At 32.3% G+C, this 528,385-nt stretch overlaps 3 protein-coding genes across 4 annotated transcripts in view; all 3 read left to right on the top strand.

Moving 5' to 3' along the window:
• The window catches only part of LOC140432339 (uncharacterized), a 34,624-nt gene extending 6,974 nt beyond the window's left edge, over positions 1–27,650 (top strand). Inside the window, exons 3-6 of one of the 2 annotated variants that reach the window (XR_011949798.1) lie at positions 2,653–3,028; positions 3,660–3,885; positions 7,766–7,989; positions 27,314–27,650. Coding sequence is in view for 1 of the 2 variants with exons in the window: in XM_072520173.1 (XP_072376274.1) it covers positions 2,653–3,028; positions 3,660–3,885; positions 7,766–7,930 (767 nt within the window). In the remaining variant the exon portion in view is untranslated. Of the gene's footprint in view, positions 1–2,652; positions 3,029–3,659; positions 3,886–7,765; positions 9,503–27,313 lie in introns of those variants that run through there. The other variant, XM_072520173.1, reaches the window with a different exon arrangement.
• Positions 27,651–41,149: 13,499 nt separating this feature from the next.
• LOC140440668 (uncharacterized) lies at positions 41,150–287,192 on the top strand. Its single transcript, XM_072531028.1, has 6 exons — positions 41,150–41,536; positions 213,476–213,758; positions 239,024–239,272; positions 245,039–245,208; positions 285,922–286,087; positions 287,004–287,192. The coding sequence occupies exons 1-6, from the start codon at positions 41,345–41,347 to the stop codon at positions 287,030–287,032; spliced, it is 1,089 nt and encodes a 362-aa protein (XP_072387129.1). The 5' UTR covers positions 41,150–41,344; the 3' UTR covers positions 287,033–287,192.
• Positions 287,193–527,964: 240,772 nt separating this feature from the next.
• Positions 527,965–528,385, top strand: part of LOC140435833 (protein FAM200C-like) — a 2,168-nt gene continuing 1,747 nt past the window's right edge. Inside the window, exon 1 of the mRNA XM_072524550.1 lies at positions 527,965–528,385. This exon is cut by the window's right edge and continues 82 nt beyond it. Within this exon, the coding sequence (XP_072380651.1) occupies positions 527,965–528,385 (421 nt within the window).

Genomic DNA, 528,385 nt, shown 5'->3' with positions numbered 1-528,385 from the left:
TCCAACTATGGAGACCTGGACAGAGAAGTGAGAGATCAAGTACAAAAAGCAAGTAGACTGGCAGGATGCCTTAATAACACTATATGGCGAAACAGACACATTAACACTGAGATGAAGTCAAGAATTTATAAAGCCAGTGTAAGACCAATAATGACATATGCCTCAGAAACAAGACCCGACACAGCTACAACACAAAGGCTACTGGTAAGGGTAGAGATGAGAGTACTGAGAAGAATTACAAGAAACACGCTGATAGATTAAAAGAGAAGTGAAGACATTATAAGAAAATGTAATGTAGTGTATAAACGAATGGACACTAAAAAGAAAAAAGAATGCAATAACCACATAAGCTTATATCACCAATGAAGAAATCACCAATCGACATAAGAAGTATCAGACGCCCGTACAAAAGAAGTATGGATGACCCGTAAAAGATTAAGTGGCAACCTTCGATAGAGGTATCAATCCGCCAATGAACAATCAGAATTGTTTATAAAGAGGAAGAAGAAGAAATTGAATGACAAATTTGAAAGTATTTCTCACAATACATACTCAAAAAAAATGTCACTTTGTTTTAGGATATTTTTTGTAGCAATAATCTTCCCTTTTGTCTTTGTTTTTGCGTTGCAAACATTACAATGTTTCTTCCTGAACATTTCTAACAAATGTATACTTTGGTTAATAGTTCAATATCATCTTGATCACATAGTAAAGTTATAGCTAAGTCCTCTATATTGGGTTATTAAGATTTAGTTCTGTGCCACTTTGTACAGTAATATTATTTAGTTGTGCATAACAAAAAGTTAGTTGAATTGCCAAATTTTTGTACCATTTACATAATATTTGTAACATTATAACAATTGAGTAGCTAAATAAACATTGGTGTAGTGATTATCCATATATAGGATATGTCCATCAAGGTCAAGGAGACTATATGTCAGGGAAAATATAACTTTAGAAGGTGTAAAACTCTTGTAAGCTTTATTGTCACAATATAAATAAAAAGTTGTAGATGGATCCCCCCTTATACATAATTTGTATAATTTGAAACCAAACTTATATCATTTAATGTTTATATATTGCCTAACTTTGAAACATTCCTTAAAAAGCATTACCATTTCATGAATATACACTTCAGATTTGGTACTTGCAACAACTTGGGAGCTTTCTAATAATTTGTAGAGGACTGGAGAAATTTGTTTTAAGTCTGTCAAGTCTGTATAGAATTTTCTCTCTTAAACTCTTCATGACTGTTTATTCCTTTTATGTCTTTTATCTAGTTGGCTTATTATATATTCCTTTATATTAGTATCAGAGCGCACTGCAAAGTCACTATGTTCATAACGTAGTTAATCAAAGTCACATTTTTACATACATTTAAGAATAGGAGAATACATTGATGACAGGTTGCCAGTCAAAAAATGGCTCGAATAGTTTTAATTAAATTAATGGTACTTAATTAATTTTTGAACAAAAATTTCGTTAATTTATTTTTTAAATAAAATACGCTGCTCATGACACATATGCATGTTTTTTTATATCAAATTAAAGCTAATTTTTTTAAATATGATGATATAAGGTTGCCTGAGAAAAAATGATTGCAATTTAGCGTTCCCAGCTGTTAAAAATGCATGGTATCAAAGATAAAGTGAAAGAGAGGTTTAAATAAATAAATGAGTCAAAAGGGTTGACAAAGATGGCGAGTGTCAGATTATTCTGACGAAGTTTTGAAGCCCCTTATTAGCTCGTCAGTTATTACGTTGATTAAAGTAAAGTTTGTATTTTAGAAAAATGACAAAATGTATCTTTTATATATATATATATAAGTATATATATATATATATATATATATATATATATATATAATATGTATATATATATATATAATACATGTATATTATTAATACTATCTATCGACGCATGCACAATGGTTTTAAAAACTAACATTCGCCATGTCAAACCAGTGGCGTTTTATGATATTGTAAGTTATGAACTTCAAATATTTAGAACTCAACATTACCACTAGCAGAAACCTCAAGGAGGAACAAGCACATGAGCGTAGGAAGTAAAGTGAGAATATATAAGACCTACGTAAGAAAAGTAATAACCTATGCGATTGAGACCAGAACAGAAACAGTTGCAACCAAGAAGCTCCTAAGGACAACTGAGATGAGAACGCTGATATCCATTGGTGGTTATACTCTTAGGGACCAAAAATGGAGTGGGTTTATAAAAGAACAATGCGACATCTGGGATATCCTGAGCTAGATAAAAACACAGTGAGTGGAGAGACCATATCAGTAGAATGGACGACGAGAGGCTCACAAAAATTGCAAGATCTGAAAAACCCAATACATCGACACCACCTGGGAGACTTCCAAAACGATAGTACAAGTCTGGACATTAATATCCCAAGACTTAGTTGTAAGAATGCACAGGACTTAAGAACTAAATTAAGAGGAAGAAGAAGACTAGACAGTCGAGACTGAGTTCATAAATAGAGTATAAAATATGTTTTTCATATTTTGTCATATATATTTATTCATTATTTTCAAATATACACTTACAGTTTTAAAACTCTTACTAATAGTCATTGCTAATCTTTCTCGCCGTTTTCTGTGGCATTATTTATATCTGTTATATGGATTTTAGGCAACGTAACAGAAGATCCAAATGTTAACCATAATGACGTCCATGCCAGCAATGGCCAAATATTAGTTACTAGAAGACCAAATTCAAATGCTCACTTCCAAGCTCAAACTGAGGGCTACCTGAATCCGGTATCAGTACCACCTGTAACCAGACCAGTTGTTGGAAATAGTCGACCTGGTTCTGTGGGTAGCAACGGTCCATTGAGCCCTACATTGTCGCCTCCACCTTTAAGTGATGTATCCACTGAGCATAACAATAACAAGAGAGGCAGCTTGATACCTGAACCAACTTATACCAATAGTATAGGGGTGGAGAACAGTGTTAGTTTTCAGCAGTATATGAACATGGGTGGTGCTGATACAGTTGGGGATGTCAGGTATGTATATTTGTTGTTCAAACAATAATTTATTTTGGATAATTTTTGCTGAACGTTTATGTATTATCAAAAACACCACAAAGCTGGATAGTGGAAGAAATAGAAAATAAGTATATACCAATTACTGAGACGATCTACATGAAGAAAGAACTACTACAGTTACTGAGAATTAAATCCGTAAACTAATTTTTCGAAACCAAATTCAGATTTCTGCTTTAATCTGTGCCTTCTAAGAATTGCAAGGCTAAACTGACGTTGATAAAGATGTTATTAGAGACATGGGGAATCTAAAATTGCATTCCACAACATATCTCCTCAACTAAGCAAAAATCCTTAGCGAATTGGTTTCTAGTACTCATAAAGAGTATACCGGAATAAAAGGAAGACTCCTTACTTAATATACTCCTTTTACTGAGAATTATTTTTCTGACCAAGTTGTCCGAAATCGGGGTTAATTGTTCAATTTTTGTCTAGTTTTGGGGAATATTCTGGTACTTCAACTGTTAGATAGTTCTTTTATGATAAATAAGAATTGCTTCTACTTCTTCTCAGCAGAGTGTCAATACTAATGATATTAATATTTATATTACATACTGTAAACATTTTTATCTTATAAAATTGGTATTTTTAGTACATCTCATGTATATATGAATGTTGAGATGCCCCATTCTGTACCAGAAGACTTGGAAGATCGCCATTGCTACGCTAACATCGGTGTCGAAGAATTAGAGGCCCTTCGACCTCCAGATACGCCTCTAGTTCCTTGTGTTAATCTCGAACATCCGGTTGTAGAAGAAGTAAATTATGCAGAGTTGGATTTGGACGGTGGTGGAGACGGGACTGTTAAGTCACCCCAGGTAAGTTTCTTTTATAAATTTTTATCTTTTATAAATTTGCTCATCCATTTTGTTTTGTGTGCTTGTATGAGAAATTGAGACGCAACTAAGAATGGCGAAAATTTATTGATGTCGAAAGTAACTCTTCTCAATGGTGGAAGCCATTTTTTAAATGATGATGATCGTTGTCTACTTACAATATGTTATAGGGATGTGTTCTAGTGCTATCTTTTTAATTTTCATATCTATTTTGCACCACGAATAGCTTCCACCATGTGATAAGAATGTGAAAATGATTGAGATCATAATCAATTAGTTGGCTGTTGACTACTGTCAGACCCACAAGTGGGTGTGTTTCGAGTAAGGACCGATATGTTCCCTTTTTGTTAAATCCATTAACATCGACAATGTGTCGCAATAATTTAAATTTTTTCAATCTGTAATATGTAAATTTAATAAGTTATTTAGCAAGTACTCAATATTTTACTGATGATGGTCTGATAGGACCAAAACCGTTTTGAGAAATTGTAATTCGTTTGTATGTTTCATTTTTAATGTTTTTTAAACAAATATACCCTTTAGTGTGGAAGTTTTTTACTTGACTGTAAAAGATTTTCAACTCTGGTATACAGCCAACCACTGGGAACTATCCCATTTTAATCTTCTTGATATCTTCGTCCTTTTCTTTTATTGCTTGTTCTTCTTTCCTCAATAATTAATTTTCTTCTCTTACCTTACTTACCTCTAGTCTCTTTTTGTTCATTCATTAATTCTCTTTTCTGTTATTTGGTATTCTTCTTTGATAATAATTTGATGTATCATCACTAACATGTCTCTTTACGCCTGTACGATAGAGTTTCACTTAGTTGAACTTCTGGGATGTTCAGTTTCTTTTAAGGTTGTAATTTATTATTGATATTTTTTTCCTGATTTTTGAGTCAGTTTGGTAACGTCGCAATTATTTTGAACGTGACTCGTTTCTCTATCTGCTAGTATTTAGCTGTGATTTATGACTTATCTTCTGTTTGTGTATGTCTACAAATGGTCTTTGTCTGTGTATTACTGTTATAACGAACTGCTTTTTCGCTGAAACCTTACCCACACCATTTATACTCCAAAATTATTATTATTTCTCCAAATACTACAGTTTATTTTTCGGTATTACAACCAAAATTTTGGAAGACTAGTAGTCTATAAATTTTGCACAACTACGCCACTCGTTAATATATTTAAACGATTTAAAAACAGCAACCCACTATTTTACAAATATCCATATCCATATACAGGGTGACAATTGGCAATAGGACGATTTTGAACTAAATGGTGCACAAGAAATTTGCAAGAAAATACAATTTTATTAGCATTAAAATGCAGCTTATATTATGCCATTTACAATCTAATTAAGTATGGAAAATAATGTCATCAAGATAGTGACCATCACGTTGGATGCAGTTTTCGATCCTCTTTATGAAATCCTCCATAACACGCTCTAACATCGCTCGATCAATAGTCAGGATTTCCTAGCGAATTGTGTTCTTCAAGTCGATCAAATTACTAGGCTTGCTAGCATATATACACGACTCTTTAAATACTCACATAGAAAAAAATCACAAATTGACAGGTCTGGAGACCTTGGAGGCCACGGCAAATCTCCGAAACGTTAAATGAGTTGTCCTGGGAACAGGTTGCGGAGAATATTCATTGTGGCATGTGCAGTATGTGCCGTGGCACCATTCTGCTGAAACCACACATTCCTTGGGTTTATCCCTTTTCTGCGTAGTTCTGGAACCAAAAAAAATTTAAAACATGTCAACGTAGCAAATAGAATTAACGATTACGGTATGGCCAGCCTCTTCGAAAAAATATGGGTTTTGTTTTGGGTTTTTGTGGTTTTTCAGGAGCCCAGTACCTGTAATTCTGTTTATTAACGGTTCCGTCCAAATGGAAATGAGCTTCCTCGCTCATTAGAAGATGCTAACCTAAGTTTCCCTCCAAAAGAACTTGCATCCTCGTGGCGAAATCCTCACGTTGTTCAACATCTCTTTCCATTAATTTCTGGACAATCTGCAATTTGTAGGGGTGAAATTTTAGGCCCTTATGCAACTTTTTTCTAAACCATTCCCGATTAATGTTTAGCTCAATTGCATGTTTTCGGGCGGACCGTGTAGGGCTTCTGAAAATGGCATCTCTCACTCGCTGTATGTTTACAGGAGTTCTTACTGTTTTATTCGGACCTTGTTGCTTTTTATTCATGACACTGTCTGCTTATCGAAAATTCTTTATCCATTTTAAGATTGTTTTGTAATATGGAACCGCTCCACGCCTACCAATATTAAAGTGAGTGCGAAAAAGCCGCTGCGTAGTGATCACTGATTCTTCATTTCGGATAAACGTATCGTATGCAAACGTGCGATGTTCTACCCTCCACTGCTCCATGTTTACTGACATTACTGAAATGGCACACTACTACAGAGGTAGTAACGGCACTCTTGCCCCACTCTCATTCCCTCAAGATTCGTACTATGCGTTTTAAAAACATCCGGCTCATGATTGTCACCCAGTATATATAAAACACAGTCGTAAATCGTGTTAGAACATTTATAACTCAAGAACAACTGTACCGATTTTAATGATATTTGTTTTTTGGTTACATGTTAATTTCCCCAAAAAAGACACAATGCATGGTTATAACAGCAAATTTACTAAGATGATGTAAATTGGAGCTGGAAGGTCAGATAATAGAACAAGTGATGGAGTTTAAATATCTTGGAATCACATTATCTAGCTACGGAAAGCTTGAAACAGAAGTGGAAGATCAAGTGAATAGAGCAAACAGAGACACAGGTTGCTTGAATGAAACAATAGGGAGAAATAAAAATATCGGGAACGAAATGAAAGGCAGAATTTACAAAACAGTCATCAGATTAATAATGAAATACGCGGCAGAAACACGACCTGACACAGAAAGGACAAAAATAATGTTAGAAACAGCAGAGATGAAAACATTTAAAAACATTTATGGTAAAACACTATGGGACAGAGATAGAAGTACAGATATACGACGTAGATGCAAGGTGGAAAACATCAAGGACTGGGTAAGAAATAAAAGAGTAGAATGGAATGATCATATAAGTTGAATGACAACAAATAGAGTAGTAAAAACTTCAACAGGCGGTTTCCCAATAGGAAGACGATCAGAAGGAAGACCACGAAAACGATGGAACGATAGCTTACTGGAGGAACATTGAAAAACAGACAGAGTCATATCTACATAAAAGGAATAAGAAGAAATTTACTATTACATTGCTAATGTCAATTCTTAGTATATTATTCGTAGTGTAGTAGTCACTTTCTCTCCTTTCACGCTGAACATTCTCCTCCGGGGAGAAACTTTTTGTTTTTATTAAATTCATTAACTGTTTATCTTTTAATATTTTAAATCTTATAAATGATTAAACAATCAGTCAAATTAAAATGAAATAAGTAATCACTGTATATCTTCCACATCTAATTCATATTTAAAATAGCCTGTAATTTTTTTGTCTTTCGTTTTTGAAATTTATATGCGTATATGGAACAAAGTGGTACTGCTGGACAAATTTTCGTGATTTTTTTGTTTTGATTGATTAATAAAAAAAATTAAAGAAAAAACCGATGCGCATGAATATTCTTATTGTTATCTATAGATATGAAACGAAAGTTCAGTTAATTATTTAAAATCTAAATTTTTTGTTTATCGTCGTCGTCATAATTAGAAGTCGTCATAATTCCATTTATTTGTTAAATGTTTGGCTGGTTGGCCATTGGCGTAGGCTTACTGTAGCCATCTTATCCCCATCTTACCCATCTTATTGTTTATATTTTTTAATACATTTCACTCCACTGTATTGTAAATTTTCAGGCGATTCCAGAAGGCCCTAGTATAAAAGAAAAATACGTAACAATCGACTTTCAGAAAACGACAGCTTTATCACAGTCAATAAACCCCAGTATGACAGTAGAAGAAGGGTGCAGGAAAACAAGGCACAATTCTACTATCAACTATAATAGTTCAATAAGTGATTGAACCTAATCGATGGTTTGTGATGTATTTTGTATTTATTTGTCTATAAGACAATCGATAAGGTGCGTTTTGTTTCTTTTTATATGGTATTAACAGTAATTTCCTACAAGTTATAGCAGTTTATACAGTTTAATGTAATACTGCAGTTTAATAGATAAATGGGAAGACACAACTTCCCCATAATGTTCACAACTTGGATCATTAAAATTGTTTATACATTAAACAGTTCAAATTTTAAAGTTATTTGGTTTCATGCTACTCTCAATATGTTTCAAGCTCCCAATATGTTTTTATTTTGTCCTTGTGACATTTATTTTAATTTTATTAATAAAAATCAAAGACATTGTCCAGAGACAAAATAGCAGTTGTCGAAACATGTAAAATTCGTACGTATTAAAATATTGTACTCACAAAAAATTAAGAGCAAAACTATTGTTACAATATTCTGTCGTTTGGTGTTAAGTCTGACAAACGAAGAAAGTTTTTAGAGTCACGTAAAAATGGTTTTGAATCCCGTAGGTTTGGCAATTTTTATTGATTTTGTCGGTGACGCTTCTGTCAACCCAAAATTGATAAAAAATGGACCAGATAAACCGATTAAAATACTAAAATTATACATATTACTCTAGTATATATATATATATATATATATATATATATATATATATATATATATATGTATATATATATATACATGTATACATACATACATACATACATACAATACTAATTTAACATGTTAAAAGTTCTCGTTGTTGCCAAACATGTGGCGTAACAAAACCTTATATGACAAAATTCTTATTTGAGTTAAATTTTCTCAGAAATCCTGTACATAACCTTGTGAAACCGTCCAAGTGGTTAAAAATTATTGAATAGTAGTCAAAAGCATGACAAATTAAGATCTTTTTTTATTTTTAGGGTTAAAATATACATATCTTGTTTATTTATTATAACTACAGTTTTTTTATAGCTCTTTCTATATGTTGTACATAAACTACAACTAACATTAACACAGTTTTTATTTGATTGGCTCTAAATTGTGTAGGAAGTTACAGTTAATCTAAACATTAATGAAAAAATATACCAACGACTTATATGTCTCCATTAAGTGTAAGATTTCTATACCAAAGTTAATTTTTATATTGATATGTTTAAAAAAAATCCCAATTTTGTTATTTAAGAACATTTTTAAATAGTAATTGTTTTATTCATAATGACAATTGCCTATAGAACGTTCATTGAAAAATCAGTTATACACCGTCGTAGTCGCTTAATAGTTGTTATTTTCATTTCCACAACCTAACCTGATAAATTACTATAATTGTGGAAAAAATTTCTTAATGAGTTGACAATTTCATTTACAATCCTTTAATTATCAAAATCATAATATAATTTCACAGAAAAACAGATAAGTATAATATACTTATATACGTACTATTTATTAAATAAGTACATTTAGATAAAAAATTTCCAATAAAATCCTTTATAAAAATGTATATAAAAAAAACCCAGTCGGGCTATGTTAAAAAGACAAAACGTTTTCGGAATAAGTATTCCATCATCAGTGTCCTAAAAATATTTAACCACTTAATTAAAAAGAACATGAAATGATTTAAATTTTGACTAAGGTTAATGTGAAATGTGGTTAATACTTACAAGTTATTACATGAATGTAGCCACTAAATATGAGGGTAAAAATTAATGTAGAGTCATATGTCGCCATGTTACCAATCCAACGGTAACTTTACCATCCTAATTTTAAACAAGACATAATGTAAACTAAATTTCATATAGTAATTTTTAAAGGGTTTTTACCCTCATATTTAGTGGCTACATTCATGTAATAACTTGTAAGTATTAACCACATTTCACATTAACCTTAGTCAAAATTTAAATCAGTTCATGTTCTTTTTAATTAAGTGGTTAAATATTTTAGGACACTGATGATGGAATACTTATTCCGAAAACGTTTTGTCTTTTTAACATAGCCCGACTGGGTTTTTTTATATACCTTTTTATAAAGGATTTTATTGGAAATTCTTTATTATATGGTATACAGCCAACTACAGGAACTTAGTTTCCTTGTGGATTTTACATTTAGATAGTACGATTAGATTCAGAGATTTAAGATAAGAGATTAGAATGTTAAATTCGAAAAGTCTAAACCCGGCCCGGTCAAATTAAACGAAAATTCGGTCAATGATAGTTATCATTGCGTAGATTAAAAAAGTCAATGGGACTATTAAGTCGGAAAACTATTATTCTGAAGCTACAGCCTTTTTTCAGGCTGTAGCAACAGAGACACTTTTCTTGATGCATATTTGCACACTGAATATGAATATGTAATTAAAAATAGATGCCTCGTATTTTAGTCTTCAGAAAACCGCCGAAAAATCTTGGAAAAACTGATAGATAGTGCAAACACGCAGTAGACGAAATTTGGTTTAGTCCCCACTTCCATGCGAAACGCACTGTACTAGACACGGTATAATTCCACTTACAATAGAACCTTTCTGCCTTAACGTGAATTTTGACTCTGCCTTCGCGCAGCTCCATGGTCAGGAGTGTTTGCACTATCTATAGACCGACATAAGAATTATCATGTTTTCACTAATGCTGCACACTTATCCAATACCAGCATAGCTGTAGCTCCGCCTTATCTTCAGAAAACTACTAAAGCGCTTTCAAAAACTGAGGAAAAACCTTTTTACGCATGCAGAATACACACCTGACCTCAGCTTGACTACAACACCATTTGATTTTCAAAAAAACGCTGAATTATATTAATAAAAAAAATGAAGAATCGCGGCAGTGACACTTGCTCTCGCAGCTAGCAGCACTTGTCGGTGTGGTTGTTCCTCAGTTTTCTGAAGACGCTTCAATAGTTTTCTGAAGATAAGGCGGAACTGCAGCTATGCTGGTATTGGATAAGAGTGCAGCATTTGTCAAAATATGATAATTCTTAAGTCGCTCTAGCAACACATTTTATATCGCTGTTCTTCAGTTTTTCGGTGACTTTTCGGCGGTTTTCTGAAGACTAAAATACGATTCATCTATTTTTGACTACCGATTCGTATTCAGCGTGCAAATATGCATCAAGAAAATATGTCTCTGTTCTTTCAAAAATCAATATTTGTCTCCACTTAACTGTGAATAAGTACGCTTAACATACACTGAGCATCTGAATCCAATAACTTTAGAATGCTGTAGCTTCAGAATAATAGTTTTTTAGACCTAGGTCCCATTGCTTTTTTAATCTACGCGCTGAGAACTATCATTGACCAAACTTTGATTTAGTTTGACCGGGGCCGCTTTTCCATAAGGATAGTTGCGAGGTCCTTCGTTTATTTTATTTGTTGGTCTGATAAATAACCACCTTTGCTGATTAGGGCGCTGCGATCTCAAAAAACATGTGTTCTAGAAAGTCTAACCCACATTAAATAACCTAGACTATTTAATACCTATTTATTAACCAAGTCTATTAATTAACCTAGCGGTCGAATTCGAATTGAAATGAATTAGCTTTATTTATATTGTATTAGACTATTTCTCATTATTTTTATCATGGAATAAAAAGTTTTGGGACTTGCTTTATCAACTTGGACTTATAGCTAAACAATTGTTTTATGCCAAAACAGTTGCAATCGAGCTACAACTATCGAGCGGGTTTCATGTTACATCTAGGCCTAGATAGGTTGAATGCATTTTAGGAATTTTTCTTCTCTCAAAAAAGATACCTATCCAGTGGGTTTAATATTACACTTAGGTCTAGATATGTTGAATGCCTTTAGGATTTAATTAATTACTGCGTATACATTATCGGAAACCATTTAAGGTGGGTATTCACTTTTAGCGGTGGGAAGTGAGAGAAACTCATTTAAAACTATATATCGATACCAGTAGGCGGAGCCACTAAACCAATTCGTTTCATAGCTATGTTTCTGTAACGAAGCGTTGCCAGGTCATCGAAGTCAGAAACTCGTATGCTCTTGTTCAAATTATCATATTCTATATAAAATAAAAAAATATTATTAAGCATACTATTCAGTTAATGATCAGATTTTTTATTGTATAAATTGTTTATATTGATAGTTTTAATCATTATTTCAGACGGTGTAAAATTGACAGGAAATAAAGTGCCGCATAGGAAAGGCAAGAGCGGTCTTTAACAAAATGAGCGCCATCTTCAAAAGTCACAACATATCCCTAGATACAAAAATGAGACATTTGAGATGCTATGTTTTCTCTGTGTTGTTGTACGGGGCGGAGGCATGGACGCTTACAGACACCACTATTAAAAAACTTGAAGCATTTGAGATGTGGCTTTATAGAAGAATGCTGAGAATATCATGGACAGCAAGGATCACGAACAAGGAAGTTCTAGAAAAAATGAAGAAGGAACCAGAGATTGTGTTTACGATCAAACGCATAAAATTGCAATATCTGGGACACGTTATGAGAAATCAGCACCGTTACTCCCTGCTGCAGTCTATATTGCAAGGTAAAGTCAAAGGTAAGCGAGGACCCGGTAGAAGGAGAATATCATGGCTGCGGAATTTAAGAACATGGTTTAAGAAAACCTCAACGGAGCTGTTTCGAGCCGCAGCGAGCAAAGTCATGATTGCCAATATGATTTCCAACATCCGAAACGGATAGGAACCAGAAGAAGAAGAAGAAGAAAATTGACACAACCCTTTTGAATATTGGTTGATTGGTTGAAAACTGATTGGAATGAATGCATAATGCCATCTAAACTGTCTGTTACCAAGTGGTTCCTGCACTTTGTCATTATTAAATTTACTTTAAAAAAATTTCTTTCACAACTTGCATTTGAATGAGGTAAAGTTAACACATACAATGCAAACTTACTCAAATTAGCAAATAGAGGATTATTTTTGAAGTTTCCGCCATTCGTCATCGATCTTTTGCATTGTTTTTAGGTCTTGAGGATTACAAATTCGGCTCAATTTTTACATTAGTGGTAAAAATCTTTGGCAACTGTTAATTAAACCGACTTTTATTTAGAATGTGTATCTTGCCCATGACTGGACTCTTTTTTTACTTACCTACCAACTGTAATCAAGAAACGCCTGCGTCTTTCGTAAAAATTCTGTTTCAATTCATCGTCTAAATCATTAATATTTTGCGTCTCCTGATTTGCTAGATACATGTTGTTAATGTTGACAAAATTTGACGTTAAAATTATCGTACTGTTTAATAAAACGAGTGGTTGTAATTTATATAAATCTATTTATTTTTAGCTTACAGTACTTATCAGTTACATTAATTCTAGAATTATCTGGAGTAATCCACCTCTATTCTCGCTTGTATGAACGCCGCTTCTCCGTACCTCGGTCAGTACATTTGGAATATTCGGTGATATGTCATCATTGCTATGAGATGCAACGGTTATATGTGGTACGTCGAAATTAGCTTGTTCGTTACAGTATAAAACGATAATTATCGTACACCTGGCAACGCAGAACGTTATTTTAAACAATATTAAATTCGATCTGAAATATTCGGGCTTCAATCTGGAGACTATGAGTAAATATAATTTTGATCTCTCGTGATGACCAGTTCATCCAGTAATATATTCATTCTTTCACTTTTCACCATCGAGTTAGAATCTATGGAGAAGCTATGAGCATATTAACGTGTGTATTACAAACGACGTAGGTAGGCGTGGCTAACGATGATACCATTATGGCGGTGGGATCATGGCCGGACTCAATAATATTAAAACTACTATAAAAATATGACTAGTTATTCAGAAGATTTAATCATAATCTAAAAAAGTGCAATACATTTTTAATAAACTATGATTTATTTATCCCGCGGTAAACACTAAAAACATGATATATGATATATTATCTCTTCTTCTACGGCACTACAGCCCAAAATGAGCCTTGGCCTCCTTTATTTTTTGCCTCCACCCTTGTCTGTCTGTGGCTGCTCTTCTCCATACACGGACTCCTAAAAGTGCTTGTGCGTCGCTGCTTACTGTGTCTTCCCAGCGCTTTCTTGGCTTTCCAACTGGTCTCTTTCCCTGCATTCTGGCGTTCAGTGCTCGTTTTGGTAGCCTATCCTCTCCCATTCGTATCACATGTCCGGCCCATTGCAATCTTTGTATTCTAATGAATCAGACTTCATTAGAATGATATATTATACATAAAGATAAATTAATACAGTCAAATACTATTAATTTATTCTCTGAAGTACGGGTCATTACTTTGTTTACATATTTGTATACTAACCTGTAGAACGTTATTCCTGAAGATTTTTTATTAACATTGCTTCTGCTACTACAACTACGTTGAGAACAAGAAACCATTATTATGCACTATCACAATATACAGTATTATTATTACAGTTTCTATAAAAGTATTATAAAACTAAAAATATTCGAAAAGCAACAAACGTAAACAAACATATACGATCTGTCAAAAGTGTCAAAACAATCTTAACGATATGGCCGAAGTGAGGTCGTTTTTAGTCACGTGGTGCCCTCTCTATAGATTCTAACTCGATGCTTTTCACATACATCATTGAGACCTGAGTTCAAAATTCAGCAATGACAAAAACTTTTAATTTACAATTTAGTAAATAAATTTTAAGACGAAAATTAAATCACTTTATTCTCTATTTTGAACAAACAAGAATCAAGGACTTTGAAAAAAAATGAACATTAGCTCAAACGAGTATATAATAGAGAATAGATAAGGCAGAATAGAAAGTCGCTGGAATCGTTGTATTGAGCTGAAAGGAGACTATGTCGAGTAAAATAAAATAATTTTCTGGAGAAACATGTTTTTTATTTCAAAGGAGGTTACTTATCAGACCACCTAGTAATATGCAACACGGCGAACATAAAATAAATCTATCCTCAGTAATAAATCATCAGTTTAATGATTTTGATATAACTTTTGACATAGCTTACGTCAAACTTTTTTCATACTGAAGCATGAGACAAATATTTGCGAGCAGAAAATCGGGTAAGCAACCCAGCAACATATTTTAATAGGCCTTTTCATCATCATTTTTTTTGGTGCGCATGCGTCAGTATCAGCCTTTTTTCATAATTTTTTTCGTAAACAATCATGTTAAAGTACCTGTGAACACATAATTGAGATAAAACGATGCTAAAGAAAGTATAGTTTGTGGAAAAAAAAATAAATACGAAAATAAAGAAGAAAGTGCCTCAATTAATTTTTTTAATCGATTATCGATATGATATTTGTACGAAAAGGAACAACGAAGTGGTGTCGTTATGGAGTATGTAAGAGTGATAAACGCGATAAACCATTAAAAGAAAATACATACTATTTTATAAATTTTCCAAAGCCTTGTCTGCAATATTGTAAAAAAATATTAAATCATCAACCACAGTACATATTAAAACATGCTCAGAATGTGCGAAATGTAATTTATATTCATTTTTCATTTTTAGCCTTAAAATATTAAATGATCTATTGTTATACATTACAATAATGTTTTTAATTAATATATGTCGCTAAGTAATGAAAATCGATAGACATCGAGAATTATAAAAATATGTGAAGCAACATTAACGATGTTATCTAATCATTGATTTAACTTTCGAGGTAATACTGCGTTCCTAGCCATTGTTGATTAAAACAGTACGAAACTATTATTTCAACATGGCGGCTGCGCTGGCGCTCTTACACTAAATACAATGTTCTTTTCATATTTTTTAGAATTTGTTGGTTACAATGTTAGAGTGTAGTTGTAGTAACATATACTAGTAAATGTGAATATTATATTTTTGAAAATGGTACTGCAAATACGCAATAATGAAGCTATCGATGGCGTAAAACTGATTTTGTATCCAAATGTTTATATTTTAGATTATCTATGCCTAATATCTAAAATTTTTTTAGTAGATATACAGCAAAATTTGAACAATAATGTGGATATTTAATGAAGCTCATCTATTCTTGTGACTGTTAATTTAACCTTAGCGCTTCCTAAATTACCGAAAATGCTATTCTTGTCTGTTTAAGAGCAAACTACTCTTAATATTTGTTCTTATGTCTGCATTTTGTATCTTACAGAATATCTGAATGTTTTATTCGTCTCTAGTCATTGTTACCCAACCCTGCCGATTCTATGAATTTGTAGCAAACACCGCGTTTAATTCAACCAACGCTCTCTTAAAGTCTATAATTCTTTTTTTTTCTTCATCACTTATTGATAATTTTATAAATTTTTATAATATATTAGAAAAAATTATTTCATATTTCATAAAAATTCATCCAAGAAAACTCAAAGTGAAAAATTTTCATAAAATTTATCGAACGATACACGACAGTCTTTCAATGTCATCGCAGCATTAAGTGAATTATTTCAATATATGTCTAACTATTTATGGGTGGTGAATGATTTACAAAGGGAGAAATATTTAACTCCGCGATTCTAATATACAATTCCCTCACTTCAGTTTTGACCCTTCGAAAGGAGTGTAGGGCTCGTCTAGTTGCAGACTTTCATTGTTAACCAATCTAATGAGAACAATTAACTCTTCTTAGATTACATTTCGCAAAAAGGGCAGATAGTTTATCTTTCTGCTATTTATTGAGATGCCCTTTTTCCATCCTTCAAACGTTCTCCTCATAATGTTTTCCGTATATATTAAATAGTTGTAGACAGTACCTATACATATAGCTTGACACCTTGTTCTTGGTGGAATTTATCTAAAAGTGTGTCAAGCACTTTTACTAACCCACTGGTATGTTTGTAGAACTGGGTTATAAGTGAATTCAGGGTTTGCGGCCTACTTCTTTTAGTATCCCTTCGATAATCTATGAAGCAGATGTATAACGGAATATTGAATTCCCTTGATTAGTCGATCATTTATCTAATGATCAAAACGTGTTCTCGTATACCCTTATGACACTCTGAAAATCAAACAATTTACCACAGAAGTATGCCCAATAATGCTTGATCTATACCTGTCTTCTTCACCCGAGAAAATTCTTCTGAAACTAATTCTCTTACATAAAAATATCGTGTCTTGATATGCCGTCGATTATTTTCTGGATTACGGGCCAATCTTACAGCCTGAAATGTGTCGAAATTGAATTAATCAACCAAAGTTGGTTCTTTGGCAGCTTCGCTAGCAGGAACAATTTCTGCTTCGGCCGTTACAATTGCAACTGTTTATTGTTTCTGGCTTAACTGAGATAGGGCACCTCCACTAGAGACAAATTCGGTTGTTGATATTTCTGTTGAGGATCTCCTCCCTGATCGGCACCACTGAAACTCCATACAATATTTTAGTTTAAGATCCCGCGTCAGATAAAGTAATTTATTAACAGAATTATCTAGCCTGATAATTCTGTTATAGATATAGATAATTCTTGGTGATTTATGAGCTAACTATCTCGGTCTTCCTTACATTATTTATTCTCATTTTGATTTTTTTTTCATTAGAACCGTATTGGAATGTTCTGGTATTCTGTTGGAATAGCAATCGGAATTGTTACCTAAGACAGTTAATTTTCTCTTAATGTATTTTTCTTAATTAAATGCCGTCTTGAAGTTTATAATACTTTTCTTTCTTATTGTGTTTAATAAAAATTTTAAGATTTATTTTAAAAGTTTACATCGTACAAACAGAGCAAACCTTTAAAAACACATAGAAGAGTATAAAAAATCATTCGAACACAAAAAGACAGACTTCACTTGATAATTTCGCGTTGCCATTGAAATATGTTTTGAAATTTAGAAAACAATAATTGTATAATATCCAAATTGTTAATATTACAAAAACGGCCTAAAATTTCACTGTCTTACTGTAAATATTAGAATAGGGTGGCTGCTTACCTCTTATAGATCGACAAACTAGTAGACTGATTAGTGTTAAAAGTATTTTTCGCGACACCAAATGCTTACAGAGTAAGACTTTCAATGGAAACAAACCAAAAATATGTGTAATTTTATGTGCTTTCAGTTTTATTGATGTTATATATTATATAGTAAGTTTTATGTGAAGTTATTTTATTACAAACATGGCAGGTATTTTCATTTTGTTTTTATTAAGAGTTGAGGTATTCGATGGGTGTCCCAAAATTCACGCAAACAGTAATCTTAATAAAAACGGATGAACGGAATACAAAAAAAAATCGATTTTTTTTAAGTTTGTGGGGTTTTATCTGCCTGTCTGTTGGATAAGTTCAGTCAAAACTTTAACAGATATAGAAAACCTGATGACGGATTCGCATTCAGCTGTAATGGTTACAGTAAACGTCAATAATAATGAGGTTGTAACCAGTTGTAGAAATGACGTATCTGTAAGAGTAGGTTCACATCATGACAAGCGCTTAACGCGCACTAAATTTTTGTATACTGTTCAGATGGTGCGCGCTTGTCAAGCCTTGAATGTGCGTTGCCGCGGCCGCCTGGTTCAGTTTGAGTTCTACATTTATCGAAGATGGTCGTAGAAACAGTTTTAACGGCGATTTTATACCGACAACAAAAACGACGAAAATTTCTTCTTTTCTCTTCATTACCATCTCCTCCGCAGACTATGAGGATGAGTTCATCCCTTTCTTTCTCGCTTTCATTTCTAATCTTTTTATTATTTCTTTTAATTCTTGCTTACTTCTGGCTATCAGTACAATGTCGTCAGCGAATGCTAAGCATTGGTGTTTTCTTTGATATATAAGTCCTGACCTGTTGATTCCAGCTTCTCTGATGGTAACTTCGAGGACGATGCTGAACAACAGCGATGACAGTGGGTCTCCTTGTCGCACCCCCTCACTAACCTCAAACTTATCTGTTTCTTCGCCATTTATTTTAACCCTATTCTCTGTTTTTCGGAGTGTCATTTTTACCATTCTTATCAGTTTTTCACTAATTCCCATTTCACGTAGTGCTTTGTATATTTCTTTGCGCTTTATCCTATCGAACGCTTGTTTACAGTCGATGAATAGGGCCATTGTATCTTTCCCATATTCGTAGCTTTCTGCTTGTATTTCGCGCAGTAGGAAAATTTGATCCACTGTGCTGCGCCCTCTTCTGAATCCACATTGATATTCCCCTATGTCATTATCTATATTTTGAGATAGCTTGTCTTTTATATATACTGCAAGTATTTTATATGCAACATTTAGTAGGGCTATTCCCCTGTAATTGTGGCATAAACTTTTGTCGCCTTTTTTGTGAAAAGGGCACAGTGTCGCTTCGGTCCATTCCTTCGGTAATTTTTCTTGTTCCCATATGTCTTTTAGCAACTTTTCCAAATGCTTAATTAGTACTGGTCCTCCATATTTAAACATTTCAGCTGTTACTTCATCTCTTCCTGGGCTCTTATTATTCATAGTTTCTCTATTATTTCTTTTTCGTTAGGTGGTCTTTCCTCTATTCGTTCTTGATCGACATTTTCATACACTTCTTCTTCCTCTTCATATTCTGTTGTGGGAATTTCATTTAAAAGTTCTTCAAAGTATTCTTTCCATCTGCTCAATATTTCTTCGTCACTTACTAAATTTCTTCTATTTTTGTTTTTGTAGTGTACAGGTTTTCCTTGGTACCCCTTTTTCTCATTTTTCAACCCTTGATTTTTGCGCACTAAATTTTTGTATACTGTTCAGATGGTGCACGCTTGTCAAGCCTTGAATGTGCGTTGCCGCGGCCGCCTGGTTCAGTTTGAGTTCTACATTTATCGAAGATGGTCGTAGAAACAGTTTTAACGGCGATTTTATACCGACAACAAAAACGACGAAAATTTCTTCTTTTCTCTTCATTACCATCTCCTCCGCAGACTATGAGGATGAGTTCCTATCTGAATAAACGCTACTTGCTATGTCCCATACCGTAAGACGTTTTTCAACGTCATCTATAAATAATTCTGGACGAATTGAGCGAACCCTAAATACGTCTGTCCGCTTTAAAAGCGCGCGGTCAACTGAACGGTAACCAGTAACAAAAAAACCAATGATCTCAAGTCGCGCTGTCAACAGTCGAACGCAAGCGCAGCCTTCAACGCGCGTTAGGATGTGTACGACCGGAATAAAACATAGGTAGTTGCAGAAGCGCGTTATCATAACGCGCGTTAAGCGCTTTTCATGCGAACCTGTCCTAAGTGGTAGTTACTGCTAAATGTTGCTCTCGCAACTGTTTCATTGTCACGATTTATTTAACTGATGCCGACAAAATGGTTTGTTTAAAAAATCTGCGCGATGAGCTTCACCAATGGCGTTTGAGGTATGTGAGAGGAAATTATGAAACCGGAAGATTTTTACTTCTATTTCGAAGAAAACTAAAAAACACATATTACTTAAACTGTGGTAGAGCAATTGAGATAACGAGCTCATCATCGTGAAACATGAAGAAAATACTTACCTTCGTGACAACACGTCGTGGAGAATTTCCGCAAATTTAATTTTGTATCATCTTGACAAGTGTTAGACTCGGAGCATTAATAAATTCACCAAATGATTCGATGTATTGTACAGAATACTTACTAGAAAAACAGCTTTTCCGACCATATTTCATACCAAAAGATGTGAACTTTAGCTATCGGATCATTAATATTCCCTAAATATTTTTCAACGATGAAAACGCGCCGTTGTGTCCTGTAAAATGCCATTTATAATAAATATGAGCTGTCAGCTGTCATTCAGTTTTCATTATGTACAATATACCATACAAAAAGGCAACAAATTCAAATATTGTGGTAATTTTGGGACATCTTTTATTTTATGTTGTTATATATATACACATATATATATATATATATATATATATATATATATATATATATATATATATATATATATATATATATAGTATGGTATGGTATATATATACAGTATGGTGGAAATGAAAGGAATAAATTCGTTATTTCGTAAACCGGAGACTTTAAGGAAAAATCCTGAAACCCGTCGATTTTTATTTTTAAATAAGCTATTCGTAAGAATACATTTTTATTTTTGACATCATCTATGTGAGCGTGGTGACGTCATTGCTAAAATTTTTGAATAGAAAGGGGGGTATTGTAATACATCATTTGAAAGGTCTTTTAAATACCTATTCAGCTATATCAATATGTCTAAGTAATTAAAGTTTGTAATTGTTTAAAAAAATAATTAAATTTTTATTATTACAATAAATATTTATTAAGTATTATTCAATAAATACAACGAAACCTAAATTAAGTGCTCAAATTGTTTACCTTCAGCTAAAATACAATGAGAAAGGCGTGCCGCGAACTCTTCTCTAACATTCTCTAAAACTTCCGGAGTTATTTGAACAACCTCATTACGTATTCTTTCTTTCAGTTCATTAATATTTTGTGGTCTATTTTGATACACCTTACTTTTTAAATATCCCCATAAAAAGAAATCAAGAGGAGTCAAATCAGGTGACCTAGGCGGCCATTCTATTGTTCCTCTTCGATCTATCCACCGATTTGGAAAGACGTTGTTTAAGTAGTTGCGTACCAAGACAGCATAGTGTGGAGGCGCACCATCTTGCTGTAGCCATAAATCATTTCTGTTTGGAAACAACCGGTTCAATTCTGGAAGCAAGAAATTTTGAAGAAATTCTAAATATCGAGGACCTGTTAAGTTTTCTTCGAAAAAGTATGGTCCAATACACCTATTAACTATTACTGCCACACAAACATTAATTTTCTCTGGGTATTGAGTACGGTACTCTTGCATCCAGTGTGGATTTTCCGTAGCCCAGTACCGATAAGTTTGACGATTGACATGACCGTTTAGTAGAAATGTAGCTTCATCAGAGAAAATAATCTTTTTTAAAAACATCGGATCTCTGTTATTTCGTTCCATTATAATGTCACAAAATTCAATTCGTCTATCAGAATCATCTTCCATATGTTCTTGTACTAAACTTACTTTGTAGGGATGCCACTTTTCCTTCTTTAGCTGTTTAAGAACTGTTGAATGGTCCATGTCATTATCTAATGCTACTTGCCGTGAACTGTTATGAGGATTATCTTGAAAAGCTAACAGAACGTCTACTTGTTGGTTTTCAGATATTGGTTTTCTACTACCTTTAGGGAGGTCTTTAACATGACCCGTTTCTTTAAATTTTTTCTCAATTTTGCTTACAGTGGATTGTGAAATTGGTTCTCGACGGGGGTATTTATTATTAAATAACGCACATACTTCTTTCTGCGTACGTGTTTTATCTCCGTAACCAATCATTATGAGAATTTCAATTCTTTGCGTTTCAGTTAGCTTCATGTTCAAAGATACTGAAATGAAATTTATTTATGTCTTTATTTAATTTACAATGTCTTTATTAAAAGGTTCTTATTTTAATTTATTAAAAAGCATAATAATTTATATCAATTTATTTAAAGAATAATACATAATTTATATAGCCGAGCGTAACAATTAAAATCGCGGGCGCGGTCTTCAGATATTAACTGTCTCTTCAATGAAAAATCCATTATTATATATGAAAACACAACTGGCCTAGAATTCAGGAGAATCCCTCTGATTTATACTAGAAGGTCAATCCGAGTCATCGTTTCGACCTTTTCTTTCAGGTAAATTTTCTGCCAGCCGCTAGAATTAACTCGTACAATCTACAACATATTAGTGAATAAAAAACATGTTTACAGGTTTTTTAATATGACTCATATTTTTACGTAACAATACAAAGACTTTTTGAATACGTTTACTACAATAATACTATTAATCACTTGACAGAAAGATAATTAAGTTTGAATGTCCAACTATCAATGTTCATATTGATAAGGTAACTAGTTTTTTTAAAATGGTAAAAAGTAGATAAAAAAGACATTTCATTACCAGTGATGGCCTTTATAAAATTTATTTTTGGGTGTCAATAATACATCATATCAATACTTAATAAATATTTATTGTAATAATAAATATTTAATAATTTTTTTTAAACAATTACAAACATCAAATACTCAGACATATCGATATGGCTGAATAGGTATTTAAAAGAACTTTCAAATTATGTATTACAATACCCCCCTTTCTATTTAAAATTTTTAGTAATGACGTCATCACGCTCACATAGATGACGTCAAAATAAAAATGTATTCTTACGAATAGCTTATTTAAAAATAAAAATCGACGGGTTTCAGGATTTTTCCTTAAAGTCTCCGGTTTACGAAATAACGAATTTATTCCTTTCATTTCCACCATACTGTATATATACACATACAACTCCATGTTGTAAGTGCATATTTCAAATAACAAATTAAGAACTTACATACTTACATAGCAGCCTAATAACCTGAATATCTCAATTTCTTTGTATATGTAAGACATAAATATAATTTTACTGCTTTGATCACTAGCTGTTACGAAACGAATCTGTTACTAGTACAATAAATCATTAGATGTATATTAATTATGATAATACGTTACCAAATACTTGTTGTAGAATGTTAAAATGTACATTTGGTAAGAGAATGAAATTATTTATTTTAATACGTTTTGCCTCAAAAGATACACAAATGTTTAAATGTATATTTTACTTGTAATACATTCAACGACGTATCCAGATATTTCGACTGTACTTGAAGTTACGATATATTAACCCTTTCGCTTCTGAATGCTAAATAATTTGTAGTGCCGCCAGTACGCAAGAAATTGCGAATAAATCTGTCTTGAGCAGAACAGGCTAAATTTTCAAAAGGTAAATTATAAAATTATAAATTTGTAACAGTGTGGTACAATCTAAAATATATCACCACACACAATGACACGTAATGCTGACTGTAACAATATTGTGCCTCTTTTCTATTTTTCTCAAGGCTGCAAACAACATATCTCTTGGAAGGTATATACTTAAAGGTCGCAGGTGTAATATCATCGGGAAAATGGCGAGCAGATAATCTCACGGGATTATCTTTTTTCTGTCTCCCCGAAAATAACATTTATTTCTAAATTAACTATATTTAACTTATTCCTAAAACTGATCTCCAAATCCCCTGCCTTAAACGCTATTATTATGGAAGTTTTCCAAAAACTTCAGACTTCCAAACTTGCAAAAGTTCCAGTTGGAAATTTGCTAACGGAATTGTTTGTTAGGTTGCCTGTATATATAAAACGTGTGCATTCAGAACACACGTTTGTGCATTTTGTTGTTTTCTGTACTGTTTCCACAGAACTTAGTAGCATATCAGTTTCATTCACTGTCTTCATGTTCTTATTATAGTCAATTACACATTCTGGCTTATAAATTGCTTGTCCAGATTTTCTATAACTCTTTCCTGTAAAATTCATGGATACTTCCTGATTAGTGGTAAGCATAAATTCTTCTTTTGTCGCACCACTCTAGGCACGTTTTTTGAAATTTTAAGACATTTCGGACTTATCAGTTTTTCAGTGAAGAGAGGCATACCTTTATGTTTTTTAACAGTTCCATATGCGTTTGTTTTATTGAAATGAAAAAATGAAATGAAGGATGGACTAGAATACCAATTATCTATATATAAAGTGTGCCCTTTTCTTAAATAGGGTTGCATTAGGGATTAAACAATGAAACTCTCTGAAACACTCAATTTCATATTTATGTTTATATCTGTATTGGTATCCGTATATATTATAAAATCCAAAATATAGTGGTCTCACAGTCGCAAATTATAAACAATTTTCTGTCAATCATTTCAAAAAATCTGGCAAGTTTTATAGAGCGTATTATTCCTGTAAAATGTCTCATTGCCTGAGAAATGCAGCTCACTTAGAATAACTAAAAATATAATTTGTACGAATATTATCTTCCGATCATTTTTGAGATAGCGCAAAAAATTTACATGAACATAGAAACAAACTTATTCTCTAGCGTCGACTCGTGCATTGTGGGTACAAAAAAATTTTGGAATATATCAGGTTTGCGCAGCGAAAGGGTTAATAAAGTATTTTTATTTTTTACTTGTTAAAAAATCCATTTTTGTGTAGTAAACATACATAAATTATACAAATTATTAACTATTTAAAAAAATATATCTAATATCATATTGTAACGGTTTTTCTAGAAGCTGCTTCTAGAAAAAGTTGTTGCGTGGATAAAAAGTAGTTCTGTAACACACTAAGCTTTATTAACTCCTTTCTTATACAAAAATTAACAAAGTATTGTTTGCAATTTATCGTCATAGAAAATCACTTTTTAAAACGTCACTGTTATAACTAATCCAGAATAACTCCAAACTTCAGGGGACCTTACCTCATATGCTTTTATGTGTTTTCTAAAATTTATCCTTCAATATTTTTAGATGTTTTTTTTAATCTATTATGTTACTTTACCAATATCGCCATTCAATATATTCGTTAGAATATATATTTGATAATACATGACTTCGAAACCGAGCTAGAAAAACCAACGAAAGATGAAGTTGAGGAAATTATAAACAGTAGTCTCAAAGGTAAAGCACCAGGTATAGACGGTATAAACATGGAACTTATAAAATATGGTGGACATGAACTCAGAGAAAAAATATACCAATTAATAAAAGTCATATGGGACGAAGAAAAGATGCCAGAAGAATGGTACAAAGGACAAATTATCACAGTCCATAAAAAAGGAGACCAACAAATGTGTAATAATTATAGAGGACTGACATTATTAAACACAGTGTATAAAATCATGTCAACCTTAATACAACGAAGACTGGCCGAAGCGACTACAAATATCATGGGACAGTATCAATGCGGATTTATTAGGGGTAAGTCAACAACAGATGCCATACATACGGTAAAGCAAATTATGGAGAAAGCTTATGGATATAAAATAGAAATTGAATTGCTTTTTATAGATTTCCAAAAAGCATTTGATTCAATAAACAGAGCGAAATTACTTACAGCTATGAGAAAAATGAGAATACACAACAACTTAAGACGATTAATAAAAATGACAATGAGCAAAACTGTAGTAACTGTAAAAACACAAGAAGGAGACACAGAAGAATTTGTTATAAATAAAGGTGTACGTCAAGGAGATTCATTATCTGCAACTCTGTTTAATATTGCCCTGGCATATATAGTCAGAAAAATCAACAAAGGTACACTTAGAACGATAGAGGGACAAATAATAGCATATGCCGACGATATTGTGTTAATAACAAAGAACAGAAAAACAATGGAAAGTATGTTAAAACAATTGGTAGCAGGAGGGAAAGTAATGGGCTTAGTAATAAATCAAGAAAAAACAAAAATAATGAGATTTGACAAAAAATATGAAAAAAGTCTAGACTGGGAGAATATATATTTGAAGAAGTAGAAAAGTTTAAGTATTTGGGAATATTAATAACAAACAATGGAGAAAGGGAAAGAGAAATTAAAGAAAGGATAATTACAGCAAATAAGACATACCATGCAAATAAAAAACTTCTAACAAATAAATTACTGACCAAGAAATCGAAAATGAAGATATATAAAACAATAATTCTACCGACTATGATGTATGCTGCCGAAACCCTTAGCATGACAAAAAACAAGAGGAAGACCTTAGAATACTAGAAAGGAAAATACTAAGAGCAATATTAGGACCAATAAAAATTAATGAAAACCAATATAGACAAAGATCGACTAATCATGAACTACTAAACGAAATTAAAGAGGATATAGTTTGTAAAATAAAACAGCAAAGGGTAAAATGGCTAGGACATATATGGAGATCAGGACCATCTACGACAATATTTTCAATATTGGAATGGACACCAGCTGGTAAAAGAAGACGTGGGAGACCAACGTCTCAAATGGCTACAAGAAGTAACAAATGATCTCAACAGGGCGGGCGTACGGCAATGGAGAGAAAAAACCAGAGATAGGAAACAGTGGAGAAAAATAACAGGAAAAATTAAATAAAGAAAATGAGGACTGATCTACCTCGTAACATAGATCTAGAGAGCTTAAGCGGCGTAACCCCGTGTGGGGTGTTTAGCCACAATATATAATATATATACATGAATAAAAAAAATAAAGTAGATATTTCGACTACATCTAACTAAGTTGGCAACAACGTTTTTTCCCAGAAAATGATTATATTATGACCCAAGTTGAGTCAGGAATTACATTTTCTTGCTAAATAGTATTCTTCAGTTTCTTTCAGTCATCTTGGACCTTGCTAGGACTATTTCGGTTTTTGCTACTACGTTTTAGAGTCGTGTAACCTTTTCTGTAAATTCGAGAGCTTTGTGCGCTTGACAGTATGTACAGTATGAAAGTATAACCGAAATATTTAGGGATACGTATTTATAATAAACAAAACTATTTTGTGTATCTCTAAGGTAAAGAGACAGTTGTAAATTATCTGTAGGTTTTATATATATAGAAAAAATAATTAAATTATATTTTAAGTAACGTACATTTTTAAACTGAATGTTATAAAATAGCTATTCTTTTTTTTTGTTAGTCAAATAGCGACCAATGAACAAGAGCCAAAGAACAGCTAAAGAAAATTCACCTTATCGATGAAAAATTCTAAAAGCCATTTTTTTATTGAGTTATACAAATGCCAAAGATATTATAATAAATAAATAATATTTAGAGAGTGTTAAATATATATTTATAGTTTGTAAAAAGAATCGAAAGAAACACATGAAGTAATTTTCGCCAAAGATATTTTTAAGTAATGACTTTTTTGTAAAATATTTTATTTTATAAAATATTTTCATTGCATATTATATGCTGCTTTACATCAAGTAGTAAATAAAACCAAATTAATTTTTAATAAATGATATTTTACAAATGTTTTGACTATATTTATTGTCTATCCCGCCTTAAATCTTCCCTTGTTTGTCGTTGATCTAAAACCTGATTAAAATAACAAAGACAAGAAAATAAAAACAAAAATAAAGCGGCCAGCGTTTCGGACACACCAATGCATATTATTATCTAAGATCACGCTGTGTAAAATGTACACAAACCACGACACACGTACAAAAGTGTGAGTTCTATGTTAACTTCCTGTCAAGGGTAATACGAAGGTATTACCTCGTCAACTGCGACGTCTACGCATGTCTGATTGATTACGAGAAAGCGTTTGAAAACGCCATGATGATGCAAATACTAAAAGAAACAGGAATTAACAACCAAGATCTGAAAATAATTAAAAGTCTCTACTGGAATCAGACAGCAAATCTCAGAGTTGAAGGTGAACACACTGACTATGTGAAAATCATGCGTGGAGTGACGCAAGGCTGTATTTTGTCTCCTCTAATCTTCAATCTGTACTCTGAAAGAATATTTATCGACGCTTTGCACAAAACTGAAAAAGGTATTCTACTAAATGGTTACCGGCTTAACAATATCAGATATGCAGATGACACCATAGTATTTGCGGACAACTTAAAAGACCTACAAGTTCTTATGAACAAAATCACGTATTACAGTCAAGAATATGGACTCAATATAAACGTTAAGAAGACAAAGCTTATGATAATTAGCAAGAAAAGATTAACAGAAGGTCAACTCTACGTCAACCAATCCACTGTAGAAAGAGTGACCCACTACAACTATCGGCACCATAATAAATGAAGAATGGACCAACGACCAGGAGATTAGAGCACGCATCGGAAAGCTAGATTCACCTTCAATCGGATGGTCTTCTTCAAGAGTCACAACCTCTCTTGATACAAAAGTAAGAATGCTGCGATGCTACGTCTTCTCTGTCTTTTTTTATGGTGTTTAATCGTGGACCTTGAACGAAGATATGTGCAGAAAACTGGAAGCATTTGAGATGTGGCTATATCGGAGAATGCTTAAGATCCCGTGGACTGACCGAGTCACAAATGAGGAGATTCTCAGAAGAATGAATAAGAACCGAGAGGTAATGACCACCATCAAATCTCGAAAGTTCTTCATCAGTTCTTCGGACATATTATGCGAAATGAATCAAGATATACTCTACTTCAAGCCATCCTGCAAGGAAAAATATTTGGAAAATGATGTCCAGGAAGAAGACGAACATCTTGGTTAAAGAACCTCAGAATCTGGTTCAATATAACATCTGTGCAGCTTTTCCGCGCTGCTGCAGATAAGATAAAGATTGCCATGATGATCGCCAACATTCGTAACGGATAGGCACATCAAGAAGAAGAAGATTACCTCGTCAGAAAAGTTTAGACTGTAGTTTAGAATCATTAAGGGTATTAAGGCCGTGATTCTTCTTTTTTCTGGTGAAGAGAACTATATAGATAGTGAGTGTTTCTTACACCTTGTTTCTATTAATCGGAGAGCAACTTTTAATCTCTCACATAGTGTGTTCTCAAACTTATCGCTTTGCAGGACACCAATATCATCTGCATAGGCTATTGTGTTGAGCCCGTTACTGCTGAGTTCGTCAACCAGGGTAAACTATGTTCTAGAGGAGTGGTGATAGCACCCCTCTTTGTGGACACCTCCTAACCATGCCTCTAACAGAAACCTCTTGTACATTTATACTTATTGCTCTATTAGAGAGCATACTGAATATACATTCGCTCACGGCCAGAGGAACATTCCTGACATTGAGCTGTTGGGTGATGGTTGGGAATGGTGGAGAATTCTAGGAAGAATATACCTAGGGTGGATTCTTTATTATCCAGCGATCTTTCAATTCTTCACACTACTTGATGCAGTGCAGAATCGGTAGATCTTCCCGAAGTATATGCATGCTGATTTGGGTGAAGTGGGTTATGAACCAGAACTTCATCCCTTATGTACCTCTCGCATAGCCTTTCCATCGTTTTCAAGAAAAACGATGTTAGGCTAATTGGTCGGAAAGCCTTTGCTAAGGTGTAGTCCATCCTACCTGGTTTTGATATAAAGAACACACATACCTCTCTCCACTTTCTAGGAATATATCTCAGATCCAAGGAGGCTCCGCATATTCCCACAAGGTGCGGCAGAAGAATATCCAGTTCCCACCGTAGTATGGCTAGATACATGCCGTCAGGCCCTGGTGACTTGAAAGGGGTGAATCACAATATGACCCATCTTACCTTTTCCTCATTAATCATTGTATTTGCGACATACCAGTCATTCACATTGTTCTGAAGCTATTGTGGCATGTTAACGTAATTACTATTTAAATGGGAATAAGCCACAATTAAAGAATTTCTATTTAGGTTATCTAAAGTGTGTATACTGTTTTGTTCTAAAAGAATTTAATTTTAAAGAATTTAAAATTGTGGCTTATTCCCATTTAAATAGTAATTACCAGTCATTCAGTGAGGGTTTAATTGTTTTTTCCATCCAGTTTGGTGCTATTGAGGCGCTAAAATCGGGAAAGTGTGTTTTCATTAGGATCTCATCACATTAGGATTTCCTCACAGAAGGCTCTCCAAGCAGCTCTTTGTCTTTGTCTGCAGACGTTCTTAAACTCTCATAAGTTTCATTGATAAGAATCCCAATCCTCCTTGAGTTGGGTGCGTTTTGCTCTGTTAAAAGCTGTTCTTGATATCTTCCTAAGATGTTCTAGTTCCGTGTATGTTCACCTTTCCAATTCTGTATTAGTTTCTGGAGTTAAAGCGTTTTTATTCCGCAGAGAATCTTCTAAGAGTCGGTTGTAGAGTTCTACATGAAGCCTACAATTAAGGATGGACAGCAGTGTTCACCTAAAATTTCATCTTCAGTTCATCTTAAATTTGGGCCCAAGCGGAGGCTGGACAATCACCACCTCAGAGGAATCGGCCAAAGCGCTGCAGAATTAGTGGCGCTGAGGCAAAAAGAAGGAGGAAGGCCAGAGAGGCGATGGGAAGAGTACCCGCGGGATCAGCTCATTCATCTTCAGCCCCTCCCAAACCAAAGGTGAAGATGCCCACATCTGAGGCTGGCAACAGTTCCACCTCCAAAAGAGGACAGGAACCGACACCCTCGGTGTGAAGCCCTTTCACGGAGGGTAAGCCGCAGAAGCATAAGAAGAACACCGCTGCCTCTTCCCAAAGATTCGCGGAAGCCGCCTTAAGACATCTTAAGGTTGCTATTATAGATAAGATATACCCGTATGGAAAGGTCACTGCCGACCGGGCAAACCTTATAAAACTCAGCTTGATCGAGGAATTGGACAGAGCAATATTCGTATATACAATATACCAGTATTCGTATATTGTGTGGTATTAAATGTTGTTCTGCATTAATAAGTCATGTTCTCAAGTTATTGTTGAAAATTATATATGGTTGTAAAATAAAAAACTGGAAGAAGGAATAGAGGATAGCCAGTTTGGCTTCAGAAACGGACTAGGAACCAGAGAGGCGTTAACTGCTTTTAATATGATAGCTCAAATATGCATGGATATTATCAATGTGGATGAGCATGTGTGTTACGTGGATTTATAAAAGTATTTGACAAACTAAAACTGGAAAAGTTAGTTCAAATAAGAGAGTAGTATTGCGTCGTCTGCATAGCAGATTATTTTAGTTGATTTTCTCCCATTTTGTATCCTTTTTTAGTTCTTACTTTTTTATTATTTCATCCATAATTAGGTTGAATAATAGAGGACTCAGGGAATCTCTCTGTCTTATCCCATTGCTAGCTTCAATAGGTCGGTTATTTGTTCCTCTACTTTTACTTTTATTGTGTTGTTTTGGTAGATATTTTCGATCGTTTTGATTATTCCTAGAGGTATCTCTCTTGTGTACAGTAAGTGGAGAACGTCCTTTAATTTAACCTGGTCAACTTTAACCTAAGAAGTTAAGGTCCACGAAACATAGATATGCCAGTTTGTTGTATTCTAATGATTTCTCTTGCACTTGCCTCATTATAAATATAGCGCCGGTGCATGATATTCCTGTCCTAAAACCTTGTTATTCTTCTGTTAGTGTTATTATTGGTTGTTAATTTTAGTGGTGTGTTTAATAAATTAATTCCTCTGTACTTTTCCGGGTCCGATTTGTCTCTTTTTTTGAAGAGAGGTATTAGGATGATTGATCTCCATTCTTGAGGAATTCTGTTTTGTTATATTATTGTTTGGATTAGTTTTAATAGTTGTTTGGTCAGATCTGGTCCTTCGTACTTTAGGAGTTCGTTCGGTATTCTGTCCTCTCCTGGTGGTTTTCTATTTTTTAATTTCTCTTCTTTGAGTGAAGGTGATTTTTTAAGTTTTTGTGTATATTAAACTCGTCATGTTTCCTTTGCAGTATTTCCATTTCACAACATCTTTGTTCCATCCAACCTAAAGGCCTTCTTAGTATTTTTTCGTGTGGGTGCCTAGGACGTAAGTGAGCGCTCTCATAGTTTAGTCGTTGACTTTTTGTATTAATGATTTTTTTATTATTAAGTCATTAAAGTCATACTAATCATGGAAAACGGAAGACAAGATTTGGCGGGGGAGGTGATCCACCTTTAGATCATTTGGCCTCCCAGGTCGTAACCCAGATAAACCTCTGTGACAGAATTGGAAAAGTGTCTTTAAGAACTTCAGAGTTGATTATAAAAATATGTACCTGAAATGTGAAGACAATGTATCAGGCTGGAAAACTTCATAATAGCATTCAAGAAATAACCAGACTTGGAATAGGTATAATGGAGATAAACAAAATGAGGGGGCCAAATAGTTGTACTCAGAATGACAATATAATGCAACTTACGGAAGAAAGAAGAAAATTAAAGAACAACAAAAGAATGTACAACAATATTTCGAGAAAAATAAGAACCGACATAAGAAAGGCGAAAGAAAATTGGTTAAATCATACTGTGAACAGTTATTGGAAGAAAAACAAGATAAGTTTAATTAATATACATAAAAAGGTTAAACAACCAGCTGGTTTTCAAAAAGCACAGCTAGCAAACTGCGAGATCAACAGGAGGACATCATTACTAATAAAAATCAAGAAATTTGCATATGGACCAAATACATATAAGAACTTTTTGATGATAGTAGGTCAGAACAACCTCCATCCTACATATGTAATGACCACTTACCAATCACATCAGATGAAGTAAAAAAAAGTAATATCACAACTAAAAGATGGTAAAGCTCCTGGACTTGACAATGAATAAGCTGAACTCATAAAACTATTTAAAACAGACGGTACTCAACGCCTAACAAAACTATTTAATAATATATACTTATTTAAGCGGAGTATTACCAAGTATCCTGCAGTGATTTCCGGATCATCAGGTTAATGTTAATCTTTTAAAGTTATTTCTAAAAATCATACTTTAAAGGATATATAGACTATGCGAAGAAAAAATCAGCCGTACCTACACAGTTTGGTTTTTGGAATGCAGTGGGTACGAGAGAGGCTATCTTTAGCATATAAGTGCTATTTCAAAGATGTAGAGAGGTGAATTGCGATATAAATATTATGTTTATATGGGATTTCTTCTTTAAGTGCCATCTCCGCGACGAAGGTTGGCAATCATCATGGCTATTCTGACCTTCGAGGCAGCTGCTCTGAACAATTGCCTTGAGCTACAACCAAACCACTCTCTCAGGTTCTTCAACCAGGAAACGCGTCTTCTTCCTACGCTTCTCCTACCCTCTACTTTTCCTTAAATTATGAGTCTTAAGATGTTGTATCTTTCGCCTCTCATCATATGTCCGAGATATTGCAATTTCCTTTCTTTTATTGTATTTTCCATTTCCCTCTCTCTGCCTATTCTCCTTAACACTTCTGTATTCGTGATTCTATCTACCCTGATCCATCCTACATCTTCTAGTCCATGATTCAGCTACATAGTAGAGTACACTGTGTACATAGCATTTAATTAGCCTTATTCTGAGGGCCAATGTCAGATCTTTGCTGCATAAAATCTTGTTCATTTTCACGAAGTTGGCACGTGCTTTTTCAATTCTGACTCTTATTTCTGCAGTATAATCGTTATTTTCTGTGATTATCGTTCCCAAGTAAGTATATCTTTTTACTCTCTCAATCTGCTGGCCGCCTACCGTTAATATTTCGTTTTTATTGTTGTTCTTGCTAATTTTCATGAATTTGGTTTTTTTGATGTTAAGAGAGAGTCCGTATTCTCCACTATATCTTAATATTTTGTTCATTATTCTTTCTAAGTCTTCCAAGTCGTCGGCTATTACCAAAGTGTCCGTCTCGTTTACCAAAGCTTCTTGTATGATTTCTTCAGAATAAGCATTAAACAATAACGGCGACAGTATGCAACCTTGCCTGACCTCTCTCCTTATCTCCACTTCTTCTGACATTTCTCTTCCAATTTTCACATTTGATCGTTGGCTGTAGTATAAATTTGATATCAATGTTACATCCCTCACATCCAGATTCTTGTTTTATGGGATTATATGGGATTAGGCCACAATTATTCGTTATAATGAAAATCACATTTTTAACTAACTAGAATTTAACGTTTAGACTTCTACTCCGGAAGTCGTTCTCAAAAAAAGATTATTACAAACAATTCTGCGAAGATCTATAACCAAAATTGTTTGTTATAGGGTTATGTCATTTCAAAATTGACATATTTGATCTCGATCTTGTAGGCAGCAGCATGTAAATGGCTGAAAAAATTTGACGGTGGTGTTTTTACATTAGGAATATCAACCTTTTAATAGAATAACACACTTCATACACATATTACACACGAACAGATACAGCAGAAAAATAACCACACAGATTAAAATTCAACAACCTATTGGGTTGTTGAATTTGTCCAAAAGTCCCAAAGGTTAATCTCATATAAACAATATTTAAATTAGACATGCCACAAGAAAGTAGTTTTAGAACCTTGTGAATGCGATGTTTTTGCATGCTTCATTGATTACCATAAGACGTTCGATAGGGTAAAGCACGACAAGCTGATGGAGATATTAACAAATATTGGAATAAATACCTGTTATCTAAGAATTATTAGCAATATTTACTTAAATTAAACATCGTCTATCGGTGCAGAGGCAGGAGAATCCGATGATATAAAAATCAAACGTGGGGTCTGACAGGGATGTATAATATCATCCCTGCTTTTATCAACATGTATTCCGAGGAAATCTTTCAAGAAGCAATAGAGGATGTTAATACCGGAATTCGAATTAACGTAGGATGTACACTAATAACACTAGAAACGCGGACGACACGGTGGTATTCGTTGAGAGTTATGAAGTACTTCAGAAGTTATTGAATAGGATAACAGAAGTAAGTCAGAGATATGGACTTTCACTAAACGTTAAGAAAACAAGATGTATGGTGATCTCTAGAGCTGGATTTATAGTTTGACGGACTGTAGACTTAGACGCACTAGAGACGTAATGTAGAGACTTTGATAATTCTTTGAAATGTTTATATATGTGTGATAGCAAACTGATAGGACGGTAGTTTTTTAGGCGTGTTATGTCTCCTTTGCTTTAAAAATTCTGCGAAAATGTATAACCAACAAGTTGTTATAGGTTATGTTTTTTAAAATTGATGGTTGACTTACTTGGCCTTGATCTTGGAGGAACAGGATGTTTGTGATTGAAAAAAAATTTAATGTTCATTACAATCAATTGTGGCTTAATCCCATATAAACATAATATTTACTATCAGAACGCAATACCAGTTACGCAATAAATTCAACATACCTTCTCTTTCGTTGAATTAATGTCGACTGTCTTTTCGTAGGGTTTCTACTAGTTAAGATACGCGTTCTGCATTTGCAACAGGTGCTAAAATCTACCGGTTTAAAAGTGAGACTTAATTCGTACCCTTGAGCAGCTAGTACTCTTAATCAGTCTTACCTGAATGTCCAATTATATCTTTATAAAACGTGTATTATAAATTATTAAATTAAAGGATTGATTTTTATATTACCCCGTATATCAAGCTCCTTCCCAAATTGTTTCGCCTAGAGCGCCACTGTTTGCGATATTTTTTTCAATGCACCTATACAGTTTGCATAGAAATTTACATAATTTGTTATATAGTCACCCCCTTCCACGCGAAACTTCCGCTACACGATTGGTGGACTCACTGTTACTCCGCATCGGCTATTGGCGGAAGGCGGTCGGTGGACTGTCCGACCTACCCACTTGTTGCCTGGGGATAGGCAGGTGCAAAACATTCTCTGTGTTGGAAGATGTTTTCGTGAGCTCGCTGTGGATAAGCTCACGAATCTCAGTATTATTGTTTTTCATTCATACTTTTGTGGTGTCATTATGTGTTCGTAAATATATAATAGCGGAGGAAGTTGAAATATATAATTGCGTTGTGTTTAGCGCTTCGAGGAAAACTTATAGCTTACAGAAAAATAATTTATTTACAAGATAAATAATCACCACAAATTAAATTACAAAAATAGAATTCCTAGAATTAGATCGGGCATTCAGTGTCTCATAACAAGCAGGCATTTTATTTATTTAATGTATTAGTGATTAAAAAAGGGCCGCAACCAGTCAGTTGATATGCTGTTTATATATTTAAGGAAATCAATCAATCTTTTTTCATTTACACAAATTAAGATAAAATTGTATAAAAGACTCAATATTGTATAAAAAGAAAAAGGAAACGCTTTTCAAAATATGTATATTTAAAGGTTGCAGTATACACACAGAAGGGAATATGTCAATAGATTAGTAATTTACTAAGTATTTATCCTATACACAATAGCAGATGAAATATCTAACATAAATTGCACTTAATATTTTGGGAGTATTGTTAGACGAATACAAAAATTATTGAGCTTTGATTGCAAATATTGAAACATTCTTGAATAACGATCACGAAAGGAAATTATATTGAAATTTACATAACGAATGTCATGTAATGAGAGCAATAACTCAGTAATCAAGGTTACAAAGTATATATCTTTGGAACAAGCAATATTATATCGAAATACTAATGTATGTTGATCTATACGTAAGTTGAATGAAGTGCCATAGCATTTATTTGGACAGCACATTAAAAAACAACAAGAAAATATTATACGAGATAGTGATAACAAGGTAGACATATCATTTTAAATTTACTTTGCTAAATTTTCTTTGTTAAAATATGTACAGTAGCTACATCCTTAAATTTAACATTTTCTATAAAGTCTTTTTTCTCATATTTTCTTAAACAATTTTAACGCCATTATTCAAACTGTTTCAGGCTTCCCTAAATCTTCTCAATTATCCTTTGGAATATTTCGTAAAAGATTCTGTTACTTTCAGAACAATTTTCTATAAAAGATTAGTGCGGAAAACATAATCAAATTAATTTCCCTCCATAATATGCTGATAGAGTTATTATTAACATAATGTAGGTATAAATTCACGCAAGTAATTAAAAAAAGTGTCAAGTGAAGGTTAAGCAAACTTTATTTCACCTTGTCATGGTATACCGAGTGAACTACTTTACCTATTGGTAACACTCTGTGTTTTAAACGTTTTGATAGCAGTATAGAAACATAGAGTCCAATGAGTTGAGTCCTATAAGATTATTCCAAGATATGAAAAAATGGCGAAGGGGCCATTGTCCGGGTTACTGTTCTGATCCCTATTGATGTCATTATTTTATATGTGTACCAGAAAAACCAAACATCATTCCAGTTTTATACTCCATACGCCATTTACTTTATCCTTTAACTAATTGTGAGTTTTCTAAGGGTTGAAGTATCTTGGTTGTGGTCAAATTTAATTAAAATACAATAATTTTAATTAAACACAATAATGTTAAAAATATTTTTAAAATTTGCTTGTACATAATATATTTTCTAGAAAACTGCCTTTCTTCGATTTGATGACTGGCAGAACATCTAGTAAAATTGTATTTTCATTTTGACATATTTATGGAAAATATATATTACTGATAGTCTGAAAAAGAAGCGACTGCAGTAAAACTTTGGAACTGGATAAACATATAAATAGATAAAAAGAGGAAAAAGAGAAAAACGAATTAGAAAGCTAGCGAAAGACATAAATGCCTGGACAAAGGCAGGGATTCTACAGTATTCACTGCCTTCCCTCGCTCAACCCTTTCCATCTCTCTCTGTTTTCCTATTTTCCATCGTTTAGGCCTCACGTACTCATGGCGTCGTCTACTTCGTTCCTCCAGGATCTTCGGGGTCGTCCTCTTTTCCTCCTTCCTATGGGGCTCCATTCGGTTATTCTCTTTATCCATCTGCTGTCGCTAGTTCTTCTTATATGTCCATACTACTTTAGTCTTTTTTGTTCTATATATGTTAGTATGTCTGTTTCTATTGATGTTCTTTGCTTTACTTCGTCATTACTTCTCCTATCCATCCTTGTTATTCTGCAGCATCTTCGCAGGCATTCTATCGCTGTTGCTACAACCTTACTGCTGTTTTTCTTGTTTATAATTCAATTTTCAGCCCCATATGTCATAATACTTCGCACTAATGTTTTATAAATCTGTGTTTTTGTCTTCATATTTAGGTGTCTATCCCACCATACTGAGTTAAGTTGTCGGATTGCTGTTCTTGTTTGTCCTAATCTTTGTGTAATTTCTTCCTCTGTTGTTGCCTTTTTCGTGAATATAAAACCCAAGTATTTGAATTTATCCTTACCTTTGATTGTTACGTTGTCATCAATCTGTAGATCTTCTATGTCTTCTTCAGTTGTAGATAGGTACTCTGTTTTTGCGAGGTTAATCTCTAGGCCAGCCTTGGTATATTTTTCTTCTAGTTTCTTCATCATGTAACTGAGGTCTTCTTGGTCTTGTGCAACCACAACTTGATCGTCTGCAAAGCTTAAGTAACGTATATAGGCATTCGTTTCGTACCGGTACTCCAATGCCTTCTCATTTTCTTTTCCATGTAGTCAAGGCTTTCTCTAAGTATATTTGAATACTAAGGACAGGACATGTGATACGCAGTAACGACAATCGCCTTATAAATAATATATTTTGGGAAAGGCCAGATGGGAGAAGAGCTGTGGGACGAATGCGAATGGACGAAACCTATAAAAAGTTGGAAAGATGCACTCAGATAGGATATGGAGAAAGTAGGTGTGAGCTACTGCTAAATAGGGGCACAGAACCGACCGGAGTGTAAGGTAATAGTAAACGTAGCAAAGACTTATAAAGAGTTGTAATTCTATTGCATGATGCAAAATCGTCCAATCTAATATTCTCGTCTGAAAATGTTACGCTGTTGTGGTATACTTGTTCAGTAATTTTGTTGTAGGGCTGGTCGAGACATGATCTTTTTAAACTATAAACTTTTTTCAATACTTGTAATACATCAAAAGGTTTGTACAAAGTAAAGCGTATCGAGACCCTTGACTGCCTTATAGCATTAAGGGGATGGATCCTTGTAGAAGGATTTAAAAGTCAAAGCCATCAAAACATTAAATCTTAACCTGCATTATATGTGAATGCTATTTATAAAGTTCATAATACCTTCAAAAATGCATCTTGATTAAAATATTGAATAAAAACCATTCATTCTTAAACGTAACCATCAATTCTTTGCCAAGCATATTAAGGCAATTTAGAGAAAGCAATTTGATCCATTTGTGGAATTATTGAATGCGGATAACAATATTTGTTTTTCCTTTTATATCTCTAAACTTAAATAGCAATTCCTTATACTATTAACTATTAACCTAATCAAATTTAAAATACTCCATCGCTAGTTTCATAGGTAGATTACAATAATATCTCATGAACTCTAGAGATAACATGAATATAGCTGTCAAACTCAAGTAGTAGAATGAACTTACAATTTTAATTTTAAAATAATTATTTATCTATCTATTAAAACAGTAGCAAACATCAATCTTTAGATATAAGCTTCCTTTTCGTTCTTCTATACCTCTCTATCATATACAGTTTGCTTTAATTATGCGTCAGCGTGTTTTTTCAAATCATCTGTTCATCTTATTTACGGCCTCCTTTTTTTGTTTGTGGTTCCAGGTCTCCAGTTCATAAGTATCTTATTTCATATCTCGTCTTTTTGCCTTAGGATATGTCCAGCACATTTCCATTTAAGTTTTTGCTTCATGTGTTAAAACGTCCTCCACTTTCGTTTTCTTGTGGATCCAATTATCTCTTTTTCTGTTTATTAATTTGATATTTAGCATTGATCTCTCCATGGATCTTTCTGCTTTTACTAGTTTTTCCATGATTTCTTTGTTTTTTTATTGATTGGATACTTTTGTCTTTAGGTATTAAGGACATTTTTTGTTCTTAAGTAATAAAAATAATATGATACCAAGTTATTTAGAAGGCCACTATTTTTAGAATATGTAGTTGTGAAATGTAAACTTAATACAATAATAATTAGAAAAATACCAATATCGTGAAACAACCAGCTGCGTGCTTAAAAACCCAAAAATCAACAGATTTTAGTTAAAAATTCGATGACTTGAACGTAAGTTAATATCTATTAAAGTTATAGTAATAATTTGACAAAAGCAAAGAAATTTTTGCCAAAAATTCATAAAAGCTTCCGAAAATTCAAATTTTCATAGGGATCACATTCTTAAATCGCAAATAGGGAAAATAATTCCCTTGTTAATTTTAAATCGATTGAGTTACTTGACAGCTACCAGCAACTGACAGATTTTAAGCGTGCAGAGCGTGCAAACAATCTCCGATTCAATTAAGAGAACACAAAATAGCAACTTAAAATGTAAAAAAGTAATACTTAGAGATATTCTAGGGCGACGTTACATTTGAAGAACTAGAGTTAAAGGTAAATCGACGAGCAGATTGAATATAGACCCAATTGAAACAAGAAACAAACTTTTCAGAAAACTTTGTGAACATTTTCGATAACTTGTACAGTAAGCTCTTAATTACCGTCCACCTTCAAAATTCGGAACAAAAGACAACATAGTAACATGATGATTTTCAACTTAAAAGTTAAAAAGTTCATATAGTACTATTTTTAATTTTTGTTAAAAATATATAACTGCTATTTCGCTTATTATTTAAGACAGACCATTTCTTTCATTCATTTACATATTTTTCATTTATACATTTATTTTATATAAAATAAGACAAATTTTATACAGTGTGTAACCTTATAAATTACACTTACTATATCTCAAATACTAAAAAAGTAAGATACTAAAAGTATTATAAGCATCGAAGATGCGTGTTCGAGAACATAATCAAGAAACTGACATTGGTAAAAAGCTCGTCATTACCGCTTACGATCAAAATTACTGTATCCTCCGAGTGATACATATTTTTTATAATATCCGGTCAGAAGTACAAAGTCAACAAGAACTTAAAATGTATATCGCACCGTACCGTAGAGATACAGCGCGCTCGAGCACCGTCTTATGTTTGCCAAGCACCTGCCATAAGAAGGAGACTGTACCTGTAGAACCACGTGTATGGGAAGGTGGGGATTAGCTAGACTCAAGATCTGAGGGTCAAGTTTAGTGCCTAGTTCAGTGCCACTCATGCAAGGCTGCGGCGGCCAATATATCAAAACAAATCGCGAAAAAAATCACGAGAATCACGAAAATTTAAAACAAAACAAATAAAAATAACACAAAAAAAACTTTTAACAATTAATATATTAGTGATTTTTTTGGACTGTATTATGTGCTAAGGACTTGTAAAAATGGAAACGTGTGTACTGATCCCGCAGGAATTCAGCTTGTGCGTCAGGAGTGCAGGATTGGGTAGCAGACGAGAGCCTGAGGTGTCGGTATGGTCGAATACTGAAATTTCGCAAGGGACTGTTTGTTATCCGTTTCAAGGGACGATTAGAATTGATAAGCTTGAAGTGTATGGACAATTGGACGATGACGATGTAAGTACCAATAATTTTAAATTTAATTGTCAATGACAAACGTGTGCTTAAAAACCACACAAATAGAAAAAAATATTTGCTTTTTTGTGTAGGTTCCTGACTTTAAATATTCTACTGTCATTGATTTTTAAACATTATATATTATGTCGTTCATTTTGATATTATAATAAAAAGACATACTTTAACTTTAATTTAATTTTACCATCCATTTTATGAAGAATAGGTACCCATAATATAAGTAATTGAAATTGATATTGATAATCGGCTATTAGATTTATTACAAAAAAAAAAACAAGTATCTAACAATGACGTTAAATATATATTAATATAACTATTAGTATAATTAGTTAATTTATCTATAATATTTTTAGCTTAAAAATTTTAGCACACATTAATTAGTGCGTATATCTAGTGTTAACAGTATTTTTGTGATTAGTTCCTGTAACGATTTTTTTAAGGATAGTTTATTTGATTACATTAAAAATCAACTGTAATATGAAAGTATTCATTAGACAAACAATGACAGCGAAATATTTACCTGTATTATGATAAATTCGATAGTTATTGATTTCGTAGAAAATTTTAAGACAGATTGGAAAAAAAACTTATAAGTAATATCTCCCGAAAACTATTATCTTAAACTTTAAATTTTAATATATATTTTGCAATTATAAAAATACAGAAATCTATGAGCAACCTATGCCCAAATTCGGTATCACATCTCAAGAAGATTTTGTAATTATAGAAATCATATATCACATCACTAATGCTTTTGAGTATTTTCTATAAGCAAATTATTTCTTGAAAAATATTTATACTTCAGTTTATTTATGCCTACCGGTTGTTTTTACTCGATTGATAAATTTTTTACTGTATTTTATCTATTATTTAATTAATGCTTCTTGTTAATAATCAATTTCCTGGTAGGATTAATATTCACCGATTTTTTTCATTTAGTAGCCTATATTTTTTATATTACCACTTATTCGATTCGATTATTGCCACTTATTCGAAATTATTTGCGCACTAATGGTTTTTTATCGGTGTAATTTTTTATTATTTATTCATAATTGTTAGGTTTCGTTTTTGATATAAAAGATCTTGATATCTTATTTGCTATAAATGCTTTTCTACTATTTTTCATCTATTATGATAGTATCATCTGAAAAACTGTTTACATGGGTATTGTCCTGTTTTTTTTTTGGAAACTTTACTAATAAGTAACTAAACTAATAAATAACATCAGGTTAGAGATTAATAGGTACTAGAATATTTTTTATAATCATTTACTTTTATTTCTCTGCGTATTTTGTTTGTCAGTTATAAGCCGAGCTTGGATTTATAGATAACAAAAATTCAAGAAAAATGCGCCTATATGGACAAATATATAAGGTTTCGGTGGCAAAGCACACAGGAATGTCTTTCTTTGTATATCTTCACCCTCAACGGAGCCTTTACGGACTTTTTTTATAAAATTTATAAAATCATTTACCAACGGAAACAGCATATAGATATAAAATCCAGCATCTGAAAGCATTAAAACAATTTTATTCACTGGTATATGGTTGGGTAAAAAGAGGTTTGATAAGCTATCTTGTATAAATAAACTTGTAGTTAAATTGTTTGTTTCTTCCAAATCTTTAACGGCAACTAAATACGGTTTTCTCGCAAAGTTTTCGTTCAAAATTACAATAATTAAATTAGGTATATACCTGTTGCATATATCTGTCGTTTTATCCACGATAATCTACAAGAAATTGCCCTCTAACTCCCGCTTAATTTTTGGAATACATTCCACATATCATTTTTCTATAGATTGTTTTCTCAATGTACTCTCCTTATGTAAGGATTTATTAATATGTTTTTTTAAATAAAAACTTAAAACTAGGATAATTAACTATATACAGAGGAAAGTTGGATGCAATCCAACAATAATTAGAACAATGATTTGACAACAATAATTAGAACACTTTGGAATTTAGGTATAGGATGGCAAAGATAGAGCAAAAATAAAACTTAACGATTTGCTGCACGGTTTACAAAAACTCCATCTCCTTCTAGACAAAGTTTTGAATATAGTCCGGTCCATGCACTTAATTTAGAAGTCATCTTTCTAAACAAACGTCTATATTACATTTGAAAATGATTGATAGCACACATTTTATAGCAAAGGTCTAAATGAAGGGTTGATTAATGCAGAAAAAATGTAATAATTGATACAGAACATTAAATTATTTTAATATAATAAAATTAAAATGTCAATATTACGTACCCTATTAATTTTTATAAAAATACTAAATATTGGTTTAGGGCATTTCCTTACAATTTAATAATAAATATATTTCGGGTACTAGCGTCTTATAAACTTATAATTAGTAATATAAAACTATATAATTACATACATAAATACAAATGTTGTCTTCTTCCGATAAGGAGGCATCATCATCATCATGTTTCTTCATTTCGCACAGAAATAATAATTGGTTCTATTGTTTCCTCTATTAACATATCGAGTTACCAGAATGTTTCTTCCTCTGATATGACACGTCTTATAGTTTTTTGCCAATTTTCAGATGAAGTTTTAAATATGGAGTCATATAATAGTTAACGAACAACGTGAACTTTAAATGTATTATTTCTCGTGACATATCCCTTCATTTGAGCCCAGATTAGTGCTATGAGGTTAAGTTCACAGCTATAAGGTGGTAATCGCAACACTTTAACTTCATGTTCTTTTGCCATTTCATTTACAACATACTTCTTAATTTTGATGAATATTGTTTGCATAGCTACAATAACTCTTTTTTGAGTAAACCTTCTCCTGGCACTAATATCTATTTGGTTATTAGCGAATCCAAGAGTTCTTGCTTTCTTCATTTATTGTTAGGTAACGATTCCTTTAATTTTAAATGGTAACTGGTATTGTTAATGACTATTACGGAATTGGTCGGTAATAAATCTATCATTTGACTGAAATATTCCTCAAAAACATCAGCAGTCATTTCTTTATGGTAGTTGTTCTTTTCTTCTTCTTCATGTGCCGAGCTCGATTATCGAGCGTTGGCTATAAAATTGGCTATAGTAATTTTGTTGACGGCAGCTAGGAAAAGAGATACAGAGGATCTGTTAAACCAATCTCTCAGGTTTCTAAGCCATGACGTTCTTCTTTGACCTGGCCCTCTTCTTCCGTCTACCTTGCCTTGTATTATTAAATGGAGTATATTATATCTCTTCTCTCGTAGTTGTTCTTAGAATTTGAAATAAAATTTAGCAAGCTTCCATCAAATAATCCTTAACTCCTCCATTATAACTGATAATTAAACGGCGACCTTGACCATTTGGAAATTTTAAGCTCGTAGTCAAAACTTCTATAAATACCTGACGAGTATTTGTAACCAGTTTGTTTTTTTTATAAAATGCCCTTCATTTATCCATATTTTATCTAAATAAAAAATATCTTTGCCTTCTTTTCTCAATTTTCGAATTTCCCTTAAATATTGCCTCATCCAACAAATGATTTCTTCTTTTTCTATGAGCGCAGATTTTCTATTGTTATTCTCATAAACGAAACATAATTCTTGTAAAGTTGTCCACAATTTATGTCTATTAACGTTTGGAAAATATTCGTCTTCATTAATGTCTACTATAAGTTTTTCCAAAGTAGGAATCTTTTGTTGTAAATAAAATGAATGAACTTTTGTTTCACGGTATCTTCTGTATAAATGGGTTTTCTCCCCGGGGACGTTTTAGGTGCTTCTGTAATACTTCCACTCTTTCGCTCCGTCGCTTTAAAAGTCTATAAATAGTTGCTTCTCCAACTCTGGTCATATCTGAACACGTCAAACAGTACTTGTAAAATGTTCATGTACAAGAGCATCATGTCCATTTAACACTAAAGTTTTCATTGGCAAGGGTTTTTCATTAAATGACACTTTAATTTCGCAGGAGTAAAATTAGGCGTTTATTTTTACTACACAAGTTCACTTATAAATATCTCTTTTTATTATAGAACTAACAATTCTACGTGTTACCATCACAGGACTTTACAAACACAACCTGTTAATCTTAACTTAAAAACACGTTATGCCGCTTGGATATTTTAATTCTTTCTAAGAAATTAAGGGATTATAAATTGACCCTCTCCTTTTTGGAAATTGTAAATATTTTGTACATGTAGATATTATATACGTATATCATTTGTTGATTAAAATGACTACAAAATTTAAGACAAGAATCGAAATAAATTGGTAGGTTTAAAATTTTTAGGACAAACCCAATATTTTCTTTTAGATAATCCCTGTCACGATTTTATCTCACGTGCAATAAAATCTCGTGTATCTAACATAAAAATGTAATCTTTGATTTTCGACATACTCGACAAAATTACGTTTTTTCAGTAGTGTTTCCATTCTTTTAACCGTTCATTTCTGTTCATTGATATCAAGATTCTTTGTCTGTTTGTATGTTCTAAATTTTGGAATAATTGTTTTGGTTTATTTCTAGTGATCTCTTTTAACTTCTTGGGCAGGTAAAATGTATCGTCTTTCTTTTCGTAGTGTTCAATTTCATTATATTATTTTTTATGAAATTATTTTTTCGCATGTCTTTCACATGTAAGTAATATACTAAAACAATAAATTTAATCAAGCTGTTGCGTTTAGAGAAACATACTAAAAATTTGTATTAAAATGTTTATTATAATCATTTACAAGATATAGTACATTTTCTTGGCAGCTACCTGTTATTTTTGCAAAATTATTCTGCTCAAACTTGAAGTTGACTTCATGTGCATTTGTTGATAATAAGCTTTTCTCTGCCTCTTCTCCATTTTTTATTTCTTTATTATTTAGGATTTCCTACTACGATATGCTGGAAAGTTTGTTGGTTAATTGTAGTTATTAATCTTTCTAATATCATTTAGATCAACAATTTATATATCGTTATTATACAATCTATAATCATAAGAGATTTTTACATGAACTCTAGATAAAATATAAATTGTATAAAGCTTTAACGAAAAAATTCATCCAGTGAGCCGACGCTATAATACTGATTACTTAAACTTATTAAAACTGCAAACTGTGTTAAATAAAGTAGCGCGAGGAAGCCGATTTTGATAGAAATTTCTATTTCAGATTACGTTTAGACAAATTTCTCCAAAACTCAAATCATTACTTTCAGCATCACTCCTTTTTATAAAAAATATTAAAGCGCAAACAACATATTTTATAACTTCAATTTGGCAGTTCCACCATTAAGTGCATAGAATATTAAATAAACAAAAAAAAAACCTTATACCTAGCACGTAATGACAGTTGCAAGAATGAAAAATTCTAATGAGTGTACCGTTATAAAATAATACATTTCAGTTTTGTTTTGTTGTTTACTTGTTAGGTAAATGACTGTATTGTAGACTATATAATTATATACGGATAGAAAAAGTATCTAAACTATCTTATTTTGGTACTTTCGAACAAAATCAATTAACTCTATTTTATGATATAATTTTAACATCTATTAAAGCGATAGTTTGAACATTTTATTACACATTTCAAAACGTAAAACTATATTGCCAGTATTTTTGTGCATTCCTGGGATTGCCTTAAGTATCGTGTATTTGATTACTTTAATCACCTTTGATACAAGAATCTCTATCGAACTAGTAATAACGGAATGTGATTTTACTTCATTATACAACGTTTTCATCCGAAATGGTTTCCTTGTTAGTACGTCCGCGTCAAATAATGGAAAAAACTATTATGATGTTCACTTTTCGTACAATATCTATGTCAAATTTAGGTTTATAACAGAAAAAAAAATGTTTTTTTATTATATCTTAGAGAAAAAGATCAAAAACAGCTATGTTATTAATTTCCACGGAATATCGTAAAAATAATATGTATCGCTGTAACAACAGCTTCATTAGAAGAGCTATTTTAAATGTGTAATATTTATAATGCTGCCCACCGGGATATTTTGTATTAGTGACTTTTTTACCCATTGAGTTCTCATTACTTTTGGTAAGTCTTAGTGAGCTGTGAATATCAGTTTTTTCATTCAGAACTAAATATGTATTTTTAAACAGATTGCTTTCAAATATTTTTAATTATTATTTTTTATTTTTTTGTTATCTATACAAAAAGTTTTTCTTAAATTAATTTCCCTGAGTAAACAAATGGTTGGAATTTAAGATTTGGTTTTATTCTGGAAAAAACTAGACCTGTGTTTCGTTATCTGTTTCTTAAATTTTCTTCCTGTCTGACCTGTGTATACTTTTGGGCATGTACAAACGTGATTTTATATACCTTTGAACTTCGGTTTCTCTAACTTCCATCTTTATAATTTTTTGATTTATTTACCTAAAGAATTTTGGGGTTTAAAGATGTCCTGATTGCTTTTTCTTAATAAATTGACCTATCAATGTTACGAATCTTGATATTTAATTTTTGTTGTGGTTTCTCTTAGGTCTACAGGTAGATGAAGGTAATCACTTGTTTGTATTATTTTTTATTAAGTGGGTCTGTTAGTTTTAGTTTATAACCATTTGGCATTGCTATTTGCAAAAGCAGTACGGTAAATGATGAGGACTTGGGGCTATTTTCTCAAGATTTTCAAGAGTTATGAAGTTATACTTGGAAAAGCCCCATCGAATGTCTATTGTGCAATTGTTTTTCACGAAATTTGTTATAACTCCGATTCTAATAATTAAATCAAAGTTTACCAAACGCCATTTTGTTAATTTTTCTAAAAGTAACAATTTTCATTTTGGTAAAATTAAATATCTTTAATAGTTTAGGAGATACAATCATTTAAACAAATAAATTATTAAAAACAAATCATTTGACGGGTTTTTAGTGTGGTACCCTCGAAAAAGTTAGTCAAACCATTATATTTTTAAAATTCACCTCTAAACCCATATCTCAAAAGATTCCAGTTTTAGTTTTTTACGGGAAATTACGAGATGGGGGAAACAAATATTTCTGATTCCTTAATAATTGTCCAAGATATGATGTTTTGCGAACTTTTATAGCGTGGAGTAATTTTCTGTCTTAGCTTAAACGATCTAGAACCTGTCTATTTCATATATGGTCAGTCCAGGAAATTTTCAGTATCCTGCTCCTCAAGTCCACATCTCAAATGCACCATTCTAATTCTCAGCTCAATATGTTGTATGGGTGATTATAACAGTTTATTCATTTCGTATAAAACTCGCTAATTCTTAACGAGACATGATCTTTTGATTGTACCAAGATATTTATAATACCGAATATAAACAAAAAGCAGAAGACACTGGTTTTTCACCAAATAAAGCAAACAATTGATTTTTTTAAGTTTTTTTTGTCACATAAAATAGAAAACTGCGTGATAATGTAAAGTCAATATATGAGTATAACTTGCTATTTAATCCTATTTTGTGCAAATACTAACTTAAAAATATTTGTACGCGTTGTGGGTCTTCTCAAACATTCCATTGAATAGTGGAGAGATTAGCGTAATGGAATCACGGAAAACTTTGATATTTGCAATGCGCGATCAAATTATTCGGCAATCAAATTATTCCTGTTCCATTGCGAGCCACCTGCGGTAGTAAACTGACTCTGTTCAGTAAATATGCGTTTCGCAATATCCACTCACATTCATTTCATTCCGTTCCGCGATACTGTGCATCCTGTTTCAATAGTCTTAATATTTATGTACAGTTGATCTCTTCTTCTTAAGGTGCCTTCTCCATTACTGAAGGTTGGCTATAACTACAGCAAATTGCTCTCTATCTTGAGCTGTTCTTAGTATCGAATGTGTGTTCATGCCTGTCCAGTCTCTTACATTATTTAACTAGGAGCATTTTCTTCTTCCTGGACCTCTTCTTCCTTCCACTTTCCCTTCCATTATAAGTCGTAGGAAGTTGTATTTTTCTCCTCTGTAAATATGTCCTAGATAACTCGTTTTTCTGTTTTTTACAATATTTAGGAGTTTTCTCTCAGTACCCATTCCTCTTAGCACCTCGTTGTTGGTCACGTGCTTTGTCCAAGAGATCTACAGCATCCTTCGAAAAACCCACATCTCAAAGTTGATCTCTATTCCCTATTATTTTTATTTCTTTTTATAAATCTTTATTTTTTGGTATTTAAGTTAAGTATTTTAAGTTTTTTCCACATTTCTTACTGATTATATAATAATTTTTTCCTCTAAATCTCTTTAGTTAAAGTATATTCACATGTGTCTATTTCTGGTCTATTTTAACTACAAAACATTGTGAGAAAAATGATTTCTGTACAAAGTATTTTAAATACTAACTGTAAACTTATCTCTTAAAAGTTACCTCTCAGGCGCTTATCTCTCCAACTGATATTGACAAGTAGTTTTATTACCATTTAAATTTTTAATTTAACATAACATTAGCATTTAAACGATAAGCGATATTAATATCAAAAAATTACCATACTGATTCGATGGCATCTAATTATGGGAATAATCCCATGCAATATTGGAGCAAAGTGTAGGATTAGTTTTTGGAATCTTTCTAGTTTAACTTGTTTACATCACCTAATAACCGCAAATTAAAGCTGTGATCGTAAATTCTAGCTAAATGTTTACCGGTAGCTTCGGACGATATAAAAATGTCACCTGTCTTCCTTATATAGCCTTGTGGGGGAAATCGGGACTGATATTCGTAGAATTATTACTTTTTTACTATTTCACAAGCATCGACGATTTTTTATAGAAATTTCGCATTTAATATAATTGCCAACAAGACATATATCTTAGTATAAGTAGCTGACCGAAGATATATAGGCGAATAAAGTAGAAATAAATAAAGATTGAATGGAATCAAACAGTAAAACAGTTATCACGGCAAAAGCAAAAGATTATGAAGATACTTTGAGGCTTATTCAGGGAGAAACAAGAGATAGGATGCCAAAAGAGGAATTGAAGAACGACATGGATAGGATTCGGAAAAGACTAACAATTACTCAAAAGAAAAATAGAAAATAAAACTAGACAGACTAGAGTAAAGTGAACTAAAAGTTGATGCAGATATTTTCATGGAGGAATTTGCACAAAACAAAAACATTTTGTACAAATATAATCAAATACCCATAGCATGGTGGGGATATATAGAATTCATGGACAAGAAGGACTGAATAAATTTGCGATGGACATCAACAATAAATAAAAATCAATTAACTTCAGCATGGAAAAAGAAAACAAGAACGCATTATCTTTTCTAAATGTTTTACTTACTAAGGAGCATAAAGTCTAGAGAAAACCAACACACACCAACAGATATTTAAATTATAACCCAAAACCGCAAAATAAATATCAAAGAGGAAAGTATCAAATCATTATACAATAGAGACCAAAGCACCTGTTTTAGAAAATGCATTTCAGGAAGAAAAAAACCTGTTAACAAAGGTTTTACCAAAAAGATCCATTCCATTCCATAAACAAGATGACAATACCATATATACCAACGCACAGGAGAGATAAAAAACTATAAACATCTATAAAAGACTTTGTGAGTGCAACAATTTTTATGTGGGAGAAGACCACTAGGTGTTAGGTTAAACTAGCATAAATCATACTTCTAAAACAGAGACTTAGACAGATCCCAGATATGCAAACATGCCTGGCACAAAAAAAAATCAAACAATCCCTCTATTTTTTAATGAAGAAAAATGTATAGCAAACCCATTAACCGAATATTGCAGACTCTGGTTACCAATACAAATAGAAGAAGTCAGCAACAAGAATATAAAAACATTAACGGATTAGTAGAAAAACAAAAAACATTCGTAGCATTACCAAAAAAATCGAATTCCTCACAATGCGATGATTATCGAATATTAAGCTTAATGTCTCATGCCCTTAAAACTTTCCTCAGAATTATCCATATACGAATTTACAAGAAGTGCGAGTTCCAGATGAGTGACACTCAATTCGGATTTCGAAACGGATTGGGAACACGAGAGGCTCTTTTTGCTTTAAATGTGTTAACGCAACGATGCAGAGACATGAATGTAGATGTATATGAATGTTTAATTGACTATCGAAAAGCATTCGACTGCGTTAACCATCAAAAGATGATCAAAATTCTGAGAACAACTGGAGTTGACGAACAAGACTTGCAAATTATCTCAGAACTATACTGACACTAAACGGCAATAATTGAAATAGAGCACACAATATCCGAAGATATACAAATCCGACGAGGAATGAGACAGGGTTGCGTCTTATCACCGCTACTGTTTATTTTGTATTCGGAGTCTATATTCAGAGAAGCATTAGACGAGGTCCAAGGCGGAATTAAGATTAACGGAATCAGCATAGACAACATCAGATATGCTGATGATACCGTCTTAATAGCAAGCAGCGCGCAAAATCAGAATTTGATATCAATCCAAGGGTAGGTACATCACCCGCAGAATTTTAATTCAATTTTAACATAGCTGTTTGCAGACAAGATTGAGGCCAAGTAAGTCACCTGTCAAATTTTCTGAAATAAATTGCCAATTAATAAACAACTACAGCTTAATACCTCAATACCTTGTTTTTCAATATTATTCATAACCAGAAAATAATGGGAACCAAACCATTTCGAACCATTTTAGATATGATGCCACGATACTGTGGTCATCAACTTTAAAATTTTCAACGTTTTTCATTGAAACCAACAGTGTATTTTCTTATACCTAATTATTTTCTGATCTATCTAATATAATTATCCTTTGACTTTTTGATGCTGACACATCAGAAGCATCTTTTCGTCTCTGAATTTGATTTAATTTATACATTAATCAATTTCATTAAAGCAGCGACCATAATAATGGGGTTTCCCATTTTTGACTTACAGGGTGTTAAAAATGGAAATATATAATCTACTTTTGTTATATATTTTATAACATATATGTTAACAATACACAATTAAAGCATTGGTTGAACTGAAATCAACCAATTCCGTAATATTTAATTAAAAAAATTTAATAAAAATATTTTCCCATATAAACATTCAACCGTAAATACTCCTCAGTTGCTCCTACATCCAAACTGAAATAAAAAATTTACATAAACACTTAATTACACTAAAAACTATCTTAGAACGAGTGAATTAATTACTCTAGAGGACGGTTTCATTAAAACGGTTGACGTTATTCGGTGATTCTTTATGGTAATACATCTGATAAATCACCAAAGTTCCTGCAGAAAAACATCCATTATAGAAACTAGTCAAATTTATTGAAATGATCTTTTCTGTGAGAGCGGAAATGACATCGATCGAATTTTGAAAACAAAACTGGATTCATATATTAAGGAATTGAGTTATTTATAATACAGAACCGTATTAAAAAAATTTATAGATATATAGATATTTTATTCACAATTTTTACAAAGTAAGAACTACATGTCATGTTACAATAGAAATAAGACTGTTATTTTTAGATGCACAAACAAGTAGTAAAACAAATAAATAATATATTCTTATACATATGATAGTAAATTATATTGATGATGATAAATATTGTTAAGAATGTTTTAATATTTAAATTTATTGCAGTTATTTCATAGTTTCGGTTACTACTCAATCATCATCAGATGTTAGCGAATATGTCACCTATTGTAAACACATCTTTATGAAACCCAATATTTCAGTCAAAATATTGCTTACACTACCCAATGAGATTCCTCTGACGATTTTCCAATACAATATCTTGTATCTTTTCTACGATTTCTGGCATTGCTGCCGTTTTTAACGTCCTTAACATGGCCCATCTTCAAGGCTTGTACGACAACGTTTAAATTCAGCAACTCACCTTTCTACTGTACTAATTAAAGGCGAAGAGTCACTTTACACTTTCGACATTCGTTCATTTTTCTTTCCTTTTAAACCTTCCAAATAAAAAATTATCACTGTACGATACTTGATTTTTTCCATTGTAAAAAATACTATGACACGTCTATACTAAATGGTTTGTGAACAAAGAATGAATTGACAGATTGAAATGAACCCTTACATATGGTTATACAAAGAGTTGACCAACATAACAAACAATTTAGGTTAGTAGCAATGCCTCTCTTATCAAACCACACCCTATTATACTTCACAATTGTATTTAATTTTTATAGCTTTAAATTATAATACAAAGTTTAAAATCAAAATTCATGGCCTACAGTTTTTACCCAACAATAGTTTTTTGACTGATTTATGATTTAACTTAATTTCATGATTTTACATTATAATCCGTTTTCAGTAACAATTAGTGTTGTTATTAGAGTCAGTTCAGATATATGGTCTACATATCTACATTGGTATATGAAATTATATTAGATTACATTATATTAGACAACATTCCTTACGTACAGTGCAGACTTACGTACTTTGCTGAGGTAAATTTTCTAATAGACTGCATATTACATATTAAATTACATATATATTATAAAGAGTTCAACCCAAATTTATAAGCTCATAAATAAAACTACAATTTATCAAAAAGTTCATTGTTTTGTACCTTGTATGTTACACATTGACCAAGTGCTTACACAAATATAATTCAAACTATGAAATTATTGCAATAGAATTTAGCAATTGATCCAATTCTAACGGAAGGTACATAACCTCGTAATTAAAGTATATATCTATTACCATTAAATAGATAAAATATTATATAGGTATCTAGGTTAATAGATATAATGTTAAGAATAATGTTCTTCTTCTTTTTATGCAGACATGGCTCTGTCTGTTTTTCATTGTGCCTCCAGTAAGTTGTCGTTCCATCGTTTTCGTGATCTTCCTACTGATCGTTTTCCTATTGGGGAACCGTCTCTTGCCGTCTTTACTAGTCTATTTGTTGTCATTCGGCTTATGTGATTGTTTCATTCTACTCTTCCATTTCATACCCAGTTCTTGATGTTCTCCACCTTGCATCTACGTCTCATATCTGTATTCCTCGTTCTGTTCCATGGTGTCTTACTATAAATTTTTTTAAGTATTTTCATCTCTGCTGTTTCAAACATCTTTTTTGTCCTCTCTGTGTCAGGTTGTGTTTCTGCCGCGTATATCATTATTGGTCTGACGACTGTTTTTGTAAATTTTAAGATTAATGTGAGATTACAAATTAAGGGGTCTAAATAGATTATCATTAAACAATTGCACTAGTTCATCAAAGTCATATGGTTGTTCAATTGGAACCCACCTTTGGTCAAGTTAGCCTTAGAAACCGTAGTAATTACTCAACTGACGTTCTTCAATGTTAGTTATATTTGTAAAAATTAAAATTATCAGTTCCTACTGTAAGTGGTTTCTGAAGTTTAAGAGTGAAAAAAAAAGAGATAAATGATAAACCGTGACCACTTCTATGTGGCATGCGTAGAAGGCTTGATTAGAGAAACTCCTTAAATTTCAATCAGAGCAAGTTCCAAAAATGTTGGTGTGAGTATAGTATCTTTTCATAGTATCGTAAACAAACTAGACAAGTGCGCAATGGGTTCCTCATCTTTTGTCAGGGGGCCAAAAAAAAATAAAGTTTAAAGTTCAAGCTTCTGCAGAAACGGTCATGGTAATATTTTTTTTCGACCATAAAGGACCCTTGCTCATGAAGTTTACAGAACCTAGAGTGCACACCAATATAAACTTGCATAATGACACTGAAAAAACTCCATCAAACAACACGACACAAATGTCCAGGAAAGCTTTCACGTGGTATCGTTCTTCTGCACGACAATGCTCGGCCTTATGTTGCCGAAGGAGTAGAACAAAATCGACAACGAAAGGAATAAAGAATAGCAGAACATCAACCCTACATCGCCTTGCGATTTTGACATCTTTAGGCCACTGAAAAAGGCGTTAAAATATACTCGTTTTTAGTTGGACGAAGATGTACAAAATGTCATAAAGGAATTCTTGGAACAACAGCCACACGAACTCTTTAAGCAGGGTATACATAGGATAATGAAACAATGTAATACGTGCTTTAATTGTAGAGGTAATTATTTCTAGATATATTTTTCAATAAATTTTTTCTGTTCCAAAGATGGGCTTCAATTGAACAAGCCTCGTATATATACACAGTCACATTGTAGACATAGTTATACACGTATATTTCATAAAATATAAATTCCAATAAAGTCTCGACAGAAAGATAGAATAATTTTGTTAATATATTCATTTCTCGAAGCACTAAAGACGAGTAAAAAAATTGTTATGAAAACATTTTCCACCGTTTTCATATATCCCTAAATTAAATCTTATTTGCGATGAATTGTTAACAATAAAACAATGGGAACTCTCACAATAATAAAAGTGAGAATTCACATTTTTTCTTAATGAACTATGTTGTCGTGAAGGTTATGGTGTAAATATTACGATTCATTAGCATAGCATAGTAGTTGTTAGAAGATTATGAAGAATAATTCATGGAAAACAGTCCACTTAAATGATTAAACACTTTTTAAGTGGTACAATATGTATAGAATTATTGGGATATACGTAAACAGCGAAGTTTTACTTAAAATTTATAATCAGATGAGAATGTTTTTTCCATGTTTTTTACTTTCATATTCTTTTTCATCAGTTTATTCCATCATATTGTCAATTTACTCCTTGCTGTTTTAACTGACGAATTTATCGCTCTTCAAAGTTTAGTTAAATATCAAGATTTTATTCTCTTTGGTTTTATTTTTTTGATTATGTTTTCATTTTTAATCAATTCGTCATTTATGCCAGTTTTATATAATATAATTGTATAAAATTAATTATAGTTTGTACTTTAGTCCATCGGCATCTATGCACAAATATCTTGGAACGGTTTTGGTGAGTAGGATCTTAAACTTTTTCAGAAATGGGTCCTCTCAGAACAGTTTGTTACTAAAATTTGAATTTAATATAGCTGAAAAAGTTGAGGAAAATAAAAAACAGTAGAACTACAAATCGACGTAACAGAGCTCTTTATACAAAAATCTTTTATTCTGCAATCAAAAAATGGATTACAGTAAAATTCAACTCAATTTCGAAATGTTCTATTAGAAGTGCCTGTACAACTATTAAAAAAAATCTGAACGCACAGAAATGGAAACTCATGAAAAAAGTAATAATAATACTTCAGAAAACTCTTCAAAGCTTCGGAAAACATTTGATATAAAAAATTTAAGGATAGCCTTAAATCAGTGACGGAAAGACAAATGCGATACATTTATTCTGTTTTTGCATTTATTACTTTTGCAATCCAACTTTATTGGGAAAATTCGAACATTTTTAAAATTTTCTGAATGTTAGGGAAATAAGTCTTCTACTTACAATCCGTAATAGGTTTTATTAAAGTTGAAAAAAAAAAAAAGAATGGGCTACCGGTTTCGCTGTTTACAAACTTTTACAGCATTTTCAGACCCTCAAGAATTTAAAGCGAAAATACATGGTGTATATAAACAAATATGTATATGACAAAACAAATAAACAATTATTTGGGTAGTACAGAAGACTTAATCAATAGTCAGTCAATCATGACGAGTAGATAAAATAAAATAGGATAGATATATGTACCTGTGTTTTAAATTGAAATTAGATATTAAGATTTTATAGACCAGCTTCACTCTGATGTTAACTGTATGAGTAATTGCTGACTCAACGAATGAGCAATGAAAGAGATATACAATAATCATCACCTAATGGAGGCTAGCCAAAAATAGACCCCGAGGCGGCCCTTGAAAGCGTTGGTTAGAGGATGTCGAGAATGATCTAAGGATTATGAGAGTTCGAAATTGGAGAAGAGATGCCAATGAGAGAAGGGAATGGAATGCAACTGTTCACCAGGCCAAAACGCACAGAGGGTTGTAGCGCTAGATGAAGAACAAGTTGATTTAAGTGATATTTTGTAACGATGACAGTTATGTAGTAATAGGTATGGCAGTATTTAAATTTTTTTTATAATATGACATGCAATCTTATATTTTTGTCCTAAATTGTAGATTCTAGGTCTCAAATAGTAGTTTGACCTCGTAGATTTTTCCACACAGTGACCTGACAGCTGTATACTCTACATATAGGCTCAGTCTAACAGATTTAGGCTTCTAAGAAAGATTTCTATCAGCTTAGGAGGAGTTTGTTATTTGGTCAGATTGGCGAACAATTGTCCTGCAGTTACAGATTATATGTTCAAAAGTTTCCTCTACATTTTTTATAAATGTGCATATTGCTTCGGTTTTTGACCCATTACTGTAATACGTAAATACTTCTTCAGATAACTTTTGTGTTAAACTAACTCACACTCGTTTATGATAATATTAATGTAAGTTCAAAATGTTGTTTTGCAGATATAATGCCTGTGAGCATCTTCATGGATTGCGTTACCTTAAAATGTATAGATATCATATATTATCTTTATGAGTACATCTCATCCTTTCGTTATTCGTGCTGCAACAATTGGTTATTTCAATATTTCAATATATTTTATAAAGATAATGATCATATCGGTTTTCAATATTTTAATTTATCTGTCTACAAATTGCCTCATAATTTTTAATTAAATTAAATTAATTACCTATATAAATTAATAATTTTTATAAGGTCATCTGGTTTCTTTTTTCTAAAAGTTTTAAATATGTTTTTGCTAATAAAGGTTGAATATTTAAATTAAAATCTTGTATTTAATCAATAAATTAAACGATTTCTTGGGTTGCTTTACGATGTCTAAACAAATTCTAAATTATTAACATTTATTGCCTCGTATTTTGTATAAACGAAATTAACTTAATAGCAATATATGCATTAAGTAGTACATACTTTTTTCACGAATAGGAAAGCTGACAGAAGTAGTCGTCAAGAGAGTGCGGCAATTTCATGAGTCAAAAAAACACACTTTATGTATACAATATTTTATTATAAATTTTATCTTGTTTGCGATATCTCCAAGTTTTTTTTATATAACTCTTATCTACGGTAATCTCTAGCTATACAAGGAAAATTTGTGGATAAGAAATCGAAAAACAGTTATAAATCAAGTATTAGATATTTATCTGGAGTCCTCACTAAAGATTTGTTTATTTCGTACCTTAAAAATATTTCAGTTTTAGGCTAAATATGAGGTCAATGTTTGTTTCTGAAATTTGAGGCTGCCTTTAGTTAAAAGTAATCAAGAAGATTTCTGGCAATATTTAAGAAATAAGCTATTTACAACTATGAAATAAGTTACTATTAAAACGTTGAGTATACTCTTTTCATATGCATTTTTTTAGAAACTGTTTAATAGTGAATTCCCCGTCTGTACAAGAGCGACCAGCTCGAAATAAAGAAATAATAAAGACGCTGCATGACTACATCTTATTGGCATTCAAGAATGGAAAGAATATTATCATAAGCTCCTATCGGAAGATAGAAGCGAATTTCAGGAGACACTTCAGAAGCAGTCTATGAAGGGAACATTCAACAAGAAGCAACAATACTCAACAGAAGTACGACAAAGTATCATGCAGCTTAGAACGGGAAACACCCAGGAAACAATTTCAGAGCAATCGGTGTATTTTGTCCTGTAACAAGGCTTTATGGACGAGTACTTAAAAACCGAATTGAAGAAAAACTTAAGCATCAGAAGATCTAAATGGTTTCAGAGCTTTAAATTTAAATAAAACAACGCGTGGATAAGATATTAAATTTTTTTTATTCTTTTGAAAGGCTCTCCATGCCGCCACAGCTTCGTTGGGTGTTTCCCAGTGCTTCTATTTTATTCAAATTTTGTTGAATTTTTGTCGTATTAAGTTTGTTGTGACCTCTAAAAATTTTTATTTTTAAACGAATCTCTTTCAAATCTGAAATTGTCATAATGTTGAGTATACCGTTGAATTTTACACGTATAGACAATAAAACTCTAATACCAAGTATTGAAACTATGTCTTGCATCACAAAACATTCAGTGTAATGCACACTATGGAATGTTATCATAAACTGCTATTAAGTTACATATTTAATAAATTGTATGATGATGTGAATAAATCAGCACCACCGTAACTGAGTTAATGATATCTTATTGATAGTTAATTGTTTTACAAAGAATTTGCGCGATTTCCTGTTCGACATCAAATAAGACAATCAAATCATTGTGGAATATTTTAAATAAACCACAAATGTTTATAAGGGATAGGTAATACATATTAAATATTTTTAGTTGTATGAAATTGCTAGAAGATATGACGAAATTACAGATCTACATTATTTATTTATTTATGAAAATAATTAAGCGTACTTACTTCTTAAAAACGAACTTTTTAAATCAATTGGTCACACGATCATTATAGGTTCATGTTCTCTGAACTTCATCTCGATAGAACATTTCTTGATCCATGAGTAAAAATATTAAATAAAGGCATATTTTTAACGGAGTTTGTTTACCGTGTATTAGAATTGTTTGTTCTTTTGTTTTTTTCTACAACCGCGGCAGATGTTATCAATATGTTATTAAAGGCGTTGTGGAAGACAACACAGATTGCCCACTTTTACTTGAGGTGTTGTTTGTAGTATTATTTTCAGATTTATGGATATTTCATTGGTGTATTTATCTTGTGCTTCTTCAGGGAGTGCTTTTGGTATTCAGACTGGAGTGTGAATTATTCTGGAGATCTCACAGAACTTGGAGCGGCGTTCTTGATCGATTCACAGTTGGCGAAGAGAAATAGATAATTTATAATAGAAAAAGACAAAATCTAAAGACCGGAACCAACGCAACGTGAAATATTGTTTTGAAACTGTATTATAAAAAAAACATTAAAATTACTAATTATTAGCATATTTTATTTATGTCTGACACACTGTCTATTATTCCAAGCCTGAAAAGAATTGAGCATACTTACCTTTCTCCGTTTTGGTACAAAGAAATTTTCCACCATTTTTATTTGTTTTATTTTTATATCCAACAAAATTTTTACCGCCAACAGTGGTGGCGTACAACAGACTAAACTAAACTAAATACTCTATACTCGACAGGAGACGCTCTATCAAAATGGTTCGACCATATTATGGGGTAGGTCGAGGGAATTTATCAAAAAGTAATTATTTATTATTTGCATAGTATATGGCACGATAACCATGCACTCTTTTTTTCACTATTATCTATTTTCAATTTTTTTACATCTTTACGCTCCATGAGATCCCGGTTTATCACTGGTGGAGAGATGTTCTGTAACCCTGATAAGGAGATAGGAAAAGTGGGCATGAATTTGTAATTTGCTTTTAGATTCTTTTTCTTAGTTTGTTTTTGTGTCATACACTGAGGGTAGCTATGACTGTTACCTCTCTTTCGGCAGGTATAATTGTGCAATGGAATCAGCAAATCTCTGAAAACTCATGTCTTGTAACAGGATTCAGTTTTATACTTCCGGATGACTGGCACTGCATTGTTCCTCTTTATTATTTGCTTTTTTCTGTGATCTTGGTTTATTTTTCTACCACTAGAAGGTATGGAATGGATAATTACTCTGATAGTGTCTCTGACTTACACATCGATTGATTTCCATTGGATTTATTCTTTGATCGTTATCATTTTTTTTTTCAACTTTGGTCTTTTCTATATTTTACTATGCATAAGAGATATGGACAGTCAAAGAATCAGATAGACGACGCATAGACGCTTTTGAAATGTGGACATGGAGACGACTGCTTCGAATTCCATGGACGCCGAACGAATATCTCGGTTCTAAAAGAAACTAAACCAAATCAGCGTCTCTCTAGTGCTGTTAAGTCTAGAATTTTAAAGTTCCTTGGTCATATCCATCGAAGTGATCACAAATTGGAGCGGTTGGTGTTCCAAGGAAGGCCTCAGAGTCAACGCCAACGTGGCAGATCTACACAGCGATGGGCAGACATCACAAAAAGCTTCACAACAAGCAGTATACTGAGGCTAGGCTGTACATGTAACAGATAACCGCGACCAATGGAGAAATATCATTCATCAGACTATCCGAGCTGTTGAAGCTCAATGATGAACCACAACACATCTGCCATGATTTTAATGACTATGATGATGACGATTTTTTTACTCATATATCTATTATTCTGTAGAACGAATCTATATAACCATTATCTAATACTTTTTCGATGGTTCACAATTCTATTTTATGCAATTTTTTTTTATTTTTGAAAGCCAGAATAAGATAAAGACCAAGGTGTATTTATTGACTTCACTAATTCACAATAAACTTTTGTGTTTCAAAATAACACAAACCTGATCGAAACTTAGATTTTGTTTAAGTTCGCTAAACTACAAAAACAATTATATGAAATCAAAATTTTACTCAGAATATTTAAATCTTCGTATGTATATATAGAGATTTTATCGGAAAATGCTACCTTGATTAAGACAAGGCAAAGCCGATGATAAATAAACAACAAATAATATACGTTGAAACTGAATGAACGGAGCCGTAAAAAATGGGTGCGTGTTGAGAAGCTCTTAGACCTGCTTTATAAATCCGAATGACATAAATTCCTTATGCAAAACCGTCGATGGGTGTCAGATCGGCAACGCGGGGCGTAGGCCAATTGCAGATGATAATTCTTTTTCGATAAATCCCTTCTCGATAAGTTTAGATCGATAATTACGATCGATGGTGATGGCTTGTTTATCACCCTCCGGACCGGTATGCTTGATTTAAATAAACGATCCAGTTCCTCATAAATTTTCGTACGTGCAGACAGATCGAGACAGAGATGACTTTAAACGGTAAATTTGCAAATGCATATCGAGAAAAATATGAAGATGTAATAATTTTGAATATTTTTTTCAATGAAGACAAAAATAGGCAACAGCTAAAACAAATGTATATGGGGTATCTAAAGCAGTTAAATTAACACATAAATAAAGAGATGCAATATTTCAAAATTAAAAAAAAACATTCAATGGCAGTGAGAGGGACGAGGTACTAAAGTAAATGGAAAATATCTGATTCATGCTATATGCTGATGACATAATTCTAATAGCTAAATTAATTCTAAAACTAATGCTTGAAGAATTCAGTAGCGAAGCAAAAATACGGTTATAAGGACAAGTTTCAGTAAAACACAGATTATATTATTAAAGAAAATCAGAGATCAAAGATAAAAGATCAAATCAGATTGGCTTCAGTAACATTTGGAAAATTAAGTTATATATTAAAAACCAAACATATTTACCACAGCTTAAGAGAATAATTTTCGATTCCATAGTAAAAAAAAAGAAAATAATTGACAAATGAGGTAACAATTCGAAAATCAATATATCGCCATTAGTATACAAGCTAGCTAGAGTTACAATCTTAAGAAACATACTAGAATAATACGGATCACTGATCATGAAAACTTTGGCAAACTTTAATAAGGACCGAAAAAGACCCGCGAGCGCGCATGACTAAAGGAGCGAGGAAAAACTTTATCAACTATAGTATTTCGGTCAGAATACACAAAAAATTATTTATTTGTAATTAAATTATTACATAATGATCGCCAATAATGATTAAATAAAATACTTGACGTTATGGATGTTATTAAAGGCATTCCTTCTAAGAACGAGCCTAGTATATAGATTAAATGTCATAAAAATTTGTGTAGACGGCGATTATCCGGCGGTCTTAAAACAAAATTTATAAGGAGCTTATATTTATCGGTTATGTACTAAGTATACAAGACTGTTTTTGAATGTTTGCTTGATCAAATACATGATGTTGATATAACTAACGTTACATTAATCTTTTGAATTTGGAAATTTTTTCAGGAGACATAGAAATGATTATATAGATTTGGTAGTTTACATTAATCATTCAAACGAATGCATGTGGTGGCATAATCAACGCCAAAATTACCCAATACGAAGAATTACTGATCCACGGGTTCGTGGACAGAGTAGGAGAGGAAAACCAAAGAAGACCTTTGGGGAGATGCTTAAGTAGGACATGTCGGTAAAGGAATAAAAGCAAATATAATGATGGTATGATAATCTAATGAAAGCAGGATTTAAGAGCATATTGATAGTTCTATTAGTTTTTATTGTTCCACACAAAATTGTATCACTTTTATCACAATATTTGTGACTCATTTTCTCCTCCTGTTTTTTTAAAGAAGATTTTTTTCTTTCCATGCATTATTTGTTTTATCCACTTCTATCGGTCTTGAAGGTAATTTTGTTGTACCTAAAATTCAACGAATAGTGCTAAATATATAAATATAATATAAATATAATATAATCATCAATAAAAAAGTGGTACTAAAGATAGGTACCAGAGATCGTTATCAGACTCCTCATGTATCTATCTCTCATTCTTCATCTGATTCCATTCCATCATTCTAATGCTGGTCTTGAATGGAACATAGCTTAAGGACTGTTTTGGCCATTGTTGATCTTTCATTCGCATTAGATGCACATGCCATAAAAGTTGTTTGGATTCTAGTGTATCTACGGTATTGTAAATCATTTCTGATTTCATTTTAATCCTTTATTTGGGATGTGATCAAGTCAGGATAACCGACACGCTCTTCTTAGATCTCCAGTTTTTTCTTTTTTCCAATTCTCATTTGCCAACATTCAGATTCGCACGTCAATGTTATATTTTCTGCTAAATGTCCCGTCTCATGTTCCGTCCTTCGCTATTACTGTCCTTAGTATTCCAATTCTTCGCATATTTTTATATCTTTAATCGATAGTTGTGGGTCTCTTTCTTCGTCCTTTATTCTAAGATACTCCGTGTTGTTAATGTTGATGAAGAATTCCTAATTTTCGTATTCTTTTGTTAACTTTCGAATCGTATAATCCATGTCTTCCTCATCGTTCGTCATAATTACTTGGTCGTCTGCGAAGATTTGTTATGTACTTGTTCCCAAAGTTCCAAATCCCAAATGTTATTCGTTATTTTAACGGCCCTTTTTGCATTTATGTATACGTTCGCGTTGATGTATGCATTACTTAGGCCTGCTTTCGTCAAAATTTAAAGTTTAAACTAACCAAGTAAACAATGACGTAATAAATCCATGTCTAACGAATAATTTTGAATAAAAAACTTAGGCATGAGGTTATCTACTTTTCCTTTTTTGACAGCTGTTTTTTTAAACGTTGATATATTTCTTATTAAATTTTAAAAATAATTTATCTACGCTCATGATCGTCATATCGACGCCAGCGTTGGCCAGTTACGAGACCTAGCATGACAAAATTCATAGGAAGTCGAACGATTTTTTCGTGAGCTTGCTGCTTTGTGATGCTGATGATAATATAATTATATATTATGATATGCCACTCCGATGGAATGTGCCGCAGCAGTAATTTCTGACTTGTGTTCTTTTTATTTGCATTTCTTGATAGTTGCAAAGAAACATGCAATTAGTAATTGCGAGGGAAATTACAAGCGAATTAATCACCGGTGCAGTAGCTATTTACGGAAATAAGTCTTAGGCTACGTTTACAAGGTTCGATTAAATAATAATATCTCACGAACTATGTTAAATCGGCCAATTATAGTGATAGCAAAATAATTATGACTACATGTCACATATTCAATAACAGCAGCAATAAATACTACCAATATATTATAGCATAATTATTCAGAAACTAGAATTTTATAACTGCAAGATATTTCACGGATTTAAAATAAAAGTACCTATTATTCTTAAGGTGTATTTAACTTATTTGAGGTTATGTCTACCTAACTTCATTCTCTATTTTATACATATTAGGAAACCTGTAATGATTTTAAATGTTAATGTTCCTCAACGGTTTTCCAGACCTTTACTGTTTAAATCTTTGCCTTAATTGCTTTTTAGTATTTCCTACTAACAACGCATCGTCAGCATACACTAAGGATCAGAGAATGTTACACTGTAGTTTTCCTGTTATCTGATCTAATACTGATGATAATAAATCAGGACTAAGCACTGAGCCCTTGTGCACTCTCACTTTCACTAGTTTTTACTCCCGTCATAAATATCAATTACAAGTACAAATTAAGAACATATAGATAAACCATACATAATAATTGGATAACAAAAAATAACAGTTTGACAAAGAAAAAACAAGAAACACGAAATACAGCTTAACTGTCAAACAAAATGGGCGACAATAAGTTTTAATTTGAAACTCATGAAAAAACTCTAGATTAAATAAACTAAACAAACATTACCCTCAAAGACATTAAAAAAACACGTCAGAAAACATCAGCAAATTATCAACAAACATCATGAAAATTGACATATTTAGCCATAAGCTGGAAAAAAGGTTACATATTCAATAAAATACTTTAAAAGATTTATATCGTCTCCACAAAAATAAAATAATAAACCTTGAAAAATTATTTATTTATACTCAAAATTTTTATTAACAAATACATATTAATAAAAAAACAGATGATGACACATATTGCCATCAATAATCTTAAAATTAAAACAGATTGCAGTCTTTAAATAATTTAAATAAACTCAATACGCAAATTACTTTTTTACTGAAAAAATGATAATTAAATGAATATTTGACTGCAACCTGAACAAATCGTATTGGCCATTGTTTCATTTATACTAAAATTAATGTTACAAAATTATGTTACATCTAGTAACATACTTTAAAAACTAAACTCTCAAAAGAACGTTGCTTATTGTCAATAAAAATTAGCAAATTTAATAATAAAAGCTAAGGCGTGTTCGAAGCGATAAAAAAATATTAATCTCTAGACAGAGCACTGAAAATACAGTCTCGTCTTAAGTTTTAAATTCAAGAAATTCAACTACATTTTTTTTATTTATCGTATGGCACTTGACACATTTATATTTAAATTTACATATATTTTGAATAAAACATAATACATATATGTTTAAAAACGAACATCTAACTTATTTATTTAGTCTATTGACTCTGGAGTCGCCGTTAGGAAATCCTCCGACCTGCCTTGATAGAATCTTGTGGGACACTGTTCTGTAATGTGACAGATGGTTTGTGGTTGTCCGCACAGGTTGTCCGTTGATGGATTGGCAGGATCTCGTTACTAAGTATCTTTCTGTACTCACTAGTGAGGGAGTGTATGCGCCGTAGTTTAGGTGGTGGAATGAGGCTGAGCTCTGGGAATCATTGCGTAGGGGTGGATTTGATAACACCAGCAATCATTCTCATTGTATTGTTCAATTGGGCATATACTTTGTGTATATGTGGGCTGTTAAGCCAGGCTGAAGAGTAGTATTCCGCGGTTGAGAAGACAAGGCCCAGGGCAGATAATCGCAAGGTGAAACCTGATGCTCCCCATGCTGCGCCGCACAGCTTCTGGATGATGTTGTTTCTGGATTTAAGTTTTTCCGCTGTTTTTGTTCCTTGAAAGATAGGGTTCTGCCAAGAGTCAACCTTTGGTGTTTTATTGTAGGCGAAAGTGGTGTTTTCGAATTGGATGTTGAGTGTTCTTCCTGCAAGCTTGTTATTAGGTGAAAACTGGAATCCTCTGTTTTGGTAGCGTTGGTTGGAGCTTCCATTTACGGAAATACTTTTCCACTGTATGTACACCTTGTTGCAAGGACACAGTTATCGGCGTAACCAAACTTCCTTGATCTGGTTTCTGGTGTATCAGCGATATACAGGCTAAAGAGAAGAGGAGCTAGGATAGATCCCTGAGGCAGTTCATTCTTCAGTTTTTTTGGGGTGCTGATATCGGTTCCCATAAATACTTGAATCGATCGGTCGGCTAACATGCTGTTGATTATTCGAGCAGTGGATTTACAGGAAATTGTACTGAGGAGCTTGTATATCATGCCTTCTCTCCAGACTGTATCGTAGGCCGCTGTTAGGTCTATGAATGCGGCTGCAGTTTTAAGTTTTCTCTAGAACCCTGCCTCAATAAATGTCTTTAGTGAAAGAACCTGATCTGCGCAGCTTCTTTTCGGTCGGAAACCTGCCTGATCAACCGGTATTGATTCAAGTAGCTTTGGACTAATTCTGATGTAGACAAGTCGTTCTAGTAGCTTGAACGTCCCCGATAGTAGGGCTATTGGTCTGTAGTTCTTAGGGTTGTTTCATTTGGTTTCCCTGGTTTTAATATGGCAATGATCTTCGAGCGTTTGTCTTTCTATAGTCTCCGTCCATTTTTGTTGTCTCGCTGCTATGGAGCAGTTCATCGGCTAATTCTTGATCGCCGCTTTCAAAGAAATTTTGGTACAGTTCTTCGCTGTTATGGGACCAACCAGGAATGTATTCTTTTCGGTAGCCTCTTGGTATATGATTTTTGTCCGTGCTTATTACGGCTCCAACGAATCTTTTATAACTTCTGATGGTAGGGGGTATCCAGTCTAGAGTCTTGTCCAGTTCCGCAGAAAAGCTACCCCACATGGTTTTCTTTAGATTCCCGTGGGCGAGGGATGGATTTGATTATAGGAATCTGGGTTCCTACCTCGATTTGGCTAGTTTTGATTTTGAAATATTTGTAGAAGTTCAATGAAGTTTTAAAAGGTGAGAAAATATGATGAAATTGTAAGAATAGTAAAAGCAACAATTTAATTTTGTTTATATACAGTTGGATACTCCTTTGGATTGATGTTACTAAAACCGTGGCTATTTTCACGTCTGTTTACTTTTTTTACTTTTCACGCGTTTGACTAAAGTTCATTTAAGAACATTTATAGTTTTTTTTAATACATTATAATGAAATATACTGATATAATGAAATAATTAAAGATAAATAGAAGAGAATAGTAAAAATGTGAATGATAAATAAATTCTATATTATATTTAACAAATTTTGAAAATTACTAAAATCATTAAATTTAATGAAAAAAATTAGGATTTTTTAAATTTTAACGAACTTAAATGTGTGGTGTTACCTATTATAAAAAATATTAGCAATGCAGTAATAAGCAGACATAAAATTTCATTAACACACACATAGTAATAACGCTCTATAGGAAGTATTCATTTCTATACTCCCCAAGTGTCACGCGCCGTTTTTCTATTGAATTTGTGTAATTTAGTATTTATTACGGTAAATTTTTTCACTTTGGTCTATAAAAACTGTTGGATATTGTTTTCAGATATCTTATTCAAATTATTCCTTTAAAATGCTATTTCATAAAATAGTTATATAATAGTTGTGTATTTTATAGTAGTAGCTTACAAAGATTTTTTAATATATGCATTGTGTAAACGTAGTCTACTTAATAGTCACTTTCTGTGGTTTCCTACACTTGTTTCAATCAGATTTGTCGATTAACATTTATCCTTGGATTCGAAGTCAACCATAATGATCTATTTTTAAGGTTCACTTCGAAGTTGCATGTCAGTTCTTTACGTCGCACTCTACAACACTCTTATAAAAATGTTTCAATCTAGTGGTGACATTTTTATTAGTTACTATAAATTATTGGGTTTCGTAATAGAGTAGTAATAAATTATAGAACATTCCTAGAGTATGTTACTCGATAAACTGATGTTATTTTATTACAGAAGTCTTTATAAGACTATATAAATATTATACTGTTTAAAATGTTGTCTCTATAAGTATAAAACAAAAATATTATTCTTGAACAAGAACCATCAGGATAACGTGAAAAGATATAATATTAACAATACATTATTATTTGTAAAAACATAAATTAATGTAACTAAAAATGCCAAATTATATTAAAATAATGAGTTTTTCTGCTGTTTAAGAATCATTACCTACCTCCTCTGTTGCTTTTAGATTCTCGTATAGAGAATGGAGTGTCGAAATTTTTAAGTCAAAACAAGAAATCTGGACAAAATAAGCACTATGTGCTATGGACCAAATGCTATGGGCGAGAACCATGGGCGAGTTGGCTTGTATGCATTTTTAAGCGGTGGGTTTTTGTTGAAAAAGGTCGATTTCATACCCACAAGCTGAAACTTATTTTAATCGATAGATTATGATGCAAATATGCTATGTTTAAAAGTTTACCGAAAATGTTCTATGGCAATCTATTTATTTATAACAATTTTTAAACAAATAAAAAAAATGCTTTTTTCGCTTAAAAATCACTTTTTAATAAATTGGGTTATTTTTGTCATTATTTCATAAGCAGGTTCCAGTATTAAATTTTGGGTAACCTTTTTACTGTAACGTAGCATCATACTCTTTCTGAAATGCTGAAAACGCTAAAATTTGCTATTTTCCTGCGTTTTTAATTATTGTTTATTACCTTCTTACACTTTAAATAAGCATTTTACTGAAATATCTCGCGAATAATTCTGTTTTAAAAATAAACTGTAAAAACTAAACTAAACTTAAAAAAAAAATGGTTTGGAAGTGATAGAAGCAATTTTGTATAATGTGTTTAAAAATTGTTATCAATAAATGGGTTACAATGGAAAATTTTAGATAAACTTTTAGACATTACCGCGGATTATTTCTATTATCAAAAAACGATAGTATGATATATAATATTTGGTTCAATAAAATTAAAAATGTCTCCAGCTTAATATTATATCTATTAATAAATAAATTAATATTTTAATAACAATTATAAAATGAAACCAAAAAGTAAGGAAACAATTTTTTATTTAATAAAATAAGGACGCGTTTGGAGATCATTGTCATCATCAGCTTTATAACATAAGAAACCAAATTAGGTCTAATTTAAAGGATATTTATTGATCAAACGGCACTGAAATAGTGGCTGTGTTATCAAAGTTCATAGGCAACATCACAAACTACACAATTAATACTTAAAAAACATTTAATAATGTGGTAAACCTTAAATGCGGCGACTGCCCAAAAACTTACATCGGTCAAACTGGTAGAACTTTTATCAAACGTATAGTAGAACATAAAAGGGCTTTCAATAATAGATAAACAGACTCTACGTATGCACTTCACCTTCTAGATCATAATTATTATTTTAATGAAAAATTTCAAATTCTTCAGCAAGTTAAAAGATACAAACATAATTCTGAATGACCAACTTGAGACAAACAGTTCACCCTTCCTCAACTGATTCAGTTTAAGACTATAAAGTGTGAACACATACCAAAAATAGATCACTTGAGAAAGGCACTCTGGCCGAAACAGCTGTAGTAATAATAATTTAAAATAAATTTTGTGGAAGTGTTGAAAACAAAAGGTTTCAGTGTTTTATTGTTATATAAAATAAATTTTCATCAAGTAACGGTCGAATCTATTACTTTTTAATAATGGGTTATTAAGAAGACCCAAATGGTCCAATTGTTCTCATATGGGTGCCATTTTGAAGAACATATTAATTACCTCAAGAAAATTATTATTTGTTATATATGTTCTTTCGTATAAACTTCGTTTTCTAATACTTGTATATATCTTCCTGCTATTTAAACTTTAATCTATGCCTGTGTGGACGACAATAATACAGTATTGCCCAAAATAAACCGTACTGAAACTTAAATATAGATGTCTCCTTGTGCGCACTGTCATATTCAAATTAACTAGTATAGACCTGTCAAATAATTCTTAAACAATTAATTATTAAGGCCTAATTGTTAAAAATCGTGTTAAGTACAGAGGAGAAAATGTTTCTTGTGGAGCATTATTTTCGCTCAGGATAGTCAACAACAACGATACCCATGAACGTGTTTTTGAGCGAATTTTGGAAAATCCGAAAGCCAGCCAGACAAGAACAGCATTGCATCTTGGCTTAAAACTAACTTCCTTGCAAACAATCCTAAAGGAGCTGGGTATATTTTCGTATGTGATTCAGGTACATCAACAATTACATCCCAGGGATTATCACAGTAGAGTGGAATATTGTGCCAGAATTCTTGCATTAAAGTATGAAAATCCTGAATTTTTGGAAAAATGTGTGGTTTTCAGACCAAGCACATTTTCATTTGTCAGGCCATGTAAATCGTCGCACAAATAAATTTTTGGGCTTTGCCAGACCAGATGGAGTTCAAGAAGTTCCTTTACATAGTGCAAAAGTGAGTGTCTGGTAGACAATGTAGCAATGTAGGTAGGCAATGTAGAGTAGCAAGAAAATGGTAGGCAACTCACACTTAATCAACAGAGGTACATACAAATTTTAACACGCCTTATCCCTGATCTACGTCAATTTTGTCGTGCACGTAATTTGGCATTTCGAGGCCAATTTTTCCAGCAGGACGGGGAAACTTGCCATACTGCTGCCGAAGTTCGTCAATTTCTTCAGTGACATTTTCCAAATAAATTCATTTCATAATTTACTGACTTCCCCTATCCTAAGGATGCCGTTAGAGCCTTCTTCGCCTACTTGAGACAACCTTTATTCCATAACATTACGAGAAATCTGGACTATCGGTATAAAGTCTGTCATTTAGAACATGTTATAAAGTGTCAATAATATGTGTTTTTTAAAACAATAAAATAATTATAAGTTCAGTACTGGGCTATACTGTATGAATTAACCACCAAAAATGTGTTAATGTGTTGACGTATCAATGTGTTTTTCTCCCTTTTCTCTTCAGAAAGAAGAGAAAAAGCACACACTCTGAAAGCACACTTTCATTCAATCTGTGAGTACTCTAAGCTAGAGTAATTACTTTAAAAATATGATAGGTACTGCCCTGTTAAGGCCCACTCTAAAAAATTACGATAGCTATTCTTAATTAATACCACTATGCAATTTAAAATATTTTAATCATCATGATCGTACACCTGGGGTATCGGAAATGTTTTTTTTTTTATTAAAATATTACCACTATTTTTGGTGTTTAGATTTTTTGTAATAATCAATGATACTTTATAATACAATTTCCAATTATTTCCTGAACGTAATTCAAAGCAATATCTTGTAAACTACTTGCGAACACTTCAGTTACAAGAACCGTTTGACGTGATGTGTTTTATATTTTATAAAATCATGCCTTGAAGTGATCTCAGTAAATCATTACGCGAAATATGCGATATACATTTTATTCTATAATGAGTTAGTTGTTTAACTATTAATCTACTAGATATTTTCTCTAATACTGTTTCAATGATCACTGTATGAACATAAGAATATTGTATAAATAAAAAGATAAACAAATCTTTTGAGAAGCTTACAAAAGCTGTATTTTATTTTGTGAATTATTATGTTTAATTTAACTAATAGAGCGATGTTTCATAAACTATATCATAAAAAAACTAATTTTTAAGAACATTATACACCATCTCTATAAGTTTTTATGGCACAAGATTACAACCGTCTTTATACAAAACTGTTAAGAACAGAAAAATTATAAATATCGATAGATATAATTATAAGAGTAATTTTAGTTCGGCTAATGGATTAAGTCCTCAGTCAAAAGAAACCAACAGCACACACATCTTGTCATAGATTTTTACAAGAATTTATAAAAAAATATAACCACCCCGACAAACCTCGAATACAATTCAATAGTTTTATTTAAAAAATCCTTTATAAAAAGTATAATAATACAATAGAACCCTTTTGGCCTACATCACAGAACGTTTTCGGAATGAATATTCCATCATCAGGGATTTTTCTAGGTTTACATATGTAAAGCTTCTAAATATACGGGTAAAAATTCTTTACATATAGTTAAATCAACATGAATTTACGTTTTGGCTGATATTATCCAAAGAAGTAGAAGTTTTAGATGGAATTTACTTCATGGCAACGTAAAACTCCAATAATGGGATTGCTGGGCCTGAGACACAGTGTCTACGAAGACTAGATAGAACCCCAGTGCTGGAGTGTTACGTTTTTATGAGTTTTAAGGTATGCTCTGAACCACAATGTTCAACGAATGAATAGTGGGAGGCTAGCCCTAACAGCAAGAAATTTAAGACCAACAGGCACCAGACCACCAGGAAGAGCCTTCAAAATATGGCGAGATAGCTGACAGTAACAGTTTAAAAAGAAATATTTTTACTCTATTAAAGCAACTAGATGCTTTACTTTTAAGGACCAGTCAGGATTTTTTAAAAAATAAATAAAACCAGCCCAAACAGTTTATATATAGTATTCTTTATATTCATATATATTATATAATATATACTTAATGTGCAATCTGAGTAACTCTTACTCATTCTAAAATATCTGAAAGTTGAACAAAGTACCGGTATTTTTATTATTGGGCCATAATATTTCATTAGCGCTCACCCTTTTACAACGAACTACACGGAAACATTATTACCGCTTGTTTATTTCAGGTTATATGGAATAGTCCAGTCGATTGCCCGATATTTGAGGTTTAAAATCTATTGAGATAAAAAGTTCTTAGACAAATATTAAAGATGCGTAGATAATGTAAACTTGGGTGATTACCTTCAAATAAGTACCCAAGAATTAAAAAAAAAAATTAAATATAAAATTAAAAAATTATTAAATTCCAACAAAAAGGGAATAGAGATACAAACTGAAGCGTAATTAAGAAAGCTGATACAAACCAACAAATAGAAAGAATAAAGAAAAAAGTACAGACGTTAATCATGAAAGCAAGGAACTAAGAATGGCTAATAGGAAATAGAAACGAATATAAAGACAAATAAAACCAAAAATATAAAATTATAACAAGAAGAACGACCATTTTATATTAAATATAAGACGAGGATGAAGAAAATACCGACTGTAATAATATTTGCGGCCAAGCGAGTAAAAAATAAGGCATTAATCGATACATATCACTGTTTAATAGACAGCATTTCACCTAGACTGGTACGCTTTTCTTCTATTAACTCCTGCTTTAGTTACTTCGTGATTTTATTTCGTTTCCCGTTTCCTTTTTCTTTCTTGATCATTCATCTGCTTTTCCTTCGTTTTCTTTTATTATTTTCTTATTGTTTTTCAATTTCTGACTTAATATATTTATCACAATAATTTACTTTTTTTATAAATTGAATATCTGTTTTTTCACGGCAGAGGCAGACACGGCCCCTACATTTCAACCGCCATCGTTTTCTTTCCTTCCATTTGTTTCCTTCGATGACTGTACCTCTCACTATCTGCCTCATATTCTCTTTCCAGACAATTGACGACCTTTTTCTAATTTTTCTTCGATCTTGGACGTAATCTATTGCTTGCCTTGGCCATCATCTTCATCCATTTATTTTACCTGACCGTACCACACTAGTTTTCTAGTTTGATCTAGTTTCTATAGTATTTGTCTTCATTCTAATATATTTATTTCTTATCTGATTGTTTTTGTATATACCACAAGCTCTCCTTAGATAATCTATTTCAACTACTTTAATTGTTTTCGTATCCTTTTTTTGGTAACTGCCAAATTTCTGCTTCATAAGTCATGATAAGCTCTACCAAGGTTCGATAGATTTTCATTTTGGTTTGTTGTCTAATATCCTCAGACCATAGTAAAGAGTTTAAAATGCGTATAGCTTTTTAACCTTCTAAGTTCTATTCTCTATGTCTCTTCTCATTGATTGATTTTTGATCTTTTTAGATATTCTTAGATATTCTGGCTGTGTATTATTTACTCTTCGTATTCTGTCTTTAGTTTTCTGAACATGTAGTCCATATTCTGGACTATTCCATATTATTCAAAAAGTAAGGTTGCTACACACTAACCACTACTTATGTCTAATCCTATTCAAGATACTTACGTTCTCCACTTTGCTAACGCTGATTGAATATATATCTTTGGATATAAACACCTTAAGTCCTTTTTTTATTGGAAATAATTTAGATAATAAAACTTCCTTACTTGACGCATCATTCTTTTAGGTATTTGCGAGAGCTCGCATATATCTCTTGCTAAGGTCCTAGTTTCGTCAATGTTTCAAATGGTACCTTATCGTATCTTTTCTCTAAATCTACAAACAATATATGAGTAGATATGTTCCTTATTTCCCTCTTTTCGATAATCTGCTGCAAAACAAAAATATTTTCTATGCACGGAATCCATTTTGCTCTTCTATATCGTCGTATTCTTTTTTCTTATATCCGGCAATACATCCTTCCCATTGAGTTGGTAACAATTCCTACCCTAGGGCGCACATGTTTAGCCTCTTTTTTTATTTATTGAACTTCTGTAGCCAATATTTTAATCGTCTGGGATATCTTGTTGTTGTAAACATTTATTAAATAATTGAGCCACCTTCTCCTTATTTCATTTTACTCATACATAATCAGCACAATTCGGATGTCTCCCGGTCCTGCTGCCTAAGGTATCATTTTTCGATTTTTTGAGAGCGTACTCGGAAACGGAGAGCATACTTTAAAATTAATAAGGGTAGCAGTAAATGTAGAAAAAAAATATATAATTTAGGGAAGGAGTATGGAAGTTACGCCAAAAAGGCCTAACAAACAGTGATACGAAGGGTTTTTGTGAAAGAAATTGATGTGTTATTCAAAATGAAAACATATGGACATCAAAGCAAAAATACTGATGAACTAACTAATTAACCAATAACAACAACACAAACTTATATCAATAATATATCTCGAAAATAATAATTCCCAAATTGTTTAGTTAAATTTTATTAAAAAGCTGTATTTAATAAAAAAGTCTTACCCTGCTGAGCCTCTCCGACTGGTGTATAAGCCCACTTAAATAATAATTAAATGGTATTTTTGAGCAGACCTTAACGATTCTCTTTAATACACTCTAAAATTATTGGTTAACGATTCAGCTTTTTTTTTCGAAGGACTAATTAACATGGTTTACTGCCGTTTGCAACTAAATCAATTAAACACCGCGATGCAAAAGTCTTCCGTCTTTAATTTCAATGAGAATTGCAATCTATTTTTTATACCCAGCGGCTGATCGTTAAATTTTAAGTTCTCAATTTACGGTAAAGTCAAAGTAAATGCCAGGTTTTATGAGCCTTTTGGATTGAAAAGAAGCAGACTTTTGAAACGACCAAAGAGAGGTTATGAAATTGTTTTTGTGTTAACAGCCAATGGGCTGCCGGTGGACGGATGCGAATCCACCATTTTTTTGCATTATATAACAGCACTGTTACTTTTTATTTCGTTTTCAATTAAGACCAATTACAGCTTTTTAATAATATTACATTACCAACTTTACATTAATACCATTAACATCGGTTTGATGCTAATATTATTTACCAGTATTCTTATTTACGTTAACCAGTGAGCCTGGGTAGATAAATTTATCTATTTTCTCCATACGGATATCTAGAATTTCCAGGAGTCTTTTGACACTTGTTTTACTTAACGGCCAAACATTTTATGTTATATATGTATATTAATTAAACTCTATTGTAATATAACATTGATTGTAATCATAACAACTTTATTAGACTACCTTTCTTTATTAGATTAAGCTTTTCTAACAAATTTCACTAAATAATGTGGTTGTTAAAATATTGTCAACATATGCCACAATAAACTGAAAATTTTTCACTCTGTTACCAGTTTTATCAACAACTTCCATCAAATTCTACGAATAAAATCGTATAAAAACTCCTAGATATGTAAGCCAACACCTTGCTAATAAAAAATTAATCACTCAGGTTAATTATTTTTAATATTATAAACAACATTAAAAAGTATAATAAATTTATCATACGATACCTTAATACCATAACCTCTTTTCAACTAGCCGAGATGCGTCGGCTTATACAGCATGATAAACGATTAGTTCAACAAAACTACAGTCAAATTTTATTAAAGAACCTTTCACCAAGTTTTCTTTCTTCTTTAGCGGATATCGTCCAAATACAGGACCGTATTATTAACCATAAATATTATTTTAAAAGCGTAAACAATTGCACAGCTGACTATTTGGTTCATGTATTGTTTGGTTACCGAAATATATTTAATAAGCCTGAAATATTATTTAATATCCACAAGGAAAATAAAATTCCTGTAGTACGCTGTATACAATGAATCATAAAATCTTTTATTTTAAAAAAATCTTTATAAAAGGTACATATATTCTAAAAAAAAATATAAAAAAAATTATAAATTAGATCTCTTATACATTCCAGCCACTCACAGCATACGAGAATAAGAATTATGACAACTCTCCGCCACTTGATTTTTGCCCAATGCAACAAATTTTGTAAATAAAATATTCTATTTAATTTAAAACAACTTTAAAACGAAAAAATCCTATTTATGGTAATATTTCTTTTCCATTCCTTCTGCGCAGATTAGTTTTCTTTCCTCTTCTTCCGATTGCTCTTTTTCTTTTCTTCGTACCATGTCCATTACTGAACATTGGATATCGTATGTTAATAATCCAATTGATTATGTTAATTTCACATTTCACAAATTTTCATGAAAATTCAAATTTCACTTTCAGGTTCTACTTATCTTTCTTCTGTTTCCATTTTCTTTTCTTTCATGTTTCTTTCTCTTTCTGTCAACTCCCCATTCTCCACTGCTTCCCCTGAATCTTTCTCCACTATGGCACATATTATTCCTATCCAGGTTCACATTTTCTGATGAATCTGAAGTACCATTTTTCTTCATTTATTTTTCTCATTTTTTTTATTTTTCTTCTATTCCTTATGTTTTTCGGTACTCGTTATCTGGATTGTTTTGTGTTGGTCTTGTTTAATCACCATATTAATTTCTTTATCCATCTCTGCATGATGGATAATCTGTCAATTATTTCTAAATCTATATTTAACTCCTTTTTTTAATGTCTATGGATACATGTTTATCTGTTAATTCATCCACTTCAACCATCATGTCGTGATTCATTATCTCCATTGTAAATATAATTTTTTTCAACCCTAAATTTAATTTGTATTCCTTCATTAATTGTTAAAAGATTAATTTTATTAGCGTTTACCAAAGTTACCCGGGAATCTGGTATATTAATTTAGTTAAATCCAGTTCTTCTACCAATTACTTATTAATTAAAGAAATTTTCCGATCCTAAATCTTTTAAAAATGTTAGTTGTTGATATGTTCTCTTCTTTATTTTAAGTTCTTTGTTTGACGAGTCTTGTGATCTGTAATATTCGTGTTTTTTTTCTATTTCTTTTTGCCTTTCGACAACTTTCTATTTCTTACCTGTAGAAACAAACATAGGCTGTCGATATCGTCGTGATAATTTTGTAATGTGACGTGGTCTTCCATAGTTTCATCAAAATGACGAGCAATTAATTCTACCAATTGTTTCTAAGAATAATTATATTCTAAGTGTTGTACATTTGTATTGAATATATTTCTTCGGATATCCCTAATCTTCCATTGTACTTTTCTGCAATTCTTGATTGACATACATTGCTTTGTTTTCCCCCAGAAAAACCGGAGAAATTTTGTTTCAAAAAAAGTTTCAAAGTAGCTTCATCTTTAAGATGAACCACTTTGAACATTTGGTAAAAGTATTGGGTGTGTTTTCTGATGTCCCCGCCAAACTGGATCTTGCTCTCACTAGGGTTGTATAAAATTACTTCTCGACGGTCTCCTCCTTTTTGACATTTTTCTTTCTTCTTAAATTTGTCTTCCACTTTTCCTATATCTAATTTTAATTCCACTTTTTCAATGTACTTCCAAAAATCTTTCTGTCTCCTTCTTAGGTGTTTTGAAGTTTTAAGAAATTTTTTTCTTGTTGTTTCTTATTATCTCATTTTAATGTTTATTTTCTTCTTTTAAAATCTCTTATGTACCTTTTCTTGTCTTTGTGCAAATAACGTATTCTCTTTTTGTAGTATTTTCGTCATTTGAAACAATTGTTCCAGCATTGCTGATTTTTCTTTGCTTCTAGTTCTTATCTTAATTTTGTTCTCAGTATACGGATAGACTGCAAATTGTATGTTTTAACAAAAATTGAAGTGAATAATAGAAATAAATGACATATTTACTCACATCTATTTATTTAGTAAGCGACGACCGAAGTTAATAACCTGTTTCTAAATGATATATGTAATATGGCTCTTAATCATAAAAAAAGGGAGGGGGTTTGTATAGAAAGTTTGCCAAAGGTATTATTCTATCCAGTAAATAACTCCGTGAAAAAAGTTTTTTTCGTGAAACAATTACAAAATGAACACATAAGAGATAGGTTATAGACTTATGAGTTCGTCAGTGTATGATAAAATATGTTATGTAAAACAAATTACAAAATTTTAAAATTAAAATGAGCACAGAAACATATAGAAAATGCATTTTATTTAATTTTATTTAATTTTATTTAATTTTATTTAATTTTATTTAATTTTATTTAATTTTATTTAATTTTATTTAATTTTATTTAATTTTATTTAATTTTATTTAATTTTACTTAATTTTGTTTAATTTTATTTAATTTTATTTAATTTTATTTAATTTTATTTAATTTTATTTAATTTTATTTAATTTTATTTTATTTTATTTAATTTTATTTAATTTTATTTAATTTTATTTAATTTTATTTAATTTTATTTAATTTTATTTAATTAATTTTATTTAATTTTATTTAATTTTATTTAATTTTATTTAATTTTATTTAATTTTATTTAATTTTATTTAATTTTATTTAATTAATTTTATTTAATTTTATTTAATTTTATTTAATTTTATTTAATTTTATTTAATTTTATTTAATTTTATTTAATTTTATTTAATTTTATTTAATTTTATTTAATTTTATTTAATTTTTGTTAATTTTATTTAATTTTATTTAATTTTTGTTAATTTTATTTAATTTTATTTAATTTTATTTAATTTTATTTAATTTTATTTAATTTTATTTAATTTTATTTAATTTTATTTAATTTTATTTAATTTTATTTAATTTTATTTAATTTTATTTAATTTTATTTAATTTTATTTAATTTTATTTAATTTTATTTAGTTATATTTAATTTTATTTAATTTTATTTAATTTTTGTTAATTTTATTTAATTTTATTTAATTTTATTTAATTTTATTTAATTTTATTTAATTTTATTTAATTTTATTTAATTTTATTTAATTTTATTTAATTTTATTTAATTTTATTTAATTTTATTTAATTTTATTTAATTTTATTTAATTTTATTTAATTTTATTTAATTTTATTTAATTTTATTTAATTTTATTTAATTTTATTTAATTTTATTTAGTTTTCATTTTATTTTAGGTTGGTAAACGTTGACGTTTGTTAAACGTCATTTTATTTTTATAGTAGGTGTATCTGTCTCTTACCAAATGATGTATAATCAATATATATTATACGTTATTGGTCTTACCTTATAATTACATTAACCTACATTTTTAGCAATTGTGCGAAAAAATTAATTACTGTGAAGTAGTAAAATTTGACGATGGACCAAGAATATTAAAGTAGGAAGTTTATTCCGCAAAAACACAGTTAAAGGATGGCAAAGTGGCAGGCCCTGATAATATACAAGCAGAACTACTCAAACTAATGGACAACGAATCAATAGCAATAATTCCAAAGATATTCAATAACATATACTCTGGAGAAATACCAACAGAATGGCTGAGATCTGAGTTTCTTGTACTTCCAAAAAAAACCAGGAGCAAAAAAATGCGAAGATTACCGTACTATAAGCCATATGAGTCATCTCCTAAAATTGTTCCTAAAGATAATTCATAAGAGAATCTACAAGCTGTGTGAAAGTCAAATTTTCCCCAACCAGTTCGGGTTCACGAATGCTGTTGGTACTAGAGAGGCTTTGTTCTCAGTACAAGTCTTATTCCAGAGATGAAGAGACGTCAACTGCGACATATACGCATGTCTGGTTGATTACGAGAAAGCGTTTGATCGAGTACAGCACGCCAAGATGATGTAAATACGAAAAGAAACAGGAATTAACAACCAAGATCTGAAAATAATTAGAAATCTTTACTGGAATCAGACAGCAAATCTCAGAGTTGAAGGTGAACACACTGACTATGTGAAAATCATGCGTGAAGTGAGGCTGTATTCTGTCTCTTCTAATCTTCAATCTGTACTCTGAAAGAATATTTATCGAAACTTTGCACGAAACTGAAAAAGGTATGCTACTAAATGGTTACCGGCTAAACAACATCAGATATGCAGATGACACCATAGTATTTGCGGACAACTTAGAAGACCTACAAGTTCTTATGAACAAAATCACTTATTACAGTCAACAATATGGACTCAATATAAACATTAAGAAGACAAAGCTTATGATAATTAGCAAGAAAAGGATAGCAGAAGGTCAACTCTACGTCAACCAATCTCCTGTAGAACGAGTGACACACTACAACTACCTGGGCACTATAATAAATGAAGAATGGACCAACAACCAGGAGATTAGAGCACGCATCGGAAAAGCTAGATTCACCTTCAATCGGATGGGGGCCTTCTTGAAGAGTCACAACCTCTCTCTTGATACAAAAGTAAGAACGCTGCGATGCTACGTCTTCCCTGTCATTTTTTATGGTGTTGAATCGTGGATCTCAAACAAAGATATGTGCATAAAACTGGAAGCATTTGAGATGTGGCTATATCGGAGAATGCTTAAGATCCCGTGGACTGACCGAGTCACAAATGAGGAGGTCCTCAGAAGAATGAATAAGAACCGAGAAGTACTCGGTTCAGTAGTAGTAAGATCAAATCTCGAAAGTTACAGTTCTTCGGACATATTATGCGAAATGAATCCAGATATGCTCTCCTTCAAGCCATCCTGCAAGGAAAAATATTTGGAAAACAAGGTCCAGGAAGAAGAAGAACATCTTCGTTAAAGAACCTCAGAACCTGGTTCAATACAACATCTGTGCAGCTTTTTCACGCTGCTGCAGATAAGATAAAGATTGCCAGGATGATCGCCAACATTCGTAACGGATATACACATTAAGAAGAGAAGTAAAATTTCCGATTAAGCATATTTGAATCATCCATTTGTAGAATGAATTAGTAATAAATCAACCGTATCGTTTCAAGAACAAAAGATGATTGAAATGTCAGATGTTGGTAGTTCAGATTTCTTTCCTAGGTTACCAAGTTACCTTACTGGAAAAACAGTATGACTTCCTAGCCTTTTATATAGATAGATATCTCTCATAATATTCTAATTACTCAAAGTATATGAGAATCATCACAATATATGTTAATGATTGAACAATTAATGTGTTGTTCACCTTTACATTTCGGTAGTTAGTTTTGGTTCATAATATGCACCAACTGTTAGCTATAATTGGTACTTTGCTAAATTGAAACAATGTTAAAAAATATAATCAGTATAAATAATAGTAAGCGATCAAGGCTTTTTTGTCTGTTTTATAATAAATATATTATAAAAAGTCTAGAAAATATACCAGCTTCGTATCTAGAATTTGGTCATATATTTTAGCTCTTGTACTTATCAGAGTAGTTACACGATAAATGCTTCACTGATATTTTGTGATCCTTCTTCTAATCCTATAATTTTTTCTTTTAACAGCTTTCTTTGTTGTTTATTAGCTTTATAATTTGCAACTGTTTTATTTTATAGATATTATTACTACTTACCCTTCTTAATTATTTTTCTTGTTTAATTTCTTGTATCCACCGATCTGTTTTCTTTTGTTGATTGTTTTGCTAATGCCACACACTTCTTTATCAGAACTAATAATAATTGCGCTTTAAATGTATCCTACTTGTTCTAGCTTTTTGTTATCATTGTCAAATTTTTCCAATTCGTTTTTCTGCTTCACAAGGCCTGTGTATTTCTTGGCTAATTTTGTTTTTAAGTTTGTAAGATTTAATAGTCTGACATTCCGTAATTTTCAGTTTCATTTTCTTTTAAATATTTTAAATACCTGTTTTCATATCAAGTAAAGTTTGAATTTTTAAAAAGTTTAAATGGAACGTAAATTTACATTTCTCCCCAAATTTACATATTAATATTGAGGGAGAAGCAATGGTATGAACACACCATAACCTGGTTATGACATTAAGGAGACATGCGAACATAAAACTAGGTATTTATAGAGAAAAAGGAAAAACAAATAATAAGCAAAAAATTCCTTGTGAATAATAATTTTATTTTTTACATGTCATTGAAGTAGAATCCGATCCTGTTGTCAAATTTTATCCCGCATTCACCTTTTTCTACATAAAGAAACGATAAATTAGCGGCGTGGCTATGAACAGATAGCGAAATTGGTATTTTAACGTGTGGCTGAACGTACTTTGAACGATTTTATATGAAATGGGAGCAGAACTAGCCGCCTCGGGATGTAGGATGGGCTTAATGGTCAAGTCGCTTGAGGCCTCTAACAAGTGCACTACTTCCTAGATAAGTATATTGTGGTCAAAGGCGACGTTTCAATGCTGTGCCAGATCGTATTGAATTGTATATTACCACTGCAAAGCGTAGGCGTACGCAAAAATTCATGTTTTGTTGATGCCGAATCGGATCAAGTAGGTGTATAATCAGTTATAAACCCGACAGATGCCTACAAGCAGTTTCAGTTTGATGTTTGTGTGTTAAGTGGTAGTTAAAACACAAAAACATAAATAGAAATTGGTCTGTTGTTCTGAGACACATAAATTAATTCAAAAGTACAAACATAAATTTCCATTATTTTTTGTATTGTTAAGAGTTCATGGATTTAAATTTTTGCTACATTTTGCCCAATGTCGCGGTTTTCCAGCTAATGTCTCACATTTGTTGAATATTTTTCTAACCTTCTTACATCCACTTTTTTGATTACAATAAATCGTATAGAACCTTAACATTTCTTTTTTTTGTGCCTCTCAGTTTATTATATTTTTCCTCTTACCTCTAGATACTCAAACTCTTACACATTTTTTGACCTAATACAATCTGACACAAGCTGGCGAAGTTACTGTGATGTAAAGAAATTCACGAGTGAATAGAATCGTCCGATAGCTGACTAGTATGGTAGGAGATAAGACTTTGCATCTCGATGAAACTCATTCACTGAGCCTTACTGGAATGAGTTTAGATGATACAAAATCAAAACATACATACACATATTTTACTATATTTGTTTACGAATACCTGTGTTATCTTGTTTCAGTGGCCCACTTCCGTATACTTATACTTGTTTTTCTGCTCAAAGATAACCAGTTTAGTCTTTTTTTTTTGAATAATTTGAATATCTGCAATAAGTCTTGCCGAAGGACCTTGTTTCTGTTATCGTTAATTGTTCCATACATTTAAACTTGATTTGAAAACAACATTGATCAAGGTAGCTATCTGCATCAATCCATTATTAAATTCACATTTTTTCTGTCCGATTTAGTTCCATCTTACTTTTCAGCCACTACAATACTATTCTGCATCATTTTTAAAGAGAACTTGGTAAATGCTAGATCCCTGGCTCAAATCCTTTGATGTGTTCATCTACCTGCCCATTTAAGTATATAGATAAAGCATCTGATAAAATCTGCTTCTTATGATTCTAGTGTTTTTTTTATTAATAAAAACACCTCTTAAGAGGTGTCTTTTACCCTGCAATCTCATCAGAAAAATCAATGAGCAGTTCTATTTCTTCCTAAATTAATACTAATAAATACTTAAAATTATAGTTACATTCAATAATGTTTTTACAGGGTCTTTCTTCTTCTTCTGCTAGTGCCTATCCTCTATGGATGTTGGCTACCACAATGGCCCATCGTATTTTATTAGCAGCTGTTCGAAATAGGTCTGTGGTGGTCATACCTATCCACTGTCTCAAATTCTTAAGCCAGGATATTCGGCGGCGTCCTGGTCCTCTATTTCCTTCTATTTTCCCTTCTAATATCAATAGTAGGACTGTGTATTTATTTTTATTTCTCACTATATGTCCGAAGTATGCTCACTTTCTTTCTTTAATGGATTTCAAGACTTCAGGTTCTTTTTGTAAACGTTGCATTACTGCGTCGTTAGTTATATGATGTACATATGATATTCTGAGCATGCGACGATAGCACCACATCTCGAAAGACTGCAACCGTCTGCAAGACGCATCAGTGAGTGTCCATGCCTCTGCTCCATACATAAGAACAGAAAACACATAACAATTAAGGATTTTGAGTCGGAGATGTAAGTTCAAGGTTAAATTGCAGAGAACTTTCTTCATCTGTTGGAAGGCACTCTTTGCTTTTTTGATCCTACATTTAATCTTGTATGAGTGATCCCAGCTGTCTGTGATGTTGCATCCTAGGTATGTTATTTTTTCTGTTCTATCCAATATCCATTGTCTGCCATAAACTTTGCATCTGTATCTTGGTTTTTGCTTATGATCATAATTTTCGTCTTCTTATTATTAAGTTTCATTCCATATTTTCTACCGATGTTAACTACTTGATCTATCAGTCTTTGTAATCCTTCAGCACTATCCGCAACAAGGACAAGGATCTTTCTTACTTACAGTAATTATTTACTCACGCACTTAAATACACTAAGCCACCCTTGGAGAGCCTCAATATTCACATGTTGATGCAATATTTACTTATGATTGTTGGCATAGTTCCTTATTATCTCATCAATAGCCTCCATCTTTAAGTCTCGGCGAATGTAGCTGTTTTTACCGTACCGAGAGGCATCGACGCTACTCCTTAATATTTTTTCAGAAAGCGTTGTATCTTTAAAATATTGTTTTTGCTGATAGAACTCCAGAACTGAGCACCGTATGACCATACCAGTCTTAGTATTAGTTTATAGATCAAAAGTTTAGTACCTATGAAGAGCTTCTAGCTACCAGTACAATTTTTTGTATTTCAGTTCAAGTTCTTCTCTTTTTTTCTTTATATGCACCTTCCAACAAGACTCGCATCAAGATGCATACCCAGCTACTTCGCAATATCTGCAAATATGATTCTAGCGAGTAACTTTTTAGTTACATTTAACAAAGAAATACACAAGTAGCCTCTCATTCTGGCCTTTCTTTTCTATCAGTAATGAATCATTTTCCAAACTTCCTAAAAAATTGTTTATCAATTTTTATGAAAATACTGCATATCAGCGGTATGTATCTTTGCTATGCTTAATTACTTCCAGAAGGATCTCATTGTAACCCACAGCTTTAGTATTTTTAATATTTTAACATTTGTCAGTTGGCCCATTTCCACTTTCACTTCCACTATTCTTATTTGGTCGATACCTTCTAGTAATGCCTCCAGGTACTGTCAATTATTTTCATATCGTTAATCGTTTAACTATCGTTTGAAATTTTTTCCACTGTTTTCCTCCATTTTTTCTTCATTTTTGTTCAAAACTCATATTTCACTTCCATACAGGGCTGTGCGTTGGATTACTGTTTGGTATAGTCTCGCTTAGTAGTTTGTATAGTGCCCTGATCGTCTAATATTCTCTCAAAATCCGCCTCTTAATTTCTTGGCTTTCTACCCATTTACTTGTTATGGTTACTCCTAGATACTCAAACTCCGTCACTTTTTTGAAGCTCTTTAATCTCGTTGTTTCTGGTAGTCTTCCCTTGTGTGTCTTCATATGTGTTCTTCTTGTTTTTGTATACTTTTTTTTCCTCATTAGTAATCAGTCCATACTGTTTAGCCTTCGCTTCAAAGAGTTTGAAAATCCTCAGCAGTTTTCCTTTAGTTCTTGTCATTAACACTACATCGTCCGCAAAGGTCAGGAGCTGGCTTCTGATGTCATAAATCATACCCTTTGTTCGTATTTCACTCTATCTCATTATTGCCTCCAGCAAGAAATTGAAGAGTGTTGTGGACAGCGAATCTCCTTGCTTTAGTCTCCTTATTACTTCAAATTTTCCTGATAGGCTTCCTTCTATCCTTACTCTATTGTCGGGGTCTTTATTAAGGTCATGTTTACTAGTCTGATCATCTTTTCCGGAATTCCAAGTACTCTAAGGGCATGGTACAGATGCCTTCTCATCACAGAATCATAAGCTTGTTTGAAATCTATAAAAAGGAGGTTTTGCTTTGACTGTTTCTTCTTCTTCAAGTACCCTGTCCGTTGCAAACGTTGGCTATCAACATGACAATTCTGATCTTGTTTGCGGCGCTTCTGAATAGTTCGACCGATGTGAGCCCGAACCACTTCCGCAGATTTTGGAGCCACGAGTGTCTTCTCCTGCCTGGCCCCCGCTTACTGTCTACTTTCCCCTGGACAATTAATTGCAGTAGACGGTACTTATCGTGTCTCAATATGTGGCCTAGATATTCAAGCTTTCTTTGTTTGATTGTGCTCACGATTTCTTTTTCCTTTTCGATTCTTTGGAGTACCTCTATGTTGGTGACATGTTCGGTCCAGGATATACGAAGAATGCGTGGGTACACCCACATTTCGAATGCGTCTAGTTTTCTCGTGAGCGTCTCTGTTAGCGTCCAGGCCTCCATACCTTTGACTATTGCTCGTACATACTGCTCTGAATCATTCTTAACACGTATATTTGACCTATGGTAGATCTGCCCTTTTTAAATCCTCCCTTTTGTTCACCAAACTGCTCGTTTAAGTGCATTTCCAGTCCAGTTTCGTAATTATAATGATCTAAAATTTTTATCATATACTAATCATATATTATTATGTATATAGTATGTAAACTATTTTATCTTCGTTGTAATACATTGCTTTAATCTTTAAAAGTGAACAAAACACCTTAACGATGTGAACTTTGCAGTGGTGACATCATTTTACAAATAACCTACTAGCTTAATCACTACTTCACTTTGTTCGTTCTTTTGAATAAACTCAATTAATTTGCACAATAGAAAATGAGTACCTTAACTGAACTGTTAAAAAATCTTCTTTCTTAAACAATTTATATGCTCCAACTAACTAATCGCGTTAGTCACATCATTTCACCTCATAATATATTAAAGATTATTCCTCGGTCACCTCTTTAATCGTTTTTCTTTAGAGTATTTGATTAAATGAAATAAATAATGTGAGTTTAATAAGTTGTTTATTAAAAACCCGCACAGAATCTTGAGTACCGTTAGAGCAATATGTAATGGACACGGAATTTTTAATCGATTTCGTGAATCGTGAATATCACATTAGTGTAACAGCAAATAAAAGTTAATTAAACATCGATTACTTATCTGAGAAGGTATTAACTTCAAACAAGATTATGTCAATAGGCTTTTAAAGAGTTAAATATGCTGTTACGGTTTTTGGTAATCCTTCTTCAGAAAGGTTTGAATTCTATTAATATCTTTATTATGTTTTGTGTGCTTGCATGCACAATATCAGATAATATTTTTAAAATTAAAAAAATCCTTGTTAACTTTTCTTACTTCAACAGTTATATTTTTTTATATAATTCTAGATAAGACATACTAATAATAATACCTTTAACTTTAAAAACATCTCCCTTCTAATTGGCCTCCAGAAGGTTGTATTTTCTCTCCTTCGTTTTCTATTTTTTCCACTCACTCGTTACTCAGTTTCGTACCATTAAAAAGACCTTATCTGTCTTAACTTTCATAACATATCAATCCCGCAGATTGATATTGGTAGAGGTATATGTATATAAAAATGAGTTGGTCTGTGTCGTTTTAACTGACAAGAACCACGTGTGAAAAACCGAGCAGGGAGACATGTAGCTCCTCAAGTATTACATTTTATCTAATGTCATCGCCTTAGAGTCACTATATAATTTAATTTTGGAAAGATATAAACCCATATGTGGATGTCATAGCCACAAATTCATTGTTAGTTTCAACTACATAAGGCACTGAGGATGATCTGATTAGATCGAAAACGTTATGCTACTGTATAAATTTACCCTTGTAAAAGTTTTAACTATATGTTTTTATATACCTAAATACAATTGTAAAGTGCTTTACCTTCTGTATGTTTTTTTTGTATATGTACATACTCTAGCAAACAAAAAGTGAAATCAGTCATCCAAAATCAAGCGTGCTAACTGTTCAAAAATAGTTGAAATTACGTGTCAATCATGCAAAATATGTTTCTTTGCTGGTCACTTTACATTGTAACTAAAGAATATTATATTTCTGTTTATAATAATAAAAATAATACATTAGATCTAGTTTATAAAATAAGTTTTCATAAATCATGTTGTTCCCAATACAATTCTCCTGGCAATTGATCCTACGTATTGGGCAGTTAACAAAACAAAAGGCAATTACCAAGATTCGAAGTTTATTTTTGAGAAAAATTTAATTCTCTTGAGTGTCACAATAACCGAGTTGGTCCATTTAAAACCAAAATAATCAAAGTTTTCTTTTTATAAAGAAAATAGGTGTACAGTTGGTTAAAAAGCTATGAACGAAATAAAAATTTTAAAAAATTAATAAAACATCCAGTATCTTTAAGTATTGGGTTTTTCAGATCGCCTAAGCCACCCATTTTTTAGTTTTTAGTTATATATATATATATATATATATATATATATATATATATACTAACATTTATTATGTAATTTATATTATTAAGTTAACTTGTGGACTCCCAGCCTTGGTTTTTCCTAAGTCAAACTAAATCCCTCATTAACCTATCAACTAACTATTTTAATGTAACCACTAACTACGGTAATCAATTACTCAACGTATTAGTCACTGAAACTAATTCTGACATGTCGAGAACAAACCTTCTGAAACAAAAATAATTACCTGCTACGGTGAAATACCGGAAACCATAGAGGCACTCCTTGGCGGTATAGGTCGCATCTCTGTTGTAGTCCACACACCTCGTGGACTACATCTCTAGTATACGAGGGAAGTAACAGAATTCATGAACTAATCAACATATACTTGTGGTAAAAAGTATCAATTTTCTGCAAAACAGTAGTTTAGAACAAAGAAATATAAATTTTATAAAACTTTAGTTTGAGCTTATTTTTATTGTGAAAATATAGATTTGGTAAAGGTATTTGACATTGTGAAGAGAGTAATTTTCTAACAAGTAATGGAAAAATACTTATAAATAACAGTAGGCAAAATGATCTTACACGGACAAATATGTTACCATCATGGAAGATAGTTCCTGAATTTAATTTATCGATAGTATATGCCCATAGAGCTTGTTTTATTATATCAGGTACTGCTTTAGTGCTATACATTTTTCTGCGATACTTTGTCTTCATACTATATCGTATTATACTATTATATATAATAAAATAATTGACGATTAAATATTTCTTATATATGGTAGGTACTATGCACAGCTTTCAAAACCGGATGCAGTAAAATTTAAAAGAACAATGCCAACTTGCTCATTGCACCAACCATCCACAGTATGTTCTACATTAAGTATCAGGGTGGCCAGTTTCAAAGAATTTAACTAATACTTCCCTTTTAGTACAGCCTATTTGTCACATTTGGTTCTTTAGGATCATTTCTCTTTCCTAAACAGAAAATAATGGTTATCAGTATCAACACAGATAATCGTTTTATGCAAATCAACATATTAATGTTTACTGAAGCTGTTAAATATCTAAGTTATGGGAAGTTATATTTGGCCAAGTTAAAGAATTGTAAATGGAAAATAGTAAGCCAAGACAATACGCTAGTTCTATTAATATAAAAGACGAAAAAAGTAAGTATCTTCTTCTTCTCATGACGCCGTGTCCTTTCGAAGGATGGAAATCCAAATGCCAATTGTAGTTCTGGAAACTACTGCGCGAAAGATTTCTGCCGATGAGCGGTCGAACCATCTCCTCAGGTCTTTCAGTCACGAGTTCTGGCGTCTTCCTACTGATCTTTTGCCCTGTACTTTTCCTTCCAGTATAACTTGAAGTAATTCATATCTTTCGCCTCTCAACACATGACCCAAGTATTGCATTTTCCTCTCTTTGATTATTCTTAGTAATTCTTTTTGTTTACACATGCGACGAAGTACCTCAACATTAGTAACTCTTTGTACCTATGGAATTCTCAACATTCGAAGTATAAACCATCAATTTTCTCTCCATCTTGTCTTCTGTCTTGTCTTCCCAGACATTGATTTCTATTTTTAAGCTTATAAACACCACACATATGGGAAGTATGGTCATAAAAAAGTTGCAAAATTCATGGAAAGAATATTAAAATGCTAATTTATTTTTATCAATATCCACGTCTTCTATAGCTACATAAATATTTAGCATAAAAGGTCCCATCGTATTGCTAGACAGTCCTATTTATAAATCTACAAGATACGAGTACAAACGTGTTTAACACTTAAGTCATATTTTGAAATTTCTGACAATTTTTAAAAGGTGATATTTAGAAAATATATTAAATATATAGTATGAACGTGTATGTCCTTAAAACGGTAAAGCTTCTTCTTCTTCTTCCTCTAGTGCTGACTCCATTAATAAAAGTTGGCTTCAACCATTGCAAAATTGCCTCTATCTTCTTCTTCTTCTACTAGTGCCTATCCTCTATAAATGTTGGCTACCACAATGGCACATCGTATTTTATTAGCAGCTGTTCGAAATAGGTCTGTGGTGGTCATACCTGTCCACTGTCTCAAATTCTTAAGCCAGGATATTCGGCGGCGTCCTGGTCCTCTATTTCCTTCTATTTTACCTTCTAATATCAATAGTAGGATTCTGTATTTATTTTCATTTCTCACTATATGTCCGAAGTATGCTAACTTTGTTTCTTTATTGGATTTCAAGACTTCAGGTTCTTTTTGAAAACGTTGCATTACTGCGTCGTTAGTTATATGATGTGCATATGATACTCTGAGCATGCGGCGATAGCACCACATCTCGAAAGACTGAAACCGTCTGCAAGACGCATCAGTGAGTGTCCATGCCTCTGCTCCATACATAAGAACAGAAAACACATAACAATTAAGGATTTTGAGTCAGAGATGTAAGTTCAAGGTTAAATTGCAGAGAACTTTCTTAATCTGTTGGAAGGCACTCCTTGCTTTTTCGATCCTACATTTAATCTCGTATGAGTGATTCCAGCTGTCTTTGATGTTGCATCCTACGTATGTTATTTTTTCTATTCTATCCAATACCTCATTGTCTACCATAAACTTTGCATCTGTATCTTGGTTTTTGCTTATGATCATAATTTTCGTCTTCTTATTATTAAGTTTCATTCCATATTTTTATTCCATATTTCTATCTTCTGCTTTTCTTAAAAGCGTCTGTGTTTAACCCGGTCGAGGCGAGAATGTTTTTCAGCCAGGATATTTGTTCCCCTTTTTCTTTCGATCATACCCTTCATAATCAGCTGCAACAACTCATACTTCCCATTTCTAAGTATGTGCTCCAAATATGCTATTTTTCTCCTTTTAATGGGGGTCAAAAGTTCTCCGTCTCTTCCCATTTTGTACAAAACAATTTCGTTCGTAATATGATCGGTCCAAGAGACCTCAGTGCCGAGAGACAGTTCTTGCAATACAGAACACGATACTGATACGTCTCGAGTGATGGGAGTAGACAGATTGAGACCCCGAACTCGAACCGAACCGTATCACTCTTGATAATGGCTCCAAAATGGGTGCCGAAACATATATATATATATATATATATATATATATATATATATATATATATATATATATAAATAATATAAATAATATAAATAATATAAATAATATAAATAATATAAATAATATAAATAATATAAATAATATAAATACAAATCTGAAGCTTGTTCTACAGCGCAATTTCGATATTAACCAAAGTGCTAGACGGGGACGACTGCGCCGATGACGATAATCAAATACGTATTGCGGGTCTTCCACAAAAAGAACCTGCCCGAAGAAGAATGAAAATTTGTTTCTCATTGTTTTGTGTTTTTCATCTTACTTGTGCAATCATCCTCGTAGATAGATACCCACATATGCCTTCTATTTTAATATATCAACTTAGTTTATTGCCCACAAGAAAAACGTTAAATTCTTGATTTAATAGGTGCAACACCGACAGAGTATCGGTTGCGCCACGTTTGGGCATCTTTTGTAAGGTTGGAGATTTATTTTTATAGATCATATAGTTGGCAGAATAATTTTATGTGTGCCCGAAGTTGTTAATCAAATCAAACTTTAAAATGTAATAAAACCTGTACCGTTGGGATTTCTTAATAGCTAAAACCTCAGATAGTGCTACAAAATATTCGATTGGAGATAAAAAAGTGTAAGATCTCTAATTTAGTAATTAGAGACCTAATCAGAAATATTTTATCTTACGTCTGTATTAACTAATAGTATATTACTTTATGAGGCGGAGAAGCATGACTTTTCTTGACGCGCCCGATATTTGAGGCGCGTAATAGAGGGCAAGTCAAGAAAAGTCGCTTCTTTGTCGAATAAAGTATACTATTTTTTCTTCAAACGTAGCAATTTTCAAACACAAATAGTACAATTCATACGCTATTTTAACTCGAAATTAACTGTGACAACTATCAAAGTCGTCTAGGTGTTAGAAATTAAAATAATTAAGTCGTCGGTGGGATTTGCGTCTCCCTGGTTACAGTTGTTTGTCAGTTTTTTGCAATTATTAAAGACAGCTTATTGTTGTTGCAACCGCAAGCGCAAATTTAGTGCGAAAATGGAAAACCTAAACGAAATTGAGTCCGCGGCTAATGATGCAGTAGTACGTTTGGGGCCCTCCAAGTCCGATAAGAACGATAATGCTCAAAAAATTTTAAACCCTCATGATTCGCTAACATCGGGAATGATTGCTGAAAGTTGTTCTCGACCATCAGTATCATCAACAATTACCAATGCGTATCAAGAGTCGGGAACATTTTTGCACGGTTTCAATTTTGAAAATGCCTCATTAACCAATTGTACTTTTAATATTACTATAAATAAAACTGATGTTTAATTGTTGTTAATGACATTTGTATTGTTGCTTTGTGACATGTTTCATATTGTTGCCATGACAACATTTTCCCTCCGCCGTAAAGAAATGAAAAAAAAAAACGGCTGCCGGCGGAGACATCAAACTTTGACAGGATCAAGTTAGATAAGTAATGTCATCATTATTTGACGTTTGAAAAAAAAATATATTTATTTTCGAACTGGATGAAATTTAAATAATTGAATTATTGAAATACTCGAAATGGTGGACGAATAATTCTTTTTTTTACTCGTAAAGTTTTAGATAAATATTATACGCGTTAATATATTAAGAATATATATATATATATATATATATATATATATATATATATATATATATATATATATATTAGTAACAAATCTACAATTGTAATTTATGTAACAATTGCATAAAGTGGTGTTTTTTCACCAATGGAAAAATTGACACGAGCTGCAATTCAATAAGGAAAAAAAACTTTAATGTATATATTACAATGTTTTTATACAGTTCTATGTAAATAATAGAAATAAACATAGATATTCGTAACATTTTAATTAAAAAGTTTATTAAAAGTTATAAAAATTAGCGGAATTAAATTGAATAATGATTTAATTGGATAATATAGAAAATTATAAAAAAAAATCAAGAAAAAATATGTATTTTTGTTTTTGGTGTTCTAAAGCTCTTTTCTTGTGTCATCTTAATGCAAGTACTGGTTTGAGATTAATTGTTCCCACAGATTACCTCCAAGTTTCAGCAATGGATATTTCAGATAAATATGTTTTACAGATTTTAAAAATTTTGATAAAAAATGATGTTATGAACCTTAAATAAACTTAATTTCCAGATATTTCTGATTAAGTTATTAATAAATTTTTTTAAGCTGCTAAAACAAAATTATAAATTTACAACAAAACGTTTTTTCGTCATATTTGTATTAAATTAATTATTTACGCAACTCTGTTCTCTAATTTTTAATTTATTGTTTAATAATATGACTTTTTGTAGACACTGTAGGCAGTAATTTTCTATTAAAAATAAAAATCCGCTTTCGTAGTCCTTGCCATTGACATTCTAATACAAGAGATTCTCTCCCGCATTGAAATGGAGTGGCCACTGACAGCCTAGAGCAAAACTGGTGCATTCTGATATACTGGTTGATCTAACTAGAGGCTGTATAGAGGTGTGCATTCCGCAATAGCAAGATATTATTGAATTCATTAATAATATAATTAAATGCTCTACATATGGTTGAATTGTTATTGTTGCATATTGATTCTTTTTATCTTCCGTTTATATCTTTGGCCAATAAAAAATAAACAACAGGTGGCACATTAAATCTATAATTTAATTTATTAACGAAAGCATCTGCCTAGCACGTCAACTAATAAAAGTACCCAATATACGATTATTTCATATTTTTATTGATTTTTGTTCATAAAAGAAGAAAAATATTGATTTAAATACTATAAAAAAATAAAAAAAAAACATTACGACAAAATATTACAACAGGACAACTACCGCTGCATCAAAAGAAGACGACAACTTAGATGGCCATATGCCATAAAACAACTTCCTTGCCCAAGATGGATGTAAATATCTCAGGATATAAATAGAAAAAAAACAAGGAGATTCCTACGATCAAAGATGAATTGTCTCAATTAATTAGATAGATATAATTCACATATACACAAAAGCGGGGAATATAGATGCAAATGTGGCCACTAATAATCTAAACTTCGAAACGGTTTAGAAAGTTCATTCCACAGGACACAAGTATCATTAAAAAAATAACATAGGACAAAAACAAAACGCATGTTAATTGGCTAGTAGGTGCTACTATGGTCTAAATACAAACCGGAAAACTTAAACACACAAACAAACTTAATACACTCATCATTTCTTTTAATCTTCGTCAAATTATCTCACTTTTTATTATACATGTATTTAAGCTAAATTCTTACCTCTCATAATATAAAGAATTTGTCCTGTACTTTAGTTCTCACATTTTACATTTCAGCATTCATGATATTCCCTATCTATCATATCCGAAATATCTTGTTATATATACAGAGTTCTAAGATTTTTTCTAAGTATTATTTTTTATTATTTCATAGCGAGGTATATCAACGATTAAGCTAAAGAAATACCTCATTCGTCTGTTTTCCGTTTTTTTTTTCCACTTGTACTGTGATGTTATTTTGTTATTAAAACGTATCCCGAACGACCGTTATTTCTAATAACATGAGCTCCCACCTCTACGCCACGAGATGAAGAGGTAGTAGAAAAAATACCAAGCACACTTCGTTCTATTTGCCCGAGGCACATCATTTATGAAAACGGCAAGGAATTGGAGCAAGGTCATTGGCCGTGGACTCCAATTCGATCGAATCAAAGCAATTGCTATGTTAATTCATCCATCTGATAATACTTACGCTTAGAAAACCAAAGTGTGAAGAGAAGGAGGAAGTAGGTTGCGATAAAAAATGGTCAAAATTGAGCTTATTTTTTTTTTTCGGTTTTGCGAATATAAGTAGGTGGAAGAGGTTACTCAAGTGAATTATATTAACTTTTTACATATTGTGTGAGAATTTTGATGGACATTTGAACTATAATTACTATATTTTATATTAGTTAGTTCTAAACTAAATCGATAAAAATCAATGACGTATGTAAATTTTGATAAAAAGTGTTCTCTGTATTTTAGCCGGCGATGCATGCTATGAAAAGATTAGAAACAATGTGATTCTTAAAGTTAAGCGTATTACTTATTACATGTAAACATCTTCATTCACTTTGCCTCTATTCTAATGCGATATCGACTTCCCTAATTACATTTTGATGTATAAAAATTCGACTGAACGACATATTACATTTTCAGTATCTTTAATTTTATAATAGTTTTTTAAACCAAAATCTTTTTTCGTTCGCTGCATCTCGGGGGGAGGTCTGCACCTGGTCAAAGAGAAATTAATTAGAAACGATCGTGACTTCCAGTGTAGAACATAGCGGGTAGTCGATTCGTGTCCACGGTTGGCTGAACGCCCAGTACAAATGGGTTTATGGGGCATTTTTCATCTTCAAATGAGCAGCCCTGATCTTTTAAAATTGGGTCATGGTAATAAATCACGCGCTAACTGTAACGACCGACCGGTAAAAATTAAGATAAAGAAGTTTATGGAAATTAACGAAAGCAGCGTATTACTTACGTTTGATATTAATTATGGTAGTAATTATTTAGAAATTACGATAAACTTTGGTCACAATTACGTTTTACTATAAAGTTGTCGTGATTTGAAATGGCAGATGTTCGTGAATGTCCTTATGTTGTTAATTAAAAAGTAAGAAGCTGTTGCTAGAAGGAATATTTGCGTATTGTTCTATAATCTCCAAATTAGGTACAAGAAATGGATTGTTTTGGCAAGGTTTTTTCTAGTGAAATATTGCAGTATAAAATTAAAATTAATTCTTTTGGACATCGTTGCAAAATCCAAGTTTTGTCCAAATTGTCTGTTCAGTAACAGCTGGTCTTAAGTTAGTTTTCTTGATCAACCAGTTAAAATATTTAAAAAGCATAAAATATTTTAGAACGTTTCCACAAGTAACACAAATATCTGTTACCTTATACATCCATGTTCAGTAGTCTCTAAAACTTATTGTATTTTACGTGATTTTTCAAGATTTTACTTGTTAATAACTTTACCTTATTAAGACCATTCGTTATGCGCATATAACATAAAATATAAACCTCCGACTTACGCTCTTTCGCGAATCTTAAATATTCCTGCACTTTTTGTACATAACTTTCATATATTAGTATATAGTATGTGCCAGCTACGAGGAACCTGTACAGATTATTATTTTCGTACGCTCCAATCCGAACTAGTACAGTCAATGACCATTTTCGCGCATAATTTTCTCGTCGTCTTCTGCACCGATGTTCACCAAAATTTTACTATAGGTTCTACTTACCCACAAATTATCAGTGGAAGTAAAAATATTAACCAATTTTAAGCAACTTTTGCTCTATATATATTTTTTTAAAAGGCCATCCTTTTCGACTTATTGAACAACATCATTGTTTAAAAGCAGAAGTCGGTAGAGAGCGATAAGCTTATTTAATAATCTAAACGTTGAAATAAAATACGGGCCTTTCAAAAATTTTTGTAGAATGAACTTTACTAATTTTAAATAGTTATTAAATGAAATTGGTCCAAAAATCTCGAAAGAAGATACAAAGTTTAGAGAAGCGGTACCGCCAACAGAAAGGTTAATGTTAAACCTACGATATTTAGCTACTGGTGACTCATATATAAGTTTTATGCATCGTATTCCATGCAATTTCAAGTTCTCGATACAAACCAAAAGTTTTAAACAAGAAGAATTAGTCCACTCCATTATTGCAAATTAGAAAATCAAAACAAAATCGCGACGACGTTCGATACTTTTCCTCGGAAGCGTACACACTAAATAAAGCCAAACGAATTCGATCTTTAATTTTCTTTTGATGTACCGCTGTAGTGAGCGATTTCTAGCGAAGGCAAACGCATGCGTTTGCTATCGTTGTTGGGGCGCACATTTACCGAAGGCGTTTGGTCGCAAGGCTTCGGCCACATGCTTTCGCCAAATGTGTACACATCTTTAGATGATGGAGATTTGCAGATTTGTAGTATTTACAGATGAGAGATAGGAATTCTTGGATTGACTTTAGATTTCTACGTCTACATTTTTTCTGGAATAGAGGTAGGAATTAAGTATTACAATGAATATGGGATTTTTCAAACAATATGGATTGTCCTGTATTTGGCAGTATTCCGCCCACGCAAAATAAGAGAAAATATCAGATCTCATGCATCAATAGTGCTCTTGAATTCGAGTTTTGACGAATGTATTGATGTCGACGTCTTACGTGAAAATGCTAATTCTGACCAAGGAAGCAGTATACTGTTCTTTCTAAGATAACACAATGCATCATTACCAGAAACTAATTTGCGCTGTATCTACTAGTTCCAAAATATGATATTTTAGTAAGTAGTAAAAAGGTCTACTACACTTTGGTTACATAAATACACAAATAAATGCACAAAAATAAATATTCGTAGGCTTCTACAAATGACACATAACCCATCTGATCATAAAGTTGAATTTCTCCGTACGTCCGGTAATCAATATATTGTGTCTCTAAGAAATCGTATATATTTGATAGACACATTTAAAATTTTAATTTTCTATTAGACTTACACTGCAAATTGATTTAATCTATAATTTATACTATTAATGTAATTAATTATAAAACTGTTTAAATTACAGATTTTTTTTTTATTTCATCGGGTATTACTTGAACAAATTGAAACATCAATAAACATACTTTAACCTTTAATTGTGGCTTATTCCCATTTAAATAGTAATTACTTGAACAATTTAAGACGCTTGTTTCTTTGTTATTAATGTCAAAATTAATCAAGCCTACCAAATGCAACATAAATCTAGAACAAAAGTTCACACCTCCTGTGGACATTTTTAAATGTCTACTTAAAGAAACGACAAGATTTATTTGAGAGTCCACGCGATAATCAATGAACAATTTTTTATGTATTACTTTTTTTTTGGTTTTTTTCTTGCAAAAAATGTGCCTGTTGTGAAATAAAAGACGAAAAAGTAACTCCACAACTCGCCAGCATAGCGCCAAAACTGACCTCTAAAATAATTACAGAATCATAAAAATTAAAACTATATAATCAATAATACTATTCTAGCCTATTTCAAAAATTTAAAATTTTCTGCATCTTCGAGTTCAGCTTAAGCGAAAAACTGCCGGATGCTTCAGCCCAATGGTCAATATCTCGCTCGTTCCCATCATCTTCTTCAAAGTTCAAGTTCTAGACGTGCGGGTCAGGCTGCTAATTGAAAAATATGGCATAAATGATGCGATTAACATGAAAATATATTAACTAAGTGTAGATATTAATAAGTTCTGTCAAGATTAATGTGACAAGCTAAGGAATGGTTTCGTATGAGTAATGTAGACGGGTCAGAAACGTTCAATAAGGGATTTTATGCTTTCTGGATCAATGGAATTATAATGAATTTTACAAAACTGTGAAAAACATTATGAAGATAATATTAGCAGACAATCTGCAAATCTAAATTAATTATTTACTACCAAAAATAATGATAAGAGAATATAAATTTTTTTTTGAAAATTCTCCCATGAAAATACTACGATTTACCACATTAACGTCCTCTTCTTATTATATCCCACTACAGGAATTGGTGATCCACTTTGCTATCATTTCTAGGACTGACTTTTTCTCTTCGATTTTTTGTTGTATTATAATTATAACGCTTGATTTTTTAATATAACCATAATACTGCAAATTCCATTCCTTGTGTTTCTTATTTTATCCCCTTCTCCTATAAATCTCTACGTTATTCTTTTCTTTTATGCAGGAGAAACTATTATCATGAGTCTATAAATGTACACTTCAAATGCATCAATTTGTTTTCTTATTACACTATCAAGCGTCCATATTCGTATAATATAAGGACATGAGAAAGTTTTACCATTTCTCACAAGTATCTTGATGCTGATGAGGGCTTGACGCACTTGCTGGATATTTTTTTCCATTTATTCTACACCAGTCGTTCTATATTCTGCCAACTGGCTTATTGTATAGTATATTTCACGAATTTGAGACTATTTTGGATTAGGGATGAAAACCGAAGACAAAATACAATTTTAACTAATAATGTATTTTTTTTAAACGTCACAAAAGTACTAATTTTTGTGACGTGATTGACAATATAAAAATGTTGATTTTATGACTATTTACGCCTAGGCACAAAAGCTCAAAAGCTTTGTAAACTGCACTAGATTTGGTAGGCAACAACCGTTCGGTTACAGTCTCCGCAGTACACAAAATATCTAGAGTAATACGCGATGCGTGGGATCTTCGGAATCAGACATAATACTCGTACTTTTGGGTGACAATAATATTACTATGACGATTAGTAAGAATCTTAAGTTCCCAGATATTTATAGTTGTTAATCCTGTCTACTGTTTTTGTTCGGTCTCTAGCGCCCCTTGTACATGTACATGTCGCTTTGTAATAATTATTATGAACTTGGGTTTCTACATATTCATTTGTAATTCTTGCTAAATATTATTGTTGACTAACTATTATAATGTATCTAGACTTTTAGCTAAAATAATGGTGTCATCTAAAGATTTTATGTTGTTCAAGATTTTTCCGTTTATTGTTACACCGTACTTTTTCTACTTAATAGTTGTCAATTTTGACAGTCGTTCTTTGATTATAATACAGATAAATATATTTTGTTAAATTTTTCCAATCTTTGACCTTTAGAAAAAGTATTTCATATCATAAGTCTGGTTTTACATATATCTATAATTTCTTTCTTGGTAGGTCTTTTTTCATTACCATTCTGGTTTATTTTTCCTACATTTGCTGGTTGTATTTGTAGAAATTCATCTTTTTCCTTCTGTATTTAACAAATTTTTAAAATATCTGACCCACCTTTACAACTTATTCATTTATTCTGCTCAATTAGGAGAGCTACTAATTCTTAAAATTGATGAGAACAGATAAATACCAATAAATACATAAAAAATAGAGAAATATAAAAAGACAAACGTTGCACACATAAGGTAAGGATCAATAAACTATTAATCGACCAAAGAAGTGTTAAAAGTAAAACACGTTAGAGAGCAAATTGTTAAACCTAGAAATTTGCAGGTCATGTCTTTTAACATTATATGAGATATAATCATCATCATCCAGCCTTCATTTATCACGTCCACTGCTGGACATAGGCCCCCTTAAACTCCTCCATCCATGGTTCAACCATTAGAGAGCAAATGATTAAACCTAAAAATTTGCAGGTCATGTCTTTTAACATTATATGAAATAGAATCATCATCATCATACAGCCTTCATTTATCACGTCCACTGCTGGACATAGGCCTTCCTTAAACTCCTCCATCCTTGGTTTAACTTCTTCATCTATTCTTCTCATGAAATATAATACACAGATAATACATTGTCATATAGGAGAAAAAGTGGAAGAACTCATACTCTGGCGAGGTGAATGATTCTGAAACAAGATGAATAAACACAATTACTAAATATAGACAAGTAGAAAAATATCAAGAAATATATGTCAAGAAATAGATGAAAAGGACGCTATAGACAATTTGGCAGATTTAAAGATGTGTAAAACTAATTGTGGATCGGTAAATTTCCATTTCCAACTGTACAACTGTCAAAATGGGTAGACTTAAATATTCTGGACATGTATTAAGAGCAAATAAACATTACCTAGGACCTACCAAAGAGAGATAGGAAGAAGAAAGAGAGGCAGACCCCGAAGATCTTTCAGAGATGAGGTGGACGAAGCAATGAGTAGAAGAAACCTACAGGAAGGGGACTGGCTAAACAGGAAAAATTGGAGAAAACGGTTGAGTGAAGGAATACAGTGAAAACTGTGGAAATCCTTGTATGTATATATATAAATATTACCTACCCAGACATACCCTGTTAGCAGCGCCAGTTAGTAGGATATATAATTAGAACAGAAGACTGAGATAGATGGTCGGTGTGGACGAAAACGCGAGGAAGATCGGGACAGCAAACCGACAACGTCTGGCGATGAACATAATTGACTGGTGAAGATTGAAGCTCAACTAGGTCTTTAGCACCACTAATGATGATAATGATAAATAATAAATTTATGAGAGGAGAAATATTTATCTTATGTTTGTCATGAAATCTTATGTTAACGCTTGTTGTTTATTGACTTTACTGAACTTTAAAAGTTATCTTAAGACCTATTAAACCTTAGACATTATAACCTATTCGGTTATTTAAAGAGTACGGTCCAAATTCAAAAGATCACTTAATAAAATCTTTAGAAAATCATTAAGAAATAAGACTCAAATAAGATAATACAAGATACATCCAGCTGTGAATAAATGTCAGTAACCTGCACATATATAATTTAATTTATCCAATAATAAATAGTTAAATGCAGCTATTTATAAACAATTTCTTTTTAAATGCGCGTACTGGCTTGATGACGGCTTAGCAACTTCTAACGGATAATTTAATAACATCCTTCGTAATTCCCATGAACTTGCGTATTTGAAAGAAAAGTGAAAATATAGTTATATTTACCATAATTAAGTCCGTAGGATTTACATGCTTTCACTGTTATTGTTAACAATTCAACGTACATATAATAGGAAGATTATAATTTAATGATAAAGCGAGGCATATATGAAATCTCAGAATTCTTGGATTTTTAGAAAAAAATTGTTTAGTCGACCAGAACATCTTAGCTGTTCGTGTAAGGAAACACTTGAACACTATTTAAATACTTGTAAATAGTATTAAGCATTTAGACATTGGACATAAAACTTGAAAAGTACATAATATGGACACCAAATAATACATAAAAACAACAACAAAATACTTTTAATATTTGACAGTAAAGCATTCAGAAATATACTAGGCCAAATAAACAAGAATGAAACCAGGTTTAATTGATTTAATTTTGAACTATACAATAAGTAAAAAGAAATATATGAGCCAAATAAATAATTCTTGCAATGCAAATTAGATGCTTGCAGTAAGCCGGAGTTATATCTAGGTTAAGCAAGCTATATCTAGCTTGCTAGATGTATTCTCTTAATGAAACCTGAGAGGAATAGATGAAGAGATGGACCAAAGATATAATAAAGGGATGGTGTGAATAAATAAGGTTAAGATGGTCGCTGGAGAATTCAGGCATCTATGATTTTCTTTCCATACTATATACTTGTGAAAAAGTATCATTTTATTGAAAGTAAAATATTACACCTCTTAAAAACTGGACGTAACGACTATATTTGGCTAGTGTCAATTTCAAATTGTTCCCAACACGCCAAAATCTACACAAAAACGAAATTTTCAACATTAATGGCAAACTTTATTAAACTTAAAGTAAGTAAAATGAACTAAATTTTAAATTAATAAATTCACAATTCAAAACTATTTACTCATCAGTTATAATTATTACAATTATGAAGTCGAGGTTCGAAATTACGACCAACATTTTGAAGCATTTCAGGGGATATTATACTACATTCACCTACTATTCACCGCCTTCCAATGAAGCAGGAATGGTTTTGGAAATTTTGTCTTTTAAATAACGCTATAGGAAGAAGTTCAGAGGAGTTTAATCGGGTGATCTTGATGGCCATTCAATAAAGCCTCTTTGTTCAGTTCATTGCCTAGAAAACTTTTCATTAAGGTATCGCCTTACATTTGTGCTTTAATGTGTAGGTTCACCGTCTTATTAGAAAACGAAATCATCTTCTGAATACCTGTTATCAATTTCGATTATATCTGTCGAAACGGGATTAACTGTGTCCTCTTATAATTCCAGATATACTTCTTTGTTCAAATTTTGTTGCAAAAATAATGGCCCAACACTACGATCCACATAAATGCCTATTCATACGTTTAATTTCAATGGCTGTTGGATATGTATTTCATGGATAAGTCTAGGATTTATATACGCTCAATAACGACAGTTGTGTCGATTTACAGTGCTATTTAAAAAAAAAGAACATTCATCCAAAAAACAAATATTAAATAGAAAGTTTGGATTACTATTTATTTTCTGTCGTAATTTCACAAAACTGTAGTCGCTTGCCTGGATAATCTTCATTTATTTCTTGTAAGTGTCCTTTGTAGTAATGAAATTAGTAATGTTTCACTACTCTGCGGCCAGTACTGCGCGAAAAACTAAACTGTTAAGCTTTTTTTTAGTACTTGAATAATTCTTTTTTACACTCACTTTTTTATCGGCTCCTGGTCCCGTTTTAAGAAATTTTTTAATTCGTTGTTATACGTATGGGTGATGAAGTTGATTGCCAATTTTGGCAATTTGGCAATTACCAAAAATTGGCCACAAAGAGCACAAAATCGTAAAGAATGGAGGAGTTTAAGGAAGGCCTATGTCCAGCAGTACGCGTGATGAATAAAGGCTGCATGATGATGATGATGAAGTTGATTATCTTGAAGTTGATTAAATTATTTTGCTGTTCTCTTTGCACACTTTCCATTTTCAAAAAATATTTTTTTATTTAAAGCAGTGCCTAAGTTATTTATAACTAGTCACAAAAGAGTAGACTAAAGAGTAAATTTTCTCGAATGTTTGTTAAGTTCTCCACAATGGTATTCCTCAATTTTTTTAACTGGCTTAAACAAAGCACTTAACACGCACATGCCTTTAACTATTTACAATAACTCAAAAGGTTCTACACTAACTCGAAATGTTTAGTTCTTTTGAGTCTTCTCACTATTCCATGCTGATCCAGGAGTTGAATAGCCTATATGTTTGCATGGCTATGAATCCTGTTAGTCTTTTTTGCAAATAATTTAGTCTCTGACCTTTTCTACACATAGGTCTCTGTGTAAGTAGCTACTTTTTATGTACCAGAGAGCATTTACATTGTCTCTGAGTACTTTACTCCAAAAACTTTGAATCATTTGGATATTACTTGCACTAGCACATCCCCAGAGCTGTATGTCATATGTCCATGCCGGCTTCAGTACTTGTTTATATATCATGAGCTTATTACGTATTGATAGCTCCGATTTTCTTACAAGGAACCAAGGAGTTTTTTATATTTGATGTTCAATTATATATTTTTTTAATGTGTCTTTCCATTTTAGCTTGATATCTAGATTCATGTCCAGATATTTTGCTATTTAATACTATTGGTGTTTTATTTATTTTATTGTTAGTAAAATTTACATGTATTGATTTACTCTCATTGAGTTTGATACTCCATTTCTAGGTCCATGCATTAAACTCATTGAGTGCCTCTTGCCGTTTTACTTTTGTTTCAATTGCATGATCATCAACTGCTAATATATTATTTGTATCATCAGCAAACGTAGCAGTTGTAGTTATATTTAATACTGGTATAACGTAGAAATACAGCAGATAAAGTAATGGACTAAAAACACTACTTTGGGGTACTCCAGCACTTTGTTTTCAAGTTAGAGTAACATTATTTATATTGTATTCTTAACAATCTTTCACTAGTACACGATTTTATTACTTGACTAAGTTCTTTAGGTAATAGTATATCCGGTTTATATTCTAGCTAATCAAGACAGAAGATCCAAACATATTTTTTCCTCCTCTAAAGCTTCTTCTATTTGATCAGTGATTCTGTGCGTGATTATTTCTAAATCCAAATTGATGTAGGGGGATAATACATTATTTGTTCTATTATAGGTTTTAATCTTTTAACAAGAGTTTTCCAAACCATTTTAAAATCACTAGCATCAACGATGTTGGTCGACATACTGTTACCTCATTTTATGGTTTGCCAGGTTTAGCTATCATAGATATTTCCTCTATCTTCCAGCATCTTGTAAAATATTTAAGTCTAATTGACACATTTAAGAGATTTAATAGCTTAACTATTGCTTTTCTGAAAAACTTTTTCAAGATTTCGCCTGTTATGAGGTCATACTACGGTGTCTTTTTTGAATTGATATTTCTTAGTATTTCAGTTTTAATTTTTTTAGATGTTACTAATAATTATTGCTCTTTCTAATATTTTTATCTATTATTATACAGTTGTCAATCCCAGATTGCGTATTATGCGGTTTAAAAGTATTTTCCAAATGATCAGCAAATATGTCTGATTTTTCTTGGTTATTTTTATTTAGTCCATGTACCATCTGATTTTCTTATTGGTCTATTGAGTCTGCTTGTGGCTCTCCATAATGAGTAATTACTATCCTTTTCATAGGTAATTTAAAAAATATTGATAGTTATTTAACCAATAAGTGTATTAATAAGGGCGATTAACAATTGAGATATTTTAACGCGTGAGCGAAGCGAGCGCGTTAATGTTCGAGATTGTTAATCGCCATTTTAATTCACGAATTCGTTACAAAACTTTTCCGTCGACCGTACTTTTCAGAAATAAAGATATCTTAGTTTAAATATTTATTTACTTAACGAGAAACAACAATTTTTTCAGGTTTCATTGACTTTATTCAAAGTTTCCTTAGTGGTAGTTTTATTATAGTAAACATTAATATTCGAAATGGTGCAATTACTGAAATTAAAGGAAGATATTGAGAAATGATTATCTACTATATAGCATTTTGACAAATTTATATTTAAGTCTTCTTGGACCTCTGTAAATTCTGTGACAGAAGAAGTTAAATTCTGGTGGAGTTAAATTAAACTTTTCGTCAATTTCCATCCTTTGATTTTTCAAATACACAAAATTTTAAACAATAAAGTAAATAATGACATACAATGACAGATAGTACTAACAGCGGCTACTTCATTTTAAATTAATTTTTTAGTGGGAATATAAATAGGTATATGTTTGGTTGCGTACACCACAGGTCACTGCCAATCACAGAGCGTTTAATTAATTTATGCAAGCAATGTATGTTGTGTTGCCTATAATAAAATCGTTCATTAATAGAAAATCATTCATTAATAGGGGTCATTAATCAATGATTTTGAGGGGTCATTAATCAATGATTTTGAGGGTGTTAAAATTGATCATAAATGGACGGTCGAAGGAAAAATAATTTAAATGCTTCCTACGATAGAAGAGCCCATTTCGAACGAATTTAAAAAATACCTAATTTTAAATAACCGTTCCAATAACTTAACTTTTTGCACATGTGGCAGAATGGCAAAAGATAAAAAGAAATGCAGGACCACCGGAAAAAGCAGCTAATAGTTTTTTCATGATATCTCAATACCTGCAAAGGATTAACGACGAAGAAGAATATTCAGAGTATCATGATCTATCGACTAGAAAATGGGTGGTAGACTAAAAAACAGAAGGCAGTACCAGAGAAATTAATTTTTAGATTCTACAAACTACAAAATAAAATGTAGTTGGAATGTCCATAAAAAAAGAAATTTCAGCTTGTGCTTCCAGATTCTAAATATTATAATAGGGAAGTTTACATAATGTAATCCTTTGTTGAAATTAATGTTTAGTCCTTTTTAAATGATCGACATTTATTAAAAACATTTATAATAAAACCCCTCGATAGTAAAAGGTAATTTTCTTATGACTAAAATTGGTAGTTAACATTATCCCAACCGGTCACGTCGTAAAATATATTCCAAAAGGTTTCTCGATACCGTCCCAATATCGATTAGAACGAAATGAACGTTTTCCTTTTAAGGATCTCTTGATATAATGACCGGTGCTACGTATAATTGATTTTAAGACATTAATAAAATGTCACTAATTAGATCGTAGCGAATATCTTTTACGACCAAATAAAAGAAGCGCGCCGATTCGCGTTTGTTTCATTAAAATTCGAGGAATTTCTATGATCGCCTTCCTGAGGTGGTCTCTTTTTCGAAAATGTGAAAGTTTATAATATGATTTATATCATCTTTAACAAAGCACAAATAGAATAGTTTAAAGTAAAGGACAAAATAACACACATACCATTTAGTTAACTGACTACCGTTTATTAAAGCTAAGTTTATTAGCTATTTGGGGAAAATTATTAGAGTTCACATTTTTTTTCTTTTTTTTTATGCGGTTTTCATAGTTTATTACGCTTTCCGGTTCCTAGGTACCTGAAATTTTTCTTTAAATGCCTTCTGACCATGACTGTTTTGGTCTTTTTCTTCTTTTAACTGGTACCACTGGTACAACTGGTAATCGTTGTTGAGACTCATATTTTGTCATTGGGTATCTTTTCCAGTCCAAATTTTCTGGCAGATCTTCGCCATAAGTTAATTTCAGGACACAAAGATTATCTTTTAAAGATTAAGTTCAAGGAGAAGTGTTTTATTTCTCGAGATATATCTTTGGACCACAGAGTATTGAATTTAGACATCCTATAACCTTTTTCCTTCTTTCACTATCTTTCTTCTATTTTGTTTTCAGTCCGACCACTATGCTTAATTATAGTGTTCTCATGATCAGGTTTCCTGTTGAATTTACAATGCACGTGTATTATGTTTTAGCCGATTCACGTTTAAACCCAATTTTTCATATTCTTTAAATACTCTTTATGCCATAAATTCTAGATCATCTTTGTCCTGGGCTATAACCCAGTGGCAGATCTAGACATTTTCCTTGGAAGGAACTTCCAATGAAACACCGACCAAAAAAAAAAAAACAAAAAAGATTAACCCAAACTACAAAAAAGACACAAATAATAACGTATATGCATAAAGTTCCCTTACTTTTCCTAACTAGCGGGTTTATTGGGTTGCATTTGTCTGTCTCTGGTTTAAATTTCATGTCAACTACTATATTTTTATGTTTCAACAATTTTTTTCTTTAATTCTGGACCTTGTTGGGAGAAATTTCTACATTCACCCACGAGTGTATCCGCTATAACCACTTGATCACCCGCGAAATAAAGGGTATATAAAGTATTCTCCATATTCATTTGTACCCCCATCCCAGAGCAGGATTTTCCCCACCTTCTCAGAGCTTCTTTTAGATCTATTTTAAACAGAACTGGAGAAAGACAACATCCCTGTCGCAATCCTTTAGTTACAAGCAATTCTTTCGATAAGTTAATATTTTACCTACTTTAATTTTTGATACAGCTTGTTTTTTTTTGTATAGTTGCTTACTGTAGCAATAATCGTATTATTACTTGTATGCTTATGTTAGGCCAATAAATAAGGGGTGTATCTCTAAGTTTCTGGATATTTTTTTGTCAGTCAGTGAGTTATAGTAAAAATATGAACAAGATATGATCTTTTAGTTATTTAGCACAACAGTCCTTTTTGCCTTCATCCTCATTTATATATCTGTAAAATAATTCTTTTAGACGGGACACATTTTATTTTATTTAAAAAATGACGGTGCTTAGGTAGCAACATTAAGATAATTTAAGTGTGACTCCACAAGTGTTATCTATATTTTAGTGCATAGTACTTTTGTGGCATCGCTTTGTGAGAGTCTTTCAACCTATTCCAACTGATGAATTGTTTGCCTCGTTGATATTGCTCTCATTCATATATTTTTATAAAGTTCCATAACTTCTCCAATGTTTTCTCTACCCAAGCAATATACCAACCTTTTTTTCCATATAGGTATGTCTTAATATATTATTTTTCTCTATCTCGATCTTGATAATTTCCAATTTGTCCATGATTCGCAACCATATTTCTTGCGAATAATGGACATGTTGAGAGTTAAATTCCCGCGATTGTTCCACGATTACTCCAAGTATGTTAATTTGGTCTATGCATCATCGCGTTGTTCTTTTCTTAACATTGGTTCCACACTGTTTGTCAATCGGTTGTTTATAATTATTGCTGTTAGTTTATTCTTCACCTGTATTGCTTTTTACAATTGGTTGGTGGGTGGCATATCTTTTGTTGGCTGGTTGTTTAGTTATATAATTGTTCCATGTTTTGGTGTTTAATAAGCACACATAAAATTTCATTAACCCACATATAGTAATGATGCGCTATAAGAAGTATTCACTTCTGTCGACACCCCTTAAGTGCCACGCTCCGATTTTTTTTTAACTTAAGGGTGCTAGGTATTTTTGTTATCCTGTTTTCCTTTATGCTTTATTAATCTTTTTATTATTTTATCTGGGTATATTATCACCTCATACTCATACAAGTTAAGTTATCTTTCTTCAACTTTTTTGCTTTTTTATTATCAAGCAAACATTAAAACTTATCATTCGTACATTTGCCATTCGATTACAATCTGACTGTACTTTTAAGTCAAATACTTTTTTTCTTTTGCAAACATTATTTATTTATTTTTTTAGTCTACTTCCGTACTTTATTTGTCAGTTCGGTAATTATTTTGCCTTTCTCAGCTATTATATTTCCGATCTCATCATAAATCGCCAATACTAAAGATACAAATGAATAAAACTTCATTGAACTGTAAGTTTCTTTCAGCTAACCGTTATCAATAGGTTATCCATTATAAATGCAACTGCATCGCTAATTACTCGTTTATTTTTCCGAAGCGTACTTTTGACGTCGTCAAAGCATCGATGTAGACCTTTCAAACAATAATGATGGATAATTAACCGAACGAAAATGGATAGACGCTAATCATTGTAGCCCAGCATGTGTCTACTAACTCATGTTTGGGTAATGTGACGTCAAGAGCTGAAACGTTGAATATCTTTAATGATAAGCACACGCTTCTTATTCTCTAGTTGAGTAATTATCGACGTGTATTAATCTTAGCTCTACACAGGGTGAAACATTAAACGTTGACTATACACAGTCTAGTATTATTTTTTAAAGTCAAATTTGGAGAATTAATGATACCTACAATAAAAATAAACTTTTAACTTACTTTAAAATAGTTTCACTTCTGTAATAAGCTAGAAGCCAGTTGCTCACTTCAGTGGAGATGTAAGTTTTTAGTTTCCTTCTGATATATTCCGGCGAAGGAAATAGAACTAGGCAGTAGCTTCTAAGCACTTAAATTTCTCGCTAATTTTAGTATATTTTTTTAATTGGTTCTATATATTAAATTTTCAAGATGATTTATCAATAAAATTACTGAACCAGTAAAGTAGAAATTTACAGCTGCTTAGAACAAGTCTAACTAGTAACACAAATCCTACCATTTCGCTTACTTGGGTTTAAATACCTTCTCTGATGGATTCATCCTAGGTTTGTCTATATTGTAAATTCAATATGAATATTTAGTGAATTAATATACGATAAGAATTGGTCAAGTTGCTTGTGAGTTCCTGTAAAACATATCAGTATATAGGTGGAGATAGGTAGACGATATACTGGTAGCTTTCAGAACAAACAACTTAAATGTCGCGATTGCAAAAAACTCGGTCAAACTGGTAGACTCGGTCAAATCTTATCAAACGGATAGCAAAACACAAAATGGATTTAAATAGTAGAAAAACAGAGTCTACGTACCCACTTCACCTTCTAGACCATTATCGTTCTTTTAATGACCAATTTTAAATTCTTCACATTCCATATAAAGGCTTTAAGCTAAATTCATAACAATCTATGGAAGTTTTCATAATAAAGGTTTTCAGTGTTTTATTGTTAGAATATTAGAAAGAAAGAAACGAAAGGAGAACCGCAAAGAAGGAATGTTGCAATATTGAAAAGTGTCTGTTTTCCTTAATATATATATATATGTTATAAATCATTTTTAAAACCTTGTAATAGTTTTTGAATTTATTTAATGGCATATTTTATCATCAACCGAAACTATTGACCTCTTTTAAAGAAACTTGCGATAGAAAAATGGTTTGATCACGGTACATTTCTTGGCTCGATATCATATTCCTTTATCTTTTCCTTTCAGAACGTCAATAGAATTAACACGCTCCAAAGATCTGTTAATCGATTCGAGAAAATATTCTTTTAATTTGATTATATAAGCGATGACAGATTCGTACCTGTTCCGTGGCTCGAAAAAATTACGGATGATTTTTGACAACCGTGAAACGGGAATTTTAAATTGTAAGGTATATTGGTTTCTCTTATATACGTATATATATATATATATATATATAGAATAGAAGAGAATATTCTTTATTAATTCCATCAGATCACATTGTGAGATAGGACAAGTCATATAGTACATAAAGCATGATCAACAAGTTATATAGGACAATTACATAAAACAAAATCAATAAAATATAGATTAATATAAAAAAAAAGATATGCGATATAGAGCGTCTCTGAACCCGTCGGTCTTCATTCCCTGTAGTCTTTTATTAAATCAAAATATTCATTTAGGTTGTAAACGCATAATTGGATCAAGCATGCTTTTTTTTTTGAATTTTTGAATATTATTTTCATTTCTTATATTAAGTGGCAAACAATTGTAAAATTTAGATCCTGCAAAATCAGGGCTAGTTTCAAAGAGAGTTGTGGAGTGTTTACACACGCTTATCAACCTCCCGTGTCTTGTCGAGTAATTATGAAAGTCAGAGTTGAGGGTAAAATTTTGAAATTTAGTTTTGACGTGAATAATACATTTATAAATATATAAAGCATGAAAAGTCGACAGTCTGTGTTCAATAAAATATTTACGACATGATTGTCTATTATCAATATTGAATATCAATCTAAGAATTCTCTTTTGAGTTATAAAAACTCTAGAAGAGTTTCTAGAGTTTCCCCACAAGACAACATTATAGGCCATTATGAATAAACCAATGCATAATACACACTTATCAATTGATTGGTGTTAAATAGGGTTTTCAACTGAAGGATCGCATAGTAACCCTTATTCATTGTTTTGCAGACTTTAGTGACATTTTCATCCCATGTCATATTACTTTCTAGAATGCTACCAAAAAATAGTGTTGTATCACTAAAGGGTATTTCCTCAGAACTAACTGTGATTTTACAACCATGGGATGGCTTACAGCGCGAGTAGAACTGCATACAAATAGTTTTCTTTGCATTTACCATTAAAGAGTTCCTTTTACACCAGGTTGTAAATTCCTGTGCTACTAAACTAAGTTCATTTTTGAAATGAGTTCGACTTCAGTTGACTCGTCAACTACAACTCTTGAATCATCTGCATAAAAAACTGTATGGTCTGCAGTTAAAAAATTTATCAAATCATTGACATATAAAATAAATATTAAGGGTCCCAATACGGAGCCTTGCGGTACACCTTGATCAACATTAAAAACAGATGACTTCTTATTATCGACTTTTACAAGGAATTTACGATGTTGCAAGTATGACCTTAACCAGTTCAAGAAATGACCCCGAAAACAAAGGGCTTCTAATTTATGCAGTATAATTTCAATGTCAATAGAGTCAAAAGCCTTAGTTAAGTCAATATATATATATATATATATATATATATATATATATATATATATATATATATATATATATATATATATATATATGTTCGCATAAATTTCCGCGGTCAGATGAATGAAAATTACTTAGTTCTCGGGAAGAACCGCGTTGAGAATTTATTACTCGACGTTTCGGCACCCATTTTGGAGCCATTATCAAGAGTTATACGGTTCGGTTCGAGTTTGGGGTCTCAATCTGCCTACTCCCCTCACTCGAGACGTACCAGTATCGTGTTCTATATTGCAAGAACTGTCTCTCGGCACTGAGGTCCAAATCTGCCTACTCCTCACTCGACACTGAGGAGTAGGCAGATTGAGACCTCCTATATTTTCATATATATATATATATATATATATATATATATATATATATATATATATATATATATAGGAGCGATTTAAACAAATGGCACAGATAAATTTTAACCTGGAGACCATACCAACACAAAAGACCCAGAGGCAGACCTCCTATGAGATGGACAGATGATCTGAAAAGGGCTGCCGGGAAAAATTGGCTACAAGTAGCGTACAATAAAAAACAATGGAAAGGAAGACTTGAAGAGGCTTATGTTCAGATGAGGACGTGAATGGCTAGACGAAGAAGAAGAAGAAGAATATATATATATATATATATATATATATATATATATATATATATATATATACGTGTGCACACCTATCAACGAGACGTATGTTTCTTACCAAACTATAAAATTATAAAAGTTTTGTCACTTAGTAGTAGTTACGTTTATGTTAAAAGCAACATTTTAAATTAATTTTGAAATATAAAGGATGGCGTAATAAGTTGTGGCGTCTCAACCCGGAGTTATATAAAATATTTTATATTACACAGAAAGGTATTTATTAATTGATATTTTAATAATTGTAAATTAAGTAAATCAATCCATGTTTAAAGAAAACTTACACAGCAAAAATGCCGTGTGGATGTGACTGAATTATCAAAATAAATCAAATACATTTCGCACCATATAGTTTTTTCAGTGTTTTATATGACATATCTCTGGTGCTATTTGCTAAAATTTTCGCTTTGAAATATTATACATTATACATATACATTATGCAAGTCATTTTCCATTGCTGCATTAACATTTACGTATAAATACATAATTACTTCAATCGCCGTGTAAAGAGGAAGAAATATTTTCAATGTTTTGAATATTCTATCGCACAAATTATATACCTTACTGATCTGATATTGATTGCTGAACGATTTAATTGATTTATACATCGATTTCGATATGTAGGTAGTCTCGGTTCTAATAAATATGCAAAGCTCTCGTCACAAAAACATCGTTACCTCAATGACTAGGTACGAAACACTCCTTATATATTTAAAAAATGTTGTTTACTACAATATTTACAGATCTAATTAAGTTGACAGACGCAGACAGTAAAATCTGTATGACTCGTACTAGTGGATATAGAGTGGACAGTAAAGCAGTTTGAATTAGAATATGAATTGTCTTGAAAAAAAAATGTTTTAAATGTTTATATAAATAGTTTTGTTTTTTTTTCTTACATATTTTTGCAAGCGTATTTTTTGTTTCTATATATTTCTCAACGTGTTAAAAGTGGATACTTAACAAAATATATGGCGATAAATTACACGTCAGAGTTAAACCCAACACAAAATTGAATAAACGTTATATGTAAATAGCAACAAGATAGGAACAAAAAGATAGGAAAAATCCGGAAAATATTATGATATATGAAAGAATAAATGTGATGGAAATGAGAGGTTGCAATGATCGCAAAATTCACTAGCTCAATTATTTAATTATATTATAATTATACTAGTAATTCAATTATTAACCTGCAGTTTGATGGAGTCTAGCCATTCTGAAGTTACTACCCTTCCTAAAATCTTTGCAAAGAACAGACTCTAACCAAAGATCACCTTAAACGAGGGCGACTAAAGTTCTCTGACTGTTATCTAAAGTTTTTGGGTATGTAGAAAGTACTCGTGACTGTCAGATTTCTGACGAAGTTCAACCACGATTTTATCCCTTATAGCTTTTTTCTTCCTTGTGTGCCGTAGTTGTTTTCAAGCGTTGGCTATCGTTGTATTAACAAGCTGATGAAATGTTTTTCGGTCGGCAGCTATATAAAACAATTCCTCGATCGTTCGACCTGTCTATTGTCTAATGTTGAGCAGTTGTTTTCTTCCGACCCAGCGTTTTCCTTCGATTTTCCCTGAATAATCAAGTGGAGTATTGGATCTTCCTCAATTTGATGATTTTGATCAATTATTGCTCTATGGGCATGGTCTCTAGCATACCTTCGTTAGATATGTGTGCTGTACACGAAATTCTGAGCATGCAACGGTAACACCACAACTCGAACTCTTCTATTTTACTAAGATTTCTTATTTTTGTTGTCCAAGTTTCTTATCCATAGAACAAAGCGGACCAGAGGTAGCACTTTAACACTCTTAGACGTGTGGTCAATGACGGACTTTTACTGCACAATACAAAACGCCAGTTAATAGAGCTTGTTCGTGCAAGTTTTATTCTGGTCTAAGTTTCCTCGTTACTTTCGACCCTGCAGTCAATCCAACTACCCATATATCTAAAGTGTTCTAACCTTTTCAGGGTTTTATTATCTAATTTTAGTACTGAGTCATCGGTATTAATTTTTTGGATCACCATCCATTTTGTTTTCTTTGCATGGATTGCTAAGTCTTGTAGACTCCCTGCCATTATGGCGGTGTCATCTACGTATCTAATATTATTAATAATTTCACGTTAGTTCAGTGTAGGCATTAAACAACATCGGTGACATAACACATCACTGTCTGACAGCATGCTTAATAGAAAATTTAGTTGAAACGTCTTGATTCTCTTTAATACAAGCGGTGTGATTGTAGTATAGATTTTTAAGCCATCTAATGTCATACCCATCCAGATCAACCGAGTCCAAGCATTGAAATAGTAGTGTATATGGTACTTTATCAAAAGCTTTTTCAAAATCTATAAAACATACGTGAATATATTGTCTAAACTCAATGCTCTTTTGTAAGAGTATTCGCATGCAAGAAAAATCTAACAAAGTTTATATACGCGACAGTGCAATATTTTCATAAAAATTTTGAGCGTGTGACTCATTCAACTGATAAGTCGATAGTCGATACACTGTCTGGCATTCCTTTCCTTGGGAATAGTTAGTTATAATTATTAATTCTAACCAGCTGTCTGGTAATTTACCACTGCTTTGTATCTTGTTAAAGAAGGAGGTGAGAATCGCAATACTCTCATCATCTAATAGTTGTAACAATTCTGCAGGAATTTTGTCAGGACCAGGAGTCTTCCTTCATTTCGCTTGTTCGATGGCCTTCTGAACTTCTGAGATTAGAATCGGTGGGCCAGTCTCCGTTAGATATTATTTTTTGGTAGATTCTTTGGTCATCTTTAAATAATTCTATTATGTAATTTCCCAATTCGATACAGTGCTCTTAATATCACTTAAAATTCTACCACCAGAGTCTTGTAATATATTTTGCATGTAAATTCTACTCTTGCTTGTTAGCTTTTTTAGTTTTTCATGCAAATGAAGGCTGTGGTATCGTTGCTGTAGTTTCTTATGGCTTTCAGAGTACTGAAAGATAAAATCAAGGGGAGTAAAATATGTAAAAACTGTGGGCTTTCCTGGGGAAATTTCGGTGAAAATTGAATTTTTTTTGTAAAGAAAATTTGTTAAAAACGTTTCTTTCTTATGCCATTTTAATCGATAGAGGAATATTGATTATATTTTTAAAATTTTGGCACAATGGCCACTGGTGCCCTAAGTGTGTTAATTTATGACTTAACCATGTAATGTTAGTAGGTAAATATCCGTAATTTTCTACTTCATACTATCAAACATAAAAGTTTGTTAGTTTTTACGATAAAGAATCTGCTAAAAAAAGCCATAATGGCAGGTCGCAAAAACGAAAAATTTTACCTTGGAAAACTTGAACTTGAAAAATTTAGGAAAATTCGATTTTTAGAAAAACGCAGCCTGGTTCACCCCTAAATTTCTGTTTTTTTGCTTATCTCATATGTTCAGTACACAAAAAGCATAAGGGATAAAATCGTGGTTGAACTTTGTATTGAAATCCAAAGGTCTAATAACTTTGGGAAACTATATTAGAAAATAACGTTATTTTCAAGAAAAGTAAGTTTCATCTCGAAAACGCATAGAAGCTTTAGAATCTTTTATTCACTATGCGATTAAAAATGAGCCATAATCGCAAAATTAAAAATTCTGTATTTAAAGTTTTGGTTTAAAAATCACAAGCTGCTTATAAAATACATTTTAATATGTAATATGTGATAACGCCTAATTATCTCTTACACGGATGATCCAAATTGTACAAAACCCAAGACATACCGATTCTGCAATATGTATATTTCAAATTTGATGCATGCAATGTTGCCAGATTTACTATTTTTCTGATATCATTAGTCACTTTGGTTTTTTAAATACAACACTCTATATATGTTGTATTATTATTAGTATTCTTATTTTCATGCGTTGTTCAACTATATGTAATACTTGGCATTTTATCTAGTCATAAAGGTCTTAAATAAATAAAACTTCTCAGTGCCAAATAGTTTTGAAATAATTCAGTAAATATAGAATTTTGTGATTTTTACATTAATTCATAAAACTAACAATAGCTTTATTTTAACAATAGACGTTTATAGCAGAGTTTTGTAAATTAAATTGTAGTAATAAATAAAGCTGTCAGTTGTTTTATATGTTTTAAAAGATCTACAATAAAGGTGGTTTTTAATGAAAAAGAACGAATATCTCTTTAATGATGAGATAGAAAAAGCTCTTATAATGAAGTAGCTAACTTGTTCAACAGTACTTTCCCAAACGATACTCTGAGCATCCTACGGTAGCACTACATCTAAAATCATACCAGCTTTTTACACATGGCGCTAGTAAGAGTCCAAGACTCCACTGTATAATATAAAATGCTCAAAATAACGCATGTTAATGGAAGTTATAGGACAATTCAAAACGAACATTTTAAGCTTTGGTAAATGTTTCTATGTTAATTTTTTCGAGATAATAAGAATTCATTACCGCGCGCGGTTTACGCGCTACCGCATTCGCTACGAGCTGATCATGCGCCTCAGAGTGCGTTATTAAAAGTTCTATATCTTGGTCAAAAATGAACATAGAAACATATATCAAAGCTTAAAATGTTCATTTTAAGTTGTTCTATAACTTCCACTAGTCAGATTTTTAAAGTTTATCCCTTTCCAAATTCCCTTTTTCCCAAATACCCAAATTCCCAATTACCTTTAAAATGAAGGGGTTTTGAAAGTTAATTGCACCTATAAAAGCTGAGTTATTACAAAAAATATTATTTTTTTCACGAAATTTGTTACATCTCCGGTTCTAATATTTGGATCAACGTTTACCAAATGCAATTTTGCTCATTTTTTCAAAAGGAACAATTTTTATTTTGGTAAAATTTAAACAATTAAATTAAAAATAACAAAATATGTGACGGGTTGTAGCATCATGCTAAGATAGCGATCACACAAAATTAGTTTCATTTTGATAAATGATGCCTTGGTCTGTTCGATTCTTGCACTAACTTCTGGCATATTATCCCAGTTTTAAATATGCTGGAAATCTAGGTACTTTTTTAGAATTTTACCCATTCCACTTGTTGGCTATTCACTTCCAACATGCCCCTGTTATTTTTTGTTTTTGAGATCACCAACCACTGTGTTTTTTCTATATTCAGAAACTATAGAGGATATATTTTTTTCGAAATTCAAAAATTTTCCGAAATTCAGAACTTTTGTATGCAACTCGATCGAGCAACTTTTGTAAGCTCTCCAAAGTATCTGCAACTAAAAAGATATCGTCGGCATATCTAAAGTTGTTTTCTTTTAATATTATTTACGATCAGACCTTCTTTGTAGTTAGAAATTACATTCTCTATTATTTTGTTGTAAACGTTGACGAACAGCGAAGATACTATGCAACCCTGACGAAACAGCGCTTCTAATTCTGATCTCTTTAGATTACTGGTCATCAACTTTTATTTGGGTAGTCTAGTTCCAGTACAAGTTCACAATTAACTTTCACGATTATCCAGATCAACCTTTTTAAGAGTATCCAGAAGTTTTACTTGTTTGAAATTGCTTGCTTACAATTAAAAGTCTTTTCATAATCTAAAAACGAGCGTATATTGGCACTGACATCCCTACAGCGTTTGATAAGAAATATGAAGTTTGATTTACTTAAAAAAAAAACAATCTTGAATTTTTTGACCCAATCCTTCTTCTTCATCTTCTTCTTCGTTTAGCCATTCACGTCCACATCTGAACATAAGCCTCTTCAAGTCTCCCGTTCCATTGTTTTTTATTGTACGCTACTTGTAGCCAATTTTTTCCGGCAGTCCTTTTCAGATCATCTGTCCATCTCATAGGAGGTCTGCCTCTGGGTCTTTTGTGTTGGTATGGTCTCCAGGTTAAAATTGATCTGTGCCATTTGTTTAGATCGCTCCTAGCTACATGTCCAGCGTATTCTCATTTCAACTTTATTGATTTTTGCACCACATCGGTGACTTTGGTTTTCTGTCTTATCCATGTGTTTGTTTTCTTGTCCTTAAGTGATATACCTAGCATTGCTCTTTACATCGCGTGTTGAGTGACTCTAAGTATATTCATATTCTTTTTTGTGATTGTCCATGTTTGTGCCGCATAAGTTAATATCGGAATAATGCATGCATCAAAAACTTTAGATCTAAGATGTAATTGAATTTGTTGATTTTTGAGTATATAGTTCAGTTTACCGAATGCTGCCCAAGCTAACGTTCTTCTTCTTTTTATTTCTTCAGTTTGAATTTCCCTATTTAGTATTATTTTTTGTCCTAAGTATATATATTCTTCAACTTTTTCTATAACTTTATCGTTTATTATTGTCACGGTGTCTTCGGAGTGCATGACCCAATCCTACGAAATGACAAATACCAACTCCTACTAAAATTAATAATAGGAGAGAAGATTAAAGACAACTGAGCTCCAAGTGGTACTCGTACTCCCCGGCTAAAAAACCTTAGGCAATGATATGAAGATAGAACAACGACTCTCTTTAGAAAAGCTGTTGACAAACATGGTACTCGAAGCACATGGTGAACATGATACTTAAAGAAGATGATAAACTCTCTCGTTCTGTTTAATTGAAAATAAAAAATGTTAACTTTTTCAGAATTTGACTGGTGAATGTTATTATCAGTATTTTGAGATGGGTTCTACGGTCTAGATTTGTCCACATTAGATTATATTTTACGGGCATATCACAAAAAATTGTGTACAGAACAAAACTAGACAAGCAATTGTGAAGTATTATATCTGGTTTTAATAAATGGTAATTTCTGGTAATAATAGGGTTTTTATCACAAACTTTTTCAATAAATTTCAAACGAACAATCTTAATGCTATAAAAATACCAAGAGTCGAAACGTTTATCCATCAAGTAACTACTTGTACACAATGTACGTATAGTCACTATATATGAAAAGTTGTATTGAATTCTAATTAATTTACATATTCGGGATGTAAAATCAATTCACAATCTGAGTACCGATCACATTAGGTATGAAAATGTATTCAAAAGTAATTTACGCTAAATCTGGAACTTTTCTTGACAAATCACCATCGAAACAAGATGAAATGGATGTCATTTATCTGGTGTAGATGAGTGGAGAGCACACATCCGTTAACTTACTGCCCACTCTTAATTACGAATAAATTAGAAATTTATTTAATTATTTTTAGAGAACAGATAGGAAAAACTATCCGTTATCGATATTCGTAATGGACCTTCACATGTCACAGTCGCGCTAAACAGTAACATACGGCAGCGGGAGAGAAATATCGTGGATTAATTTTTAGAATTAATTAATTGAGATTAATATAAAACCACTAACGAGGTTGTTCGAGAATCTGCGTAGTTATGTTGATGTATGGCAGGCGATTAAATATATAGAACATGTAACAATATCAGAAAAAGAATCATATACTAAAATAAATTTTTTGTAGGTCTAAAGGAGTGTAAAATAAATGGAAACTCATTAGTTATACAACAGTTTCTTACGTACTGAACATGGTACGTACGTACTTACGCACTTACGTACTAACTTACGTTAGTTCAAAAACGTTCTGTTGAGATGTAGCCCGAAATGGTCTTTTTAATTATATACCTTTTATAAAGGATTTTTAAATTAAACTTTTGTGATTTATGGCATACAGCCAACTACAGGAATTTTATTTCCCTTATGGAATTTATGACAGACTTAGAAAAAGCTTTTAACAGTGATAAACGGGATAAGATTTGGAAAATAGTGAACGGCAATGGGTACCATCTACATAATGCAAAAGAAAATATAAAGTTTGTAGTACCAGATAAAAATAGTGGTAATGATAAAATAATATCCTATGGCATTTTTGCCATAGGATATTATTGCCTTTCCGACAAGTTTCAGCGCCATTTGTATTTGAAATCCTGTTTCAAGTAGCTAGTGTTAATCTATACACTAGCCTAGGGGGACCGACGGCATAACGTGCCCTCCGAAGCACAGTGAATGGCTTCAGAGAGCACGGCTGAAAAATAGTGGTGAACACTGGTGGGAAAAGAATAGAAAAAATGAAATCAACCAGGGAGTGGGACAAGGCTGCAACCTCTTCCCGACCCTTTTTAATACATACATTGACGACTTTTACCACTTACTAATATTATGTTGTATTTAGTAACATACTATTTGTAGACAACATTCAAAACAACAAACACATATTATATTTTATCTAAAACTAAACCTAACAGTGAACAATAAAGAACAAATAATTGTATGTTTAAAATACCTTTTGAAATCGATCAGTTTAATTTAGGTGAAACATCAAGGTCATTAAATGTTAGAATAAGTGAAGATCAATGTTATATTAAAAATAGAGAATTTAGAATTTGATAGATCTCAAATAAGAAAATACGTATGGGAAAATGAACATAGGGTTCAATGGAATGATTCAAGTATAGACCTAGAAGAAACAGATGGTAAAAAGAGAAAAATCAAAGAAATGGCTCTAATTGTGCTAAATGAGACCAATTGTGTCGCAAATTCCTCGGCAGAATGCAGTAGGATCTGGTTTGCTGTATTAAAAAAGGGAGTTATTAAAAAGAAAATATCACTATAAGTAAGTCAGTAACATATTGAGGATACATCGTTTATATTTTTTAAATAACATACATATAAAATCAGGCTTTGGTATTTATTTAAAGTAAACTAAATGTAAGACCAAATACTTACCATGACGGGATAGTATTATGAGGTTTTTTCCTGGTTTTTTCCTCATGATATACTATGGAATCACTAACAGGAGAATTTGACTGTCCTCATGGCATGTGGTTGTCTTTTTAAAGACGAATCACATGCTATGATTCTTTCTGATGGATATTCTCAAGTTAGAGTTGATTTCATGTAATCAAATTACCTATCTTACAATAAAGCCGTCCCAGGAACGCATCTCAGCAATATTTACAATATCATTTTAAAGTCGTTTATTTTAAAATGTATAATATATGTCTGAATTGTCAATATAAATGACTCAGATAAAATTAAATTATTGGAAGAATTTTTCACCAAGTAACAAAAAACAAAATTTGTTTAATTTATTAATGTTTCTATTTTGAGAACGATTTTCGAAGTGGAAATTGAAACGTCAATAAACTTATTTTAAACTTCAATTGTGGTTTATTCCAGAGAGTTTGCAATGACTGTTAGAATTTTCGAAGATAACATAACCTATTTTAAATGTGTAAATCATTTAGATATTGAGACGTTAACCTAAACAAATTTATTGTTTACTACAAGATTCGGTTAGTTTGCTAGATTGATATTTTTTAATTTAATTTTAATTTGTTTAGTTCTAATATAAATTTCGTATCATAGATTATCTATTGTTTTAATTTATTGTTCCTTTTAACAGTTTATGCCTTGTGATACCTTAATGCAGAAGAAGATTTTTGTGGAAAAAGTTTATTTAAAGTTCTAAAAACATTTCATATGGATTTCTAAGAATTTTCTTAAATATTGTTTTTACCAATCAAATAAATGATTTAATTAGAAAGTGCCAAGTTCGTTCAATGATATATCATTTTTTATTACTTAAATTGTATACGAATGGCAAAAGTAATTGTAAAATGCGTGTGGTATACCGATTAGGCACACATTGGAACATATCCTGCATACAATGTGCATCATACTAAAACACAGTGCATAATAATATTGACGGAAATAAATCACTGAAGCTATTTGCTATAATGCATATCGATTAGATATTAACGCTTTCAACAATGAGATATATTAGGAGAAAACCATTAAAGAAGATTTAAGTTTTAACCTATTACTATTCTTTATTAATGTGTAGGTACACTTAATAGCTAAAACATATTGCATTTATTACCTTATTCAAAACATTTCCTTTAAAACAGAAACTTTCTCTCCAAAATTTCGTTATATTGCCATGTCACTATTTGCTGGTGAGATCGTAACTTTCTTGGTTAATTTCATAGTTGAAAATATATTTAAAATGCAAAATTAGTTATATTTTCTTGTTTGATATTTCGATAATTATTATTGAAATGGAAATAAGCCACAATTAAAGGTTAAAGTCCGTTTATTGACGTTTCAATTTTCATTTTGGAAATAGTTCTCAATTTCAATCTGAGAACGATTTCCTAAGTGGAAATTGAAACGTCAATAAACGTAATTTAACCTTTAATTATGGCTTACTCCCATTTAATTAGTAATTACTTTAACCTGCCACAAGAAAATAGCTTCAGAATGATATTTCGATAATTGCTATTTCCAAATATATTTTAAAACGAATGTCTTGAAAACAGCTTTAGATCTGAAGCCCAAAAATATCATATTACTATATTATGACTAATTGATAAGAAAATCGTTACATTTACAATGAATGTATAAAAAATGGAATAAAGGTCCGCATTAGTGGAACGACGCAGTGTCATTGCTACTTTACCAAAATGGAGATAAAAATGATCTGAAAACTTTAATAATTACCTAATACGACTTTACAAACCAAACTTGCTGCAAATAAGTCAACTACAAAATTGAGCAGAATATATTGGATTAGCCACTTATAAACTATTATATTCTATGGGAAATACCAATATAGAAATTTTAGATTGGAAATTCTTAAATTGATGTTTCGAAGAGATAGATAGATAAGATGGGTTTCAGATATGTAGATAGATTGGTATATTTTTAGGTTTTGTATATTTTGAAAGACTTAACAGTATTGTGGTCCAATCTCGAATGTTTTTCAGCCAAGAAGCTTGCTGTTTGCCTACACTACTTCGGCCTTTTTTTGTATTAATAATCAGCTACAGAATTTCGGATCTATCTCCTTTAATAAGTAATATTATTGTGTTATCTTTTTCTGTTTTTGTAAAATGTGATATTTATAAACGGTAAAAATGATCATTCTTTATTACTATTTACTATGATATTAGTTTGTGACTAAATTGAAAATTTTGTCTGTTTTCACTAAAATAATTTTTAATTTTTCTCTCTCTTCAATGTCGTTACAGCTCAGGTCGCACTTTGACCTCACCCAGCAGCTGCCTCCAAGCATCATTTTCCTTAACTGCTCTCCTTCAGTTATCTATGCTCAATATCTCTGTAGCATCGGTTCTCACTTCGCCTATCCAACTCTTCGTTTGTCTTCCTACTGCCAACGTCCCACCATAATTCCAGTGAGCGTTGTACTAGCTGCTATTATACATTCTTATAAAGTAACTTACCCACTGCAATCTTGGTATTTTTGCACAATTTGCTATAGAGGATTCTTTTTAATATTGATATAACTCGTAGTTAAACCTTACTATATACATACCATTGTCGCAGATGAGTTTCAATATCCTTCTCAATATTTTTCTTTCAATAGTACTATTACGGTTTGTAATAATTTTTGTTTATAATAAAAATACTTTGTTTTTGTCACGATCCATGTTTCTGCGCTCTATGTTGCTATTGGTTGTATGATGGTTTTATATATTTTGAACTTTACTTCCCTATCAAGCTCTTTGGATCTAAACACCGATTAGATAGCCAAAAGTATGCTTTGTTAGCAACCATTATCCTTTTCCGTATTTTCTCGTCCTGGCTTCCGTCCTCAATTATCTGTACGCCCAGGTGTGAGCTGTTTTAGTATTTCAATATTTGCGTCATCTATTATTGTCAAATTTTGTAAATTTCGTTGTTTCATTACTTGTATTGGAACTTAAGTTTAATTTACGTTTACGGCTAGCTTTTTTCTTTCACATTTTCTTCAAGCTCTATATAAAGTTCTGTGATGTCTCTTAAGGTTTGACACATCAAGTTTACATCGTCTGCGTACATCACAATCCATTTGAACTTATTAAACAATATATATTTTGGGCTTACAGACATTTTTCTCAAAACTTATTACATACAATATCAAAAAGAGTCGAAGTCAGCCCCGTTTTAGCCCCTTAGTTATCTGGAAGGGAAGGGGCCTGTCAATTGGACTAGTACTTCCACTTCTGTGTGAGCCATAGTGGCTTGCACTAATGTTACTAATTTTGTTGATATACCAAATTCTTGCAAAATTATAGTTTTCGTCAACATAATAAGAAATTTACACCTTTTGCTGTTACTAATCTCTGAGTTATTTTTGCGACGGGTAGCAATACTAAACCGACCGTTTTGTATGTTTTGGAACAGTTTACTAGGACCGGACTTTATATTATTTACAGAACTATAACTCTACAGACGAATTAGTTTACTCATCTGACATTAAGTTGTTTGGAATCAATTATACACGATCACAAACAATTATCAAGTTGAATGCGCTCATTACGTGAATTTTATGGAGTTAGATTATTATCTGTTTTATATCGTTTTCATTTTAAACAAAATAAACTTCCGATAATAAAGCTTTCTATCTTTAAATAAAAAAAAAATTCAAAAATCATTAGCAAATGCGTTAGTTAAAGATAAGATATACCTGTAATTACTATTCTCTAGCTTTACACATTATAATCATCATGCTAATAATAGGTATTTAGGTATAATTAGGTATCATTAATTTATCTAGAAAACATAAACTTTACGAAATGGGGCACACGTATTTAAGTTTGACATGCGCACATTCAGGCATTCTTGCATTTAGATCATTGGTTAGGTCACGACTAGTCAAGTAAAATGTCAGGAATCGATGAACTTAATGCTAAGTGTAAAACACGTTTACATTTATTTGATGAAGCCAAAGAAATTAATAGGAGTGTATATCAAACAGTAAAAGAAGATAATCCAAATCAAGGTAATATCTCGATTGACAAGGATGCCATATACAACAGTGTGGAAAATTATTACAAATAGAATTCAACCTCGTAAAAAGTGGAGTAACCTTTCTACATATAAAGCAGTCAATGAAAGATATGCTGAGGTAATTGGAAGAGCAGTTAACAATTTCTATTCAAAGAACCTAGTTTCAAAGTTTAGTATGATCTACGATCAACTTGTTAAATACTATTCTATTACGTATTCGCCTTCAACTTTATCAATATTTGTGAATCAGATTGGTGTTCGATACAAGAAAATTAATAAGGGATCATCACCATCAATAATGGATTCCCCTTCCTTATTATCTGGAGAAACAAATACTTGGATGCTATATCTAAATTTAGAGATGAAGGAAGATCGATATTTTATCTGGATTTTAGATATACGAATATTTTAAGTGTGCACCCAATTACCCAATTAATAGATGTCAGCGAATAAATATTCTGAACATTGGATCAAAAAATGGCTCGTTTGAAAAAGAAAGTTTTTTAATATCGACAAAAAACATTCCATATTCAAAGCTAGATTACCGTGACCATATGACGAGTAGCTTGTTTAAGGAATGGTTTGAAAAGAAAGTGTTGCCAAATTTGGCTCCAAATAGTGCCAATATTCAAAGCTGGATTAACATGACTATATGACGAGTAACTTGTTTAAGGAATGGTTTGAAAAGAAAGTGTTGCCAAATTTGCCTCCAAATAGTGCCAATATTCAAAGCTGGATTAACATGACTATATGACGAGTAACTTGTTTAAGGAATGGTTTGAAAAGAAAGTGTTGCCAAATTTGGCTCCAAATAGTGCCAATATTCAAAGCTGGATTAACATGACTATATGACGAGTAACTTGTTTAAGGAATGGTTTGAAAAGAAAGTGTTGCCAAATTTGCCTCCAAATAGTGACATGTTATTGTAAAAGATAAAAAACAAATTAGAAAAATCTCCAGTGTAGGATCGACGAAAAAACAAATATCGGATTTTTTGTATGAAAATGATTTGTACTTTGAATAAAAGTACAAATCATTTTCATGAATAAAGAAATGTTGAAAGTTTTCACACAAAAATGTTTGAGAAACAATTTGTTATAGACGAATTATCCAAACGTGATGGGCATATTATATTGCGATTACCTCCTTATTACTGTATATTATCGTTATCGTAATCGAAGACGTTCTCCAACAAGGTGGTCAGATGACATCAAGCGCATTCAGCACAACTGGATTTAGGGTGCCCAAGATAGAATGCATTGGAATTATTTACGGAAGGCCTATGTCCAGCAGGGGACTCAAAATGGCTGATGATGATGACTGTGTTTTTAACCCTATTGAAATAATCTGGAGCCAAATTAAGGAAAGTTTACGGCGAAAGAACTGATGTCCCAAATTTAGTAGTCAATCAATGTCACATGTAGAAGAAATAAAAAAAAATTCCTCAACACTGTGGCAAAATTATGTTTCACGTGTTAAAAAAAGAATGTGAACATTTAGTGCACATATTAAACCAATAGTTATAACATTAGATGATGACGATTCTAGTAAAGATGACAGCGATAGTGATATAAAGTTGTAATTTGTATTTATTTTTCTTCATCTAAACTTCAACTTTTTTTTCTTTTAATGTAATATTTTTTAATTCTGCTTTTTACTACCACTCTTTTAATATTTTACTGTTATTATTTTCCTTAATTTCTTAAATTTTTTCATTTCTGTTATTTAATTGTACATAATAATATACCTATATCTGCATAGACATAAACACGTATTATATATTTAACCCTATTAAAATATTATACTTTTTGTAAATTTTAGAAAATCCGTTCATGGAGGGTTTGTTGTTTGTTATTAAAATACATACTATGGTCGACAAAATCGGCAGGGTCATCTCACCAGCATCAGGCAAATCTTGACGGAAACTGGACATTCTATCTCTATATTCCCATTGGCTTGTCGAAAATCTACAGAATCTACAGAATCCAGATTTACTGGATTTGGTAGATTTAGTTTTTAATTTTTATTCTGACCATTTTTAAAACTCTTTAAATTTGTAAATCTGTGTGCATATAATATACAAAAATATCGAAGAAATCTTCACCTAATAACTTCCGTCAAAAAACAATTTCCTCTTCTTTATCACCAATTTTACGATTGCATAAAACTTCAGTAAAAATCCCAACTACTGCAAGTGTTTTTACGCCTTCCTTCATAATATTTCATATCCTGCAAACAGAAAACGACGAATACCTTCGATAATCCGGTTTATCTACTAGGAATATCTATTGATTCACAATTTGGTAAACGTTCCGCGGATAATAAATTAGACATTCCCCATAAATTGCAATTAAAGATCTTACATGTGAAAAATGAATGAACTAATTGATATTTGTAATTGGAATTAAAAATGTATGGCATGAAATTATTCAAACGACCGTCTTCACAGATGACGGGGCAAGGATTCATTTGATAATTGTTTATTGAGGATGTTCTTGATTGCTATTACAGTACATTGGCGATATTTAACAGTACCGGAAAATAAATTTTATATAGCATAATTAATCTAAAAAGGGAATGCTAAGTATATTTGTAAAGATAACTATAACATATGGAGCGGAAACTTGAACTTTTAAATAAAGGTTTAAAAGGAAAAATGAATGCTGTTAAGATGGTTTACTGGAGGGGAGCTGTAAAAATACTATTTATTTATCAATAATAGTTTATTCGATAAACTTGTTAAATATAATGCTTCCTATCTTTGATACTCACCTTTACCCCTTCTCATCATCTATCTTAATAAAGTGATTGGATTGTTGATTTTTGACATTTGATTGAATTATTGTGAAGGACAATAAATTAATTACTGATCGCAAGGATCTACTTCAACATTGGAAAAACTACACACAGCAACTATACTCAGACAACACTAGAAGAAACTCTGAAAGTGAATATAAAAGTGAACCCTCCCCCAAAATATTGAAGTCAGAAGTTGTAAGGTCAATCAAACAGAGCAAATGGGGAAAAGCACCAGGCCCAGACGACATATACATAGAGGTTCTAACAATGTTGAGTGAAGACAATATAGACGCCTTAGTAGATCTTTTTAATGACATTTATGGGTCCAGACAAATACCACAGGATTGGCTTCAATCAACCTTTATACCAATCTAAAAAAAGCCAAACGCTAATAGTTGCGACCAATTCCGAATGATCAGCTTGTTGAGCCAGGTCCTAAAACTCTTCTTAAAGATAATTCACACAAGAATATACAACAGATGTGAAAGAGACATTAGCCCCACATAGTTCGGTTTCAGACAAGGATTTGGCACAAGAGAAGCACTTTATAGCTTAACTGTCCTACTTCAGAAATGCAGAGATCAGCAAAATGTGTCTTCCTATGCTTTATAGATTACCAGAAAGCGTTCGATTGTGTTAATCATTCAGAATTAGTAAGATTGCTCCAGGAACGTTCGATAGATGAGAATGACCTTAAAATCATAAAGAACCTTTATATGAATCAAGCGGCACCTGTGAGAGTAGGACTGGAATCTACATCATATTTCTCAATCAAAAAAAGTGTACGACAGAATTGTGTTCTGTCACCCCTCCTTTTTAATCTTTACTCTGAAACGATTTTCGATAGAGCCTTAAGTGACACTGAAGATGCAATCAAAACCAACGGACAGATTATTAGTAATCTTCGCTATGCTGATGATACAGTCATAATAGCTGATAGCCAAGAAGCGCTATAACGACTAATATATAGAATAAACACTGAAGGAGAACGACTGGACTTGAAGATTAATATAGACAAGACGAAGGTAATGGTGGTTAGCAGAACACGAAATATGCAATTAAATATAAGAATAAACAATAAGAACATCCAAAAGGTCCCCAAGTTCAGATATCTCGGTAGTTGGATAACTGAATATCTAGATCCAGACATAGAGATACGTAACAGGATTGAACAAGCCAGAAGAGCATTTAGTGATATGAGAACCTTGCTAAGCAACAGCAGCCTTAACTTTACGCTTCGATATCGCTTTGTAAAATGTTACATTTACTCCATACTGCTATATGGTGTAGAAGCCTGGACCATAAAGGCCAATGTGATGAACCGATTGGAGGCCTTTGAAATGTGGTTATTTAGAAGACTACTTAAAATTCACTGAACAAATCACACAACAAATGTCGAAATATTAAATCGAATGAGTAGAGAACGAGAATTGCTGCCAATAATAAAAAGAAGAAAAACTGCTTATCTGGGTCATATATTTCGAAATTCCAGTTCTTAAAGCTTATTATGAAAGGGAGGGAAAACGGGGCATCGGAAGAAAGAAATACTCATGGCTTAAAAACATAAGGGATTGGACAAACCTCGATGCCCATGCACTCTTTAGAGCCACACAAGACCGAGAGGAGTATGCCAGAATTGTCACCAACATCCACTAATTGGATAGGGCACCATAAGAAGAAGGCTCTCCTCGAAGGCCAAAATATTATCTATTATTAAATCCACCATCCTCATATCGAAGAGTCCGACATGTAAATTACCATTTAAATTTTATTATTTAGGCTGCATCTGTTTTTTTCCGATTACCCTTTTTTACTATCAGAAAAGCATTTTGTTCAATATCTGATGGATGTGTAATGTTTAATTTATTTAAAGTCTTCTAACGCTAACACTAAAACACAATTAATTTATAACATTTATTTATCTAATTGTACAAATTTATATTTTATACTAACTCTAAAATATAAATTGTTCTTATATATACTTTGTTTCACTGATGGGAACGCTCTCAGAAGCCAGTAGAATTTTCTTAGTATAAAATATTAAATAGTATATTCGGTCAGGAGCGTAGCCAAGGCTTGGCGTACAGATGGAACGGCGATTTCAATTAGCAAAAGAAAGATATAGAACAGAGTATCCGCAGAAAAAACAAATATTCTTGTTCATTGTAAAATGGAAATTATTGAAATATTGAATGTGCCAATTGCATGTAGCGATATAGTTGATAGGCCAGTATCTCTGCTACTGAGCTACGGCCGCCACAACTATTTAAAAGATTACAAAAGTAACTACAACACTGTACCTTAAAATAAATAAAGGAAAAACAAGGATCGTGATAATAGGCCTAGATAACAAAGTCCTCTATCAGAAATGAACAATCTAAGCATTGTCGACCAATATGCGTACCTAAATTAACAAAAATCTAGAAACAAGATAAAATTACCATCGACATCAAAATAGGATTTCCAAGAAACTTGGTTTTCTCAATTTTGTTGTATACTGCCGAGTGTTGAATGTCAAGGAAGAAGATTAATCGTTATATATAGTATACATAACAGAGGTCGCTCTGAGGAGACCTAATAAAGTCGAAATATGTATAAGTGGACGGCAGGGCCCCTGGATTGAAATTAAATCTCAAACGTCTTTATGCTTTAGTACTAGAAACTAATTCGCGAAGGATTTTTGCCATGGTGAATCGACAAGTGGTGGAATGCAAATTGTAGATTTCCCTTATCGGCTAATTCATCGGCTGTCTGCTTTGTATAGCGCAAAAAGCGCAGTGGGCGATTATCTGAATTTTATTTTCGTTAAGTAAGAAATCTATCGGATTTCTATTATGATCTTTATATATGATAGATAATACTATGCGTTTGAGTTGTTACAGAAAACAAATAATAGGATATTTTGGCATCACACAAGTCGTCTAAATTTCTTCTTATCTTCTAGAAAATCCTTCTTCACAAGTGTTTCAGTTGAATATGAATTTTCTAATTTTTAAGATACACAATATGTACCAACACGTTCTTTTTCCAATTTTTATCAATACGTTTGCAATTACCCTATTCTAGACTTTTTGGCAAATTTAAATTTGTTGTTTTTCATTACCATTCAAGTGTTGTTCAAATGATCAGAATGGAAGGTTTACTATAAGCTATTTAAGCACAGATTATCAAACTATTAACAAGTTTCAATTTAAATTCAACTCTGTTAAGTGTTAAGTGTACTATTAATTTCATGAAAATAGACTATAACTAATCGTAAATATCGAAGAATCTATTTCGCAATGATCACTGCTTGGTATGTTACATAGAATTTCAAAAAACCGATTCTCTAAACTCGAGCCTGCTGTGATGCATGTTAATCGTCGCTTCTGAAATTCAAAAGCGTCCAGTACTAGCTATAATAATGATAATAATAAAGATGCGGTATCCGGGAAATACCCATTCATGTGTGAAGACATAATCACAGGTTGCTACGGCACAGCCACAGAGAAATATATGCAGTAGATCATATTATATCAAGTTGACTACTGAGTTACCGTATGCGTATGTAAGTGTAATTACTCGATACCCACTTGCATTATCTTGAGACAGCGAGAAGCAATGTTGAAAATAGTTCTAATAACCTATACATCATGGGTATGCATAGACACGAGGTATGTAATTTTACAGTGGCTGCCAATTATGTGACGAACATAAAGTACAGTAATTTGAGGTGTTTTAATTTTTTTAATATCTATTTACACCATGTAAAAATGCTGTTTGCAGGAAACTTGTTTTTGTGGTCTGCTACTAGCAAATTCAGTCTGAATCATAGCTAGTAAAAAATATAACACATTTAAAATTTTGCATCGTGATAATTTATTGGGTACATATTAATTATTTGCTTAATAAATGGTATATTAAGCGATAAATATCAATATTTACGATCGCTAGTTTGATAGTTTATGATCAATAGTAATACAAGGTGTTAAATTTGTAAAAATAATTTAATAATCTTAGTTTGCAATTATTTTTTTAAATATAAACGTCCATAAATGTACAAAAATTAAAGTGTCTCTCAAAAATAGTCTTCTTTGGTATAACCGTTATTTGAATACTATGTTTTTGTTCCTTAAAAGGAGAAGAATCTCTTGTTGATTAATAAAATCTTTGTAACTCGGTATATTCACAAATAAATCTAAATCTAGATATTAAACAATACTAAGAATTAACAAATACCGGCAGTAAAGGGCGGCATATGCATTTGTGCTTCATGAAGAAGAAGAAGAAGAAGAGCTAACATATCACAATAAAGATTTCGCAGAGAGTAAATAAATACATTTATTGAAAGAGATCCTCTACAATTAACAAGTAAACTGATGAATGTGAATGTTGGATATAAGAAAAACTTTCTGTTCAGTATAATATTTCTACAGAGTTTTCAGTTTTAATCTAAAAAAATCCTTATGAAGATGAAGTAGATTCATTCCTGCAGGAAATAAATTTACTTCCTCTTCCAGGGACTAGGAAGTAAAATCACATTAAAAGAAATTGATCCATTATAAATGTGAAAGCATCTGCTTGTCAATCTATCATTGGTAGCTATGACATCAGACACTTTGAAAAAATAAAAAAGTACAAAGCAAGAAAGTATAGATAATGAAAAATAATTAAAAACATTACTGCTAAAATGCAGGACAGTAATAACATTCATCCTCAAGTATATATTAACACCAAGTTATTTCTCTGAGCAAAACAAAGTACCATATATAATGGTGTAATCCAAATTCTCCTAAAACTAAAGGAGAATTACATAATATTTGATCAACCTCTTTCCAACACCACCATAAGTATTTGGTAGTGTTCTAACTGTATTTGATAAAAGTAGTCTGTATTTGAACTGAAAAGTATTTAAACCAAACGTTCTTTCTACAATAAAACAAGTACACAGATCCTTCTCTTGAAGTCGTCTAGTATTCAGTAGCCGTGCTGGCTTTTTATACATCTTCACCATAAGATGGGCCAATTGTGGTGCAACTGTCAGATAATTTGGGCTTGAGCTTGATGTAGACGCGAATGCGTGTATGTATAATTTGTGTTTGTTCCTGTGTGAGTGTGTGTATCATGTTTCATCAATAAATCAGTCAGGTTGTCAGTTGATCTGCAAGTGTTTATGTGATTATAACTTATTCACACTCATAGACATATAATACAAATAGACTGAGCGCTGCACTACAGGCCCGTTCCCCCGTGTGACAGTGAAGACTGATGCAAAGCAGCCCCAAGTTGGCAACACTGATCTTTCTGGCATCCTCATCTACACCATCTCTCGATCTCAACCTTGGCCTACATCTACGTTTAGTTTTCTCGGATTTCGTCAATTAAATACATCATGTAGGGTAGCTTTCATTAGCTGTGGGTAGATGTCCTGCCCACTACAGATGTATAATTTTTATTATAGTGGGTATATCTCTGGCTTCGGCTAATTCTTTATAAGTACTCATTGTTTAAAGTTATATCGACGACATCAGATTCCATTTTTATTTAATGGAAGTAGTATTTTCCTCAGGACTTTCCTCTCGAATATTAATAGCCTATTTTCATCTGTGTTAGAAAGCACCCACGGCTCACAACCGTACATTAGAACTGGAAATATTAGAGTTTGTCTTCATTCTTAGGCACTGACTTCTAAACTGCTTGATTAGTTCGGGGTAACTGTTTGAGAGTATTATTCTACGCTTCATCTCTTCTCATATTATGTTGTGGTTTACAATAACAACAACAACTTCAAAATTATAGTCAACAACTTATGTCCCGTGTTATGTCAAATGTTTCTATCACGTGCCCCTGATACTATGAGCTTAGTTTTATTTTCGTTGATGACTAGAGCAGCAAGCGTGCTTGCGACAAGGTTTACGTCATCTGTGTATGTTAATCTTTGTGTAGATAACATTTTTTACATTGTTAATTAAACAGCAAGAAATATATACACAAGTATATCACAAAATATAACGAATGAAAGAAAAACAATTAATTTATTTAACAGTAATATGGAAAATTTGCAAGTAGTGTAGAAAATTTTAAAGATTTACTGAAAACTTTTTATTTTATTTTTAAATTTGTTGTAAATGGGCCAAACCCAAGAATAGCTTTTTCTGAGATATTTACGTCACAAATTATGACCATTTTTATTATATTAAAATACTTTTGGTCACAAAAATAAATGCTTTCGAAAATAAATTCAGATTTTTAAAACATAAAAGTTTATTTTTTCGAATCTCATTGTATAATGAACGCTACACGCGTAATTTTTTATTATCCATCATGATATATTCTGTTAACTAAACAATGGTTCTTTTTTCTCAAATTTTTACACCGTTTCCTCGTCTTTTTTTGGTTTTGTAAATATGCAAAATGAATAGTTTAGAATAACAGTAGTATTATTATTGACGCTACACGTGCCAGTGGAAGTTCCAGGACACGCGAACCACGACTGTTGAACAATCGTGATGTTCGCGATCACCGCGATGTGCTTCACTTGCCACTCGTACTCACTTTTTTCTTTCGTTAGGCGATTGTTATTGCAATTCTCTTCTCAGTTCACTCTGATCGACAATGATGTATGGATTTCTTGTAACACGATATTCTAGACGTCTATGCGAGTTGTTTAGATCGATTCTAGGGTGTAGAACAGATGTTCGACTATGATTGCTTTTGCATTTCAATGTATCGACACTGCAAAAATAATCAAATTTATGAATTTATTATAATTCCCATAATTTTTAAAATTAACTTACATCATTATATATGATTTTGTTTACATTTCGACTATATTCGGGAATATTCAATATATACGTCTATCTTGTTTTCTATCCATCGAGCGAGAGGCGAAAAGGTTAAATAAATTCAGAGGCTAGTTCAGTTGTCAGAAAAGACGCAATAGTTGAGGTTCAATTAAATGTTTGATGATCTACCTACTACCGACAACATCCAACGTGCCTTAACCTACCAAAATAATGAGGAACTGTAGAGTAGCAGAAAATTGAATGAATCTAGCTGAAGTAATGATAATGTAAGTTTCCTTAAGTATTTGAAATTTTAAAGCAAGAATTATTTTTTCTAGTTTGAATTCAAGCTTGGGACTCTAAAAGAACTGAAAAATAAAGAAAGAGGTATGATTGGATTGGATACAACCAAAGGAAAACATTAAATACGAATAAAATTGGTTGTCATGATTTACTCACCGATTGCCAAGGAACTAGAAATAGAAGGCTAAAACCTTCTGATTCCTCACTGTGGCTTGGAAAACTGCGGCAATTTCTGAATGTAATAGTTACATGGTAAAAACCTGATAAGTTTGAAAACGATTGCTTAAAGTCTTTTGACAGACGATGATAATATAAACTTAACAGATGTTTAGCAAGATTTATGGATATACGGACATCTCTTTCTTACTGGTCGTTACTCTCTTCTAACCAATTTTCATTTTTTTTCTTTTTGATTATTTTTTTTTTCGACTTAACTCTCATTAACATTCTTCTTATAAATTTAACTGTAGTGACCTAGTATACCTTTTAAAAGGTTTCTTATACTTATAGATGTACATAAAGTGCTTGGTTATTTATTTATCCCATTTTAACCAGATTTTGTAGGTTCTCGTCTTCTGTTCGTTATATATTGATATAACTAGTTTAAGTACCAGTTTCAAGTCCTTAAATGTACTTGGGAAGGAAAATGTAAATCAAGTATGTTAAAATATACGTAGAACAAATCTTTTAAATATTTTTTGTTGCTTACCAGTAGAAACCATCCAAACAGCAGACCAAGATTCGCAGTTGAAATCACATATCTAGACTCTAGTATGAAGATATAATTTTGATGAGTAATTCAACGTTTGAAAAATTTACTCGATATGTGGTCGAATTCCACATTCGATATGTGGGACCATACGTTAAAAAAACAATGGCTTAGAAGAAAAATATTAATAAAACATTTGATAATACATTTTTAATTCAGTTTTTTTTAATTGTTACGATTTTCAATTGAACTGATACCTTGTAATAAATTCAATCCAGGTACCATTTAAACCATCCCATGGTTCCCTGGTCTATGAACTGAAGCAAGCTGGTTGTGTTTTAGTAACAAAAGACAATTTCCAAACAAGGGTAAAAATTAATTTGATTGGCAGAAGGATGATCCCTTGCATTGATCCCTTGTCAATTATTAGAATTACTTTATTGAGATGTTTAATTTGGCAAAATAATGTTCGAATTCAGATATGAAATTATGAAGAAACAATGGTTTGCTCTTTATGCTTTTACAGCGCTTGCCGTTTCTTCACTTTCTGCAATACTATACGAATAACAACGTTTTAAAAATTGACTGAACTAGCTGGTACTAGTTTTAAACAGTTCATCTTTGGTCACCTCAACAACTTCTTCCAATATCTCAAAAACCAGCCAAGCTTTAAAGCTGTCCGTGCTTTAATCAACAGAATACTGTTTTACTCTAAATTTGTTATGACACTCCTTCTTTTAGTATCTTTGATACTCTCCATAATGTTTCCTTTACCTTTTATAATCGCTCGGACTATTGATTAAAGTAGATCAAATTTCTTTGAAAATTTACAAATTTTAATTTTTGTGTGACTGAATACTGTAGAGTTACACACGAAACACGTTATAACCTGCCGTAATCCAAGCAATCGCTAAGCGGAGTAGTGGATTCGTTGGACGGGATGGAGAAGTTGATATACGCGACCGAAGCTCAAAATACGAATCGCGTAATTTTGGATAAAACAGGATAATGTAAGTCAGCGCATTACTGTAATGCTGCAACAAAATATTCCAGCGAAATTATGATTATGGATTAATGCAATGTGTGACCTATATCGTAATATAATGCAGAAAGCTGTCTAGTAACTATAAGAAGGTAAAGCTACATTAAAGCACTGTTGGGAAAACCAAGCATGAACAGACAAATTTTAAATACGCTCAAACGAAGAACATTGTCATATTTTTGTAACTTGTTGATAAGGTACACGATATTCCATACCGAAGCCTACAATATGAAATAAAGAAAAAAATGTATCGGAAAGAAAACAATATTCACTATTATACAATATTCGGGACTGACGTGGAATTTATACATATTTTAACATTCAGACAATAACAACTCTTTGTTATTAAATATGCAATGAAGAAGATAAACAGTGGACCTCAACTCTACCTCGACGTACTCTATTTATACGGAACTAAAAAAAGAATGTAATTAAGAAAGTGACATGATCTTAAATTTATATTTAATTTCAGTAATGTCACCTTTTCTCTGGTAATTACTTTAAATACAAAAAATCTAAGTGTAATGAGCAAAGAATAATTCTCGTTGTCGTTAAAAATAGATGATAATAATATTACTGTGTTTTCGTACACCACTTAACCAAAAATGTATATAAAAAGAACCTGTCTTAACTACATGACACGAAATTACCAATATTATCGTAATAACCACTTTAAAGCTTTAAGTCCTTCTGCCATCGTGTAATTAACAACAATATAGGTAGCAGGTTACTACTCCACAAAACTGACAGCAGACCTGATACCGTTTTTCGCCACGTCTCATTTTGCATACCTAATTCCTTGGCATTTTTCTCAAATGGCAGCTCCTTCTTCGAGATATACCGGTGGTAGGTTAATTTATATCGGAAGGATAATTTATACACCATATAGAGCCCAAGGCGCATTCAACGTCAGCTCAAAGAGAACATAAGGGCCTGTAGTTATATATAATTTTCTCTTGTAGAGTAATATGTACAACGATCAATTATATAAATTTACAAAAGCGGTATCTTTCTATTTAAAGTATAATGTAATAGTGTAATGGAAAAAATGATGGTTATATGTCTTTCTTACGTTACATCATATCACAAAGAAGTATTTTCAATAACACATTGATATTTTTAATTATTGAAATCTTGTAAACTGAGTAATGATCAGTTCATTTTAACCTAAATTACTAAGGTTAATGAGAGTTAATAGTAAAATAAAGGTAGAAAGTATCGGCATAGCTCGCAACAAAGGTAAACAATGTAATAAATATGTATATAAGATGGAAGGCAACCGAATATACGTATTTCTGATTATTGGTCGTCTTCAGTACGGTGCAGCAAAGCAGCTATTTTGGCTGCACCAACTAAAGACGGCCAATAGTCAGAAATACATATATACGATTCGGCATTAACATATCTAACAATATAACCTTCTTCTTCTTCTTCCTTCTTTTATGTAGCTTTTAAAGCCTGTTTCTTCTTCAATATTAGCCTAATAAATTGTTTAAATTATCGCACCATCTTTTTCTTGGTCTGCCAATACTTCTTTGTCCATTTGGTGACTTATGTCATGCTATTCGTACTATCCTATCCTCTGCCATTCTACTAATATGTTTGTTCAACTCCTGTTTCCGTTTTGTCACCCATCCATTTACGTCTTCTATATTGCATGCTCTTCTTATGTTTTCGCTTTTCTCCCTATCAAACAGACTTTTCCCTGATATTCGTCGGAGTAATTTTATCTCTGTTGTTTCTAGTAGTCGTCTCATTTTAGATGTATCAGGTCTTCTCTCCGCCGTGTACGTTGATATAGGTCTAATTGCTGCTTTATAGATTCTTGTTTTTGTTTCTTGTCTTAGGTGTATGTTCTTCCAGATTGTGTCTTTAAGAGATCCGGCGGCTTTACTTGCTTGTCGTACTTCTTCTTAAACATCCCCGTAACTAGTTATATCTATTTCCAGATATCCTTGCTTCCTGCTTTATTATTTTCCCATTATTTTCGATTTTACATCGTAGTGGGTATTTAGATGTTGTCATACATTTGGTATTTTATGCTGATAATATCATATTGTATTTCTTGGCTGTTGTATTGAAGATATGTGTTAATCTTTGGAGCTCGTCTTCTGTCTCTGTGATTAATGCAGCGTCGTCTGCATAACATAATATTTGGATTTCTTTGTTCCCAATATAACCTAAAATGTAAAACACAACACTGTTCTTAATTTTTCGATATAATATACATAATTAATTTGACAAACATTAGTATCTCAGAAGAATGATCATTATTACAATTTTCAATCTTGAACGATTAGTATTAAGTTTTAAAATATAATTCTTCTAAGGAAGCTTATTTTTCAGCGTACTATGTCAAGTAGAATGGGTACTCATTGGTTTTTTTGTTTTGTTTTATATTGTGAAATATTTTATATATATATTGTTATGATATGTAAAATCAAGAAAAATATTGGTTTGTTTAAAATACTTCAAAGTTCAAAAACATTAAAATAATTCAGATAAGTAGGATAATATCCAACAAACATTTCGGAGAAGGAAAGTTATTAAATCCTTGGATTTCCTGTACTAAACAAAGTGTAAGCTTTGCATTTATTTCTTTGTTATACTTGAGTGACCCGCATAAGTTTAAGTGAAAGCCACATACAATTGAACGGGGTTTTTCAAAATACATTAATGCAGTGATTAAAGACAATAGAAGGGATTATAGAAAGTGGTTTTTGTTAGTTTTTAAGAATTATAGAAAAATATTATTTGTAAATAAGTTTTAGGAAATTTATAATTATAGGTAAAAATTTGTTTGTTATCGAAATGAAAAAATGGGGGAATTGTGACGAGTTTTGATTGGCGGAGATTGAAAAAGGTGGGATAGGTATGTAGGAGTGAGAGTTTGGCTAGATTTAGGAGAGAAAAAAGATAGGCAGTTGGTTTTCCAAATCTGTAAGAGGAACAGTGATTGTTCTCTGGCGGTTCCTGAAATGTAGCAAGCAGTAGTGTTGAATGTTAGTGAGTTTTTGTGGAGTTAGTGTATCTGACAGAAGCTGAAGCAGAAAAATATTGTAAGTCATATTTCTCTACTTATATTCCAAGAGTCACTGTTCAGGCCAACGAGAGATTCAGTTTATCGTAAAGAGAAGATATTCCAAGAGTCATTTTTCACTTGGGCCAACGAGAGATTCAGTTTATCGAGAGGAGAAAGGCTATCATGATTTGAATGATTTGTGCTTTTGAAGGAGATCATTAAGGACGATATACTTGCAACAATCTGTGTGAGATTGCTGATTACATAGGGAGCGGTTGAGAGGAGATAATATAGTCTACAAGGAACAAGGATTTGGACCACTCATCATCAGAGAGAGATATTTTGTTTTCTGCAGTTTTTTCTTTTATTGATAACACAATTTTTACATTTAATTTAGAAAGGATATAAATATTTTGATTAGGAGAGTTAGAATAGTTCGGAATTTTGAGATTTCAATTAATATTGTTTGTACCATAAATTTTGATTGTTCACGTACGGAGAACAAAATTTTGAGAATCCTTATATGAGATTTGTTTATTGAAAACTTTTGAGTGTGAATTATTTCATTATTTTTATTTCAATATATAGTGTTAGATCATATGTGTTTTTTATTATTCCGGTATTCTCTGGACCTTACCTTTCACATGTAATAGCATAGATATTGAAGCACGAATTTAACCCTGAGATAAAAGAATTAAAAATTGTGATAGAGTCATAATCATATCATTTAAATAATTTAATTAATCAAAAAAATTAATTAGCTAATTATTGCTTGGCGCACCAAGACTCTAAATATCACAATAATATATATATATATATATATATATATATATATATATATATATATATATATATATATAAATATATTATGTTCTATTTTGTATGTAAATGTGTGTGATATTTTTCTATTTTTCTCTAAATTCGTCCTGCTGCTGTTTCTCGCCTCTATAGCCTTTATTATTATCTCATACTCAATAAAGCTGGACGAGTTATTCTTGTAAGGACTCTTTTTGTGATCTGAAGCTTATTTTTTTTTGAGGTTAGAATCATAATAATTCTACACAAATGGCTTTTGCTATTAAATCAATTGATTTAAGGGATGCATGTAGGTATTACATTTTAAACACTGATCATTTCTTAGCTGTACATAATAACTTCCCAAAAATGATTAATAATTTATTTTCACTTTATATTTCTTTTTTAGACGAAAAATAAACTAAACTTTGTAGTAACTATTAATCAGTATGTTATATTTTTCTTTAACTTGTAGAATATACTGTCTCCTAGAAGTACATATCCATTTCACTCTATCTATTTAACAAAATAGTTTGAATTCGTATCACAATCCTAAATGTCATTATATCTTTGTTTACTTCTTAAGTTGCAGGAATTACTGTTGTGTATGAATCTATAATAGCAGCAGCTTCTGAAGAGCTTGCGTAACGCTATCATTACAAAAAGAAGATATGTGCATTCCTCGGAAGTCTTTATTAAATTGCTACGCATGGATTGATATGAACTATTCATAAACGTTAGAATAATGTTAGCTAGAATAATATAAATCTTTAGAATTAATTGAAATGGATCATTAAATAAATTGGAGAATATCAAAGCACGTGCTTCCTTTGGAATACGATATTAATTTAATAGTGATATAAATGAATAAAACTTGTAGATGGTAGGTAATACGAATTACAATAAGATATGAATTAAGTTGGTTAGTTTATAACTTGTTGGATTAGGCTTGGAAATTTAAATGATTTTAAGTGATACATTATATGAATCTTTTGATATTCTCATTAAAAAAAAATTATATTATCCAAATCATATTGCACGATTAATCAGAAGAATGATTATTTTAAACTATTTTTATTCCAATGGAGTACCTGATGGAGACAGTTTGTTTACGTAAAATTTTCAAAAGAAAGGTAAAATTATTGATTTTTTTTTAATTAAATGGTTGGTATACCCATGTGAAATAGGGTGTGAATATGCGTTCAGTTACCCGCTTTTTTACCTTCTTCCTGCCTAACCTATGTATACTTTTGGAAACGTACTATACGGGATTCTATATACTCCTGGATTTGATCTTTTATATTTTGATTATTTTTTATATGTTCACCCAAATAATTGTTAGATTTTAGAGCGGTGTTAATACACTCTTTTTTGACGTGACAACGTCTTAAATTAGGTTGTGGCTCGGAGTCACTCATGAAAAAGTGTAACGCCCGCTCACGTCTGTTACGATGAGTCACCGAACGAGAGAGAGGCCCGCCGGACCGGCGAATGCCTTGCGTCTCTCTCCCACTCAAACATGATCGGTCCGCTGGTGCGATGCTATTTCTCCTATCATCGTCCTATCCTCAACAAAATCACTCAAATAGAAATTAGTTAAGTTTAAGTTTACATGTACAATGTTTTAGTAAACAAAATATATTTCTATAGTTAAAATTTGTGCAATTCTTATTTTCATTCAATTCCTTGTTCCTATTGTGCAATTTAATAATATTCATATCAATAAATATTCTACCGAGAAAAAGACGTTGTCACGTAAAATCTTCGCCCGTAAAACCGACTTTACAGGCAACCGATTTTTTTTAATAAAAATTGGTAAACTTGTCATTTGATGGATTTATAAATGTTAACGAAGGGCACTTTATTCTATCACCTCTTCCGTAGCCTTCCTTTAGGTCTTGCGCCCAGAATTTTACTATATAGGGCTCTTTTCGGCAATATTTCAGGCCCAATTCTCACTATATGACCAACCTATCGAAGTCTCTTACGTTAACGAAATTTGAGATCGGCATCTCTTTGAATAGATATTAGATTTTATGACTGTACCGGGCTTGACCTGAATAGAATAAATCTACTGTTGCAATATCGTACAGCAGTAAGTGTTCTTATAAAAATGGGACTTAACAATCCTTTTTCGACTTATTCTGGCACAAATTCCAGCTTTGGCTATAACCATTGCAAACTCATCTCTTTCTACCGCTTTTCTTAAAAGCGCCTGTGTGTTCAACCCGGATCAGTCGCTAATGTTTTTCAGTCAGGATATTTTTGTCTACCAGGACCCATTTCCCAATATGATCGGTCCATGGTATTTTTAAAATTCTTTTAAAAATTCACATCTCAAAAGCTTTCATCTTTCTCATTAAGTCAACATTAACAGTCCAAGCTTCGGCACCATAAAGAAGAATATAGTGGAGATACCATTTTATCATCCGACATACGATTTGCAGATTGAGTCTTTGCTTATTCAGAAATTTTCTCATCGTCAAAAAGGCTGCCCTTGATTGCTCTATTCTTGATCGAATTTCTGATTTTGGATTTAGATCTTCAGTAATCTAGACTCACAAGTATTTCATTTTGTCCACTTGTTCAATATTATTTTTATCTGAATCCTTGTTATGACTTTACCCCTCTTACTGATAACTATGGTTTTTGTTTTCTTTATGTTTATTGTTAAACCAAACTGTTCACAGTATCACAAATTCTGTAAAGTAGCCACTGCAGGTCTTTCTCAGTTTTAGTGATAATTACTGTATCGTCGTATATATTAAATAGTAATGGTGATAGTACACAGCCTTTATTGCGATTCCGTGCTATTTCCATCGAATGTTACCAAAGCCTGTTGGTTCCAATAGAGATTTTTCACTATGTTAATATCATTTTTGTCGAGTCCTTTTTGGCTTTAGACATTCCATGAGAATGTTATGTTTAACTTGGTCAAAAGCTTTCTCATAGTCTATAAATGTGACGAAAAGATCTTGTTGGTCTTGACATTTTTGGGCAAGGGTTGTGGAGTTATGAAACTATACAGAGTCTCCACTGTTCCGAAGTCATTACGAAAGCCAAACTGTCTATTACTCATATCTACTTAACGTCGTATTATATTTTGAAATAAGCATGTCTAGGAAGATAAAACGAAGCCTATATGCATCAATGTCTATCCTCTATAGATGTTGGTTATCACGTTGGCTAGACAATTTTGTCGACCGTTTATAAGGTTTTGATGTTGGTACCATGTTCATCCTTGATAATTTCTTGTATTATTAGTTAGAGAATGTTGTATTTTCTGATTCTCATAATTAACATAAAATATTCAAGTTTTTTGAATTTTATTATATTCAAAACTTCCATATACGACAAGAAAACCTTTTTCAGTTTAACTATCACAATAAATATATAATAGATAATAAATAAATACATTTGTATCAGCAACTTTGAATTATTTTCGTGACATTTGTGAAAAAAGTAGTTTTTAGTATTTTAGTTACACCTGTATGTTACCTTCCTTTTCGTTTTATACTACAATTTATCGAATATTCAAATTTTACTGTTAACATTTGAAAATTACGTTAAAAAAAAATAAAAAAATGCACATTAGCTCCACCTTAAGAACCGCCACGGCATTTGGCAAATCTCAAACGTATAGTTACGTGGGCTTCCCTCCACAAAACTTCCAATTCGAGTGCATGATATTGGGTTCTAACTTTACCACTAACTACCAAGATGTGCGTGTAAGTACCGGCCAGTAGCATGCACCTCTAGGCTAGGCACTCTAGATTTCATAGCAACGAGCGAGCAGAAGATGCCCGAAGTCGCCTGCGGCTGCCAACAGTCCAGCCACGATATGTGCGCTCACTTGTTTTTGCTCCGTTTTCGTTTTTTATGGCAATAGCGTTCATGGGTGTGGAGCTGCTCGCTGCCTCGAGGTAAGCGCTACTGCTGAATGCAGTGCCGTGCTTCGATATTTCAAAACAATAAAACACCTAATACAATAAGTATGTATTTAAATATCAGTAAGGTTATAAGTACCAAAACAGTAAATATATATATATATATATATATATATATATATATATATATATTATTTTATTATTCTTATTTCTTTTTCTTTATGTTCATTTGACACTATGCTCAACTAATAGTAAAGGGAAAGATCGAGAAAAAGAGAAGACTAGGAAGAAAAACATCCGACAGTGGACAGGGTTAAATTTTGAACAGCTAATAAAAACAGCTGAAAACAGAGAAGAGTTTGTAATTGGAGTAGCCAACCTCCATTAAGGAAAGACCACTTTAAGAAGAAGAATGTTTACTGGACAAATGTGACAACGACCTACTGACAAGTGAATCAGCTTTACTATTCCCCAATACCCCAGAATGACCTGGTATCCATGCAATGATAATATCTAAATTATTTTTGCCATTCCTGAATAACCACTTACTATCTTTTGAGTTTTAATATTAATTTTTTGGATAATACTTCGAGAACCTGAAAAAATAATTGCTTTGTTAATATTTTTTTTATACTAATAATATTACAGAATCCAACTTGTAGATACAACACTTTTGGAGACGGCTATCGCCGTATTCCCCTTCTCCTTTGCCAATCCTCCCGGTCCAAGGCATGCTACTCCTCCAAACCTATCGATTCCATCGCTCTTCTAATTCCTTCATTCCATAAGCTCGAGGTCTACCTCTTTTTCTTCTTCCAGGGGGCTTCCATCTGTGAAGTTTTTGGGGCCAACGTTCGTCAGGCATTCCCAAATTATCTAAAATATTAACTCTTGGCTCTTTTATATTGTAATGCTAAAGCTTCTATTTTAAGTGTATGTCTATTTTTCCAATAACCCAATTTTGATGTACAATAATTTGTAATATTATTAATTATTTCCCCTTATGGATTACCCTTTAGTTCTTTAATTTTAAGAAGCATTTTCAGACAAAGAGTTAAATGCATACAACTAGTTATAATTCTTAAAGCTTGAAATTGTATGGAATCTCATTTTTGTAATACCGTCTTGTTTCCAGGTGTTATGATACTACCAGGATAATCTAGATGCGATCTTACTAAAACTTTATAAATGATTATTAGAAATAGTTTACTTTATGATATATATCCATAGATTTTAATCTCAAAGAAGGAATAAGTAAAGCATGCCATAAAAAATGTTTTCTTTTAAATCTTTTAATAAATGTTTATGAAAGCTCAAGGTTTTTAAGATATTATTTACTAAGAATCAACTTTTAAACCTAATGACTAGGATATATTATCGAGTTTACAAAATGCAAGTTCTTATAATATTGACAGAACATCAACATTGGCAGCTTAAAATCATTAAATGATTGACATTATTTAAAAATATCAAACAAGTTCTTGTTAAAGATGTTTTGTAATATTTTTAGGTAGCAAATTTGCATATTTCGTTGTATAAGAAACTTTTCACTTACACTGATATAAACTAATATAAACTAATATAAACTGATATAAATGGATATAAACTGATATACAGTCTGTCCCAAACCCTTCTTTCAGTGCGTCACTAATTTTGACGTCATATAGGATTTTAAGAATGTCGAGAATTATTGCATGACATTTTAGTTAAATCTGACAGTTGCAGGATCGTAATCCCTCTTTTTCTAATTGAAAATAATTTAATAATTTTAATATTAGTCTTTGTTCTTTCTCGATATATCTCGGCATATTTAAAATATGTTTATGACAATAAATACAAAATTAAATTTTCGCTCTAAAATGTCTGATAATACTAACCTGGAATGACAATTATCATTTTATCAGTTGACATTGTGAAAGTACTGTCACGATCGAGACAATCTGCGTCAAATTATATTTATGCGCATCATTGATTCGATATCTATTTAGCGTATTCTAAACTTCAACCAATTATACATCCGTAAGTAGAATTAGCTTTACGATAAATAATTTTCTAAGTTCTATGTATAATAATCACAGACTCACGTTTTTTCTGTCACTTCTAGCTTAATGTGTTAGAGAGAATTCGATTAACTATGACGCACTGAAAGAAGGGTTTGGGACGAACTGTAAACTGATATAAACTGATATAAACTGATATAAACTGATATAAACTGATATAAACTAATATAAACTGATATAAACTGATATACACTGATATAAACTGATATAAACTGATATATACTGATATAAACTGATATAAACTGATATAAACTGATATAAGCTGATATAAACTGACATAAACTGATACAAAATTATATAAACTAATATAAACTGATATAATCTGATACAAACTGATAATGATTTTTGTGTTAGCATTTTTGAAAAACTTAACAGCAAGTATTTTTTTTTAAAGATTTTTAAGAGTTATTTAAAGGGATTTGAAGCAAGAATCATTATATGTAACGACAATTTTATCTACAAAGAAAGTAATCTGATAAGATTGGTAAAAATTTATACTTTAGAGGGTTGTAGGAAGAAAAACCTACTAACAGTATAGATCCAGAGATCCGAAACGAGGAATTTAGAGAGTTATTCCGTTAAAAGAAGTGAAAATATCCATAAAAAGAAAAAATCTCAAATATCAGGCAGCAATATAACCTCAAGTAGATTTATTTAAATACATGGTGGACAACAAATATCAACTACCAAAACGTAATATAGTTTGTAAATCGTGGATATGGAAAGAAATGCGAACAGAATAAAACTAGAACTAATTAATTTAGTGGACAAATAAGAAAACTAAAGAGAACGCGGTGACTACCGAGAGATAACCATAATGATAACCTTCTGAATTTAATTTGCAAGATGTCATATTTATTCTACGAATATATATTCTACGAAGACGAATCTTACTAGAAGAATATTAAGCAGATTTCAGGTCACCCCGTTCGCCAATTAATCAGACCTTTACGCCAATTTTTTTAAAAAGCGCAAAAGTTCAACATTAAATTTATTTATACATGTTTGTCGCAATGCATGACAGCATATCGGCACACTTTTACAATGCTATGAATATGCTACAAACAATTCATATGCATAATATTCATATGCAAAAATCACTGCGGGCTAAAACAGGATGGCACTTTGGCATGTCAGCTCTTAAATGTAGAATGGCCTTAGTAAAGTTTAATCGAAATTCTAACTTAGACAGTAAAACAGCTATATTTAATAAATTAGTCGAATTATTAGCAAATGCAGGCGACGTAGACGTTATAACAAGAATCAGAACCAGAGCCACAGAAATATTAACAGACCTAATAAAGATAGTAGCAACATGCAATATTTAATTTGCTATATAATTTTTGTCTGAACCAAAAAATGTCAATTGAAATGTTTACTTACTAGTAGTTAATGCCGACAAGCAGTAAGTGATAGTTCTTAGCAAACACTTACGTTTGGTATTAATGATAAAGGACTTCTTGATTAAGCGTTTTTGGAAAATCATTAAAAATTCCGTGAAATAATCTTAAAATTAACTTTTATAAATCATGACAAATAAATCTTAAATTATTCACTGTATAAATTTTATTTTAATTTACCTTCTATAGTTCTCTCGGTGGAAACAACACTGTCGTAAATAGACCACATTAAATATCAAATTACCCATAGGGTCACTTTTTTACTGGATTCACTCTAATGAGTTATCTCCGTCTAGGTAGAAAGTATCATTAGAAAGGATGTAAAATGATAGATTCGGTGAAACTCACAATTTCGCTCGACATATTCGTTCACTTGATTTTATTTTTTAAGTAAAAGTTGTCAATTTAGTTCTTGTGTTAGACGAGATTTAATTTTTATGGAACAGTGATGTACATATTGTCGGAAATTAGATTACCATGAAAATATTGATGTATGTTAGTTTTTAAAATATGTTTTTTATAATATTGTTTTATAAATGTACCATCCTGTCTGTTAACTCACTATTAAACAATCATACAACCTGTTTATTAATTTTGAACAATATTTTACAACTGTATAGAGATTAAGCCAATAAAATTTTACATTATTTATGAAACTAATGTTTTATATGGCCATTTTGAGCCCATTGAAAACCATGTAAAAGGACAAACAATTTCTAAAAATGAACCTCGTTAAATTGTTTTGCTTTCGCGTATGATCTATCAATAATAGCAACAAGAAAGAATTATAAGGTAAGAAGGATGATACAGGAAGTAGAAAAATTTGGTCAGAAAAAAAACTAAATAGATGTAACAATAAAACACTGAAAACTTTGTTTTCAAAACTTCCACAAATTTTTATTTTAACTTCTTATCACTACAGCTGTTTCGGCTGATTGCCTTTCTCAAGTGCTGTAGTGATAAGAAGTTAAAATAAAAATTTGTGGAAGTTTTGAAAACAAAGTTTTCAGTGTTTTATTGTTACATAAAATGAATTTCCATCAAGTAACGGTCGAATCCATCAATTAACTAAATAGATGGTTATGCTAAACACACAACAAACAAAACAGTATAACGTTACTTATATGAAGTTACTTAGAAGTCAGTATAAAAGAAATTATTTATGACATTTATCAGTATAAAAGAAGTTATTAACCTACTATGTTAATTAATGTATTAAATGATAATGAAAGACAATTTTATTCCCTTTAAATGTACCATTTAATAAAAAAAAAATGCTAGATATAGATTCATATTAATCTCATCTGCCTATAATTTATTGACAAATTATACATATTTATCACACATTTCTAAGTAGGAAACGAAAGAATTTTCTCTCCCTAATCGGAAAAATCTGGTATTTTATTTTTAATCATTGTTTGTTTAATTGTAGCCAAACGCTTTTTTCGTCGAAGGGCAAGTGTAACGCATTGGTAGCGTCATAGTGGGGGTTCCATTGCTTATGGCTCAAGGTCACCTTTTATCTTCGTCAGATAAACAAGGTTCAGCGATACGATATAAGAGAAATTCTGGAACCTTATCTCATACTCTTACCTTAAGACGCTCCAATATCCAATTTTTGCGAGAGTTACCATGGACTTCTTTGAGTCTATCAACAGGCTGAGTCAATCTTTTGCCATGGCTCTTCGAGAACCCCACATTTATCAACCGAGCCCAGGCACATACAAGAGTTTGTTGCTCACCGAGGTAGATAGACACATTAATTGCAAGTTGTTTCAGTCATATTGACATTTTTAACGTTTGTTTATTTTGCTATAATTATAATGTTTATATACAGGGTGTTTCAAAAAGGTATGTCATAAATTAAATCACGCATTCCGGGGACAAAAATAAATTGATTGAATCCAACTTACCTTAGTACAAAAGTGTACACAAAAAAAGTTACAGCTCTTTGAAGTTACAAAATAAAAATTGTTTTTTTTTGCAGTATCTCCTAAACTACTTGACATTTTGTAATAAAAATAAACACGTTACTTTCTTGTTTTAAAGCATTTTTCAAAAACATTAATTTTAAAATTTTTTTGCCTCTTATCTTTTTATTGAGTTACGGCCCTTTTCATTAACCTTTAAAAAATAACGCGCAACTAAATAAATGACTCAAATGAACTAACAAGTACAAAAAATGTATGACCTCTATGATTTGCAGCTTCAATTATTCTAACCCTCAATTGTTGTTTGTCCTCTATTGTAAAAAAATACATCTTCTCTTTCATAAACCCCGAAAAGCAAAAGTCCATGGGGTTAAGACCTGGACTTCTGGATGACCAAGAAATAGGTGCGTCACGATCCAATATTCTTCAAATAGTTCAAATTATTGACTGTTATTGATGGAACTGTTTGTAATTATTGGATCCGTAGAAACTAATTGTAATTTTATGGCCAACTAGGAAAAAACTAGTTTTTCGAAAAAGTGATAAGAGGCAAAAAGTTTTAAAAATAATGTGTTAAACTAATGATGCCACAAAATTCGTTTGATTTAAACGTACTCAAAAGTTTGGGGAAAATTTAGGGCTGCTCCCCCCCTTAAAATTTTTCTGTCTTAGATTTTGTTGTTTCTTTTGTATAAAAAATGCTTTCTGAACAAGAAAGTAATGCGTCCATTTTTATTACAAAATGTCAAGTAGTTTAGGAGATAATGCAAAAAAACAATTTTTAGTTTGTAACTTCAAAGGGCTGTAACTTTTTTTCTGTACACTTTTGTACTAAGGTAAGTTGGATTCAATCAATTTATTTTTGTCCCCGGAATGCGTGGTTTAATTTATGACATACCTTTTTGAAACACCCTGTATATAAGTGTACTAAATATTTTGAAAACATAATACTTTATAATGGATGTTCGGATTTCTATGTCACTTAATATACGTCAATTTTACAAAATCCGTATCATGTGCTTTGTTGATGTTTTTGGGCGAGTTTGAAGTTTTTGCAAATTGTTCGTAAAAATCATTTTGAACACTTTTGTGTTCACAATATATATTTAAAGTTGCAAATGTATTTTGATCGATGTTAAAGCTTGTTCGCCCAGTACAAACTTGGAGAAGATCCATCATGGACGAGATAAGAGGCCAAGGAAAGTCTTGGAATGAGGTGAAGGCCTTAGCGCAAAATAGAACCCGATGGCGCGTTTTCACTGAAGCTCTATGCTCCACTTAGGAGTTCAAGAACCTTATATATATATATATTTATATATAAAGCTTGTTTATCGAAGAATGTTTATCATTGCACTACACTACCTTTTTCTATTTTTAGTACAACTGCCTCAAACCACTATTTAGTCAGCTGGTGCGTAAAATAACTTGTAATTTTAGTTGGCGTATATTTTACACGTATGCCAACATAAGCGAATGACAAAAGACAATGAGACGAAACCATAATTCCACAAAAAAACTAATAAAAATAAAAATTAACTACATAGGAAGCAAAATAAGAAGAAAAGTTAATATATGGAAGACATGGATATTGTTTATGTACTAATTATATCAATGGGATCCAAAAAAGAAATATTTCAAATCTATGTATGAAACTAGTTTCCCGTGTAGCTTCCTTTTAAATTTGTTAATTAAACGGTGTAGCTTCAGGATTTCGTAGTTTCAGGTTTGATCTCTGGTACCGGCGAAAACGTCGTTCTATTAAAAAAAAGTGAAACAGTAGGCAGTACTGTAGTCTAGCGCGGAGCTTCATAATATGTTTTTTGTATTTTAAAAATTTAAATAATATACGAGGGTGGATTGATATAACACTAGCCTTTGATAGAAAAAAACAAGTTTTTTGGAATTAAATCGATTTATTTCTTAACGTAGTCCCCTTTTAGCTCGATACACTTAGTAAAACGATGTTCCAAGTTTTTTATCACATCCAAATAGTACTTTTGCTCGAGCTTTTCAAAATAGGCCGAAGTTTCAGCGACGACTTCATCATTTGTTGCGAAACGGCGTCCCCCAAGCCATTTTTTTAGGTTTGGAAACGAAAAAATCGCTGGCGGCAAGATCTGGGGAATACTGTGAATGTTCAACCAATTTATAGCCCAATTCGTGTAATTTTGCCATGGCGACGGCCGATCGGTGAGCCGGTGCATTGTCTTGGTGAAAGAGCACTTTTTTGCGTTCCAAACCGGGACGTTTTCGACGCAATTCGGCATCGAATCGATCCAATAATGCTGCCTAGTACTCACCATTGATTGTTTTTCTTTTTTCCGAGTAGTCGATGTGGATGACGCCCTTCGCATCCCAGAAAACCGTCACCATCACTTTGCCGGCCGAATGTGCACTCTTTGCCTTTTTCGGCGGCCCTTCGCCGCGTTTGCGCCAATATTTCGACTGTTCTTTGGTTTCCGGTGTGTAATAATGCACCTAGGTTTCATCAACGGTGATAAATCGGCGAAAAAAATCCTTCGGATCGCGCCGTATCATCGCCAAAAGCGTCTCCGAAGTGGTCACACGTTTTTGCATTTGATCGATTGTCAGCAAACGCGGCACCCATCGCGCGGATAGCTTTTTCATGTCCAAATGATGGTGAATGATGTTGTGTACGCGTTCGTAGGAAATGTTTAGGACCTTTATTAACTCGCGGAGTTTAATTCGACGATCTGCCATAATCATGTCCTTGCTTTTGTTGATCATTTCCAGCGTGGTGACTTAAAATATAAATAAATGTCATATGTAAATTAATTATTATATAAACTAAATAATATGTTTAAAAATAATAATAATTGAATTTGTATGAAATTATTTTAAAACGAGAATTAATTTAAGAATTTAAATACTTGATTCAATGTTGTTATTAATCGGATGACATGTATGACTTTTACTAAATTTTGATAATCGTTACGAATCGAATCTTTTAGTGACAGATGTTCTTTTAATTTTTTACTTCTCATTTAATGTCTATATTTTGTTATTTTTCATACAGTTTTAAATTTAAACCTGTTTAGAGTAAATATATGATGACTAGAAACGAATTGATTGAAATGGGTGAATCGATGTTGAGAACCGCTGTTCTATGACGCTAGCCGTGACGAGCCATCTTGTGGCCCTAGTTTCGTGACGCTAGCCTCAGCATTTCTCTGTAAAGAAAAAAAATATTACAACGCTAGTATAGTAGCTATGCTTCAAAAATACATATTTAAACGCTTTAGCACATATCAGGTCATAGTGTGACGTGAATCAGAATCAAGAATTATGGAGCATAAAAACATATTACACAAAAACTTCCCTAAACAGGAATGGTGTACCAATTTGATAATAATTTTTATAGTCCAAAAACCATTATATTGTTGGGGACCTCCGATGAATGACGAAAGGTAGGAGACGATTAACACGCCAGAAACTAGTTCAAAATAGACGAAGACATATACTACGACAAAATTTAAATTATGAAGTCTTTTATACTTTTTAAGTTTCACTTTGGATAAAACTAAGAAGAAGAATATGGATCAAACATAACACGGGACCTATCAGATTCCTCGTAAACCGTTGGCCCAAGAAATAGCAGACCACCCTGATATACTTCTAAATTACTCTGCCGATGTAAAATGTTTTACATTATAACTTAATGTCTGGCGATGTAAAAAATGCAATATTCTAACTTTATGTCTACTCTTAGAGTCTTGTTCGCTTAGTTATAGCTAAGGAAATTGATCTTTTGAAGATAATTAATCCAGCTTTAAGAAGTATTTCACGTTTTTAACAACAGCGGAAGTATTCAACAACATAACATGTTTTACATTTTCTCTTCAAACCATTTTATACCGTAACTGTATCACCGCCATAATTACCGAGGTATGCAAAATAAATTTGAAATTTTTTCGGACCCTCGCATCGGTCTATTAGATTTTATATCATCTTGAGAAGGATTATAAATTAATTTAATGTTTTAATCAAACACGCCATAGTATCATTATAGACTTTTTGCGTCGTCCAATAAAGAATCCAAGCAGGTGCTTTATATAGGCATATTAAAAAAGGCGTTGGTAAGCTGCCTACATTGTAAATGCTTGGTGTTTATGATAAAGAAAAAGAATTGCTGGCTTTTTCCTTTCTAAATAGCTGGCGTTATTTATTAATCCGTACCTGCTATTTAGCAATAATAAGTAATAAATTATTAAACTACATATTATTAATAGTAATAGAGCCAAATGATAATTACTTTTTAATTGGCTATAAAAGAATAAGATATTAGAGTCATTATGGGTAACATCAACAAAGTAATTTAAATATCTAAAAGGATTAACTGTAGAAAACGTTGACTAGAACTCGGAAAAATGAAAAAAAAATCAAACAGCATTTGATGTACATGATGGAGGTCTAGTTCTATATCTCTTACTCCATTCGTCCTTTTAGGCTGAATTATTTATAACAACTATTTTGGATTTTTTACTTTACATGTAACTTTTGATATTGTCAACTTTATCAATCTCATCAGTTTGGCAGAAATACTGAGTGGTTTCATTTCTGTTTATCTCTGGTTCATATGTTGCAACCCTACATTACTTTCGATTTTATAAACAGGTGAAAGGTTTTGATATTGAATTTTCAGGTTTTTTTATCTGTTTTATTACTTATCTTAACTTATTCACTATTAACCGTCCAAGTCTAAATTCATTTTAATATTTATCGAGTATTTCAGAGGATGAGCTCAGATGTGTAAACATTGTGTAAGGGCATATCTTATAGATTATCTCCTTTGTAACTATTCCATTCACGCTGGCCTCCTATCTTGTATAGTAAGCACAACAAACCACTAATCTATACTTCTAACATTTGCTTTTCTTTTCATAGGCTTGCTATAATCTTGTGAATTTAATTGGCTGGATGTTATCTCCCTTTTCGTAGAATTCTGTAGGGATTATTTTTGTACTATTTCTTTCTGTAGATAGTTTCTGATACTTTGGTGTTTTTAGTTTTTGGATTGCCTACGATCGCTAGAGGATCTCCAACTTTTGATAATAGCGAAAAGAGCCCAGAATCAACGTCCAAATAATTAAAAACAGTGTTTTTTAAAATTGAAAGACCAAACTAGATAATAAAGTAAAACACGATGAATGTCGCATTTGAATAAAAAGATGCATGTTGCTCTCACATTAGGAGGTGGTCCTATCCCAGTTTCGGAAGGATTAAGTTTTGATGTAACGCGTAGATAATTTTAGTAAAATCGACAATGAATGCATAAATATACAGGAACTTGATGATTATACCCATTAGTCTGCAATTCTGTCAACATATTCATAGAATGAATTGTTCTGGACGTTCTGCAAGTAAAGCTATAGAGAATTTTTAGGACTATTTGGAGAGTACTGGAGAAGTGAGTTGCAATGTTAAAATATCATAGTATGCCACACGCGAGAGTTACTAAAATTAAAGAATATTAGATTAAAATTAAAGAAATTATGAAAAAAAATTCTTTTTTAATAAAAATGTATGCACGATAATTTTTTTCATATATCTAGCTGTAAGTATTATTCAATTAGTTTTATTTTTTATATTAGATGTCATATTAAGTATGACACTTCGTCTCACGACTGTATTACGTAAAAGTTCTTTAATAAAAGAGTTAATAAAATATAAAAAACCTACGTTTGTTAATAATACAATAAGGCGCAGTCAGTAGGATATATATTTTTTTAGTATATCACATCAATATTATTTTTAACAAAATCCTCTTTTGTCTCATATATTATACTATCAAACTATGCCTATTTTAAAATCAATATTTTCACTCCTATTTTAATACTTTCCATCCATTCTTTACCATCCTTAATTACATTAACAAATATTGTTACAACTGACATGTCATCTGCATTTATATTATTATTATTATTACCAGTTTCTATTACCTCTCTGACTGTCCTTGAACTACTACTGCTAAATATATTTGACATATTGCGGCACATTCTATCCTCAAGTCCATAACGCTAACACCTGATGCATTTTTGACTCTATACAGGGCACTGCCTTAATCCATGATAAGTTCCGCAGCTTTTAAAATTGAGCATTTCTTGATAACCAATACCACTTTAACTTATACTTTGTTGAGTGTTTCTGTCTGACTTTTTATAACCGTGATTATGACAATTCTGTCAAGTAAAGCTTTATCTAATTGGGATTCAAATTTACAAGTCGGCTAATTTTTTTAAATCTATATAAAAATGATTAAAGGCTTTTTCCTCTTTCTGATTGCGGGTATAAAAAACAAATTTTCCAAAAATTTCAGTTATTTCTGGTATACAGTATATTTACAACTGTTTAAAAATTACCCTTTTGTGCATCTGTAAGCTTCAAAGTGTTTTTAACCTCAACTCCTGCTTCACCTATTAAATTTAACAGGATAGCAACTTTCATTTTGTCTGGCTTTGTGTCCTCTTTAGAAGCAACCAAGTAATTTTCCAAGCTTTGCATAAATGTTCTGAAATGTTCGGCTATCATTCTTCGTGTAAGAATGGAAATCTTCTAAAGACCGTACCAGGTAAATTTCTTACTACGGTCATAAAATTGTGTTCCTAAGATACCCACTTTTGCATCTAGCTCCCCTCTTTCGTCATTGAAGTTACTGCTTTTAAATACACAGTATTCTGCTGTATCGCTTCTTCTGAAATCCATACAGCTAGCGTCTATTGCCTTGCCTATCCTCTCAAGGTATGCTCTAAATGACCTGTGTCCCGTAAGGAATTACGTGAAGAAGAGTTTTTGTCCATACAACCCTCCACTCGTTTACCCATTCTCCCTGCCATTTTGTGATGGTTTTTATTTTTTCTCTTGCCTTTTCATGATTACTCTTACCGTATGTTTTGGCTCTCTCTTTTACCTGCAAGTATATTGGTGATACCCCAGCTATAACTTATAGAGCCACTGTCGAAGTCGTCTATATCTTCTTCGTCTAGCCATTCACGTCCACATCTGAACATAAGCCTCTTCAAGTCTTCCTTTCCATTGTTTTTTATTGTACGCTACTTGTAGCCAATTTTTCCCGGCAGTCCTTTTCAGATCATCTGTCCATCTCATAGGAGGTCTGCCTCTGGGTCTTTTGTGTTGGTATGGTCTCCAGGTTAAAATTGATCTGTGCTATTTGTTTAGATCGCTCCTAGCTACATGTCCAGCGTATTCCCATTTCAACTTTAATGATTTTTGCACCACATCGGTGACTTTGATCCATGTGTTTGTTTTCTTGTCCTTAAGTGATATACCTAGCATTGCTCTTTCCATCGCGTGTTGAGTGACTCTAAGTATATTCATATTCTTTTTTGTGATTGTCCATGTTTGTGCCGCATAAGTTAATATCGGAATAAATTATTCCGATATTATTCCGATATTATTCCGAAGTCGTCTATATTGCTCTCAAATTTCATAACATTCGGTAGTCTCACCTCTATTTTGTATTTTTAATTTTTATAGGTTCCATTTAACTGCAACTTATAGGGAAACTTTATAGCACAACAAATGTGATTTTATTTTATGTTTAGCTGCAACATGTTGTATTAATAATAAACTTGGGTTTTTATATTTTGTCAACTCTTTTATAATACAATAATTACTTATTTAATATGACATCCTAAATGACATCTAAATATATGACATTACAACACTTTATGTCATGACTGTATCTTGTAAAAGTTCTTAAATAAAAAAGTTAATATTATTGATAATATTATATATATATATATATATATATATATATATATATATATATATACACCGATCAAATCGAGGGAACAAGAAATGCGCATAAACCATCTTACTAAGAACGAAAAAATGCGCATCTGGATGGGTAAACCTCTGCACGGGCGACATCCGAATGAAGTCAGTCAAGACTACGTCGACAATGTAGCGTCGAACTATTGGCTGACATCAGAAAAGATGTTCCCTGAAACAGAAGGTTCATTACTCGCCATTCAGGATCAGGTTATACCAACCAAAAATTATCTGAAATATATCGTCAAAGACCGTCAGGTCCAAAACGACAAATGCCGATATGGATGTCAAGCCCAAGAAACTATCCAACATCTTACCGGGGGCTGCCAGCAACTGAATATAAGGAACGGCATGACTCAGTAGGGAAAATCCTCCATCAAGAGATAGCTTTTAAGCTGGGACTTCTACAAACAAACGATCTCCCATATTATCAATACGTTCCTGAGAGTATGCTTGAGAATGACAACTACAAGCTATACTGGGACCGCACTGAGTCATCCCGAAGAACCTCCTAGAAAACATAAAAAGCTGGGCTAAATGAACATTTATATATAAGATCATGCAGAAAGCTGTTCTACTTTCGACGTCCAGATGCGTGCGAAAATTTTTGGGAAATACACCGACGTACCAAGTCACCTAGGTTTCGATAACATGGAAAGAGCCCCACCAGAGCTCAATCCTTTTGATAACGTAGGTATCTGGGATGTTCCCCTTACAGGGAGTGTGAGCCGTATGGCTAAATCTGGATGATAATATTTATTAATATTAGATTAAATTATAATATAAGTATTATTACTATTAATAATACAACAATTTTTTTATTACAATTATTGAATTATAATTTCGCAAAAGTTTATTTGAATGATATACCGATTTTAATTTAAACATATTGCACAAAATATATAATGTTTCACTTAAACTGAGAAGCAGTGTATTTAATAAGAACAATAATAACAAAGAAAAAAATCATTTTGAAAGAAAAAATTTACAGACAATGTATATTAATACAAGAGAGTCGGCCATGGATATACATTAACTACTAAGTAGTGCAAAAAACTAAATTTGCCACACTTATAGCGCTTTTTGAGTAATACGTATCGTAAAAACTAATGCAATGCATCAGTAAATGACTCTCAAAGTGCACTAACAAATTGACAGTTGCCGTTTCTATATACTGTCGCGCCCTCTTGATTTATCAGCAAGCGAGCTGTTTCCGTTCGAAGTACCATCGTCCGATGTGTCGAAGTATCAGCATTGCGCACTCGTAAATCCACCTGTCAAAGCAGAAGATGAAAAGTGGACGCATTACTTCAATTAAGCTGATTGTCTCGATAACAACCTCGAATTATATTTAATATTTATGATGAATGCCTACACAACTTAAAATAATGAATATGGTTGTACTGAATTTAAAACAGATAATCTAAAAATTCCTTTTCAACAGCTAAGACGGAAAAGTGTTTGTGTACGCGTAGATAATTAAGTAGATTAGAAAATGTATCTAATTTAAACGAATAAGTTTTACTTATACTAAGTACACAATCTGTGTAATGAACTTTGTTGTCCTTCATCTGATGAAGGTGTACATCATGGATAAGCGTGAATATGCGTTTATATATTTTTATAATTCTTATAAATACAAACATTAATAAATTAAACCAATTTTGTTTTTTGTTGTTTCTTCGGTCGAAGTAGTGTTATTCTACTACCATTTTCAAAATCTTTATTTTAAGTAATCAACTTAATCAATAAGTAAATTATTATTGATTTTATAAAAAAAACTAATTGACGTAAACAAAAATGTGAAGCAACATTTTCCTTTTTGTTCGTGGCACTGGTGACAGCAACACTTATGACTCTAAGATTGGTTTAGCTAGAATCTCGTCAGCAATTCAGTTGAAGTATTTCGTTTGATTAGTTGCTGCCTGTCTGGTAATCTCATCAAACTCTGGCACTTGACGAATTTTTTTACATTCACATTTGGAGAAGAAGAGGGCAAATTTGTGGTTAACCATGTGATATACTGAAGTGACCTGTAATAAAACCGTAACAATATTATGAAAGTAGTGCTTCAAGACCTGTGACTTATTCATGCTTTTGAACAAGAAGTTGTGGAGAACTCTTAATAACATTATTAATAATAAATTTACAAATAAAAATCAACAGCAATACCCAAATTAACTATATATGATGTAACAGTTGAAAATCCAATTTTCATAGCTCATCAGTTAAATGAATACACCAAAAAAACTGGACTTCACTAGCTCAAACGTGTATCGTCCCTAATCTTGTGCTTCCCATTGTTCATTCAATCAATGAAATTTTATAACTAGACTGAGGCCACCACAAATTTTTAAATAAAATCTAGTGCCAGTCCTAGAGCTGACAGCCTTGCAATAGATTTTCTAAAAGAATTTAGAATTTAAAAAGCAAAATCTCCCTTTCTTTAATCCTGACTCCCTAGACGAAGTGTAGTGGTCTCCGTGATGTCGTCTATTGTCCATCTCCAAAGGTCTCTGTCTCTGGTCATTTCTCTTAAATCATGCATAAGTCTTTTGCATATGCCTGTAATTTGATCGATCCATCTTGGAGTAATATTCTTCTCCAACAGAATATTTCAGTGGCATCTATCTTTCTTCTTTCCACTTGTCATAGGAACCAAGATTCACATCCTTCTTCTTCTTTTTTTATATAGACATAACTCTGTATGTTTTTCAATGTGCCTCCAGTAAGTTGTCGTTCCATCGTTTTCGTGGTTTTCCTACTGATCGTCTTCCTATTGGGGAACCGTCTTTTGCCGTCTTTACTACTCTATTTGTTGTCATTCGGCTTATATGATCGTTTCATTCTACTCTTCTATTTCTTATCCAGTTCTTGATATTCTCTACCTTGTATCTACGTCGTATATCTGTACTTCTAGCTCTGCCCCATAGTGTCTTACCATCAAATTTTCTGTTTTCATCTCTGTTGTTTCTAATATCCTTTTTGGATGACTGTTTTAAAAAATCCGCCTTTCGTTTCTTTCCCGATATTTTGGGGAGTTTACTCTATTCACTTGATCTTTCACTTCAGTTTAGAGCTTTCCGTAGCTAGATAATATAATGCCTAGATATTTAAACTCCATCACTTGTTCTATTATCTGATGTTCCAGCTCCAATTTACATTTTAGTAAATTTGCTGTTGTAAAAATGCATTTTGTCTTTTTTGGGCAAATTATCATGTTACATTTTCTGGCGGTTATATTAAATTGGTGCAGCATACGTTGTAAATAATCTTCAATTTGAGAGAGTAGTATTAAGTCGTCTGCATAGCAGATTATTTTAAGTTGTTTTTCTCCCATTTGGTATACTTTTTTTATTATTTCATCCATAATCAGGTTGAACAATAGAGGACTGAGGGAATCTCCCTATCTAATCTTATTGCCAGCTTCAATGGGGTCGGTTAGCTCTTCTTCTACTTTTACTTTTATTGTGTTGTTTTGGTAGATATTTTAGATCGTTTTGATTATTCCTAGAGGTATCTGTCTTGCGTACAGTAAGTGGATAACATCGTTTAATTTAACCCGGTCAAATGCCTTCTTAAGGTACACGAAACATAGATATGCCGGTTTGTTGTATTCTAATGATTTCTTTTGCACTTGCCTCATTATAAATATAGCGTCGGTGCATGATCTTCCCGACCTAAAACCTTATTGTTCTTCTGCTAGTGTTATAATTTCATTCAGTTTATTTGTTATCACTTGGTTGTTTAAGATTCACATCCGTATGTCAGTATTAAGAATATAAGCAGTTGATCAGCATCTCAAATATGAACCCTGAAAAAAGCAGATAAAAATCAAATAAAGGCTTTCAAGATGTGAGTATACCACAGCTTGTTAAGAATATCGTGGATAAAACACTTAAACAAATATAACAGGGACAAACTGATAATTGAGGACATAGTTAAAGGAAAAAGACCTAGGAGAAAATTACGAAGCCGTTGGGTGGATTAAACAAAAATACTGATTAACCGAGAGTTAAACAAAGCTTAAAAACTAGCTCGGAGCAGAGAAGGATGGAAGGGAATTGTAAAAAAATTATAAAAAATTGATGGTGCTACATCATCGTTATAAGGGATAAGGTATAAGGAGGGAATAGAATCATTAATATTAATTCTATTTACTCCTACCAGGTTTGTATACATATACATCGAACTCTTAATCAGGAAGTTAATTCCAATTTGATACTAACTACAAATAATCAAGTTAACGAATACAACCTACGGACTATTACCCACATCCAGACAGGTTGTATTAGGACAGCATTAGGAAGCAAAGAAGTTTATTATCTAATAGAGTTCGATTATTCAAAAGATTCGTGATCCCGTAAAGGATTTAAGTGCTACACAGGCCCTGACCAGAGAAATAGTATGCTTTGTTATATAAGTTGTAGTTTTGACATCTCCTTCGGTTACTTTCATACATTTCGTTCAACATTATATTAATCAATTGAGCACAATGCGTTTCGTATAAAACTAAGAAATTATTTCTTATTGGACGAATTCTAAATAACAGCTATAACTGTATAATATAAAAAAATATTAGTTTTCGCGATGTTAAAAACAATGAAAGCATTTGAAATATGAAATAAATATTTCTCAAAGACTTTTTTTTTCAAAAATATGCTTGTATCTTGTATACATTTGATTAATGTGGGCACTATAAATCATTGCCATTTAAAAATTATGTGTAATCCTAATCGCCTAACCGTATGCCTCATTATTCATCATATTTCATCAATTAAAATTCCTAAAGAAATATAGCTAAAGCTTCCGTGTTCTGATTTTACTGTTTGAATTTGAAAAACATCGTACAAAGCCAATATAATGTATTTAATTGTGCTTATATTAACACTAGTATTGATTATTTTGATTAATTATGCAAAAATCTTACTAATATTAAAAATAATGTTAAAAATATGATACAGAACTATTCCAAGGTTTAGAATAATTTATATATATATGCCAATATTTCAATTTATTGTGGTAAATGTATAAATCACATTTATATAAATTAATTAGTGACCTTATCTAAGTTATTAAAATTAAATACCTGATAGGGTAAAAGTCTTCTCTTAGAGTAGTATTTAAAGATTATATCGAAAACTCGGTCTTTATAATCCACTCCTTGATATAGGCCTCTTCCAATTCTTTCTATATCTTTCTGTTTACGGCGGTATGAATTCAAGCTTTTCTAGTGATACATTGGATATCGTGTTGGTATCTCTTTTCTAAGCTAATTTTAATTTATCTAGTGTGTGTATCTATAGTCTGATGCGCTATATAACCAGTCTCTTGCCCTGTAGTTTCATTTTTCTAGTAATAACGACACTTAAAATTTTGATTGTATTAAGTATACGTTTAATATCTGCTTGACTGTTTTGTATTACGATGGCTGCGGACGTTAAATAATTAGTTTTTTTAAATACGGTTGTGTGACGAACACTCGAATTTTTCGGTAAGTTTATTATTTTTGTCCCCATTCGTTTGATCATAAATTATAGAAAGAATTTGTCTTTCTAGATTTTTACCGCTGGCGCTCCATTTAAAGAGCCGCCTTCGTTATAGCGTCGTCAATCCTTCTGCTTGATAAGAGGGAATCCCTACCTTGTTGAGATAGGACGTACCTGTCTTTTTTTCCGTTAGAACATATAGAGGCTTAAGTTGAGTGCTTCAGTTCACCCACTTTTATGTATATTTTAAGTAGTGAGTGCGAAAATATTTGATTTAGACATTACATGTTACACTTTTATGGTTGAATAGAGATACTTATATTTATGTAATTTGTTTCACGACTTAAATATCAGTTATTTTGATTATTAAAAAGTTACATATTTTTTAAGGATATTAATACTTATGTAATTCATTTTTTGACTTAGTTCTCATTTATATTGATTATTTAAAAGTTATATATTTTAATTTGAGAATATTATTAGCATGAATTTTAATTTTTATTTGAAAATATTACGTTTAACTTGTAAGGTGTGATCTACGAATGCAAAAAGCTTTTTTTTGTTGACAAATTGTAGTCATTATACCTTATTTTATTAAAATTTTAAGTAACAATTAATTTATGTTTTGAACAATGCTTTTATTTTGATTTTATCGGGAACTGCAATGATTTTGTTCTATTGACGATATAATAATTTTGGCTGTCAGAAAATTGCAAAGAAAAAGGAGAACCAAAAATGAGTTTATTCAAAAGCTCTGTAAGATAGGAGTTCTCTTGTAGTATAGATCTCAACTTTTTTAGTCTTTTAGTCATTGACAAGGGACTAAAAAAGTTGAGATCTATACTACAAGAGAACTCCTATCCTACAGGGCTTTTGAATAAGCTCATTTTTGGTTCTCCTTTTCCTTTGCAATTTTCTGACAACCAAAATTTTCATAATAATGAGGTGAATGAGGTCCGACAACTGACACAGACATTGACACAGAACACATCAGAGCTACCACAATCTAAAATAACGTATGGTTGCCTACCCTATATTCCAGTTCTCACACCTAAGCTATTGAACATTTTCAAAAATGTTAGTGGCTTAAAAATTGCAACTAAGAATGTGAAAACGGTATCGAAGTTGTACACAAAGACAAAGGATCCTTTCACAATGCAGGAGTCATCGAATGTTGTTTATTCTATACCGTGTGCCAATTGTAAAAACGTGTATACCGGAGAATCATCTCGTAATTTTCACAATAGATTAATATCACATCGCAGCGACATAAAAACCAAAAAGATAAACGCATGTGCGCTCACAGAACATGCATTAACTTTAAAACATGAATTTAATTTTGAAGATTCCTGTATTTTGGCAAAGGAAAAAAACCATTCAAAACGTGTTTTCTTGGAAATGTGTTTCATAAAATCTAATACGTCTTGTATAAATAAAAAGTCAGACATAGATAAATTGAGCAACATTTATTGTTACTTACTGACAAAACATCAAAACTAAAATAAAGATTTACTTTTACATATACACACCATAATACACCTGCATACAAAACATGTTGCATACTATCAAGACAGGTTTAATATAATAGCAAGAACTCCTAATTACCTTTTAATCACACTATTTTTGTTTTTTTTCTGTTCTCTATGGATCAGTCAAAACACACTATTAAAAGATGTCACTAACAAAATTTTAACTTTCCAACTAAATTTTAAAATGTATTTTGTCCATTATTTTACATGTTATATTTTATATGTGTGTTTTTAATGTTGAGTGTCGTAGCTTTACACAAATAATCTCAACGACTAGTAAGTTGTAATGATAATTTGAGATATGTTGTCAATATTTACACTTTCTTCTAATTACAGTGTCTTGAAGAAGGAATAAAAGAATTCCGAAAGCTCGACCAAAAGTCAAAAGAGTGTTTCTATAACATCCCGGCCAAACCTACTGACTGCAGCCCTAATAAACGGCAGTTTATTAATTATTATATTAATATTAATAATTATATCGACAGTCAATAATATCCAGTATTTCTTATATATATATATATATATATATATATATATATATATATATATATATATTTATATATATATATATATATATATATATATATATATATATATATATATATATATATATATATAGAAAATACACAAAGTGAGTTTGTATGGAATGTCCCAGTTGTCTCGGAAACGGCTTGCAGATTCTTTATAAATTTTGGCGTGTAAGCATCTTGTGATGCAGCTGATATTATGATGGTATTCATAATGTTGTCAGATCTTCTGTTTTTCTGGAAATCTCATAAACTTTAAAAAATAAAAGATAAAAGGGGACAATACTAAGGAGTAGTTGTCTGTATACCATAGTTTAAAAAACTTACAAAGAAGTAAAAGCTTGTAGTGTATAATGTTATATTATTTTATTTAAAAATATTTAAAATTTTTTCAAAAGGAATACAATCATTGTGTAGATCCGTTTTCGGTCCAGTCAGACTAACATCAGTGAAACCTGAAAATATATTTCCACTTTAAAATGACACACAAATAGGTAAAATTTTAACTGTTAAATTTCTAAACATGTGGAGAATACTTACATTTTAAAAAGTAGTTGAAACTAACTACTGACATAGGTTTTACAACATTTAAATTATATGACAATCATGGTTATATTTATTAAAGTAATGACACAAGGTCGATGTTCTAATATTTCGCTTAAAGGGAACATACTTTTCCCTGCTCTAAAAGGGAAGCTACTTTGCTTACCGGGCAAAACAAGCCAACCTAATAAGTCGAAAAGGAAGTAAAATTAATTGAAAATTTACAGTTAATTGACACTTAATATAGCACCATAAAGGTGTTGGGTGTAAAAATATTGTCTTGATGAATTGAAATGTTATTTTTTTTTTAATTAAATAAGTGAACATTGAAGTAATAAGGTAATTACTTTATTACTGTTATTTTCACTTTAAGTTTTAAATATCGCATGGCTTGTTGCTTTGAAATGAACGGAAAATGTTTTGAGAATCTGCTGTAATCGCCTTTACTGGGTTTCTAAAAAGCCGTATGTATGTAAAACTCACTATTTTTTTTTTTTTTTTTTTTTTTGCCCTTTTTCTATCCGAATTGTCGAATAAAGGCCTCTCCCATTTCTCGCCATTCATCCCTGTTGTGTGCTAGGCGTTTCCACATTGGTCCTGCGACTCTTTTGATATCGTCGCTCCAGCGCATTTGGGGTCTTCCTCTTGGTCTCTTCGCATCGTACGGTCGCCAGTTTCCGACTTCTTTGTTCCATCTACCATCTTCGAGACGTTCGTTGTGTCCAGCCCATTTCCATTTTAATTTAGCTGCTTGTTTCGCGGCGTCCTTTATTTTTGTTTTGTTCCGGATTGCTTCGTTCGTTTGCCGATCTATTAGTGAGATACCAAGCATCTGTCGTTCCATGGCTCGCTGAGTTTTTCGAATCTTGTCGATGTTCTTTTTTGTGAATGTCCAGGTTTGAGCTCCGTAAGTGAGAACGGGAAGGATACAAGAATCGAACACTTTGGTTCGAAGGTTTTGGGGTATCTTTTTGTCTTTCAGTATGTATGAGAGCTTTCCAAATGCGGCCCATCCCATTCTTACTCGTCTGCTTATTTCGGTAGTTTGGTTTTCTTTGTTTACCTTGATATTCTGACCCAGATATATGTATTCTTCTACATGTTCCACTTTTGTTCCTTGGATGGTTATCATCGGTTGATCATCTTTATTCGACATTAGCTTAGTTTTACTCAGATTCATTTTCAGTCCTTTTTTTATGGATTCCGTATGAAGCTCATCGATCATCGTCTTCAGTTCTTTCCAGCTGTCGGCTATTAGTACTACGTCATCTGCATATCTTAGATGGTTTAAATACTTTCCGTTTATCGACAGTCCCTTCGTTTCCCAATTTAGTGATTTAAAGATGTCTTCAAGTGCGGCAGTAAATAGTTTTGGAGATATGGTGTCTCCCTGTCTTACTCCTCGGTTGATTTTTATTGGTCTCGTTTTCATTCCGTTATCCATCGTGACTACCATTTCAGCGTGTTGGTATATATTATGTATTAATATCCTATATCTAGAATCTATTCTGCTGTTGACCAGTGCTTCCTCAATAGCCCATAATTCTATGCTGTCAAAAGCTTTCTCGTAGTCTATAAATGCTAAACAGATTGGTAAATTGTATTCGTTAACTTTTTCTATTAGGACCTTTAGTGTGTGAAGATGGTCACATGTACTGAACCCTTTTCTAAATCCGGCTTGCTCTACTGGTTGATATACATCGAACTTTGTTGTCAATCTATTTGTAATTATTTTTGTGAATGTTTTATAAAGTTGTGATAGTAGTGATATTGGACGATAATTTTTCAGATCTGTATTGTCCCCTTTTTTGTGTATTAATATTGTGTTAGCAGTATTCCATTCCCTTGGTATGTTTCCTTCAAATAGGCATTTATTAAAAAGTATTTTTAGGTACCTGATGACTTCTTCTCCTCCTTCTTTCAACATTTCTGCCAGAATTCCATCACTACCCGGTGCTTTATTTCTTTTCAATTCTTTAATTGCATGTTCTATTTCTACTTCGCTTATTTCGGGCATTACTTCAGAATTTACGTTTGTTATTTGTCTTTTCAGATTTTGCTTTGAAGAGTCGGGGGGATCGTTTCTTGAGCGGTATAACTCAGTATAGAAGTTTTCAACTATGTTTGATATCTGAGCTTTGCTTGTTTCTAGTTGGCCTTGTTGATTTTTTATAGTTATAATATTTTTCTTTCCTAATTTCGGTTTGGTATATTTCAGACTTTGATTTTTCTCTATCACTCTTTCTACATGTTCTTGTTGATGTTTTTTAATATCGTCTTTTATCTGTTTTCGTATGGCTCGATTAAGTTCTTTGTATTCTGTGGTATTTCTTTTGTTTAGTGACAGGAGCTCTTTTCGTTGTTTCAGCATATTCTTCGATTCTGCACTTATTTTTGATTTTTTGTTGTTATGGCGGGTTGCTATTTCTGAGCTAGCATTCAATAGTTCTTTTGTTATAACTGAGTAAATTTTATTAACGCTGAGTTGTTCTAGATTCAGTGCTTGGGCGGTTTTTAATTTGCTAGCATATTTTTCTTTATCGATTTTTAGCTTTTCTGTGTCTATTTGTATCGTGTTATTAAAGTTAATTCTAAAACTAATTCTAAATTCTAAAACTCACTATGTAAGTATATAATATTAGAACATATATTTTTAACAAACTAATTTTACATCTAGTGCATTTTTGTGCCCTTTCATATTATAGTTGAAAAAAATAATTTTTATTATTTTTGACATAATAAGTTTTTTTGCTTTACATAATAAGTAAAACATTTGCCAAATACCTTGATAATTTAAAGTCCTGGGAATTTTCCTGAGCAACTTATTTGCTGAGCAACAAAATATACTTTTATTTCAATTATTATCTTAATGGATATATTTTCAGTTCCAATGTTTATAAAAAAAAACAGTGCGATAATTTGGTTTAGTAATGGTTTTTTCTTTATTATGCTGAATATAAAAATAGCTTCCTTTGCAGCTGTTTATATTAGAAAAAATCGGACATTTAGTCAATATTTACCAGAGCGACAGATAAAAATCAGCAAAATCGGCATCAAAATGTATATTTTTTGTGTGAGTCGGCTAGCGAGAAAGGCTGGGAAGAAAGGCCATTATGGAGCTTCCCGCCGCCAAATGTAAAACACTCGGTATAGAGACAATGCTGGCCGAAATGGAATAAATCAGGTTCGCTAACAGGACGAGTCCGTGATGGGTCAGACAGCATAATGCCCTTCGGTATAATGAAATACCGGATTTAAATTGTATCGGCCGGCGATACACAAAGGTTCTTCTTCTACTTGTATACGCGTATGCAAGGTACGTCATTCATGGTGATTTTTGGTTGGTTATACTCTGTCTCTTCTTTTTGATCGTTGGTTTTCATCTAAAATATTAGTGTTTCTCTAACATTATTTAAATAATAATTCTAAAACAACTTTTAAAATTTAAATGCTGCTAAGTAAGTAACGTTGTAAAGCCTGTCTGCACCACAACCGTATTTTAAAATGCTTATATGTCATAGTCTAAAAGGGTAAAAATGCATAACAAAGATTTTTGGTGGAGGAGCCAACTTGGTTGTATTATGGATACAAGGTATGTTGTTTAGACATGTGACCTTTTTTTTTCCACATTTAAGATCTACTTAAGAATATTGTGAGTATTATATCTCTGTCCAACTTCTACGCGTGTCTTACAACCATTGAAATCTTAATGCTATGTCCATATAGAAAATTATCAGTTTTTCATTGCTCCTTCTTTCTCAAGATCTTCTATCAATTCTGACCGTCCATAAGGATTTCACGGTGAGCTGTCTCCCCTTTCATTTAACGCATCACAAACTCGAATCGTACTAATAAAACAATGGGATATGATTTAATGCCGGTGCTGAAGTTTTCATTACGGACAGACAGACAAGCAAATTATATATATATATATATATATATATATATATATATATATATATATATACTTTATTCAAGATTAGTATTTACAAAGTAAAATAGGTAAATATAACAATTCTGTATACTATGATTTAGGAGATATGGCAATTAATTAGCTTCAGAACAATAGTATATTACATTAAAAATTATATATTTTTCAGCCAATACATTTAAAATCTTGTATACAAATAATCCTCAATTTTTTTATTCATATAGATATTTAATATTTATTTAATTTTTTATAGAAACACCAACAATTATATTGCAAAAGACGTGGCTGACTATTGAATATTATTATAAAAATTGTGTATACTCGCCAACATACTTGTTATACTTCGTAATTTTTTAAAAATAAAGTATATTTCGTTTATCCAAGGGTGGTAGTAGTTTTTGTGGATAGCTGGGGTTTTCATTACGGAAAGACAGATAGAATAAACAAATTATAATATTGATGTTATTGAATGTTCAAAATGTTGTCCACCATGTTCAAGACACCGTCGTATACGACATTGATAAAGGACTGCCAAACGTCTTGTACCATTTCAGTTTCAACGCTGGCAAAGGTATTTTGTGTATGAACTTTTATATTATCCTATGCTGTGTAAACGAAAATCTAATATTAAAACTCGCAAGACCATTTGACATTTTACTAGAAAATGAACTCATAACTCATAAGAACGGTACCACGATTTTTGAGCCAATTTCTCATCAAGATCGAGAAATGCATTTAACGACTTTAAGACACACCAGAGATTAAAATGTAACAAAGAAAATCCATTGTAGTTACAAGTGAGCAGCTCACTACCGCAATACCTCGCCTTTGCGCCGACATTCATTACATTATGAAGTAATAAATCGAGCAATGCTGTTGAAATGTGAAAATATGACTTCAATTATGTTGTGATTGCTTTCGATCTGTTTCCTCTTTGTTCGCCTCACTTGTGATTGTTATCTAAAATGGAATATCTCGGTGTTTATGAAGAGCTAAGCGACCACTATTCTTTATTTCCAGGCGACAGACAAATGAATGTATTAATCAATTCGTATTATTTATGGATTTTTGTTCTAGATTGCTAGGAACTATTTAAGGCTTTTAATATTTAAATAAGTTGTGCTTTTAAAATTGAATTTTACCCCAGGCATTATTTCATTAACATAGTAATAATTTCTGTGTAGATACAGATAGATCTTTATTTTTCTATTTACGTCTTTTAGGTCGATAGTAATCTATTAGATTTCTATTTTTCTATATCGATTGCTCATATTTTTAATTCATTTATTTTTTATCTACATTATCTTACATAATTGCTTCATACAACTTTATTTTTGATCTGTCCCATTTTTCGTTTTCTTAACAATTTTTCAATATTTATCTGTAGAATATTAATTCTATTGGCTGAATTAATATTGAGCTCCAAGTGTTTCAATAGTCTTTTCTTATTTACTTTAACTATTCTTATCCTCCTGGTAGATTGAAAAGCTTTTATTTGATCAGAAATTAATTCTTTGTGGTGTCTCAGTTTGTTTCATTCGACATTACTGCAAATATTTACTGGAACAAATAGTAAGCATCTACAGGATTTTCATCGAAAATTTGCTTTAATAATAGAAGATATCAAAATCTCCAAAAATGGTAAATGTATATAAGATCGGTATTTTCTAATATTTCAACAAGAAGTTATGATGGACAGGACTGGAAAACGAACAGGAACAACGGGCACGATAAAATTGATGTTCAGAAGTGCAAAAGGTAATTAAAAATAGTAAAATAACCAGGACTGAGGTAAACTTTGGAGCACGGGTACTGTCACAATAAATTCTTCGACCATAATAGAGATTCTATAGGAGAGATTAAGTAAATTACTAGCTGAGTCACCGAAACAATACATCCATTAGCAAGAGATATCAAGGTCAATATTCATAAATATTAAGACTTTTCTCTATAATGAAAATATTATTCTAAGGCTCAGAATAGCAATGATCAATGCTAGGTTTGGGAAGCCTAGTAGGTATCTGGTAAAAATTGTAAAGACATAAAAAAAATGGTATTATCGGCAAATGTTAGAAATATTATAAAATAAACATAGAACTGAAAAATAAAAGTTAAATATTTAGGTTAAAATAAAAGGTTTAACCACAATTAATGGTAAATTGACATATTCAGTGCAGTTAAAAATGTCTGTTAAATACTACCAGCCTACGAATATAGAGTACTATGCAAAAATGAACTGAAGAAAAGCACATGATCAGAAGCAAATGTCAGTAAAGAGGAACTCAAAGCTCTAAAAGAAGATGAGTTCATAATATTATTACCAGTCGAGAACGGCAACGCAACTGTAATTATGGACAAAAGTGAACATCAGGAGAAAATTAAACAATTGTTCACAAATGTACTTTACATCAAACTAAAAACGGATCCAATTAAATCACTGGAAAACAAAATATATAAAACACTGCACAAATTTAAGAAATACCGGACACACTACCAAATGAGAACACTAATACCACACCACAGCAGAATATCACACCTGTACGGAGTTCCAAAAATTCACAAAGAGAATCTACCCCCCGAACCAACTTGCAGCAGCATGGGTTTCCCTTGCAGCAAAGTGTCAATGTTCCGTGTAGACATAGTACAGCCTTTAGCACACAACATATCTTTTATCAAAAACTTACAGCATTTTTAAAAAAACCAGCAGAAATAGATTACAATTCTAACAATATGCTAGTCAGTTTTAATATCACCAGTCTTTTCACCAATGTACCATTGGAGAAAACTTTAAAAATAATGAGAGGCAAATAAGAGGAGAGGGATGACACATTAACAACAAAATCCAAACTGAATGTATAGCTATCATGGAGCTACCCCTTTGCACTGACAACACTTATTTCGGATTAACCATGGGCTCATCCTTATCTATATTATTAGCAGATATATTTTTGGAGAATTTCAAATAAAATTTTAAACAACCTACAATATAGAGAAGATATGTTGATGATGTGTTCTCTATTTGGCTTCACGGACTAAAAGCATTGGGTAAAATTCTGATGGATCAACAAACAACAAGAATCGATCTAATTTACTAAAAATTAAAAAAGATAGAAAATAAGTATAACACCACAACAACATTACAAACAACTAACACACTGAGATCTATCCTGTCCAAAACCAAATCCAAAAATACACAAGAAAGATCAAATACCTGCATCTATAAAATACTCTAAATGCAACACCTTTAATGTGGGAGAAACCGCAAGACCACTAAGTGTTAGGATAAACGAGCATGAAATATACATAAAAACAGAGACTTCGACAAATCTCAAATATGCAAACATGCCTGGGATAACGAGTACACAGTACAATATTAAGATGCATCAATGGTCATGAAAGAAACACACATGAAATCGAGAAAAATTAAAGAAGCAGCTCTCATCCTACTTAATAAAGAAAAATGTGTAGCAAACCCATCAGCAGAATTTAGCAGACTTTGGTTACCAATACTAAAAACAGAAGTCAATAACAAGAACATATTAATAATAACGGATTGAAGGAGGTCGTAGACATCATTTAAAATTATACACAACACATAAGCAACACACAATACACAAATTTGATAGGTATATGAAACGGTAAAACAAAAGTATGTTTATGTTTTGGTAGAAATAAACAGTTTCAAAGAAATATATAGTTATAGATACCTCATAAAGAAATATTCTTGTACTTATCCTAGTTAACAACGTGTTCTCGATGACATTCTCGCAATTCGTGACGGACGAAATATAAATTAGAACTCTAATAAACGTTTATAGTTAATGTAAAAGTCTACATAGCGGTTCTTAAATGATTTTCTGCTCCCTTATTATTACTAAAGATTACATCTCGTTCATTACAAAGAAAAAAATTAGATTTTAAAGACCTTGTTAATTGGTAACTACTTCCTTGTTGTGCTTAAAAAATAAACAACTGTTACGTTTGTTGATTGGGTCAGGACGAAAATAAATCTTTCGTTTAATGGGAATGTAGTAAACTTTGATAGTCGCATAGAAAAACATTAATTACTTCTGTTTAATAGAAAATATGAAGGGCTATTTTTAATAAATTTTTAATTAATAGTTTGAAAAGGAATTATGATGACAGTTAGTTTTTGTTATTCCTAATAAAATATGGTTTGGATATAATTTAAGCAAGTGCTGACTAAATTCAAATGTAACTGCATTTTCAATTTAACCCTCTGTCTAAGAAATTAATTTTTTTTTCTGAATACATACAAGTATCCATATTTCCCATTAACACTTGCTTTCTCGTCCAAAAAACTTTATTTAAGTATTAATCATAAGTATAATCTCTCACGATTTGATTAGCTCGGGGTACAATTAAGTTAAAGTGATAAGATTTTCTCATGGGAACAGAACTACCATTTTTACTATATAACTGTATACCCGTCTTCAAAAATTATTAAGCTTTGGCCAAAAGTTAATTACGCAAGTAATACAATTTATTTCGATTATCCAGTTTTTAGTCTCCTATATCCAGTTTTAACAAAAAACATAAAGAAGCAGGAGGTAACAATAATTATGGGCGACTTTAATGCTAAAGTCGGTCCATCGGTCGGTCGGGACATACAGATATGTATGTCCCCACAAAAAAACATAAAAACATAACCGAGTTGGTTTTTTTCTATGATTATCAGTGCCGGATTTAGTTCATGGACCGCCGGGGGCTAAGTCATACTATACCGCCACTGAAAGAGAAAGAAATCACGTTATCCTCTGAAAGGGGTAGAGAAAATAAAAATGAGAAAGTGATGGCAAGATTATGATAGCTTCATAAGCTTTTGCTCTAGATTTCAGATTATTTGCTAAATAATCAATTGTTTTATACAGAACTTGAATTCTAATCCTATTTTGCGGTGTAAGGATCTCTTTTGTATCTGCTTCGTCAAACTGTAATTTTCTTTTGCGGCTTCTAATTTCTTTGCTGTATTCCGTTTGTTGTGATAAGAGCTGTCCCTTTTGTTCAAATAAATTATATTTATCATGAAGAGACTCGTAAAAATGTTGTAATGAGCTATACAAAGACAAACATGTATGTAAGTCCAAATTTGCGCTTTGTAAATATTTACTCGCTAGGTCAGTTCTTTCCAGTATTTCGAACCAAAAGGCAACATAAATACCAAATTCTAACGTAGCCATTTTTTCGTGTAAATTGTTTGCTTGACAGCCAACTGGCATCTTCTTGTCGTCATTAGAGGATAACTCTAAAAGTGCTTGCTTTATATCTTGATAGCATAAATTAAGAGCTTTTAATGCATTAAATCGTCCTGACCATCGAGTCACATTATCTCTTTTTGGAACAAATGTTGTATGGCTACAATTTTTCAATAGATCAGTGAGTCATTTCTATCTGTAAGTTGAAGCTGAGAAAATCAAATTTCTTCAGCAACAAAAAAAAAGTACTTTCCATAGTGCATTCTGTTGCATAATCAAATTTAGTGGAAGCACATGGTACGTATTTTGACAAACTATTCCTAGATTTTATTCGGGCTTGAAGACCGCTATAAACGCCAGACATGTTATTCGCATTGTCATCTGCAGTCATCGATATTTATATTCAGGTCGGACAAAATTTTTACAATGCTAGCCGAAGATATGGAAATATCTTTGGCTTTGTGGCCAGTTTTGTCTAAAAACTGTACGAACCTCTCGACAGGTGTTTCGGTGTCCGAGAAATACCTAATAATGAATGTCGGTACGTGTTATATTAGGTGTAGAGTTAACACTGATTGAATAATATTTGCCACAATGAATTTGTTTTACAATTTCTTCTAATATGTGGTTCGAAAGCACCTGCAAACATTCAAAAAAAAATCGTTTTTGATAAATAAAATACTGAACCACAGCCTTTTGAAGCATATTTTCTTTTAAACGAGGATCATATTCCGCCAACAACTCTAGTTATCCAAGGTAGTTGCCACTGCTAGTAGAACCAAAATTTACGGTTCCTCTAAAAGGTAGTCCCCTACTAGCTACGAATTTTATAACAATAACGACTCTTTTTAATATGTTTCGCCAATATGTGGTCTCATATTTAATCTGTTGCCACAGAGAATCATCGATCTTCCTCATACTCAATGAATTTCTTGAAATAAAATTTTTAAGATGTTCTAAATGAACGACTGGCCTTTCGTGACTGTCACATTTTTCTTTAGCCTTTTTTCAGTCGTCAAATCCAGTAAAAAAGGAAAAAGTACAATTTCCACTACCACTCACGCCGAATTTTTTCACCATTCTTTAAAACTTTATAGAATAATGATTTAGTGCAGTACCTGTTTTGTTTTCCTATTTTTCTTTTTGAAGATTCAAAGAGTTAAGATCCTGCGTTTTGAATTCTTTCAGCACTTCGTCTACACAATTTGGACAGCATTTTGGATCTTGTAAATCAACTTATCACCACTTTCGACTAGAATTTGACGTTCAGGAGAACTCTTTTCAGGATGTAAAAATTTTCAGATTTGGTAAAAAAAAGCGGAATCTTGGGTTTTTTTAATACTACATTTAATTTTTGCTGTTTATCTAACTTTTGTCGTTTCCAAAATGCACCTCCTTCCTTTCGGCTCATTTTTTCGAAACGTCACGAAAACACTTCACTAATAAATAAGTAAAATTTGAGACTAGTCTCGAAAACTGCGCTAACACGACTGAGCACTGACGACATGGCGTGTTGGAGCCGGACACGCTGCCGTCAGGCGCAGTGGCGCTAGCCGATTTCCCGGACACATGAAACGAGTTTTTGTGCGACCTGCTACCGCAGGCACGGATCTTATCGGTAACAAGTCGAAGTTTTATTACCATGATATTTCAGAAAATCAACGCCATAAATTTGAAATATCCACATATAGAATTAAAACGTACTGGGAGCGACGTACCGCCTCTCAAAATTTACCGCCGGGGGCTAATAGTCCCATAGCCCCCCCTTAATCCGGCACTGATGATTATATACTACTTATTAAATCTACATTCTAGAATATTTTTTTAATTCAAATTTAATATTAAGTAATTCTCGAATCTAATACTGAAATACTATTCAACCATGCGTGGAAATTTGCTCTAGATGAGAGAAAATACCGTGCTATATCGCATTTACACTTGTTAAGCTTTTACATGGGTTGATGGGCATTCTGATATGGGGTGTCATGGTTTGCTGGTCAGTTTTTCACGGGGCTTAATTCTTGATAAACGATTACAGTTATTAGCAATTAGAAGGTGTTAAAAAGGGTGTTTTATTTGTTAAAGATTATGTTGTTTTAGTTTATTTCTGGTTATTAACCAATTAAATAACAAACTAATAGATAGATCTAATTACTTTCAACAGGGAATAAACTTTGGAACAGGGTAGCCTAAGCAGCATTTGAAGTTTTTTAGATTAAACTGCCAATTTATACTACTTAGGTCATATTTATCAAAAAGGCTTCTCTTGATTTCTAGTATAATTACTAAGTATAACTACAGCAGTCATATCACAAGGAAGTGTGCCATAGTTCATTTGATATTCATATCAGAAATGTTATTAACTCCAGAAGAAACCATTGGTACATTTACCAATGACACAAAATTTGAATGTTTTGGTCCAAAATATTCTCTTAAATTTAGAATCTTCGATGTTCTTCTATAGGCCGCCTTTATACAATTTATATTAATGGTTTGCTGCCTTTTTATATAAATGAAACTGACCTTAACAATTTTGATACTATAGTTCACAAATATCGGTGGTTTGAAGCTTTCGATTTATACTATATAGTTATGCTATTATCTTATTATGCTATTTATACTATATAGATAATATATGAATCGGTATCCTTCCCTGTATGAATCGGTATCAATAGAGTATTATACCGTTATTTCTACATATCTGCGTCTGCGTCGTCAGAAACTCGGACTGATATGAATTCATACACAGAACGGCCAGCGAATGTCTCCTGCTTATTTCCCACTTCAAATGGATAACTACAAAAGTGCCACCTACTTTGATGACCATAATCATAAACGATTTCATAATATTGTTTTCTGTTTTTTGAGCTATATAAAATTTGCAAAAGTTTCGAAAGGAAAGTCTGACAAATTGTGTTCTTGCGCTATATATTTGGCTTTTTAATTAATCGTAGCGATAGCAAAGCTTTTGCTGCAATCAACTCTCTTCATTTTTCTCCGGGTCACTTTTAGAAGGTGTTCGATTTGTCATTTTAGTTCTTTCAAAATATTCATCGTCCTGGTCTCTCCTGTTGCATTTCGTTTCTTTTTCTGTACCTATTTTGTTTCCTCTTAATATAATGTAATATACTGTATACTATGCTATACTATAACATACTATACTATACTATACTATGCACTACTGTACTATACAAACTATACTACACTACACTACACTATACTATACTGTACTATACTAAACTTTACTATAATATACTGTACACTATACTATACTATATTTTACTGTACTATACTATAATTTACTATACTCTACTTTACTATACTATACTGTACTTTACTGTACTATACTATACTATACAATACTATGCTATTCTATACTATACTATGATATACCATACTGTACTATACTATAGTATACTAAACCATATTACTCTATAACGGGTACCGATGTGTAAATCTCTTGGTAGATATGTACATCGTTTGATATACCAAAATATTTAAGTCTTTCTAATAATACAATATACAATTACTATATAATGAGGCGATTGCTACTTATTCTCAATAATATAGTTAATAAAATACCTAAACCGAAGTAACTACTGATATATTTAATATATAAAAAAAAAATAATTTTATTTTGAATTGTACAATGATAAAGTAATTTTTCCGCCTTCTACCTAATGTTCCTCTCAATTTAGCAGCACACTATGTATTTATAATTTACGCAGTTTTCTCACGTAAAGGTTAAAGAATATTAGTCTTCCCAGATTCATCAACTGCCTAATGTATTTGAAATAGCATTAACTTTTCATTCATATATAAATGCTAAAGTGACCGCTTGAAAAATCAACGCCCACTGTATCTTTTAAGTATTGACAGGACCGTAATAAGCAAGTTAATTTAATAGTAATGCTATAATTATCTTTTTCGCATTTTAAATTATACATTTAGTCCTAAAAACGAAGTAGGTAGCGTGAAAGCAAATAATAAAATGTTCAAGTACGGAGAACAAAATATTGGAAAAAGAGAGAATTGAAACGATAACTGGAAAATTTTTATGAGTATATTTCTACATATTAAACGCTTCTTTTCTCCTTGTTTGAATATAGTAGTTAATTTATATATTTTTACATAGCTTTAATTTTGCTTTCTGTCGACTTATAATAATTTCTTGTTTATTTTGCTTATACGTCCTAACCATCGTGGTTTTAATGTTCTGGCAAATTTTCATAAATTAGAGTAATTGTGAACATATAGTCGAAATTCCAATACTTTTTAAAATGACGCGTAGCGCAATCTTGAACTTTTTTTATTGCATAAAACTGTCCAACTAACTAAAACTAAGCAAGCTGAAATGTTTTGTCTAATTCTCGTCTATAAAATTGGCACCGCATTCCAAAGCACTTGTAGCATAATACCGAAGACTATTGATGGTATTATGGACTGTACGCACCATCAATGAAGAAGAATAGTGAGAATGGCCACCAAAAGTTAATTGATCCATAGCGTTAAAGCATGTAAATTGCAAAAATTATGGTTCCTGCAAGTGAAACTGCAAAAAAATATTTATGGAAAATGCAGCATAAACATATTTCATTTTACTTTACGCTGCAATAAGCTGCTTTTCTAATGCAGATCATAATTGCATATGTAGATATGATGAAAATCATCACAAGCAGTATAACTTCACAATAATAAGAAGATAAAAGTGACTATATACATTTATTTAACTTCTTCATTGAATGTTTCTATTAAAATTGTTAAATAATCTTTCATTTTATAATTTTCTCGAGGCTTTTAGTGCCAATAGAAAAGTCAAACTAAATAAAAATCGTTATTATATATTTTTAAAGTAGTATGAAAAGTTTTTGATTATTATATATCCTTTCATAAATACCACTTCACTTAACTTTGGATATAACTAATAAAAGACTAACTTTTAAGCTAAATGCAACCTTCTCCATCAAGATAGTCTTCTTTTACTTGATACACTGATGTATTATTTAATTATTTAAATTCACAATTCAATGTCTTTTGTAGGATCTTTTTTCTTTGGCGTCAAAATATTCCTCCGTTTTCGCCATAATCTTTTTAACTGATTCAAATTTCTTATCCTGGAGCATTTTTTTGAAGCTTACAAACAAACCAGTAGTTACAAAAGTCAGATTAGAAGAATATGGTGAGTGTGAAAGTAATTATTATAATTCATGTACTTTTGTTTACCATGTAAATAATATTTAATTACCATGTAAATTTTTCTGTTAGCTCGAATATTTTGAGGTCCTGTTTATCTAGTCTGTCAGACTTTTTAGTTATTTATACGGTTGCCTCAAAGTCTATTGTTGGTACTGGGTGTGCTTTCTACATTCCATCAACTAATACACAAAAACTTTGTCGACTAAATCCTAGTTTTTCAATCTTCAGTGCTGAAGCTGTAGCAATATTTGAAGCATTAAGATACTTTGAAAACACTCAGAATACATCTGTTACAATAGTATCTGACTCATTGTCTGTTATGTTAGTCATTGAAACTTTAAATTTTCCTAGTAATAACTTAAATAAATATGTCTTTCAAATTAAAAAACTTGTTTATGATATTTATAAAAACCGAAGAGTTGTTCATTTTTTGTGGGTTAAAGTACATATAGGTCTTAAATACAACGAACATGTGGACCTATTAGCTAAAAAGGCCATTGATCCAGAACGCAAGCTGGTCACCAAATCTGTAGACAAGACGCATTAACAATAATTAAAAATAATCAATAGTAAATGGAAACAATCTTGGCATATACATAGTACGCAGTCTTTCTCGCAATATGCTTCTATACAGCCTTTAATCCCAAGTGATTATTGGTTTAAAAATTATTCTGTTCCACGTAGGTATATAAATAACATCCATAATTAGAATAAAATTTGGACACGCCCGCTATCCTATCTGTCCAAACTAAAAATCGTAAATTCAAATTTATGTCCAAACTGCCAAAAAGAAGGTGATCTAGATCACATTTTCTTCGAATGTAAAAAATATACAAAACAAACTGAAATTCTAATAAAAAAATTAGTCAACATCAAAATTTTTCCTCCGTACAATATGTGCTATCTGCTATCTCTAAATATAAAAGTTGTAAATGAATGTTTGATGGAATTTATTTGCAGCAGTAAGCTTAATATTTAACTGTAATTAGAATCCTAACCTCTGTTTTACCCCATTTGTTATTACCTTTTATCCGTGACCCAATCTAGTTTATCTTAAAAGCAATGTCTTGATGGGTCCCTAGACCAAAAACGAGTGTCCATGTTTTATCTCTATCCTATCCTTAATAATAATTTTAATGCTTAAAATTTGAAATGCTACTTAAGTTTAAATTTATATTATCTTTTTATATTATACTACACAATCTTCTTTCTGGGTAATATTTTCATGTTGTGACTGGCTGTATGGCACTTGCCTATGCCATTTAAACAAAAAAAAAATGTACTTTTGTTATTAATGTACGATCGAATTTTGACAGTTCTTCATTTGTGACAGTTTTTTTCGCAATTTTTTTCCTCAGATGTACCAGTATAATATTCGCTATTAATGAATTTTTTTGTCTTAAGGTAATGGACGAAACACACTATTATGCAAATTACCTTCTCTAGCGAGCCTTTTTTAGATCTGCGAACAGCCATTAATCATTGGAAGCCAAAGATGAAAAATTTAATGGATGAGTAGATCTATTTTTATCCTTTTTTGTTCTTTCGTATGGGCCAGTGATGCTACATAATATTCTCTATTGGTCGTTATCCTTTACTTAAGATAATTGATCAGCAAATTACTTTGTGCATTCCAAAATGTGGAAGCCAATACTTTGCCATTGATGTTTGCTTCTTTGGTTTCTTCGGACGGCTTTCATTGTTGATTGGTTGGTTGGTTGGTTTCATCTGCTGGTATGCTTGTTTTTGATAAAGCAGAGACCAACTGATACTTGCTATATGTCACGCTCCAAATAATTGGGTGATCTGTTCATCTCATAAGTAACTTGAGCGTGTTGGTCGTTACTTGTTCGGTGCCTCCAGGAAGTTTAAAATTTTGTGGGACAGGTTAAATTCACTAACATAATAGAAAATAATTGCTGAACATAGTGTTCGGTTGTGAACACCGCGAAAATAGTTTTTCGAAAACAACGATTTCCATAAATTAAGTCAGTTGAAATGGATGCTACGAAGATAAAACTTGTGTGCTATTGTTATTAGAAAAAGATGAGATATTGAATAACGCTATAATATAACGGTATATTTTGGTAGTTGCTGCCTTTTTTTTGGCAGTTTCAAATCACTGAAGCTACGTGTTACTCCCCTTGCTTGATTTATTAGTTCTTCCTAGTACTTTCTTGTTCATTGAGAAGCTATGGAATCGATGGTGAATCTGGGAAAACTACTCATAATTAGCGACCATGACCTAGCATGAAAAGCTCCTCTGCCAAGACAAGATTCTGGGAGGAGACTTACGTATAAATTCTTGATTTTTAAAGTACAAAAAAAGTTTCAACTAAACATGAAACTATAAACAATCTTATTTTGAAAGCAATGGAAATGTAGCGGTCCTGCCAACAATAAACCGAAAGAACGGTCCTGGATCTGAAAACATCTCTAAGTACTTTCATGACGAATACTCGTACCTACTTTTAAATGCTATTATGTGAGCCAATTGACACTTAAGACGTTTGTAACAAACTTTATTGACAGTTAAAGTCGATGCTTTTTTGTTCACCTACATTAAAATGAATGGATTATATCGGACGATAAGACACTAAATAGAACCTGTTGAAGGTTTTTACACGGCTTGTAATAGGAATAGAATATGAAAAGAAGTTGTAGTGCACGGATCAATGAAGATGTAAAGCAAGCTACAGGGTGTGTGTATTTTACAATAAAGTATCGCAATTAGGTTGCGTTTCACATAAGTGATTTTTAAATTCTGTAAACAATTTTGTATCCAAACTATTAAAAAAACATCTATCACATTTGCAACTGGCAGCTCATTACAAATGCAAATCTTTACTAATCTGCAAACAGCAGGAAAAATAGTTAAACTGAATTCACTCAAAATAATATCCTCTCGTGTTGAAATGTAGTTTGAGATATTGTTTTTCTAAGAATCTACCCTGTTCACATAGAAATAACAATACAAACCCATCGATTATATACCTAATAGGTATGAAAATAATATGTCAGTGTTAGAGAATAAAGAAGGGACATATTTATATGTTAAATAAAATTAATGTTAAAGCGGAGTTAAAGTTATAAATTATGGATTTCCATGGTCGGAGAATGACCAATTGACACTCAAGGTAGGATTCGGCTAATTTGCATGCCCTGCAGAGACACTTAAATAAGAGTAAATGTGATAGTATATAAAAATGGATAAATTAATGAGAATATGAATAATAAATTTAAAAAACTGTTCCAATGAATGTATGGATACCAGGAAAGTATCAAGGGATAGTTCCCAAAGTATCTTATACTGCTGTAAAGGTTGTATACTATCAAAAACTGGAAAAAAGGTACTTATAAAACATCTAGTATGTACAACTCAATTTAATCGCTACTTCGTTTTAATAATATTTATAAATGCAAAGTAAAATTAGCCTATGTTACCCTTCATCTATATGTACAGTTAAACTAGTATAATAATAGTCATAAAATCCCTAAATGTATATATATAAAATACTACACTTCCCACCAATAATGAATACATTAATTTTAAATTGTAATCATTATACATCTAGGTCTACAAACCTACTAGAAAGTATTTATGTAACTTCAGCGTTCGATCCAAGAAATAAAAGCAAGTATATTGAAGATTTATCCTGTCGGGATAAATTTCAAGTAGAATAATTTACTAAGTCAAAAGAAATATAACATTATTGCAATAATTATAAGAACAAAAATAATAAAAATCTTAAATATGAACATATAGTATACTAACCTACTAGAAAAGGTATTTCTGTAACTTCAGCGTTTGATCCAAGAAATAAGAGCAAATAAAATTATTATTAATAGTCTAAGACAAAAGGAAATTAATACTCTCTATGGTTAATTATGTAGACGGTTACCTTATAGACGAGAGATAATGGGGGCATTGCACCATACCTTGATACAAATTATTATTAAAAAAAATGACTGTTGATTATTATTAAAGTAAATATTAAATCAGCAAATATATTCAAAAAAATTTAAAGAATAAAAATTGTTCAATTACTAAGTGACTAAATGACTTAAAACCAACTAAACGATGGAACTTTTATTGCCATTTCCAAGGTGTATCCTTGCATCTAAAATGGATCAACAAACGAGAACTCCAACGTAACTTCCATTCTTAAAAGGAAAAAAAAAACCAAAAAACCCAATCCTTGGTGGAAGTGTCCAAAAGGAAACGAAAAACCTAGTCCCAAATTAAAAGAATTCATTCCAATCTCCAGTGACTTATGTTGGATGTGACGATATGTTTTATTTAGGAGAGAGGAATCGGTTAAAAAAATATAACTTCTATTAATTTCCGCTCTCGTTCTGCAGGGAAAATAAACAAAAAAAAAAACAAACCAAGGTTTTTTAACTTGTAGAAAAAGATAAAAGTTCGCACAAGAAATTGGTTTGGTGCTGGCACAAAACTTAATGATCTGAAATTTGCTACGACCTTGGGTCAAGTGAAATAATTATACAGTTTTCAGAATCGAAAATACAACACTAATAACAATTCCAAAAACAAAAACTCATAAATAATATAGTTCAAACTGACCTAAAATTCTTGAAAAAAACAACTGTATCCTATTTATTTCACATCATTTGGGTACTCACCGGTGTGTTCTCACGTTGAATGCTTGCTCAAAAGTGACAGTATAATTCCGCTTTAAGTCACCTCACAAGACGACACTAAGACGTATTTTTGAGAATTTGAGCGAATTAGGAGCGTAGATCCATCTAGTGGGTTGGTAATATGGTAGGAACACTTAGTGATTGTACATAAATCTTATTTATTTTTAAATTTAATTAAAATATTTGAAATATTTAAGTGCCGAACCGTTACGATTAAAAATTCTATTTCTTTATAAAATTAAACAAGTCTATTATTGTTAATTCAAAGTTCACAATTAAGAGCTTAATTTTGTTTTATTTTTAAGGTCCTTCTCCATATCTGTATATAATTCATATTATTGATCTTCTCTACCCGTTGTCGAAGCATTATCTTTTACAATATTTAAACTATAATGTTTAGCCTTAAACCTGTTATTAATAGGAATCTTGCAACTATCTATTTCAAACATCGCCCTATTACAAATATACTTTTTAGCAAAGTTATTAACAACTTATGTAATGGTTTACCGTTTAAATGTTTTAACGGCAACCCTAAATCTAATTTACCTTAATACAACATATTCCGTTCGGTAATTTCGTAAAATCATAATCTAACGCACAAAATACCACCCATGAATATAGAACTCAGTGAGATAGAACGATCTCACAGATTTTATGCCACAATTTTTGGTAAACCATACAATTAGTTGCGTACAAAGCAGAAATAATTGTATTTCTTCAATGACAACTAAATTTTCACAGTATTGTGAGATTAAAAATAAAAATAGACGAGAAAGATGTATTGTTTCCGTTCAGCAGTGAAATATTTTAAAGTGGTGCTCAATGCTTAATTTTTTTACTTATTAGTATTTTCAAATATATGCTCCTTATCAATATTGACAAGCCTAACTGTTTTCGTGTACTACCAAAATAAGTATTACTGAAATCTAGACTATTGAGAAATTGCTCAAACATCATAGTTTTTGGGAAAAAATATTAATGAATGATTTAAAGAAAACTGTAAACTATATTCTAATGATATTTTCCATAATTCGTTTCTTTGTAACTTATTAACTATAAACATAATTTAAGTTAAAAGGTTCATATTCTTCAATAATGAGTCATTTTAGATTCATCTGTCGTATTATATTCTGAATGGTGTTACTGTCTACTTCACGAATTTTTTTTGAAAAATTCTTCGTCGCAATCCTTGGTCGTTTTCGGCTTCTCTAGTAATTTTTTATTTAAAATTGCTCAAAAATTTTCAATTTAACGAGTTTTGGATACATTTGGGTGGTCATACTCAGACACAAATGGGATGTTGTGGGTCTCTATCCAAACTTTTGTTTTTATATTGTAATAACAAAACGAAAGATCAGGTCAAAATATAATTTTATCTTTAGGGTGATGTGTATTAATAAAATTTACCAATTTCGGCAATTAATGCTCAGTGCTCAGTACAAACATTGAAATCCAATATTATATTTCTCACCTTGCCAACATAAGTGTTTGAAATGCCTGTTACTGATATTGGAACGTGTACGAACTTATCACTTTATAGCCCCCTATAAAATTAGACTCTTCGAGATATAACAAACTGATTACCGGCATCCTTTGGAGACCCGCACACTGATCATCGTAGATAAGTAAAGTCATCACCAGCATTTGTGCCTTAAGATGCTGGTGTCAAATCCAGAATATTGACAGTTGCCTGTTTCAGTCCTTGTTTACGTGGCAATCTATTACATTCAGAAATTATTTTAAGTAAATTGCTTTAAAATTACTACTAAATAGCAGAATGTGCTGGTATTGCCACTTAAAATCAATGACATCTGAAAATATTATGAACGGCTTCGAATCTACAGGTAAATACCATTTTAATAAACATTCTTAGTGAAACTGATTTTATATTATCGTCGATTAGTCACAGACAGATTGATGATTTTGAAAGCTTTGACGGACAACATGCTATGGTTGTACTAAGAGATTCTACCAATCACGAAGAAAATGTATCTGTATCTTCATCTTCAAAAAAAAGTCCTTTTATTACCCCATTCTATATACGGCGTTTTCCTAAAACCGCACCCAGAAAAAATTCAAATGGTAGACAGAAATCAAGGAAAAGTGTCATTTTAACTAGTACGCCAGAAATGAAAGACCTTTCTTATAAAATGGAAGGTAAGAAAACAGCAGCAGTCAAGAAAATGAAACGAAATATTTGTAAAGCTTTAAGCACAAAAGGCTGTAAAAAAGATCCTCCCATAAAAACGGCAAAGCCAGATGAAAGCGATTCAGATACGGATTCCGGAAGTTTAGAGTTCACAGATTCTTCAGATGATGAAATAAGTTCTCCTATGATGCAGGAACAAAAGAATGACTCACAATTTTACGCAATACATATTTCTGAAAATTTTTAAGTTACTATTTTTACTTTACTCATAATAACTATCAAGTTCTATAGACAAATGTACACAGATAACAGAACTCTAAATGGAGATTTTTTCGAAGATTTTATTCCGATGAAACAGTACATTTCCTAAAAATTGAGTCATTGTGTACAAGTCTTACCTAATTACTGGAATTCTTATAATTTCTTGAAAATTTCATAATACGCTGGATACCAAATATGTTCACGTTAAACCGCAAATGATCATAACATGTTATGGTCATCCGTGGTTAAACACAAAGACTCAGGGAATAAAGAGCTGTTAAGACCAAATTTACCTATCGATAATTAGCTTTAAATTTACATATTTTATGTATAATCTACCGGAACTCCCAATTTACTTACATTCTTATTAATATATTTGAAAATGCTACTTTATGTTTTTATTTTCTGGTGTGTATCACACAACAACTACAAAAACAATATAAAATTAAATAGCTGATGGTTGATGTCAGACCAATGGACTGAGAATAAATCTATCAACATATTTTAAATAAATATTTTACTTGATGTATACAGACACCCATTTTACCTTTATTAAAACATACCAGCTGCACATTTTATCCTGAAAATATCCCAATCAATATGATTCAATTACGAAAACTGGTACTGATAACCTTGAATGAATATGATGGTAGTTTTTTTTCGATACATGCTAGCCCATATTTTAGCATTCCACTGACTCGTAAGTATTCACAATTAATAAATGGTCCAGTGGTAATTATTGTTATTTTGCATCTGCTCTTTTGACTTCTTGCAATGCGGGTGAATGTTTGATATAAAAACTGAAATGTAGGTGACAGGCCTTGGGAGTGATTACTGACACACTTAATTAAATTTAACAGGTGATTTGATCAACAACAGAGAGTGTACACATTGTTTTTAACGTTGTTAAAAAAGAGTATAAGAGTATAAGTATATACGTCGTATAAGATACAGGGTGATTCATGGCAATCAATAACAAATGGCATTTAAAAAGTGCTTGCTTCCATTATTTAATAATAAACAGGCCAATTTGTGAATTTGTCAACTTTTGATTGAGTAATGCCCAATGGTCTGCTTACTTGCCTGGTACATATTTTAGTATAAGGGCTGCATCAATGAGCTGATCTTGGTTGATAAGCTCTGCATTTCTGTCACCAAACACGTAAACAAAAATAATGTCTGCATATTTTGTTATTAATAATTAATGTGGCAGTTTGCTATTAAATAAAATAATTTAAATAACGCTAATTTATATAAAATTAATTAAAATGCACTACCTCAAAAACCAATGAAAAACAATGAAAATAATGTAAGAAACACAAATAAATGAATGAAAAGTGTAAAATTATATACCCAAACAACGAAAATTTCAATATATCACTATCTACTAAGATTCACTTAAATTTTCACTTTAATAAACGGTGAGAAGGTAGTGATGTAAATTAGCAACAGTATTTCTTGTTTTTTTTTTTGTTTAATTTAGTTATTTTTATTTGTTTTTCACAAATTTAAAAACAAAATACACATATAATGCAAATAATTTTAAACGGTAATTTCACTCACGTCATTAGGTCAAAAATAAAGCGTATAAAAAGAGTATTAATGTAGCTTTCCTTTTAAGCAAAAGTAAAATAAAATTCCGAGAATATAATAAAACAACAGTACCGATAAAACAAATATTATATAGGGCGATCTTGTGGTATTCTTCAAAACAACTAGTACTGAAATTCTAAAAATTGGCCTTAATAGTCATTTGTTATTTATCATAGAGGTCTCCTCTATGAGGAGACATAATTCCTAATCCTCACAAAGGAGTATCTACAGTTCTCCATGTCCCATCCTGTAAAGGTTTTGAGCAAATTAAAGTGATTTTTCACTGAATTACTAAGTGCTTTGCCATCTAGTAAGTTTAAATGGTTTATTCATTTTGAGTTTCTTCCAATTTTCCGCACGACAAGAGGTCTGGACGCTTCGATGTTAAAGTGGTTTTGTAGTTTTTCTATTAGTGTTGTCAAGTTTATTGATTACGTCTGTCATTATGTCGATGTTAAAGTCATGACGAATTTCACTAAGAGAGATCTTTAATTCCTTATATATAAGTTACTAGATGATGCTTCAATACGAACTTGTCATAAATACATCAAAGACAAAGTAAGTTGTGGTTAGTAAACAAGACGTTGACCATTTGCAATTAATTTTCAACAATGAGCCAATTACAACATTTTAAATACCTAGGATGTTGGGTAAACGAGACACTAAATCCTGAGGAAAAAATTAAAACTCATATAGAAACTCCAAGAGGAGCAGTTGTGAAACTCAGATCTATACTGTGCAATTCTCAGCTGAACTTACAACTAAGAGTTGTACAGCTGTTCTTAAAATGTTATGTGTATTCTGTATTACTATATGGGTGTAAAACCTGGATAATGAAGGTTAATATGATAAACAAATTAGAAGCCTTCGAGATGTGGTCATATCGTAGAATTCCTAAAATATCATGTGGGTCTTAAACAGAATAGATCAAGGCGAAGGTGACTTGACGAAGATGATGAAAAAGAGAAAAGTTCTGGATATCTGGGGAATATAATATGAGGTAGGGAGATACTGGATAGTGCAGTTAATGCTCAAAAAAAAGATCGAGGGAAAAAGAGAAATTGGTAGAAAGAAATATTCATGTCTTCAAAAACCTTCGTCAATGGACTGGCTTATTAGCAGATGAATAAGTAGATGCCGTGCAAGATCGAGAAGAAAATCGGTAAATAATCATGGAAGTTACCCACACCTAATTTGGGCAAGGTACTCAAAGAAGAAGGTCACTTTAATAATCACAATGAATAGTCACTATCACACATATACTAAGAGGCATTCACTACATAATTTAGAGTATGTTCTATGAAAAAGTTACCTATACCTACTGATACAGCTTCATAACTAGACACCATAACTCTTCTAACTTTTAAGCAAAATTGCATATATAGAAGAAGCTTATTGCGGATTGATATCTCAGAATTACGATTAAGCACCCAATATGTCACTTGTAGGTATGTGTGTCACTTATGAGGGCAGGTTTTCATGCAATATAAATATTTGTAAAGTTAAACGTAATTATTTTAAAAATCGGTAAGATAGTTTCGAAACAAATTCAGATTTTTGCTTTAATCTGGAGCCTTCTAAAAATTGCAAGGCATGGCCAGACGATGATAAAGATGTTAATAGAGACATGGGGAATCTAAAATTTGCATTCCACGACATGTCTATTCATCTAAGCAGAAATCCTTAACGAATTTGTTTCTCGTACTCATACAGAGTAGATCCGAATAAAATGAAAAAGACAGAAAAGATTTGATTTCACGTCCAAAGCGTCTATGTATCTATTGATACGTATTTCGACTTAATAAGTCTCATCAGAATAGTTATTCATAGCCGTTCTCATTTTTTTCATTTTATTTCATTTCATTTTATGTAATTATTTTAATATGTCATGTCTGTAGTTTTCCAGATGACCATTTTACTCAAAGCACTTTGGAGATTTCGGGTTGATCTTTCTAAGAGCTGTACATGATATGTGTATTGTCAGGAAAAGTGGTTATTGTGCAGTACATAAATATTAAACGGTTTAACATGATAATGTTAATTAGGCAAATAAGATAAATAAGACCTTTTTTTAATAATTTTTCAATTTCTCTGTTAATGTAGGTACTTGATAATTGGTATAATTTCCAAAAAAATTATTTCAATTTAATTTTTAATTTAAATTTAATAATAGCATATTTTTCTCATTCATCTTTTGTAAGCTTCTCCTGTTTTTACAATGTATAGTTCATAATATAGAGCCATCGAAAAAATCTGTAATTAGGGTTGTCCTAAAATGACGTAAAATAAGATATTTTGGTAGTGTAATTCCTACCAATTTTTATTAAATGAAATGATATTTCGGACTTTATATTGTTTATAAATTTATATTTATGTATTTTAGAGACAAATACCGCTAAGAATATCCAATGTCAAAGAGAGATTAGTGAATACAAATATTTTTTGAAGGCATACTTATTGTTGTAAAAGCAGTAAGCTACTCTATTCATTTAGAAAACAATTTGACGATAAGGAATTACACAAGGGGTATTACTAATGATCGTATAAGAGTACACAACCAAAAAAACTATTCAGTATCTTATTATTATTATTTGATTAGTTTTTTTATGGCAAAATAATAAGCAGGATCACCGAAATCCCATTTCCAACTAGATGTTAAAATTTAAACAATTTATGTAATATTTTTGTATGAATCTTAATAAAACGTTTAATTGAATTTATTATAATATTGAATACCAAAGTGATCACATACTGGACAAATTCAAAAATGACATAACAGAAAAATGTGAAGGTGGCGTCAAAGACACTAGAAATATTGCCCCCAGTTTTTTTGTTTGTGGCAAAGAAGTTCTTATTTGGACTTTAATGGATAAGATTTTCAACAATTTTTGGAATATTATGAAAAGTTTGAAGCTAATGGTGCTATTAAATATGAGAACAATCACGTTAGACTGTAATGTTAAAGATGAGTGAGGATAGGTCGCAAATAAGGCTACTATTTATTGTAAAGGTGACAATTTTCCTTCTAGCCTTACTGCACTTTTTGATCTATAAAGACTTGTTGTGTAATGCTTTGTTGTATTTCCATTAACTGTCTAATGGTGAATATTTAATACACTGTTACATTTTTTCTAAACCTGATAGTCTCCGACTTGATATTGTATCTATTCACTTAATCGTTTTAATAGTATTAGGGAAAAAACTTTATATCCTGTGTTATTAAGTAATATATGTATCTTTATAGTTTGTCCAGTACATTTTATCATCCTTTTTGTGAATATATATAATATCTTTCGTTTTTGGGGGTTGGTACTTGCTTGTATTTCCAGATTTGACAGGTCAGCTGATAAAAAACACGTCTCAAAGTTTCTCCCTAATTTTTAAAACATTGTGCTAATTTACTGCCGTTTTCTGACGTTTAGGTCACTATTATTTGAATCTAACGCCGCTAGTATGTCTTCACAGTTTGAATTCCCATTCATATAAATTTTAAAGATACATCTCTTTCTTCTCCACACTTGCGTGGCATTGGTTTTTATTACAATCCTGACGAACAACTCTCCCGTTTACTAACCTGGTTTTACTATTCTTATATGTAACATTCAAGAAAGGAAAGGATAAGTTCATCAACGAGTAAACATAAAATATAATATGAGTTCATTAATAAATCCTGAAAAACTATTAAAAGAGAAATTATAAATTAAAAAAGAATTTTATTTGGGTATTAATCACGAGCTTTATTAGATTTTTTTTATTTAGGTTATTATACAACTTTAATATTTCTTGACATTTCTGATGATGTCCCTATTTAATAAAAAACGAATAATTGTCGTCGTTTGAAATCTTGAAAAATTCTCTACAAAGAGTTATTACCGTCCCTCGGTGGACATGCTTTTGTTTAGACGGAATCACATGAACACACTATGCACCGGCATGCGCTGGTCAAATGTTGATGGCAATATAAGGACATCTGTTAATAATGGCGCCCATTCGAAACAGAACAAGGATCTTTTTAAGACTTTTACCGCAACCGCTAACATTATCGGAAAGAACGGAATTGAAAAAAGGGTCAAGTATACAAATGGAAAATTAAATTTTCAGTAATATTGCTAATGGCAAAGGATAGTAACAAAGAAACAGACGTTGATATAGTATTCATTAAACTTCAGGAAGCATAATAGGAGTTTTTAAGGAGTTTCCGACGAGTGTAATAATATTGCGAAAGATGAAATGATAACTAGCCTTGTAAATTCAGATAAACTTTATCTACTAGATCACTGAGATCGATTACATGAATGAAAGGAATGCACTAGACCTCAACATTGATCCCAAATATTATTTACATTAGCGATAGTTCGTTAATTTCAAAATGATATATCTCCTCTCTTTCCATCTGCTTTTGTCTTGTGCGGCTTGCATCCAGTTATTTCTAACAAGCTCCAGGTAATCAGTCTATTTAGTTGGTGGGCGTCCTCTGCTCTTCTTCTTCTTCTTCTTCTTCTTCTCGTAGCACTACAACCCGGGGTGGGTTTTGGCTGTGACTGCACAACTTGCTTCCATCTTGAACGGTCGTCCATAATAGTTGAATCAGTGGGCAGCCCCATTGTTCTTAGATCTGACCATATATTGTCTCTCCATCGCATTCGTGGATGTCCTAAGGGTCTTCTTCCTGTGGGGGCTTCCTCCCATATTAATTTGGCAAGGCGGTTATTATCGAGTCTATGGACATGGCCAGCCCATCTAAGACGTTGGGATTTAATCTCTTGGACTATATCGCTTGCTCTATACATCTGCTTGACCTCAGCATTTGTTCTCATTCGGTATTGGTTGCTATTAATGTCGTGTCCTCTGCTCTGCACCGCTTTTTGTCTTGGTCTCCACTCGACAATATGTTTTGTCCATCGGTTGTCTGTTGGTTATCTTTATGGTTGTATAAACTTTAGAAACAGCCGCTCTGAAGAGCTGACCTGAACATTTTCCAAACCACACCCTCAAATTTTTGAATTCAAGATATACGTTTCTTCTTTTGCCCACTTTTTTTTTCTTTGCATAATACGTTGTAGGATGTTGTATCTGTCACCAAGCATTATATGCCTCAGGTATTGCAGTAGTTTGAGTCAATAGAGCACTAGGTCTAGAGCAAACCGCTTTAGCTATTCTACCATAGGTTTGATCAATATCAATAAACATTATATGCATTTAGGATATTTTTTCAACAAAAGAATATTAAATGAATACATTTCAAGTGAATGGAATTTATCATACATGTCGTCTATGTTTAAAAAATAGGCAAGAGATCGACTATAGAAGGATTAGTGTAATGCCTTTAATTGCCAAAATATGTTTCGCAGTAATAAAAGATAAAAAAATAAAACAATACGTAGATAACTACATCATTATTATCCAGCCTCAAAAGTCTACTGCTAAACATAAGCTTCTTTCTCTTGTTTCCAACCCACAACCCAGTTTATCTTGCGCTGCTTCAACCCAGTTTTCATTTAGCTTTCTTAAATCGTCAGCCCATCGTGTAGGTGGCCAACCGACGCTTCGCTTGTCTTACCTTGGTCTCCATTCCAATAACCTCTTTGTCCATCGCCCATCTGTCATTCTAGCTGTGTGTCCTCCTTATCTTCATTTTAGTCTGACTATTCTTTGGATGACGTTAGTCACCTTGGTTTTTTATTTTGACTCGCAGAGTTATTACTAACATGGATCGCTCCATTCTTTTCAATGTAACTCTCAGTTTGGTAGGTTTTTGGTAATGTAAGTGTTTCTGCTCCGCATATTAATACTGGGAGGACGCATCGATCAAATACTTTTTTGGTCATGCATGTAGGCAGCTCGCTTTTAAAAGGTTCTCAGTTTTTCATATGCTGCCCACCCAAGATCGTTTCTTCTCTAATTCATGGGTTTGATTATCCCTTCATGTCCTACGTATTTATATTTATCCACGAGTTCTATTTCTTGCCTACCAATACTGATTCTGGTTGGTTACCAAATTTGTCATTATTTTTGTTTTCGAGATGTTTATATTTAAACCTACATTTTCTGTAGCCATAATGAGTTCCTGTACCATCTCTCTTGCTATTCCTAGATCCTCAGCTATTTTGACTATATCATCGGCAAAACTTAAGTTAAAATAGATGGAGAATATCTAAACATTCTCCATTTATTTTTATTCCATTTGCCAGCCAATCCAAATTCTTCAAAGTATGTTCCAGCACCATTTTAAAAAGCTAAGGTGACATTTTGTCTCTTTGTCTAACTCTTGCTCTATTTTTATGCGATTACTATTAGTATGTAATTTGAAAGTGGTTGTTTCCTGTAGGTATATATTGTATAATAATTTTGTATACTTATAATTTAGCCTGCATTCTATAAGCACCTATAGTATTTTTCTTAGCTTAACAGTGCCAAAAGCTTTGTAAAAATCGATAAATATTAGCACTACAGATTTATTGTATTCCACTACTTTCTCTATTAAGGTTTTTATGCTTTGTAGTTGGTAATCGTAGATGTAGATGGTTTACTTTTACTTTTCATTCGCCCATGTCTTCTATTCCAAAAATACGCACTGGAGATCGAAAATCAGGGTCGACAAAACTATTATCACACCAATAATATGTTATAGATGCAAGAAATGGGTGATGACAGATGACTCAAAACGAAAACTGGAAGTCTTCGAAAGAAAAGTACTAAGGAATATACTTGGATCTATTAACGAAAAGGGAGTATGGAGATCCAGCTACAACTATGAACTCTACCAACTGTTCAAAGAGAAACTGATCTCAGCATTAGTTAATCTTTAGAGATTTCGATGGGCTGGTCAAGTAGTAAGAATGGAGACCGAAAGATTGCCAAAAAGAGCCCAAAAGGATCCCAAAGACCAAAAAGAAGGCCACGGAAACGGTGGGAGGATAAAGTGGCAGAGGACACGCAAAATTTGCTAGACGTGAGAACCTGGAGAAGATCGGTGCGGGATCGGCAAGGTTGGAGACATAGTTTGGTGGAAACCAAGGTTGGAGAAATAGATGGTCATTAGTTCCGTAAGGTTAATCGGTCTGTAATTCTCTAAATTTTATCCCTATATTATATAAATTTGCCTTTATGTAATAAAGGCAAATTTCAAAAAATCCACGGCCTCACTTATAAAATCTAACTTTTTAGTAGCGTTGTTAAAATCTGTTAAAATATTGGCTTTGTGGAGCTAGATATTGAAAATAAGTTTAATTTGTTCAAATAATATATTTGCTCCAATTTTTAGTATTTCTGAAACTATTCTATTTTTGCCTGGAGTTCGATTATTTTTCATTTTCTTCGGGGTCTCCTTTAGTTGTGATTTTGTTATATCGGAGATTAAATCTAATCCTTGGTAATACCCCAATTTTTACTGTGATCAGAGGTTGCGTATTGTTATCTTTTTCTACTGATCTATATAGTTCTCTATAGAACTCTTCGACTATTGTTAATAGTTCATCTATGTTCGTAGTTTCTTGTTTTTTACTTGGTTAATTTCCATTTTTCTTTTTGCATGCGCCTTCTCAAAACTTTCATGTCCTCTTTTGCTCTACTGCTTGTTTAGTTTTTCCTCTTTGTACTTTCTAATGTCTTTTTTATTGTCTTTCTGATGGTCTTATTTATTTTATTTAACGTTCTTTGCTTATACTGTTATATCCTTTTATCTGTTGCCTGAATCTATAAGACTTTCGTAGATTGACTTAGTTTTTCATCCGTTTGTTTATTGGACCATATTTAGTTTGAGCCTGTTGCATTCTGTTGACTATTTGTTTGTTCAATATATTGATGTCTGTTGTTGTTGTTGTGTCTTTCAATGAATTATCAATATATTTTTTTCCTAAATATTAGTTGGTTTTTTCCATTTGGTTGTTCGTTATTTATTATTTTGAGTCTTTCTTTCTTGGTCGATATTGTTATTTTCGCTTTTAATAACCTATGATCACTGTTTGTACTAAACTGGTTTAAAACATTTAGGTCTTTAAATAATTATTTTTTGTTTGTTAAGAATTAGTCGATTTCATTCCTTGTATTTCCTTTAGGGCTGTTGCATGTCCATCTTTTGTGTTTTTCCTTTTTAAAGAAGCTGTTAATTTGGTAGAGATTATTATCCAAAAGAAAAGTTAACAGTTGTTTACCTCTATCATTTCTTCAGTGCCTATTTTGGCGTTAAAATCGTCACCTATTATTGAAAAGTGGGCAGGATTTTTCTTAATTGTACAGGATATTTGATCGTGGATAACTATAATGAAGAAAATGAAGCGAAAAACGTTGAAACATACATGACTATCATAGATTTTGTAAAACCATATGACAGTGTACCCAGAAAACAACTATGGAAAAAATGAAAAGGATTAACGTCGAGGAAGAACGGATAATTAGGACACAAAGATTTTATAAGGCAACAAAAACAAAAGTAAAAATAAGTAATAAATTAACAAAACCAGTCGTAACAAAAGGTCTTACAAATAAACTCAGATCAACAAGATCTTAAACATGGACAGCAGATATTATCTCACGGTATTTATAAATTTTAGAGTCATGTGATTTTTGTCTTGATAAAAATAATCTTGAAACTTATATTTGAGAAGAACATTAAATAGAGTTTATTATAATATGAAACCATTAAAACAAGTCATGTTCTTAAAATAACATACTCCTGCAATTGCTAGTTCCACGGCCCCACTTATAAAATCTTGGCGGGCGTCCATGCCGCCCATTGTACATACTTGCATGCGTTTATATAGGATCCGCTCTCTTTCAACTCGCCGCTTTTGCTTATCTACAATTGCTACTGTTTATAAGCATCCGATGGACTTTTTTCTTTTATCTCATTCTTATATCTACCTAAGAAGCGTTTTGCAGGAATTGATTGGACGCTGGGTAGAATGTGTGGTTGCCTTTTAAATATTCTACACTCGATTAATGGGCAATTTGTTGGTACTGAACGAAAGAATGGGACTTAATTTTGTTTCAATATTCATTATGTATTTTTTATTAAATATTTACGATAAATACCTTTACTCAATTATGTAGAGAAAATAGTTATTTCTTAATAAGGCACTTAACGAAGCCTGACAGTTTCAAGTGTGGGCTGGAATGAATATTGTTAACTTTTATGACTATGTTTTAAATTAAATATATCATAAATATTCTACAGGTGGCATTAAAATATTAAAAATTTTAAATTAAATGTGTTTACTTTTATTTAAGTACGGTATAAAACAGAACGCTACAGACATCGGGATTGATCGGGAGAGACGAATACTTTGAGAATATTAATGCTAAAGAACTGACAAAAAATCAAGAATCAAGAATGTATATATATATATATATATATATATTATATATATATATTTATATATATATATATATATATATATATATATATATATATGTATATATATTTATAAATATAAAAACAAACAAATCCTCAACCAAAAACTACGAAACAGCTGAGAGGGAAACAAAGTTTAATATAACGGCCTTTGTATTAATGAATTTTGAACAGTCTTTGTATTATGAAGCACACGAAACCTATATCAGAACAGATTAGATCAGAGACTTGTACATTAAACATATGTAAAGCACGACAAAAATATGCCTTATGTCTAAATAAATACACCTAGAAGATACCAAATCCATGAACCAGAAGTTAACATCGGAGAAGACTTATCCGACAAACTTATAAACACCATGAAAAATAAAAGAGCCTTTTACAGAGAGACAAGTTTTTAATAGGTATTTAAAAAGAGATAATGTACCTGAAAGCTCGTACGAAGGAGCGATTACATCGATTCATATAAAAGGGGATAATTCATACTACGAGAACTACCGCTGCCTCTCAGTTACCAACACTCTTAGTAGATTATACGGAAAAGTTATGAAAACCAGGGTTGAAAACAATTATGAATCACTTGGCTAGAAGAGCAAGCAGGATTTCAAGATGTACGGTCTTACATCGACCAAATGTACACTTTCATCCAACTAAATGAAAAAAGAATGGCTAAAGACCAAGTTGGGTCAAGACCTTGGCTAGACCAAGTTATCTATTTTTTGTAGACTTGACGAAACAATAAATTATGGTAAAATACGTCTATATAGACTATGACAAGTACTGGAAAGTTCATCTATTAACATTACAAACCCAATAAATTTTATAAAAAACCCAAGTAAACAACAAAATACCAGAAAGAAAAAACAGAAAATTTACAAAAAAAAAGTATAAAGTATCTATTCGCTATCTTAATGGTGTTCTCAAACAAGGGTCCACACATAATCCAATCATTTGCCCATTTTTGTCTTAGCCTTATTATGCAAATATTTTGATGTAATTTCATAAGCATGGATCCAGAAAATGGAAAAATGGTTTTAAGTACCACCTTATAGTTTTTCTTGGTGTAAACTTACCACCTTAGTTTTCTTGGACCAAATGAAACCATTTGATCATTTCTGTTCACACCAGATATATTTCTTTTAAAGTCGACTACCACACTTGGTTTTTATTTTTCTTTTCCCCGTTTACTAGTAGCTTTCTCAGATGCAGATCCATGCAACGTCTTTATTATAAGCACATATTCACGTTTATTCTTCCACTTTAACACCATAATATTTTTCTTTTTTCTGAACATGCTTTCACCTTTGCGTACAATAATTTGTAGTTTGCTACCACTTTCGGGTTCCTTTTATGGTTTTTCCACAAGGTTCCTACTACGTAAATCTTGTTTTGATAAAGGAATTCTGCATGCTGCACAATATTGTAGTAGTTATCTAAAAAATACAATATGTGACCTTTTCCAAAATATTGTACCGCTAGTTTTGTAACCATACTTTGTACGTGGCGAACTTTATTGTGAACTCCGTCCTTTGTATAATAAACTAGACATTCCAGAACGAAGCCGTCTGGGGTGCAAAGTTCATACAACTTTATTAAGTATTATGCACTTAAGTTTGGAATATACTGGCCGAACATTGATCGTCCACGCCAAAGTAGCAAAGCCTCATCTATGAAAACCTCTCTTCCAGTATATAAAACCTTGTGTTTGGGAAACAAGTTGTTCAATTTTGTGCAAATAGGAAGTTTTTATGTCATCTTTCTTGATAAAGCACATACACCGCAGAATTTGTTCAAACGTATTTCTTGACATTATATTTCTAAATACTGGTTGAGGATATCGTGGACTCGTACTCTAATAGCACTAATAATGTTTTGCATTTTTTATATTTCATATCAGCATATATAATGCAAGAAAGCGGCTGAATTCTTCAGGAGTAATTGGTTTTCACTTTGCACTAGCATTGCACGTAGATCAATCCATTCCCAATTTTTTTTTTAAATAAACATCTCTGGTTTATCGGCGAAATCGATCCAGTTGCCACCATGTTGATTATTTTCTTGTACATTTTCCTGGTTTGCGTTATTATTAGTAACATTTTCATCACCATAGTTACTGATATATACTGAATCATTATCCGGATCTTGTTCCACACTAGAATTTGATTCTGATGAAGGCCTGAAGTCGTTTGTAGCCGCTGTCCATAGACTACGGGTCCCAGATATAAGTCATACCTTCCTATAGATCATTTCCAAAGCGCAATCCGCTCTGTCCGAACGTAGCTCTTTAAATTGCCGTGGTGTGCAGTACGATCTCCGGCTCAAGAGTGAGACAATGGTCTATACGAAAAATCGATGTGGCTCATATGAATCGCTTGTTAGCGAACGTCTTAAAACATGGAAGGGTAATTTCCAATTGTGTCTATTTGGGGGTAAAGATGTAAAGAAATGGCCATGCTGAAATAAAAATCAAAGAACGAATTATAAAATGGAAAAAATAATACACTGAATTCATCACTCTCGTCAAGACTATCTCTAAACTGAAAAAGATACAGCTATATGACAGTATTTTTAAAAGCGTTATACTTATGGATGTGAAATCTGGTAACTCACTAAGAGAATAAAACAAAAACTCCTTTTTGGCTATGTATTCTCGGTTCTTCTATATGAAGTGGAGTTATAGACCTTGATTGAAGCATCACTGAAGACACTTCAATGGGTAGACAGTTTGAACTAGTTATGATGTTGAAAGGTCGCAAACTAGAATACCAAGGTCATATATTGCGTAATGAGCATCGATACGACCTACTTCGGATCAAACTTCAAAGTAAGGTGCATGGAAAACAAGCCCAGTAAGAAGAAGAATATCCTGACTTCATAATCTACGAAAATGGATTTACTTGACCACCACCAGACTTTTTAGGGCAGCAGTCACAATAAAGTTAAAATACCATGTTAGTGTACAACTTAAAAAAATTGCAAAATTTAAAGCAGTGGGTGGAAAAAGAAAAATCGAACTCTTCAGAACTGCTGCAGAATAAAATGGGCCGTGATAATCGCGAATATTCTTAAAAGATGAGACATACGAAGAAGATGAAGGAGTGTCTAACATCGGTAACGGATAGGCAACATAAGAAGAAGGAGAAGAAAAATAAGAAAATAAAAAATTTGTAATAATAGTCAATTTAGATAGACAAATAAAATAAATAATAACATTGTTTTAGGTACCGACTGAACTGTTTTATTGGAATAAAAGGTGGTAAAATATACTAAACAACCAAGGAATAATATTAATGAATCAACTTTCTATAAAAAAAATATAAGATACCCATAACTGAATAATCACATCATGTTTTATTAACTTTTTTATATTTTTACAATAAATTTTGTTCAGAAATCTTTATTATTAATAATAAATTGTAAAACAATGACGAAATGAAACAATGAAATCTATCAAAATCACAAACGTTTGAAAAGCTGCTCCATTCATTCATCCGTTTCACCAATTAGAAGATACAATGGCAGCGACTTCCTCACAGCTCCCAGGTGTATCAAAGAAGTAAATCACGTGTAACAATTTTAATGAAGACTCTAAGGTCAATTAAAGGTGGTATCACAAGAAAAAGGCGCCATACAGGTGTATCACGGACAGAGAGAAACTGCCTCGCGCAGATGTGTTAGAGAGAAAGCACAGCAGAAGTGGCTAGATTCCAGACGATTTTTTTGAAGGATCTCGTGTAGCAGGTATAATTTCCTGTCCTTAGGTAATTATTTCTTTGTCACGTCATAAAGAAGAACAGGTACCAAAAGTTTTTATCAAAAGCAGGATATTATGTTATGGTTTGATAGAATTTTTTATTAAAAAAAAAGAGTTCTGTTACTTACTTCTTCAAGAAAGTTTTAAACAAAAGAAACTAAGTGGCACACTTCTACAAATTTTGTTGTTTAAAATATCTAAAAACTACGATTTTAATTTCATTTTTGTATTTTTGAAAGTATATGGATATATTTTTACCGAATCAGAGAAACATTATAATTATAGCAGATTTTAAAATTTATATTTTATTCGGTTATTTTGTAACATTTTGTTAAATGCTTTTCATTGAATATACAAAATTATAACTTGGAAATATATTAAAAAGACACTTAATTTATTTAACATTAAACTAAGAATAAAAACTTCTATACGGCACAGATTTTGTTGTAGATTTTATACATTTAACTACAAACACAAACCAAATACATATTTTATTCTATGCACTTCAGCAAAAACTTACAAAAAGTAAATTTTTCGATGAATTATTGATATCTTCTAAATTTCTATTATAGAATTTGTCAGGTATTTCAAGACATATATTGAATTATTAGAACAAAACAGTTAATGAAACTTTGCAATAATGGTACAGGGAATATAAGTATCATAGGGACTGTAACGAAAGACACTTTTAATACGGAACCAGATCACATGGCAAAAATATACAATTGTAAGAATTCATACAGGGTATTAGGAGGTTATTTATTCCAGAGAGAAATGTATGGAGAAACAAGGAGTACTACTACAAACAGGGTAAGATTTAGGGATCAGTTAACAGGAATATACTCCAATAATTCAAGAATTAGCTAAAGCTTTCCCTTGGGAAGAAACTGCACCAATTTTCAAGCAAAGATTTATGCGATATTACAATGTGCAAAAAAATAATGAGAGAGCCCTTGAAAAAGAGCATATCTATATATTGTCTAACAAACGAGCGGTACGAAAGGCATTGGCGTAGCAGGAAGTAACATCCAGGCTAGTGTAGATTTGTATCAAAGAACTGAATGAACTGGGATACCGTAACAAGGTGAAATTGTCTGGGTATCAGATTAACTTGCAAAAAGAGGATCGAACGAATCAAATGGACGTGCTGTTACTCTGGGAGTACCGCAGAAAACTGCAGTATTTGGGGCTGTAAAACACTACATCCGATAAAGACATAATCGATATTGATAGAGAGTATCAACGCAAACGCATGGAAAAGAAAAATTTTCAGTGGTGGACTTGAACATTGAAGCGAATTTATGAATAAAAGATGCATTTACAATGGAGACCTTAACTGCAGACTAATTAACCAGAAACTACAAAACATGAATTTGGAAATAACTTAGAAGACTTCTATTCGTTATTAAAAGTATCAGCTGGTCTCAAAGAACAAAGAGTTTTAATGCATATTAACTATTTTCACTTACAGCTCTCAACCAAATACGTTCACAAATAACCCTTATTATTTTAAAAAATACCCACACACATAGTTAATAATTCAAAAAAGTTTAATCCTCTTTAGGAATAGAAACAGAATATAAAGAGAAATAATATTTGTTTCACTATCTTCTTATGTCAAATTCTTTATTCATAAGCATCAAATCAAAGATTTTATCTAAGTTTAAAGTGTAATATACTCGTGTGGAGAGCTTTATTACCAGAACGAATTAAAGAAATTATTTCTGTCTGAAAAATATGTCGTTAATGTAGATACTACCGTATTTCCATTAGTCCAATTATATCTAAATCATCGACAAACCTTTTAATTTTCTTAAATTTAATTAGTAGTTTAACTACGCAATCAGGCGGTGTTGTTAATATCTCTTATCGAACAGGAAGGCGCATTTTATTGGAATCTAAAATAATTAACTTACATGTGTATGGACGTGAAATATTACTGTAGAGTCCAGTGGCGGTTTGATGTAATTTATGTAGGGGATGAGTACGTTATTACTAAAAGTATTAGTTTCTTAAACTGTGGATAAATTCTGTATACGTTACCAGTTTTAAACCCGTTGCACTGCTTAAAAATTCTGCTTAAACCTGCTTAAGGATTCCAACAATAATTTTTTAATTATTTTGACTTCATACTTAAAACACATTACCAATAAATATTGATTTTAGCACAAAAATAAAAGAAATCAAAATTATATAAAATAAAACTCGCTCCATTTTTATTTATGTACAATTATGTAGTTAAGTTAATAATAAACGAGATAATTCAATAACTATGCTTCTCCCCCTTCAACAATTTTCTCCGTTAACTCGAAAAATATCGACGACATATAAAAATTTGTAAAAAAAAATTGTAAATAATCGCATTTGCAACAATTTCAGTCCGTACCATTTTTGCCGAAAACTTAAAAATATAGGAGATATTAAGGAAAAACGTAATACAATATAAAATAATATAATAAAAAAGTAATAATGGCTCAAGATTATGACGATTTAAACTATATGGCACGAAAATTAATTGAAAGGTATGATATATGGGGTCTAGAAGTAAATAAAAAGAAAACCGAATACCTGTGCATTGGAGTAGAACAAAAAGATCTCGTATTAGACGATAACACCACGATAAAGCAATGCTGTGACTACAAATATCTAGGTTTCACAAGATGAAACATTAGACAAAGCCATAAGAGAGAGAAATACGTCAGGGAGAAAAGCCATCACAATGTTAAACAGCATTTTATGGGACCAATCCATCAGCAAAGAAAATAAAAAGAGGATATATGAGACTATAGTAAAAAGTAGCACTTTGTACAGCTGTGAGGTATGGCCACTGTAAGAAAGAACGCTGGTAACGCTGAAAGCGACGGAAATGGATTTTTGGAGAAGAGCTGTAGGAAGATCTAGAAGAGAAAGGATTACGAATGAACGCATTAGAGAAATAATGGGAATCAAACGAACAATCACAGATGACCTAACAACAAAACAACTTATCTGGTTCGGACACATACAAAGAATGGATGAACAACGAATACCAAAAAAAAAATTAAAATGGCAACCAGAAGGAAAGAGAAAACGATGTAGACCGAGAAAAAGTTGGAGCGAAGGAATAAATAAAGAACTGAGAGAGAGGGCCATAGAAGAAGACCTATGGAACAACCGGACCAAGTGGCGATTGGAAGTCGGAAAACGGCGGAGAACGTTATAAACCGACAGGTAGTAGTAGTTAAGGAAAAACGTTTCTGATTTAAATTCAAGGTAGCGGCTAACAAAACCGCGGAATTCAGTCGCGATTTTAAATTTACACTACTATTGACCCACCAAAAGGTCAGAATAATAAAATTTGAGATAGCTCGCCTTGCAAGGTTAAATGCCATGCCTACTGTCATACTTTCACTCATTGATTTTATTGTTAAGACGATAATTGTGATCTAGGGGATTTAAAAAGACAAGTGATAGGACAGAGAATTTGAGAACAATTTTAATTTTTGAAAATTGCTATTTTTGCTATTTGCCTTGTATACTACTTAAAATAATACCAATATATTCGTAAAAACAGCGATTTGCTTGATTATGATTGCGATACACTGAATGTTATAACTGATAAGTTACAGTTGCAAACCGTCTTAAAATTGTACAGCTTTGTCTGAAAATGATATATAAATCTCTTGATGCTTGACTGAAGTAAACGTAAAAAAGATTTGTCTCAGAAGATTAGGAAAATGATGAAAGAAGGCGAGGCGCTGGAAGAGGAATGACAGGCATATAGATTGTTTACGGACGCCCTATGCTCCACGGAGACTTCGTTCAGTAAATGAAACAGAAATAATTTCCAAAACTGGTTACTGCCAAAAGATCCAAAAGTCACTTAATGTTTATAAAGCCGGTAGAGGTAAGTTTCAAAAATAGATGCGACAGTATCATCTGAAACAGGACAATAGATATACAAGTATAACACTCTATAACAAAATTTCACTTCACCTGATATAGTAAAATCTGCATTGTAGTCAATCAGTGGACATGCACGTCGTGAGAATAATAAAAGGAAAAAAACTTAAAGGAACGATTGTTAATAGATTTACCAGAATATGTTTCTTGGCTAAGAATTATTCACTTATAATTAAACTATGAGCCCTAGATCATACACTTTGACATACTTCCAATCGTGCCAGGCGTAGAGTAACACCATCGTGCCAAGGATATACGTGACATATAGAGAATTCTTAAGCGATGTTCCAGAGAGCTGGCGAACCCTGCGGGATTATACCCTTTGGTGTAAGCGGACTCTCGTACTTAAAAGCATTTCGTCCAATCCGTGGAAATACAATGCACACGAAGCAAAAAGAGATCGGCTAGGAGATGACTCGGACACAACATACTCTTCTGAATTTATAAATAAAAATGTAGATAGCACGAACGAGAAGGGCTCGGAATCTGTCACTGTCCTGAATAGGTCTTAATGATCCCAATCACGATCCTACAGATGAATCTTCACCACAGTAAAGTAGCTTCCGTAGAATTTACTGTTGCTTGCAAGCGTTCGATGTTTCCATATTACAAGAGTCTTGGGTGTACCAGGACTAAATATTATGTCCATCGGGTATTGGTGGATGACTTATATATCAGGTCTGCCAATAAAAATTAATCTAATTGCTAATTTGCACTCATTAGAGAGCCGTCACTGGTAGAATAGGTTATAAACAAAACTTAATTATAAATGTTCAGCGAAATACAACTTCCATAAATTCTCTCAATAAGGCCGTGTAAATGTAAATTATAAATATATAAATATTATTGGTAATAACAAACCGATGCATTTCTGCATACTTATCACGGTATACAGAAATAACTAGAAATATTGTAAGGAGTCGACAGCTACAATGTATTCTTTCCAATCGGCTTTTTTTTATATAAAACATGAACACTTACTTTTAATTGAGTAAAGTATAAATCAAGCTTTGATTGTAAATTCGTTGTAACGAGTTTTTCATCTTTTCTGTGATAAGAAGTTTCTTTATACTTGGCTTAATTGACTATAAGAATCACATTAACAATGTTTACATAGTATTTTTTAAAAAATACTGCAATTTTTTTGTCGGTCTCGATTATTAATAGGGGCAGGTACTTGATTAATCAAAGAAAAGTAATAAATATTAATCATAGGGATACCGGATGTAATCCCTTTTATCTTTCGCTAGTGTTAAATTCAATTCTCAGAATCAGAGGAAATATGTTGGTTACTGTAACACGAAGACTTAACGTACCTAGAGTCAAAAAAACTAACAGACGGGAGAGGTATTCACGTATAGTATCTCAGTAAATCAAAGGTATCCAAAAGTGAAACGAGAATTAACATAGATTTACATGAATTTCCGTTTCACCTCAGGATGCGTTGAGGGATCTTGTTTCTTCCCCTTTGCTTCTGACGAAGCTGCCTACAAGGTTAGTGGAACATTAGGATGGCTCCACTACACGTCGACAAAAAACAAACATGGTAAAAATTAGTTAATACTAACTATGGCCGTAAAAGCCTTTGAATTAAAAAAAAACAAAAATATTTTGCAGCTGGGAAACCAAATAAAATCACCTGAAATTGTTAATTTTAATAGTAATTTTTCAATTTTATAAGCTTTTCCAGCATTATTCTCATCTTAGAACACATACACATAACATATATGCATTTTATAACTGTTTTAAGAATTTTAATTTAATTAATCTTCTGTAAATGCTCTAATTAAAATATCCCAGTTAGGCAAATTCCCATATACAGAAGCTCCTCGACTAAACATTTTACCATAAAAACACGAATTACTTTAATATATTCCGAAGAAAGTGATTTTAATAGCATCGTCGCTTAATTAATAATAATTAAAATATTAGAAAAAATAGTTTAGTTTGTTATTTACTAAGATTCAAACACGAGAGAAAGTTAACTGACAACATCTATCTAAAGAAACAAAGCAGTTAGCAGTTTTTATGATACTTTTAGAATTAATTTGTTTTGACCAACCCTACAGAGGAGTATACATTGCGAATAGTTGATGTATATAAGAGTTCGCATAAAGGATATATATATATATATATATATATATATATATATATATATATATATATATATATATATATATATATATATTATGATCTGATTTTCTTGCTTATGATATGATTAAGTTGACTTCTATTAATTAACTAAATTAATTAATTACTTTATTTATTAATTATAAAACAAATCTTCAAATTCCTTCATTCTATGGGTGTCTAGGTCTACCCCTTTTTCTTCTTCCAGGGGGCTTCCATCTGTGAAGTTTTTCGGGCCAACGTTCGTCAGACATTCTTAATAGGTGTCCAAACCATTTTAAACTTTTGTGGTGGTTAAAGGCTGGTTATGGACCTCAGGGGTAACATGAAATGTCGACTCTTATATTGCAATAAAACTCTGAGAAATGTCCACCCGTTTCCCAACGAAAGTGTTGGGGGTTCTGGAAACAGAGCTCGGCTCTGCTAGTAAATCCCGGTCCTCCAAGCCTGGGAGTTAAAGCGATGGTCCAGTCCCTCATCATCTGGAAAAAACTCTTTTGACTAAAATTCTAACGCCGAGCCTCGGAATATGGATGGAAACTTACGACGACGACATCTGGCAAAGAAAAGGACTTCAAAATTGGTACTTGGAAACACTCAAGGAATGACTCACAAAACAACGGAAATTTTAACTGATATGACGAAGCAAAAAGTGGACATCATAGTGCTCTCTGAAACAAAAAAGAAAGGTCAAGGAAACAGATTAAAGACTACATTCATATATGGTCAGGAGTAAAGAAACACATACACGCTAAATCAGGTGTCTCAATTCCTATAAAAAAAATCGTTAAAAAAAATGGACTGCTTGTTCTGGATGGTAAAAACACAATGATAAAACTTTTTCGTTTAATTTTAGATCGACTCTCTATGCTCCTCCTATTATCTCTGATAAAACCCAATTGTTTATTTAAGCCCCAAATTTCCAGGACCTATTATTAAAACGTCCGGGTCTAATTACTTGTAAGCTTCTAAACTTGTTAGCTTATTTAGCTAACTTTCTAATGTTTATCAATACAAATTGTTCTTATAACTTAAATCACCATAAAAGTCTTTTTCGAACACTTCTTAATGCTCAATTCTTATATTTGCAGATTTATCATATACAGGGCATTGAAAATTTATAGTCCCGAAAATTATTTAATTTTTAAGTGAATTTTGAACATTAACTATATATATATATATATATATATATATATATATATATATATATATATATATATATATATATATAGTTAATGTTATATATATATATATATATATATATATATATATATATATATATATATATATATATATATATATATTCGGTTTTTTTATAACGTCTTACGACGTTGTCCGACTCCCAAACGCCACTGTATTCTGTCTTAAATTAGGTCTTCGTCCAGATTTCGAGCGCTAATCGCTTTCCTAACTCCCAGGTTCCAGCTCTGTGGTGGTCTTCCTCGTTTCCTCTTCTCTGGGGGTTGCCACATCATCGTTTTTTTAGGCAATCTTTTGTCCCCCATTCGGCTCACATGCCCATACCATATGAGCTGTTTTCCCTCAATATCATCAACTATAGTGCACTCTATACCCATTTTATCACTTCATTCCGTATTCTGTCGGCTCTTGATATTCTCATCGATCTTCTGATGGCATCCATTTCCGTGGTTTCGACCTTTTTCTTATATTTTTCGGTTATTCTCCATGTCTCAGCTCCATAAAGTAGGCTAGTTTTAACCATTGTCTCATAGATGTTCCATTTTCTTTTCTTTGATATTTCTTTACTCCATAGAACTCCGTTTAAACATGCTATAGCTCTTCGTGCTTGTACAATTCGATGTTCTATTTCTCGTTCGTCTTTTCCACTACGGTCGAATGTGACGCCCAGGTATTTATATTCGTTGCATGGATTTATTTTTTGATTGTCATCGATATCGAGTTGTTCTGCTTCAGCTCCAATTGAGAGGTATTTTGTCTTTTCTAAATTGATATTTAATTCCCATTTCTGGTATTCTTCAATTAGTTTTCTAAGCATGTATTCCATGTCATCTTTGTCATTTGAGATCACCACCTGATCATCTGCAAACTGTAAAGTATATATGTAATCCTGATCGTTCAATTGTATACCCATTCATTTGACTTTCCTTTTCCATTGTTTCAGAGCTGCAGAGATATAAATCTTAAATAGAGTCGGAGAGATACAACATCCTTGTCTGAGACCCTTAGTAACTGCAAATTTTTCAGCTAATTGGTTTCCGAATTTCATTTGGGAGTTTGAACCATAATATAGATCTTTGAGAGCACTAACCAATGTTTGATGTATGTTTGATGCGCCCAGGACTTCCCATAGTTTATTTAGCGGGACTGTGTCATATGTCTTCTCAAGATCTACAAAAGTCATATGTAACTCTCTATTTGTCACAATTTTCTTTTCTATAATTTGTTTAAGACAGAAGATGTTATCTGTACATGAACGACCTGCTCTAATTAAAGAATGCAATATGAACAATACTCGCGCCGGCACTTATATTGTCTTGTATGCATAAAATAACAGGTTTCCAGTTTCTCCACAGTGTAAATAGTGTGTGAAGTATATTTACAGTATCACAATGCCTATAGTGGCTACAGGAGTGCCTGTAGTGTATGATGCCAGTAGTTATTAATTTCCAAATAACTTTGTGGTGTTATTTTGTACTACTTCTTCTGTTGCTGAATCAAACAACTTTTCTATTTCAGATCAATTTCAAATCTCGCCAATGCATGATCTAATCAATTATGAAACATAAATAATAAACTTCATCTAACGTCACTTTAATTGGTGTAATATTTTTTAACAGACTTGATTTATTTTTATGTATTATCTAGTACAAGTTTTCATCGGCGTATACTGCTTTTTATCACGCAAGACTAAGTATGAATATGTTTGTATACGAAATCATTTTTGAAACACTAAAGGAACTAATAAAGACATTTCAAGATATTGAGAGAATAAATTTTCAATGATGAGTCATTTAGAATGGGAGTTGTTATAGACGATCTTTTATTTAGGAATCGGTTGAAAGTTAACAAATTTACAGAAGAATTAATTTATGCAAATTATTGATAGCATTATCTCATATACTTTCTGAAGCTGTGTTTTTGTTTCTTGCAATAAAATTATCATCACACTGGGCAATTTAATCAATGCTCAGAACCGCTTTTTATACAAAAATGATATTGACTTCAGTTAAATTAAAAAGTTGCCATAAGTTGCTATTTTGTTCAATATATCTGATATCCAGGCCTGGAAAGTAGAAATTGGATTCCAAAATTGTGTTATTGCCAATTACAGTCTTATAAATAACAGCATAATTATGTTCTGTGTATCAATAATAAACATTTGCTTTTTGGTTACAGATTAGGCATCGATTTGGTTGCTACGACGAAATCTCACTCACAGGTTCCCGAAAAATACGACATTGCAACTGGGTACGTTTCGTACGGGTGGCCAATGCCTTCAATCCAGCAGTCAACTTCGTAGCGACGAAAGTCCGAGGGGAACCAGTCTACGAAGCTGTTAAACCCATCGCACCTGATACAGAGCTTCTGGTGTACTACTTACCAGAAAGGCCCGAAGAATTGTTTTTCGTTAGGATGAGGGCTTCTTTGTACAGGCAGACGATGGATTCAATATTAGAAGGTAAACTATATAAGCAAATAAGTTAAACTTATTTTATATTTTTATTATTTTTTACTACGTTTACTAAACTTACTATCTTTTTTGTCTTATAATTTTGTAATTTTTTCATATTTTTCCTATTTTTATTTTTCCCATCATTCAAATATCACCAAAAAACCACCTTTCATATATATAAAGATTGTCTGCTGTAACAATTCGGCGTTTAATGTGACTCAGCGTCCTTTTTAATGTGTTAAGTTAGTGGTAGTTTTTGTGGCAGATTCGGTTTTTCTTAGGGTTTTATTTTTTTTTAAAGACTGAAACAGTTTTTATTGGCTTTTATATTTTGTTTTTGGGTAGATGGATTTGAATTTCATTTGGGTGGATTGTATTTTACAACTTCGTAGAATACAATACTATCTAGTGTATATACATTACCAAGAAGTCCTTGGTCTTATATGCTTCTTTGGGCGAAATATATTATACTATTAATCGTAGAATTGGAAAACAAGAAGCGTTCAGCAATTAGATGGGTACTTTTGAAGCTTCTCTCAGACATCTGTTGTGGACTAATTGCATCTTATTTTTGTTGGTGGTGCAAGTGTGCCCCATGCGGGAGATGCATGTCAATATTTTTAGTATAATGCTATTTAACAATCTAGTTTTAATTTTGAAGACAAGTTCTTCCTGTGAGTCCTCTGATGTTTGTTTGTGCGGCTGCTACTTTGTGGGCCGTGGGGTTTACGTGGGAAGTAAACGTTAAGCCTTTACAGTTTATTATTCGTGGATATTTTGCTTCTTCTTTCAACTTGATGACTCAAAGATGCAATGTATAAATATTCGACGATAAATATAAGACTCGTAACCGATTCAACAAAGATATTCCATTTAAAAACCAAAATTAAACATAAAATGTTAATGGGTTTATTTTGCAGATATATATGTGATTGGGTAAGCTGTCTCATTACTTAAATTTGATATAATTGTGTAAATTTCCTATTTTATTTTTGCTTTTTGTCAAGTAATTTAGTTCAGGAGCATTACTTGGGTGCAAAAAATTATCAGAAACAGTTGGCTTCTCATGAAAAAAGACCCATACTACATGTTTTTATCCATTTTTAATTAAAACACCAATAAAAAATATATTCGTATGTGTGTGTCTGTTTGAATAGGATATTACAACCTTAGTTTACTTTATACGTCATCTTTTGATGGATGGATTCACTTTCAACCCAAATGAATGTTACCTTTGATGAATTATCCATGGATAATTAAGAAATAAAATCATTTTTTATACGTACTTCCCATATTGCGTATTTACACTAAGAAAAATTCTTCCGACCTTAGAGTAAGTTCACTTTTATGGAAAAATTGCAAACTTAACATTGCTAAAACTTCTACTGCTTTCTAATTGAATATTCTTTTTGTTTATCTTTAACTTTTTTATATTATATCCAATGAACTTGAAAACAAATTGGTGTTAAAAATATGAGAATGTTAAGGTAGATGAGTAGAGTAGGAAAAAATAATAGAACTGAAAATTCAAATTTTCAGTTCTATTATTTCAAGGGTCATTAAAGAAAATGTAGCACATGATCGATGCCAATATAATTGAGATCATAGATGACCCATACTTCACCAATGAAAAGAAGTGCTGGATATCTTGTTTTTAGAAGGATTTATAACTGAATGCTAAATATACATGGGAGCCACAGTTAGACGAGATATGTATATTAAGGGGTTTAATATTAGCATAATACAAAATGAAAATATATATAAACATTAGAATTAAAAATCTGATCTCATATTGGTATACGTGTAGAGATAAAGGTGGGTGCTCTTCAGTATGTCGGTTTCTGTTACAAGTTAGTACAGAAGAAATACAGGCCTTTATACTTAACAAAAATCAAGACAAAGATTTATCCAACGCCCAAACAACCAATAAAATCACCACGAACACTTAAAGACAAATAAAAAAGGCAATACAGGGACAAAAAAAAGTAAACCAATACAATGGAATATCGAAGTAAGCAATAGAGTTTAAAATTTGGGGTTATCGGTAATTTTGTTTATAGCAGCAATTGCAAAAATAAAACATAGCCATTATGATTGCCAACCTCTGTAATGAGAAGAAAAAGAAGTTAACTTTAATGACCTTTGTGCGATTAACTCCAAATTCAATAGTGTTGTTCCTTGGTCCAAGGGAAGCTTATTTACCAAAGACTTCAAGACTTTTCTCTCAATAGATACCACATGGATGAACAGACAAATAGTCAACGAAAATATTTAAAAAAAAAACTTTAGAGTTCTTCATAATTTAGGACAAAGAGAGGCTTCGACAATTAACCAAGATGAAGAAGTAATAAAAAATCAAGAAATAATTAACAACAAATTGAAATAATCGATGTTAATTAAACAGAAATATAAAGAGTGCCAAAACGTTGTGTTTTGAGGCAACTCCCCCTGGAAATCCAACTATAAAAAACTTTTCTGAACAATATATTTTGCACATAATTACGTCTAGCCTAATGAACAGAATAAAAGTAAATGCAGACTTTGTAGTTAATACTAAGTTTGCACAGAATGTTTTTATAGGCACTATAAAAATAACACTTTCTACATACAACGGTACAATATATATATATATATATATATATATATATATATATATATATATATATATATATATATATATGTATATATATATATATATATATATATATATGTATATATATATGTATATATATATATATATATATATATATATATATATATATATATATATACGCACTTTTTCTGTGTGTGTAAAGAAGGAAAACAACAACAAAAACCTAATAATAACGTCCGGCCTTCGCAACAGGTAGTCCAGGTCATAGTGTAGTAATTAAAGATTGGTATGCTTGATTACAATGAGACCTGTCACAGGAGAGCTTCAGATGCGCTGGTGTATGTCACAGATTCGACACACTGTAATTTTCTATAAGGCACGGTTCTTCAATTTTTTGTACTCAGAGGCGTAACCAGCTCAGCCTCTGTTGAATCAATCAAAGTGGTAGTGGTTTGGCATCTGGGTTTATATAAAAACGTAGAAGTTTTAATAAGATATCTTTTCTCTATCTAGTAATTAATTTTTTATGTGGAAGTGCAAAGTCTGCAATCTGGCCGGGGATCTTATGCGTAAAATTTGATTAGCCTGAAAAGACAAATATATTACCATAAAAAATACTTTCTGCTCTCCAATTAATAAAGCTCGGGTTTAGGGCTTACCATTAAACATTAATTTAAACTTTGCGATGTGGAATATTTGTTTAGAAATTTTGTCTTTCTCTCGCCATGTCCGCATTTGGTCTGGCACTACTATATAAGTCTCAATAAAAACATGTATTGTAAACGAAGAAAGACTTTTAGAGAAAAAATAATGCGTATATATGTATATATATATACATAAACATATATATTATATATATATATATATATATATATATGTATATATATATATATATATATATATATATCTAGTTTGAGATAAAAGTATCCATCTTATTTATAATATTCAGAATAATTTTTAGAAAAAGCGCAGGGGGAGACAATATGTCATATTGAAGCTTGCTGGGAAAGGCATCCTTTCACCCCCGATATCATCCCTTAATTTTTTTAAAATTACTTCCCTCTTTTTTATTTTATATTTAGATTTTCCATTTTGTGCTGATTTCAAAAATGTATAACACATGATGCTTTAAGTGATTAATTTATGAGAAAAATAAACACAAAAGCAAGAAAATTGGATTGAAAAAAAAAATATATAGTACAATCTATTTTAAAATGTATCTCTGACATTGCTTAACACGTCTACATTTAATTGTCGACATTTATCCTCTATTCTATGTCATAAATCATCCAGAGATTCTGGTTAAGTAACATAAATTTTTGTTTTTAAATACCCCCATAAGAAAAAGTCTAGGGTTGTTAAATCCGATGACCTAGGTGGCCATTTCATAATCTGTCCTCTTTAGCCTATCCAACGAGCGGGAAAATTTCTTTTAAAAATTGTCGCAATGGTAAAGCGAAGCGTGGAGGACCTTCGACATGTAGAAATACAACCAAATCTTCAGAGTAAGAGTAAGTAACTCAAGATATGATGCACCATTTAAGCTTTCAGTAATAAAGAAGTGTCCGATAATGTGATACTAGGATATCACACCATACGTTTAACCTTTGAGGATACTAAGTGTGACGTTCACGTACAATATGTGGATCACTCTCGGTCCAGTATCGGCAATTATGTCTCTTCACCAAGTCATGGTTATACAGAAAGATCCTGAAGATACCATGGACAGACAAAGTCTGATACTTCAATGCATTTTGCAAGGTAAAATTGAAGGAAAAAGAGCCACAGGACGAAGAAGAATATTCTGGCTTGCTAACCTAAGATCATGGTATAGAAAGACCTCAACACAGATATTTCGTATAGCAACCAACAAAGTCATCATAGCCAGAATGATCGCCAACGTTCCCAACGGACAGACACCCTAAGAAGAAGACGAAGTCATTTCATGAAAATCCGAAAAGCAAATATTGCTTAACAAGTGCGGATTGTTAATGATGCATTATGAAACTTAAAATTATGCAGGATTCGGAAGGCTGTAGTAGGTGAAACAACCATCGCTCTGCTTATTGTTGACAATGACTGTGATTGCTAAACCTCTAAGTTAACTTTCTCTAAAATGTCTACTTGGATTGCTTCGTTACTGGAGTCCCTGGAGTCCCTGTCGGTTATGTTTCATATTGCAAACTGACTCTGTTGCTCTAAATTTCTGGATCAGTTTAATCACATACTTATGAGTTACATGTCTATTGTGGTGTGTTTCATTAAAAATTCTAGCAGCAGCTCTTGCACAATTATTATTTTTGTAGTATAAACCTAAAATTTCGATTCTTTATTATATATATATATATATATATATATATATATATATATATATATATATATATATATATATATATATATATTACATATATTTATATTATATATATATATATATATATATATATATATATATATATATATATATATATATATATATATATATATATATATATATATATATATATATATATATATATATATATATGTATATGCATTCTGTACATTAGGTAATTTAAAAGAGGGCGCTACTTGGTTTGTAATAATATTGCAAACATATTATCTCCTTCATAGAATCATAGAAAACCAGAATTTAGATTAATATTTAGATACATTGAATGATTGCTCGTTATTTCCGACATTAAATGGATTCGAACATAATAATTTTACTTATTATAATTTTTTTCCTTAAGGAGGAATCATGGTGTCACATTTTGGTGGTTGCAAAGTATAAAACGAACATATCCATACCTTTTCTTTCAGTAAAGAGTGATTAAATACATTAAAAATTCTATTAGCTTAAAATAATAGATATAAATGATATGATTTTCAAAAAAGCTTATTCTATTCAAACTTAAAATGCTACTGAAAAATATACTAGCACAAAAAATGGATTTTTTTTATATGATCCTATAAATGAGTTGGTACACCACTGATATTTTGTCAATTTACTACACCTCTAAAAACGTATCAAACTTGGATTTTAAAATTTAATATGTAAATGTATGTTAGAAGTTGTAACAAGGCATTTAAAACACAGTGGCCGGTCTTCCGGAGTTTCAGAAATTAATTGTGGGAATATGGTTTTTTTTAATTAAAGATTAGGTGAAAATTTAAATTAAATGTTAAATTGTGAACGGACATTATAAATTGCTTAATTTAAATATGATTAAATGTATAATATTGCCAATTAATCAAAATTGCTGATTTTAGTTATTTTTTGAACAATATTAATTACTCAAATATACTTTTCTTCTCCTATCATCAGCATTTATTATATATTACATCTTATTTTTTTATACAGGGTGTCACAAAAAGATGTCATAAATTATATCACAATTTTTAGTGATCAAACTAAGCGATTCGGCCTAAGATACCTATACCTATGCGAAAGTGCACCCAGAAAACTTTATGGGGTAATATAGCCTAGGAGTCAGGGGTAGGGGGGTTGGAGTATGGACTTTTTAATGTTTTTTGGTGCATATATTCGATTTTTCGAGGGTATCAGGGCGAAAACCCTTCAGATAAAATTTAATTTCTTAAATGATTGTATCTCCTAAACTGTAAGAGAAATTTTAATTATACTGATGACTGGTACAACATCATTAAAACTGCAAAAGTGAAGAAGCCTCAGTTTAAAGTTGTAAAACTACAACGAGAAGAGTTTTTGGGCACAAAATCCCTTGAAGATTCAATCACAAATAGGAAAAAAAAACACTGAAGGTAGGCAAATCAATTGATTTAAGATACGGTGTTTAAGGTTTAAAAAAGGAGCAACTTTCCAAATACAAATAAATGAATTTTTTTTGGTGAAATTTCGAGTTTCTGAACGTGAAAAAGACAAGTAAAACACGGCCTGGAAGAACGTTGGAATTGCAAACCTTGTTGACTGTATTTACAGCAGGAACAGCTTTACCCAACCAGAAGACAAATGCATTTCAAAAAAAAGGAGAACATGTTGTCTCTGCTACCTTACATACCCCCTATTCATTATGGATACTTCAGAAACTTTCCAGGGAATCAGCCAACTCGTCAAACCCAGTATAATGAAACGACTGAGGGAAATGATACCGATTGCGATTATTCGTTTTTTTTTATGTCAATTAACTTTTCCTTTCACCTAAGAAGTGATATTTTGTTTTAATATCTCTAATATGATTTCTAAGTAGATTTAAGAATAAAGTGTATTAACAACATTTGTAGTTGGTTCATTATTTTCCTAAAATTCTTCAGAATATATTTGAACTAAGTCCACTTTTTTGCATTTTTTGGGATTATTACATCAAATTTGGCCAATAAAAGCAATGTAAATGTCTAAGTTACTCATTTGCCTTCTTAAATTGAATAAATACTTTTAAAAATATTAACGGGTAATTTTGGTAGGAAGCTTTACCTTTAAACCTTTGTAGGTGAAATTTAGATAAAGTGGACTTGGTAACTTCTATTCTAAACCCTATATTTAATTGTACTAAAATGAAAATTGTTTCTATTGAAAAAATAAACTAAATGGTATTTAGTAAACTTTGATACGTCTGCTAGTATCGCAATTATAACAAATATTCTTAAAAACAATTGCAAAATAGGCATTCGATGGGGCTAAGTATAAATCAGCTTTCATAAGTGCAATTACTTTTCAAAATCCTCTTATTTTAAAAGTACTTTAAAAAAAACTTTGTCTTTGTTAATAAAAAAGCTATAACAATTAAACATTAAACATTTTACTAAAAAGTTGCGAATTAATTTGTTTATAATAGATTTAAACAAAACTAAGCTTTAAACTTAGAAAATCCGGATAATGGACGTTATAGAACAACTCAAAACAAACGTTTAAAGCTTTGGTAAATGTTCTATGTTAATCTTTGACCAAGATATAGAACTTTTAATAACGTGCTTAGAGGCGCACGGTCTGCTCTCAGCGAATAAAAACGAACACACATCTAAAATACATGTAGATTCAGAGATGCATATTACTTTATCATTATAAATAAATAAGTTATAGCAGTTTATAGTTTAAATTTTCGTTAAAAAAGTGGTAAAATAATTTGTTTATAACAATTTTAGGCGAGCGGTTTACTCGCTTCAGCATTCGCGATCTGCTGACCGCGCGCCTCAGAGCGCGGTATTAAAAGTTACATATTATCTTGGTCAAAAATTAACGTAAAAACTTCCACTATAACTTAAAATGTTCGTTTTGAGTTGATCTTATAACTACCATTAGCCAGATGTTCAAAGTGTTTGGCTTAATTCTGTTAAATCTCTTATAATTAAATTATTTCGTAACTTTTTAGTAAAATTTTTAATATTTAATAGTTAAAACTTTTTTATTAAAAAAGATAAAGTAATTTTGCACAGATTTTTTAAGCTGAATCAATTACCTATAAAATGAGAGGTTTCGAAAGATAATCCCCCGTCGAATACTTATCGAATCTATGCACCAAAAAGCATAAAAAATGTCAAGGTACCGAGAGGACATAAAAGTGCATACTTAATCACTCTAGCTCCTAGATTAGTGAGGTTACAAAATTAAACAGAATTTTTTAATATTGCTCCAAAAAATTTTTTTTGTGAAAATTAATAATACGTGTTCGCATGCCAACGCCAATAAAACCAAAGTAACGAAAATATTGTTTCTCGATTTTTCTATATGTTTAAAGGGTACCTCCAAACCTTTTCCCCCAAACTTTCTTGGAGTATAATATTCCAATAAAAACGGGAAATCATTCGACTTAAATACTTATTTTACAATTTTTTGTCTTGTATTATTTGTTTCTAAAATATTTAATCAAGAAGATACAACAACTACCTTTTAAACGCAATATTAAATTTTTACAAGTGTTAAGTTTATTATTAACTTTTAATTAAGAACAGAAAATATATTGTTTTAATTAAAAAAGTGTTCAAAATGACTACCCCCTTCCTGTATACAGGATCTACATCGTTTCGAAAATGAATACCGAATATTTTGAAAAATCAAATGTCTCTGTCGAAAATTCGATTCCTTAATTGTTTTCATAAATTCCAAAAAAAAAACAAAAATCCATTGGATTAAGATCTGGACCGCGTGGTGCCAATTCAGTTGATGCATTGGGCCCCCTTCCTCTCCAACGTTCAATATTCAACGTGCAACAATATATAAAAAAGCGGTTTTATTCTGTAACTTTTTTTGGGTAAACATTTGCATGTCGGTAAGATAGGCAAAATCGACATATTCTCATCTCTAAAATTTCTGGTGTTTTATGATCAATCTTTTTTTGACACCGTGTATATTAAAGCATTCATGGTTCTTAAACTATTTTCTTGTCATATGTTTGATACAGATATTTTTAGATGGTATTAAACTATAATTCGTTGTAATAAAAATTTCCTCTTTATTTTATTTTGATGTTTCATGCAGAAAATAAAAAATATAATTTTTATTACAATGATTTTTAGTTTAATCCCATCTAAAAATATCTAAAGCGTTTATGTTAATCTATGAACTTAGAATACCTGGGCCATATAATGCGCATTGAACAACATTATGACCTACTTCGGACCATACTTTAAGGTAAAGTGCATTGGAAAAGAGGTCCAGGTCGAAGGAGAATATCCTGGCTGCATAACCTGCGAAAATGGTTTAACTTAACCACTACCGGACTTTTGAGGGCAGCAGTCAACAAAGTGAGAATAGCCATGTTAGTGTCCAACATCCGTAACGGATAGGCACCATAAGAAGAAGATGAACTTAGTCTTCGTCTTTTCCATCGATTTTTATATCCACTTCCAAACTTTATAATATCCAATTTTCTTCCAGTCGTCTCATATGTTCATTAACTATTTCTTTTCAATTGTATTCTTGAGCAAAATGCCTTGATGATCTCTTCATTTCCTATTCTGTCTAATTTTTTCTTGATGTTTGATAGCTGGATATAAATATATCTAATTTATTCCATTTTAACTTTATTTAAACGATGCTGTATTTTATTGTTTGTTCACTATTTTCTTCTCACCTCTCTTCATTTTTCTCTATTTTCTCTAGGTGTTTCCTCTTTTTTCTTATCTCTGGCATTGGTAACATTTTTCCAATATAATAAAAACTAATCTTCATACACCTCCGAATACACCTTGCTTCGCCCGCTAATCTAACCTATAGTTCAATCAACCTATTCCGCACGACCTAGTGTAGAGGAGCTATATTAGATCGATGATTTTGCATTTCTATCTTCATATACTTTTTTCAAACTTAGTCAGTCTGATAATATCGTCTCCATACATTTCATTTTTTTAAATAAGTAGTTTTATGAAATTTAGAATTTATCTGTTAACAGATTTTTTAATAAGCGATGAATTCGACCGTTCACACACACACACGCAGTGATCAACCCTGCCCTTAGGAACATGTGTATACCATTGTAAGAGTGGAATCCACATGTCCGAAGATCAAACCGGTCACACTTCGCTAATCGAAGTGGTACCTATCTGACCCCCAGGCTTTTCCTCCACCCCTCCTCATCGTGTGACTTACGTGAGGAGGCTTATGATCTGAGCGTTACTTAAGGTGCCCTGGGTAATGGTACACCCTTTGTTTTTACTGACTGTGGTTATGCCACCTAACTGTAGGGGTAGCCACATGTAGGCTTTTCTCCCTATTTACTTTACTGACTCTATAGAAGTTACTCTAACTTTACGTCGGGACTTGAGTCTCGAAAAAAAGAAAAAGAGCGTGTGTTCCGACCATAGAGCCGCCAGCCTGAGCTGACGACTCTATGTCCGGAAAAGAGTGTGTGCCCGGCCACTCAGCCGCCGATTTGGCAAAATAAATTTTGTTCTCCACGCCGGCTGAGCATCCGAGTGGGGTCCGGCCACCAAGCCCATGTATGCCGTACATGACCTCAGTGCTCGGATTTCGCGAGTAGATCAGTTCACTTGATCTGCCTTAAGGGCCTAGTCCGCAGTTGCGGTATATAGAAGGTCTGAAGGGCCTTCCATATTTGTGTTTGTGAGTTTAAAATTACGTTAAACGTGGTAATGAAAAATTCCAAAGTATATAATAAGTAAATTAGTTCAAAAAACATTTTTTTTGGGTCTTCCTTGGTGCTTCGAGACTATAATATGCCAAATTCGACGGTTACTTGGCGGAAATTCATTTTATATACCAATAAAACACTGAAAACTTTGTTCTCAAAACTTCCACACACTTTATTATAATATGTTATCACTACAGCGGTTTCGGAAGAGTGCCTTTCTCAACTAATCTATTTTTGGTGTCTTTAACTGAATAGGTTGAGGAGGGGAGAACTGTTTGTCTCAAGTTGGTCATTCAGAATTATTTCTGTATTTTTTAATTTGTTAATTTTCATAGAGTCTAATGAAGATAAGGACTTTATTTTGGATGTGGAGAATTTGAAATTCGTCATTAAATTATTATGATCTAGAAAGTGAAGTGCGTATGTAGAATCTATTTTTCTACTATTGAAAACCCTTTTTTGTTTATTTGTTAAAAGTTCTACCTGTTTGACCCATGTAAGTTATTGGGCTTTTTATTTTGGCTCTTGTTGTTTTTAATATATTTGCCTAAGTTGCTCTTTGTTCTAAGACTTTTTAATGTTTTTATTTACTAAATTTCAGGACCAATTTTTTCTCGTGAATAGCCACTGTTTCTTTTATAATCTACAATTTTTTGTATGCCACTGTTTCTTTTATAATCTACAATTTTTTGTATATAATTTTTCTTCTCGCACAATTCTTCAAACACAACCATGTATGTAGTAGACTTCCTTAAACTTCCCAAGTGATTAAATAACATACAAGAAGATCTTTGGAGGGGGGGGTTGTAATGGAGGAAACAAATGATTTAAAAATCTGCGATAATTGTCTCCTAGCTGGTATATAAGTGAATTATGTTTTAAAGGTGTTTAAATGTGGTATTTTATATAGTATTAGTTTTGTAGAATTAGTAAATTTTAAATTCCAATAATACAAATATTGCTGCGCCATCACTTTCATTGACGGCATCTTTTGAACTAATCTAACCGGCAGTGACTCGACTATATAAACAAATTCTCAAACAAATCGACATTAAAACAATTCGGTGCGATAAAAAGGTGTAATTTATGGGTCAGGTAGGAGCGAGCTTGAAATTTCTTCGCGTTTCGACATTGTCCTGAAAAGTCTCACGTGTTCGCTTTGGAAACCACCGACTTGAGAAAAAAATTGAATCCGCACAATGTGGTAGGATATGTCTCTATCATCTGTTCTTAATTGCATTAATTACGAGTTTGGAGGCGAAGCGGGATGCCATTTTCAGCCAAATGACATTTTTGAAGTTTTTTCTCGGTCACGTAAAAGCAAAAAATAACTACCTACGAAAGTACATTGAGAAAATATGCACGATCTTTAAAAATGAAAAAATAAAACAATTTTTATAAAAATATTCAGAACTCACATGGGCTACAGTTTAAATATGTACATTTTTAAATTGACTAATCTTTGGAAGACCACTATAGTGACATTCCAGACTTATTAAAATTAACCACATCCACTCGCCATAGTGGTCAGCTGATTTTTAACATTTCAATATCGAGTAAACGTGGATTGTTAGGTAGTTGGAGTGAATTTATAATTTTCCAAATAAATTTTGACCTTGAAATATTTAACTGTACTTTGCAATAATTTTAAAAATCAAGAATAATCAAGAAAAGTTCTAATTAGAGTAGTCTGTGCAATACAAAGTAGTACGGTTAAGATTTTAACTATTTCCAGACAATAATAAATACACACATTTAAACTTACATGGAATTATCGTGTATTGTTAATACAATAAAGCAACGCCTTTAATATTGATATGCTTCTTCTTATTCTTCTTCTTTTTATGTAGAGTTGAGACTGTTTTTCAATGTATCTCCAGTTATATGCGAAAGAAGAAAACTAACAAAACCATTTAGTTTACAAAAAGCAGATAACAGTTCTCTCTTTAATACTGATTTGAATATTCCGACGTAAAATTGGTAGTGAGTTCATACAATTTTCTTTTTTAATAATTACAATTGTACAATAGCGGGGTAACTCAACAGGTTGTTAAAACAACATATGCAAGATTTGTGGAGCCAAGGAGAAGTCGTGGACAGGTAACGTCCTTTTATCTGGACGAAATCCAACAGTACGTCACACAGTGCTCCAAACTCTGTTTGTTAGTGTTAGTATGTTATTCTATAGAAGACAAAGGGCACCGAACTATCAAGACAACCTAAAATAAAGCACCATAGGTTTTGAAACATGATAACTGGAGAATCAAAGATTGGCAAATGCCTTATTTTCGGATGAACATAGAATTTGCCTACGATCAAACAACCAGTGAATTTGAATTTTGCGAGGGCGTTAAAGGCAATCTAGGCTCCTAATTACACAATATGTACCCAAAGTCCTAGGTAATATATATGATTATGTGTCTGTGCTTTATTCGCGTAGATCTGCGACTTAAGAAAACTCCATAAGAAAGAGTTTAGGGTCAAATTGCATAAGCTTGGTAGTCAGTTTACACTCTACGTGAGATGAGTATGCTCTCAAATTGTTCGTGTAGAATGTCCAGTGTGACATCTTCTTCTTCTACTTTCTTTTTATACGCAATTCTGCTTGTTCATTGGCAGATTAATACCTCTATGGAAGATTGTCACTTCTTCTTTTTCGCGGTCGTCCGATACTTCTGCTGCCGATTGGTGACCTTTGTCTTGTGGTTGTGTAGCTTTTGTTTCTGAGGCATATCTCATTATTAGTCTTACACTGGCTTTGTAAATAATTCTTGACATCACCTCAGTGTTAATGTCTATGTTTCGCCATATAGTGTTATTAAGGCATCCTGCCAGTCTATTTGCTTTTTGTACTTGATCTCTCACTTTTTTGTTCAGGTCTCTATAGCTGGACAGTGTAATTCCAAGGTATTTTATTTCCATTACTTGTTCATACAGTGTGATATGAGCTGTGAAAATAACGCTATTTTGTTGAAACCACATCTCGGTGGTATTCAATATAATCCTATTCAGGATAAAGAAGTTGGTAATCCTCAACCTATAGCACTCTCTGTTGACCATGATGACCTGGCTAATGTAATTCTCAAAGAAATATGGACCGGTGATGCCGGCAGCATAAAAATCACATCAAACAGTGGCTTTTCTCGATGCATTGGGTGCTCTTGGATCTCATCTGGAATAGTATCTTTCCAAATTCCAAAAAAATACCTTAAGGCTAAAGTTGATTTCTCAATAAAAAATAGGGTCAAAGAATACTGCCATAGATACAGTCCAGTGGTGTGACAACAAAATTATGTCTTTACTGTCAGATTATTGTGGAATCCAATCAAAAGTCAATGTGGAAAAATTCTTTCGCACCGAAAGAACTAGGAAATAAAATGCAGATTGGATCTGCAAGATTCCTTATTGGGATTATATCCAATCAAAATCAAAATCAAAAAATGGTACCACCGTATTTTCTCTCATATGCTGGATGTAGCAGAGGTCAATTCTTGGCTATTAGATAGGCGAATCAAAAAACAAATTAAAAAAACCGAAGAGATTATACCACTGCTGAATTTTAAGCCAATTCTAGCTGAACAACTAACTAACAGTGGTGTTTTACAAAAGAAAGTAGGTCTGCCTAAACGTTCTATACCCGAACAACCAACTTAGACCCACTATATATGTACAAATAGATCAGTTTTCACACTGGCCGAACCGGACTGTAAAGAGGTAAAGATGTAAGATGATAAACTGTAAACAAAAATCAAGGGTCCATTGTCGGTCCATTGCGAGAAATGTAAGGTGCATTTACTAATAAAAGTTTTTATACATAATGTTCCCAAATGGACTGTTTTTTTACAACCGGATCACTTAAAAAAATTAAATCGGGGAATTCTGCATACATCTATTAAGAGTAATTTAATACAATTTTATTTTATTTTGTCAAAAAATAAATTCATGCAATAGAGGGTTAAGAGAGTAATTTTTCAACTGTTCCGTGCAGCTGTATCCAAGATCTAAATAGCAACGATGATACCCAAACTTCGAAACGGAAACGGCATGTGAAGAAGAAAAAAATGGTCACATGAGAATTATATCACGAAACAAATAATGCTAAAGATTGCAGATAGTTACTCTCTCGGAACCTGAGTGGAGTCTTAGTAAGGGTTATACAATTATATGAATTTGTATAATATTATTCTTCTATATAGTATGTATATATATATATGTATATATATATATATATATATATATATATATATATATATATATTATATAAATATAAGAAGTCACAAAATCGTGACGACATATTGAGACAGAACAAATAGAGTTTTATTTCCTACAGACCTATTGCTGATACTATAGATCAATATATATATATATATATATATATATATATATATATATATATATATATATATATATATATATATATATATATATATATATATTGTTATGATTGTTTATTTTGAGTTCAAACTTAGTTTATTGAGCCAATAAAAAAATTATAACTTATCTGTTATCAAAAGTAAAATAATCTTTATATTACCTGTGTTCGATGGATTCAAAAGATTTTCTAGTTGTCTTTTATCGGGATAGAGAAGAAAAGGATAATAATACAAATATATTATATTACGAAGATTTACGTTTCTTTATTTTATATGAACGAATAAAACAATTATTAAATTCTGTCGTTATCTTATCAATCAGCATACAAGAAAATAAATCAAATTATTATGATAATAAGATTATAAAGCTACATACATTTATATTACGTGAAAAACCAATTTTACTTAAAATTTTCTTTACTTGAAAAAAGAAACCACAAAACTTTAAACTTTTGATTAGCCTAACAAAACCTCAGTTCTTAAATTTGAATGCTAATGACCATGATGTCGAAACGATCCTTCACAGATATAAAATTCAATTGTACAAACACTTACAGTTTATTTTCTTCTTGAGTTGTATGTTGGAACATACCCAGAAAAGTCCAGTCTCCTCAAAGATGTGATCTCCCCTCTTTGGCACCTCGGCTCCTTCTTTACGTCTCTGCAAACCTCCTTCAGACTACACAAAAAACACCTGATTCACTTCTCCAAACTCCGCTACTTATTTATGACCCAGGACCTCCTTTTGTCAACTTGATGCCGTAAGAATACTTTCACATATACTTTATAAAATGCCCACGGTAGATACAAGGACCTCTTTTAATCTACTTGTTATCTCCTTCTTCAAACTATTCACTTCTTTTCGTTACGCCGGTATCCAAACTCACGAACCACACCCTATCTTGAGACACACGACTGTTTCCTTTCGATGACCAAAATATGACTAACTTCTCCTCTCTCATGATCGACTCACCAAATTCCCATTTTAAAAACGACCGTGTAGCAAAATACTGGGGTGTGTAGGAGGAGAGAGGTATAAGAAGAGTGGTCTATATATATGGGATAAAATAGATAACAATTAAGTAAAGAAGTATGAAAAAAAAATATTGAACGGAATGTGGCTAGGCTAGCAATGTAGGCAAGAGAATGACCACTAGAAACTCAAGGATGGATACGGCCAATTTGCATGCCTTTTAAAGACAGTAAATCAGGAAAATATGTATGATAGATAGAAAAAAAGATAAGAAAAATGAATAGATATAATGAAAATTAACAAAGAAAACAAATTGAGGGCGCCAGAAGAGGGATACTACTCTAAAAAGAGTAACGGTCACTCTTCCAGGTATCGTATACTGCTAATATTGATTAAAGTTGATGTAATAAACAAAAATGCTGTAAATGTAAAAAGGTAAGGAAATATTAATAAAAAAAATTATATGCAAAACAAATTCAAGTTTATTAAATATAACTTCTTAGATTCTGACAATCTCTAAGTTACCAAAAAGTATATGAAAATTTCACAATATAATATTTTAAAAAAAGAAATGTTGAAAACAACTATAATAAAAAGTTGAAAACTACACAGAATAACTCTGATATAGAGTGTACAACCTACATCTAGGTTAAAACAACCTTAAACAAAATAATGCTAACGTTGGAAGAACGTATAGCCAAGTAAATATATCAAACTTACCTACAATATGACCAACAATATTGTTAAACAACTCTAAATTCACATACAAACAAAATAATATATATATAAATGGGAACAAGCCAAGTTAAACAATTGAAACGGTCTATTATCCTGAAGGGATAATAACCGGAGTTAATAACACAAGATGAAATATAAAAAAAAATTAGTTAAGTAAACAAATAATGAAATAATTAAAGTTAATAATGAAATAAATGGTTAATACAAAAAAACAATGGAAGATAATCTCTGGGTAGAATTTGAGCTCAAACTTACCGATACCTTACACCAAGGGGAGTTATATTAATTAATATATATACATAAAAATATGTTATATAAAAAAAACCTATAACTGGTGAAACAAGATATATATAGTTCTGCAGCAAAACCCAACTGTCCTCCTAGGTGAAACAGTTGTCTGGAAGGATACTCCCGAATGGCTTCGGTGTCCCAGCGAAGTCCTCCTTGAGGTCCGAAATTAGCACGGAGCTGGTGCTAATTGGCTTAGTTCGATGATGACTGTCCTGCCCTACCTCTAGGTGCAGGCTGGAGAAAAAAAATGAGGGTGGAGTAGACAATACCCCGGCTTGTCCCAATGACCCTGATTCTAATAGAGTTGAAGTGGTACTCTCCCTCGGATGTTCTGAGGGAAATTTATAATTCCATGGTAGGTGGCAGATAGCTAATCAATTCCGTGCTAGAAATCTCACTTCACCTCCCGAGTTTGCGAAAACACCGTCAATTAAATCGTTATGGTATACTTAGAATATTTAACTTCTTGAAGTGAAGGAAATTCTATGCATTAATTGGATTTTCTTTCGCTAACTGCCACTTGTACCACTTCAAACTATAGATCAAAAGTCATTTTTAATTCACAGTTAATTAACCAAGAAGAGCCATTTTTCCACCTCCCATTAATCTCCTGTCATCTCTTTTGGTTCGCAATGGTACCAAATTAGAACAGAGTGACAACTTAAATTATTAACAATACACACTTAATGGGCAAATGAACACTTAAAGTTAGGCAACCCATACTACATCTCTGAAATTATTTTCATATAAATTGTTTATTATTTAAATACAAATTGTAATAAAAATAACGACTGTTACATTCCCCTACTACTCGGGAAAAAAAAAATTTTAATCAAAATTTTTTTTCATAAAATTAAAGTATCAATAACTAAGTGTACTGGCCTAACATTCCACGTTGATCTGCAAGTTTACACAAAAAAAATAACCACGAACTAAAGATCACGGGAAAAAAAGAATGGTCATGGCGCCAGACACCACAAACTCAGATGACTCAAAGTAAAAATCAAAATTTCAATCGACAATATGCTTAAAAGCCAAATATTAACTAAATATACCAACTAAATTCTTGCTGACAAATAAATGTCGAATTGGGCACTAAATCCAAAATTGAACTATCCATGGACATCAGATCTATAAGACTAAGTATATCCAAGGACGAACAACCAGGCAAATGTATGAGCCAATTCAACCAATATCTCACCCGGAGATATACTAAACTAAGATCAAAGAAATCAACTAAATAGGTTAAGAACTGAACACTTAATCCAAAATTGAACTAACAATGGACACCAGATTCATAGTAATATATCCAGAGAAGAACAATCAGGAAGATTTATGGAGCAATTCTCACCAAACCAAATAACACAAATAGTAATCTAAATCGTAAATATACCAAAGTATATCAAAGACGTAATAACCAACATAAATGTGAAATAGGACGCTTAATCCAAAGTCAGACTATCAATGGACACCAGATTCATAAAAGCATATCCAATGAAGAACGACCAGGAAGATTTATGGACCCATTCACACCAATACTAAATCTCAAAACTAAATGAGGTCTACGTACACCCACATCCGGTAATACAAACCTACATAACCAAATAAACCAAATAAGTGAGGAATCAGACACTGAATCCAAAATCGGACTATCGATGGACACCAGATTTATAAATAGAGCATATCCAAAGAAGAACGATCAGGAAAGGGCCAATTCTCACTAATGCTGATAACTAAATTAGCTCTTACCCTCATCCGGTAATATGAGCCAATACCAACTAAGTAATTACAATAAAGCAAAATTTCCTAAAGTGTGAATTTCATTGTCACACTTATTCAGACTAAGTAATGTAATATGTAACTGAACTAAACCAAAGATAAAGATAAATACCTAAAGTCTAAAATGGACTAAAGGAATTTAGAGGCTAAATAAATTTTGAGTGTGCTGGTATTCGCTAACTATAGCATGTGGCTACAACAGATGTATGAGAATAACCAGACACCGATAAAATTCCAATAGAAATCCTAAGAAAATATAAGTGGTGGACTTTTCCTATAATACCATTACTAACGAAAGGTCGAGAACAAGCAACCAATTTTGAACAAAACTGTAGATTTATAACAAGTTCTCGCAGCATGGAATTATCCGGGAATAGTCCTAAATCTAAACAGCAATTTATGCCTAAGGAAAGAAGTGGGATTACACTAAGAGGACAACTCATTTGTCTAAACTCTTAAATAATGAAAATGACTAACTTGACATGTGTAGGGATAGTTAAAGAAAAAAACATAACCTGAAGTAAGATAACTAATATGAACTAATTAAACTTCCCTATCAAGTTGTGAAAAGGTAACTGGAATATTTGGACAATCACACAAGAATGGTTAGGACATGTCGCGAGCATTTCCTGACCAGAAATATTATGAGGCATAAACATCTGCCTACTCTGCAATAAACACATATAGTACGAACCTAATTGAGCAGCAGTGATCAGTTGCTGAGCAACAATCTCGAACCCACGTATTCACTAAAGCTGAGTATTGACAGATTCATTGACAGAAAATTCAGAAGAATAAATAAGAAGAAATAAGAAGGACGCCGGCCATCCTTACCTACTTCAAAATTCCAAACTAATTCCAGAACCATCCTGTATATGGAATCAGGACATAAATTATTGTAGAGTATTTAAGATTTTCGTGACAAGTGAGAATAAAGCAGACCAAAGATAAAAAAAAATCACAACATCTTTCCAAATTGGCAAATATTGAACAAATATATCAAAACAAATACTAAGGAATCAAATATCAAAGATATAACACACAATATATGATCCAGTAGTGTAACAACATAGTTCCATAGTTCCTTATCAGTAATAGGATTAACTATAAGTATAAATCTAAATATGTAAATATATACTAAACAACCCTCGTATCATATGAGGTTAAAAGGAGTAATTCTCCTGGGAAGATTAGTACTTAAGAATGTTAATTCATTATGAAGTGCATCATTTATAATACAAAAAAAAAAATGGATAAGTCATACATACTAATTATCTAATAAGTTATAGAAGTCATTAACCAATGCCAAAAAATACAAAAAATAGCGGTGTACCTACGTTATCTGGTGATTTTGAAAATCTTAGACTAAAATGCAAAATATAATCAAAATAAGCTAAAGACAAACAGAGAAAGAGATTAGCTTAAACGAAAGTGTTAAGTTAGTCTTCTCCTGAGGATGAAGAACTAACCTCGTCGATGGTGTTATCAGGCAGTAAATCCTTTACATGAAATTGACCAATTCGTTTGTTGGACGAATTGTCCCTTAATTCATATACCAAAGGAGATATTACCCTTACAACCGTACACGGAATGTATTTCTGGCAAAATTTTGCCGAAATAGCATCACCTTTACTTGATTTTACAAAGTTTCTCTTTAAAACTCTATCGCCAACAAAGAATCGCAAATCTAAAGTATTTGATTGGTTATAAATATTATATGGTACAACCATAGACATATCATCATCATCAACAAACCTAAAAGTTGATACTGATAATGGAACTATTTCACTACTGTAATCATTAGAATTGTGTTTAATGCTACTGGGTAAAGAAGAATTGGTAGTTGACCATCTGTGATCACTTAAAACAGGCGGATTCAACGTTTCATGATTAGTAGTTAATTTCGGGACTGATTTGTGAAAAAAAATGTGGCCAAGTTATTAGCAACACACCACCAAGATCAAAATAGCCAGCAAAAATAATATATATATAATCGAATAAATACCTTAGTTATCTTACTAAAATACTCAAAATAATTTCTAGTTATATGTAAATTATAACTATTCTAAACCAAATATTAATATATATGCAACAATTAATAGTACCTATAAGTATAATACTGTTGGCTGTAGGAATAAAAGTTTATATAATATACGATATAAGTATGTGTAGGTAAGTAAGTAAATAAAAGTTCTCAATAAAAATACAAAATTCAACCTAGAATGTAAGCTGTACTACTATAACCTATCACTGAGGTCTTAAAATATTAATAACTAATAAATCTAATAAATAAAACTAATAAATCAATACAGCAGTATAAGTATACCTGTTTAGTATTAATAAAAATTTAAAGATAGAATAAATCAGCAATAATGAGTAAAAAAAAGAAAAAGCAAAAATACAAAAACTCAAGTAAGAAAAAAAATCAGCTAAAAGCTACTGTCTTAAAACCAAAACTTGGAAAAGGCCCCACGTTGGGCGCCAATGTAGCAAAATACTGGGGTGTGTAGGAGGAGAGAGGTATAAGAAGAGTGGTCTATATATATGGGATAAAATAGATAACAATTAAGTAAAGAAGTATGAAAAAAAAATATTGAACGGAATGTGGCTAGGCTAGCAATGTAGGCAAGAGAATGACCACTAGAAACTCAAGGATGGATACGGCCAATTTGCATGCCTTTTAAAGACAGTAAATCAGGAAAATATGTATGATAGATAGAAAAAAAGATAAGAAAAATGAATAGATATAATGAAAATTAACAAAGAAAACAAATTGAGGGCGCCAGAAGAGGGATACTACTCTAAAAAGAGTAACGGTCACTCTTCCAGGTATCGTATACTGCTAATATTGATTAAAGTTGATGTAATAAACAAAAATGCTGTAAATGTAAAAAGGTAAGGAAATATTAATAAAAAAAATTATATGCAAAACAAATTCAAGTTTATTAAATATAACTTCTTAGATTCTGACAATCTCTAAGTTACCAAAAAGTATATGAAAATTTCACAATATAATATTTTAAAAAAAGAAATGTTGAAAACAACTATAATAAAAAGTTGAAAACTACACAGAATAACTCTGATATAGAGTGTACAACCTACATCTAGGTTAAAACAACCTTAAACAAAATAATGCTAACGTTGGAAGAACGTATAGCCAAGTAAATATATCAAACTTACCTACAATATGACCAACAATATTGTTAAACAACTCTAAATTCACATACAAACAAAATAATATATATATAAATGGGAACAAGCCAAGTTAAACAATTGAAACGGTCTATTATCCTGAAGGGATAATAACCGGAGTTAATAACACAAGATGAAATATAAAAAAAAATTAGTTAAGTAAACAAATAATGAAATAATTAAAGTTAATAATGAAATAAATGGTTAATACAAAAAAACAATGGAAGATAATCTCTGGGTAGAATTTGAGCTCAAACTTACCGATACCTTACACCAAGGGGAGTTATATTAATTAATATATATACATAAAAATATGTTATATAAAAAAAACCTATAACTGGTGAAACAAGATATATATAGTTCTGCAGCAAAACCCAACTGTCCTCCTAGGTGAAACAGTTGTCTGGAAGGATACTCCCGAATGGCTTCGGTGTCCCAGCGAAGTCCTCCTTGAGGTCCGAAATTAGCACGGAGCTGGTGCTAATTGGCTTAGTTCGATGATGACTGTCCTGCCCTACCTCTAGGTGCAGGCTGGAGAAAAAAAATGAGGGTGGAGTAGACAATACCCCGGCTTGTCCCAATGACCCTGATTCTAATAGAGTTGAAGTGGTACTCTCCCTCGGATGTTCTGAGGGAAATTTATAATTCCATGGTAGGTGGCAGATAGCTAATCAATTCCGTGCTAGAAATCTCACTTCACCTCCCGAGTTTGCGAAAACACCGTCAATTAAATCGTTATGGTATACTTAGAATATTTAACTTCTTGAAGTGAAGGAAATTCTATGCATTAATTGGATTTTCTTTCGCTAACTGCCACTTGTACCACTTCAAACTATAGATCAAAAGTCATTTTTAATTCACAGTTAATTAACCAAGAAGAGCCATTTTTCCACCTCCCATTAATCTCCTGTCATCTCTTTTGGTTCGCAATGGTACCAAATTAGAACAGAGTGACAACTTAAATTATTAACAATACACACTTAATGGGCAAATGAACACTTAAAGTTAGGCAACCCATACTACATCTCTGAAATTATTTTCATATAAATTGTTTATTATTTAAATACAAATTGTAATAAAAATAACGACTGTTACAACCGTCCAATCAAAAAGCTTAAATTGTGTTTATCATGATTTTGGAAAAGCCTAATTTCGGTTTCAGAGAAAACTAAATAGCTTACTTTAAAATTGGTTGTTTTCAATACATCATTTATACATATTTCAAAAGATTAAAATATGGTCATTTAATACTCGACTATACAAACAATGAAAAGATTATTAACTTGCAGGTAACATGTCTTCTAATTCTAAACAAAGGTTTTTTGATAATTTTGTTTGCAACGGAAACAGGTCGTTTGCCAAACAAATTTCTATTCTTATCTACACTAAATCTTATCTTAAATTAATATATACATTTTTGTTTATAATGATTTCTTAAAATTTTATTCCGATGGATATTTTATTTATTTTTCTTTGGTTGGGAAAGAAAAAGTATGACAATATATATATATATATATATATATATATATATATATATATATATATATATATATATATATATATATATATATATATATATATATGTATCTATACAAGTTTCATAAAAGCTTAGGCATATGTTATAACTATTCAGCAAAAAGTAGTAAAATGGGTACAGCATCCATTGTCTCTACCAGGGACAAAAACATTGTCATCTACTCAAAATTCTACCTCCACCACCACAGTTGAAATTTATTTCAATAATATCTTATTTTTAGTGTTATTATCGAGCCCTTTTTCCACTGGGCTTCTTCAAGGTATTAAAGACAATCAAAATGTTAACTTGTGCAAAGCAGGACCGTAAATCTGTCAGTCTCAGTGTGCGTTGCAATCCAAATTAGCTATTGTTTCATAGCGAGCGGGTCTCAAGATGGGCCCCGTCTCGAATTTTTTTCTGAGCTCGTCAAATTAAATAATTAAGGTTATTTATTACCTCAAAATCACAATAGGCACGACTGCGCGAGTGGAAACAATTGAGCATCTGTATAAATAAGTTGCGATACAAGGTGTGTGGTTAAACCTACGAGATAATTTTCCTAAATAATACTATTTACTTGGATACAACATACTAAAGTTTTTGAAAACCAATGAAACATTGAAATGTCATCGCTACTTCTTTAATGCCATCGCTTACACGGATATATGAGTCCGCCGGACGCAAAACTTTGTATTTATCGTATTAGTCAAACTGAGTTATTTGCAAAAAACTGGTAAATTTTGCAAAAAATCTTAGATTTAATAAATGGCTCTTTTTTGTAATAGATAAATGCTTTATTAGATAAAATAAAATGATTTTTTTCTTAGAGAAAGGTATTGTGTTTGCTAGGAAAGGAAGAAAAATTTGAAAATACCGAGTTTTGCAAGTGAACTATGTAAATATAGATTTATGCAGCTAAAATTTTCAAATACATGATAATAGTCATGATATTAGTAGTTCTTCGATTAGTCTGTTTTCCAAACCTAGTGTGTTACGAATAAGAAAGAAAGAATTTGGAAGTAAACTTTTAGTCAACAGTTTATTTTTATCCAAAGTACAATAGGGCTTACAAATTATGTGTATATATTTATATTAATTCCTAAACTTTAAGTTGCTCTGGGCCCTCATCATCGATATGATTATTCTCTGCAGTACTCTCGTTATTATTTGTCTGTACGCCAATATCTATTATTTTATAAAATGTGAGGTCCAGCTGGACTCCCCAATTTTCACCAAAATTTTTTGTAAGGAGAGAACATCTAATCTGTTGTAACTTAGGTTTAAATAAAAAAATATTTTTCCCTTTTCGTATTATAGACTTGCTGAACCCTATGTCAAAACGATAAAATATTTCCCCCCTTACCGTGACCATATGATCGTTGTGCATATCAAATATACATCTTTTCACTCATGTTTGCCATTTAAATAATTATTTTCCTTATTAACTTTCAGCTTAGTTTAAACAGATGAATAAGTCCCTACTCCAGTATCTATCTACTTAATATAAATTACACCACAAAGTTGATCTGTACATTTAAAGTTTACAATTGTCATTCTATGAAGTTTAGAGAAAGAATTGTTCTTAATATCTCCATAGCATATAATATAGTAATCAGCAGTTGTTACGTTTTCACCAAAGTATTTTCCCAAGACAAGAGTGGTACTCAAAAATATCGACAGAAGCATTTAGGTTCACTGTAGGTGTAAATATAAAAACATAAAAAGAATAAACTAAAAAGCAAAATAACAAACTAACTGTATATCTCTCTTGCAGATTCTCCCCTCGATCTCTCCATGTCCCTTCTTTCTCGAGCTTTAGCGAGTTCACCACCATCGGCTGAAGACGAACGGAAATCTGTGTCTGGAGACAGTTCTGCAGCTAGTTCACAGGGCGATCTACCAGAAACGGCAGTACCTACCCCTAGGGCGAGGCCACGGGAAAGGACACTTCTGCCTTGTGGTGTCTGTAGTAAAGCTTTCGATAGACCGTCTTTACTCAAAAGGCATATGAGGACGCACACAGGTAGGTTATATTCTTAAATATTTTTTGTGTAATACATAGAATCTACAAAACGCATATTAATATAGAGATTGCATCTTAGACTCACAATCAACGAAAAGCAAAGAACTGTATAAAAAAGTTAAAAGAGAAAGTCAAGTTAAAAGGGAAAAGTGCTGAAGTATCAGTAGAGAATTGTCGGAGTAGAATTTAAAACTGTATCACAGAAGCCGTAGAAGACCACAGGATAAAGAAAACCAATATTACCGCTCACACAAATACAAAACTGTGGTTCTGCAAAGAAATCAACGAAAAGCAGCCTAACGTACTAATAGAAACAAAGTAAATGCAAAAAATAAGGGCTGGCAAGAGAAAATATTGGACAAAGTTTGCAAGCGTTGTGGACCAAGATACATATGAAGCACAAAAGAAAGTGCGGAAAACGAAGATATTGTACAATTGAAAACATGAAAAATTATATACTTCAGCCATCTTTATTCCATGTATTTTCAGCTATTTTTATTTCATAAATAGTAAAGAAAAAACCTTAAAATAAAAGAAAAAAAAGGTATCTGATACGTATGAAATAGCGAATACGTCTGGTTTCACCTAATAGCTGATGTTCCATAATTTACTAATAATAAAACGTCGTCATTTTAAATTGTTGTGTGTAAAAGTAATATAAACATCTTTGACCTTGAAAACATGGACTAATTACGTAATTCAAATCTCCACCAACCTCGATAGGACACACCAATTTTTTTACCATTAACATCTGATCTTAATTTAGACTTAAAGAATACCTATGTACTTTTTTTATTAAGATAAATAATAATTACCATCCTCGCTTTGTTTTTCAACATGCAACACACGATTTAAGTTTTTTCAGGTTTATTAAAAACCGTTTAGCAACTTATGAAACTTAGATGAAAGCTGTAATTATTGATGAAAAATTAATTAATATGATACGTACACCAGGAAATCAAATACTTTAACCTGAGGTATATAAAAAGTGTGCTGCTAATTTGAAAATAAAAGTTTACGTATGTGGTATTAATATAAGTGAAGTAGTCACGAAAATGTTCGTTAAATTTGATCTTAGTTTATCTTGTTACAACGTAAACAGACATTGAATATCATGTTCTGCCATTAAGAGACTTTTTTTAATATTTTCTTTTATTTTTTACTGTAATACTAGCTTTAGCCAGCTTCAGTTTTTACACGTTTGAATGCATGAGCCCAATATTCAAAAATTATAAGGAAGTAATCGTATTCAGTATCCTTAAATAAATTAATCATTCAAAACTTTAAACCACGCGTGGGAAAACTTTTCTTATACAAGGGCTACAAATGTTATTACGATATTGGTGCCAGCTACAATAAATTCATCTAATAAAACACATTTTGTTAGAGAAAACTAATTTTTGCATTTTTGACTGTTATTGTTAATCTCATTTAAGGTTTGACAACTTATTAGTGTTTGCTTCCATTTTAGGCGTAAAAACGCGCAGTATCATATCAAACTGTTTATCGCTCTTATTTAAGGATTGAAAAAGTCTGCTCACACAAATATGTACCATAAAATATTGTAATTATCTGCTGAGCACACTTTTTTAATTCCTTTTGAAAAATCTCCACGTTAAGCGATATTTTTTTAAACTCAGGAAATCGATTTTAAAACACAGTTTGGACTTATATCAATACATCTTTTTATTTTAATGCTTTGCCTTCCAAAACTCTCCCCCACTTTTTTCCCCCACGGCTTTCTTGCAGTTAGGAAAATTGTTAAGTCTTTCACGAAGATGCTTGATAAATAGTTATAGTTTCATCTCAAATAACGTAACCTCTGAATACATCTCACATATCAATTTATTTTTCCTGCAAGCATTTGTTGAGCTGATTTAGTAAGCTGGTTTAATCAGTCAGGAAACCAAGTTCTAAAATCCACTGGTTATTGGAAAGCTCTTCAACTAGCTTTCTTTAATCTTAATAAAATTTCTATTCTTTGTTCTCAGCTTAAAAAACTTTTTAGAACGGCACGTCAACTGAACCATCTCACCTCACAGTAATAAACCACGTTATCATAGCCAGCTTCCAGATCTTCCAGAAACTTTTGGAACAGACGGTGTCCGAGCCCATTTTTTCTTATAAAAGTGACAGTAAATATGATCCTGATCATTATTTCTTTCCAAGATAAAACCTTAGCGCACAGCGCCTCCTAATGACCAAGACAATGAAATATTAAGGGCGCAGCTTACCCTGGGAATTTCTGTTTGGTAATGATTTTCCCTTACACCATGTTGGTTGTGACCCTCCATGTAGTAATACTCAATAGTAAAACTTATCAAAACTTTTCTTAGCTTAATTATAATAGCTCCAAGGCTTGTTCCAAATAACAAAATAATCGTCTCATGTAGCAGCACCTTTCAAGATGCACATTTTTATAAGCTCTACATAAACAATAAAGTTTTCGTCAATATCACGTACAAATAATAGAAATTATATCTATAGCGGTATCTGACATATCGTTACTTTCGTTCATTGCTAGAGAAAAGCAATCAAAAACTGTACTTTAACTTTGAGCTGTTCATACAAGTAAACGCCCAACTCTTTGGTGTAGTTTTTTTGTTCTCACGACATACCTCTTCGGCGATTGCTCAGACACGATATTTTGCACGTTCACTGTCAGTGAGTAGACGCCCACGTTTTGCTAGTATTTCTCCTACATTGAAGCTGGTACAAAAAAAACTTAGTTCATTGTTGCCTACCTTAACCTTGATTTTTGTTGTTTGGTGTCATCGAGAGAATCAAAATAAACATTGGCCGTTGAAGTATATGGGTTAACCGCATGATTATATACAACAAAGTGAGCTAGCAGAAGTAAGGAAGCGCTTAAGTGGTGACTGGGATAGGGGGCGCAACGTGTATGTGATGGATATTATGATCATCGGTGCAACATCGCGCGTAAGATTCGACTAACTCGCGTTCACAAGCACACTATCAAAGGAAAGGCTCTTACTTGGACAGACTCTAACCGTAGTGGCTTACGTGCCACATGCAGCCCACGAGCCACTATTAGCCGACCTCTGCTGCAAACCCATGTTAGGATAAAATTAACAATAATTTACTTATGTAATGTTAATATTAAATATCCATATAAATACAGAGCATTCCCTATCCTGCAATGCTGCAGCTGCAACTGTTGTATTATCTGCCTTATAGTTTCAACTTTTACATAGAATATTAAAGAGCTTCTTAACTACCTTGTAATATTAAGTGTATTTCATATTGTCACCGGAAAACTTTTAAGGTGATCTGTTACAACCTTTAAACACACACACACACACACACACACACATATATATATATATATATATATATATATATATATATAACGTAATATTTTGCCTACCAAATAGGGTATAATTATGGGGGTTTCGAAAACTGGGGACAGAAGTTACTGGGGCAAAGACAGGGCAAGCAAAATAAACGATCATGGCGAACAGCACTCAGGGTTTGTTTGGAGAGCTGGGTCGTGGATAAGTTAAATGGCAATGGGGTTGGATTGGGGCAACTACAAAAATAAAACAAAGGGGTACCGACATGAATCTCCTGGAACAAACGGACAGACAAAACAACAGGAAAGACCTCTAGCAATTTAAAATGGACGCCGCTTCGAAGTGCCAAATTATAACGTTAAATAAATAAAACATTTATTGTGTCTCGCCACAAACAGTTACAAATACAGATAATACATAAAGACTATATTAATAGTCACAAAAGTAAATATAAAAATAACAAAGAAATGTGTCCTGTTCGTTTACAAGTGGGAATTGCTACATAACTTACAAATGTTACTGGGCTATAAACTGTGGCAAATAAAAAATTATTACAAGTAAAGAATTATCTTTTAAAATAAAACTGTTCATAAAGATTACCCTTTTCTAAAAACAAAACAAGCTAATGTCACCAATATGTGAATCTAGCTGTCATATGTCAACATTGAATTTATAACAGAGAACAATTAAAATGACAGTATAGCACACCCTAAGATTTACAATTGTAATTATTAAAACCTTTATTTTTATTATTTAAATTATGAAAGCAATTATTATTTTAATGTTTTTTCTTTATTTGTTTATTTTTTTGAAAGTTTAAAACAAAAAAGTTACCTTGGGTGAACTAAATTTCTTTACTTAACATATTTTCTGAGATCGAAAACTGGATATATTAAAATTTCTAGAGGTAGTTCTGGGATGACGACCAGGGATAAGAAGATGAAGGTGGAAGCTAGCACTGGCTGGAACACAAACCTTGAAAACCGGTCTCCTTTAAAGACTGGAACATGTACAGCACAATGGCAATATGAGGTTATCTTCAAAAACCGTTGTAAAACTGCTCAATACTACACATTTAACTGCTACTGTCACTTTATACTATATTTCCATGACAAAAAAAGCAAACAAAAAGATTACGAATTTGAAAATAAATTCGGACTCCAATAAAACTAAACACGCCTTTAACAGCGGCCGGCCTTACCGAGAGTGAACAATTATATTTCCGGCAAAAACTTCTCAGCGATCTAAATGGATGTTTATTTGAAACGTAGAATATTTACCGGTTTCGATCAAAGAAAAATATCAAAGAATTTGCGTCCGTGATATAAACAAACTTTAAAATGGTTTATATTACCTTCGGAGATGTACAAAGAACGAAATACTATTTGGGTTTTAACTCGTACGATAGGAACAGAGAAACATGGAAAACATTCTTCGTTATTTTAATACATACATGAGGGGATTTCAATTTAATACATACACGAGGGGATTTTAAAATATATATCAAGGAAAATGCAAATGCTACACTATATACATATATACAATTTATTAGATCGTCTTTCGACGTTGTCCGATGCCCAATTTCCAATACTTTCGGTTGTTTCATTGCCCTTCTCTAAGTTCTTTGAAGCTCATTGATCTTCGTACTCCTTCCATCCATCTTTTTTTCATGGTGTTCCTCCTATAGGTGTTTATGCGAGTACCCGTAATTTTTTACATACTTGAATTTTATTGTTTCACACATTTTAATGAAATTTCCTCATTGCTTATACATATTTATATTTTTAATATTATCTATATTTTTATATTGTTTTAAAGATATTTTATTACGGCATTTTAAAGTAATTACTATTTTAATGGGATAAGCCACAATTGAAGGTTAAAATACGTTTATTGATGTTTCAATCTCCACTTCGGAAATTGTTCTCATTATTAATGTTTGTATTTTGAGAACGATTTCCGAAGTTGAGATTGAAACGTCAATAAACTTATTTTAACCTTTAATTTTGGCTTATTCTCATTAAAACAGTAATTAATATATTTTTATATTTATGACGTAAATTATTCATATCAATATAAACTTAAAAATTTGATATTTCGCGTTGATTAACAAACGGTCAGTTGATAATCAGGTTATTCGTAAGTTTTTAATGCAGCCAATAACTTTCACATGATATAATGATACCATTTGTTAACTCTATTTTTTCTGTTTAATTTGAAAAATTGCAAAAATTTTCTAGGATATGTGCCACGATATGTTCTACTTGGCAGAATAAGGAGAACGTAACTAGTCCCTCTATTTTTTACTTGTGCCTATTACTAGTTGTTTTATTTTTGCCCAAATTAAGAAATATTCACGATATATTGTGAACTTAACTTTCTTACATTTTTGTGTACTGAAAAACTGAACTGAAAAAATTTAATAATAATATTTTTATTTATTGTCTTGCAGGAGAAAAGCCTCACGTGTGCATGGTATGTGGAAAAGGATTTAGTACATCATCTTCCTTAAACACACATCGAAGGATACATAGCGGGGAGAAGCCACATCAATGTCCTGTATGTCTAAAACGATTCACAGCGTCATCGAACTTATACTACCACCGCATGACACATATAAAGGTAAGTTAAGATGTTTTATCGAATCATTATATTTACTTCTTATTTATGTTTTAGTATAATTTTCTGTTTGTTTCTGTTATTCGTTTTTTTTGTAGGATAGTGGTAGGACAGGATTGAAGCTGTGTTATCATATTCATCAACTGTAGTAACAGTTTTTTTCTATTTAAAACTGTTGAAATTGTTAAAAATAATAAACAAAATTTTAAAGCAAAATTACATACGAAAACCCTGAAATTATTATTTCCACCATCATAGAAAAAACGCACTACCTTCTGCTTAACTACATATACAGGAAATATATCAACAAAAATAGACAAACAATAAAAAAGAAAGGAGAAACACCAGTTTTCAAAACAAACAACAACTTATAAGAACAATAGCCAAAATAAAGTACTTATACAGTGATTTATACATATTTAATGTGGTGTGAAACTTACATCGGTCAAATTGGTAGAACTTAAAAAACGTATATCAGAACACAAAAGCGCTTTCAATAATAGAAAAACAGTTTGTACGTACGTACTTCACCTTCTAGACCATAATCATTCTTTAAATGACCAATTTAAAATTCTTCACATGCAAAATAAAGGCATTAAGCTATCGTTATAAAAATGTATGGAAATTAACAAATTAAAAAATACAGATATAATTCTAAATGACCAACTTTGATAAACAGTTCTCCCCTCCCCAATTTGGAGGTAAACGCGTACCACAAATAAATCACTTGAGAAAGGCACTCTGCCGAAATAGCTGTAGTGATAATTAATTTTAAAAAAATTAGTGTGTTTCTTAATTTTTACCAATAGCTACAGATTTCATTTAATTTGTACGTCACACCCTGTTTGCCGTTACTTTAGACGGTAATCCTTTATCAGATTATAAACACATACACATTTAGTTCGTGAGCTTCTTCTTTGGCAGTCGCCCCCGTTTCTTTTTGAAATTTAAAATGTACATGTCAATCAGTCTCCTTTAAGACCCATCAGAGGTTACGCCTTGGATTCTATCTACCGATGCCACTATTAAATTCATATTGTAATTAGCGTAAAATATATTTAATTGATTCGTTTGAATCTGAATATTAAGATGAAGATGCTATCTTTGATTGAGTCTTGGACGTAGCTTGTTAATATTGGTAGGAAGATCTAGTGGTTTTCCTCTCTTTCTATATTTTTTTGCTGCCATGTAATTATTATTCTTAATATTTTATTATTATTTAGTATTACTTTAAACAAGCTCGTCTTAGTTATTATTCTTTAAGTAATTCTGATTCGTAATAGTGTATTATCATTTAGTATTACTTTAAACAAACTAGTCTTGGTTTTGAAAAATCAATAAACTTTGTAAATCGATGATTGTCAAACTAATTGTACAAAAAATTATAAATAAATACTAAAATTATTTTATTCAATTTTAAAAATATTTAAAATTTAAAAATACAGTATGAAGCTTTGCGCTAGTCTACAGTACCGCCTACTGTACCACTTTTTTCATTTAAAACATTTTTTTAACTTCCTTTTTATTATTTGAATATTGAAAAAGAATTAACACCTCGGTATGTTTATACTTCAATGGCAGATACAAATAGGGACCAGTCCTAAGTGTTTTATTGTCGTGTTCTTAAAGCTTTCGCTGCCATAAGTGCATAATTTCTTCATCTAGTACTCAGAGTTAAAAGGTAATTACAGCATTCTCTGAACATTTTTCAGCAGAGTATTTCTCGTCGCTGCGTCTCAGACGATACAAATGACATCATTAACTAAATATCTTTCACGGTACTCGTAGTACTGCGACCCATCATATTCCGACCACGTAAATAATTGAAACGATATTATTTTGATCCAAGTACCAATAATTCTTTACTGATATGAGGAATGGTAAAAATGCCGAGTAACTTTATCGATATCAATATTATTAAAGAATTTCGAAAAGTTGTAGTGGTTAGGAATTATTCCAGTATGTAAAGACATGCAATTTATTGCTATTTAATATCTACTCGGTTTAATATCTATGATTCTCAGGTTAAAGCAAAAATATTTTTTATTAACAGTTTCTGCCTTTCTCTAAAGAGTAATTCTGTGATGTCTTTAATATATTGATTTACCACAACTGTAAACCATTTATTTCTATATCTGATCGATACTGTTTTCCACTCAAAAAGTTCATCATATTTAGAAATGGACAAAAGTCAATAGGAGCCATGTGTGGCATATAATTAGGATACCGTTTGTATTTCAAATGCTTCAGTTCTTCGCTACCAATGCTTTTGTACAATTCTCATTCTTTTACCTGAATAAAAAGGAGTTTTCAAACGAAATTATAATGCTTATAAAAAATGAACTCATACTACTATCAACAAAACACATAGAAATTACTTTTTTATGGGTGCCATCACACGCGGGAATCAAGGGAAACGAAGCAGTGGACCAACTTGCGAATGAAGCTGCACTAGATGAAAGCATCCCTGTATCACACATGCTAACAAGAAACGACCATAAAACCTCCATTAAAAAACATTTTACCAACTTATGGAAGAGTAACTGGAATTCCACATCCAACAAATTAAAAGGTGTTATAGAAACTGTCGGCACTACCTTACCACTCCCACTCAGACGTTGTGAACAAGTGATAATAACTCGACCACAATTAGGACATACTATACCAACCCATATTTACTTAATAAACAAAGAAGCCATTCCTTTCTGCCACAACTGCAAGATCCAAATCACTGTGAAACATATTCTGTTAGAATGCAAAACATACACCCAAGAAAGAAGAAAAAATAACCTCTCTACCAACATGAAGGATCTACTAAGCTGCCAGTTCAACCAAGTGCTGAAATATTTGAAAGGCATTAATTTCACAGTGTTTAATAGAATATATTTAACTTATATATACATTGTAAGAAATTGAATACTTGTAATTTGTGTTTGTAGCCCCTGCTAATAACTCTTAGTAGTTGATGCAGGGTCATTTTTTTTACAAATCTTCCTTTTATAGATTTTTTATTTACCTATTTAGACAATGTGTGTATTTTTATTTTAACCCTTGGGAGGCAGTAAATTATATGAATAGCTTTTGGATTCGAAAAAGATTAACCGTTGCAAAATGTATATTTATTCCGTGCAAAGGTATTGATTTTGATATATTGCTTATACCTGATTTTAATTTCGGCTAATAGCTTCGGCTCCATGCGTTATAATTGGCAATACATACTGCTCAAAAGTTTTTTTTATTTAATATCAGTTCCATCAACTACTAAGGGTTATTAGAGACTGTTACATTAAGATATAATATAAGTGTAAAGTATAAATCATCGGCTTACTGCCAAAATCAGCCAACTTAACTTTTCAACCTCTTGAGAAATCTACGTTTTAAACTTTAATTCGAAACGAAAAATCGTCTGAAGTTAAACATGATATAATAACTAAAAAATATTCAAGTAAATAACATTGCAAACACAAACCTCTGCAAAAAAATTGTTAAAATGAAGTGTAAATTAAAAAAAAAGTATGAAAAATAATTTTTGCGGCACTTGTCTGGTTTTGGCTGTACAAAATGAATAATCTTTCAGGTCTCAGATTAACAGGGCCACATTTACCAAAAATATTGATTTGTTTATAGTCAGAATTATGATCGTACCTTTACAACATACGCCTGGTTTGAATGTTAAAGATTTCAGCATTTTATTTTTATTCAGGTAATTTTTCTGCATTGTTTTTGTTTTTTGGTCTATTTTTCATTATTATTTTTGACAGCGCCTCTAGATCAGAAAAGTTCTTATACTTAAGTTTTTCTACAATATAAAGTTTCATACTAGATACGTCTTTGCCGTGCGGAAAATATTAGTCAAGCATGGTGTAAACTTGAACAACATACTTTTGCGCCTTTTCTATCTTCCGCTCTCGAAAGACTTCTGTTCTATCACAGATAAATTAGGAATTGTTTATACTAAATACATAAGCAAGGCAGGTCAGTTACAGCTGTGGATAGTTTATCGATATATCTAAATTAGTATACCGATTTCCAGGCTTTCTCTTTTCCATTAAGTTCAATCCATGAAGAGCAGTATAAGTTTATACCCTCATACACCGTTAAGTTTTAGGTGCAAATCTTACAGCTAAATAAGCCCGCCTTATATCATTACACGAGATGTGCAATACGCAATTTATTGAACTGCTCCCTATATTAATAAAAAGTTCACCAACGCTAGCATAAAATTAATCTATATTCTTCTTCATGTGCCTTGTCCGTTCCGAACGTTGGCAATCAACATGGCTATTCTGACTTTGTTTACGGCAGATCTGAATAGTTCAGCAGATGACAATCCGAACCATTGCCGCAAGTTTTGGAGCCACGAGTGTCTTCTCCTCCCTGGACCCCTTCTGCTGTCTATTTTCCCTTGAATGATCAGTTGTAGTACTCTATATTTATTATGTTTCATAACGTGACCCAAGTATTTCAACTTTCTTTTCTTTATACTTATTCCTACTCTCTCTCTCTCTTTACCTATCCGGCGTAGTACCTTTTCGTTGGTCACGTGCTCAGTCCAGGATATACGTAATATACGTCGGTAAGCCCACATTTCGAAGGCCTCTACTTTTTTCATCAATGTTGCGGTCATTGTCCACGCCTCCATTCCATATAACAAAACCGGGAATACATAACATTTCAGAAGTCGAATTTTGAGAGGTAGGGTGAGGCTTTTAGAGGTGAAAATTTGCTTCATGCTAGTGAACGATGCTCTTGCCTTTTCTACTCTTATACGTATTTCCTTCGCTTGATTCCAATTTGAGTTAACTGTTGTTCCCAAGTAGATGTACGAATCCACGTGTTCAATTCTTTCATTGTCTAATATCAGTTGCTGTGGTGGTTGTTGGGTTTTGCTTACTAACATCCATTTGGTTTTTGTGATATTTAGTCTGAGTCCGTATTGTGCACTTATTTTTTGTATCTTACTTATTAGGCAACTCAGTTCCTCCATGCTACTTGCTAGAATCACAGTGTCATCAGCATACCTTATGGTATTAATTATTTCTCCATTTATCTTTATGCCTTCTGTGCTTTCCTCCAGCGCTGTCTTAAATACTTTTTCTGAGTATATATTAAAGACAATAGGAGACAAGATACAGCTCTGACGTACCCCTTTCTTGATATCAATTTTATTGGTCAATGTAGATCCTACTTTCACTTTAGATGTTTGCCTCCAATAGAGACTCGCTATTGTTCGAATGTCTCTGTAGTCGACTCCGATCTTATGGAGAACTTCAATTATCTTTTCGTGCTTTACGTTATCGAATGCTTTTGCGTAGTCTATAAAGCATATGTACACGTCTTTGTTTATATCTCTGCAGCGCTGGATGAGTACCTGTAGACTAAAAAGTGCTTCTCTTGTCCTAAGAGAATTCCGAAACCCAAACTGCGAATCTCCAATGTTATCCTCGCATTTTTTGCTTATTCTGTTGTAAATACCTTGGTGTATGCCTTCGAAATGTGGTTAATTAGACTTATCATCCGATGTTGATCACAAGACTTTGCTTTTGGTTTTTTCGGTATGGCAACAAAAGTTGACTCTAGCCAGTCTTCAGGAAACTCCCCGCTGTTATAAATATTGTTAAAGAGTCTGACGAGTGAGTCTAGAAATTGACTGTTTGTTTCGCACAGCATTTTCAATACTTCCCCGTATACGTTATCGTTGCCTGGTCTTTTGTTATTTTTAAGACCCTTTATAGCATTCTCCACTTCTGATTTTAGAATAGAAGGGCCAGTATCATCATTGCTCAGTGTATACCCACTAGGACGGTCATCATTAAACAGTTGTTCCACATAAGTTTCCCAGATTCTAACTATTTTGTCGGGGTCTAGTTGTAGATTTCCATTATCATCGCATAGCCCTTTCGATAAAATATTGTAGCTTTTCTTTGTTGTGAGTTCCTTTATCTTCTTATGCATATTGTGATAGTCGTATACCTTTTCGTACTGTTAGATTTTATTTTAATAGTAATATAAAATATGATAAATAATAATTTACTAACGTACAAACTGACTTTCTTTAAATTACTTTTATTATTTTCTTTATTGTTTTGCACAAAACTCAAATTATACGCTACCAATTTATTTTCCTTGACCAATTAAAGACGGCAATAACGTTACGAGAAACTACTTAAAATCATACATGAAGGGTGGAAGGTTTTGTGGGAACCATGAGAACCCGATTCTCCCGGTACCATCTGCCTACACGCAAGAACGAGAAACGCTCAAGACATCCGGTTCCTATCGCACGCTTTGATCGATATGACTTCTGACTCCTAGCCGGTACTCACCGTTGTTAATACGTACTACCGGTACCGCATTGTTTTACGGTCCGACTATCGATTGAGAAAGAAGTGCCGAAAATGTATTCGAACATTCTTAGTACCAAATGAGTTTGGGATCGCACTGCAGTTATAAATTCAGTAAATGGTCTTTATTATTAAATTCTTTTTATTTTCGATGTCTCTTTTGGTAGTGCTTTCTTTAGTTATTATAGATCTGAGATATTTATATTCATTGCATGTTTTTGTGTTTCTTATTTCTAACTCTGGATCTTCTTCATCATCTCCTATTTTAAGATACTCTGTCTTTGACATATTCTAGAAATGTTTTCTAAACATGTAGTCCATGTCTTCCTCATCATTTTTCTTACTATCATTGTTTAAAAAAGACATTTGATAAAGAATTGTTGTTCTTTTTCAAATAATGATACCATGTAGTTAAATATCAGATATTATTTCAGAAATTGTGTAAAAAATAATGTAAAATTTTCTATCCATTACAATACCATAAATATAGTAAATATATTTCAAAAGTTGTTGAGATTAGATATGAAAAAATATAATTATTCTTAAGAAATTTTTTTAAGGCATTAAGTAACCTGTTTTATATTGGTACAATTACGCGTGCTAGTATTATACAGTACCTATTTTCTAAATCAAAGACAAACCGTTTTCTTTATATACTTTCTTATTCCCCATCGAGTAACTTATATCAACAAATCCTGCAAACTCTATCTAAGTACTTGTTTCTAACTCAACATCGCTTTTTGTCTTTTCTCTTGTCCGTCACTCTCCTTGTATGTAATCTGTTCGAATCGAAGTGAGCGGTGTTTCTTGCTAGTGTCACTCATGCCGTCACTTGTCACTCTTTGCTAACATTGAAGCACGACAAATGCTTCTTCTCTTTCGTCTTCTTTGATGAGAACGCCTGGACTTAAAAGGCGAGATTAAACGAGGTGACGGTACTGATGTCCCGAGCACTGTACACGTTGTTTATGGACCATTTTAAGGTCGTTCACGACGACGGGAAATGCTAAGGGAAATATGGTTCTCTTAGTTCTAAAGCGAAACTAGTTGTATTTATGTATAAAATAAGCACGAAGAAATAATTTAATCAATATATTTACAATATGATATGTATAGAAGAAGCAAACTTCTTGGTTTGGTAAAATATTGAATTGTTAAAAATTATATGCCAATTTAGAAATATTTATTGAATTTTTCTTTTCTAACGAGAGACTTGGGACTTTCTTCTTCTATATATGTTTACTTTGTAAATGATGATCACGATGATTTACATGATCACGACTTTCAAATTTGGGATAAATTTTCCATTTTACCATTTACACTATATTATTGTACGCACGAGAAATACCTTTAGGAATAATCAAAACGATCGAAAATATCTACCAAAACAATACAATAAAAGTAAAAGTAGAAAAAGAACTAACTGACACTATTGAAGCTGGCATTGGAATAAGTCAGGGAGATTCGCTGAGTGTTCTAATGTTCAAGCTGATTGTGGTTGAAATAACAAAAAATTAAGAACTAGAAAAGGATACCAAAATAACTTAAACTAATATACTAGGCAGACGACGCAATACTACTCTCTTTACTATTCACAGCAAATTAACTAAGATGTAAATTGGAGCTGGAAGGTCAGATAATAGAACAAGTCATGAAGTTTAAATCAAGGCATTACATTATCTCACTACGAAAAGCTCGAAACAGAAGTGGAAGATCAAGTGAATAGAGCAAACAGAGCCGCAAGTTGCCTGCATGAAACAATATGTAGAAATAGAAATATCGGGAAAGAAATGAAAGGCATAATTTAGAAAACAGTCATCCGACTAACAATGAGTCTAATATGACTAATAATACTAAAATAATACTAAAATAAAAGATCTTTTTTTGAAATCTATACAAGTATTATCTTCTTCTTCTTCTTCTTCAGCCTGTATTTGTCCACTGGTTGACATAGGCCTCTTCCATTTGCTTCCATTGATTTCTACTTTTGGCAATTCTCATCCAATACTTGTCCGCGACTTGCTTGATATCATTTGCCCACCTCTTCTCTGGTCTGCCTACTCCTCGCTTGTTCTCTTTTGGTCTCCAGTTTGTTAATCTCTGTGTTCATTTTTCGGGATTATCTCGGGCAACATGTCCGACCCATTTCTATTTGAGCCTTGCTATACGTTCTGCGACATCAGTAATCTTTGTTCTTTCACAAATGTCGATATTTCGAATCCTGTCTCTCAAACTAATCCCTAGCATGGCCCTCTCCATCGCTCTTTGGGTTGTACTAAGCTGCTCTAAGGTTTTCTTTGTAAAGGCCATGGTCTCCAATCCATATGTAGTTACAGGCAAGATACATTTGTCATAAACTCTACGTTTTAGATACATTGGTATATATTTATTCTTCAAGATAAAGCTTAACTTGCCGAAAGCTACCCAAGACAATTGTATGCGTCTTTTTATTTCGGCTATTTGGTTTTCTTTGCCGATTTTAATGGTAACGAGTATTATACAATTGTAAAAATTGAAATACCCTCTGAAAGTTGGGGGAAAATGTGTAAGGCTTCGTCTAGCTCAATCTCTAAAGTGTTAGTTCGTTTTATCTCAAATCGTGCCTATAGCTTTACACACAATTGATACTTATGGCTTCATGTAGTTGACAGGAAAAGTTGTTGATGGCTTCAGATGCTGGTTGGATGGATTTTAGCCGAATGAGTAGATTTCAAGTTAAGGAGATACTGGAGATCAAACCCGTTGCTGCAGTTGTTATTTCATGTGTGGCGGACTACAAGGCATCAGAAAGTTCCACCCAACAAGGAGAAACAAGAAAAATTTATTATGGCAAAAAAAAAACTAAAATAATAAACTTCTGTTAGTAATATCAGAATATTGTTCTGAAACAAAATAACAAAATTTGTTTACTTTACTAATGTTTGTATTTTGAGAAGGATTTCCGAAGTGAAAATTGAAACGTCAATAAACTTTACTTCAACTTTTAATTGTGGCTTATGCCCATTTAAATAGTAATTAGTAATATCAGAACTTTTTCTTGTCATATTTTACCGTTTAAAAATAATTACAATTCTAAGAAAATATTAAATGGGAAATAGCAAATGGCAAAAATTAAATGAATACCTATAATAATTATTAAACAAATTAGTTAAATTACATTAAAGATTCTAGCTGCATGTAGGATTAATACATTGAAAAATAAAACGTGGTGTATAGGTTACGTACAAACACAAGTCAAAAATAGGGAATTATAATCAGACAGAATATAAAAAATTATCAACTGCAAATATGAAATTATGTATATATATGTAATCATCACAGAGAAGAGATTTCAATAATATATAAATGAATTTACGAGCAAAGACATCAGCTTAAATAGACGAAATATATTTTAAAAACAAGTTCACTTTTCTATTGAAGCGAAAACTGACATCATAGAACGGAGTTGCCAGCTATCATATAAATTTTGAAACGACTTAAGATCGTAAACATATTATATGTATTATATATGTCTATGGCATAGATACGGAGTATAAAATCAAAACTAGGTGTAAATTAAAATTGGAATTTAGATTATGACAGAACATTTAGTAAATAGAAAGTTGAGCGCCAACTATTTTTAGAATAAAAATAGTAAAACAAAAAAAAAGGTATAGAGATGAATAAAAACAGAAGAAACTAAAATAAAATAATTATTTGAAGAAAAATATCAAACATGTGACATTTACAACGTTACACAATGTACGGTACTCTACACTGTCAAATGTTTCTATCTATTTCGTTCAACAATTACATCGATTACGTCTTCATCAATCAAAAAGTTGAAATAATTCGATAGCCACAAGTTCAGTAGTTGGCCATCTTTATTTTTATTACTTCTGATCGTAATATTGGTAATCCGGCATCTTCCTTTATTGCTGATGATAGTATTCTTTTTTCATCATTGTAGGATGTAATTGGTTAATTATCACAGTCCTTGTTCAAAATTCTCACAAAATTAGTAATTAAATATTTATTTATTTAAAAGATTATTTCTATCCTTATACTTTCTCCTGGGATACACCCAACCGCTAATTTCAGGGAAGTATACCGACCCTTTTTATTAGTATATTCTTATACAATAGACAGCCAATTCTAATATCTGTTGATGTCAGGCACCAGCATTTTTGTTCATTCCCCAAATTCTGTAATAACACAACATCAAACAGTCGATAAACGCTGGTTGAAGAAGACACAACGCAGTGTATTACAAGTACTTACTTGTAACTCGACTTAGAAAGTTTGAAAGTTATCTCCGTTCTCTAGCACCAATAACACTCGTTCCTCGTTAATTGTACTTTTAAATTGTAAGTGGTTCCTCGCGAAATCGGTGGAAGATGTAAGCTTGAGTCACAAGGTTGCGGCATATCTATATATAGGCAAGTGATATCCATGAATACAGCAAACAAGGTAAGGGCAAATGTAAGAGCTCATAATATTTAGCGGTAAAGGTCAGAAGAGAGGAAAGATCAGAATGTTTTAGTACACAGAACATTATACAGATACAATATCTTAGTTTAGTTTCCGGTCCTTTACATTATTAAAGTTGTAGTATTAGTAATACTATTAATTATTATTTTACTTTCAGATATATTTACGAATCCCTATGTTAAGTTTATTTAGAATAAATGTGTTAAAAACACTTCTCTCTGTTATATTTATTGGGCTCCGTTTAAAACTTTTAGGAAGTAATCTCGCTGATACATTAAGTAGCCAGCTAATTACCTTTTCTCAGTGATCTAGCATCTATAGAACCTTAGATTTGTTAATAATTTCATACGTGTGAGGTCTAATTAGAGGCTCCCAACAATCCTCTTTCACAATATTTATTTCATTATTAATTACATTTATTTTATCAGTTTTCAGTGTTCTTTGTATTATTTCTAGTATATGGTAACTATCATTTCTTTATTATTTTTTTTTTAGATTAAAGTTATCATTATTTTTTATTCAGGTCCTCTAATTTCTTGCATCTGTTGGAGAGCCATCTCTCTTTCGCTTCTGAAATTTTCTTTCTGATATTTCTGTTACAGAGCAGTATAATTGTGCACAACCCTCAAGTAACCACAGAAAAGTGGCCCCCTAAGGACTGAGAAATAAATTATGTCATTATATAGTAACTAGAATGCAATAAGTGCTGTAACCCATACAGTGACTTTTCTTCTCCTTTTTAATTATCAATCGAACCCTGTTCTTTATTAATATCCAACAGAGTCGTTCATAAAAGCAATATCAATTTGAGTCTGACAATTACAGATGTATAAGGTGATAATTGCGTTCATTATGCTTTGGGTAATTATGAACACCTATAAACCAATTCAAGCTTATATAAAACCTTGGAATTAATTAGCGTTGTTTTGAATGGGTAATGCGATATATAGAAAAAATGAACTAGAGATAATTATAGCGGAGGTTAGTTTCAACGACTAGATCATATAGATCGAGTGCCAGATGTGGATATTTCAACAGTGATTAAGTTGTTTGAAATATCTTTTTTTATTTTAGCACGATAATGAGTCATACAATCGTAATGGGCTTATAATGAATACATTATTATTTACTGGTGTCGAAGATACACAAATAAAAAAGTTAAATAAAAACTATCTTTCTATATTACATTTTATTTGGTATTTGGAGGTAGATAAACTCCAAATATGTATGTAAAATACTTAAAAAGTGAAAAAAATATTTTGGTCAAGTTTCTATAAACATTTACATTGCAATTTCACCTCAGCTTTCGTTATTTGTTTTAGTTGCCTTATAAAATGTCAAAATACAGTAAAAATAAGTTTCTATATTTATTTTTATAGCCGACATAGGCGTGTCTTCGGATCAGATAACTGATTACCAATATGTCTCTAACGTATCCATGAAATAAAAAAAATGGATGGAGATTATCAGAATAATTGCTGATATTTTAAACATATTTATAAAATAAAGTGATACAAGGTTGAATGTTCGGAAAGATACAACTGCGGAGATGGTATATCTAATTACGAAGAGATATGGAGAGTGTAATTAACGCCAGCAATAGATCAATTGAACCTGAGCAAGCTAGTTTTGTAAATTATTGAAGAATAAAATAATAATGTTAATTAAAATATAAAATTAATAAATTCTTAATGGGTATACTCAGTACAGGAAGTCTAAATTGTCCCCCACGAGGTAAAGCTGCAATAAAGTTATTAAAAATAGGTTTAAATTTAGTACAATTTAAATTGAGTATTAGGACAGTGAGAGTTGTCATTTGTTTCCCTTGCAATTTCCAAATCTTCCAATAAATCCAACTCCAAGTAGTTTTTCTTTCTACTAATGTCATGTAAAATAGATGAACAAGTCTTGATGTTAAAATTATGTTTATTGGTTAATAGATGTTGACGAAAACTTGAAGAGTTTGGTCTTTTCAAATGTTCTAGAATTCTAGTTCTGACATTCTCAATATATTGTTGGATAGGCCAAATTTGACGAAGTAAGTCTAAAACGTTATATTACATCCAATTTTTTTATCAACTTCGAGTTTTTTCGAAGTTAATTAATTTTCTTCAGTTGAAAAAACGTTTCTTGGCTTATTTCAGATGCCCCTGAAGATGCTCTAGGAGCGAAAGTACTCGGGCAAGATTTAATAAATAAACTGTTCTCGATGTCTGCCTTTTATTTAATTAAAGTATATTTATAAAATATTTAAAAATCACTTTGAGCAGACAATAAACTACCAAAATACGAAAACATCACACAAGAATACAATGTACCAATAGTCGAAGAAAGATGGGATAACATAAAGAGTAACAATAGTAAAACAGTCACTATCACACTGACACATAAAAACAAGTGCGGATGACAGATGAAAAAATCAAAATGATAAATTTAATAAGGCAGCTCAAAAATAGAAATAATCGCGTATAAAGTATCATTTAATTAAAAAAAAGCAGCGAAGCGAAAGAGTTGTGGATGCAAGAAAGATGTGAGGAACTACAAGAATTGCAACGAATATATGACGAATTTAACACGCATAAGAAAATAAAAGAAGTAACTGGATTGTACAAGATTGCACACTATCTTTGAAAAACGAAGTAATGGGCGAATAGAAAAATTACGTTTAAAACTTGTTTAAGGATGACAAAGAATCACAACCAAATTTATGTTTAAATATAAGACCAACAATCTTAAAAACTGAAGAGAAAAAGTCATAAGCCAAGCCATAAGTCATAAGTTATCAAATATACAGTCATGAGTGAAATTACTGTCAACACACAATATAAAAGAACTGAGAGTACTGTTCAATCAAATATTTAATATCAGAGTTATTCCATCAGACTGGTCTTCTTTTTCTTCTTCGGCTTTTCCCATTATGAGTTCGCCGTTTTCGTCCTCCACAGCACTCTATTCTCCCAGTCACCTTCTCTGATGTCACTATCTATCATAGCATTTCCGACGTATGTTTTCCATCTTGTAGCAGGTCTTCCTCTTCGTCTTCTTCCCGGCGGGTTTCAGTTTAATATTCTTTTCGGCCACCTATGCTCTGGCATTCTTTGTACATGCCCGTACCACTGCAGGGCTCTGTTTTCCAACTTTTTTGTAATTGAGCATTTTACTTCCATTCTGTTCCATATTTCCTCCGTTCTTATTCTATCCGCTCTTGTGATTTGTAGACATCTTCTCATAAAGTCCAGTTCAACTGTTCTTATTTTAATTCGTATTGTTGTTGTCATTGGCCATACTTCCGTTCCATATAGGGTAATATTCATCACTATGCTTTGAAAGATCCTCTTTTTGTTTTCTTTGGTTAGAGTGTTGTTCCATATCACTCCATGAAGTGCTCTTGTGGTTTGTTTTCCCTGTGCTATTTTCATTTCTATATCTTTCAGACAAGTACATCAGACTGGTTAAAATCAATATTTATTCCCGATAGCGATTGTAGGCTCATTAGTTTCATGAGCCATGCCGTTAAAATAGTGTTGCATATTATGCTTTTTAACCGAATTAATAATAAATGTAAGAAAATAATTGGCCAAGAGAAGTTTGGGTTCAGAAGATGCCTTGGAACTAGGGTATTACTTTTTTCTACAAAAACACTCCTTCAACGGTATTGGAAAGTAAGAAAACCCGTATACGTCGGCTTCATTGATTTTGAAGAGAGATTTAATCGCATACAGCATAACAAACTAATTACTGCCTTGCAAAACATCCAACTAGATGACAAAGATATCAATCTCATTGCCAAACTTTACTGGAACCAAACAGCTATTGTTAGTAGAAACAACAGAGAATCGAAGCCAATCAGTATTGAAAGAGGCGTAAGACGGGTTTTATACTCTCTCCCAACCTCTTGAACGTGTATTTTGAGAATGTATTTACGGAGGTTTTGAAAAATTAAAAAGAAATTATCCTAGAAGAAGAAAGACTATATACAATACGTCGACGATACTGTGATTCTAGGATATCAGCCCAATCCAACTGGTATTAAACACACAAACGCTGGAAAGAGTACAACGATTTAAATATCTTGGATAATAAATCACTCAAAATTTAGATCCGTCCTTCCAAATCAGATGTAGAATCGAACAGACAAGAAGGACATTTTAAAAATTCAGACCTTTATTATCCAACAACTCATAAATTTGGAAATCCGTCAAAAGTTTGCAAGATGCTATGTATGTACTTTTACATGGATGTGAAACTTTGAAGAACGTCGATACCATAAATAAAATCGAGGGATTTTGAAACGGGACTGTATCGAAGAATACTCAAAATACCATGAACCGTCAAAACCAGAAGCGAAAAAGTTCTTAGAAGAATAGGACATCAACTATTAAATATCTTATATACTACATATAGAGACATATAATCAGAACACTAAGATATGAGTTCCTTCGGCTAATTCTTAATAGTAAAATTGAAGAAAGAAATGGATGAAGTGGAAAAAACTCTCCTGCTTAAGAAATTTGCGGCAGTGGACCGGTTTAACACCAGACCAACTGCTTCACGTAGTCGAAAACCGAGATGAATTTAAGACTATTATAAGCATGGTAGTCGTTGATGTTCCTTAGGAACATGGCATACTAAGAAGAAAACAGAATGTTTCTATACTGTATTTATGTTTCATTTATATTTTTTTTATAAAACTGTCTAATTCCAAACATTTCTGGGATTAAGTTGATGCACTATTGCCAATAGTTGTTTTGTCACTATTTCGTCTTTAAACTGTATTTCTTAATCCAAAAGTCTCTCAATCATTTATGCTTTTATCAAGTAGTTGTAGGCAGCTTTTAAAGTATTCTTGAACGACATAAAGCATTGTACAAAACAGTGACTGAATCCTTTTGAATTAGTTGGATCAATTCATAAGGTTGACCTGGAAAGAGATACAATGACAACATTTCAATAGAATAAAAGGCAATGTTAAAGAAAAATTGGAAATATGTCTAGGTACATGTACAAGAATAAGAAGAAGAAGTGAAATCTAAATCTGAGTCATCTTAAGTTACTCAGTTTAATTGAAAGAGGCCTCAGTATAGCCATTTCTTTTGCCCCTATACCTATGTATATCGCATAAATATGTATGTACCAAAAATACTTATTTTTGTTAAGTTGAAAAAGTGGCTGGCAAAAAACTAATTCGAAACAACTTGTTGGCATAAACCAAACTTCTTTTTATCACTAAAAACTGTTTCAATAAAAATATTATTTACTTTTTGTTACTTCAATATCTATTTAGTGTCTATATTACCCATATATTTGCTTATTATTATTATCATTTATTATTTATATCACAGTGTGTGGCTTTGGTACTGTTATTTTTCAATGAAATCTCAAAAAATAGTGTTCCCATCTGACATGCTTTACGCTTTTCTTCTACTGGATTAAATACTATGGTTACGCCTTGATTCGGTATTAAAGATTAGCTATTATCTGGTTTTATAAAATTTACAAAAACAACACAAATTTCATACAAGTTTAGATACAGCGGTTTGAATAAGCAAACATACTTTTTAATTTAGAAAGAAATTGTTTAGGACTTGATGGTATTTTAAACGAGATCAATTTTGTACCTAATGGTTTCTTCACAGCCGACTATACGTGGCATTTGATTCATAAGTATTGAGCGTTTTGTTTATAATTCATAAGCTATTTTATTTTAAACCATATGAAACGAATTTTTCTTTAGAATTACTTTCAAGTAATGTTTTGTAAGTAAACTACTTAATGTAAATAGCTTATTTCTATCATTTTAAAATATACAGACTTAGAATTCAATTGTTAGCAATTTAAGATGCGTTTTTGAGCGACTATTTGAGAATAGTTATTATAATAATAATTTTTTTTATTTAAATTAACGTATGTGACCTCTATGGCCATTATCACGAGTTACAGTTTACATGGTAATATGATATAAATTACAAATAAGATAGTTAATATTTAACGTAAAAAACACAAACATTTAACATATCATTTATATTTTGTTTAACAGTTGATTTTTCTAGAGGAATCTTTGAACACCTTGTTAATTTGGTCTGTGCTGTTTAGGACCTCTTTGAAGATAGTACTGATATCGAGCTGTTGGCGTATTTTGGCATAAAAAGAACATTCGATAGGTATATGTCTGATTCGGAGAGTCGTATTGCAGAGCTGACATTTTGGTTGTGAAGATATGCTGTAACGATAAGACTATCAAAGAGAATTGAAATACTATTATAAAATAATACCTCAATCAGTTGTGGGAGCTTATCGTCTATGCTTCGCCTAGATTAGTCTCTCAAGTGTGAATCCGTATTGTATGCCTATGATAGAATTAGCTTTTCTGTCAACATAGAACAGAATATTTAGTCTACCGGACAGAAAGAGAGAGGGCGTCCAATTATTTTTAAAAAAAAAATAGTAAAAAGATGATACGTTTATAACGTTACAATGTCATAAGATGCCGTGTGTTAGACGGGTTTGCTCTATAGGCAATCTCCGTATGATTGCCATGTTTTTCCGAGAAAAACTGGGATAGGTAAGTAGGTTCACTGTGAATTTAATTTTATGCAGCGCTGAAATAACTCTATTCCAGTGTATCTGCCTGGTGGATAGATTAAGCTTCTTCAGTCTAGCTTTTAGATCGTCAAAGATTTGTATATTGATAATAATGTCCATGGATAATGCGACTTTTTTGGTAAGGCAATCGGCTTTTTCGTTCTCATTAATCCTGATATGGGATAATACCCATATTAGACTGACTGTTGTATTGATTTATAAGAAGCTGATATATGTCATGAATATCTTGGACAAGATGTTTGGTGATAATAGTACTAATGGAGTGTATAGCGCAAAGTGGATCAGTGAGTGCTATTGCTTGGTGTGTGTTCGGATAATATTGGGCATATTTGAAAGCACTTAAGATAGCTATATAGCTCATTATATAGCTCATTCAATCCTTGATGCTTAAGTGTAAAGAAGTATGTTCTGTATATATGTTTTTACTTATATTTTTTAATAATAACGGCTGTAGAAGATTAGGAACAATATGTTTAATTAGGTTACGTGGAGGGCTGTTACTAGATCGGAGTGGTTGGAAGAAATTGCAGTAGCATAGGATAGAAGGTTTTCTTGCCGAAGCCATACAGGAGGTTCATTAGCTTTACAGTAAAGACTTTCTACTTGACTAGAACGAAATTCTCCAAGACAAAGGCGGATAGCCTTGTTATGTAATGCATTTAGTAAATTTAGGGTTGATCTAGTTGCAGATATATAGATGAAACATCCATAGTCAATATTGGAACGCACTAGTGATCTGTAAACTTTTAGTAACGTAATTTCTTCCGCGCCCCAATGATAATGTGAGTGTTTTAATTATATTTAACCTTTTTAGGCAAACTTCTTTAATTTTCTGAATTTGTTGTTTCCATTTTAATCTTATATTAAATATCAGCCCTAATATTTTGCAAGCATCAGAAAGCGGTAATTTAAAGTTGTTAACAGTGATTTTAGGGTTAATAAAGTTAATTCTTCTGCTAAAATTACTTTGAATTTAGAGTTTGAGAGAAAAAGTCCCAAGTAGGTCCTAGTGTTTTGTAGGCCATTTATTGATAACTGCAGAATTTTGTTAGTAGTTGCGTTGGATTTATCATGGCAGTATATTTTTAGGTCATCGGCATATAATACGCATTTGACTGGTAGAACAATATTATGATTTACTTGCTAATCGCAACAATTAATAAGGATGTGCCCAATATTAAACCTTGAGGAACTCCATCCTGTTGGATGTGTGGAGAAGAAAGTAAGTTCTTGGCAGAAACCTTGAATGTTCTAGATGTTAGAAAGTTTTTTATAAATGCTTATGTGTTGCCAGTCAGGTTACATTGGGAAAGTTTGTTAAGGATTGCTTTTCGAGACATGGTATCAAATCAATTCTATATCAAAGATAGTTGGTATTAAATCTTGTTTGCTATTAATTGCGTTAGAGATATGGGTTTGGAGTAGTACCGGATTATCTTATGTGGGGCGCTGTCTTTGGTAGCCAGACTATTTCTGTGGAATAGACATGTGTTTTTCAAAATCCCATAAGAGACGTTTGTTGATAATTTTTTTCATTAGCTTACACATATTGCATCGAGGGAGATAGGCCTGTAAGATTGTGGAAAAATAGTTGGCTGATTTGGCTTGAGTATTGGTATAACAATAGACGTACTTCATTAAGATGAAAATTTATGGGAACTTCAGACTTTATTTTATAAAGTACGGAGTTTATTATATTATGACCATAGATGGACAAATGCTTTAGGAACGCATAAGGAATATCATCAGGCTCCGCTGCGGTGTTTCTACTATTATCTAAAGTAGATATTAGCTCATGGATAGTGAAAGAGGAATTAAGGAATCTACTGCATTTAGATGATATCAGATTATTTCTGTGTAAATTTAATTCATAATGAAACAAAATAATATGATTAGTTTTATTTCTGAACTTCTTTTCGAGAGAGTTGGCAAATGATTTAAGAATAAGTCCAAGTAAAGTGATCTCTATACCAATTAAAATTAAACGAGTAATTTTATTATTAGTTTTGTGACGTTGAATTTTTTTGAATTCGTATTGTTTTCTAAAGTTGGCTAGGATTTGAATTTTCATTAATAGATGATACGTAATCCTGCCCAGATGATTTTTTGCTTTTTTTATTACGTGTTTTACTTTGGATTTAAATTTTCTGTAATTTATTAGATTTTCAAGTCTTCTTTTTTTTGGTACTCATTTAAAACTTTTTTGAATAGACGAATCACCTCTTCACAAGAAATGTTCTACCAAGGAACTGCTTTATGATTTGGAGAGAATATTGTTTTGCCAATGTGAGTCTTAGCAGCTGAGAGAATGGTGTATGACATTGACGTTAATAAGTTGTCAATATTATTGGTTATTGGATGATCATGAGTGAGCAAGAGAGGAAATAATTATTTAAAATCATGAGTGTCTTTAAGTTTCTATAGAAAATGTTGAATCATTAATGAAATCACTCAAAATATTATGCAACAGTAATCACGATTTCTAAATTATATTGAAGACTGTTATAGAAGATTATAACAATTATTTGATTTTATTGAATATCGGTAATTACTACAAAAAGCTTTATAACACAGTTTCCTCGCAATAAGTTAAATAGTGTTTCCCATATATATTAATAATAATAATCTTACCGCTTGCTTACTTGACTAAGTCTGCCACAGCTACAATCTTAATTACTTTAGTGATTATATGGGGCAGTAGTGATCGTCTTTACGCTCGTTGACACCCGTGTGAAAAGACTGAGAATTTCTGCTTCGGTAAACATCAGACCTTATTGTCTTCTTAACCTTGTGGTACCCCTTTACCTTTGACTTCTGATGTTTACTTCGTCACACCCGAGTTGGCGTACTTTTATTCATTCGGTTTTCAATTCTTTGTGTGGTTTTGAGGTATTCATTGTAGGAGGAGAGTATTTTGCTTATTACGACATTCACCGTTTAAAAAGTAACGACAACATGAATATCGTGGAATTGTTTCTTTCTTTTTATTGTAAAATATAAGAATGAATTTACCATATCTGTATTTGGTATATTTTTGGCTCAAACCTTTTCTTTGATTCTCTATAGATTGCCAAACTCTGTTATTTGTAGTTGTTAATTTTTTACATTTTCATCGTTTTTCTTCATCTTCTCTGAGTAGTTTTAGTCTTTTATTTCTGTAATAATTAATTTTTATTATTTTGGTTTACGATTAGGTTTATGTTCACCTATTTACATTTGACACCTCAGTTATTGTAGTGTTTACAAGAACTTCAAAGGTTGTTTAATTACTTTTTTCCATAAATTTCAATTAAAGCATCTAACTACTACAATCTAGATGGAATGGGTCGAACCGAGAGGATTATTTTTTATCCACAATTAAATCTGCTCGGTCATTTTTAAAGATTTTTAAAACGATTAATCGATGATGTGACGCGTATAAACTATGCCAAGTAATGGAAAGCCCTTATAATACCAGATTTTTTTGTGACACGTAATAAATACCAATGGGGTCAATGGTGAACCCAATGCTTTCCGTCAAACAGTGTAATAATATTTGTAAAAAAATGTTATTTCTATGAAATACACACAAAATTTATTAAATAAATTTAAAAGTTTTAAAATATTCAATATTTTTAGTAAATAATTAAGAATTAATATTTTTAGATTGTTTGTTGTACATTGAAGGCAAATAGTTATTTCATTATCCTTACAAACAAATGGATTGCACTCTGACATCTCTAGTTTCTGTCCAAATTTCTAGGGCATTTCCAACATCTACCACATTTTAATTCTGCAGGTTTTTGCGGATGACGTTGTGATGTAGAAGCTTCATCTGCACTTGTTTCAGTAGTACAAAAGACTTTACTTATAAGAAACATTTAAGCATTAAGACAATATCAAAATAAACAACAGAAATGGAAAAGACATGTGTATTAAGTGTGACTTTTCTAATTTTTTGGCAAAATTATGCAAGCTACAAAAAATGTTCTTCAGCTAAACATAGAGAACAACATATTAGGAAAAAGCAAATTATTTCAGAATTTGAAGCAAAATAATTTCAGGAGGATAACACTTTCAAGTGACGCATGGGGTCTCCAGGGACCCCGTGGTATTATGAGGGTTAAATGACCTGCTCATTAGGTTATATTACTGACTGACTCGAATATACGTTATAAAATTAGCAAGTATTGAAGATTCATCGTCTTCTCAAGAGATAACTGAAGTAAGATACTTCTATTACAGAAGTAAGATACTTCTGCTTGATAACATAGCCTAATTAAAGGGGTTAGAACCAAAAAGAGTGTAAGTACCATTTTTACTTTCTTAGCCAGGTAAGCCACTTTTTTAGGTAAGCCGTCTGTTTTAAATCGGTCGAAGCCAATTGGCTTATTTTATATCATCCATTTCTTCATATTACCCATTCCAGGATACTAGAAACCTGTATCAGCTTAAACAGGTCTAGTTGATGAGTACCACATATATTTGAAGTCAGTTGGTTATCCTCAAAAAGTATTTGCTGTCTGCGATCTAGTACTTCGCAGTCATGTAAAATATGGTTGACTGAAATTATCATCCATTCAGCATCCCTAATTTCATTTTTAATGTTACTGTATCCTGATTTCACCAGTACGTCGTTGAGGCCTTCTCACAGTCTATAATATCCCGTTCCTTCCCCTTGATAATTATATATAAAGGAGGTGGGTAAGTGGGGCTTCCATAGCTGCCATTTGTGTGACCCCATAGCCCCTGCGATTACAAGGCAAGAAAGTCTTAGCACAATGCTCATTTTGAGGATGGAACTTTTTTTCTACACCTTTGGTCAGTATATCACTGATGGTGGCCAGAGGTGCAAAACAAAAGTGTAGAAAAGGTTTCCAATTGATCAAAATGGGTTTAGACAAAAAAGGTACAAGTGCCACTTGTACCGTTTTTGTACAAATTTTCGTAGATAAGTGCCTTAACAATAGACTGTTGAGTGCAATTTGGTTATTTTTTTTTTGGATTTATATTAAAAGAAAATTTAATTTGCAATCTCACAAGTCTAACGAAGATATTCGTTTAAAGTGCGATGGTTTGTAAAACACTATAAACAGTTCAAAAAATATGTATGGGAGCTAAAATGTGGGCATCTGAGGTGGATAGGCATGTAGCGCGGATGGAACAAAATGACCCAACTAGAAAAACGCCCTTGATAGACCAATTGTTCAGAGATGAAGAGGAAGACGTACTTGGCGGAGGAAGGTGATGGATAGGGACGACTGGAGAAAAATTTTTGAGGATGCAAGGACCCACGTAGGGTTGTAAAGCCAGAATGATGATGTGGGCGCTAAAATTTTTCTCGAGGTACATTAAAGAAAAAGTAAGATAAGAAATTAGAATATTATTACTATTACTATTACTATTAAAAGTAGTAATGATAATGACTTGCGTGGTGGTAACAATAAAAGCAATAAAAGATTTTGCGTAAATTGTTAAAATCTTTAGTGAAGGCAACCCCAATAAAATAATTTCATAACAAATTTCTCATAAAATACTTAGCTACATGAAATGCGACAGGGATTTTGAAATACAAAAAGAAAAAAAGGATACATAAGATTTTATTCTTCGATACAGAAAAAATAAATGTCCACAACTTCTTTTAAAGCTCTTAATAAATTAATAACAGGCCCTAGAATTTATCAGAAGTCATACGAATCAAAAATATTGCGTACTAAAATTTTAGTTTTTCTAGTTATTTTCATGTGAATTAAAACCAATTCTGGATTCCTGAAAGTCAATTACCAAAGGCTTGTATGTATCAAATTATTAATCACGGTCTTAAACTCGCTTGACATTATATTGACCCAGCTTTACAACTGCAATTTTCATTAAAGTTTAAGAGTGGAAATATCTTCTGACATTTTCGGTAGTTTCGCCAACATTTTATTCCGCCAGTTTGTCACGAATTTTACGAAACAAGCAGTAAAAATAGGAAAGGAATAAAAAATATATAAAAAGCAATAGGATTACAACATACCGTGGAGCCGAATTCAAATATTCAAATTCCTGAACTTGAAAAATATTGCTAATGAGAACAAAATCTCTGACGGTGACATTAGCTCTGACTATCAATAATTTGATTTGTAAAATATATGTTCTATTGGTATTGTAATAAGCAAGATTGGAAACTTTTCTTGTGCAAAAATGGTATAAGTACCTCAAATTCTAATTTAAAAATACTAGATCATCTTGCGAACGATAACTAAAAAAATTAAATAAAATTTACTGAAGGTAGCTTATACCTAATATAATTATTTTTAACGTCTTTTATAATAGCAATAAACTTTAAAAGTATTTTTCTCAATAGCGTTTTTCTTAAAAACTATTATTGTACCCATTAAGAAAAAGCACTGTGTACCTACCCAACAACCTTAAAAAGTAACGGCTTCGATCATTCATCCAAATTCCCATAATCTAAAAATACAATCATCAACACTTGATACTAATCTCTACCAAAAAACTTGATTAGATCCCCTCGTTCTAAATTTGACAACTATATCCGCTGCCCCATTGATTTTCTACCTGCTCATCACATTGACAAATCTGATTTTTGTTAATTCCTTAAGAATTAGGACTAATTCACCCTTTTCAGCGACTAACAATGACTTTTCGAATAAAATATGTTCGGGTCTTCCATATGTTCCCATGGGTTGGTAAAAAAACTTATATTACAGTAATTATGACGTAACACATGGTGTATGTTAGGCGCGATCATAAGGAAGCACCTGCTGTGCCCTCTTCAGTTAAAAAGGTTAGAACTGTTCTCGAAAATTCGAAAATTAACTTTAATAAATTCTTTTGGAACCATATTGCAAAGATCTTCAGACGAGGTGATTTTTATGTAAGGACGTAAATGACAGAAAAATATACATGTATTTCGCGCGTTGACTAATAATGTACTGATTTATTTATCCTTATTTTAGTTACCTTATCACGTAGAAATATTATATATTATAATAGTCTAAGGTACAAAGAAAGAGAGTTATACAATTTTAAACACTTCGACAGTTTTTACTATTTATTATCACAAAATATACAACGAGATATTTTGGAGGTGATGTAATGAAATTTTGGTGTATATTGTTAAATTATTGAAATTTAATACATGATTCAAAGTTACTATTCTAGTTTTGAAAAGATTTATTGGAATTGTCTCCTGTTTTTCTTTGAATCTATTTATTTTTCATAAATCTATTTGCATCGGCGCTGCTATAAACTGTTTATTTGTAAATAAGTAATATATTCGACCGTTACTTGATGGAAGTTAATTTTATGTAAGAATAAAACAAATATTAATTTTTCAAAAATGTAAAAATAATTGATAAAATTAGTCTCCACAAACGGTTATGGTGCAAAGCCCACCTAAAATAAATTTTTTCCTCATTCACAATTGTAAAAACTGCCGTTGAAAATTTTGGTGGTGCAAAAACAGTGTTTAGTAAACCCACATACCTTATGGCTTCATATTTTTCCTTATTCTTTTTCTTCCTCTTTATAAGCAATTCTCTAGATTTATTGCGGATTAATAACTCTATGGAAGGTTGTTACTTCATCTTTTGCGCGGTCGTCCGATACTTCTGCCGATTGATGTATTATCTCTTGTATTTTGACGCCACGGCTTTATATTTAATAGGCCCAAAACAATGACCAGCTAATTAAAACCACATACGCTTTGGTTAAATATTTACTCAGTTCAAAAACAATCATACTTAAATTAAACTTACTCCCTGTGGCAAAGTTGGAAGGCCCAAAATATTGATTTGTAAAAAAACATCCTTGGTTGCAAATACCGAAATCCAAATACAGTTGAAACCAAAATAATCCCTAATACACTATGGCTCCAATTCTTGAGGTAATTATGAGTATCTAAGAAACTTGCTCTGTGGCTAGACAATTAGGGAATCCAAAAACTTTTTTTGAAAATTTTACATTACAATATTATCAAGTTATTGAATCAATTATTATTAATTTTTTAAGTTATCATATTTCATGTACATTTCTTTTCAAAATATTAAAAAATTGTATGACTTAAAACTAACTAATTACTTAACTTATATTTTAGTAAGTATGAGAAATGCATCTATTGTATTGCTACTATCCCAATATGCTTTTTATAACAACAGCAATACAAAGTTTTGGTTATAGTTACCGTAATATATTTGAGCTTCCTAAAAATTTTTCCAGCGAAAGCAATGAATAGTAAATCAATCTCAATTTTTACTTCTAGGTACCTACTCTTTAACTTATTTCCTACAATAAAATTTTATATTAATCAAAAGAAAATTAACATAGAAAATTAGTAACAAAATTAATTATGCTTATGCTTATATTAAAGAAAACGAATTATCAAGACGCTGACTTAATATTAAAAAAAAAATATGTTACAGTATTGTTTTCTATATTTTTAAAATCGAATAAAGTAATTTTATTATTTATATTTTAACTTTGATCAAATGAAAGACCAAGAGAACCATCATGAGATAATAACAATACTGGTTCATCTATTTTACATGGCATTAGTAGAAAGAAAAACTACTTGGAGTTGGATTTATTGGAAGATTTGGAGATTACAAGGGAAACAAATGAAAACTCTCACTGTCTTAATACACAAATTAATTTAAATTGTACTAAATTTAAACCCATTTTAAAAAACTTTATTGCAGCTTCACCTCGTGGTGGATCCAGCTCGGCTGTTTAGACTTGCTGCACTGAGTATACTCATTAAGAATTTATAAATTTTATACTTTGATCAACATTACTATTTTATTCTTTAATAATTTACAAAACTAGCTTGATCATATTTAATTGATCTATAGTTGGCGTTGATTACACTCTCCATATCTCTGCGTAATTTAGATATACCCCATCTCCCACTGTTGGTCAGTTGGTCTTGAGTAATGCTTTGAGATTTTAATTTTATGGTTCTCTTATTGACTGTGGGTTTAACTGAACTATTTGGATTATAACCCATTTATACACTCTCCTTTCAATTTTGATTTTTAATTCTTAGTACATATTTCGATTTCATAGTTTGATTTCTTCTTTTCTACAGTATTGATAGTGCTTGGTAGACCCTTTTATTGTAGTTAACCACCCACTATCTAATAGATTGTTTAGTCTATTTCTTGCATTCATACTCTACGTCCACTTCAGTTGCTTTCAATCAGACAGGTTTGAGTGTAAGATCTGGATTATGCAATCTACTTAAGATATTTTATATAATTTCATATTTTATCAGTTGATTTCCTATAATAGTGTCACTTGGACCTTTGGTCAATGCTCAGTTTAATAGAATTTTAAAATGTGCAGATTACATCACCATGATTGTGACTGCCCATCCAAGCTGTCATATGTCACATGTCACCTTAACATTTCCATTAGAACAGAAGCCATTCTCTCTCCTGACGCCAATCAATATGTAGCTTCAACATTTTTTATAATAGAACCACACATTGAAGTTCTTTAAAATTTAAAAAATCCTAATTTTTATCATTCAAAATTTTGTTTATTGATTTTGGTAATTTCTTAAATTTGTTAAATATTATATAGAATTTATCCATCATTTACATTTTCAGGATTATTTTGTATTTATATTTAATAACTTCATTTTGATTATCATAATAATTAATTCTATTTACTTTAATTTAATTTATTATTGTATAATTTTATTTAATTTTAATTCATTTTATTTAATTTTATTTATTTTTGTTTTAATTTTATTCAATTTTATTAAATTTTTTTAAATTTCATTAATTGTATTTAATTTTTTTCAGTTTTATTTTATTTTTTTTTTAATTTTATTTAATTTTATTTAATTTTATTTAACTTTATTTAATATTATTTAAATTTATTTAGTTTTATTTAATTTGATTTAATTTTACCTAATTTTATTTAAATTTGATTATTGTTACCCAATTTTGTTAATTTTTTTATTTTATTTAATATTATTAAATTTTAGTTGTTTGTTTAATTTTACCCAAATAATTAAATTTAATTTGACTTAATTTTGTTTAATTTTATTTAATTTTATTTAATTTTATTTAATTTTATTTAATTTTATTTAATTTTATTTAATTTTATTTAATTTTATTTAATTTTATTTAATTTTATTTAATTTTATTTAATTTTATTTAATTTTATTTAATTTTATTTAATTTTATTTAATTTTATTTAATTTTATTTAATTTTATTTAATTTTATTTAATTTTATTTAATTTTATTTAATTTTATTTAATTTTATTTAATTTTATTTAATTTTATTTAATTTTATTTAATTTTATTTAATTTTATTTAATTTTATATAATTTTGTTTAATTTTACTTAACCCATTTAATTTAATTTAATTTTACTTAATTTTGTTTAATTTTATTTATTTTATATAATTTTGTTTAATTTTACTTAATTTTGTTCAATTTTATTTAATTTTTTTTAATTTAATTTATTTTTTTTATTTTGGTAAAATCGTTGGCGTTTGTTAAACGTTATTTTATTTTTATAATAAGTGTATCTGTAAACATTGCAAATCTTACCTTACCATTCTAGTAACATATATTTTTAGCAATTTTGTGAAACAATTTATTACTGATAAAGTAGTAAAATTTCTGAGTTATGATTGAAATGTCAGATGTTGGTAGTTTGGATTTCTTTTCTAGGTGGCGTAGTTACCCTACTGGAAAAACAGTCTGACTTGTCCTATCCTTTTATGATATTTTGACGTATTAACAAAGCAATTCTGTCAAAATCAAACTAAATATTAAATTATAATAAAATAATATAAATAAATATCCTTTGATAGTAAATTTAATTATTATATATTTAACTAAATAATATGTTTAAAAATAATAATTGTATAATAATAATTTATATGAAATTAGTCTAAAATGAGAAGTGTGTTGAAAATTTATTATTAAGAATTGTTATTAATCGCGTGATAGTGATGCATGAGAGTAGCAGATCGATGTGAAGAATCACTATTTTAAGACGCTACCAGTGACAACGCCATCTTGTGGCGCTAGTTGCATAACAACGACATCTTGTGACGCATTTACCGTGAGGCTTGCCTCAGCATTTTTCTATAGAGAAAAATGTAATACAACGCCAGTATTCGCTCCGTGCGTGACTGACGCGACACCTACCGCCTTCATCTGACAGTTTTCGACCTCCCAATTTGAGGTTAAACATATGGCATATGTTTGACATTGTTAAATACATATGAAATTGACAATTATTAATCATTAGTTTTTTAATTATATTTTTTCAGTTTATGTACAAAATAAATGTGGTATTAAAAACTGGGTTTCTCAAAATTAATCACAATTTATCTTTTCAACCCCAAACGGAAAAGAAAGGGAAAAATCTAGTACTGACAAATTAAGTTTTTCATGTGGAAGAGGAAGAGCATATTATTAAAAACAATAATAGTAAAAGTTATGATATAAAAGCTCAAGTCATCAGTCAGGCTGCAGTTAGCTTGAAGCCTTATGCAATATCATTTAAGGTAGTTATTTAAATTTTTCCTATTTCAATTGCATAAAAATGAATTTATGTGATATTTACTTTTTCATGTTAATACCACGAATCCATCTTTTTCTTTTCTCTAATTTATATGTAATCTTTGGGAACCTATAAAAACTACACTCACTATTTTAGCTATTATTAGCACAAATAAATACGCAACATCTATTTGCACCCAGTTTTGATAAAATTTATGCCTGAAAAGATATGTCCAATTTTGTCATATTGCGAATAGAAGCTTCGCTTCAAAAAATCATTAAAAAAAAAGTCAATGGCTATGCTAGGGAGGGGGGCTGGGCACACGAAAAAATCCTAAACATGAAAGTACTTCCAGTATTTCGTACTAATAGTACATAATTAGCAGATAATGAGAATAAATAAAGGCTAATTATAAAAGTTATGAACAAATAGCTAACATAAATAAATATAAAACGTATAAATAGTCATGTTTTTTAACTAATATGATTTCTTAATTAAATTGAAAAATCATTAACATATCATAAAAATTAGCAAAGCCAAATAGTACACGTGTCTACATTCCCAACTTAATCCAACAATAAAACAAAAATATAACTTAATAAATGATGAAACGAGACAATAAAATTGTAAACCAAGTGGATCGAAGCGTACAACATTGTTTCTGATTTATGGAAATGCTAATTGTGTGAAAAATATGTTGAGCCTACCTTGATGTGTGTCATGCAATGATATCAGAGGTTAGAGTGGTACGTGAACCGTTACATAACGAGGAGGGTGAAGAACAATCTTCACATGGTACTTTATGAACCGAAAGCTAAGGAATTCGCTTATCATCAATCAGTACAACTAAAACACATCTTTTGTACGGATCAGTTATTTCAAGACACAATTAGATAAATGATAGCACATTTATTACTTAATGTATCAAAACATGATATTTTCTTAATTTTTAAATTTATTACTAAATTTACGTTTCAGAAAAACAAGTTATGATAAAGTTTCAGAAGTAAAACTGAAAAAATCTTAGCTATTTTCATCATGATACATTATTTTCTAAGTTTTTTTCCAGGAGAATTCAACGTAAATACTAGGCTGGCACCATAACATACGAATTACCTAAATAACGAGAAGACACATGAATTGTTCCGTACAGACGCGTGAACCCTACTAATTGGTTTGGAGTCCTCTTTTGGAATAATTGCTTAAAATAGTTAATAAAAATAATTCCTAGCGGGTCCCAAAATACAGAGACCATAACCTTTCCAGCGGTTTGTTAGAGTTTTGGTCGCTTTGGATAGTTTTATCCAGGTGCTGTCCACTCAGATGACTGCCGATTTGATTCAGGAGTGAAGTAATGGATCCATGTTTCATCCATTGTGACATACCGATGTAAAAACTCCATTTTATTCTGAATAAACATGTCCAAACATCGCCGAGAATCGTCAGTTCGTTGTTGTTTTTGCTTTAGAGTGAGAAAACGTGGCACCCATTTGAAAAACAGCTTTCTCATAGCCAAATTTTATAACTTTAGTGTCAGTTTTTTCTTGAAAATTAACTTTGCTAACTTTGAAAATTTCATATAATAATTTTCAGCATTTTTTTGATGTTTTCTGGAATAACTGCTTCATTGGCCGTCCGGACCGCTCAGCATTATTGGTGTCGGTACGACCACGTTTGAATTTAGGAAACCATCATTTAATGGTTATATTCGATGATGAAGAGTCCTGGTAATAGTTTTTGAGCCATTAGTCCAAATGGACGGTATTTTTCTTCATCAAATAATATTGATAATTGAACACAAGAAATTGCTTTGAATCCATTCTTTATAAATATCACAAAAGTAACATCAGTTCAAACACTGTATCTCGAGAAATAATAATCCGAATGACATGAGATTTTAACAGTATGCTTTTAAAGGTTAGAACTAACTATCGAAATAACAAATAGAAAATTTATTACACTGTAACCATAAGATGCCTAGCCATCTCATGGTTAGGCCCGGGACTTTTTGACCGACGCTTATATCAAATCCATATCTCACCGATTTTCGCTCACTTCTAGGGCTTTTAATCAACCGGAATTTTTTTAACAGAGATTCAAGCTCTCGCAGACCAAGACTAATGTGAGCTTTATTTTGCGTAGTCAGTGAATGACAATGGAGTGTGGAGAAGACGATACAACTTCGAACTTTATAGAATATACCAGGAACCTGATATCGTAAAACATATTAAGATGTCTGAGGTGGATAGGACATGTAATGCGGATGGAACAAAATGACCTAGCTAGAAAAACGCTCCTTGATAGACCCATTGGTCAGAGAAGAAGAGGAAGACCCAGAACAAGGTTCCTTGATAACATCGATGAAGACATGAAAAATATGGGAATACGTGCTTGCCGGAGAAAGGCGATGGATAATGACGACTGGAGAGAAATTCTTGAGGAGGCTAGGACCCACGCAGTGTTGTAAAGCCAGAATGATGATGATGATAACATACTGTTCCCGGATAGTTATATGTATATTCATTGGCATTGTACCATTTAATTAAATACTTTTAAGCAGTCCGCAATTTAGACTCAACCACTGTTTAGACGGCTATTAGCGCAAATACTTCAAAGTTCACTGTATTTGGAAAACGTTCTGAACTATTATTACAATCCAATTTGATTTTTTAATAAAATATTATACCAATTACAACAGAACTTTATACTTCGATGTCAGTTCAGAAGTTTTTTCACCTAATATCCCATACAGCCAACTCCTAGAAATTATCTCATTTTAAGTTTTATAACATCCTTTCAAAGCAAATATTCCAAGTTTGATCTATATAAATCACTTATCCTAGATAGAGACAGTTAAGAATTAGGCCATTGCTGGAAAAAATCATGTGATAAAAGTCATAAATTAGTAAAGCACTACAATTTTTTTTACGGTTTTCCAAACTTCGTAAGTTCTATTTTTTTATTGACCAACTCTCTTAGTTTTACCAATTCTTTTAGTGTACTTATTTGATAATTTTTAACCACAGAATAAAATTCCAATTAATTGCACCTTTTAAACAAACATTTATCTTAAAAACAAATTAGTCAGGTCAGTTGAGAAACTTTATGAGAGTGACAGGTTCTAGAATCCAAGCAGGTGTATGTTTAAATATTATCCGAAACGAATCGCTACGACAAACGAAAAAAAAAGCCCTTGTGTTAATATTTTAACTCAGACGTGTGAAGATAATTTGTTTTAGAAATGGGAATTGTATAATCTCCGAAATTAGAGATTTTGGGGCCTTCACTAACCACTACCGTATTATGTAACTTACAGTAATCAAATGAAATCGTGGATATGATTCATTTTTATATTTTTTCTTGCTGTAGTTTGCAGCTGCTCTGAAATATACGACCGTTTAAAATTTAATTAAATATTTTAAAGTAAATATTAGAGCGCGTATGACATTTTATTGGTACGCTTTTTCTCTTTTATTCAGTAATATTGCAGCTGAGGTATTGTTACTGTTCTTGTAGTTTTTTAAACTATAACCTTTTCCTGTAGGATGATTTCAAAAAATAGTAGCTAAAAATACGTTAAATGAACTTTAAAATAATTTTCATATATTTTAATTCGTTTTAATGTTTAGTTAAGCTTATTATTTATTAGCTTGCCTGTACGTCATGCTATTCAATTAACATATAGAAAATATTACTTTAAAAGCAATGCTTAGAGTTATTAATTATTGAATGTTATCCAAAATAAATGGCTTCGATGAACATTAGGTGAGAAACGAGAAATTCGTGTGTTAATATTTATACTAGACGTGTTAAAGTAATTTGTTTTTCGAGATACTTTACTGTATTTTAACGGTTTCCTATTAATATATGGGAAATCGTGAGAAGCTTTTTTTATCTGAAATGCTATATATTAAGCTGTCTGGGATGTATTTTAGATAAAAAAAGAGACGAAAGAGACGAGAATACTTTACCGAATTAACATTTTAGTTGGTTAATTTTATTAACAAAACCTCTCGAGACACAATTTTTAATGACTAACTTAATATAAACAATTCTTCCTACCAAATATGTTCAACCTACAGGCAAATATATGTACTTTGATGATGGATTCGACCGTTACTTGATTCAAATTCATTTTATGTAACAATAAAACACTGAAAACTTTGTTTTTAAAACTTCCACAAAATTTATTATAAAATCTTATCACTACAGCTGTTTCGGCAGAGTGCCTTTCTCAAGTGATCTATTTTTGGCATGCGTTTACACTTTATAGTCTGTTCTGTCTCATTATAATTCACTTCATGTTATTGTCGATTTTATTTAGAGCTTTCAGTAAATTAGCTTTCAGAAATCTATTAAAAGATTAAAATGTTTGTCAATTTTACATATTTCTGGTGAAAGTTTGTAGATTAAACCCTCCCTTTAGAACGTAGGTAGGTACCCGGCAAATCCGTCGGCTATTGTTGTCGCAGTCGCTGCGTCTGAAGATGGTTCTGATAAGGACAAAGTGAATAAATTTGTAATGTACGTTATTTCCAAAAGTTAAAATCTTATAGTTTTTAGAAACGACCCCCTCCCCTCGGGGCTTCTGTTATACGTTTTGTAATGTATTTTTGGTAGTAGCATTCGACACTCAGTTCTGTAAACATGTATAGTTAAGCAATAAATAGTTCTATGAAAATTGTCGTCATATATTATTTTAATTTAATAAAATAATATTTTATAGCAAATATAACTCACGATAAACTAATCGCGGTTCGTGACATAGTCTTTAATAAAATAGCTTGAGGAAGGGAGAACTGTTTATCTCAAGTTGGTCATTCAGAATTATATCTGTGTTTTTTAATTTGTTAATTTCCATAGATTCTAAAAAAGATAGCTTAAGGCTTTTATTTTGAATGTGAAAAATTTGAAATTCGTCATTACAAAAATGATTATGATCTAGAAGGTTAAGTGCGTATGTAGAATCTGTGTTTCTATTATTTTTATGTTTTTATGTTCTGCTATTCGTAAAATAAAATTTGTACCAGTTTGACCGATGTAAGTTTTTGGGCAGTCGCTACATTTAAGTTTGTATACATCATTGTGTAAGTGCTTTTTATTTTGGCTCTTGTTGTTTTTAATATATTTGCCTAAGTTGTTGTTTGTTCTAAAAGCTGGTGTTATTCCTTTCTTTTTATGTGTTTGGCTATTTTTGTAGATATCTTGCCTGTATATGTAATCGAGCAGAAGGTACTGGGTTTTCTCTGGTGGTGGTAATACTAATTTCAGGGCTTTCTTGTCTAGTTTTTTATTTAAAATTTTATTAACTGTTTGTTCGTTGTATCCATTGTTTACTGCTATTTGCTTAATAATATTTAATTCTGTTTCAAAGTTGTATTTTGACATCGGAATTTTTGTTAATCTATGTAACATACTATGATAGGTTGCCAGTTTAGGTTGTGTAGGATGAGATGATGAATGGTATATAGTCGTGTCAGTATGGGTAGGTTTATGAAATATGGAGAAGTCATCTTTGTTTTTAAGTCTGATAATTTTTAAATCTAAAAAATTTATGGATTGATTTTGTTATCTATACATTTTTAATGGCCATCAACTGTAAAGAAGAATCAGTTAAATTTATCATGAAAAAAGAAAACAACTCAATACCTTTTCTGGATGTGTTAATAACAAATAAGGATATAGGATATATAACCAAAGTCCACAAAAAACGATAAAGGGAATCATCAAATCACTATATGACATCGCGCAAGACACTTGCTTTAACGCATTTTAGGAAGAAAAAACCTGTTAACAAAGAGCTTAACAAAAAATAATTATCCATTGTCATTCATAAATAAATAATTTTACAAAATTGAAAAAATGAAACAAAAAAAAATAAAAAAGGGTAGGAAATAAATACATCACAATTATATTTAAAACAGCTAATACACTGAGATTTGTTGTTTTTACAAACCAAATTCAAAAACACCCGGGGAGATGAAGGGACTGCATTTATCTTGCGAATGCAATAATTTTTATTTGGGAAAACCTCAAGACCACCAAGAGTTAGGATAAATGAGCACAAATCATACATCAAAACAGAGACTTTAAAAGATTTTAGATATGCAAAAATGCATGAGACAATGAGCAGAGTAGAAAAAAAGATACATTAATAGTCGTGAAAGAAACAGACAAGAAAAAGAGGAAAATCAAAGAAGCACCATTCATCTTAATAAATGGAGAAAAATTAGTTAATAGAAGTTTACAGACACATCATCTATAACCAACTGCATAAGCACAAAATGATCAGAATTTAATCAGTCCGAGGTACAACGTCACCCTCAGAATTTCACTCAAAATATAGCTAGTTGCCTACAACATCAAAGCCAAGAAAGTCATCATCATTTTGGCTTTACAACCCTGTGTGGGTCCTAGCCTCCCCATTTTTTTCCAGTCGTCCCTATCCATCGCCTTCCTCCGTTCAACAGTCTTCAACAGATAACCAATTTGACAGTCAACTGTCAAATTGGTTGCCTTAATCACCAATTTGACACAATGAACATTTACAGGTTAATATAATAATTTCTTAATGTATAATTTTTTTAATGCGCTTATCGGATTGGAAATCGAAACGTCAAAAAAAATATAAAATGTAATTTTCATTACAATTAATTGTGGTATACTTCCATAAAAGTACAATATTTAAAATAATTATATATATAAAAAAATTATATCTGTAAATTAAATTTTTTTTTTATATTTATAAAATATAAATAAAATAGAGACCAGATTAATTTAACATAATATTATGACAAAAGAAAGTGAACTATTTTGTCGACCAGCTGTTGACGCTGCTATTTGTAGCTTTTTTGATGACGTAGACAGTAGTACAGACCTGTCACTACTCTTCAATGTATACTCTGACAAAATTTTGAGAGGGACCCTTGAGAAAGAGGCTGCTGTTCAATGGAACATCAATTAGAGAAGGAACAACATTAGGTATGCATTGGGATATTAGGATGGCATTGTTATGTTAGCAGAAAATCTCAAAGATTTGCAGAGACGAATTATGAAAGAATAACAGTTAAAGGGAAAACTCTTGAACAAGTAGAGAATTACAACTATCTTGGCCCCATAATTAATCACAGCAATTATCACTCCAATGTAATTAGAGTGCTCATAGAAAAAGCACTTACATATTTTAACAGTTGAAAGTTGGGAGAGGCCTATGTCCAAAAATGGACGAGAGAAAGCTAAGAAAAAGAAGAAGAGAAAGGTGCTTTGTTCAAGTGATCTGAAGCTGGATTTAAGAGTTAGATTGCCAAGTTATTATACTTTCTCGATACTTCTAAATAAAATGGAAGAATAAACTCTGAAAGCAGCCACAATGAAGAAACTGAAATCATTTGAATTGTGAGTATACAGGAGAATCCTTAAAATATCATGGATTGATCATGTAACAAACACTAAAGTCATGAAAAGAATGTCTAAGAGTACGGGAGTAATAGAAACTATCAAAACCAGTAATCTGCACTACCCGAGATATGTTATCCTTGGCGGAAGATATTACATGTTTCAATTAGTTATAAAACAAAAAAATTAAGGAAAGGAGGAAGTGTAGGAAGCAGAAGAATTTCATGGCTGCGAAAATATTATAGATAGTCATCTATTGAACTTTTCAGGACAGGCGTATCTAAGATCAGAATAGCCATGATGGTTGCCAACCTCCACCGCGTAGATGGAATGTAGAGAAGAAGATCCTTTATTACTCAGTTAATCACAAAAGATTAATTAGCTGGTTATTTTTGTCCAGCAATGCATTATAAAAAAAAATCTTCCATGTTTTTGGCCTTGTATTTTCTAATAAGATTTAAAAGTTTTTGAGTTGTGTCAACTAGTTTTTTGATAATAACATCTCTAAACGTTTATTATAAGCACACATCAATATGACATCATTGTATAAATTATTAACTGACTATTTTAAACTGAAATATTTGATATACGCAATCTATACGATCGATACTACTGTCTACAAATGCCCTAACGGCGTTTGATTGATCATTGACGTTTCTTTTCAAATGGACGTCACTTGAATAACACTCACTAAATGCCTGTCTGGCTCGTTCGTATTTCACATTTTATCTGATGTTTGATTGACTGCGTTACGCAAGATGTAAGCCGTAAGACGTAAACCATTAGTTCACAATCACTCTCTTTCGAACCGCTACTAGGGTTTTATTTTGCACGACCAATCGTATTAAAGTGAGCAAAAATCTCAGTTGAAGAAGACGAGAGTTATACTTTAGGAAGAAATCTATTCAAGTTGCTTTATATCCGCTTCTGAAGCAGCGAATAGAAGCGAAACAGGTGCATGTCTTGTCAAAGATAAATGTTGTATGTGAGAAATCATATATTATTCGTGTTATATTAAACTAACTGATTCAGATATCAAAAGATCTATATCTAAATAAAAAAATATTCAATATACACTGGTTCTAGTCTTTAAGCAACGTAGTTATTTCAAACAATTAGATTTTTTCAAAAATCTGTTATAATTTTAATTCTTTAATGCAATTAATAACAAATAAGCTTCGTTTTCAGCGTAAATACGAATATGTTTAATATATAAGGAAGGGTATATAAATAAATAGATTAGGTATTTAATTTGCTTTACGATGTCTACAAACTAATTAAAATTCATTATTATTACTTATTATCATCAACATTTAAGGAATAATTTACTAATTAATGCAACAAATTATCATTTTATTTACAAGATCATCATCAATCTCTTTTCCTTTATCCATAAGCGGGGTAGGCTTCCTTAATTACATTTCTACATAAGTTTCTACCAATATAAATCCCCTTTACCCACATGTCATGCCTAAGCGTCTCACACTGTGTATCCTTTGGTCTTCCTCTCCTACTCGTCGCAGGAGCTTATAAATTAGCAATTCTTTATATTGGGTGATTGTCAAAACGTCTGAACGGTGAACATCTCGACGTTGAACATGCTCAAACAATCTTAACCGATGCTTCTCATTTTGGCATCATTGGTCCTACCCCTAGACTGCCCCTAATATACTCATTCTTATCTTTATCCTTTTTTGTCACTCCACTTATCCATCTAAGCTTTCTTATTTTAATTTTTATTTTCATTCATCCTATAATTATCTCCATCTATTTCTCCATTACTTTGTAATACAGACCCTGAGTACCTAAAACTATTACTTTTCACAATTATTTCTTAATCCAAAGTTATCATTTGATTTGTAGTAACCTCATCTTTAAATAAATATTTAAAATACTCTGTCTTTGTTTTACTAAGTTTGAACCATTTTTCTCCAAGAGCTTGTCTGCACTCTTCCACTTTTTTTTCTAAATCCTGTTCAGTATTTGTACTAACACTACATCAGAATACCGTACTGTCTTTTTTTTACTAGCTGCCTTATAATGGAAATTGCAAGTGTTGATGATCTGCCTCTCCAGCTTATCATTTCCAGCTTAATTTTTAGTTCCAAAGCCTAGGCTTTTTAGATTTTAGCCATCTTTTTAGTATCATTTTTGTCCTATTGGTAGAGGTATTTTCATTATTTTGGTCTAAAGAGGTTTTCGGATATTTGATACTGGAATGCCTTTTTTATCAGCTTCATCTTCTACACGATTTAGCCAACAACCAATGCAGCTTAAGTGCAGTATAACCCTATATACGCTTAAATTTTTCTGTACAAGCCAGGACCTTTACTATAAGGACTACCCTATAATCCAAGGCATTGTTACCCGTATCTTCTACCATCAAAAAGAAGAACTAAGTATTGGTTGTGTATGCAACTTTAGTTGAATAAGAGCTTGCATCTGATTAAGCAAATACCTCATGAAGTATAATATTATTTCTTGGTGAATACTGCGCGTCACTCTTTTTCCACTGCATCAAGGAGCTATGCCAATAATATTGGAAGAGAAATCTAAGATTCTAACACAGGGGAACTTTTGGCCTCTGAATCCAAAAATATCCGCAGATTTTGTTTAACACGTTAACTTATTAAGATACAGGATATCTCATGCAGGTTTGATGCTCATGTTGCAACCTGGCAGTTTGAAGCTCTTCAAGAGTTTTTCAGCATAATGCTATGTTTATTTCTCTTCAAGAAAGTCTTTAACAATGTTTTTGAAAGCCAACCAAGCTTTGTTTCAATGTCTGACATTGTTCTGCTGAACTATTAATCTTTAAAAAGCTGCCGAATCTGTGGTTCACAAAAAACACCGTCTTTTATTTTTTCAAATTACAGGGTAGAAAATGCCGTACTGAGATACTTGAATCAGCCTCCTTTCATTAACAAAGGTCTAATGCATTGTTTTATGAGACCCGATTTTATATGCCGAGATGGAAATATAATGTTCTTTCTGTCAACAAATGGTTGATGTAAACTGTTTGGATCACCAGGTTTCAGGTCAGATCTTGGCAGCAAATTATAGACCAGAAAATAGGATACCTTAGCTTCCTTTTCAAGCAAGTTTTTCTTTGAAGCTTTATGGATAGTCCTAAATCTCATACTAAATCATTCAACTCTTGCCTATCAAATCCCTTATGAACGTAATCGTCTTCAGTTTCAAAATTTTATTATTTGGGTTACTTTGATCATCATCAGATTCGTATTCCCGTATTTCTATAGAAGGCAATTAATTGAAAACTGATACTGATATTTTGACTGAATGAGGCACTAGACGTATAGCTTATGGTAAATGAAGATACTCTATTTTACATTTGTTTTTCTTGTTGTATCCTCACGTTTTTACTGTACAAAAATAACAGTCATTTAAATGCTTTCTGGGCTCCCTTCAAATCATAGGTATAACAAATGAAAGTTTATCACTTGTTACCTTTAATCCACATCCGGATACTCTCAATAAACTGCTTACATACTTTATGAACAACTCATAATTTATGTTGCTCAATAATTTTTACTTTAAAATAGGCTTACCAAACAAATGTACGGATGTTTTTCTTTGACTGGGAATGGCAAACTTGCCATATATGCAACGAAACCAACCAGGGCTGTTTAAACACTTACCACGTGAAATAGCAGAGATGAATATAAGGAAAAGTTACCGTATGCGTCATTCACCGCCGCTCCATCCATCGAAGAAGGTTTGTGTCAGCTAATAGGAGAACAATAGTGCTTCCTATGATTATTGCTAGATTGTGGGGTAGATAAAACACTTGCCTTAATAGAGAAAAATAATTACAGTTTTGAAAGCAGCAAGCCTAAACACTTGTTTCCCAGTGTAATCTTCATTTAGCGCATTCCATTAGTGTAATGGAGTTTAGGTTAAGAATATACGCTGATGTCTTGAACAACTCTAGCAGTATGATCAGAAATAAAAGAAAAGTTTTCTTCATTATAACCACCGTAATGAACTGCCGGAATATTGACAATATAACAAACGGCTGTTAAACTTCCTGTGTCGTGACCATAGCCAGACCTGGTGATGAAAGCCAAGTCCGTTAATGCGTCCATTGAAATGCTACTCCAGAACATACATGAACCGCCTGTATACCCCCTCCATTTTTTAGTGTAGTATGCATCCTAAAAGCCTCTCACCTTGTCTCCAATTTCCAATACATTTTGTTCCTTTGTTCTCAGTTGTTGAAGATTTGTATACTAATAAAGAATATAACTATCTGATATTGTTTATGATTTGAAAATATATCATCTATATAAATCAGTCTACATACTTATATAAATAATAATTTAAAATATCCTTAATTTTCAGATGCTAATATAATTTTGTTTTGTTTCAGGATAAACCACACAAGTGTAACTTATGCAGCAAGTCGTTCCCCACCCCCGGCGATCTCAGATCTCACATGTACGTCCATTCAGGTTCATGGCCCTTTAAGTGCCACATTTGTTCTAGAGGATTCTCAAAACACACAAATTTGAAGAATCATCTCTTCCTTCACACTGGTAAGTCGTACAGTTATTATTTATTAGGTATTAAGAACTGAGTAAATCTATAGTTAAATATTTAAATGATACATTAATGTTTTCAAGATGTTATCTTATATATTACAAATGAAACAAATTTTTAACATTTTTAAATCATTCCGTGCCAAGATTCCTTCAAAATTTATGATACATACAGGTGGAAATAAAAAACCAGCAGGTACTTATATAAATAAAATAGAATGAATGGAAGATCTTTCCCCATATCTTCTTGACTCGTCTTAAATACGAGATGAATGAGGTGAGGAGTTAATCGCGCGTGTAAGTGGATTTGTCAAAGGCATTAGGTTGAAGGGCTTTTTAGGGGATTAGAAGGTAATAAGCTGGTTGAAGGGTGTCATAAATTGAACGAGACAATATGGTAGTTATAAGAAATCGTAGTTTATGGTGATAGACTAAGACATGAAGATATTTTACGGTAAATCTCAATCTTTGTAGTATAAAGAAATAGCTTCGGTGAGATGTAGGTTTCATTTTAAAAAAAGAACCTTTTATTTAAACTTTTCTACATATAGCTTTATAGAGTACGGTTGTAAGAGAAATGTCCAGTATTTTTGTATTAAAAATGAAGTGACTTGATTTCGATTGTGACTTTGACAATGGTGTAAATTAATACTGTATTTCACTTCACTGATCCGTAACGTTTAATTTTCTAGCTCCTTTTTTGAAAATATTTAGTATAAACAATTACAATAAAGTTAATCTTCATGTTTGTTTTTCGGGTGTTTTTGGATTTGGATTTTAATAAATTTTTTGTGATAGAAAACAACTTAGATTATGCAAACGTCTTTTTATATTTTATAATTTTTATTTTGACAACTATTATATAAGATTTAGACACTTTTGAATCTAATTTTTTGTTTTTCTTCTGTTTCAGGCAAGCCAAACGGTACGCGCAAGGGCTAAATGTTCTCAGAAACTTGAAAAATTTGTAAGTGATCTTAGTTTAAGAGTTATTTATATTATTGTTATCAATTTCTCTATTTATATAGATGGATATATTTTTTGTAATACGTATTAGTTTACGTACTCATATGTATAAATTGTATATAAATAAAAAGTCTTGTAATATATATTTTTTGTTTTATTTTAATATCAGTTTCTAAGTTTTTGTCACGGTAAACTCACTTCCTTTAGAGATTAAAAAGGAATGAACTAACTAATAAATATTCTATATGGGCGCCAGGTATTGATTTATCAACCTGTAAATACCTCCAGCTATTTAAACAAGTAGTCGATATAAAAAAAAAGAATATTTATGGCTCATAGTTCAATCTTGATCAAAATACATCCTAGAGTAAACTAAATTTTATGTGATAAAGATAAAACAATAACCATTAAAGAAAAAATAAACAGTTTATTAATAAAAATTTAATTTTATATTTAAGGATCCATAAAGAGAAAGTAAAATAATTACATACAGTGCTGTGCAAATTAATACAATCATAGGCTGTTTTAATAAAAAAATAGTTTACTTAGAAAAAAAATAGTGAGAAGTATGTCATCCTTTGGCTGCAATTTCTGCTTTTACCCGTTTTGACATATATAGATATATGAGCCCGTGATAGTTCCCAGATATCCACTCATCTCGAAACTAAACCTGAATGACCGCTTTTCTCATTTTTATTTTTGTGGTACAGTCTAGTTTTGCAAATGGTCCATAAATTTTCAATGAGGTTGAGGTCTGGAGAATTATCGGGTCAATCTAAAACAATAATCTTATTTTTGAAAAATTCAAACATGGATTTGGATGTTTGGCTGTTCATTATGCCTTCGATTGATACCAAAGATCCAACCCCCATGTATGAAAAACATCCCCAAACCATTTTTTTACTGGATGTTTTACGGTTTAATCAATATGATATGGTATAAGGCTTTAATTGTCAGACTTCCTATCGAATTCCGACCGCTATACCTGAACTATAAAGTAAGTTACATATATAAATAAGATTTTTCTCCAGAGTATTTTTTGGCCCACAATACCCTTTGTTTCTTCACTCATTCAGTTAGAAGCTGTATTTTCTGTGAACGAATTGCCCTTCTACCATTCTCCAAAAGTCTTTCTCGAACAGTGAGTCATGAATCACTACACCTGATTTCTTGAGTGCAATTTGCTGTTTCGAAGTAAAAATATTTCATCTGCTGGCGTTGTATTTCGCTTTCTTCCACATTTTCGTAACCTTTTCACATTCATTGATCCCGTTTCTCGTTTACTCTTCAAAATCTTGTTTACTACCCCCTGACTCACTCCACATGTTTTTGCGATTTCTCTTTTTGACATAAAAGTGTAATTTAACGTGATAATCTTTTTACGCTTCCTAGGCGTAATATCCATAATGGAATTAGACGAAAAAACTCACTATTTACCGAATACAACACAATATAGTACAAAATAAAACAAACTTGTGGAAAAAAAGGTTATGTTTTCAATACTTGGTCAGTTGTAAATGTGTGGACAGTGTTGCCAACTGTGAATATTGAAAAATGTCGCAATGATTCGATTAATTCGCACAATACTGTAATTGATCGTAAAATACATATTAAACCCTTACCGAGGGAAAAAACCAGAAAAAAAATTATCAGATAATTTCTCCTCTGATCACTTGATAACCATAAATTTACCTAATCTACTTAATACATTGTTGGTATTATACATATAAAATGTACTCAATAAAGGAACAATATGTTTAAACTCTAAAAATATGCAAGTCCCCAAATCCAGCCAAACCAAATCATATGAAACGTCGTCAATACAGGAACAATCTGTTCAAACAATGAAAATATTTAACTCTCCTAATCCACCTAAATCTCCAAATTCAAAATTCACCAGTAGCAGGTGAGATCTCCAAAATAAAATTCAGGCAAACTTAGAAAATCTCCAAGAAAAACATGGGCATTCACGCCAGACCTAACTGCGTTTTTTCGACAAGAGAAAAACCAAAACTCGTTATCACACAAAGAGAGTCAAAAATCTATACTTAGTCCATGTTGTGAGACGACTCCCGCAGGAAAAATGTTTCTGATTATTGTTCAAAAAGGTCCCCTTTAAACAAATCTGTAGAGTGCCGGGCGAAAGTTTTGGACAGAAATTGTTTAAACAATTTTTTTAAACAAATTCCAAAATTCACTTTTTATTGGCATAATGAGTAGTGGCTACTGCTCCCATTAAAGAAAGTGTCTATTGTAAAAAAATATTCCGGCAGAATTCGAAATATTTTTGAGAAATCAAAATTAAAATTAACGACAAATCAAGCATGTTACCTATATTAATTGTAACATTTTTAGTGTTACAAATAATTTAAAAAGGACTTGGTATTTATAAAAGGTAAGAATAATTTGTATACTATTTCTCAGCTTGTTTTATTCATTCTAGTTGTTTTTTTTGTATAAATAATAATTACTCCATCAAACCCCACTTTTTTATGTTTAGATTAATATTATTGAAGTTCTCTATCATTGTAGAAAATTTATGTCTTATGCGGTTCGTGACAATAAATGTATCAAATCGCTTGTTCATCAGCCAAGAGTATTTTCTTGATTCAAAACCAATTTTCCATAAATCTTTCCCTTTAAGCATTACGGAACGTATATATTGTATATCATTCCTATATGGCTCTCGAAGGTGTACTTGATAAAATACCAAACAAAGACATAGTGGTGATACTAGGCGACTTTAATGCCAAACTTGGAAGAACGAATCTAGATGACCACATGAAGATGATTGTAGGGCCATATGGTCTAGGAGATAGGAATGAGCGAGGAGACCGACTATTAGAATTCTGCAACCAAAGGAAATTCTCTGTAATGAACACGCATTTCAAGCATCATCCGCGTAGACTCTATACCTGGAAATCACCTGGAGATAGAACAAGAAATCAAATAGACTTTATTCTGATCAGTTCGAGATGGAAGTCTTCAATTACCAACGCAAAAACATTTCCAGGAGCAGAATGCGGAAGCGATCACCAGCTCTTGATGGCTGATTACAGAATACGTTTCAAGAACATACGCAAAGCTTCTCCCCGTTCTTTTAGGCTAACGGACCCCGAATTAGCTATCTTTAAAGAGAGAATTGAACCAGCACTAACCAGAATAGAGAACAATCGGGCAGAACAAAGTGTGGATGAAGCCTGGACAGATATTAAAGAAACCATCGTAACAACAGTGAACCAATGTCGCCAACCATCTATAAATAATAGCATTAAACCGTGGATCAGCAGAAACACGTGGAAAGTGATTGAACAAAGAAAGCAACTTAAAGTTGGCCCCTGTCATCAACAGACATATAAAGCTCTCTCCAGAGATATTCAACGAAGATGCCGAAAAGACAAACAAGAATACATCTGAAATCTGTCAAGAAATAGAAAATCACGGATATCGAAATGAAACCAAAGACCTCTTCCGGAAAGTGAAAATTCTTGCGAGAGAATTTAAACCCAAGAACTATGCAATAGAAGACAAACAGGGTATTATCATAAGTGATATCGACAGAGTGTTGGAAACATGGAAAAACTATTGTTCAGAGCTCTACAGGGAAGAACACGTAAATCTAGGCCACACTTCGGCCCTCGAAAACATCGCATACAACCCTGAACCTGAAATTCTGCTGTCCGAGATTGAAGAAGCTGTAACTCACCTCAAGAAGAATAAATCCCCTGGCTGCGATGATATCACGGGAGAGCTTCTTCAGAACATGGGATACAAAGGATGTTACATAATGTGGAAACTTTGTAATAAAATTTGGAGATGCGGAAAGTGGCCCAGAGAATGGCGCACATCATTGTGCATACCAATCCATAAAAAAGGAACAACTACAAAGTGTAGTAATTATCGTACCATCTCACTGATTTCCCATCCAAGCAAAATATTACTAAGAATCATTAAACGCCGTTTGCAACAATACTTAGACAAACAAATTCCCCAAGAACAAGCAGGCTTTGTCAAAGGGAAGGGTACGAGAGAGCAAATCCTTAATATGCGGCAGCTCATAGAAAAGGCCCGCGAATTTAAAATTCCAATAATAATCTGTTTTCTAGACTACCAAAAGGCATTTGATTGTGTGAAGTGGGAAGTTCTCTGGACAGTTCTTCATGAGATGGGAGTTCCAGATCATTTGGCAATATTAATTAAAAACTTATACGAAGATAACTCAGTTAAAATAAGAATTGAAAACCAGCAATCTGATACCTTCAAAACCAGCAGAGGTGTACGACAAGGGTGCATACTATCTCCAGACCCGTTCAATTTATATGGAGAATACATAATGAGGAACGCACTCGATGGATGGAGAGGCGGCATCTCCATTGCAGGAAAAAAGATCTCAAACTTAAGATTCGCAGACGATACAACACTGATAGCAACATCTGAAGAGGAGATGTCGAGACTGATAAAGAGAGTAGAAACCGAAAGCAACAAGTGTGGGCTCAAGATTAATAATCAGAAAACAAAAATCATGATTGTGGACCACGCGAATATCCTCCAAACAACAGGCGCCCTAAATCAATTCGAGAAAGTAGACGAGTTCACGTATCTAGGATCTTCCTTAAGCAATGCAGCCTCCTCCCATACGGAAATTCGCAGAAGAATAGGGATGGCCAAGAACGCGATGAGTCGACTGTCAAAAATATGGAAGGACCGCTCTTTATCCAAAAAACTCAAAATGAGACTGGTACGGACACTCATTTTTTCAATCTTCAGTTACGGTGCCGAAACATGGACAATAAAATCAGAGGATAGGAAAAGGATTGACGCATTCGAAATGTGGTGCTGGAGACGAATGCTACGCGTCTCGTGGACGGAGCACAGATCCAATCAGTCGATTCTCGAAGAGCTAAACATTCAGACCAGACTCTCCTCTCAGTGTCTTGTAAATATTTTAAAGTTTTTTGGCCACATTGCGAGAAGAGACAATGACAACTTAGAAAGATTAATTGTATGCGGAAACGTAGAAGGACGTAGAGGCAGAGGACGCTCACCTATCCGATGGTCAGATCAAGTACAGAAAGCCACTGGAGAGACGTTTTCCGAGTCCATGAGAGCAGCCCAAAATCGCAAGAGATGGAGAGAATTGACAGCCCGCATTGTAGCAAATCACGATCCTCAGCAATGAGGAAACGACAAGAGAGAGAGATTCCTAGACAAATATATGGTAGAAATATAAAATCTTTTCTTGTTGCAACTCCACTACAACTCGTTTAGAAGATTTCCATATAGTATAATTAACTGTTTTCTGAAAGGAAAAATGTGATTGTGATTTTTTTAATTGTCTTTGAGCTATATTGCTACTTTGGAAGTAGGACCTTCATATGTTAAAATGTCACTATTTTCAGAAAAGGCCGTTTAAAAAATCAATGAATTTTAAAAATATCATAAAACTTTGCCCATAGCTGCGAAGAGGCTAATATTTTGGTGTTGGTGTGTACTAGCCTGTAAAAAGCTATAGTCAATGCCATATTTCTTAAATCCGATTTTAGGCCAGAACATTTTTGAGTTGAGACGTTCTTTAAAAAAAATATGTTTATTAAATTTTTTTTACGCGTTTTTTACTATTTGTATTTATATTTCTTAATATTTGTCACACGAAAATTAGAACAAAGTTTCTAGAGTGTAAAAATTAAAAAATACTGTCATTCTGCAGTAAATTATGGTTGAAAAATACTTGTCTTCATTTGATAATTTATTCTTTAACTATACATAATACACTGTCTTTATTTTTTTTTGACAGATAGACGAGTCTATCACTAAATCCTTGAGACATTTTTATAATCTGAAATAATTTTATAAGAAACGTAATTTATTATTTTTTTAAGAACGTTGTAAGTCGAAATAATTTGTGGACATGTAGTTTTGTTCAAATATGAAAGAAGTTTTAATAATTTTCTAATATACTGACGTAACTCAAATAAATACTACAACTTACTTTAAACATGACTTTAACTTCTTTATAAGACTGACACCACTCAAAATAAGGCATGATTCTTCACAGAAACTCTTTTATTGTCTTGTAGTGTTTTTGAGAAATCATGGCATATCTCAAAATATGATAATATTGTAAAAAATGTCCAGAACTTTTAAATCAACTTTTGTCGATTATCGATTAACAATAGCGACACTTCTACCATCTGATGGCTATAGGCATAAATTTATGACGTTCACTAACATAGTCGATTTTTTACTTTTTTTGAGATATGACAGTCTTTTTCTAAGGTAGCGATATATTTTAACTTACATATTTTAGAATTTCAATTTCAATATAAATTCAAATTTAAAAGAAAAATGTTTCTTTGGTTCTCAAGCAACTGCTAAATATTGTTTACAGAGTTGGGAGATATATTTAATTATTAGCAAAATGATTTGTGTAACATAAAAAATCGGAACTATTGCAAATAAACAATTTTTATTGCATTTTTATCATCAAAATAGAAAAAAATAGTGTTAAAAGGAGCTTGTTAAGATAGAGCTGGATAAGTGATAAGGCGATGGAAAAGAAGGTCATTAAAAGGTAGAAAGAATATTTTAAAGAAAGCTTAAAAGATAAAGACACTGTCATAAAGGATAAAAAGATAATGAAGAATGAAGAACACTGGTAATAAAGCATGAAGAAAAAGGCAGCGCACCACCAACAAGGGAAGAAATGTATTAATAATAAGAAATTTGTAGAAACAGCAAGAGCGGAATAATAAATATCTTCGACGACAACAGATAAGTTTAAGCATTGATTAGGTGGTGAACATTATATATAACTTATCAACGTTATCTTATCTAAGTTATCTAGTGATGACAGTTACTTAAATTGGGTGCATTTAGTTCAAAAGAAAGTACCAATGTCTAACCCACAATAGAAAGGATTGCACAAGAGCGGAATAATAAATATCTTCGACGACAACAGATAAGTTTAAGCATTGATTAGGTGGTGAACATTATATATAACTTATCAACGTTATCTTATCTAAGTTATCTAGTGATGACAGTTACTTAAATTGGGTGCATTTAGTTCAAAAGAAAGTACCAATGTCTAACCCACAATAGAAAGGATTGCACAATAAACTAATGAAACTAACAGACGACAAACAAGAAAGTTGCATTGCTAAACTATCTTTCTGATAAAGAGTTCTCCAAGCAATTACTGGCTATCAAAAATAGTAGTCTTCCTGTCGACAAGGGGAGTGCTTTGATTTTATTTCCGCTGAATTTTTGTCAATTCGTCTCAACGAAGGACGAGCTCGTTAATAAGGTGTTCTTAAATTGTAAACAAAAATTAAAATTGGTTAAATGAAAGAACAATTTTAGCAGTAAAGAACAAGGATATACATGACTTAAACTTAATAATTCAACAAACATGTAACAAACTGTGTAACAAATGAATACGTTCGCTTGGCTTACCACCGTATAATATACAATTAAAGGTTGGCTTGGTTGTCATCATAATTTTAAATCTAAACCAACTAAAACTTTGTAAGGGGACCCGTTTGTTGGTGTGAAAACTCACAGGCAATATAATACACGATATTCATAGTAAAATTTAAATATGAGGAAGTTCTGATTCCAAGAATCCCGATAATACCAACCGATATACCATTCAAATTTAAAATATTTTAATATCGGATTCGCTTGAGTTTGCCATGATAATAAACAAATCACAAATAAATCCTTGAATAATTGTTTATTGAACATAGAAAATAATTGTTCCTTTCATGCTCAATTGTACATAGTAGGTTTAAATGTAGGTAAACTATCCACGTTTTTTATTCTCATGCCTGGCAACACAACGAAAATTATAGTGTATCACAAGGTCCTTTAATGAAAATAATCGACACTACTGCAACCCATTCAGCAAATGTTTATTTTGTTGCCACGTTAAATAATTCCTTTTTGAACTTCTATTGAACTTAATTTATTTTATCTTAATATAAACAAGGTACTAGCAAATCAACTAGTAATCTAACAGAATATTTATTAATTCTAAAGTGGTACGAAGTTAGCCGAGTGAGCTAGTACTATACAGGGTGTCCAGAAACTCTCCTCACAAACGAAAACCAGAGATTCCTCAGATAATTTTAAGACGATTTCGAATTCACCTAGTCCGAAAATGCTTCCTAAGGGAGCTAGAGTTCTTTAATAATGACGCCTTGTAAGTAGCCTTTTTTAATACCTACAGAATAACTTCTGCTTCTATCTAGAAAAATGAAAACTAGTCAGATTATTTATCCTCCAGAGTTAAATCAATTCCATTAATTGCGAATTTCTGGTACCGTTCATAGGCTTCCGTTTTGGGTAGGTCAACGGTTATTTTAACTCATAATTTTTTTCTCTTTAACTTTTTAGTATTTGTGATACTAGATTATTAAATTTTCAGTTATTCTGGTACTAAAAGGTATTCCTACTTTAAATCTATAGAATATACCGTTTTCTTGAAAAATCGATTTGATACTTTTTCGTTTTTTCGTCATAATAGTTAAATTAGTGGGTACCTTAATTAATTTTATAAATTACCTTTTGTTTCAATAAATCAGTAACAATTCGTAAAAAAATTTAGAGAAACGAATCAAAAAATCAATTTAAAACAAAATTTTATTTTAAGGTTTTAGAAACAAAGTATTTATTACGATGAAACGAAACTATGAGTAACACAAACAAACAATTATCAGAGGTAGATACATACTGACAAAAGGTGCTTAATGTCATGACCATTAGTCTCTATGCATAAATTTTCCATTTTTCTTAGAGAACGCCTAATTCACGCAAAAATTCCAAAATTATTTCTAAATTCGTTTCAAGCATCTTTTATCCTTATCCAGAGTTGGGTAGGATTTTGTCTCGGAACGGAATAAACAAATGTTTTATATATCGTCTAATACAATAATCGCAAAGTTTTAAATCCGCAGACCTTGCTGGTTCTGCAACTGCACCGCCTCTTTCAATCCAGTGGTCTTCGTAGTTATTATCAAGAAAGTCTCGTACATTCCTGCTAAAGTTGGCCGGATAGCCGTCTTGTAGAAACTACAAGTTTTGCTAAATATTTAAAGGTACTTTCTTTAACAAATCAGATTAAACATTTTGCAGAAAATGTAAATAATCATTACCAATTAAACTAGCAGGAAATTCCTCGGGCCAAGTAGATAATCGTCAACTATATATACTACGTATACTGGTGCTTAAATGTGCATGATGTACATTAAAAATTCCATTTTTTGTGAATGTAGCTCCGTCGCAAAACAAAATATATCTGAAAAAATCTGCATTGTGATTTTTCTGATTTTGTAACAACATAGCGACTTCTTTGCTAGTAGGAAAATCTCCTTGTAGCAGTAATTATACCTTTGTAAAATGAAAAGGATATAAATTTTTGTTGTGTAAGATATTTCCTGCTTAAGATTTTGAAAATGTGTGATACATGGCAGATAGTCTTCGAACACTAATTTCTAAATTTTTCTCAACTTTATAACATTTTTTTATATAATTAAAATAATAAATAATTTTTAATCCTTTTACCCTTATTGCTGAGACGCCGATGGCCGTATTTGCAAATAATGTATAGGGGATCGTATACCATTAGAAAATTTTATTGCGCCCTACCGACTTTCCGAATCACGGAATTCTCACGTACCGATAGGTCGTACTTATCAAAAGACGGCGAGTTGGTTAATCCACGGTTAATTTTTTCCGGTCAGGCGGGTTCTTTTTGATAAATTTGGTAAATATCGTCGAAGGCACGTTATAGTAATTTTCTGAGAGAACTTAATGCGAAATGATTTATCTTTCATCATGTTCCTAGCTAGAAGGGTACCGTTATTTTCAATATTCGTTCGAACCTTTTATCTTCTTAGAAATACATACAGGCTGGACTGTCATTTTTAAGTGGGGATATCACACCTAATTTTTGGGAAAACTTGTGAAATTTTGGAAGAAAGAACGGCACTTCTGGCAGGGCGATCTTTGCGTAAAGACGCTTGCTGATTTTACCGTCCCTGTGTTACCTTACCGTCTCTGTGATTTTTTTCTTTAAGTGTGTATACACTTAAATGTTTCAGTTCTTAATCTAATACCATATTAGATTAAAGATTGGTATAAACTAACTTTGAGTAAATTAACTTTAGTGTTTAATACAAGTAAAGTATTTAGCTTCAGTGAAGAGTGCAGCAGTCATCAAGACTTATCGTAAGTTATCATAATCTTTTTATCTTCAACTATCTGAGCGAATCTCCGTCGACTATTTCTTCTCCTGTAGTTAAGGTTAACTACTGAGTTAGCATTCAATCAAGGAACATTAAATATTTTCATACGAACTTTCAATCAACTATTAAGAACTTCTATATTTATTTATATAATACAGAATTCTTGAAACCTTTTTGTATTCTTTAGAATTTAAATTTAATCATTTTGTTATTTGCTATAATTGTTATACATTTTTCACCCATTATCTCGAGATAAGCCCATAAACAGCAAAAAGAGATTTATATCAGCTTTAGCTGAATACTATTAAATACTATTAGGCTCTCTTCGCTGAGAATTTAAACTGTGTATGATTTTATTATATTATTGCATTTGTAAAGGTATTTCCTAATTATAATACTATTTATTGTTATATGTATACCACCATTCAATAATTGATGGTGCATTTTTTTACATGTGTGTACATTCAGCTGTCTATATCATAGTGGTGTTGAATATATTGTTTTGTCATCAATGAATTTTATTTCTCGACTCCTAATAAGTTTCCTGATATAACAATACCTCTGAATGATTGTTTATTATATTCAATAATTATTATATCTTCGACCAGAAGAATGATCAGGCTGATTAAGTTTCGTAGGTAAGTAGGTGGATGGAGTCCACCTAATATATTTATTATTTGTTTATATAGTGTGTTGACCAAATTTATTTAATAATTGACTGTTGATAGCTTTCCTTGGATTTGGTCTCAGAATCTAAATACCTTTCCTTATTTTTTTTCTTTTCTAAGGTTTCTTAATTTTCTTCTTAAGTGGCGCCCTGTTTCTATCTTATCTTATTTTTGGTAATTTTACCCGTCTATCTTTTTGTTTATTTCTATATCTCTTCTAATATCTATTATCCTGTTCTACCTTTACTTATTTCGTCCGTTGGACCCATTCCCGGTTCCAAAAGCTAGTTTCGAACCCACGACTCGCTGTCCACCAACCATCTGGCTGTCGTCCGCAGTGTCTCCATTGGTGACCCTTCTAACTCCATCCAAAAAAGGTTTCCGAGGTTACAACTTCCATTAAAATAATGCAGTAAGTATTCCCCATTAGTAAAAACCATTTTTGTTGAATAATTGTGTTTGAATGCCACAAAGTAAAAACTGATAGAGAAACTTCACGAACTGACAACAATTTGACAATGAGAAATGTAGATTATAGTTTTCTTGACAGTTCAAAGCCAACTAGTGCAAAAAATGTTACTTTAACATTCATGTCGAGAGAACTAAAAATTTTCAAATCGATTTTTCTCGAAAACGGTGTGTCCTACCAACATAAAATACCAGTACCTTTTAGTACTAGAAGACCTGAAAATCTAATAATCTAGTATCACGAATGGTTAAAAGGTAAAAACAAAAAGTTATGCGTTCAAATACCTACCTAAAACTTACGCCTATGAGCGGTTCTAGAAATTGGCAATTAATAGAATTGATTAAACTTAGAAGGATAAATAATTGTACAAGTTTTCGTTTTTCTAAATGGAAGCGTTCTGGGGGTATTAAAAAAACTAATTATAAGCAGCCATCTTCAAAGAGCTCTAGCTCCTTTAGGAAGCATTTTCGGATTAGGTGAATTGGGTTAAATTGTCTTAAAATTATCTATTATAATTATTTAAAGTTATCCGGTCTTCGTTTGCCAGGAGAGTTTCTGGACACCCTGTATATACTTCATATAATCCTACACTATGCCATGCTATACTATATGCCGACTATAATAACCAGAAGTTTTAAATAAAAAAATCTTTCTGTCGTGATTATAAAAAAACGTTTTTGTTTTACAAATGTTTCTATAATATTTATATATTATGTCATTTTTAGGTGGGGTCGTTTATTTAAATTTATTGTTAATTCGTCTGGTAAACTATAAATATGTTTGATCTAATTTAGTTATTATAGCGTATTTGTAGAGAACTTCTGGGTGTACCGTACAGTCTAGCATTTAATATAAACGACAGCTTAAATAAACAATAAAAAATATAATAGTCAAATAGTAATTTCTTCCAAATAAGCATAAAATTTTTACGGATAGATTTAAGAAGTAGAGAACAATATTTATCCTTTAAAAGAATTAATTTATTTATTCTCAAATTAAGATTTAATAAAAGTGTAACTGTATTAATATCCTTTTCATATTATGCAGTTATAAAATTCATAGGCGGTTTTAGAACTTCACAGAAAATATCTGAAACTGTCCGATTAATGTGTCAAAAGTGGATTCTACAAATTTCCAGGTTCGAAAGCCTCCTACTCCAAACATTAGATAATCCGAGAGAATAGCCATGAAAGAACTTCAGTCAAATGCAAATCTAGTCATTCTTACCACCGATAAAGGAAATGCATCGTCATCAGAAATACTTGTTCTTACATTAATAAACTCTCAAATCTCATTAGTACTTTAAACTATAACCAATTCCTAATTGTTTAACAACATATCTAGAGAAAATAACAGAAGCCATCATCCATAAAATGTCTCTTCCTGTTGACATAAAACAAACTATAATTTCTCGTCAAAAGTCTTCCAGAACACCTCCAATATATGGCTTACCCAAAATTCACAAACCCGATAGTCCTTTATGTCCCATTGTCAGTGCATACAACTGCCCTACGCAACCATTGACCAAGTACTTGGCCAAAACTCTACAACCTCTCGCCGAAAATGCTTTATCCTTCTTCAAAAATTCTTTTCATCTTATCGAACTTTTTAAACAATACCTTATCTTACCGTCATTCTGGTAAATTTCCACATCGTTTTTACGAACATTCTTAAAGACGAAACCCTAAACATTCTTGAAACATTGTGTGTTTAACACTTATTTTCATCTTCCATAATCAAATTTACAGACGAATAAATGGTGCCCCGATGGGCTTTCTACGATCTCCAGTAATTGCTAATATCTTTATGGAATATTTCGAGATCAGAGCACTATTCACATCAATTCTCAAACCCACTGTTGGCTACGATATGTTGACGATATATTCATCATTTGGCTCCATAGCAGAGATGCTTTGGTGTGTTTTTAAACCCATTTGAATGGTATACATCCTAGTATCTAGTTCACGATGAAAATGGAAACTGATTTATCCCCAACATGTCCCGACTTGATCATAAAGAAAAACCAACCCCAAAGTTTTCATCACTGTGTTTACCGAAAACCATATTGGTACATAGATCTTATGACCAAGTGCCAGAGATTAACGTGTCTTGCTTGAACTAAGAAGAAGAAGAAGAAGAAAATATTTAACAAGGTTAAATAAATAAATGTTGGACTTACTAACAATAGTTTATCTTACTTTTAACGATCGGTTTCGAAACCTTTGTCATCTTTGAAACCTGTTACCGATAGGTCTCCAGAAAGGTTACTTAAATGCTAAAAATTACGCCAAAATTATGCCAGTATTATGTATGCGTAGCTTGAAAGTGTATACAAATTGTATCAATACAAGAAATGTAGTTACATAGGTGCATACTAAACGCTCAATTATGCTAGGCTCTTGAATGAGGGTCGTCAGCTTTATTGCATATCGAAAATTGTGAGATATTTCTTGAGAAGAAAGTTATAGGTACTTAAAATTATTACTTTTTATAATTATTTTACCATCCAAAGATATCATTTTAGTTATAGTAAATCCATCTTTAGATGAAGATTCCAAATACTTAGTTTTGACTAAGATTAAAACCTTTTTTCTTAAGAGTTTGTCTCTACTTTTCCAGTTTTTGTTTCCAAGTCGCTTTCACTATTTCCTACTAACACTAAATCACCAGCACGCATTAAGCACAATGGATTTGTTGACTGTTATTTAATCTAAAGCTTACGACAATAAATAGGTACTAAGCGTCGAGTCTTTGTGAAATTCTACTTTCACATAAAATTTTTCAGTGCCTGCTGCACCTGTCCTAACACTAGTTGCTACTCCCTTATACATATCTTTCACAATCTTTACATATTAACCAAAAAATTCTCTTTTATTGAGTGTCCAAAACAGAATCTCTCTAGGAACTTTATCATAAGCTTTCTCGAGATCAATGAATTGCTGTTTTTTCCATTAATTGCCTTATAATGCAAATTGCATCTGTTGTTGATGTGTCTTGCATAAAACCAAACTGACTATCCCAGATTTCGATTTTTTTGTATCCGTCATTAGGGTTGTCAGCTCTTAAAAACGTGAGGTATAGGTAGATAACATAAAAGACAGCTAGCGCGCAATGCTACTGGTTTGAAGTGTCAGTTGTGTGAGTTTTTAAAGCATGCCTTGATAGCTATGTCAAACCAGTGTCGTTGCGCCCTAACTCTATTTTACTTTGTGTTTGATACCTAGCGTTTTTAATAGCTGGCAACCGTACTTTGCGACCATTTTTCTCAAGCAACCTTAAATCATCATATTAAGAAAAGAAGTAGCATTGATTTGATATAAAAAACATGAATATTCGTCATGAGGAGCGTATTTTATTTAAACAATAAATGAACGAAACAAAATATTTGCCAAAAACTAATTACTATTAATTGAATTAAAAATATTTGCAGCCACTTTTTGACTGTCGACCTATTATCAATGTATTCCCCTTATTTTAAATGTAGGCAAAAGTGTGAGATTGATGAACTACGTTTTTTTGTTACCCTTTTAGAACATATTAATCGTCAGTTGACTAAATTTTATTAATTTAATAAGTAAAAAAAATGTCATTATCGTAAAATTTTTAATAAATATTTTTGCAATTGTAAAAGCATTGCTTATGCACGTAATCTTTCGGATATTTTGGGATGATACGGGTACCGCCACTGTTTATAACTCTTACATTCGGTAAGGCTTTTTCTGGACAAGTAGCAGCGAGGGTTCCAAAGAATTTTAATTTTAATCACAGAAATTATAAGGTGCGGGAATCAAGTAGCCATCTTGACTTTTGAAGACCGGCCAACCTAAAATTAACAGTAATAAAGAAAACGTGGCTGGCATACTGGACCGCTGATGGACAGGATAGTGGATAGGATGGTGTTTTATTAATTTAAATTATGTTCTCCGAATTTAATCGAAATTTTATAATGAAGTGTGTACAATCATATAAGATACTATAATCTGACATGTAATTTGCTCAAAGATTTCATACATATCATTTAAAACTGTAAAGTGATTTACACGGTTTTTTTAACATGTTCATTTTAGGGTATCTTTCGTGGATATTTAAGTTTATACTACTGGGCCTAACGATAGGGTATATATTGTAAACCTAAAATCCGGTCGCCCTTAACAATAAATAATTAATTTGGATTGTGAGTACCCACCTCCACTTTGCTAGCATTTTTACTTTCCATGTTTGTGTATTGATATCCTATGCTAGCCCTACACTGGCCTAATACATACTTTCACTGTCATCAGATCCTGGAGCTTTTTTATTTTTTAATTTAGATAGGCTATGTCTGGGATGAAACTATAGAGATATAAATTTATTAAATACTGCCCTAAAACTTACAGGTAAAATTTTACAAGTACTAATAAATCAGAGAATAAGTTAAGCAGATGGACAACAGGGGTTTCGTAGTGGAAGATTGTGTACAGATCCAATATTCTTTACAAAGCAAATTACTGAGAAATCACTAGAGTATACTAGATCAGCATTTCTGTGCCTAATTGACTTAAATTGACTTAAAGAAAGCGTTTGACAGATTAACACTCAAACATGTAATCCATCTTCTGTATAATAGAAAAGTTCCCCTAAAGTTTATAAAAAATACCGAAAACATCTACCAAAATAACAAATTGGAAGTCAGAATAGATGGATAACTTACAGAATCTATAGAAATAGGCAACAGAATACGACAAAGGGACTCATTGAGCCCTATTCTCTTTAATAATTTAATCATAGATGAAACCATCAAAAGCGTTAAAAAAAGAACAGGATACAGATTGATGGGAAACAAAGAAATAAAAATACTCTGTTACGCAGACGATGCAATATCCATAGCCCAAGATGAAGATAGTTTGCAAAGACTGGTCTACAGATTTAACATAGGAGCAAAAGAATTTAATATGACAATCTCATCTCAGAAAACTAAAATAATACTAATCAGCAAAGAACCAACTAGATGTAAAATAGAATGATGGTATTAGTATTGAACAAGTAATGGAAATAAAATACCTTGGAATTACACTATCCAGCTATGGAGACCCCGACAAAGAAGTGAGAGATCAAGTACAAAAAGCAAATAAACTGGCATGATGTCTTAATAACACTATATGTCGAAACAGACACAATAACACTAAGAAGAATTCAAGAAATATTTAAAGCCAGAGTAAGACCAATAATGAGATATACCTGAAGAAACAAGGCCTGACACAGAAATAACACAAAGGCTACTGGAAACGGCAGAGATGAGAGTACTGAGAAGAATTACAGGAAATAAGCTGAGAGATCGAATGGAGATCGCGATAGATACATGAGGGAGACATGTGTCGTCAAAGTAGCAAGAGATAAGTCGCCAATCGGCAGAAAAAGTATCTTAAAGACCGCGCAAAAGATGGAGTGACAACCTTCCATAGAGGTATTAATCGGCCAATGAACAAGCTGAATTGCTTATAAAGAGGAAGAAGAAGAAGAAGATGTCTAAGGTGTAAGGGATAGTGATGCCAACGTATGAGCTTTCATATCTAAATGTTATTATCACCTGCCTGTGTGATAATCTTGATCTTGAGGCATGCAGTGACAGAAAGGTACAAAATTTTGTTAATATAATTTAGTTAGTGTCATAACAATTTCAATTTTAAAGATAGTTTGTTTAAAATTTACATTGTCTATATAATTTAATTAGTTTCATTTTAAAGATAGTTTATTTTAAAATTTACATTGGTTATGTTAGATATGTATGTGTGTTTCATAATAGATACAATAAAGATAATTTCAAAAAGTGCTTACAAACTAAAACTAATTCTTTGAGAACCGCGATAAAAACCCTATATATATATATATATATATATATAATTAAAAAACACTCATTGCTCATCATTAAATCATTTACAAATAATACATCATAACAATATATATATATATATATATATATATATATATATATATATATATATATACATATATATATATATATATATATATTTATATATATATATATATATATTTATATATATATATATATATATATATATATATATATATATATATATATATATATATATATATATATCTTACAGAAGCTTAATAAACATGAAATTTTATATATTATAGGCGACTTCAATGCAAAAATTACACCGACAAAATCTCCATAAAACGAGAAAGACAAGGTTGCATTTTGTCACCAACATTGTTTAATTTTTACGCGGATCAGTAATTTAAAAAGGCACTTAATAAACAGACTTCTTCTTCTTATAGTTCCTTCTCCTATCGGAGGTTGTCTATCATCACAGCTATCCGTACCTTATTGGCGGCTGCTCTGAAAAGATCTACTGAGCTGCAACTATACCACTCTCTTAGGTTTCTTAGCCAGGAAATTTTTCGTCTTCCTATGAATCTTTTACCTTTGATTTTACCTTGCATTATATCTTATATTTAACACCTCTGGTAATGTGGGCTAAATATTCCAGCTTTCTTGTTTTGATGTGCTTTATGACACAATCGCAATCCTTTTGTAGCCTTCTTAAGACTTCTGCATTTGTTACTCGTTGGGTCCATGGTATTTTCAAAATCCTTCTATAGTTTTCAAAAATTATCCACTTTTAGTGTCCAGCTTTCCATTCCATACAACAAAATCGAGAACTCATAGCATCTTAAGGATCTTATCCTTAGCTCCAGAGGAAGGTCTCGATTAATAAACATTGTTTTTATTTTTATAAATGCTTGTCTTGTAATTTCATTGAGTGTCCTTATTTCTCTATCTTGGTCATTGTTTTCATTTACCTAGGTTCCCAGACGTTTGTAGTTATTCACTCTTTCTAGTCTTCCTATTGTATGTTGCTTAGAAATAATCATGCACTTGGTTTTCTTAACGTTCATTTGTAGTCCATATTTTATACTGACTTGATGTTATATATTTACTAAGCGTTGCAGTGCTTCTAGACTGTCTGCAAAAACAACGGTGTCGTCTGCGAATCTTATATTGTTCAAGATTTTTCCGTTTATTGATATACCCTGATGTTCCTCTGATATTGCTTTTTTAAAAATAGCTTCGCTGTACAAATTAAATAACAATGGAGCAGCACGCAAGCATGTCTATCACCTATTTTGATTTCTATAGTTTCTGTATCGACATTTTTGATTCTAACCTTTGCTTTTTGATTCCAGTACAGATTGACAATAACCCGTATATCTCGACTATCCACATTCCATTCTGTTAAAAGTTTTACGAGTTTCTGATGTCGTACTCTATCAAAAGCCTTTTGATAATATATAAAGCAGACATAGAGATCCTGGTTCTTATCTAGTCGTCTTTGTACGAGAACGTTAAAAGCGAACAGAGCCTCTCTCATTCCTAGTCCTCCTCTGAATCCAAACTGGGTGTCATCTGTATCTTCTTCTATTTTGTTGTATAGTCTTCCATGTACCTATTATTTTGAGAAATATTTTAAGTGTGTGGCTTACTAAGAAAATTGTTCTGTACTGGGAGCATTCTGTCACATGTACTGACTTTGGTAGTGTGACAAATGTGGGCAGCAACCAATCTTCAGGTATTACTCCTGTTTAATTTAATTAGCTTAGTGGATATCTGATCTGGGCCTACTGATTTTACGTTCTTTGCATTTCTAATTGCCTGTTCTAATTCGCACATTATTATTTTCGATCCTGTTTGTTCCTGTGGTTCTTCTTGTATCATTCTACCATCGTCGAATAGTTTCATTATGTATTCTTGCTAAAATCTTAGTTTATCTTTGATGTCTGCAATGAGTTTAGCATTATCATCTTTGAAGTAATTATTATTTAAATGGGAATAAGCCTCAATTATAGGTTAAAGTAAGTGTATTGACGTTTTAATTTCCACTTCGGAAATCATTCTTAGACTCTTTGACTGCATTAAACTCTCCGTTGCGTTTAAATGTCTATTTGATAGATTGACAACTGTTACTAATATGTCATTATTTCTATTAAGGTTATCTAAAGTGTGTATACTGTTTTGTTCTAAAACAATATTAAATTTATATAAATGTATATTTCTTTGTTTCTTATATGAATTTTCATATACTATATGTAAACTAACAATAATTTGATCAAAATCAGAATTTGATATCACATTGAAAAGCAAATCTTCAATACTTACAATATCTTGTTCAACAAAAAATAAATTAGATCTATGAAATTGCAACCTTTCGCGGATCATGGACAAACTGGCTCGATGTAGAATGTTTTCCAACCTTCTGCTTGAATATACTGCACGTAACCTCAAGCCCTTTGGTATTATGTTGTCTCTACATCTTCGTAAACATTTGATTGAATTTTGACGATGTGCCAGTTTCTTATAAAGAATTTCCAATCTCCGAAAATTTTGAATAACGCCGGGCCCATAACGCTTTTTTAATATTGTTCTGAAGCTATTTTCTTGTGGCATTTTAAAGTAATTACTATTTAAATGGAAATAAGCCACAATTAAAGGTTAAAGTAAGTCTATTGACGTTTCAATTTACACTTCGAAAATCGTTCTCGAGAAGTGGCTTGAAACTTGAAACTTGAAACCTTCGAGCTGTGGCTATACAGAAGAAACCTAAGGATATCATGGACGGACAAGATAACCAACGAGACTGTACTACGAAGTGTGGGGAAAGAAAGAGAAGTGATGTATACGAATAATAGGAGAAAGTTAGAATATATCGGACACATAATGAGAAACGGCACTAAATACAGATTACTGAAAATAATCCGTCAAGGCAAAGTATTCGGAAAGCGAGGAATTGGGAGAAGAAGAATACCGTGGTTAAAAAACCTGAGGAAATGGTTCTCCAGAACAACAACTAATCTATTTAAAGCATCAGTTAATAAAATAATTATAACCAGAATGATCGCCAATATTCGAAATGAATACTTACCAAAAGAAGAAGAAGAATTGTCGGTAGGTGTTATTTGTTCTATTGCTACATTATTGTAGGAATGCTTCTCTCTTCTTTTACGTATCTTTGATGTCGGTATTGGACCATAGCTTTGATATTTTTGGTGTATTAGGTTAATTTTTCCAACCCCTATACCTTGTTTACAGCTAGTTTTATGTTACATTGTGTGTTTGCACATACCTTCACATTTTCTACCCTGGTTGCTGGGTTTGTCTCAAACTTTTCTTGTAAGCGTTTTTGATACAATTTTATATTCGTAGTGTTATATACGCAATAAGTATTTTGAGAACGATTTCCGAAGTGAAAATCGAAACTTCAAATAAACTTAATTTTAAAGTAAAATTGTGGTTTATTTCCATCAAAAATAGTAAATTGCATTAAGATACCACAAGAAAATAGCTTCAGAACAGTATCAATCCAAAACACATAAATTTGACGGTTAGTATCTACCATTTTAAGAACTGGCAAAGGGATGTAATTTTTTCTTAAAATCTTTCAAATGGCCTTGAAGTTAATAACGAATACCTACTTTATTGAAATACTAGCTATTTAAGTTCATAATATAATAAACCAATAACATTTTTAATATCATTTCCACAATAATTGTTCCTCATAAGAAGTAAAGTAGTGTCCATAAAGTGCTATCTAAGCCAATCGATCTTCTTTCTACCTGAGCTATGTCTGGTATTCTCATATCGATATCTTTGAAGATAATCCAGCTTATTATATTTTTTCATCTTAGGACGCTGAATGAACGGCTATTAATTTTATGTAGAATATATACCGGTAGCGAGTCTCTGCTCCTGTACACACTGTTGCCAATATCGATTATTATAAAATATTATCAAAAAGAAAAAGAAATTGATGGGTAGAGGTATTGTGTATACGGGTATTATTTTGTGTATTTAGTTTAAAAGGACTAAAACTTATTAAGAAGCTATGACATCGGTTAGTTTCTGTAATACATAATGACATACGTGAGGTCTCTCAGATTTAGTCGGTTTTTAAAATGTTAATATTTTACCGAATTGCGTACCCATTAACTCAAACTAAGTGTAGCTTCTACTTAACGTAAATAATGACTAATAAGTTTTATCGAGTTATAAAATATTTGTTAGGTCTTCCAAACCTCACATCTGTAATAAGAAAATATTTTCGAATTGATAATGTGATGTGATTTCTGTTTTAATCTTTAAAGATATATAGCTGGACTCTTAAAGAAGGTAAAATTTGGAGACAGAAATTTTGATCAGACTTTGCTAAAATGGATAAAAAAGACGATGACGGTGATTTAAGCATGTTGATTCTGACAGTGACTTCATAGTAAGTGAACACGATGCAGTCAGTGAAGTAGAAGCAGACGATGAAGAAGAACCTCAACCTGATTGAGAACCTTAATCTGATTAAAATTCTCAACTTGAAGAACCACGACCTGAAGAATAACGTAAAAAGTTTTTTTACGGTACTAATCACTTTAAATGGTTTAAGAAACTTGTATATCATAGAGCAATTTTCACTTCCCAACATGTAATATTGTAGTAAAATGTCCTGGACTAAAAAATGTTCTGAGAACGGATTTTTACAATCCCGAAGTAATTTGAAATCTTTGTTTGATGACGAAATTTTTGCAATGTGTTTAGAATGCAGTGATCTACATAATATGGATAAAATAGAACTTAATCTTTTGTTGTTTTACTCCTGTTGACTCCTGACAATGTTTAAATCAATTCATGAACAAATTAGATCAATATTTAGTACAGACTTGTCAGGAAGAGACAGATAGATTTCGATGTATCACATCTATGGCTTTGCAATTTGATGAATTTCATACAAGAATTAATTGATTCATTGACTAAAACAGATCTTTGGTCATCCATTTCCGAAATTTTCAATCACTTTAATAAAAACTGTCAAAAAGCATACTGAGTTGTACAAAACCCTGTAAATATGACATTAAATTACTTGCGTTAACAGATGCCAGAGCCAACTATATATATATATATATATATATATATATATATATATATATATATATATATATATATATATATATATATATATATATATATACCCGGTATTTAGGCGTTCCACGCCCTTCCGGTAGGGATCTATGGAGGAGTATCACCTAGCCGCAAGCCCTTATCTCTTGCCGTACTGCTCCACCATAGGCCGATCAGATACCAGCATATTCTAGACTAAGCCGCAGATTCATTTTAGAATTTTAAACTACTGCGTTAGCCTTTTTGTTTGCTATTCACCGAGCCGGGGATTTGAACTGACATCTCTCGCATTGAAGCGAAGGAGAAGCCAGCCGCCCAGCCCGCTTGGCTATCCGATCGACTATATATTAGATGCCTATATTTATACTGGAATTATTTTTAATGCATTCCTTGCCTGACGAAGAAACATAATTGGTAAAGTACGCAGTACTACAAGTACTGCGTACTATACCAGTATACCAGGACTAGCCCGAAGCTTCTTACTGTTTTCTGAATTTTTAAAAGTTAAATAAAGTTTTTAAAATTGACTAAAGTAATTTTATTATTTATTTATTCTTTTTTAAAATTAATTCTTCTGGCTTATTAATAGGGAACAAGAAACAAGAAGAACAGGCCGGTTTCCGCGCCGGAAGGAGTTGCACAGATAATGTCTTCTGCCTAAAACAACTAATCGAAAAAAAATTAGCAACCAATCAAGAGACCCATCTCATGTTTGTTGATCTCCGTAAAGCACATGACAGCGTTCCTGTGACTAAATTGTGGAAATCACTACAAGAAACTAACGTTAGCTACACTCTAATAAAAGCTTTGAAGAATCTGTATGAAAATTCTACATCACAAGTAAAAAGTGGTAACAGACTATGTAAACAGTTCATCGTTAACAAGGGTCTGCGCCAAGGATGCTGTATTTCACCAATGTTGTTCAAGATATATGTTGGAAAAGCACTAAATCAGTGGAAACGTAAATGTCACGGTATGGGTATAGACCTCGGAGAGGTTTGTTTATATACCTTACAATTTGCTGATGACCAAGTCATCATAGCTAATGATAAAGACGATCTAGAGTATATGGCAAGGAAACTGAAGGAGGAGTATGAACGGTGGGGCTTGGAAATTAATGTGGAAAAAACTAAATACCTACCCATAGGAGTTGAGTTATCTAATATCGAACTGGAGAATAATGAAGAAATTACATCCTGTAGTGAATACACGTGCCTGGGAGTAATCTTCGATAGAACGGGAAAAGACGATGAGGAAATATAGAAAAGGGTACCACAAGCTAGAAGAACAATTGGCTGCCTAAATGGAAGACTTTGGATCTCCGAAATAGGAATAAAGCGAAAATACAATATATATGAAACACTAATTAAAAGCAGCCTACTTTGCGGAGCAGAAACTTGGCGAATAACCGAGAACAACAGAAAACAATTAGAAGCTGTAGAAATGGATGTGTTTGGAAGATCGTTAGGTATATCTCGCAGGGAAGGAGTTCGAAATGAGGAAATAAAACGACGAATTGGAGTAGACGGCTACTTAACAACAGATATTGAGAGGAAACAGTTAATTTGGTACGGTCATGTTCAAAGAGTGGAAGACACAAGATTGCCCAAAAAGATTATGCAGTGGGTACCACCAAACCATAAAAAACGAGGAAGACCCAAAGAGATATGGAAAGAAAGGGTAACCAAGGCAATGAGTAAAGGGATCAGAGATGGCCAATGGGACGATAGAAGGACGTGGAAGTTAGAAAGACGTTCTAAAACCGATATATATATATATATATATATATATATATATATATATATATATGTGTATATATATATATATGTATATATATATATATATATATATATATATATATATATATATATATATATATATATAATTAATTCTGCCACACTTTTAATTGGTATTTGATCTGCCAAATCTACATTAGATAAAATACAGTTCTGACGGGTATTCGCATTTTCTTAAAAAATGTACCGATGCACATAGAATAAATCCTTACATTTACTGCACCAAAAACCATTGTTTAATAATAAAAGCAAAACGTAAACTGAACTTGTCTTAAATTTTTGTTTCACATTGAGAATCATTTAAAATGTTTAAAACTTACGACAAAAATTCTCAAACTTGCACAGACGCTGTCATAATTAAATGCAAGTGTCGTAATAAAGACAGCAAAATATGAATTAGCAAAATTGTTTTTTTTTTTTGGTGAATACCAACCTTCTTCTTCTTCTTTCTATGCCGTTTCTAATAACGGAGGTTGGCGACCACATTTCTAAAAGTTTCTCTGTCTTTTGCAACGTGGAATAATTCGTCTACATTCATGTTTGTCCAGTCTCGAATATTTCGCAGCCATGACTTCCTCTTTCTACCTATTCCCTTTTTACCATCGACTCTACCTTGCATGATGACCTGCAGAAGACTATATTTATCATTCCTCAGTATGTGTCCAAGGTATGCAGTCTTGTAAACTTTTGTTCTCAACAATTTTTTGTCTCGACCAATCCTTCTCAGCACTTCCTCATTGGTGACCCTGGCAGTCCTTGGAATTCTCAACATTCTCCGGTATATCCAAAGTTCAAAGGCTTCAAGCTTCTTAACTATTAGCGCTTTTAACGTCCATGTTTCTACATCGTACAATAGTTGGGACCAGACGTAACATTCAACAAACCTCAGTCTCAGCGCAGTATTCAGATTTTTGTCACAGAACAATTGCTTAAATTTTAAGAACGCTGCCCTTGCCATTTCTATTCGTACCCTGATCTCTTGGTCTGGATCTAATTCTGTGTTGATGTAAGCTCCCAGATATTTATATTTTGCCACTCTCTCTATTTGCTGTCTACCAAGGGTTAGTTGGTCATAGGAATACCAACCACTACTTCATTAAAATCCAGTATTCTAATAAAAATTATGAAATAGTCTGCACTAATATGATGAAAATAAAAGATTAGTAAATATATATACTTTTGTTTTATAATTAAATAAAATATTTAGATGTTGTATAACCCTTGTCGAATAAATTGACTCTTCTAAATATTTCGTGTCGTGACGATCCGCTCTGCTGGGTTGTGACGGTCTGCTCTTTTTTTACTATAGAGAAGAATATTAATTAAATGCGAGTATAAAAGCTTGGCTTCAAAAATTTCCAGTTATAGATAATGAAAAATTTAATATTTTTTATTTACCTACATATACCTGTGAAATTAATTATTTTTTACATTCCCTATAAGCTTTACAACATTAAGCAACCGTTTTTGGTGGTATTTCTTTTTACAAGCTTTTTACACGCATTAACGCATTCATTAGTGAGATCTCTTTTACTCCGACCGTACAAAAATTTTAAAACTTTTTAAAAATCAAAATAACAAATTCTTGCCAGTTTTGATAATTTTGTTGTTAATATTGCTAAAAGTACAAGTTTATAAACAATAATTTTGCAATAAATAATAATTGGTGGTCCTTAGAGATTTAATACCTAACATTTAACTCAAAATAACAAATTATGGCAAGTTTTGATAAAATAAATAATAATTGCTTGTTTTTTAAATTTGTTTGTAAAAAATAATTTTGCAATAAATAACAATTGCTTGATTGCAATGATAAGTTATGGTCAGTTTTGATAATTTTCCTATTAAAATTCGTGAAAACATAAGTTTATATACAATAATTTGGCAGTAAATAATAATTGATTGTTTTTTAGATTAAATACCTAAAATTTAACTTACAATAACAAATTATAGCAAGATTTAATAAAATAAATAATAATTGTTTGTTTTTTAAATGTAGTACCTAAAATTTAACGCAAAATAAGAAGTTATGGTCAGTTTTAGTAATTTTACTATTAAAATAATTGCTTTTTATTTTATAATTTAATATAGAAATTTTAACTCACATAAATTTGACTGTCATAATCATTTAATTTACATAAATAACAAATTATGGTTAGCTTTTCATAATTTTCTTATTAAAAGTTTATGAAAATATAAGTTTATTAACATAAAATTTACAACAAATAATAATTGTTTTTTTTAGATTCAATACAGAAAGATTCATTCAAAATTACAAATTATGACCAGTTTTAATAATTTTTTATTAAAATTATTGAAAATATTTAAAGACATCTATATTTTAGACTCTTATTTTTGGACTCATCTATGAATTCGTCACGTATTTTTCGAGCACTATCCTTACTAAGTACTGTATTTATAAATACACAGGTGATAAATATTGTTTATTCGACATTTTAAAAATTACAAGGAATTGATACTATATAAATATGTCATTTGACTTCCCTCATCAAATAAAATGGACTCTTTCAACTATGTATTTCATGTAGCTAATTAAATGAAATGTTAAAATCGACACAAACAGGACATACCAAATTGCGTTGTTGCCAAATGGAACTACAGAAGTGGGATAATCTGAATATGGATACACAACGACATGACGTTTTTGTCTTATGTACAAAAAAGAACAAAGCTGTAATACAATTATCGTCAATGGAACATCTGGAAAGTACTGATAATGAAGTCAACAAACTTTAAATAATCACTTTCTACAATGTGACAAAGTGGAATCTAGATGCTTTATATGAGACGTACAGCGTATATTCGACAGTTACAATAACATCTCGATGTCTCATGGCAATTTTTTTAGATTGCACAATATATCTTTTGTAAATTCATATATTTTGTATCAATTCTATCGCAACAATAGAATAAGTAACATGTATAATTTTATAAAACAGCTTAAAATGCAATTATTTACTCCAGAATTACAGCGGCGATTTGGAAATTTTTGCATATATCGAGAAGTTTGGTTATGTATTGGGCGCATACTAAAAATTGCTGAAAGTCTTGAAGTTGACAAAGATAGCAAACTTTCTTTTAGGAGAGCTTGTAGACGATGTTAACCCGCAAAGAAACGGAAAACCGCATACGTTTGTATGGTGTGGAAAAATTAGGTTTGTTTAGAGGATATACGCAGAATCTGCTGCGGCTGTGCAGTCTAAAAACTTTTGTTGAACTAGGAATATTTAAAAAAATATGTCTCTTGCTTGTTATTTAAAGTTTATGTTTTAAGAAAGTATGAATAAACTGTTTATTCGTAATTTAGTGGTATTTTTATACAGGGTGTTCACAAACTCTCCGAAACAAAAATCGGAGATTTCTCCAATAATTTTAAGACGATTTAACCCAATGCATTTAGTCCGAAAATGCTTCCTAGAGCTAGAGCTCTTTGAAGATGGCGCCTTGTAATTAGTTTTTTTTAATACCTCCAGAACGCTTATTTTTAGAAAAACAAAAACTGGTACGATTTTTTATCCTTCAGAGCTGAATTGATTCCATTAATTGCGAATTTCTAGTATCGTTCGTAGGCGTCCGTTTTGGGTAGGTCAACAGTTATTTTAACGCATTTTTAACTTTCTTGCCTTTATATTTTTATATATTTTTAGAATTTATGATACTATGTAGATTTTCAGGTATTCTAGTACTAAAAGGTACTCTTACTTTAAGTCTGTAGGATACACCGTTTTCTAGAAAAATCGATTTGAAAATTTTTCGTTTTCTTGTCATAAAAGTTAAATTAATAGACCTTGATTAATTTTATAAATTACCTTTTTTTTTAATGAATGCTGCACACAATTCGTTAAAAAAGTTTGGGAAAAAAAGCAAAAAATCAATTTGAATAAAAATTTTATTTTATGGTTTTTAAAAACAAAGTATTTGTTACGATGGAACGAAACTACGAGTAACACAAAAGAACAAGTATCAAAGGTAGATAGTAACAAAAGATGCTCAATGTGATAAACGTTAGTCTTTATTCATAAATTTTCCATTTTGCTTAGAGAGTGCCGAATTCTTGCAAAAATCTAAAAGTTGTTTCTAAATTCGTTGCAAGCATATTGTTTTCTTAGCCAGAGTTGTGCACTATTTATCGAAACGCAATAGACAAATGCTTTTATATATTCTTAAATACAATATTCGTAAGGATTCAAATCCGGTGATCTTGCTGGCGGAGCAACTGGACCGCCTCTTCCAATCCAGTTGCTTTCGTAGTTATTATCAAGAAATTCTCGTACATTTCTGTCAAAGTTGGCTGGACAGCCGTCATGTAGAAACCATAAGTTTTGCCGAATATTTAAAGGCACTTCATTTAACAAATCAGGTGAAATATTTTGAAGAAAATGTAAATAATCAGCACCATTTAAACGAGCTGCCAATTCCACAGGTCCAAGTAGATAATCGTGAACTACTTTTATCCAGACGTTTATGTTAAACCCATTTCATGCTTAAATTTTTGAACAACGTGAGGATTACCAACAACGTATGAATAATAATGTGCATTATGTACATTAACAATCTCCTTGTAGCAATACTTGCTCCTTTGTTAAATGAAAAGGACTTAAATTTTCGTTGTGTAAGATATTCTCTGCGGAAGATTTTGAAATTGTGGGATACTGGTAGATAGTCTTCGAACGCTAATTTTCCTCAACTTTTATTAAAATAACATCTATACGTGCTGCTGCTGTATCTTTATGTAGCCCTGTTTCATAATTTTTTGGAAACACCGAACTTGTTTCTCTTTATCGGGACATTCTTCAGCGCATCTACGTTACTGCTCGAGTGTTACACGTCATTTCGCAATAAACTAAATGTATATCAGCTTATGCATATCAGTTTTAATTGGTAAAAACCATTTTTGTTGAATTGAAATTGTTGTATTTGAATGCCACAAAGTAAAAACTAAAATAGAAACTTCACGAACTGATAACAATTTTAAAAGTAGGTTAAACTTCTGTTGACATTTCAAAGCCAACTAGTGCAAAAAATATTAATTTAACTTTCATGACGGACAAATGAAAAATAAATTTTCAAATCGATTTTTCTCGAAAACGGTGTATCGTATCGACTTAAAATAAAAACATCTTTTAGTACTAGAATACCTAAAAACTTAATAATCTAGTATCACGAATGCTTTAAAGTTAAAAACACAAAAGTTATACGTTAAAATAACCATTGACCTACCCAAAACGGACGCCTATGACCGGTACTAGAAATTAGCAATTGATGAAATCGATTCAACTCTGGTGGGTAAATAATCGCACCAGTTTTCTGCAGCATTATCTGAGGAATCTCTGGTTTTCGTTTGTCAGGAGAGTTTCTGAACACCCTGTGTTTTATAAAACTGCAAAAATGCGCTTGAAATTTACATAAAACCAGGTACTAATATAAATGTTAACCATGTATTCATCCTCTAGGACACAAATGTAAATAAAATAAAAAAGGGAGGATAGAATTTTCTTGGATAATATCTTAACTATTAGATAACTTTTAATAAAATTTTTTAAAATTTTATTTAAATTTAGATTTGACATATTCCTAAATAGCTACTAGACTGGTGCAAATATTTGATTATAAAGCAAAAGTTGGTTAAGTAGAGACAGTGACGAATTTCTTTCAATTATTTAATATAACCAGAATTAGTAGAACTATCAATACTACTTAACAACAAAACACCAATAATTGTTTTTAAATTTTGATTCTTTGTTTATTCATTTCATTCTTAGTTTCTTTTAAATTTATTGTAAACTATTACAGATCTATGGGAAAATAGATGTGGATACCTGAAGTAAATTTATAGCAGGATAAATAAGATGGAAGAAGGTGAGTTATGTGTTGTGTAACAGAAAAATTCCAATAAAATTCAAAGGTAAATTCTATAGTGCCATCGTAAATTAACTATGATGTACAGCACTGAATGCTGAGCTTTAAAACAGCGAGTAAATTACCGAAATTGTAATATTTCAACATACCGCGATTGCTCGGATGTAATAAGCGATCTTTTTGTACAAGTAAAGCACACTTTATTTTGTAACAAGACATTTACTCAAAACACACTCATACTACACACAAATTGTGATTCCGCTAAAAATGTGGTGTGCTTAACGTCTTAATTTAACTAAAGGCGTTTAGGTCGAGATTTAAAAATTATTATCGATCGCAAAAATCCTGTAAGCTTAAAAAAACACAAGAAAAGTAGCAGACAAATTTATTTTTGATATTATGTAGAGAAATCGATTTATATGATAATAGAAAACGTGGCAACAATGCAAATACCTATTAATTGGTCTCATGCATAAGACGAACGGTAGCAGAGCAGAGCACGTCCTCGGGCCGATCTAGAAGGCCGTGATTACATGATTACCCGCCCGGCAATCGAACTACTGTCCGATTGTAATTATACAGCCTCGGACAACGTCCGATCTTACACAGCCCCCGATCTTCTTCTGTTGCTTATTTTCAACTCCTTTTGTTTTAGATCGTCGTATTTTGGCTACTTCAGAATTTTAATTCGCTGGGCAAATTACGTATCACGAGCGTACTGCTTTGAATCTAATAATACTCATATTTAAATCCCAAGTACTGTTGTATCTGGCATTTTTCAAAAAAAAATTTTATCAGAATTTATTTTTTTCCAATTTGTATCAGAACTCCTCAAAAGAAAAAACTAAGAAAGAATTTGTTAGAGAAAGTTTAGAGGTGCCACCAGTTGATTGATAAACCAAAGTTGAAAAGCATAGGTTAAGATGGTTAAGACACTTTTAACTACCAAATAAAAATCACAAAAAAAAGTATAGAATGGTTAATCAAAACGTGTATATGAAGGGGAATAATCTTGGTGTACCATGAGATAGAACTTATGGTATAAAATAAGAGAAGCTGATTTTACATGCAGATAAAAGCTATTTTTTTTTTCGAATTTGTATCAGGACTCCTCAAAAGCAAAAACTAAGAAAGAATTTGTTAGAGAAAGTTTAGAGGTGCCATCAGTTGATTGATAAACCAAAGTTGAAAAGCATAGGTTAAGATGGTTGAGACACTTTTAACTACCAAATCAAAATCACAAAAAAAAGTATAGAATGGTCAATCAAAACATGTATATGAAGGGTAATAATCTTGGTGTACCATGAGATAGAACTTATGGTATAAAATAAGAGAAGCTGATTTTACATGCATATAAAAGCTAAGCTTTTCTGTTATTTTTTGTTTTTACTCTGATTATTTAAATATGTACTCTTCTTGTTTTTCTCGTTTGCAGTTTCTCTTTCCTTTTTTTTCGCCTATATGTTCTTGGGAGAATTAAGTATAGTAGCTGACTGTTTTCTTCTATGTAATGGAATAGGCATTTTTGGAACAGTCCTAATTTCTTCAAAAAGTTTACTCAGTGTTATCTCATCGTCCTCTAAACAATCTGTTGAGGTACTGAGCTGAGGTTCTGTGATGTAATTATGCTCGGTATTTTAAAAGTAGGTTTCTGGTATAATTGGTCATTTGTTTTTGCAATTCCTAACTGTTCATTTTTTTTTGCAGGCGTTGATGGGTTAATATCTTAAATTTTTCCCACAAATATTTCTAGTTAGTCACTTCTAAATAATGTTTATAAAGTGCAAGTAATTCTTACGTATTCCACCCCATCCTATAAGGCCATAGGTAAGTTGAGATTGTATAAGTGCATTATAAAGGAATTCGTAAATAAGTTATTCCTAAAAATTGTTTTAAAAATTTGAAGCTGGATAGTAGTCCTCTTAATTTGACTACTATTCTATTTGCTTGAGTATTCCATCGTAAATGTTTATCAATATACCTAAATATTTAATCTCCTATGTATATGGAATTTCATTTTTTGCATCAACTTTTAATGAACCAAAATTTGGGTACAGTGGTGGTACATTTAATCAAAGGCGCACCTATAATTTTTCGGGTGGGGTGGAGGGGGGTTTTGAATGGGCACCGAATTTTTTTTATGCTACCTCCATTTTGAGTCCTTAAAATTAGTGAGTAACAGTATCGGAATAGTGCCCTGGGGAAGGTTTAACCCCCAAACCCATCTTGGGTGCGCCACTGCATTTAATTGAAAAAATCAATTTTATTTAAAATGGTTTATAGTAGAAGGTTCTGGGACTAATTTTAGGCAAGATACAGTTCTTGAAAGTTTTCTACTTTTAACGATTTTTGCGGCTATTTTTTTAATTTCTGATTATAATTTTTTCCTTGTACATTTAGGTATATGCATTACTAAATAAAAAAGAAAGCTTATGTTCTGTACTTTAATATAGTCTATTTTAAAATATTCTATGACTAACGGTAATCAAGATATGGTTCCTCAAATTGTGATACTTGCAACGATTTGTATATACCTAAATGTACAAGAAAATAATGTTTACTCCAGTCGCAGTCGTCAGAGACGAAAATGCCACTGAACCTCTAAAAATCATACGAACCAGCTGAATTTTGCTGAGAATGTCAACTTTAAAACACCAAAAAGATGCAAAAAAGTTTACTATTCCTACTCCCGGTCTTCACCCCCAAACCGCCCCTCCAAACCGCCCCTCCTATGGGGGGACGGGGACGTGAAACATCGATTTACCAAAAATATGTACGCCGAAGAAAAAATGTTGTAAACAAGAAATGTAGCTAAGATAATTTTGAACAAAACTGTGTATTAGGACTTTTTATGTAGAATGAACCGTTCTCTCAGAAACAACGCTTGAAGCGTCCGGCAATTTTAAACGTGTTACGCGTGCGAAATAAATTTTTTAAATTAAATTTGTATTAAGTCAATGGTAAAAATTCGATAGTTTTTAGTCAGAGTATTTTATGAACAAAAATTATTATTATTTATTATTAATTATTAAAATGGGTTTTAAAGCAAATGGGTCAATAGCAAAAATCGTTACAAGTAGAAAATTTTGAAGAACCGTAATCTTGCTTGAAATTATTCTTAGAGTCTTCTACAGTAGACCATTTTAAAGAAAATTATGTTTTCTTTCTGTTTAATGTACCATTAGATCTACAAAAAATTGCGTAGAAAAAAATTATAGAACAATTCTTACGAAAAAATAGAATAAATGGCCCAATAATGATGTGAATGGCGAACTTTGAAAAACTGTATCTCGGATACTGTGAATCTTTAAGACTATTTTCAGATGTCATTTTAAGGAGAAAGGATACAAATATTTTTCTGTCAAGCAATACTTATACCTACACCCCATGGAAAAAAGTTAGGGGCAAAAAGGAGAAATCACGTGTGTTCCTGTTTTTTTTTGCTTGGTTTTTTGAATATATTTTTGTAAAAAAAAGTATTTTTTACTTTATTAGGTGACATTTTTATTTTATTATTAATAATTATTCTTAATATTATTTACATTTAAATTTGAACAACTTTTTTGTAGATGTACTTGTACATAAATTGCATAGAATATACCCAAATGCACCCTAGTGCTTAGGAACAAATTCACCCCTTTCTCAAAAACGAACCCCTTTAAATATTTGGGGGTCCATTGACCAGATGAAGTAGTTCCTTTTTAAAGTACATAATCAATAGCCTATAATGTTTATGGCTGCAAATGTGGAAAAACTAAGGAAAACTATTACACTTGAATGTTCATCATATGTTCTGGCATGAACATTGTATAAAATTGTTTTAATAATTTAAACAGCGTGACGTTGGTGCATTTATTAATATATTAACAAACTAAAGACGAGAAGCGTTGTTAGAAAATAACCATCGGCCAGTGGTAATTTATGGGTGATACCAAGGTGAAAAATAATTACCCACAACACTTTTATTGCATCTGAAATAATTGGATTTACTAGTCCGACCGTCTTGCAAAATGAACTAAGTTGAAAACAAGCTAAGCTATAATTTTGTATTATTATTGGATGCAGCAAAATCAATATACATACAGTGTGAATAAAAATAAGGTAATAATCAGTTACGCATTTTAGTTGAGGCGATATTTGTTATATACTTATACATAACGAAATACATTTCTTGATTTATTCTTTCCAAAACGTTTGCATTGACACAAGACATGTAAAGAAATTAAGTTGCATTTAAAAAATGTAAAATTGTGAACTATTTGCAATATTCTAAGAAATATACATTAAGCACTGTTTCACATAGGTAGTTAAAAAGGTTTTGAAACTCATCGGGAGATATGTAAGCTTAAACACAAATTATTGTTTTTTCGCTTATCATGGTAATAATGGCAGTCTACAAGTACGGATTTCTTTGCACATAAAGTTTAGCTATGATAATTCCTTAACTGTTTGTAAGTTAGTCGAGTTAAGTGTAGAGTGCGAGATAATGTCATAGACACCATAAGAAATGACGGCGAGGAAACAAGCAAATGAGCATTAGTCTGCTTTGTTTAATGCTTATAATGTGTCCAAACCAGTTTAATTTTCTTCTTTTGATATTAAATCCTATGGGTTTCTGCTTCAATTCGCTTTTTATGTAATCATTCATGATATGATCTATTTTTGTGACACCAGCTAACTGTATCTGTAGAGTAGGGAGGGCGAGTTAAGTTTTACAGTACCTAGGCTACAATTTACCCATTGTGCATTCTCCCAGGGAGCTGCCATTTCTAGGAAGGTGGACAAGTCACCAGGAGACATCTCTCTTATGTGTGCAGGTGTGGGCCAGGACTCGCCGAACGCGTACTCTCGTATTAACGATAACTCCGGGCATTCACATAGGACATGCTCTACAGTTTCGTCTTCTCGTTCACACTTCCTATATAGAGGTGTGTCTGCTAGCCCCAGTGTGTGGAGGTGTTTGCTTAGTTGACAATGACCAGTTAAAAACCAACTGTCCTGATCATTCCCAAGAACTTCTTTGATGTTGACTCTTTAAGGTTACTTAGTGTTACCCTGGCAAGTTTACATCCTTGCCCCTCTTCTCATCTTTTTACGGTTTGCGTATGGGAGTGACATTTGACAATTTCCGCGATTGTTGTAGTTGACCAACCAAAAAGATCCCCAGGTCCTAAGAGTCTTAGGCCTGCCGCTTTCCTAGATAATTGGTCAGCAATGCGGTTGCCTTTATTCCTATTGTGTCCTTTAACCCACCTCAGGATGATGGTATTACCATCCGAAGCTTGAGTTAGTGACTCGTGACACTCCATTACTAACCCTGATGTGACACGTGGTCTATTCAAGGTTAGTAGCGCTTGTTTACTATCTGTGCAGATCATTATAGTTTTCCCTGCTATACCTTTTTGGGTTATCTCTTTTGCGGCTATGAAGATACAACGCAAATTGTTACGCAAACACACCATCAATTAATGTTGATTGTAGTTCAACTCAACGTTAGAAATCTATCCGCAGTTCAACTTTTCGTTATTACATATCAGTGTATTCAATTTGTTACTGTATTACATTCAACAGTTTGGAAGAAAAGAATAGTATAGTGTTACGATAATTATCCTGGCCTAAAATAACCGTAAATATTATGACTAATGCTGTTCTGTTTTAGATTTTACGAGAGTATTCTATTAGCCGGCAGAAATTTACCTGAAGGGACCTTCCAGAAACGGTCGAGCCGATGTAAAAATACCCGTTTGCCTTACCGTTATAATTTCGCCGCTAATCGAGAAGGCTGTTCGATGATTCTAGCGTAAAGGCAATGGCATATATAAAGGACATTTTATTTGGAAGGGACAGTTAATACTCAAGACCCGCGCTCGCGAATTTGTACGTACGGATATAATAAATTATTGTCAGATAAGTTAATATAAATAAAGAAATAAATTAAATCCGTAAGTGTTATAAATATTGAACCTTTTAATAAATTCACAACAAATGGTGTCAGAGTGAGATCGAACATAAATTAGACTTATAATAATAATACAAGTGAATATAAAATAAATTGTGAAAATGGCTACGATTTATGAGCTGACAGTGACTAATTTAAGAAGACATCTTGAAGACAGAGAATTAGCTTCCACCGGAAAAAAGGCTGAGTTAGTCCAACGACTAAAGAACGCTTTGCTAGAAGAAGGACTAGATCCAGAGACTTATATATTTGAAGACAAACATGATGCTGTCATCTCGTCGATTTCGAAATTGGAGAACAAAGTTTCTGACGATATTTCGAAAGTTTCTTCTGATGTAGCCAAAGTTTCTGGTGATGTAGCCAAAGTTTCCGGCGACATCGCATCATTGGAGAACAAAGTATCCGGCGACATCGCTTCTTTAGAAAGCAAAGTTTCTAACGAGATTTCTTCTCTGGAAAGCAAAGTCTCTGCTAACATCTCTTCGGAAATCTCTAAAGTCACTTCTGAGATGTCTGCCCTGGACGATAGAATATCTTCGTTAAAAAACCAAGTTGCTGCCGATATGTTGGCCTTCGAAGAAAAGATATGGAAAGAGATGGAAAAGAAGATGGAGGAAACCGGGACAGCAGAGAGAGGAAACAATCCAATTACAGTGGAGACAAAAGAAGACGAGACGAAATGTAAGTTGGAAACACGACCGAAATTTGAAGGAAGTGGAGGTTCTGTCCATGTGAAAGTCCCAACTTTCGACGGAAAATCATCATGGAACAACTACATGAAACAGTTCGAATCAGCCGCAAGAGCAAATGGATGGTCTGAAAAAGAAAAGGCTGTAAACCTGACTATCGCTCTTCGAGGAGATGCCTTAGATGTGCTTCAGACCATAGCCGTAGAGGAGACCGATGATTTCGAACAACTGAAGAAGAGGTTAAATATGCGATATGGCCACGAACATTTGGAGCATGTATATCAGTCACAGCTTAAAAATCGTAGACAGAAGAAAGATGAGGCTCTTCAAGAATATGAGGTAGATATTGCCAGATTAGTACGATATGCTTATCCAACAGCTCCCGAAGACATGATGGAAAAATTGGCCGTTCAAACGTTTATTGATGGTCTTCGTGATCATGAAATGCAGAGAACACTGCGATTAGCCCGTCACAAGACGCTGGTTGATGTCTTATCCGCCGCCCTCGAATACGAGTCAGCTACGCAGGCCTCTGGCGGGTACAGTAAAGTTAGGACTGTAAAAGAGGAAGGAGGTGAAGATAAACTTGACCAGCTCTTTAATTTGATGAAAAGCATGACATGCAAGAAAAAGAAGACCATAAAATCAAGAAACTCACCATCAGGAAAACCAGAACGAGTCAACCTTAGGGGGGCAGCTTCGACCCGGAACTCTTCCAAAGACCCTCTTATACTAATAGCTTCTTTGAAATGTCGTGAAGATAGTGTATATGTAGATGGAGACATAAATGGTAAAAAGCATACGTTGTTGGTGGATACCGGAGCGACCAGAACCATTATACGCCCGACAGTTATAAACAGCCGAAAGAAACTGTTACCAACGAGGTTGCGACTTCGGACCGCTACAGGTGAAAATGCTAACATTCATGGAGAAATCATGGTACAATTGGGAATTGGAGCAGAAAAGTTCGTCCATACTGTTATAGTTGCTGACATCGAAGAGGATGTTATATTAGGAATGGACGTAATGAATATGCATGGATTCCAATTGGATTTTAAGAATAAGGTAATCAAAGTTGGCAACGAAGAGGTATTTCTCCATCCACATAATGACAACACTGTGCAAGCAGCCATTACAGAAGATACAGTCGTGCCTGCGAGAAGCGAAACGATCATAGTAGCGCGACTACAGGGAATTGTAGACGAAGGGACACCTGTTATGATGGAGCCTTGGAACCACGACGATGAGGTTGGCCGTGGAATCATAATTGGAAAGGAATTGGTGACTTCGGCCAAAGAAATTCCTGTGAGACTTATCAATGTCAACGACTACCCAGTGACCATCAAGAAAGAGACAAAGGTAGGAACTTGTGTACCTGTGACATCCATAATCCGTCAGGCGACAATATCTGATAATTCCAACGACAAATTCGACCAAATGGTTGCAGTTGCAGGACAGTCTCTAAATCAGATGGAGAAAAGGAAATTAAGGGAATTTCTTCGGCAGTATCGTGATATTTTCGTACCGAAAGGAGGAAAGACGGGAAGAACTACCGTTGTTAAGCATAAAATTGATACTGGTAATGCTAAGCCAATTCGTCAAACAGCTCGACGATTACCACAGGCGAAGAGAGAGGAAGCTGAAACGATTGTTCAGGAAATGAAGAAAGACGGGGTGATAGAACCTTCTACGAGCCCATGGGTCTCTCCGGTGGTCCTGGTTAAGAAGAAAGACGGAACGACGAGGTTCTGTGTGGATTACCGTTTGCTGAACAACGTTACCAAGAAAGATAGTTATCCTCTGCCTCGGATCGATGACACATTGGACACATTGGCTGGAAGTAAATTGTTTTCTACTTTGGATTTGAAGTCTGGATACTGGCAGGTAGAAATGGACCCAGTAGATAAAGAAAAGACAGCCTTCACCACAGGATCTGGATTGTGGCAATTCAACGTTATGCCATTTGGACTCTGTAATGCTCCTGCGACATTTGAGAGGCTTATGGAAAATGTGTTGAGAGGGTTATCTTGGAAAACATGCCTGGTTTATTTGGATGACATAATCGTCTTGGGGGAGACATTCGAAGAACATCTGAAGAATTTAGAAAACGTTTTTAATCGACTTAAAGCTGCCCAATTGATGTTAAACCCCAAGAAGTGCCAGCTATTTCAAGGTAAAGTCAATTATCTGGGTCATATAGTCAGTAAAGAAGGAGTGGCCGTGGATAAGGGAAAAATCGATTCCATTAAGGAATGGCCAAAACCAACTGACAAACATCAGGTGAGAAGTTTTCTTGGACTATGTACTTACTACCGGAGGTTTATTAAGAAGTTTGCAGATATCGCTAAGCCATTAACGCGACTTACGGAGGAAGCAAGAGATTACCGCTGGGATACAGACTGCCAAAATGCCTTTGAGACCTTGAAAAAGCATTTAATAACAGCACCAATTTTAGGGTATCCACTGCCAGAAGGAGAGTTCATCTTAGATACAGATGCAAGTAATGTGGGAATTGGAGGAGTGCTGTCTCAGATTCAAGGAGGACAGGAACGAGTCCTCGGATATTTTAGTAAAGTTCTTTCAAAACCTGAGCGGAATTATTGCGTCACGAGAAGAGAACTTCTGGCAGTAGTGAAATCAGTAGAGCACTTCTATCAATACCTCTATGGAAGAAAGTTTCTAATCCGAACCGACCATGCCGCCCTTAAGTGGTTGATGCAGTTTAAGAATCCAGAGGGTCAGATAGCCAGGTGGATCGAACGACTCCAAGAATACGATTTTAAGATTGAGCACCGGGCCGGAGTTAGCCACAGAAACGCTGATTCTCTTTCCAGAAGGCCATGCTCAGCAGAGTGTTCCCACTGCAACAAAACGGAATCCAAGGAAGCAGCAGTGCTAAGAACGACGATTGTCAACGACGACTGGACGCCTACTAAGATCAGGGAAGAACAAGAGAGAGATCCAGTTATACAGAAAATCCGAAAATGGAAAGAGGAAAACCGTCGACCACCTTGGCAGGAAATATCAAACCTATGCTCAGTAGTTAAGACGTATTGGGCCCAGTGGGACTCATTTATCATCGAAGATGGCTTGCTTAAACGAGTCCTGGAAAATGATGACGGTTCAGAGAAGAGAAGACAGTTGGTGATCCCAAAGAGCAGAATAGCCGAAGTACTTCGTCAGTTACACGACAGTCCATCGGGAGGGCATTTTGGTGTAAGGAAAACCCTTCAGCGAATTCGGGAACGGTTTTATTGGATGAACAGTTCCGACGATGTAAAAGACTGGTGTAAGAAATGTACTATTTGTGCCACGAGTAACGGGCCTTACCGAAAAAGGAGAGCTCCTATGAGACAATATAATGTTGGAAGCCCGTTTGAAAGAATAGCTTTGGACATCGCTGGGCCATTTCCAGAAAGTGAAAATGGAGGCAAGTACATGCTGGTAGTAATGGATTACTTCACTAAGTGGGTCGAGATTTACGCACTTCCAGACCAGAAGGCCGCCACCGTTGCAGATAAGTTGATCCAAGAATATATCAGCCGATTTGGAGTGCCTTTGGAGATCCATAGTGACCAAGGCAGGAACTTCGAAAGCGATCTATTCCAAGGAATATGTGATAGACTAGGCATGAAGAAAACAAGAACTACAGCATATCATCAATCTGATGGTATGGTAGAACGGTTGAATAGGACAGTTGGCAAATATTTGACAAAGATGGTGTCCGATCATCAGCGAGACTGGGACCAATACCTTCCGTTCTTCACAATGGCCTACAGATCTGCTGTTAACGAATCAACAGGCCAGACACCAGCGAAAGTCCTATTCGGACGCGAAATGCGACTACCTTGTGATCTAGAGTTTGGGTGTCGACCTGGAGAAGATGTAGCAGGTGAAGATTATGTGATCGAATTACGAAGAAGAATGGACGATGTACATGAGTTGGTCCGTTCCCACCTTCAGATCGCTAGCGACCGAATGAAGAAACGGTACGATACACAAGCCGAAAAGGGTTGCTTTAAGAAGAACGACAAAGTATGGCTGTATAATCCCAAGAAGCGAAAAGGTTGTTCTCCCAAATTGCAGCAGTTTTGGGAAGGTCCATACCTCATTATGGAGAAGATCAACGATGTCATCTACCGAATAAGCAAGATTCCGAAGGGAAAGCCGATGATAGTACACCATAACCGGCTGGCGTCTTTCGAAGGTGACCACGACGTAGATGAAGAAGTGGAAGTAAACCAAGTCCACGATGTGTCTGACCTCACGTTTGAGGAATTCATGGGTGCCTATGGAGGTACCGGTAAAGCAAGACATGGTGTTACCACTGAAGAAAAGCAAGATCTACTCGCGCTCCCCGATGACTACTCGCTGGCCCTTACCATCCCGGCCAGTATCAAAGACGCACCAGGGTTGGCATCCGTCTTTCGAAGGAAGTTTGGTCGAGTTGCAGAACTTCAATGCCAGGTGTCAGCTCCCGGTAAAACCTTGAAACTCCAAGATGCATCACGTTACCTTTTCTACCTGGTAACAAAAGACACTGCCCGTGACCAACCTACCTACCGAGATGTGTGGGAAGCCTTACTTCAATTGAGAGAGCACGTACTAGAGTCCGACGTGCAAAAGTTAGCCATGCCAAAGTTGGAGTGCCGCCAATTGGATTGGAGGGTTATCCGAAATATGGTGGAGGAGATCTTTAAAGACACCGAAGTCCAGGTGTTAGTCTGTTGCAATCCGCATAGTTACTGGTGCGGAGAGAAAACCGTCCCTTGTCATTTTTATACAACTGGAAGTTGTAAAAGAGGGTCCAGTTGCCGATACCAGCATACAGTTCCGGTTCCAGTCCCGACAAGGTTCCAGGAGGAACCATCTTTTAAGAGGGGGGCAATGTTACGATAATTATCCTGGCCTAAAATAACCGTAAATATTATGACTAATGCTGTTCTGTTTTAGATTTTACGAGAGTATTCTATTAGCCGGCAGAAATTTACCTGAAGGGACCTTCCAGAAACGGTCGAGCCGATGTAAAAATACCCGTTTGCCTTACCGTTATAATTTCGCCGCTAATCGAGAAGGCTGTTCGATGATTCTAGCGTAAAGGCAATGGCATATATAAAGGACATTTTATTTGGAAGGGACAGTTAATACTCAAGACCCGCGCTCGCGAATTTGTACGTACGGATATAATAAATTATTGTCAGATAAGTTAATATAAATAAAGAAATAAATTAAATCCGTAAGTGTTATAAATATTGAACCTTTTAATAAATTCACAACAATAGCTTTGTGAATTCACGCATATTAACGAATGTGCAAATTATCGAACCGAGATTTGAGTAAGTAGTTTTATTAGTTTACTATTCAGACTTTTCGGCAATTAAGTAGGTTATAACATACAAAATATTACAGGTAACCTCACCCATTAACATAAAATTTACATGAGACTGAATCACACTGTTACCTAATTGTCACACTAAGCCAATAAGAGATCTAATTAATTTTTTATTTACAGGAGAGGTTTGACGCTCCAGGAAGTCCTGGATATAGTTTATAACGATGACAATGATATAACCGGCATACATATAACTCCACCTGATCCAAATGTTTTGACTGATAAAGATTCAGCTGACGAGGATAATGGTGGATTTGTAGATAACCTGTCCCGAAGACAATTATTAGCAGAATCCGAGCTGGGTTATTTTGATGGTGCACCAGAAGACAGTAGTATTTTTATTGAGATGGAAGACCAGCAAACACCACGTATGTGATCACTTGATAGAGAACCTAATACTTGTTTTTTGAAATCACTAAATTGACAAAGTATACAAAAAGAACTTGGATCGATGAAGATTTTGTAAAAAAATCCGACTTTCCCAAAGCAGACTACTCACAATTTAAAAATATGAGCCCTATAAATTTATTTGAGTTGTTTTTTGATAACGAATGCTAGACCATATTTTAGACCTTGAATTGACCTGATCCGAAGATTAACTTGGACGAGCTCAAATGTTTTTTTGGGTATTTTGATTGTGTCTAGATACAACTGTCTTCCTAGAAAAAGGTTTTATTGGGACAATAAAGTAGACATTTCCAATAAAATGGTGAAGGATGCAATGCTTCGCGACAGGTTTATTCAAATAATGCGTTTCATGCACTGTGCTGATAATACGCAACTGGATTTAAATGATAAAATGTGGAAATCGAGACCAGTATTCAAAAAATTACAGATTTCTTTTCTCAAATATTATCAACCAACTGAGAATATGATTTATCATGAGTCGATGGTGAAATATTATGGTCGCCATAATTGTAAACAATTCATTAGAGCAAAACCGATAAGATTTGGTTATAAAGTATGGTGCCTTAACTCCGAAACTAATTACCTTGTAAATTTTGAGATCTATTAAGGGAGAAGTACAAATTCGAGCGATTTTCACCAACTTGCATTTGGAAAGCCAGCCGCTCCCCTTGTCCCGATGTTGGACACTTTGCCACAACAAAAGCTGCCTTACCAAATCTATGTAGATAACCTTTTTACTGGATTCAATTTAATATAAAGAAAAACAATATGGTGTCACAGAAACAATAAGAGAGAACAGAACACTACAAGATGATCCACTTCGACAAAAAAACTATGTCCAAACAAACTCGAGGTTATTTGGTTTCAAAAATTGACAAGGAAGATGGTATTATGTTGACAATATGAATGGATAACGCCGTAGTAACAATAACATTAACTTCATAAGGTGTGCATCCTATTCAACAAGTAAAACGTTATTCACATTCTGAAAAAAGTCCAAGTTTCTCACCCACATGTTATTGGAATATCTTAAGTTTATGGAAGGCACTGATAGAATGGATGAGGATTTAAAAAGATACCGTATAAGTATTCGTAGTAAGAAATGGTATTGGTCTGTACTTACATGGTTAATTGATGCTGCAGTGAAAAATTCGTGGATACTTTATAAGTGCCTTCTCATTAGACCTGGTAGACCAACAACAAGTAAAAATAACCTTTCTTTTAACAGAATCTCTGACAACATTAGGTACGAGAAATGCGATATTGGACTATGCATTGAATGGTTTGCCATATTTTATAAAGAGTAAATCTTATATTTTTAAAATATTTTGACCTAATGTTACCAAATGGTCACAATTTGTAATGTCATATATTCGATAAACAAATTAAATTTAATAGGTTTTTCTGCTTATTTGTATTTTTCCTAAACTAAACTTGGTAAAAATCCACCAGTTTAACAAAAAAACTAATTCAGACTTTGATGGGTTTAAAAATCCTTTATAAAAAGTATACAATTAAAAAGACCTTTTCGGGCTACATCACAGAATGTTTTCGGACTAAAAGTCTATCATCAGTGTATTATTACCTGTAATAAATATTACCACTTTAGTAGAAACAACCATAAAGGTTAAATTTTGACTAAGGTTGAAGAGGCAAAGTGGGTAAATACTTATATATACCACTTGACTCATGTATACGTATACCACGTATACATGAGTCAAGATACTAAATATTTGGTTAAAATCCTTAAAAAACATTTTTTATATTGTAAATTTTAGATAATTGAGAACTTTTTAAAAAGAATAACTTTTTTTCATAAAACTAAAAAAAAATCCAGACTTAATTAGACCATATGGAAAACTTCTTTATTTTATGAAAAAAGTTTTCCATATTTATAAAAAGTGTATTATCTGAAACTGTTTATGTTTTAGATCTGTATGATCTAAAACCTAGAATAGAATCATAAGATAGTAAATTTTTTCAGTTATATACGTGGATTGTCAAAAAATATGAATTTTATGTAAGAGTTAACAATATTCACAATACATATTTTTGGACAAACCGCGTATACGACCGAAAAAATTATATTGATAATTTTTCGACTGTTCTAACAACCATTCAAATTTCGTCATTTTGTGTCATGTGGAACAATTTCACCCAATCGTAGACTGATAATTGCATTCAGTGCAATTTTCAATCCCTATGACAACACGATCGAGTTTGACAACTTTATTCATCCAAATAAATTTCAAAATAAACATCAAAATTTTCTAATGTTAACTTAAATTTTAATAATTGTACTTTCACTAACTGTACTTTTAATAAATAAATGTTTCGTTATGTTGAGTTATGATTTTTTTTTTCGAAAAATTATCCGCCGAATATCCCTCGGACATTGATGAATGCCTCATAATTTCATGACAAATTTCTCAAGCTCGTTGCTTAGTAACAGCACGAAGCCGAAGGCCAACGAACGAGCTTTCGATTGTCATAAAATTATCTCGTCTGTTATCAATGTCCTAGGGATATTACTACTGAAAATATATTTAGCTGAAAGACATACTCTATGTTGCGTAACTTAAAAAGATTTGTCATTACCAAAGTAAAAAAGGCAATTTTTACAGTTTAATGCTAAAATTTCGGTTAGTAATAACTATTTTATACTTAATACTTAAACACTTGAAAACATTTTACACAACAATATTCCTTATTGTACAGAGTAATTATTAAAAACCACAGAAAAATAATTTCAGCGCATCTTTCAATAGCTGGATTTGCTAATAACAGGTTAATATTACATGTCATACATGTAATCTCATCTACTAGAAGATACTGGAACACAGATTTATGTTTTAAAAAGCCCATTTTTTTTAAAACCTTACAAGAACTGTAGATTCTTCAACGTCTTTTTCTAAAATCTGTCCGAAGCAATGTACTATGTTTTTTTTTCGCCAGAAATTGATGTAATCCAAAACTCAGTCATTGCAATCAGCATGATCAGTGCTGCGATTTTCCTCAACTAGTTCATCATTTTCTTCCTCCATTTGTTTTCTTCGTTATTGAAATATCCTCATCCTCCATTCGTTTTAAGTCAGGAAGATCATGCAAAGATGCTGTATTTCGAGGGCTAAGAAAACATTTTCAGGAAACGAATTTTAAAGTTTGCTGTCAAATAAAACAGTTCTGGCAAAATTGTACTTTGCCAGATGTGTTATATATTATTGTTTAAAGGATTGGGCAATACAGTAATTCATAAAACAATTGTGGTATACAATTCAAATTCATGGTTTTTGCAAAATGTTTCAAATTTCTCAAGCTCGTTGCTTGTTACCAAGGAACGAGCTTTCGATTGTCATGAAATTATCTCGTCTGTTATCAATGTCCTAGGGATATTACTACTGATAATTGTATTTTAGATTTTAGAACATTCAGAACCATTTATAAAGAATAACTTTGTTTCATAAAATTAAAAATTAAAAGGTTCCCATATGGTGCCGACTTAATTGGACACCCTGTAGACAGAATTTTTTAATCTTTATTTTTATATTGGGACTATTATTTAACTTAATAACCTAGTAGCAAAAATTTAGTATTACATACAGAAAAGTAACTACAAATTTTATTTAAAAGTAATCGTAGTTTTTATTCATTTGACGTTTATTGCTTTCTTATCCATAAAGGCAGATTATAAAATATTAAAATCCTTGTTCTATTATTTTTTAGTCTTTAATAATAATATAGCTCTACAGATATTCATTAGTATTTTAAAAGCTGTTCATAATAAACCTTAAAAAAAGTACATTAAAAATATTTTTAATTATAATAAAACATATGCCACATTCAATTTTTATTTTGCGGTAGTGACCATCTGCAAATTCTTCGCTATTAATCCTTACGTCAGTCAAAAGGCTCGTAATCGCTACGTTAATCATTAGTAAGACGATTGTACAAAGGGTTTTTTCTAAGACGTCCAGCAGTCGATGATAATTATCTACATATGATATTAATAAAAACTTTGAAAGATTTCAGCATAGGAAATAGGTTTTTTTGTTGTTTTTTTTTAAGAGAAACAGAATGAAAAGCCGAGTATTAGGTGCGGTTGAAACAAGAGTTTCTCTACTAAAGATTGGAATATTAGTACTATGAACTAATTAACTGGATCGCATACAGTGTGTCTCGTTTGAAAGAAGCAACAAAACTTGTATAAATTCGGTCTAAAAAATTACTGTAGATGTTTGTATGTTACTAAGAAACTCTATTTAAATTTGAAAGAAAATTTCGTCGGCTTAGTGACACAAAAATGTATCTCAAAAATGACTACTTTTCAGGAGAGCTTATATAAGGTTTATAAACAAATGATTTGCATTTTGTAATGGCCTTTAGTTTATTCTCAACTTTTTTGTACCGAATTATTAATCTTAGGAATGTATTCTTTACGGTAATACAATGATACGCAAAAATGGATAATTTGTGTTTTCAAAATATCAACAATTAGATAAAGTAGCGGATATACATTTTTGTGTTCCTAACTGAAAAGTCTATTATTATAGAGACTCATGTATGTACCATTTTATTTAAGAAAAGCTTAATCTTAATCCTATTATAAAGTCATTTGTATTTGACTAATATCGATAAATTTCGAGAGATGAACATATTGAGTGGCAGGTATAATAATTAAAAGTACAATAAATTAAAATTAATTAATCTCTACCTGGTCCGAAAATTTAACCACGCCATTTAAATACAAATGACTTTGTAGTAGGATTAAGAGTAAGCTTTTCTAAAATAAAATGATACATACTTGTAATTCTTTGTTGCTGTAGCATTATAATCTAATTTCACAACTGAGGGTTACCCAATTTATTAATAATAATAATAAAAATAATAATCATAATTCATTTTATTATAACTTTATATTGTTCTGAAGCTAATTTCTTGTGACATTAAATACTATTTAAACGTCTCGATGGGAATAACCACAATATATTTATTAAAAAAAGAAACTTTATAAAATGTTTAGACAACGATTTCTGAATTAGAAGTCGAAACGCCAATAAAGTTTGTTTTTTTAATAAATATATTGTGGTTATTCTCATCAATAAATTTAATTATGTTAATCACTTTGCACATCTGATTGATTGACCTTATTGTTGGTGAGCAACGACTTATAGAAGATGTGATACTGGGAAGGAATAATGCCTTTATTGCACAGCTCTTCTAAATCCTTATATTTTTCTCCTTTTATTGGCCCTTGTCCTTCATATGCCGTTGTTAAGTTTGGCAAGGAAAATTTTCATTTTCCTTGTTTTATTTAAAAAATTTGTTTATTATCGTCTTTTCTGTACTGCAGCCATGTTAATTTTAGCCAATTTATACTACTACCATCGATGTTCACTTTGTTGTTTTTTATTAGAATTGTGGCAAAAGCTTTGAAGTTATAAATTTCTTCCTGTCCACTCTCGTGTACAGTGTATTTTGATTTCTTTGACGCCATTCTTACAGTGAAGTACCACACGGTAGGATCAAATATGTCCACATTTTTTTATGCTTTCTTAATATGACAATGGACCGAGCCACACTCCATCATCGAATGGCCAGGTTCAAAAAAGCAATGTTTAATTTTTGGAATCTCTAATGTCTGAACAGCGTAAAGCAACATAGCAGATACATTTACGTTGTGTTTTTGGCCACCACACGTGTCACTTATTCTTAATCGTCACCAAAAAAATATATCCTCACATTGTTCATATCCTGATACATTAGGTTCACTGGTAGAAACATGGAAGGCACTGTCTGAATATGTCACTTGTGATGAGAGCGTTAAATTATGATTATGTGTTTTATCATCTCGTACCGATTTGTTAAGAGCTAACAAAACTAACTTCTTCCCTCTTGAATCCATTATTGTGTAATAATAAAATTATAAAACAGTATTATAACGATTATTATAACAATCTCTACAACAATTAACTTAAAACTGATTCACGTATTTACGTCTTCACAGTTGTAACAGAACTGGAGATGCAACGGACCACCCTGCTAAATATAATAAACAAATTATCAACTTATTCACGTGTTTTACAACTGTAACAGAACTGCAAATACAACGGACCACCCTACTAAACATAATAAACAAATTATCAAATCCACAGTTGCTAGCTGCAATCACCATTCAGTGCAATAAAATTAATGCCACAAAAATGTAACTCAATATCAGCTTATTTATAGTACGAAAACATAGTATCACAGAAATGTAACAGCACTTACATTTCTGTGACACTAAAAGATTGCTAAGAAATGTAGTTACGAAAACTCCTTACTGGGGTTTTAGGTGGTCGGAGAGATACAGTTTTGTGTCACTCAATAGAACTCACTAAAGTAAGTTCAATGGTGTAGATATCTCAAAACGGGAAAAAATGTAGTTACATTTTTGTGTCACTAAGCCGACGATTTGTTTTTAAATATGAAAGAAAATTTTAACAACAATATAGAATAATATAAAATTAACAAGAAAAAATAGAAATATGTTATAAAAAATAAGAATGCTTAGGTGGGCCAAACAGTAATAAAATTAAAAAAGAATGTGGGTTTTGTTCCTCCACACATATTTTTATTTTGATGTTAAGTATTTTTTTATTATTTTTATTTTATATTTATTTCATTAATTAACGTGTGTGTATGTCTTATACACGTAAACTAAAACGTTCCTCTAGGCATCGTATCTAGCATACTTAAAGAAAGCGAAGCTATTTTTGGCGTACTCACACTCAGTATTGGTATAAACGCTGCACGAGAAACACTGCAGTTTATATAAAACATCCACTCCTCCGTATAAACAGACGCTGTCCAACAGATTTAGTGCACTGTACGAAGAAGAAGCATTAATACATCATCACAGGTACCATAATTTGATTTAAATACGCACACAATATTGAAATAATTTGATAATTTTACATGTAATTTATTTGGGTATAAAAAATACCAGTATATATATATAAATAAACATTTGGACAATTGTTAATTCTTATAATTATTAAATACAATTTTAAACAATGTGTTTAGGACATATTTAACTCTGATAATAATTGATGAAATTGGTGAAAGATTGGTGAAATTTTAAAGCTATTAGAGGCATACCAAACCACAGCTCTTACGAAGCTATTCAACAACATCTACAAGACTGGTTACTTACTAAAAGACTGGCTACTATCAATATCCATTCCACTTCCTAAAAAAGCCAACGCTATAAAATGTAAAGAACATAGATTAATTAGTTTGATGAGCCATGTACTTAAAGTACTCCTTATTATCATTCACTCGGAAGCACTTTTTAGTTTGCAACTTCTAATACAGGGTGCTAGAGATGTCAACTGCGATGTGTATGCATGTTTCATTGATTTCGAGAAGGCATTTGATATAGTCCTACATGGGAAACTAATCGATATCCTAAAAATATTAGGACTCGATGGTAAGGATATAACACTGATCTCATACTTATATCTCCAACAACAAGCAAAAGTTTTTGTTACATCCTTTATTTATTGTAATCTGTTTCTATAATAAAAACAATAATTAATAAGTTTATCACGTAATTAACATAGGAGAGATCCGTCCAGTGACAAAAATCCTTTGAGATAAATTTCTAATATATATACATATTTGAAATATAAATAACACTTTACAAAGACATTTCCTAACATATTAAAAAAATAGCAATAGTTAAAATACACACATAATTATAAGTTATAGGTATATATAGTATAAGTTGTAGCTATAGAATGATAGAGTATACGTTTATGTATGTAAAGGTATAGAAAGGTATTAGTGATCACGGTGTTTTAGTCTTCCTCTCCTCGGTCGCTTAAGTAGGTCTTGTTCAAGCGTATTTGGATGGTTCAGTAGTCTATTTTTGTAAGTACCGCTGAGTGAGACAACGGTGTCTTTAATATTTTGGATCTGAAGGTCTCGATATATAACATAATTGGGCACATACCACGGTGAATTGGTAATATGTCTCAAAACTTTAGATTGGAAACGCTGAAGTTTCAGTAAGTGAGAATTAGATGCTGTACCCCATATCTGTATACCGTAGATCCAACCTGACTTTAGAATACATTTATACAGTAATAATTTATTATGTAGACTTAATTTGGATTTTTGGTTCATAAACCAATCCATTTTACTGTATATTAATCCTAGTTGCAGTCGCTTTGTCCAGATGTGCTTTCCCCAATTTAGTCGGCTGTCAAAATGTACTCCCAAGTATTTAACATCGCTTTTTTGGGTATTATGGTATTGTTTATGCGCACAAATGGTTCACTCTCTTTTCGTAAAGTAACTGTTTTATGTGCTGATTTGCTGCTATTTATTTGAACTCGCCACAGTTTTAACCATTTCTCTAGTTCATTTAAATGAATTTGTAAATTTTGACAGGCTGTAACAGGAACCGAGCTAGAAGCCATTTTCACAGTATCATCTGCATATGTAGCAATTGTGCTGTTTACTCTTATGGTAATATCTGCCGTATAGAGTAAGTATAAAATTCGAGATATGTTTGATACTGCTTCATTGTATCTGACCTGAAAATATCGATTGGTAAGATAGGATCTCAGAAGTGCATACAGAGTATGCACTTCTACAGAGTATGGGAAAAGTGAGTTTTTATTTTAGATAGCAGCCCCTCATGCAATACTTTATCAAATGCTTTTGAGACATCCAAAAAGGCTGCAGTGCAGTATTCTTTCTTTTTAATTGCATGTTTTGCTACTTTGGCAACTCTATGTATCTGCTCAATTGTTCCATGTTGTTGCCTGAATCCAAACTGATAATCAGGTATTAACTTTTTTCTGACGATTATAGAATTCATTGTTTGAAGGAGTATCCTCTCAAATATCTTAGAGATAATGGTAAGCAAACTGATTGGACGATAGGATGATAGTTCGTGTGGATCTTTATTTGGTTTCGATATTAGAATAATTTGTGCCTTTTTCCACTGAAACGGAAAATAGCCTAACTTAAGTATAGCGTTAAATATGTACACAACCAGCCCAAATCCTTCTTCGGGTAAATTTTTGCAGATTTTTCCCGATGTTAAATCATACCCTGGAGCTTTTTTAGTATTGAGATGTTTAACTATCTCTTTATTTTCATTAATTTTGATACTTTCTATAGGAGGTAACATCTAGTAGGGTGCATCTAAGTTCTTGTGAATGAATTCTTCTTCTTCCTTTGAGATAGTTCTGGAGTGAGGTTGAAAAACTTGGCTGAAATGATTAGCGATTGCTGGTGCTTTGTCTTCATCGGCCTTGGCCCAATCACCATCTTTATTTCTAATGGAATCATCATGCTTAATCTGATGTTTCAGTTTGTTTTAGAAAGTTTCCAAATAGAGTCATTTGTGTCATCCATCGCAGTGAGACTTTTAAAAAATTTATTTTTGCCTTGATTTTTGTATTTGTGTAGTTCTCTTTTAAGCAAATGAGTAGCCCTATTTATTTCAGTTTTGTTCTTAGGAGATCTGGAAGTTTGCCACTGTTTTCTTAGCTTTCTCTTTCCGTTGATTAAGATTTTTATATGATGCGGATATGGTTCACAGTTATTACTCTTCATTAGATTTGGCGTTGCTCTCCAAGCTGCCTGTTGAATGATTGATGTAAGCTGATGAACTGCTTCCTCAATATTTTTATTTTTATTTATTTATATACTCTGAAAACATCTTTAGAGAGGCCTTGGACGAATCAGAAGATGGGATTGCTGTAAATAGCCAACTTATAAACAATATTAGATATGCAGACGATACAGTGTTGCTGGCAGATAATGCGCAGGGACTCCAAAGGATAATGGATAACGTTGTAAAAACATGTAAAAAATACGGCCTAAAACTAAATTGCAAGAAAGCAAAAATATTGATAATTAGTAACACCAACATAAACGCACAACATACAATAGGTGGTACACCGTTAGAAAGAGTGAAAAAATATGCCATTTGGGCTGCAATATTAGGGATACTTGGGATCACAGCTACGAAATAAAAACTTTTATTGAAAAAGCCAAAAGCTCTTTCAACAGCCTTAGAAAGATTATCTGCAACTTATCTTTAAGTATCAATATACGCATAATAATTCTTAGATGTTAAGTCTTTAGTGTCCTTCTCTATGGAGTAGAAAGCTGGATCCTTACACAAGATGTCATAAAACGATTAAAGGCCTTTGAAAACCTAGTGCTACCGACGTATGTTGAGGGTTTCATATTATATACACCATACAAGTAACATAACTATTCTCCAGAAGCTAAGAAAAGACAATGAAATTATTAACACAGTAAAGAACAGAAAATTGCCTTACTCATGCGTAATAATAAATACCGACTTCTACAGTTGATTCTACAAGGCAAGATTGAAGGTAAGAGAAGCCCTGGACGTAGACGTATATCCTGGCTGGCCAATCTTAGGAAATGGACTGGTCTAACGTCAACTGATCTATTTCGAGCTGCTGTAAATAGCATGAGATGGGTCAATGTGGTCGCCAACATCTCTAGAAGATATGGAAATTTAGAAAAAGAATGATTGATGAATCATCAAAGGCACGTCAAAGAAGGAAATGTAGATAGAAACATATGGAAAAGTATATATATTTTTTACTCCCAAATAGTAAATATATAGTCCATTGCACATCATTAATGACATTTCTACATCGTCATAGTATAACCAACTGCTTAGAATTTCCGTAACTAAGTTATTATTTCTAAACCTGCACTCATATAGGTTCATATCTTACTACATTGCAAAAAATGTAGTCGTAATTATTTTGATACTGTTAATTTTTTCTATTATATAAGCAAATATTTATTCTATTTCTATTAAATAAATGCTATTAACCACTAAATAGTCAGTATAAGGAGTTGTGTGTTCAATATTTCAGTATTTAAAAAATAACATGATAATGGAAGGAAGATAATGGTAACACTGATATAAGTAACTGCTATGAGAGAGGTAAGTAACAATGTAGTCAGTCGCGGATCTAGAAATTTATAATAGGGGGCTAGACTTACCGAAAATATTATTAATATTATTCAAGATTTAGCTATACGGCTGTCTAGCTCTAAGGGGAAAAATTCACTCACCCAGATACCTACGGTATTAAAAGGATCAAGCTCTGGTGTGGCTCTTTCCATGTTATCGAGCCCTAGGTAACTTGGTATGCTGGAGAATCTCCCAAAAATTTTCGTACACGTCTGAATGTCGAAAGTAGTACAGCTTTCTGCATGGTCTTATAGAGATGTTCCATTAAATCTAGGTTTTTAATGTTTTCTAGGAGATTCTTCGCAAGCACCCTAGTAGTAGAGAGACTAGTAGGTATTGTCTGGGTGTCCTTTATTCTCCGCTGCCTCCGTATTTTAATTTCCAGATCTCTATATTTGGCGATCTTTTCGTTATATTTAACACGCAGATTATTGTTGTTGAATGAAAGAATATGCAAAATACGTCTAAGGGGAAAATTTCATAATGTTACAATTATTAATATCCATGCCCCAACAGAAGCAGCAGATGAACTAGTAACCGACCAATTCTATGACTAACTACAAGTAGAATGTGAAAACGCACAGAAGAGAGATGCAGTTATAGTTCTGGGTGATATGAACGCGAAGGTGGGAAAAGAGAAAATATATGCAGAATCCTTTGGTAAGCATAGTTTACATGATATTACCAGCAACAACGGTATTAGAGTGGCACAGTTGGCAATGGCAAACAAACTAAGAGTTGTTAGTACGTGTTTTTCTCATAAAAATATTCATAAAGGAACCTGGATGATACCTGGTACTAATAAATTTAATCAAATTGATCACATATTAATATCTAAGCGGTGGGCAACCTCCGTAACAGATGTTAGAACATATAGAGGCGCAAATTGCGATTCGGACCATTTCTCGGTTATATCGAAGATAAAACAAAGAATATCAATGGTAAGAAAAGAGAAAGGCGCCAAACAAAGAAAATGGAATACATATATGTTTAAAAATCCTAAAAAGAAGAATGAGTACCAGCAGAAAATAAAAGTAATATTAAATGAAAAAGGAGAACAAAACAACATTGAAGAAGAATGGAATATCATCAAAACGACAATTACAAATATGGTAAAGGAAACATTAGGTGAAACCTCAAGCCAAAGAAACGAGGAATGGTTTGACCAAGATTGCCAACAAGTAATAAATAGCAAAAATATAGCTAGACAGAAATGTCTACAAAGGGATTCCCGATCGAATAGAAAGGCATATGAAGAACTCAGAAAAGATGCAAAGAAAATATGCAGAAGGAAAAAGAAAGAAATGTTGAATAGAAAAATACAACAAATTACAGATTATAATAACAGAAGAGAGGCTAGAAAATTTTACAAGGAAATCAAGCAATGCACCCAAGGATACATAACAAGATCAACAGTCTGCAAGGACAAAAATGGGGCAATTATCAGCGAGAAAGAGGAAATAATGAAAAGGTGGAAGGAGCATTTTCAAGAGCTGTTAAACCCAGAAAAAGAACAAAACGAAGATGAAGAGATAATTCACCACACAGCAGAACAACTAGTTGAGCAACCAACATTGGAAGAAACGATAAACGTCATAAAACATCTAAAAAATAACAAAGCACCTGGCACAGATGGAATAACTGCAGAACTGATAAAGAATGGTGGACATGCGCTATGGAGGCGTATCCATAAACTAATCGACCGCATATGGACACTAGAAGTCATCCCAGAAGATTGGAAAGTGGGAATCATACTTCCTATGTACAAAGGGGGAGACAAACGACTCTGCAAAAATTATAGGGGCATAACAGTTTTAAATGTCATCTACAAGATATTATCAGGAATTATATATAGCCGCCTGGAATCGTTTTCGGAGGAGATTATTGGTGAATACCAATGTGGCTTTAGACCAAAGAGGTCAACTATAGACCAAATACATATGTTAAGAGGTATACATGAAAAATGTGTTGAATATAACATACCTATTTACAACTTGTATATCGATTTCAAACAGGCGTTTGATGGAGTAGATCGACAAAAGATGTTAAAGCAACTATCTATGTTGGGGATACCCAATAAGTTGGTTAAACTTATACGAATGACTCTGGAGGGTTCCAAAGCTATGGTAAGAATAGATGGAGATATGACGCAGGCCTTTGAGATTGAAAATGGAGTTAGACAAGGGGATGCCTTATCAACAACACTTTTTAATCTAACTTTAGAAGCTGTTGTTAGAAAACTGGATGTAAACGGCTGTATTAATACAAGATCTATGCAAATATGCGCATATGCGGATGATGTTGCCATAATAAGCCGCAACAAAAGGGTATTGAGCGAAAAAGTTATAGAACTGAAACGAGAAGCTGCTACGTTTGGTCTATATATAAATGAAAGTAAAACAAAATATATGGAGTGCACAAAATCGAATGAACATGAGAATCTGAAGGTAGACAACCATACCTACAAATATGCCTCCACTTTTCCCTACCTAGGCTCAATAATAAATGACAACAACAACATCAGTCAAGAAATACAAGCACGGATTCTTAGCGGTAATAAGTGCTTTTATGCATACAAAGACTTAATGAAAAGTAAGTTACTGAATTGTGAGTCTAAGCTGAGAATCTACAAAACAGTAATTAGACCAGTGGTCACATATGGATGTGAAACGTGGACCCTCTCAACCACTGATGAAAATCAACTGAGAATATTTGAGCGCAAAATACTAAGGAAGATATTTGGACCAACTCAATGCAGCGATAGTTCGTGGAGAATTAAAATGAACCACGAGCTGGATGAACTAATGCAGAGCGCAGATATTGTCAGATTTGTAAAATCACAAAGACTAAACTGGCTTGGTCACCTAGAAAGAATGCCAGATAATCGAGCTGTAAAAGTAGTTCAGAGATGGAAGCCCCAAGGAAACAGAACAAGAGGAAGACCCCGTAAAAGATGGATAGACGACGTAGAGAGGGATCTTAAAACCATGAACATCAGGCAGTGGCGAAGGAAAGTATCCGACAGGGCAGAATGGAAGAACATTGTTAAGCAGGCCAAGACTCACAAAGGGTTGTAGCGCCATTAGAAGAAGAAGAAGAAGAAGATTATTGTTGTTAGGTACCGCCACATCAATTAGTGTTGTTTGTTTCGTTAATTTATTACCTTATATGAGATATGGTCTATGATGTGCGACTGGTCAGTGAGCACAGTGCGGTCCCAGTATAGCTTGTGGTTGTCAATCTGAAGCATACTCTTAGGGACGTATTGATAACATGGGAGTTTGTTGGTTTAGAGAAAGAAGTCCTAGTTTAATAGCAATCTCTTGATGGGATATCTTTCCTACTGAGTCATGAAGTTTCTTATACTGAGTTGCAGCAAATGCCTGGCAACCCCTGGTAAGATGTTGGATGAGTTTTTAGGCTTGAAATCCATATTGGTGTTTGTCATTTTGGACCTGATGGTCTTTGACGAAATATTTCATGTCATTTTTAGTAGGAATACCCTAATCTTGAATAGCGAGCAAGGAACCTTCTGTTTCAGGGAACATGTTTCCTAATACCAACCATAATTGTCGACATAGTCTTGACTGACTTTATTGGTATATCGCCCATGTAAAGGTTTACCCATCCAAGATTGCATTTTTCTTCCTTAGAAATCTGACTTATGCGCAATTCTGATTCCCTCAATTTATGATGTTGTCGCAATGTACAATAGACGTTTCAGTCTGCGTCTAAAACTAAGTTCGTAATTAGCAATCTGTTTTTGGAATTGCTCACTTACACATACATCCATAAGTTTTAGTCTCTACCTCCTTAATACGGTGGCAATGTCGTTTTGTCAACTGCACTACAAGGATGATGTTTTTGTGCTTTCGAGAGGTCTGTTCCTACTGTTTTACTGCTACTAAGCGCGGAAAATGCGTAGGTGTTTCGAGCCTTATGCAAACTTTTAATGTTAGGGTGTAAACGAAGCAGCTCTTTTACTTTTTGTATAAACTACGTAATTATCTCAGTTTTCATTTGCTTATGGTAAATTTTCCGCGTTTGCTTTACTCCAAAATATTTATTCTTATCAGTTTCACATATGGCCTTGATTTTCTGGTTATTTTGCATATCAAATCCTGCCAACGGAACCTTTCCTCTGAGTATATTCAGAACACGGAACTGGTTTATTCCAAGATGCATACAAATCATTCGAGAAGGACTCTACAGCTTTTAGCATCTGATTTAGAGGGTTTTGAGTAGAAGCCATTAATTTCAAATCATCCATATACAACACATTATTATAATTATTATTACTATTGTAAATTAAAATAATTTTCACCAAAGACAATATTATAGGATATATTATAAAGGATAATTTGAATTGCTAAACTTTACACCCTCAAAATCAAATATACAGTTTATTTACAGTTTAATGTAGTTGGAGTCGTGTAGGATGTTTTTTGCGAAATGATCTATGATTTCTTTTGGATTCAAGTCAGTATTGCGATGAACGTTGAGTAACAGCAAACTATTTAGTCTTTCTTGGTATATCCTGGATCTAAGGTAGGTTTTCACGCATCTTGGAGTTGACAATGATAGTTCCGTGGATCTTAATAAAAGACGCACTTAATACCAATCAGCACTCGATGTACCGAGATATAAGTCTTTTTAAGGACTGTTGGTGTTGAGATCAGGAAAATAAAAATAGCCTGCCTGCACAGGCAGAATTGTAGGATGAGGGTAGGGTAGCAATAGAGTTAGTTTCGATACACTCAAACCGAATTACAATTACAATTACTGTTCATTGTTTAAAATGTATAAACCTTATTTTTGCATAAATTAATAATTCAAATGAAGACTATGCGTCATTTAAAGTAATTACATAAAATGAAAATTTATAGTAGTGATGTTCATTTGCTGAAATCTGCTGAAATGAAATTTGTAAAACTGTAAAAAAAAATTATATTTATAGACTAAATAAAATAAAGGGGTCTAAAGACCCGTATACCTTCCTATGTACCCGCGCTTGAATGTATTAATGTTTAGAAGAAACAATAAAAGCGGATTGGTAATAAAAAAATAGTCTAGATAACCTTACGTTTTCATTTTTATACAATTCTCTACTTAACAGATGTATACAATATGGTAACGTTATGCTAAAATGATAATGTTTAATGGGAAAAAATAAAATAGATTTAGCAGGAACTAACGAATAAGTGGAAGCCGATTCTACCTACCCATAAAGGCAAAGATAAAGAGGATTGTATGGCATTTATTTCGAATCATATAATAAACAATATAGCAAGGTATTAACAGTTTTAACAGTATTAGAGGTGATTAAATAAATCCTAAAAATTAACATAGAATTATAAAATAAATAATTAAGTGTCAGAAAATCTAAAAAAAATACACTGCTCCTGATTGGAATACTGAACCAAACTATCAGAGAGAATATAATTCAACTTTATATAAACTTTTATAAATATATTAGAGTTATAAAAAGGCGAGCATATATGGTTAATAAAAAATGCTACGAAATGAATACAGAATAAATGCAAATGACCTACACCCGCTTGGTATAAACTACTGCATTACATTTCTTATTTATTATCGTTAATGCCAATATGATTGATTTAAAAGGATCATTACGGTCGACATATCCCCGGTCTATAAGCAACAAATGAAATATGCTCCAAGAAACAATTCAATCTTTTAGTATTTCTACCACACCTCATTTTTAACGATTGAAAAAGGAACTTCAAAGTCAGGTGCACCCACGATCCATGGTACATTAGAACTACTCCGAACAGGTAGCTCACCCGTTGGCAAGGCACCCAGCAGGACCAAAGGAAACATCGTTTGTGGGCACCGACCGACACTCAGCCTACCATTGTGACTTCTTCATTGTTAAGTCGATGATTTGGTTCAAGACGGAATTGTTGTAGTGGTATCTGGGTCGAAGGGGATTTTTTATTTCGTTAATTTCATTAGGCATTGTTGAGAGAAATTAAGCGACAGATGAAGGGATTTTGGAGATGTGCTGACAAATGGTCCATAATAATTGTATTTAAACTTAAATTAACTACTCGCGGGGATAAAATAAACAAAACCAGATATACAATAAGGAGATTCTATTATATATATATATATATATATATATATATATATATATATATATATATATATATATATTCTATTAATATTTATTTATTATTTTAAATTATTTATTTTGTTTAGATTTAACAATCAGATGATTTTTTTTGGGTTAAGTAAATGGCTTCTTTTTTAACAGGAACAGAAATTAATTTTAAAGGTGAGTGGTCAGTAATTATATGGTCAGTAAAAACTTTATTCCATTGTAGTAGGTGTTTGACGATCAATAACGTTTTGCTAAATATTAGTGGTTTATTTAGCTATTTATTCATAACTAAAATGCAATGGTAGGTACTTGAAAAGAGTAGGTTATCCTTCACAAGAAATAGCCATTGAAAAAAAAAAGATAACTGCAAAATAATTGGAAGAAGTAGCAATGAGAATAGGAGAGAATACCGATGAAAAGTCATTTCAAGAGTCAGAGACTGAGTTTGTAGCCATTGATTCTGACCAATATTATTTATCAGAAAGTGACCAAAACGCTGAAGATATAAATGACAAAAGAGATAAATGATAATAATCAAAATTACACTTATCTGAAAGTGAGGATATTATTGGTAACGCCAGAAATGAACATTTAAGTGAGTTTACATATTCCAATCAATAGAAATTTGATTTAATTTGAATTTAACAAGTGAAGAAAAAATACATGTTTTACTTGATTTGACCTGATATATTGCGAAAAAAAAGAATGAAATTTATTTCGATCATAGATCACTTGCAAATAATGTGGTCATGTATCTAATGACGTTCTATCTTGGAAACGGGAGAACAGTATCTAGCGACAATTTTTACACCAGTATTCCGCTCATTTAAAAACTTTTAGAAGATAAGACATAATTTCTAGGTACATATCGCAAAAATCGAAAGGGGTTCCCGCAGAATCTTACAGCTGCTTTAAGTTGCATTAACATTGCATAAAAAACGAGATGTTTATTTTTTGTTTTGATTTTTTTAGTACTTGCTAGTTTATCGAGGTTTTGATGAGTACTTTTTAGTAGTTGTTCTTTATTTTTGAAATTATAGTTTATAATAGGTCCCTGTTCTTCCTTGGATGACATTTTTATTTCATGGGAAGCTAGGGGATGGATGATCAGTTTCTAGAGGAGTCTCGTATGCCGAGGGAATGCTAATAAACCGCGGTGTGACCTAAGTTACCCCCTCCTTAGCTTCCATTCGTCGTGCAGACCTCACAGAATTAGCGACCAAGAGCGAGTATAGTGCCGTGAAGTATCTTAAAATAATATTATATTTACAATTTTATGTTGTTAATGATAAGCCAATTTCTAAGATAAACAAATAAATAAAAACCATGTTAAATTAGAGGAATCTTTCAGTCTATTACTTATATTTCTTATATTTTGTATGTTATTTTTCGCCTTTATTATTGGGCTTCCAGCGTAACTCTTTTTTTCCATTCTCTATCCTTGTTTTTACTTTCTTGAGAATTTAGTTTATTATCATATTCAGTATTAATGGACTTCTCATCGATTTACCTTGTCTATTGCCTATTTCGCATACAATTGGCTTCGACTATTGCTTTCATAACTTTAACAACTATTGTCTTTACTGAATGTAGTTTTATTCCAGTATCACATAATTAACGTGTAGCGTCACTAATTCTTACCCTGTCAAATGCTTTATTTAAAGTTGTCAGATTAATATGCAGGTATATTATAGAAAGACTTTTCTTTAATCTGCTGTATTATGAGATTCATGCAAGATACCTTGGTCCGGAATCCTTAGAGTTCTACAAGCAGAATAATTTCTCAAATTCGGTCCGTTATGAACTACAACATTCCCGCTGCTTTCTTTCACTCCCTCTCCAGTCGCTCTTTATTTTTCATTATTGTAGTAATCATGCCATTCACAAGGTTCCCATCACGCAGCATAACTGCAATCTGCACCTTCACTGTAATCCCTTACTTAAGTCACCCTCATACATCCAGCCTTCGTATACAAACAAAGTATGCTCTACAGTATGTGCTTAGAGTATATACTTACTCATACGTACTCTCTTCGACAACTCGTGTAAGGTTAAAGCCATTTCGCATATATTCGCTTCCTCTCCTTGCTTCCGTTTCTTTTTGATCGTAACAAGTCTTTCCTCCTTTCACATCCTCATAAAAATACCAACCAGAAATAAGTTAAATGAAATCGTAGGCTTCCACGGCCAGAGTCAGAATTATAATTTATTCGTCTTCCGGGTTTGGACCGTGTCATTTGTGAGTGACCGGTTTCTTGGCAGTGTTCTGCAACTGCAGAATGGGAGAAAAGACCTGATCGAATGCATCTTTGATGCTCTTGAATCCGAGTTTTGACGGAACGACCAGTTTCGCCAATATACACTTGTCCACAGGAACAAGGAATAGAATAGACACCACAGGAAGATAGGGGCGGTAATGGGTCCTTAGGAGAGGGTAGATATTGTGAGATTTTCTTGGGTGGTCGAAAAGTAGTCCTGATACCTTCTTTGCGAAGAATTTTGCCAATCCTATCAGTGACACTTCGAATATACGGAAGAAAAGCCACAGGAGTATTACCCGAAGATTCTAAATTTGTCGTCCTAGGGTGTAAAGGGGGATGTAGATGTCGGTGTGTAATATTTTGAATTGTGGACTTGGAGTAACCGTTGGCGACAAGGGTTTTTTGCAGATGGCCAAGTTCTTCTCTAAGGTTGTCAGGTTCAGAAATCGAAATGGCCCGATGGATGAGAGAGTTGATCACAGAATTCTTTTGGGCAGGATGGTGGTGTGATGAAGCATGTAGGTAACGATTCGTGTGAGTCTTTTTTCTATAAACAGAGTGACCCAATCGGCCATTGGGCTTGGAGGTGACTAACACATCGAGAAAGGGAAGGGACCGATTATTTTCTACTTCCATTGTGAATTTTATACTCGAATGTTGTGAGTTAAGATGATCTAGGAAGGGAGAAAGGGTATGTTAACCATGGGGCCAGATGACAAATGTATCATTCATATCAGATGAACCCACTTTTGGGTCACTCACAAATGACACGGTCCAAACCCGGAAGACGAATAAACTATAATTCAGAAATAAGTTAACATGCAAATACTCCATGTCTCCATAATTATAATCATCCAGCCTTCTGCATCCAAAGTTAAACATAGACCCCTCTAATTTCTTTTAGTTCTGTTAGTTTTGAACTTTCTGCTGCTAATACCCAGCGATTTTTTGACGTCGTTTGTCTATCGTTTAGAAGGTCTACCTCTGCTTCTTCTATTTGCTCGTGGTCTCCACACTAATTTTTTATGTCTACCGTCCATCATTCATTCTGGCCACAGGGCTCGCCTAGTTCCACTTCAGCCATGCTATGTGCTCTATGACATCTGTGACACCTGTCCTTTTTCTTATTTCTTCGTTTTTAACCTTGTCTCTGAGAGTTATTCCAAGTAGCCAGAGTTCCATTCTTCTTTGGGCTATTCTGATTTTTGTTGCAGTGGCCTGGGTAAAGGAAAGTGTTTCGGCGCCCCAAGTCATAGCTGGAAGCACACAATGACCAAACGTCTTCTTTTTCAAATAATTTGGCATGTTGCTCTTGTAAATGTCTAAAATGATTTTTCTTTGCAGTTCAGCTCCATAATACTTTTCCCAAATCAGATGGCAACTTATGCGGTTCTGGTGCGAATCAGTCGGGTTGCCACGGCTAAAAATTTTTTTCAGTTAGTTCAGCAATTTCTTTAATTTTCCGTCCAGCCGAGGAGTTCTATATTCTTCGATAAGCTTTTACAGTCGCTCAGAGGAGGAAGTGTCCGATTATTTTAGTCACCACTTAGTACGTACCACCTTACATATTTTCGTTCAACTCATATTTTCGTTTTTTAGATTAATTTTTTCGAGAAATGACATCATCGTTCAACCAATAACTTTCGGCCTTCTTGTTTTCAAATCACATCATTACATTAAAAAACATTCATTTCATTGAAGGCATTCACAAGGTACTCACTTTTAACTTACTCGCTAATTTTTCGTTGAAATATCTCTTTTTACTTAATATTGTTCTGAAGCTATTTTCTTGTGGCATTTTGAAGTAATTACTATTTGAATGGGAATAAACCACAATTAAAGGTTAAAGTAAGTTTATTGACGTTTCAATTTCCACTTTGAAAATCGTTCTCATAATACAAACATTAGTAAATTTAAACTAATGTTTATATTTTGAGAACGATTTCCGAAGTGGAAATTGAAACGTCAATAAACTTACTTTAACTATTAATTGTGGCTTATTCCCATTTAAATAGTAATTTCTCTTTTTACTTTACTTACTCTGCTCTATTTCCTTGTCCTCAGTTCATACCATAAACACTATGTTTCGGTATTTGCTGAGCTTCTCCTCCTCTCTCACTCTCCATCCTCGCAATTCCTACCAAAGGGGCGATTCCTTAGTCGTGTCTATCACCAAAACTATATACTCGTACAAAGGTCTTATTTAAGATAATTTAATACTTCTACGCAACATGCTCACTTAGGCATCTGCTTCGTCTTTCCTCCGTTCCGGAGCCACGAGGGGGACTTTGCATAAAAAATTTTCAATCACAGTATTCTTAACTTTCGCTTTGATAATTTTGAAGAAATCATACAAAAACAGCTAATATTCTTACAAATTGATATCTGATGATATATAACATTCATACACAGTATAATTCCCTCATTCGGTTTACACAAATGGAACAGTTGAAGCACGACTTCTACGGAACACAAAAAAAAATATGGAGAATGATCAGAGGACAAAGAAAAAGCATGAATAAACTAATAAAAATGAAACACATTCTTGCTATAGGTGCCGATAATGAACCAGCAACACCAGAGGTGACAACAAACGAAGAAATAAATATTGTGGAGGAAAATTATCTTTTCCATTTTCATCGAAAACTACACCCAGGTATTCAAATTTGTCCACCCTATTAAAACTATAGCTTTTACCACTTACAGACCTCACACTAAAGCCTTCTTTTTTTCCTTCTGTCCCTCTCATGATCATATATTTGGTTTTGTCTTCATTTAGTTCCAAAATCCGAATTTCTGTGCTTCTTTAATGATTTTCTTCACAACTCTTTTTAATTCTTTCTCGGTTTTTGCTAGGATCGTTAGATCGTCAGCAAATGCCAAGCACTGGTGCTCATTTTTCATGATCGTTTCTTCCACCTTCATGCTGCATTTTCTGATTACAGTTTCTAACACTAAGTTAAATAATGTAGTGGATAAAGGATCTCCATGTCACAAGCTTTTTGCAACCGTTAATTGATCTGATATGTGACCCTGCCAAGCAATTTCACATGTAGAGTTATTTAGTATCATTTTAACTAGCCGGATAAGTTTCTTTGGTATACCCAAATGTTCCATTGCTCGATACATTTTGACTCTATCGACTCTATCAACAATGTAAAGAAAGTATTTTTAAAAGCACCATTGCGAGTAGAAGTATATAGGGAGATGCTTCCCGATATCCCTTTGCCACCGGAACCAGTGTTGACTAGATGGGGGACGTGGTTGAATAGTGCCATATTTCATGCAAATAATTATATTGATATCAAAAATGTCATATCAAATTTTGATCCTTCTTGTTGTATTGCTGTTCAGAAATGTCAAAATATTTTTAGTGAGAATTCTGTTCAGAATGAAATGTCCTATATAAAAGCAAATTTTGATATAATTGTAAACTATATTACAAAACTAGAGAGTAAAAAATTATCTTTAAATGATAGTATTTGCATTGTTGATTCTGTTAAAGAAAGAATAGTAAAGCTTTCAGTGACAATTGGAAAAAAAATTAAAGATAAATTTAGTGAAGTTTTAAACCGAAACGAAGGCTTTTCTTTATTGTGATCAATAAATAACATAATCAATGGAAGCTTTAACGAAGTTATTAATATGGATCCCTTGCTAATGTCAAATTTTAGATTTGCGCCAATTACATCCTGTGATGTTGAAAGATCGTTTTCCTCATATAAACAAATATTAAATGATATAACATTACTCTTGAAAATATTGAACATTTTATGATTATATACTATAACAGCATGAACGAGGACATTTTCTTGTGAATTTCCATTTATATTTTTTTAATAAATGTAGTAATAAATAAACACTCTCTAAATTATACTATAATTTTATTTCTCTAAAAATTAAAAAATATGTTTTTTTTTAAAGTGCATATATAAATGCATATTGCATATAATAAAGGCATATTTGGTTACTTTTTAAGTGCATGTTGCATGCATATTTTAACCATTTTTTAGAGCATATAATCCAGTCTCTAGTCATAACATATAAACTGAATGAAATTACAACACTAACACAAGAACAACAAGGTTGTAGGTCGGAAAGATCATGCACCAACGCTTTATTCATAATGAGGCAAGTGCAAGAGAAATCATTAAAATACAACAAACCGGCATATCGATGTTTCGTAAACCTTAAGAAGGCATTTGACCGGGTCAAATTGAAAAACGTTATCTACTAATTGTACGCAAGAGAGATATCTCTAGGAATAATCAAAATGATTAAAAATATGTACCAAAACAACACAATAAAAGTAAAAATAGAAGAAGAACTAAACTCTTAAAGGTGGCAATGGGATAAAACATGGAGATTTCCTGAGTTCTTTATTGTTCTACCTTATTATGGATGATATAATATAAAAAAGTAAGAACTAAAAAATGATACCAAATGAGGGAAATACAAATAATCTGCTATGCAGATGAAGCGATACTACTCTCAAAGTAAAGATGATTTACATCCTATGCTGTACCAATTTAACATAATCGCCAGAAAATTTAACATGTTAGTTTCCCCAAGAAAGACATAATGCATGGTTATCACAACAAATTTACTAGGATGTAAATTGGAGTTGGAAGGTCAGATAATAGAACAAACGGATTTTAAATATCTGGGCATCACATTATCTAACTACAAAAAGCTCGAAACAGAAGTGGAAGATCATGTGAATAGAGCAAACAGAGCGCAGGTTGACTGAATGAAACAATACGGAGAAATAAAAATATCAGGAAAGCAATGAATGGCAGAATTTATTAAACGGTCATCAGACCAATAACGACATACGCGGCAGAAACACGACCTGACACAGAGTGAACAATAAGGATTCTGGAAACAGCGGAGCTGAAAAAGTTCATGGTAAAACAACAAGACCACGAAAACGATGGAACGACAATTCACTGGAGGAACGTGAATAAACAGATAGAGTCGTGTCTTAAACATAAAAACAAGAAGAAGAGGAAGATCTATACAAAAACCCAGGTTTCTTCAATCAATTTAATCAATTAATAATTGCTTTAATTTTAAATTTAATATAAACTAATAACTTATATTAACAAGTTTACTCAAATTATAACTGTACAGAAAGTGATTCACTGGACCAACTTTTTTTCATGTCAACAACACTTTTGATATACATGGATATTGTTAGCGTTGTTATTTATAATATTGTTATTATTAAACAAAACTCATACAATAACTTTTTTTTATGTATCTCTTTAATCATGTTTAGGTAACTCATTTAATTACTTATTTACTGATAATTTTTATGTAAAAGACGATAAATATATAAATTTAATTGTAAATTAATTATTTTTTTTTTGTTCGCGATGAATTATACTTGTTTTTGCTGCAACATTCTCTAGAACAATCAATTAGAATAGTATGAATCACAAAAGTGTTCTAACAAATACTCTTAATTATGTAATACAAACAATTAAAAAAAAATACTTAATTTGCTGCGCATAATATTGGTTACAGGTTGGTAAGTTCAAGCGTAATTGCAGGTGAGAATTGCAAAACTGCGACGGTTTTGCATAAGTACGTAAAACGGAAGGATTACAATATTTACGATCAAATTAGGGAAAATAACAGGTTATAAAATAAAATCTATTTAAACTCTTGGACACAATAAGTGATAAAGTCCATCCAAAAATCTATATTAGTAAACTTATAAAGTGCAAATTTTAACAAAAATTTGTTACGTTTTTTTGTAAGTTCAGGAATTAAGTAAAGTAAACGTAGTTTTATAATTTTATTTGACTCACTCAACTACAAAAACTCATCATGCTATAATAATTAGGTTCGAATTTTCTAGGTTTTACTGACTGGATTTTTTTCAAAAGAAAAGAGCTTCGCTTCGTAAAGTAAAAGACCGTAATTAGGGGCACATAAAATCGCTCCATTCTCTCAGGCTGTTGGCCCCGAACAGCACCTAAATGGACCAAGTCGATGGATTCTATCCTTCATAAGGACACAGTCTCTCCAGTTAGACGATATTTGCTCGTTATATATATATGATTATTTATCTTATTAGTGACCAGGTATGGATCCCTCCCAGGACCGCTGCAACATGGAACTAAGACCTTTCTTTCTCGTTGGTTGGTAGAGCCAGAGTGTACTACCTTCCTTAAAGATAACGGGACTGAATTTCTGATCGAACTCAACCTTCATTTGGTCACTGGTGAGTTGTAGCTTTTTGCTGGCGAAATCGTTAACCAGTCCATCTTTTAGGCCGCTGACACACTCTGAGAGTGCCTCTTGCTACGCCTCTCCGTCTGGTCGATTACCATATAGGAGATCGATTAGAAGCTTCAGCTCTCGACCAGTCAATAAAATTGCTGGAGTGTAACCAGTTGCTTCTACCAGATGTATTTCTGCCATGCCGTCGAACTAAGGATAAAGCGGTGTCGTTTTGGTCTTCATAATTCCCAGCAAAGCGATTATGGTGTTCCAAACTTTCGATTCGAAGTTGCGCCCCTGATCGAAATGAAGCATAAGTGGAACCCCATGTCGGGATACGACATTCTCAAGCAGGGCCGCACCAACTATGATTGCTTCTTGGTTGGATAGTGCAATTACTTCTGGCCGTTAGGAAAAATGGTCCATAGCAACCATCAAATACTTGTTTCCTGATGTTGGTGACTGAAAATGGTTCCAGCAACAGGAAAAATATTGTCAACAGCAACTCGTTCTTATGGAGTCCCTGTGATGTATTGTTGGAATTATTTTTCCCTAAGTCTCGTTATGGGTCCCTTCTTGAATGCAAACAGGTCACATCGTTTGCACCATTCTCTCACATCTTGCCGACAATTAACCTATTAATACTGGGCCATAATAATCACGGACTCTAGGCAGAGTCCTATTGATTCCAAAATGTCCCCCGGATCGGCTATCATGAAGTTCTGCAAGTACGTCCTTAACACATGACCTTGGGAGAACAAGTTGAGCCACTGTTCTTGTTACATCTGAACTCTCCCATTTACGAGTGATGACGTCGTTTAGCAAACACAAGACGTCTCGTCGCAGCCAGTACAACTTCACAATATTCACAATATTTGGCAATCTCCTGCCACTGTGGCCCCTAGCTCCGCTGTCTAGCCATTCACGGACTAGGTTTAGATCTGGATCTTTTTTCAGCTCACGGACTAGCTTTAGATCTGTACCTTCCTTCTCTTTACGGACTAGATTTGGATCTGAATCTTTCTTCTGCTTAGCCTGGAGGTTTTCTTTGGCTACAGTTTCTTCATCACTTTCGTTCTATATGGTTTTTAGGTATAGAATCTGGCCCTTTCGCTCTTCTTTCCGCTCGCAGAATCGGCAGTTCCTGTCTTTGCATAGTCTTCTTGAGAGGGCGTAGGTATTCCCATGACTTCTTTCTGCTCGGTGACTATTAAGAAGTTCATCGGCATCGAAATTGTCGATGCTTTGTCTTATTGTGGATAGCGAGAACCAGACTCTGCGTTGCAGTGCTGGGAATAGCCTTAGTGCCTATCCGTTTCGGATGTTGGCGATCATCATGGCACTCTGTATTTTACAAACTGCGGCTCTGAAAAGATTTGTGGTTGTTGTGTTGAACCACATATGTAGATTTTCAACCAGGAAATTCTTCGCCTTTCTGGTCTTCGTTTTCCTTCCACTTTTCCTTGAAGAATTAATTGCAGCAACCCATATCTTTCGCTGTTTCTCACGATGTGACCGAGGTATTTAATTTTGGCTGTTTTTATTGTGGTTAACAACTTTTTTCTTTTTGTATTCTTAATAAAACGTCCTAATAAGTAACGTAGTCGGTATAGGATATCTTCAGGATTCTACGATCAAGGCACATTTCGAAAGCCTCAAGTCCACGACTCAACTCCGTACAACAGTCTACTGGTCGATTAGCCTCGATTAGTCGGGAATAGCCTGCTGGTCGATTTTCCTGATCTGCAATTCGAGGTTGTCTGCAATCACTATGAAATTGGCCTACCAATCTACAATTTAACACTTAAGGAACCATTAACGTTTTTGTTTCAAGGAATCAGCTATTGGGCTAGGATATTTCTCAAATTGTGTGGCCAACACTTAAAGCAGTGTATTTAGATCGCCTTATTCCACTTCGGCTACACCTGTTACTTGATGGATTTTGCATTACTGGCGGGACACATTCTTCACGACTTCATACTTCAATGCTGCGACAATAGCGTCCTTCAATATTTGGTCGCCTCTTTTTAGTCGTAATGTCTGCTGGAGATCTACATCGCGCAGGCCATCAAGGAAATATTATATGATGAATTGGTGTAAAAACTTTTCCGGAGATTTGGCCTAAGCGAGTTGTGCCATCTTTGATACTTTTGCTACGTATTCTTGCATAGATTCGTTGGAGCCTTGGATATACATTTTTAGTAGACTCTGGTATTCTTGCTTCAAATATTGGCTGCTGTATTTTGGTTCCAGAGCCAATACGGTGGTTTCATAGTTCTTTTGTGCATCCCCTGGGATGTTTTGGAGAATTTCGACAGCCTTACATCGAAGTTCTAATATGAGAGTTGCCTTCTGTTCATATGTTCATCCATGTTTTTGTGCAGCGGCTTCAAATTGTCTTCTATACACTGTCCAGGATGTCTCGCTGTCAAATTTAGGAGGCTTGCTTATTCTGTTGACAGGGAAACAATTCTAGGCGGATATTTTCAAGAGTTCTCACTATGTCATCATGTATTTTCTCTACTAGACCCCTTCTTGCTTCAATTTCTTTAACCATGTCTTCCTTTGTATCTTTGATTTTTTTTATATGTTCTTTTGACTCAACAATTTTTCTTTTCGTATCTTCTTTTATCTCTTCGACTTCTCTTTTTATATCTTCTTTACTTACTTTTGAGGCCTCTATTTTTGATAAACGACTCATGAGTAATTTTCTGTCTTTATGATGACTTCAGCTTCTTGTCGACGTTTTTTTTTCTACTTGCTGTTTTTCGTCAGCTTTTTTTTGACGACATCTCTCGTCAGAGAACTCCTGGCTGGAATTTTCTCGAAAGAAAAGAACTTTGCTTCGTGAAGTACAGAACCGTAATTAGGAGCACATAACAATATTTTTTACTAATGTTGAGTAAGTTTTTAAGCCATAGTCCGTTCGCTAAGCTAGAGAATATTTTGACAGATTCATTGTCGGAAACATACAATACAAAAATTCCTACCTCTTACTATTAATAGTTTAAATAAATTTACTATTGCACAATTCTTTCATTTAAAAACGGAAAATGATTATATATAATTTATAAATGACTATCAAATTTCAAAAATAAACTTTCTTTTTAAATTAAGCAGTTTTATTTTGTTTTAGTTTCAGTAAACTTCATGTGAATATTGTTTAAATATTGACTATGAGAACATATGCTTGATTGTATAATAATTTCCAGCCACTGCTGGACGGTCAAAATTTAACCAACGTAGCGGCGTCGGGAATGGGATCATAGAACCAGGTGTACCACAATGTTATTTAATAAAAAAATCTTTCAGTCACCTTAAACTTTAAGGCACAGTAAACCTTTAAAAATTGATTAAATGCTATAAATTTAAAATTAATTAAATTGTTGCAAAGTTGTAAATATATAAAATAACATCGATTATTGCTTTCTCTTCCCATTCAGTCCTCATAGTATCGATAGAAATATTTTCAAAAAGCATAGCTTTCTTATGTTCCCAAGACAATGAAAAATTTCGCTTACAAATGGAGCAAACAATATAACATGCAATGATGATTTATAGGATTAGATAGTAATAGATTTAATTAAACCAACAGGATAAAAACTATTAGAAATTCTTGTGCGTCTAAGTAATATCGTAAACCTTTTTTATTACATGATCGGTATGTTTATATTTTTGAAAATTAACCACTGCAAGAGCCCTCTTTTAGGTCAACTACTTATTGGCAACGCTTCTTGTAATCTGGAATGGTAACTTAGATTATTACTGGTTCGGATACCTGGATAATGGTTCGTTGGTTAGGTTACCATGGCCTGCATTGTATATTTCTTAGACTTTATCTCGTATTATACGTGCCAACCATTAAAACACCATTTTAAAAAAGGTAGCTCTACTACCTTAATAACCTATAGAAAGCTTAAAGATAAAATTTTCATAACCTGTTGATAAATTTAAAATATATAATACAAGTTTTTAACGATATCGAACAAACTATATTGCATTAAAATCCTCTAGGCAATTTTAATAAAATCAGAAATACTGGTATTTCGCACGGCGCACAAATCGAGAAATGTTGTAAAATTACGTAGTAACAGTAAAGTTTTATTCGATATTAGAGATCGAATAACCATCAATAGAGATCAGTTTTCTTCAATCTTGAGCTTCCCGTCTTAAAACCAAAAGCGAAATAACAATAATCAGCCACTAACAGTAAGGAGTGCTATTGAACAAATCACAGCCTACTGTAAGAAACCCAAGGCCTTTAAAAATTATTATACAGGATGTATCACATAGTAAGTAGTATATAGTAGTAGATAAATGAAAGAAAACGAAGTAAGAATTCTAATAACGATTGATGGAATAATGTCAATTAAAGTTATACTTTATAAAGAAGAAGGTAGAGCGTGAGAAAGTATGATATCATACTTCAAGAGATCGTTTGATGACACTGAATAAAAAATAATTTCACGTGATTAATATTTAATATTGAAAAATGTGTATGACATATATCACAAAGTAGTGAGTACGTTTGGGTATAGTAGTAGAAGTATAATTAAATTTCTCTTTAAGCCCATAAGTCCTTATGATAACGCTTTTGCTCTCTGTTAAAGCTTCTTTGAGTGCTTTTCCAGGAATGGACTGCTTAAGGATCATCTCTTTGGGTCATCCAGCAGTAGTCTGCTAACATGCTCACGTTACATCTTTCTTGGTATCTTCTTTCCATTTTTTTTTATATCTTGGTGCAATCTTTCGTCTTCCTCTTCACTGACATCCCCAAGGTTTGCCGAGAAGTAGTTAATATGTAAGTGGAGAAAGTGAAGTTTATTTTTCATGTTCAGCCCAGCTTCTTAAAGTTGTCGATCATGTCTTCGACGATTGTCTGGTAGTTTGGATCTCTTTTATTACCTAAGAAACCAGTAACAACTAATTTAAAAGAAGTCCATACTGTCCACAAAGATATCTAAAACACTCCCCTTTTTTAGTCAAATTGCATTGACAAATTGTTTCATCAGCCCCAACTTAATGTCAAGTGGTGGAAGTAACACTTTTTCAGATCTACCAAGCTTTCCCTTTACTTATTGCTATTGTGTAGAAGTACTGCTTTAAGGCTTCTTTTTGAACAATCAATAAAAAGTCTCTACTTACTAGGAGCATATTCTAGTTTAAAATGTGCCATAAGTCTAGGAACATTACTGCAAAACACCAGGTCATCTTTTTGGGAGAAGAAAGATACAAATTCTTTTTCTCTAGATCGATACCAAGAAAAAGATGTATCCGGATCCAAGATATGTTTATTTTTTAATCTAGATCCTAAAACTTCTGCCGATTCTTTAGAAAGGTCTAGGTCTCTTATCAAATCGTTCAGTTCAAATTGTGAGAATGGAATGAAATCGGTTGTGTCAGGATCATAGCAATCAGTGTCTGCTTCAATATCACCTTGCTGATTCAATGGCTCCTGATCATCATGTAAATCATCCAAAGAATCTGGGGGAGAGGGTATTGGCACTTCAGGTCCATGAGGAACAGGGCAAATGGCTGATTAAATGTTAGGGTAAGAAATATCCTTTGGCTTATCAAATTAAAACCTCGTACGGTTCAAGAACAAAAATAGCAGTCAACCCTATGATTTTTATACTCCCTCCAAACCACTTACATTCCGAAACGTAAGGACTGCTTTTTACTTTAAAACCATTGCCCAAGTTTTTAAACACACACTGAACAAACTATGTGTGGGGCCCAAGGCTTATCTTGATCGCTTAACTTTATACCAAAATAAACTTTTTCAACGAAATCGGAAACGTTTCTTTGTTGCTTTTTAAAGGTATAGTTACTGCATATGTAACAAAAGCAATCTGACGAGTTTATACATCCTCTGGTAGCCATTGTCCAATGTCTTTACAACACAAGAAAACAGTCACTACGTTAAAGCCCTAGTAACAACAACATATAAACTGTACAGAGTTAAGAACTATAGTGAACTGTAGGATAGTATCAGAGGCTCAGTGCTTCTTAATGATGGGGAAATGGAAAGCGCGACAAAATACTGCTGGTTTATCCTAATTACTCTTTATTATATAATTTTGTGAAATAACTGTATGTGATGGAATTTTGTCACTATTTTTTCCAAAATCAGCGTTAAAAACAATTAGAAAATCAATTACTCAATTTTAAACAATTTTTTGGTGTGTTATAAGTTTTATATAACGTAAGAGAAAAATTCCAAGGTATCGTTCTTGTAACAGCAGAATAAAAAATTGTAAATATATTTATTTTAAGTCTGTCTAAGATTTAAATTAACTTTTAAGTCTAGAGTCTAGAATATTTGTGACACAGATAATTGCAAAAATATTGCATGGTTGTCATTTGATATTTCTACTGACAGGCCACACCAGATCGACTGTGTTTAGGAAATAAACATATTGCACAATATAGTGATGTACCTATTTGGTAAGAGTTTTTCTAGTATTACAGTTTTTGTAGTTACTTGTTTTTAGTTATTGACCTAAAAAATGCAACCGTGTGAAGAAGAAATAAGACGACAGGTGAAATTTAAGTTACAGATTCTAAAATCAGTCAGTCAATCAATGAATCGGATTATGACTAGCTAATTCTAATTTCGTAGATTTCAGTGAATATAATATGAATTTAGAGGAAGAAACTAATATGGAAAAATCAAAAACTGACGATAAATAATAATAAGATAATGACTTAAAAAATAGCGGTACTAAACACGAAGTTTGTTTTATAAAGGCAATGGAATTATAATAATATAAAGAGAGTTTAAACGGATAGTGATGCGCATTATAAGATGCTCTCTCCAATTAGCATCTCTAGCCGTATAAATAATCTTCTTCTTCTTGTGGTGCCTATCCGTTACGGATGTTGGCTACTAGCATGGCAATTCTAACTTTATTGTCCGCAGCTCGAAATAGTCCTGAAGAAAATAATAATATTTAATAAACTATACTTTTTCAAAAAAAAAACAGTTAATATCAAAAGAAAAATCATGGATGCCTGAATTTTCCAACGAAATACCTCTCTAAAGATGTGCAATGCTTGGTATAGGTTAAGTCCGGGATAGATGGCCACGAATAAACATTTTTGATGGTAGTTCGGGCTTAAAAATCACAATCACAGAATAAACAAAACATAATAAGTATCCAAGTAACGTAAATGTAACGAAAATTTTACAAGATCTGGAAAAATAACAATTGGCCATCTCTCCCACATACTGCGAGATAGTTGGCCACAGTATTTGTGGCCGGCTATAAATGTTAAGATCTCTAACTATTTATTTCACACAATTTTCAAACACATCTTTTTACATGAGTGACAAAGATTCAAATATTTTGTGCAGAACTCGTGTAGCCAAAACTACAACATAGGTACACAACGAATACAATCATCTTTAATTGTTGTATAACTATTATAATCTTAACCACAACCAACGCAACTATTCTCACCAAAATCTTCGTTTTCTGATGCACTACTAGAAAATCTTGGTTGTTCTTTTTCACTTTCACTGCTTGGTGATCATTCATTTTATCTGATTTTATTATTTTTTTTATAGGCGTTCTATCCTTTTAAAGTTCCTTTTATTTTTCATTTTGATTTCTCTAACATGTTCTGGAGACGTTAAAACAATGGCCACTTTCTTTGCACGTTTATGCACCAATTCATGGCATGTCATTTTTGGCGCAGTTGTAATATCTGAAATAATTTTTGTAAATGACAACAACACGATCTCATCAGATTACTTTGATATGTTTGGTTGCGGTTCTGTATTTTCGATGTTTTGTTGATTTTCCTCATTTGAACTGTCTTGTATTGTCTTTTAAGGGACTGCATTATTATCGGCGACAAAGAAGGTGCAGTCAGGGATAGCATTGGGATTAAAAAGATAAATCTTTGTAGCTTTAAATCTGCCGACCTAGCGTTTTCAGAGGTACAATAAGTTTTTCCAGGATAATTATAGAAGTCTACCAAACTGGTAGCGAGTGATACACCGTCCGGAATCCGCTTTCATCCAAAGTTGGTAGGCAGCAGAGAAGTGGTTTTAACAGATAAGCTGAGGTAATGAGTTGTGTGGGTCTGAAGGCACAGCAAAATAATTTTATATAGATTCGTATATTCGAATTTTATCCAATTTTAGCCTTTTTCTCTATTCGATTAAAAGCGTGTTCGATTCCACATTGATAAACTATATATATATATATATATATATATATATATATACATATATATATATATATATATACATATATATATATATATATATATATATATATATATATATATATATATATATATATATATATTCTTCTTGCAGTGCCTATCCATTTCGGATGTTGGCAACCATCATGGCAATCTGTATTTTGCTCACTGCTGCTCTGGAAAGATTTGTGGTTGTTGTGTTAAATCACGTACGTAGATTTTTCAGCCAGGAAATCCTTCGCCTTTCTGGTCCTCGTTTTTCTTCTACTTTTTCTTATAGAAATAATTGTAGCAAACCATATATTTCGTTGTTGCTTATGATGTGAGCGAGGTATTCGATTTTGGTTGTTTTTATTGCGGTTAATAACTTTTTTCCTTTTTGCATTCCTAATAATACGTCCTGGTTAGTAACGTAATTGGTATAGGATATCTTCAGGATTCTACGATAAAGCCACATTTCGAAAGCCCCAATTTTCATGCAGGTAGCGTCTGCGATTTTGAATATCTTTTATGTGATGAACAAGCAAACGTTCGTTGTCTTTCTCAAACCAGAAGTTAGAACCTATGTTACCTTTGGCAAGATTTCCAGATTTCACACGTCTTTCTAATGGTTTTCTCGCAATTTCATCAGTTATAGATCCATTTCTTATGGAAAAACCATTTTTAAGAGGTTGTACTCGTTTGTCATCTGAAAAAAAAATTACAGATTAGATAGACCTACATAGCCCATGTTATTCAAAATTATGATGGCATAGAATTTCTAGAAAAAAATGAGTAAACGAGACCATTTTAAGCGTCTCTGTTTTGGATGGGTTGGAGTCAATAAAAGGGCTATTGGTTAACTATTTTTTTATATCTCAAGCTTTCAATTGTGTTTACAATTATTATCAAGAGCAAATAAAAATTAGTTTAGTAAATAAAAATTGCTGCTAATATATCTTAAAAATAATTAATATAAAAATGTCCTAATCTAATAAATGCTTCTCTGAAAATTTTTAGTATAATTTTACAAACATTTTTTTGAATACACACATATATATATATATATATATATATATATATATATATATATATATATATATATATATATATATATATAATTTCAGCAAAATAGTTTATTTAAAAAAACGGAATACGGATTGATCATGCAATATCTCAAATCTACCTCACTTACGTTAATTTTGTTTTATCACTGCATTTTAATAACAGAACAATGTAAAGCAATGTATGTTGCCTCTTTGCAGGTACTGGAATGGAGAGAGTTGACAAACATACATAAATATACAGCAACGTAGAATACAAAGAAGTGATCTACATTAATCAATGTTATTACCCGTTCTTGATTACTATTTTGTTATATTATCAATTATTTGCTTTATATATCGTTTAAAGAAGAGGTGTCCCTTAAAATTTGTAATAATTTGAGACATGCTGTATGCAAAACTCTGAGCCTGCTACTAGTATGTAAAATACCTTCTCATAATCTATATGGAGCGATGTATATTATTTCGCCTTAGGTAACAACTTTCGATATAGTGGCCGAAGTAAAGAAATATGAAGAATGATTTTATACATAGTGAACCAAGAAACAAAAATGATTTGTTGTTTGTCAGAAAACCCTTTTATTGTTATCGTATTTTTTGTTTTAATCATTTCTTAGGACCGTAAAAAAGGATTGTTTTATATTTCTAACACTAAAAACAATTAAGTGGTAATAATAAAATCCCACACAAATTATTACAACTATATATAAGAAATAAGTAATAAAAGAGAAGAGAAGAATGGAGCGGTCCATGTTAGGAATAACTCTGCGAGACAGAATAACCAACGGAGACATCAGGAGAAGAACCGGAGTGACTGACATCATCGAGAAGATAGCCAGACTAAAATGGAGATGGGCAGGACACATAGCCAGAATGACAGATGGGCGATGGACAAAGAGGTTATTGGAATGGAGGCCAAGGGAAGACAAGAGAAGCGTCGGTCGACCACCTACAAGATGGACTGACGATTTAAGAAGACTCAATAAAAACTGGATAAAAGCGGCGCAAGATAGACGGGGTTGGAAACATGAGGAAGAGGCCTATGTTCAGCAGTGGACTCTTGAGGCTGGATGATGAAGTAATAAAAAATTAAATTGTTACGAAAAAAAATATGAAAAAATGGTTGTAGATTAATAATATCTAATATTCATAATATTTATAGTTCAAATAAAATCCCATGTATTCAATGTTAACATTGGGAATCAAGAATCGTTCTTAGTACGATTTTTTAACGTTTCGTGTACAAAAAAATATGAAACATTTCAAAAATCAAAATTATGGTCAGTTTTGACATTTTGTATATCTAACGGCGCCACCCCTCGTTAAATACACACATGGATTCTTCCGCTGTGAATGTATAAAATATGAAAATGTTTTGCTAATAACGCTTTTTATAGCACTTTAATACAATAGTCGAACTGATAATTGAAAAAATACAACATTGTATTTATATTTATATAAAATTATGAAAATATAAATAAATAACATTTGGTAGTAAATTTAATTATTACCTAAACTTAATAACATGTTTAAAAATAACAAGTTATATTAAAAAATATTTTTAGAATATGAATAATATATTTAAAATTAAATAAAGTAATTTTATTATTTGTTTATTTTTTATGTTTTAAACTTAAACAAATTCAATAAATTATTATGTTTGCTCCTAACTCAACCTGTTAACGTATTAACATACGTTTTTTACTTAGGAGAAACCTATCAAATTCAGACCATATATTAATAATAAAATATAAATAAATATCATTTAATAGAAAATTTAATTATTATATAAAATAAATAATATGTTTAAAAATAGTAATTGTATTTATATGAAATTATTTTACAACGAGAATTAATATAAAAATTTAAACAGATATTATTAGTCGGATGACATTTTTTATAACTTGTAATAAATGTTGACAATCTTTACTAATTAAATCTTTTAGTGACATATTAGTCCAGTCGTCAGAGACTTGACCCCTAAAAATCATACGAACAGGCTAAATTTTGCCAAGAACATTAATTTTGGGACCCCGAAAAAGATGCAAAAAAGTTTACCACTTATACCCCCAGGCTTCCCCCAAAAACTACTTCGTACGGGGGTAAAAACGCAAAAAATCGATTTACATGACAGGATTTGGAAAACTAAGTTGGATACTTAAGAATAATACTGCAAAATACCTCTATACTTAAGGAGCAAAGTGTTTATTCAGTGCATATTTTCTATCGTGACATATGGTTACCTGGAGTTGGACAGACAGAGATACCAAACCTGGACACCTAGCCATAACAGAAAGAGCAATGGAACAGGCGATGTTAGATATACGAATGTCAGATAAAAAGAGGAACAACTGAATAAGATCAAAAACAAGAATCGAGGATATCAAAACAAAAATTGCCAGCCTCAAATGAAGCTTCTTAAGCCACACTGCTAGATAAATGTGCAACGTTGGAACGCCTCAATAAAACATTGGAGACTTTACAAAGGTCCACGACCAAGAGAGAGAGCACAGATGAGATAGGTGGATGCCATAAAAAGAGTAGCCGGAACAAATTGGAAATGAACCAAATTTATTTCGTTAACAAATTGGAAATTAATGAAATGAGTTCCAAAAATGAACGACAGAAAGCCAAGAAGAAGAAAAAAAAGTTGAAAAACACTGCTAGATAGGGCAAGGAATAAAATTATAATACAAAGTACAAGGACGAAGATATTTTTAACTTGGTAATAATTAATAAAATGGAAAAATATATAATAAGTGTCAATTTGCCTAAAATCAATAAGGAGGAAGAAAGAAAAATGCATGGTTACCTTGTCTAGTAGTTCTAATCTCAGGAAATATATTTGCTACCTATATCTTTGTTACTATTTGCCAGAATGTTTTTATACAATTGTCCAAGGTAAATGTGTAAAGTACAAAAATATTTAACTTTTATGTAATTATTGTCAAACTCTTCAATTTGTCAATTTAAACACTTTATTTTTTGCTGTTTAAGGACCGTGGTATTTATACTTCATCCGTTCTCGGTAAATGGTAACTTTTTTGTCACTGATAAGAAAAATCTTATTTAAGTAATTGTAAACAAAACATTAACTGAGCGTAAATTTCATTGAGGATTTTATAACTAGTTTCATTTTTATTGTTGTAAGGTAAGTGTGCTTATAATTTTTACGCATTTTGCCACACCGTGTATAAAGTACTTCTTCTTGTAGTTCTGATATTAGAGAGCCTACGCGAAGTGTGTCGTTAATGATATATGAGAGGCAGAAGCAGAGGCGGTTAAGAGGAAAGATGGCGGACTGCCGCCGGCTACTTCGCTTATTATTATTGACTTGTTTCAGATAAGTTATAATTTTTCAAAGGCCAGACTAATTTACCTAACAAATTAAGTGTACCATAGGGACTCCGTCGCTTCTTAATTTCATAGAAGCACGTAAAGCTCATAGAAGACGTATTTTAATCCTGGATCTGTATTAATCATTTTTATTGCTATGTAATGTATTAACATGTTTCTAGAGAAATATTGCTCGAGAATTAATTAATTATTAGTCATATTTTGCGATTTATATATTTCCGTCCCTATATTAAATTATATATGTGGTGTACAATGGATTACATGTGCCTGTTCGTGAAAATGACCGAAGGGAAGAAAAAACTAATAAAATTTTATATATTTCCAATCTAGACTGTAACTTTAGTTTAACGTACTTTAATAATGTACTTTAATGTTATATAATAATAATAATAATAATAATAATAATAATAGAAAAGATAAACATAACAGAAAACATAAAACTAGAAAACTAGAAAACATAAAAATGCTGGGTCTAAATGAACATCTATGTAAGATTATGCAGAAAGCTGTGTTACTTTCGACGTTCAGATGCGTACGAAAATTTTTGGGAGATACACCGACATACCAAGTCGATTAGGACTCGATAACATGGAAAGAGTCCCACCAGAGCTCAATCCTTTTGATACCGTAGGTATCTGGGATGAGTGAATTTTCTTCTTAGAGGGAGTGTGAGCCGTATGGCTAAATCTGGAATAATAATAATACCTAACTCTTGTAAGAAACTAGGTGCGCTGTTACAAATTATGAACATTGAAGTCCTACCCAATTATATCGTGGAAGCCCATACATTAGAATATTTGCATATGCTGATTAATTGTGCAGCAACAGCAATTGCTAATGTTATGGGCATTAAGATCAGAACACGACGGGGAACTAATATCGGAAGGACTGAAAACAGAATTGCACCCTGGGAAAAAAGACTGCTGAATAAAATTGAATTATTGCGCAGGGATAATTGGACAAATTACAAAATACATCCGAGGAGTCAGAAGTCGAAAAGTAATTAAAAGAACTGAAGAAATAATTCTAAACACTCCAAGACACTCACAACATGATCCAGAAAACAACACAGCTCAACACTGCCTAGACACATTAAAACAAAAACTCTCCGTTTATTCAGGTCGCCTAAGGAGATACAAAGTTAGTATAATGGCAGAGTGGAAGACTAAAATTCACCTTCAAATACCGGGTGAAATTAATATCGAAACTGAAGATATCCCTATTAACCGGGGGCTTTTCCAGGGGGACTCGTTGAGTCCACTTTGGTTTTGCCTAGCAATGAACCCACTATCTCAGCTGCTAAACTCTACTGACTCAGGTTTTAGCATCAAAAATAACAACACTGTTGTAGCGAAGCTTAATCATCTGTTGTATATGGATGATTTAAAATTAATGGCTTCCACTCGAAACCACCTAGATGAGATGCTAAAAGCTGTAGAAAATTTCTCAAGTGATATCAGTATGAATTTTGGACTAGACAAGTGCCGTATACTAAATATAGTCAGACGAAAGGTTCAGCCCGGAGGTTTCGATATGCAAGATGGCCAAAACATCGAGGCAATGGGTGAAAATGATATGTACAAATATCTCGGAGTAAAACAAGCGCGGAAAATTGACCATAAACAAATGAAAACTGAACTAACTTCGGAGTTCGTGCGAAGAGTAAGACAACTAAATCGGTCATGTCTTAATAGTAGAAATTTGTTTAAGGCATTAAATACGTATGCCTGTTCCGCGCTGAGCTACTCATTTGGTATTATAAAGTGGTCAAAAACGGATATAGAGGGTCTTCAGCAGAAAGTAAGAACACTTCTCACAAAGGCGCAAAAACATCATCCACGCAGTGCAGTAGAGAGAACAACATTACCGCGGTATCAAGGGAGAAGATGACTTATGGATATAGGTGAGCAATTGGATAAACAAATTGCTAATTTAAGAACTTATTTTCAGGTACAGGCTGAGACATCTACTTTACATCGAGCAATTTGCGCAGTAGATGATACGACGCCGCTTAAACTGAGGGAACAAGAAATGCGCATAAACCACTGACTAAGCAAGACAAAATGCGCACCTGGATGAGTAAACCTCTGCATGGGAGACATCTTAATGAGATCAGCCAAGAATATGTCGACAATACAGCGTCGAACTATTGATTGACATCAGGAAAGATGTTTCCCGAGACTGAGGTTTTCCTACTTGCCATTCAGGATCAGGTTATTCCAACTAAAAATTACCTGAAATATATTGTTAAAGATCCTTAAGTCCAAAATGACAAATGCCGATATGGATGCCAAGCCCAAGAAACCATCCAACATCTTACCGGTGGCTGCCAGGCATTTGTCGGTACTGATTATAAAGAACGTCATGACTTAGTAGGAAAGATTATCCACCAAGAACTAGCTGACAAACTGGGACTTCTCCAAACCGACCATCTTCCTTATTATCAATACGTCCCTGACAGAATGCCAACACTACGTTACTGCTCCCTACAAACCCTTTACTACTGAAGAAGTTTAAGATATTATCAAAGAGCTTCATAACTGGAAATCTCCTGGACCAGACGGCATTCAGAACTTCTGGCTTAAGAAATATTGGAGTATTTATGAGTGCTTATCAGCATTAATTAATCACAGTATTTGTAATCCGCAGGAAATACTTTCTTTCCTAACCCAGGGAACAGCTTATTTAATACCAAAAGATCAAAATAACACCCAAGACCCAAAAAATTATCGCCAAATTACTTGTCTTCCAACTCTGTATAAATTGCTGACATCCTGTATAACCCAGCGTACCTACTAACACTGTGTGGAGAGAGGGCGCGCTAAGGTTTCCATGGGCTGCAAAGAACAACTTATCATCGATTCTGTCATTTCTTACCAAACATATAGCAAAAAAAGGAATCTCTTTACTGCTTTCATCGACTAGAAGAAAGCGTTTGATTCAGTGCCGCATGAATGGCTTGTAGATATATTAAAAATATATAAAGTATATAAAGTCGATGATAACATAGTGACCTTTTTAAAACATATAATGTTAGATTGGAAGACAAAAATTCACCTCAAAATACCTGGTGAAAAAAATTTCGAAACTAAAAATATTGCAATCAACCGGGGCCTATTTCAAGGAGACTCCTTAAGCCCACTGTGGTTTTGTCTAGCGATGAACCCCCTATCCCAGCTATTGAACTCAACTGACACAGGTTTTAGCTTCAAAAATAACACTACTGTTGTGGCAAAGCTTAATCATCTATTGTATGTGGATGATTTAAAACTATTGGCTTCTACTCGATGCCACCTAGATCAGATGCTGAAAACAGTGGACAATTTCTCTAATGTCATTGGTATGCACTTCGGCCTTGACAAGTGCTGGGTCTTAAATTTAATCAAAGGAAAGGTTCAGCCCGGTGGATTCGATATGCAAAACGGCTAGAACATCGAGGCCATGGGTAAAAACGATATGTATAAATACCTCGGAATAAAGCAAGCGCGGAAGATTGACCACAAGCAAATGAAAACTGATATAACTACTGAGTTTATACGAAGGGTAAAACAGCTGCTTCGTTCACACCTTAATAGTAAAAATTTGTTTAAGGCACTAAACACCTATGCATGTTCCGCGCTTAGCTACTTATTTGGTATTGTTAAGTGGACAAAAACGGATATAGAAAATCTTCAGCGAAAAGTACTAACACACTTCACAAAGGCACAAAAACACCAAAACAAGTGCAGTAGAAAGAACGACATTACCGCGGTATTTAGGAGGACGAAGACTTATTGATATAAGTGAGCAACTAGAAAACACATTACTAATTTATAAACTTATTTTCAGGTGCAGGCTGAGACATCTACTCTACATCGCGCGATTTGTGCAGTAGATGATACAACACCGCTCAAACTGAGGGAACTAGAAATGTGCATAAACCTAAGGACGAAACAATGCGCACCTCGATGGGCAAACCTCTTCAAGGGCGACATCCTAATGAGGTCAGTCAAGACCACGTCGACAATAAAGCGTCGAACTATTGGCTGACATCAGGAAAGTTGTTCCCTGAAAGAAAGGGTTGATTACTCGCCATTCAGGATCAGGTTATACCAAACAAAAATTACCTGAAATATATCGTCAAATACCCTCAGGTCCAAAATGACAAATGCCAATATGGATGTCAAGCTCAAGAAACCATCCAACACCTTACCGGGGGCTGCCAGGCATTTGCTGCAACTGAATATAAGAAACGGCACGATTCAGTAGGAAAGATCCTTCATCAAGGGATAGCCATCAAACTGGGACTCCTCCAAACAAACCATCTCCCATATTATCAATACGTTCCTGAAAGTATACTTGAGAATGATAACTACAAGCTAGACTGAGACCGCACTGTGCTCACATACCAAACAGTGGCACATAATAGACCATATCTCATTCTAGTTAATAAACTAAAGAGACAAATAACACTAATTGATGTGGCGATACCCAACAACAATAATCTTCGTGTTAAACAAAACCAAACGATCGCCAAGAACGGGGATCTGGAAATTCAAATACGAAGACAGCGGAGAATGGAAAGTACCCAGACAATACCTATTATTCTCTCTACTACTGGAGTCATTCGAAGAACCTCCTAGAAAACATAAGAAAGCTAGGTCTGAATGAACATCTCTACAAGACCATGCAGAAAGCTGTACTTCTCTAAACGTCCAGATGTGTACGAAAATTTTTGGGAGATTCTCCAGCATACCAAGTCACCTAGGGCTCGATAATACGGAAGGAGTTTCACCAGAGCTCAATCCTTTTGATATTGATTTGTATAAATAACTTTAAATTAACTTATGTGAAATTCCGCGTCCTGTCTTGTGCAAAAATGACTTGATCATCTGCGAAAAGTAGTGAATGTAATATATTCTCTTGTACTAGTATGCCCATTGTTCCGCATTTTCTGTACCATCTTTTCAAAGCCTGATCTATATATATGTTAAAAAGTGTAGGTGAGAGACCACATCCCTGTTTGAGGCCTTTTGTTGCGGTGATTGTTTTTGTTATTTTATTACCTAACTTTATTTGCACTTTACTCCAGTCACTGTGGAGGAAAAGAGGTCAATACCTCTAAATTTTTTATAACTGAATCGATTTTGCTAATAATTTGGAATTAAGCTTATCTTACCTCTCTCTTCAAAATTTATATATGCGATAGGTGAGCTTTTTATTTTTAAGGGGTGAAATCACCCCTTATTGAAAATAATGAAAAAAATTTATATTAAAGTATTTTATGGATTTAAATCGTGTTAAATTAGGTAATTGAAATATTGTCAATTATATTAATGGATATTGTGTACATTCTCAACCCTTAAATAATCTTAAAAACCACCCCTTTTAATAAAAATAATTGTAAAAAATCGTTTAGCAGGTTCAAACGCTTTTGTAGTGCATTTATATCATCTACAATGTAATTCTCTGCTTATATAAAATAATTTTGGTTGATTGCAACACTTCAACCCTTAAAACCTACCCCCTATGTCAAATTATATAAAAAAATCTTTTTAAACAACTTCAAAAGTTTTTAATGTACATTTATATTCAAAAATTCCTTTCTCATCAATAAAATATTTTTTATATTGTTCTGAAGCTATTTTCTTGTGGCATTTTAAATTAATTACTATTTAAATGGGAATAAGCCACAATTAAAGGTTAAAATACGATTATTGACGTTTCAATTTCCACTTCGGAAATCGTTCTCTTTCGGAGAACGATTTCCGAAGTGGAAATTGAATCGTCAATAAAATATTTTTTGATTGGTTGCTTATTTTCAACCCTTAAAAACCACCTCTATGCTCACGAAACAAATTCCCCTTTGGTAAATGTCTAAATAAAAAAATTAAGTATACTCATGATGTTTTTATTGTAAAAAATTATGCATGAAAATACTTTACATTAGAAAGTATACAAAATATATTTACAAAAACAAAAATTATTTACAATATATCAAATTATTCATTGTCTGAAGCGTCATTCTCGTCGTGTTCTAACTCCACCTCTTCGTCTATTGCAGGACAGTTTTGACAATTGTCGCCAGAGCATGTTCCACACGTAGAATTGCAAAATAGACCTAGTCTACGACAGCCACACGCTGAGCCGCAACCCTTTTTGCAATTGCAAAAAATCAGTTTCAATAGTTCTTCTGGTGCAGGTAAACTTGTCATTTTTATTGGTTGTAAATTATCATCACTCTTGAACCATCCCCAATCCGTTATATCAATCTCTTTGTTTCCAAGCCATATCTGAGTTTGTAAATAAACTCTTTTGATATCCTCATCCAGGCCACTTACAGTTGGTACAAGAGATGATAATTTAACTGCACTATTTTTAGTTGTGGCTTTAATAAATGATTCGTATCGCATTTATTCAAGTAATGATGAATAATCTTCGACCTTATTCATTTTGTTCATGTGGGTGTCTTTGGCCATACAGCAAAATTGTACAGTATCTCCCAGCTTCTAAAATGTCTTGGAGATCTGAAGTACTCCTGTCATTGGCACTCATTGGCGGATTGCCCTCGCAACTTCAAAGGAGTGTCGCTTCTCTGTGTTCGTTAGTTCTCTGAAGCAAATGTTCAGTTTAGAGGTGCCTATATTATATACATAACATATAACATATATATATATATATATATATATATATATATATATATATATATATATATATATATATATATATATATATATATACATCCCGCTATCCTTTAGAACTCTTTTCACGTTGCAGTAATTTAGCATCACCAAGAATTGCTATCATTTTCTATTTATAAATTGTGTATGTTCGTTTAGGATACCTTTGTAAGCTTGGCACTGTTGTCGGTTTTTTAATATTCCGATTTTTTTTATATATTTAATTTTTACATCAAACCTACGTTTTAACATCGAGCGGTAAAATCACTGTATTTGGCATCATTTTAGAGCCAGTAGATGTTGCCGGTATTAATCCTTAAAATAATATTTTAGATACCTAAATATCGATCGGTTGTTTGGGTCAAGTTCGAATGACGACATTGAAACTACCTGCTCACAAGTTGCAGTCTCAACAGGTTTATTTCTTCGTTTAGATATTATATTTATTTAACCTAGATATTTTTGCCCAGAGTATCGTGTAGGGGAATATTTTACATAAATTTTAATTTACAACCTGTTTAGTCGAAGCTATCGATGAATAGTTTGAGATAAATATTATGATTTTATGGGATTAAGGCCTTTATTATTGGTTGTGATTGTGATAATGTTTGAAATTTTGATTTCCATTCCGGAAATCGTTCTCAAACAACGTTTTTCTGTACAAAATGTGTATACACATGTTTACATAATTAGTACAATAAACAAAGCTATTGTAAAATAATAGTGGAAATCAAAACGTTAAATATTAGTTAATTAAAAATGTAATTTTCATCTCAATAACGACCAATAATTGTGGCTTAATCACATAAAAAAATAATATTTGACTAAATAATTTAAAAAAATCTTATACAGAAATTTAAATTCTAAATAGTATGAGGGGTAGCTGACGAAAAATTCGTAAAGACGTACAGTTGATTTTGCTTTGTTTTTTTAAACAATCTTAAAAGGCAAAAAAAATAATTTTTTGCTTATAAAACGTTTTGTATACATTCTAAAGAAAAATAATTCAAATAATAGTTGTAGACCATAAAAAGTTTTTTATGTAGAGAAATACCAAATTTAAATACATAAATAATTGATATAATTCCAAAAAACCGTAAACTCTATGATATTATGTTTGTAGTAATTTATAAATAATGTTAATAACTTTGTTTTTGGCCTAACGACAGGCAATTATGGCAATTGATGAGTTATTAAAGTGTGCTAAATATCAAGCAGATCAAAAAATATTTTACAATTTATTCAATTTGTTTATGACAGAAAGCGATTATTTAAACAACTGTACTTGTCCAAACAGTATGACTCTACAAGTATTTTGTAACTTGCAATCGATTCTTTTCGCTTTTAGTTTTAGGGTATATTAAAAAAACTTTAACATATTATTAAATTTTTTATTAAAAACCAGTTTGAATAGGGGACTTTTTAGTTTTTAGACCACTTCACGTTTTTTCAGTTTCTTTGACAAGTGAGGATTATCTATTCGCTTATTTCTTAATATGGGCTATGAGCAATTATCTAGTCAAGTCAACACTATTATAGAAGTTACCCATACTTTTTTAGTAGTCATTCAGACGGTTCATCTTAATTGTCCCCATATGGAACATAAGTCCGAGAAAAGTCTTAAATTCTGTTTGTGTTGTTTCTTTCCAAAACGCAATCCTCGATTTTTCTGACCGACTTTGTGCAAATATTTCGTCAGAGTCAATCAGAGTCACTTCCACCATTCATTTAATCTACATCGTCCTCGCCAGATGCTTCTAACAATGATTGTAATTCAGCAGTGGTCAATCTACGTTTATATTAACATTTAGCTTTTTTAGATGTCGAAGGCATATTATTTACATCCTTTTACATCTTTTTATAAATACTATAACTCACTTTTACGGAGGTAATTAACAATTAAAATGTTCTACTAAAACTATCAACTTACGACTTCCAATACTATAAGGCCACTTGAGGTATAATACGTTTTTACTCAATAATAGTTCCTGTATAAGTAAAATTGTTTTTTAATATGCTCCATTGAAGCACACTAGACATATTCCAGTTTTGCCATCACATTCTTCAGAGTATGTTTTAACTTTTTTAACTTTTCTATCGTCCTTTCTACTAGTCATGCTTCTTCTTAAAATTTTGTTACATCTTGTACACTTTCTTCTCTTTGTATTATCTACATCGCTTTGCCTGAGATGGTATTTTTGGGTGTAACTGTTCGTGAGGGTTACAACATTTCTTTATTTGCAAATGCCTTCGCGAACTCCAGTCTGAACTCAAGGATAGGTTGTCGCTTTTTTACGTTTTCTATTATTTAGCAACTAAGCATTTACTACTGCGGTATTAAATGCGGTATTAAATGCGGTATTAAATATTAATTCCACTGCCACTTTCCGGTACCACTTCAGAATTTTGCGTATTGGGCTTTGGTAAGAAGCCACTTAATCACTAAAATCAACACTCTTTTTCACCAAGTTATAATCGAGAATAGTTTGTGGTTTTAGTACTTGTGTATAATTTTTCTTTTCATCTGATTAAACCAAGATATAACTATTATGTTTAAATGTTGTAAGGATTAAAACTGGTCTTTTGTCGACCCATTTTATTACTTGTAAAATCAATAATGGGGTTAAGTTTCATCGTGAGTAACTGGTTGCAATTTTTTTAATCGAGATTTTGGTTGTACATGTTTTTATAGTAAAACATCTGCACATGAATAATTCGTTTCTTGAACAATGATTTCAATTCATCGACCAATAGTCTAAAATAAGGTTTTATTTCGTCGTCCGGAATATTATAAACTGGTTCTTTTTCACAAATATATTAGAAATATGGTTTACATTCTATATTTAGAAAAATCTTTTACTGCAACTCTTGTTCCCATAAGACCGTATGTTATAAATAAATATATTCCTATAAGAATTATCTTGAAAGATGAAAAAAATACAATAAAAAAGTGCAATATTAAGTGTTATTTAAAAAATAATAAGTCATTCACGGGCGTACAGTTAAAAACAAAAGTTTTCAGTGTTCTATTGCTTGATTATTATTATCTGGTATTCTGAAAATGTTGACATTTTTTCCTGGTCTGATCTCCCTCAACTAACGTCATCTTTCTTAATTGGTGGGTTGTATTGATCAGGTCTCTTTAAGTGTTTTGTTGCTATCCATAGTGAATGATCTTCTTTAGACAATGTACTAATGTAGTGTTCAAATGTGGCATTGCGTACATCATGTAGCGCTCATCTTAATTGTCTGATTATCTACCTCTTGCTCTTTATTTTTCGACTATTGGTTGTATAATATAATTCGGAGTGTTATTTGTCTTTTCTTGATTTGGAATTGTTAATCGTGTAGCTCCATATGAAATAGTAGGAGATGAAAACGGCAGCATATTCATCCATAAAAAAAAGGAAACGCGATAAAGATATCTGAAACAACTGTTTTATGTTATAAGAGATGAAATAGTCCGAAATTACCAAAACAGGTGAACAGGGCACTATAAAGAGGAAGTAAAATTAGCTATGAAACAGTTTGAATGAGAAAAAGAAGTAAGCTTAGACCAAATACCAGCAGGAATTATTCAACTGAAGAAAAAAATTAAATCGATAAAAATATCATTTACAGAAAAGGCGGTGACCCGCAATTATTTTAAGAACTTCTTTAATAGCCTCCAGTCAACAATTTCCTAACCATGTTTAAAAAACGTACGGAATGCACTGTATATACTAACCCAAGTCGTCAACATACTTGTTGTTGCAGTTTTATGTGCATTTATGTTTTATTGCATGTATTACGATCAACTTAAAGGTTATGCACGACTCCCCTTGTATAGGTACACAGGCAAGCACATGCGGGAGAAAAAAGATTTGTCATACCGTTACATTATGTCAAATTTTGAAGTTGAATATTTTATGGTCCCCTTTGGGTTATAAAACGAATGATCGACTTTTTCTCGCACAGATCCCTGCTATGTAACTTTACAAAGCGAGTTTGCTGGGTATTAAAGAACCGTCTATGGCATCATATAATTTTACGCTAATATTTCACGTTCTGCGACGCATTCCACGTTTGACACATTGTTTTTTTTAGTTTTCTGTCATTCTATTTGTTAAATCCTATCTCATTCTCGTCACAGCGTCAAGGAGCAGTAAATGTGTATACTGAACGGGAGGCATATGCCTAACAGTGAACGTTGGAGATTTTTCGAGTTTATCATATCTTCTTCTTTATTAAGTGCCTCTGCTATCGCAGATTGGATATCATTAGGACGATTCTAATTTTATTTACTGCTGTTTTGAATAATTCGTTAGTGGTACAGCCAAACCACTCTCTTAAATTTCTCATCCAGGACATTCTTCTACGGCCTGGATTTCTGCGTCCTTGGATTTTTCCATGCATTATATTTTGTAGGAATGTGTACTTTTGTCCTCTCATCAGGTGGCCAAACTATTCAAGTTTTCTCTTTTTTATATTCAGTATAACTTCTGGATCGTTATTTATTCTGCGTATTACCTCTTCATTTGTAATTTTATCCACCCGACTTATTTTTAGTATACGGCGGTAGCACCACATCTCAAAGCTTTCAAGATTTTTAACATTCTTCTGTTTAAGAGTTAATGCCTCAACAACCGTAAAGCAAAGTACTGAATACATACTAAGAAGTTAACTAAAAGTGGACGTATGCAAAGAGATGTATGACGTAATCGTATGGTATTCGCTAATAATCCTGTCACGTAATATGCCACACACTTCTGTGCGTTAATTCGTTTACGCAACTAAGCCTCTTTTGACATAACATATATAGGAGCAAAGATATATACCTATAGTCCTTTTAGTGTTGATGTATTTGATTTGTACGTCGTAGTATTCTATTAGTTAAATGGTACCATTTGAGGTACTTTACGTCACGATTGGACTAATAGGATCGAAGATACATAGCTAAGGCCCTTTTGCCAAGCTACTCTATTTAATTTTTATATCTCATTGTATTATATTAGTTAAATTCTATCATTTAAGGTACGAAACGTCATGATTGGACTAATAGGACCGCAGATACATAACTAAGGCCCTTTTGACAAGCTGATGTATTTTATTTTTCTATCTTATTGTATTCGATTGGTTAAATCCTATCATTTGAGGTACTGTACGTCACGATTGGGCCACTAAAAACAAAGATACGTAACTAAGGCCCTTTTGACGTGATGCTGTATTTGATTTCTATGTCATTGTATTCTATTGGTTAAGTGCTATCATTTGAGGTATCGTACGTCACGATTGGACTAATAGGACCGAAGATACATAACTAAGGCCATTTTGACATGCTACTCCATTAAATTTTTATACCTCATTGTATTTTATTTGTCAAATCCTTTCATTTGAGGTACTGAACGTCATGATTGGACTAATAGAACTAAAGATACACAACTAAGGCCCTTTTGACATTGTTCTGCATTTGATTTTTCTATCCCATTGTATTATTTATGTTAAATCCTATCATTAGAGGTACTATACGTCACGATTGAACTAATAGGACCGAAGATACGTGACTACGGCCCTTTGGACATGTTGCTGTATTTAATTTTTTTATTTCATTGTTTTTAATTGGTTAAATCCTGTCATTTGAGATACTGTACGTCACGATTGGACTTATAGAAACGAAGATATATAATTAAGGCCTTTTTGACATGCTGCTATATTTGATTTTTCTGTCTTATTGTATTTTATTGGTTAAATCCTATCATTTGAGGTGCAGTACGTCGCGACTGGACGAATTGGAGCGAAGATACAATAGGTAGTTGCAATATATCATAACCCGTTACTTTTAACCAAACATGATGCCAGAATGATTTGTAGATGAAAAAAATATATATATTCTTAAATTTACTATTTCGTCGTGGGTAATATTATATTCAACAACGATGCCAAATTTCTGATGCTAAAATGATTGATAATGAAAGTGGGATATACATTTTCATGTATATAATGGCAGCGAGTAAACGGTAAAACCCTGAACTAAAAATATATAATATTTTCACTGTACCATCATTTTAGACTCTGTACCAAACATTTTCTGGAATAAACTTATATAACTCAGTAAGGGATAAAAAGAGAAAGCGGATATTTTAAAATACCAACACGGTATCAAGACTCTAATCAATGAGATGGTTAAAATTCTTGTAACAAGTACGGGAAAACAGTTATTAAGGTCTTGTAAAGTAGCGTCGATATACAGATGCTACTTTGCAAGACGATGCTAAATTGATGGTAAAAGCATAATGTATCGATGCGAAAATGATAGTAGGATGTATATATATATATATATATATATATATATATATATATATATATATATATATATATATTGTTATGATGTGTTTTTTGTTTGAATGATGAGCAATGAGTATTTTTAATAATATAGGGTTTTTATCGCGGTTCTCAAAGAATTAGTTTGTAAGTATTTTTTTTTAAATTATCTTTATTATAACTATTACGGAACACACATATATATCTAACCTAGCCAATGTAAATTTAAAATAAAATTATCTTTAAATTGATACTCTTATAAAACTAATTAAATTCTATAGACAATGTAAAATTTAAACAAACTATCTTCAAAATTGAAATTGTTATGACATTAACTAAATTATATTAACAAAATTTTGTACCTTTCTTTCACTGAATGCCTAAATGAACTGTTTTCCACTATATAGATTCTAATCACCACTGAATGTCTTCGTACTTCGGTTATCCTTGTTTTTGTGAAATTACTTTTTCCAATTATCAGCTTCTACCAATTTAAGATATAGTTTTCTTCACCAGCATTTCTACACCACCAAGCAAACCAGCAAACACCATTTATATTTATTCTTCTTTTCAATATACCAATATCCAATTATTATAAGTTGATTTATACTAATCTCCAATCATAATATAATTTTAATTCCTTCCAATGTCCATCCAATATTCTTCTAATATACTTTTATAATCTTCAATAATTATTTGTGTATAATTATAAATGTGCATTAAATATATGCATAATTTTTAATCTTCATTTAACTCACTATATTAAACAATTGGACTATTTGTACTTGATTCACTGACTCCAACTAACTTTCATATTTCTTATTAAACTGCTTGACTGACTTACTAAAACTGTGAACAATTGACTTCACTAACTAATCTACTAACTTTAATAATAAACTGCTTGACTTCTGACTAAAAACTCTCAAAAACTGCCATCTTGAATCCAAATCACGGGTATTTATATCCTTTTTGATATTCCAGAACCATCTGGTAAGAGATCATGTTCCAATTTGTTCCATTACTTCCATATAGATGTTCTCGAAAAAAATATCTGTTCGATCCACCGCCATAATCATTATTTCGAGAATGTTCGACTGTAAACAATGGTCACACTCTGCACTCTGGAGAATTCGTTAATGTTCCATTGATAAATTTGTTGACATTTAGGCTTTTCAGATCAGAATAAACATTCAAATTAGTAACTAACACTCTAATTTAATAAAATACACAATTCAAACAATATATTATTATAACCCCACTTTATATTCCCAATTATGATTAATTTCTATCTGTCAATCACTCGAGAGTATTTTTGGTTGCCTATGCACATGGCTCACTTAAATCTATCTACCACATTATAATTACTAAAATACAACTTTTTTACAATTATTATATGCTAATTTCTTAAAATGCCCTCACATAAATATATTTTTATAAAATTCTTTAGTATATAACTTATTTAAAATAATCAAATACTTTTTTATATCTAATATTATGTAGTATATAACTTATAAATTATTTTCTATAAACCCCAATCGTCACAATATATATATATATATATATATATATATATATATATATATATATATATATATATATATATATGTATGATGTATGTATGTATTATATACATATTTTTGTGAGTGTTAGTGTGTCTGTTACTGGTTTTTCAAATATACTTGAATAAAGCATTTATATATACAGAAAAGTTGATGCTCCAAAATATAAATAACATGCTCCAAAATTTTTTTAGAATAACTCCGTTAATTTTTAAGCTACAGTGTCCATTAAAAAAATATTTTGAAGGTAATTTCAAAAGCTACAAGACTAAGTAGATTAAAATATGTTAAAATTCTTTCTTTTTAAATAGTAAAGGGCCAAAGTGCTGATTACAGGTGTGTCAGCCGCTGTATGTCAAACTTCAAGTGGCTATATCGCTATTATTTTTCAAGCTACAACAAAAATAAAAAAATCAAAATTTTTGTAAAGAAAAAAACTACATTTTGGTATAGAACCATTTTTCACGTATCTCTTATAGTTTTAGATTTATTTTAAAAAAATATACATTTTTAGATAATTAAAAAAAAAGATTTTTTAATTTAAACATGATTTTTTCAAAAAATACACATTTTAAACAGTCCAAACTTTTAAAACTTATGAATAACACTAAAATAAAATGAATTGTAGAAGATATACGTTTAATTTCAATTCTTATCGAAATAGTGTTACTTATACTGCTCGTTTTTTTTTAACGCTAGAGTAATTCAAATTCTTTCCTTCGTATTTTGCTTTGTTTTAATCGAAATGGCTTTTAATATAGCTCATTTTAAAGGTTTTTTCTAGCTCTTTAAAAAGTGTTGTATGAGTTTTTATTAAAAAAGATGTCTATTTTCCGATATTTGATGTTAAACGCGAGTATAGTATCCCAAAAATAAAAAGTCATTTTCAAACAATTATAAATCGCTTAGTACTGTACTTATAAAACTAAAAAAAACAATCTCTTTGTTTTTTTATAAGCTTTATTTTTGTTTATTATAGATTTTTCAATAAAACGCTTTGTTTTTGAGTTATTCGTACAAAATCATTGGAAAACATGTTCTTTTTTGCGAAAAGTTTACTTTTTCATGTGCGTATAACTCAAAAAGTATTGATTTAGCGAAAAAAATTTAAATGACATTTTTTGTTTAAAATTTTATTGTCTATCAATTCCCGGAGTTATTTTAAGTGTAAAAAGTTCAACCCCCTAGATGGGGTGCCAACCACTCCAGGGGTAGAAGCACACATCGGCACCATATAACTTATTTTTTTTGAGTAATTTACTACCCACTGTAAAAATTTCAGATAAATCGGTGCAGTTATAAAAAATTTAAAGGGAAAATGCCACAGTAACTGGACTACTTGTGTTTCTTTATAGTCTTTGTGTTATATTCACCCATTTCTCTCTAACGCGCATTCTTCTCATTGCTTCCCATAGTTGTTTCCTGGGCACGCTTTCGTATGCTTTCTTTAAGCCGATAAAGGTCATATGTGTTTCAATGTTTTTTTCTTTGTTCTTTTCAATCACCTATCTCATAATAAGTATATTATCTAAACATGATTTGTCTTTTCGGAATCGGGCTTGTTCTTCGCTATAATGGCCCATGTGTTGTTTTAGTTTTTCTTTTATAACTGATGAAAAGTGTTAGAAACTGTAGTTATTTGGTGACCTTTTGTCACCTTTTTTGAAAATGGAGGACATGTATGATAAATTCCACTCATCGGGAATCTTCTCTCGTGCTTCGATTTTATTGAACAACATTCGTATAAAATATACTATCCTTGCGCCTCCATATTTCAGCAGTTCTATTTTTATGTTCCCTGGTCCTGGTGCTTTATTGTTTTTGGATTTCTTTAGTGCTTTATTTATATCTTCCTCTATGATTTCTGCTTCCTCAGTTATTATTGTAACAGGGTCGTATGAGATATACTGCGGCCTATTCTCCTGCACTAATTTTGTGTAATTGTCCACTCTTTTGATGTAATTATCTGTATGGTATTTTTTCTTCGTTTATTACTTCTGATGTTTTTTATTTTTTTCCATGCTTCCGTTGATCTGTTTATTTTATCTGTTTATTATTAGACATTGCGACAAATTTAAGTACCTGGGCATAATCATAACAAAAGAAGGAAATGTAAACGACACGATAGAAGAAGCATGGTTAGAAACGAAGAAATGAGAAGAACAGGAGTCACCAATGCCATTGAGCGTATAGCATGGCTGAAGTGGAATGGACAGGCCATGTGGCCATAATGAATAACGGGCGGTAGACCCAAAAAAAATACAGTGTGCAGACCACGAGCAGATAGAAAAAGTAGAGGTGGACCACCAATACGATGGACAGACGATGCCAAAAGAATCGCTGAGAATTGGCTGCAGGACCGACACCACTGGAAGAAATTAGGGGAGGCCTATGTTCAACTTCGGACACAGAAGGCTGGATGATAATGATGAATACATACTCATCTACTGTCTCAGTGTTGTATATTATTACATCTTGGCCATCCACTAGCTCGTTGTATATATATATTTTTTAAGTTCAATTTTAGGCCAACTTCATTTTTACAGCTGCCTTTGGGTCGCTTATCGGTTCTTATAATTCTATAGCATTATTATTAATCAGAACGATGTCATCTGCAAATCTTAGATAGCTGAGTATATTTTCTAAAGTCGCACTAAAGAGCTTTAGTGATATTGCTTCTCCTTGTCCGACTCCTCTGGTAGTGGAAAATTCTTGAGTATTTTCATAAATTTTTACCTTAGCTTGATTGGTCAAAGCTTCGATTACTGCCTTGGGATATATAGTATCGAAAGCCTTCTCGAAATCTATGAAGGTTATTGCTAGAAGTATTGCATATACTTTACTACTCTACTTATGAATTCTCGAAGCCTCTGTATATAATTCAGGATATTAAATCTGCTTCTGAAGCCAGCTTGCTTTCTTGGCTGTGAAGCATCTAATGCATTTGTTAGTCTGTTGTTGGTGATCTTTGTGTATATCTTATATATGATTGGTAGTAGACTTATAGGTCTGTAGTTTTTGATATCCCCTTTGCTACCCCTCTTCTTCTTCTTCTTCAAGTGCCCTGTCCGTTGCGAACGTTGGCTATTAACATGGCAATTCTGCTCTTGTTTGCGGCGCTTCTGAATAGTTCGACCGATGTGAGCCTGAACCACACCATACAGTAAGATCGGAAAAATTTAGCATTGAACTAGACGTAGTTTTAGGGGAAGAGACAAATCCCTGCTTATGATGAGCTTTTTCATATTGCTAAATGCTGCTCTAGCTCGTTCTATTCTCGCCTTAATTTCTGTGGCCTGTTCCCATTTTGCATTTACGTTGGTGCCAAGGTACACATAAAATTCTACATGGTCAATTAGTATGTTACTTATCCGTTACTGTCGAGCAGGCTGTTGCTTCCTGCTTATCAGCATCCACTTTGTCTTTTTAAAGTTGAGACCTAGCCCGTATTCCTCACTAACTGAATAAACTCTTTCCATTACCTGCTGTAATTGGTCTATGGTACTGGCAAGGATCACCGTGTCATCGGCATATCTTATATTGTTCGTTAACTCGCCGTTTATTTTTATGCCCTCATTTGCATTTTCCATACATTTGTTAAATATTTCTTCGGAATAAATATTGAATAGGAGTGGAGATAATATACACCCTCTTTTGACGGACACCTCTTTTGATCTGCACACTTTCAGTGAGTTCGTTGCCAATTTTTGCTCTTGCTGTTTGACCCCAGTATAGGTTTGCCACAATTCGAATGTCCTTGTCGTCAATACCTGTCTTTCGCAGAATATCTATCAATTGTTCATGATTAACATTGTCAAATGCTTTTCTAAAATCCACAAAGCACAAATACACGTCCTTATCAACGTCTCTACACCGCTGTATAAGCACCTGGAGAGCGAAAATTGCTTCTCTAGTTCCAAGTGCTTTCCGAAAGCCAAACTGCGATCTATCAATATTTGACTCACATTTATCATATATTCTTCTATGATTGATCTTACTGAACGCTTTAGTGACATGATTGATCAAGCTTATAAGCCGGTAGTCATCACAGATCTGGGCATTTGGTTTCTTCGGGATTGTAATAAATGTTGACTGCAGCCAGTTCTCCGGGATTTTACTGCTATTATATATGTTGTTAAAAAGTTCAACTAGATTATCAAGGAACTGTTTGTCTGATTTACATAGGATCTTTAATATTTCGCAGGGTACATTGTCCAGACCTGCTGACTTATTGTTTTTTAGTGCTGCAATGGCATCTTCTATCTCCGATTTAAGGATTGAAGGTCCTGTTTCTCCTTCTCGATATAGGTGATTATCAGTCCTGTCAGATGCAAATAATTTTTCTATGTATGATTTCCATGTTTCTAAGATCGTTGATTGCTCCGAGATAAGATTTCCATCGCCATCTTTTATGCTGTTGGTTGACTTATTGAATTTCCTCTTGATTGATTTTATTTTTTTGTGCATATTGTAACTGTCGTATTTTCGTTCGTATTGTTCTATTTCCCTGCATTCGTTGGAAAACCATTTTTCTTTGGCTTCTCGAATTTTCGTTCTTATGATTTTGTGGATCTGCTGGTATTTTTCTGCATTTTTATTCTTGAATTTGCCTCTCTTATGAACGGGAATTATGTTTGCTGTATTTCAGTGGTCTGAAAAGTATCTTAATCTTAGGCAGTTTGTAAATATGTCAAATAAAGATTTTCGAAACATTTGCTAAAAATTGGAAACGGTAAACTAAGACTGCATCCAAATACACAAACAATCAAACTTTTAGATAATTTCTGCACTTTTGTTGAGACCAAACGTGAATTAATTATAAGTGTCTATCCGGCTATACTGAATAATTACTTGCATCATAATTGGCTTATTAAGTGCGCAATTTTGGCGGCGAAAAATGTTGATGTTAACGAAATCAACTTCTAGATTCAACAGTTGTTGCCAGGTGATCTGATTTTTTTTAAATCACTAATTAAACCGACTAATTAAATTAGATATTTACTCTGTTAAATAAATAAATATATATATATATATATATATATATATACATATATATATATATATATATATATATATATATATATATATATATATAATATAATATAAAATTAGTTTTTCTTGGGTTTAGGTTCAATAAATTATATTACATATGGAATTAGATTTTATTTTCCATAGAAATCAACGTTTCGGCAGGAAACCCTTGACTTTGTCAAGATTCTAAAATGTAAAGATTAGGAACAAACAGTTATTGTAAAATATGTATACATAAAACTTACCAAAACGTAAAACGGGACACTGACATTAATGAAGTGACAAATAAGAGTTGATATCTGATATCTCATGGTTTACTGTCATTAGTGTATAATTATTTTTATATGGGCGTATCATTGATGTTTTCGAAAAAGGTAAAGTGGAGATATGTTATGACTTTAAGAGCTTTTTATGTATATTTATTATTATTTGAATCAGATTGAAATATATTTTATTTGGGTTTTGTGTATCTTTTTTGTCATTTATTGCGTTGGAATTGCTTTTTATTTCTAGTGATTCGTGTATCTCCCTCTTCTTTTTGTTTTGTTCGGTTCTTAAAATTTTGATGTTTTCGAAGTCAAATTTATGCTTCTTTTCATTTTCATGTTTTGTGAGCGGAGTGACATTGTTCGTGTCATATTTGTGAGAATGAATTCTGGATTGAAGCAGTTGACTGGTTTGCCCAATATAGATACCTTCACAGTTAATACATGGTATCTCGTAAACAACATATGATTTTTTGAGTTTTGGAGTTTGTGTTTTTTGTTTAGTGAAATATTTCACTTGAGTTGTATAAGTAGTTTTGATACTATTGGGTTTATTGTTATTTGTATTGTTGTAAAATTTATTAAGTCTTGATTTGAAAATAGTTTTGATTAGATGTTCGGGATATGCATTCCTTAGAAGGGCATTTTTTGCTTTTTTTATTGCAGTTAGTCTGTATTCTGGGTCTGTTAGTTGTATCGATTTATCAGCAAGACTTATAATTACAGACTTCTTATGGGAGAATGGATGCTGAGAATTGTAGTTGGGATATCGTGAAGACCATGTTTCTTTTGTAAACCCCATGGTTTTAAATGTATTATTAATGCGATGTAAGGTGATATCCAGAAAATTTATTTTATTATTTTGTTCAATTTCTATAGTAAACTTTAGTTTTGGATGGTAACTGTTGAATTTATCTAAAATTTCGGTCATTTTATTTGTTGGAATAGCACAGATACAGTCATCGATATAGCAGTAGAAGAATGGTACATTAAAATCTAAATGACTCATGACAGATTCTTCTGTCTTCCAGAACCAGTTGAGCAATTACACTAGAAATACTTGCGCCCATTGCACATCCATCCATTTGTTGATATATTTCGTCCTTATATAAAAAGTATGTTGAGTTTAATGTTAACTCTACAGATGACTGGAATTCTTGCAATGGGATGTTAGTGTACTCTTTTATGTCATTCCACTTCTTTTTAATGATGTCAGTGGCAAGTTTTATTGGGATGTTAGTATATAGTGAAATGACATCTAAAGATATTAATTTATAGTTATCTGGTACGTGAATGTTTTTAATTTTAGAAATAAGGTCATTGGAATCTTTAATATAATAAGGATTTTTGACCTCTCCAATTTATTTTCAGTATCATTTGATTTTAAAAGTAATTTATTAATCTTTTTGGTGTTCCTATTTTTAGTTTTGTTAAAAATATATTCACTTTGTTTTAAACACATATTCTTAAATTTTTTTAATAATATCCGGTGGTAGTATAGTAATTAAATTTGATTCATTTTTAATGAGTTGACAGTTTAGCTTTTTTAATGAAATTACAGTGTCAGTAATAAGTAAATTTAAAACTTTTTCAACTGTTTCACAAACAAATTAAAAACAATTGTCTCGAATTTACGTGTAAGGTCATAAAAAGCTCTTAAAGTCATAACATATCTCCATTTTACCTTTTTCGAAAACATCAATGATACACCCATATAAAAATAATTATACGCTAATGACAGTAAACCACTAGATATCAGATATCAACTTTTATTTATTGTGTCAGTTCATTAATGTCTGTGTCCCGTTTTACGTTTTGGTAAGTTATATATATATATATATATATATATATATATATATATATATATATATATATATACATATTTTACAATACGTATTTGTTCTTAATCTTGTACATTTTAGAATCTTGACAAAGGCAACGGTTTCCTGCCGAAAAGTTGATTTCTATGGAAAATAAAATCTAGTTTCACATATAATTTATTGAACCTAAACTCAAGAAAAACTAAATTTATATTCTAGCTTTTGTTTATTGCCAGTTAATTGCAAAAAACACGTCAGATTTCAGCCAACCCTTCTATGCATAAGAAACTCGACGTATTATTACCTACGTCCAAAGAATCGAAAAATTCTAAACGAAACAACACGACCACACCTGTAATTCCCCGCTGCTGCTCTGCTACTATTTAATTATTGTTGTCAGAACGATGATTGTCAGTTTTTGTTTTATTTGTGTGGAACTGCAGGAGCCTGTGATTACGTCTAGAAGGCGCGTGACAGGCTCACACTTTAATTATTATTAAAATTGTTATGTGCAAGAAAATGCGTCGGTTTCTTTTGGATTTAAAGGCAATTAAAACTACGATTTTACAGAGGTTTGTTTTAACAATAATAACATGTTTGCACAGATTGTTTTTTAACATTTTTCTAAATAAATTTGTTTGTGGTTTCTTAGTGTCTTAAAATAACTTTATAGGACTGCATCATAAATTTTATAATAAGTTGTTTGTTTAACGTGTTTCATTTACCCAATTTTGTTAATTAAAAACAACATACATATACATTTTAAATTATAAGTATAGAATGGCGCGCTAGTATCTTTAACTGCGTTTCTGAGACTAATTTATGTGAAGTTAGTATTTATCTGCACCACAAATCTCTATTCGACAAATAGTCAAAATCGATTAAGAAGTCAAAACTCATCTCATAGCGCTATAGTGCTATGCGTGTGGATACACAGGCGTAGTATGCGAAATAACTAAGTTGTGTCAAATGTAAAGGGTAAGCATATTAGGGAAGAATGGTCCAAAATGATCCTTGCGTTCAAAACGATCCTTGACATTATTTTTAAGACTGGTAATGCCATGTGTATTTGTAGTGGCATACCCATCACATAACTCACGACTCAATTTTGCGTAAACAGTGATTTTATGTAAGTCCCTTGTCCCTAAGTCTTTTAGTTAAGTCCCTTGAAACTATCATGTTACTTTTAAGCAAGTAAAAATGTTTAATTGCGATATAATTGCTTAAGTCCAAAATTTTGCCGATAATCTGAAATTTTTACGAATTACCAAACATGGCTGCCAGAAAAGTGTACTCGTTCAGATAAAATGCCTTTCCCCACTTAGAATGTTTATTGTAGATGAGACGTCTTTGAGTCCAGTACTAGAAAAAAACAGTAAGGTTTTTGCTAAAAGAGGTCGGAAATAAGTTGGTAGAAGTGCCGAACAAGGTGTATCTACTACTGCAGTTCCACCGCTGTTAGTTTTTTCCCCCGAAAAAAGGTTAAGGAAGAGTTAAGAGATTCAGATGCAATGATTCTAGTTGGACGAATCATGATGTATTTGCAGGTTGGTTTGATTGTTTTAGATATTACGTTAAACCATCAGTAGAAGACCCAGCACTCCTAATTTTTGACAGTTACCTTTCTCACACTAAGAACTTAAATGTCATCGAAAAAACCAGGAGTAATTTTGTTGTAATGTTAGGGTTGTCTCCGCATACTAAACATAGGCTACAGCCATTAGACCTTAGCTTTGTGTATCTCCGTCATCAATACCATAATCAAGCATTAGAAAACTGCCTGACTAATCACCCAGAAAGAACTGTTATAGTATTTCAAATTTCCAGAATTTTTAATGAATGCTACATGACAGCCTGCAAGCACATGAGTACTATTAATGGTTTCAATAATGCCGAAATCGTACCTTACAAATCAGATGCTTTCTCAGAAGTCGATTTCGCAGCTGCTAAAGTTACAGAGCAAAACGAATCGGAAAACATGCAACAAGCTGGAAATGTCATCATAACAGCTTTTTCAACTACAGTTTAGCCAAACCCTTGTAAAAACTATTGTGGTCGGCTCCACATATGTATATTCGACATTTTTTACTATTTTTCTAAAATATATTGCCACAACCACGACTATTAGTCTTAGTTAAGTATTAAACGAAAATCTGTTGGTACGGTTATTCTTACAAGCACTTCTTACAATGACCAGCTTTTAGATGAGCGACAACAAATGAAGAATTGAACGAAAAGAGAACTCTTAAATTATTAAAAAATAAAGCCGCAGTTAATGGAAAACAAAAAGTAAAAAACAAGAAACCACGTTCAATCAAATTTATAAAAAACAAAAAGGAGGACGTGCATGATGAAGAGTTAGAGTTAGATGTTAAAGAAGATGCATGTACTCTATTTGTTCTGATATTTTGCTAAGATCTCTCGAAGGAGTGGGCTGGGTGCAGTGTAATATTGGTGCAAACTTTGGGCCCATAATGAATGTGTCGGAATAGAGGACAATGACTGCGACCTTTAGACCTGCGAGTATTGTAATGAAAATGTCAAGAGACATAGAGTTCGTAGAAAGTTATAATTCTTGTCCTACATAATCCATATTTAGTTCTTCTTCAAGTGCCATCTCCGCGACGAAGGTTGGCAATCATCATGGCTATTCTGACTTCATGTCATATTCTGCTGACAATCATCAAGGCAGCTGCTCTAAACAACTGCCTTGAGCTGCAACCAAACCACTCTCTCAGGTTCTTCAACCAGGAAACGAGTCTTCTTCCTACGCTTCTCCTATCCTCTACTTGACCTTGAATTATGAGTCTCAAGATGTTGTATCTTTCGCCTCCCATCACATGTCCGAGATATTGCAATTTCCTTTCTTTTATTGTATTTTCCATTTCCCTCAATATTCCCTATCTACCCATGAAATCCTTAATAATCTTCTAAATGTCAACATTTTAAACGCGTTAAGAAGATTTATTGTATTCCGGTTTAATGTCCATGATTCAGCTCCATAGTAGAGTACACTGTGTACATAGCATTTAATTAGCCTTATTCTGAGGGCCAATGTCAGATCTTTGCTGCATAAAATTTTTCATTTTCACGAAGTTGGCACGTGCTTTTCAATTCTGACTCTTATTTCTGCATTATAACCATTATTTTCTGTGATCTTTTTATTTATTTTTACTCTCTCAATCTGCTGGCCGCCTACCGTTAATATTTCGTTTGTATTGTTGTTCTTGCCAATTTTCATGAATTTGGTTTTTTTGATGTTAAGAGAGAGTCCGTATTCTCCACTATATCTTAATATTTTGTTCATTATTATTTCTAAGTTGTCGGCTATTATGACTGTATCGTCGGCATACCTAGTGTTGTTAATTAAACTTCTGTTCAACTTTATGCCGACTGTCTCGTTTACCAAATCTTCTTGTATGATTTATTCAGAATAAGCATTAAACAATAACGGCGACAGTATGCAACCTTGCCTGACCCCTCTGCTTATCTCCACTTCTTCTGACACTTCTCTTCCAATTTTCACATTTGATTGTTGGCTGTAGTATAAATTTGATATCAGTGTTACATCCCCCACATCCAGATTCTTGTTTTTGAGTACTTCGTACTAAGTCGGTCATGTTTTACCTTATCGAATATCTTGTTGCAGTCTATAAAGCATACATAAAGATCTCGATTAACATCCAAACATTTTTGGGTCAGCACGTTAAAAGAAAATAGTGCCCCTCTTGTGCCCACTCCATTCCGAAATCCAAACTGGGAATCACTAATATCTATCTCCAGCTTAGCGTGTATTCTATTATGGATGATTGTTAGCAGGGTTTTTAAGGTATGTGACATTAGACTGATCGTTCGATAATCACTACATTCTTTGGCATTTACTTTCTTTGGTAGACAAAAGAATGTTGATGTCAGCATTTCACGTGGAATGATTCAGGTGGAATAGATTGTGTTTAGTAGTTGGACTAAAAGATCTATGTTTTTTTCATTGACCAGTTTTAGCAATTCACTTGGAATTTTATCTGAACCAGCAGCTTTATTATTTTTCATGGACTTTACTGCATACATAACTTCTGACTTTGTTATTTCGGGTCCCTTGTCTTTACTCTGATTATTTTCATATATATTTTCCTGTCTCTGGTCATGGAATAATTCCAGTATATATTATTTACATCTTAATAATTTTTGTTCTCTCTCCACTAAAATGTTTCCTTGTTTGTCCAATAGTATGCTTGAGGTTTTTTGTTTTGCTACCCCAGCTAATTCTTTAACTTTCTTATGGAGATTGAAGTTATCATATTTGTTTTTTTAGTCTTCTATTTCTTGGCATTTTCCAGCGAAATAAGTCTCTTTAGCTTCTCTTATTTTCCTTCTTATTTGATTATGCAGCTGTTGATACTAAGTTGTGTTGATATTCTTTTGCCTTCTTCTTCTTCTTCCGTTTAGTTACGCACCGTTTTATAAGGAGTTTACTTTTTTTAGTATTAGAGTTTAAATGGTTTTATTTTCTTACTAAATATATAATATTTTTTTCTGAAATGATGTTTTCTAATTTATTTCACTTTACTTCCAATAACAAATACCTGTTTTTCCAAAAAAAAATGGTAGGGGTCATTTTACCGTACCCTAAGGAATAATTTTTCTCCATCCTGTTTGAAAAAATGATCCTTTTGCTAACATTTGAAATATTGTAAAATACATTTATCACACATTTTGAAATAATAATTGCATATGCCATACTGGGAGCAGAACACTTGATGAGTCTAAACATATTTTTTCCATTTTTTTGACCGGTAATTAAGGATTATTTAGATTTAGCCTTACTTACAGGTTTTGTCTTACGTGGTTACTAAAACTGGCCAAATCGATCGAGTCGTTCTCGAGTTGTTATTAAAAAGGTACAAAAAATAAAATTACATTTTTTGAAGTGTAAGTACCTATATGTATATTACTGTATACCGTCTCCATACTTTCCTTTTCCCTATTTTCTCTTCAAAATAGGAAAAAATAGATATTTCGTTTACTCCCAACGAGATACTTAATAAAACATATCATTCTAATTTAATATCTAATGATATAATCAGTTTTTAATAATACTGTTATTTATTTATAAACTAGGTCATTTAATATACCTGGCATATTAACAACTCCGTCAATAGCAAACGCAAGTAGTGACTTAAAATCGACGCCAATATTTTTCATTTAAAAGTAAGAAATCAAGATAAGGTCACGGATTTTTTCCTCTGCCTTGTATTTGAGTGTAGGTAGCGTGTACGTATGTATCTAGAAAGAGATTAATTCTCTTCCCGAAGACAAGACAGTTGATGAGATCCAGATCAGAGATAGTAAGAGTATGGGAACAACATCTCATTAATGCAAAGCCTGGCCACCGCAGCGACATAATAACCGATTCTCTAATGGCCATACAATTTCAATTTCGATTTCCTGATAATTACATTTCTTAAGATTTATTTACACACAGAAGATTTCATTGTTCTAGTTCTTTGGCGATTGTATGATGAAGATGCTAAAAAGGATAGTATTTGTTTAAGTTGATCACTTTAATCCGAATTATTTAAAGGTAATATTAAATATCTGTTTTAAATTTTAATTTTTATAAAATAAATATTTATTAAACAACACATGTGTAATATTTTAGAGAGGAGAGCCATTGAGCTATTTGATTGCTATGCTGGAACAACGTTGTAAACGCCAAATCACAATTTGTGGACAAATTGAAAAAAACACCTTATAATTGATTATAAAAAAATATATTTATGAGAGTAATATGATAGGCTATAGGATGCATAACATTAATATTAACAAAAATAACCTTAGGTTATAAAAAACAAGCATTTATGAACATATATGCTATATTTTAATAGAACAACGTGTTAAATCCCCGTCGTTTAAAACGTGTGAAAGTAAGGCGATTAAAACGTTGTTTTAGAGATAAAAAATGAAGTATCTACACTTGAGATTTTGATAGTAGCTTACGTACTGTAGTGGAATAATTGGTAGTGGCTCTTCATAGGCTTCTTTAAGTTCAGCAAGAGTGACTTCAGTTATAGGCGTTTTAGTTGACTTTAAAGAATAAGATGACCATGGTTGAAGAGTATTGTGGGATTTTCTTAACCGTATAGTATTTGGATCAACTTTAAATAAGTTTTTAACTCTAGCTTTTGCAATTACATCTGTCCACTGAAACATGATATAAACCGATGAAAGTTTTTTGTTGTGTTCTATGAAAGCAAAGTCTGTATCAGAGGGCAGAAAGCTGTGCCCACTAGTTAGAAACTTTTGCTCAATTTGGGTTAAGTATTTTTATAACAGTAGTAGTGGAAGCAATGGTATGACTTTTCAATTGTTATTTTGGGCGACACATCTATCTAACCAAACAAACAACAAGTTTTGTTTCTAGGTCTGCATCAAGAAGATTGAAGTTTTCAATTATATAAAGTAGCAATGCTGATGCTATCTTAGTGGAGCCTCGATTTTACAGCGTAATTATTCGAAGAAAGTTATTGCTGGTAGAATATTGATAAGTGTGTAAGATTGGGGCAAAAAAGAACTTGTTAAAAATCAGTATATAAAACGACATAATTAGCATTTACTTTTGCAATTTCAATATCTTGTCTTAATGTAACTTGCTTTCGCTCGCATATGATGAATTTTACTTTCAATTTCTATTTTCTTTCTATCACATTCATCGCTAGCAGAAGAAAGTTTAATAAAGAGCTTGTCACAATATGAACAAGTATCTGATCTGGGAAGTCCAAAAGTTGAATTTACTTTTAAAAATGTCGTGGTAGGTTTGTAGAGAGATTTTTGTATCAGGGTACATTTCAAAAAATAATCTGAACATTTTTGAGATGGTAAAATCAGCTGGAAGGCAACTTTTAGAAGAAGCATGTCTGCTATAATGATGTAGAGACAAAAAAGTAATTCAACGCCAGTATATAAGCCCTGCTTGAAAAATGTCTATTGTTTATAAATAAGGAATTTTCAAAAATAGATGGAATGGAACAAACAGAATCCTATAATATTCTCCAAAAATAATACGACTAAAATAAAAATATCGTATGTAAAAGTATTATCGGAAAAACTTTAAACGATTGGAAATAAATTAAATTAAAGAAAGAACAAAGAATAGAATTTACAAAATACATTGTGAATGCGAACATTTTTATTTAGGTGAAACATCAAACCGTTAAATGTTAGACTAAGTGAACATCAATCTTACATCAAAAATAGATAATTTGATATATCTTAAATATGTAAATATTGAATGAAACAAACGGTAAAAAGAGAAAAATCAAAGAAGCGCCTATAATTACGTTAAATTAATCCAATTGCGTCGCAAATTCCTCGGCAGAATGCAGTTGGGAGTAAACTAAATTTAAGACCAAATACCATGTTGGGATAGTATCATAAGATTTTTTCTGGTTTTTTTCTCGTGATTTACTATAAAATCACTAGTCTTTTTAAAGACAAATCAAATGCTATAATTTTTCTGAGGGTATTCTTAAGTTAAAGTTGATTTCCTGTAATCGAATGAACTATCAACAAAGTCGTCTCAGGGACACAACGTACTTCCAATAAAGTTGTCCCAGGTATGCAACTTAAAAATATTAACAACAATATTTTAAATTCATCTGTTTTAAAATGTATAATATATAAATTTTTATTTAAAAATCCTTTATAAAAGGTATATAATTAAAAGATCCTTTCTGGTTACACTACAACAGAACGTTTTTGGACCAACAAGTCCATTAACAGTGTATTTACCTGGAATAAGTATTACCACTTCAGTGACCACAAACGTAAAGATTAAATTTTGACTAAGGTCGGACTAAAACAATGTGGGTAAATACTAATCAGGTGTACATGAATCAAGCTACTAAATATTTGGGTAAAAACCCTTAAAATGGTACAAAACTTAATATTCGTAACATCTTAGTTAATTAGATGGTGTGATGTTAAAGTTTTAAACAGATACCCTATATGGCAACGTAACACTCTCAAATGGGGGATTGGTGACCCTGAGACGATGTCTATGTATTTGCTATAGACGGCAACTGATTAAAATGACGGTTTTAGGATGGATGTATGAACAAAGCAGTTAATGTAACTTGTAGTATGTGTCTCAATGTGACAGTAGCCAACAATGTGTTAAACGAATATGTTAAAAATTTGTATTTATTGTTATTTGTAACATGAGCAAACATTTAAATGATGGCGTTGAAGTGCAATGTACCCTGAAATTTATGTTTAAACATTCTAAAATAATTGTATGTATGTAAAAACTTTAAAATATTATTTGAATCTGAAGTAGGCAAGCATCAGTACCTGTACCTAAAGAAACAAGGATAATGAACTGTTTTTATTAATCTAATTTATTGTTTTTATTTATTATTAAAGGTTCTATTTATAACACTTACAAATTTATTAAAGTCTTTATTACTAATTTATTTCACACTAATAATTATAAAATTTATCTACATTTGTTATAATACGTGCGTTACATTTTAAAAACTCGACGCGATGTTCAAAAACTAACTGTCCTGTTTACAACAAAATTCCTCTTTAAATATAAAACGCCGTTAGTTCCGGAATCGCCGCGATCCCCCATCGAAGAGCCCAGAAGGTCACTCATACTGGTTTTATTCGGCCTGCTTCTGGAAATTTCAAGTCGTGGGTGACTCATTAGGTAAACAGGTATTTCAACTGAGCGCCGAAATAACTAGAATAGAAAAGAATTAGTCATAATATATTTACAGTTTTATACGCCAGAATATTTATCGTAACAATAAAATGAAATAATGGTAAGGCTCTATATGTTTTAAATTAACATCTGGTACTCAAAACCTAAATGGAAGATAAGTCTATCATACTGAGTTGTTAATTAATGAAGACAGAAGTGTGAGCTGCCTTGGTGTGGATACAGTGGAATAAAGAAACCTACTAAAAAAACAGAAAGGAAGAATTTTATTGTAATGTGGGGTTATTGTGTAATGTATCTTAAAATATTATGTTAGAAAATTGTAGAATAATTTTATAGAAGGAATGACTTGGAAGAGAATATTTGGATTAAAGTAGGCAAATCTAATGTACCCAGGATAACTAAAAGATTAATAAGGCCGTATGTTTGTAATTACCATTTGTTGATGACTCACGGTTAAACTGTTGTATGTGTGAATTTGTTAAATATAGAAACTTAATAAAGAGAAAATTATAATTTTGGAAATACTTATTCCAGGTAAATACGCTGATGATGGACTTATAAATCCGAAAACGTTCTGTTGTGATGTATCTCTAAAGGGTTTTTTAATTATACTAAGTGACATAAAAATCCGAACACCCAGTTTAAATGATTTTATGTTAATAAATTTTTGTATAAGTACTTAATGAAGCATAATAAGTAAGTGATTAAAATTTCAAAATGATTGCATTGCTTTAAAGCCCTTTTACCTTTAATAATGTGTGGATGCACCCCGATGTGTTACGCGTTCTCCAACGCACCTAGGCATGATTCTGATCAGGTGGTCAATATCCTCTTGTGGTATCTCATTCCAGGAAACCACCATCTCCTCTTGAAGTGCTTGTAGAGTCTGAGGAGGACGTTGCAAATTGAGCAATCTCCTACCCATCATATCCCACACACGCTCAATTGGGGATAAGTCGGGAGATCTTGATGGCCATGCTAACAATGTGATATCACTATGTTGAAAGAAGTCTATTGTGACTCTTGCAACATGTGGTCGGGCATTACCTTGTTGGAAAGTTGGATTTGCCAGGGTGTCAAGATAGGGTAAAAGTTGAGGTTCTAGAACTTCTTGGATATAACGCTGCGCGTTCATGTTAACTCTGATGAAGATTAACTAACTCCAACAGTGTGATGAACATGTCTTTCAACAAAAAACTGTGGATTTCTCCTTTCACTACGTCGCCTTCTAACTCTCGCTCGACCATCGTGCATGCCTACACAAAATCGAGACTCGTCACTTAAGACAATACTGTTCCATTCCTGATTCCAGACTGACCGTTCTCTGCACCACTGAAGGCGATTACGGCGGTGTTCTGGAGTTAAAGGGAGGACCCAGTGTGGTCGGTATGAAAACAGGCCAAAACTTCTCATTCGTCATTAAACACTTCGCATGCCAATAGGTCTTCCGTGTTCTACAAACCATTCATTTGCAATGGAGCTGGTAGTGGAGAAACGGTCTCTTAAGGCCAATAATCTGAGGCGGCGATCTTCACGGTCTGTTGTTCTACGGCGGCGTCCAGTGCCCCGTGCTCTTTGCGTACGGCATTCTTGAAGCCATGCCTGATAACACCTAACCACGGTGTCTACACTTCTTTGCACTCTAACTGCAACTTCCCGAAAAGAAAGTCCAGCTACCCGAAGTTCCATTATACGGTCCCTATCAAACTCACTAGGTTGACGAAATCGTACAGGTCTTAGTATTCTAGGCATCGTAACCAATCGTAAAGAATGTCAAGAGCCACAATCCGCCAAATTTGGATCTTTACTGCGGCTGAAATATTCATTTTTAGATTGTTAGTGAATTTAAAAACAAAAAGTAGAAAAACCGGAATCTCCAACTGATAAGGTTAAAAACTTTATCACTTGTTTTTTTCAGTAAGATAAATAAATTACACCAAATTTTATTGAAATAAAATCCTTTAAACTGGGTGTTCGGATTTCTATGTCACTTAGTATATATACCTTTTATAAAGGATTTTTAAATAAAACTTTTGTGATTTCTGGTATACAGCCAACTACAGGAATTTTATTTTCCCTGTGAAATATAATATATGTCTGAATTGTCAACATAAATGAGTCAGGTAACATTAAATTTTAAGAAGATTATTTTACTAAATAACAAAAATTAGTTTAATTTATTAATGTTTTGTATTTTGAAAAAGATTGTCGAAGTGGAAATCGAAATGTCAAATCAACTTATTTTAAAGTAAAATTGTGGCTTATTTTCAACAAAAATAGTAAAATTCATGTTTTAAAGTCAATGAGTATAAATAAAGACAGACAGAGTTAAAATAAATAGTGGTGTATGTTAAGGAAACACTATAATTTCAAAGTTATTTAACCTGGCGCCAGAAAATGTCTTAAATAAGCAAAAATGTTTTTTCACTCTCTAAGTGAAAGATTTTAAATTATCAGTCATAAGCTTAAGATTATTTATAATTTGTTTCCGTATACGACTAAAAATTAAATTCATCACCTTGGAGAGAAAGTTTAAGTAAGAATACAAATTTTGCATTTGTTACCAATGTAAAAAAGTTGTTTAAAAATATTTTAGAATGTTTATTTAACTAGAAAACATAATAAATTTAATAAATTATGATCTCTTTATCGCGCTTTCTAATCAATAGTTATGATTTATAAGTGCTCATTGTTTTAATAAAATAAAAATCTATTAAGTCGAAACAAAATGCTTTATCAGTGACGTTGACGTTTAAATCAAACCAGAAATAAACGATTTCGTAGTCTATTTCAGTTGGGCACCCACCCACTCTGAGTTAACAAAGCATGTCGGAAGAAGAAGAGAAATAAAAAGAAAGAAGCAACTTCTACCACGATAGTGTTGTATTAATGACATGTTTATGGTTTATGGTCAAATGGTTATAAAGCCAACACCAGCAGTGAACTGTATCGATATTCGTTATGCTCCATTAGTGTCCGCCACAAAAATTCTCAAAGTATGAAAAAATTCTTAAAAAGATATGGAAAACACAGTTGGGTTAAATGAGGTTGATGATCTTTTGTTTTAATACAAATTATTTGCAGTTAGTTATACAATTACACTGTAAAAAAACTTTGTGTATCTTCCAATTTTATTTTAAATAACATTTTCATCACGACAACCTCGAATTAAAACTTGTATAGATAGAACAAAAGCTTCTCATACACCCATACCATGTGTGACATCAAACTGTATAGCACCTATTTTCTCTTGACATGTATAGAATTAAGAAAAACATGCGCATATGAATAACTCCTTGAAATTGCTTTAAAACGTGGTCTATCAAACTTATTAATTAAAGATTATTTTTTTGACTTGCACTTGGTTTTTTAGTCAAAATGATTATGGTAGAATTTAACCATTTATCTATGTTTTTTTCGATTTATAAATACTATAGTGCTCCACCAAATTAGCGGAACACTTTTTTAGGACTAACAGGTTTATAACTTTGAACATTTTTGTTTATTTTATGGAGAAAATGTTTTAATTTTTATTCTTTTATGATGTGGCCTTAAAAAATACATACAACCTTTAATTCTCACTTTTCTATCACCAACCATTATGTTTTATAACCGTATTAGTGTCACAGAGTTAGTAACGACACCCCTCCAAAACAGATTGACCGATTTTTATAAAATTTTATATGTATGTTTGGCAGGTCTGTGAATCGGTTTTATTTTTTATAACCCTAAGCAGCAAGGGTGGTCAACCACACAACATTTTTTTTATTTTTGGTATAAAGTTTTTTTTATGATGTGACAATAAAAAATGCATACAACCGTTAATTTCCACCATTCTATCTCAAACTCTTATTTTTTATTAGCCATATTAGTGTCAAATATTTAGTTGCCATACTCCTTCGAAACGGCTTGACCGATTTTTATGTTTATAAACGTTTTAATTTTGTATGTTTATTCCATAGGTCTGATAATGGGTAGTAATATTTTTTGAGTGATAAGAGTGATCCACTGCAAAAATTTTTAAAAACTTTTTAATTTTAATTTTTTTATATTGTTGCATTAAACAGCACATACAATTTAATTTTTACCCTTCTATCACTATCCCTTATGTTTTAATAGCCGTATTAATAATTTAATTAATTTAACCCTGGTCAATAACTGATCAATTATCACTAGATTAGTTATTCCTAGGCGTCCATCAGTGTCACTTCTTACGCGGTAAACAGCACTGAGTAGGGATGGAAACAAAGCCTGTTTCCTGTTTTTCTCACATAATAAGCCTTCTCTCACTCTAAAAACTCTACACAGTTTTCGGCTATTATTATTGATTATGCATCAAGCCTACTAGTTACGGATACAATTATCATTTTACCTTCACAGTGTAATGCTCAAATAAATTTATTACTAATTTGCTGAGCCGAGCTTATTAAGCGTGTTTAACAGTTAAAAACAGTTATAAACCAGGATACAATTAAAAGTAAGATCAGTTGTCATTATGCTGCGTAATATTAATCAACCCAGACTGTGCAATGAAACGACACTGACTGTGAAAAGGCTAATGTTATTGAGGCAACGATCATCAAGGAAAAATACAAAGAAGAGCATATCTTGATCCCGCGCATACCTATGATTCCAACCAACATACCATTTGATTTTAAACGATTACAATTTCCGGTGCGTTTGGCTTTTGCAATGACAATCAACAAATCACAAAGCCAGCCGTTAAAATTTTACGAAATTAACTTTTTCGCGCAGGGTCAATTACTCGCGCGTCGGAACACCGTCATCGTTGTATATTTATGTGACGCAAAAAAATAAAAATATATTATAATAATTATATATATATATAATATATTATATTAATATAATTTTAATATAATAAAAAATAGTCTATGACATAAGGTTTTCTTTAAATATATAATATATATATATATATATATATATATATATATATACTATATATATATATACTATATATATATATATATATATATATATATATATATATATATATATATATATACAGATGTACATTCAATGTAATGATAGTGAGCCTTGCCTGTTTTCACAAGGTCACAGACAAGGTCCCACACAAGGTCACAGACACGTCGCTACACGTTCGCTCTTGTTGACTCTAGCTTAGTTAGTGCGTTGTGGCAGTAGCGCACCTAGAATTTGCCTCTGGGAGGAGGGGGGGTTTGGTTGGTCACCGAAATTTTGATTCATCAAGTTACATGCTTTTACACAAATTTTGTTGTGCCTTTCGGACATCTAACCCATCCGAATACGTTTTGTTATGTGAGTACTTTTAAATCGCAAAGAAGAAATTTTGCTACTTTGATAAAAAAATGGTATAAAGTTTATTTTAGTTGTAAGGTGTGTAATCAGGACAAAAACTGAGCCCCACACATATGTTTTGTAATATGCTGTAGAATGTTGACTTAATGGTCTAACGGTTCTTGCTACATACCATTTTCGGATGCAATTATGTAGAGAAAACCGACAGATTATACTTCAGTCTGTTACTTTTGCTTAACAATAACAACAGGGATAACAAGTAAATCAAAACACACTTTAAAATATCCCAACTTACCTTCAGCGATCCGACCTGTCACGCATAGTCAAGAAGTACTAATACCTTCTCCCCCAAAATCCATAGAAACTAGTGATAGTACATATCCTGAACCAGATCAAAAAGAAAATAATGATATGCAAGATCCTAATTTTAAAGTAGCATCACTTATAAACTCAAGGTGACCTTAATGATTTGGTTCGTAATTTGAATTAACCTAAAATAAGTGCAACTGTTGGGGCCTTAAGAGTTAGAACTTACTTGGCAAAAGTACTAAAGTAGGTTGCTTTGAAAAATACAAAAGAACTTTAAGAATTTTTTTCCCAAGAATTAGTGTTAGTGTATTGTACGGATATTTCAGCAGTCACGAACACTTTAGATAAGCATGCACCAAAAGATTGGTGTTTATTCAAAGTTAGCCTTAAGGCTGTTCTATTGTATACCGGTAACCAATTTTCTTCGATCCCTTTGGACCATTCTACAAACATGAAAGAGACATATGGCAATATGAAACTGATTTTCGAAAATATCCAATATGATAGATACAGATGGAACTTATGTGGAGATATTAAAGAAAATTGCTATGTTACTTGTCTTGCAGGCTAGATATAAAGTTTTGCTGCTTCGTTTGTAATTAGGACAGCCTAGTTCGTAAGACCCAATATAAAAAAATCATGACTCAAGCGGAAAATTCTTGAACCTGGTAAGAAAAATGTTGAAAACACGCCTTTATTTGATCCTAAAAAAGTTAACCTGTCATCAGAGCATATCAACTTAGGATTGATGAAACACATTTTCAAAGCTATGGACAAGAATGGACAAGCTTTTTAACTTAGAAGAAAAGTTTTCTAGACTAAGTGATGCGATAATCAAATAGGGCTTTTAGGTCCACCAATAAGAGATATGGTAAACTATAACAAGTTCAAAAGCTCACTAAATGTCTTAGAAAAAAGAGCACACACCTGTTTCGAAAATATGGTTAAAAACTAAGAAACTATAACGACTAGCGGACCAACTCGACATCGAGTTTTTTAAATGAAATTTTTATTTTGCGAGAAAAATATACAATATATACAATGACCGGAAGTAAAAATATTTTTATCAATAACTCAAAAACTATAAATGATAATTTTGTGAACTCACATTTTTGAACTCTACGTTGAATTCTCTATTGATTTGACTAATAAAAACGAAACCGGAAGTCGACCTCAAAACCGGAATGCAATTTTTAGTTCATCAAATGTCGACATGGATATCATTTAGCAGGTAATTTTGCATGCTGATTACGAATCCGGTGTCAGATTTGCTCTATCTTGACGTTTTATGCGCGTTTCGGGTCACTTCCGGTGTCGGATCGCAACCGGAAGTACATATTTAGATTCGTCTCGACGAGACCTTTCGATCCATATATGCATTGTGGGGTCTAAAACTTAAAGTCAATTTTAACTTTCGGTCATCTCAAAACCGGAAGTGAATTTTTGTACCAAAAGTATATCTTGACAATCTCATACGTAATACTAATAATATTCCGAAAAAATATTTTAATTATCTAATATGGTTTTTGAGTAAAGTGGTGGACAAGAAAAGGGCTTAGCGTTATAGTATATAAGATGACAACTACAAGGAATATATCAAGAATTTACTAAAAGCCTACAATAATTTGGACTGCAATGTGTTTCTTAAAATCCATTGCTTTTATCCCCACTTAAACTTTCTCCTACAAAATATTGAATATAAACATAAAGAACGTTTTTATGAAGATATTTTACGTACTACTGCTTGATCGTTAAAAGAGATGTGCGAGAAGAGTAGCAAAATACTCAATAAAATTCCTTAAAACCACTTTTTAATGTACTAAACCCATATCTGTATAGCTGTAAATAGATAAAAAATATGTTGTTTGTATTTGACTGTCACAAGAATGTGTACATACATAATGTAATTAATAGAAAAAAAACTATGTATTACCATTTTTGGATTCAGTGTAAAATTTACTGTGTAAAAATAAGAATCAGTCAATAAAACTTTTGGGACAAAACATTATATTGTTTTTGTTGCCCAGTATTGTATAAACAATTACTAAGCAGGTTATTTAAATAAGATAATTTTAATAATACATGATAACTTCAGACACCAGAACTCATTACTGCTATATTTAATAGTAATAATGTTAAACAATAATCGATCGAGTAAAAGCTGGTCACTTAACAATCAATAATTATAAATCATACTAATATCTACATGTTAGCATGCAATGAGACTAATAATTAAATTACATCACAAGATAAGATATTCGGAGTAAAGTTTTTAAGTATTCAGCCATAATCGGAGTTGGGAAAGCAAGTCAAGTAACTATTACCGTTTTATAATTATTTCGCTATGGTAAAGTAAACTTTTATTCTCCGCCACTGACACATGCAACTTTGGTTTTAGGTACTATTACCGTCTAGAATGATAAAAAATGACACATTTTCAACAATTTCTTTGTATCGTATCATTTATATGAGTTTTGCAGATTACAAAAGAGTTTTTTCTGTTTTTTTCCATTGTTCCTGTATTTTAAAAATGGCGCTAAAATTTTTCGTTCAAAAATTACTTCTTCTTCTTCTTCTTCTTCTCGTAGCACTACAACCCGGGGTGGGTTTTGGCTGACTGCACAACTTACTTCAATCTTGAACGGTCGTCCATAATAGTTGGGTCAGTGGGTAGCCCCATTGTTCTTAGATCTGACCATATATTGTCTCTCCATCGCATTCGTGGACGTCCTAAGGGCTTTCTTCCTGTCGGGGGAATTCAAAAATTACTGCTCCATGGTTGATCTCTGGAACGGTAAATCTATAGGATGAAATTAGAGAAGGGTTTTAAAAAGAAGTGCCCTTACGTGACAGTTTACCAGAAAAATGAAAAAATCTTAAAAAAAAATAAAATTTTTGAATTTTTGAACATTTAAAAAAATTGTTTAAAAACTAACCTTGGTTTCGACTTTTTTCAGTTACAAAAATTTTATTATTATTTTTCTTGATTATCTTCATTAAATCTTGATCCATTTTGTTAATTTAAATTTTTCTCTATATTTTCTCTGTATAATACAATTTAACCAAAAAAAAAATGATAAAATTTTTGTGACTAAAAGAAGTTTAAGAAAAGGTAAATTTTTAAACAATTTATTCAAATGTCCGCCATTTTTTTTAAGAATTTTTAATTTTTCTGGTAAACTATCACGTAAGGACACTGCTTTTGGAAACCCTTTTCGAATTTTATGTTTCAGATTTGCCGTTTCAGAGATTCACTGTCCCCCGTGGAGTAGTAATTTTGGAATTGGAAATTGGAAATAAAATTGGAAAAAATAGAAAAAATATTTTTGTAATCTTTAAAATCTGTTGAATCTATTGAATCTATTGAATAAATAAGATAAAAAAATAGTTGATTTTTTTTTTTATTTAGAATTCTAGACATTATTGGTACTTTAAATCCTTACGGTGTACTTATTTATTAATTATTTTTCTGCTTTGAACAATCCTGTATAAAGATCATTGTAATCTTTTGTCAGAAAAACTTTGCTATTTTCAAATTAATTATACAGGGTGACCGGACGCAAACAAAACAGAAGTATTATCAGAAACTGCGACAACATTAAAAAAATAGCAACACGTTGATTTTTGATTGATCGAGGTCACAATTTTCCGGTATTCTTGATTATTTTGCTTTGACCCCTAAGCCAGGGTAGGAATCAATCAAACATTTTTTAATAGCAATAAGGGTCAAATATGATATCGTTTTAAAGCCCTTGAAATTCCCCATACATTAGTCTTAAATTTTTTAAATTCGGTCTAATACTTTATTTCATTTATTTAAAATGTAATACACTTAAAACTTTAAATTTACCTGTTTAAAGAGTTAGTTAAATACGCCAATGGTTTAGTTTTCATTTTTTCTTCTCATACTTTTTTTGTCACATTTGTCATAATAAAGCTTTGGTTTCCTCGAAAGCGGTACCGGCAAATTGCGACCGTAATATTGCGATGAATGAAGTCAGATTGCGGTGGAAAAATCAAGTTCCTTTATTGCGGCAATGAAATGTGTAAACTTAGAAAGCGTCGTCTGTACTAATTGCGTTGAAAACGAGCGACCATGGAGGACCTCGATGTTGCTCTTTTAGTAGTGCTAGATGGCGAGGAATCAGAGAAAGAGAATAATAAAAGAAGTGAATCTGACCTTTTTAAAAATAGAACCGTAGAGGGTGCATACCAAAATTTGATTTGTCGGCATTTATATACTAACGAAAATAAGTTCAGAGAATATTTTCGGCTGACGCCGGTCTTATTTGATTTTGTCCTAGGATATATAAAAGACGATCTTTGTGCAATACCAACAAACCGTGTTCCAAATTCATTGACTCCTGATCAATTATGCCTGTTTTTAAGGTATGTATTTCCATTACTGCCATTCCATCCCTGCCTAGGGATACAGGTGAAGACCACAACGGTAGGCACGGCGGAGAAGAAGATCTTCGGTACGGCGTGGATGGCGGAAGTGGCATCCCTGGATTTTAGGGATTGTATAAAATCAATAGTAGCGGCTGATCCAGAGTGGACGGCTACGAACAGCGTCTGACCCAGAGTGGGCGGCTGAATACTAGGTCGTCCAAAAGGGGGTTTTGGCGTCAGGCGTTAGCAACCTGGCACATAGAAAAAAACCTCAAGGGCTGAAAAACAAAGGGCAAAATGAAAAAAACAAAGATTAATCCCCGGGTGGTAACCCACACCTCTGAAGGAGGGAGCCCCATCGGATACGGGGGAGGGGGCAGTTTTGCTTTAAGTGAAAGAAGTCCAGCTTCAAAACTCAACCAAACAACAACAACAAAAAAAAGAAAAGCCAGAGAAAACTCGCACTCGGCACATGGAACGTACAAGGATGGCGAACAAAGGACAAAGAGGTAATAGCGGAATTCGAAAGAATGAAACTAGATATAATGATAATGACTGAGACGAAAAAGAAAGGAAACGGTACCGAAAAAATGGGGGAAGTCATTCACTGTTGGAGCGGAATAGATAAGAAAGAAAGGGCAAAAGCAGGAATTGCAATTATACTGAAAAAGAAATGGGAACACGCAATCGAAAACTGGGAACCAATAAACGAAAGAATTGCCAAGCTTAACTTAAAAGTATACGGAAGACAAATTATCTTACTAGCAGTATACGGTCCAACAGAAGACAGCTCAATTGCAGAAAAAGAACAATTCATAGAACAACTGCAAGAAGAAATCGAAAAGAGAAAGAAGAACCAAGAAATAATTATCACCGGCGACCTAAATGGAAGAACAGGAAGAAAAGAAAACGACAGAACAGTTGGTAGATTTGGAGAGGATATAATGAACGATAACGGGGAGAGATTGATTGAGCTATGCGAAATAAACAACTTAAAGATCACAAACGGCTTCTACAAACATAAAGACATACACAAATACACTTGGACACAAGAAACAAGAAAATTGAGGTCTATTATTGATTATGTTATAGTAAACCACGAAAGCTCGATAAAAATAAAAGACGTAAGAGTAAAGCGAGGTGCAGAATGCGGCACAGATCACAAACTAGTAATCGCTTGGATGGAATTCCCCTTCATATGGACCCAACAGAAACCGACCCAGGGAGAGTCTGACCAAGTTACGGCTCCGGCTACACCTGTCAATACGTGCTCAACACAAGAAAAGAAATTCAAAATCAATTTATTAGAAGAAGACTCAATAAAAGACCTATATAAGCGAAGATTAGACCAAAAGCTAGAAGAGTTTCGGTATGAATCATTAGAACAAACATACGAACACATAAAAACCTGCATGAAGACAGCAGCCCTAGAAGCTCTTGGAGAAGTGGACCAAAAATACACCCAACAAACTACGAAATTAACCGAAGACACACTAACATGCATAAAAGAGAAAAAAGAACTTCATATAAAATACCTGAACACAAAAAACTATGAGGACTTGGAACTATACAGAAAAAAAAATAAAGAAGTGAAAAGAAAAGTAGCAAATGAAAAAAATGAAAGATGGGAAAAACATGCACAGAGATAGAACAGCACATAGGAGGAACGAGAAATTCAGAGTCATGGCGCATCTTAAAGTCGCTCCAAAGAAATAAGACAGAGAAAATCAAGATCGGTCAAATCAAAGAAAACGAATGGCAAGAATACTATAAAAAATTGCTAACCGAAGACCGCCCCGAATTCAAACAATCAGAAATAGACGGAATAGAAATCTACACACATGACGAAATCGAATTAAGCCTAGCTGAGGTAAAAAGAACGATCAAAACTTTAAAGAACAAAAAAGCAGAAGGCCCCGGCGGAATACCAAATGAATTGATAAAAAACGGATCGGAAAAGTTATTCCGTATGATACATAAAATGTTTGAGAGAGCACTGAATGGAGAAGACTTACCGGCAGAATGGACCCAAGCATATATGACATCAATATACAAGAAAGGAAATAGAAAAAACTGCGAAAACTATCGGGGAATCAGCATTATATCGTCTATAGGCAGACTGTATGGAAAGACCATAAAGGAAAAATTAGAAATATATATACAAGATAAAATCGGAGAAGACCAGGCAGGTTTCACAGCGGGGAAAGCATGCTTAGATCACATTTACACGGTCGAACAACTAATAGAAAAAAGAATGGCCAAAAATAGATCCGTCCATCTGGCTTTTGTTGATCTTAAGAAGGCATATGACTCAATACCTAGAACCAAGCTATGGGAAGCAATGGAAGACATCGAAGTTCCACGAAGATTAATAAACGCGGTAAAAGCCCTCTACAAGAATAACGAAGTAGCTATCAAAACGGGCAATAGAATATGCAGGCCATTTAAGACGACAAAGGGACTACTACAGGGTTGCTCCACATCCCCCACCCTGTTCAAAATATTCCTGGAAAAAACCCTGAAACCATGGAAAAGAAAGTGCGAAGGAATGGGTATACCAGTAAGGAACGAATATCTATATACGCTAAGTTTTGCCGACGACCAAATAGTGATCGCACAAGACGAGGATGACCTCAGTTTTATGATGAGAAAACTGGAGCAGGAATATACAAAGAATGGGATGGAAATAAACCTAAAGAAAACTGAATACCTAACAACGGAGAATACAGAAATAAAACAGCTGGAAATAGACGAAGGTAAACAAATCAAAGGAACAGACAAGTATAAGTATTTAGGTTTCATAATATCAAACAAAGGAACAACGGAGGAAGATATAAAAAATAGACTAGGACAAACAAGAGACTGCATACGAAAATTGAACCCGGTACTATGGGATAAGAACATCAGCATGAAAACAAAGAAAAAAATATATAATACCATGGCAAGAAGTATCCTCACTTATGGGTGTGAAAATTGGACAATAAATAAGAAAACCAAAAACAAAATAAGAGCAACAGAGATGGAATTCCTAAGGTGAAGCTGCAGAGTAACAAGAAGAGACAGAATAAATAACATGGAGATTAAGAGGAGAATGGGAATGAACTCCGACATAATAGACTACATCGAACAGAAGAGATTAACATGGTACGGACATGTCAGAAGAGCAGACCAAAATCGGTGGATAAATAGAATAACAGAGTGGAGCCCGATAGGAAGAAGAAAGAGAGGCAGACCCCGAAGATCTTTCAGAGATGAGGTGGACGAAGCAATGAGTAGAAGAAACCTACAGGAAGGGGACTGGCTAAACAGGAAAAATTGGAGAAAACGGTTGAGTGAAGGAATACAGTGAAAACTGTGGAAATCCTTGTATATATATATTTCCATTACTATTGACTACAACACAAAAGTAACACATAGGACATATACATATCTTACATATAATTTTATTTTGAAGAAATGTACATTTATTTGATACATTTAGAAACAAGTATTTATAAAGTATTTTAGGCCAGGCTCCGCCACTACTAAAGTAGCGGATGGTCCCATTGAAGTTACACCATCGGTAACAAATATAATGTTTGATGTGGAGCTACCTGCTGATGATGGTCTATACACACATTCAGAACTTGTCAATGATGATAATTGTTCAATCTCTGCATTTCCTACTAAATTTCCAATTTGCATTCGAAGCCTAGCCTAAACTACTTTTGGCAACTCTTTAGCTATTTTTGCCATTGATGCAAAGAATAAATCATTTCATCTTGATTTTATCTCGCCTCGCCTTGAATTCAATATACCGGCGCCGTCATATTGCGTTTCGTTGGCTTCCAACGCTTCCTTGAAAACCACTGCTATCATTGTGCATGGTACAGTTTTCTATGACGTCATTCGCCGCAATATTGCGATCGCAATTTGAAGATACCGCATTTGAGGAAACCAGAGCTTAAGTAAATGATTATCATACAAACTCCTAAAGAATGTGAAATTAAATTATTTAAGTCCCATTTCTATTAAAACAGGTTGAGGTGATTATTAGCCTAGTTTTGTTGCCGAGAGGGGGCATTTGGGCCTGTAGGACCCATCGCCGGCTCTTCGGGCTTCTTCCTATCCCCGGAATTGGATCGGGTATTCACCATCTTTGGTTTGTCGCTGGTAGAAAGGTTAAATACCACCTCTGTTATAAATAACAGTTCCAGTGACAAATATCTGTTATAGGTAACGGTTCCAAGGAACAGTTACAAAGTAACAGAGCAAAAATGGAAAACAGATAGGTAAAAATGATCTAAGTATTCCTTGACTTACGGAAGGAATAACTTAGTAAACAAGTAAATTAAATGGTATAAAAATATATTGCAAAGAAAAAAAATGTTTCTAAGTGTTTCTTGACTTACGGAAGAAACAACTTAAGACACGAATTATAGATAAATGAAATATGTGAATGTGAGAGTAAAATATGGAAATATTTCTAAGTGTTTCTTGACTTACGGAAGAAACGACTTAGAGTGGAAAAATAAAATACTCAAAATATAAAACGAGAAATGCAAAAATGAAACAGATTATAGAAATATGTCTAAGTGTTTCTTGACTTACGGAAGAAACAACTTAGAACAGAAAATAAACAAGAGAATCAAATATAGTAAAATAAATGCACAAATAAGTGTTTCTTGACTTACGGAAGAACGACTTATAATAGAAAATAAAAAAAATCAAATATAGAAAAGATGTGGAAATATTGCTAAGTGTTTCTTGACTTACGGAAGAACAACTTAGACACAAAATACAAGAAAAATAAACAATCAAAATATTTAAATAAAATATCAAACAATCAGTACATGAACAAATATAGATTAATGTAATATTCTAACCTGAAAAGGTCTGAATATACAATAATGCTAAAATAAAAAAATGGTATATAGGAAATCAGAAATAAAACAATAACTTAGTTGGAACAATAATAGCACCGACTAGGTCTACAGTAGAAGAGGTAAGCTCGACTGATCGATGAGAGAAAATCTACCTGCTTTTATGTAAAACAAATCCTTTGTTTTACGTAGCAAAAGTGGAATTTCCCTGCATCGAATCAATTAGAAATTTGGATTTGGCCAAACTTGGAATTCCCAAGTATTTTGACCGATATCCAAATTCCTTGATGCGTCCGGCACGGCTGTCAGCTCCCGGCTGACACGCCTCCGGAGGACAGTTTAGGCGTAAATGTAAAATATTCAAAAATACTGGAAAAATGTCTACGTTTAATCAAAAATTGACATATCGCACATATCAAGAATGTTATTGCAGTTTTCGATTTTTTTGCAGTGCCTATGACACGAATTAATGAAAAACGAATGGATAGAGGCCACTTATATTTTGATAAATATATCTAATTATTGCACAGCAATTCAACAAAACTAAAAGAAGAAAACTTTTGAATTTAACGTGTCCAGTGACTTTTGTTATCTGTATATTATAAAAAGTAAAAAAACTTAAATTAAAACAAATTAAAATTTTTTTAACTTAATAGATGTTTACAAACTGGAAAAGTTCCACAGCCATAGAGCAGTGCCATTAGTGTAATTATACCTATACCCCAGACGTTAGAGACGAAAATGCCGCTGAATATCTAAAAATTATATGAACAAGCTAAATTTTGCTGAAAATGTAATTTTTGGACCCCAGAAAATTTGCAAAAATGTTTACTTCTCCTATCCCCGGCTTTCCCTTAAAAACCCCCTTGTAGAAAAAAAAAACGATTTATCAGGAATATGTTTGCCGTATAAAAAATGTTTCAAATAAAAAATGCTGAGACAATTTTACACAAAAATATTAATTGGCACCTTTTGTGTAAAATGAACCTTTCTCTCAGGAACAACCCTTGAAGTGACCGGCGATTTTAAATGTCAGTTATGCGCGTGAAATCAGTTTTAAATAAAATTTGTATCAACTCGACGATAAAAATTCTATAACGTTTGATCAGAGTGCTCTATCGACAAAAATCAAAATGTGTTTTAAAAGAAAAAAGTGCAGAATTCGCAAAAAATTTTTAACGTGCATATACATCTACATTCATGTCTCTGCATCGTTGCGTTAACACATTTAAAGCAAAAAGAACCTCTCGTGTTCCCAATCCGTTTCGAAATCCGAATTGAGTGTCACTCATCTGGAACTCGCACTTCGTGTAAATTCGTGTGTGGATAATTTTGAGAAAAGTTTTAAGGACATGAGACATCAAGCTAATATTCGATAATCATCGTATTGTGAGGAATTCGATTTTTTTGGTAATGCTACGAATGTTGATTTTAGCCAGTCTGTTGGTATTTTACCTGTGTCATATATCTTATTGAATAGTGCTGTTATTAAATCTAGGCTTTTACTTTTGTTATCTGCAATTAGTTTTAGTATTTCGACATTGATATTATCTAGACCAGTGGCTTTTCCATCTTTCTGAGATTTTACTGCTTGAATCACTTCTTGTTTGGTTATTTCTGGGCCTTTTTTATTGATTCGGTTATCTGTGGATGGTGGAGAACAAGGTCTATCGTCGTTAAAAAGAGTTTGTATGTATTCTTTCCATTTTTCTAGTTTGTCTTCTGTACCCATAATTATTTCGTTATTATCATTTTTTAATATTGTTGCTTGTCTCTTTTTGTGTCTACCTGTCATTTCTGTTACTTTTTTTATGAATATTAAAGGTGTCGTATTTTTCCTGAAGTTGTTCGATTTCTAGGCATTTTGTTGACATCCAGTTTTCTTTCGCCTCCCTGCACTTTTTTCTAATGATTTTGTTGATTCGCTTGTATTCTATTCTATTCTTGTTTTATGTTTTCGTCTTACGTCCATGAGGTCCATGATCTCTTGCGTTATCCATTCTTGTTTTTTGTTGTGTTTTATGAACCCGCTGTCTTCTTCTTGTATCTTTGTTATTTTTGTTTTAAGAGCAGTCCATGTTACTTCAATGTCTGTCTGTACAAAGTTTTCGATCGTTTTTATTTCTTCCTCAAGCTTGATACTCATTTCTTTTTTCGGTTCAGGGTTCTTCAGTTGTGAGATTTCTATTTTTCTTGTCACTGTTTTCTTTTTGACTTTGAGAAATCTTTTTATTCTAAAATTGATTATAACTGGATTGTGATCGCTATGTTATCAGCTCCAAAATATGTTTTCGTAGATTGTATGTACTTCTTAAAGGTATTATTGAGCAAAATGAAGTCAATTTGATTTCTAACAAGTCTGTCTTTTCTGTCTGCAGGTGATTTCCATGTGTACAGCCTTTTAGGATGTTGTTTGAAAAAGGTATTGGCTATTAACAGATTAACAGATTGTTTTCTACGCAGAATTGTACAAGTCTATTTCCTCTAATATTTCTGGTACCTAGAATAGTACCTTAGTTTCTATAAAGGTGTTAAATAAATCGTTGCGCTATTTTGATATTTTTTACGATTATCATTACGAGGATCAATAATATTGATCACTTTCAGTTACCACTTAGTATGTAATTTCCAGTGTAAAAAACTAATCTATCAAGACCATTATCATGAAATTTCGGTTTTGAGTTTGGGCATCAAATATGAGGCATATGAAATGTGCGTAAAAAAACTGAATTTAAACCTACACGTTTAAAACAATCTGAAGCATTTAAAACTGCTTTTTTTATTAAACAAGTATGTTTCTTAATAAAACATAACTTCAGCTACAAATTCCATCCAATACGCAAAAGCATTTTAGTGTGAAAGTTTCAATTCATCGTTTTTTAGGTATATTAAAAAACTCAAAATCGAAATTTCATGGTACAAGTTTTAAAGATTAGGCTTTAGTTATTGAAATTCGACAGCGACCGGTAAAAGAAGTGAAAAATGTTATTGATCTTATGAGAATCATAAAAAATAACAAAAGTCGCGTAACGTTTATTTATTTTCCAGATTTATAGAAACTAACTTTATTTGAGGCAAAACACGAAACTTATATACGAAAGCTGCACTTTTCACCTTTAAATCACATTTTGATTTTTGTCGATAGGACACTCTGATCAAAAGATATCGACTTTTTACAAATTTTATTTAAATTGACATTTAAAATCGTCGGACTTTTCAAGCTTTGTCTCTGAGAGGATGGTTCATTCTACACAAAAGGTACTAATAAATATTTTTGTTAATTATCTCAGCTACATTTTTTATTTGAATCATTTTTTCTACTGAGTACAGATTCTTAATAAGTCCAATTTTTCCGTTTCTTCTCCCCATACAAGGAGGGATTTAGGTGTAACTCAAGGAGTAGAAATAGTAAAACTTTTAAAATAATTTAACAATTTCTTTTGTTTCTCTTTTTTTCACGAGCGAAATTTGTTTCCATTAAAAGGGGCGTTTTTTAAATTATACGTGTTCCAATATACCACTGTACATTATTATTACTTGTTATTAGAGGCTTTGTTGTTTTTTGTGTTTAACCATGTGTATTTGTGACCTCTCAACTCTTTTTTTCTATATACATACTATGAAATTTACCTACGTTATTGCAACATTAAAAGAATGCAACATTGACGGTATTCTTTAAACTTGTCAGAAATAATCTCGATTAGCGTCGAAATATATATCATTCTCGATTCGAAAAAAGCAACATAGGAAGTTCTAGCAATTAGAGGAGAGTCATAGAGAGAGCCATACCGACAAATGCAAGAAGGATGGGACCACCATGCAGAGTATCGATGCCTAGAGATACCCGCTAATAATGTGTAGAACCGCATGTTAAGTAGCGAAGTAAGGCGGACAATCAATCAATGACCCGAAGCGAATCATTACCGTTCGCCCGTTCGCCGAAGTTGACGAATGTCGGAAAGATTTTTTCGTCGATCTTTCAATACGGAGCCCGCTGGGTGCTGAGAGGCAATCGATATTTTAAATAAGGCGAATATCTATAACTAATAGTTGGGCTTAAACTGGTATCAGACAGAGGTGCATTTCTGTTCCGATTCTGTTACATATTGTACTGAATCCTATATACTATCTGATGTTAGCGATAGGGATGCACGCGGGACGTATCGTCCTGAACTTTGTCTCGCGGGACGGGACGTGACAGCTATTTTTGCTGTGGGTAGGGACAGGGACGCGGGACAGGACAGTAATTTTTGTCCCGCGGGACGTTCTGCAAAAGCTGCAATTTTAATAAGTATTATCGGAATGATTTGGTAATTAAAGTTATACAAGTATCTGCATTATGTTTGCAACGTAAAAATATTTATTGAAATTAAAAGGTTTTTTGTTTTAATAATCCATATTGATGAATCATAATTATTAGATTTAGAATAACAAAAAATTTTAAAATGGTTTCGACTATTTTTTTTAATTTATTGTTATGCACTCTAATATTAAAAAAAAATGTTTTGGTTTAGGTCCTTTTAATAAATCGCCAACCGACATTACGGCGACACCACCGTAACAACAAACAGAAAAAACTCAGAGAACTATATAAAGAAATAATAGAAAAGAGAAAACGAGCCTCAACCTCCAAACAAGGAAGTTGTATCCTCTTCTAGGTACTCTGGTAGCGAGGACGATCTCAAAATTTTGCCACTATACAAGAAGAGAGCGCGTCCTGAATCATTGAATCATTGCTATTGCAATGACATTATTGTATTGTCATTGCTAGAACTTCCTATGATGCATTTTTCGAATCGAGAATGATATATATTTCGACGCTAATCGAGATTATTTCTGACAAGTTTAAAGAATACCGTCGATGTAGCATTCTTTTAAGGTTACACTAGCTTGCTAGTTTCTTCTTCTTGTAGTTCCTTCTCCTATCGGAGGTTGGCTATCATCACAGCTATCCGTACCTTATTGGCGGCTGCTCTAAAAAGATCTACTGAGCTGCAACTATACCACTCTCTTAGGTCTCTCAGCCAGAAAATTCTTCGTCTTCCTATGAATCTTTTACCCTTGATTTTACCTTGCATTATGAGCCTTAATATCTTATCGCACCTCTGGTAATGTGGCCTAAATATTCCAGCTTTCTTGTTTTGATGTGCTTTATGACCTCGCAATCCTTTTGTAGCCTTCTTAACACTTCTGCGTTTGTAACTCGTTGAGTCCATGGTATAATGTTTGGTCCTTGCTAGTTTACTTTCTTTAAAATTCTAATATGCAAAACAAGTAGTTTTAAATGCTTTAGATCGTTGTAAATGTGTAAGTTTAAATTCAGCGTTTTTTAGGCACATTTATCATGCCTACAATTTGAAAAGAAATTTTTTGTTAAGGTGCTTTCGATAAATGTCGATTTTTTTATAAAATAGTGCTTGTTAAATTGATTGTATCCTTTTTTGATGTATTGTTGGCTGCTTTTTCGGAAAAGAAAAGTTTTTTTAATAGAATAATTTACAATGAGGCCAGATCAAGCAGCATTAGCTGTTACTCTGTATAATGATGACCGTTCCGTTCGGTATATCGAAGTAATTATTGGCGTTTAGCGAAGTAGAATATCCGACGCATTACAAAGAATTCGATAAACTGGTTTCTATTAAAGAAAACCTGGACAGAGAAGACCAAGGGCAACAAACTCCGGGAGAGATCGATTTCTTAGACTCTAATTGCCTTGAGAGCGGACAGTTACTGCTACAGATTTGACTAGGAGACTGGCAGATGTTCATGGTACCATAGTTTTACTTAAGACCGTACGCAAATAATTAAGCAAACAAAATTTATTACCTTTTGTCCCTGCTACATGTATTTGACGCAGCTTATAGAAGAGAACGCTTGGTGTTTCCTCGTGCTCATAAAAATTGGGATATGGAAGATTGGAGAAACGTTTTGTTTGCAGACAAGTCTTGTTTTACGAGATATTTAGCTAATGGTGGCTAAAGAGTATGGAAAAAGTTTAGATAATGATATTCTCTATATTGCTTTCTTCCTAGAGTACAGTTTGGTGATAAAGGTATGAGGTGACACTTATTTATAAACACATACAGATCTTATTATATTAGGAGGCGGTAACACTAGGGTGCATTTGAATGAATTGTGTCTACTTTTCGTAAATATACATGTACAAAAAATATGTTCAAAATTAAATTTCCTATCAAAATGTCACCTTTTAAAGTCAAAATTAAGTTTTTTTTCACAAAAATGTATTTAAAAAGGAAGCAAAAAAACATGATAACATGCGATTTTTTTTGTTCACATAACTTTTGCCCGCGGGGGCATAAGTATAGTTATTGCCTTACAGAAAAATAAACTTTCTTCCTTCCTCTTTAAAATGATGGTAAGTAGAGTTATTTTATGGTCAAGCCAGTTCTGGAGAAGAGTCTTTTTGCTGGAATTGACCTAGCTGAAATTGATAGGATATCTCTGGCCCAACGAGCCATGGTAGGAAATTTATCCTGGTTGTCTTTCCAAGAAGATATCCACGTTTCTTTCCTCTCGTTCTTCTACTAAATATCGATTCAGTTCGTGAATGAACATAAACATTCCTGAACACAAAAGATCCAATTATTAGGTCTGTCATTTATACTTTTTTTACACAGTTGCAATTGAACATGGAACGGTCGCTATTTTCAAACGGCTAATGAGAATTGAGCAAGAATTAAGAAACGTGATAAGTGATACTACAACTTTTTAAATAGGGTTGTATTTATATATGTATAATAGCGCAGTTATCCAAAATTTATTAAAAAATGTTTTTGGGTTCATAATACCAATTGTAAGAGAACCTAACTCACGAAAGACAACTAGAGCACGTAATATGTAAAAAAAAATAATTGTTTGTATATTATTTCTAATATTTTTGAAACCGTAAAATTCAGACCTGAAAAATTATTTTCCTAACAATGTGGTAGACACATTTCATATAGTTCGATCGTAATGGTGGAACCAACTTCTAGTATGAAGCTGCACGATGATAGGCTACGGTCGTACTGCGTTTACTTGCGTTAGTTGGGTCAACTTAATTAACTTAGGTGGGATCCCATATAATTTAATTTTTATCGTTAAATGATAATAGATATATATATACTTTAAGAGGTTATTTACCTTCCGGTAAAATTGAACCAGTTAATAAATTATGTTTGCAATAACTTTCTAGTTCGAATTCTTTTTAGCATTATATCTATGTATGTGACTTCTTAAAATAATATTTCCATTTATTTTATTATAATTGTTTTCTTTTTAGGTTTTTTTATCTAATTCTGTCACATTTTGTGACAAAAAACCCTTAACACCTCATCCCAGGTTTTCATTTACATTTGGTTTACTTTATTTATGTTCTATTATAATCATCTAAACCTTATTGTAGTAGAATATATAATCGTTAATATTGTCACGACATTGTGTACTTTTATTATCTATTTTGAATAATTTTATTTCTTTACAAATAAAGAAAAAAATAATAAGTAAACTGAAGAAACACTACACTTCTAGACTTTACATTGCTGGTATTGATTGCTTATTGGAAACAACTATCTTCTCAATAAAGTATACTATTATTGATTTAATCTATTTATTAACTTCTAATTAAAATTAATATCAATATGTTGGTGGTTTGCATGTCTGTTGTCTCCCAAAGTATATTTTTTTTATTACATACGTTGTATCCTTTTTACTATGTTGCCATACCCCGTCAATGACACCATAGGAATACATCAGCCGGTACAGCCCAAGGCACAGCATTATTATCCATAAGAGCCCTGCGGCCCTTGCCACCGCTCCTTCATTTGCCATAACATCAAAACGGCCAGAATGAAACGACCCACTCGCTAAAAAAATTACGTATAATGCGAACAGTATTAATACCTCGATAACAGTGTTGGGTATTAAAGAAAAGGTCGGTGATTTTGTAACTGTGACTTTGCTGTATTAAAATAATTTTACTAATCTTTAATATAAAACGGTAAATATCGTGGTGTCCCATACTCGAAACAGGATCTATGACAATACTGATACAGATAGTAGTCCAAAAATGCTTTTTAAAACCCATACTTAAGAAGGGAGATAAAGAACAATTTTGAAACTATAGAAGCATATCGCTTATTGACACAGCGTATAAAGTTCTATCAATTATCTTGCTAAGAAGGCTCATTCCGTATTCAGACGATATTCTAGGCGACTACCAATCCAGCTTTCGTACTGGAAGGTCAACAATAGATCGAATATTTACGATTCGATAAATATTAAAAAAAAAACTGGTAATTCAACCGAGATGTATACCAAATTTTCGTAGATTTATAGCGAGCATATGATTCGATAAAAAGAAAGAGACTATGGCTAGCAATGCTAGAAAAGGGAATATAAAGAAAATTAGTGGAGCTAACTCAAATGTGCGTGACAGACTCATATGTTCAGATAGCGATAATAAATAGAACATAGATGTCATTTAGTATAACATCAGGACTTAGACAAGGAGTCTTCTTATTACCGTTGCTATTCAATTTAGCCTTAGAATATGCAATAAGTAAAATATTTTTTTGAACTAACAGGGTGATTTTCGAAACGAGGATAAAAACTATTGTTGGCCTTTGCTGATGATCTAGATGAAGTCACTTATTCTACAAGAGACGTGAGAGAGGCCTGTTCACATCTAGAGGAGCAAACAGGTAGTCTAGGTCTTCGAATAAATAAAGGGAAGACGAAATTCATGCTTGTAACCTAAAATCCAGGATCAAGAGTTTAGCAGAACATAATTATTAATGACCACAACTTCACAGTAGTAAAAGAGTTTAAATATCTGGGGACGCTAATCACAGATGACAACCACATAGAAAAAAGGTCTCAGCAAAGATAGCTGCGAAAAATACAGCAATATACTCCCTATCATCATTATTAAGATCTAAGCTGCTAAAGAGAAAATCTAAATTAGACCGTACAAGTCAATTATTCGTCCAGTTGTTACATATGGAAGTGAAACATGGACTCTACGTTAGCGGGATATAAATGAGCTGCTGATATTTGAAAGGAAGGTTCTTAGAATTTTGTTTGGAACTCAAAGAGATCAACCGACAGGAGAGTGGAGAAGGCGCCGCAATGCTGAATTGGTGACTCTCTATGGTACTGAAAGCATCGTCAGGCATATAAAAGCTAACCGGATAAGATGGGCAGCTCATGTGGTAAGATCACAGGAAGACAGAGTGCTTAAGACAGTGTTTTTTATGATACCAGACGGTAGAAGATCAATAAGCCGTCCCAGAAAAAGATGGAAGGATGATGTTGAAGCTGATTTATCTAGGATTGGGGTACAACAATGGGAAATGGAAGTGCAAGATCGTAGAAGATGGAGATGAGCAAAGACTCGCCCGAGTTGTAAAGCCAGTCAAGAGGAAGAAGAACAATGTTACGAGGAACGTTACGTCCAATGATTACATTTGGCGCAATTTAGTGAAAAATCCAATTCGGAGTTTTTTACTGATTCTCTGATTCTTCTGCCTATTAATTATGAACAAATAAAATATTTTTCAATAGAAATAAAATCAAACAGTAAAAACTTATCTATTTGCATAAAAATTTAAGAGCAAGCTCAATATACCCCCATTTTTAAATCTAAATTATGCCAACGTGTGTTAATTATTTCTTTGGATGAAAACTACCCCTCATTTTCCAAATTTATGTAAGCTAAAAGTAAAGCTTATAACAGATAGGAATCATGCCAAAATAAATCGTCCAATGATTGTTTGACACTCCTAAATATTATTCAGTAATTTTACTATTGTGCCAATCCTTCAAAATCACCCTTCATTATAATTAAAGTAAAAAAATAATATTTTACTGATATTTTGAATTAGTTTGATATTAAAATGCAATATAATTAATATAATTAATAATATTAAAAGGTAATTATTTTTGTACTTTGAAAAATTAAAGGCAAATATCGAGCACAATTTTAATAATCAAATCTTGCCCAAGTACTTACGCTTTCTACAGCATCATCAGGGGCATTTCGTCAAATTTGGGCTAACCAGTAAGCGCAGAATGTAATAAACATTATGATCCAACTAGACCAATAGTTATTTCTTGTGATGCAAGTTCCTATGGAGTACGTGGTGTTCTCAGTCATAGGGAACATGGTGTAGAAAAAGCAATATGCTATGCTTCTAGTTCGTTATCAAAAGCTGAACAGAATTATTCACAATTGGAGAGGGAAGCTTTAGCGATTATATTTAGTGTAAAAAATTTTTATAAATATATATATATATATATATATATATATATATATATATATATATATATATATATATATATGGTAGATAATTTACTCTGGTATATGATCATCAACCATTAAAAATTATTTTTAATACAAATAAAAATATTTTAGTTTTGAAGCAGATATGTTATTCAGATTACCCTTAAATGATTCTATTGAAGTTGATAGTGTAATTTTAATGCCTTTAACTTTACAGATGAATTACCAATTAATTATAAGGACATTGCCAAGGTGTTCAGTAAAGATCCAGTACTAAGGAAAGTAATAGATTATGTCAAAACAGGTTGGCCAAATAAAGTTAGCAGTGAATTTAAAGTATATTACAGTAAACGTAATGAACTTTCTATTGAAGAAAATTGTCTAATGAAAGGTATAAAAGTTGTTGTCCCAGAGGCTTTACGCAAAGGTATTTTGGAGCTTTTTCATGAAGATCACATAGGTATAGTGCGTACAAAAATGCTTGCTAGATCTATTGTCTGGTGGCCAAGCTTGCAACCAGAAATTGAGGTTCTGGTGAATTCATGTCATGTTTGCCAGGTAAATAGAAAAAAGCATGAAAAATATTTAATATCATGGCCTAAGACTGAAAATGTATTCTCACGTGTTCACATTGATTTTTATAAGAAAAATGGAGTCATGTTTTTGCTCATAGTGGATAGTACATTAAGATGGCCTGACATTTACATAATGTCAAAAGGCACTAATTTGACTCAAACTATTAAATAGTTGAAACTAACATTTTCAGTTATAGGTTTACCTGATGTAATTGTGTGTGATGGTGGTCCATCTTTTAACTCATTAGAGTTTGATAAATTTTGTCACATACATGGTATTACTCTCTTAAAGGCACCAGATTATCACCCACAATCCAATGGAAGTGCGGAAAGGCATGTTGAGATTGTCAAAGAGGCAATGGATAAGTATGTTTCTAGCCAATCAACTTTGTCAGTAGAACAACAACTTGTAAATTTTTTGTTTAGCTCAGGTATTAGCCCAAACGAAATGATTTTTAAGGTCAAGCCGAAAACAAGGTTAGATTTGTTAAAACCAAAGAAAAACAGTTAAAAAAAATTGTCAAATGTGCAGGTACCCTTGTTTTCGGCTGGTGATAAAGTGTTAGTGGGGGGTTTAGGACCATTGTGTAGTGAAAAGTGGAAAGTTGTAGAAATTTTGGAACACATAAGCGCTGTGACATATTTTGTTAAGGTGGAAGACAAAAACTTATATAAACATGTCAATAGTTTAAGAATATATGTTGGGAACAATGAAAATGTTATAGATAGAAAATCCTATTCACATTTAACTGATGATGCTACTAATAATAAAAGTGTGTTACCTGAGAAGGTTGATTGGTCCACACCGTACAATACATCATTAGATAATAAAGTACCACAAACGGTAGTTACAGACATAGGTAACCAAAATGCAAATGACAGTTCTACTGTGCAAAACCAACCAGAGGTTCTTGTACGACGTAGCAGTCGTATAAGGGAAACACCTCAAAGTTTGGATTTGTAAACATAGGTTTAGATTTTTATGCGAATATAAATTCTTTTATGAAAGGAGAAAATGTTATATATTTTGGTACCCATACTAGTGTCAGTATGGGTACCAACTTAGGTTGGTAATATGTCAAGAAGGGTTGTTGTGACATGGCGGCCAGTAGACTTGGAAGTTTAGTTCGTAGGTGCAGGTTACACATGTTATCAAACTAAATTAAAAAAAATAACATACAAAAATGAACACGATAAAATTCAAATAAAGAAACATATGTACCTATACTAAATTGAAAAATAGAAAACTTTTGAGCCGAGTATAGAAACAATTTATTTTTGTTTTTAACTATTTTGTTTGTATCAAATCCTAAATTTATGATTGTATACAATCGTATACAATCATAAATTTAGGATTTGACCCTGTCAGAATATGAGTACTTATAATAAAAACACGAGTTTAAGTGGTTTATAAGTTTATGCATTATAAGTAATTTTAATAGCTTTTAAAATATTCTTTTAAGTTATTTTATGTGAATGTAATATCTTTTAAAATGTGTTAAAGAACTTTTAAAATAGGTTCTACCTTCCATTTATTTTAGCCTGTAACATTTGTCTAAAGTATAGAAATATCTGAAATATAGACTTGCGCATCTCTAGCTTTAACAAAATTGCAAACAGTGTTCATCATGCTGCCGGTTTTTGTTCTTACTCCATAACTCGATTATGTGTAGTGATCGTAAATCGCTTATGGCTAGTACTCACTCTTTGTACAGAACCATATTTATACAAATTTTTTAAAGAGATACGTATCGAATAATTTTATATTGAGGTATATGGATAAAACGGTACTTTACAAAAATGTACTGATTTTCGAAGAGTGATAAGCAGAGATATTGGAACTTTACAGTTAAATATAAATATTATAATTTAGGAGAAGAGTTTATTAATAAAATTACCAAGTAACTGGTTTCCAGTTACTTCAAAAATAAAAGATTTATTAAAAAAATAAAAGAAATGAATAAAGTATTCAAATACGGCCTAATATATATATATATATATGTATATGTAAGATGATTGTATTGTTGACTGTTGATTTAAATATCGGGTACCCGTAAACTTATCACCAATTAGCATAATGTCCGCGTAGATAGTATAAACTCATCAATGCGAAAAAACCATCGATTTTAAAATAGACCCTTAGAGATTTGCAAACTGTGGGTTTAATATTTTAAAAGAATATTCCACGTCTGGATGTATTAAATGCAAATGCAATGCATTGACTATGCGAAAATAAAATTTTTTTAGAAAGCAGCGCCTTGGGTCAAAAATGCTGATGATGAGTTTACCTATCTCCAAAGGATGCCAGTGATCAGTTTGCTATATCTCGGAGGGTCTAATAATTTTATGGGGGGTATAAAGTGATGAATTCGCACACGTCCTAAATATCGGATCTTATATAATAAGTCATAAAATGATAAAGTTACAGTAATTCTACGAATAGCCTATGAAAGACTAAGGATCATATTTTATCTTTGACCACGTGATCTAAATAACCAATAAGAAGGTCACGTTGTCGATAAACCTAACCTATTAGAAAAAGATGCAGGGACTACTTTGCATCAGTTTTCTCTGTCGTACTGGGGGAATGCGGTTGTTTGACAGAAGTCACTTTATTTGAATTATATGTATATTGTTGTTGCCTCTATAATATTAGAATGGAATTTGTAATAGTAGTGTATATTTTGTATGATATTAGCAAATTTTTTTTACAAATTTAATTAGAAATTTATTACGCATACTTATTATAAATACAATATTATAAATTAGTATTTCAAAGTTATTCTAATTAAATCAATCCAAGGGTTAATCAACAAATCATAGTAATAAATTAATTTTTAATTTTAAGAATATGAAAAGATCAAATATCAGACCATTGTGCTAGTATGCTGTGATAGGTTATTTATTAAACTTTTTAATTTTAAAAAGTTGTTAGAAGTCTTGGGTATGAATGAGCAAGGAAAAATATTTGAAAAACGAGGTCCAGGAAGAAGAAGAACATCCTGGTTAAAGAACCTCAGAATCTGGTTCAATACAACACCTGTGTAGCTTTTCCGCGCTGCTGCAGATAAGATAAAGATTGCCATAATGATCGCCAACATTCGTAACGGATAGGCACATCAAGAAGAAGCTATTTACATATTAATTAAGTGCTTTAAGTTTGGTGACTTTGGTACAATTAAGGATATTACATGATATTAAACTAATTGGTTGAAAAAGTCGAAAGAAGTCAAAATAGAATAACTGACGGATTGAGAACAGCTAATGTAAAAAAGAGATCGTAAATTCCAATAATTACCGTGAAACAACTATTCTTCTTATGGTACCATCTTTATTAAAGGTTGGCAACAGCGCAACAGTCTCAGCGAAGTCATGCCTATATTGAACAGCTTTAAACTGAATCTAATTTGTTATATTTTTTAACTAAAAATATTTGTTCTCTCGGTACCCTCTTGCCTTTTATTTTCCTTTTAATAGTTAATTTCAAAAGCTTTGCTTAACTGTTTCTCATAACATGGCCAAAATTCTCCTTTTTATGTTAGAAATTAACTCTATTTCTTTATTGGGCTTTTGAAGAACCTCCTCATTGCATAAATATTCCATCTAGAATATTTTCAAAACTCTTCTATAAATCCATTTTTTAAAAGGCTTCTTTTAAAGATATGCTATTGATTATGGTCAAAAACATAGAGCTAGAAGGAACTACAACGTTAAAGAAATTTTATTGTTTCATATGGTCAATGAACTTCCAAGTATAAAAAAAAAATCCGCGAAGTGCTACCATTTAACGACGTTTGTTTTTGAGAAAGGGGTGAATTTGTTCTTATAAGCTAGGATGCATTTGGATAAATTTTATGTACTTTTGTTACCTTTTAAAAAATATTTTTTTTAACAAGAATATATTCAAGAAACCTAGCAAAAAAAATAGGAACACACGCGATTTTTCTTTATTGTCCCATAACTTTCTTTTACGTAGGCATAAGTATAGATATGACCTTTAGTAGTAGTATTTAGGAGTTACAGTATTTCAGATACTATTTTTCAAAGTTCGCAGCTCAAAACATTTTCTGGATATTTCCTCTATTTTTTCGCAAACATTGTTCTATAACTTTTTTCTTTAATTGAAATAAAAATTTCCTTTAAAATGGTTTATTGTAAAAGGGTTTACGACGAATTTTAAACAAGGTACGGTTCTTTATACTAGATCGATTTCTACTAGATCGAATGTAGAAATGTTACTAAATTTCCCAATATAACTGTTTCTAAACAGAAACATTATTTTTAGTACTTTAAAATATTTTATTGAAAAATAGAACTAACGTTAACCAAGATATGATCAAATTGTGATGTTTCCAACGATTTGTATATGTGTATCTAAATGTACAAGAAAAAAATATTCCAGTCGTCAGAGACTGAATGTTGCAGGACTTCTAAAAATCAGACAAATAGGCTGAATTTGAAACACCACTCGTAGATGGTGCGAAAGGGAAAACATCAATTTTATAAGAATCTGTACCTGCTAGAAAAAAAAATGGTTTAGATTAGAATGGAGCTGAGATAATTTTAAACAAAAATGTTTATTCACACTTTTTGCTTAGAATGAACCGTTTTCTCAGAAACAATGATTAAAGCGACAAGCGATTTTGAATGTCAGTTCAGTTCAGCGTGCATGAAATAAATTTTTTTAATAAAATTTGGTTAATTCGACGGTAAAAATTCGATAGCTTTTAAATAGAGTGTCATCTCAACAAAAATTAAAATGGATTTTAAAGGTTAAGATTGCAGCTTTCGTACGCAATTTTTACATTTTGCCGTAAATAGCAAAAATCGTTAAAAGGAGAAAATTTTGAAGAACCGTATTTTGCTTAAAATTAGTCCTAGAGCCTTTTAATGTTGATAATTTTAAAAGTATTATTTTTCTTTTTTGATAATTTACCATTGCATATACCTAAAACTGTGTAGACAAAAGTTGACCAATTTTGGCGAAAAAATAGGAAAATGACCTAAAAATGGAGTGAATGACAACCTTTTTAGTTAAACTAAAGACTTCTACCAAACGTCATTTTAAAGAAAAAGGATAGAAGTTTTGTTTCTGTTAAGCAATGCTTATAACTATAATTATTTTTTGCTTTAAAAGAAAACATTTAGATAGAAATATTTATTTTGAAAAACTTTTCTGTAGATCTATATGTACGAAAAGTGCATAGAATTTACCCAAATGCACCCTAGTGCACAGGAACTTGTAACCTCGGAAACCTTTTTTGGATGGTGCTAGAAAGGTCACCAATGGAGACACTGCGGACGGCAGCCAGATGGTTGGTGGAGAGGGAGTCGTGGGTTCGAAACTAGCTTTTGGAACCGGGAATGGGCTCAACGGACGAAATAAGTAAAGATAGTACAGGATAAGATATATTAGAAAAGATACGGAAATAAGCAGAAAGATAGATGGGTAAAATTACCAAAGGTAAGATAAGATAGAAACAGGGCGCCACTTAATTTTTTGGGGTTCAAGGAGAAAATTAGGAAACCTTGGTCAACACACTATATAAACAAATAATAAATATATTAGGTGGACTCCGTTCACCTACTTACCTACGACACTTAATCAGCCTGATCTTTCTTCTGGTAGAAGGTATAATAATAATTTAATATAATAAGCAAATATTCAGAGTTATTATGTTATCAGGAAACTTTGTTAGGAGTGGACAAATAAAATTCATACATAAAACAAAAACAATATATTCAACAACATAATGATGTAGGCGGCTGAATTTACACTCAAGTAATAAAACTAATAATAATAATAACTAATAAAACAAGTAATAATACATATAAAAAATAAACAGTATTATGATTGATAAATACCTTTATAAATACAATATAATGGAATCATACACAAATTAAATTATCAGCGAAGAGAGTCTGATGCTATATAAAAATATTCAACTAAGGTTGATTAAAGAAAATTAACAAACTCTCTTTGCTGTTTAATGGGCATATCTCGAGATACTGGGTATAGTAAATAAAAAATGAATAATAAATAACACAAAGTTAATTAAAGTTAAATTCAAAGAATACGACAAGATTACAGAAATAAAAATTTAACCAACCCGCACTGGTTAAGTTAATTATCTGTTTGCACTGTTGTTTAATGTTTAAAGGAGAATTAAATGTTCGTAATTATTATTTATTAGAATTTCTTAGTAGCTGATGGAAAGTTCGTAAGAAAATATTGAATGTTCTTTAAATTGAATGCAAAAATCAGTAGTTACTCTTAACTACAGGTGAAGCACTAAAGTTATTTAAATTAAAAGGTACTTATACCAATATTTAATCTAATATGATATGATATTAGATTAAAAGAACTTAAATATAGAACTGTATACACATTTAGAAAGAAAATGCATAGAGAACAGAGACGGTAAGATATGGAGAACGTCCTTACGCAAAGACTGTTTCACCAGAAGTAATGTTCCTCTCAAAATTTCACAAGCTTCCCCCAAAACTCGGGTGTGATATATCCCACTTAAAAATGACAGGCCAGCCTGGATGGATTTCTAGGAAGGTAAAAAGATTCTAACGATATCGAAAATAAAGGCACTCTTCTAGCTAAGAACATGATGAAAGATAGATCCTTTCGGAATAAGTTCTCTTAGAAAATTACTATAACGTGCCTTCGACGATATTTACCAAATTTATCAAAATCAAAAAGAAATCGCCTGAAACCGGAAAGAATTAACCGACGATTAACGAGGATAATAAGTCGGACCTTCTGTCTTTTGAGATAGTCGGTAAATTCCAATAAAATTTCCTAATGATCAACACGACCAACCGCGTATATATTTTTTGCAAATACGGCCATAGGCGTATCAGCAACGGGGGTAAAAGAATTAAAAATTAATTAATATTTTAATTATAAAAAAAATGTTACAAACTAACTCACCCCATTCTCAAAAACTCTCTCCTTTAAACGGTAGTAAGCGGTTTTGACATATTTAGAAGTCCATTGATCATATGAAACAATAAAACCGATTTAACGTGGTAGTTTCTTTCTAAAGTTGGTACATAATCAATAGCCTAAGAGTTTAGTTTGAGCGTCCAAGTTTTACAGCCATATATATTACAGCCATACTTTAAAAACTCATACAACTGACACTTCAAACTAGCAGTGTTGCGCTCTAGCTGTATTTTACTTTATCTTTGATACCTCGCATTTTTGTCCGCCGGCAACGCTAATGTGAGACCTTTTTTCTCGGGCAGTCTTATCATATCAATCATAATAAGAAAATAATTAGCTTTAATATAATGTAAAAAACATACATATATATATCATCAGCAGCGTATTTTATGTAAAAAATAAATGAACGAAATAAACTATTAATTGAATTAAAAATATTTGCGGCAGCTGTTTGACTATCAATTTTTTATTAATGTATTCTCCTAATACATTAGATACAGTATAATACTTACAGATACCTACGGTATCAAACATATTAAGCTACGGTGAGCTCTTCCTGTATTATCGAGTCGAGGTACCTGGTACACCGGAGTATCTCCCAAAAGTGTTCTTACGTATCTCAATGTTGGGAGTAGTATCATTTTCTTCAACGTCTTACAAAGATAATAATTATTATCCTGCAGATTTATGTTTTCTAGGAGGTTTTATTAAAATTGACTTTAAACAACTATCATAGCTCATTATGTATGTAGAATTCTATAAAGCGATCAAGTTTTTGGTTGCGTTTAAGACCAAAACCGCTCTTTTACTAGCTAATCTCCTCCTCCTATCCTTTATCCTTCGTAAGGATATGGTGACGTTATAGTATTTGACGAATGGTTGCTATCCATTCTTCTCTCTCCTGGGCGCAATGTCATGCCACAGACAGAGAGTAATCAGTAGCGCACTTTATTTGGTCTAACCATCGGAGTGGCGATCTTCCTCGGGTTCTTTTATCATCTACCTTGCCTTCAACCACCAACCTCCCTATGCCTTTCATTCGTCTGGTAATGTGTCCAAAGTACATTAATATATTTTGGTTGATGATTGTGGTAAGCCTAGTATTGATGTCGAGTTCTGTCAATATTGATTCATTTGTGCGATGTGCTGTCCAGGGTATGCGCATCATTTTACGATATACCCACATTTCAAAGGCCATTATACGTTGTGAGTCGGACTTTTTAATGGTCCAAGTTTCTGACGCATAGGTAGCGATACTAGGCGCAGTTTCGTATTCCTGGTTATGTCCGTATCTTTCCAGATTTTAGTAAGTTTGATCGTTGCTGACCTGGCCATTGTAAGGCGTCGACGTATCTCTTCTTCGCATCCACCATTGTTTGTGATAACAGAACCTAAGTAATTGAAATGGCTTACCACTTCAAACCCCGCTACGTTTCGTATTTCTGGCTGGTTATTTCTAATTCGATCGATTATCATTACCTTGGTCTTCTGTACAGTAATTTTAAGTCCATATTTACGACTAATACTATCTGGTCTGTTCATGATGTATTCAAGGTCATTTGTTGATAATGCTAGTACTAAAGTGTCGTCAGCATAGCGGAGATTACAATGCACATGATGTGTTCGCTATATAATATTGAATAACGTGGGAGAGATAATACATCCTTGACGAACACCGGCTTTTAGTTTAAAATTATCAGAGAATATGTTGTTGACTCTTTTGCTGTGTTGTTGATATACAGTACATGTCCGGGGGTACCCATTTCTCTCAGTGTTCCCCACATTTTATGCCATTTCACATTATCGAACGCTTTTGAGTAGTCGACGAAGCACAAATATATTTCTAGATTAAATTCTCTAGATTTTTCTATAATTTGTTTGAGATTGAGAATTTGTTCTCGTGTACCTCTTCCAGGGACAAATTAAATATACTACTTGTTATTGCATTTGTGACATATATGCTACTTGCGTGCATATATTACTACAACTGAGTTTACCCTCGTAAGCAAAACATCCATTTTTTTTATATTACCCAATTTTCGATTTAATTTTTCCGCAGATTTCTCAAACAGAAGCTTTGCGATCTCTGTGCAAAAAAATAATTACACGGCGTATTACAGAAAATGACAGCTGCAAGTCGAAATAGTCGATAGCGTGATTTTGAAAGCACGCGCATGATTGGGTGTAATTGGATTTTAAATTTCAGTAGCTGACCAACAAATAGGGAACCGTTTAGATGCAATTAACATTTTTGTGAAAATACGCTTCCAGATGGATGTTCAATTTTTTTGGAGAAACTGTAAAATTGTTTCGCCGTGTAATTTTTACATCCGTTTTTTTAAGATCTTTGCTTAATTTTTAAGGCTATTTTAAAAACGAGCCAAGTTTCATACATTCCAAAATTACTAGGTAATTTTGCGATACAGGAGAATATCAGAATAGATTAACTATCTGCGATTAAATTGTTACCTAATACCTTTTACTAAATACACTATAAATACTTACAAATATTTTTTTTTCTTAATGACAACGAAAACGAGATTTCCACATTATAACTTAAAGTGACACAGCTAGCTACGGGGTTTGAATACGGGGGTATACGAAGAGTAAATATGAATAGACCTGAAATAAATAAAAATTGAAATTGAAGAATAAACATTGAAAATATTTAGTTGAAAAAAATGTTAAGCCCAAAAAGTATTTTTAGAATAAAAATAGTAAAACAAAACAGAACGGTAACAAATAAAATCAAAAGAAATTATTTATTTCAAATCTTACTTTTACTAAGATATTAATTGAAAGTAATGTGGATATCAAAATAATGTATTGTATAATGTAAATGTAATTATGTATATAATGTAAATTTTATAAGTTAATTTCATATTTTTATTCATATTTTAAAGAAAAATCGGTAGAAACTTAGCAAAATATATTGGAAAATCAACATATATAATATCCTCGTAGAAATAATAAAAAATTCTATGATGTCTATTCGCCACCACTACTATTATCATCGCTACATAGTTCTACGACTGGGGTATAGTCGTTGGTTTCCCCGGATTTTGGTTCTACAGTGGGTGATCAAAATATTAGAGCCACCGAGTAAAATTCAATTTTTTTTACAAAAAGGGTATATAATTAAGCTGTCCAATATATTATTGCCTTTGGTTCCACTTGATTATCTTGTAACAATTTATGAAAGTACAGTAAATAGTCTGGCAATAGTGGCAATACAGCGGGCGTGGCAATACGTGATGATACGCAATACGTAGATGTCATTGTTTGTCAGTGCTTGCAACTCGTGTGTATATTATTTTGTATTCTTGGTATTTACAATTATATTAAATACTTTACATTGCTTTATAGTGATATTTTGACAGTCATATTCTATTTTTTTGAATATAGCAAAATTGCATGTTCGTTACACCAGTGGTGCTAGAACATCATGAAAAAAGCAAAAGACATCTCGCCAAAAAAAAAATAACGGAAATAAAACTTTATTATTGAACACTAATAACTCCAACATAAAAATAGCATACATTTTTAAAGTTTCAAGGGCAACTGTGAACCATATAAAGAAATAACTTTGACGAAAAACTTAAATTTGGATTTGACCCCAAGAAACTTTTGTTTTGTGGTCGGAAAAAAACTACAACACCATAAGTTGAAAGAAAAATTTGAAATATAGTCATGGCAAATAAAAAACAACCTCAAAGGAGTTTAACAAAAATGATGCAGGAGTCTATCAATATTTTACCAATGACAGCCCGTCGGCGAATAAAGGATCTGGGGTTCTCAACCGACCTCACACCAGCCATGAAGAAAAAAGGCTTTAATGGGCTACAGATCATAAAGATTGGACCATAGATGATTGGAATCAGATAAATAACATTACTTTACATTGTTTTTCTTTTATGTAGTTTATAGTTGATTAATTTGTCCACGATTCTAAAATAATAATAATATTCCAGGTTTGTTTTTCAGACAAATCTACCGTGTAGATCCTCATGGAGAGAACTGAATTTGTAAGAAAAAGACTTGGGGAAAAATGTAAAGTAAATTTTATTGTTAGGACGGTAAAGCACCCCCTGAGAATTATGGTGTCTATTATAAGCAGTCAAGAAACTTGGAGACTCTACAGGTCCAAGAGTGGTTTTCGAATAAGAGTTTCACGTTTATGTATGGCTTGGCCCCTTGTCACGAAGCAAAAACTGTTACAAAATTCCTTGCTGACAACCAGACAAATCTGCTTGACTGGCATGACAATTCGTCAGATCTGAATCCAATAGAAAATCTTTGGAAGCTCATGAAAAAAGAAATTTCTAATGAAATTATAACCACAAAGCATCAATAATTGATCGAGCGCTTAATGCAGTAAGGCCCAGGAGTGGAAGGTGCCAAGATTTTAAGTATGCCAATAAGGTGTCAATAAGTTTCTAAATTACAGTAAAATGGAATTAAGCACAAAAATATGTTTTGTATCTTAATTACATACTATTATTAAACAAAAAGTAAAATTTTATGGAGTGGTTCTAATAATTTGATCACCCACTGTATATTAAGATAAAATTCCTTATTTTCTAAATAAAATTCTTGAGATATTTAGTTAACTCCATTAGATCGTGAAACTTTGGTTGACTTATTTTATTTTTTTGTCTTTATTTGATATCATAGTTATTTGTTTTGGTGTTGTTTTTCCAGTAATGGTGTGGAACGTTGATGGGCCATGATAACTTTGACGTATTAAAACTTTTTCAGGATACTTCTCAGATATTCGGTAGATTCTTACTGGTTTCAACAAAATTTTTCGTTTTTGACTCTTTAAAACTAAATCCTTAAACCTTTCGTCTATAAGAAACCAGTCAGTTTCTTTCACAGCATTAACCACTTTAAATGGAGAAGGTTTAGACCTTGATTGCCGAATAAGATCATCTCATTCTTTTGGAACATCAACAACTACTTTTTTTTGCACGAGAAATGAGATTAAAATCACCACCGCAAGATCCGCGTATTGGTTATACGTGTGTTATCTCTAATGCTAATTTCAGTACATTCATCAGGATATATGAAAAGCAGATAAAGATGTAGTTTTTGTACTGACCCAGGCAACCATCAGAAAAAAAACATATTTCATCCATTCAGTTACTTCATTTTGACCAAGTTTAACTATTCCTTCGTAATAGATCTAGATATGAACATCATTGACTCCGATGTCGTGTACACCAAATACATAGTACCAAAGTTGTCTGCTGTAGAAAAGTTTATTTTTAGTCAAATTTTGTAGCGGAAGATTTTGCATAAAGTTAAAGGCTATTGCAGATTTATTATTACTATGCTGATATTTATGTTTAATTTGTCATTTTATATTGTAGCATTTGTAAATTCCTTGGTATATATTGAAATCTCCTCGTATATGTATTAAAAAACCGAATAATATTTTTAGTGTATTTCATTTCCTATCGTACGTATTAAAACACCAAAGTATTTTTAATCCTCTTTACGTCGCCGAGTTGATATAAACACATTTTAAGAGTTTGTTTATATACCACGGACCCCTATTTTCTTTGATCGAAAGCCGCTTGATATTGCATTTTAAATAAACATCCATTTAGATCGCTGAGAAGGTTTTACCGGAACCATAATTGCGACACTCTCGCTGAGGCGTTGTCAAGAGCGGTTGACCTCAGCGTTAGTCCAAATTTTACGTCAAATTTGAAATGTTTTTTGTTTTTCGTTTCTTTTCATGGAAAATATGTAGTGCATTATGGCAGTTAATGGTTTAGTTACAGTTTTAAGTGAGGTTTTGTAAGATATCCACATGTTCTAGTTTCCTGTTTTTTAAGACGCCCAGTTTAAAGTTTGTATCTGGTGGCCTAACCTCAAATTTATATGTCCCTAAGAAGCCGTTACAGAATACCTTTTCATAGTATGTAAACCCAGTTCTACCCTCAGAAATTCTAGTAAAGTCTAGTTTCCACCCCCAAAAGTAATTTAGTGAAATCAAGGTAACTTTTGTGTTTACATTTTAAAGGAAAAATGAACATTTTTATTAATAATTGTTTTCATCATTTAAAAAAATAATTTTTTATTTGTAATATTTTTTTTCTGCTATAAATTATAGCCCAGTAACAATAGTAAGTTCTGTAGTATCTTAAAACTCCTAGAGTTTGAGATACTACAGTGAAAAAGTACTACCTAAATACTACTACTTAGTGAAAAACTTAAGTATACATATAATAACTTCAATTGACTTTCTTAGGATAGGGACTTTGAATCCAGCATTTAAGCAGATCTTGAGTTTCCAATGATACACTTTTATACCGCCTACTTACTTAGACAAATTACCCGATTCTATGTTAATTAACCATGAGGATAACAACTATCGAATTTTCTTTTCCATCGAAAAGCAATATTGCTACTTATGCAAGCAGCAAGGACATTTTGCATCTCAGTGTCCCAATAAAAATAATCAGACTCCTTCAAACAACACCCAAAATAATGTCCATCTTAACTCTCTACAGGGAGTACACCAATTAGCTTCCCTTTCGACAATTTCTTCTACACAATCCTCTCCTACTAAGTGAAACTACAGTACAACAATCAGCTCCTTTGTCGATAAATTCCTCTACACAATCCTCGCTCACTGAGGCTGAAACGTCTAGAAAAATCATTACCTCTCAATCAAATAAGCAAACTTCGATAAGCTGCGACCTACTAAATAAGACTTAAATGGATACCTTTGATCAAGATACATCCTCATCCCAGCACCCTAAATGAAACCTATCTGAAATACTATCCCCCCAATAAGAGATAACGCAAATGCCTTCGCTGAACCGAAGCCATGAAGCAAAAAACCAAAAACTCAACAAGAAAACAACAGAAACCTAGTAGAAGATCTTACCAAATGCACCAGTCAATTCTTTTAAGAAAACTCCAACAATAGATACTTAATACAGGATACTTATTGACTTCTTTGAAAATACGCATGGTTCTTTAGATCCTCTCAGTGTCAGTCTAAAGAAAATACATCCTATGTTAAGTCCAAGATATCTTAAATCCCGTTGTTCTAGAATTAAAAACAAAATTACAAAACAAATTTTAAGTAATACTTATACCGATGATCCTAACGATTAATCTCCATTAATTAAACTATTTTTAATTCCAATATTCAATGGAACCTAAATGAGTACTATGCCCATTTAGAAGATCTTAAAATTCTTATAAATAAATTTCATCCATCCATCCTTTGTTTGTAAGAAACACATTTCAAAGAAAATTCGTGTCACAGTCTTAAAAACTTCGTGTCCAGACTACGATTTGGACACACCAAGATCACACATGATTTCCTACTACAGAAGTAACCCAAACCTTTGTGTTATACGTGTGATAGTAATCTAACAGTACATCACTTAACTTATTAGTGGAGTGTCCGTTGGACATATTTGAAAGACAATATGAACAGTTACCTACAACAATAAAAGACATTCTAAGTGAAGCGAAAGTGATAGTGAGCGCAATCGGACCGTACTTTTTTTTTAGGTTTCCTCAGGACTAATTAACAAAATCCAATTGTATTTTTCATTTTTTTATATTCATGTTATCTGTAAAATCGACCATTGCTAATTACCCTTGTGGTTGAAGCAGTTTCCAAAAAAAAAAAGTTCTCCGATACTGATTACTGGATTACTGTAGAAAGCCGAGATGATCAACCAAAAAAATGAATTTGGTTATTTTTAGTAATATTATTGGGTGTGAATCTGTCTTTTGAGTTTCGTCCTCCTAGTTTAAAAACAAAGAATAGTTTTTTGTGCGAGGAAGAGAAACAACAAAATAATCTTATAAAAAGAAAGTGTAATAAATGGATGGATGAAAATTGTCAAAAGCAAAAGCTGAAAACTAAATTTGCTACTTTATTTAAAACTATCATTTATTTTAAAACCTGATCTCAAAAATTAAAACACAACCATTAGAAGCTCTATTTCGTGAAACTACTATCAGCGAAAATATTCCGTATGTCGTCCCTACCATTTCCAACTATCGAATGTAAAAAATCGGGTTTTTCAGATTCGAAACCTTGCCCTTGTATTAGATGTGATACACCTTGTAGCAAAATATCGAAAATGTAGCTTGATAAGAAACGCGACAAATATTTTGTTTAAACTATCGAATATGAACATTTTATCATTTTGTTTTGGTCAAAATATCGGATATACTGCAAACTGACTAAAATAAAATATTCGATAGTTTTGTTTTGTATAAATATAAACTATCTAAACTAAAGACTTTTGAAAGAAAGAAAAAAGACCTTTGCAAAATTCGTGTCACTTATGATGGTAGTCGAGATGACGAAAAGGTTTCAAATCGCGAAATCCATCACAAACACCTCGAAAGAAAAGATGCAGCGAGAAAAAAAAAGGGATGAAGATAAACAGTCGGCTTTGGAGGATAGGAAAATACTAGCATTTAATTTCGATCTGCAATCTGTTTTGTGAACGCTTAAAGGAGCTGCAGAATCTTTTTTTTTTATGTGAGAAAACTGGTCATTTATAATTTGACCATTTATAATTTAGGAGACGGGACATCCAGTGTTTCATATGGGATGAAACCGAGAGAAAACGCGGTAGTACTGAAATTGTTACATGTATATTTAAATACATCATGTCTTACCCTGATATTGAACATGTCAAAATGTTGTACGACAATTGCGGTGGACAACAGAAAAGCTTTTTCTGCCATGTGTTAATATGTTGTTAATTGTCACCCAAACTTAAAAACAATTGTCATTATGTTTTTGTACCGGGTCACTCAGAAATGGAATTCGATTCTGTCCTTTCAAAAATTGAATTGGAGTCAAAAAATTCTCCTGTATATACCCTTGAAGGATGGGGAAAATAAAATAAACCCAAAGAACAAGCAAAAACAATATAAAAAAGAAAATGCAGTAAAGTATGAAGAGCAAACAAGTAATGGATATACTAATTTTAAATATAGTAATGGCATATGGTACCAGTATCGGAAAAATGAAAATAATAAATTTTTGAAGAAGATTAGCATTGACGGAAACTTTTTATCTCTTGAAACCAAACAAAAAAAGGTAAACAAAATAGTATAAACCCCGTTAAAGCATACGAAGAAAGGCCCCTAATCGCGGATGCGAAGAAAAAAAACCTCTTGTCACTATGTGAACAAAACTTAATACCTAGGCCATACCACCAATACTACCAATCTTTACCAACATCTAGTACTGTCAGAGATTGTCTTCCAGAACCTGATGCATCTGAAGACAATGATAACGTTTCATTCAAAATTTAAAACTTTTAATTTACCATTATTTTACAACAATTGACGGGTCATGACAGTACTTGAGGTATCTACAGGATGTGAAGTTCCATAATTATTAACGTATTGTGATTATTTTTAACTTTTATGTTTTTTATGTTTCTAATAACATTAATTTTTTAGTAATACACACAAAAATACTTTTAATAATTTCTTTAAACATAACTTTCCCATTTTATCCTACAACTTCAGTTTTTAATTAAATGATTTGTAATAAACTTTGTAAGAACATTAAAATTATTTTAATTTTCCTTCTTTTCAATTAAGAATATAAATGTATTAAAATTAGATCAATGTGAACTGTCGAAAATGCCACATTCGCAATTTTGAAACATTGCACCAAATCATCATCATCATTCAATCGTCGCTTATTCACTGCTGGACATAGCTTATCTGTCATTCGAGCCACGTAACCTGCCCAGTTCCATTTCAGTGTTGCTACTCTCTCTACTGCATCAGCCACTTCTGTTCTTTGTCGTAGCTGGCGATTTGGGATCTTGTCTCGTAGTGAAACGCCCAACGTAGCACGCTCCATCGCCCTTTGACACACACGGATCTTTTGAATTGTTCCCCTTGTCATGGTCAACGTTTCCGCACCGTAAGTTAACACTGGAAAAACACACTGATTAAACGTTTTTTTTTAAGGCATAGTCAGGCCATGCTATGGCATGCTGGACGAGCCATACAGTCTGTAGTCAAAACCCCGAGGTATGAGCGGGAACACAAAGTGAATAAATACTCATACGCTTATGAAACGCACCTGGCGGATCATAAGGGCCTTCACATTTTACTCTTTTTTAACTTGTCTTGAGTGAAATGTCTTTAATCTTTCCTATCAGCCTCTCTTGGCTAACTCTTGTTTCTTCCGACCCCGAATGGCGATTAGGTTTCCGAAGGCAGACGGGTCACTATATTTCCTTCTACTACAACTCTAAAACTCGCCAACACGCTTGGCCAGCGCGGCGTTTCAATGCCAAATTTCCCCTCATTGCACCAAATGAATGTATTAAAATTATACCAATATAAACTGACGAAAATGCCACATTCGCAATTTTGAAACATTGGATCAAAACAAATCGTTGATTAACACAAAAAGCAAAGTAACGACTGTGATTTTTTGGAAAGACAAAAACGGGAAGCAGTTTAATTTTTTTATCAATCTAACAAGGATTAAACATTACATATAAAAAACATAAAAAAATTTCCATTTATCAAGGCGCTGATTTAGGATTCTCAAAAAAAGAGTTATCTTCCTCTCCTGGAAAGTACCACTTTTCACATTCGATAGTTGGAAATGGTAGGGACGATGTGTTCCATTTCCGTAAAGGGTACGCTGACTCATTTGAATACACTAAGATATTAAATTGCCGATCGTCATGGTGTGTTCCGTTGCCGCCTGATCCAGACAAGTGCGCACTAACTTTTAGTCAGAGCCATTGCTTTAATATATCCATACCATTCCCTATCATAGAGTAGGATACTAATTTACTACTAATAAATACTACTAACTAACCACTTTTTACAAACATTAAAACGTATTGAAAAGAATTATTTCATTTATATAAATGAATTACGTGAAAATTAAATTTTTTTTAGCTTGATTGCCAAGTAAGTCATCAGTCATCTATTCAAATTTCAAGATATTTGTATTTGGGGACAATATCGATGGTTTCGTTGGAAATAATGCTTCAAAAATTATTATCCTACTCGGGCCCCAACATGAATTACAGTGATTTTTTTTGTTGCCAATCAAAAGAATGTTACAATTTGGGATTACTAATCATAAAAAATAAAAAATAAATAAACCATTTTGGTTTTTTCAAAAATTGTAGTATCACTAGTGATACTTTGGGTCTGGACTGACAATAAAAAAATTAATATAACACCGGGCATATTTGATAAACGTTAGGTTGTGGCATCCAGGATACCTTGATTTTTGGTTTTCATTACCGTATTCTGGGAGGTGTTTAGCTTCCTTTGACCGTAAGCATTTATCAGGGATTGGTGCAGTCTTTCTTCTTTTTCTGGTTACATTTTCATTTTCTTCGTCACATTCGTCGGATGTGGGTTCACTTCTGTTCTTGGAGTACAACAGCGACCTAGCAAGCGAAAACTTAAATGACAGGTAATCTTAAATATGTTTTTGGGAGTTTCTGCAGGTAAACAATCTTTCTTGTCTTGTAGCTAACTAGCTGCAGCACAAAAATCAATAAAGGCGTAAATACATTGTATTTTCCATTTATTTGTTCTACTGCTCATAGGGTACTTTGACATAATCCTTCCAGCAAATCTACTCCACCCATGCTTTCATAGTAGTGCTTAATCACTGGTGGATGATTTATTTCTATGTATTTTTTATCTTTTACTGACCAGCGCCTACACAATCCTAAGGGTTCAGCTCCAAATGCTGATGCAGCCATATAGATTGGTTTGGAATCAAATCATTTTGTAGCAGCTATTTTGTTGTCTTTGTTAACGAGCATATCGTGGGAGCCTCTTCCTGATTTTCTTAGATCTTTATCTGTCTTAAATGTCACATCAGTTTTTTGTATTCCATTTTTCATTAGTGTTCCTGTTACATAAAGCTTCCGTGAATGTAATGCATCAATCAATATTTTTGACGTAAAATATCTGTCAACAAAAATAGATACTCCTACTGATAGAGTACCTGTAAGTTTTAAAACAACTCTTCCCCCGATATTCAGCCGTTCTGGTGTAAGTACTAAACTGGATTCAATAAATACCTTCATACATATGAAAATCAAGGGTAATTCCTTGACAAAATTCTTTAATCTTACAGGTTTAGGTTTTCCTCGCACAAACTGTCTCATTAATACTTTTCCATGAAAGGGAATCATTTGGTTATTGATTGATACTTTTCCAGTCCTTTCATTATTCAGACAAACCCATTGAATTTAATCCAACAATAGCCTTACTTTCCAGAATCTATCATTTTCTTTAGTCTCCTTGGTTACAGAATAATCGTCAACAATTTTGAGTCGTGTTCGAATGGCAGAAAAACGATTTCTTCCATTCTTTCCTGTCTTTTTTAGAAATATAATTTGCCGTGTTACTCTCCTTTAAAAGCCGGGTTGCTAAGAGCATTACATCATCCGAATAGTCGTCTAATATGTCACTTATTTCAGCGTGATAGTCACTCCTTTCTTTCTCACTTTCAATAATTTTTTCATTCTCATCCAGAATTCTAGGTTCATTCCATTCATCCCCATTATCATCACTGTCAGGAAAAAGAGAAAGATCCAAATCAAAGTCATCTAAATTCACATTATCTGCGATTTCCTGAAGTTCAGTTCATCTGCCATGACGTATTTACTTACAACAAAAGTCTGACTAACTCATTTCAATCGAGAAGTATGCCACGGCGCAATTTTCTACGCATAGTAGATGCTTAACACGGGCGATACTTACGCGCAGAATAACTGCGTTTGCCGTTTGCGTTTGCGTTTGTTGAATCGTAGTATCATATAATATGATACCTGGGGTCCGAGGAGGCTATACATTTTCTTGGTGAGAGAAACAACCTTAGTTTTTTCCAGGATGATTTTGAGGCAATAAAAGAATGCCTTATATTTATACATAAATAAATAATTATAAATTTTGATAGTATTGGGATATTTCTAGAAATAGTTTAAATTTTTCTAGAATATTGTACGTATCACCAATCTATCTAACTAAGCCTTTAAAATACACAAGAATCTAATTTTTGCCACCCTGTATTTCACATTCCACAATACTATCAGCATGCGACTAATAACTAACCAATTAATGTATATCATAGCAAAGTTAATTAATAATATTATTTAATATGGAGTAACCTGCGTGACATTGAATTTTTTGCTGTATTGCCAAGTGGAATTAAGAAAACACTTCCATATTATTTATTTTATGATTGCGGTCAAATGAAATAATTAGGAAATCATATTTATTCCTCTTGACACGTTTATTTAATTCACTGAGCTGTAACAAAGGATTTAAATACTTTTTACAGCGTAACAACAATTGGTTGCAGCAATATTTAACGCTTTTTATACTCTATAGATCATACTATAATAAAAGAATTTAATGAAAAATCCAGGTATTTTTTAATAGTAATGATAACAATTCACAGCAATTATTGGCCACTATCTTCACGAAGCTTCCCTAGAAGCCCAAGACAAAGAATGATAGAGAACCATAATTCGAGCGTTTGAGAGATGATGTCACCACGCGCTTTTGACAGTCAACAGACAAAAGAAGAAGACTTCATTCTTCATGACATCATTCACATGTTGGGTTGTCTTTCCTAATTACATTTCTTCACACGTTATTTAGCTTTGATTATTCTAATGTTATCCATCTTTTCAGATATTCCTCTCTCTTCGACTTCCACATTTTCGTTATTCTTTCTTTCCTGCTACTTTCATAAACTTGAAATATGTATTTTAAGTAATAATGAATGCAATTCTAGTGTATTTTTGTTATCAGATTCGTAAAGTACCTGAGGGATGCTTCGATGCAACGTAAATAGAATGGGAAATGTGTGCAAAATGACATATAGATTTGTTTTTGTATCATAACCTTTTGTTGGTCATTCACAGATCAATCATAATCCATTTTCTCCATATACTTCGGACAAAATTATTGGCATGATTCGTAGATGAAACATTTAGTTCTTCTTGGAACATCAGCGCAAAAATCGTGAGCCCCAAGCAAACATTGTATACACCGCAACCAGTTTTCTCCGGTATTAGATAATACCGGAGATATTAGATAATAGTATAAAAGTCGTTACAGTAATTGTAAGCACAGTCATCCTGATCGTTATGAGAAATATAAGGAAAATCTTTTTCTACATCATTTTCTTCAAATAATTTTTTCGTGGCTTTGCGTTTTTTCTTTGTTGGAGGAGCTTCGGGCTAACTTTTAGATTTTATTCCAAACATATTAGGAGTATAATTCAACCCCAACGAACTTTGTCGAATTTTTGGTTTACGTTTTCCTTCGCCACTAATAAAACATCCTTTTGGTATTGGAAAAGCAGCTCAATAGAAACATCAAGAGTAGAAGACAATGGGCGTTCATTGGTAGCAGCAATATTTAAAACAATTTCTAGACCGAAGTTTGTTGTTGATACCTAAGACGAATTTTCAGCTGGGTTGGTAAATGGTGTTATTCCGTCCGAATTATTTTCTTCATATATCGAATTATGGAATTATATCTAAAGCCAACATATTCTAGTAAGCTTTCGTACAAATGATAAAACTTTTGGACTTTCGGGCTGATTAAAAGCTTGAGCATAAGCTGCTGAAGTGGCTTCTCGTTTGCATAAAGATATATCTTTATAAGGTCTTAGAAATCCGTCCAACCAGTTTTGTCATGACTTGCTTGCTTTTGGATGTTAAATGTAAGAGTGAAACCGTTTTTCTCAGCCATCTGAAAAGCTACATGTTGTCATGTACTCGATGAAACAACTTTTAAGAAATTTTAACAGGTCTTTTGAATTTGACGCTAAAGTTTTATTAGTGCCTTAAACATGTCTGCGAAGAGTTGCTTGAGGAACACGAAATGTTTTTGAGTAAAAATAACCATGCAGTTTTTCATTTAAACATAATATTCAACCTTGTTTGCTTAGGTATTAACAGAATAACTGGAACTCCAATCGAAAAGTTGGTAAAGTAAGTACTCCAAAGTACCACAAGTTATTTGTAATTGTTACATGTATAAATCTTTTAAGTTTTTTTTTTTAAAATCAGGGTTAGATTGCTAACAAGTTTTTTGTATAATTTAACTTAAAATCGTAAATTATATGATGTAAGTTGAGTCATTACATGGCATTTTGTTTCTTTATGGTGGAAAATATAAAATGAATCGGCAAAGTCATGTTCAGCAGTCACGCTTAACAAAAGAATAAAAGTCTCCCATAAATCATAGTGAGTTTCAAAGCTAGCGCCACTGAAGCACAATAAAAGCCATAGGTGTTGAAATATGCGTAATAATGGGCCAGATCCAGTATATTTTTCATAATTTACTTCGACCATTTCTCATCTGGATCAGTGCCATAACGTCAATGCAAAATTAAGAAGCGGTTGTTTATTGGCTACAAAAAGATGTGCTAACGAGCCTCGATGTGTATATTTATTTTTTACGACTGTCCGGGTAGCCAGTTTTGATTTACAGTTTCATGCGTATACTACAGTGGCGCATTTGGAACATAGTCTTGGATTATATCTAATTTAGTTACAGGCATTTTAAAATTATTGCCAATAAATGAACTATGATTTTTTTATAATGCCACGTTAAATCCGAAACAAAATATGTTTATTTAACTAATATATATTTTCTATATATTTTTCATATAAATCAAATAAATTTTCTAGATATTTTACGTCTTTAAATGACGTATTGTAATCAAACGTTAGCTATTATCAGCAAAATTTAAATGTTATCCACTGTTTTTGTAAAAAGTCTTGTTTTACTACCTTTATACCATTTACTAAAATAATTTTTTCTAATATTAGTTTTAAGATATATGCAGAACAAAGATAGAGAATTACTAAAGACTGTTAAACACCGTAAAATGTCTTATATGGAACATGTATTGAAGTGCAATCAATGTACAATATTACAACTAACTGCGTAGGCGCAAAATTTCGGGCCAATGCTTTTTAAATGCATTCATTTTTTTCGAATAATGAGAAAACTAATAAATATTTTTAAAAAATTTAAACGCAGAATGAAATATTATATTACTACCGAGGGCCGAAAGTCCCTTAGAATAAACAAAAAGTTTTTTTGAATAAGATATTTGAAATTAAACATCACACTAAATTTTCTCTTCTTTTTCACCCCTTTCGGCCCTCAGTAATAATGTATTCTTTCAATCTGCGTTTAAATTTTTCATAAATACTCATTAGTTTTCTCAGGATTCGAAAAAAAAAACGAATGCATTTAAAAAGCATTGGCCCGAAATTTTGCGCCTACGCTCTTAGGTTGGAGAGGTGTAGGAAAAAAACAGGTTTCTTGGCTAAAAAAAGACTCGGATATCAAATACAGGACAATTATTCCATTGGCAGAAGATTGACAAGCCTTCGCAATTGTGATCGCCAACGTCTGAAAATTCTAATATGGCACGTAAAAAAGAAGAAGCCAGAACACGCCATATTTTTGTTATTACTGATTACATGGTTACATGAAATCAACTTTAACTTCAGGATACCCTTTAGAAAAGTCTAAGCTTGTAATTCGTCTTTAAAAAGACAACCACATGCAATGATGACAGTAAAATTCACATGTTAGTGATTCCATAGTAAATTATGACTAAAAAACCATAATTGTTTCCCAACATGATAAGTACATATTTGGTCCTAAATTTAGTGTACTCTTGATAACCACCAACCTCTGATTTTATATGTATGCTATTTTGAAACATAAATGATATATCCTCGATATATTATTGACTTGCTAATAGTGGTATAGTATTTTTCATATAAAAATGCGTGCACGTCATTTAAGATTTACGACGTCAGAACCCCACAGCGTTGCTAAAACATCAGAATAGTTAGTAAGTGAGGAATTTTTGTTCAACTATTTGTCAAACTAAGATTACTGCAACACACTAAAATGTATAAGAAAATATTTTAATACAAAATTATATATTCTAAACTTTAAACTTACATCTTCTAGAGCATTAATAGTAAAAACGTCCCGCAATTATGTCTTGATCAAAATAATCCATCTTATGAAAGCTTATCAGCGTTCTACAGTCTATTTAGTTGTTTTGGCATAGCACAATCACAATACACAACAATAATTAGTTTTTAAAGCTTTTGATCTAAATTTTTTATGTATTTATAAATACAATCTATTAATATATAACATATTATAATCAAATTGTGTAAGAAATCAAAACATAAACAAAATTCTTACTCTAAAAAAGCGGCAACACTTTAAACAATTTTGCCACACGATGAACTGTCAAAAAATTTAAAGTATTCCCAGATCAGTTGCGTACACTTGTCTAATATATTTAATTAAAATTATTATGTTGTGGAATATTGGACTTAAAGTTTCATAAGTCATTGGAGTTATTTCATAAAATTTATACATATTATTAATACTAACAAATGTTTTTGGTTATTTAATCAATATAATTCTAAAATTCCCAATATAATGATGATTACATTTTTCTGATTATTATACCATGTTGACGCCTATGAAAGATCGAGCAGTTCCGTATGTGTTTCGTATTATTAGCTGTGTAAGGAAAATTTGAACTCTAAGGTTGACGTTCTGGAAATTTTAAATATAAGTCACTTTATAAATTGTGACGTACACGCATTTTTATATGAAAAATACTATATTTTCTTTTTATTGATCTCCTCTTTTAATATGGGTAACCAGATCCTATTGCATTCTGCCGAGGAATTTGCGACGCAATTGGTCTCATTTGGCATAATTAGAGTCGATTCTTTGATTTTTCTCTTTTTACTTTATGTTACTTTTGGTACCATACTTGAATCGTTCCATTTACAGTTTACTACAAGGAGAATTCATGGTACTACAAATAGGTCTAAGTAGTATATTTGCTTTATGAACTTTCGGTACTCTATAAAACTGAGGTGTCCTGCTGTAATGAGGTGTAATAAATTAATAGTCTTTGATAATTTGTTAAATAATCTTTAAAATTGAATAAAGTTCTATATATTCTGTTCTTCAAAGGCTTCGTTGGATCCTTTTTTAATTTTTTATGAGGTCCATTTGTTATTAGGTCCTTAACTTTGTATTCACATTGAATTTTATGCATGATCACAGTAGCATTCCCCTTATACGCTGGAAGGGTATTATGGAGTCGTTATTTTCTAAAGTTGTTACAGCTTTTAGTTCCTTTTTGTTTTTGTTTTGTTTAATTTTATTAGACTTTTCCAATTCAATTTTACATTATACTCTATATTCTTTTTTTTATGTAAATATTGAGTTAATTATTCTCATTTTGGAATAGATGGATGGATCCTAGACATTTTGACAGTATTAAACTCTCCGTTGCATTTAAATATCTATTTTATAGATTGAGAACTAATGATAATATTATTTATTAGCTTATTGCCAATAGTACCTACACCCCTATTGGTCAAATGGGAAAATAAAGGATTTAAGGAAAGAATGAAATATAAATTACAAAACTCTAACAAGAATCAATGGAGAACTAAATATCGAATTATAAATTTTAAATAGAGATATTGAAAAACAGGTATTTTGAAAAATAAGAAAGCTACAGTAGTAGCATGGATTGGGCGTATTAGAAAGGAGTATGTGGAGATACGGATATAAAACTTGTACAATTTATAAAATCAGAAGATAGATGTGAGAAAACTTTTTTAGGGGCATAAGAGACGAAATCAGTCCAAAGAAAGTAGTAAACTATTTAGAAATATGGCTAAATAGACATCTAACTCTTGTCACAAAATATTTAGTCCAAATAGTAAAAAAGGATCATAAAACAATCATTGCGTTAACTAGACTGATGCCAAATATATGAATATAAAGAATATTGATGGAAAAAATATCCTCCAAACTAAGCAATGACTCAGAATGTGTTATCAGTACTCTACTCTATAGATTACAACCATTAAATAATTTTTTGCTGAATTCAAATGCGGTCCTACCGTCACCTGAAAATTATTATGGAAAACCGCAAATCTGAGAAAGCTTACTCTCTAACGTTATCAAAGAGTAGCGTGTTTATTATTATACACGAGAATTTGGGTATATGGAAGCTGTTTTCAGCATGAGGGCCAAAATCAAATTGGCAGTCATCTGAGTGAACAGCACCCTGAGAAAAACGTACAAAGTAACCAAGAACGCATCCAATCGGTCAAAAGGTTGTGGCCTCTATATTTTGGGACCCGAAAGGAATTATTTTCATTGACTATTTGAAACATAAAGGGAAAATCAACAGGTGACTATTTCATTGGTTTATTAGTGCGTTTGAAGACCGAAATCGCAAAGACAAGATCTCATTTGTCGAAGAAAAAATTGTTGTCACCAAGACAATGCACCGTGTTCCAAGTCGATGAATAAGATGGTAAAAATAGGCGAATTGAACTTTTAGTTGCTTCTGCACAGACCGTATCGTTTAGATGTACTCCCAGCGACTACCACCTTCTTTCCTATCTAAAAAATTCTTCGTGGCAAGAGATATCGCTCCAATGAGGAAGTAATCGTCAAAACTAAAGCCCATTTTTAATAAATCGTTTTACAAGAGCTCGATATAAAACTTGGGAAAACGTTGGAATGATTGTATGGCTGCTAAATTTTTATCAATAAAGAATCATGTTTGCAAAAACATTTTTTTTACTAATTACGCCCAGGACTTAGGTAATATTTATAACTTTAAGGCAGCTGTCTCCAATAAAAGCCACACGTCGCGTATAGCGTTACGCCGTACGTCACATATGTATGCTTCTACAGCAGTTGCACTCTGCATTCACCGTACAAGAAGAGACCGCATCCAATATTATTTATTATGTAAAGCATACAGATGCGACGCGACGTAAGGCATAACTCTATACGCGGTGTGCGGCGTTTATTGAAGACCACCACCTTATACTGTTATGAGATGCTTCGTACTGTATATACGTGCCCGTTAATATACAGCTTCTATATTATTCTCTCTTACTACTTAGGTCATTGGGAAAGGAAACAACAATCATACTTCCTATTTTTTTGTTTTAGTTATCACTGGACATTTTCTATTTTAGTCTACGTATTAAAAGTGTTTGGCACATTAGGTTTCTCAGAAAATGATTTGGTTACACATTCAGCTTTGGAATTTCAAGATCCATTTAAGATGTTTTTTACTAGTAAAAGTATACTGCATAAATTCAAATTAATATCTTCTAGGTTTATATCTATTCTAATTTTCTAATTTTTCTAATTTTCTAAAACTCTTTTCGGGTGATATATTTTTATTATACCACTTACTACTTTTCTTAACGAGTGGTACCAATATTCTCAACAGAAATTTCTAGAACACAGATTGAATTAATTAAAGACTGATTGGGCCGTGTGAGTTTATATCTTCCAGTTCTTTGCCTGACTTTATAATGAGTGATATTTAAGCTACCTTTCATCGTGAAAGATATGTTAAGGCTAACAATTTTGTTGACTAATTGTACTATATAAACAGTCATGAGGAAGTATCCTGAAGTTCCTTAAGACAGTATTGAATTTTGTTAATTTTTTGGCCTTATTGTCTATAAACCTTTTTGCTGATAGTTTAGGCAGATATAGTTCTTTAAAAGACTAATTTATTATACCAGCATCTCTAGCCACTAATAATCTATGTGGCTACAGCCATTCCTTTGGGTTTCTAGCTCTAAAATTTTGCATGGTGTGGAGATCGACTACAAGCTCAACCCCTTAAATCACTTGGGTATTTACAGCAAAATTTGGCACTATTACAATATTTACTATTATGAAGGTGTTGAGATTTCGGCAGATCATCTTTTAATAAGCTCTCCACCAATACTTGATTTGGCTCTGATGTAGCCAGAGCTTTCGTTTTAAAGCATCATCGAGCTTGAAATTCAATACTAAGTTTTGACGAGTACTATGCTAAAGGTTCACTTGTAGGACCATAAAATTGAGATCAAGGTAAAGCTGACAGTCAATACAGTGTGTCCATACTGTGTTAGACAATAATCCTCCAGTATTCGAGTAGCATTCATCCTCTGGGCATAATGGTGTTATATCTTGGAATTGGTGGGGGCAGTGATCAAAACACAAATCTTTCTGCTTGATGAGCCAAATATATTGCGACTATCTGGTAAAATTTACTGATTAAGTATCTGCGATTTTGTATATGTGAGTGTTTATACAATGGCCAATCAAACAAATCTAGAATTAATTACATAACTATAGCCGCTAAATCATATTCTCAGTTTTTCAGCAGGTGTTTATTTGGCTATATCTTATCCACACCTTTCCCAGTGTTCTATAAATCTATAGGACGTTTCCTTTTAGCCATTGGGACGTACCTTATCAAAATTTCCCCACCCAATCTACTATGCACGACTTACTGGAGAACTTAAATATTAGCTGCCGTGCGTTGTTAATTACCAATAATACAGTTAGTAAAAAATGAGGTGTCATAAGAAAACAGTTTCTGAATAGTATATTGTACAATATATAATCAATTCAAAATCTGTGGAATCAATACAAATACTTACCGGTATTTTAAAAATGATGTTGATAATCATGTTAAATTTTCAATGGACGCCACTGTCATGTCTCACTCTATGGAGGAATTATTGTACCAACCGATCGGTTTTGCAGCTGAATATTAATGCCCCGTACGACTGCTACTACCTGACAATTAAATATTGAACAAAAAATCTGAATAAACGTAACTATGAAATTGTTATTGATGATGCTGTATATGCTGATTTTTTTGTAGTGCAAATAAAATTTCAGGTATTTGAGACCTATTAGTGTAAAAAGAATAGTTATTTTTTTAATACGATTCGTGAATATTGAGATCATATAAATACATACAGTGTGTCCGTAAAGTATGGAATAAATTCGATATTTCCTAAATGAAAAGCCTTTTTAAAAAAATCTAAAACACGTCTATTTTTAAATTTAATGTTTAACATTTTACAATAAAATTTTATTATACAAGGTGATACACATTACAGTGATGACGTCATCGGCTCTTTTTTTAAATATAACACCCTGTACTTTAGAACATTTTTAGATCGATAAAACTGAGCTGATTTTAAAAAAGTATAATACTCGGGTCTTATGGATATAATTTGAAAGATATGCGCTTAGAAAATAAATTATTTATTATCAATTGCAAAAAAGTAGCCTACTTCTAGTTTTTGGTAAACTGTAATTATTTTTAGTAACGTTCAATAACAATTAATTAGTACAATAATTGTATTAATTCGTGAATGTTCTGTATTATTGCTTAAAATTAATTTTAAGTAGAATTGAATTTGAGTGTAAAGCAAAGAATTGAAATACTCATGATGATTGGGTATGGAGAAAAATCGCGAACTCAGATTGAAGTTTGTGATTTATTTAATGATAAATATCCAGAAATACCCATCAGGCAGTGAACAGTAAGTAAGATTGAAAATAAATTTCGCGAAACTGGTACGGTTGAAAATGCATGCAAATCAGGTCGTCCCTCTGTAAATTATGTTACATTAGATTTTCTACTTGCTTTTGAAGAAGATGCGCACACTTCTGTTCGTAAGGTTAGTAGTGATCTCGATGTTTGCAAAACAACGGTACACAAAGTACGTAAAAGTAAGTAAAGTAAGTAAAATGCACAGTTGTACAGGAATTAAACGAAGATGATCCAGATAAAAGAATACAATTTTGCGAAATAATGATGGATAACATCCACCGAAACCCTCTATTGGTTCAAAATATTATTTTTTCTGATGTGGCTACGTTCAAATTAAATGACGAGGTCAACCGTCAGAATTGTAGATACTGGGCAAAAGAAAACTACAACCGGATGCGGGAGCATCATACACAATACCTGCAAAAGGTAAACGTATGGGCTGGCATTGTAAGAAATCAAATCATTGGACCCTACTATTTCGAAGGTAATTTAAACGGGCCAGCATACCTTTAGTTTTTAAGTGGGTATCTCGTACCTACTTTAGTTAATTTATTCCCCAGTACAATTAATCTTGGAGGTTTTGATAAAACTTTATGGTTTCAACAGGATGGTGCGCCTCCGCATTATGCTTTAGATGTTCGAAGGTACCTAAACGAAATTTTTCCGAACAAGTAGATTGGAAGACGTGGACATATTGAATGGCCAGCGAGGTCGCCAGACCTCACTCCTTTGGATTATTTTATGTGGGGTCATTTAAAGAATGTTGTTTATAAAACGAAACCTGCAAATATTGGAGACTTAAAAACAAGAATTCGTAAAAAAACAAAAAACAATATTTCTCAAGAAAGCATAAACAAGGTTCTACAAGAATTTGTACAACGTTTGGGTTACTGTTAAATACAATAAGGGCTACAATTCGAACACATAAGATTAAGTCATGTGTTAATGACTGGATTACTTTCAAGTTATTTATTATAATTTATTTATAATTTATTAATATTATAAATCAATAAAAATTAAGTTTCTAAGCGCATATCTTTCAAATTATATCCGTTAGACCCCCAGTATTATACTTTTTTGAAATCAGCTCATTTTTATCGATCTAAAAATGTCCTAAAATACAGGGTGTTACATTTAAATAAAGAGCCGATGACGTCATCACTATAATGATTATATCACTATAATGATATTTTATAATGTGTATCACCTTGTATAATGAAATTTTATTGTAAAATGTAGAACATTAAATTTAAAAATCGACGTATTTTAGATTTTTTTAAAAAGGCTTTTCATTTAGGAAATATCTAATTTATTCCATACTTTACGTACACACTGTATAATAAAGTATATTTCACGAATTTGCGACTGTTTTGGATGATCGTTAGACACTTAATAGCCAATGGTCCACTCTACTGTACAGCATAGAAGTACGAAAGTAAATGAATCTAGTTTGACAAGGCTCGGAAGATCGCTGAAGAGCTCGGAAAAATATTCTCATGAGATTTTTTTGCACAGTCACTTTCATGAGATATCCCAAAATAAGGTTCAAGAGGTCGGCCAGGCGAAAAGTTTATCAAATTTTTTTTGCGAATCCGTGCTTTTCGCCTTGTCTAAGTAATGAAAATGTGAAACAAGTAATTTCTAAATTAGAAAAAAAAAGGAAGAAGACACAATGATGAACTCCAGACAATATATGGAGATGAAAACATAGTACGCTACATTAAAGCAAACCGAATAAGATGGGTGGGCCACGTACTAAGATGGAGTGACGAAAGACTCCTGAACGACGAAAGAGATGGAAGGACGCAATAGCCAGTGATCTGCGCAAAATGGGAATACAGCAATGGGAAATAGCTGCTTAGGACCGACAACAATGGAGGGAAATAGTAAAGGTGGCCAAGACTCACATAGAGTTGTAGAGCCAAGTGATGATGATGAATTTCTAAATTGAATAAAAAAAAGAATTCTTAGGATTCTTCTGTAACACCAAAATTCAAAGGCGGCCAACTTATTCAGATGCGTGACTTAATTTCTTTGGTTTGGTCTACATTTAATGATATTCATGTTCCTAGATATTTATATTTATGATTCAGATTCTAGGTCAGCACATTCATGCCGAACAAAACATCTCTTGTACCCAGAGCATTTCTACAACCAAATTGTGTGTCACTAATTTTTTTAAAGTGTGTGGCTCTTTAAAGATATTGTTCTGTGATCTGAGCAGGATGTTGCACTTGACTGTGGGTATTGCCACTAAGATCGATTGCAGCCATTGTCTTAAATAATAATAGTTTTAATAATTCGAAGGGCACATCATCTGGTCCAGTTGCTTTGCCCTCTTTTGTGTCATTAATGGGATAGATGACTTCTTCTCTTAATATTGGTGGTCCGGTATCCTCTGTGGTTTCCAGCAATAGTTTTTTTCAGCATTAAACAGCTTCTGGATGTAATTAGTCCAGTGACACAAATTTTTTTTTTACATCGGTAAAAATATCTCCTTTATCATTTTTAAGGATATACGGTCTTGTGCTTTTTTTAGAACCTGTCATTTTTTTCGTTATTTTATGTAAATTAAAGCTTTCATACTTTTTATCCAGATCTTCTATTTCCTTAAATCTGTCGGAGAGCCACCTCTCTTTTGTCTCTCGCATTCTCTTTCTGATGTTTTTCTGAATTTCTTTGTATTTACCTAAATCATTTGCTTTATGTTTTCTCCGTTCTTCCATAAGTTCAAGAATTTCAACTGTCATCCAAGGTTTTGTTTTCCACCATTTATACAGTTATTATATTTTGAGCTCTCTTGCATTTTTATTATTAATAAACTTCTGTTTGTGTAATTCAGAGATTAGACAATTTGCTTTTTGTTGCAACGTACAAACAGGACTCCTGTATGATGATTGTATCAACAATTGCACTTTTTTCATTCCTTTTATTAAAATTATGTAGATGATTTAGTTTTGGCACTCCCTAAACACAAAATTCATGAAACAGTTAACATTTTTAACAATCATAATCAACATAATATACAATTTACAGTTAAGGAAGAGGTGAAAAATTCTCCACCATTTCTTGACATGAGAATTATAAGAACTACAGATAATGCGTTGAAAACCAGATGGCTCAGAAAACCTATTTGTAGGAATAGATTTATAAGTTATTACTCACATCATCCAAACAAGTGAAAATGAACCTTATAACAGGATTAAAAGAATGTGTTTTAATGTTTTCTCATCTAGATAACCTACAGGAAGATCTTCAATTTTTGAAAACTATTTTAATTGAGAACTCTTTTTCTAATACTGATAATATAAATAACTTACCATTTTTTGCGAAATCTTAGAACATTGTATCCAACAATCAGAACATCTATTCTCATTTTCTACCTTATATACCATCATTAACACCTAAGTTAATTCAAATACTAAAGATTGGTGACAATATAAAAATAGTAACAAAAAACATCGAAACTATTTCATTTTTTTATTCAAAAACTAAATATCGTACAAATATATTAGATAAAACAAATCTAGTACATAGTATTAGTTGCACTCATTGTGAAGCTGTGTATATTGATGAGATCGGAAGAAATCTATCAAATCGTATTATTTCCCATAAGAGTGATTGTAGAATAAAAAAAGCCATCCTGTGCTTTGGCAAAGCATGTAATCAATAAAGATCATATTATGGATTTTGATAACATTAAAATTTTGTGTAATAAAGGTAATAAATTCAAAAGGACCTTTTTAGAAATGGTTTATATTAGCAAAGTGTTGATAATTTAAACAAAAGATCAGAAATTCAAAATCTAAGTTAAATTTATAATTATATTATTTTTTTATAATTCATTCATAAAACCACCAAAAAATAACATTTTTATTTTATTTTCCATATACTTGTTACATTTTTCGGGTATCTGTGAACAATAAATAAGTCTTTTCTAATTAAATAAAAAATAATTTTTAACAAAAATTTTTTATGTTGACAATATAATTGTCAAACTAAATTAAACTACAAACTAGAAGTTTGCATTCATAAAATTAGGGTTATTTGTAATTTTCTGTTGGTTTTTATTCTAATTTATTAATAATTTATCAAAATTCATTTTTTTTTAAATAATTTTTTCAAATAATTTGTTAAAAGAAATCAAAAGAGAAAGAGAAACATTTATCAGACCAAAGGATTTTTATAATAACGTTTTGCAGCAAATTTTGCAGCAAATTTTATTTGCTTTGAGTTACTACTTTTTTTCAAACTATTCGTTCCACTTTATCATATATATATATATATATATATATATATATATTTATATATATATATATATATATATATATATATATATATATATATATATATATTAAGCCCTTTTCTCTATTCGTGTTGCCGAATATAGGCCCATCCTAATTCTCGCCATTCATCTCTGTTGTTTGTAAGACGTTTCCATATTGGTCCTCCAGATCGTCGCTCCAGCGCATTTGCTGTCTTCCTCGTGGTCTTTTGGCTTCATATGGCTGCCAATCCCCGATTTCTTTATTCCATCGGCCATTCTTAAGACGTTCCTCGTGTCCTCATGTCCAGCCCATTTCCATTTCAGTTTAGCTGTCTGTTCGACAGCATCTTTTACTTTTGTTCTATTACGAATGTCTTCATTGGTTTTATGGTCCTTGAGTAAGATACCCAGCATCTGTCGTTCCATAGCTCTCTGAGATTTTCTGACTTTCTTCATGTTTATTTTAGTGAATGTCCAGGTTTGGGCTCCATATGTAAGTACAAGTAGGATACAGGAATAAAACACTTTGGTTCGTACTTTTTGAGGTATATTTGTATTTTTAAGTACGTATGAGAGTCTTTCGAATGTTACCTATCCCATTTTTACACGTCTGCTTATTTCTGTAGTCTGATTTTCAATGATTACCATGACACTTTGACCCAGATATGTATATTTATCTACGTGTTCTATCTCTGTTCCTTGGATGTTTATCATAGGTTTGTCATCTTTGTTTGGCCTTAGTTTAGTTTTGCTGAAATTAATTTTTAGTCCTTTTTTTAGGGATTCTGTGTGTACCTCCTCAATCATCGTATTAAGTGCATTCCGTGTGTCGGCTATTAGTACTACATCATCTGCGTATATAAGATGGTTCAAGTATCTTCCATTAATACGGATTTCCCTATTTTCCCAGTCTATTGACTTAAAGATATCTTCTAGGGCAGCTGTAAATAATTTTGGAGATATTGTGTGTCCTTGTCTTACGCCTCAGTTGATTTTTACTGATCTTGTTTCGATTCCATTACCCAACGTCAGTATCATTTATATATATATATATAAACGTAATATATATATATATACATATATATATATATATATATATATATATATATATATATATATATATATATATATATATATATCAATGGACACATATGAATGAATATACAGTTATTCTACGTGGAAAGCAAAACCAGTAACAATAGTTTTTATTATTATTAATTTAGTTGTCGATAAAAATAAAATAAAATAAACTATTGTTACTGGTTTTGCTTTCCACGTAAAATAACTGTATATTCATTCATATGTGTCCATTAATCAAACCAACATGACAATGACATGTATAATGACAATGACAATATAGTTATTTTAACAAAAATTAAAAAAAAATTTTTAATATATGTGTAATGGTTTGTTTCATAAAGTCAACATAAACTGTAATCTCACGACTAGTAAGTAAGACAATTAACAATTATAACTAGATAATTTTTATATTTCTTTGTTAACAGATGTCTTGAAAAAGAATTAAAATAGATTCGAAAGCTTGACAGTAACTCAAAGAGTTTTCTTTGTCTTGTGGGCCAAATAGACTGACTGCATCCTCAAGAATCACCACTTGATATATATATATATATATATATATATATATATATATATATATATATATATATATATATATACATATATATATATATAAATGCTTTAAATGCGTTTAAAACATGAAGCTAGTTTTATGATCTAGTTTATTGTCAAAAATTTGAACCACGCTTACACTTCTCTTTATACTAAACATAAATACCTAATTCCTTAGCATCACATACCTTAAAATGTATGCGAAACTTTTGGCATTCTCATTTTTTCCGTAATAGCGCATAATAATTAAAATGTCAAGGTTTATATCACATTCATATTTCACGATGGTAAAGTACATTTTTCAGAAGCTTCAAATTCTTCAAAAGGTCCAGCGTTCAAGGTATTCTAAAGCAGTATGATATTTTTGACGGAATTTGCTTGAAAAATTCCCATGAATTAATTTTACAAATTTTTAGAGTTTATAAAAAGTAGATATTTTGAATAAAACTAACAAAGAATTATAAAAATGATAGATATAAATATTTATGAAAGGATATCTTAAAAAGGAGGTTAAAATCTACGCATTTTTTGGCATAAAACAACCGATCATGTCAATTTTGTAAGAATAAAAATAGTCCATATATTTACAGTAGATTCCTAATATAAACATAAATATTACTGTCTTTTTTTTGTATGGAAAACCTGTTTACAATTAAAGAGGCGATATTACACGAAACTAAAAAAATGTGTAACAATACGCTGTACAGTCTTAAAAAACCTAATGGTATGTAAAAACTGTATGAGGGTTTGTGTTCGATGTGAAAGGTATCGGCAGCATGTAACGCAATTAAAATATCTACGGGTAATAATAAATTTTAAAACTGAAGATGGATTATTTTGAATGGCCGTATAAAAAATATTTTTATATAAATTACAATATATACAATTATTATACAGTACGCCTCTAAAATCCGTCCACCTAAAAAATATTTTCTAAACCATAAAATTTAAGTTACTATAGTTGAGTATCAGAATTGTATGCACTAAACTCCAGGAAATGGTGATGGCCATTCTGAACTATTTTTTTTCCTTACATGACGCATCAACCACGCAGGGTTGTTAGCGTGTATGGATTTTGATACAGAGTTAGAACTTAACAATAGAATATTAACCATATCAATACATAATTAGAAATAAACCTAAATCTATACAAAGTAAAATATTAGATTTTCGATAACAGCTTGCAGTCTTTGAGAAAGGCGAAAATATTTTTAGTATCACTGTCATTTCCAAGAGCACTATTTAATGTTGATGGTATGTATACATTTTGAGTTGCACATCATACTTGGGGCACTGCAATAAACAATGTTTTACCATTAAGACACTTTTAGACATGTCACACACAGGCTTATCAGCACGTATTAGTACGTAGTCGTATATTAACCCAGTATGACTGATCCGGAGGCGAGTGAAGATTACTTGTTCTCTTCTATTGCTAAATTTTGGAAATTTTTGATGTATAATATCAACTTCGTACAGCTTGGTTGGAAAGTTCTTCGATGTATCCTGCCATATTCAATTAATCTTTTCTTTAAGGAATGCTTTCAGGTCGATGTGAAGAGATTTCGTATTCTCTTCTGCGTTTAGGTTAGTAGGTCATTTTTTGCTATTTTGTCTACAACCTCGTTACCTTCGATTCCAATATGTGACGGTACCCATATAAAATTAACTCTAATGTTCATATTTTCTGAATTTTTTAGTTCCTTTTTAATGAGAAGGAGTAGTCTATAATTACAGTAGAGTTGGTTTAATGCCATTATTGAGCTTAGAGAATCTGTAATAATGATATTTCTCTTTTTATTTTTGTTAACTATCAGAACTAGTGCTTTTAGTATCGCATACAGTTCAGCAGAGAACGTTGTTGTTGCTGCCCTAGTTTCGTCTTAATTTTTGGAGGCATCGGTGTAAACTTTGAAACAACTACCATATTTGCTTAATATTTTAAGAAATTCTTGATTATTTTGACTTGCTGACGTTTCTGATTTGTTTAGGCGCAATAAGCTGGTGTCAGTAGAGGAAAGTCGAATTGTCCAAGGAGGAGGGGTTTGAATCGAGAAGATATCGTAGGTGTCTGGAAAATGGATACCTAGTGTTAACAAGTAGGTATGTAGGCGGTAGTAGAAAGGGTGATCAGTTCGATTTGAAGTTTGGAAACAACTTTTTTAGCGCTCAGGGAATACGTTGTGTATAACTGGATTATCTTGATTAGACGTTACTGCCGCAACATAAGAAATAATTAGATATTGTCTTCTAAACGCGAGTGGAATCTCTCCAGTTTCCCAGTATAGGGTTTGTATTGAACTTCTAAGGTGTGCTCCTAAGGAAATTCGAAGACCTATATTTTGAATAACATATATATTTTTTTAAGTACGTTTTTTTTAAGGAGTTGTAAACAATTGAGCCGTAGTCCAGTTTGAAACGTACTAGGGCCTTGTAGATATGTAGTAGTGTAGAAGAGTCGGCAGCCCATTTTTTGTTTGCGAGTGATCGTAACAAATTTATTCTAGGCTGACATGTCTGTTTTAAATATTCTAAATGTATCTTCCAAGTTAGTTTTTGGTCAAAGATCATACCAAGGAATCTAACTTCATCTACACATTTAAGCTGTCCTCCATTTCAATATAAGTTCTTTGGTTGTATTTGGTGACTTTTCGTAAAATATACTGCTTTGGTTTTGAGGGTATTGAACTGAAGACCACTTGTGAATGACCATTCTTCAATATGTTTAGGAATAGAAATTATTATGGAATTTCTCCAGGATTCTGGAAATATATTTTTTAAGAAGATTAGGTTGTACATGCTGAGTAAGTATTCTTTAGATGAGTAGTTGAGGTTTTTTAGAAAAATAGTGGGTATATTATCTGGCCCAGGGCACGAGTTCTTACAGTTTTTCATTACCATTTCTAATTCATCAATCGACATTGTAATGTTTATTTCGCTGTTATTTTAATCTTCATGGTATATGGTATATTTTTCTTCATTTCTATTGTCCTTTAAGAAATTTGGTGAATAGTTTGCATCGCTTAAGTTTTTTATAACCTAATGCCAGTATATTTGATATTTCCTTTTGAGATTTATGTATTACATTATTTTGCTCTTACAGATTTATCGACTTGTGTGATTTTTTACTAGATATTTTTTTACTTTTTTCCATACAGTTATCATTGAAGTAGGACTGTCAATTGTTGAAAGGTATGTTATTCAAGATTTGCGCTTTGCTTTTGCTTTTGATAGTAAATCTGGCTATAGCTCGTAGTCGTTTGAATTCTAAAGAGTTTTATTCATTTTTCTGAACAAAAAATCCTTAAACCCTTAAACCCATTTTTGGATTGTTGTATTGCTTGTTTGCGTTCATCGTTCTACCAAGGAACTGGATGGAATTTACTGGCGAAGTTCATTTTCCCAATATTTTTATCTGCCGAATCTATTATCGGCAGATGTCATATAAAGAATACTGCCATATTCTTTATATGACATCTGGTATCTCCTTACTAAAGTCTCTAAACACGATTCAAAATACATCCCTACTACTATGTCTTGGTACTTTCATATCAAGCCCCTCCGAAAGTGTTTGTGTTGAATCTTCAGAGCGACCACTCCATCTAAGAAGGCAGTAACTTCTACTCTCATACTTTGTAAGAATATCAGCAAACCCAAGTATCCGGGTAATAAATCTAATCAATCCCATAGAACCTCCCCCAAGAAAGGCATCTAATCACTCATTTACATTACCACAAATATTATCTCTTTTATTAGATTCCATCAACCTTTCCAATACTAGTCCTATTTATACCCTCAAGACAAATCCATATATGCACAATCTTCCAATATTCAATACTGATTTATGCATGTTCAATAAAACAGAAACCACAAACTCAATCCTCTCAGAAAATCCTTCCAAAACATCCTCAACTTAACACAATTATGCACAATCTTCCAATATTCAATACTGATTTATGTATGTTCAATAAAGCAATAACCACAAACTCAATCCTCTCAAAAAATCCTTCCAAAACATCCTCAACTTAACACAATTTGATAACATTTTGTACACCGACGCGTCCAAGAATGAAGACTGTTGTGGCTGCGCTGTGTCCACAATGACGATGACAATAATCTCTGTGCGACTTCTTAAAAGTTGCAGTATTTACACCGCAGGATTATATAAAATACTCCAAGCATTAAAATCTCTAATCCATCTTACTTCAAATGAAAGCTAAACAATTGTCATTTGTACTAATTCTCTTTCCTCAATTCACTCCATAAGATGCATCTTCTCCAAAAATCCACTAGTCCAGGAAATACACACCATCTGTAACCAACTATATTCTGCTAACATAACAGTCATAATGATATGGACTCTATCTCATGTTGGTATATTGGGAAACGAAAAAGCAGATCAGTCCGCTAAAACAGCATGTTCTTCTGACAGCGTTCAAAGAGGTCCAAACTCATACGGAACTTAAGATATTGATAAAACAAAAAATCCTCAGCTTATGAGCAGTCCTGTAAATAAAACAAAAACTAAGCTGCATGACGTTCAGCCCAACTTATCTCACGTCAATATGTCCTCTATGAACAGGAAAGAAAAATAAGTTATTCGCCGATTACGAATAGGGCATACACGTCTCATACTTGAATACCTTACGGCATCAGAAAACCCTCCAGTATATCACTATTGTAATATGCCTAATTGTAATAATAATTCTTCTAAAAACAATCACAACCTAACAAGAAATATAGAAGACATTCTTAGTGTTCCAAACCGTTCTGACAGTGTTTTATTCTTCAACTTCTCTACAAATTTTTTTTTATATTAAATGCTTGTATATAAAATATGTATAATGTTATAAAGTGTACCCGTGTAAATGACCATAACCTGTCAAGACACGTTAATTTTAAATAAAAAAAAAACGAATATACAACCATTTTTATTGTTGAGTTATCGTAAGCAACATTATCAAGTACAGATGTAGGCCCTTACAAAGTAAAGTTTTACTCGATATGATCTGATACTTGAAATTGAGGTATTATTCACTCTAGTTGACTAAAAGATATTATCAGTAAACTTATACAGCAAAAATATTTCTACAAGTTTCTTGTAGTTAGAATTCATTTTATATGAATCGTTTTATAATATACATTAGGTATAACATTCGGTAATTAAATATATGTTAATTTTGACTATCTTGTCAGAAACCACCTCTAAGGATTAAAAGAAAATATTAACATTACGAGAAGGAGATCTTATAGCGGTTTAACAATAAATACTGACTTTTTATTTAAAAAATGTTTTAGCTGAAATAACATTGGATGAAGAAATTATTTGTTGATCGTGTGAACTATTATCACACGAAATTGCTCAATGTCATTGATGAGGATGATTACAAAAACTACCTCAGAATGGACAACTTCACTTTTTCGCTGTTGCTGGAAAAAGTTGGTCTACTCATTTCCAAAAAAAGATACTCATGCGTGAATGTGTCAGTACTGAATAACCTTGCCTTGTAACAACTTTACGCTTTCTGGCCACTGGAAGGTCATTTTGAGGATCTGAAGTTCAGCTGCAAAATATCTCCACAACTATTGCGAAAGGTCAGAACCTTGCAGGGCTATAATAATTTTTGGTGCAATTGAAAGTTATTTTCTATTATTTATTTGCGAACTAGGGATTTTTGCTCAGCGATGTCGGACAGACAGCACCAATTGAGATTTTGTTTGGTGCTGATGTTGTATGCAAATTGTATACAGGAAGGAAATATCAGTTACAAAGTTACTACACAATATGAGTTAGAAATTAAAAGTATTTGATGTTTGGACTTTTCCGAAATTGAAGTCGAAACGTCAAATAAATTTTATTTTTTAACTAATATTCAGGCTTATTTCCAATTAAAATTGTAAATTTGCATAAGATGGCACAAGAAAATAACTTCAGAACAATATAAAGAAACAGTAATTTCAGTACAACTATGATTTAATTTTCGTTGTTTGTTGATGATTCTTCTGTAGCCAAACCGGAGTGTTGGAAATTGTACCTGTGTGTGAGGGTCCGAAATAGATCTACAGAAAGAAAAATGATTTGCCCTAACAAAAAGTAGATGATGATAAAGAATCGTCTAATTTAATATGGTAATTTTCATACAAGTCACAATATAAAAACAAAGATAAAGGAAGCGAAGGAACGCTGGCTGAAGGAGAAATGCGATGAAATCGAAGAGTGCGACAGAAGATATGACTACCACAACATGCACAAAAAGATTAAAGAATTAACAACTAAAAAGAAAACCAATAATCCCCACCCGACACTAATAGACGCAGACGGTAACCTTATATCAGACGACTTGAAGCTCATTGACACATGGAAAGATTACGTAGAACGACTTTTTAACGATAAACGCAGAGCGACAGTGGACCAAGATGACGACATGACTGGACCCGAAATACTAAGGTCTGAAGTGGAAAAAGCCATTTCATCGCTAAAAAACGACAAAACACCAGGTCCCGACAACATACAGGGCGAGATCATAAAACTCCTATGCGAAACGGATGACCACTTCCTCGATTTTCTGACAGGCCTTTTTAACACCTTTTACAACAAAGGGGAGATTCCGAGGAATGGCTTCGATCGACCTTTGTAGCCATACCTTAAACACCAAGTGCAAAACACTGTGATCAACACCGCTTAATAAGCTTGATAAATCACATTACCAAAGTTTTCACCAAAATCATACACAATAGAATATATAACAAATGCGAAGCAAATATATCGGAGTCAGAGTTCGGATTTCGAAGCGCATTGATCACAAGAGAGGCGATCTTCAGTCTGCAAGTTTTAATTCAAAGATGCAGAGACATGCACAAGGACGTCCACTTGTGCTTCATCGACTTCTTCAAGGCGTTTGACAAGGTCAAACATGATAAACTCATGGAAATGCTCAGGAAGATGCATATTGATGCAAGGATCTGCGCATAATAACCAGTCTCTATTGGAACCAAAGTGCTAAGATAAAGATGGGCAACTTACACAGTGGGAAGATAGATATTAAAAAGGGTGTACGACAGGGATGCGTCTTTTCGCCGCTCCTGTTCAATATATACTCTGAACAAATCTTCAGAGAAGCACTGGGAGAAGTTTCTTCTTCTTCTTCAAGTGCCGTCTCCATCAATGGAGGTTAGCGGTTATGGTGGCAAACGTTTGTCTATCTTCAGCTGTTCTTAAGAGTTCCTCAAATCCAAGTCCTGTCCAGTTTCTGATATTACGTAACAAATGCGAAGCAAATATATCGGAGTCAGAGTTCGGATTTCGAAGCGCATTGATCACAAGAGAGGCGATCTTCAGTCTGCAAGTTTTAATTCAAAGATGCAGAGACATGCACAAGGACGTCCACTTGTGCTTCATCGACTTCTTCAAGGCGTTTGACAAGGTCAAACATGATAAACTCATGGAAATGCTCAGGAAGATGCATATTGATGCAAGGATCTGCGCATAATAACCAGTCTCTATTGGAACCAAAGTGCTAAGATAAAGATGGGCAACTTACACAGTGGGAAGATAGATATTAAAAAGGGTGTACGACAGGGATGCGTCTTTTCGCCGCTCCTGTTCAATATATACTCTGAACAAATCTTCAGAGAAGCACTGGGAGAAGTTTCTTCTTCTTCTTTAAGTGCCGTCTCCATCAATGGAGGTTAGCGGTTATGGTGGCAAACGTTTGTCTATCTTCAGCTGTTCTTAAGAGTTCCTCAAATCCAAGTCCTGTCCAGTTTCTGATATTACGTAACCAGGACAATTTTTTTCTTCCAATTCCTCGCTTTCCTTCTATTTTGCCTTTTATTATCAACTGAGGGATGTAGTATTTCTCGTTGCGCAACAAATGCCCTAAATAACTGGTTTTTCTTCTTTTGACTGTTCTCAATAGTTCTTTTTCTAAATTGAGTCTCGCTAGTACTTCTTCATTTGTTTTTCGTGCTGTCCAAGGAATTTTTAAAATTCTACGGTACACCCACATTTCAAATGCCTCGATTCTATTCAGGCTCTTTATTTTTAAAGTCCATGTTTCGACTCCGTAGAGAAGAACAGACCAGATAAAACATTTTACAAGTTTTAATCTCAATTTAATATTTATATGTGTATCGCAGAATAGAACGCGCATCTTAAAGAAACTATCCCTAGCTTGAGCAATTCTCGCTTTAATTTCTTGTTCTGGGTCCAGCTTGCAATTAATCCAACAGCCAAGGTATTTGTATTGGTTTACCTGTTCTAAAATATTCCCATTTATTTTTATCGGAGAAGTTTCCGAGGGTATCAAAGTAAACGGAGAGGTAATCAATAATATTAGATATGCTGACGACACAGTTATTATCGCAAATGACTGCAACGAGCTTCAAAGACTCATGCAAAGCATACACACAGCAAGTCAAGAATATGGTTTAGAACTCAATACAACCAAAACTAAATGCATGCTCATCAGCAGAACACAACAACCTCCGATGCAATTGACATTAAAGAACCGAAAAATAGAACAAGTGGAGACATACACATACCTTGGAACCACAGTCAACACAAAATGGGACCAGTCAACAGAAATAAGATCACGAATTGAAAAAGCGCGAAACGGGTTCAACAATATGAAAAAGTGGTTCACAAGCAAAATCTCAATGGAACTAAAATTAAGACTGGTCAAATGTTATGTCTTCCCGGTCTTGTTCTATAGAGCAGAGGCATGGACCACAACGGAAGCCACCCTAAAGAAACTAGAATCCTTTGAGCTGTGGATATATCGTCGTATTCTTCGGATATCCTGGACAGACCACATCACTAACGTGGAAGTAATGCAGAGAATAGGCAAAAGCAAAGAAATAATCTTCACCGTAAAGAAACGGAAGCTTAAGTACTTCGGACATGTCATGAGGCATACTAAGTACCGGCTGCTACAGTCAATAGTCCAAGAAAGAATTGAAGAAGAAGACGACACTCATGGATGCATAACCTGCGACAATGGTTCGGACTAACATCGACCGAACTGTTCAGAGGTGCCGTAAACAAAGTCAAAATAGCCTTGTTAATAGCCAACGTCCGAAACGGATAGGGCAAAGGAAGAAGAAGAAGAATTTTCATGCAATTGAAAATTTATTTTCTATTAAATATTTGCGCGAACTAGGGATCTTTGCGTAAAGTAATTTATAGAAATCTCATACTTAACAGGTGCCGAAGGTCAACTGACTGAGGAAATTTTCGATCAGACCTGTGATCCGACTTCCAACTTCACCATTCACGCTTTCACTTCGTCACCAGTCGGAAGTCGGACTACAGAGTACACCAACCCAACCAGTTGGGTTGGTGTATTTTGTGGCCGGACCTTCAAGTCGTCCCTCTAGATGATCCGACTCGTACCACTAGTTGTCCAACTAATCCAACCAGCCAACTCACGGTCCGATTTCAGATCCAACTGCGGAAGTTGGACCACTAGTCGGACTGAAAATCGGAACGTGAATGGTCTGTTTTATTGTTTCAAAATTTTTTTTCTTTCCTTACATTTAAGTTCGCTTTAGGTAATTACTTTTTAATTATGCTTTCCATTATATGTTTCTCCTTAAAGTTGTTCTATTTATTCTTTCTTTTCTTTAGTTTCAATGTCTTCTATTGTACCGTGTACTTTTGAAGGTAATGTGTTTTCAGTATATTTTTAAATTAGGTTTGATATGTTTTTGACTTGTTTGTTAACACTTTTCTATCGTTTTTTCCTATTTATCTTTCAGTATGATTTCGACTCCGGCTCTCGCTCTATCTTTCTTATCTTCCCAACTTCAACACTGAGTTACTGTTACTTTTTTATTTTCGGTGTCGCTTACATTGTTTTTTTCTTCGTTTTTACTATTATCTTGAGATTTATCCTCCCAAAAAAAAATTAACATAATATCAAGAAAAAACAAATTTAAATATTCCAAAAAATAACAAGTTAAAATATCGTTATGTATACTAAAATAAAATGTTTTTTCTCTATTAAGGAATGTAGCCAACTCTCACCATACCAAGATTAAAGAGGCAATTTCATTGTATATGGGCGTATAATTTTTATTTGCCTTATAATTAAGACACCATGAAGCAGCACTAGATCCCCATACTGTTCGGCGCCAACACAGAGATTTTATTATTCTTTGATTATCGAGTGTGACGATGCAATATCGATCGGTATACTTTGTGATAACTGACGATTGAATTTTTTGTATCCTTTTTCATAAGGTACAATGTAATTAAAGTGGCGACAGGAGAGGATTTAGAGTATTTGAAAATAAAATGATTATTTAGTGAACAGTATTCATAGCTGATATAGCTGAACTTATTTTATCATCCAACTCCAGAAGGTAACTACTTGTTATTCTCTGTTTTTTATTAAGTTTAATATTTAATTTGAATAAAAATGATGGTGACTTACATGGGTATATTGTTGATGTATTAGTGGAATATAAACATTTCTAAGCTTGAAAACATAGCTCGATAGTTTGATTAGTTTGTGATTACAGGTTACTTTAATCGCTATCAACATTGACTTCATTTTTCCTCATTAGTCGCTAATTGCATACTTAGATATATTATTTTACTAAAATTGCCAACTAGCCGGTATGTTTCGAACAAGATGGCATTGGAAAGAAGCAAGTTGACCACATTACAGAAGACAACTTAACGAAATGGACATAAAGAGAGAACTCGAATCCATAAAAGAAATGAAAAGAAAAATAGAAGTAATCGCGAGAAAAATTCAACCAGCAATCCAGCAATGGAAAACAACATTCCAAAAGAATTCACGAACAACAAAGAACTAATTATTTCGAACGAGCTAACAGAAGTCATAAAAGAAAGAAATAGAACAAGAAGATCATACCAAAGGACAAGAAGAAAAGAATTTAAAATTTACGGCAACGATATATTTCAAGAAATTACGATAAGACTTAGAAGCCTGATGCAAAATAAGTGGCGCAATATTATCAGAAAATCAGAAGAAAATCACCCAAATGTATGAAAAATGCTAAAAGCAAGAAAAGTGTAAAACTACGAAACTTAATAAAAAGTGGATATAACTATTGTAAGAGAATGGCAGAAACTCGTAAGCAAAATCAAAATATCTCGGACAAAAAAAACCGTAGAAATGGTTAACGAATGCAAGAGAATAAGAATGAGAAATTAATTTGAAGTAAAGGAAGAAGACTAGCGAGTTCAGCTGAAGTTGCAAAAATTATAGGAACATTAAAAGAAAACAGATCCTCAGGAATGGAAGACATCCACAATATTGCACTTAAGGAACTTCCAAAGAAGGTAATAGTGCAATTATACTGCATTTATCGAACTACTGGAAACATAAAAAAATCATCGCTTACAAATAATAAGACCAATTCGTATTCAGAAAAGGAAGAAATTGAGAAGTACAATTAGTACGAGTGATGAGCGACACGAAAATTCGTTTTAACAGGAACCGAAAAAGACCAATGGCTATTCTCGACATAGAAAAAGCATACGACACGGTTTTGAAAAAAGCTCTTATGTATAAGGTGAACAGAGATAGATTACCTTATTATTTAGTCAACATATGTAATACATATCTACCTAATAAAACACAATATTACCTACTTGGGTGTAAACGTTAACGATAACTGGAAAATAAATAAAGAAATAAGAATACGCACTGAAAAAGCCAGAGCCGCCTTCTATAAATTAAAGAAAATTGTAATTAATAGAGATATTACGTTAAACCTTAAAGTCAGATTAATACGCTGCTACATATTCTCCACATTGCTGTATAGTATGGAGAGCTGGACCCTTACAGAGACATTAATGAAAAAATTAGAGGCCTTTGAGATGTGGATTTATCGACGAGTATTGCGGATAAGTTGGGTTAATCGAATAAGAAATGAAATAGTTTTAGATCGAATGAAAAAGAGCACAGAAATAACAAAAACGATACAAATTCGAAAGTTTCAATATTTCGGTCATGTAATGAGACATCCAGAGAGGTATAACCTTCTACACCTCATAATACAGGGTAAGATCGCCGGAAGGAGAGGCCTAGGCCGACGAAGAACATCCTGGCTCCGAAATCTCCGAGACTGGTATCAAGAGACCACCGCTAATTTATTTAGAGCCGCCGTAAACAAAGTTATTATTGCCAATATGATCGCCAACGTTCGATAATCGGACAGGGTACTGAAAGAAGAAGACTGCATCACTACAGGAGCAATGCGGCAATGTTTGATCCTTTTCCAAGTTAACATGGTCCTTTCCTAACTTGGCTGCACCGTACTGAAGACGACCAATGGTCAGAAATATGTATATATGGTTGCCTTCCATGGACATACCTATTTTGTTTTTTGTTTTCCTGTTTTGCGCCACTCGCCGTTACATTTTACTTTACTTTACTATTACTCACTCACATTAACCTTTTCTACATATATATATATATATATATATATATATATATATATATATATATATATATATATATATATATATATATATATATATATATCGCTTAAAGTATCAGCGAGAAGCGCCACTACCTGACTTGACAATGGCAAGTGCGACCTTGCCGAAACGTCGTCAAAATAATGGTTTCTATCAAAACCAAAATTATTCAAGGCGGAGTCAAACCCGGAAAACTACAGAAAGCATATATATATATATATATATATATATATATATATATACAGTGCTTTTTACATAAAACTATCCACCTTAAATAACTTTTGAACTTCTAATCTTTAAGAAAAGCGCAAAAACATGTCAATAAATATTTGAACGGGGAGACCTTACGTCATCTTTATACTTAATGTGAAAGGCACCCGCTTACCTCCCGTATCATCCCTTTATTTTTTAAAATTACTTCACCCTTTTTTTATTTGATATTTGGATTCTACTTTTTGTGATGATTTCAAAAATGTATAATACATTTTTGGCTCGAGGTGATTAGTTTATGAGATAGACAATTTTTCTTTGTTTACACTTTGCAAAAAAGAATCGAAATTGTAGGTTTATACTACAAAAATAATAATTTTGCAGGAGCTGCTGCCAGAATTTTTAATGAAGTACACTACAATAGACATGCTACTTATAAGTATGTGATTTAATTTATGCAGAAATTTAGAGCAACAGGGCCAGATTGCAATAAAAAACACAACTGACAGTGACTCGGTATTTCACCTTCTACAGCCTTCTGAATCTTTCATAAATTTAAGTTCCATTCATTTAAAATTAAATTGGTACAAGAGTTAAATGAAGCAATTCTTAAGCAATATTTGTTTTTCCGATGAATGCTCATTTTTATTAAATGCCTTGATGAACAGACATAATTGCCCATACTGAGCTGAGAGTAATCCACATATTGTGCGGACCATTTTTTATTATTGTAAACTTCAATGCTGCATCGTATCTTGAGTTACTTAGGCAACTGGTTGATTGTATCAGAAAAACAGAAAATGATACTAACCTTTCCGAAGATTTGGTTGTATTTCAACATAATGAAGCTTTTCCAAACTTTGCTCTACTTGTGCGACAATTTTTTAACGAGACTCTTCCCGCTCGTTAGATAAGTAGAAGAGGACAGATGATGGATTGACCACCTACCGAATTTAACACCCCTAGACTTCTTCTTATAGAGGTATTTAAAAACAAAAATTTATGGTACTCAGCCAGAATCTCTGGATGATTTACGACAAAGAATAGAGGATGAATATGTCGACATTTAAATGCAGGGATGCAATGGGATGCAAGCAAATTAAGGGATGATATGGGAGGTGAGAGGGTGCTTTTCCCAGCAAACTTAAATATGACATAATTTCCCCCCCTTCAAATAGTAATTGACGTGTTTTTGCGCTTTTTCTAAAAATTAGAAGTTCAAAAGTTATTTAAGGTGGATAGTTTTATCTCAAAAGCACTGTATGTACAAATAACCGTGAAAAATTTATTAGGTATATTAAGTTAGATTGTTCTTACTCACTATCTTTTTTGTTATTTTGTTATTTTGTTTTTCATAATATTTTAGTATATTATAGTCATTACGTTATATTAATATATGCTATTAACTATAGAGAGTCTAATTACTAAATTATCGGTTACTAGTAAAACTTCAACAAAGGCAATTCGAAACCGTTCGTGATCTTCATTATCCTATTTTATAGTTAATAAGTGTACCCCGTATCAAAATAGAAATGATATATTAAAAATAAGAGCGCTGTCGGTAGTTGTGGTACTAAATTCATTGCTTATTAGTTATGCATTAGCAAAATCTTTTACACTCTCCCTCATGGCAGCACGATACAGGATCTGCACTCGTTGAAATTATGCACGAATATGAAATATGAGTCAACTCCGAGATACTACGCGGTACATAACAGATTCCTTGATTCAATTTAAGATTATATTTCATCTATAAACAAGCTCCCATTCGGACAGCTACATTTAATGTTCTTGTAATATTCTTCTGTGCTTCTTGTTGTTTCTGCTGTATGTTTTGCTCTACGGTAATAATTAAAGTGTCGTCTATAGCGGAGTCTCCATAATTCACAAACGAAAAAACTCGAGATAATTTGCATTCATCGTCATGATATTCAAGTAACATTAAGAATTAGTTCAACGATATTAGATTCTTTTCTCAGTGCATTAGTTTTATCGTCAATAAATGCTTAGGTGGATAAGTTTCTCAATATTGACCAATTTTTGATTTAGATTTGTTGTAACTACCTTTTTCACTTTTCATAATTAATATCCAAATATTAACTTTTGATATCCATCATTATTTTTTTGATCAAATATGCATCATTCAACTTATGGATTAATGATCATCAATGAACTGAAAGGACACGCAAAAAAAAGAGAAGAAGGAGAACCCTTCTTTGATTTTTAATATATTAACCTGTGTGTGTACTAGGTCGTACAATATAACACATATCGTTTCCATTTTTCTTATTTTCTGTCCGTCCGTGCGAACGTTCAGTTTTAGATTGAAAAATTCTATATAAATAGATAGCGAAACACTGATGATTCCTATTCAGCACTTAAAGCTATTAGCTAAAAGCCTATTTATCTGAAAGACCATATTATTCAGTGGAAGAGTTTCTTAATCAATTAACTAAGAAATTACAGTACGTTTTTACAGTAGTTCGTAAGGTTTTATTATGCAATTTGCACTTTAGTTAAATTTTGCAATGGCTTGTAGAATTTATTATCTTTTATTTTGTGGTATTGACGGATGGAGTTTGATTGTACACAGATTGTTTTATAGATACGAAACTTTTTGTTTGTTATAATACCATCTTTATTAATTGATACTCTATAAAGTTTGGTCAAAGTTAATTTCAAATTTAGTATCAGTTACCTTAAAACCGTAATTATAAAGTCATTATTAATGACTCCTTAACGACTCGTTAAGGACATACAAAGAACTGATCAGAACTATTTCCGAGAATTTCTAGTCACTGGATTTCAAACGAGTTCGTAATTTAGTCCATTATGTTGTCGAGTCTCAACAAGAAAGGTGCTACCATGCGTATTAGAACTATTTTGTAGAATGGAGATGGTTAAGTGTAGTACGAGTAAACAGATCAGATTAACACCAGAATCCAGAGAAATAGTTTACAATGTATGCAAATACTATTTTCTGAAGATAATCGAACCAGTATTAAACAACGTGTGAGTAAAGCTACTGGACTTTATGTACATATACTTTACGTACAAGATACTTTACGTATCTTTACGTACAGTAGAAAGGATCATTCAAAAAGCGAGTATGTTAACAATCGCAGAGTCAAATAATACACTAAAATTTCCAGCTAAAAACTTGCTAAAAGGAAAGCAACCATGACAGACTTGAGGGAGTGATAAACAGTTCATTAGAAATACCATTCATCGTTTTTATGAGACTGAACGTTGTTGTGTATCATTGAGACTTTTGCAGAAAAGGCTTGAAGAGTGGACTGGAAGTGTGGGTTCTCTCTACAGAATTGTGAAAAATTTGAGATTTAAATGGAAGAAAACGAAAGATAATCGGCGTTTAAAATTGAACGGAATGATATTCGTGCTCTAAGCAATAAATATTTGGACAAAATTAAATATTACAGAAGCGAAGCTAAGTCAATTGTATATGTTGATGAATACTATGTACATGCAGGACACACTACGCCAAATAGCTGGACAGATGACAGTGGCAAAGGATTGTTCAAAAATATTTCAAAAGGAAATAGGTTGGTTATCGTACATGGTGGTAAGAAGATGGGTTTCATATAGAATGCTCTTTTGATTTTTAAGTCAGGAGCTAAGACAGGAGATTATCATGATGATATGAACTCAAAAATTTTTGAAAAATGGATGAAAGAAGAGGTAATCCCCAATTTGCTTGTTGGATCTGTTGTTGTTACTGATAATGCATCATATCATAATGTACAAATTAATAAAGCACCTACCAGTAATTCTAAAAAAATGGATATGATATCTTGGTTGATAGAAAAAAATTTACCATTTGAAACGTCAATGTTAAAACCGCAATTCTATGAAATCATTAAATGACACAAACAAGATCATATTCAATATAACTTTGACAAAGTGTTGCAAGAATATGGACATGTTTCTTTAAAACTTTAGCCATATCATCCAAACTTGAATCCTATAGAAATGCTACTCTAGTAACAGGAATTTGCTAGAGTAACTGTAGATAACTGGAAGAAAGTGTGTGAACATGTTATCAAGGTTGAAGATAAGTATTTGGAAAGTAAACGTCGCATAGATGTAATTACTGAAGAATTAAAGATTGATTTAAATGATTCTAGTGACGACGACAGTGCATCTGATTATGAAAGTGAATAATATAATTTAACATTACGATGTACCTATGTGAATATAAGTTTTCCAAACTGTCCTGTATGTATGTATTATTTTTTTTTTACCTTATTACAATCATTTCGTATATTCTTCTATTTAAATTTGTGACGTTTAAGTAAGTAATAATATAAATAATAAAGGTTTTAAAAGTTAAAACAATCTTTGTAATTAATATGTATTAATACTGTAATCTGTAATACGCATCTATGGTTTCACATACAGACAATATTTGTATGTGATATATTATAATAATATTAATTAAAGTGTAGTACAATATTGCCAAAAATATAATCCAATATCATTGTTTAATAAAAGGGCCTGCGTAGCGCAAGCGGTAGGATGCTTGACTCGCAAGCCGGTGGTCCGGGGTTCGAATCCCACCGCCGGCAAGAACATCTAGACATTTCAAAAATGTCTATAGGCCCCAGGTCGACTCAGCCTGAATAAAAATGAGTACCTTGGGTAAAACCAGGGGTAATAATAGACGGTTGAAGCGTAGCACTGGCCATGTTACCTTCCTTGTATACCGTAGGCCCTAGATATAGCAGACTACCCTGCTATACTCCCAAAGCCGCGACAGCGGTATAAAACGGGAGACTATTATTATATATTATATATTATTGTTTAATAAATTGTGTGTACCTATCTTTATCAATTTGATTTAAATGAGTAGTTTTTGGAACGCCACTGTTTTGTTTGGTGAGGCTTTACTGTCCCTAGAAATTTCCGCCACTACAGTTGAAACATACTCTAAACGCTTTCTTTGGGTCAATCAGACACAGTTTTCAAAAGTGTTATAACATATTTTAGTATTGTTTTATATGTGATTTATGATGGGTCATACGACCCATTAAAAATGTCCAATGGGCTTGTAGACTATAATGAAAAAAGAGTTTTCGTAATCACTGGTATTAAAAGTTTACTATATTTATTGTGAATAAGTAACAATTTTACTTTTAAAGTATATTTTAACATTTCTATTTCCACTTCGGAAATCGTACTCAAAATAACAGATCTTTTGTCGATATATTTTTTTCGCGACAGTTGTGGTAAAAAATGACTACATTTAATTTAGATATCGATCTAACAAACCAAATTCCCATGTCGACTTCTTGCTATTTTAAAATGTTTATTTCGTGATAAAAAGCTGCTTAAAACGAACGATTGAAACATTAAGAAAAAATGAAGTACCGTTTTGGCACCCATACTAATCACTACATAGAGTACATTTTATAATTTAAATATCTCACATTCACAATCTTATCGCAAATGTACTTCATCTCTGTAATTATTATAAGTAGGTACCAAATACCAAATCGGAAAACATTAAGTGACTTCACACTTTTTTTAGAGAAGGAAGAATAACTTTTATGGCACAAACGATAATCACCCTGTAATTAGAAAGGCAAAAATTCAATTACAGCCTTACTCGTGTAGACCATCAATTACAATAATGGCCTCCGATCAATGTTTGACAACAATTTGAACTTGTTGGCCATTCAAATGAAACATACAGAGGTAGGCCAGTATAACACTAATATAATTTTCAATTAATTTTTGTCTGCTATGAAAAATATTTTGTAAGATCTAAAAAAAGAAAATTTATATATATTATTGCTTAGCTTATCTCTCTACCTATTTTGAGGGCGGTCCATACTCTGATGTCCTACTGGTGATTTTTTTGAGGGTAAAATATTTCTGTTTGCGGTGGTAACACATTGACCAAAACATTTATTGACAAGGACGAGACAAGGCTCCTTAGATTCAAAATTATCAAATATTTTGTCAATGTTCGTAATAGGAAACAAAATGTGTTTAATTATTTACTGGGAAGTCAGTCCGACGAAATATATTAACGTTTAAAGAGTGCAATGGAAGGATAGAGAAGTTATACAGATAATATTTTAATTATTAATTAATATTTTTTGTAAAAACCTATTATGGAAAAGGGAAGAGAGTAGAGAATTACGCTTACTATTAATATATTAATAAGAGTTAAGTGACCATGTAGTTTAACCAGTACATTAAATATCCATGTGGTACCTTTATTTATAATTATATTTCTTGTAGATATTCTATACTGCAAGTTTGAGAGTAAAGACTACTGATCATGTCTATCGGAGTGGAAGATCCGGCAACGGAGGAATAACACAACAAAACCATGAGCCCCCTCAGCTCGTTAGCAATCGAAACCCCCAAGTAAAAGGAAAGGACGTGCCCAGAAAATCTAAAAAGTTTATTAAAATATGCATCTCTAACGTCAAAATCATGTACGAAGCAGGCAAAATTTATAATGCCATCCATAAAATGGAGAAACTGAATATCTATATAATTTGCATCAATGCGATGGCTTAATACCGAAAAATGTCAGATAGACGAGAACCAAATCTATTACTCCAAAAATACAGAAGGTCAACATAGTACTCCAATAAATGACCGATTTGAAGTGTAATTTTCCTCGTCACGACGGATTTGATTAAAAATTTGGATTTAGCTTCCTCTTACGCTTTACTTCAGTGATTTGAATTGTTGTTTTAGGGATAACTTGTCAATTATACCTATTTTGACCCTCAGTTAGTTTTTAATATAATATTAATTATGATGCTATGCAAACCAAAATTTATAAAATTTCGATAAATTTTTTTATTTTATGATGAATTTCAATTCATTAATTTTTTGATAATTTAAATAATCTCAGTTTACTATCCATGACACATCTCAACAACTGTCACCTTCTTTAAAGAATCGTTTAAAGGACCGGCATTCGATTCTGCTCATTCTGTTTGCCGCCTTAATTTCAACCAAATGTTTCTTCCTCAAAATTTTTTATTGAGTTTTTTTTGGAGTCCAATGTTCTGTCTTTATGTGCTATTTCAAAGAAGAACTTTTATAAAGGAAATTGTAGATTTTACCAAAATGGGATCTCCATTAAGTAGAAGTGCTTTTTAAAACTTGACGTAAGTGAAAAATTGTAAACTTTAAATTAGTTACTTATATTAGTGATATATTGTAGCATAGCTCTGAGGATAACATTGTAAGCAGAAAGCGATCAGCTCAAAAAATAAATGTTACACATTTCAAAAATACTTTTCTTTTCCATTCTTTGATTTGTTATAGGTGTGTACAAAAACACATCAGTGTTTTCATTTAAATAATATAAGGAAGGATAAAATCGCTCTACTGAGAGGTACAATCATTAAAAATGAAATAAAAATCCAACGGAAAATATAGTTGGACAGCATTTGCTGTTTTATTAAGAAGTATTATAAATGATATGAACTGGAAATACATATAGCTAGATAGAGTGAAATGCAAGAAATGCAGGAAAGCGATGAGTATATTACATGGAAAATAGCATGAAAAGAATATTACTTTTAATTTTATATATTTAAAATCTTCAACGGTTTACAAGATATGCAAAAAAATATCGAAAAAATGCTGTTTGGATTTCATAATCACCAGGTTTAACCCAAGTAGGGACATTAGTTATTTTTGGCATTTGAAAATCAAAATAGTTAACAAATTAAACAAGCTTTACTGACGATGCTTAAGTTTTCACTTTCACTTTTGAGAACAAAATAATTTGCAAAAAGACAATTCTATTTATACCCAACGCAATAAACTTTTGACACATCCTTTTATTACGGGATTACAATCGGTTACCTGTCACAATAATACCAAGAATATTAGGTAGTATCTATAGGTACTATCGGTAATATTGTAGACGGAAATATTGAAATAAAATTAATATTGGAATTTCCAGTTATTTAGTCATACCATTAGCTACTGTTAGGTAAATATTATTTACAAACAGCAATTAAAAATAAATTGACGTGTATGCATTTTATGTAATTTTTTGTATACATATGCAATATGTCCAGATATTTGCATAAAATATGCAAAATATGCAATATATGCACTTTTTATATCTGCCTAGTCTAGTTATCAGATTTTATTGATATTTTAGCTTTATTAATAAGGTCTTCGTCACATTGTTGCATTTCTTCAACATTATTTAAAATCTGTATTCAGCTAGCCATAAATGATTGAAAAAATAAATATTGAATAAAGTTGAAGATATAGAGATGTGTAATAAATGTTCAAATAGTAATTGGATCAATTGAAGGAAAATTGGAAAAACAATTGGAGAAAAGAAAAAGAAAAACTATAAAAGTTTAAAATATTGCAAAAGCAAACAAATAATGCAATTTGAACATTTAAAAGACCAAATAAAGACCGAATATAAAGGTATAATTGTACCTATCTACAAGAAAGGAGATCAAACAATATGTGACAACTACAGAGGAATAACCCTCCTAAACGTAACATACAAAATATTGGCATATATTCTTTACGACCGACTATCGGGATATTGTGAAGACATAATAGGTAAATATCAGTGTGGGTATCGTAATGAAAGATCAACGACCGATCAAATATTCCTTCTAAGACAAGCTCTGGTGTAAAGTTAGAGTGCAGAACGGAGTTTCTAGAACGTTCCAGTCTCAGATAGGACTTAGACAAGAAGACAGCCTTTCATGCCTTCTATTTAATATTGCACTAGAGAAAGCGCTCAGAGAAGCTGGAATAACAACCAGAGGAACTATTATTAATCGCAGCGTACAATTACTAGCGTACGTCGATGACATCGACATTATTGCAAGAAGAAAGGCGGACGTAGTCGAATCATTCAAGGCGCTTGAAGCAGTAAAGCTTGGGAGTACGAAACTGGAAAGTCAAGGCGAAGAATGGGAGAGAATGGAGACTTATCCTTGAGCAGACCAAGACTCACCATGGATTGTGGAGCCAATGATGATGATAATGAAAGACCGAACGCCGAATAGTTCCGAATAGCGCTGAAGAAAAATGATAGGACAAAGAGGCGGAAAGATGGATATGAAATCTGGAAATTATTAGTATGAGCTTGAACCTGAAAAACAAGCAACCCTTACATAATAATAACAGAAGAATGAGTATTTCTCTAACGCAGTTTTATTTTGCGATTTTTTTAATTAAATTAGTTTCTATCCCAATATTTGGACTACCATACTTGATAAACTCAGTAACGTTGATGTTCGTAGTCGCTTTTTCCAAAATTTATGTCGTTTTTATTATTGTTAAATTGTTTTCTAATCTAAATATTTAAATTATTTATTTAAAGCACAATTTATCGAGTCACCGATTTGTGTGTCGTTCTTAACATTATGTGGACTTTGGTAAGGTGCGTGATTCACCTTTGCAAGCTGCTTGGAGCTAAACTGAAAGCTTAATAAGGGAATATCAATATATATCAAATTTAACCCATCGGACGAAAAATAATATTAACAACTGTCCTATAAACCATGTTCTTGAAACATAATAGGTGTATAATTTCGCTAAGTACAGTAAGAACAAGACGATTACTTTTCTAAAATCCAAGAACAGGAACACCCTTACAATTGTAAGTTCTTTATTTGTAGATGTAGGCAAAGAGCTCTAGAGCGTGAAAGGCACTAAACCTAATAAATCAAAGTGAAATATTTATGAGCAGTTTGAAGGCTAATTTTTGAAAATATTTAAATTTGCTTGATTTTTTGAATAGTGTGCATGTATATTATTATTTTAGTCATGTTCTAAATTTTAATTTAAATTATTTTAATTACTGATAACGCTTATTAAAACATGCCACAATTTAGAGTCCCTTATCTAAGTAAATATATACAATACTGGCCTACGTTTGACCATTGTAAAGAAGCATAAAGAGAGGCTGTGGACTTTATATGAGAATACCGTTATGGCTCTAGGACACGATTTGCTTCGTTTCATTCAAGAAAGCGCTCTAATAGTCCAGAGAAAAACCATTATTCATTGAAAGAAAGACTTCGTATGGTACACTCGTTAATAATTTTATAATTTGTTGCTTCTACTTGCTTGCAGCAACAAAAAATTATCGAGGATCATAGGAAGAATTAAGTTCTGATAAATTATAGATAATTGTTGGAAGGATGCGGCTTTCATCGGCGGATTTAAGAAAAATTTTACGGATTTGTGTACTGCGAAATGCATAACTGATTTGATTGTTATTCCGTATAATGGTAAAATAAATAAATATAATCATCATTATCATTAGTCACTTATACCGTTAGGAGTCTCTTGTACAGTTTCTACTGATTTCAACACAATATAATTATTTATTTATAAACTTTTTTTTTCCTTTCGTCATAACATTGTTTGCCTTCTTTCTAACAATATTTGTGTTTTTTATGACAGCCACACCCACATACATACAAACACACACACGACACACACATACACACACACACACACACACACAAACACACACACACACACACACACACACACACACACATATATATATATATATATATATATATATATATATATATATATATATATATATATATATATATATATATAAACAAAAAGAGAAATCAAACGATTTCTACCTAGCGAAACCGAATTCAAATTTTTACCACTGTGTTTCCTAAAATTTGCGAAACAAACAGCTGGATAAATTACTCGGCAAGGGAATCTAAAATTGCATTCCACATGCCGTTTATCCTGGTCAAAATTCGTAGTGAATTCAGTTTCTGGTACTCCAAACGAAGTAAGTAATAAAACATAATGACGGTATTAGATTTTTGTTTCGATACAGGGCAGCGACAACCGCTGATACGTATTTCGACCTCCTTAGGTCTCGTCAGAACGGTATAGTCACTGCTCTGAACCAATACAAAAATCTCTCCCGTCCTAGACAATAGTTATTAAAATAACTATATACGAACGTAACTACGCCATCTAAAAACAAAAAGAGAAATCAAACGATTTCTACCTAGCAAAACCAAATTCAAATTTTTACCACTGTGTTTCCTAAAATTTGCGAAACAAACAGCTGGATAAATTACTTGGCAAGGGAATCTAAAATTGCATTCCACATGCCGTTTATCCTGGTCAAAATTTGTAGTGAATTCAGTTTCTGGTACTCCAAACGAAGTAAGTAATAAAACATAATGACGGTATTAGATTTTTGTTTCGATACAGGGCAGCGACAACCGCTGATACGTATTTCGACCTCCTTAGGTAGAAATTTTACCTCCTATGCAATTTTAGATTCCCTTGCAGAGTAATTTATCCAGCTGTTTGTTTCGCAAATTTTAGGAAACACAGTGGTAAAAATTTGAATTCGGTTTCGCTAGGTAGAAATTGTTTGATTTTTCTTTTTGGTTTTAGATGGCGTAGTTACGTCCGTATATAGTTATTTTAATAACTATTGTCTAGGACGGGAGAGATTTTTGTTTTGGTTCAGAGCAGTGACTATACCGTTCTGACGAGACCTACATATATAAATATATATATATATATATATATATATATATATATATATATATATATATATATATATATATATATATATATTCTGGTGCAAGAGCACTATAATTAAATATCCACACAAAGCCATTGTAAGTTAGTGTTAGTTTCTTTACATTGTTTTATCTTAGTTTATGAATATAGAGTTACAATATGTTTGAATTGTTACAGAGCCCATATCGCGGCTTAAACTAAGGTAGTGCATGATAAAAGGAGCTTATAATAATGTAGACTGGTCTATACTACGAAATACAATGATCAACTTACAAGTTTCAGAGGAGCAGACACCATACTGAAACTCTATTTAAATATATTTATACATATAAATTTTTTTTTAAAAGAATGTTAATTTTAATCATAATATCTAATTAGTCTGCCAGGCTTGAGATGACCTAAAAACAAAAAGCTGTTATTTTTATTATATATGTTAGTATATTTTTTGTTGTATGTTATATGTTACGTTGCTTTTAGTATAAATATGAGAAACAATCGAGTACTTTACAATTTGAAAATTTCATTAGATGTAAGTAAAGTTATTTTTGCAATCAGATCAGGTTTTCCGTTCATCGCTTGCAATGTAATAATGGTATTTAAGTAGGTATCTTGGCTAAGAATCCCGCTTTGTTGCCTCGGAGTCTGTCTTAGGATCAGATTCACCTATACCGAAATATGTAGCGTGAAGAAACTTTTAAAGAGAAAATGAGAGGCATTTGTGCCTTTTGGTACGTAATACGCCGTCATTTATAAAAACAAATTACCAACATTTTTTTCTGTATGTACCCACTTCTCTATGACCTTTTAATTTTGTCATGGTATTTATATACTTGTTAAAAATCTATTCACATACATTATACAACAGCCTAACGCTAAGTGCTTAATATTATTTTTAAAGGAAACATATCTGTGAACACGTAATTGTTACGCCACTGCTACTTTAAATCACGATAGTTCTGATGAAGGACCCAGTATATATCCCAACTCAATTCAGAGTGCTTGATTGCTTGTTGTGTTCTATGGGAGCGCTATGGACCTTATCTTTAACAACTTTATAATTGGGTTGGGTGGCTGGGCAAGTCGGTCGGTGCGGACCTTTGATTTTATTATCCTTTTTTCATTCTGGAGGCGATTACTGACAAAAGAATTATTTTAATTTGAACAACTCTACCTCTACAATCTCTCTTTGTTTTAATATACCCGTTGGGATTTCTAAAAACATTGGATTTTTAATCTCTAAATAGTACTTAAACTAGAAATTAAGCCTCAGCAAATTGTAGAATATATACTGAATAGTATATTTTTAAAAAATTACCTTCTCGCCAACTTACGCAATATATATGTCACCACTTTGTTGTTTTTTAAAATTTTAAGTACAGCTAACCTCAAATAAAATAATTGTTTACATCAATTTTATAGTAGAAAATAAATTTATGATTTACGAGAACAACTAACGACGCAAATTGTAATAGACTGTTTGTACTTATAAGAGGTGCAAATAGATGTATATCAATATCAAACAAGGTCAACAAATGAACACAAATTCATAGTCTACCACTGTAAAATATTGTTAGTGCTTTCAAAAAGCTGGATGATATCAACATTTACAAGACTATGGTTACTATACTCGTGTCTTTCTGGTTTTTTCTTGATTCATTCAGTAGTGTCCATTCCCACGCCTTGATGAAGATCATTATTACGTTTATACCAAGAAGCATCTTCAAAAACACTTTATTGTCTAAAACCTCTGCATGACATCTATATGACTAGCTTTGGAACAACCCCAGACTTGATGAAGTAATTGATGATAGACTAATCCTCTTCCTTCCAACTTATATATCTGAACAGATGCGTAGTGATTGCGTTTTTTCCAGGGATTGTAGTGCTTGTTTTAGGCTGTCTATTTATGTATTCCTATTTTGGGTGACCCGAACCACATTAACATGGTTCCTTTTTAAATCCTTCTCAAATGTATCCGTCCATCGGTTTGGTGAACGCCCTCAACTCCTTCCCTACGGTTTTCCTTGGCCTACTAGTCTCTCCATATTATCGAGACATGACAAATGTTCAAAGAAGGTTAATAGTTTTTCTTCTTATTCTCGTCTTCTTCTTTTATGAACTGAATTAACTCCTTTTTGAACTTTTATTAGACTTAACCCTTAAATGCATGATTTATTTTATTGATGTCAAATATCAAAAAAGGCCTTTAGCGGAAGCTTAGAAATAATGAAAAAATATTAAAAAAAATTTAATTTAATTTTAAACATTTGTTTTTGACAACAGGTTTGTTGCCAAAATGCTACATTGTGCATGCAAGGTCAAGTTAGGATATAAAATATACATTGTTAATTTACATAAAAATTATAAAAACAATTATTATTTTTATTGAAACACTGTGCCACACCACATTTCTGACATTTTGTATGTATAAACCCCTTACAATTGGGTTATTCACATCTTCTATAGTCGATCACTGTCCATATTTATCCCTCTGAAAATCTTTGGGGGAAATGTACTGAGAGTTTCTTCTCTTTTTCTTGTCTTGGATGTCAGCTTCCAATTTACTTGGTGTCCCTCCTTTTGCTGTGGTTGTGCTCATCTTGCACAGACACTCTGCAAGTTTGTTTTTTTGTTTGCCTGTGGGTTCTTAGCAAAAGTCGCTCTTTTATAGAGTATCCAGGAATTGGCAACTGGGAAATCCCAGGGGTTTTTATTTTGTATATAGGAGATATATCTACGAAAGTGAGAAGCAAGACGACATTTTTATTATCTTTCCATATTGAAGATGAGATATCTACGTCATCAACCGTTGCAGTATATTCATAACTGTCACCACGGGAACAATTCTTCATATCCGTATCTGTTGGTAATTTGCAATATGGTATCCGTTGCCTTTGAACTGTTCCTAATGATAATATTTCCCTTTTGGCATTATGTACAAGCAGCGGTACACTTCTTCTTCTTCTTCTTCTTCATGCGACTAGGATTACTCCTGTTTGTCTGCCTCTTATTCTGTTTCAGTCGTTGTTGACTGTACATTATCTTTTCACCTTTTTTCGGTCTTCCAACGGGTCTTCTGCTATATGGTTTGTTATTTTTACAGATGTTCTCTAATCTATCTGGTCCCATTCGGATTACATTTTCGTTCCAGTTTTTTTTTTCTTGTTTTTATCTACCTGTTAATATTTTGAATTTTGCATTGTTCGCGTATACTTCTGTTGGTTTGTCTGTCTCATGATATGCCCGCTATTGATCTTAATACTTTCATTTCGATATTGTTGATTTGTTGTTTCGTCTTTCTTGTATCGGTCCTTGTCTCCGCTGCATATGTTAGGATTGGTCTTACTGTTGTCTTGTATACTTTAATTTTTCTTTCCGTGGTCAGATATTTGTTTCTCCATATGGTTTTTTGGAGGCAACCACTTACTCTTGCCGCTTTTGATGCTTGCCTTGTAGTCTCTGTTCTTATATCCCTGTCACTAGTAATCTCTACTCCTAGGTAATTGAATCTCATTACTTGTTCTACAATTTTGTCGTCTATTTCTAGTTTGCATCTACGCGGCTCTTTACTGATCACTATACATTTAGTTTTTTCTACTGATATTCTCATATTAAGTTTGTTTGCTGTGATATTGAAGGTGTGGAACTGCCTTTGTAGGTCATCTTTGTTATCAGCAATTAGTACTGTATCATCGGCATAGCATAGTATCGTGATTTTATGCGCTCCCATGTGGTATCCGTGACGTTTTCTTACTTCGTGAATTATTTGATTCATCATCATATTGAATAAAAATGGGCTGAGCGAGTCTCCTTGGCGGATTTCTCCTTTTAGTTATATGTATTTTGTTTCCCCTGTTGGCATTCTAACTCTGGTCTTGTTGTTCTTGCTCTCTTGTGCAAAGCACATGTATGCTAGCAGCGCTACACCTGTATAATAATTATTATGATAAAGACGGAATTTTGATGCTCTAGAATAATGCGAACCATGCGAACAACTACATTACCGGATGTTCCAAGATTGGGTTTTCCTTCTAATCGCACTTGAGAATTTTCACGATCTGTGTAAATTTTAAAATATACGAATATCCGGAAATTCCTGCCAGCACAAACAATTTGAATCCCCATTTATGCGGTTTTTTGGCAAGTATTGTTTCATATAATGACCAATTTTGCTGGAACACATTTGCTCATCAATGCTTAGATGTTGTTTAAGTGTTACACTGAAAAAATTTCTGTTAAATATGTTAACTAGTGGTCTTATTTTATGAAGTCTGTCAAGTCCAGATTCAGAAAAACGTATGACGTTGTTGTTATCATTAAAGTGTGTGTATCGCGTATTTTTCTAGAATCTATTTAAATGTCTAATGACATATGTAATTATACCATTGAACTGTCTAATGTCAATAGAAGTAAACACTTCGTTTTTTTCTGGTTTACTTTGTACGGCATACAAATTTGTTTCATTAGTAATGAGCAACAGCAACTCGTCCGTAAATAAGTAAGTAAAAAATTAATACGGCGTTTCTAATTCCATCACTTGTTGATTCAGAGTTGTGTTTCCATGAAAGTGCAATTAATCATCTGATCATCATTGAGACATAGTCTTTCTTCTTCCAAGTGATGTGTTCTGTAGTAGTCTTCTTTTTATTTATTTTAGATTCTTTTTTATTTGCGCCTTTAGAAACCTTTTTATTTGTGTTTTCCGTTTGTTTTTGAGTTACTCGTAAATGGCAAGCTTTCATTCTCCTGGATGATTTTTTTACTTTCTAGCATTTTCATATTTTCTGTTGTGTCTATCTCCTCTGCCATATCTTTAGCCCCATTGCACGTTTCTTTATCTGATTCGTCGCTATAGTTAGGTTCAAATTCAGGGTCTGCAATACTATATGTGTCGGAGAAATCACTTTCATCTTCACTACTCAGGCCAGTGAAATTTGTCCAATATTCCTGCAGATTCTTTTCCGACAAATAATTCTGACGATGCATTTTGTAATAAAGAATCAAATGTAAATATTTTGTGTCAGAGATTCTTGAGTTTGCACTGCAGCAAAACGACAACAAAGCACGTTTTTCATTTTTCGCATGAATGCGGTATAAACAACAGGGGATCATACTAAAAGTACAAAGTATATACCTTACCTACTAACTAGGATATAATATGTTTTCAACAATAAATCACTAATATTCTAACTAGATCCGAAGTGCATGCTTATGCCATCTGTGCAAAAAAAATATTTTATATTTACACTATGAAGGCTACAGACAAGGCCATGCAGTTACTTCAAATTCGTATCAGAATAGACATTTCATTCAATCGTTTGTCTATGTTGCCGAACGGCAATACGATGCATTTAAGGGTTACTTTATTCTTAATATAAAAAAGTGGAACTCAGTAATAATTTTGATTAATTTAAGGCGGTACGAAGTTCACCAAGGCAGCTAGTATGACAAACCACAAAAAACATAAGATAATAAAATTGAAGACAGAAAAAGTGGTTCTACTATATAATTAGGAATACAAAGCATTATAAAGATAAAGATAGCGAATATTTGTGTTTTAAAGTTATATATTGGAATCCTCCCTGTATATATTAAGACGTGCGTGTTCTCGTGAAGATATGAAAAAGGTAGACCTACACAGAATTCACTAAAAGAGGCTATCTCGACTGGTCGAGTGGTAAAAGTCGGTTTCCCGACTGGCGATGGACAGACATTATTTCTTCTTGATAACACGCAAGAGATGTTAATTAAGAAATGAAGCTACCGGGGGCCTAATGAGACGATCGACAAATTAAAAATAAAACCGACAGGACAGGGGCGTGGAATCAATAACGACAGATAAAATTTACTATTGAATTCATTACTAGGAACACAGAACCTGATAAACATAAAAGAGAAGTAGTTAAATAATGATTGAATATAGACATATTAACACGCATTAATAATTAAAAATGTAGACATAATTCTAAGAAAACTCTTTTCCGGTATTCCCATAAAATGTCTTTCTTTTACAATATCATAATTATCCGAAATTGGCAATTTTATAGTGAATACTTCTTCTCTCTCTGCTACACACAGATCCCTACAAAAAGGACTGAAGTTCATTTTCAGAAATTTTCAGTAGACTGAAAATGAATTTCAGCAAAACTAAACTAATGTCAAACAAAGATGACAAATCTATCAAACACATCCAAGGAACAGAGATAGAACACGTAGATGAATATACATATCTGGGTCAAAATGTCAAGGTAAGCAAAGAAAATTAGACTACCGAAATAAGCAGACGTATAAAAATGGGATGGGCAGCATTCGGAAGACTCTCATACATAGTTAAAAATAAAAATATACGTCTAAGAATATACCTTAAAGACTGCGAACCAAAGTGTTTAATTTCTGTATCCTACCTGTACTTAAATATGGAGCTCAAACCTGGACATTCACTAAAATACACATGGAGAAGATCAGAAAAGCTCAGAGAGCTATGGAACGACAGATGCTGGGTATCTCACTCAAAGACCATAAAACCAATGAAAACATTCATAATAGAAAAAAGTAAAAGATGCTGTCGAACAGGCAGCTAAATTAAAATGGAACTGAGCTGGACATAACGAACGTCTTAAGCATGGCCGATGGAATAAAGAAATCGGGAATTGGCGGCCATATGAAGCTAATAGATCACGAGGAAGGTGGATGGCAAATGTGCTGGAGCGACGATATTAAAAGAACTGCAGGATCAATGTGGAAACGTCTTACAAACAACAGAGATGAATGGCGAGAATTAGGAGAGGCCTATATTCGACAATCCGAATAGAGAGATGGGCTTAAAAAAAACTTCTTCTCTGAAATAGAAAAGTTGTGCTGTTTTTCGAATTTTGGTTACATTTGGAATGTGTTTAAAAAGTAATAAATATTTTTTTTAATACGAATGGCACCATCTTTAATAAATCTGTACAAGTGGTCGGATATGCAGATGACATAGACATTATTGCTAGGTCCACAGAATCTCTGATCGAAGCATTTCGATCACTAAGGGCGTCTGCACTTAGAATGGGATTAAAAATAAACGCACAGAAAACCAAGTAAATGTATTGTACTAGAACAGGCAACCAGATACCTAGACTATTAATTGGTGATCTGGAACTGGAAGGTGTGGACACACTCGTCTAGCTGGGTTCGCTGCTGACCAAAGACAACAATGTCAGCGAAGAAATTAAAAGAAGAATAGTGCTTGCCAATAAGTGCTTTTATGGCTTTAGGAAACATATGGCCCCAAACCTACCCAGAAAAATTAAAGTTATCATATATAAAACACTAATAAGGCCAGTGTTAACATACGGATCTGAAACGTGGTCACTTACACAGAACGACCAAGAATTGCTTCAACGTTTCGAGAGAAAAATTATAAGAAAAATATATGGAGGAATCCAAGAACAGGGTTTGTGGCGTAGGCGCTACAACTTTGAGTTATATAGAAGTTTTGGGGAACCTGACGTTGTAAAATATATTAAATTAGCACGCCTTCGATGGGTAGGACATGTAATTAGGCGAGATGAAGATGCAACGATCAGAAAAATTTTCGACCGAAGAGGACCAGTGGGAAGCCGAGCCAGTGGAAGACCAAAACTTAGGTATCAAGATAACATACCTAGAGGATGATCTATAATCCATCGGAGTTAAAACATGGAGAAGAGTTGCCAGAGACAGAAGCGAATGGAAGATTGTTCTGAAGAAGGCTTTGGCTCATAACGGGCTGTTATGCCACTGATCATTATGATATAGAAATAACTATTCTTAGATTATATTATATTTACTGTTAAATAAATTAATTCAAATAAAATGCTGTTTACCCTTCGTCTTAAGGTTCCTTCTTCATTACGGAAGGGTGGCTATAACTACAGCAATTTGATCTCTATCTTAAGCTTTTCTTAGTATCGAATGTGTGTCAATGCCTGTCCAGTCTCTGACATTCTTCAGCCAGAAGCATTTTCTTCTTCCTGGACCTCTTTTTTTCTACTTTCCTTTCCATTATAATGAAATATTTTGTTTCCCACAATTTCTTTTTTTAATTCGGGAATTAATTGGACTAGCCAATAAAATTTAAATATCTATAAAAATATAACCACATTATAAACCAAATTAACATATTTTTCACAAGAGTAGTAAATCAAAACACAATGGACAAAATGACCTTATTCCATGTAATCCATGTAAAACAGTATTAAAATCTAACTGAACATGTGGAATGGAACTATACAAAATATCAGATTATTCCAATGTAGAGCTCATCTAAAGATTTTATTCAAATATACTAAGAATATTGCTCAGCTGGTAAATTACCGATAAAATTTTAAAAAAATCTGCAACAACTCTAAACAATAAATCAAAGCAGCTATAATATTTTGAGAATAAATAGTAAATTGAAATAGAATTAAGGCATTAAAAAAATAATATGCAAACTTAAACTCGTCATGATTAGATATCAGTACAGATTTCCACTCTTACAGCGTCTTTATTGTACCATATTCCTAAACCAACTTTACGAGATCACGAAACTGGAAACGAGTGAAGAAGGTTGCTAATTTGGAAGACCAACTCATCTATTATTAGAAGATAAAAAAGTATCGCAGATTGTATAAGAACTATGGAAATTTGGTCTATTCTTTCTGTTATTCTTCTTTTTACTACTCTATTTGTTGTTATTCGGCTTATATGATAGTTCCATTCTACTCTCTACTCTTCTATTTCCTACCCAGTCCTTGATGATCTCCACGTTACATCTATGTCGTATATATGAACTTCTAGTTCCGTTCCAACGTGTTTTACCACTAATTTTTCTGTTTTCGTGTTTTCATCTCTGCTGTTTCTCATCCTTTTTGTCCTCTCTGTGTCAGGTCGTGTTTCTGCTGCGTATGTCATTATTGGTCTGATGACTGTCTGTGAAATTCTGCCTTTCATTTCTTTTCCGATATTTTGTATTTCTTCATATTGTTTCATTCAGGCAACCTGCGGCTCTGTTTGCTGTAATGCCTAGATATTTAAACTGCACTTGTTCTATTATCTGACTTTCCAGCTTCAATTTACATCTTAGTAAATTTGCTGTTATAACCACCCGTTTTTTTTTTTGGTGAAACTGATATGTTAAATTTATTGGCGGTAATATTAAATTGGTGCAGCATACGTTGTAAATCATCTACACTTTAAGAGAGTAATATTGCGTCGTCTGCATAGCAGATTATTTTAAGTTGTTTTTCTCCCATTTGGTATCCTTTTTAGTTAATTACTTACTTTTTTTATTATTACGTCGATAATTAGGTTGAACAATGTAGTACTCAGAGAATGTCCCTGTCTTATCCCATTGCCAGCTTCAATAGGGTCAGTTAGTTCTTTTTCTACTTTTTCTTTTATTATGTTGTTTTAGTAGATATTTTCAATCTCCTCGATTATTCTCAAACGTATCTCTATTACGTACAGTAAGTGGATAACGTCCTTTAATTATACCCGGTCAAATGCCTTCTTAAGGTCCACGAAACATCGAGGGCTGAGTACCATTGGGTTCCAAGGCGACAGTTTGTATAAAAGTTGTTTTTTAACAGAAATCTATTGTTCTTTGAATTCTGCATAGAATGGTATTGAAAGTTTTGCTATTAGTTGACAGATAGCGCCACAGTCAACAGTGAAATATAGTTCCAAGTGAACGAAATACTTTAAGATTAGAACAATAAGGTTCCATGTACTACAATGAGAGTATTGGTGAAAGTTACATGTCAGTTTTATCAGTTAAAATTATTATTTTCTTGTTTTGCAATATCCTCTGTGTCCGAAAATGAATCTTGGGCGGATTATTGTAGCTCCGATTCTGAATATCTACCGGAAAATAGCAGTGGAAAGAAATGATATGCTATTATACACTGTACTTTACATTTCGGAAAAAAATGTAACCTTACTTTTTTAGTCGGTCGCTAGCTGCTGTTCATATTTCTTGTGATTCTGAAACAAAGAATACCAGTTGTGATGAGAAACAACGGGTACTTATTCCTAAAGTACCAGTAAAAAGAAGCTACATTTTTTTCATAAAAGTATGAAACAATTTTAATACATCCTTTATGGGGTGGCAGGCACACGTTTATGCGAACTGTTATAACAAATAAAACAAAAGTTATAAACAAAAATATATTATTAAAGTAGATTTCTTACTGTCTTGACTGACAAATAATTTTTAGGCTAAATTTCAAAACTGGAGAGTCCTCTAAAGCCTTAGATGAAAGTGTAGCAAGTCCAAGGGAAGAAGTTAATAACATTCATAATATTCTTTGTCCAAACAATCAAGTTGTTGCCTTAAGAACGTAAAACAAATTATATGTATAACTATCCTTTACACAAACACATTTTGTAGGAATAATGCCAGTTGTTGCTTAGTAGACTAAAGTTGGACCTCAAGTTCCGAATCAGAATCCGAAAAAGCCCCAATGAAGGAGGTAAATAGGACTCGAAAACGAAAGCGGAATCCCCAGATGTGAAAAAAAAAACACAACGGAAGGAAAATTATCAACAAAGGAAAAAGCTATATCAGTGCTATATATATAGCTAGGACTGCTAAAGTAATTAATACACGGACAGATTGCAACCAAAGTTGTCGTTTCCAATATAATGAAAAATTTAATTCAAAAGAAAGATTGGAGACAAAAAACAGGTATTACTCATTGGATCAAAATGGAAAGTATGCATTTATATTAAATATGACAAAGAGAATTTTAGTTTAGAGAAAACGTAGTACTGAAACAAACTACAAACCGTTTTCATTTGAGTATTACTTCGAGAAATAAAATGAAAAATTGAGAGAATGCAAGCCATTTTTCTTAAATACTCTTTGCATCAAAGTAAAAAAGCCCATATATTTACAGAAATAAATACGGTGCATTTACAGAAAAGTGATTCAGGCATATCACACTTTGATCAAAGAGGGAAAAGAACCAAAGATCGCATTTCAAGCAAAGAAAAGAAAGTTATAACACAACACATACAATTTTTCCATATGTAGAGGCACATTAAAATACACATACAAAATGTATGATTTGTATACATTGAAATGTGCAAAGCAAATAATATACCTCCACAAACGATGTCGTTGTATAGGCACATTTTTATTTTGAACATAATCTAGAGTTCGTGCAACCGAAAACGGATAGGTGTGACGTCTGTGAGGACTATAGATTGGCCAAAAAATGAGAACAGGGTGCATGTAGAAGAGGAACAGACATAGAACTCTCACATTATAAAGAAATGAATAATACACAAAGAACGTGAAAATGACAAAAAACGCAACTCAAACTGTGCCATTATATGTTTTGATCTGTAAAATGTCATAAATCTACCTAAATCTAAAGCCTCTGCTTACTGTGCAGTATGGCCAGAAACATTGGGAGATCAGGTTATGATTTGTCTAGTGCCCTTATACAAATTTTAGAGAAAGTAGTTTTAAAACATCCGGAAATAAATAAGATAATCACGTGGAGTGATAGTTGTGTTCCTCAGAACAGGTTCCCGATCTCAGTAGCAATCACTGACTTCCTAAACAAACATCCTAATATCTAAATGGTAATTACGTAATACTCCATACCTGGTCATTCATGCATACAGGTTGTCGATAATATCCATTCTCGCATAAAAAAGCTATGAAGGTTACCGATATTTGGTCTCCACTGGCGCTTGTTAGAATTTTGTTAAAAGTTAACAAACGAAAACCATTCTGTGTGATTAATATACTTCAAAGAAAAAACAGCATCATTATACCAATACAATAAAATACCGTATACTAAACTTTGTCAACCACGTTTTGTGCAAGGAGACATGTTTACTGTTCAGTATAAGCTGAATGATCACAGCCCCGAACTTTCTACAATGTTAGTAAAGTTACCAGCAGTACTAGGAAGAAACAGAGATGGGTTCCCATAAATAATTTTACTGCTGACTTTGTAGTAGCTCCGGCCAATAACACAAAAAACCAGATCTCTGACTGAGAAGAAGCTTGAGCATATTGAGTCTGCATATAAATGGATGCCACTGGAAGATCATAATTACATGAAATGTTTGATTTCTAAAACGAAACAGTTTATAAATAAAAGTTAATTTTCTACTCCTCGTGAATTTTCTTTTTCTTATGTTTTTATTAATAATTATAATTATAATTGTTTATAAAAATTATATATAATTGTTTCAACATCAATATAGGCTTTATTGTTGTCAGTGCTACAAAGGCAATAAAGTCTACAATGGTGACATATTTTTAAAACTTCAAATTTATTTAGGGACACAAAGTTCCCAGTACAGTCATATTATTTACAACTACATACTGCCAGTATCGTTTTAAACATATGAAGTGTACTTATCCCAGGCATATGGGGCTAGTGCATACTCAGAAGTCAAAAAAAGTTAATAATTTTAGATATTTACTGTTTTTCAAAAAAATAGTTACACCTAATTCATCATAAGTCGAAAAAAAAAACAAATAAAAATAATAAAAGTATCATATTCCATGAATTTTATGGTTACCTTTTATTTCCGAACGAAGCATTTTTTCGTGTGCACTTGCCCCAACACGTTACTATAATCTTCAATTATAAAGTTATTGTAAATTGGGTGATGATGTTGACGATCTTTTTATTATATACAGAATATTTTTTCTACACTTGGTTTAACCACTAAATCTCGTATACGTGCTTTAAATTCTTTTCAAAAACTTAATCTAGTCCACACTTGAGTTGTTATTAGCTTTTTCTTCAATGTGCACCTTTTATTTGTTACACATTTGCTGAAAGTATCGTTTAACATCAAGACGGGTAAATTCCAGCACAGATATAATATCAGATGATACTCAAGATGGTCGGCATCAGATTTCAAACCACCTATCACTTGATCTCAACCACAGTCTAAAATCTTGAGGACCCTGAGAAGTGTATCGTTCACGGGTATTACACATCGAAAAAGTTGTGTAAATGATACTGCGGTACATACTATCTTTATCGTTTTAAATAAGGTATTGTTGACTTCTACTTATTTCTCTTCTAAATAAAGATATCTGTGCATTCGTGAAAAATCACAAATTACGAGGACTCCTCGATAACTACCAAAACTGTAATAAAAAATGTAAGGTTTCTTTGACAAAATAGATTTTATTTTTGAACATAGGTAATTTTTAAAAATATGATGAATAAATTTAAAACCAACTTCATAAAATGGGTTTTCAAATAGTCATTTTTAGTAAATGTGTGTAGGCTGTGTGTTATACCGATAAAAAAGCGTAACGTCCTTTACAAAATAAGGTAACAAAAAATTGGCAAAGTAATTGCCATTGATTATTGATTGTTTCCCTGTTAGTAATTAGACAACTAGATAATTGCCTGAAAATTCGAAAACATAGTTACCATAACCATTCCTGTTAATAAAATCGCTTTTACTTTTTTTTATACGCAGAACTCTAATGTACGCAGGCCCAGATTTAACTGGGGGTTATATAATGGCTGATAAAGATCTTCGGGTTGTGATAAAAATGTGCTAAAATTACGCACGCACGCAAGAATAGTAGTAATACTGACCTCAGGAGGCATGTATGTACGTAAAGAACAAACGGACATCCATGACTCGGGTGAGGAGGTTTTGTACCTGGACTAGCCAAACACGAACCATCATAACGTCAATACTCCAAAGATACTCCATTATAACCCCGACATGTATTGTTACAGGGCCGCCGCTACCATGTGTGCAAAGTGTGCATCGCACACGGGCGGCCAACAATAGGGGCGGCCAAAAGCAGTCCACTGATGATAATACTTTTTTAAAACGAAAATAATTAAATAGTAATGATTCAGATAAGTCTGTGAACTCTAATATTCCAAACAATAATAATTATTCAGTACGTGATAATACTTAAATGCGTTTCATTTATCATGTATACTTCTTTTTTTTCATCCTAATCTAAAAAAAATGTCAGAAAATATTATTTATTGTATGAACTTCCGCCCTTTTGCAGGTACAGTCATAAAGCAGTTTCGGGAATACTTTTTAATTTAAAGCGGCTGGCGGCTTTCGGACTTCAGTTATTTGAGATTTCACACGTAGATACTTTACAAGAATTTAGGCAAGTGGTTGTAAAGTTTTTGTTATAATATTGTTCCTATGGTTATGTTTATAGATGGGTTATTATGTCTTATGTTCAGTCTTAGTTGAGAATTCGATGAATTTAGACACGATTTTGATAAAAGATTTTGTTTGTAAAATATAGTAGTGTACCCGTTTCTTTTGCACAGTAGGTACTGTATTTCGAAGTAACGTCGAGATCAGAGCAATTTTATTCGTATACGCGTTACGGCTACATATTATTTGGAGAAACGTTATTTGGATAACTTATTTGCAGTGTTTTTGGATTTATTTTGTTAAATTCGCCCGGCTTCGTTCTTAAGTGATAATTTCAAAATGTCCGAAAGAAAAAGACGACTTTCAGGTTTTTAATATAGAAAATTAAAAGAGGCAAAAACTGAGGAGAAAAAAAAACTTAGCGGTGCACTGGAATCATTTTTGATGAAAAACATACATGAAAATCTAGAAGACTCGGATATAAATTTAGGACCTTCAACTTCAAGCGAAGTCCAAATCATAGAAAAAAGTACCAAACAATTGAATATTCCTGCGAATAGAGACGGATGATTTGATGACAATAATAGCGATAGTGCGAGTGCTGATGCTGAAACGCCTGAACCTGAAACCACCAACCAAGACAGAACAATTAATGTTCCAGTTAATCTGGATTGTAGTGTAGGAAGCTCCAGTATATATTTGGTTTCAGATGATCTCGGAAAATGGCCTGAAAATATGAATCCAAGTGGAACTTCACTACATATTACATATTATTTGGAGAAACGTTATTTGGATAACTTATTTGCAGTGTTTTTGGATTTATTTTGTTAAATTCGCCCGGCTTCGTTCTTAAGTGATAATTTCAAAATGTCCTAAAGAAAAAGACGACTTTCAGGTTTTTAATATAGAAAAATAAAAGAGGCAAAAACTGAGGGGGAAAAAAAAGTTAGCGGTGCACTGGAATCATTTTTGATGAAAAACATACATGAAAATCTAGAAGACTCGGATATAAATTTAGGACCTTCAACTTCAAGCAAAGTCCAAATCATAGAAAAAAGTACCAAACAATTGAATATTCCTGCGAATAGAGACGGATGATTTGATGACAATAATAGCGATAGTGCGAGTGCTGATGCTGAAACGCGTGAACCTGAAACCACCAACCAAGATAGAACAATTAATGTTCCAGTTAATCTGGATTGTAGTGTAGGAAGCTCCAGTATATACTTGGTTTCAGATGATCCCAGAAAATGGCCTGAAAATATGAATCCAAGTGAAGTTCAATTTGTTGTTGAAAATTTTCCTCAGCAAATTACAAAAATTAACTTCCCCAGAGATACAAATAATAGGAAATTTTCAGAAACTTATTATTATAGCACACTACCTAATCAAGACCAAATTCATCGCCCGTTGTTACTTTACTCATTATCACTAAATAGTGTTTTTTGTGCACCTTGTAAACTGTTTTGTTGTGATGAAAGCAGCCGACAATTACTTAGTGGAATTAATGGGGTAAGTGACAGGCAACATTTAGCTATTATTTTAAAAAGACATGAATCCGGTGCAGCTCATATAAAATATTCTTAAAAACTGTTTAATCTATCTACAACATTAAAAAAAGGATTAACAGTTGACTCTGCTCTTCAAAAATTATATGAAATGGAGAAAAAACATTGGGGCGCACGTAGAACAAATAACAATTGTAGTAAGATGTGTTTCTGCTTTCTGCAATGTTATCTATAGAACATGAAGTGTGTGCGACATTGGACATTAAAGATATTGTCAAAAAGTTTTCCGAGACGAAAGCCCGAAAAGTGCGTTTTTAGTTTTTTATGTGTTTATGTTTCTATTCACGGTTTATTTTAATTAAATGGACGTTTAAATTAGGATATTAGGATATACATATTCTGGACGTTGGATCATGGTTATTAAATTAGGATAATGAACGTTTAAATTAGGATATTAGGATGGGATATTAGGATTTTAGGATATACATTAGGATAATATATGGACGTTGGATCATGGAGATTAGTCTAAATGTTCAAGTAAGTATTTATATATTTACAAATTATTATTGTTATATTATGCATCTTCTGCACATTTCTTTAAATAATAATATGTATGTCTAAAGTGTTGGAAGGGTGGCGGCAAATATTAAGTTGCACACGGGCGGCCAATACCTTAGCGGCGGCCCTGTATTGTTATACTCTGGAGGACTACTGTCAACCTAATTGCGTGCCATGTGAGAGTTCTAGGAAATGAAGTCCTCAGATGATGTTTTCTTCGCATAAAAAATCGAGAGCGTGAGAATTATTCCCTTTTTTGTTAACTTAATATTTTTGGTAGAAGTTGTTTGTCAACATTTTTTAAGAAAAAGATCTGTTCAATCTAATTTTCGTCTGTCGGCTAATATTTTTGGATCTAAGGAAATGTTTGTACACTCCTTCATATCCTATTACCACTCCTAGGTAGTTAAAGTTAGTTACTTCTTCCAGTTGGTGATTTCTGGTTATAGGAGCCCTTCTCCCTCCCTGTCCAATTTCATGTAATTAGTTTTGTCTTTATTAATCACTAGCGGACCTGACAGACTTCGTTCTGTCAAATAGATTTGGAATATAGCAGTTTATTTCTTTATTTCTCCTGAACAGAACCGTCTCCATGATGATAGGGCGGTGTGTGAGGGTTAGCTCGGGTAACCTAAGTATCTTCGCTTCCAGAACTTTGACCACCCTTTTGGACCCACTAAAAACCCGTACTGGGATATCTGCCAGAGGGCTTCAAACTAAGAGGAAAACTTAAGGTTCAAATCTGATTGAAAAATATTCTAAAGGGATAGTGGGAACCTAAAGGTGACAAATATTTATAAAGTGGGTGCTTCAATGACAAAACATGGAGATAATTAATTATTTATTATTATTATTATTAACATAGGGTTAATAACCGATGTAATAAAGAATAATGAAATAAGAAGTATATAAGTATTTTCAGTAATCGCTTTATTGTAAAGCAAGTGAATTATAATTTTTAACAAAAATGTGTATTATTTTTATTGTAGTGTTTTATGATATACAATGTTTTTTGTTTGATTACCTGGTGAATATACCAACAAATCTGATGGTTTTCCAATACGGGAACAGGTAACATACAATTGACCATGTGAGAAACATGGGTAACAAGCCGCACTGGAAACTGTAGTCGTTTAAATTCAAATGGTACATCAGTCGGAGTCATTGGGATTAGTGGTATCAAAACGTCTTCTACTTTAGACTTTCGTTTCAATATAGTTGCTTCTATTACGTTGTTCAATAATTTTTTGATCGCTAACCATGTGCCGTAGCAAAGATGTGGTTGGTATATTTCTCAACATTATAACTACCGATCCAACCTTTAATTGAAGATTGTGAGGTGACAACCCTGGTAAATCTAGCGAGTTTAAAAATTCAGGCATATAGTTAACGACATCATCTTGGTTAGCAGCCGAATCAATTGGTTTATATATCCTCAATTCGCCTGTAATTTGTTCTTTAATTTTGATATTCAATTCATTTACATCTATGTTTTTAGCAGCCAATATAGCCCGTTCGCTCGACCAATCATGGTTTCTGTAATTTTGAGCAACATCTGGAAACACGGAAAACCATCAGATTTGTTTGTATATTCACCAGGAAATCAAACAAAAAACATTGTATATCATAAAGCACTATAATAAACATAAAACAGATTTTTGTTAATCATTATGATTCACTTAATTTGCAATAAAGCGATTACTGAAAATACTTATGTACGTTTTATTTCATTATTCTTTATTACATCGGTTATTAACCCTATGGTAATAATAATAATAATAATAATAATAATAACCGACCATCTTCCTTATTATCAATACGTTCCTGATAGAATGCTTGAAAATGACAACTACAAGCTATACTGGGACCGCACTGTGCTTACAGACCAACCAGTGGCCCATAATAGACCCGATCTCATACTCGTTAATAAAATTACTAAGCAAACAACACTTATTGATGTGGCGATACCCAACACCAATAATTTACGTGTTAAATACAACGAAAAGATCGCCAAGTACAGAGATCTAGAAATACAAATCAGGAGACAATGGAGAATGGAAAGTACCCAGACGATACCTATTATTCTTTCTACCACTGGAGTCATCCCGAAGAGTCTCCTAGAAAACATAAAAAAGCTGGGTCTAAATGAACATCTATATAAGATTATGCAGAAAGCTGTGTTACTTTCGACGTCCAGATGCGTACGAAAATTTTTGGGAGATACACCGACATACCAAGTCACCTAGGACTCGATAACATGGAAAGAGTCCCACCAGAGCTCAATCCTTTTGATACCGTAGGTATCTGGGATGAGTGAATTTTCCCCTTAGAGGGAGTGTGAGCCGTATGGCTAAATCTGGATAATAATAATAATAAGTGCAGTAGAAAGAACGACATTACCGCGATATTTAGGAGGACGAGGACTTATGGATAAAAGTGAGCAACTAGAAAAACACATTACTAATTTAAGAACTTATTTTCAGGTGCAGGCTGAGACATCTACTCTACATCGCGCGATTTGTGCAGTAGATGATACAACACCGATCAAACTGAGGGAACCAGAAATGCTGCTAGAAATGATCTCGTGCTAGTTAATAAACTTACAAGACAAACAACACTAATCGATGTGGCGATACCTAACAACAATAATCTGCGTGTTAAGTACAACGAAAAGATCGCCAAGTACAGAGATCTGGAAATACAAATAAGGAGACAATGGAGAATGGAAAGTACCCAGACGATACCTATTATTCTTTCTACCACTGGAGTCATCCCGAAGAACCTTCTAGAAAACATAAGAAAGCTGGGTCTAAATGAACATCTATATAAGATCATGTAGAAAGCTGTGCTACTTTCGACGTCCAGATGCGTTCGAAAATTTTTGGGAGATACACCGATGTACCAAGTTACCTAGGACTCGATAACATGGAAAGAGTCCCACCAGAGCTCAATCCTTTCGATACCGTAGGTATCTGGGATGAGTGAATTTTCCCCTTAGAGGGAGTGTGAGCCGTATGGCTAAATCTGGATAATAATAATAAATAATTAATTAATTAATAATTAATAGTAAAAATTTGCTTACAATTAATTATCCAAAACAAAACAATGTTTATTAACCGTTGATCATCAGTGCTACTCGTATCAAGCTCATAATAATTACATTAAAAAAAATGAAAAGGCTTATTTTACTACGAAGAAGCGGATACGCGGATTGTTTTTCAGGCTCATACAATTGCACATGGATTAAGAATTTTAATGAAAGTTTAGGATACTGATGTTTTGACGAATTTTCTGGAAAATATGCACAAAATTTTACAATCCGCAATCTTTGTAGCTTCTTCAGCAACTAAAAAGTTACATAACCAACACCTTGATTGCATCAACTGCATCGATTTGGCTCTGAAGTTGGGTACAAAATTATATCAAAGTTTACCTGCTTTACACGAGTATAGGAGTATACAGGTTGTGATTAGACAGCAGCATTTTATAATAAAGAAAAAATTAGACAATTTAAAATATCTTCTCAAAATGAAAGGTATCAAACCGTTTTTACAACAACTATAGCTGATGAAACCGACATATTCAATGATGAAAAAATGAATGTTGTTCACGAGTTTACCGCAAACATTTATGCCGTGAATAACTGCAACTGTCAATGATGCAAGAAATCGCATTTTTATTAACACTTACGCTGCGAAAAAGACAATGAACAGTTTTTGACAAAATTTTGAGGAGTTGGAGTTTTGACTCCAACACTATACTACCATGCTGGAAATCTTTACAACAAAAAATATTAAGAACTATTTTTGTTATTTCCACGTGGCTTAGTGCAACTGAGTCGGAATGTACAAAATTTCAGCCTGATAACTAAGCATGGCGGTTTTTGACAAAATACCGGTTTTTGGTTATACCGGTTTTTTTTGCTTACGGTTTAACCGTAAGTTTTTCCAAAACCGGTTTTTCCAAAAACCGGTTTTTGCTTTTTTTAATCCAATAGGTTACAAGTTAGCACTTTTAGTTTGCTTCTGTATTTCTAAAATAAAATAAAATTTGAACTATGGTTTTGTTTGGAATAATTACTTGAGAATAATAATTATGATTGGGACCCAAAATAATACCTAACCTTATCCTAATCACCGTAAAAACATAATAACCGGTTTTTACTTTAAAAATAAAAAACCGGTTATGACCGGGACAAAAAAACAACCGATAAAACCGGTTATTACCAAGTAAAAAAACCGGTTTTCGGTTAAAACCGGTGGGTTTTTCCCATCTCTACTGATAACTATGGTTGGCATTTTAAATGATGATGATAATTTTATGTGATTATTTAAAACCAACAGGATTTATTGGGGACCAAACGCCTTTGAAAGTGTAAGACATTGTAATATTTATATTTATGGTTTAGAATTATTAAACTTTTGTAGTGACTAAGTCATTTTTTAATTATTAATTAATTATAGTCTGGACAAAATTATATTGAGCACCTCTTGTTATTTATAATTTTTAACATACATAAATTTTCTATCAAATAATTGTTATCCATTAAACAGATCGGTGAAGGTCTTTCTTATATTGGATTTTAGAGTGTATATGGTTTGGTTTTTGTTTGTGCAAGATTTTAAAGAAAGTCAATTTTTTTAATTTAAATTGCAAAATTATTATGCGAAGTCTATTAAATCGATTTTAATAAAATTTAGTGGACTTTTATTATAATATAAAAAATTTCTAAGGGAATAACGAAGATCCTACATGCAATCTAAGTGATTGAACAGGCATTAAAAAATTCAATAAGAACAGGCTTGTTTTCTCCCACTTTTTTTATAGAAAACTAAATTAACGCTATTTACTTTATTACGGCATTGCTCCAAAGTAAATCGTTTTAAAGCTAGAATAAAGGAAAGTAGAAAAAAAAATGTTTTTTACGATTTTAAATATTTTAATTTTTTAACAATATTCCCGACCTAACTGAGAGAGTGTAGTGGTTATAATTGCCTACTACATTGGGTATCATTTATAAAGGGTTTAAACTGGGGACAGAAATTCCTGGGCTAGAGATAGGACAAGCAAACAAACCGAAATGTCTGCTAACGGCTACTCTTGGTTTGGTTGGAGAGCTGGATCGTAAATATGTGAATAAAAAGGGAGACTGGAAAGGGGTAACTACAAAGGAAGAAAATCAAAAAGTACTTACATAGATTTCCCCAGAAACACAACACAAGAAGGTTCCTAAACTATTTAAATTGGACGCCGTTTATAAGAATCTTCCTGCTGGATGGAAAGAAATTCTTTTCTTTCCTAAAAATATAAAAGGGTTAGAATCTTTTTAAAAGAAATATTACTACACTTGGTTTAGATAGAAACATCACTTATTTATTATTATTTCACCATAAACAGTTATTACAAATAGTGATAGGATTTAAAAACAAACTTACTGATGGGGCGAAATTTTGTAGCGGATCCAAAAACTAGTTGTAACTATTTAAATAATAATCATTAAATTGAAAACATCTAGATTTTTCAACGGAGTTTACATTGAGGTTAAACTTTAAATACGACCAAAACAATTCAAAATTTATAGTTATGTACCAAATGTCCGAAAGAGATGATCTTCTTCTTTTTTTTCAGCCTTAAGTAATCCATCTTTGGACATGGTCCTCCCCCAAATCAATCCAGTGTCTTCTATTTTGCGCCACTTGCTTCCAGTTGTGTCCTCCGATCTTCTTAATATCATCAACCCATCTCATTTGTGGTCTTCCTCTGCTTCTCTTTCCTAACCATGGCCTCCACTGTTGTATTTCGTGGTTCAATCTCTTATCGTTCAGTCGGGCATTGTGTCCTGCGAAGCTCCATTTTAATTTGGCAGCATGTTCTCCTGCGTCTTTTACTTTGGTTTTGCTTCTAATCCATTTGTTTGTTTTTTTGTCTATAAGTCTCACCCCGAGCATTGATCTTTCCATCGCTCTTTGTGCTTTTACTATTTTATTCATATTGGACTTGGTGAGTGTCCACGTCTGTAAACCATACGTGAGTATAGGGAGGATACACTGATCGTAAATTCTGGTTTTCAAATACTGTTCTATTTTAGGGCTTTTCAAGATCTAAATCAGTTTTCCAAATCCTGCCCACGCTAACCTTATTCTTCTGGTAATTTTAGCAGTTTGATTTTCTTTGTTAATTTTCATTATCTGTCCAAGGTAGATGTATTTGCTTACTGTTTTTAAATGTATATCGTTCAATGTTATTTCTGGAATGTTCGGTGTATTTGTCATTATTTTTGTTTTTTCCAAGTTCATCTTAAGACCTACTTTTTCCGAAGCTTGAAATAGTTGCGTCATCATGGTCTGTAGTTCTTCGAAACTTATAGCGAATATTACAATGTCATCAGCGTATCTTAAATGACTCAGTTTTCTTCCATTAACATTTACTCCCTTATCTGACCAGTTAATGTCTTTGAACACGTCTTCAAGTCCAAGTGTGAACAGCTTTAGTGAGATAACATCTCCCTGACGAACTCCTCTGTTAATTGGTATAGCTTTGATTTTCGTATCAATTTGTATTTTCATTGTAGCTTTTTTGTAAATATTGTGTATGAGCATTCTGTATCGGGAGTTTATCCTGAAGTTGTTCATAGCTCTCTCTATTGCCCAAAGTTCTATGGAGTTGAATGCCTTTTCATAATCAACGAAGCCAATATATAAGTTCAAGTGATATTCATTGGCTTTCTCTATTAGAGTTCTGACTGTAAGAAGATGATCCGCTGTACTGTAACCTTTTCAGAATCCTGCCTGCTCTACCTATCGAGCTTCGACGTTAACCTATTAATTATTACTCTTATAAACAGTTTGTATATTTGGGACAGCAGGGAGATTGGCCTATAGTTCTTGAGATCTCCCCTGTCTCCCTTTTTGAAGAGAAGTATTGTCAAACTTTCATTCCAATCATCTGGGACTTCTCCTCTGTGAAGACATTCGTTGAAAAGTTTTTTCAATTCTTCGAGAATAATTTCATTCCCCTTCTTCAACATTTCTACAAGTATTCCATCTGGACCCGGAGCCTTATTGTTCTTTAGTTGTGCTATAGCTTGGTTTTATTTCGAAGGATTCTATGTTGGGGAGTATTTCTGAGTTGACCTTCGTTATCTTTCTCTTAAGGTCTTCCTTTGCAGTGTTATCTGGGTTCTTGTTTGAGAAATATAAATCACGGTAAAATGTCTGAGTAACTTTTGGGATTTTGTTCTTTTCTCTTATTTCTTTTCCATCTTTATCCTTTAATGAGATTATTATAGGCTTTCCTAAGTTTGATCTTAAGCATTTCAGGCCTCGGTTCTTTTTTATTATTTTTTCTACCTTGTTTTCATTATAGATCCTTAATTTACTCTTGTTACTCTTTTTACTCTTTTCTTTACTTCCTTCTTTATTTGTTTATTTAATTCTTTGAAACCATTGGTGTTTCGCTTTCCTTCGCTTAGAAATGTGCGTCTCTTTTCCATCAACCGTTTTGTTCCTTCACTTGATGCAGTGAAAGAGATGATACTAACTGTCATATGTCGAAATTAAATAATAAAACTTTTTAAAACATTAATTAAATTGTAAAATTATTTGCATATAAAAGAAGGATGATATGACAATTAGCCAATCCATAAAATTTATAATTTTATTTATTACAATTTTTCAATTTATCATGAAAGCAAATTTTTTTATTTTAACAAAAAATGTCTATTTTTACTTTACGAAAAACCATTACGAATTTAGAAAATTAAATCCAGACTCACAATGACCTGAATCGTATCGTGGTTTTTGCAGAGTGATGTAATTCTCTTCCTTGCAATACAGCAATCTAAGTGGATGTTTATTTGAAGCGCGATATTAAGCGATATTAAGATCAAAACAAGGCAATAAAAATTATTATACACAGATCAAAAATGTTTATATTATCAGTTCCAATGACGCAAAAGGATTGAAAAACTATTTCGGTGTTTTAACTTGTACGATAGGAAATAAAAATACATTGAAAAAATTCGTCGGTTTTTTAATACGTACAAAAGAAAATAGAAATGCTACAAGAGAAGACCATATTATTACTGAAGTTAACTGACAACTTTTTCTGCAGAAATCAAAATGCCACCACGTCCATCCAAACATAGTCGTTTAACAAAACGTTAAAATATAAAGTATTTATTTTATAATTTTGTTTTATTCCCGACGGGGGATATATTTGAACTACCTGTCTCTCCTACGAATATAATCAAATACACAAATATTTGATATATATTGTTCATAGTGGCATTTTAAGCATTTCAGTTAATATCCATAACAACACAACTAGCAATTTACGAACCGGTTTGTATTGTAAATTAAGCAATTTATTGAGAGCACAGTGAGAGCAATAAATCGTCATTGGCGCGCAAAAAACAATAACTGTTTAATAGTGTTCTACAGATCCACAATTCCGATTAAGACAGTAGCAATTATAAGTTAATGGAAAAACAACAAAACATTAACAGGAAATTAAGAATCACGTCGGCTACTTGAAGTGCACTTATTTTCGATTAAAATTTCGATTGGAATCTTTGTTATTCGAACAAAGCTTCGATAATTCGAGCTTCTTGTTATTTGTAATAGAAACGAAGAAAGAATATAACCGCTTACTATCTTTAGTTTATTATTACAGAATCATTTCCGTTTAAATACAGTTTTACAGAAGCGTCAACGCAAAGGTCTATTGTTATCGGGGTTTACTAGCCGTGTTCCGAAATTATTTGTTTTTGACATTTAGTTTGCAACTGTGACTTAAATTCGATCATAAACACGATGCGGAAGCGGTTTTAACCCTCTCATCCATAATTTCAAGGATTTCTTTTTTCTTAGAAATAATATTTTATTGCGAAATATTAAAAATTAACATTAAAAAATAGTATAGTTAGTGTAAAAACATAAATTTTTTTTCTTAAAACCTAAAAAATATTCCGTTCACTCTAGTGGTCACTATGCACTTGCGGAATGGCGGAAGCGTCAGTAACTGGTATGAAAATGTTCAAAGCACGATGGACACAGGGACCCATTGCACCTTTTGCAGATGTATTTAGTTTTCCTTTTGCAAGCTTTAGAGTGACATCTTCGAGCATTTGGTATATCAATTAGTTGTGGCCAGTGCGACAATTACTTTGTTTAATTTCAGGGGGTGCATGATGATTCGGTTTCTTCTATTTTAAAATGAGAGGTGGTGTACCATACAAAGGTCTACCTCATTTATTGTCTTTTAACAAGAACATCCACAAAATACATAAAAACTCTTATGTACTAGCTTTTATTTCTTCTCCTTAGAGGATAAAGTGCCAACAAGTAGTCCATCAGGTCTACTCCTCCCATGTTTTTGTTATAAAACTGAACAGAAAATGGTATGTTTACTTCTATAGTAGTCTTATTAGATTTACATCAGCGTTTTGTTTTATTCTGAAGTTCTATTCCAGCACAATTAGAAACAATGTAAATAGTCTTGTTGTCTAGCCATTTAAAAACAATTTTGTTGTCACTTTCAGTACTTGCATCAAATGGAGTACTCATTCCCTCTTGCTTCAAATCATCATCAAATGAAGTCCCCATTCCCTCTGAGCAAAATAAATGATCAAAAAATACTTTATGATTGGTTCTCTCTATAGCTTGGTCTCCGGAAATTGCTTGGTAAACCTCATAATGTCCACTAATTCCAGCTCTTACTCAAACTTTGACTCTCCACTTTTTAGGGTTTTTTGTTAAGTACTGCTTAATACCTAATTTTCCTTTTATTGGAATAATTTGCTTATCAACTAAATGGTAATTCTCTGAATATGTGTCACCAAAAATGGTCGGATTTTTCATAATTTGTCCGTGTTATTTTGATTAACATTATCATTATTTACTAAATATAAAAACCTTAAAATAGAGTCAAATCTATTAACAGGCATAGCATCTACATCTACAATAAGGTCCGTCCTCAGGCCATTATCACTTGACCAGTAAAACCGTATTCTGGGATATCTGATGTACGCCATCACTAAATTTATGCGCAAGAAAGCCTATAACTCATATTTTTTAAAACCAAAATTTAATTTATTGTTTTGGCCAGCATATAAATTAGTCTGAAAGACGATATAATCCATTATGTTTGCAGTGAAGAGTGATAAAAAATAATCAATGGGATTGTTTCCTTGAACATGTATATTTTCTGTTCCTCTAAAGTGTGGCAAAGTTGCTGACCCATACATACCGTCGTTATTGCACCATTTCCAGTATTTTTTCTTTCACTTTTTTAATTTTCATGTTTTGTTAAAAATGCCAAAATACGCTGAGCTAATGGAATGTCATATTCACTCATAACTGTTTTCTGACTTTATTTCTTATAAGTGACTTTCAACAATTTGGTCTTCAGCCGTTACATGTTCGAGCGAATACGTCTCATCGTCATTGTAATCAGATTCCAAATCTGAAACTTCTGGTAAATCATAAATAATGTCATCATTGTCAATACCTATAAATTCTTTATTTTCTGGTAAACATAAAGGTGTTTAATTCCTATTGTCGTCTTCATCGACAAAAAGTACTTTCTGAAATAGAATAAAATTTCCCATTGAAACAGTAATATTATGTCAATATATAAAATTTATTTATTTCCACTAAAATAATATAGGTAAGTACATAAAAAAAATGCCAAGATCTCATCATCATCATCATCATCATCACTGGCTCGACAACCCTTTTTGGGTCTTGGCCTGTTCCAGGATTCTTCTCCATTCTGATCTGTTTCGTGCTTTTTTTCTCCAGTTTTGTATTTTTAAGGTTGTTATTAACCGTTTGGGATGACCTCAGCGGAGCTGTTTCGCAGAGCAGTCAACAAAACCATGATAGCCTTGATGATCGCCAACATCCGGACCGGATAAGGCACTGAAGAAGAAGAAGGTTGTTATATCATTTTCTATTTGTTCTAAGTATCTCAGCTTCGGTCTTCCTCTTGTTCTTTTTCCTACTGGCATCTGTTTGAATATTTTGTTTGGTATTTCGCCTTCTTCCATTCTTTCTACATCCTATCCTATCCTATCCAACGCAGCCGTCCTATTTTAATGAATGTTATAATATCCGGATTCTGGAATATTTTGTATAGCTCAGAGTTGTATCTTCTTCGCCATATTCCGTTTTCTTTTGTGCCCTTATATATATGTGTCGCAAGATTTTTCTTTCGAAGGTGGCTAACAACGTTTCGTCTCTTTTAGTGAGTGTCCAGGTTTCTGAGTCGTATGTAAGTACCGGTCTTATTAGGGTTTTATATATTTGGCATTTTGTTTTTCTTGCGACGTTATCTGATCTTAGTTGCCTAATTAAGCCATGGCAACATTTATTTGCACTAAATATTCGCCTCTTCACTTTCTCCGTAACGTTATTATCAGACGTGACTAGGGATCCCAAGTATATAAAGTTTTTTACCCCGTCTATGTTGTATTCTCCTATTGTTATATTTTGTGGCTGCGTTTTTACTTATCTGCATATATTTTGTGCAGCTCGTTCTATTTGGTTGTATGCCTCTATAATTTCTCTTCTTGATCTTGCGATTATGTCAACATCATCTGCAAATGCTAGTATTTGCACGCTTTTATTATTATCCACAAGGAATCTAAGTTCCTGTTGTTTGCTACAACCGACCAACCAACTCTCAACCGAAGTTGCTTTAATTCGGTCCTCGTAGACACATCGTCTCAGGACAAGCAACTTCACGTGGAGTCATACGTCGCCATGTTACCAAATCCACTGGTAACTTTAACATCTTAGATTTTATCACACCATAATGTAAACCAAATTTATAAAACAAATTTTAACGGGTTTTTAACCACATATTTAGTGGCCCAATACATGTATACCCACCTAGTACACTGATGATGAAACATGGATTCCGAAAACGTTTTGTGATATAGCCCGATTGGGTCTTTTAAATTATATACCTTTTATAAAGGATTTTTAATAAAATTTTTTCTTTTATTAATGATTGTCGAAGATCTCTAAATAAATAATAAATCTTTGAGAAGAAAATAACAAAAAATATACGAACAAGAAACCTACTACCCCTCTAAAAATGATACTCATAAAACATACCACAAGAGTGGAATTCTAAGTTAGATATTGGATGATGTAGTCAAGGTGATATTTTCAGTGAGTTTTTCAATTATTTTGAAATTATAACAAAGACTAATTTTGTAAAATACATAATTTTATAAGAAAAATATTTTCTTACCTTTTTTTTGCTTTTTCATAGAAATTACGGGCACTTATTTTAAGCAATTCATAGGTAGCCATCGCGGTCAGGTGATCTATAGATACTAACATAACCAAACTTTGAATTTCAAAATAAATATTGTAGATAGCGGTAGTAGTTACTTGATTAGGGCCCACTAAAAGGGATTTCATGCATTTTGCACAAGTTTCATAGAATTAAAATATATTTTTTAGAGTTAAAAAAATCTGTCCACTAAAGTGTTGTGAAGTGTGAAGGGTTATTACAATTCTATAGAAAAAGAAAAAATGATGGTATTTTACAAAAGTCGGAAGTCGGCTCCAAATTTATTTCAATGTGGTTTTCTTATCAAATCTTGTTGTTTCTTGCGAGCAGGAACAAAGTTAGAAAATGTACTGAAAAAGGAGTAACTACAAGTGAGTTACGTATTTAATTATGGTTTTATTTGCAATTTTTATACACAGTTAAAAATCATTTTGCAAAGGAACCACTCCTTCGGATGACATAAAATATTGAGCAAATTCATCTCGAACTTGTTTATCTTCCAACATTGAATTACGTGTTTATTTTTGTAGTGATGCAAATATATTGTTGTTTATTTCGTTCCTCCAAGAACCTTAGATCGTTTTGAACACATCTTTGTCTTTAGAATCAAAGGTGCTAGTAGGTGCGTATGACTTTTGGGAACATAAACTTCTTTTTAAAAAATTATGGAGAGCAACAACTAATTCAACTCTCTCGGGTTCAAGTAGCATGGGTTTTCTCAATACCCTAAACCTAGCTGACATTATTCCAAAAACATTCTGACAAATACGCCTAGTGCGTGATAACTAATAATTAAAAATTCGTTTTGAGGAATCGTTCTCTTGAGTGCTAGGGTAAGGTTTCAAAAGTTTGGTATATTTGGTGATAGGTTCTGGCAATGGTTCTAATTTAGGCAAATTCAGCGTATTTTCATATAACATTTTTTTAAAACGAGTACTGTCTAACACTCCACCATCTTATATACCACCTTGCCTGCCCACATTAAGATACATAACCTCATAATTTGCGTTAGCCACAATAAATAACTTCACTCTGAAGAAGCACTTGTAATTATACAATTTACTGCCACTATATTTTGAGGCATGTACCATAATGTTCTTGCCATTCATAACCCCGGCACATTTAGGAAAATTCCAAAGTTTAGCGAGTTTATGTCCAGTAATAAACCACTCGTCTCTACACTGAGGTATCGGAAAAATAAAAAAAATAAAAATATATCGTTCTCAAAACACATACACAAAAAACATTAGTAAATTGATTTATTAATTAATTTACTAATGTTTGTATTTTGAGAACGATTTCCGAAGTGGAAATTGAAACGTAAATAAACGTACTTTAACATTTAATTGTGGCTTATTCCCATTTAAATAGTAATTACTTTAACATGTCACAAGAAAATAGCTTCAGAATAATATTCACTTTGTTTACATATAATAATTATTCTAATAAATTTACAGTTTTCTCCTGAAGAAGTCATAAAATCGTGACGAAATATTGAGACATAGAACAAATAGAGTTTTATTTCCTACAGACCGATTGCTGATACTATAAAATCAATATATATATATATATATATATATATATATATATATATATATATATATATATATATATATATATATATATTATATCTATTAAAATCTATATATATATATATATATATATATAAATATACATATATATATATATATATATATATATATATATATATATATATATATATATATATATATATATATATTTAGGGATTCTACAGTATTCACTGCCTTCCCTCGCTCAACCATTTCCATCTCTCTCTGTTGTTCCATTCTCCATCGTTTATTCCTCTCTTACTCATGGCGTCCTCTACTTCGTTCCTCCAGGATTTTCGGGGTCGTCCTCTTTTCCTCCTTCCTATGGGGCTCCATTCGGTTATTCTCTTTATCCATCTGCTGTCGCTAGTTCTTCTTACATGTCCATACCACTTTAGTCTTTTTTGTTCTATATATTTTAGTATGTCTGTTTCTATTGATGTTCTTTGCTTTATTTCGTCATTACTTCTCCTATCCATTCTTGTTACTCTGCAGCATCTTCGCAGGCATTCCATCTCTGTTGCTACTATCTTACTGCTGTTTTTCTTGTTTATGATCCAATTTTCAGCCCCATATGTCATGTAAAATCTATATCTAATATTAAAAATATATGGTGTAAACATTTTTTTTAAATTGACAAATTGTTTTATAAACTGACACATAAGAAAAAGACAATAAAAAACAGTTTTAAAAGTATATATATATATATATATATACATATATAGGTATATATATATATATATATATATATATATATATATATAATACATAGTACCTATAAGTATATATAATCTAATTTCCTTCTACCCACAGGGTGTAGAGATGAAGTAGATAATTTATTGCAGAAATAATTTATAAAAATGTCGCATTACCTTACGAATTAATATAAAAGTGACACAACAAAGGAAAAAAGTGCAGTTTGGTAGGAAAAAAAAGTAGGTATTAGTATTGATGACTTTTATGCATTTACCCGTAAATCAAATAATCTGTATCCAAAATTAAAACAATCAGACAATAAAAATTCATAAGAAATAACATTTTATTTTTTTTAAGTCCAGGGTATCATTGTAAAACGTTTTCTATATTTTCCTTCTTGGCAGATAACCTCATTGATATCTAACGGATATATAACGTGATAAATTTAATCTTCTGAAAAATAATATACATATATGTATATGTTTCAAATCAATTCCCTTCTAACGAACTGGAACCATTTCAACCTAAAACAAACAAAGAAACCAATAAAGAATAACGAATGGAGCAAATCATTAATACAATATATTTTACGATATAGACATTTTATACCAACCCACGCGCAGATGGATAAAACATTCGCTGAATGAATAACGACTCGCTCGAAGAGTGCGCTACTGCATCTGCAACTGCAGCCTCCATTTTGTGCAATTAAATCACAACATTTATGGCCTTATGTCGTCACTCATACTCTCCCTAATGAGAGCTCCTTTATATTAATCACTTTAGTATGTAAAACGGATTATGTGGTTTTTGTAATAAAAAATTATTACTTCTGGATTTTTGTTGATTTAACCAGAGCATCTGATCTAATTTTATACACCATAAAAACATAAGTTTCTAAAAATAAACATTTTCACTTGGTTTAATTGCACAAAAAAGAACAGCAAATAACTAAGTACCAGTGACCAGTTAAACTCCTTTAAATTTTAGTTTAATATCCAGATGGTTTTTTAATGAATTTAGTTTCTATGATTCCCAGTATATATTTTTTAGTAAAAGACAACAGAAATTTTTTTACAAAAGTGTATACAAATTTAAAAATTTACAGATAGACAATATGGGAAAATCATTCAAACTTATTAACCTTTTGAATAATGAAAATAATTAAGTGATTTTGGCGTAACTACAATTCAGCAGGCCTGGGGCGGAAGTAACCGAAGAGCCCACTCTCCCCAATATAAGAAAAAGCTAAAACTTACCTCCATATAGGAACTACCTAAATACAACATGTATTATCCAAATATTAAAGCAAACACAAGAATATTTTGTTTACTTTAATTTATTTTAGAGTTTTTACTTACAAACATTTTTTTTTCTTATTTCTATTCCTGAAAATTGTTTAATTATGTTATCAAAGTTGATGTTGTTTGCTACTTCACGTTTAATCGAGAGCATTCCCAAACTATTTAGACAGGTCTGGCTCATCGTGGACCGTACGTAGCTTTTTATGAGTTTAAATTTTAAAAAACTCCTTTTATTAGAAGCAATGGAGACACATATTGTTTCAAAGACATTTGGAACAGATTCCATCAGGTTCATATCAAGAATAAACTATGCCATCTTCAATTTAGTCCAATTGGCCTCTTTGTTTATTCTTGCAGTTTTTATATGGAGGCGAAGTCTTTGATTTCATTAACAATTTCTTGCTTATCAAATTTTGTCTCCTAATCATTGAGAAAATACTCGACCTGAACGATTTTGAATTTTTCAAATACAGTTTCCTTCCATATATTCTGGTTTGAAGCTCATGTAGTAGCTCGTCTAAACATTCAAGCGTACATCTTTTGGTTTTATCTTCAAAACTTCATTCTTTCATCTTTAGTACGGCATCTTTGACTATTTCCTGTTTGACCTGTTTTAAACGTCTCCTACTGTTTTTTTCAAGAGAGATTTCCATTCCATCACATTTCTCCGAAGCAAACTGGATAGCCTTCGTGACCAACTCATGTCGACTGTCTTCCAAATAGACTTTTAAACTTCGTCCTAAAGGCCTAAACACTCCGTCTGCAATTACCTCTTTGGACTATTTATTTCTTGCAAAATATACCCCCATAAATGAAAGAATCCAAGAAATTTGAAATCAAAAATAATCGAGAATAAAATTTTAACAGAGCCCTGTGTTATAATATTTTTCTTGGCGTCACACAATTTTTCTGTAACTTGAAGTAGTTTATCAAAATGTTTCAAAATAGGTATCACAGCTTCGTGATTAGCACTCCATCTAGTGTCAGATAGCTGTTTTACAGATGCACCTATAACTTATATTAAAATCCCCCATCTACGTGAAGAGGACAAGAAGAAATTATATACACTTTGTAAAGTTGCAAAAAACAACATAGCACAAAATGCACGAACACCATACAAATTAAAGTTTGCACAACATGATTTTAGAATTTTTTTTCCTTGATCCTTGCTTGGATACCCGTATGGATACCTGACATAGATTTCATGATCATAGCCTTGACTCCTACACAATTGTAGATCCAATCCATCATTTTCCAGTGCATTTATACTATCATTTCTTATTCAATATTTGAATAAGCTTTTTATGTAACTGCAACGTGTATTACAATGCGTACTATTTTTTTATAAAAGAAAACATAAAGTAACTATTTTATGTTATATACCAGAGTGTAATTTTATGTTTAATTTTTTTTTTCGTTATTTCTTAATTTTTATTTAATAATTTTTATACCAATTTGGAAGCTCCCACATATCAGAGGCCAGTGGCAAACCGCCCCCACGCCACCTAGTTACGCCACTGGATATTTTCTTGGTAAAAATAGAAAACAGTTTTTAGTAAACAATACAGCAGGTATGATTAAGGTAGATCATCTTACACATATAGATATTAAAGTACAAAAAGAGGTTATTTGGACCTGGAGATATTGTATAGCTGTAGAACTGTTTAAAGGTGCTTTTAAACGAGTATCATTTTTACTGCAACATGTGGCTCTAATACTGACAACAATGGTTTAGTCATTTATGACAAGATTGTAGTAGATGGCTCGGCAATATATATCTCGGCTAAAAAAAAAACCAACATTTTGAGCTAAAAAAAAAAGATTATGGATTCGACCTACTTGGTCGAAACAAGTGTGAAGCATTAAGGTTTAAGGTGGGTACACATATGCGATCCGAACTGTTCGCAAACCGTTTGCGAACATGTTTACTGCGGGACAAACGACTTGCGAGCTGTTCATCCGTCGCTCGTCAGGAACCACGTCCTGTTGGTTTTTATGACGAACAAAAACAATATTTGAATCACTTGTTTCGAAAAGGTAACAAATGACATTTATTACCAAATACACTTGTTGACGCAATATTGCTCACAAATTGTTCCTACACAGTATGTAGTTTGAAAACGTAACATATCTCATCTCGTCCCTGTTAAAAATAGACATTGAGTTCTGATTTAGTTAGAAAAGGTAACAAATGTTGGCCATGTTACCTTTTCGAACTAAACCAACTGAATTGGTTCGGCAACGATCGGCTTTATGCTGACGGTAACGTATTGGAATGATAATATCACGCCAGTTCTTGCAAGTACAGCTAGCTCACTTGACCGTTTTTTATTGTAATACACTCAGTGATGTCGTTATAGTAGCGAGAGTGAAGATGAAATAATACGAAAAAAGAGGAAAGGTGTTGTGAATGCAGACAACTATAAACAAAATTTTACACAAAATGCTAAGGTGAAAGGAAAAGCTCATATAAATCATGTTGGAAAAGAAGTTCCTCAGAGAAAAACAGGAGTAAACTGTGGATAAGTAAACATATTACAGTTTTTAGAGTACAGAGTTAAATAAATTTTTTATTATTTTTAGCTGTCTAAAGAAGTGTTGCCATATGTTCTCTTATGAAAACAAGGCGGAAATTATAGCCAACCTTAACCAACTTTCAAACAAAAATAAGCAGGATCTATATCTGCATGGACTCATAGACTCGAATCTGGTGCAAAACATTAGAAACCGTAAGGCATCCATAGCATCAAGTAAGCATAAAAGTTATTCTTGTAAATACTATGTTTGTAGTAATGGGCAGAGAAAAGAAGTATGCAAAAAAGCTTTTATAAGCTTGCATGGAATTACAATAAAAAAAGTTTATCGTTTATGCAAACTAAAGTCTCAGAACAAACTACCTCCTGATTTAAGAGCAACAGCAATATCGTCTAGGTATAATGCTATTGATGGCAACTACTTGCATCGAATTCATGAATTTGTTGATTCGTTACCTAAAACTACTACTCTACTAGTCTACTATTCAAACAATATTCAAAAAAAAAATACCTGTCTGCTTCATTAAACATTAAAATTATTCATAAAATGTTTCTAGAGAATAATTCGGATATCATCGATAAAATCATAAAATATAACTACTTCTATTCTTATTTTAAAGAAAATTTCGATCTTTCGTTTGGCCGACCTCAGGTGGATGTGTGTTCACTGTGTGAAAATTTAAAAACAAAGATAGCAGATCCATTTTTAAATGAAAATGCTAAAAGGGTTGTTGTAGCTGAGCTTCTAGTGCATAAAAGAATAGTAAAGAAATTCTACGCAAAAATAGATGAAATAATGAATAGATGAAAAATAGATGAAATAATGTGCAGAGAAAGAGAAGATGTAATGGCAATAACAATCGACTACATTTAGAATCTACCCCTTCCCCATATTCCTGCGCAAGAGGTATTTTTACTACAGGCAGCTATGGATTTATGAATTTTGTATTCATGATATGAAGAACAACAATGCCTTTTTTCATATCAAGAAGGAGAATCATTGAAAGGTCCAAATGAAGTATGTACATTTTTGCTCAATTTCATCGAAGAACACGTACCCTTAACGGTAACTAAGTTGTATCTTTTCTCAGGCGGATGCCCCGGCCAAAATAAAAACAATACCGTAGTGCGATTTTTGTTAACGCTAACATCAAGTGGTCGGTTTCAAAATATCACACATTACTTTTCAATGAGGGGACATTCTTTTAATGAATGTGATCGAATTGTGAAAAGAAAACTAAGGAGACATGATGGAATATACTCTCATGATGAATATATCTCTCTCATTGAGACTTCTTCAAAAAGTAAAAAAATTAGTGTTCACAAAGGTATGGTACGAAAGTAATAGACTTCAAAAAATGGTGGCCATAACACTATAAGAAGCAAGTTTTGTCAATATCAAGCCATGGCAAGAACATTGCCACTGATAAAAAAGTTTTCTTTCAAGTCAGCAATTTCTATGAGTTTCGATATTCTAAGGAAACTCCTGGCAAAGTAACTGCACTTCCATTTATTGATGGAATAATCCAGGAGTGTTTTGGATTAGCCAAAATAAAAGAAAGCAGAGTTAATCTTACTGACTGCGTTTCATATCCTGCATATTCCGGCAAATTACCTATTAATCATAAAAAAATTTAAGACTTAAAGAAACTGTTGGTGTATATTCCAGTAGAAAAATAAGGAATATTGGTCCTAGATTGTCACATGGCCTACAACAGAGCTAGCTGAACCAGCAGAAGAGGATTTCTAATTAGTGTATAGTTTATTAGTTGTATTTTCAAAATTTTTTTTTTCATATTATTGGAATTAAACTGAAATAAAATAATGATTGCTCCTGTTTTTCTTGGACTCGCACACATTTGTTTTGAAAAGGTAACATATGCAAAATATTTAAACAAATATTCTATTGGTATAGTGTACTTTAAGCAATTGACAACCATTGCATTGTGAAAAACAACACATCCACTAACAACTCATATATTCGAAAGATTTTTGTAACTACATCATTTTTGAAGAAAATCAGTTTTTTGTCTTCCTGTAAACTTTGCATTTATATACATGTTACCTTTTCAAAATAATTGATTCATTTGCAGTTCAATTTGGACGGTGTTTGCAACGATATTGTCTGTTCGAGTCGCCGCATAGAGATTGTGTGATTTGTTCCTAGTTTGAATTTAGTGTATATTTTCAACATGAACTTAAGTTTTCCATAATGGTACAGTGATCCGAGAATAAATGTATTAAATTTATTGACTTCTATCAAAACAAGAGGACACTCTGTGATCCAAAAGACCGTGATCGTTTTCAAAAAAATCGTTTTTATATTTGTTACGTTACATATAATTCCGCAGTTCCTAATATGTGAATGCGCCTTTAGTGTTATATTATTTCTTCTGTCAGTAGTCATTTTAATTTCATGTATGTTAATTGTAAAATCTGTCTCTTTTATGTTTCCATATTTTTGATTATAATTATTTTTCTACAAAAATATTTTTAATAAATATTTTAAAAATCGAATCGAGCCTTTCGATCTATGTAACTTTACAGGTTATGCTACAGCTTTACAGGTCGGTGCTAAATTGTGTATTTATCAGGATTTGTGACCAAGGAAAGATTTAGAGGTTAGTAAATACAAGTTTGGGTAGAAAAGCCAAGAAATACTTCCACTGTAAACTTAAAACCAGTTGGAAACGGATTGTGCGACTACGAATTTAGAGTTAAACTTTTTCTTGGTCAAAATAAGGTACTAAAAGTTTTAACCGAGGAACTACTAGCAGATGCTGAAAACTTAGATGCCTGGAAGAGTGCCCTAAAAGAACGGGAGATTCTTGTACAGTGTATTTTCGACAGTATAATTAAGATGATCCGAAGTAAGACCATCGCAAAGAAGATAATGGATACTTTAAGTAGGACTTTAAGTATACGTTAATACTGAGAGTGGAGTAATCTCTTAGTTAAAGTTTCAGAGTTAAGGAACATGAAGTATCAGGCAAGTGAATCCTTGAGTAGCTACATCGTAGAATTTGAGCAAACTGTTACAAATTTAAGAATGCTGGTAGTAAAAATGATATGGTGAAGTATTATATTAGCTTTTAGCCTCTATATCAGAGTCTTAATATCAGAGTGTAGTGACAGCTATTGATGTCACTTTCTCCCAACCAAACACCATAGTCACACTTGATTTTGTCAAATGCAAATTACTGACTGAGGAAGAGCGACACAGGCTATTTCAAAATTGGAGGGGAGTGCTGGTGCTTTGTACGATAACAATCCGTAGAAGACATTTACAAGAAATTCGGCTTTAAATGTTATTTGTGCGGAAACTAAAAATTAAGAAAGTGATATATTGTTAAATGCTCGAATAAATGAACTTCAATTACATAAAAGGCAGATATCGAACACAGCTTTTTATTATCTTCCCCAAGTACTTTCGCTTTCAGACCATCTTCAGAAGTATCTGAAATAAGCCAAGAAACGTTTTTTTAAGTGAAGGGAGAATAATTAACTTCGAAAAAACTTAAAACATTCATAAAAATTATATTATACATTAACACAACACTAAAAAAATTTAAGTTAAAAGTTTAAAAAATATTTTAAAATTTAAGTAGCTACATCGTGGGTAACAGCAGGAGGGAGAATGGCTCCAGGTCTTAACGGAAATGTTAAATTGACATTTGACGTATGACAACTTGGATAAGTAGTCACAATGATGGTAATGTGATCTGCACATTTCAAAATACTATAGTAAACTGAACATTGACCAAAAGTCCAACTGACCACTAATATAGGAAGTCAACTGATGAAATATGAAATTATATAAATTACTTTATGTAGATTGCATAATCCAGAACTCACACTTAAACCTGTCAATTATAATTTGGGTGTGAGTTTGGGGGCAACTGAAGTGGGCATAGAGTGTAAATGTAAGAACTAGACAAACAATCTATAAGATAGTGGTTGGTTGACTACACTAAAAAGGTCTACCAAGCACTATCAATAATTTAAAAAAGGAGAAATTGAACTCTGAAATTGAAATACTTAGAATTAAAAATCAAAGTTAAAGACAAAATGTGTAAGTGGAGTATAAATCCACTAGTTCAGTTAAACCTACATTCAATGGGAAAACCATAAAATTAAAAATGTCAAAGCATTACTCAAGACCAACTGACCAACAGTGGGAGATGTTAAAATAAACAACTATGAAGATGGTATATCTAAATTACTAAAAGATATGGGGAGTATAATAAATGCTAACTATGGATCACGAACAAGCTTATTTTGCAAGCTATTGATGAATGAAGATAAATGAATAAATACCATTAGAACCACGTAACTACACACAAGTAGAGTAGTGCAACTACATATTTGTATCCTCACATACTTTCTACAATATACTAGCATGTACAGTATTATATGCTTAATGGGGGTTTGCAAACAGGAGATAGGTTTTCAGGCAAGAAATGTTATGTTACTTACAGATCCTTATAGCTCTGAAACTACTTTTTTTTTTACTTAATTATTCAGCATACAAAAGCTTTTATTCTTCATATTTAGTTTTACATCGGCGTTAGGGATAAAAATCTATCGACCGTTCAAAACAATTATTAAAATTGTATTTTACAATAATTGGTTTTTGATCTGAATGTTGAAAGGTCAAACGAATTAACATAATTTCTAATTAAATGTTTGTTCTTCTAATAGGGAGATAATTCATAAAAAATAATATTTATTATATGATCTGTATTAAAATATTACAAAATCAAAAATACCATGATTTTTTACTTAAACGGTACTTCAGTAGCGAGTTTCAGCCCAAATGCTTATATTGAAAAAAAAATTGAAATTAAGTCTCATTCTTCGATCCTTCTGAAAGATAATAATAAAGCGTATATAAAATTACAGAAGCTGCGGTGAAAATGAACATAAAATAAAACAAAACCGTCGTACACTACTATTACGATAAAAATTTATTCGGTAATAACATGGAAACCGACTGATAAACCATCAATTTTGGTCAATAATCAATAACGAAAAAAATGTAGTTATGGACACAGCTCATTACTTATCCGTAATAATTAATAGGATTCCTTGACAGAGTGGTCAGAGACGAGATAAGCATACCTAGAACTAACTACTACTGTGTATGCCATTCAAGTCGGAGAGAGTAAAAAAATGAAATATTTAAACTAGTTCGATACCGGTAGCAACCTTGCTCGTTCTAAAAAAGGTAATAGTTTGGTGGCTCACAGACATTTTGGTCGCCAATATTTTAAAATGAATGAAAATTTTTGAAAAAAGTATATGAAAAAGCAGGGAATTAAAATTCCTAAAATGTAGACTCAAATTAAATTACGAAATATAATAGGATATTAAAGAAAAAATACGTTTCTTTATCGATACACAACGATAGAAAAATTTTGAAACGACGCTATAGAAAAAAGAAAATGGGACACGAACAACGGTATATGTAGCAACTTACTAGGTGACAATAAATCATTAAAAAATCATTAGAATGATGACGAAGAACTTTGATGATATATCAATCGAGCTTGTATTTGAATCGATCACATTACACAAAAATACAAAAATATTAAGGAGCAATAATTTATTTCTAGCATATTAAAGTAGATACAGAAAATCCATAAACAATATTAGAAAGCAAAAAAAATTAAATGCAAAACAGTGCCGGTTCCCAGTGCCCAACTCACTCAAACGGGATAGCTGGATGGCATTGGAAGGCGGTATCACTATTTGAATTGCATACCTCGAAGAAGAAACAGCAGAGCTCATTTTGTGTCAGTGTGACAGTCTGGCAGATATGCGGTTCTTTGAATTAGAAGACAAAAAACCACCGGCATATAGCTACATGGAAGGTACAGTCTCAAATATATTAGACTTTTTAAAAAGTGTCAGGCTAGAGAATGTTATCTAGAACGAGAGGACCACAATAGATCTGAAAAAGTTGCAGTGGAATAGACCAAAAGGCCACCTCTCAAATATATCTATCTATCTACTTGGATTGCATTTTCTTAATCAAGCACGTTTGACAGGTTGCGGCCGAGGAGCTTCCTTCCATACCACTTATCTCCACTATGGACACGTCTTACAAGCGCACGTTTAGACTGGGGCTGATCATATTAAACTTGCAAAACTTACCGCAGAAGTTATGTAGAACGAAAGCAGAGTGGTCCCACATGAGCTCGTCTTGGATATTGGGAGTGCGAGTTGTAGACTCGTCTCGTTTCTAGTAACCCACATACCAACTACCGACATCTCAAACGATGGCCACGTTACTGTTCCTATATACGGGATGTAAGTACTAATTCGCGTTCTGCGCTTGTTGCTGCAATCCCGACACCTCAAGCGACGGCTTACCATCTCTCGTTCCCATCCCATTGGCCGTCTTTTACGACTAGTAGGGACCAGCACTCTAGCAGTATTCTTTGCATCTGTTCGAAGTCCCATCATCATCATCATCATCCAGCCTCAAGAGTCCACTGCTGAACATAGGCCTCTTTCTCATGTTTCCAACCCCGTCTATCTTGCGCCGCTCTTATCCAGTTTTTATTGAGTCTTCTTAAATCGTCAGTCCATCTTGTAGGGGGTCGACCGATGCTTCTCTCGTCTTTCCTTGGCCTCCATTCCAATAACCTCTTTGTCCATCGCCCATCTGTCATTCTGGCTATGTGTCCTGCCTATCTTCATTTTAGTCTGGCTATCTTCTCGATGATGTCAGTCACTCCGGTTCTTCTCCTGATGTCTTCGTTGGTTATTCTCTCAGTTTGGTAGCTGCTGCTTTTGTTAAGGTAAGTGTTTCTGCTCCGTACGTCAAGACTGGGAGGACGCACTGATCAAATACCTTTCTCTTTAGGCATGTGGGCAGCTCACTTTTAAAAGTTTTTTTCAGTTTTCCAAATGCTGCCCACCCAAGGCCGATTCTTTTCTTCAGTTCATGAGTCTGGTTATCCCTGCCAATCATAATTTCATGTCCCAGGTATTTATATCTATCTACGAGTTCTATTTCTTTCCCACCAATACTGATGTTCTGGTTGGGTACCAAATTGGTCATGATTTTTGTTTTCGAGATATTTATATTTAAACCTACATTTTCTGTAGCCACAACGAGTTCCTGTACCATCTCTCTTGCCATACCTAGATCTTCAGCTATTATAAGTATATCATCGGCGAAACGTAAGTTGTTTAGATATTTTCCATCTATTTTTATTCCCTTTGTCATCCAATCCAAATTCTTAAAAGCATGTTCTAGCACCGTATTAAAAAGTTTAGGTGACATTGGGTCTCCTTGTCTAACCCCCCGTTCTATTTTTATGCGATTACTGTTAGTATGTAATCTGACAGTGGTTGTTGCCTGCAGGTATATTTTGTATAATAATTTAGTATATCTATAATCTAGCCTGCATTCTTTAAGCGCCTGTAATATTTTGCTTAGCTTAACTGTGTCAAAGGCTTTGTGAAAATCGATAAATATTAGAACTAGAGGTTTATTGTATTCCACTGCTTTCTCTATTAGGGTTTTTATACTTTGTAGATGGTCATTTGTTCCGTAACTTTTTCGGAATCCTGCCTGTTCCCTTGGTTGATAAGTCTCTAATTTTCTTTCCATTCTCTTAACTAGTATTCGCGTAAACAACTTATATATATGGCTGAGGTATAATCGGTCTGTAATTCTCTAAATTTGCTTTATCTCTTGCTTTGTGTAATAGAATAATAGTAGCGTTGTTCCAGTCTGTTGGAATATTGGCGCTGTGAAGGCAGATATTGAAAAGTTGTTTAATTTTTTCAAGTAATACATCCCCTCCAATTTTTAGTGCTTCTGATACTATTCCATCTTCACCCGGGGTTCGATTATTTTTCATTTTCTTCAGGGCTTCTTTGATTTCTGATTTTGTTATATCGGGCATTAAATCTGATCCTTGGTTTAATACCCCAGTTTTTAGTGTAATTGGAGGTTCCGTATTGTTATCTTTTTTTCTTGATCTATATAACTCTGTGTAGAACTCTTTGAATATTCTTAATAGTCGAAGAAGAAGTCCCATATAATCACAATATTCACTTTTAAGGTATGAAGAACGAAAAACATCGGTCCAACGAGTGTGCCTTCAAATTTAAAAACGCGTGTTTTTGGAATCAAAAGAAGGGCTATTATGTGTACAGTTAAGTCCATGATTCTTTACTCCTGCATCATCATTTAAAGCATAAAAAAGTCAGAAATTTACTCTACGCAGAAAGTGGCTACTGCTCCGATGACGGAGCAGTAGCCATTGCCACAAGGTGGGGAAAAAAGATAAAGAAGTTGGCTACTTCATCTATTTATTAAAGACGTTTCGCTCTCTAATCAGAAAGCATCAAATGATGCTTTCATCAGATGAGATAATCATCGCTTTTAAATTTAAAGCCCAAATCTTTTAATGTTCAACTTAAGGATATTTTACTTATAAAAAACAATTTCTTTATCCTGCAGCTCATTGACCAAAGCTTCACGGGTTACATGTTTCTCTAAAAAGTTATTGATTTTAATGGATTACTATAAAATGTTAAGTTCTACTCGTAAGTATCAAGAAAAAGTTGGTTTAATTACTATCCTGGTACATATTATATGTTGAATTGGCATTTTATTGCCCTCAGGTAAATCAGTAGTTTTCGTTTTTAAACAAGGTCTGCTTTTTCTCGACGAAGATAAAACAGGACTTTTTCTTTTCTTTTTCATATATTTTATACTGTTTTTCGCCAATTTAAGTGCAGCTACTACCCTCTAAGACGAAGTTAAAAAATTATCAATATTTTTAATTGGAATTGAAAAAAACCAAAAATGAAAAGTTTCTAATTATAAATATTTTGTTATGTAATAAAGTTGGCAAATACATAATATTAATAATATATATTATGCTTGTCATCATTAAAGCTTTATAATAGTGCATATTTGAAAATTTTCCTTTTTGTATCTCTTGAACAGATGAAAACGGTTCCCACGGTTCCCCATTTCGTTTTGTTAATTCAAAGTAGTCGATTAAATTTAAAACAAGCTCTTGTGCTTGTGAGGTAAGAGTTTTTTCAAGCATAATATAAAAACATTCAACTATTTGTGTAATATACCTTCTAAATGCGAAAATAGGACAAAAAACAGAAAAAAATCCAACAAACTGACAGCCACCAGTAAACACACCAGAAACGTTACAAATTGTACTTAAAATCCAAAATGGTTTTGGTGGTACCTATCTCTTTTTGGTGAACTGAGTCTAGAGCATTTATAAAAATAACATGTGTCTTTATTTAATAACAGGCGGTAGCTGGTTTGTCTTTGGTTTCATGCATGAAAGACAATGATGCTAAATAAAAAGTATATGTTTTATTTCGTCAGATATCAATGACGCGCGGCTAAAGAACCATGGACTCAACTGCAGAATTCGACATATACATTAACTAAGCAATTACTTTCTTAATAGCTCGCTGTCATCTATCGATGGTGGGTACTGTAAATTTAAATGTAGTTCATATAATTTTATATAATACTTGATCCAGCGTTACATATATGTGAGAAACCAATAGTTTTTTTGTTCACCGAGTCATACATCAGTATATTTAGTAACGTTTCTTTTAAGTAATCTCTACTGATTTCTAGTAAGTAATCTTTGATATTGGTTAGACCAGCGCTTCTCAACCACCGTGTCGCGACACACTGGTATGTCGGAAGAACTTATCAGGTGTGTCGCGAGATTTACGAATACGATATTTTTATTTATATTTTTTTACTTGTTATAATATACAAATCATGCATTCAACCATTTTGTTTAACTATTAGGTATATACCACGTTATACCAATTAATAAAGTGCCAATCCGTAATTGTTTGATGAAAAGACATTTGAAACAAAATCATCAAAGCGTTTCCCAAAAACCGCGCGAGTATTTTCAACGTCCACGTTGTTCCATTCAATCATCTTCAGTTATAATGGAAAAACGAATAAAATTGATTGTCAAAAAAGAGAAAGCCCATACTATTGGTGGAGAGCTTATTTTACCGGCATGTAAAGAATTAGTTGCTACAATGTTAGGCCCGGAAGCTGTTAAACAAATATCAGAGGTACCTTTATCAAATGACACAGTCCATCGACGTATATTAGATATGTCAATCGATATTCAAAGTAATGTTAGGGAGGTATTGGCAAATACACAATTTGCTTTACAACTGGACGAAAACACAGACATTTCGGGAAAGGCCCAATTGATATCTTTTTTAAGATTTGTGTACGGACCGGAAATTATTGAACAGTTCCTATTCTGTCGTGAATTGGAAACAACAATTACTGGAACTGATATATTTTCTACTGTTGACACCTTCTTTCAGGATCACGGACTTAAGTGGACGGATT

Source organism: Diabrotica undecimpunctata, chromosome 1, assembly GCF_040954645.1.
Source record: "Diabrotica undecimpunctata isolate CICGRU chromosome 1, icDiaUnde3, whole genome shotgun sequence".
NCBI lineage: Eukaryota > Metazoa > Arthropoda > Insecta > Coleoptera > Chrysomelidae > Diabrotica > Diabrotica undecimpunctata.
This window is presented reverse-complemented; position numbering and strand designations above follow the sequence as displayed.

Bases quoted from the DNA above. Each gene is read 5' to 3' on its own strand.
- LOC140440668 (XM_072531028.1), top strand. From the start codon at position 41,345: ATGGAAACGTGTGTACTGATCCCGCAGGAATTCAGCTTGTGCGTCAGG. The intron at 245,209-285,921 runs GTAAGTTAAGAT...GTTTTGTTTCAG, and splicing joins ACCGCATGACACATATAAAG to GATAAACCACACAAGTGTAA. The intron at 286,088-287,003 runs GTAAGTCGTACA...CTTCTGTTTCAG, and splicing joins TCATCTCTTCCTTCACACTG to GCAAGCCAAACGGTACGCGC.